The 554,397-nt window shown below is 41.9% G+C and overlaps 8 protein-coding genes and 2 non-coding genes across 45 annotated transcripts in view; 5 read left to right on the top strand and 5 right to left on the bottom strand.

Annotated features, from left to right (window-relative positions):
- CFAP418 (cilia and flagella associated protein 418) overlaps positions 1-25,397 on the top strand; it is a 26,525-nt gene extending 1,128 nt beyond the window's left edge. The window contains exons 2-7 of one of the 3 annotated variants that reach the window (XR_010159284.1): positions 4,796-4,883; positions 8,043-8,107; positions 8,668-8,733; positions 16,288-16,383; positions 20,800-22,306; positions 23,064-25,397. Coding sequence is in view for 2 of the 3 variants with exons in the window: in XM_001144875.7 (XP_001144875.2) it covers positions 4,796-4,883; positions 8,043-8,107; positions 8,668-8,733; positions 16,288-16,383; positions 20,800-20,953 (469 nt within the window). In the remaining variant the exon portion in view is untranslated. Of the gene's footprint in view, positions 1-4,795; positions 4,884-8,042; positions 8,108-8,667; positions 8,734-16,287; positions 16,384-20,799 lie in introns of all 3 variants that reach the window. The other 2 variants (XM_001144875.7, XM_063816443.1) reach the window with 2 other exon arrangements.
- Positions 25,398-111,569: 86,172 nt separating this feature from the next.
- On the bottom strand, positions 111,570-134,362 carry PLEKHF2 (pleckstrin homology and FYVE domain containing 2). Of its 2 annotated transcripts, none has more exons than XM_016959701.3 (2): positions 134,224-134,362; positions 111,570-114,228 (listed from the first exon to the last, which is right to left on the bottom strand). In XM_016959701.3, exon 2 carries the CDS (start codon positions 114,212-114,214, stop codon positions 113,465-113,467), a length of 750 nt encoding a protein of 249 aa, XP_016815190.1. In that variant the 5' UTR covers positions 114,215-114,228; positions 134,224-134,362; the 3' UTR covers positions 111,570-113,464. The 2 variants fall into 2 exon arrangements, with proteins under 2 accessions (XP_016815190.1, XP_063672510.1); XM_063816440.1 differs by lacking the exon at positions 134,224-134,362 and adding an exon at positions 133,923-134,010.
- A 24,328-nt stretch (positions 134,363-158,690) lies between these two features.
- Positions 158,691-370,312, bottom strand: NDUFAF6 (NADH:ubiquinone oxidoreductase complex assembly factor 6). 19 transcript variants are annotated; one of them, XM_063816425.1, is made up of 13 exons: positions 369,709-370,312; positions 308,327-308,511; positions 291,099-291,196; positions 287,760-287,878; positions 245,202-245,351; positions 236,392-236,495; positions 232,915-233,037; positions 226,859-226,915; positions 222,841-222,943; positions 221,355-221,488; positions 219,925-220,026; positions 216,242-216,298; positions 209,774-210,675 (listed from the first exon to the last, which is right to left on the bottom strand). In XM_063816425.1, the coding sequence occupies exons 6-13, from the start codon at positions 236,410-236,412 to the stop codon at positions 210,547-210,549; spliced, it is 726 nt and encodes a 241-aa protein (XP_063672495.1). In that variant the 5' UTR covers positions 236,413-236,495; positions 245,202-245,351; positions 287,760-287,878; positions 291,099-291,196; positions 308,327-308,511; positions 369,709-370,312; the 3' UTR covers positions 209,774-210,546. The 19 variants fall into 19 exon arrangements, with proteins under 19 accessions (XP_063672493.1, XP_063672495.1, XP_063672496.1 ...); XM_063816426.1 differs by lacking the exon at positions 245,202-245,351 and having other exon boundaries at positions 369,709-369,837; XM_063816435.1 differs by lacking the exons at positions 245,202-245,351; positions 291,099-291,196 and adding an exon at positions 231,997-232,120 and having other exon boundaries at positions 236,396-236,495; positions 369,709-369,837.
- LOC100614282 (uncharacterized) lies at positions 194,872-201,687 on the top strand. Its single transcript, XM_063816888.1, has 3 exons — positions 194,872-195,480; positions 195,604-195,770; positions 199,257-201,687. Exons 1-3 carry the CDS (start codon positions 194,872-194,874, stop codon positions 199,327-199,329), a joined length of 849 nt encoding a protein of 282 aa, XP_063672958.1. The 3' UTR covers positions 199,330-201,687.
- LOC112204222 (U6 spliceosomal RNA) lies at positions 213,165-213,267 on the bottom strand. Its single transcript, XR_002937801.1, has one exon. It is a non-coding gene; the product is annotated as a U6 spliceosomal RNA (small nuclear RNA).
- On the top strand, positions 315,209-340,575 carry TP53INP1 (tumor protein p53 inducible nuclear protein 1). Of its 4 annotated transcripts, XM_063816438.1 has the most exons (6): positions 315,209-315,648; positions 320,946-321,041; positions 325,471-325,732; positions 326,335-326,695; positions 334,447-334,484; positions 335,823-340,575. In XM_063816438.1, the coding sequence occupies exons 3-5, from the start codon at positions 325,621-325,623 to the stop codon at positions 334,466-334,468; spliced, it is 495 nt and encodes a 164-aa protein (XP_063672508.1). In that variant the 5' UTR covers positions 315,209-315,648; positions 320,946-321,041; positions 325,471-325,620; the 3' UTR covers positions 334,469-334,484; positions 335,823-340,575. The 4 variants fall into 4 exon arrangements, with proteins under 4 accessions (XP_063672508.1, XP_009453957.2, XP_003311901.1 ...); XM_009455682.5 differs by lacking the exon at positions 334,447-334,484; XM_003311853.6 differs by lacking the exons at positions 315,209-315,648; positions 320,946-321,041 and adding an exon at positions 317,060-317,353.
- LOC112204308 (small nucleolar RNA U13) lies at positions 359,558-359,660 on the top strand. The gene has a single exon (XR_002937878.1). It is a non-coding gene; the product is annotated as a small nucleolar RNA U13 (small nucleolar RNA).
- Positions 368,939-385,393, top strand: CCNE2 (cyclin E2). Of its 3 annotated transcripts, none has more exons than XM_016959698.4 (12): positions 368,939-369,187; positions 371,389-371,428; positions 371,517-371,613; positions 371,692-371,745; positions 372,668-372,819; positions 375,073-375,208; positions 377,562-377,708; positions 380,071-380,166; positions 380,428-380,562; positions 382,731-382,842; positions 383,325-383,482; positions 383,869-385,393. In XM_016959698.4, exons 2-12 carry the CDS (start codon positions 371,415-371,417, stop codon positions 383,980-383,982), a joined length of 1,215 nt encoding a protein of 404 aa, XP_016815187.1. In that variant the 5' UTR covers positions 368,939-369,187; positions 371,389-371,414; the 3' UTR covers positions 383,983-385,393. The 3 variants fall into 3 exon arrangements, with proteins under 3 accessions (XP_016815187.1, XP_054512876.1, XP_016815186.1); XM_054656901.2 differs by lacking the exon at positions 368,939-369,187 and adding an exon at positions 369,369-369,526; XM_016959697.3 differs by lacking the exon at positions 368,939-369,187 and adding an exon at positions 370,323-370,459.
- Positions 385,303-442,463, bottom strand: INTS8 (integrator complex subunit 8). 6 transcript variants are annotated; one of them, XM_009455680.5, is made up of 27 exons: positions 442,124-442,460; positions 440,599-440,773; positions 438,261-438,401; positions 437,871-437,942; positions 436,623-436,674; positions 433,471-433,653; positions 429,008-429,115; positions 427,032-427,187; positions 424,058-424,158; positions 423,159-423,300; positions 416,121-416,191; positions 415,556-415,731; positions 413,957-414,090; positions 411,729-411,839; positions 408,645-408,846; positions 405,988-406,109; positions 399,934-400,118; positions 399,433-399,466; positions 398,428-398,484; positions 398,287-398,348; positions 393,626-393,744; positions 392,144-392,247; positions 391,022-391,072; positions 389,474-389,547; positions 389,336-389,400; positions 389,132-389,175; positions 385,303-385,499 (listed from the first exon to the last, which is right to left on the bottom strand). In XM_009455680.5, exons 1-27 carry the CDS (start codon positions 442,251-442,253, stop codon positions 385,383-385,385), a joined length of 2,988 nt encoding a protein of 995 aa, XP_009453955.3. In that variant the 5' UTR covers positions 442,254-442,460; the 3' UTR covers positions 385,303-385,382. The 6 variants fall into 6 exon arrangements, with proteins under 6 accessions (XP_009453955.3, XP_016815184.2, XP_016815185.1 ...); XM_016959695.4 differs by lacking the exon at positions 391,022-391,072 and having other exon boundaries at positions 442,124-442,457; XM_016959696.4 differs by lacking the exons at positions 399,433-399,466; positions 399,934-400,118 and having other exon boundaries at positions 442,124-442,463.
- A 31,135-nt stretch (positions 442,464-473,598) lies between these two features.
- On the bottom strand, positions 473,599-544,669 carry DPY19L4 (dpy-19 like 4). 5 transcript variants are annotated; one of them, XM_016959688.4, is made up of 19 exons: positions 544,513-544,669; positions 538,075-538,185; positions 530,785-530,909; positions 527,072-527,162; positions 525,995-526,116; positions 525,739-525,884; positions 509,326-509,449; positions 503,583-503,717; positions 500,138-500,269; positions 499,641-499,739; positions 498,764-498,837; positions 496,901-497,059; positions 494,880-494,999; positions 487,645-487,765; positions 485,021-485,077; positions 484,264-484,346; positions 481,636-481,768; positions 477,394-477,552; positions 473,599-475,697 (listed from the first exon to the last, which is right to left on the bottom strand). In XM_016959688.4, exons 1-19 carry the CDS (start codon positions 544,526-544,528, stop codon positions 475,533-475,535), a joined length of 2,172 nt encoding a protein of 723 aa, XP_016815177.2. In that variant the 5' UTR covers positions 544,529-544,669; the 3' UTR covers positions 473,599-475,532. The 5 variants fall into 5 exon arrangements, with proteins under 5 accessions (XP_016815177.2, XP_063672485.1, XP_016815178.2 ...); XM_063816415.1 differs by lacking the exon at positions 530,785-530,909 and having other exon boundaries at positions 544,513-544,654; XM_016959689.4 differs by lacking the exon at positions 509,326-509,449 and having other exon boundaries at positions 503,583-503,715; positions 544,513-544,636.
- Positions 544,670-554,397: the final 9,728 nt, after the last annotated feature.

The following is a 554,397-nucleotide window of genomic DNA, read 5'->3' as shown; positions in this document are numbered from 1 at the left end:
CCTGTTAGACAACCTCATCCCATTGCCTCAGACCCCACTCCCCAGGTCAATCCTATTTCTGTCTTTAGCTCAGTTTTGTTGTTTTGTTTGTTTTTTGAGATGGAGTCTCGCTCTGTCGCCCAGGCTGGAGTGCAGTGGCGCGATCGTAGCTCACTGCAGCCTCCAACTCCCCGGTTCAAAGATCCTCCCACCTCGGCCTACCCTAGCTGGGATTACAGGGACGAGCCTGTAATCTGGGATTACGTAAGCTGGGATTACAGGCACGAGCCCGGTTAATTTGTATTTTTTGTAGAGACAGTCTCGCTGTGTTGGCCAGGCTGGTCTTGAACTCCTGAGTTCAAGCTGTCCTCCCGCCTCTGCCTCCCCTAACTGCTAGGATTACAGTTGCGAGCCATCGCACCTGACTCAGTTTGTTTTATTTTTTTAACTCAGGGAGTTAAGATGAGATTAAATTCATTACAAAAGGGTTAATTATTGTGAACATTAAACCGTCTACCTTCCTTCTCTCCATGGCCCCCTAGTTAAGGGTGCCAGACATACATATGGAAATTTAAGGACATTTCTTAAGGTATTTTGGTTTTTGATCTAAAAACTACCTTTCAAATTTACCAGTCGTTTTTCCTCCATGTAATTATTAAATAATAGGATTTCCTTCACTTCCTCATTTCCCCCACAACCCCTCAAAAAAAAAAAACAAAATGTTTGCATAAGAATATTGACCTTCAGTAACTCTTGCTAGAATCTTTTGGAAATTGCCTCTTGCCTAGAATATTTTGGAAACGCTTGTGAAATTACACGGAGGCAACTTTGGATCAATCTAAGAACGTCATCTCCGTTAATTTTTTTGCTGCATCTTTGGTTTGGTTTTGGTTTTTTGGTGTGTGTATGTGTGATTTCCCAAAGTATTATCCAACTCTGTTACTATCCAGTTCACCTGGCTTACCTCCAGTGACATTTATTTATTTTATTTATTTATTTATTTATTTTTGAGTTTTGCTCTGTCGCGCAGGCTGGAGTGCAGTGGCCCACCTCAGCTCACTGCAAGCTCCGCCTCCCATTCTCCTGCCTCAGCCTCCCGAGTAGCTGAGACTACAGGCGCCCGCCACCACGCCTGGCTAATTTTTTGTATTTCTGGTAGAAACGGGGTTTCGCCGTGTTAGCCAGGATGGTCTCGATCTCCTGACCTCGTGATCCACCCACCTTGGCCTCCCAAAGTGCTGGGATTACAGGCATGAGCCACCGTGCCCAGTCAGTGACATTTATTTATAAAAATTCACTCTGCGAAGATAAAAGCATCGAAAAAATTCTAAAGGAGTACATAAACAAAATTTCTAAAAATTAGTTGAGTTCTGAGCAGCATTTTAAAACAAAAATTAGAAACAACTATAATTACTATGAATGGGCTAACACTCATTTGGCTGGATGTTGTAAATATCACTCTCATTAACTTTTATTATCTTGTGTACTGGAATTCCTTATGTATCTATTAGCGCATCTACCATCCCTATCCCACAACAGTGTTGCTTTGCAATTTCTTTAGTACTTTTCGTTTGTCCTTCTAGGGGATAGAACTAGTCTATCAAGGAGCTTTTCAGAGCTGTTCATCTTAGGAGAACTAGCATGCGGAGGGGCAGGATGTATTGAAGCAAGCTGCTCAAAATGGAAAGGACTATTTATGTGGATCTTCTCCAACCATGGGTTGTGTCATGCCTGTTCTTGCTCTACTAAAATTCATCCGTAATATTTCTAGTACCTCAGCCCACCTTAATACATTAGATTTTTTTAGTACTAAGTAACATAAAAGCCTTAGTGAAACAGTACTGTTGTCATTTATATTAAAACTTTTCATCTGGCAATGTAGTTGTAAATTGTACAAAAAACAGCAACAAAGGGCCTAAACCTTATACCAAATATAGTCCCAACCTGGTTTATAATGTTATATATTAAAATTTTTCCTTGAGCCAAAATTTATACTTAAAAGCTAGGGAGCAATTTATGTTTGAATTTATTGACAGGAGATTACCTACTAATTGTATAGCAGTGTAACCTGTATCTCTTGTAAGAGTTAAAATACTAATATTACCTCTTAAAATGATACTATAAATGCAAATAATACTATAAATGACCATGCTACATCTGGATACCAGGAACAACTGCTAATGTAAGAGGTCAAAACATGCAATTTGTTGAAGTGTTCAAAATGATAAAAAGAAATATGTGATTAGTAAAAAAATAAAAAAAGACTGATGTGGGTTGAGAAGAACTGCAATAGGAATAAAGTGGTTCAGGATAATACAGATGGGAATATTTAAAGATAATATAGCTTTCTAGATGATAACTATAATAACAGCCAACATTTATTGAGCTCTTTCTGTATGCTAAGTGCTTTGTATATGTTATTTCATTTAATCTTCACAATCCCATGCGTGAATACTGTTATCCCCATTTCATTGACCAAATCAATGCTTAGTTACTTGCCTAAAGTCATATTGCTAAATCACAAGGACATAGTAGATCTAGATTTAAGCTTTCTATATAATACCTCTCACATTTAATTATAGGTTTAAGTGTTTATATTTTATCTTAAATATATGTTTTATTTTCAGCAGAAACTATATCTTTAAAAGATTAGAATGTCAGAAACAGAGTCAGAAAAGGAACCAGTAAAAGCTTATTAACATTTGATTGAGATTATTGTCACATCAAAAGACCAAAAAGAGTCTTATACAGTCCTTTAAAATTATGAGTTCTCAATGAAATGTTGACTTTATTGTTATTACTGTAGCAAAGCATAGGCAAGTGTAGGCATTTTGAAATTGTGTGATCTAAGAACAGACCAGAATCTTATGTAAGCTGGTAATTTGGATCTGTAACAGTACTGATTAGGTTGGTGGAGTTTGGATGTATCTGATTCTTGAAATTGTGAAATTGCATGAGGGAGGAGAACCCGGAAAGTATGTCCTGAAAGCCAAAGGAGAGAATTTTAAGAGGACATCTTAGCAACCTCTTATCGAAAAAGAAATATAAGGAATTGGTACCCAACAGTGTCAGATGCTTCTGAAAGATTAAAGAGGATTGGAACTGAGAACCACCATTAGATTGTAGTGATTTGGGCAGTGGAAACCTTCCAGAGAAAAGTTTCACTGTAGTTGAGGGATTAGAGGCCAGAAGTAGAATATTATACCTGAAAGAAATTTTAAATAGTCATCTAGATATCATTTTTATAGATAAAATATTTGAGTTTCAGAGAGATTAAATAATTTAAACTAAGTCGGTATCTCTAGACTGGTGATGATTTTGCCACCCAAGGGGCATTTGGCAATGTCTGGAGACGTTTTTTATTGTCGCACCTGGGGAAGGGTGTGCTATTATTTAATAGCATCTAGTGGGTAGATGCTGTAAAATGTCCTGCAATCTACAACAGTCTCCTGCCCCCACATACACTCCCCAGAGAATTATCTGACCCAAAATGTCCATAATTCCAAGGCTGAGAAACCCCCGCCTAGGATTAGCACCCAACTAATTCTAAATCTAGTCTACTTGTAAGGAAGTAGAAATCGTGGATATAGACTATTCTTCAGTAGTGAGTAAGAAAGGGTGGCAGCTTCAAGACAGGGGTTTTTTGAAGTGTCTCTTTGAAGAAGCAAGCCTTGAGCATACCTCTAAGTCAAAGGAAGAAACCAGTATACAGTGAAAGACATTAAGGGTAAAAGTTACAGTACAACTGAAGAGGCTAAGCCTGGAGACAGAATCAACCATTAGGTAGTAGGCAGCCGTCTCTTGCTTTTCTTATATCAGGTTAAATTATTTTACTCCAAGATGTAATGAAGAAGGCCTATGTTAAAAATTGTCAGAGTAAATACATTTCTGAAATTAGAGAGTTTGACTAAAAAACTTGTCTTCTAAAACAAATAATTTAATGAAGTTATAAAGTTGATGTACAGCATCTACTTCATACAAACGCTAAAGAAAGTTAATCTTGTATAGTATTAAGTGCACGGACTGCCCTAGATTCAATTCCAAGCCTTTTCTCCCACTATTTATATGACCTTGAACAGATTTCTGAATCTCTCAGTGCCTTTTCTTCATCTATAAAACTGGGGTTAAATAAAGATATACTCATATAAAGACTAAGGACAATGCCTGGGTTATAGTAAGTATTCAGTAAATACTTACTATTTAGTTATTAGCTATTTAGCATCAGCTATTAAATAGAAGTTCTGTGCAGTAGTGGTTTATATTAATAATCCAGTGATGGCTTTGCCTGCAGAAGGTAGAGGTAGTTGAGTAGTTGAGATATTCTGTCTAACAAATAGCACCTTTTTTTGGGGTGGAGGTGGTCATTTGATTACATGACCTTCGGCCCCTCTAGTAAAGAGGTATGGTTGACTTACAATGCAACCTTTAGGGGAAAAGTCAGGAAGACTTGTTAAAATTATCTCTGTTTATAATATCAGGTTCTGCTTATTGCACATATTTTGTATTAAATACATGCTTTATGTAATTTAGATAAGTACATACCCAGCTTCCTCTTGAATATAATGTATATAGCTGTAAATGTCTGAAGTATGTAATATCAAGTATGTAATAGTATAGAACATATGTGAATTTGTACCTGATAAAGTATATCTTTGTCTCAACAAACTTAGACTATATCCACAGTGAAAAAAATTAAAATCACTTTTATCTTTCTATTATCAGCTCTAATAATGGACTTAAGCAAAACTCTTCTGATACTAGCTTTCTCTGCTCATAAACCTCAGGTAAGTTTTCTTTGTATATGTTTTCTTTTCAGATCAACAGAAACATTTAAAAAAGAAGATGATCTTGACAGTCTTATTAATGAAATATTTGAAGAGCCCAACTTGGACAAAAAACCCTCTGTAAGTCAAGTGTTATAAATATGTAGTAATTCTGTCATTATTTCAAGACATGTTTAGAATAGTCTTAAAGATGACACAAGTAGCTACCCATTATCTTTTGAATTCTGAGAAATACAATTACTTAAAGAAATTATTACACTTAAAGAGCAGTAGAAGCAGTAAAATATTAGAAACTCTCAGTATGTGTTTCCCTGTGCATTTCTCAGTAAGAATAACAAATTAGAAAAGCTGTTAGCATAGAAGTCAACTCACACATCAAGCTGGTCACTTGTATTTATTTGTAGTATCTAAGGACACTTTTCTAAAAGGCCAAAAACAAACAGCTTTCATTGTAGGAATGTGCTTAGCACCTCACATGCAATGCCATTGCTCTTATCCCATGAAGCAATGACTAAATTGTTAATATTTCAGTTTTTTAAATGTTTGTATGTCTATTTTAGCTGCATAAAAAGTTCAGAAAGTAATATAACAGCAACCTATATACTGAACATACCATGACAGCCACCCATATTAAACATATATTAATGTTTTGCCATATTTGCTTTAGTGGACCTTTTTTTTAAAAAAGAAGTACAAATTAAAGATATAGTTTAAGACCTCTCTAAATCCTACTCTATTGCCTTCCTTCCCAAAGATAACCATTTATCCTTTCCATCCATACATTTATACTTTCATTACATATGTACGTAACCATAAACAATTCTAACTGTGTACAGTAGTCCATTGTATAACTCTGCCACAGTTTATCCACTTCCCTGATGATGGACGTTTAGATTGTGCTCAGTTGTTTGCTATTACAAATAGTGCTTCATCAGATACCTTTTTTTTAATCGGAGAAAAGGCATACAAATTTTGACATGTACACAGGGAAAACCAGTGATTACGCCTTCATTAGATGTCTTTACATGGCTTCTTTTACCCATATACGGAAGTTTCTCTAGGGTGTATAAAGCTAGAAGAGGAATTCCTAGGTCATAAGGTGTGCTCATCTTCAACTTTTCTACCCATTGCCAAATTGTTTTCCAAAGTGACTTTATCACTTAACATTTTTCATACTGGGCAGTATATGAGAATTTATGTATTTTAATTTTTATCAGTATGGTGTGTGTCAAGCATTATCTGTTAGATTTAAAAGAAAGATACAAAAATAGACGTCTAATTTACAAAGATCACAAAAAAATTTAAGAAATAACTATAGTACCAGGGTTTTGTTTTTTAAAGGATAGGGAAGATAAAAGCAAAACAATGGACTGAAAATACCTAGGTAATGGTTGTGGTAAGAATATGGATAGGGACCACTTACATTTTTGTCACCCAGACTAAAAATCAAGTGACTAGTATAGATTTTAGAAAATTAAACTTTTTCAATTCACCTGAAGTAAATTAATAAGCACATGCCAAGTTGAATAATATGTAAACACAATAGCAATATTAAATACAGTCATTCCTTGGTATACTCAAGGGATTGGTTCCAGGACCCCCACATATACCAAAATCCATACATACTCAAGTTCCACAGTCAGCCTTACAGAACCCACCTTATGAAAAGTTGGCCCTCTGTACGTGGGGTTTCGCATGCCACAAATACTGTATTTTTGATCCTTGTTTGGTTGGAAAAATTCCACATATAAGTGGACTTGTGCAGTTGAAACGCATGTTGTTCAAGGGTCACCTGTACCCTGCAAATAGAATACTTCCTAAATACTGAGTAAGTGCGTAAGCACTGAATAGTAATGCCAATTAGTAGTACTAATTAATGGTAGAAAAAAATTACATCATTTTGTTGCTCTTCATTAATCATCTGAGCAATTCATTGTTTATTAAGTACTAATAGGGTGCATATCTGTATATGAGGCGCTATCTTTTCAGTTAAGGTGTTTCAGAAGAAGATAAGTACTTCTCTGGTTTGGCTTTAAGATATACTAATTTGAAATAAAAGTAGCTCTTATAATCATGAAGAAATAAATTTTTAATCATGATCTTTTCCTTTTTTAGTTATGTATTATGTCCAGTTTTCCAGCCTTCAAAGGAGACAGCAGGTCTAAGTAAAACATTTATTGGGAAAAAAAAACATGTATTAACAAAAGAAACATAGATAAACAGATAGTCTATGCCAACGTTGTCATTAGAGGCTATATTATGCCCTGACAATACTACTCCCTTACCGCACCTCCTGCTCTCCCATTCTGTCACATTTCTGAACTGTTCCCAGACCCACACAAGAAAGCCCAGGAACCAACAACAAACCTCAGAGTGTGCCAGCTTAGAGTCATAAGCCTGAGTCTGGATGGCACATGAAACATGCTCCCCAAACAGAAAGATTCGTGCGTATTATTATTTTTCAAACATGTACCAAAATTTTTTCCATTTCTGCTTAACATCAAATAAGAGTTGAGAGACATAGTAAAACAATATTTTCGCCTCTATTAAATTTCCTCACCCACTATGTAAAATGAAGGCACGTCTCTGCATAGTTTAAATTGCCTTTTCTCCATCTCACTTCCTCTCCTTGGCGGTGGTCCTAGTGTGTGGTTGGTTTATGTTGTTTGGTACCATATACCAGTTAACACTTAATAAATGCTTGCTAATGATGATGATACTATGTAACCATATAGGAACTACTGTATGGTTGTGACTAGGTAGTTCTACATTTTCCTTGAACATTTATTGGTTGATGCCATTCCATTTGATCAAAATTAATATTCCTGAAGTTACACAGGAGCTTGGTTAGTTTAATTTTAATTCATATGACGCACATTCACAGCCTTTAAAAATGAGTCTGAGGTTTTTTTCCTCCTCAATTGAATTTTTCTAGAATGAAGTTTTAAATAGCAGGTCCTTCATATTAAATCATTGAACTGTAATATTAACTGAAGAGTTATAAAGTGACTCTAAATCTTAGCATGCTAATAATGGCAATATATCAGTTTCCTAGCCTAAAAGTTAGTAGAGTAATTTGCACATTCCTTAGGGAGTTCTACTTCCCTTTTGCCTTTAAAAGGTTTTGATCATTGTTTTTATTTCAGAAACTTAAAAATGATGCCATGAAAATTTGTATTTAAGTCATTTAGAAAATATTCTTGTTATAAGGAATATTAGTTTTCATGTTACAGTTTTCTAAGTTACTCATGGCCTTTTATTGTTTTGCTTTTTTAACAGAAATTAAAATCTAAATCTTCAGGTAACACATCTGTCAGAGCTTCCATTGAAGGCCTTGGTAAAAGGTAAGTTGAGATTGCTTTGGTGAATTATACACACTATTGAGCAAACACTATGAGCATAGTCTAGTAGATTTTGTTACCATTTAAACAGCAGTGACATTGAACAACAAAGCGTTGGTTGGCCTTCAGGAGAAAGACCAATAGCAATATCTTCAGTGTTCTTATGGTCTGTGACCCCCTTTGTGTAAAGGAAATTAAATGGGGGATTATTGCTATTGTAAATAATTTTCTGCCATTTAAAAAGTGTGAACAGTTTCTCAAAATTAATGTTCTGTTATATTCTTCAGTATTTACTTTGTCCCTTACATTATTTGGCAAACACATTTTTCTTTTACTCATTTTAATTCCTTGAGTGTTCCTGAATGTACAGGTTATATCCAATAAAGCAGTGATCCTACAATAAATATCTCTTCTTTGAAATGGTTGGCTTGCTAGGGAAAATAGACAATTTGATTACAAGAACATAAAGTCAATAAAACCAAAAATTTTTTTAACATGGCCAAATTAACTTCTCCTATTTTTTGTTATAACTTCATATTTTTGCATCTGTTGAACACATCTAGTTGCAGTCCGGTGTACCTTGGTGGAAGCTCTATTCCATGTGGGATTGGAACAAATATTTCATGGAGGTAGGTTGTCAGAAATGTATTATACTTTCTTACTAGGTTTTTTCCAAATGGATGCCCCATTGTTAAAATGTAGTTATCATCTTCGCATCAATCTGTTTTATAAGGAGAGGTATTTTTATTAGCTAATCTAAGAATTCTTTGTTTTTTATTCTTGGGAGATAGCTATTGAAAGCTGTGATGTTAGGTACATATTATTCATTTTATGCCCTTTTCTAAGCCCCACTTGAAATGCCTGGATCACTCCAGTCCCAGCTTTGTTTCCACAGGACACAGGAGAGTGAACTTCCTTCCAGGCAGTGGAAGCAAAGTGGCCATGCAGATACATGATGCCTTACGCACACTGCCTTGGCCAATTAGCATGCAAAGCTACAGGTCTGCATTGCCCAAAACATTCTCAAGCGTAGTTGCTTGATTTTACATGTTTACATATTTCAAAAACAAAAACCTTATGTTCTTTGTCTCTTCCCTGCCCTTCCTACCTCCACTTTCTCATTCAGTACCTCTTTCTGGGCAGTCTTATAGTCATGATGCCACCTACCCCAAACCCATATTAGCCCCATAGTCCTAGCACATTCCATTGGCATTTTCATAATATGGGCAAACAGTTTGGCTTTAAGCAAACCCTACTCCCCTGCTGCTTTTGGTTCTATTTTTGGCAGAGGTCTACTTACCTAACTTACTTTATTAAAATACTTTTATCTAATTATTTCTAAAACACTTATTTTCTGTTAATTTTTTAAGAAAGAATGGCCTAAGTTATATGATTGCATGTTGACCACATTTCTGGAGGGCTAACTGTTGTATAGTCAAGTGTCACCAAGAAGGATACATTCTGAGAAATATGTCATTAGTCATAAGTCATTATGACTTCCTCATGTACAAACATCATAGAGTGTACTTACACAAACCTAGATGATATAGCCTACTCCACACCTAGGCTAGGTGGTATGCTAGCCTACTACATACTACTAGGCTATAAACCTGTGTAGCATGTAACTGCACTGAATACAGTAGGCAGTGGTAACACAATGGTAAATATTTGTGTATCTAAATATTAAAAAGGTACAGCAAAAATACATTGTAAAAGATTTTTCAAATGGTACAGCTGTATAGGGCACTTAGCATGGACAGAGCTTGCAGGACTGGAAGTTGCTCTGAGTGAGTGAATGAGTGGTGAGTGACTGTGAAAGCGTAGGACATTACACTAGTATAGACTTTATAAACACTGTAGCTTAGGCTACACTAAGTTTACTTTTAAATGTCTTTAATAATATTAACCTTAGCTTACTGAAACTTCATTTATAAATTTTTTTATTTTTTTAACTTTTGATTCTTTTTAATAACAATTTAAAATACATCATACAGCTATACTAAAATATTTTCTTTCTTTGTATCCTTATTCTATAAGCTTTTTTCTATTGTTTCATTGTTTTTTACTTTTTTTTTTTTTTTTTTTTTTGAGACAGAGTCTCGCTCTGTCATCCAGGCTGGAGTGCAGTGGCGCAGTCTCGGCTCTCTGCAAGCTCCGCCTCCCAGGTTCACGCCATTCTCCTGCCTCAGCCTCCCGAGTAGCTGGGACTACAGGTGCCCGCCACCACGCCCGGCTAATTTTTTGTATTTTTAGTAGAGACGGGGTTTCACTATGTTATCCAGGATGGTCTCCATCTCCTGACCTCGTGATCCGTTCTCCTCGGCCTCCCACGGTGCTGGGATTACAGGCGTGAGCCACTGCGCCCAGCTCTGTTTTTCACTTTTTAAACTTTTTTGTTAAAAATGAAGACACAACACTCACATTAGCCTGGGCCTATACAGGGTCTCGGTCATCCATATCACTGTCCTGCACCTCCACATCTTGTGCCACAGGAAGGTCTTTGTTGCGGGGGTACAACACGCATGGGGCTGTCATCTCATAGTAACAGTGTGCCTTCTTCTGAAATACCTCCCGAAGGACCTGCCTGAGGCTGTTTTACAGTTAACTTTTTTTAATAAGTAGAAGGAGTACATTCTCAAATAATGATTCAAAGTATAGCATAGTAAAAGTTATGAACCAGTAACATAGTTTATTATCATTATCAAGTATTATGTACTATACATAACTGTATGCACTACTTTTATACAACTGGCAGCTCAGTAGGTTTGTTTACATCAGCGTCACCACAAACACATGAGTAAGCATTGTGCTATATAGGACAGCTATGATGTAACTAGGAATAGGAATTATTTAGCTCCGTTACAATTCTATAGGACCACTTGTATATGTGGTCCGTCATTGACCAAAACATCACTGTGGCAAATTAATTATACTGAATAATAGAAGTGGGAGTTAAAAAAAACATTGTTGGAGGGTTGTGCTGGTGCCAGCCTACATCGAAGGACAATGCCCAGAAGGTAGGGCTATAGGACAAAAGTGAAATTAGGAGTCTGGAGAAGCCTTATATGGGAATACCAGGCAGCCAACAGGCTAATATAAATCCACTGGAATGTTACCTACTGTTAGAGCTATAAAGAAGAATTAATAGTAATTGAATCATCATGTGTTGAGGACTCTCTGTACAAAAAAATTAGAGATACAAACTGCCTGTAGAGGTAGTGTTGTTGCTGTCAGTCCTAAATTGCCTGTCTCAACTCAGTTGGGACTTGTCTCCGTCATTTTCAGAGCCATGCCTCCTCTATTCCAGGCATCTCTCAAGTCACCCATGAGCCACAGCAGCAGTTTCCCAGTTATCATCCACTTACATCTTTTCTAGTATCACCCACATATAGCATTCAAGATAATATCCCTAAAATACTATTTTGAGTGCCTCTCCTCTATTCAGAAGGGAAGTGAGAGTTGCCATTTGTCTCACATTAACTCTAAACTCACTATTTGCTTTACCAAATTGTTATCCTTGTTGTTCCTCTCCTCTCTTTAGTTCCTTCAGCTCCAATTAAAGCCTGGGTCAGATATTCCACTGCCACTGGGATGCTTGTCATTCTGTACTTTCCACTTATGTTTTTCTGTGTCTGAGTATATTTACATTTATTCCCTATCTGGAACAACACTCCCTTCTAATGCATGTCTCCTGCTGCCTTATCTGTTTAATTCACATACTGCAGATTGATTTTTCTATTTAAATTTTTTCGATTTTTTAAATCCATTGAATGCCCATGTCCTAAACCCTGTGCTAGCTTATCAATAAAAGGCAAAACACTGGCCAGTGAGGAACAAAGAAGCGAATGATTACTCCTGTGGCCTGAAATGGAAGGGCTCTGATGACAGAATGCCTGAGTTCAAAGCCTCACTCTGCCACTTAACAAGCTCTGAAGCCTTAAGAAGGGATGTTATCTTCTAAAACCTGTTTCCTCACTCTTAAAAACTAAACATATTTCATGGAGATACTCTGAGGATTAAATGAAATAATACATGAAAACTATGCCTATGGTGCAAAAGACAGCTAGGTACTGCAGGCACACTGGGTTCTAATTAAGGTGTCTTTCTCATCCATTAGTCCTGCTTTCTTGTTATGTTATATCTCAGGGACAAGAATCTTTATTCTACTACTAGTTTTCCATTTTATCTCAGGAAATACATATAATTACAGGTGCCTTCTGTTTTTACAAATGATCTTTTAAAAAATACATTCTGGTTTACTTCTAAAAAGTAAACATTTCATTAAGATTTTCTTATGTATGAAATATTTTGTACGTACTTTGATTTAGTTGTAGCACAGACAAAATCTATGTTAGATGGAATTTCAGTAAACCAAAGAACAGCCTGTTTTCATAGCTCGAGGCTCCTATCACATACTGTTAGTCCAAGTGGGATGCCAAAATCAATTATACCCGATTTCTACCTCCTGCACAGCTGTGAGAAGAGATACCAGTTGCATATATATGCGCAGGTAAATGTTTGTATTCACAGATTTTTTATTAGTTGCCCCTTTCATGACACAGAATTTGCACCCATAGAAAGACAAACACATGTGTTCATCTGCATATGCAAATTTTATGTGTGAAGTACTTTATACTGTCCAGAGCACTTTTTATATATGCATATTGACCTACCTGCTCCACAAGAGAAAAACCCAAGATGCTGATCAAGAATTTTTACCTCCATTTTATAAATGAAGAGATTGAGGTACTTGTGTTAAATTCATCAAACACATATTAACCACCTGATAGGTCCTAAGGATTAAATGAACAAATTTTGATGAACAAATAAATGGACACTTCCTGTCTTCAATGAGCTTTCAGTCTAGATGAGGAGATGGGCTTTAAATAGATTATTCCACAAATAAGTATTTATTTTCTATTTGATATGTGACACAAAGGGAACGTATGGGATACTATAAGCATAGATAATGGACACTCTAACTAATATGAAGGGTCAGGGAATACTTCTCTGAGCAGATAATCAAACCACAATATGAAAAATGAGTAGGAGTTGGACAAAGAGAGGTGACCATTGGAACCAGAGCACACGCATGTTTAGAAGCTCCCTGAGAAGGGGAGGAGCTGGGGGTGTTCTCTGGTGGAAGGAACAGAGCGTATCTGGCCATGCTGGAGCATAATGAGTAGGGAAAGAATGGCCACTGACTGGGCTGGAGAGAGAGTGGAGGGACATTTGGCTTAGGGTCCTGTAATCCTTTTGAGGATTTTGGAAAAAGTTTGTCCTGTGTTCAATGGGCCAGATTGTGTTTCTTAAAAAAGTCATGTTGGCTGCTGTGCAGAAAATGGCTTGGGAGTTGGAGGGGCAAGACAGGAAAGGACACAGGAAGACTAGTCAATGGGCAGTAGTTAGAGTGGTCCAGGAAAGAGAAGATGGGAGCTGTGACCTGCGTGGTAGCAATGGCTATAGGGAAAAGGTCAAATTTGAAATATTTAGAATATAGAATTGACAGAATTCAGTGATTGACTAAGGAGGGTAAGAAAGAAAGTTGTTAAGAATGACTCCCAAATAAGGTGCCTTGCTCAAGGTCATATCAGTTATTGCAAAGCAAGGATCCAGATTGGTTACTTGATTCCTAATCCATTATGCTTTCTATTATACCACTTAGCAGAAAGCCATGTAATATGGGAAGAATCTTAGCTGATGTTGCTGTTGGAACTGCTGTTATCTTCAAACTGTCCAGACATCAAGTTTCTCTAGTCCCATTGTGCAGATCTGATAGGATTTAACAGAGAACCACAGTGTCTGGGCAGAAGATTGTATTGGGTTGGATTTGGGGCATTCCTGTCCTAAACATCTTTAAAATAGTGAATTCTACTTTTTAGCTGGACAAAAGAACAAAGCTCTTGGTGACATCTTATGTGTGATTCCCTCTACATTTTAGAGGGAAAGACCTGACAGTTTGTCTTTCACTGGAGTCATGACTTTATATTAGATATGCTTTTATGTACATAGTTATGAAAGAGAAATATATTTCAGCCCTGAAAAGAGTACTGATTTGCATGGCCAGGGCATAAAGGAAATTGAATCTATCCTGCCTATTTGCGTTGTTTGATTTCTAGATACAGCTCTGGCTTGAGGTAATGCTGAATGACTTTAGATTTTAGAAAAAGATTTGTCTTTCACTTGTTGGTGGAAAAGGGGAGAGAATAGTAGTAGGAAGCATGGTGGCAGTAATAAGTACTACAGATAAAACGAAGGCATTTTCAAGCCAATTGAATTTTACTCTCAATTATTTTTTAAACAACTTGCAAGACTGGATTATTCCATAGACTGGTACTAATTATGATCTGATAGAGTAAATCGTAGCAGTGGAATGATTTCTTAGCTGCAAGTTAGTTTTATGTTTCTCAAAGGACAGTGTTTGTAGGAAAATGTGGTGGTGTGAATAGATTTGAATAAACTACTAAATTTTAAATTAAATTAAAAAGCTGTATTTAGCATTATGGTTGAGATTTTACACATACAAAATGTCAGGAAATTCTAAATTATAGTTCCCACAACAGCAATAATTCAGCCAAATTGCACATATGTATTAAGGCATTAAAGTTAACACTCTGTGCAATCATGTAATAAACTATATATGCATAAGAAAGCAGGTCATAGTAGCTTTGGGAACTATCAATTTGCATTTCCTGACTTGTACATTCGAAGTCTGAGTTCAAATGTGTACAAATGTAGTTGTTGAATTTCCAAATGTAGAAATGCAACTTCATAAATTGCTAACAGTTTGAAAGAAAATATGGACTTGCCTATGAAACTTGTATAGGTTTTAAATGTTTCATTATTATTATGGTTAATAGTATTTTTAGAAATACAAAGCATTTATTCTCAAAGAAACTTTCAGGCCAAAAGTATTTGCATTTTGAAATTAGCGTATCTGAATTTTGAAGGGAAATAAATGAAAAAAATCTAATGATGAGTGTATTTTTTCATTACAGAAGTATTATGTGCTTAATGAAAGAATAAAAACAAAATTGAAACATGTATAAAGAAAAAGATAATAATCTCCCTTCCTTCCCTTCAACCACTCCTGATGCAACCAGGGTTACTGTGTAGTATATAACTTTCTACATTTTGCTCCATGTTCTTTTTTTTTTGAGACAGAGTCTCACTTTGTCGCCCAGGCTGGAGTGCAGTGACGCGATCTCCCCTCACTGCAACCTCCGCCTCCCGGGTTCACGCCATTCTCCTGCCTCAGCCTCCTGAGTAGCTGGGACTACAGGTGCCCGCCACCATGCCCAGCTAATTTTTTTGTATTTTTAGTAGAGACGGGGTTTCACTGTGTTAGCCAGGATGGTCTCGATCTCCTGACCTCGTGATCCGCCCGCCTCAGCCTCCCAAAGTGCTGGGATTACAGGCGTGAGCCACCGCGCCCGGCCATTTTGCTCCATGTTCTTATAAACTTCTAGCCACCTATATAGGAATTTTTTGTGGGGGTCGTTTTTACAAAAATAGGATCATGCTATATATGTTAGTGTGCACCTTGCTTCAGATATCCCTCCAGGTTAGTATATAGTCTAGTTATCATGAGCATTGTTTGTTTCTTCTCTCACTGCAATCAAAGCTCTATGAAGACAGAATCTCATTAGCACATACCAGACTCTCAATAAATATTTTTTGAGTGAATGAATGCATTATGCCAAGTTGTGAGGAAGCAAACAAATACAATCTTTTCCCAGCGCTTAAGCAGCTTATCTGAAAAACAGATTCATTTCAATGTCATGTGACATATTCTTCGGTAGAGATATTCCTGAAAATTTCAGTAGGAAGGGGAGCATTTAAAGAAGTTAGCTTATATGACGATCTCCCTCAGACGTAATTTGAAAACCATGGAATTAAAAGATCTACAAATCTATTTTCTTTCATATCTATATAATATATGTGTAAGTTCAGTGTACAAGATCATAGTAAAATAGGTAGGTTTGTGCAAAAATTTAACCTTAAGGTTTAGACCGTAAATAATGCTTTAGGATAAAGATTTATAATCAGATTAATCTGTACTTTTCTGTTGTTTATTCAGTAATCTGTAATATGTGGTGTATCCTATAAATAAATCACCATGTTTTCATTGGTATTTAAAGATACCAATAATCTTTAATATACAATTTTTTTTCTCTGAACAGAGCATGTGACCATCTGCGTTGTATAGCCTGTGATTTCTTGGTAGTCAGCTATGATGACTATATGTGGGACAAATCGTGTGATTATCTGTTTTTCAGGTATGTTGCTAAAGAACTTCACTCTGAAAAAAGTACCAAGTAGTTTATATTTCCTATTTTGATATATTCTCTCTGGGTGGATTCGGCCAGATCTTGTGGGCTTCACCTCTTCAATATAGTCATGTGCTGCATTATGATGCTTCAGTCAACAATGGACTGCATATATATGTATACATGGTGGTTCCATAAGATTATGACGGAGTTGAAAAATTCCTATCACCTAGTGACATCATAGCCTTTGTAATATTATACTGCAATGCATTGCACATGTTTGTGGTGATGCTGGTATAAACAGTAACATGCTGTAGAGGTTTGTAGCCTTGGAACAGTAGCCTATACCATATAGCCTAGGTGTGTGGTAGGCTATACCATCTAGGTTTGTATAAATTCACTCTTTGATATTCCCACAATGATGGAATTGCCTAACAAAGCATAAGCAATGCATGACTGTGTTTCTGTCATCCATCTCCTTCTCTCCATCTGCCTGCTGTCAGCCTAGATAAGGACATGTTACTTCTGGACAAGAATACAGAAGTAACCTCCTCACTGGTTTTTCTGGCTACAATCTCTTCTTTCAGACCATCCTTCCCTTGTTCAGAATTAAAGCATAGCTCAGAGTATACCGTCTTCCTGCTCAACACCCTTCCACTTACAGAATAATGTCCAAATTCCTTAGCATGGCATTCATGACCCTCCATAATCCAGCTCCCATCCATCCATCATCCAGCTTTGTCTTCCCACAATGTATATTTCACCTTTGCAAGATTTTAGCTACATCAGAGTACTCAAGGCTCCCATTCCCTCTGACTTTGTACAACCTCTTTACCTCTTAGGATGCCTTCCCACCATTTTATCTACCTAAACCCTACCTGTCCTTCAGAGTATAATTCATCACATGTCTTCCTTGATTCTTTCACCACTCTCTCAACTGGAAGAAAACTCTTCCCTTCCTGTGTATTCACAGTGCTTTGGACCTATTATATACAGTAATATAAAACTGAAGCTCTTAGGTTGGTGTTTGACTACCTCCCTCCTTGTGGCTGAGATAATGTCTTGCTCATATTTATATAATTTGTACATTCTTAGACACTTACAGAATACCTACTATCTTTAAGGTGTTACAAGTTATAAAAATATATTTGAACTTTACATTGACATTTTCAAATAAAAATTTAAAGCTAAAAATTAATACAGTAATATTGCAGCACTTTTCAATAGCATAAAGAAAAGGGTAAGAGACTTTCCCCTACGCCTTTTTTGGCAGCCATTCTTGGGTAAATCTATGAGTATACCCTAATTTAATAGTTTTTAAACTTTTTCACATCAAGAACCACTTTGCAAATCTTATGAAAGCTTTGAATGCCCCTCATACACATACAATTCAAATATAAAAATACATGGAAAAATTATAACTTGAAAAATTTTACAGTTTCCAACCCAAATAAAGCCTAATGTACTCCCAAAATCTGAGGTTAGGAACCCATACTTTTAGGCTTAGCCCACTTTTTACCCATAAGTGGAAAAGTTGGCTTTTAATTACAGGCTGACTTTCCCTTTTCTGACTTTTCTAAACCCTCTGCTATTTACTGTCTACTAGTTAATCTAATAAGTGGTTAATAATCCCCATATGTCACCAAGATGAAGCATGAATTTTTATAAAACTATCATAGGATAATAAAATGCATGTAACATCAAGGCAGTGGTGAACACAGGCATAAAGTAAACTATGGATAACCTAGTCGGTACTTGAGGAACTTGCAGCATCTCAGAGTTATCAAGAACACCAGTTGGTTTACCCTAGATCTGTGGCAGCCTGGTTTAAAAAATATATGTACTTTTAGATAAAACAGTGACAACTAGAGGATTTATTATACTATTAAAAATAAACAAGTAGTCATTATTTAAATCAGTAGAAAATACTGTCTCAGTTCTCAAGACACTTAGGAATATGTTTGGGAGATAAGAGAATGGAACAGCTAAAGAATAAGGCGGTCTCCACCATTAGGATATAAATCATCGATAGATTTATTTTGTACAATATATTGGTGTTTACCAGTAGACATTATTCAGCACCTAGTCTATGACACTCTTAGATACTGGGCTTATAAGATGAGAGGAACCCAGGGGAAGGGAGACATGGGTGGGGACAAGCATGTGAGCAGCAAGGTCATAGAGACAATGGGGTCAAGAGCACTGATGGGAGGTGAGCCTTGGATAGGAAAAGGAAGACCTCTGTGACTGAGAGGAAGCCAGCAAGGTACTGATGTGTTCAGGGTGAGCTTGCCAGCAAATTGAAGGCTTTCATACCTGGCGACCTGGTTTTGAGAATGAAGATGTGATCTGCTGAAAATAAGGGAGTGGAGGAGGATGTGGAATAATCACTGAGGAAACCAGAAGTGGACAGTGACCAAAGACAAGTTAAATGTTACACAGTGGAATGCTGTGCAGTTGTTTTATTGTCCTATTTTACAGATGAGAGAAATAAATGTATCCTATCTTTGAGAAGTTTTAGAACTTTTTTTTTTTTTCTGAGCCAATCTTGCAAACCCTGTTACCCAGGCTAGAGTGCAGTACTGCAGTTTCAGCTCACTGCAACCTCCACTTCCCAGATTGAAAGGATCCTTCAGCCTCAGCCTCTCGAGTAGCTAGGAATACAGGTGCGCGCTACCACATCCAGCTAATTTTGTAGAGATGGGGTCTCACCATGTTGCCCATGCTGGTCTCGAACTCCTGAGCTCAAGTGGTCCACCCACCTTGGCTCCCCAAAGTGCAGGGATTACAGGCATGACCCACCACACCCAGACAAGTTTTAGAACATTCTAAAAGAAGTGTCAGCTATACTTATTGACCACCTTGCCACAACAGCTGAAGAAAATGCTTTTATTTTTCTATTAAATCGTGTTTTCTTTAAGAATGGAATGATTTTTCCCTAAGCTTTTAAGATACGTGCATTTTAAAAACCATTTCAAATGTCATAATTAGATCCCTGCCTATTCGTGATTCCTAATCCTAAAATCGCTAAGGATTCAGTCAAGTATCAAATGTTAAGTTTTCAAAATATTTTGCAGATCAAATAAAGGACATTTTTCCTCAACAACTTAGTTTTGGCGGGGTTTTTTTCTTTCTGTTAAAATTTAGATTATTCATTTCTTCCCTTAGCTAAGTCGTTTAGCTAGTCAGTCTGTTTCCTGAAGTCAGACAGTTGGCTTGGAAAATCTGTCAGGTTTTGTGAGGTTCTAACCTTCTAAATTGTGCCTGAATTTCGTACAGTTTAATACTGAATGTGGTGCCCATTGACCACCAGAGGGCACTTTGTAGCCTGCCTTCTGTTGCAGTGATATCCACAAGCAATGGTTAGGTACCGTATCTCTTTTTCTGGTATTCATACTGTATTTCGTCCTTTCACTTTGTATTTTTTCATCTTTTTTTAAAAATTTTTTCTACTTTTTTTTGCCATGGAATGTTTATATGAACTCATTACATGGATTATCATGAAATCATAATTGATTTTTTTATTAATTAAACTTCTGTAGTCTTTTTTATAATAGTATGAAATCCAGTGGTTATCATTTTTACGATGGCCCTACTTGTTGATTTAATTATTTCAACATTATTAATATTTATTTCAGGATAGACATTTTTGTTGCTGATAGTATGAATAAACAGATCATTGAAGCTAATGAAAATTTTCTATAGTTAATTCATCAGAAACCTATGATCTTTATGCCTCTAATGTTCTCTCAACTTGCCATATTACAGGCTTTTAAAATATGGCATAGGTGAGTATCTGAGGTAGGAGATGAACCACCATCCTTTCCACCCTATTTTCATATTATTTCATCTCTGATAGGGCGTTTGTAATTCTTCAGCCCTTTAGGTTATTGTGTTCTTCAACATTCAATAAACTGGCCTAGAGGATTGCCATAAAAAGTACAGATTATCAAAGAAATACCATCAGAAAGAGAACACTGAAGCATATCTTCTAATGTTAGTGTGAGGGGATCTAGGTTGTTTAGTGTTCAGATACGGGGAAGATAAGAAAATAGGCTGAGCACCATGGTTCATGCCTGCAATCTCAGCACTTTGGGAGGCTGAGGTGGGTGGATCACTTGAGCCCAGGAGTTTGAGATCAACCTGGACAACATACTGAGACCTCATCTCTACAAAAAAAAATTTTTTAAGCCGGGCATAGTGGCACATGCCTGTGGTCTCAGCTACTTGGAAGGCTGAGGGGAAGCCTGGGAGGTCAAGGCTGCAGTGAGCCATGATCATGCCACCGCAGTCCAGCCTGAGTAACAATGAGACTCCTAAAAACAAAAAAAGAAAAGAAAAGAAAGCAATGACCTTTTTTTTTTTTTTTAATCATTAAGCACTGAACAAAGCCACTATGCTAAAACTTTCCTGTTTTACTAATAGGAACAACATGCCAGAATTTCACAAATTAAAAGCAAAGTTGATAAAGAAGAAAGGAACACGGGCATATGCCTGCCAGTGTAGCTGGAGAACTATTGAAGAAGTGACTGACCTTCAGACAGATCATCAGCTTCGCTGGGTTTGTGGTAAACATTAAGAATGCAGACTGCACATTCGGACAGATGCATCCATGAGAGTGGTCTCCATGAATCATCATCATGTTTAGACAATAGTCCCTAGCAATACCATTCCCTGTGGGAAAAGGCAGTGAATTTTATTGATAAAACTACATACATTTTTGAAGACCAAATGGACTAAGGAAGATCATGTATTATAACACTTTGGAATTATTCCTGATATATGGATGTTTCACTTAGTAACAGGCATCTACATTCTTTACTAATCTGTCTTCTGTTTAATAGAGGTTTGATTATGGAGTTCCATACAAATATCTAGTTTTTCATTAGCAACTGCAATATTGATTGCTAATACGTTTAGCAAATCATTCCCCCAACTTGTAGCAGTTAAAGTGGATAAAGCCGGCCAGGGCAAAGAGGTCATTTAGGGGTGTCTACAACACTTCTTCCAGTCAGATCTTTTGTTGCCAAAGATCATAATTTGGACATGGCAGAAACCAGGTGATCAGTGGCTGACTGAAGGGTGTTCAGAAGTAGTTACAGGTATTTTGCAAAAACACTGCCTCATAGCTGATCTTACCTCATCAACTCAAAGCAATGTTATGCACAATATTAAATACATGTTACCAGTTTTAGCTTATTTTTCCCTCTTTTGTTCATTTAACTATCAAAAGTTATTTTCTATTTTGATTACCCAATAATATATAAAAAGAGTTTGATGCACCCAAAATCACAAAAATCCTAATACATACAGGTTATTGTTGGATTTTCCAAGTACTTTCTATCCTTTAATGCCTAAAACTCCATCAAGTGAAGTAAACAGCAAGTAATATAATTTTTCAGGCAGCCTGTGGACTTCTCTGGTAGGATCAGGTTGACATATCGTTTATTAGGTGAGTAAGTGAAAAGACAAGTAAAGCATAACTGAACCAACAGGTAACCTGTTGGGCTCCTTCCTGACATCACTGAGATCTGAGGAGCCCTACAATAGCAGCACATTCAGGAAATCAGGTCCCTCAAAATTTCTAGCTCCTAACCCCATTGAGAGATTTTGGGAGCTTTCCAATCTGCCACAAACTCCCTGCTACATATGTACTATATAGTTCAAATGTGTGATACAGAGCACCCTGAAAGGGAATAATTGAAACAAAGTTATAATCTTCTTAGTCTTATGCTAAATTTATTCCAGCCACCCTACTGAAGGGAGGAAGATCTGATCATTAGAATCCTTTTCCTAGCCATGACACATTTACATACTTGTAAAATTTATTGTAGTAAGTCTAGCATTGCAACAGAATAGATCTTATAATGGCCAATCCTCACACTTTTGTATTAAGGATATTATGACAGACTAAGCATGGTAGCTCACGCCTGTAATCCCAGCACTTTGGGAGGCTGAGGCAGGCAGATCAGCTGAGGTCAGGAGTTCAAGACCAGCCTGGCCAACATGATAAAACACCATCTCTACTAAAAATACAAAAATTAGCTGGGCGCGGTGGTGCATGCCTGTAATCCCAACTACTCGGGAGGCCGAGGCAGGAAAATTTATTGAACCTGGGAGGCAGAGGTTGTAGTGAGCCAAGGTCGCGCCACTGCGCTCCAGCCTGGACAACACAGTGAGACTCTGTCTCAAAAAAAAAAAAAAAGACATTATGACAGATTTTATCTTTTAATAAAAATGTATTATATCCCTAAAGTTATATCTATATGTAATTGAGTCAGAAACCTAGGGGGATGTCGATTGAAGTCGACTGCTGGAAAAAAATAGCAGAGCAACAAGATCCACACATTTAGAACCTCATAGAATTTGACACATTATTCATAATGGTGCAATTCTTTTTTATTCCAGTAAGCAAATTTACTAAATCACTAATTTGAAAAAAAAAATTTTTTTTTTGAGATAGAGTGTCACTCTGTTGCCGGGCTGGAGTGCAGTGGCACGATCTCTGCTCATTGCAACCTCCGCCTCGCAGCTTCAAGTGATTGTCCTGCCTCAGCCTCCCCAGTAGCTGGGATTACAGGCACACACCACCACGCCCAGCTAATTTTTGTATTTTTAATAGAGACAGGGTTTCACCATGTTGGCCAGAATGATGTCGATCTCCTGAACTCGTGATCCGCCCGCCTCAGCCTCCCAAAGTAGCCTACATTGCCTCTACTTTGAAGGGACAAAGTTGTCCTGGTTTTTTTTTCCCTTTTATTATTTCATTATAACTATCCTAAAACTTACATACATTGCCTATGTTTGGCATTCCATAACATAATAATTATAATAATCCCCCAATGTCAGAAATGTATGTGTGAGTTCCCATGTTTATTGGCAATTTATAAGCTTTTTAATATTGTACTATTTTAAACTAAAATGTAGAAAGAATATTATGTTTATATACAGTCAGATAAATTATTAACTGTTGTAATTTAAGCTGAAAATGAAACTATTTTAGTATCAGTATAGAAGAAAAGTATAGTTTCTACTCATCTATAATTTTAAAATGCAAAGCCTATAAAACTTTCAAGATGTTTTGCCTATTTGTTTTTAAGATTTATAATAATTTTCTATCTTTAGCAAGTAGCTATTTTTAAGCCAGGTAACTTCTTTATTTGAACTGTATTATACTCTCAGACCCTCATCCTGCCTAGAAATGAATAAGTAATAAATAATTACTCTGTATTATTTACTTCTTTTATTTTATAGTAAAATATTCATTTGGATGGACATTAATTTGAAATCATTTTGATGTTTTTTTTCTTTTGAGACAGAGTCTCTCTCTGTTGCCCAGACTAGAGTGCAGTGGTGCAATCATAGCTCACTGCTTCCTTGAACTCCTGAGCTAAAGCGATCCTCCCACCTCAGCCTCCCAAAGTGCTGGGATTACAGGTGTGAAGCACCATGCCCAGTCAAAAAAAATTTTTTTAATGTCAACAGAAAAGTTTCCAAGCATCCAGTTAAACAGATAATTTGTCTACACTGGGGAGGAGAAGTATGCCATAACTCTGATGTGTGTGTGTGTGTGTGTGTGTGTGTGTGTGTGTGTATGTATACATGCATGTGTAAAGAGAGTATGTGTGTGCATGCATGTGTAAAGTACCATGGGTATTCAAAGGAACAGGTCCAGGTTTAGGAAGAACAGGCCATGCTGACTTTGCGGTGTATACCTAGAACCTGTTCGTTGATGTCAGTAAACTTAGTAACTTTTTTTCTTAGGCCAGAGAATATGTCATCAGACTATGAATCTGAATTGCTTTCTCTCTTTTTCTTACTGATATTTAAGAATATGAAAGAAAAAGGTCTTTGTATCCAAAAGCATTGTGATGAAGCTTAGCCATGAATTTCAAATGCTGATATTTCTAATGTTTTAACAAAATCTCCATCAGCCAACCTAATGCTCCCAGTAATCAGCAATATCTCTTGTATAAAATAGTTCCTGAAAGAAAAAATTTAAAATACGCAATCTCTTTAGAGATTTCATATCTTATTGTATTTTATTGGGTTTGTGACATCATTTTGTGCCCTATTTTAAGAATGCACTAGAAAAACCAAAAAAGAAAAAAGATTGCATTAGATATGTATATATACAAGTACATGATAATTAAATTTGACTTTCCCCAAATGCCTTGAGATAAGGGATGACCAAATGAAGTTTAACAAAGTCAGAGTTCAGAGTCGTGTCCCTTAGAAAGTCACATGACATTTTGGGCTTCGTTCGCCTTAACTATATGAATTATAATACCACTTTTGTAAGTTTGTTGTAAGGATTAAATCATATAACACATGAAAAGTGACTAGCATAGTGTTTGGTTCAGAATAGGTGCTTAATAAATGTTCTCATTCTTTTGTTATTATTATACTTTAAGTACTGGGATACATGTGCAGAATGTGCAGGTTACGTGCAGGTTTGTTAAATAATTATACACATGCCAGGGTGGTTTGCTGCACCCATCAACCTGTCATCTGTGTTAGGTATTTCTCCTAATGCTATCCCTCCCCTAGCCCCCTAGCCCCCAACCAGCCTCTGGTGTGTAATGTTCCCCTCCCTGTGTCCATGTGTTCTCATTGTTCAACTCCCACTTATGAGTGAGAACATGCAGTGTTTGGTTTTCTGTTCCTGTGTTAGTTTGCTGAGATGGTTTCCAGCTTCATCCATGTCCCTGCAAAGGACATGAACTCATCCTTTTTTATGGCTGCATAGTATTCCATGGTGTATATGTGCCACATTTTCTTTATCCAGTCTATCATTAATGGGCATTTGGGTTGGTTCCCAGTCTTTGTTATTGTGAATAGTACTGCAGTAAACATACGTGTGCATGTGTCTTTATAGTAGAATGATTTATAATCCTTTGGGTATATACCCAGTAATGGGATTGAACTTCTGGTTCTAGATCCTTGAGGAATCACCACACTGTCTTCCACAATGGTTTGTTCTCATTCTTTTTCCTTTTAAAATAAATACTGTCTAAATTGAAGTAATAGTGCAGCATGATTCTTACAACAAGTAATTTGTAAAGATGTTTGTTTTATTTATTCCCTATGAGGAAAGCAGCAATGCGATCATTTATTTATAACTAGTGACTGTACACATGGCGACCTTTATTTTATATAAGTTGAAGCCACAACTTTCCTATTTAAAAAAAAAAAAAAGATGCTCCCCCTAGCCTGCCTCTTTCTGTGTGGCTTAAACCTAAGTGGGTCATCATGAAGGCATTCAGGCCTTTCACGATATTTTTTCAGTTTCATCTGCCTCTGCTTTCCTCCTCCTCCAACCAAACTGCGTACCTGCTGTTCTTCAGATATACTCCCTCATCTTATCCTTTCAAAATCCAACTCATTTTTCAAAGCCAGTATCTTGTACAACAGCAGTTCTCAAAGTGAGTTCCACTCTCAGGGGTCTTTCAGGTAGTCCACAAGATCAAATCTATTTTGAGTCAGAAGATATCAGTTTCCTTCTTCACTGTGTTGACGTTTGCGCAGATGGCGGAAATGGTAGCTAGCACTGCTGGCACCTGACTTAGCACCATTCAAAGCAATGATGCTATGCACCTCCCATAAAAAAAAAGCCAGTTTCAGTTAAGAATGTCCTTGATAAAGGCAGTAAAAATTATTATCTTAGCCTTCAACAACTTGTCTTTTAAATATTCTGAGTGACTAAATGGGAAGTACAACTAAAGCACTTGAGCACTTGTCTGAGTTGTGAGCTGAATGAACTGCTTTTTTCGTTGAACCCATTTTTGCCTAAAACAACAGCTGACAGACAAAAACTATGAGTACTCAGAAAAGTAATAATATGAGTCTCCTTCAAGAAAATAACTGACAGAATGTTAAGTGAAAATTAGAATTTCAAAATATTTGTATCCACTGCGAGCATGTCCCCATTATTTAAATTCTTTCCAGATAAGACTAGTGGTGATATTAACAAGCAATTTTTTATACTATATAATGAAATGTGACAATATTTGGAAGATCTGTATAATTCAGCAAACCAGTATTGCCAAAAGAACCAATACATGATATAACAAAACTATACATTTAAAATGCAAGATAGACCAATAGATTTTAACATAACTGTGTGCTGAAAGTTCATTTGATATGATTTCAGTTTCTACATTGCAGCTAACTTTTAAGAACTACTCCTTGTGAAGTTTTGATATAGTATTGATAAATAGGTACAGTTATCTGAAAAGACTATTAAAATATTATCCTCTTTTCCAACTATAAGTCTGCATGAGGCTGAGTTTTCTTCTAAGGCCTCAGCCAAAACAACCTATGTCAAGAGAGCGAATGAGCAGTAAATATGAGAATCCAGCTGTCTTCTGTTAAGCCAGAGATTAAACAGAGCAGCAGAAATAGAAAACAAATGTCACGCTTGTCACTGCATTTGTTTTGGAAAATGTAGTTATTTTCATAAAAATGTGATAACATATAATGGGTTTATTATTTTTAAGTATAGTCAATGTATATTTTTAATGTTCTTAGTTTTAATTACTAATACAGTAAAAATCAATAGATATAACCCCAAAAAACCAAGCTCTTGGGGTTAAGAATGTAAAAGGGCCAAAAGCATACACTAAGGAAAAGACAATAAATGATGCTGGGAAACCTGGATATCCCTCTGCAGAAGAATGAAACTAGACCTCTATCTCTTGCCCTATACAAAAATCAAACCAAAATGGATTAAAGATTTAAATGTAAGACCTCAAACTATGAAACTACTAAAAGAAAACATTGGGATACACTCCAGGACATTGGTCTGGGCAAATATTTCTTGAGCAATACCCCACAACCATAGGCAATCAAAGCAAACATAGACAAATGGGATCATATCAAATTAAAAAGTTTCTGCACAGCAAAGGAGACAACCAACAAAGCGAAGAGACAACCCACAGGATGGGAGAAAATATTTGCAAACTTTCCATCTTACAAAGGATTAATAACCAGAATATATAAGAAGCCCAAACAGTTCCATAGGAAAAAACTAATAATCCAATCAAAAATGGGCAAAAGATTTGAATGGACATTTCTTAAAAGAAGACATACAAATGACCAGTAGGCATATGAAAAAGTGCTTAACATCATTGATCGTCAGAGAAATGCAAATCAAAACTACAGCAAAATATCATCTCGTACCAGTTAAAATGGTTTGTATCCAAAAGATGGGTAATAACAAATGCTGGTGAGGATGTGAAGAAAAGGGAACCCTTGTACACTGTTGGTAGGAATGTAAATTAGTACAACCACTATGGAGAACAGCCTAGAAGTTCCTCAAAAAACTAAAAATTGAGCTACCATATGATCCAGCAATCCCACTGCTGGGTATGTACACAAAAGAAAGGAAATCAATATATTGAAGAGGTATCTGCACTACTATGTTTGTTGCAGCTCTGTTTACAATAGAAGCAACCTAAGTGTTCGTCAACAGATGAATGGATAAAGAAAATGTGGTACATATACACACCGGAGTACTATTCAGCCATAAAAATGAATGAGACCCAGTCACTTGCAACAACATGGATGAAACTGGAGATGATTATGTTAAGTGAAATAAGCCAGACACAAACATCACATGTTCTCACTTATTTGTAGGATCTAAAAATCAAAACAAGGAACTCATGGACATAGAGAGTAGAAGGATAGTTACCAGAGGGTGGGAAGGGTAGTGGGGACCTGGCAGGGTAGGTAAGATGGTTAATGGGTACAAAAAAAAAATAGGAAGAATGAATAAGACCTACTATTTGATAGCACCACAGACTGACTACAGTAAATACATAATTAATAATTAATTGTACATTTTTAAATAACTTACAGAGTATAATTGAGTTGCTTGTAACCCAAAGAATAAATGTTCGAGGGGATGGATACCCCATTCTCTATGATGTGCTTATTTCACATTGCATCCCTGTATCAAAACATCTCATATACTCCCATAAATATATACACCTACTGTGTACCCACAAATATTTTTTTAAAAAATTTTAAGTGTAAAAAAGTTATGAGACGAAAAAGGTTGAGAACCATTGTACACAATCCTGATTACCCTTCCTAGGCCACCCTACCGCAGCCTAAAGATGTAATTTCTCCCTCTCCCATCCGCTTTCAGACTTTGTTTCTCATATAATACCTTGAATTGTAATTATTTGTGTGCTTATTGTATTGATCTTGGAGATTAGATTTCAAGCTCTTTAAAGTCTCTGAGTGGTACAGGGGAAACTGGGAGAGTTTTGTCACTAACTTCCTGGGATCACTGTAAGTAAGCCAGAGTGTCTTTGGGCTCATCTGTGAAATGAGGGTTGGATTATTAAGTTTTCTTTGTTTGTTTGTTTCTTTGTTTGTTTTGAGATGTAGTTTCACTCTTGTTGCCCAAGCCGGAGTACAATGGCATGATCTAGGCTCACTGCAACCTCCACCTGCCAGGTTCAAGCAATTCTCCTGCCTCAGCCTCCCGAGTAGCTGGGATTACAGGTACCCACCACCATGCCCAGCTTATTTTTGTATTTTTAGTAGAGACGGGGTTTCACCATGTTAGCCAGGCTGGTCTTGAACTCCTGACCTCAGATGATCTGCCTGCCTCGGCCCCCCAAAGTGCTGGGATTACAGGCATGAGCCACCATACCCGACCTATTAAGTTTTCTTATAACTTGCAGATGGTATGAGTACTGTTCCTCTAAAAGTAGCTTGGTGCACCTGGTGTTGTCCTGTCCACACATTGGGAGATGTGATGTGTGTGGTGGGGAAGATCCCAGATTCTGGGGTCAGAGAGACATGGGTTCCAAAAGGCATCATCTATCTTCTCTGAGGCTGCACTAGAGACATAGGTAGGATTGACTTAAGAATTCAGTCTGTCCCATACAGTCCCATGAGATACAAATTGAACTAATTGTAAAAAGCAGTTGAGAGAGAAAAATGACAAGCACTTTTTCCAAGTGTGGTACTGAGAGTTATTCTCTCTCCTCTCCCAGAAGGATTGTATACCCTCACCTGTTGAACTCAGGAGGAGAAGAATGACATCCCACTCTTTGAGAATGAAAGGACCTCAGGAAGACAGTCCCAAGAAAGCCATGTTCAGTTAAGGCAGGGTGAGGGCACGAGGAGCTCACTTACCATGAAGCGGGCATTCCAGAAGGCATTTATGGCGAATAATTTGGCCAGGAGGCAACAGTGGGGGGTGGTAGGGGAGGCAGGGGATGGCAAGAGATGGGGAAGAACGAGCAGTATTAGGGTGAGAGCCTGGAAGGAACTCATTTCAACCAAAAAACAATAGGGATCAGAGCCCTGGGGGGATTCAGCAGCCTTGATCTAACAGCAACTGGTCTCTGCTAGAACAAGGCGGTTTCCTTGTGTGATGTAAGCTCAGGCTCTGGCCCTGGGTGGTAACCCAGGCTGCAGGGCAGGGAGGGAGGTGGGGGAGAGGGATTGTCACATTGTTTGCATCCAGTCCAGCAGCCTACATCCTTTGCTCTCACTTTTGAGTAGAATCAATTTAAACAGAATCCAATTTGTTAGGAGACTGCGAAGTTCATCTCTGGCTAGAGAAGTACACAATACCCAAGAAAAAAATGTGTCGAAGTATTGTGTCTTTGGAAGGCCGTTTCCAGGCGCTCTGAGTACTTGGGAATGAGGCCTAAGCACTAACTCTTATCAAGTCTTTGTTCATAAGAACAAGTTAGTATCGGGGATTAAGGGGATTGTGTGGTTCAGATAGATTTAAAAAGCAGGAAAGACTGAGGGTCCAGGCTTCAGTTTTGCTGGAGATTAATGCCAGAGAAGAGACATGGAAGAAACTGAGGCACAAAAACTTGCCCAAAATCACACAGGTTGTAAATAGCAGAGTAGTGTTCAGACCTAGCTCAGTTGAGTCACACAGGGCTTTCACCCTGGTATTCCCCCATTGAGCCTTGACAGACCAATAGATGAATACACTGGACTGTGAGAATATACAATCACAGTGTTACCAGAATAATACTTTCAGATATTTTGTGTGATTTTATTTAGAGGAACCAAGATACAGTGCCTGACTGTAGCTGTGTCTCAAGTTGTCTTCCCAATGCTCATGGACAGGCAGCAGATGAACAGTATGAGAAGGCCAGGTTAGGCACAGCAGGAAACAGTTCAGTGACCCATGAGTCAAGTCTGCCATGGGCTCAGGGGTGCGGAATGAGAGACTGCCATGGGTTTGCTAACACTGGCAGTCTCGGGATTGGGGGCTGAGTTCTTGTCTAGCTCAGTGCTTCTCCACTCTGGCCTCAGATAGAGTCAGCTGGAGAGCTTTAAAAAGTGCCAGTAACCCAGGCTTTAGGCCCAGAAAATCTGATTCATTAGTCTGCAGTGAGACCCAAGCATCGGTACTTTTCAACAACTCTCCCAATTATTCTAGCGTAGTACAGCCAGGGTTACAATCCACTAACAGCAATAAGACCTTGGGCATATCACTTTCCTCTTTGGGCTTTAGTATCCTCACCTATTAAAAAACAATTCTCTAAGAGTCCTTACTGCCAGTATAAAAATATGAGGTTATACTAAGTGATTTTTAATGTCCCTCCCAGAATAAAAGTTCCATGAATCTCTTTTCATAATGTAATCATTCAGAAAAGATTATTTCATTTAGGTTGAGTGTGTATTATGATCAATGTTTCTCTTAGTCCCCTAGAAACAGTCAATGCCAACTTCAAGGTTTGAGTTCCCTAATGACCAATTCACTTTACACAGAAAAGAGTAACAGCCTCCAAAGGTTGACAATACCAGTTCCTCCCACTAGGAGAAGTATCTTAGAGTGCGTGGCCCTCTAGAAAGTGAGTCACTGGCACCATCTTCCATTGCAAAGAGCAGCACTTATTAGCAATGTTAGGTGGAAAGCAGGACTCTAGAAAGTGGATGGAAAAAATAAAGAAAGTACATAACATAGAAACCATTTTAAGTTCTTAGAGTCAAGTAAAATTGACATTCACAGGTATGTAGGAAAAATTGTAAAAGATCTCTCAAAGAATATGTTTTATCCTTACATAATTTTTTGAGGGATGGGGGATTAGACAAGAGTTTTCCCCATGGAGTAAGGTATATTCTATCATACATAGCTATAGCCTCAGCCTCTGGTGGTGGAAGGACCCCACAAACGCTTTTCAAGTCCCTTCCATCTGGCCTTGGTTTTCCTCCACAGCTGACTATGCACTAAAGGACTTCTTTCCACTCTTTCCACTCAGATTTTAAGGAACAGTTTTAGGTATTGTATTCGGTTACTAGCACAAATTTATTCTGAAATAGCCTAGGTCCAGTGATAAATCAAGGGAGTGAGAAGGAAAGGATTTGCATGGCCCATGACCCCGCCCCCCACCTTGAAGGCACAGATAATGTGTGCACTCATGATGCTCAGCACCACGTCCTCGGCAAAGGAGCTCCAGGCCACTTCTTGCCTTTGCCCCTGTTAATAAGCAGAGTCTCACATTAACAGGCTGCTGCATTGTGTGAGGTTATGAGCACAGGCCTGGGGTTAGACTGCCTTGATTTGAATACTGGCCCTATACCTTATGTGGCATGTGATGTTCTACAGGCCACACATCCTCCCTAAGCCTCTTCTCCCCAGCCTGTGCAACAGGGTTAAGAATGCTCACCTCACAAAGAGTGATGCTGGGAGGAAGTGGATGGGATAATCTATGTAGAGCATTTAGCGAGGCTCCTGGCACATAGTAATTACTTAATACGTGTGAATTATTTGCTGAGATCTCTGTACAATGTAAAAATGCATACCTTAAAGATGGCTTTCTGCCATCATTCTACATAGGTTTTTTCCTTCAACATTCTTCTTTTTTTGCCTTAAAATGTTTAATTCCCACCAACTTTCATCTTACAACAGGAGGCTCAAAGTGACAGATTTAAAGAGAGCCTTCAAAGCGAGGACCATTTCACTTAAATGCCCACCTGCACTGTGCCAGGCATGGCAGTGGACCCAGAGGTGCCAGACACCAGACAGGAGCAAGGGTTGGCAAAACATGGGTCATTTCCTACGGCATTGTAATCATTGGTCTTTTACGTAAGGTGTCTTTGACTCTGCTCAGTACCAGACATCAAGTACTACAGGCATAGTCCGTGTGTTTAGGCTGTTTCACAACTGAGTGAAATTCAACACTGGCCATCCCCTTGTTGCTCATCATTGATTGTAATGTGACCAAAATGGAAACTGCTAACCTATGTGTCAATGCTTGTGCTGGAAACATACTGCTTCCAGATAGGGGGAAAAAAGCAATTCAGTTAAACGTCCCTTTTATGGTCTATAATTCTTACTGCAACTTCAGGTCGGCTGTTGCGTCATCAAGTCACATTCTGAACCCAACTCTGGCTGTTTCTGAGGCCTGAGGGACCCAGCAAAGGAGGGAGGTCCTGAAGCAGCCTTTCCAGGGGTAGAGTTAGTGACTTACAGCGAAGAAGAAAGAGACAAATTTGTCTCCAAGGACTCAGGGTTGTAAAAGACCCACCATCCTGAGCCCTCCAAACAGTGAAACAAGTTGAGAATCTAACCCATAGCGGGCAGACCTACACTGAGGACCAGATCTCATTTCTTTGTTGGGCTTTGGTCTCTCAGGAAAAGCACCCAGAACACTTCATCCAAATCTGCCTGCTGTTAACAATATCCCATAGTGGTGGAGGTAAATGTTTTTCTCTGGCTGAAAATAGAAATCCTCCCTAGCGTAAACCCCCTGTCTTTGCTTTTAGGAGAAAAGGATAGGCACCAAATATTAGGATCTTTCCAGGGAAGTTTACCAGCCCTTTCTACACAGAAGCACTTGTCATCTTGAGCTTGTGAGCTTGAGCTTGAGCGTAAGCTTGTGGGCTTGAGCTTTCTTTCTGGGAAAGAAAAATTGGAACCTTTTAACTGATTCACTTAAATAATCAATTCCGTAGCACTTAAAGGAATCTAAGTGGATCTAAAGTTAAAGAGAAACAATGAAATGATTCCTCACTCACAATGAAAGGTTGAAAATCGAGGTGACGACCTTGGTGAGCAGAGAGAGGAAATCGCAAGGGCAAGTGGGTTAATGCTGATGGGCTTTTTGAGACCAGGAAACCATATCTTCATGACCTTTGAGCATGATTGTTCAGCACAAATATTTCCAGAGTACAGTGATTTGGTTTTGTTTTTAATAGTTGTTGCTTTTTTTGATGGACTGAAAAACAAAATGAAAAATTATTTCATGTTCTCACTTTTTTGTGCATTGAAATATAGTACATAAAAAGCAGAAATCCCTCCATTATCCCAAGAGAAAAACACTGCTCATTTAGTGTCTGTCCTTCCAGATTTGGGGATGAATGGATGGATAGATGATAGAGATATTTACTGAAATATTGTTCTTAACGAAAATGGGTCCTGTCCTGTATATTATCCTGCCATTTGCTTTTGTTTTACTAAACAGCATATCATGGCCGTCTTTCCTGGCCAATATACACATATTTCTTAGAATGGCTTCGTGGTATTCATGATGTAGGTGTTCCATGAGTTCTCTAACCCTTCTTCTGTTTATGGAGATCTTGGTTTCAGTATTCTCCTGTTATAAAAAATGCTTCAGGGAATATCTTTGTACATATATTGGTACACATGCTTGCTAGTATTTCCTTAGAAACAGATTATTAAAAGTAGTACTGCTAGGCAGAGATTATGCATTTCTAGCAAGCTTCAAGGTGATGCCTGTTTGCTGTTCTGTGGACCATATTTTGAGCAGCAAGGCCATGGATGTAGTCTGCCCTGCAACAAATTCAACTAATCAGATCAGCATGCCGTAGAGGCCACATGTGGGCATTCTGGTGGATAGTGCCAGTGGAACCCACTCTTGCCAACTTCAGTGAAGCCATCTTGGGCCCTCCAGACCTGCCAATCTGCCATGTAAACACCAGCAAGTGACTTCAGCTGATGTGGAGCAGAAGCATTGCTGCACCAGGCCTGTCTGGTTTCATGGTTCATAGAATTGTGAGATGTATAATAAAATGGTAGTTCTGTTAAAACCCCACCCCAAAAACACAGGGATTGCTTGGTCATAGAATTTGCATGTTTTTAATTCAGATGATATTGCCAAATTACCTTTTCACAAGATTGTGTCAATTGCTATTAGTACAACTATGGATAAGAGCGACTAATATTTTTCCTAAAGGCATGGAAAGAGTCTGTGTTTGTTGAGCATTATTGACTGTTTAAAATATATTTTATCATGAAATATTTGAAATATACAGGAAACCACAGGGAATAGGATAAAATAATGGTTCAAACATTTTTGTTGGTTCTTGAGTCAAATTTAATGGTAATTCTGGCTGGACACAGTGGCTTATGCCCATAATCCCAGCGCTTTGAGAGGCCGAGACAGGAGGATGGCTTGAGGCCCGGAGTTGAAGACCCTAGGTAACATACTGAGACCCATTTCTACAAAAAATGTTTTAAAATTAGTCTGGCATAGTCCTAGCTATGCAGGAGGCCAAGGCAGGTGGATTGCTTGAGCCCAGGAGTTCAAGATTACAGTCAGCTATGATCAGGCTACTGTGTCTAACCTGGGTGGCAGAGCAAGACCCTGTCTCAACAACAACAACAACAAAAAGTAATTATTCTTGTTCAGAGAATTGTCCACATCATACTTCAGCTAAATAGTTAAACTGAGATTTCAGTCAAAATGTGTTTGACTGCAAAGCCCAAACTCATTTTGTTTGCCAACTTCCCTTCTTATATAATATGACTCATAGTGTAGATATACAGTATTTAGCAGATGTCTAAGACTTTGGGTCATGTTGCCTAAGTAGCTTCTGAAGATCACAGAACTAAAAAGAAAAAGAACAACATCTGGCCTATCCTCTGGCTGTCTCTTCATCTCTCCCTCCCATAGCTGAAGTATCTCAGCCCACTCCCTTTACCTTGCCACCCCCAAGGGCTGTAGACAAGTTTGTGAACCATCACCTTGCAATCAGGGAAGCCTTCTGCCAACGGCTTCTTGGAAGAAGGGGGTGGGACATGGGCAGGGAGGGAGAAAGTGGATTTGTCAATGAGATTCCTGTTGGCAGGGATTGAGAATGGGAGAAGGTCAGGGAAAATTAGGGAAATGAAAAATATTTAAGAAATACAAAGTAAGAGGAGTCAATCGAGGTCATATTTCTAAAAGAAATAGGTGTGTGAATTATGACACTCTGGGCAAAGAGAGTTCAGGCCATCTAATGCCAGCCACCAGGTGATAGGTACACAGAGCTCCCAGCACACAGGTCCCTGGCATGGGAAGGCACCTGACATCCAAAGGCACTTTCTTCACCCAGGGCAGCTGAAGGGCAGGGGAAGTTGGTAGAGGTAGAAAGACGCATGCCAAAGCCCTGTGCTCAAGGTTCCAGAACACAGCCAAGTGCCCTCCAGCGCCATTCCAGCTCCCCATTGGCTACCTGGACAGCCATGAGCCACACTCAAAGGAGGGCTCTGGGGCCAGCCATATCCCAACACAGCCTCCCAGGGAAGAAGAAAAGCCTGGGTTACCTTCACTTATTCTGGTTCCAAGTCAGTTATAAAGAGCTCAAAACAAGGCCACAAAATTCTGATACTGTTTAAATTGCTACATTGAGTAAATATATTAACATAAAAATACAAGACATAATAACTACAGAATTACATATACCATATATATACTAGATAACAGTTAAACTATATAGAGCTGTATAGAGTTTAATTTTGTTTTTTACAGTGCATTATAGGCGGTGGGTTCTGCAGGGCTTGGAAGGCATCTTTCTCCCCACTCTGTTCTCTCATCTGTGAACAGCTGCTGCTGTTCTTGCCCTACCATAAGGGCTGAATGCCAGGAGCTGACAGCTTTAAGTGATATGAGCATATTTCAGTGCTGTCACCGTATTTCTGTGCCTGTATTTATTGTCCCATTTGCAATAATATCACAACCTAGGCTGGGCGTGGGGGCTCACACCTGTAATCCCGGCACTTTGAGAGGCCGAGGCGGGCAGATCACTTGAGGTCAGGAGTCCGAGACCAGCCTGGCCAACATGGTGAAACCCCGTCTCTACCAAAAATACAAAAATTAGCCGGACGTGGTGGCGCACGTCTGTAATCCCAGCTACTCGGTAGGCTGAGGCACAAGAATCGCTTGAACCCAGGAGGCAGAGATTGCAGTGAGCCAAGATTGCGCCACTGCACTCCAGCCTGGGTGACAGAATGAGACTCCATCTCGGAAAAAAAAAAAAAAATCTAAACCTGAAGACTTGGTGAACTCCTGCCTTTCCACCACTTAGCAGCCTCTGTGCCTATGGCCCATGCCTACCCTCCAGCCCCACAGACCAGCCTGGCTGCTCCACCATCACCCGCACCAGGTCTATGTCCTTCCAGCCATCCTCAAATGCTGCCGTGCCCCCTTTGCTGCCTCCTGGCCACTGCCTGACAACCACAGAAGCTGTCACTACTTTGTTCCTAAGGTAAGGGAGGGCCCTTCCTTCCCTGTGAGAATCTGAGGAGAGTGAGTACAGCAGCCTTTCTAGGGTTATGGCCACCAGCACAGATTTTTCAGCTCTGCTGAAGTCCCTTGGCCAGTGAGGGAGTGCGCTGTGTCACAAGGGTGTCAGAAGGCCTGTAAGGGAGCCCCAGAGGGTGCAGGTGAGCAGGTCAGGAAGTACATTGGGCAGCTACATGCTCAGCTAATTCATCACCTGCTCCTCTGCTTAACCTCCGTGAGCCATATTTAAACACAAGAAGGAACTGTGAATGCCCCCAGTAAATGCTTTGACACTGAAGCTCTCTTCAGTGTTTAAGCTTACTGTGTTATGAAGGTACAGGTTGTGTTCCCTGGTAATAACTCTTATCTTTTCTGAACAAGAGTGGGGCTTTAGGACATGGAGAGTCGGGGAGAAGACAGCGACGTCGAATGAGAGCGGCACAGGTCGAAGGGACAGTAGACTAAGTAACTCATCCAGCCCAATCATTTTACAGATGAGTCCACAGGCTCAGAGCCCTCAATGGACATGCCTGCAGACACACAGCATTGGTATAAGGAACTTTTTAAAGGAATAAAAGAGTCTTGGAAGTTATCAAGTCCAGCCAGGGGTTGCTAGGCCCCTGGGAAAGTATCTTTGATGTCCTACCCCTCTGTTTAGCCTGCCTAATTCTTCTCTCTCAGTGACCTGCCCAGTCCAGGCCTCTCCAGATGGTCCCCTGGCTTCTGCATCCCTCTTTCACCTCCTTTTTCCTCAACCAAGACAAACCACTCCTGTCCAGTCTATGAGGGCCTCCCCACTGAAACCAGGTACCCCAGTTGAAAAACAAACTAATAAATAAATGTCCTCCCCCACAGCTGGGAAGAGCTGCTAATGGCTTCTAGTGGTTCTGTACTCTCAAGGATGTTCTTTTTTTAATTTAATTTTTGAAAAGCCAATACATGCATATGGCTCAAAATTCAAACACTATAAAAATTCCCATTCCTGTGCCTGCCTCATTGCATCGGGGCAGTTCCCATCCCAACTCTCAGTAACTGTCTTTTATTAGTTTCTTGTGTATCGTTTCAGTGTTTCTTTATACTCATATAACCAAATACAGACATATTTACAGAGAATTCTTAAGTGTTCTCAGAACCATAAGCCAAAGGAATCTTGCTAACAATAGAACTTCAGGCGCTTTGTAAATTTTATTGAGCAACAAGTCTTTCCCAGGGCCCCTTTTGTCACACCGTATAAGTGGCTACTTTCTTGTAGTTGGAGTTCCTTGCTCTGACGAAAATTGGTTCCAACAGGACTTTGTAACAATGTCATCACCCAGAGAGAACCACAATCTGCATCTCATTTCCAGGTATGAAAGGGTGAAGGGGTGGTGTTGGAGAAGTCCTGAGACCCCTCTCTTTATTATTCATTCCTTTGTTGAATACTCCTAGGCACCAGGCATTGAGCCAGGTCCTGGAGACACAAATACAGCCCCTGTGCTCATGGCAGAAGGAAGACAACATAGGCCGAGAAGACTGTTCAGTTGTGACTCACCAGATCCAACTCAGGCAGGTCTATATTTAAAAAGAGAATTGATTGACTCCTGTAGCTGAAATGTACAAGGATAGATTTGACTTTAGGGACAGCTTGATTTAGAGCTTAAATGATGTCACTAGGAGCCATCTCTTGGCTGTGCACCCTCTGGGCTGGTTCAATTCTCAGGCTACTCATGGTGGCCCAGGCAGCTTCAGCCTCACATCACCACTGTAGACCATGGAAATAAGTCAGGATCTCAAGAATTCAAACCAAAATTCAGGGACCAAGTGTCCTTAGCCCTGATTGGCTTATTTAGATCACCTGCCTATTTCTGAACCAATCACTGAAGCCAAGGGGCATGGATTCTCCTGATTGGTCTAGGCTTGGTCACATGGCCCACTCTTGGCTCCTAGGAGTCGGGTCAACTTTACCCAACGCACACAGGTTGACAGTGGAGGAGGTGTGGTACCTCAAAATAAAACCAGGGTACTATAGCCACACACCAAATAAAGAGAGAGGCTGCCAGGCCACAAAAATAGGTGCTGTCCCCCGCACCCATGTAATTACAAGTGAAGTGAATGTTTCAGAAGGGGAACTGCAAGGTGCCCTGGGAGGCCTGACCTGGGATGAGGCATTGGGAGTTTTCCCTGAGGAAGGAGCGGGCATCACCAAGTGAAGGTTGTTGGTTTATTCTTGGGCAAGGTGACTCCAGCTGTCATGGGAAGGCCCAGAGGCAGGAGGAAACAGAGTCCTTCCAAGGAACTTAGAGCTTCACTGTGACTGGAGCTCGGAGAGCAGGGAATGGGGAGTGATGGAGTAATAGAGAGCAGAGGAAGTGACACAGGCGAGGTGGGAAGCCCGGATGCCCTGCGCCTTTCATCCCCGCCACCTTTAACCCCAGCCAGGTTCCACTGCCGAGCTCCACACATAACGGGTTCCCCTGTGGGCTGCGTGTTCAGGCCTGTCTTCAGGCACTGTAGCTGGGAGCCAAGTGAAGATCAAATCTGACCAGGCCGTGTCTCTGCTTAAAATATGAACGAAGTTCCAGGTTCTCAGCATGGCCATCAATGCCCTGCCCACACTCCAGCCTCCTATCTCCCTGCCTTATCTTCTCCCTGCTCTGCAGGCCCCACGCCCCAAGGCCTCCTAGTGTTGCTCATCACTAAAGCCACAATTACTAAGGACATCCTCAGGGGAAGAAAGAGGGCTGAGGGGAGCTGGACTCTAGCCACAGGGTGCATGTTTCTTCTTAACAGAGCAGGTGGAAGAAGGCTGGCCAGGGGACGTGGGCCAGGTGTGGACATCAGCTGTGGGCCTGTTCTTAGGACTCGGTCTCAGGCACAGCATCAGGCCTCCTGGCTCATCTCAATGTACTCACAGAGGCCCCCTTGCCACTGGATGCCCATCATGGGAGCTGAGATCAGGGCAAGGGCTTTCACAGGGCAGAGATCACGGGCCAGAGAAGCCTGTGCTCTGTCTCTAGGCTCAGAAATCTGCCAAATGCTGATCCAGACTCAAACTTGGGACTCCTGGGGAAATTTTTCTTGACTTATTTGGAAGGATCCATGAGAAATGCAACTCCAGCAGAGTCACATATATAAGAAGGTGAAAAAAGCAAGACGAGAGGCTCAGAATTACATTTACTACCTACTACCTCACCTTAGGTTCTGGGCAGAACTTTCTCCCACTTCCTCTCTATGGTTTCTGATCTCTTTCTGACTTATTTTTAAGCTGCCCAGTTTACATATGTGGTTTTTTTGTCTTGTTTCATTTTTTGAGATGGGGTCTCGCTCTGCCGCCCAGGCTGGAGTGCAGTGGTGCGATCTTGGCTTACTGCAACCTCTGCCTCCGGGGTTCAAGTAATTCTCCTGCCTCAGCCTCCCAAGTAGCTGGGATTACAGGCACCCACCACCACGCCCAGCTAGTTTTTGTATTTTTTTAGTAGAGACGGGATTTCACCATGTTGGCCAGGCTGGTCATGAACCCCTGACCTCAAGTGATCCTCCCGCCTCGGCCTCCCAAAGTGCTGGGATTATAGGCGTGAGCCAGCACACTCGGCCTACATATGGGTTTTTAATTAAAGTTGCTTCCATTACTTTCTTGAAGCAGATAAATAAATAAATAAGATGATGAAAGTGGTGTTTTTTAATTCCACAGAGGCACCATAGGTGTAAAATAATGTGTTATGGATCAACTCCAGGTCCTCAAATGTTTTAAAGCATTTCCTTTATATCTAGTCCATCAGAGGGGATCACAGCCATCACCAGTGGACCTTTAGCTTCCTCTGTTTAATCAGTTTCTCATGAATGCACAATATACAATTTCCTCCTGACAGCCCAACAAGTGTAACTACAGCTGCAAGTGCACATCTGTGTTTAGCTAACAAACCAGCCGGGCTCATGCCAATCATCTCTTTTATACAAGAAGACCAAAAAAGTAGATAAAGCTTCACAGGGGTCCCAGTGTCCTCTTGAATGTGGTTTATGTGCAGTAATTATCATCTGCATTCTTTCATTCGTCAGCTAGAAAATTATGTTCCTCCAGATCTTCTCTTAGAATCTGACCTTAGAGATCAACCACTGCAACCCCTGGTAGCCAAATCTCTGACTGCAACTCAGGACTGTTTCTTGTTACACAGCTCCTCCTTCGTTTCTGCACAATTCAGTAAATCTCAATTTTGTATTTCTTGACATTAGAATTATGTGAAGCCAGCACAGTGCTTCTTACCTGCAAACGCCAATGGCTAACAGAAAACTGTGGGAAGGCATCCCAGTTGAAGGCAAGGCCTGTGTGGGATCTAGACCCCAGCAGTGCAGGCAGCCACTTGACTGGGACATCAGCCTTACTCCTCAGCATCCATCTGCATGTTTTCCTCTTTTCTGCAGAGTATCTCTGAGCACATAATGGAGATGGTTACAAGCTCTATAAAGCAAGACTTAATCTGTCTAAACGTCTGTGTGACCGTTGTTTCTTAAAGGCTGAACTGAACCCTTTCTTCCCCACCTCCCACCTTCCACTGGAGCCAAGCAGGAATGGAGTGATACGGTGGGAGAAGGTGGGTCTGGGCCCTGCATCCAGCTGCCTGCCCAGAGCAAGTTCCCCTCACTGACAATCCCAGGTACCTGCTAAGCCCTTTTTCAAACTCTTGACTTCAAGTGATCCTCCCACCTCGGCCTCCCAAATTGCTAGGATTACAGGCATGAGCCACCACGCCCAGCCCCCACTAAGCCTTATTTCAACAGGCCTGGCCCCCGCTAAGCCCTTTTTCAACAGAGAAACTGAGTCACAGCAAATAGCCTAACAGCCACCATCCACACATGGAGATCATGTCTGAAATAGCTATCCTGCTAAGCCTGGGATCACTTAAGGTCTCCTTAAAAGCAAGCCCTGGGTGCCTCATCTCCCTCACACCAAGCAGTCTCCAAGGTGTTTTGCTAGATAAAAGGCCATCTCCTCCTGAGAGAATCATGTCGTCCCCTGCCCTCACCCCCAGCAGAAGCAGCAGTTCCTCTGATCATATGTGGCTGTGTATCAGCAGTTTCTCCTACACTTCAAGAAGAATCATGATGCAACGGTGAGCTGCAGGCATGGAGGTGAGGAAGGCTGGACAAAGCCAAACCCATGAGAAGAGCATTACCTGGGCCCTGACGGAGGGGAGAGGAGCCCTGGGGTGGAGTGGGGCTGGGGGAGGAAAGTGTCTGGAGCCCTGTGCTCACCATGTGGTCCTGCAGAGCAGCCAGGGCATCACCTGGAAGCTCATCAATCACGCAGACCCTCAGGTCCCACCCAGGCCTCCTGGATCAGGTTGTGCATCCTCCAGATCCCTAGGTGATTTGGTTATAAAGTTTGAGAAACACTGAGTCTGCAGGACTCCATGATCATTAGATCAGGGGAGAGAGTCTCTAGGTCCTTTCTTTGAACCTTCCCACACAGCAACTGTGAATAATAAATGCCAGGCGCAAAGCTCTTCACTGTGTTAAGTAAGAAAATGCATGTTTTCTTATTTAATTCTGGTAACATGCCTGGGAAGTGGGCCTTATTACTCCCATTTGACAGATGAAGGAAAGAGGCTTGAAGAGGTTAAATAACTTACGCCAGGTCAAAAACTGAAGGAGCTGGGATTTCATCCTAGGGGCTGCTTGACCTCTACACCTACCACTATGATGCAAGAATTACGGCTTTTTTGTTCTGGGTGCTGCAAGGCTTAAAATAAAGCTCCAAGCAAAACATACCCCTCTCTAAACCAGAGCTGGAACTCACTTTAGGAATCTGGGCTGAGGCTCCTTGGGGCCTCCCTGCAGGGGTGGGAGGGACAGAAGGGGCCAGGCAGGGCTCCAAGCTGCTCCCATGAAACAGAGCTGGGCACAAAGTCCCAGCAACAGAGGCCCTGTCCAGGCTTGTCCTTCAGCCGAAAGCTCACTTGGAACAAAACAGAGTCCTCTGGGCCTCGGTGTGACTCAGCGGCTTCTAGGGCAGGGGACCTTGCCACAGATCCCATTGCTGTGGCCTCTCCTCTGGAAGCTGCCTGGCCTGCAGCTTCACCTAGCTACAGCCCCCAGGCCAAGCCCCAGGAAGTTTATCTCCAAGACCTCTCTCCAGAAATGTCATTTCCAGCTGCTTTCTCTGAATCCAGTGCTAATGTCTCCTCCGTGAAGTCTGCTCAACTGCCCCAGGCAAATCCAAAGGCTCTAGGCTCTATGCTCCCATCAAATGAGGCACATTCATTTCTGCACACATTACTTAGGCGTATATTATTGCCCAGTAACCATACAGGTTGTGATTACATACTTTATCTCATTTAATCCTTGAGCTATGAGATAGGTACTACTATTCCTATTTCACAGCTATGAAAATTTAGGCTAGTGGGTTTTGAAGCTAGAATTTAAACCTGGAGTCCTAATTCCAAATCCAATACTTCTTAACCACACAAGTGCAACATTTTTCATAGATTTAGTATAGGACTTATATTATGCAAGTGTGTCTTTACCACTAAGCTGCACCACCTTCCGGGGTCCCCATCATATCTTATTCATTTGTGTTTCCCAATGCAAAGTACAGTACCTACGATAGAATCTATGCTGAATAGACTAGGTTGAACTGAATTATTCAGCAAACAGTTACCAAAAGAGTGTGTGCTGGACCATTTGCAAGGCACAAGGACCATAAGGATGAAAAGATTACCCCCCACCACCACACCCCCTACCCCGCCAGCAAAAAACACCCCTGCATAAGACATAAGGACATTGCTATTTATTTAGGTTCTTCTAGCAATGGAAGATGAACAGAGTGTGCTGGAAGCCTCAGGAAGGAGCACTGGAGTCTGCATGCAGGAAAGGGCAGGTGGGGGAAGCGGCCATCACAGCAGATGCAGATCCTGAGCAAGACAACACAAGAGAGAAATCTGCCATGTGGGCAAGCAGGACAGGACATTTCCAGGGAAGAGCAGAGGCTACAACACAGAGGTGTGAGAGAGCCTGGTTTTCCTAGGACTTTAAGGTAATAATAAATAGCACTGTGGAGGGAGTGGGTTTCCTAATGAGTGACCCATATATTGAACTCCTTCTACCCAAAACTAGGGCCATTCCTACCCGAAGCAGAGCCCACCCCAACCCATGAACGTTGTAAAACAGACCTGAATGCATTTTGCTTTAAGACAAGAAAGGGTCGATGCCCAGCTGAGTGTGTTCTGTTTCTTTTCCCAGGTCACAAAGAGCCCACCCCAGCCCCAGGAGAACTGAGAGGGGGTCTGTGAGAAGCTCTAAGTATCTCTTCTTTACAGTTCCCTCTGGTAATCTGAAATTCCCTCCAGTCTATAGAAAGACAGATGCTGGGAATCAGTGTCCCCCATCCCAACCCAAACCCAGCAGGGTTCAGGAACTATTAGCTGTCCAGAATCACTGCTCATGAAGTGCTGCAGGGAGTGGCCAGGGGCTGGCGGGTAGCCTGGACCATACCAACATGGCCTTATCTGCTGCATGTCATCTCCCAAAGGTGATGGGAGCTACTGAAGAACGTTGAGCAGGAGGTGACACCGGGAAGGTCACTCTGAACCATGGAGGGTTAGGAGCAGAGAGGAGGGCACAATGAGGCAAAAGTGCCTGTAAGGAGTTTCCCCTGTAAGGATTCACCCCAAAACTCTGGCTAGGGCAGCAAGGATGGAAAAAAAGAGAGGGACTCAAGAGATGTTTAGGAGGTGACACATAGGGCCTTATGATTAACCACATATGACAGACAAAAGGAAAGACGGATTCAAGCTTGACCCAGGGTTCCAGCCTGGGCAGCTGGCTGGCTGGTGGTGTCATTCTGGAGGCTGAGAACAAGAGAGAGAGAAGTTTGCAGAAGAGAGGAGCTCACTTTGGGTTTGAGGTCTGGGATATCTAAGGCAAGACGCCCAAGAGGTATGGATATCAGGAAAGAAAGCCAGTCTGGAGAGAGAGATTGGGAGTCAGCCGACTATAAGAAGGCACATTTCCCAGGCAACAGGAGCCTGGAGTCAAAAATAGCATGACAGTGAGTCACCGAGGACAGCCTTTCTCTGCCTCTGCCTCCTCCCACTATTAGGGAACTCCAGCCCCTCTCAACATATTCCAGGGAATCCTGGCAAACCCTGGTATATGTGGGGGCGGGTGGGGAGGAACAGGAGGTTACATAAACTTACTTCTTGTACTAGACTTCTGTGCCACCTGGTATCCATGGTTCCCCCTTCCCTGCTCCTGCTCACTATGGTGGCGTCCTGGACCACCCAAGACTCAGAGCCATGCCTAGGTCCAGATGCTCATTCCAGGAGCCACCACAGTTTCCCTGTCTCACTGGAACCAAAGTAACCACTGTCAAGGGCATTGCTGTCTGCATTGAAAGGGAACAAATGCACAAAAAGCATGTGAGGTATGACCACAATTAGAAGTAGCTTCACTGAAAACCAACAGGACCCAGCCCAACCCTAGTCCCTCACCAGCCAAGCCTTTTCTGGGTCCTGGTCTGCCTCTAGATCAGGGCTAATTCATTCAGCCTCCACCCCCACCATCACCAACAACACCAATGCTACCATCACCAGGAAGGTCCCCAGCATCTCTGCCCCAGTCCCCACTGACACCCTGGCCCCTATCCAAGCATGCCTCTCCTACCTCAGGGTTAGCATCTTTCCACAATGATAGACATTGGGAACATCCATTTGCTACAAGGAAAAAAGACCCTAATCCCACACTGTGCAATCTGAAGGCATAGCCCAAGTAGACAATAACACCCAGCATCTGGATTACTCTGTCTTAAATAGCATCATCTGTGGGTCCACCATGAGCAAATTTTGTTTGTACTACTCTTGAAAAGGTAGCAGATTCTAGTCTCTTCTTACTACTTCCATTGCTCCCAGCCCAGACCCAGCCACCATTTTCTTTTGCCTGGATTATTGTCATAGGTCTTCCTGTTTCTGCCCTTTGGTATATTCTTAACACAGTGAGTCTTTTAAAACATCACTCAGAACACATCACTCCTCTGCTCAGAACCCTCCCTAGTCTTCCTGCCTCAGAGTAAAACCCAAGTTTGTACAAAGCCCTAAGTTATCAGCCCTAATACCCCCACCCTACACACACACACACACACACACACACACACACCCCTCCACCACTATTGGCCTGACCTTATCTTGGGGCCCTCCTGATTCACTCTGCTTCCTTCAGTTCTCAAGCAAAGAATTTTTGCTGTTCTCTCAGGACTGTTATAAAAAATCTTTTTAAACAAATTTAGTTGAAAGATCTACTTGGCTTTTATTAGCAATTCATGAATTGGGCAGCATACCGTCTACAGATTTAGAACAGGTACTCTGATGCACTGAGGTGGGGGGGCAGGGCTTACAGGCAGAAGAGGGCTGAAGAAGTAGAAATGGAGGACAAAGCGGGATGCTCGTTTCGAAGTGACTTTCCTGACAGTGTTAAAACACAGGGGTTTTCCTTATCATGCCGGCTCAGGTAAGCTGGTGCCCTTCTGATTATTTTCCTTTTTTTTGGAAAATGGGCCCATTTTAAAGTTAAGTTTAATTATATGGCAAGCACAAGTGGCTCCATTCTGGCTTGGTCTGGTCTGTCGGACCTAGCACAAAAGCTCAGTCCAAAGCAATGGCCTCCTATAAGCTTCATTAAACCTGCTGTCCCTCAACCTGGAATACTCTCCATGCGCATGGTCACACACCAACCCTTCAGTCTCTGCTCAAATGTCACCATCTCAGTGACTGCCCTATTGCAAATGTCAACACGCACACACACACACTGCACACACACACAGACACACACACTCTCTTCCTATCCCTTCACCCTGCTTTTTGTCCTCAGCATTTCTTGCAATGTGGTCTTACTTATCTTGTGTCTGTCTGCCTCCATGAAGACCAGAATTGTGTCTGTTTTGTTCCCTGCCATACCCCCAGTTTCTAGAAGAGTGCTTATTAATGTGTGTAGAGATAAGTATGTTGATTGGTTGTCATTGAGGAGGCAAAACAACAGCTGGTTCTTTCCCGGGACACTGCTAGTTCCCATACAGATAGACCTGGGGTAGTCCGTTCACCAGGTCCCCAGACATGCCCAGAACTGCCTGAGGCCTGGCAAGCTCAGCTCTGCTCAAACCAGAAAGCTCTGCTGCGGGTAGGCAGCAGCTGACATCCTGGGTTTGAAAGATCACTGTGGGGAGGAAGATGGGCCCTGCGAAGAGAAGAGCCACGGGCTGCGGGAACGCTGGGAAAACAGCATTCCCAAGACACCCAGATGAAAGGGGCTGGCCTGGGAGACAGCAGAGTGGAGAAACAGTCCTGCCAGGAAAACTAGGGGAGCAAAGGATTTCCAAGGGGTGGGGTGTGGCTGACGGTGTCTCCTGCCCCAGGGGAGTCTGTAAGTAGAGCCCCGGAAAGCCCACCTAAGTAGGAGCCTTTGCCCAGTTTCCAGGAAATCGTGAGAGCAGAAGCCAGAGAGGAAAGGGTGGGAGCCCAGATGGGGTGGAGAAGTGGATGAAGGGAGTGTAGACAACTTTCTCAACAAACTTTGCTGCAAAACAATCTATATAGGCCAAGAGATCGCAATACGTGGAGGACTTTTGTAATTTGGAAGAGATCTTCATATTCGTTTCCAGGGAGGAAGAAGCCGATGAAGAAGAGATTGAAGGCACAGGCGATAGAAGGATACTCCAAGGAGTAATCCAGAGAAGGCAGGAGGATGAGAGGCTCACTGCCTGTGGGCAGTTCAGTTTTAGCTCGGCAAGGGGACCACCCTTCCTCAGAGAAGGGGGCAGAGAGGAGAACGCAAGCAGAGAAGCTCGCTGGTGACAGGGCAGGAAGTGGAGGCGGCCACACCTGAGGACATCTCTTCCAAAAAACAGGAAGCAGTCATGGCTGGGAGGCAGGGAGGCTTGCGGAAAGTGCTAGGGTCTGAAAGGGCTGAGAAGGGAAATGGGACAAGGAGCTAACAAAGTCCATGTGAGAGGCTTTGGGAGCAGCATCTCCCAAAATGAAGCAACAACAACAAAACATGTAACTTCTCTTTGGGATGCAGCTGCTGTCTGAGGCTGCATGGTCTGCGCAGCAGAGGAGCGGGACTCAGCCGGTGGAGGCAAGGGCTGGCTCAGCCAGGAGCAGGAGGAGCAGGGAGTATGTGCACAAGGACGGGAGACCATGAGGCTGGCAGGCAGTGGGGCAGAAACACAAGTGCATTGAGGATGGGCTCTTTTACTTGGTAAGTGGGGAGGAGGCCAGGAACTCAAGATCCCCGGGAGATCCTAGAAGAGATTTCGTGGGAGAGAAGGGCAAGCAGGAAGGATAAGAGTTCGGTGAGCTGGATACTTCCAAGTTGGGATGACAAGTTCCCTGCTGTGGCCTTGAGGATGGAGGCTGGATGGAGGAAGAGCTTGGATGGAGGCATCAAGAGATGGTTGATGCAGTGCTGAGGACTCCCAAGATGATGGCACAGTTTGAGGGAAATGGGCAATGAAGTCCTCGGAGCTTGTGAGGGGATACCTAAGATGTGTGGAGGCCAGTAATGAGGGTGATGTGGGAGAGACTGAGACCTCCCTCCCATATCCATCAGCCCCTTCTTCCTTAGCAAGAAGAGGTTTTTTAGCCAGAGCCATTGCATCCAGACTTTTTAAGATCACATTGCTCATCCTAGCCGGTCACTGGGAGTGGCTGTGTCCCTGCTCTAGGGTGCTCTGGAAGCCCTTCCTGTTCCCTTCCCTCCGTGGCCGACCTGGAGCTCTGACATGGTGGCTGAGGTGTGGGCTGCATCCTGGGCCATAAGACGAGGCTCCCACCTTAAGAATGGGAGAACCATAAGTGGGAAGAAGCGTGGGTCCCCGAAGACTTCATGAAGCTAAATTACCTGCTCGGGACAGTCTGCTTCAGAGACTTCTTTAACTTAAAAAATAAAATCTCGAGTGTTTGAGATACTGTTATTTTGGGTTTTCTGTCAGCAAATGAACTAATTCTAAACATGACAGATGGTCGAGGAGGAAGGCACAGATCTCAGTGGAGAAGCATTTTCTAGAGGAGAGTGAACACATATTTGCCTGTAAACAGCAGTAAGAAGCTTCAAGAACGCCAACAGTGGGTTCCAGGCCTTAGGTAAATGGGGGGCAGGAAAATGAGCAGCCTCCACTCGCAAGGGCTGTCACCCATTGTGTCCTCAGCTCCAGTGAGAAGGAGAGGGCCCCAGCCGTGGGGAACTCCTGTCAATGGAACAAGCTTCCTAGAAGGCAAAGCCGAAAGCCTTAAGAGCCAGGCAGTGCTGTAGTAGGAAGAGTTGGGAGCTGTGGAGTCAGAGTACTGTGTGGCTGAGTATAAGAAGGGTCCATATTGGATACAAAGGTCAAAAATGAGGCCCAGGGTCTCACCAGACCCAAAATTTCCCAAGAGAGTTTAGCCATTTCCTGCTGTGATTGTCAGGCTGAAGCCGACTCCGGTTCCTTCCTGCAGCTGACTCCTGAGGGCAGGAGGGGGAGCTGGCCAGGGCTAGAAGGGCAGGGAGAGAAGACGTCCTCTCTGCAGTGGGGGCCAGCATGCCGGGGATTAGGCAGGGGAGCGGCCCAGAGCTAAGAGCTCTTGAGCCTGGGACCGCCATATCCTTTCCAGGGGTCATGATCTTAGTCTCAGGTTTCCCATTTTCTTTCCTCAAGTATAGTAGTCTTGTTTTTCTAATCTAATTTCCATAGTAACTTCAGAGGACCCTACTGTATGTTTCTATTTTGAAGCGCAGATCCTATTTAAGCATTGGAAATGTAGATTCTGGACAAGCGTGTGGGCCTTGAAGAGGGACTTTTTTTTGTTTTTGTTTTTGTTTTTGTTTGAGACAGAGTCTCGCTCTGTCACCCAGACTGGAGTGCAGTGGCACAATCTCAGCTCACTGCAACCTCCACCTTCCTGGTTCAAGCGACTCTCCCACCTCAGCCTCTAGAGTAGCTGGGATTACAGGCACATGCCACCATGTCCAGGTAATTTTGTACTTTTAGTAGAGTCAGGGTTTCAACATGTTGGCCAGGCTGGTCTCGAACTCCTGACCTCAGGTGATCCACCCTCCTCGGCTTCCCAAAGTCCTGGGATTACAGGCATGAGCCACCACACCCCACCAAAGAGGGACATTTTATAGGAGGCAACCTGCCAGGAGGACTGCAGTGCAAAACTGGTCTGAGGAAGACCTGCCTACTCAGGCACGGTGGTAGGAAAGGAATTTAAGACTAAAATAGAAAGGGGCAGCTCCAGAGATCAAAGGCTAACAAGAAGACAAGATTCTCTTTCACTAAGTGAAACACAGGGGCCACATGTGAAAAGGGAGCCAGGTTCCTGAAGAGGTCCTAAGCCTGGAGGAGCTGGGCAGGGCTGCAGTTACCCTAACCAGTTTCACAGTGCAGACCACAACCTGCTTATAGGAACCCAATGTCAGTGTGGGTGGATTAATAATCAGGAATTCTTGCTGTTGGCACACACTCTTGAGCTACGGCTGCCTTGATTCCCCCCACCCAGGGTGAGAATTGGGCTGTGGGCTTGGGGCAGAATGGGCGAGGTGGGGTGGAACTGGAATGGGGCTGAGATTAGGTTTCCAGCTGTGGGGAAGAAAAGGCCGGCAGAGGCCAAGGATCAGACAGGGCCAGATAGATTGTGCAGGAGCCTGCAGCCACAGCCATTGTCCTGAAACTCATTCCCCTTCTCTCTGTGAACCCCAGATGGAGGAATTTAGCCATGCTGCCAGGGACAGCTACCCATGTCACAGGCGTGGTACCAGGCAAGAAGTAAATAGCCTCTTTAATGTAAACATGGACTCTAGAGCCAGGGTTCTTATTAGAATGCCTGGTGTGCTATGAAAAAAAACAAAACCAAAGCTTGTGCTCTGGCTGCACCCCAAAGCAATAAAATCAGACTCTCCAGGGATGGGAACAAGGCAGCAGTGGCTTTAAAAGCTCTCCAGGTGGGCCGGGCACAGTGGCTCATGAGCTGGTCGCCCAGGCTGGAGTGCAATGGCATGATCTCGGCTCACCACAACCTCCGCCTCCTGGGTTCAAGTGATTCTCCTGCCTCAGCCTCCTGAGTAGCTGGGATTACAGGCGCGCACCACCACACCAGGCTAATTTTTGTTATTATGAGCTAATTTTGGCTCATGTCTGTAATCCCAGGCGAGTGGATCACAAGGTCAGGAGTTCGAGACCAGCCTGACCAACATTGTGACACCCCATCTCTACTAAAAATACAAAAATTACAAAAATTAGCCTGGTGTGGTGGTGTGCGCCTGTAATCCCAGCTACTCAGGAGGCTGAGGCAGGAGAATCACTTGAACCCAGGAGGCGGAGGTTGCAGTGAGCCGAGATCGTGCCATTGCACTCCAGCCTGGGCGACAGGCTCATGTGAGCATTGAATGTGCTTAGGCAGGCCCTGGCTCAGAAGAGCTCTTCAGCAAGTGCAAGCTGCTGTTATTTGTGGTAGTTAAGGATTCAGTTTGCAAATGCAAACCTGAATAGCGATGGCTCGCCTGTTCGGCTGTTTTGGGATTTGTCAAATGTCACCCTTTTGCAAAGTTGAGTGATTTGTGGGGTGGGGAGGAGTCAGGTTCTATGGTGCTGATGGGAAATGCATGTTGGTATTTCTAAACAGGACAGGGTCAGAGAGAAAAGTAGGTCCCACTCAGGCTGATAATTATATCTTAAAATGAGAAACTACCTTTCCAGGAAATCATCTACTTTTCAGCATTTAATTTTTTCTTGTAAAAGTTTTATTGAGATATAATTCACTCATTTAAAGAGTATAATTCAATGGTTTTTAGTATATTCACAGAATTACACATTTTGTTTTGTTTTCATAAATCATATTCTGAGGGCTTGTTACATTTCTACTATATTTGGTGTTCCTGGTCTAGTCCTAGAAAAATGCTGTTTATCCAGTACTGATCTGCTCCAAAATATGCCCAAAATAGATGGTTCCTCAGGATGTGAACTGTGACCATTTGAACAGGGCACTGCTCCGAGTGTTATTTTCAAGTCCCTGTTACAGAGATCATGTCAGAAGACGAAGGCACCACCAGCAGCACCGGACTGGGTAAGCAAAGCTTCCCCTTGGCAGCCAGCTCCACGGAGGAGACAGAGAGAAGGTTCTAGAATCATCCTTAGAAAGACATGGGAGGGCAGGGGCAAGAACGGCAGCCTCTCCCTAGCTCACATCTCACCAGGGTTGGCTAAGCAGTCCTCCCCTTGCCCCACGAGTGGCAGGACAGCTCCCAACACTTCTCTAGGCTTAAAGTACATGTGGAAGGGCGAGCCTCCCAGGATTCTCAAACAGAAGCAGCCTGCCAGGCTGAGCCATCCAGAAGGTGAGAGCTCCACGTGGGGACTGCTGGCTTTCAGTCAGGGGCCTCCACTCTCAACTGAGTCTCCCGTTCCCCCCGTCTGTCCATGGGACCCCTCCTCATCCTTTGTTTTTATTTAGCGTTAAAGTTCCTCTGAGCACTGTGTTGGCTCTCAACTTCTACAATTTTAGCCAGTTCTTTTTTCCTGCCATCATCGAGGTAGTTTTCAGAAGTGTGAGGGTGTGTGCACACTTACATGAACACATACACAGACCGACAAAGACTGTGCTTTGCAATCTCCAAACACAACTAGCAGGCTCCACACCATAAGTGACACTTCCCTCCTAGATAGAGGTGGTGTCGCCACAAGGAATTGTGGGTAACAGGGGAGACAGCCTTGGCTGGTCAGGGTGGCGCCAAAACCTCTCTCAACCACAGAAGGTTAAACCCACTTTAAACCAGTGCTTCCTTAACTGCTGAAAAGTTAAGAAGTACCTGATTAAAAATGTAAATTCCAAGAACCCATCTCCAACACCAAAAGCAGAATTTCCCAGAGAGGCCAGGCCGTGTCTTCAAGTGCCCCCAGGTGATTCTTACCAGAGGAAAGCTTTCTCTTTTTCAAAAAACTCAGACACCCCCCACTAGAGATTCCTCTGTTTTCACAGATGGGAGGGAAGGATGGGGAAGGCATAAGACTGGGGAGGGGCCACTAGACTGATGTTTTCCAAACACTCCCCAGGAGGGGTCTGATGTGCAGGAGACCTTCAGGTGGGCTTTGTAATAATGATTTCTGTGAAGTTTTCTTTCTTCTGAATAAGGTTTTCATCATCATACCTTTTTGAAAAAGCTCTGAGTTATCAAATGCTGTACTATGCACCGATGAGGCATTTCATGCACATGCTGGCATTCAGTCCTCTCAACACTTTTTGTTGGTTCTATTGGTGTCCCCATTTTCCAGATGAGGAAATCAAGACAGGTTAAATCGTTTGCTTCAGGCCACTTGGCTGAGAAGCAGCAAACCTATTTCCAACAAATCCCAGGCCAGCCTCTGAGTGCCACATTGCTGTGCTCAGCCTGCCCGCGAGGGCCCATGGGGACAGGGTTGTTCTGAGAGCTATGGGGCGCTATTGGTCATATCCCAAGGCCAGTTCCCCAGGAGAAAATGGGGATCCTTCCAAAAGTGTGCACAGCTGCTTTGTACTGGCATGGTGGGCTGTGTTGGAAACACCTTTAGGCCAGTAATTCTTAGCTGACGATACATCAGCATCATCTGGGATCTTATTAAAAATGCAGATATCTAGGTCCTAGCCACAGAGATTCAAACTCAGTCTGTCTGGGAGGCAGTTCGGGAATCCGCTTTTGTATAATTATAGCCAGTGATTCTGAGGCAAGCAATTGGAGGGGACTGTGCCGAAGAAAAGAAAGAGGAAGTCCTGAGTGAGGAAACCACCCCCCCGCCATCAGGATAAGCACCCCTCTTTGAGGGCAGGGGAGGCTGCATCCTGTATGATATTTTGTCCTTTTCCCCATATCCGGATAGTTTTGCTTCTCCTTTAAGACCCACCTCCCATGTCACACTTGCTCTGTGCCATCCTTCTCCGTGGCTTCAGGAAGCATTCACCTCAGGAATTCCATAGACCTTTAAATCCAGGCTGTCCCTGGATTTAAAGGCAAAATCCAGGCACTGGTGCGTTTTCTTTAACCTGTTGGCTCAAACGGTATTTTTATCTGCCTAAATCTCTGTGGGTAACTTATTCACCTCGAGGTGAATAAGTTACAAGTCCTATGCTGCTGTCTGCTGAGCTGCAGCTGGACAGCCCAAAAGCTGGAGAAAGCCCAGCTGCTGAGCTGAGGCTGGGTGGACTGAGCAGATGTCCAGAGACTGGCAGGTACTGTTCATGCTCCAGAGGTGATATGGCCATGCCCCACACCCACACAGGCCAAGGCTCCAGGCCCCTTGAGAACAGTGGCCCTGCCAGACCCTTTTCTGAGCTGCCTGAGCCAAGTCCAGTGTTAGGGACGTGGTGAGCACTAAATCACAGCATGGAGTGTGACAGCTCCAGTCATGTGGCAGCAGCTGCCAGAGGGCTCTGTGGGCAGGATCTAGGGTGGTGCCGGGTTCCCCAGAAGGGATACTGAGGGTGATTATTGGCATCCTCCTTAGGTGTAGGAGGCACTTGCCTGCCACATGTTTGCCAGCTGTGTTCATTCCCTGGGGCTGCGGCAACAAATTACCACAAACTTGGTGGTTTCCAACCACAGAAATTTATTCTGTCATGGTTCTGGAAGCCAGAAGTCCAAAATTAGCATCACTGAGCCGAAATCAAGGTGTTAGCAGGGCCACACTCCCTCCAAAGCCTCTAGGGGAGAAGATTCCTTGCCTTTTCCAGCTCCTGGGAACCCTAGGCATTCCTGGATTCGTGGCTGTATCACCCCAATCTCTGTCCCCATTTTCCCATGGCCATCTTCCCCATGTGTCACAGTTCCCTCTTCTTTCTCTTATAAAGACAATAGATTCAGGCTGGGTGCGGTGGCTCACATCTGTAATCCCAGCACTTTGGGAGGCTGAGGTGGGCAGATCCCTTGAGCCCAGGAGTTTGAGACCAGCCTGGGCAACATGGTGAAACCCCAACTCTACACAAAATACAAAAATTAGCCAGGCCTGGTGGTGCACACCTGTAGTCCCAGCTGCTCAGGAGGCTAAGGCGGGAGGATCTCTTGAGCTCAGGAGGTGGAGGCTGTGGTGAGCTGAGATGGTGCCACTGCACTCCAGCCTGGGCAACAGAGAGACCCTGGATTTAGAACCACCCTAAATCCTAGATGATTTCATCTCGAGATTCTTAACTACATCTGCAGAAGTAGCTCATATTCACAGGTACTGGGACATATTTGGTGGGGGCGGGGGGGGACACAATTCAACCCACTGTGCCAGCCTTGCACTAAATCAACATCAGTGGTTAAGTACTTCCTCTCCCCAACCCCTTCCGCATGCAAATCTTTCAACACCTAATGCCAGTACACCTCTGCTTTCACCATGGATGGGCCTGCCTTGGTGTCAGTTTTGCCTCATTGCAGGCCTCCTCTCCAGCCATGAGGACAGCAGGGGATGTGGAGGGCCAAGAGGGACAGAAATCCTCCTGCACCAAAAGGATGATAAAATGAGCACCAAACCAGCTCACTGAGCTGAGTATGCCCAGGGTTGTGCCAGAGTCAGAACCCAGTGCATGCACGGGAGCCAAGGCCATGGTCAGGTGCCCTTGCCCCACCGACTCATGTAGTCCCCTGTGAGCAGCATGTGCTACCAGCAGCTATGCCTCTCCTGCTCAAAGGGCACCCACATCACAAAAGGCAGTTGTGGTATAGACCAGGCTGCAAAGGCCTGCCCTTCAATCCCCCTCCACCATCTTCTGTGCAATCTGGCCTGCTACCACTCATTTCACTTCTCTGAACCTCACTGTAAAATCAGCCTAGTGATAATACCTGCAGGCTTAAATCCTTTCTCCAGCCAAGCATCAATAAGTAAATGCATTCTTCCTCACAGCTTTATGGAGCAGGCTAAATAAGTGAGTGTGAAAGCTCCAGGCCCACAGTAGCCATTGCATCAACTTCTTATGTGGAATAAAAAGCATCTGACAACACCGCAGGTGTGTCATTCAGTATTCACTGGCTTTGGACACACTCCTTATCTTTAACCTGCACCTGCACACTGGAAACTCCAAAATCTTTATCTTCCTCCTGCATATCTGACTGCCTGGCCCACCTCCACAGTCAAACACCTCATCCCCCACCCCTCACCTGCTCCTTCCCCTGTCAGCTGGTTCTAAAGGAGTAACACTGCCAGTCCAAACACCTCACTGTCCCATCACCTTCTCCTTCTCCTTTACCCCCAAATCAGTCACCAAGTGCTATTGATTCTTCTTCCTTAATATTCCTCCAACCTCTTTCCACCTCCTTATGTCCACCTTGTCTTCACATGTTTAAGGCCACATCACTTCTCACCTGACATATTGCAACAGCTTCCCTTCTTAGTCCAGTCCCTAACTTATGTTGACAAGACTGACATTTCTAAGATATGGATCTGATCATCTGCCAGGATGGTATAGAGCCTGTGGGCAAAAGCCCAAATTCCTCAGCAGGGCTGCAAGGCCCCTGTGACTAGCCCAGCCTATCCCTCCAGCTGAATCCCCCCTCCTCCCCCTAAACCACAGCCACACTGAGCCCCACCCTCTCTCATTTCTGCATGACTTTGCTAAGCTGTTGCCTTTGCCTAGAACATTGTTTTATCCATTCCTCATGATTAATGTTATTGACCCTTATTCAACCTCCAAGACTTAGCTCCTTCAGAAGGCCTTCCTCACCTTCTCTCTCCAGGCTATTATAGCATCTTTTTCTGTGCTTCACACAACATTTACCAAATTATGTCATAAATGCCTATTACTTATCTGTCTGCCTCACAAGCCACATATTCCCATCCCCTGCCCCAGACTGTGAGCTCTTGGAAGTTAGGGACTGTGTCTCTTCTCTCTATATTCCCACCAAGCACCTGGCCCAGTATCTGTCAATAGCCAGTGCCTTGATAAATGTTTGTTTAGTCTTGAATGCCAAGGACAAAGCAACAGGATGTTGCAAGATATAGAGCCTGTGGTTGATTTTTATTTAAAAATACCATGTTATACCATGAACAAAATGTGAGCAACATCCTCAATAATGTTTTGTTGGAACATACCAAAGTGTTCTTCGTGTGGCCACCTCTTCCAAGAGCTTAACATGAAACTCGACATGGTGAAGGGCTTCTGCTAGGAGACTGGGCTAATGTAGTCCTTCATAGAACTTTCTGGGATCAGCATCAATACATACAAGAATCATTGCTTTAAAAAAGTAGTCAAATAGCATACCCTTAGGAAGCCAAGATTTTGATAGGATCTAGATCACTATCAGCTCAAGGTTAAATTTCCTGAGTAGGGCTCAGAGAACATACATCCTGTGTGGTTGGTTAGAGAAGAATCAAGTGTTTGGGATAGCAGGTGTACAGGTGGCATGGTTACATTCTATTTGGAAGGCTGAGCAGCCTGTTAAAGAGATGAGGCCTGCCCTATCTCCACCTGTATGTAGGTCACAACCTCCTTTACAGAAACCCTACACTTCAGTTATGCTGGATATTCACTTTCTCTAAATACATCTTGCACTTTTCCTTACCTCTGACATTTTCTGGAAGGCACGTGAATGCCCTCTCATTCTAATTTTTACTTAGCAAGGCTCTGTTTATATGCCAAGGTCCAACTCATTGTGATAGAGTCATGGAGATAATAATCCCTGTTATCTGTTTCGTCCACATTAAATTTTTGGCTGGGCACTTGGCCACCTGGCTATCGACTACATTTCCCCATCTCCTTTGTAATTAGATGTGGCTAAATGACCAAGTTCTGGCCAATAGGATATGTGAGCCACTCTGGGTCTGGGCCCTAAAGCACCTGTTGTATATTCCTCCATCCTCTCCGCCCAGCCCATAAGCTGGAACGCTAATGTGGCAATGACCAAGTTTTAGCCGTAGAGATGAGGCCAACACCCTGTGGAACACTGGAGCAAAGTAACAAGATAGAGCAGAACTGAGTCCCCGAATGACCTTGTGGAGCTGAGCTATCCCAGCAGCCTCAACTGCCACCTACATCCGCACCGTCACAGGAGAGAGAAATACAATTATATTTTAAGATTGATCTTATATAAATCACTGTGTTTTTGGGGTCTCTGCACTTTAACTTAGTTATTTAGACATCATTTCCTCTGGGAAGCTTCCCTAAGAGCTCTGTCTGAAGTCCCGACGTGCGTGTTTGGTGCTAATGCTTTCATCACACTCCACATGGTATCACAGTGACCTCCGTGCATGTTAGTGTGTCCCTAGTGAACTATAAGATTCCTGAGGGCAAAGGCCACACCAGTTTCATTTTTCATATCCCCCAGAGTAATCAGCACAGTGTCCTGTGCATGGAAGTCATATTTGTTGAAGAAATAAGAGAATAAACAGTACTTGCCACTCAAATACTCTTTTTAGAGGTGAAACAAAGATAGCAGCAGCAAAGTCAATACACACCATAGTTAAACAGAAACAAGAGAGAAAGCAGCTGGCAAATAAGAGGTCCAGTGTGCTGAACTGGGGGTGCTAATTCTCCAAAAATAAATGTATTGTGGCAACAAAGCCTGAGGAGACTTAGGGGAAAACACAGATGGTTACTGCAGCCCTGGATCAGAGCCTTCCCTCTACTCAGTGACCCTGTGTCCCTTAGAAGACCCAGGTGGAGGTGGCCACGTGCTCTCAGCACCTGGACTATCACTTCTGCAGACTGGACAACCATGCTATGGGCACTTGTCCATAGAGCCAGACCTGGAAATACAGTTTCTCAGAGGTACCCGGAGAGGGGCACCAACTGTGTTCTCCCAGGCCATCCCAGAAAAGTGGAAGAAGAGAGCATTTCACAGACCATCAGGAAAACAATCAACCATAAGGGTGTAGGGCCTGGGGCCAGACTGTCGGGTTTGAAACCCAGCTCTGCCGCTTATCAGCTGAGCAACCTTGGATGAGTGATTTCACCTCTCTAAACCTCCATTTCCTCACAGAGATGATAATATTGCCTAGTAGTGAGGTTGTTGCAGGATTGAATTTATACATTAAGGCATGCTTTGTTCCCAAAATGGGTATTTTGAGTACAAAATGGGTATTTTTTACTCAAAATACCCATTTTGGGTAACGCTTTGTGCAATAGAGCAAACAAAATACCAATTTTCCAGGTTTTAAAGAAAGAATCCGAGGCTCAAAAAGATTACATGATTCGCCAGAGGTCCCAGTCAGAGATCAGGCCCCAGGCTCTCCCTCTAAACCGTATGCTATTGGGGAGCTCTGCAGCCTTTACCTGGGTGCTCTCATCCTGGGTCCTGGCCTCAGGAGGGAGCAGCCCCAGGAGGCTGAGAGCTGAGGGTGCTGTAATGCCCCTCTCCTGTTTCAGTGGTTTCTCAGGAATTGAGGGTGAGGAGCCCGATCTCTGCGGGCACCACCTACCTATCGCCCATCCCCAGCAGGCCCCAAGGAGCTGAAACTTCTGTCAGCCTGGGTCTGGGCCAACAGGATGGGACACGGGGCACCAGGAAGATGCCTGTATATTTGCTGATAAAAACAGATGAAAATATGTGAGGGGACCTGAAAGGCACGGATGACGTTGTGAGCACGTGTTAAAAGAAGGGATGCATGAGGAAGTGTAAAGGGGAACATGGAAAAAGTGCTTGGGCAGGGCCGGAGCACAGGTGCTTCCTGAGGTGTCCTGGCCCTTCAGCTGAGGTAATAGGAATAAAGCCAGGCTCTGTGTGAGAGACAGCAAGAGAGAGAGAGAAAAGCAGAGACACAGATGTGAGTGGTAGACAGAAATAGAGACCCGATGTCAAGGAGACATACAGTGAGAAAAGGAAGGATGGAGGGAGAAGAGAGAAAGAAGGGAAGGGGAAGAGAGGGGCAAGAAGAAAGAGAGAAACAGAGGAGAGAAGAGAGACAGAGAGCCACCTAGCACCCCCAAAGCTGTGGCTGCCTTCACCACGTCTGACTTTCAAAGTGCCATCCCCTTTGCCCCCACAAACAAACAAAAAGAGAACAGCGGCTTCTCTTCCTGAGGAATGTGCTGGAATGTTCTGATCGCTGGGTGCTGACTGGTATCCTCAACCTTGGGTCCTGGCTAAGGACTCCACTCCCCACTTTCCTTTCTCTTCCTGACAAGACCCCCTCCCTCTTCCCTGAGCTCTGTTTCTTCCATGAGGTTGAAGAAAAATGCCGTCGTGGTCCCCTGCCTGCTTACTCAGTGTGTCAAGCAGGAGTTCTCAGCTCCAGTGTGCCATGGAGGGCCTTGGGAAGAGGTCACATACCATTCCCATCCCCAGGTGAGAGTCACATAAAAACCAAGGTCCAAGGTCCAGGCCACACCGCATGCCCACCAAGGGTGGAGAGGCCTGGAAGCTCCTCTGACCCTCAGGGACTCCACCATCTTCCAGGGCCCAGCAGACACAGCAGTGACTGCAATCATGGCTCCTCTCTAGCCTGAAAGAGTGCTGTCCCTGGAAAGGGCTGGCAGCTCTCTGGCCTGCTATTTCCAGTCCCCCCCCCACCCCCCGCCCCACACACACACCCTCGGCTGCAGGTCTCTGAGGCCCCTGGAGCTTGGCAGCTTCACACTTCAGCCCATGAACTTCCTTCCGGGTCAGGCTAGACTCCAGGCCAGGTTCCTCCACTGCCCTTGTGTTGACTACAGGAGAAACTTGAGCCAACACCTGACCTTGGGCTAGCTCCCTCCTCACATCTGCTTTGGAGATTCCAGTCTCCTCCTGCCCAGGCCTGTCTCTTAGCAGGGCCAGCAGGATGGGCTGGGGAATTCCTGCACCCCAACAGCTGCGTCCCCAGCTCAGTACCTGGACAACATGAATCCACCCCCATGGTCAATAAGCGTCTTTCAGAGCTGCCAGCTCCCTCTGGGGAAAGCCCTTTCCACTCGTACTTTGAGGCCCAAAGCTGATTCTGAGTCTAATTATAACTGTATTCCCAGCAGGTGTGACACAAAGCAGGTGCATAATAAAGATTCCTGGATGGATGACTCAATTTCTGACTCCTGGAATTCTATAGGCCATTTTTTAAAGTCCTCTTTTGTCCAACTCCCGTGCAGCTCAGCCTCTTCCTACCATTTCCGCCACAGGCACGGGAGCACTGAGGACCCTTCTTGACCTCCTGGATCAGAAAGGCAGAGGAAATGCTGGGCAGAAGTCAAGGTGTCAGTGGGCTGCCCTCCCTCCGGAGGCTCCAGGGGAGAATCCATTCCTCGCCTCTTCCAATTGCTGGTGGCTGATGGCACACCTTGGCTTGTGGCCACAATACTCCAATTTCTGCCTCCATGGTCACACTGACTTCATTTCTTCTGTGTGCATCAAATTTCTCTCTGCTCTGTGATTGCATTTAGGGCCCCTGGATGAGCAATGCCATAAAAGACCCCAGTTCTTCCCCTATCTCCTCTCTGCCATCTTTGGGGTGTTGATTTGACCCTTAAACTAATTTTCCTTATGGCCACAAGATAGCTGCCACTGTGTCAAATATTACATGCAGTCTCAATGAAGGCCAGAGATAAAATAGAATCATCTCATCCTCGCTTCTGTCTTAACAATAAGGAAACCTTTCGCAGAAGCCCTCTAGAAGAATGCCCCCTTTCGTGCTTCCTTGGTCCTAATGGGTCACATGTCTATTCCTAAGCCAGTCCCTGGCAAGAAGAATGGAACGACCACCTTTGGCTTCCATTATGAGGATTCGCTCTCTGGGGTGGGAACATCCATACACTTATGTCAAGGAGAACAGATACCTGTTGGGAAGGAGGAAAGAGGGACAAGCGTTGGGCAGGCAACCCAGGGACCCTGCAGCAGTCTCCGTGACAACTTCTCTTCCTGGTGCCTCTGCGACTCTGATCATTTTTTCTTGGTGTCCTCTTTCTCTGAAGGTACCCTGAATTTTTATTTCCTTGAGTGTTTTATGCCCAGACTTTTTCTGGTCTTACTCCATACCCTCTCCCTGGCAGTGTCATTCACCCCTGTCACTTTAATTTCCATGTATAATCCTGAATGACAGCAATGGGGATACATTCTGAGAGATGAGTTGTTAGGTGATTTCATTGCTGTTTGAACATCATAGAGTGAATTTACACAGACCTAGATGTTCTAGCCAACTACACACTAGGCTGTGTGATGTAGCCTATTGTTCCTAGGCTACAAACCTGTACAACACGTTACTGCACTGAATACCGTAGGCAACTTTAATACAGTGGTAAGTTTTTGTGTATCTAAATGGAGATAAACATAGAAATGCTACAGTAAAAATTTGGTAGAATCATCCTATGGGACCATATGCAATCTGTCGTTCAGTAAAATGTTGTTATGTGGCACATGACTGTATATGTCCAGAAGTCCAAATCTGTATCTCCTGCTCTTACCTCTCTCTTGAGCTTTGGTGCCAAATGTAAAACTATCTGCTTCTGACATGAAGCCCCAAGAGATCCTCAAACTCAATGTGTCTAAAACTGAACCGCCTTTCCCTTCCCAACTTTCTCAAAGTTGTTCTTCCTCTCTCTTGTGTCTGTGGTTTGTGTTAGTGGAATCACCTTCCACTCTTGACTACTCCTTCTACCACATCAAATTAGTCATCAAGCCCTGGGACTCAAGGCTGAAATCTCGAACTCATCCATCCTCCCTATCCTTATACAGTGCGTGGGTTGGAGCCTCATCATGTCTCTCCTGGTGCATCACAACAGCCTCTCACCGGACACTTTACACAGCCACCAGAACAATATTTCCAAACCACAGGTCACATTATGCCCCTCCTTACCCACATCCCCCAGCTTCTGAAGACATCCACTGGACCTTCCATGAGCAGGTCATGCCTTGGCCACACCTTCGCCTCACCCCTTGTCCCCCTTACTCTGCATTCCAACAACAGTGAGCTTCCATAAGACGCCACCTCTCTCAGTCTTTGTGCATGCTGTTTCCACTGCCTGGTATGCCCTGCAAACTTCTATTCTTCCTTTAAAACCTGGCTTAGTCATCACCTCCTCCAGAAAACCCTCCCAGATTCCCCCCTTCTAGAGTGAACCAGTGACTCCTCTGTGCAACAGCTTTCTTCATTCATTCAATAAACATTTCCTGAGTACTTACCATGTGCCCGGCACTGGGTTACAACAAGGAACAAGACTGACACAGTTCCTGCCCTGCAGGAGGGAGAGGAAAAGGAAACACAGGTTTCTAAGATTGTCGAACAACAGCAATTGGCATAATGAAGGGAAGGGTCTCGGGGAAGACTTTCAGGAGCACCTGAAGTATAACTAGGAGCTTATCAGAGGAAGGGGAGAAAGGGGTTCAGGCAGAGGGAAGAGCATGTGGCAAGGCCTTGAAGTGGGAAGGAACGTGGTACATCTGGGAAATGTCAAGATGACAAGTCTGAACCTTGTACACACCTAACTTGTTGGACTCCTCGTACCGGGTTCACCTGCCCATCTGCCCTACCAGGAGGAACCCCTAGAGAGTGGGCTTCACATCTGACTCACCTCTGCCTCTTACCAGCCACGGGACAGTGCCCAGGGAGAGCTCAGGACATTTCTGATGAAGTGAAAATGGACCTAACAAAAGTATCACTTGCTGTTATGCTCAGGGTTGGGGTCCAGTCCCAGCTGAGGTCCGAAAAGAGGGGGTGGATGAGCAGATAGCTGAAAGAACACTCGGGGTGCTGTAGGCAGGTGAAATGTAATTTTATTCAGCAGCTCTCTCATCAGCAGCTTACACTAGCTCGTTTACACTGTTCACCTTTATTTTGGCTGCCTGCTCCAGCTCGGCGGCTCCTCTCAGCAGCCAGCTCCCACACACACCTGCGTGGCCAGCTCTCCCTTGCCTTCAGGGTCAGCAGCTGAACTCTTTCTCTCTCTGGGCATGAGTAGGCTGAGCTGTGTCCTGGCTCCCCCTGTCCATCTGCAAAGACCGACAGCTCTGGCGCTCTCTTTCTCTGGGTGCAAGTGCACCTGTACAGAGTCAGCAGGGCAATTATAGCTTTTACAGACAATAGTGGCATCGGGCCACATGGCTACATGGCTGTGATAACAAGTGGAGTTATATGCCTGCACTCTAAACTCACTGAGTCATGCAGGCCTGGATATCCACCTCGGCCTGTTCCTGACCAAAACACATCCATGTACCTTATACTTGTAAACTGGGAGGCTCTCTGTCCAGGCAAGCTTATCCTCAGGGAAGGGGTTGGGATGGAACTCCCTTTCCCCACCTAGTGTTCATGCCCAGACTCCCCAGCAGGCATCTGGCCTCATGGGCAGCAGAAGTGACACTGCCACCACTGACCCCTCAAGGACAGTGCTATGTTGGTGGCCCTCCCCACTGCCCCAAATTCATATGTTGAATCCCTAATCCCCACTGCAAAGGTATTAGGAGGTGTGGCCTTTGGGAGGTGATTAGGTCATGAGGGTGGAGCCTTCACAAATGGGATTAGTGCCCTTATAAGAAAAGACATAAGAGAGGTGACCTCTCTGTCCCCATGTGAATAGACAGTGAGCAGTCGGCTGTCTGCAAGCTGAGAAGACAGCCTTCCCCAGAACTCAACCCTGCTGGCACCCTGATCTTGGAATCCCATTCTCCAGAATTGTGAGAAGTGAACATCTATTGTTTAAGCCACCCAGTCTATGGTATGGTGTTATAGCGTGAATTAGACAGACAGCCACCTGCTGATACATCCCTTCAGCCTCCTCTGCCCAGCGAAAGGACATGCAGATCCACCCCATGAGAGAGCTGCAGATGGGAGGATGCTGGATCTTTCTGGACCCCCCTACCCCACTCCACCCCTGCACCCCTTCCTCAGCCCCACCACCTGGCCCCTGCCCACTCGAGTGTGCCAAAGACGGCCTGTCCTCTCCTCTCTGAAAATGCGAGGTCCAGGCTGCTCTTTCACATATTTGACACAGAGCCACGTGCCACCAAACCAGCTCATCCCGGCACTTTAAAGGAGGGCCACAGATACAGGCAGAATAAAGCCTGGGCTTCAGGACCCAGGCTGGGTTTTTGGTTGAGCCAATCCCAGCACCACAGAGGCCCGGAGTGCCACCCCTGGAAAGAGGCTTGTTGATCACCCCGTTTTCCCCCACTTCAGACCAGCAGATGGAGGAGGCCCAGAGATGCCTTCTGATCTGTGAAAACTCAGCGATCCAGAGCAGAAGTTCACCCAAGGCCACCTGAATCGCCACGCAGGACTCTGCCCAGTATTCCACAATAGCTCTTGGTGCCCACAGGTGATGAATCAGATAAAAGGGAGGCAAAATAGACAAAGATTTTGCCCAGGGCCCCTAGGAGGCAGAGGTGAGACTCCCAGGGAGGGCAGCCCATCCAGGCTGGGGACAGTTAAGCCCTGCAGGAAGGAAAATGCGGACTCTGTACCTACCCAACCCCCACACCAGCTGGGTATTAACAGGACTTGAGCCGAGAGGTCCTGGAATTATACTCTGCTGTACTCCCGCCTGTACCTGGGGACTCTTTACCTGGGTGGTCCAGGATACCCAATCAAAGCAATGATGACATCAGGGCAACTTACGAGAATATCTGAAGGATATCCCCTCTTATCCACTTTTTGAGGTTCCAGTTACCTGTGGTCAGCTGTAGTTTGAAAATATTAAATGGAACATTCCAGAAAGAAATAACTTATAAATTTTAAATTTTGCACCATTCTGAGTACTGTGATGAAATCTCATGCTGTCCCACTGCGTCTTGCCCAGGATGTGAATGGTCCCTTTGCCCAGCATCTCCACACCGTAGATTCTACCTGCCTGTGAGGCACTTAGTAGCCAGCATCACTGTCAAATCAAAAAAACATAGTAGGCCGGGCGCAGTGGCTCACGCCCGTAATCCCAACACTTTGGAAGGCCAAGGTGGGAGGATCTCGAGACCAGCCTGGGCAACACAGTGAGGCCTTATCTCTATTAAAAAAAAAAAAAAAGAAAAGAAAAGAAAAAACATGGTACAGTATATATAGGGTTCAGTACTCTTGGAAGCTTCAGGCATCCGCTAGGGGTCTTGGAACCTATCCTGCATGGGTAAGAGGGGCCAACAGTATACAGGTCCCTAGAACAGTAAGCCAAAAAGGTATTTGGAACCACTGAGGGCAGGGGAGTTCCATTAAGAGGGTGATGTGGAGTGGGCGTGTGTATAGACAAGCCTACTATATGCAGACACCCAGCCCCTTTCCATTTTCTTTGATCTTTCTTTTTCACGATCTGCTTGGAGACAGAAGACAGGTGCAGCAGCTTCAGGTCCCGGGGAGTTTAAAAAGCAAAATTTCCCACGTTTTGTAGGCTGCCAGCCTGAGGCTCCTTCTTACCTGACCTTTCCTTATGTGGCATCTGACCTTTTAAAATGATCTTCCCTTATCTCCCAGCAAGATTTTCTGCTTCTTCCACTAACCCCTGCCCTCCCCATGGGAGAGTGACTAATCAGCACTGTTCAGGAGGAGATGGGGCGCCCATCAGAATGCCCAGGGGGCCCTCGAACCCGGGCCCTAGTGAGGATGGGCTCCCTGCTCCTCCATGTGCCACTACAACATGAGAGTCAAGTCTGGGATCTGCTTTGGCGACGCGAGTGGAGGTCTGCTGAGGAATGGGCTCTAAGGGCAAAAGGAGCAGGTTCTTAGACTTTCCATAGTAATGGAGGCTCCCACCCATGGGCATGACAGCTTTCCCTATGAACTGGAGTCCTCGTCGACACCTCTCCCTGAATTAGAAGAGTTTAGGACCACGTGTCTTCTCTCCAATCAGGCTCCTCAGTGAGGGAGTGACCAGCTCCCTTCAGGTTTCCATCCCCTTCGTGAGTGTGGCAGATAGCCACCTCCTGATCCCCACTACCTGTGGCTGCCACCGATACAGAAAAGAGGGAGGGGCACTTTGCTACCGGATCCAGGACTCTGAAATGAGGAAATGATCCTGGATTATCCAAGTGGCCCTAATAAGGCGGAGGCACACACAGGAGGGGAGAAGGTGATGTGACCACGGGGGCAGAGACTGCGACCACAGCCAAGAAACGCTGCAGCCGTCAGAGGCTGGAAGACATGGATTCTCCCCTAGAGCCTCCAGAGGGAGCGCAGCCTGCCAGCACCTTGATTTCAGCCAGTGACACTGATTGTGGACTTCCAGCCTTCGGAACTGTAAGAGAAGAAATGCCTGCTGTTATAAGCCACCAGGTTTACAGTAATATGTTACAGGAGCCACAGGAAACTAAGTCAGTGAGTAGCCTCATAAGATTCTTTTCTATTTATTCATTCAACAAACATTTAGCAAGTGCCATACATGCCAGGCACTGTCATAGGCAGCAAGATGCAGCTGTGAACAGGACAGGGCAGGCCCTGCTCCATGGAGCTGCAGCCCAGTCAGATAACTGCCTGAAAGAGTGGTGCTTCCAATAATTATGGACGAGCATCACAGGTAAGCAGGAAGCAAAAATGGCAGCTAAAAAAACCACACAGACCTCCATAAAATAGTGCCAATTCCTGTACAAATTATATACAAATGCACTTGTGAAGACAGATGTCACCTTCAGAGAAAACACAAGGCTATCTAGATCCCAGCTGCACCCCAGAAAGCCTGAGGGAACAGTACAGGTCAGAGGGAGTGGGCAGAGTCCCAGACACACTGCCTTTCTTCCCCTTCAGGGGGTTCAGCCTCCTGCAGAGGAACCAGGTACAGCCATCGCCATTGCAGCTGCAGCCCCACAGAAATGGCCTAACCCCCCAGGGAAGGCCCCTAAAGGAAAGCGCCCTGAAAGAGTGGCTTTCCAATGTTTACACAGAGATTGCATGGAATTTACACCAAACTTCAGGGTGAGGTCATGACCCTGGGCGAAGGCTTGCTTCAGATGAATCAAAACATGTTGGACCTCAGAGACTCCAGCAAACAGCCTGCTTTCCCACAAGTAAGTTGGTCACATCAGGTGGGCAGTGACCTCATGTAATCGCCCAGTGTGGTATACTCCACAACAGGTCATCTCCAAAGCTGCTTAAGCTCCCTGCACAACCCTGGCATTACCAGATACCTGATTCTGCAAAATATCTGCTGATCTTCTTGGCCACAGGACTCGCTCTGTCTGAACAACCTGGGAGGAGGAGTCAGGGTGTGGCAGGGTGAGGGAAGTGGCCGGGACCCTCCACATGCTGCCCCTGCTCCCTCATCCCATGACCCTGGTGAGCCCCAACCTCCAGGCCAGGCTTAACAACACCCCTTCTTTCCACCTCTTTTGAGGATTAAATGAGACAACAGATGGAAATACACTGAAAAGTGTTAGGTGCTAAACCCAGGCCAAGTGATATTTTTAACCTGGAACTACTCAGTTGCCTCTGAAAGCAATGAACTCTATGCTGTCTTTGCAGGTACAAAAAGAAATCTTCCACTAAATTGTGTTTCAGTGGCTACAACTATGTGTTAGCTAATTCTTCCACCCTCTCACTACCTCCAGCTGCTCCAAGTATGCAGCTCTGTGGCAGTTTCAAGAGTAGGGTACTGTGTAGTAAAGAATTGACCTTATCCAGAGATGTCCAGAGGTTCCTGGGAGGTACCTCTAAGCCCTGGGGATGTCCTGCCTGATAAGAGTGTCTTTGTTTGCCTGGGGAGTCTTGAACCACATTGAATAGCCTAACAGCGTGATTTATGTTGGGGGCTTTGAGCCGCATAGTATCAGCTCGACCTCCAGAAGGGCTGGAGATTAAAGGTCAGTCACACAAGTAGTCCACCATGTCTACCTGTCTGAGACCCAGTAAAAACTCTGTACACAAAGGCTCGGGTGAGGCTCCTTGGGTGGCAGTACTCCACGTGCATTGTCACATATCCTGGCCAGGAAAAGTTGGCGCTGCCCATGAGTCTACTGGGAGAGGACAACTAGAAGCTTCCCTTTCGGGACTTTCTGCTCCATGCACTTCTTCCTTTGGCCCATTCCTTCCACTGAAACTATAAGTGTAACGGCTTTCAGTTGGTAAGTCCTCCTGCTGATTTATCAGATCTGAGGGTGGCCAGACCTGATCCCCTCCCACTCCCACCACCCCTCAACAGATAATTGGCGTCAGAAGTGAGGTGATCCTGGGGACAGCCTTGCACTCTGTAACTTCTTAACTCTTTTTGTGCCACGGATGCCTTTGGCAGTCTGGTGAAGCTGTGGACTTTTCTGAAGATGATTATTAAATGCACAAAATAAAATATATAGTATTCAAAAAAACCAGTTATGTTGAAATGTAAGTATCAAAATATGTGCTTCTTTATTAAGATATTAAATAACGAGTTATAGTAGAGATTTACTATCTACCATAATTTTGAAGTAGCAACAAACACCCCATATTTCAAGATATCTGCAACAACTATAAAGAGATGCAGATTTAAACCAGGCATGGTGGCTCACACCTGTAATACCGGCACTTTGGGAGGCCAAGGCAGGGAAATCACTTGAGGTCAGGAGTTCGAGACCAGCCTGGCCAACATGGTAGAACCCAGTCTCTACTAAAAACACAAAAATTAGTCGGGCATGGTCATGGGCACCTGTAAATCCAAATACTCAGAAGGCTGAGGCAGGAGAATCGCTTGAACCCAGGAGGCAGAAGTTACAGTAAGCCAAGATGGCGCCACTGCACCACTCCAGCCTGGGTGACAGAGTGAAACTCTGTCTCAAAAAAAAAAAAGAAAAAAAGATGTAGATGTATATTAGTGTCAATGTCACAGATGATGTATTTTGTTTCCTACATTCATAATTGAAATTAATTCTAAATTTCAGTTAGAGGTTATTGGAAATAAAGGTCTAATTTTTTTTCTCATCCAAGGTCACAAACCCCATAAATTCTATCCCCAGACCACCAACAGGTCCATGGACACCAGATTAAGAAGCCTAGTCTAGGACTTGGGTGATTATCTCACCCTTCCTAGCAGCTTAAGTTGAGCTGTCACTGTCAATGTTGTTTTTAATGATAATAATCGTAGCTAATCCTCATTGAGCATTTGCTCTATGCCCAGCACAATGAATGTGAAAGTGCCATACACATATGAACCATTATTTTTATGTCATATCACTTAACGAGCTTTCTGATTGAGTTAGGAAAACAAGAGCTGTCGCTTTTGGCATGCTTAATATGGGCGAGGCACATACCAAGCACTTACAATGCATTCTTTCATTAGGCCTCACGGCAACCTGATGAGGTGGAACTGTTATTCCTCCCATTTTATAGACAAGGAAAGTGAGGCTTTGAGAGTTTAAACAACTTACCCAAATGATAAGGATAGTAATTGGTAAAGCAAGATATTCAAATCAGGTGTCTGACTCAAGACAGAGCACAGCTCACAAAAGTTAGCAGAATGGCACTCGGCAAATCAGGATGGCCATGGCGGTGCCACTGGATGACCTGACCACAGTGGTCCTGTGTCCAGACAGAAAAGACTGACCACTGAATGGAAATAGAGATAACTCAGCACAAGGTCCTGAACTGCATGGATTAATAAGTCAATGATTACTGAGGCTGTGGGGAAGTTTCTGTGCTAATCATTAGTGTTCCGATTCAAGAACCATGGGCGTCATGAAGATTAACCTGCTTAGCGAAGAGTTTCCTGATTTCTCTAAGGGTGCCCTTGATTGGCACACAAAGGATCCTGTGGGTGCTTCACGGCCTAGCAGCATCCTCAGTATCAGGCCATGTGGTCTTTGCTCTCTCCAGAATCATCATCATCATCATCATCATCATCATCATCATCATCATCATCTGAGAAGGTTCTTACAGAGCAGCTCTTGGCATCCAAGCCCATCCATGGACCAGGATGCCCTACAGAGGCAAAGGCAGATGGGGAGGGGAGGGCTGAGACAGACACAGGGAAAAACAAACCTTACAACAAGACAAGTTATAATACAGGAATGGAAATGATGTGGCACCAATGCCACCACTCCCCACTACCACATCCAGTAGCAGAGATGCTACTCATAGTACTACTCATAGGACACTATATAATTTCCCCTTAAATGAGGTTGATGCAGCCTCAGAATCCTTCTCAACACAGCTCTCCAGGTAGCTACAACCAATTGGTTGAACTTGACATACAGGTTGCAACCTATTTTTCCTCAGATCCGTGATACCAGAAGGAAAGGAGGAAAGTTATACTCTTGAAACAATGACATAAAACAAGAGTAGCTAAAACTTATTGAGCATTTATTCATGCCAATTCCTGTTCTAAGCACTTTACATGTATTACTCACATTTTCTTCTCACTACAACAATCTTACGATGTGAATACTATTATTAGCCCCATTTTCCATAAGAGAAACCTGAGGCACGAATTGGTTGTTCCATATGACTTGTTCCATGTCACCCAGTGAGAAGGGAGTAAAGTTAGGTTTCGAATCCAGGTGGTCTGGGTCTAAAACTTGCATATTTAATTAGCCACTATGTTGTACTCATCCTGTCCAGTGCTGGGGGTATTTTTAGCTATTGATCATAGCAAAAGACAAAGATGAAATGGCTTTATAGTTTTGCATGTTGATATAAGCAAAAGTGACATAACATTCTCAAAGACTGTTCTCTAAAGTTTTCAGAGAGATGCCTTTGTCAATCAATGCACTTTGCTCTGGTCCTGCTTCTCAATGCGGCCAGTCTCTTCACTTTTTACTTCCCCAATGCAGCTCATCTGTAGGCCCAGTGCTGGCCATACCAGAGCCCAGCAAGCAGCGTCTACATTGAAGACTCCTGGCTGAGACAGGGCCTCCCTGCTCTCCCTCCTCACCTTGTCAGGTCCTCCAGTGCCTGTGTATTTTCCTGACCCAACTGCTTGCCTAATTACAGATCCCTGGCACAGTCTAAACTGGCCCAGCTAGACCTGGAAGTCCCCGGAATCCAGGCATTCTGTTAACATCAGGTGTAGAGGAGAACAGATGCAGAGAAAGCCAGCTCCACCCCACCCATGGTGCTGATGGCAACGAGTCAAATCTCCAAGAAAACAAGTTCAGTGCCAGAATCCAAGCGCTTAACTCGGCCACCATATTACCTCTTTTATAGACGGAACCGAGGGGAGCTTTAGGAGAGGGATACAACCCGTCTCAGCAACAGAAAAAAACCCATACCTGCCCTTGTAGGTAGCTGCTCTTGGCAGCAGAAACAGGTATATCCTTTGAGATGGCCCCAAGGTCACCTCCAATCCCCCCTCAAGGCTCCAAGCTCAGTGACTGCTGGCCAAGGCAGCCAGCAGGTGGCCATGGCAGAGCGGGTAAGGTGCTGTCCACTTTGCCTCCGTTTCCACCCAGACCAAAAGCACTGCCTCTTCTATGGGTGCAGGGGTAGAAATAAGAACTAGACCAGCAGCTCTGCATGATTAGTACTGGCAGTTCTAGTTATGACCCAGATTGGCATGGGGCCCACTAGGCTCCCACACCCAAATCCTGACAGGGAGTGAAGTAGAAGCGGAGTCCGGGCGGGTTGGAGGATCTGGCTGGTTCAGTCCATCAAAACCAAGTCAGCATCAGCCACCATTTGGAATTAACTCGACTTCCTCTCTTCCTACCACCCATGCAAAAGGTAAATTTTCAGAAACCCTATTTAAAGCTCTCCAAGCACTTTCAATATATTTTTTAGAGTGTTTGGCAGTATATAATATTATTCCTTTTGTATGTAGTATTTTATTTATTCTTATATGAAGTCTGAGAGCATGAGGCCAGATCTCTATGAGGAAGATAGAGTGGAAAAGCCACCAGCACAGAGCAAGAAAGATGGCAGAAAAAAAAAATCCTAACCCAGATCTGACTGAGTGAGAAGGCCTGGCTCTTCCCACTACACCAAGCCAACTCCCCGCTGTGCTAATACCTCACAGGTGGTTCATTAATCCCGTAGAAGTTCCTGGGTGTACCAAGAAGCAGACGCAGAATTAGACATGGATCTCTGGGATCCCCTCACCCTCCCCTAATTGGCTGCCTGGCCCTTTGCCTCCCTCTTCCCTTACTCCCTCCATCCCCTCCCTTCCTGGTAATTACCACTGGAGCAAATAAGTTAGGCCATTAGACGCTCACCAACATTTGGTCAGCTTGCATCTAGCACTGGCAAGGCAGGGAGAAGCTGAAATGAGAGGGTTAGGCAACCCCGTCTCTACTGGGATTATAAATGTATAATTCTCTGCATTATCTCCAGCTTTTTTGTAGAGAAAGCATTTCACAAATAGGTCAGGCTGAGGGTGAGTCAGACAGATAGAAGCCATTCACATTTGCTGAGGTCAAGAAAACCAGGTGGAGAGGACATTCTCAGCAGTTCCCTGTGGCCAGTGTGATCATGGTCATGTGCAATTCTGGTGAAAGCTTTGCTTTGGGAGGTTTTCCCGGAAGCTGTCCAGAGGGCTCCAGGCACATAACTTTGAGAGCACCCCATATTTTTCTTTTTGATGGTAGAATTTGGGATTGGTTCACCAAGCTGCTCAGGTCCAGTCTCAAGAGATGCCCAGGCCCCCAGAGGTCATCAAGTTCATACGTGGTCCTTATTCTTGAGGTGCCCTCCACCCTCACTGTGGTGCCCAGCCATCCTCCCTGGCACAGAAAAAAAGTAATACAGTAAAATGATGGCATGGTAAGATGTGCGTGTCACTCTTCCCAGAAATGATGCATCCACTTCAACAGAGGACACAGCACGGATCCGTAAGAACTGGTAACTGGCTTATTGACCATTCTGGACTCCTGGTTGTATAACTGGGTATTGCCTTTACCTTTCCTCTCACCCTGCCTTTCAGACCTTCCCTCTCGGTTTTCTCTTCCCCAGCTGGGTTGATATCTTGATAAGATCCCAAAACATTTTGGTCATTTTCAGATATTAACCGATGATGTTTATTTTTAGATATTAAAATTTGCAGGCCAATCTAAATGAAAACTTGAATCACTTGGCCCATGCAAGTTTTATTCCCTCTCCTTCATCTTCCCCTATTTTCTACCTCCACGCCTGACCCGGAGTGCAAAAACCTGCCGTGAGGAGGGTCACGGTCTCTTCTTTGTCTCTCCCCACATTTCTACTCCTCCTCACATGTTTACCACCTGCTTCAGGCTCTCCAGGTTCAGGGCAGGGAGGAGAGATGTAAAACAAAGGATAAAAGCGTTCTTTAAATAAGTTGGTTGGTTTTCTTCTCTCTTCTGGCTTCGAGTTACCAGATTTTGCCAAAAAAAAAAAAAAATTAAAAGATGTCAAGTTACATTGGAATGTCAGATAAACAACAAATACTCTTTTAGTATAAGAATGTCCCATGCACTACTTGGGCATCTTGTGTTTTCTCTAGCAGCACTCCTCAGCTGCTGGCTGCCTCCAGAGCAGGGCAGGTGGATTCATTTCCCATGGCTGCTGGAATGAATTGTTTCAAACTCAGATGCATGAAATAACACACATTTGTTTTCTTGTAGTTCTGGAGGTCAGAAGTCTGAAATAGGTAAGCAGGGCTACACATTCCTTCCAGAGGCTCCGGGGAAGAATCCCTTGCCTTGCTTTTTTCAGCTTCTAGAAGGCACCTGCGTTCCTTGGCTTGTAATCCCTTCTCTATCTTCTAGGCCAGCAGCTTAGCATCTTCTCTCCTCTCTGACTTCTGCCTCCATCCTCATATCTTACAGCAACCTGTGACTCTTATCACAACCCTTCTTTCTTATAGCAACCCTGTGACTGCACTGGGACCACCCAGATCATTCAGGATTTTCTCACCTCCAGATCTTTAACTTAAACACATCAGCAAAGTCCCTCTGGCCAGGTAAAACAGTATATTCGGAGGTTCTGGGATTAAAATTTGAATATCTTTGGGGGGCTGTTGTTCAGTAACTGTCCGGGCAGGCTCTTTCCCTATCCCTCAAGGAGGGGATTTTTGTGGATTTCTGGAGACCTGCTTGCTGAGGATCCCCAGCGTGCCCCATTCTCTGATGTAAGCAGCATGGGCGATACCCTCTCCAGCTGACTTCCTACAATTCCTCAGCTCCTGCTTGTAGGTACCCCTCACCGGGGCTCTTTCTGCTGGGGTCTCCTCTCCTCGGCAGACAGAAATCTTGAGTGGAGTGCTTTCAAGTCCCTGGGGCCTGGATACCACCCAAGAGATCATGTCACCTCGGACCCCAAAGAAACATTCCAGCCCTGGCCCCAGCAAATTGTGAAAGTGCATGCCACTCCCAAGTGTTTAATGCTCAGATTCGGGAGCCACAGCGGGGAGCCACAGCAGGGAGTCGGCACACTCTTTCTCATTAAAGAAATCTGCTTTGAGCAATCTTTAGCCTTTGATTAGATCTAGGCTGGAGGTAGATGAAGTGCCAAGACCAGGACTTGCAGGACCAGTTGGAATACTTCTTAGCAAGTTCTGCCTGGAGGGTCTAGCACCTGTCTTTAAAATGTGTGTGTTGCGGGAAGAGAGGGGCACGGCAAGGGAGATTGCCTGTTGTTCTAAGCTTTGGGTTTCAGCCGGTACCCCCAGACAACCGGAAAAGTCTAGCGTATCCTTCTCAACAACAACAACAACAAAAATCCAGAAGGTAAATTTGCAGTAAAGTACAGGTGTTACCTATCCTGGAGGTACTTATGTCTTAAAAAAGGAGAGGGCAATGATTGACTCAAATATATGGATCGCTAATGAAAAAACTCCCACATCAACAATAAATCCTCACAGGAAACCCTGACTCTTCCCTGCATGCCTATACCTGGCCCTGCCTACCTGAACCAGGCATCAGCATTCTGCAGAGGAGCTGGGCCCTAAAACCCACCTGAGCTGACACAAAGAGCCCAACAATGCCAGGTGGAAGGCAGCATGAATGGTGCTGGGATGGCCCACGGGCTTGGTTTGCATGCCCACTCTTAGTACATGCAGGCTGCTGCAACCAAATGCCGTAACACGGTGACTTAAAGACAGCAGAAAAAATACTTCTCGCAGTTCTGGAGGCTGGGAGATCCAAGATCAAAGCACTGGTAGATTTGGTGTCTGGTGAGAGCCCACTTTCTGGTTCATAGATGGTGCTTCTTGCTGTGTCCCAACATGGTAGAAGGGACTAGGGGTCTCTCTGGGGCTCCTATGATAAGGGCACTAATCCCATTCAGGAGGGCTCCACTCCCATGACCTAATCACCTCCTAAAGCCCCCACCTCCTAATATCACCCTGGGAGTTAGGATTTCAGCATATGAATTTTGGGGGGAAACAAGCGTTCAGATCATAGCCCCCACCCTGCAGGTTGGTGGTGGCTGGCTGTATTTGGAAGAGTACTAAGGCTGCCTCCTGATGCAGCAAGAAAGAGTGCCACAGTAATTGCACAGCATCTGCCATGGCATGGGGGACAGAGCAGTCGCTTGAGGCCCTCTGTTGCCACAGAGTCAGTCTTGGGTGTGAATCCTGGCTCCCTCACTTACAATTGCATGACACTGGGGGAGTTGCTTAACCTCTGGGCACCCATTTCTATAAACTGACAAAACCTACCTATGATATAGGGTTCTAAGGAAGTTTGAACAAAGTGATGTTTACAGAGCACCTGGGGCCTAGTTGCACCCAAGAAATGTCATTTCCCTTCTTTCCACATCTAAGATGCCTGCATGGCAGCGTTTTGGGGTACCTTTTCTTGGTGGCTATATATTGGTGGGCATAGAAACAAGGAGGAGTACTTACCATTTAAACTCTACATCACACAGATGCAAACCCATCTGTCACCGAGGACAGAGGCATCATTAAATTAATCACTAGCCCTTCCCGGGTGTGACAAAATTCCTCTGGCATTGTTTTTTGGGTGTGCCAGCTAGTGGGAATTCTGCAGAGACAGGTTTTCAGCTTCTAAAAGTCAGGTGGTGGTTTTGCTGTGAGATAATATCACCCTCTCCATACTACACACACACACACACACACACTCACTCACTCACTCATACACACTTCCTGGAGGCCAGGGGGAGGGAAGCAGGAACTGGAGCCCACCCCTCATCCCCCAGGACATCTGCACAAAGCATGGCTTCATGGAAATCTTTTTGGCTTGCTCAAGAGAAGCCATTTCAACCTGACTTCAGATCAGTCTTTGCCTTCTCTTATTAATATTTGGTTCTAGACCAGGCGCTTCTGTTGCATCTTTTCATTATATCTTCCAGCAATCCCATGAATTTGGCATTTTATTATACAGATTTGCAGACAGAAAACTGGGGCATAAAGAAGTGCTAATCTGAGGTCCCAGTGCCTGCACCGGAGCTGGATCCAGGTCTATACCGCGGGGCCTCTGTTCTCCCCTTGGGAGAGCCGCTCAACCATCCACCTGCATGTCACCCTGATACAAGTTTGTAAATAGCTTGAAGTACATTGGGAACTTCTCCCCTCCTAAAGGTGACTGAGAGCTTTGTAAGGTGTCTTTCCCTCCACCTCAAGCACTTCAAAAACGCAGAAAGAGCGTTCACTTGCACCCATCTGCTGACATCCCAGTCCTCCACTCGGGCAGGTGGGCCATCACTTTACCCAGCCGGCGGGGACCACAGCCACAGAGTGAGACCGGCAGGATCCGGGAGGTAGCGAGTGGACAGTGCAGGTTTCTGCAGTCCCTCTCCCTGCTCAGGAGACACAGGAGACACAGCAGATGCCGCACCCAGGGCACATCTGAAGGTGTGGGCCAGGGCTGCCAGCTGCCCTCTCCCTTTATAGTTCTGAAGGCCCCAGAAAGCCATCTCCACAAGAGGCAGACAGGAAGGGCTCACGCCTTCAGGGGAGCCAGAATAAAGTGCTGACTCATAGTCAGGTGTGAGGAGAGCTCAAGAGGGGTGTGGGTTGGGGATGCAGCTTTGCAAGCATGGAGGTGCTAATCCCCTGTGCACCACTTGGCCCTCCCAGAGACCCAGGGGAAGGTGACGGATTAAGCTCTACATTAAGCTCCTGAAAGAGATCAAATGCTGTCCTGGAGTTTCCAGGCTAAAAGGAGGCCCTGAACCTGAATGGCCACCATAACACCAACAGCTCACAACTGAACAGCCCTTGACCCTTGCCAGGGTGTTTCATAACACAAGCTCAAGCCAGAAACCATGGTGAATCTATGTCCTCTGCCTTTGTTCATCTTCTGTACCAGCCCAACAAGCAGGTGTTGGTTGAATGAGTTCATGGGAATTAATGAGACCTTCACAATGAACCAGAAGCTGGTCAGAGTTACAAATTCATGCGTACACATGATAAGGGGGGAAGAAGTGACATTTGTTGGAGGCAAGAGTACCAAATTTAGCAAAGAAAACTATAAGATTTCCAGTAAATTTGAATTTCAGAAAAACAGCAAATAATTTTTTTGTCTTTTTTATGTTAGATTTACTGTGCTCTTCTACCGAAACAAATAATTTTTTTAGTATAAGAATGTTCTGTGAATATTTGGGGTATATTTATACTAAAAATGCCTGTCGTTTATCTGAAATTCAGATGTAACTGGGCGTCCTGCATTTATCTGGTGACCCCAGTTGGGGGTCTACTGTGCATCAGATGCTGTCTGCACATCTCTCCTCCTGTCCTCATACAGCCCTGGGAGGGAGCGAATATTAGTTATGTTGACCCGACTGTATGGATGAGCAAAAGGAAACATTGAGAGGTAACCTGATTTGCTTAAGGCACCACAGTTCAGAAAGGCTGGGTGGGCACTGGAAACTTGAGCCTGTGATCTCCCTGTCGAGGGCTGCTTCCCCAACCCTTCTTTTTGGTGGGAAGGGGATTTGTAAACCAAGAAGAGGCTGTGGTTGGCGCTGAGCTGTGGGGGATCCCACATCATTATGGCCAGGAGCACAGGCACATGAGCCAAGTCCGCCAGCATTCCTGCGGGCAACACCACACAGGCAGGTGGGGCACAGGCCTGAGGCCCCTGCCACCACAGTTCACAATGAGTGCCTTTGTACCCAAGTGGTTTAGGGTCCTGTGTGGAATGCCTGGATGCTACACCAATAATAACAACCTCAATAATAGTAATAATAATAATATAGTGACAACAATAACAATAGGTCATATGTGCCAGGCATATAACTCTTTGTATCCATTACCTGTTCAATCCCCACCACCACCAAAAAACATTAATCTTATTAGTATTGCTAATAGCTACCATTTGTTAAGTATGACCATGTGCCAGACCTACACCGATATTTTGTGTTATTATCTCATTTAACACAAACGACAATCTTTTTTTTTAGGGTGTTTTTTTTTAATTTTATTATTATTATACTTCAAGTTTTAGGGTACATGTGCACAACGTGCAGGTTTGTAACATATGTATACATGTGCCATGCTGGTGTGCTGCACCCATTAACTCGTCATTTAACATTAGGTATATCTCCTAATGCTATCCCTCCCCACTCCCCCCACCCCACAACAGTCCCCAGTGTGTGATGTTCCCCTTCCTGTGTCCATGTGTTCTCATTGTTCAATTCCCACCTATGAGTGAGAACATGCAGTGTTTGGTTTTTTTGTCCTTGCGACAGTTTGCTGAGAATGATGGTTTCCAGTTTCATCCATGTCCCTACAAAGGACATGAACTCATCATTTTTTATGGCTGCATAGTATTCCATGGTGTATATGTGCCACATTTTCTTAATCCAGTCTATCGTTGTTGGACATTTAGGTTAGTTCCAAGTCTTTGCTATTGTGAATAGTGCCGCTGTAAACATACGTGTGCATGTGTCTTTATAGCAGCATGATTTATAATCCTTTGGGTATATACCCAGTAATGGGATGGCTGGGTCAAATGGTATTTCTAGTTCTAGATCCCTGAGGAATCGCCACACTGACTTCCACAATGGTTGAACTAGTTTACAGTCCCACCAACAGTGTAAAAGTGTTCCTATTTCTCCACATCCTCTCCAGCACCTGTTGTTTCCTGACTTTTTAATGATTGCCATTCTAACTGGTGTGAGATGGTATCTCATTGTGGTTTTGATTTGCATTTCTCTGATGGCCAGTGATGATGAGCATTTTTTCTGTGTTTTTTGTCTGCATAAATGTCTTCTTTTGAGAAGTGTCTGTTCATATCCTTCACCCACTTTTTGATGGGGTTACAAACAACAATCTTATCAGGGAAGTACCATTATCCATGTCTCAGATGAAGGTCAGAGAAGTTAAGAAATGTGCCCAAGATCACACAGCCATCACAAATCAAACCTAGGTCTGCCTTATTCAGAGGCCTGCTGCCTTCTGCTTCTCCACCAAACCCTGGTGGGATCTCAAAGAGGCCCCTGGAGCTCTTACCAAGGCAGTTTGTCCCTATTGAGGGCAGGGAGTTGGAATAGGGCAATGACAGTTCCAGCCTGCTCTTCCACACCCCTTCACCCAGGCCAAGGGATCTGTGTCAAAACACACCTCGCTTCCCCTTGGGCAAATCCATCCTGGAGTAAAACTTAATAAGTCTGTGGCCCATAATGCCACTAGTTTGTAAATTCTCACAGGGAGTGCCCCTGCCTTTCCCATGATTGCTGGCCCCTTCCTTACATAAGCCAGGCTAGTGAGGGCCTGTCATGGGTCTCGTGGCCACCTTCCCATTGAGGTCAATTTCCAGCTCCATGCCCTATGGCCTGGTTGGATTAATGAGCAAAATGATATGACCAAGAACCCATAGGTTTCCTGCAAATTAGAAACCAATGTGTCAATCTTCCCAAATTAATTTATGGCTTCATTAATTTCATTTAAAATTTGAATGGGATATTTTTAGTAAAATCTCACAAATTTGGAAGAATAAACAAGAAATGTAGGGGGAAAATAGTATTGATTAGTGACTGGTGCTTCTTCCTTTTAATATTTATTAAATTAAAACAGCTAGTATAAGCAAGTCATAGGCATACACATTAACAGAGCAGAATTAAGAATCTAGAAATGTATCTTATACAAAGAACTTGACATACGATAAAGGGTACACTTCAGATCAACAGTGAAGTGATGAATTCTTTAACAAAAGGTTGCGAGGAAATGAAAACTTGGAAAAATACTAATTTAAAATACCATGTCACTTTACAATCAAAACCCTTCCAGGTAATTGTCAAAATGTAAAAAAATAAAAATAAAAAAGGGAAGAACTACATAAGCATAAAAGAAACCACAAAGAAAATGATCAATTAATTTAACCACCACCAACTTAAAATTCGTATATGGCAAAATCTTAACAGTAACTCAGAATTTGCACGCTTGGCCAATTATCTCCTTAGGATGCAGTCAGATGACAGGACTCTCTAGGTCAATGAATACACCTATTTCCATGGTAACACATGCTGGCAAGCTGCCCTCCAGAAAGTCTGAACCAATTACACCCCCAGCAACAGTTTCTTTGAGCCCACTGCTCTCCACACTGACCATACCTGATAACTGAACCTACCATCACCACCAACCTGGCAGCAAATCGTGGACTACATGGTTTTAATCTGTATTCCTTTCATTATGAGTGAGAATGACTATATTTTCATATACTTATTTCTCATTTGTTTTTTCTTCTATGAACTGCCTCTTTATATCTTTTGATCACTTTTTAATTAAATAACTTGTCTTTGTCAAATTAATTTGTAAATTTCTTTTGTATTATAGAGATATTAACCCAATGTCACATGTATGGTTAACATTTTTTTAGTTCATCATTTGTACTTCAACTTTGTTCATTCCCCTTTTTTTGTGTTTCTTTTTTCTTTTTTTGAGACGGAGTCTTGCTCTGTCACCCAGGCTGGAGTGCAGTGGCACCATCTCGGCTCACTGCAAGCTCCGCCTCCCAGGTTCACACCATTCTCCTGCCTCAGCCTCCCCAGTAGCTGCGACTACAGGCGCCTGCCACCACGCCCAGCTAATTTTTTGTATTTTTAGTAGAGACGGGGTTTCACCGTGTTAGCCAGGATGGCCTCGATCTCCTGACCTAGTGATCCGCCCACCTTGGCCTCCCAAAGTGCTGGGATTACAGGCATGAGCCACCGCACCCGGCCTGTTCATTACTCTTAATATGCAAAAGGACTTTTAGAAAATGTTACTTATGTGAATCTATAAAATATTTTATAGTTGCTTTTTGGTATCATGACTTACGCACTTTAAGGCTAAAAATAATCACCTATATTTTAGCATTTTATGGTTTCATTTTTCATATTTGAATTTTTTATTATCTTCCATTTATTTTGGTATAAAAATATGAGATAAGGATCCAGCTTTATGGTTTTCCTATTAATAAACAGTTGCTCTGGTTGGGCGCGTGGCTCACACCTGTAATCCCAGCACTTTGGGAGGCCGAGGCAGGCAGATGGCTTGAGCTCAGGAGTTTGAGATCAGCCTGGGCAACATGGCAAAACCCTGCATCTACAAAAAAGGCAAAAATTAACCAGGCATGGTGGTGTGCGCCTGTAGTCCCAGCTACTTGGGAGGCAGAGGTGGGAGGATCACTTGAGCACAGCAGGTCGAGGCTACAGTGAGCCAAGCTTATACCACTGCACTCCAGCACAGAGAGAGACCTTGTTTCAAAAACAAACAAACAAAAAAAGACAATTACTCCAAATATTTGAAATGCCCCCTCTATCAGATACTAAATTCTGATATATATATTTATATGCAAATGTACCCACACATATACATGCATACTCACACACTCACTCACTTGGATCTTTCTGAACTAACTTGCTCGATTGACCTGTCTTTTCCTGTATTAGTATCATACACACTTAGTATAGCTTTGTGTTAATATGTGGTAGTCATTCACTACAATGGCAGGCTTAGAACAAAAAATAATAATAATAATAATATTTACTGGGAGGAGTACCTCCATTTTACTTGCCTTTTCCATAATGGTCCTGGCTATTCTCATGCTGAGTTTTAGAATTCACTTGGAATCCCTTAGGGATTCCTTTTGAGATTACATAGGATTTAGAGATCTGTTGGAGAATGTGCCTCTTTCTGACATTGGGTCTTCCCATCCAGTAACAAGATTTGTCTCTCAGTTCATTCTTCTCTTACTTCTCTCAGAACTGCTTCATAAAGATTTGATTTGACTTTGTTTTGCTTTTGACTTTGGTTACATGTATTCCTAGGTGTTTTATTTTATTGCTGCTGATGTGAATGGAATATATTTTTCATTTTACTTTTAAGTGGTTTTGCTGATATATAAGAAACTCTAAGTTTTTATGTATTATTTTAAATATATATTAAATATATGATTTTTAAATATTTGTTCTACATATTTTCATATACTTATATATTTATTTTGTACAGTCTATTGAACTATATTACGTCTAAAATTTTTTAGGATTCTCTTTGTAAGCAATCATATTATCTTCAAGTGAAGATAATTTGGCCTCTTTCTTGTCAGTGTTTAGACATCTTGTTTAATTATCTTGCTCGTTGTGTTGACTAGGATTTTTAGAACAAGAAAATAATGATGACACTCATCTTTTTAGACTTTAATGTGACTATGTTTAATTAAACATAATGCTGACTATTAGTTTGAGATTTTTTTAAATCACAGAAATTTTCATATGACTTTTCAGTATCAAGATAATCATACAGGGTTTTTATATAAGGTTGATTATATTAATAGATTTCCAAACATGTTCTAATCTCTACATTCCTGAAATGAATTTTACCTGGTCATGATACATTTCTTAAACCATATTGCTGGATTCTATTGTCAATATTTTGTTTGATATTTTTCATCAAGGTCTATAAGCGAGATTGAGATATAGGGCTTATGTGTGTGCTCTGTGTGCTATTGTTTCTGTCTTGTGCAATTAAAGTGTGCGCCATGTTTTTTTTGTTCAGGAAAATGCTTACACTGTAATGTAGATTTAGTATTTGACTTTATATGCATAGCAAGAAAACAAAGGGCATCATAATAGCAACACTGGTTATCTGAGTGGTGGCATTAAAAGTGTTTTTCCTTCAATTCTATAATAACCGAGTGTTATGTTTATAACAAAATGTTTGAAATACATACCATTAAAAGAGGCTCCATAGAAATATATTAGCAGTTATCACTAGGAAGGGGAAATGAGGCACGATATTGACCTTCTTCATCCTCTTGTAAATCTCTTTAGCTATCAGCACTTCCCCCTTCCTGCCCATCTCCCTGCTCTGCTGAACCCAAAATAAAAGCACATATTACATAAAATATAATTCCTTTTTTTAAATGCTACAAACTCAAGTCTTCTTAAATCATAATAAGCCAGTACAAACAGATCCAAATGATTCCCAGATACAATGAACAGGAAATTCTGTGGCTACGGAGTACTAGCAAGATAGAGAAGGCTGTTAGCTCTAAACATTGCATTTTCAAAACTAGAGTCAGGTATAAGCCATGCCTTTGCTCCTATGAAAGCAGACTATTTGTCTAGGGATCTAAACAAAACTAGGAGGTATTGCTTCTATAGAAAGTGAGCATTTTAGGTTGTGCGGAACAAGAAGGATTTTAAACAGCCTACAGCCACACTGATGCACCTGCAGCTTCATGCCACACACCTGCAGCCTCGCACGATGTAGCTGTGTCCTCACACAATGCACCTGAGACCTTACACAATGCACCTGGGACTTCACGCAATGCACTAGGACATAGATACTGGCATCTTTTTTCCAAAGTTCCCTAAGCACTTTGACTAACTTCCTTAAGATATTTTTTAAAATGTTGACATGAGTCATAAAAAGCAAAACTTTTTCTTTCTTGGGCATATTCCACTTTAACCAAATGATAAAGTTATTCCTCAACCGAAGACAAGGGTAAGGCTTGGACTGGGAGTGCCCTCTGGCTCCTGAAGACATTTCATCAGCCCACCAGAGGGCTGCACTGATGATTAAAGGAGAAAAATTAATCGCTCAGTCCGCAAAAGACTCTATGTTTTTTCCCATCTCTACAGGACATCAGAGCTTGTCCATTCATTGCTGTTGGGCCAACTACAAAAGGTATAACACAACAATCTTTCTTCCCAAGGACTTCACAGTCTGGGCAAGAGACAGATTTTTAAAAGCAATTCCACTGAGATGAGGACTCACAGAAAGACTCGTACAGGGCATGATGAGAGCGCAGAGGATGGGCCCCTACCCAGCTTCTCCAGGAGCCCCTCCCCAGAGAAGCTGGTGCTCAGACTGAAAAAACACATGGAGATGGTGAGGCCAGGAAGGCCCAATACAGAGCTCAGAACCCCAGCCCTTGGGGGAACTGCGCCCACTGTATTTCCTCAATTCTAAGATGCTGTGGATTATAAAGTCCACATGGTGGACTTCTCAACCATTTAGCCTTGTACCGGCACAACCCCAAGAATGGGCATCTCCTTCCTTTTGCACCTCAGGTATCTCATTCACCTCTCCTGAGTCCTGTCCTTGTTTAAATTATGCATTTTTAAAGGCTTTATGTTTTAAAGCATTTTAGATTCACAGCAAAATTAAGAGGAAGATACAGAGATTTCCCATCTATTCCCTGCCCCAAACACACACAGCCTTCCCATTATTAACACTCCCCGCTCTGCCCCAGAGTGTTACAGTTGTTACAATTGATGAACCTACATTGACACATCATAATTACCTAGTTTACGTTAGGGTTCATTCTTGTTGGTGTACCTTCTACGGGTTTGGGCAAATTTATAACGACATGTATCATCCACCGTTATTGTATCATACAGAGTAGTTTTATGGCTCTAAAAATCCTCTGTACTCAACTGTCAATAGCATACATTTATCAAAACACTAATACATCACTTTCTTCTTTAGTATCATAATCAACATTTAAGTCTTAGCCTGCTTTGTATTCTGCATCTGGAGATCCTTGGGAATAATACTGGATCATCAGTAGCTTTGCAAAACATCCTCGGTGGCATACTGCTTTCCATAACCAGGACTTGTGCCCTTGACCTCTAAAATACTTCAAAATATGAGTTCAAGGCCTGCACAAGAATCCTAAGTTTGCCTGCATTTTCTAGTTCCCCTTGAAGTTTCTTCTTTCTTTAGTGGGATTTCACATTACGGAAATTACATGACTTCTCCTGAAAGTCAACCGGAAGTTTTTGACAAACTGTCCATTACTCTAACTTTCTGAATTTTGGAAGTTCTGGGATCTGTTCTGAGAGATTTGGCCATCTCTACTGCCATCAGTTCCACTGCCTGGTGTGTGCAAGCCATCTTCTGAAATTTCAATGCTACATCATTGTGTGACCTTTTTGAAGATATTAGGTAATAATTAAGATTCTAAATTTAAGTTAAAATGTAGTCATTCAGGCCAGGCAAGGTGGCTCACGCCTGTAATCTCAGCAATTTGGGAGGCTGAGGCAGGTGGATTGCTTGAGTTCAGGAGTTTGAGACCAGCCTGGGCAACATGGCAAAACCACATCTCTGAAAAAAGACAAAAATTCACCAGGCACGGTGGTGTGTGCCTGTAGTCCCAGCTACTTGGGAGGCAGAGGCAGGAGGATCACTTGAGTCTGGTAGGTCACGGCTGCAGTGAGGTGAGGTGAGATCATGCCACTGCACTCCAGCCTGGATGACAAAGTAAGACCCTGTCAAAAAAAAAAAAAAAAAAAAAAACAGTCATTCAAGATGCTGTCTAAACAAATAACTCAGTGAGGTGCACATGGGATAAGCAGATAACCCAAGCCAGGCCAAGGTCACAGGTATACAGAGGCCAAGCTTTATTAAAACACACTTATTCCCTGTTCCCTGCCTGGACAGAAAACAGGACACATCAAAATATTGCCAGTGTAGATCCCCAAGCCACAAACAAGCCATCAAGCTGCATCTCTGGCTCCCATTGCAATGCCTTGCTGGGGTTAGATGTTCCTTGTCAGTGGCCCGAGCCAACTTCCCTTTGCAAAGCAGTCACACCATGAAGCTGGCGGTGCGAGACACCATGTGACCGGGGGCTTGTTTTATTTCCAAGCTGCCACTATCACGAGATCTGCCACTGTTGAATTGCTTCATCTCCTTCATCCCAACTTCGTGCTTTCATGTGAGTGCCACTGTCCTATCCTCCCCATTGTCTGCCAGAGTGCTGAGGAAGAAATGCTCCCTCCAGCTTTGAAGAGTCATTTCAGAAGGCATAGTCCACGGTTCCCCGAAAGCTGAAGGTGGAGGCATTTATAGACACATCCACTTGGCAGAGGGCCTTTGTTGTGGGCGAGGAGGAAGTGGTAACTCCCGGACAGCTGGGCCCCCTCCATGTGACTCGGCTATCACCTGCCATCAGCCAGTTGGCGGGAATGGGATGCAAACCACCATCCTTTGGGGGAGAAGCCAGGATACAACTTCCCGGCTGCAGCCTTATTTTGGTGTCACACTCCAGAGGCCTCCTGGCCACAACAATAACCCATGTTATCCCAGCGGCTACACTTGGGTACCTCCCAGCGTCGCTGGTGTTTCCCTTTTGCTTGTTTGACCTCTTGGAAATGTTCTTAAATACACTCTTGAACCCCAAGCAAGTCACCGAGTCTTGCTCTCTTTGTTTTTCTTTTATTACATGGCAGGGATATCATTAGTGTTAAAATTCTGAGTTTCTATTTCCTTAGAATCTTTCCTGAGATTCTACATTTCCTTAGAATCACCCAGTTTCAGTGGTGGAAGGATGTTCGATATCATCTGATTTCCTAAGGGAAAATTTTCACAGGAAAAAGGCTGAAAACTCTATATAAAATTCTTAGAATTGGCAGCATAAATTTTAATGAGGAAGCAGCGCCTTGTGTAGACAGAACTTTCACCAGGAATAGCAAGGCCCCTGACTCTCAGGCTAAGTGTGGAGCCGCGGGCTCTCTGCTCCTGTGTTAACTCACCCAAAAACTAGGAGGTGAGGCAGCCTAGCAGTCAGGAATGTGGGCTTCGGGGTCAGACCAATATGGGTTTAAGACATGGTTCAACCAGTTATAAACCATGTAAACTTGCATGAGTGACTTGACCTTGTTAAGGCCTTGGTTCCTTCATCTGTAAAGTGAGGACATAAGAATTTGCACAAGTTAGTTAACCCCCTTAAGTCTTCGGTTCCCGCAGATGTAAACTGATTGTACCTAACCTCTCTTTCTCTAGCTCTGTCTCTCTTGACTCTCACATAAACACACTTATGCATCTCCTATCTTAAAAATATAGGAAAGGCATCAGCAAATAAACTCCTCTTTGACCTTTGTCCCTCTCTAGCTACTGTCCCATCTCTCTGCATCCCTTCTGTCTAAACATCTGAGGAGAGGGTAGATACTTCCCATTCCTTTATCAGTTTCATCCAAAGACATTATAGCTTTTCACATTGGACTATTTCTAAAATTGGACTGTGTATCTTTTGCACTGGTAACAACTCCAAATTTCAGTGGCTTAAAACACAATGGCGGATTTCCTGCTCATGCAACGTGCCTATCACAGTCCACCAGGATTCTGCTCTGTGTCATTCCCAGAAGATTACCAGTGACTGTGGCAGGGGAACAGAGCACCCTGGAGGGTCTCACAACACCCACTAAATGCTCTGGCCCTGGCCCAGAGTGGCACATGCCACTGTTCACAGCTCTTTGGCCAGAACCAACCAGAATTCCCCTGACCCCACCCAACTGTTAAGTGCAACCCCACAGTGCAGTATTTGGCAAACCACACAAATGGTCTTCAGCTACATTATTATAACAGCAAATAGACTGTAGACAATCAGCTGTGTTATAGCTTCAGTATGCTTTTGTGGGCTAGCTTGGAAACCTGACCACTATTCAAAACAGTGTTCCTATGAGAAAACACGCGCCAAAATCCAAGCTGCTGACTTACAAAACAAGCTGGAACACAATCTGTTAGTAAGTTGAGGCTTCTTATACTTAAGAAATTATTTTTGAAACATGGCCCCAGAATTTGACAGGCTGGATTGAATTATTCAGCCATAGATATGAGATCCAGAACAAGCTACATAATTTGTGGGGCCCAATGGTGGGGAACCTTGTTCAAAAAGCAGGGGAAAATGCAGTTAAAGGTACTAAAATATAAAGCTTTTTTCTTTCTCCAACAGTCTCTCTCTTGATTTATCATAGTGTTTTTTATTTGCTATTTAGGCTGGGCCTGGTGGCTAATGCCTGTAATCCCAACACTTTGGGAGGCCAAGGCAGGAGGATCGCTTCAGCCCAGGAGTTCAAGACCAGCCTGGGCAACGTGGCAGGATCCTGTCTCAAATATTTTTTAAAAAATAATATGATCAAAAAATTGCTATTTATTGTTGTTCTCAGTAAAGGTAAATTTTTAAATGATTAGAATGAACTGTTCTGTTCATTTTTATATTGTGCAATGCCAGGTTTAAATGCAAAGATAAGAGCATCTTACACACTTCCTATTTCAGAGTTGGTACATGCACATGTAGTTAATTCTCTTTTTTAAGAGACAAGGTCTCACTCTGTTGCTCAGACTGGAGTGCAGTGGCACAATTTTATCTCACTGCAGTCTCAGACTCCTGGGCTCAAATGATCCTCCTGCCTCAGCCTACTAAGCAGCTGGAACTACAGGCACCCACCACTGCACTGAGCCAGTTTTGTTTTGTTTTGTTTTGTTTTGTTTTGTTTTGTTTTGTTTTGTTTTGTACAATCAGGGTCTTGCTTCGTTCCCCAGGCTGGTCTCGAACTCCTGGCTTCAAGCGATCCTCCCACTTCAGCCTCCCAAAGTGCTGATATTGTAGGTGTGAACCACTGAACCCAGCCTGTAGTTCATTGTTGTTGTTGTTGTTGTTGTTGTTTTAGACGAAGTCCTGCTCTGTCACCTAGGCTGGAGTGCAGTGGCGCAATCTCGGCTCACTGCAAGCTCCACCTCCCAGGTTCACGCCATTCTCCTGCCTCAGCCTCCTGAGTAGCTGGGACTACAAGCGCCCACCATCACGCCCAGCTAGGTTTTTTTTGTATTTTTAGTAGAGACGGGGTTTCACCATGTTAGCCAGGATGGTCTCTATCTCCTGACCTCGTGATCCGCCCGCCTCGGCCTCCCAAAGTGCTGGGATTACAGGCGTGAGCCACCGTGCCTGGCCAGTTCATTCTTAACAGAATAGTGGAACTGCTGCACCAAACTAACTCAACTAATTTCAGCTCACTTCCTAATACAAATCAGAGAACTAACATTCTACCTTCAGCTTACTGACAAGGAAGGAAGCGGTAAAGGAAAAGGTACTATTGGTTGCAGTATCTTTCCCTCTCCTATGTCATTTTCAGTGTTAGTGGTTGGCTAATACAGAAAAGGAACAGGAGTAAGAGCAGATGATAGGGTTCCTTGATCATTTGTGTTTCTTGCTTTATTTCTATGTTCAAAGCAAATTCTGATTCAGACAAAAAGCACGGGCTCTTAGCCTGTGACAGCCCCTGCTGACTCAGGCATAGGCATAACACCCTTACTTTTGTTAAAACAAAAAAAAAGGAGACAAATTAAATTTGGCAGCGTTTATTTAAGCAAAGAACAATTCATGAATTGAGCAGCAGTCTGAACCAGGAGGGGTTCAGAGAGCTCCACCCAGCAGTGCAGGCAGGCAGTATCTACAGACAGAGAAAGAAAGTGATGTACAGAAACAGTAGATCGATTGCTTACAGCTCTGCATTGCGTTATATGGACATGGTCTGATCAGCCGGCAGCCTGTGATTGGCTGAAGTTCAGCTGCTGTGATTGGCTAAGACTTAGTTATTTGTTATAAGAATACACTCCTTAAGTTAGGTTACAATTTGTTTACTTACTAAGTTACACTGGAGTTTGCTATGTACAGATACAGCTTTAGGTCAAATTTAATTTAACACCTTGTACCTGCTTTGAGTCTCACTAAACTCCCACAGATTGTGGGTCCACTAGATTTTTGTGTTCCTGGGGTGTCATGAATGTTATATGCAAATGGAGTGGCAAAGAATAGAATTGGACAGTCACATTACACGTGTCTCTCACCTGTGTGTTTGGTTATCCCATTAGATTTCACTTATAAAGCAGAAGTTCAAAGAAAAAAATATTAAGAATTTTTGGCAGTGACAGCAGAGCATTAAGCCAAGTACAGGACCCTTTTGAGTCCCTCTGCAATTGCACAGCATACTCCCATGATGACAACCATATCTCCTAACCCTTAACCCTGCCACAAAATCAACTAGACCCATATTTAGCAACCAGACCTCTGAGTAACATTGGACTAAGAGGTATGAAGTGGGCTTGAGCTATAGGGCCTGCCATCATTCATTCATTCCACAAGCATTTATTGAGCATCTATGAGGTGCCAGGCAGTGATTTAGGTGTTGAGATTACAACACAGGCTGGGTGCAGTAGCTCACACCTGTAATGCCAGTACTTTGGGAGGCCGAGGCGGGCTGATCACTTGAGATCAGGAGTTCAAGAGCAGCCTAGCCAACATGGTGAAACCCCGTCTCTACTAAAAATACAAAAATTAGCCAGGCATGATGGCACATGCCTGTAGTCCCAGCTACTTGGGACACTGAGACAGGAGAATTGCCTGAACCCGGAAGGCAGAAGTTGCAGTGAGCCAAGATTGCGTCACTGCACTCCAGCCTGGGTGACAGAGTGAAACACCATCTCAAAAATAATAATAATAATAAAAAACACAAACAAAAAGCCCTCAGCCTAATGAAGCTTACTCTCTAGCAGGAGAGAGAGATGATAATAAAGAAAATGTTTAAATAAAATAAATAGTGTGTTAGATGGTGATAAATGGTAAGGAAGAAAAAAATAAACAAGGGGTAGAAAGGATTGAATTGGGGGTACAGCTTTAGATGTTAATGTCTTAATGTTTTTACAGCCATTTACCAAAACAGATGGTCAATGAAAAGGGTCAAAATCTGTAACACATTTTAAGAAATTTATTCTGAGGCAAATATGAGTGACCAATGGCCTGTAACACCACTCTCAGGAGGTCCTGAGAACATGTGCCCAAGGTAGTAGGGCCACAACTTGGTTTTATACATTTTAGGAAGACATAGGCATCAATACATGTAAGATATACATTGGTTTGGTCCAGAAAGGTGGGACAACCGGAAGGGGTTGCGGTGGGGAGGGGGGGCTTTGAAGTCATAGGCAGATTCAAAGATTTTCTGATTGGCAATTGGTTGAAAGAGTTATCAATAGAAAGGAAAGTCTGAGTTACAATAAGGGGTTGCAGAGACCAGTGTTTTGTCATGCAGATGAAGATGAAGCCTCCAGGTAGCAGACTTCAGGGAGAATAGATCGTAAATGTTTCTTTTCTTTTTTTTTTTTGAAATGGAGCCTCACTCTGTAACTCAGGCTGGAGTGCAGTGGCATGATCTCGGCTCACTGCAATATTTGCCTCCCAGGATCAAGCGATTCTCCTGTCTCAGCTTCCTGAGTAGCTGGGATTACAGGTGTGTGCCACCACGCCTGGCTAACTTTTGTATTTTTCAGTAGAGACGGAGTCTCAGCATGTTGGCCAGGCTGCTCTTGAACTCCTGACCTCAGGTGATCCGCCCACCTCAGCCTCCCGAAGTGCTGGGATTATAGGCGTGAGCCACCATGGCTGCCCAGTTTCTTATGAGACTTAAATAGTCTGTTCTATCAGTAATTCCAAAAGGGAATAGGGCATAACGAGGCATGTCCAGCTCCTCTTTCCCATCATGGCCTGAGCTAGTTTTTCAGGTTAGCTTTGGAATGCCCTTGCCAAGAGGAGGGGTCCATTCAGATGGTCAGGGGGCTGTGAACCTTATTTTTGGTTTACAAGGTAAAAGTAGAAAAATTATCACAGGAGAAAGCTGATAGGAAAAATGGAAGATGCTGGTAGTTAGAGAATTGGAAGCTTTCCAGCAGAGGGGCACCCTGTCTGCAATCACGCTGGCCCCCTTCCACTGTGGGCCTGCACAGGGAGCCTCCTGCCCTTTCCAGCCAGTCTGGTCCAGTTTGTATAATGTGAAACAAGGTTCATTTAAAAAGAGGGTTTCACTGAGTGTAATGGCTGAACAAATTATCAGTTCTTGTAGCCCCAGGAAAGTTCAGTAGCCCACATTTAAATAAGCTTTTCGACCTTTCACATTCATGGTTAAGTGAGCCAGTTGATGATGAAACAACGTACGGTAAGCCAAAAGAGGTATAGGTTTTGTGTGTGTGTTTTATTTCCCAGTCCTGTAAATCAGATGCCCACTTTGCCAAAGTGAAAGACAGAGGGTGAGGTGTCTTCTGTCTGTCAGGGCTGTTTCATTCTGCTCAGCTGAACACAGACCATCACCAGACCTACAAAAACACCAGGCAGGTGAGTCTGTCTTTTGAAACATCGCTAGAAACTATTCCAGTTATTCTCCAAGAGAATTGCTTCATAAGTTCTGTTTATTTTTTTAAATGAGGTTATAATGCATTTCTTGACAAAATACTTGACAACAGACATGAAGATGGAAAAGTCTAAAAAAAGCGAAGATTTCCTCTTCATCTTTTGTTTTTATGGTGTTTTTCTTCCTCTTTTAGTAAATCAATAGACAGAAGTTACCAGGAGGCTTTCTGAGACCTTGTTCTTGGCTCATTTTTACATCTCAGGTTCAAATTCCACTTCTATTAACTTTTAAAACATCTGGTTGTTTGGAGAGAAGAAATAATATTATCACTTCTGTAACTAATAGCATGGTGATCTTGCAAAAAAGAAATCAACATGGAATATGCTGACCATCCAGACACAGTTCTGAGAACTCTATATACCCCGTCCCTCTCTTTAATTTGGGCAGAGCTCAATTTGAAAGTTAATGCTTAGCCGCGTCTTCCTGCCCGATTCTCCAAGCTTGTGCCTGCATGCTGGCCAGAGGAGTGGGCACTGGGGCAGCCGGGTTGAGGAAACAGTAACTGGAGGTTGGGATCCTCGCCGCCCCAGCATGGTTTATTCTGTGCTATCATGCAGAATGAAGAGGGCTGCTGGGGACACTAGTTACTCATTCACCACTCCCACTGGGACCTCGCTCGGGCTCAATGGACTGTGGTGTGATTATTTGTTGGCGGATTCTGCCCACGTCCCTTCAGCGTAAACACTGGCATCTCTGAAGCTGGCTTTGTCTCCCACCCCATTGTCGGGTTCCTGCTGCAGTTCTGCATTTTGAGGTCCTTAAAGAACTTCATAAAGGAGAAGAGACAAGAAAAGGGACAGTCAGACAGGACACACTGATTGTACTATTCTAACCAGTCCATCCAATTCCAAGTAGGTCCTGCATCTTGAAGAGATAATGAAAGGTTAAGATGCAGCTGTGCCCCTTTGACCTGCTACCTTATCCTGAGAGTATTATGATTAAAAAAAAAAAAAAGCCATTTGTAGGTTCATCGATTGTAAAAATGGACCACTCTGGTGCAGGATGTTGATAGTGGGGGAAGATGGGGGGTGGCAGGGACAGGGAGTGTATAAGAAATCTTTGTATTTTCTGCTCAATTTTGCTGGGAACCTAACACTGCTCTAAAAAACAAAGTCCATTAAAGACTAAAAGAAATAAAAAGATATGAGGAAATCTCCCTACTCAAAACAGTTTCATAGCCCAACCCCAAATGTTCTGTGGGGATGAAATAAAATGAGATGATAACTAACAATAAAAATATTCTTTATCCTCAGGCAGCAGCAATTTGCATGTAATTTAGAATGCAAGTATTATGTTAAAAACTGAACATCTTAGTAGTTCCCATTAATTAAACATTTGCTGTACTAGATCAGTCTGCTCTGATTGCTTTATTTTATTTTCATAAAAACAACTATGAGGAAAGTGCTGTTATCATCCCTGCTTTACAGAAGAGAAGCAGGCTTCAATAAGTTAAGAAAATTGCATCAGCTAGGAGCGGTGGCTCACACCTGTAATTCCAACACTTTGGGAGGCCAAGGCAGGGGGCATAGCTTGAGCCCAGGAATTCAAGACAAGCCTGGGCAACACAGTGAGACCCCATCTCTCCAAAAGATACAAAAATCAACCAGCTACTTGGGAGGCTTCAGTGGGAGGATCACCTGAGCCTAGGAGGTCGAGGCTGCAGTGAGCCTTGATTGCACCACTGCACTCCAGCCTGGGCAACAGAGACCTTGTCTCAAAAAAAAAAAAAAAAAAAGCGTCAAAACAAAAAATAAAAAAAAATTAAACAAAGTGCCAAATCACACTGCCAATAAATGACTGAGCTGGGAAATTAGAATAATGCAATAGAGGAAAAATTGAAGGAGGGGGAAGTCATTAAATATGATTTTACCTAAACACACCTCCAAGATGATAAACATATAAATTTTTTTTTAATTTTAAAAAAAATCCCTTACCCTTACCTCTAAAGAGTAAACAAGCTGTAGCTGACAAGCTTAGAGAAGGGAATAGACAAAAAAGTAAATAGAAGGACATAGAAAGTGAGTATCATTTTCTAAACAATATATAATTAGTAGGAGTTAGCAGGTGTTTAAAATAATTCTACTAAAAAATAGAAGATATGTTTGGCAAAAGTAAGTAAGTGGTGGGAAGAAAGTACATAAAAGAAGAGAGAAGTCTGTTGACGGACTGAGACAATCTCATTTAGATGACTTTTGTATTGGAATTAATTGATTTCAACAAAATAATAATCTATGGTGGCATTGACCATGCAAATATGCTTTTAAATTATTTAAATACAGTTATCCGATTACAATTTAAAACCTCTAGAGAGCTTTTTGTTTTCATGTAGCATAGATGCCACTGTCTGCCCTGCTCCCTCTGAGCTTAGTCCAGAGTAAGCTGGGATGAAGACTGACCCTACTGTCGCCTCAGTTAACCGTGGACCATGGGCCTCTGGAAGGGTGAGCGTCTCATTGCTCAGTGGCAAAAGAGATGTGTGTTTGGGGTACACCATGGCCCCTAAATGCAAACCAGTGACTTCCCCTAGTGCTTCCATGAAGAAACAGTCACCTGTCCAATGCGGGAGGAAATGCTAGTTGTTTTGTCTTCCTGAGACACTATGCCAGTCTCTTCCTAAAATATTTTCAGTGGGAGGCCTTCACTTTGCTACATTTCTGCCCTGTGTGCTATTCTAGAATGTAGCCCTCATGTATGGATGTCATGATGAGGGAGGGTGCCTTTCCCCTCCAGGCCCGACGGCACCCAAACACCAGAAACATCCACGCCTGTGAGATGAGCCCTTAGGAGAAGCTCCACCCAATGCCGAGTTCTCCTGCTTTCTATTCTCATCCTTAAAATATTTATTTTAAAGGACGAATCTTCATTTCTGCATTCTCCATCAAAATTACAACAGTGTTTCAATTATCCTGATTCACAGATGCAAACCGAGTAACTGGGAGGTCAAGAAATGTGGGTTCTGGTCCTGCTCTGTCTCACTGCCTCTGCATGACTTCGGGCCAGGAGAATAGGATGGATCAGATAACCTAAGGCCCCTCCAGCTACAAACTTTATTATCATGTCTGCACAACACCTCACAGCAGGTGGAAGCTGGAATTACAGAGAACTCTTAAGTTTCAAATTCTGACTTTGAATCTGACCCAGGACCAGTTCACTCTCATGTACAAGAACGCACACACTTGCATGCAAGCACACAGACACACACATATATCGATGGCCTGTACTCCATTTGTCATCATGCAGGTTAAGGAACTCAGACCACAGAGATATACAGTAAGAAAAACAGTCTCTATTACTGTATTGGGCTCCAGAATGTAAACAAGTGGCTTCTAGTAAGATGGAATAAGACTTTTAAAATGAGAAGAATGAACAAGCAAATGTTCATTCAACTGGAGAGTGACCACTGGTGAAAAATCTTGTAAAATAAAGACGTTTGGCTCCAACTTGGAGACGATGGTCATGAAAACATCGTAAGACAAACTAACGATCAGGAGGTCAGCAAAAATAATCTACCTATTACCTATCATGGGACTGAACTTCCCAGTCTATATAGACTCCTGTTTTTTTTTGTTTGTTTGTTTGTTTATTCGTTTTTTGAGATGGAGTTTCACTCTTGTTGCCCAGGCTGGAATGCAATGGCATGATCTCAGCTCACTGCAACCTCCATCTCCCAGGTGCAAGCGATTCTCCTGCCTCAGCCTCCTGAGTAGTTGGGATTACAGGCATGTGCCACCACGCCCGGCTAATTTTGTATTTTTAGTAGAGACGGGGTTTCTCTATGTTGGTCAGGCTGGTCTCGAACTCCCGACCTCAGGTGATCCACCTGCCTCGGCCTCCCAAAGTGTTGGGATTACAGGCATGAGCCAGCATGCCCGGCCAGACTCCTGTTATTGTCACAGGAGAACAAAAGGAATAAAATAGTGATGAGTTAATATTAAATAGTTTTGTCAACTTCCATCATGGAGAAATCCAGATAAATTCAGAATGTTTAAACAACCCAAGGGTCAACAACTGAGAATTTCACATCTAATATTCACCGTGTGAATTCATTAATCTCCGTAGCTCTTCAGAGCACTAAATTTTACCTTAGGTCCCTAAGTAGACCTTTATTTTAGTTACCTTTTAATTCTCTAGTCTGTCCTCCTCTTTCTGAATTACTTTTCCCTGGAATCTTTAATTAAAGAAGACAGAGCATGAATAAATTTACAAATCAAGAATAATGATGTCTCATTTAAGGATTTTCAGGTGATGTGGTCACTGCAGCATCAATGATGCACATATATTTGGTTTCTAAGTGATGCAGGATCTGAATCTAAATTGCAGGAGGTTTATGACAGTTGATAATCATCATTTATTAAAAGGAAGCATAACAAACAGCTACTATACTTATCTGTTCACATCAGATGCAAAAAAGCCAAATGTACAAAAAGATCCGTTCCTTAGTACCTGTGTTACTGTTCAGATGTTCCTGTGGTATAAGCCTGGGCAGACCTTAGTGTTCTGAAGTTTTCTCCCTCTTCTCAGCACCTTCTCTCTCTGTCTCTCTCTCTCTTATGTCTCTGTCTCTCTTCTCTCTCTCTCTCCTCTCTCTCTCTCACCTATCTCTCTACTCCCATCCCCTTATTTCTCTCTGTCTCTAGCTCTCATTCTCTCCTATCTTTCTTTCTTTCTTTCTTTCTTTTTTGAGACAGAGTCTCACTCTGTCGCCCAGGCTGGAGTGCTGTGGTGCGATCTCAGCTCACTGCAGCCTCCACCTCCTGGGTTCAAGCAATTTTCTGCCTCAGCCTCCCGAGTAGCTGGGACTACAGGCACACATCACCACACCAGGCTAATTTTTGTATTTTTAGTAGAGACGGGGTTTCACCATGTTGGCAAGGCTGGTCTCGAATTCCTGACCTCAAGTGATCCGCCCACCTTGGCCTCCCAAAATGCTGGGACTATAGGCATGAGCCTCCGCATCTGGCCTCTCTCCTAGTTATCTCTCCTCTCTTCCCCTGCCACTTTGTCTCTCTTTCTCTCTCATTGGGTATCACTTCTGACTCCTCTGTAGCTCTCATCACTTTATGTTCTCCGTGCCAGGAATGTCCATGCTCCTGGTCTCCTGCCTGGTCTGCCCTCAGCCCGCCCTTCTCGCTGGCATCAGGGAACTCTCATTGCGTCACATCTCTGCATAAAGTCTAAAGTCTTGAGTAAGTGCTGCAAGGCCTCTCATAATCTGGCCCCACCTGACAGGCAGGCACTCTTCCACAAACACTGCATCCCAGCAGCACTGACCTACTTAGTTTCTGGACCCTGGTATCGTGAAACTCCCTCTGTGCCTCTGATCATGCTCTTTGTTCTGTGGGAAAATCATTCCTCCTCAGTCCAAGGAAGGCTGCCTCCTTCTAGAAGGCCTGGAGTCCTCCTCTACCTCCTCCCATGCACTAGACGACTTCTGGAACTCATTCTTTTAGAAAACTTGTAGCCAGCTAGTGTCTCCAAACACCAAATTCCCATTTTCTTTAGTCAAGGGCCAAAATGCAGGCTTCTCAGGTCATCTCTTTGGCTACACTCTAACATCCAAAGAGATCTGATCTTCCTCGCCATTCACCAACCTCTCATTGCTCCCTCTCTGCATAACCTTTATCTGAGCCCTCTAGAACTTCATTCCATGGTAAAAATCTCTCATCTGAAGCCATATCACCAATGGGTCCTTCTCTCCACCTGGCTCATCCTTGCAAGGACACTGCGTCTCCCCTGTTCTCCTCTCAAGGGGATGCCACTTATTCTCCCTCACCCCACAGACTGTACCTAGGAGTTGAGAGAAGAACCACAATGTCAGTTCCAGGTGACATTTCCTCTATTCATTCAGGCTGATGCTAAACCAGCCTTTACAGTCCACATTGCCAATGTCAGATGCCAACCTCCAGTCATTCCTCCTCCTCATTCCGGAAGCCTTTGGCAACTTGCCCAGTCTTCCTTTTCACACCAGGTCCTTTATAGCTTCAAGATTTCAGTTCTTTGATCTCAGGGGAGTGTCCTCTCAATGACACCTAAACCACCCTTTCTTTCACCACTCCCTGGACCTTTTCACCATCCACAATTGCTCTATCTCTGAAGCCTTTAATTCAGTCTACTCAGATCTCAAGCTACCACCTTTCATTCCAGTGACTGCTACCGCACCTGTATTTTATTTCAGCAAGAGGTTCAATATCTTGACTCCTCTACTTTCTCCTTTTCTATCAACCCCTCCCTGTTTTTACTTCCTTCCCTATCAAACCCAGACTCCACGGTGCATCTGTCTTATAAATCTCTTTAACTCCCCTGCCATGTACATTATCTTTACATTGCACTCCCCTGGCAAATCCCCAAACCTGGATAACTCTAGCTCCCCCACCCCCAACTCCCACTTCTAAACTTTGGCTTCAAAGGGAATTTGCATAAATGCCCCTGGATCTCATGGTTGGGCAAGTACAAGTTCATGGTCTCCGACTGCAAGGGCCCCCAGGGCAGACCAACAATCCCTCTGGGTATCCCGATCAGCTCTCCCTGCCGGTCTCCATGGCAGCCAATTCAAATTCTTCCCATTCCTCAAATCTCTTGTCCCACCACTTCTTTCCAGAGTATGGAGGGAACCATACTCTGTTCCTTCCAAAGAATATCACACTCCCAACTTCATAAGGAATGAGAAGTCGTGGGAAGGAAGCTGTCCCTGTCTACATCTATACCCTGGTGGTTTTCCTCCCTCCAGGCACAATGGAAGTGCTGTTTCTCCTCTAGTATTCCCACCTTTCCTGCCTCCTTGGGCTCAAAGATCCATCAGTTACCCCCCACCTCAACCCCTCTCTCTCCACTGGCAGAGGGGCTCACTTCCAGAGATTTGCCCTCTGACTTTGAGGATGGCATTCCTTAAAGAGATTATTCCACTTCTGTGCTGTATTTTTTGAAATTACCAGTTGGTCACAGTCTTGGCCCCCGCTGACCCAAAAGCAAGCCATAAGCTTTTGGCTTCTCACTTCATAGGAAACATAGTAGATATAAGTAAACAGATTCAAATTGCCCCCAAAGAAAAGTTAGTAGAAACATCTTCCCTCCTGAGAGGCAGTGGAAATCAATTTGAAGTTGGCCTAATGTTTAGTATTCTCAGACTTGCCTAGGAAAAAATTGCAAGTAACCAAAGTAAGAGAGCAGGAAAGAGGTGATAAGGAGTGGAAGAAACATTCTTCACCTTTGCTAACACGGTCCATCTGTCACTTCCAAAGCTCACTTTAACAGGAAAAAACCTGCTGACTCTTCTTTTTGAGGATATATGAAAATCAAGAAATGGCTCTTGCAAGCGAGTGGCTTGAGCAGTTCAGCAAAGGCAGAGCACAGAACAGTGAAGTGGCACAGATGTCTTTTCAAAGGGAAATCCCTACCACTGTGGGCTTGTCCTTCTGGCACTTGGAACACGAGGCCGGTCGGGCCACCCCTCCTGTCACACCCGCAGGGCCCACCCGTTAAGCGGGAGCAGGTGGCCAGGCGTGCCTTGGCACTTGCACTCGGAGAATTGAGTATCAACAAGCAGCAGGGCTTCATTTCTGCTTCCATTGCCTGCTTTAAGAAGATAATGTAGGCCACAGACTCGAAGGCACTTCTCTTTCTCCTAAGAGAGTATGCTCAAGTGGACCCTTTGATCAAACTCAATTCCACCAGAAATTATTAAGAACCTACCATATGTCAGGCGCTGTGAGCTGCTGGGGATAACAGGATGGACAAGGCAGCTCCCAGTCCTGAATGGGTCCCAAAGTAGCCTAAGGAGGAGGCACAGATAAAGCAGCACTAATACAACAGGAACCGAGCTAGCCCAGGGTTTGAATGCGGCTCTGCGGGGAGGGGGTGTGGAGGAGGCAAGGGGTGAAGAGGCGAGCGCTGGGAAGGCTCTCAGAAGTGGTCACATCGGAGCTGGGTGTCCTCCAAACTTCCAGTGCCAGGATCCAAACCCCAAGCTTTCTAAGTTCATTGTTCTAAGAAGAACTGGCAAAGGCTTGGAAACAGCTACATCTTTAGATACATAACGTCCTAATTAGTGGTTGTCCTCCAATGCCAAACAAAGCAGCCGAGAAGCCGGCTTCAAAGCAGCTCTTCTGATGACAGACTAGGACACAGAATGACTTTAAATGAGAATGAGCCCTGGCTGAGCTACATTTTGGCTAGCTTCCCAATTATCACCATTGCTGGCATGTCTAATTTATTCACTCAGAAAAGTCCTTTTCTCTGTCATCTTAGAGCCAGCTAAATCCTTCTTCAGGTCCCCGATGGAAAATATTAACAAATTCATTAATTAAAAGATGCCTGTAAACTTGACCCTGAAAACTATCATTCTGTTTTAATTCAGTAAGTGAGCAAGTTCTTGAATTCAAGTCAAATATTTCCTAGCAGGGCTGAGCTTCATCTAGGACTGGAGCCTGACTTTATTTTTAAGCATGGGTTACTTTAAAAAATATTTATCCTTCAGAATAGAATTATAACATTATAGTTCATTCTAGTTTGGGACAGTAAACTTGATGTCTATCTTGAGCTTTAACTTTCATTCCAGCTTTTATTTATTTATTTATTTATTTATTTATTTATTTATTTATTTATTTTGAGACAGGGTCTCACTCAGTCACCCAGGCTGGAGTGCAGTGGCGTGATCTTGGCTCATTGCAACCTCCACCTCCCTGGCTCAAGCCATCCTCCTGCCTCAGCCCCCAAAGTAGCTGGGACTATAGGCGCACACAGCACCACGCCCAGTTAATTTTTGTATTTTTTGTGCAGACAGGGTTTTGCCATGTTGCCCAGGCTGGTCTCGAACTCCTGGGCTCAGCATTTTTGAGGCACCCAGTATGTACACAGTAGGCTGTCAAAACTGAGCTCTCTCTACCACTTTCAATCCCCAGAACCCTTCTTCATTTTCTATCACAGCACTTAGACTACCTGACATTGTATTATAAATTAGAACATAAGCTTCCCAAGGGCAGAAACTTCAAACTGTTTTGATCCCTGCTATAATCCCACCACCTAAAACAGTGCCTGGCAAGGAAGGAAGTACTTGTTCGAGGAAAGCACTTGCTCCTTCACGCAGGTGAGTGAATGAGCCAGGGATTGTGCTGGGATGTAACTGACAAAAGGCTGCAGAATCTAGTAGCATCTACTCATTCCATATAAAAGGAGTTGAGAGGTCCCATTCTAGAATGGGAAGGAAGACATTTGCCTAAAAGCTGGTTTGCAAGGCCAGCACATTGTTTCTAATTAGATAATGATTTAGGCTGATTTGTTGAGAAAAATGGATCCTCAATTCCTGCCCTCCCATGGTCTCACATTTACTAGTCAAGTCCCATTTACTAGGGTAGACAGACATGTAAATGGACACATTAGGATCAACATGGTGGATGCAAAACATACATAAATTAAGTGCTAGGCAAGCCCCAGGAGATAAACAACCAAATGGGGAACACAGATGAGGCCCTTTGAGCTGGGGCTTACTATAAAAGTAGGAATCTGCCAGTGTTACTCATTTGCTCAAAAATCTTTGGTAGTTCCTTCAAACACACACAGGGACTTTCTTGACTTTGAATAGCCTCTTTAACTTAGACACTGGTGCATGAACTCTGGAGCCAGACTTCCTGGGTTCACATCCTGGGCCTGCCCCTTATTAAATATGAGACATACCTCTCTATGCCTGTGAGTGAAGGATAATAATATTATACCTACCATACAGGGTTCACATAAGAATCCAATTGACTTAATAAATGTACTTAGAACAGAGCCTGACATACAGAGTGAAATTGAGTGTTAGCCCAGGCACAGTGGCTCATGCCTGTAATCCCAGTACTTTGGGAGGCCGAGGTGGGTGGATCACTTGAGCTCAGGAAATCAAGACCAGCCTGGGCAACAATGCGAAACCCTACCTCTACAAAAAAATATAAAAATTGCCAGGCATGGTGGCACACGTCTGTGGTCCCATCTACTCAGGAGACTGAGGTGGAAGAATCGCTTAAACCCAGGAGGCAGAGGTTGCAGTGAGCTGAGACTGTGCTACTGCACTGCAGCCTGGGCGACAGAGCGAGACCCTGTCTTAAAAAAAGCAAAGACAAAAAAAAAAAAAGATAAAAAACTACCAACTATGATCTAAAGGCAGTTCTACTTTCCACCAAAGACAGTGAGGGCAACTGGGACTCCAAATAAAGGCCTATACCAGAGAGAAGGCCAATTTTAATAGTGCAAGTAAATCTTGCCCCTAAAACACCAGCATAGCTTTTAATGTAAAGGTAAATCAAATTGAATGATTCTTAAATCCACAGCATGGCTACATAGAAGCAATGAAGGAGCAATGAATGGACTCTTGGCCCTGTGCAAGAAACTCCATAAGGCTCAATAAGTAATAATAATAAATGTTTTTGTTTTTGAGACAGAGTCTTGCTCTGTCGTTCAGGCTGGAGCACAGTGGCACAAACTCGGCTCACTGCAACCTCCGCCTCCCAGATTCAAGTGACTCTCCTGCTTCAGCCTCCCAAGTAGCTGGGATTACAAGTATGTGCCACCACACCTGGCTAATTTTTGTATTTTTAGTAGAGACGGGGGTTTCATGATGTTGCCCAGGCTGGTCTCGAACTCCTGACCTCAAGTGATCTGCCCGCCTCAGCCTCCCAAAGTGCTGGATTACAGGCACAAGCCACCGCACCTGACCCATTATTTGTTTATAAAGTGTTTTAGGCAGATCTGACATGGCCTACCACCAACCCATAAATTGGAATGGTCCCGTTTTTCTTTCAAGATTCTTACTGCCATATTCATTTAATTAAGAATATCCTAAATGTTTGTTATATATCAAAGCACATGAATAAGTCTAGAGAGAAAAAAAACATATTATTTTTGGTCCTAAGAAAACAAATGTTTATTCATTTATCCAAATGTTATCAAGCCATTTTTATGTGCAAGCTGCTGGCTTATAATGTATTTTAATGCACCATACTTTTGTTAAAGGGCTGGCAGCAAGAAAAAATAGCTACAACTGGCCAGGTGCAGTGGCTCACGCCTGTAGTCCCAGGACTTTGGGAGGCCAAGGAGGGCAGATTACCTGAGCTCCAGAGTTCGAGACCAGCCTGGCCAACATGGTGAAACCCTGTCTCTACGAAAAATACAAAAAATAAAAATATAAAAAGAAATAGCTACAACTAAGCATAATTACAAGGTAAGACAGAATACATTGTCAGAGGGAGTATTTCAGCTCTGAAGGAGGGAGGACAGCTTCAAGTAGGTAGTGTCTGAGGAAGGAGAAAACGGGGTAAATACACAAGGGTTGCATAAGCAGTGGCACTGCCATGAGAAGAACAGTGTGAGCAGGAAAGAGAGGTGACAACACTTCAGAGCATATTCAGGGAGCAGCAATGGTTCCAATTTGCCTGAAACCTAGGTGTACAGTGAAGGAAAATACTGTACAAAATCTGATTCAGGTATAACATCACAAAAACCAAAGTATGAGTTTAAGGATGCAATTCAGCCTTGGCAACATGGCGAAACCCTGTCTCTACAAATACGAAATAAAAAATTAGCGGGGTGTGGTGGTGCATGCCTGTGGTCCCAGCTACTGGGGAGGCAGAGGCGGAGGATCACTTGAGCCCGGGAGGTAGAGGCTACAGTGAGCCAAGATCATGCCACTGCATCCAGCCTGGGCAACAGAGTGAGACCCTGTCTCAAAAAAGAAAAAAAAAAAAAAGCAACTTCAGACATTTTTCCTCATTCACTTTTGCAAACACGTATTACCTCTAAACATTTCAAGAAAGTTTTCTATCTTAGGTATAAACAGTTAATTAAATTTTAAAATAACATCTTTACAATGATTACTATAACCAAAATAAGTGTCTATAGCCAGAAAACAGAGACAACATATTCATGACAATAATCACAACTAATTTTATGGAGCTTTTCATTGATAAAATATAAATTTTCCCTTATCCACCATAGGAAAAATCCACATTAAAGAATGCTTTTAACTTCCTTTTTCTACTTTACAAGTAACCCAAATATCACATTCCTAGCACCTCATGCTCTCTAAACTGAGGTAACTCAATGAAACCTCAGTTACTGTGTACAAAATTAAAACTTCACAAATAGAAGTGAATTTAATTCCCTTATAACACATACATATATATCATGAGCATAGATAATAGTTGTACACATTACATAGAAGGGAAGCTCCTGGTGAAAATAAGGAATTATATTAATCTACCATTTAGCCTAGACTCTACAACTTGCTTTGGTTAAAGTTAAGATAATTTGGCATCTTAGCCAAGTGAAAGCTGCTTTTAACGTTTTGCCATTGATTCTTTCTGCTTCGAAGACCTTAAAAGCTACCATTAGGTTGACGCAAAAGTAAATGCAATTTTTGCCATTAAAAGCAATGGAAATTACTTTTGCACAAACCTAATACTAAAATATTCCAAATCACAGAAGCTATTTCTAAATCACTGCATGTAAAATATTAAGTTATCACTGTAAACTTTATGATGTTACCATTGACACTTCCCTATTATGAAATATACATTTCAGAAAATCAGTAAAAACTTTCTAAGTCATTTGTTTACGTTCACACGAGGCATGCTTTTCACACTTCTATTCATACAAAGGAACAGGAAACACCTTGACCTTTATTAGCATAGGCCTCAGCGTCTATGCTCAGAGATTTAGATGTTAAGACATCCACCAGATTCTTGCAGATGTTTTTCTTGTAATAAAATATTTTTAAAATTTAAGTTATCTCCCAGAAATGCTTTTAAAAGATAGAAGCCTTTGAAATTGGGAGTCATTACACCTCAAAACCAACTATATGTTTTATTATACCAAGTTAAAAGTAAACTGGTTTTCAAAAAAAACAAATTTTTCAAATGTAATCTCTTTTAAACTAATTCTCCCTGTTTGCTGTTTTTTTCTATTCTTCAATGACACAGTATTTTGTATAATTATTATTATCACTATGTTTTTGAGACAGGGTCTGAATCTGCTGCCCAGGCTGGAATGCAGTGGCACAATCTTGGCTCACTGCATCCTCAACCTCCTGGGCTCAAGTGATCCTCCTACCTCAGCCTCCCAAGCAGCTGGGACTACAGGCATGCCACCATATCTGGCTAATTTTTGTATTTTTTGTAGAGATGGGGTTTCGCCATGTTGCCCGAGCTGGTCTTGACCTCCTGGGCTCAAGCAGTCTGTCTGCCTCATCCTCCCAAAGTGCTAGGATTACAGGCATGAGCCACCACATCCAGCCTGTATCATTATTTTAACTATCAATATTCCCTTTGTACTTTAACATGTGGATAACGAAGTTTTTCTTTACAGATTTTTTTTTTTTAAATACGCCATGATTTGCCATACTGGCGCAAAACACAAATACAGAATTGTATACAATAGTGGCTACTTATTTTTCACATCACAAAAATTAATTTTCAAATAATTTCTGGAGAATTGTGTACTTGACTTTTGATTCATTTCACTAAAACTCTCTTAAAAATCCAAAAAATTCAATTCATGAATTCCTCATCTAAATCAAGATCCTAAGTCTCCTCCTTCCAGCATGTTTTATGTCTAAAAACATATAAAAATTAGCCGGGTGTGGTGGCAGGTGCCTGTCATCCCAGCTATTCGGCGGAGGCTGAGACATGAGAATCGCTTGAACCTGGGAGGCGGAGGTTGCAGCGAGCTGAGATCGCACCACTGCACTCCAGTCTGGGAGACAGAGTGAGACTCTGCCTCCAAAAAAAAAAAAAAAAAAAAAAAAACTCGCCCTTCCTTTCCTTCTCTTCCCTTCCTCCCTTCTTCATTCCCTCCCTCCTCCCAGGTGAATTTGTTTTAAAAATATATTCTCCTGGCCAGGTGGCTCACGCCTGTAATCCCAGCACTTTGCGAGGCTGAGGCAGGCAGATCACTTGAGTTCAAGACCAGCCTGGCCAAGATAGTGAAACCCCATCTCTACTAAAAATACAAAAATTAGCCAGGCGTGGTGGTGGGCACCTGTAATCCCAGCTACTTGGAGGCTGAGGCAGGAGAGTCGCTTGAACCCAGGAGGCAGAGGTTGCAGTGAGCCGAGATTGCACCACTGCACTCTAGCCTGGGCAACAGAGCAAGACTCCATCTCAAAAAAAAAAAATATATATATATATATAATTATTATATATTATATATAATTATATTATACAATTATAATATATAATAATAATTATATACTATATATATTTTTTTCTCCTTTCTTCTTCTCTTGGTTCTCCAATCCTTTCTTCAGGCAGAACAGCTTGAGAGCTCTGGTTTTATCTGTCTTATTTGTTTATGCTGCCAGGTGAGTTTGTTTTAAAAAGATCGTCTCTCCCTCCCCCACCCCCAGGTGAGTTTGTTTTAAAACCATATTCTCCTGGCCGGGTGCAGTGGCTCACACCCATAATCCTAGCACTTTGGGAGGCCAAGGTGGGTGGATCACCTGAGGTCAGGTGTTTGAGACCAGCCTGACCAACATGGAGAAACCCCATCTCTACTAAAAATACAAAATTAGCCTGGCATGGTGGTGCATGCCTGTAATCCCAGCTACTCGGGAGGCTGAGGCAGGAGAATCACTTGCACCTGGGAGGTGGAGGCTGTGGTAAGCTGAGATTGTGCCACTGCACTCCAGCCTGGGCAACAAGAGTGAAACTCCGTCTCAAAAAAAAAAAAAATATATATATATATATATACACACACACACACACACACACACACACACACACACATATATTCTTTCTTCCTTCCAGGTGAGTTTGTTTTAAAAAGACATTTTTTCTCCTTCCTTCTTTTTTCTCTTTCTTTCTGTTATGTATATAATATGGCCATAACCCTTCCCTCCTCCTTCTGAACAACTCAGCCCTAAAGCCATTAGGTGGGCCAGAGAAAGGCAGGCACCTATGCGGAGAAGCAGCCTGGTGTGAGGGGTCAAAGCCACAGCTGGCTGAGGAGAGCAGCAATGGTGACAGTAGAGGGTGGTGGGGGCACTGCGATGGTACAGCCAGTGTAGAGTCAGAGCCCAAAGAGAGTCAGGTGTCCACATGGGGGAGCAGCCTGACATGCTGGTTCGAGCCTCAGCAGAGGGAATGGGGAGGGCACCCTCCTACGTGGGGAGCTTGGTGCCTAGTTCTGGATCCCACACAGAGGACTGTGAGGACAACCACACAGAGGAAAGGCTCAGGGCCTGGTGTCAAGGCTCATGCAGGGTGAGGAGGGCACTCAGAGGTGCGGGTGACCCAGTGAGGGGAATCAGAGATCAAGCAAGTAAAATGTACTCACATGTGGGTAGCCCAGAGTGGTGGGTCAGAGCTAGGTAGGGTAGAGCATTCCCACGCCACAGAGGAGGTCCAGTGTTGAGTGCTGGAGCCCAAGTGAGGTGTGGAGAGCATCCATCTGTGAGGGCAGCCTAGAATGCAGTACGAGAGAGAAGGATGTCCATGGCAGTGCGGGCAAGCCAGCAGAGGGTGTTGGAGCTCAAACAGGGTAAAGGGGGCATCTATGATAGGAGCAGCCAGGTGTGAAGTGTCAGAGCCTTAGGAGTGCAAAGAGGATGTCCATGTGGGAGAGGGGCAGCAGTGGTGATGAGAGATTGGTTACATACAGGGAGACTGATCAAATAATTTAAATATCTTAGAGCTAGTGAGACCCAGTTCCTCAATGTCAAGAGAAGGATGGAGCCCTACAGTATTGTTAGAATTGGAGGCATCTGTATGATGTCATGGATTTCAATAGATACAGAAGTTTAAATAGGAACATGTAGGTATGTATATACTAATGTTCTCTAAATGTGTCCCCTGAAAAGGCCTGGGAGTGGCACTTTCCCCAAGGCAATGAGCACATCTGGTGCTCAGATCTTGGCTTCTAAGTACCACTTAGCACTAAACGAAACCAGGGATCCTTGAAGAAATGGCCAATTCCAGGGTTGGGGCAGGGAAAGTACAAGATGAGCCTGGAACATCTTACTGTGGCAAAAAAGTAAAGAAGGGTTCAACTAATGAAGATTTGTCAATAGGCCACAGAAGCCAGTTGGCCACTGACCAAATTAGAGACAGTTTGAGCATCAAAATAATGACAATAACAAGTAATAAAATGTGGTCCCTGGGCCAGCAGCACTAATAGTACCACCTGGAAACTTGTTAGAAATGCACATTCTCAGGTCTCACTCCATACCTACAGAATCAGGAACTCTAGAGATGGGACCTGGCAGTCTTTGTTTTAACAAGCCCTCCAAAAGATTCTGACGCACACTCAAGTTTGAGAACCACTGAATCAGGAAACTATGAGTTCGTATTAAAAAGTAAATGAACTGAAAGTTTGATGAGGAGCATAGTATTTACATAATCTCAAAAGTACCACCTCAAAAATACTATAAAGAGAGTAACTCCACAATGAATTCTGGGATACACCACCTTAATCAAGTGATCAAAGTGAACATAAGCCACGAAACAAACTGAAATTGGGCACCATCTGATGTGATAATACAACTTCTGTGATATTTCGGCTACACAGATGCATAACCTGAATTTAATAATGAGAAGACATCAAACCCTAATGAAGGGTTATTCTACAAAATCGCTGGTGCATGATCTTTAAAAAATATCAAGGTCATGACAATAAGGGAAAGAATGAATTGCTATTCTAACTCATTCTGATAGTAGACATATTAGAAGTGTTCAATAATGCCAGGTACTGTGTGGTTCGTGCCTGTAGTCCAACCTACTCAGCAGACTGAAGCAGGAGGATTGCTTGATGCCAGGATTTTGAAGCTGCAGTATGCTATGATCACACCTATGAACAGCCATTGCACACCAGCCTGGGTGTCAGAACAAGACTTCATCTCAGAAAAAAAAAAAAGTACTCAATACATATTTATTGAGTGAAATGGTTTAAGTAGCTCTGGAATTTTGGTTTCAAATCATTAGAATATTTCTGTAAGAAGGCAGGATCTATATCAAAAATCTAAACTTATTATTTTACCCTATCACTTTTGTAATGTTTAAGTCAAAATAGTTTATCTTGAGTCATTCTTTTGATATGTACTTACTTTGTGAGACAGGGTCTTGCTGTTGCCCAGGCTGGAGTGCAGTGACATGAACACAGCTCACAGCAGCCTCAACAACCTCCTGGACTCAAGCTATCATCCCACCTCAGTCTTCATGTAGCTATGTAGCTGGGACCACAGGTGCATGCCACCATGACCAGCTAATTTTTTATTTTTTGTAGTGTCGGGGGTCTTGCCATGTTAGGCTGGTCTTGAACTCCTGAACTCAAGTGATCCTTCCACCTTGGCCTCCCAAGTGCTGGGATTACAGGTGTGAGCCACTGCACCTGGCCTATTTTTTAAAAAACTGACAAAAATTTATATATATCTAATATGGTACTGTGTAATATATAATTATACATTATATATCATTATATATATAATATATATATATATGGTACTGTGTATTTGTTTTGAAAGATGGATACATTGCAGAATGGCCAAATTGAGCGAATTAACATCACATACTCATCAGTTTCTGTGGTGAGAACACAAAATCTACGCTGATTTCCAAGGATACATTGTTATTAACTATAGTCATCATATTGTACAATAGATTTGTTGAATTTATTTCTCCTGAAATTTTGTATCCTTTGGCCAACATCTCCCACCCCCAACCCCTCAACCAGCCCCTGGTAATCATCATTCTACTCCTGGTTCTATAAGCTCAACTTTTTTAGATTCCACACCATATAAGCAAGATCATGAAGTATTTGTCTTTCTGTGCCTGGCATATTTCACTTAATGTCCATCAGTTCCATCCATGTTGTCACAAGTAACAGGATTTAATTTTTTATGGCTAATATTCCACTGTGTATACAGACCACCTTTTCTTTATCCATTCATTTGTTGATAGACACTTAGGTTGATTCCATATCTTGGCTACTGTGAATGCTGCTGCAATGAACATGGGAGTACAGATTATCTCTTCAACATACTCATTTTCTTCAGATATTAATATATACTTAGTAGTGGGATTGCTAGATGCTATAGGTAGTTCTATTTTCACTTTTTGAGGAACCTCTACTGTTTTCCATAATGGCTGTGCTACTTTACATTCCCAACAGTGTGCAAGGGTCTCCTTTTCTGCATATCCTTGCCAACACTTCTTTCATCTTTTTGATTAGTCATTCAACAGGTATCAGGTATTACCATTATCTCATTGTGGTTTTAATTTGCATTTCCCTGATGATTAGTGATCTTGGACATTTCTTCATATACCTGTCAGCCATGTGTATGTTTCCTTCTGAGACATGTCAATTCAGGTCAAGTCATTCCTTCTAAAAGTAATTGGACAGCAAAGCCAAATTATATTAAGGCACTTCCCAGTAACATTAAGCCGTATCTTCAACATTTGGAAGAATGTTTTCTGAGCCTTCGTGCGGTAAATCCAAAAGGGAGTTTTGTTCACTGCTCTAACCTACTGCCTAGAACAATGCCTGGCACATAGCAGGCACTCACGGTTGTTGAATTATTAGGCAAAATATGCATAATATCTTTATTATCTTAGCAGAGGGGGTAAATCCTCAAGTCACAATATACAGAGAACAGAAAGTAAGTTGTAAAATATTTTTTATTGTAAAAACAAAGTCAATAAAGATTGACAATGTAAATGTTATCTCAGAACATTTCCCCTTGGTTCCTGAATTTGCTAGATTCCTATGTACCAGCAAATCTCCATTAGCATTTCTCAGGTTTCATGATCCTTTTCAGATATGTTGGTTGATTATATGTATATATTGCTTAGAAACAAAAATCCACCTGATATTAAAACAAACCAAAAAAAATCATAAAAGCAAGCAAATGAACAAAAAACCCTAGTTTTGTTGTGCTTTTCTTTCACATTTCCTACAGGGAGATTTGTATATCTCAGATACTTTCAAAATCTAATAGGTAAGTAAAATTAGTGCCTTAACCAAACAGTAAGATACCAAAGAATCCTCCATCACAAGTTACTGAATCAAACTTCTCATGACATTTGCGGTATATTCAGATTTGAAGATTTTTTAAATTTAGAATTTAAAACAAACTTTAGACTGCTGATTTTCCATATTTCAAAGACTGTAGTTGTTTGCAGCATATAAATGGAAAGAGTAGTGCAAAACGCATCAAGTTTTATATGATAAATATATACTTTCAACCTAATGGCTGCCTCAAAAGTAAAGAGTGAACAATTACTTCTCAAAATAAATCTAGATTGACTTAAAGTTCACAATTTAGAAATAGCAATTGCTACTCTATTTCCATAGATTGCAAAATGATTTCAAATACAGATTACACATACAATTGTTTTACAAAAATAGAAATATTGTTTGGGATTTTACAAAACTTTATAAAATATAACACTATATTTGCAAATTCAAGATAGTTTCACACTGAAATAGACAATACTTCCACGATATGAAGTCTAGCCAAACTTAAAGTGGTCTGCCTTGAGGCCATTCTTACATATTATTTCTTCCAAATCTTCAAGCCTAGGTAAATCTGTGCTCTAACACAGGCTTTGTAAAAAAGAGACTGTTTATTTTCAAGGGTTTTATAAGATTTTCAATCCAGAAATAATGTTAAAGCAGAAGAATTTATACCTAAAAAATATGTCTTACTAAAGGTAGAAGCTAATGCAGTATGACAATTCTGTATAACTGATAAATTTCAAACCAAATTCCTAAGAATGACAACTTTTATTAATTTAAAATATGTATTTGACAATTATAATTTGGGACCTATATAAAACAAAAATATAATCACAACTATTTTATGGAAAAATATTTATTCATATAGAGTGAAAATACCTCCAAACTTAGTTATTTGTAGCTGTCAGATGAGAAGTATTTCCTAATTACACCCATTCATAAACACTCATTTTATCACTTCAAAGAGCACCAGTGTATTTTTTCAACAAACCAGAAAGTAAGAAGGTAGGGGCTTATTTCATGTAACAGTGCTATTATGATAAGGCACCACTAGGTATATGAAAAAGCCAAAGTATTTCCAAATCATGTGTTTTTGTTACTGGTGTCTTAACCATTAGACAGGATGGTTAGAAAAAAGCTGCTAACATTATTAATGAACCACATTATAGCCCCTTTCCCACCATTCTGTGCTTTTAGTTTTACTTATAACAGAAATGAAAACAACAACGTAGTACATGATCTGTTAAAACAAACATCTTTTCCCAAACTTCCAAGAAAATAACCTAAAAATAAACAAGAAACAAAAAATTTATCTGATATATTTGCAAAAGCCTAACCCTGTAGAAGAGTGTGAGGAGTGGGAGAAGGCAGGGGGACCTACTTTCTATGGAATATATTGAGGCACATAGGTTACAAGTTTCTCAGGCAAATTCATGGCTAGAACAAAACAGACAGAGAGCTCAGAATCTTACATTTCCCCCAAAGTTGATTTCTCAGATAGCCACACCTGATTAAATACTCCCAAATGTGTCTGTCCTTAGTCACTGCTATCATCATCGTCATCATCATCAGACATATCATTTAAAGGAGACTTCAATGACTGGCTGTAAGAGTCTGATCTAGCAGGCTGGCATGTGGCCATGTCCCCAGCAGAAAGCAGGTCATAGCAGAAGTCACAAATCCGCACAGGCTTAGAGGACTGGCTGGGAAGAAGAAATCTCTTTTCAGAGCAGGGCCCACAGACAACAAAACCACATTTGCGGCAATGGTGGCGACGATTAACAGGTGTGAATTTTGCTTTCTGACAACGCATACATACAGTTGCCTCAGAGTCAGGAACCCAGACAGCAGCATGTTCATTACTGGGTGTCTTCCCACTTTTGGAGAGTAAATCAGTAACACATTTATTTATATGATTCATCCATTCTGATTTCTCCGTAGCAGTGGCAGCATAAACTGCAAAAGATTTAGTTGGTGTCTTGATTAGCCATCCATTCCTTAAGTCTCCCTCATCTTTGATGGAATCAATAGTGACATTTTCCAGGGGAATAATATGTTGTTTGTTATATTTTTTCTTCTGGATGACAATATTGCCATATACAAGAATATCATTAAACAAGAAAAACTGCCTTGCTTTGGGCTTTTTCCTGCACAACTTAGTCAATACTCCTTCTCCAATAAGAACTCGTCCAGGTATAGTTAAAGGTTGACCAGCTGCTCCAAAACAGTTTTCCACTATACTTATACGTCTAGTATTTGCTTCACTGTTTGCCAAGCGATCCACCATCTTTCACTAATAGCCTTTTAAAAAAAAGAAAAAGAAATTAGCACATATAAATTATAAATTCCTATAAGTTAATTATATATAAATTAAGCTAACAAATCATTGCTTTTACACAAAGGCAAAATGTTCTAAAATTCTTTCCCTCTAAGATAATCACTAAGCACATCAAAAGGGCTAACATTTCTCAATTTTTAAAATGATGAAAAACACTTATTTATCATCTCCACGTAGCACCATACTAGTTAAGCAGGTATTTGTAAAAGTATAAACTTCCTACAGACATAATTGAATGAAAGACGATTGGATAATTAACATAACTTATCTCTGCAAAATAATAAACCCCATTCAATGAAATGTAATCTCAATGGGATTCTGAACAATAGGGAACAAAATGTTACATAAACTAAGAAAAATGACTACAATTTTCCAAGTAAGCTATTACCACTGAGCTACAGCCTTAATTCTCTCACCTGGATTACTAGAACTGTTTCCCAACATGTGTCCTGGCCTTCAGTCTTGCCCCCAAATCAATCTTAGGGCAGTGATCTCTAAAACCCTAATTTGACCCCATCATTGCTCAAAATGATCCCTTAACCTATTAAATACAGGGTGTTCACGGCCTTTCATTACTTGGTTCTTGTCACTCCAACCTCACCATAAGTCAGTCTTCACCTCAAATGTCATATTCTAAGAACACTCTACTACTTGTAGTCCATTTCACTGTTGTTCCTTTTACTACTTACTACTGCAGCTAACTCATATTCATCCTTCGAGACTTAGTTTAGGTTATCGTGTCTCCTCCAGGAAGCCTCCTTTAAACTCCCATGCTAGACTAAAACCCTTCCTGTGAGCTATCCATATTCCATGTATATTCTAGCTTCACTTTTACCAAAGGACTGAAATCTGTTCCTCCAGAGACCATGAGGAACCTAAAAAGCAGAGATCATCTGATAGTTTTGTTTGAAACTGATACGGTTTGACACAGAAAAGGTACTAAAAAATGTTAATAACATTTTAACAATGTGCAAAACACCCTATTAATCTAAACATTTAATCTCTAAGTCCAATATTGACTTCACTCAAGTCCCAGAGTTGTATCCTATTTCAAACCTACTAAACTAATACTACTATACTATAACCAAGTCATATTAAAGAACAACAAGCCTTGAGAAGAAGACCATTTAAAGTTTAAAGACTAACAGCATAGTATGTAAGTTCCAGTATTCAGCTCAAAAACTGACACTATAGCCCTTCTTGGCCTTCATTATAAAGGACACTAGAATTCTGGTTATTTCTGAATTCTGTCTCCCTGCAAATCTTGGGTCCTTATAAGGCCCTCTTGTCCTCCACAAAGGTAGGATGTAGCAGGCCTAAAAGTTGTTCCCAAGAATTAATAGGATAATGCATGGTTCCAAACTGGAAAGGTTTCTAATTAGGACTAATATGCCAGCCAATTAAAAGCCTACTATCCTATGCACAAGTACATCACAGAAAAGGAAATAAAAACGGCTAATAAACAGGAAAAGAGGCTCAATCTCTATCATAATTAAAGAAATTATATTAAACATTAGTATATTTTTCACTTAGATTAATAAAAATTTTTAAATTTACTAAGATTCAGTACTCATAAAAGTATAGGGAAATAGGTACCCTTGTACACTACAGAGAATATGTGTATTCACCAATCTAATTAAATAAATTTCACTCACGTGCATAGAGATATGTACAAGGATAATCAGCACAGCATTGTTTATAACAGGAAAACAATTGGAAAAGCTCCAAATAGCCATCAAGAGGAACTGGTTGAAAAAGTTATGACACACCCTTAATCATATATCTTGAGAATAAGACAGATCTAAAACCAGTGACAAGGGAAATGCTCAAGATCTTTAGGTGGGGAAAAGAGATGAACTTCCTGATCTCATTTTTATTTAAAATAAATACCACATTTCATCACATCTAAGATGCTATAGATTTTAAGACATATTTATGTGCAACTCATAAAGAGAAAAATGTTGCCAATTAAACCACAGCATACCGTTGATTATAAGACCAATTTCAAATACATATAGTAAAAAATGTTTATCTTTAGACTCAATGGAATACATATTTCAAAAGCATAATCATAGACATCTGTATCTGTAAGCACACATACAACATAAAGTTAAAAAATATATACTATACTATCAACAATGGTAATTTATCTCTGGAAAGTATAATTATGGATCATTTTTTCATACTTTACATTATATTCAAGCATTCCACAAGTATTTGTCAGGCACTTAGGATCTAGGTGCAGGAAAAGTAAAAATAAACACCACAGGCGATCATACTTGAGTATGTGACAACAGATAAAAATTTTAAAAAATAATAAATTAAACAATACAGGCAAGGTCCCTGCTCTTCAGGGTTTACATTCTAGTTGGAGAGAAGGAAAGAGAAAACAAAATTGAAATCTAGTACTAATCAATGCTATGATTTTTTGTTAAAAGTGATTTTTAAAAGAAACTGAGAGCTATTCAGACTAGATGGTCAGGAAAGGCCTTTCTACAATGTTGTCATTTCAGCTGTACTAGATGGACAGACATAAGAAGGGGTAAGGATAGGGGAGAAGATTCCAGACAAAAGGAGTAACTGCAAAGGCCCTAAAACAGGAAAAGACATTGGCACTTTAAAAAAAAAACTGAAAGGATCTATTTCTCTCCACCTGAATCAACTACTGAGTCCACCCATTTGAACATATCGTTATTAACTCATATACAACACAAACAGATTTCCTATTATTGCTACTATGAGAATTAATACTATCATAAACTTGCACTGTGCTTTTCATATTATTTTCTGATTTGAACTGTTTGAAATGCCTATGAAGTTACTAGAGAAGTTTTTATTGTCCCCCAAAGAAGCATCTAATAATATTAGCTGAACTGTGAGCTGATGAAGAAATTAAGGCACAAAGATATTTAATAATGTAAAAGCAAAACTTAACCTGGAATGAACTCTACTCATAGGGACTCCAACCAATGTGCTGAGCACTTTGCACTTATTACTGTATTTCCTTCTCACAGCAACCTTATGATACATGCACTATTAGCTCCATTTTATGGATGAGTAAACAGCCAAAGAGGGGTTAAATAACTTGCCCAAGGCTGTCACAGCAGAACAAGCCTCAAATCTGATTTCTCTGTGATGTTACGGTATGTTATGGTACACTAATTGTTCCTAAGAACTCCACTGAATCTACAAGAACTCTAAGGAAGCTATTAACTAACCTCTGGACCTTCATTGCAAACCCTAAAAATACTGAAGATAAGGGAATACTACCTTGAACAAATCACCTGAAAGGATGGATATGTCATGATTTACCCAGCTGGTGTCTTGATAATCTTTCATTGTCCAAATGTTTCAATATATTAAGTCTAAATCTTTGTTCATAAATCTTTCTCCCTGTTTAATAATGATGCAACTTAAGCAAGGTTTGGGGCATTATTAATTAGTATTTGGCTGCAGCAAAGCAAATAGCTTTCAAAGTTTGACAATGACCAACATAAACACATTTTATATTGCAAGGTTACAAACACTCGTATAATTATTTCAACAATGAATGATGCATTCTTTTATCTTCATTTATTTTAATGATTCTGGCAGCCCACTTGATTGATTGGTGGGTTGTGACATATATCTGAAAAACTATGGGCATGCACAAAACCTAAGGCCTTTGGCCTTAAGCAGCCTCTTCCATTATCCTTTTTGGTCCTGAATATTTTCTGTATGTGTCAGACATAAAAAAGATGGTAAGCAATGAACTAAAAAACCCAGGAATACATAAATGCTGCCCTGCACACACACACAAACACATATAAGAGAAAGAGAGAATGGTGGTAGGGAAATAGGAGGCAGCAAGGAAAGAAAGGAGTGGAGAGAGGTTATCAAAAGGGAAATCAAAGTACCACTTTTATCTGGGTTACAGCTAGATACCCCAAATAATGTTCTTTGGTAAACTGGATTAGGGCACTACCATTTGGTTCAGGGCCTAAGCAAGGCCTCTCCCTTCCCCTTAAGCCCAAATCTAAATTTACCTCCAGCACACTGAGGTGCCCCAAGCAGTAAGAATGCTACACTTTTGCGAGAGGGTTAGAACACAAGATTACAGGGCCTAGCCAAGGACTGAGTCCTTCCCATATCCTACTCATTGAGGGGAGGAAGCAGAAGAGACCTATAAACATGGCCCAATTTGATTAATGTCTACTTTTCTTGGGAAAGAATACCAGTGTATATAGGAAGAACTAAGAGAAAGCTTTCCCGTCCCCTTGCAGAAATGGCTTCATAGAACAAATTTCAAGAAGTAAATAAAATTACTGGCTCAAAAGGCATGAATAAAGAATCTTGCTACCTTTTACAAAATTTCCATTCTGGAAATAACACCAATTTACCAAGCAGCACAATGACAGTATCCATTTCATCTTGTCCTACATATGGTATTTTTCTTTAAAAATTTCAGCAAGCATGACTGATTTTTAAAAGCATCTTGCTTTATTCATTTTACTCACTTTTATTTAGTGTTTATTCATTCAACAATTACTCACTGAGCACTCTCTAGATGCTGGGTATTACGCTTTTCTTCTCAGAGCTTAGAGGCCAGTGGAAGAGAAAGCCCATAAATAAATAAATAGGTAATTCCAAAAGATGAAGTATAATGAAGGAAATAAGCCGGTTGTCAAGATACAGGGGAAAACTCATTTAGACTGAGTAGTACAAAAAGGCCTCACTGAGGTAGTATTATAAACTGAGTCTTAAGGGATGAGGAGTCAGCCATGCAAAGGAAATACTATAAGCAAAGGTCCTAAGATAGGAAGGAAAAGTACTTTTAATTTAATTGAATGTTTTCTTCCGTAGCTACCTAATGAGGTCAATGATTTTCTAATGTGTTTATTAATCACTTGTATTTTAAAGACTATATATTTAGAGGTTATTAATCTATGATTGTGTTACACATAAAGACTATTAATCCCTTTTTTTTTGTTTTCCTAGTATATTAATCTATAGTTTTATGGTGTTTGACATGAAGTCAGTTGTATTTCTTAAACAGTTAAACTTACAGATCTTTTCTTTGCGCTGTTTTTCTTCCATCACTCCTAAGCTTCCCTATCCAGATATCAGATGCACCTATTTATTATCTATGCTTTATGATACAAACTCTACATTTAATTATTTTATCCACTTAAAATGTATTCTGGCATATGTGAAAATACTTTTTTGCTTTTCAAATATTTGCATTCTAAAAGAGCTAATTAATTGTTCCAGAAACACCAAGAACTGTGTGACCTCAGATATCCTTACTTGTACATGGGAATAATAGCAGATACATCAAGGAAAAGATGAATGAGATAATGCATATAAAACGTTCAGCAAGCAGTCAACGAGTGGTAGCTTGCATTAATTGATGTCACTCTCGTATTAAATTTTTACCTATTCTAAGATCTGCTTCTGGGCTATCTGCTTTAATCCATTAATCTGTTTCATAATTCTTATGTCAGTACCATATATCTGGTAGCTCTATTCTAGACCATTACTCAACTTTCTTAAAAACATTTTAACTAATCTTGTTTATTTGTCTAGATAAAATCTACTTAGAATAGTGCTTCTCAACCTTAGCTTCACATTGGAATCACAAGGCAGATTTAGTCTCTGGCATATCAGAAAAAAATGTTCACCTCAATTGACTATCTGGGTCCAAAATACTTTTTGTCTTTAATATTTTAAGTAATTTTATGACGAATTTACAAAAGTGAGAATAAAGGGGTAGTTTTAAAAAAAACTTTAAGAGAAAGCTTTATAAAAACTTATAACAAATTTTTAAATTCCATCTTTCTCTGATATTAAAGGTATATATATCTGAAATAGGAAACATCCTTTGAATGAAACTTTGAATGCATGAACGTGTATTATTTCCATTTTTTGTCCTTAGAAATATTGTTCATTAATTCTTGAGTTTGAAAAAAACTCATCTAGGAAATCATCATTTGAAGACTCACAGTCTAAGGTTTCACTTATACAATTAAATTCACTATCATTATTAAGTGTTGTTTCTTTGCATTTATCTTCTGACTTGTCTAATAGTTCTGAAATGTCTTCCTTTGCCTTTTTTCTTCACTATTAAAGACAGAAAATAAAAAATGAAAAAATATGAATTCCCAAATATGTTAAATGAAAGCTTAGAAGAAAAATGCTAAAAAGGATGATCTCAAAACTGTTTTCATATTTTTGAGAAATGATACAGTAGTGATGCTATATTTCACCATTGCATCATCCTTCTTGGCAATTCTATCACTCTTCCATTTTCTTCTTTTTGGCATAATTGGGGGAAATTAATGAATAATGATTAAATAATTCGCAGGAAAATGAAATAGCAAAATGCTTCAAGATATAGGAAAAGCAAAATCACTAAGAACCCATAATATATCTTAGATTTATAAATGCCCAATGAAACCATATGGTAACTGCACACTAGAATGAGTTTTATTTTGCTTTTTAAAATAAGTAAATTTTGTTTTTGTTCTTTGGAAGACTCTATGAAATGAGTTATAAAATATGAAATCAACATAATAATAACTACTCAGAAAAGAAACCCAAAACCCAAAATTAAGAACAATGAACTCTGCTGATAAATATCAAGGGTTAAGAAACACCAATACCTAGATTCTTCCCCCAGACAGTCTAATTTTATTGGTCTGGGGTATTGCAGGGTAAGACCTGTGCACCGGAGTTATTTTTAAAGCTCCTCAGATAATTGTAACATGTAGCTAAGGTTTAGAACCATTTTTTAATTACAATAAATAAATAAAAGAATAAAATCCCACTGAAATGTTGATGAAACTTACATTATATCCATAAATTACTTTAGAATTAACATCTTCACAGTTTTGAGCATTTAAGGGTGATAGTTATCTCCTCCCAAGGCTTCAAATCTTTTATGGCATAGTAATTTTGTATGTTTCTTCTGTAAGATAGTTACACTTTTTAAATAGGCTCCCAGATTTTGTATACTTTTTGTTGCCACTTTGAATCTAAGCTCTTTTTTACAGTAAGTTTTCTAATTAGTTGAAACTGTTAATAGGAAAACTATTGATACTTGTTTCTTTTCACATTCAGGTACTTCATAGAATTCCATTAATTTCAACAGTTTTCCATTTGACTTTTTTTTTTTTTACGTTGTCTTCTTTTCCAGCAGTGCCTGGCTGTGTTAATTCACAGTTAAAACGTAAAAATTAGAGCAGAAGCATATCTTTTATAAAGCCAGCTTTTATATACCAATTTTTAAAAATAATGAAAGGTTTCAAGTCATCTTCTTCACACTACAGACAAGAACTGCATTTACATTGTCTAAGCTCCATCCTAGTCTAGGTAACATCTTGCTTTTAAAGTAACATGTTCTTCAGTGGGGTGTCTACCACCTGTTAAAAATGTAATACTAGAAGATAAAAAATTCTTTAAAAAAAAAAAAAAAGACACAGAATCCTACTTACAATTGAGAAGAGAGACCAAATGTCATAGACTACTATGTCCTAGTTCTCCTTGCTGGAAATCAATACTTCTTATCTCATCCTTACAGGTGAGTTTAAAATGAAAACAAATCTAATTTTATTTCTTACATATACCCATGATATCTGTTACCAGTGAGCTTCAGTATTCAACTGTGCATTATAGTGAAAAACCAATGAACTATGAACTAAAGGACCTGGATTCTAATCTTGGTTCAGACACTAAATAAGTGATTTCATACAAATTACTTACCTTTTTTTTTTTTAAAGAAGAAAACATAAATAATTTTTAAAGCCCTTTCAGTCCTTAAAATAGTGAGTCTTTGATAGTAAATGGGCCATATTTTCTGGTTTACTGTAGACTTACTTGTCTACAAGTTAATTTTTAATCAAATTTATGACTCTTAATCTCAATCAAGATTTTAAAATCCGTGTTACTGCCGGATTGAAACTTTACAGAAAATGTAAAAGGAAAGGGAGAAACTAACAAGCAACTGGAGAATGGGGGTAAAAACAAACAGCAATAAACTACCAGAGGTACATCCTCCTGAGCAAATGTATAACAGTAAAGCAAACTATTCCTCTCTTAACACATCTAAGTCAAATGAACAAATATTCTGAGTACCTACCATCTGCAAGGGACAAGACAGTTCTTACTTTCAAAAGTTCTACAGTCTAGTAACCAGAATAATAATCAGGGAATTCTTGGTAAGAGTCTCAATAAATCATTAGGATGATAAAGCAAAAAAGAAATACTTGGCCGGGCGCAGTGGCTCACGCCTGTAATCCCAGCACTTTGGGAGGCCAAGGCGGGCAGATCACAAGGTCAGGAGATCGAGACCATCCTGGCTAACACGGTGAAACCCCTGTCTCTACTAAAAACACAAAAAATTAGCCAGGCGTGGTGGCGGGTGCCTGTAGTCCCAGCTACTCGGGAGGCTGAGGCAGGAGAATGGCTTGAACCCGAGAAGTGGAGCTGGCAGTGAGCTGAGTGAGCCTCGGTGACAGAGCAACACTCCATCTCAAAGAAAAAAAAAAAAAGAAATATTTCAAAATTTAGTAAATTGCGTTTGGAATTTTATTAAACTCTACTTATTCCATCTAAAAGAGAGGTCAAGATTTTTTCTGTCCCTTCCCACCAGCATTTCTGCCACTGTGGCCAACCGATTACACAGTATGTGTTGTAGAAATTATTAGTGATAAAAGGAAGAGGTTCATTTCTTTGGTAAGACAAAACTTTCATATGTTAATTTTAAATGTATTAAAACTGGATTGAGAAACATGGAAACTTCAAAATTCTGATTCACATTTAGAGAGAGGTCAGTTTTTTTTTCCTTTAAATCTCTTATAGGCACCAAATATGCCTATTACTGAAAAGTAGACTTATTCTACAGTCTCAGCCAAGAAAGAAAAAAAGGAAGTTAACATTTACCCAGCACCCACACATGTGCATAATAGCACATTCACATTATACTCTTTCATTTAATAATCTCGATTTTGTTAAGTGATCATTACTTTAATTTTACAAAAAAACTGAGTCATGAACTAACTAAGCAATTATCAAATGGCCTCACAGTTTTTTGGTTTTTTTCTGGGTTTTTTTTTTTTTTTTTTTTTCTTGAGACAGAGTTTTGCTCTTGTCACCTAGGCTGAAGTGCAATGGCAAAATCTCGGCTCACTGCAACCTCTGCCTCCCGAGCTCAAGCAATTCCGACTCAGCCTCCTGAGTAGCTGGGATTACAGGTGGCCACCAGCACATCCTGCTAATTTTTGTATTTTTAGTAGAGACAAGGTTTCATCATGTTGGCCAGGCTGGTCTCGAACTCCTGACCTCAGGTGATCCACCCGCCTCGGCTTCCCAAATTGCTGGGATTACAGGTGTGAGCCACCATGCCCACCCATTTTTTTAAAAATGCATATTCTTTCCATTATACCTTCACCTTCAGAAATAAATATGACAAGTATTTTTTGCATATGGACCTATATTATGTATTTGGAATGGCCACTGACAAAATAAGAGGAAAAAAATTACATATCTATGGTAATAATCATAAGATATACTCAAAATGATTCTTCAAATACTAAAAGGAAGTAAAAGGCAAAGCTATGACTAATTTAGGGTACTAGTAAAGGCAGTTTCAAATAGGTTAGATTTGATAGAGAAATAGTACATAACAACAACTAAGTCATAGTTGAATATTTTAGAAAATGAGTTTGGAAAATCACAACAGTCACACTGGAGGTTTAAAAACATCTTTAGAGAGGTAGGAGAGAGGGAACAAATATAGACTTCAAGTTCTAAACAAGCCCTCTAAATTTGTATTATTTAAATCAGGGGTGTCCCATCTTTTGGCTTCCCTGGGTCACACTGGAAGAATTGTCTCAGGCCACACATAAAATACACTAACATTAATGATAGCTAATGAGCTAAAGAAAAAAAGAAAAAGAAAAAAAAATCACACACACAAAAAATCTCATAATGTTTTAAAAAAAGTTTACAAATTTGTATTGGGCCACATTCCAAGCTGTCCTGGGCTACATGCACCCCATGGGCTGCAGACTGGACAAGTTTGATTCAAATCATCCTACACAAGGCAAGATTAATATTCTTTAACTATAGCTATAATCAGGTAAGTCTATTCAGAAACCAGATTCCTTGGCCAACAGAATCAAATCTAAAATCCTTAACTTGGTATTCAAAGCCCTTCACAGTCAAGTCCTAACCTGCTGCAATCTATCTTTCCAGTTTTACCTCTTTCTCTACATTCTCTGTTATAGTCAAACCAGACTACCAGCTATTACCAGAATATGCTCTGGGCTTCTTTCCCTACCTCTAAGCTCGGCATGTCCTCCCTCCTTTGTTCTTCTCTATTTACTGAAATCTCACCAATTCTTCAAGACACACTCAGTTCGATAGCCTCACAGCCAAATATTGTGGCTGGGTATATCCTGTGGCCAGGTGAATCCTCACACCATTTTATTTGTACCACTTTATAGCACTTATAGTCTATTTGTTTCATAAAAATGTGTGTACTTGCTCATTCCCAACAGATGTGGAGATTCCTTAAAAAAAGATTATTTCCAGGCCGGGCGCGGTGTCTCACGCCTGTAATCCCAGCACTTTGGGAGGCCGAGGCGGGCGGATCACGAGGTCAGGAGATCGAAACCATCCTGGCTAACACGGTGAAAGCCCGTCTCTACTGAAAATACAAAAAGTTAGCCAGGCATGGTGGCGGGCGCCTGTAGTCCCAGCTACTTGGGAGGCTGAGGCAGGAGAATGGCGCGAACCCAGGAGGCGGAGCTTGCAGTGAGCCGAGATAGTGCCACTGCACTCCAGCCTGGGCGACAGAGCGAGACTCCATCTCAAAAAAAAGAAAAAAAAAAAAAAGATTATTTCCTCCAACTTTGTATTTGCAATAGCACCTAAAAAAAATGCTTGCATAAATGGCATCAATGTGCCAATGTGCACTGAACTGAATATAATCAGCAGTTAGAAGTGGCAGCAGCTCCCAATCTTGAGTTTGATGAAAATCAAAGACTTCATTTTTAACATCTATATTAATTTTCACAGAAAACAGGAACCACACCCTACCCATCAACTGCTTCACTGGACCCACAGATTTTAAATTTACAAGCAAATGTTGTGGCCCATTTAAGTACAGTATGTAATTAAAAATTCTAAGTATTGAGCAAGGCAGATCCTGTTTTTTAAAAAATTTCAATCTCATGGTAATATATATAAATGATTTCTTTCTCCAAAAAGCACAGCTGTTTAGTTAGTAAATAAAAAATGATGATTACGTGCATATTTTCATCATCACAAAACTCAGATTCAAAAACTCACATCATTTCTAAAAGTATTTGTACAGGGGCAGCTGTACAGTGCTGACAGCTGTAAAGAAAGCATTGGATAATATCTAAAAAATAGCTTGGGCATAATGGCACAAGCCTGTAATCCAGCACTTTGGGAGGCCGTGGCAGGCAGATCCCTTGAGACCAGGAGTTCAAGACCAGCCTGGACAACATGGTGAAACCCCATTTCTACCAAAATTACATAAATTAGCCAGGTGTGGCGGTGTGCACTTGTGGTCCCAGCTACTCGGGAGGCTGAGGCGGGAGGATAGCTTGAGCCTGGGGGGCCAACGCTGCAGTGAATCATGACTGCACCACTGCACTGCAGCCTGGACCACAGAGCCAGAACCTGTCTCAAGAAAAAAATTAATTAATTAAATAATATCTGAAAAATAAACCTGGTAAAGCTCAACTAAAACACTACTGAGGAATTAGTTATCCTGTGACATCCCTGACCAATTTTCTTTAGTATCATTCAAAACAATTACAACCTGCTCACTACATTCAAGGTTTATGTTTGGTGGAAAAAAAGAACAAAGCAGACACTAGGAAATAAGATATATGCCACAAGGTTAATACAAAACACAAGGAGATAAGTACTATAATAAAAACATTAGCAAAGTAGTAAGGAAGCAAAAAAAGCAAAGAGTGAGGGCATGGCACAGAGAATACAGCATTTGAACACTGAAAACAGGTTGTGAAGAATGAGCGGAATTTAAGAAGGCAAAAAAATGGCTAAATAAAGGCACAAAGCTTTGCAAGTAAAAACGCACATAAAAAGTCACACTGGGCAAGGTGCAGTGGCTCAAGGCTGTAACCCCAACATTTTAGAAGGCCGAGGCAACCAGATCACTTGAGGTCAGGAGTTCGATACCAGCCTGGCCAACAGTGAAACCCCGTCTCTACCAAAAAAAAAAAAAAACACACAAAAATTAGTCAAGTGTGGTGGCATGCACCTGTAGTCCCAGCTACTTGGGAGTCTGAGGCAAGAGAATTGCTTGAAACCAGAAGGCAGAGGTTGCAGTGAGCCAAGATCGTGCCACTGCACTCCAGCCTGAACCACAGAGCAAGACTCCCTCTCAAAAGAAAAAAAAAAAAAAAAAAAAGTTACACTGTACAGCTGCAGCAGAGGCTGTAGGGGAGTTATTTAGTGGGAAAAGGGGGGAAAAATAACACAAAATCTTGTTACTATCTAAGACTTCCTTCTGAAACTTTTGGAAGGAGTGGCCTGATCTGATCTGGATTTTTCTAAGATAACTGTAGAAACAACGAAAGATAAATTGAGAAGGAAGAGACTGAAAACAGGATCCAGTTGAAAAGTAACTGCAAAAATAGAGGGGAAAGTTGATGAAGAGTCTGAAGCTTACAATAGGAAAATAAAGGATAGGTCAGATTCAGAATCGCAGACTGGATATAGAAGAGTAAAGCTAAAATTAATCTCCAGGGTTTTAGTCTAAGTGATTAATTCAAAAGCAAATAAAACCATTAATTTTTAATGAATTTCAAGTAGTCAAACATTTATTATCACTTGCTCTGTGCAAAGCAGTATTAAAGGACAGAAGATACTCAAAACTGAAAACCTCTGAGGAAGAGAAAGACAGCTATATTCTCATATTTATATAGACAAGTATATATAATTCAGTTGTGTTTCTATAGGAAAGATTATCATGGGAGTAACTGACAAAGAAGGAAAAAAACAAAACAAGGAAGGGGTTTGGTATCCCTATAATGTGCTATAAACTGAGGTATACAATTAGCTTAAATCTGTGCAAAGTCTAAAACAGCAGAGGAAAAACAAGCCAAAAACTTTTTAACTTAAAACAAAACAAAACAAAACAAAACAAAAACAGTGGTAAAGGTCCCAGGGCCAAGGAGTTGAGGTGGGATGTAATTTTGACCAGGTAGAACATCTAGGAACATGTCTTGTAAGGACCAGAAATTCAAGCTGGGCCTTAAAGCAAAAGTAGTAGCTCAAACTGTCTGGGGTTTGGGGATGGATGATGGTACACAAGACTATTCCCCCAGAGAGGAAATAATGGAGCCTAGGCCAGAGGAGGCAAGGTCAGGAGAAGGCATAGTGATAAGAAGTCTGGTAAGATAGGGATGAGACAAACTGCAAAAGAAAGCAACCATCAGATAGAAGAGTTTACACTTTATTATACAGGCCATGGGAAGACAAAGGTTTTTAAATAGGAAAATATTAATCAGACACAGAAGCAGTACACGGGATGGACTGAAGAGAATATGAAGAAGCAAGACTGAAGACAAAGAAACCAGTCATATGAGGATTACAACAATCTCTAAATGAAAGGTAAGAAAAGCCTGAACCACAATAATTGGCAGATAACTGAGGCATAGCAGATAGGATTTAGGAAATAACTGAACACATGGATGAAAAAGGACTGTAAGATGACTTCAAAGGCTTAAGGGTAAGCCACTGGGCAGATGCTAGCTTTGTTTTAGGAGAGAGAAGAAATCAGTTTGGGACATGTTTATCTTGAAGTCCTCCAGGGCATCCACAAGACAAACACATCTGCGGGACAGAGATGCCAGGATGGGCAGGGAGCTCCAGGACAGAGAGATTTGGTAGTCACCCACCTAGAGATGCTGGCTGATGCTGGAAGAAAAACGAGAGCAGAGGACTAAACTTTGGGGAACCCCTAGTTTAGAAAGCAGGAGGAAAATTTAAGGGAAAAAAGAACGGGACACAAAGGAGCACAAAGCACCTTTTCAACCTGCTCTCATATGTTTCACAACTCTCAGAGACTAAATAACCTGCCAAAAGGTCACAATCAGCAGTGGGACACATGGGAAAAAAAAAAAAAAAATCAAGGACTAATGGCAATGTGTAACAATAAAATATCTGAAATTTTTACCCACAAAAATTTAACCTGGAGAAATAAACTGGAGAAAGGGGGTGGAGGGGGTGTGGCACATAAAAAGTTTTCCCTCTGGCATTAACTCTAATAGTGAAAAATAAAACCTAAATTTCTAGCTGAGGAACAGTTAAATGTATCACAAAAAGCCATCATAAAAGAAAAAATTTACTACTAAACTTTTAAAACTTCATAATTGGGGGAAGAACATTAAAGTAATATGGCAAAGGGTCAACATTTATTGATTGATTGACAGGACAGGGTCTTGCTTTGTCACCCAGGCTGGAGTGCAGTGGCACAGTCTCAACTCACTGCAACCTCTACCTCCCAGTCTCAAGCGATCCTCCCACCTCAGCCTCCTGAGTAGTTGGGACTATAGGCATGCCACCCTGCCCAACTAATTTTTGTATATTTTGTAGAGACGGGGTTTTGCCATGTTGCCCAGGCTGGTCTCAAACTCTTGGACTCGAGCAATCTGATCTGCCCATCTTGGCCTCGCAAAGGGCTGGGATTACAGGTGTGAGCCACCGCACCCGGCCAACATTTGTAATATACAAAGGGCTCCTGTAAATCCACAAGAAAAGAGGAAAATATCCCAACAGAAAAATAAGAAACAAATGTCAATTTAAAAAAAATGAAAATGACCAGTAAATTTAAAAAATGACACTCAGTCCCAATCAAATAAAAATTAAAATGATATTCATATATTACTCACCTAAGATGTGGTAAAAATGGACCCTCATATTCTTGACAATACTGTATACACACTGGAACAACTTTTCTAAATGCCATTTTGGCAATAGAAATGCTTTAGAAAGTTTATACAATTCTATTTCCAATAATATATACAAAAATTAAAAGTGTACAAAGTTGTTCACATGAAGTTCACTGTAGCTTTGTCTAGAATATAGAAAAGCTGGAAACAACCTAAATATTTAACAATAGGAGACTAAATAAATTATGGCACATCCATTAATTTTTATGCAGTTTTTTAGAAAACACAATATTTAATGTGAAATATTGTTAAAGCATTTTATTAAATAAAAGTTTCTAAATAGCACATATAGTATAAGCCTACTTGTTATTTAAAAGTGGCTGATATGCACCAAAAAGTTAGTAGTGGTTATCTCTAAGCACTAGACTAATAATAGTTTGATACGCCTAATTATCTTATAATGAACACATTCTCTCATAGACAAAAAAAAGCCTTTTAGTTTGGGAAGAAAATACAAAGAAGAATGTGTAGAAAAATATAAGTATAAAAAGTAAAATAGTTATATGTACAAGTAATAAAAATGTGATCAAAGAACACAAAAATCTTTCTTTTTCCCCAACTGTTGTTTAAATGAAACAAGTACAAAGAATTAAAAATAGTTCCACTTCTGAAAAAGGGGTGGGGGGGGGGGAAGATGAAGAAGTTGGTGCAAAGAAGAAAATAGAAAATTCACATCATAAAATCTTAATCATTTTAGAAGGAAGTAAGGTCATCTGCTCAAAGTGTTTCGAGACTGGGGTTAGCAACCTGACTGGAGTGAAAAAGCAACAGAGAAAATAAGTCAACTTGGGGATAAGAAAAGGATTAGAAAGTGACTAGTATAAAGCAGGTAGAAAACAAGTATGTAACGATCACCAAAAGCGTGACTTTGGGGGAGAGTGTAGGGCAGGGACAAAGGTAGAAAACTGACCAGTTACACCCAGCAAAGGTCAAGGAGAGGAGGGACTATGTGGTCTAGTGAGTTCATGGTTAGAACATGAACTACAGAGTTCAAGGTTGAAAAGAGGGAAGACAACTAATGGCCTAGGAGGGACTGGAGGTGACAATAAGGACAAAAAGCTGCTTTACCAGTTATGACAGAAAAGAGAAAGAGAAAACAGACCCTTGCATCGCCATCTGGCCACAGGGTTTAAGACCTGAGGTAGAGTGGTTCTGAATGATGACAAGTAACATGGTCACAACATGCAGGCTGCTGTTGTAGAGTAGCAGTGGGGGTCACCGGAGTTAGTGAAGTGTAGTTCCAAAATGTGGCCATTCTGGCCAGAAATGAATGTAACCCTTACTTAACCTCTATGCACTTCACTTTCCTCAGCTGCAAATACTTAATACATCCTTTCTAGCCTGACTGATAGGAATCTGGCTGGCAGCTAACCCCTCTGCATTTTACTCAACTACAAAATGAAAAGCATTAGAAAGGAGATGGGAAATTGAGTTAAATCAAAGGTTCTCCACCTGACTGAACACTAAAATCGGGGATGTTTTAACAAAGAGGAAAAATTACCTTTGTTCTGTCCCCAAACCCAGTAATTCTGATTTATTTGTCCTGGGGTGGGATCCAGGCAATATTATTTTTAAGTAGCTCTTCAGGAGATTTTAATGTGCAGCCAAGGCTGAAAACTGAACTAGGTATTCCTACAGGCTGCTTCCATTTAAAAATTTTTAAATTCTATGATTCTATATAATTCACTGCCACTCTGTTCATTTGTTAAAATAATAGCTACTATCGTATTCCAGGCCCTTCCACAAACATCGAATCTTGGGTGACCCTCACGCTAACACTGAGGCAAATATTTCTGTGCCCATTTCACAAATGAGTCCAGTGAAGCTTACAGAAGTGAAGCGGCTTGTTCAAGAGTCACAAGCCAGCAAGGAGCTGAGTCAGGACAAGGTTTATTTGTTCCAGTCCATCCTATATGCAACTTGCTTTCTTTCCAGTGCATTCACAGCAACTATTTGAATGCCTTTTATTCTCTTCTCAGGACCTCCCTAAATTGAGCACATTAGTTTGTGGTTTACAGTTTGACAGGGGAGAAAGTTATCTTGGGTGGGGGCAGGAAATAAACCCCGAATTCTATAGCCATTACAGAATTACAAAACACCTTAACCTAGAGAGGTTTTCCAACTTAAAACAGCACTGTGAAAGTGTATCCATGAAGTATTTTTTATTCAGTTAAGTCAACACATACATTGCTTTTAAATATTGAGCAGGCAGCTCATGTACAAAGCTGGTTCATCAAAGATAAACAAAAAAAATTTTTTTTCATATACTTTCTATTAAGCAGGGCATTCTAAAAATTCTAAGACAATTCCGGCAAAACAATAATTGATAGAGCTATAATGAGATTTGTTCCAAGAGCTTAAATGTATAAATATGATCTTTAAATTTTTCAAGCATTAACAATATTTCCATCAAGTTCAAATACATTCAATCACACTTAAAATTATGATTAGAATCCTTTTGATGATCCATGGCTTCTCTCTCATACATCAGTAATTATACTTTAATCCATTATCTACTTAGAAATTTCATAAATATTCAAGTTCTGTACCCCCAGGCGAAAATTCACTCAGGTACTAAGTTAAATTCTCAACAAAACAACAACAAAACATATGTGTATGTGTATGTGTGTGTGTGTGTGTGTGTGTGTGTGTGTGTGTATATATATATATATAATAGAAACCAATTTGTAATTTAATGGAGTTGATGGCATGTACTAGGAAAAAGACTACAAAGAAGATTTAACTATGATGCTCATGGAATTTACAATTTCAAAAGAAATTCATGAAGCATATTTACAAGGAACAAACATACGTGTACTCATCCATTCAAACCTTTCCTGAGCATCTGCTATGTTCTTGGCATGCAGGGAATGAAGAGGCAAATCAGACCCGATGTGTTGCCTGCTGTCAAGGAGATGTCATGACAGAATCTATGCGATATTTACAGTAATACCATGGGAGAAATTAATTGATTTCTGGAGAGGGCAAGGGAGTGGAATGAGAGAACAGAGCAGAAAAGGCTTCAAAGAGTATAGGCTTAAGTATTTTTAAGGAAAAAATTTCATCACAAGGATCACCTGTAAATCAGCTCGCTGGGAAATAAGTATTTATACTGAAGAACTAAATTCAAGTCAGAGCAGTGATAAGAGCAAACGAGATGGACAGATTGCTCCAGAAGACTGAGTTATGTATCCTACAAAGTTATGCTACAGGAAAAATGAAAAGGCTTCAGAGTCATAAGATCTCAGTTAAATACCAGCTTGGCTGCTACACTTGTGAAATTAGTTAATTTCATTTCTAAATAAAAAATATTATAATGCCATTTACTTGACAATGAAGCAAAACTAAAAGAATTTTTAAGAACAACAGAAATTGGCAATACAGCCTGAGCAACATGGCAAAACCTTCTCTCCACAAAATTCAAACAAAAATTAGCCAGGTGTGGTGATGCGCTCCTGTAGTCCTAACTACTCAGGAGGCCGAGGTGGATCACCTGGGCCCCGGGAGTTTGAGGCTGCAGTGAGCGGAGATGACACCACTGCACTCCAGCCTGGGCGACAGAGAGAGACCCTGTCTAGGAAAAGGAAAAGGAAGGAAGGAAAAAGAGAAAAAAGGAAAAAGAAATTGACAATCAAATATGAGCAGAAGCTGTATTTTTAGATCTAAAAAGTAAAATTCTCCAAGAATTTGGGGTTTTAGGGCTTACTGTATTTGTGTTTAAGAGCCTTTTCAGTTCATTTAACAGAATTTTAAAGCAAGATGTCTTTATTTAAAAATCATTTAGATTCATTTACTGAGGCTGAATATTTTCTTCTGAAGCTTAGTCACTATACTAGTTTTATTTAGAGGCCGATTACGTGTGCTTTCCAAATAAATAGCTTAATACCATTCATCCCCCGTGTGGTCGGGACCCAAAGGGATTATAATGAAGCCTTCGTTAATACTGAATTAACGTGAAGACCCCACGAGCTGCCAGAGTATTAAAAAAAAGTAAATGCTCAAAACGCGGTAGGCATTCACCCTTAAGAAACTAAAGGGAGGGGAAAAAAACTTCAAACTGTCAAGATCACTTCTTATTCTTAAGAGAACACATGCCTTTAAGACTCTCAAAGTTTGTGTCTAAATCTTTCTTTAATGAGTCTCTTCAGCAACGTACTACACAACACGACAAAGAAGGCATTTATCAACAACGCGTTTTGTGAGTCTATGAATTACCGAGGAGGGCTTAGGTGTCTGTAACCTTCATACCCACTTCCACCGCACACTCAAGTTATTGCTGGAATGTACGGAGAGCACACAAGGCTATTCAAGCAACACCGGCAGCGCGCTCTCGGCCTTCAATCACGTTTTTAAAAAGAAAAATAAATTCGGCAAAGGATCATAAAACTTGAAAAGGCTCCAAATAAATAAACCATCGCTTCTATCAGAGCAAGTTCTGCGGGGCCATTTTTGTCTCCCAAGTGACATACAAATATGTAGTTCAGGTCATAAGGTCCCCGACACGCAGACCCTGCAAACTTTTCGGCCAGAAATTTGTCGCGACCCTGAGACGCCCCCGGCCGTGTCCAGGACCCCCGTCCTCAGGCCCCACAACTTCTCACCCGGCCTCGGGGCTCCTTCCCGCGTCCGCCGGCCCCCGCCCCGCAGACCCGTGGACCGGACCCTACCCGGCGGCCCCCGTTCCCCCGCGGCGGCGGCGGCGTCCTACGGGCGGGCGCGGCTCGCTCCCGGGCTGGCGGGACGGCGGCGGCAACTGGCCCGCGGGCCGGCCCCGGCGCGAGGGGAGCGGCCGGGAGCGCCCCGTTTCTCACAGACCCCAACATGGCGTCGGCCGCCACCGCCCGCGACGACGACACCTCCCGGCGCTGCGACGGCTCCGGGACCGCGGGAGGAAGCGCCCGGAAAGTTTCGCGTCTCCCCTCCCGGCCCGTCAGGAGCCGGCGGACCACCCACCCGGGCTTCACCTACCCCGACGGCCGCGGGCGGCGGCGGCGGCGGCGGCAGCGAAGGCGAAGGTCCGATCCTCCTGGTCGCGGACGCAGGGCGCGGACTCTGCCCGTTCCCCGCCGGGGCCTTCCAGGGTGTGTGCTGTCCGCAGCCCCGCGCAGCCGGCGCGATCCAGACGCGGTGGGCGGGCTGGCCGCCAGCACAGCCGCTCGCAGGTGACTCCCCCGCCCCTCCAGTCGAACCCGACAACGGCTGCCTGGGCTGGCCTCTCCCCTGCGCGCGCACGGGCGCGCCCCCGTCCACACTCCGGGCGCGAGCGCGCGGGCACGAGCACACCCACACCCCTCGCTCCCCGCCCTTTCTTGCCAGTTCCCTCGCCCCGCCCCTCGCACCCCTGGCGACGCGCTCTAGGGGCGGGGCCTTTGGCGGAGGCCACACCCACCCAGGCCGGCCGCGGGCGGAGCTTGTCCATGTGTGAGGTCGGGACGCGCTCCCGCGACGCGTTGAGGTGCACGTGAGGCGCCTTACCTGACTTTCCTGACTCCGACCAGCCCTTAGAAAGTATTGCTCAACTGTCTACGAAGTTCTTAGGGAGACTGGAATAATAGAAGGAAGACACCTCCCCACCCACAACAGGCCTCCCCAGGGAACTGAAGAACGAGAAAGGCAGGCTTTGGATCTAAATGCCCAAAGGCATCGGTACTGGCATTTGCTGCTCCCATTTAGCACAGCAATCCTTTCCGTCACACTTTCCCTTTGCTTTACCTAAAATCCCTCCGCTTGAAACCAAGGGAACTGCGGCGACACACACATACCCTACGTGCTCCACCCAGCCCTTTCTTTTAAATGCATACTTTAGAATTCTGGTCTTTCCAAAACTTTGACGACACAAAACCCCATCAGCCTACTTCACATACCTAGAAACTGTAATTATTGCATAGTATATAAGGTTAAATGTGCCCTAATTGATCTGATAGCTAAGCGCTCTGATGGGTTCGTAGAGAGGTAACGAAGTTGCTTAGGGTAGACTAGGGATGGGGGCGAAGTAGGGAGAACAGCATACTTATTTTAAACAAAGTGTGTGTGGTGTGTAGGAGGAAATTGGGTTTTGGTAAATTTTATATTTCTTATTCATCTATTACTTCAGTAAGTTGTTTTAACCTGTGTTTGATTGCTGTTGAATTAGAGTCACTACCAGCCAAGCTGCACGTGGATGAGCACCTAGGGATGAGAGCAGACTTGGGTTCCGCCCTGCTCTTCCACCTGGGATCTTCCTCCTCCAGGCTTGTTGCCTCCTATCCTCCCCTATTTCAATAGAGTTTGTCTCTGAAACAAACAAGTCTTTTTTTAAATTAATAATTAGAACAAAATTGGCAAAGATGAACTTTTTTTAAATGGGGAAAGTTGTATGATCACACACACACAATCTTTCGTGTGTTAGAGTTGTCTCTAGATGAGTACAGATGTCACCAGGACGCTTGTCCGTACCATCACTCTACCTCATTCACCTCTACGTGCACAGCAATATCTATCAGTGGGGAAAAGGCAGGACTAAATAATGCCTAAAATCCTTTTAAATTTTTAAAGTAGGAATTGCTATGTCTAACTGGTTGTCTAAGGTCAAGCCTAGAGCATTAGTTATCAAATATTTTTGGTCACTCACATTAGTAAAAATGTTTGCCCTCCTCACTTCCCATGTACTTATTTAGCTTAAGTAAAGTGCATAGATAGAAGCCAGAATGACTGTAATCAAATATTGGCTTTGTCTCTAACAACCTTGGCACATCCAAAGATAACTTTGGTTTTTTCACTTGTAAAATGGAGATAATAAAAGTATATCACAGAGTCATTATGCAGATGAAATGAATTAATATATGTAAAGCATATACCTGGCACACAGTGCTTTACAAGTGTGAAATAAAATTATTACATACATAATATACACACTTATATAGTGCTACGTAAGTGTGAAATAAAAGTTACATATGTAATATACCCAGCTACTCAGGAGGCTGAGGCTGGAGGATCACTTGAGGCCAGGAGTTTGAATCCAGCCTGGGCAGCATAGCAAGACCCAGTCACACATACACACAGAATTATATGTATGATATATATAGTGTGTATTTATATACACACATACACCTATTATAATATACCTAGTATGTTAGGTACATTAAAAAACAACATACACACACAAAAAATCAGAAATAATGATTTTAAATATATATATGTATGTTTTCTTTCTGTACTCTTCATAGTCTATGCCCTCCCTGGGCTGCGTGCACCCCAGTTTGGAGACCGTTGATTTAGATCTGTGCTAACAAATACAGTAGCCACTAACCACATGTCTTAATTAAATGTAAATTTATTTAAATTAAAAATTTAGTTTCTCAGTCACACTGACCACATTTCAAGTGCTTAATAGCCACATGACTATTGGACAGTGCACATATAAAACATTTCCATCATTGCAGAAGTTCTATTGGATAGCACTGACCAAGCTGGAACAAAGCAGGGAACTCAAAAGTCACTGAAAGGAAGTAAGATTCACTCCTACCCAAACCTGTAATTGTGGTACCCTGTTCAAGTCAAGTGATAAGACAGCTCTTTGAGCCTCACATCTCAACCGTAAAATGAAGATAAAAATAGGAATTACTGGCCAGGCACGTGGCTCACGCCCAGCCCCATCCTCCCACTCGCCCAATTTTTTTTTTTTTTTTTTTTTTTGAGACAGAGTCTCACTCTGTGGCCCAGACTGGAATATAGTGGCGTGATCTTGGCTCACTGCAACCTCCACCTCCCAGGTTCAAGTGATTCTTCTGCCTCAGCCTCCCAAGTAGCTGGGATTACAGGCATGTGCCATCATGCCTGGATATGTTTTGTATTTTCTTTTTAGTAGAGACGAGTTTTCACCATGTTAGCCAGGCTGGTCTCAAACTCCTGACCTCAAGTGATCCACCTGCTTCAGCCTCCCAAGGTGTTGGGATTACAGGTGTAAACCACCACACCCGGCCTATAATCCCAGCACTTTGGGAGGTCGAGACGGGAGGATTGCTTGAAGCCAGGAGTTCAAGACCAGCCTGGGGAACATAGTGAGACTGTGTCTCTACAAAACAATTTTTAAATTAGCTGGGCACTTGGAGTCCCATCTCCTCAGGAGGCTGATGTGGAAGGATTCCTTGAGCCCAGGAGGTCAAGGCTGCAGTGCAGTGCAGTGAACAATGATCCAGCCACTGCACTCCAGCCTGAATGATGGAAGGAGACCCTTTCTCTTAAAAAAAAGAAAAAGAAAAAAAAAGGAACTTCCTCATAAACTGCTGAATGGAGGAAATAAGACAATGTGTAAAGTGTATGACACATTGTTAAAACATAGAGGAACTTGAAAAGATTAGTAAAACTTGAGTTTATATTTCCCCAATTTGTTTTTTTAATTTTTTACATTTGAAAATAAGAGATTGGGTCTTGCTTTGCTGCCCATGCTAGATTCAAACTCCTGGGCTCAAGGGATCCTCCCTCTCAGCCTCTTCAGTAACTGGGATTACAGGCATGCACCACCAAGACTGACTAACCCGATTCTTTAATCCCGAAAGGCAAAAAAGATCACGTTATTGTTCTTGAATCTAACGTGTATTTTGTAAAAGTGAATAGTTTGGTTAAGTTTTAATTGAAAATAGAACATTCAAGAAGAGATAGGATGGCAAATACCTGGATTTTAATTACTCCTTGATTTCTTTGTCCCCTCCACTTTTAAAGGCTGGTCTTCTCCCAGTTTTGCCCATCTCAGTAAAACGGCACTGCCATCCACAAACCTGATGAGCCATCATCCTGTCATCCTTTTTCCCATGTCCTCCATCCAATCTCTTTATCTCCAAAACATTGTAGGATCTACCTTCAAAACACTTTATCTCATCTGTTCTCCTCTCCTTCTGGCCCCTCCACACAGGAGCCACGCAGGATTGTGTCACTCCCTGAAGAAACATTTCCATGGCTCCCCACAGAGGCTGCCATATAGAATTGTACAGTTGTGGTAGAACAACCCTATGGGAGAGTGCATTCACATTGGAGGCACTGGAAATTTAATATTTATTATGAATATTTTATGGCAGATTTTAGTGAAGTGACTCATTCTAACAAAATTATCTTACAACAATTTTCCAACAAGATGGAAATCTAATTTGCCCAAACATGCCACATAGAATAAGGGCGTTTCTCTTTCACTTAGTACGAAATACCAGCTCATCACCTGGTTCTACAAGACCCAGCACAATCCAGCCCCTGCCATCCCCTCCAACTTAAAATGATGCTACACTCCACCAACTGCCATTCACATTGACCTTCCATCATTTCCTAAAATAAATCAAGCTCAAAAGAGCTGCTGTGGCGCTCACTGCCCTGGACACCTCTCTACCTGGATAGTCACAACTCCACAGTCTCTGCCGTTCACATAGCTGTGGCTCCTTGTCATGTTTCAGTCCTCTGAGAGGCCTTTCCTGGACACTATGTCCTCAGTTACTCTCAGTCACAGCCCTTTGCTTGTTTCCCTCACAGAACTTACAGGTCTCCCTGGAGTCTGAAACCTGCATGAGGCCAGGGACCTCATTGTCCTCTCCTTTCTACCCATAAGTCCCAACAGGAGCATGTGCCAGCTTGTCAGTTGTCAACTCGGCATGATTGCCACCCCCTTCTACATTCTCTTCTGCACCTATAGGGAGACAGCCTAGCACTCTATTTTCCAGAGAACTTACTCTAAATGTTTCCAGGTTAAATTCTGCCAGTGGAGACACATGTATAAGGATTGAAAGGCAGAAGAAAAGCAGAACCCGTCATTCTCCAGTTGCTATGTTCTGAATGTTTGTGTCCCTCTAAAATTCATGTGCTGAAAGATAATCACCAATGGGTTGGTTTTAAGAGGTGGGCCTTTGGGATGTGATTAGTTCATAAAGATAGAGCTCTTGTGAATGGGATTAGTGCCCTTAGAGAAGAGACCTGAGAGAGCCTGTGTGCCCTTCCACCACATGAGAACACAGTGAGAAATGTGCCATCTGTAAGGAACAGGCCCTCAGCAGACACCATTTGTTCTGGTTCATTGATCTTGGATTTCCTAGCCTCCAGAACTGTGAGCAATACATTTCTATTGTTTATAAATTACCCAGTCTAAGACATTTTGTTATAGCAGCCCAAATGGACTAAGATACCAGTATAAATTTGAACATGCAGCTCAAATCCTAAGGGGCTATTTTCCTGAACTTCTGGGAAAATATTAGATACAAAAAACACAAAAAGGCAGGCATGCTGGCTCACACCTATAATCCTACCACTTTGGGAGGCCAAGGCAGGGAGACTGTTTGAGCTCAGGAGTTCAAGACCAGCCTAGGCAACATGGCAAAACCCGGTGTCTACAACAAATACAAAAATCAGCTGGGTGTGGTGGCACACACCTGTGGTTCCAGCTACTCCGGAGGCTGAGGTGGGAGAATTGCTTGAGCCCAAGAGGTCAAGGCTGCAGTGAGCCATCATCATGCCACTGCACTCCAGCCTGGGTGACACTGTGAGACCCTGTCTCAAAAAAAAAAAAAAAAAAAAAAAAAAGCAAAAATCTGAATATACTACTTTTTAAAGAGGAGGGATACGTATTATTACTTTTTTTTTTTTTTTCTTGAGACGGAGTCTCGCTCTGTCGTCCAGGCTGGAGTGCAGTGGCGCGATCTTGGCTCACTGCAAGCTCCACTTCCCAGGTTCACGCCATTCTCCTGCCTCAGCCTCCCAAGTAGCTGGGACTACAGGCGCCCACCGCCACGCCTGGCTAATTCTTTTGAATTTTTAGTAGTGACGGGGTTTCACCGTGTTAGTCAGGATAGTCTCGATCTCCTGATCTTGTGATCCGCCCGCCTCGGCCTCCCAAAGTGCTGGGATTACAGACGTGAGCCATCGCACCCGGCCCAAGGGGAGGGGGCTGTATTCTCGGAAAAAAAAAAAAAAAGCAATACCTGACCCTAGACTGGACCCTGTACTATAAGGGGAGGGTGCTATAAAGGACGATATCAGGTCAACTGACAAAATTAAACATGAATGGAAAATTAGATAAAAGTGTTATGTCAAAGTTAAATTTACTGTTCTGGTTATATAAGAGAATGTACCTATTCTTAGGATGTATGCACTAGTGTATTTAAGGGTAAATGATGTGTGTATAAATGTTATATATAACATAATTTAAATATTACATATAAAGGAGAAAACTCACATACATAAAGGATAAAGCAAATGGAGTAAAATGTTAGTGGGTAAATCTGGGTAAAGGGTATATGAATGTTCCTTATATTATTTCTACTTTTGCAACCTGTCTGTAAGTTTGAAACTATTTCCCAAAAAACAGTTAAAATATATAAAGCACTAAATAAACTGCTCTGAATAATGCAAGACAAACTAGGATAGTTGTTGTAAATATTCAGTCTCAAAATGGACCTAAACTGACTGATATATGATTAAACAGCAATACATTTTACACTTTTTTTCTAATTCCCCAGAGAACAGAAAGTGAATTTACTGTTTTTACAGAAGACAAGATGTTCCCTGGCTATGGGAAAATAACCCATCGTACACACAACATCTTTCTAAGCATTTCAATATGCAACATTTGTGGCTTTGCTGCCCACTGTGACCTGCAACCCACTTTGGCACAACCATATTTGCTGCAAATCCTGGACTGCATGAAGTGGGATCAGATATTATATTCCTTACAAAATTCATTATGTAAACAGAATAATCCAACATATAGCCTCATCCCCAAATTGCAGCATCACATACTTTTTGCTTTGAAGCAAGAAGGCCCTGGGCATGGAAATACAGTTCTGTGCCTTTTTGTTTGTTTGTTTGTTTGTTTGAGACAGAGTCTCGCTCTGTTGCCTAGGCTGGAATGCAGTGGCTCTCTGCCACTTCCACCTTCCAGGTTCAAGCCTCCCAAGTAACTGGGATTATAGGTGCCCTCCACAATGCCCGGCTAATTTATTTTTTGTATTTTTAGTAAAGACGGGGTTTCACCATGTTGGCCAGGCTGGTCTCAAACTCCTGACCTCAAGTGATCTGCCTGCCTCAGCCTCCCAAAGTGCTGGGATTATAGGCATGAGTCACCACGCCCGGCCAGTTCTGTGCCATCTTATCAAAGACCCTTATAGTCAGCTCTTAGAAAACCGTTTAGAAAAGTTTCCCAGTTAAATGACATAGAAGGTTCCTTTAAATATATTGCAAAACCAGGCATGGTGGCTTGTACCTGTGATCCCAGCTACTCAGAAGGCTGGGGTGAAGGATCTCTTGAGCCCAGGAGTTCAAGTGCAGCCTGAGCAACATAGCAAGACTGTCTCTAAAATATACACATATTGCAAGACCCTGTCTCTAATATATATATATACACAAACACATATATCTAATATATGTATATATATATATCTAATATATGTATATATATGTATAATAGCAAAAAAAAATCCTCTGTGCTCTGCCTATTCACCTCTCCCTTCCCCCAACACCTGGCAACCACTGATCTTTTCACTGTCTTTCTATATATATGTATATGTAGTATATATATATACACACACACACACACACACATATATAGCATACATATGTACTCCTATATATATATAGCATATATATATCATCATATATATGTATATATAGTGCATATATATATAGAGAGAGAGAGAGAGAGAGCAAGACAGTGAAAAGATCAGTGGTTGCCAGGTGTTGGGGGAAGGGAGAGGTGAATAGTCAGAGCACAGAGGATTTTTTTTTTTTTTTTTTTTTTTTTGAGACAGAGTTTTGCTCTTGTTGCCCAGGCTGGAGTGCAATGGCGTGATCTTGGCTCACTGCAACCTCCACCTCCCGGGTTCAAGCAATTCCCCGGCCTCAGCCTCCCGAGCAGCTGGGATGCACCACCACGCCCAGCTAATTTTGTGTTTTTAGTAGAGATGGGGTTTCTCCATGTTGGTCAGGCTGGTCTCAAACTCTTGACCTCACGAGATCAGCCTGCCTTGGCCTCCCAAAGTGTTGGGATTACAGGTGTGAGCCACCATGCCCAGCCGCACAGAGGATTTTTAATAAAACAACTCCATATGATACTGTAATGGTAAACACATACCATCAGACATTTGCCCAAACCCATAGAATGTACACCACTAAGAGTGAACCCTAACATAAACTGTGGTCTTTAGGTAATATTGACTTGTCAGTGTAGATTCATAGATTGTATGAATAACAACTGTATCACTCTGGTGCAGGATGTTGATAGTAGAGGAGGCTGTGTGTTTCGGGGGTCAGGGAACTCTGAACTTTCTACTCAATATTACTGTGAACATAAAACTGCTCCAAAAATAAAATCCATTCAAAAAAAAATGACGCACATGTCTCTTGGAGAGGTTGAAATTTAAGCTTGGAGAGTCATTTGAGAAATTTTTTGGCAGGCAATTAAATTCATCGCTTGAAAGATTTATTGTAATCATTTTCCTTCGGCAACTGCTCTTTTAACCATCTGTCAAGCTATTTCACCTTAGAATCAAAAAGTGATGTTTAAATTTGAACTGAGATACTTATCAATATTTTTAAAAATTAAATTTTCTTGGCAGAAATTTGATCTTGATCTTGGGAATTTTAACATAAAAATCTAGTATACGTTGCATCCTGTGAATTTTTCCAACAATCAATATAAATTGAGTATTTGCCTTACTGCAAACTAAGTTTATATATTTCTAACAGGGACATCATTTACTTGTCATATCGGAAACTAAGGAACTAGGTTTATAATCACCTCTGTCCTATCAAAAACATAAGACTTAACACCCTACAATAAAATACATTCTAAGTAGATTAGTAAATTATGTGTAAAATATGTAAACTTGAGTATAAAAATCCATATAAAATACACCACTCTATTAATGTTTTTTCTCTGACTAGCATGCTTCTTTTCCTTTTTTCTTCTTTGTATCTAGCCAATCTTCTATAATAAGTGTGTATTGTTTTATTTTTTAGAAAAACACAAGACACAATCATGGGTACATTTTGGATCCAATTCAAATACTCATACACAAAAATACACAATAGCTGCTTTATTAGTCCATTTTCACGTTGCTGATAAAGACATACCCGAGACTGGGAAGAAAAAGAGGTTTAATTGAACTTACAGTTCCACGTGGCTGGGGAAGCCTCAGAATCATGGCGGGAGACAAAAGGCACTTCTTAGATGGTGACAGCAAGAGAAAATGAGGAAGATGCAAAAGCGGAAACCCCTAATAAAACCATCAGATCTCATGAGACTTATTCACTACCACAAAAACAGTATGGGGGAACTGCCCCCATGATTCAAATTATCTCCCACCGGGTTTCTCCCACAATACATGGGAATTCTGGGAGTACAATTCAAGATGAGATTTGGGTGGGGACAAAGCCAAACCATATCATTCTGCCCCTGGACCCTCCAAATCTCATGTCCTCACATTTCAAAACCAATCATGCCTTCCCAACAGTCCCTCAAAGTCTTAACTCATTTCAGCATTAACTCAAAAGTCCTCACTCCAAAGTCTCATCTGAGACAAGGCAAGTCCCTTCCGCCTATGAGCCTGTAAAATCAAAAGCAAGCTAGTTACTTCCTAGATACAATGGGGGTACAGGTATTGGGTAAATCTGTTCCAAATGGGAGAAATTGACCAAAACAAAGGGGTTACAAGGCCCATGCAAGTCTGAAACCCAGCAGGACAGTCAAATTTTAAAGCTTCAGAATGATCTCTTTTGACTCCAGGTCTCACATTCAGGTCATGCTGACACAAAAGGTGGGTTCCCATGGTCTTGGGTAGCTCCACCCCCGTGGCTTTGCAGAGTAAGCCTCCCTCCTGGCTGCTTTCACGGGCTGGCATTGAGTGTCTGTGCCTTTTCCAGGTGCATGATGCAAGCTGCCGGTGGATCTACCATCCTGGGATCTGGAGAATGGTGGCCGTCTTCTCAGAGCTCCACTAGGCAGAGCCCCAGTGGGGGATCTGCGTAAGGGCTCTAATCCCACATTTCCCTTCTGCACTGCCCTAGCAGAGGTTATCCTTGAGGGCCTCTGCCCTGCAGCAAACTTCTGCCTGGGCATCCAAGCATTTCCATACTCCTCTGAAATCTAGGTGGAGGTTCCCAAACCTCAATTCTTGACTTCTGTGCACCCGCAGGCTGAACACCACATGGAAGCTGCCACAGCTTGGGGCTTCCACCCTCTGAAGCCACAGCCCGAGCTCTACATTGGCCCCTTTCAGCCATGGCTGGAGTGGCTGGAATACAAGGCACCAAGTCCCTAGGCTACACACAGCACAGGGACCCTGGGCCTGGCCCATGAAACCACTTTTTCTTCCTGGGCCTCTGGGCCTGTGATGGGAGGGGCTGCTGTGAAGGTCTCTGACATGGCCTGCAGATATTTTCCCTATGGTCTTGGGGATTAACATTAGGCTTCTTGCTACTTCTGCAAATTTCTGCAGCTGGCTTGAATTTTTCCTCAAAAAATGGGTTTTTCTTTTCTACTGCATCATTGGGCTGCAAATTTCCTGAACTTTTATGCTGTTTCCCTTATAAAACTGAATGCCTTTTATAGTACCCAAGTCACCTCTTGCGTGCTTTGCTGCTTAGAAATTTCTTCCACCAGATACCCTAAATCATGACTGTCAAGTTCAAAGTTCCACAAATCTCTAGGGCGGGGGCAAAATGTCACCAGTCTCTTTGCTAAAGCATAACAAGAGTCACCTTTGCTCCAGTTCCCAGCAAGTTCCTCATCTCCATCTGAGACCACCTCAGCCTGGACCTTACTGTTCATATTGTTATCAGCATTTTGGCAAAGCCATTCAATAAGGTTCTAGGAAGTTCCAAACTTTCCCACATTTTCCTGTCTTCTTCTGAGCCCTCCAAACTGTTCCAACCCTCTGCCTGTTACCCACTTCCAAAGTCGCTTCCACATTTTCGGGTGTCTTTTCAGCAGTGCTCCACTCTACTGGTACCAATTTAGTATATTAGTCCGTTTTCACGCTGCTGATAAAGACATACCCGAGACTGGAAAGAAAAAGAGGTTTAATTGGACTTACAGTTCCACATGGCTGGGGAGGCCTCAGAATCACGGTGGGAGGCAAAAGGCACTTCTTACATGGTAGCGGCAAGAGAAAATGAGAAGGAAGCAAAAGTGAAAACCCCTGATAAACTCATCAGATCTTGTGAGACTTATTCACTATCAAGAGAACAGCAAGGAAAAGACCGCCCCCGTGATTCAATTACCTCCCCCTGGGTCCCTCCTACAACACATGGGAATCCTGGGAGATACAATTCAAGTTGAGATTTGGGTGGGAACACAGCCACACCATACCAGCTGCTTTCTTCCATAGAAAATTTCTAAATTATTGGAACATTACCTCCCCTGCCATTAGAGGAAAAATACACAGCAAATGCTGTATTCCTCAACATTAAAGCCTATAAATGGCAAAACATTAACCTCAACAAGCAGTTATTTAACAAGCTTATGTCCTATGAAACTAGCTCAAAATAAGTATAAAATATGCAAAGTTAGAACACTGTATTAGGTTTTTAAAAATTGGTGCCAGATTAAATAAAATTCAACAGAAACCTTAAATCCAAATGTTGCCAAGTGAATCTATTTAAAAAGCAAGCCGGGCTGTGTGTGGTGGCTCACGCCTGTAATCCCAGCACTTTGGGAGGCCAAGGTGAGCAAATCATGAGGTCAGGAGATCAAGACTGTCCTGGCCAACACGGTGAAACCCCGTCTCTACTAAAAATACAAAAATTAGCTGGGTGTGGCGGCACACGCCTGTCATCCCAGCTACTCCGGAGGCTGAGGCAAGAGAATCACTTGAACCCAGGAGGCAGAGGTTGCAGTAAGCCGAGATCGCGCCACTGCACTCCAGCCTGGTGACAGAGCTAGACTCCATCTCAAAAATAATAAAATAAAATGAAATAAAATAATAAAAAGCAAGCTGGGTGTGGTGGCTCACGCCTGTAATCCCAGCACTTTGGGAGGCCAAGGCGAGCAGATTGCCTGAAGTCAGGAGTTCAAGACCAGCCTGGCCAACAAGATAAAACCCTGTCTTTACTAAAAATACAAAAATTAGTTGGGCATGGTGGCATACACCTATAGTCCCAGCTACTCAGGGGGCTGAAACAGGAGAACTGCTTGAACCTGGGAGGCGGAGGTTGCAGTGAGCTGAGATCACACCAGTGCACTCCCGCCTGGGCAACAGAGTGACACTCTATCTCAAAATAAATAAATAAATAGCAATATATTTTTCTAGAGTACTGGCATAAATATGTCATTTATATTCCCATGCAAATACATGAAATTTAAGCATGATTTTATTTTTAAAATGTATTTTTAAATAAAAACTTTTATAGTTTAAAGCCAGAGAGACCTAGATTCAAAATCTGATTCTATAAGTTTTTAGTTGGCTAACTCTGTGTAAGTGGCTTAATTGCTCTGCACCTCAATTTCTTTCTTTCTTTTTTTTTCTCAGCCTCCCAAAGTGCTGGGATTACAGGCGTGAGCCACCACGCCTGGCCTGCACCTCAGTTTCTTTATTTGTAAAATTTATAAAATGAGGAAAACAGTCCCTATCCCCTATGATTATAAAGATTAGTGATAATATTAAGCAAAGCACACAGCACGGCACCTAGCAAATAGTAGATGCTCAATAAACAGAGGATGTGTTGGCAATAGTTGCAGTAGCAAATGTTGCTGCTGTTGAAATTACTAAGAAAATATAAATTTTTACCACTCATGTGAAAAGGCAGGAAGTGGTATATTAATCCTTGATGTGTCTGATTCACAGGTCCCTGGCCAATTCTTGCAAAGGTCTTTCCACCATCTTTGTGCCTCTTCAATGACTTTATATTCCTAAAGTTGAGAACTCACAAGGGCTGTTCACAAACAGGACAAATGCCATGTAAACACACTGTCATTCAGTTGTAGCCACCCAATCCCACTCCTCACCTGGTCTCCCTTTGACTCTGTGTGAAGCTATCCCCTACACTCATCTCCAGCCCTGACTTCTACCCAAATTCACCCACATGTTTCTCCACTTCTTAGCTCAAATTCAGCCACCAGGCCTGGTGGGCACCAGGACAGGCAGGCATGGCTGGATAGAGGAGAAGGTGGCTGGACCAGTAGTGCCTCAGAGAAGGGTCTGTGTTCCTTGCAGAGCAGTTTGCCCATTCTACCTCAATTGGGCCTCAGCACATACAATCGCCATTGCATTATGACTCACACATAAGGCAAGTCATCTTTTAGGAAAGGAAACCAAAATTTGGAAATGAAACTAAGGGCAAGGCAGCCAAGAAACAGGGAACAGAGGCAAAAGGCAGAGAGGCTTATAGCCAGAGACCACAGGACTTGGTGCAAAGGTCTGTTTCTAAAACGAGGGCCAAAATTCCTAAGTGTTAGAAAGGAAATTTTGATCTGGAAAACACTAAATTAAATAGCTTTCTGATGGCGATGCAAAGTTACGAATGACCTCTTCCCACTATGCAACACCTTCTTCCCACTTTCTCCGTTTACTGAACTTTTCTCCTGTTGTTTCTCTCCCATTTCATCTCCAGCATATCTTCACCTTGTCTCTGCTTTCCTACAAGAAGAGTCCTGATACACATTCAACTTTCCCAGAAATGGAGCACTGTGGTTGTAAAGAGAAATAAAAATATGTTCATCATGAATTTGAAGACCAAAATTATCATGGAAATCTTCCACTTGGGGATAAAGTTGGAGTGGAAAGAAAATACAGAGTAAATTCATCTTATTTATTTATATATCAATTCATTCATTTATTTACAAATATCTATTGCCTGCTATGAACTAAGTGTTGTTCCTAGAGTTGGGGATGGCCTGGGGTAGGGCAGGTAGGAGAAACACACAGAGTCCCTGTCCTCATGGAGCTCACATTCTAGCAAGGAGAGAAAAGACAGACAGTGGTGAGTACAATAAAGGAAATAAAGATGATAGGCAGCATGATGTCACCTAGGAATCAAGAATCATTTGACATACTTAGTTTGAAACATCTATTAGTGATCTCACATAGCAATATCAAGTCTAGAGTGAGGGGAGAGATCAGGACTGAAAATACAAATTTGAGCATTGTCTACAAAGAGATGGGGAAGGAGAATAGAGTTAAGGGTGCTTGCAAGAAAATTTTAAGAATAAAATCTTTCAAAATCAAAGATACAAAGATGAACAAATATAATCTGTCTGTTATGAACTGAATATTTGTGTCACCCCCAAATTCATGTTAGAATCTTAACCCCCAATGTGATAGAATTAGGAGTTTGAGCCTTTGAGAGTTAATGAGGTCATTAATGGAACTAGTCATAAATGGGACTAGTGCCCTTATATAAAGGACCCCAGAGAGCTCTCTGAGCCTCTTTCCACAATGGGAGGATCCAAGAAGCAGGCAGTATACAACTCTTGCCAGAACCCAACTATGCTGGAACCCTTATTTGAGACTTCCAACTTCCAGAAGTGTAAAAAATATGTTTCTGTTGTTGATAAGCCACCCAGTTTATGGTATTTTGTTATAGCAGCCCAAACTAAGAAACTATTATAAGAAATGATGCTTTATGGAGATACCATCTCACACCAGTTAGAATGGCAATCATTAAAAAGTCAGGAAACAACAGGTGCTGGAGAGGATGTCGAGAAATAGGAACACTTTTACACTGTTGGTGGGACTGTAAACTAGTTCAACCATTGTGGAAGTCAGTGTGGCGATTCCTCAGGGATCTAGAACTAGAAATACCATTTGACCCAGCCATCCCAAAGGATTATAAATCATGCTGCTATAAAGACACATGCACACATATGTTTATTGCGGCACTATTCACAATAGCAAAGACTTGGAACCAACCCAAATGTCCAACAATGATAGACTGGATTAAGAAAATGTGGCACATACACACCTTGGAATACTATGCAGCCATAAAAAATGATGAGTTCATGTCCTTTGTAGGGACATGGATGAAGCTGGAAACCATCATTCTCAGCAAACTATCGCAAAGACAAAAAACCAAACAGCCCCATGTTCTCACTCATAGGTGGGAATTGAACAATGAGAACACATGGACACAGGAAGGGGAACATCACACACCGGGGCCTGTAGTGGGGTGGGGGTAGTGGGGAGGGATAGCATTAGGAGATATACCTAATGTTAAATGACGAGTTAATGGGTGCAGCACACCAACATGGCACATGTATACATATGTAACAAACCTGCACGTTGTGCACATGTACCCTAAAACTTAAAGTATAATTTAAAAAAAAAAGATGCTTTATGCTCAAAGGTGTTTTTTGCAGTATTCTAATACCATTAATAAGTGGGAAACACTAAACGTCTATTTGAGAGCAGTTGAATACTTTGTCACAATGAAATATTATGCAGTAATTCGAAGTCTTTACTAAGACTTCTGACAGAAAAGGGATACATTTATATTATAATACTAAGTGATAAAAACTACAAACCTATCTATATAGCATGATAACAATATATAAAAAATATCTATAAAAAAAGAACAGGACAGCTACTCGAGAGGCTGAGGCAGAAGAATCACTTGAACCTGGGAGGCAGAGGTTGCAGTGAGCCAAGATTGTGCCACTGCACTCTGGCCTGATGACAGAGAGAGACTCCATCTCAAAAAAAAAAAAAAAAAAAAAAAAAAGAGCAGGAGAAATTACATAAAAGGGTAACCATAGTAATTTTTTTTAAGTCTTTTCTATATTGTCTACAATTCCCATTTTATTAATCAGCTTAGGCTAGGCTGATGGTGAGGCAACAAAAAACACTGGACATCTCAATGGCTTAACACATAAAATTTATTTCTCACCCAAAGTCAGCTGTAAGTTAGGTGCAGTAGATAATAAAAGATAACCATTATTAATACTTTCCCACTCTGTGACATATGCTACTCATTGCACCAACGTTAGGAGTCTAATTCCCCTCCCTTTGAACCTGAACTGGCCTTAGTGACTTGCCTTGACCAACAGAATATGGCAGCAAGGATGTTCCAGGACATCCAGGGGTAGCTTGTAAGAAGCTTTTTGAATCCCATCTTGGTCTCTTGGAATACTCACTCTTGGGATGCATCTGGTGGGAACCCAGAACCCATGCAGTGAGACTCTAAAGCCACATAGGTGCTCCAGTTGACAGCTTCCTTACACTCAGTCAATAGCCAGCATTAATTACAGCCAGACAAGTGAGCCACTTTGGAGATCCAGATCAGATGAGTTGTTAGGGTGACTGCAGCTCCAGTCAACACCTGACGGCAATCAGATGAAAGACCCAAGCAAGAACTGCCAAGCTTAGCCCAGTCAGCCGACACAGAATCATAAGAGATAATAGTAAATTGTTGCTTGAAACTACTAAGTTTTTTGGGGAGTTTGAACACATGGAAATCAATAATCAGAACATCTACTGGCTCTCCAAAGCAGCTGACATCCATGCAGTGACTCAGTGATCCAGGCTGCTTTGTTGTTACAACTCCACCATCTTAATATCTGGCCTCCACTATCACTCTGAAGGAGAAGAGAGAACTGAAAGTTTGCATAGGAATTTTTGCTGCCTTGGCCCGGAAGAGACATATGTCATTTTTGTCCACAGCCTAGTCATACGGCCTGTCTAACTAAAAGGCAAGCTAAGAAGTGCAGTCTTCCTGCACCCAGGAAGGAGAAAAAATGATACACTGGTGAACACTGGTAATATCTGTCAAGCCTGTGCATTGCGTTCACTTTTTAATTGTGAAATATTCCAAACATAACAAAAGTGCAATGCCCAAAATAACAGGCATTCATCTACTCACTATCCAGACATTTAACTTGTACAACCACACATACAAAAAGCTTTATTTGTAAAAAGATTATTGGATATTAAATATCCCTGGAGAGCTTTCTGTGGATGTTGGGTGATAATCGCTGACTAAAGTCTTTCAAAGATTTCAAGTTCAGACTCTTTAAAATCCACCCTCACTCCTCAGCCCACCTTTCCAGGGACCTCACAGTTTTTCTACCAGTACACTCAATAGAGAGTGTTGGTATTTTTTGCCTCCTTGCATCCATTTACTCTTTCTAAAACAACACCCTAATTTTCCTTTGCATAACCATTCAAACCCACTCTCAGCAAGGCAAGCATAATCTGGATGGGATTAATTCCCCCGCAACTCCAGTGATGAGCTGATCTATGCTCAGCAGGGTATCCCATGCTCCTGGATACAGCCACCAATCCCATTAGTATGAAGCCCAGGAATTTATCTGACATCTGAGGGCAGAGAGGTTCTCTCTCTCGCTGTCATGAACAAGGAAACATATGATCCCAGGACTGTTGGCATCTGCTTTGGGACTTTGAAGGAAGACTGCCCTAGGATGCAGTTCATACAGTGGAAGCCAGAACAAAGAGAGGAAAAGAAACAAGATCCTTAATCAAGCCTTATCTAGAGCCTGAACTGCCTCCTGACTTTTTAGGTGAGACCATGAATTCTTTTTATTGTTTAAGTCAGCGTAAGTTGGGTTTTCTGTTGATTTCAACCAAGGCTTCTAACTAATAGTGTCAACACAATAATCCAGTCACACAGAGTCACTTTCAGTTCTCTTAAATACATGTACTTTTTACTTCAAAATATGGTTAAACTCAGCCTTCAATGTGGTTAGGCTGGGCACAGTGGCTCACACCTGTAATTCCAGCACTTTGGAAGGCCGAGGCAGGAGGATCACTTGAGTGCAGAAATTCAAGACTAGCCTGAGCAACACAGAAAGACCCCGTCTCTAAAAAAAAGAAAAATTAGCTGGTTGTGTTGGCATTCACCTGTAGTCCCAGCTACTTGGGGGGCTGAGGTGGGAGGATCGCTTGAGCCCAGGGGGTTGAGGCTGCAGTGAGCCATGATCGCACCACTGCACTCCAGCCTGGATGACAGAGCAAGATCCTATCTCAAACAAAACACAAAAGTAGCGAGTGCAGTCACTTGTAAAAAGCATGATCCAGGCCCCAGTGATCATGGCTGAAGAACAAATCACCATCTGCGGCATCTAGAAAAAAAAAAAAAAAAAACTTTAAAAACTGAGAATATTCCAGCTGTTGAGCATTCCTTAAGTGTTGGCTTGTAGACATCTGTCACTTTTGTTTGTTCTTTTTTTGGTTTTGTTTTGTTTTGTTTTGTTTTGAGATGGAGTTTCGCTCTTTCGCCCAGGCTGGAGTGCAGTGGCGCGATCTTGGCTCACTGCAACCTCCGCCTCCCCGGTTCAAGCGATTCTTCCGCCTCAGCCTCCCGAATAGCTGGGATTACAGACACGTGCCACCACCCCCGGCTAATTTGTGTGTTTTTAGTAGAGACGGGTTTTCACCATGTTGGTCAGGCTGGTCTCTAACTCCTGACCTCAGGGGATCCACCCGCCTCAGCCTCCCAAAGTGCTGAGATTACAGGCGTGAGCCACCGCGCCCGGCGGACATGTGTCATTTTAGGGCACCTGCCTGAACAAGTGAGCAGCTCTCACACTCTGAGGTCACACCTTCTCTCAAAACTATCTGCCAAGCAGTCATGTTTGGAGCAACTGAAAAGATACCTTGAAGCTGCGTAAAGACCCTCATCCGAGGTCTGACAGCTCGTGTATGTGAAATACGTGGCTAGAAAAGCCTCGACTGAGCCAAAGTTATGCTTCTAACTTCCTGATGCAGTCGTTTGAATGGAGAAGTGTGCGTTCCTCTGAGTATGTGCAACAGAGCTCCAACCAGTGTGGCTGAGTCAACTGGAGAAAGTTTCAAGGACTGAAAAAAAAAAAAAAGAAGGGAAATGGAGAAACAGTTTTCAATCAGAGAAGCAAGACTCTTCCTTCTCCTGTTATAACTCTGTCATCTTCTCACCACATTTAAACAGCTAGAGAAGTCTCCAAGAAATGATAATATAACATTTAAAAGTTGCCAAGGGATGCCTTCCAGAAATAGCATAGTAAGTGGAACATGTGGCTTGCAGTCATCTCAGTCATACAGATCCATCTTTTCTTGGGTCACTATAATTTTTCCCTCTCTCCTTCCTAAATAAGACCCTTCAGCCTTCTTGGTGCTGACAAATATTGAGGTGTTCAAGACAAACTTTTTAGACTCCAGTAGAAATGATGAATAAATTTGATTAAACATAAAAAGAATTTTTGAAGAGTTGGCAATTTGGCAAGTTGAGTACATGATTTGCTTGGCCCTTCAAATGCAAGCCTATCTCAATAGACACTTTTTTTTTTTAAACGGTCTTGCTCTATCCCCCAGGCTGGAGTGCAGTGGTGTGATCTCAGCTCACTGCAACCTCCGCCTCCCAGGTTCCAGCGATTCACCTGCCTCAGCCTCCCGACTAGCTGGGATTACAAACACCTGCCACCACGCCTGGCTAATTTCGAGACGCTTTCACGTATTATTTTCTGCAAATCTCAGGAGAACATTTATATTAGCTTATTTTTCATTTCAGATCTAATTTGAAGCACTGGTATCAAAGTCCATTTCATAAATCTCAACAATATGTTAAAGAAAACCATACCTGACTTTTTTGTTAATGTTGCTATTTTAATCTCACAGAAAGAAAAATATGGGAAAAGGAAAGAACATAATTATCACCTGTATATACCGGGTGAATGAAAGAGATTATAGAACAGTGGTAGAAAATATATACAGAAAGTCAGCAAGATGACTCATAAGTACAGTCACTGAAATAGCTCAGCTTTTGTATACGGTGTGACAGATCTGCCAACAACTAACTAATGGAATAGAATAATGAATCACTTGGGACTAAAGTTATTTAAAAGTTCCTGTGAAGTACACCTCCATAGGCAGTTCCAGAAAATGCTATTGACTTTCAGCAAACATGGCTTTTGGTATAAGCGGGGAAATCACAGGAAAGTCACTTACTGGTGAACTCACAGCACCAGCTGCTTTTGCGGTCCTGTGGGCCTCCCTCACATTCACCTCCACCTGCCTGTCAGGGAACCACTGGGGTTCAGTGGTTAAACTTCTGGGACCATGCCTCTGGCTAAGGGTGAGGCACCCACTCCCCACCTTTCTCCTTTCTTCTCTTGTGCAAGCCTCAGGCCACTGAGGGCCCTTCTCCCTTTAAAGACAACACCATTCATTTTTTGTTTGTTTGTTTGTTTTATTATTATTATACTTTAAGTTTTAGGGTACATGTGCATATTGTGCAGGTTAGTTACATACGTATACATGTGCCATGCTGGTGTGCTGCACCCACTAACTCGTCATCTAGCATTAGGTATATCTCCCAATGCTATCCCTCCCCCCTCCCCCCATCCCACAACAGTCCTCAGAGTGTGATGTTCCCCTTCCTGTGTCCATGTGATCTCATTGTTCAATTCCCACCTATGAGTGAGAATATGCGGTGTTTGGTTTTTTGTTCTTGCGATAGTTTACTGAGAATGATGGTTTCCAATTTCATCCATGTCCCTACAAATTTTGAGATGGAGTCTCTCTCTGTCCCCTAGGCTGGAGTGCAGTCGCGCCACCTCAGCTCACCGCAACCTCTCTGCCTCCCGGGTTCATGTGATTCTTGCCAATGCCACTCATTTTATCTCTGACTTCTCTTCTCTAGTCCAAGGATGGAGGTGCAGATTGCTTGTCCAATGCAGTCTTTGCTCTTTCCTAACAAAAGCACTTATTTCCTTTCCTGGCTAAGCCTTCACTGCAGATGACCTCAGGAAGGCAAGCAGGGCTTGAAGGCAAGAAGAGTCAATGCAGGAAAGCCTCAGGGCTTAAGAAATCCCGCCAAGTTCTCACCTCCCGGGACCTGGATACAATTCCTGACCCCTGGAAGGTCCCTCAGACTCTGCGTACTCTGCACCTCACTGTATCATAAGCTCTGAGCTCTCCTCTCCCTGGGATGGGGATGGCGCAGAGTTGATCATTCCTCCATGAGACCTCCCTCCCAGCGCTTATACCTGCAGCTCCAGTGGGGACTGAATGATGAGTCAGCTACTATCCCCTCTGGCACCATTTGTCTGAAGTAAATAATTTAATTTTCGAAGGCCCCTAGACTGATGACACATCTTTTTTAAGTATTCCCTACTCCATAGAGAAATGATTCTCTCCAGGATTTTCCTCACACTCCCCACAAAAAATCAGACTAAAGTCAGGCCACCAGGTTTCCAGCCCTTCCTCTGCCACTTGCTGACAACCTGTGTGACCTCCGGCACATCACTGAACTTCAGTCAGTCTCAGTTTCCTCACCCGTAGGACTGTGGTGGTCTCAAAGAGATCGTCTACTCAGCACAGGCCCTGGTATACAGTGAGAATTAACACCAGGAGTCTTGCCAATATCTGCTGGCCAGGATCCAGCACCTAAAGGGGCAATGCCTGGCCTGGCAGTGGGCCATCTGGACTTTGCTCCATCGTGGCAACTGGCGTCCATTCAGATTTGTCAGCCCATGGGGCATCCTGGTTGCTAAACATTTTTAATCTTAGTGCTGTTTGTTTTTAATCTTAATGTTTGTACTGTGTGTGCTAAAAGCAAAGTCACACAGAGAAATATATACTAATGGGTCATCAAAGCACTGGGGAGGAGAGAGAGGAATCAGCAGGAGCATGGAGGGACAGGAGGGAGCAGGATGGCAAGGTGTCTTTTGTCTGCAATGTGGTAGGCAAACAGGATCTTAATGGCTTATGGTGTAACAGAGGAGTGTAGGGAAGATTGTTGTGTTGGTTTCCTGTGGCTGCCAGAACAGATTGTCACAAACTGAATGGCTTAAAGACAGCAGAAATCTACTCTCTCATAGTTTTAGAGGCCAGAATGTTCAAGCTCTCTCTGAAGTCTCCAGGAGAGAATCCTTCCTTGCCTTTCTAGCTTCTGGTGACTGTAGGAGTTCACTGGCTTGTGTCAGTGGAGCTCCAGTCTCCCCCCTGTGTCTCTGCATCTTAAATCTCCTCTGCCTTTCTCTTATAAGGACACCTGTCACTAGATTAGGGCCCACCCTAAACCCATGATGATCTCATCTTGAGACCTTTCATGTCATTGTATCTGCAAAGAACGGTTTTTTAAATAAGGTCAAATCCACAGGTTCTGGGGGTTCAGATTTGAACATATCTTTCTGAGGGCCACTATTCAACCCATTACAATTACATACAAAAGCAGAGGCCTTTGCACACTTAGTCTTTAACTTAAGCACATATGCAAAGCCCCTTCGGCCATGTAAAATAGCATAATTAGGTTCCAAGGATTAGGAGGTGGACACCTTTGAGGGGCCATTATTCTGTCCGCCATAGTTGGAAGCATGGGTTTCTTTCTAAGAACAGTAGGAATCAATGGGAGGTTTTAAGCAGAGGAGTGAAACCAGCAGAATCAGGATGCAAAAGCAGAAGAACCATACTGGAAGCGGGGACAAAAGGCTTATCCATAGCTGGAGGATATAAAGTGAACATAGGAGCCCACTAAACAGTATTTTAAAACTCATATAATATATGGTCATTTGTATGATAATGGTAAATAATATGTTTTTATTCTTTTATAATCTGGGCTTGGTCTTTCTCAGTTAATCCTCTGAGGTTTTTATAAGGTCCTGAGTTCCAGGACCCCTTTGGTTATTGTTAGAGGTGGACAGCTGGCCATGGTGGATCCCAGATGACTATTTTGGTTAAGATACTGGTGCCCACGATGAGCAGGCAGGTGTGTGTGTGCCTGGAGGAATGCTGCTTTGGCAGGCACATTTCCACAACACCTTACCAAGGCACTACCTACACGAGCAAGATGCTGGAACCATCTCAAGAACAAGCAAATGGCTAAACAGCAAGAGGAAAGAATGTCATCAAACTATAATCCAGGAATGTGCAGTATGTGGCTTCTTGGAACCACTTTATAAACACCAAGTAAAAAGAGTGCACAGAATCGATCATACTGAGATTACACGTGTATTTAAAGGATACATATGTCAGTAAGGATTTGAATAGAGTTTTATATTTTCTGTGATGTTTGTGAAGTGTATTCCAACTTGTCTGTGCATCTGGCAACAGCTTCCTGTCTCTGATCTTGCATAGAGTTGCTCAGAATTGCCTGGAATGCCTTCCAATGACTCCTTTTGGCTTGCCTCTTCTTGCTCCTGTCTTCACTGGCCTTCTAATCTCATTCCTCTCTGCTTCATCTCTCCCTACCTATCTCAATGCTACTTGTTAGAATAAAAGTCTTGAGTTCGCTGGCTACCCCCTGGCTGCTCTGGGTGTCTTGTCTCCCCTGTCATTAAGTGTGGGTAAGAACCTCTGGCTTCCTGCCCAGGCCTTTAGGGTCAATCAGGCCAGGCCAGCCCACAAGGCTTCACCTCCAAGGAGGGGGATCAGTGAGTTGGGATGATAATTCCTTTCTAGCAATGCATTGCTTGGAGAAGTTACAAGTGATTTACCAATCAGCATAGGAAAGACTGCATTCAGCCAGAAATTTTCCATAGCAACAGAAATCTTGGAGCTGACTCTGAATTGTGGGATCCAGAAAGGACATTATCCAATAACACCTTGATGGAGCAAAATAAAGAGGGGAGGCAAATTTTCCTTCAGAAGATTGGATAACAACATGGTTCTAATGTAGAATTATCCATTATATCAATTTAACAGTTACAGAGGAGGCAGAAGAACATAAAAATTTAAAAGCACAAACTCTGGGCCCAGATTTTCTGGATTCAAATCCCAGCTTTGCTACTTACTGGCTGTTGTTTTTGAATCAGTGGCTTAACTTCTCTTTATCTTTGTTGCTACACCTCCACAATCAGGATAAGAATAGTATCTGCCTTACTGGGTTTTTTGAAGACTATAGAAAGCACTTAGAATAGTGCCTGGAACATAGAAGCACTCAATGTATGTTAGTTAACTTATTTTTACTGGAATATGTCCAACACTGTACATCACTGATATTTGAAATGCCTTTGCTAGCCCATCTGGCTTCTTAAGTAAGTGGCACCCATGAACCATACCCTACAGAGCAATGAAATTGTGCCTGTAGATAAAGAGCTCCACAAAGGCATCTTGACAGTTGCTGGGTAAAAAGCTGAAGCATGTTCTGCCTGGTGCAGTTTGTTGGTTAGGCGAGATACTAATGAGATCACAGCTGTAGAATTAAATACATTCATTCTGTTCTGTGACTCCAAACTAAAGTATTTGCTCCTCCAACCATCTCTCAGGCATATGCCACTGCTCCTAAGGACAGCCAGTCACCATCATTGGCTATTATAGGACTAAGAGCACCATTATTGGAGAAACTGCCACAGGTCCACAGATAACACATAATGGATCATTAGAATATTCCTCCTAAATTAATAAGAATGCTTTTTACCACAATCCAGGGGATCAAATTAAGGTAATTCAAAGATGATAAAGAGGAGAAGAATACTTATAAGAACATACTGGTACACAACTTCACAATTTTTTTGTAAGTGTAGCAAAGTATTCCATACAAAGAGGCAGAAACAGACTCACCTGCATGATCTTGGATAAGTCATTTTCACTTTACCAATCTGAATTTCAGTTTCCTTATCAGCAAAGCAGGCAGGGGCTAGTCTAGGTGACCCAATGTAATCACAAAGGTCCTTATAAGAGAGAAGTAGGAAGTCCAGAGTCAGAAAAGGAAGATGTGATGATATAAGACGAGGTCAAAGTGATATGGGGTCATGAGAAGACAAATGGATAGACATATGGGTTCATCATGAAGGTATCTCTCTCTCTCTCTCTCTCTCTCTCTATCTATCTATCTAATGCTACATCTCTATCTATGATTACATTTTCTGCAAATCCACCCATTTATACATCTTATCATGGAATTGTAAGGCATTCTCTGAAGAGTACAAAGATTTCCAGATACTCTTGCAATGGATAAACAGCCTGCATGGGAAGAAGTTAGATGAAGCTAAGAAAGAAGTTTGACTCAGGCCGTAAAGACCATACAGACCTTACAGACATCTCTGGATATTATTCTGTTGGCAGCACAAATCCATCAAATGTTTTACATTTGTTAATCGTTTATTTTGTTTTGTGAATTCTAAAAAGGTTATAAAAGGACATGCCTGTAAAATTATGTTGGACAAATAGACTTTGATTTATATTGCCCAGCTAATTAATATTAAAGTTTTTGGAAGGACATTTTTAACAAGTGAGCTGAGAAGCTTTGGGGGGATTTAGTCTGAGGCGTTTGTTATCCTGAAAGAGCTTGGAGCTGGGAAAAATCCTGCAAATGGGATAAACTGTAAATTGTTTCTATATCTAACTCCACCCAAACATCACAAAATTTTTCACATATTGAGAAAAATGAAAAGAATAGTACAATGAATACCTGTATTCCACTTAGGTTCAATGATTAAAATGTTGCTACATCCACTCTATTTATCTATCTATTTTTATTGTGGTAAAATATACTTAACATAAAATTTACCATTTTAACCATTTAACTAATCAATATTGGAATCCCTGCTTTCAATTCTTTTGTGTACATACTCAGAAGTGGAATTACTAGATAAAATTGTAATTCTACATTTAATTTTTTGAGGAACTGACATACTGTTTTCCATAGCAGCTGTACCAATTTACATCCCACCAGCAAAGCACAAAGGTTCCAATTTCCCCATATCCGCGCCAACACTGGTTGTTAAATGGACAGTTCAGTGGTCTTAAGTACATTCACACTGTGTGCAACCATCGCCACTATTCATCTCCAGAACTTTTTCATCATCCCAAGCAGAAACTTTCTACCCATTAAACAATAACTCCCAATTTGTCCCTTCCCCCAGGCCCTGGTAAGCACTGTTCTACTTTTTGTCTCTAGGTATTTGACTATTCTTCATACCTCGTATAGGTGGAATCATGCCATATTTGTCCTTTTGTATCTGGCTTATTTTACTTAGTACAATGTCTTTGAGGCTCATGCATAATATGGCATGTATCAGAATTCCATCCCTTTTTAAGGCTAGGAAATATCCCATAGTATGTATGTACCACATTTTATTTAGCCAATTATTAATCAATAGATATTTGGGTTGTTTCCAAAACATTCCAAATAGTGCTGCTATGAACATGGGTGTAAAATATTTGAGTCCCTGCCTTCAATTCTTTAGTGTACATACCCAGAAGTGGAATTACTAGATAAAATTGTAATTCTATATTTAATTTTTTGAGTAACTGCCATACTGCTTTCCATAGCAGCTGTCCATTTTACATCCCACCAGCAAAGTACAAGGATTCCAATTGCCCCATATCCCACACCAACACTGGTTATGTACTGGTTTTTTGTCGTTGTTGTTTTTCTATGGTAGCCATCCTAATGGGTGTGAAGTGCCAGCCGATGTTTCCAAGATCATTTGGGTGGGAGGACTTGCCAACACAGCCTAACCAAATTCATGTGGCCCAGACAGTTGAATACTAGGAGGGCATCTTTCTCCATCTACTTCTGGTACTATCGAAGCTCGTAGGTCACAAATCCAAATGACTCCAGGTCATTCAGTTATACCCTCCCAAGCTCCTCTAGCTCCTGAAAGGCAGACTCATTCTGTGCCTTACATATGTCCTTGATGACTTCCTTGGTACCTTTAAAAACTCAATAATCTGTACTTACATTAACATTTTAAAAAAACACTTTTTAATAATAGCTTTATTCAGATACAATTATCATAAGATAAAATTCACCTTTTCAGAGTAACACTTTTTTTTTTATTATACTTTAAGTTCTAGGATACAAGTGCAGAACGTGCAGGTTTGTTACATAGGTATACACGTGCCATAGTGGTTTGCTGCACCCATCAACCCGTCATCTACATTAGGTATTTCTCCTAAAGCTATCCCTTCCCTGTCCTCCTACCCCTCGACAGGCCCCAGTGTGTGATGTTCCCCTCCCTGTGTCCATGTGTTCTCATTGTTCAACTCCCACTTATTAGTGAGAACATGCGTTGTTTGGTTTTCTGTTCTTGTGTTAGCTTGCTGAGAATGATGGTTTCCAGCTTCATCCATGTCCTTGCAAAGGACATGAACTCATCCTTTTTTATGGCTGTATAGTATTCCATGGTGCAGCCACATTTGCTTTATCCAGTCTATCATTGGTGGGCATTTGGGTTGGTTCCGAGTCTTTGCTATTGTGAACAGTGCCGCAAAAAACATATGCATGCATGTGTCTTTATAGTAGAATGATTTATTATCCTTTGGGTATATACCCAGTAATGGGTTGCTGGGTCAAATGGTATTTCTGGTTCTAGATCCTTGGGGAATCACCACACTGTCTTCCACAATGGTTGAACTAATTTATACTCCCACCAACAGTGTAAAAGTGTTCCTACTTCTCCACATCCTCTCCAGCATCTGTTGTTTCCTGACTTTTTAATGATTGCCATTTTAACTGGTGTAAGATGGTATCTCATTGTGGTTTTGATTTGCATTTCTCTAATGACCAGTGTTGATGAACTTTTTTTCATATGTTTGTCGGCCACATAAATGTCTTTTTTTGAGAAGTGTCTGTTCATATCCTTTGTCCACTTTTTGATGGGGTTGTTTGTTTTTTTTCTTGTAAATTTGTTTAAGCTCCTTGTAGATTCTGGATATTAGCCCTTTGTCAGATGGATAGATTGCAAAAATTTTCTCCCATTCTGTAGGTTGCCTGTTCACTCTGATGATAGTTTCTTTTGCTGTGCAGAAGCTCTTTAGTTTAATTAGATCCCATTTGTCAATTTGGGCTTTTGTTGCCATTGCTTTTGGTGTTTTAGTTATGAAGTCTTTGCCCATGCCTCTGTCCTGAATGATATTGCCTAGGTTTTCTTCCAGGGTTTTTATGGTTTTAGGTCTTACGTTTCAATCTTTAATCCATCTTGAGTTAATTTTTGTATAAGGTTTAAGGAAGGGGTCCAGTTTCAGTTTTCTGCATATGGCTAGCCAGTTTTCCCAACACCATTTATTAAATAGGAATCCTTTCCCCATTTCTTGTTTTTGTCAGGTTTGTCAAGGATCAGATGGTTGTAGATGTGCGGTATTATTTCTGAGGCCCGTATTCTGTTCCATACACTTTTTTTTTTTTTTTTTGAGATGGAGTCTTGCTCTGTTGCCCAGGCTGGAATGCAGTGGCATGATCTCAGCTGACTGCAAGCTCCGCCTCCCATGTTCACGCCATTCTCCTGCCTCAGCCTCCCGGGTAGCTGGGACCACAGGTGCCTGCCACCATGCCTGGCTAATTTTTTGTATTTTTAGTAGAGATGGGGTTTCACCATGTTAGCCAGGATGGTCTTGATCTCCTGACCTCATGATCCACCCACCTCGGCCTCCCAAAGTGCTGGGATTACAGGCATGAGCCACCGCGCCTGGTCCATACACATATTTTTAAAGACAACTTTCTGGTTCCTATGATTAAGATGGTTGCCCCTAGGCCAGGCAAGGTGACTCATGCCTGTAATCCCCGCACTTCAGGAGATCAAGGCAGGAGGATCACTTGAGCACAGCAGTTCAAGACCAGCCTGGGCAACATAGCAAAACTCCATCTCTACAAAAAATACAAAAATTGGCCAGGTGTGGTGGCTCACGCCTGTAATCCCAGCAATTTGGGAGGCCAAGGCAGGCAGATCACGTGATCAGGAGTTCAAGACCAGCCTGGCCAACATGGTGAAACTCCGTCTCTAGTAAAAATACAAAAAATTAGCTGAACGTGGTGGCACATGTCTGTAATCCCAGGTACTCAGAAGGCCGAGGCAGGAGAATTGCTTGAACCCAGGAGGCACTCCAGCCTGGGCAATAGAGCCAGACTCCGTCTCAAAAACAAAACAAAACAAAACAAAAATTAGCTGGATGTGTTGGCACGCACCTGTAATCCCAGCTACTTGGGATACTGAGATGGGAGGATCACTGGAGTCCAGAGGGTTGAGGCTGCAGTGAGCCGTGATTGCACCACTGCACTCCAGCCTGGGCAACAGAGTGAGACCCTGTCCCAAAAAAAAAAAAAATGCCCCTAAATTCAGGGTCACTTTTTAGAAGAGGAGTATTTTGTGACAGAGCAACAGTGTGCTATACCTCAGCTAGACATCTGCTTACAGGCATGGCCAGCTGTCTTGGTCAGGCTCTCTTTGTTGATGGAAACAAAGACTTATTTATTCCTTAGAAAAAGGCCATTTATGATAAAGATCTTTGTGAACAGAAGCTAGGAAGCCATCTGGAACTGAGGCTACTTTTTCTTTCTCTTGGGCTACGTGATCTCTCTCTTTCTCTCTCTCTCTCTCTCTCTGTGTGTGTGTGTGTCTGTGTGTGTGTGTGTTTCTCATAGCATCATTGCTTCTCTGTGCACTTCTGTTACACTCAAAAATTTGACTTGCTCTTACCCTCCATGGCCCCAATTCTAATCTTCTCTCTTTCTGGGCATCCTTTTGTTTCCTGATCCTGTCACTAACAACTTTATTCTCTCAGAGAGAAACTCTGGCTGCCGCAGCTCATCTTTCCCAGCCAGGCCACATGATCAGTGCTGACCAGCCAATGTAGTGCTGCTCGAGGGTCAGGTGCCCAGCCTGGAACAATCTACTTTGCTGTGAGGGGGCTGCAGTCACATAACAAAAGAAACACAGAGGAAAGGGTGAAGAGAGCCCAATGGCAACTGCACACACAATGGAGTGTGTTACAATGGGATGAGGAAGCCAAAGATTAGGAAGCATGACTCTTTTAGAATGGGCAGTTATAATGGCCTTTGCTCCAGAGGGGACGCTATATCTTCCAAGGCTGTTCACTACATAAACATCCTTAGATGAGGCTGAGAAAGACAGTCCAGGACAAAAGGAAAGTCAGTACCTTTGTGTTTAAAGGTACTGACTTTGTGTTTAAGTGCAACTGTAAGATGCCTACTTTCATTTTATTCTTTTAAGTCATAGAAATAGGCCAGCCTTTGCCTGGGCCCTTGTAGGCTCTACTTGGTAAGCGTCGACCAGCCCTACCTAAAAGAGTACAGAAGGATGTCCACCTGGTTGAACCAAGCCATCCAGAATGGTAGGGAAGGCACCAACCATAGGGACCTAGCACAGGGAGTTACAAATGTAAATGCGTACAGGGGCCAGGCAAGTAGGTGTGTGAGCGAGGTGACTAGATATAAGAACTGGGAGTAGTGGGGATTGCAGAAGATAGGAGAGGCCATGCTCTATTTGAAACTGGCAGCCAATACTCAGTTCCAACTGATTATTTCCACGGAAGAATGAGGATCCCAAGTTGTTTCACCTCTTTTTTCCCAAAAGAACTAGGAAATGTGAATTTTTATGTGCTATATCACCCAACCTTTAAATGCTGGTAATGAATTAGAATTTAAAATACAGCTGCGGTGGCTCACAGCTTAATCCCAGTACTTTGGGAGGTGGAGGCAGGAGGATTGCTTGAGGTCAGGAGTTTGAGACCAGCCTGGGCAACATAGTGAGACCTTGTCTCTATCACATTAAAAAATAAAAATAAAATAATGTTAAGTGGCCAAGAGAAAACCCGAAGAAGCAGTGGTTGGAACTGATGGAGCAGCCTTATAAAGGAAGAAGCAGGCTCTGATAGATACCTGATCTCCCCCAAGTGGGTAGTTAAAGCCCTGGTTGATCACAGCCTTAATGGTAAGCCCAATCAATTAAGAGAACAAAAAGCTAGGGATTGTGGAGAGAACTCTGCTAGAATCACAATCCTGTCCTCTTGCCCTACTCCAACTTCTTCTCCAAGAAAGAAAGAATAGCTTATTTTATTGGGAGTTCAGACAAAAGAACCATGCATGCCCGGACTGGCTCACTCCTATCCTTCTCTTTGAGATTTGCCTATCTCCAAAGAAAGTCACTGGATGTCTATGCCATATGTTTTACAGCAGCCAATCTACATGGCAAGAGGGGCAGGAGGTCAGGGAACAGGGTCCTGTGGGCTGTTTAACACTACCAGAGACCATGACACAGGGTCAGCCCCTGAATGTTACTCAATATGAACTTTTCTCAGTAATAAAGCTGACATTTTATTTGCCATCCTACTGATTTTTGAGTCAATTTCTCAATTGTTTCTAAATTTGGTTAAGAAAAAGGTGTGGCATTTATTTATCCATTCCAACTCAAACAGGCATTATTATTATTTCCACTTTACAGGTGAGAAAACAGTCATTGATTGATTGAGCTGTATCTGGCCCCATACTCTGTTCCTAACAACCACCAGTACAGTAGATTTTTGCCTGCCTGTCAGCCATTTCTCCCTCTTCTGGTATCAACAGTTTGATTTTCCTTGGAATTTCCTCCATACATTTGACAGGGGTAAGGTTGACTCACTCACACCTAAGGGCTGACCAATCAGAGCCACAAAACCACCTGAACACTATGATTGGCTCAGGAACAAACATGTGACACAAGCTTGGCAAAACAGAGTCAAACTTAATCTGGCATAATGCTGGGGGACAAAAGTGCTCTCTTTGCATCGGGGTCACCAAAATGAAGGGCTAAAAGCCTGGAGTTGCCACCCACCATCTTGTCGTCATAAGGTACATGAGACTGTAGAGCCTGTAGAGAAAAAAAGGAAAGCAAAGTTGGTGTGCGGCTGTCAGTTTATTGCCTCTCAGCTCCATATTTACCCTTCATCGTTTGTTGAGCAAAAATCTAGCTGGGCCCCAAAGTATTTTTTTACTATTTGTCATGTTATTAAACTTTTTCAGTAGAGGGCGCTGAAGAGACACTGCAGAAGACATACAGTTTGCTTCCTGGTTCCAGTGTGTTCACTGGGAGCATGGCTGCTTCTCCAGTGTCCAGCTCTTGCAACACTGACAGCTCCTCTAGCACCTGGCTCCTTTAGTACCAGCAGCTTACCAGGGCACCTCCCTCAGGTACCCATGGGAAATAGTTTCCCATGAATTGCTTTCCTGAGCATCCTAGAGATGAATTTCCAGCAAGTTCCAGGGAATAGATTTCTAGCAAGTTCCACTGACACTGCATAACAGCAACTCCTCTGTCAATCAATGAGACACAGCCATGTGCTCTTTGACAAGTTCTGGGTCTCAACCCAGGGGGTCAGGAGTGGGGGGCCAGCAGTAGCAGATTCTTCCTTAGGTGCTCTATCTCAGCCCTAGGAGAAGTAGTACTCCTTAAATCTGCTATTCCTGCATTCTTTCAAATTCTCTTTATTTCTTACTAGCCAATCCACTGTTATCCCAGCCCCCTGTTAATAGTTAATAATTCTTTAGATTGGCTGGGTGTGGTGGCTCCTGCCTGTAATTTCAGCACTTTGGGGGACCAAGGCATGTGGATCACCTGAGGTCAGGAGTTCAAGACCAGCCTGGCCAACATGGTGAAACCCCCAACTCTAGTACAAATACAAAAGTAGCTGGTTTGGTGGCGGGCACTGTAATCCCAACTACCTGGGAAGCTGAAGCAGGAGAATCACTTGAACCCGGGAGGTGGAGGTTGCAGTGAGCCGAGATCATGCCATTGCAGTCCAGCCTGGGCAACAAGAGTGAGACTCCATCTCAAAAATAAAAAAATAAAATACTTTTTTAGATTACACTTTTCCTAATGTTCAAATGATCACGTGGCTGCTCTCTCTTGATGGAACTGTGAATGACACAGATGGCAGGTGACACCAGGCCCTGATGGCACTGGCTGAGCCTGGATCCAGCTGGGTCAGAAGCTGCCTCTTCCTCTGCACTTTTCTGTTACAGAAGCCAATTTTTTTTTCTTTACTCGAGTCATTTTGAGTTGGGTTTTCTGCCTCTGTTAAACTGAAGAATCCTGATTACAGAAGCCACAAAAGGGGAATGAACAATTAAGATAACAAGAAATGTTTACCTAGGAAGAGTCATCTTCTGAGGGGATGATATGAAAACTATGCATGTGTCCATCACGTGAAAGCAGAATTTCAACGTTAGGGTGCACTTGAATTATATGACTGTAATATAATTTGTCATATGATGACCAAATTAGGGCCAAGGGGTGGAAGTTACAGAGACAGTTCATCATGACAGCATGAGGAAGAGCCTTCCAGCAATTCAGTGTTCAATAATGGAATGAACTGTCCTGCCCAGCTGTGAGCGCCCTGTTTCTGGAAGTTGGGAGACAAGGAGTGCCCGCCACTGTCAGGTATGTTGTGGAAGAGGTGATTGCATTGGGTGGGAATTGCAACCAAGTAACCAATAAAGTCCCTTCCAAATCTAAGATTCTACTATTATGCTTGCAGAAATTCCTTAGCCTAAATCCCATTAGATGGTCCCAGCTAAGAGAAAATCAGACAAGGGCAACATTGTGCATTATGTGACTCACTTGGGAACTGAGGGTGCTGCCAGATGTTATCATCAGATGCAAAGAAAATGGACTAAGTCACCAGATAGGGGTGTTTAAATAAAGCCTTCTTTGCCCTGTTAAGAACACAATGTATTGCAGGCAACTACTATAAGTAAAATCATTCTGAAAATAAGCACATTAAACACTTGGTTTTAATTTGACTCAAGCATATTTACCTTGAGATTGCTTAAACAAATAGGTAAATTAAAAGTGCTCTGAGATTGGCTTAACCCAAGAAATGGAACATTAAGCTGGGAGGCAGCCAACACTGATTCTATTCCCGCTTTTTACGGTGACCTTGGGGTGAGGGGGGTCGGGAGGGAAGAGAGCAAAATAACTTGGTTTTGCTGAGCTTTGGTTTGTCCAACTGAAAGAACAAACAAAGTAATAGGCACACCTACTTTACAGAGTATGTGAAAGTTAAACAGGAAATGTCTACAAAAATAGAAAACAATGTATTAGTTTATGGACACAATGGATATTTTGAGTCAGAATCTTCATGCAAAGGTTTCTGGGTATAAATCATACTGGAAGCTGCGTCATTTAGCCAATACTTCCCAACCCCTTCTGAACTAATATAACTTCTAAAGATGTCCAATCCAAAACTAAGCTAGCTCTGGCATACAGGATAAATTGGTTTAACATAAACAAACATAGAAAGTGAAACTAAGACCTACAGTAAATCAGTAACACAGTATATTCAAAGGCATAATATATTCAGGAAGCAGAGGTAACTTTGCCTCTGACATGGAGTAGCCCTCTAGACCAAACATTTCAGATCATTTCCTTTTCATTATCAATAACTTTTTCCTCTTAAGAAGAAAAAAATCCAGCCATACCTCCACCACAGTTTTTGTGGAGCGGAACCTGCTTTGAAGTTAAATTATTCACTTTGTCTTCTATGTACTGTTGTTCTATTTATTTAATTTTTTTTTTTTTTTTTTTTTTTTTTTTTTTTGCATGCAGACCGCATCCTGAGGAGGAAATCATTTTTAAAACCTAATTCTTACGGGTATCCTCATTTCAGGAACGTTTGTGATTGCTCGTTTATTCCTTACACAGCATGAACTAAGGCAGGAAATGATTAAGAGGGGAGAAAGGTAGGGAGAGCCCTGGATTGAGTCCCTACTTGGTTTAAATCAATTTCTAGATGAGATAGGCTAATCCATGTTCAACTCACTCCAAGCCTCACGTATGATTTAAGCATCATTATCTGTAGCCCAGACCAGCACTAAAGAGCCTAGACACACCTGCGCATGTTCTCCCAAAGCCTGGGCCAATGAAAAGGCATCAGAGAAAACATTTAGAAGCTAAACTTCCATTAATGAAGGATTATTTTATAGGCACTTGCAGATGCCGTATTATAGGAAACGATTTAGTGATGAGACAACAGTAGTGGGGTAGTTAGGAATGAGAAGAGCTGAACTTCAACATGGCTTTGTGTCCCCACCAAGCCCCGGTAAGATGAAGGCTGAAGCTCCATAACTGGGAGTGAGTAGAAAGAAAAAGTAGAACATCCAAGAAGAATCTAGTCTCCAGAAGCTACTGCTAGGGGAGCTCTCCTCTCTGCTAGGGGCAGGGGAAACACTGGGAATCCTTTGTTTATTCTTTTTCTTTCTTTTTTTTTTTTTAATTTTGAGATAGGCTCTTGCTATGTTGCCCAGGCTGATCTTAAACTCCTGGGCTCAAGGGACTCCCCTGCCTCAGCCTCTTTAGCAGCTGGGATTATACCATGCCTGGTATAAGAACTCTACGCTCAACCCCTTACATGAACTATCAGCAGTTTTGGCCAGATGACAGAAGTGGGTGCAGGCAGAGAATATGGAGGAAGGCACAGATGAGAGTAGCCATTTTTTTTTTTTTTTCTTTTTTTTTTTTCCAGCTGGAAGCCTGAGAGAATTGGTGGTCTCTGGTGGTTGCCCAGAAGAAAGAATATACTCTGAAAGAGAAGCCAGCTTTTGTTTTGTTTTGTTTTGTTTTTTGAGACGGGGTCTTGCTCTGTCACCCAGGCTGGAGCACAGTGGGGCAATCACAGCTCACTGCAGCCTCAACATCCTGGGATCAAGCAATTTTCCCACCTCAGCCTCCAGATTAGCTGGGACTACAGGCACCTGCCACCACGCCCAGCTAATTTATTTGTAGTAGAGATGGGGTTTCACTATGTAGGCCAGTCTGGTCTCAAACTCCTGACCTCAGGTGATCTGCCTGCCTCGACCTCCCACAGTGCTGGGATTACAGGTGTGAGCCACCACACCCAGCCTAGAAGCCAGTTTTTTGTTTTTTGTTTTTTGTTTTTTATGTTTTTGAGACAGAGTCTCACTCTGTCGCCCAGGCTGGAGTGTAGTGGGGCGATCTTGGCGCACTGCAACCTCCACCTCCTGGGTTCAAGCAATTCTCCTGCCTCAGCCTGCCGGGTAGCTGGGATTATAGATGCATGCCACCACGCCCAGCTAATTTTGTATTTTAACATGGCAATATGATCTACTTTGAATTAGATCCAGTACTTTTGCAAAATGTTCATAGAGTTTTTAATAAGACTTAGTTTTTTTGTTTGTTTGAGACGAAGTTTCGCTCTTGTCGCCCAGGCTGGAGTGCAGTGGTGCGATCTCGGCTCACTGCAACCTCCGCCTCCCAGGTTAAAGCAATTCTCCTGCCTCAGCCTCCTGACTAGCTGGGAGAGATTACAGGTGTGTGCCACCATGCCCGGCTAATTTTTGTATTTTCAGTAGAGACGGGGTTTCACCATGTTGGTCAGGCTGGTCTTGAACTCCTGACCTTGTGATCTGCCCGCCTCGGCCTCCCAAAGTGCTGGGATTACAGGCGTGAGCCACTGCACCTGGCCAAGACATACATTTTTAGTAGAGACGAGGTTTCACTATGTTGGCCAGTCTGGTCTTGAACTCCTGACCTCAGGTGATCCACCCACCTCGGCCTCCCAAAGTGCGGGGATTACAGGTCTGAGCCACCAGCCCGGCCAGAAGCTAGTTTTTAAAGAAAATGGATCACTCCAGATTGGGGTATCCATTGCTTTAAACATCTTTCCCCCAGTTAGGAACGCTCCAGATGTAGCAGTAGAGATTCATTTTGCTTACTCTGTTAAGAAAAGTCACTTTTGGAAAGCAAAAGGGACTCCAGATCAAAACATCACCACCAAGACATGAGCTGCTCTCAACAGAAACCTGTTACAAATGAGGAGCTGTAGAAAATAAGGAAACTCCTCTCACCTTTCTTACTGTTGCGTAGCAACCCCAGACAAAGGGGTCCAGAACCAACCACAAATCTCCCTCAAACTGCTGCATGATACCTTCTGCTCCAGTAGGCCTAGAGATCCCTCACTAGCCACAGATGAGGAATTTGCAAGGTATCTGACAGTCATCAGATCCTAAGCTTGCCAGTGCCTTTGCATTTTAGAAGTTAGGTCGTTTGGGAGCATACCAACTTCTAAATGCTTAATTTTCAACTGAAGAGCCAACAATACAGGCAGAAGATGTATTCTGTAACTATATTTTATTTTATTTTATTTATTTTGAGATGGAGTTTCGCTCTTGTTGCCCAGGCTAGAGTGCAACGGCGTGATCTCAGTTCACTGCATTCTCCACCTCCCCAGTTGAAGCGATTCTCCTGACTCAGCCTCCTGAGTAGCTGAGATTACAGGCACATGCCACCATGGCCGGCTAAGTTTCTGTATTTTTAGTAGAGACAGGGTTTCACCATGCTGGCCAGGCTGGTCTCAAACTCCTGACCTGAGATGATCCACCCGCCTCAGTCTCCCAAAGTCCTGGGATTACAGGCATGAGCCACTGCGCCCGGCCAACAGTATTTTAATGTATACTATTCTACATCTATTGTCGAACATTTAGGTTGTTTCCAATTATCTGCTTTTACCAATTAGGCTGTTACCAATAAGGGGTGTACTTTTGCTACATGAAATTGAGATGTCTTAATTTATTCTTTTGTTATTCATTCTTAGTCTCATTTCATTTGTTGTCAAGGAATGAAGCCTATACCATTCTCCATTTGGAAATTTGAGGCCAGGGACATCATGTATTTTGGTAATTTCCCATGGACACTTGAAAAGTTGGGACGTTCTCTCTAAGTTCATAATGTACATTTCCAGCCAGAGATAAAAACGTACAAATGAGTCTGCTCATTGGCCCAGGGGCCCAGAGAGTGTGCTTCTCTCCTTAACCCCCTGTTAGGCCTCATTAGGTAGGATCCCACCAGCATCGCTGCTGATGAGCTGCTAGAGGTCCCTGCCTAGCCCCTGGAGGTCTCCTCTCTGAAATTGTACAACATCTCTGCCTCCACTTTGGCAATTACAAGGAAAATGGCAAACACAGAACCAACCCCTTCCTGCTGTGTTTCTTGTGAGAAATTCACAAAAATCAGAATTGCATGTTCTTGCCCCATAGAAACTCAGGTAATGAACCTGGTATGGCAGTTTTGAAAAAAGTCAGTGTGGACTAAGGGCTGAGAGAATGATACAGGTGAAAACATGGTGATACGATCTGCTTTGAATCAGATCCAATACTTTTGCAAGATGTTCATAGTTTTTAATAAGACATACGTACTGCAAATATTGTCAGAATGAATTCAGACTCCTCTACTTACTACTTGTACAGCTTTGAGGTGCAATTTTTACATCCATAAAATGAGAAGAATGATACTAACCTCATCAGGTCACAGGGAGTGCTCAATAATATTAATTCTCTCTTTCATCAGCTATTATTTCTTGCTGTATTAACTAAGGACTCCTTTTCATCCCCCCATTCATTTTTGTCACTTAGATTGTTTATAAAACCCGAAGGTGCTTTCAGATCTGGACTTGTGGAGTCCTGGCCAGTGACTTGCCCCAGGCATTGAGGTGATGTTGCAGGGAGGCTGAGAAACAGAACTTCTCTGCCTGACCTCCCCAAAAGGCCAATAATTTTGTTGAAGTCCTGTCTGCAGTGCCTCTTGCCCAGCAGTCTCCACCCTCCTGGCTGCTCAGCCAGTGCTCTCTCACTCCAACTTTCCATACCCACTGCCCCTAAACTTTCACACACTTCTAAATAAAGGGAACCCTTGCATCCTGATTCGACTCCTTGTCAGCAATTAAACTATTTGTAAATTGGGCCAGGTATCAAAGACCCCTTAACAGTGATTGCTGAAACCTGCTACACTTAAAACAAATGATGTATAAACTTAAAAACTGAAGGAGCTAGGCTTTAGAAGTTGTTACGATAATAAATGAAATATTCATTTTAAACTTCAAAAACAGCTAAATCAGCCAGGCACGGTGGCTCACGCCTGTAATCTCAGTACTTTAGGAAGCCGAGACAGGCGGATCGCTTGAGGCCAGGAGTTCGAGACTAGCCTGGCCAACATTGCAAAACCCCATCTCTACTAAAAATACAAAGATTAGCCAAGCATGGTGGCAGGCGCCTGTAATCTCAGCTACTTGGGAGGCTGAGGCACAAGAATCACTTGAACCCAGGGGGCAGAGGTTGCAATGAGCTGAGATCATGCTACTGCACTCCAGACTGGGAGACAGAGTGAGAATTGGTCTCAAAAAAAAAAAAAAAAAGCTAAATGATCTTTTTTAGACACAAGAAAACTCTCGTATTGGCTAATGGGGATGAGGTGAGCATGGAATGCACAAAATTTAGGAGAGACTGAGGAGCAATCAGCCCCAGGGAATTTAACAGCCTCAGGCCAGAACAAGAAAGTCTTGGGGGACAGACCTTCCCACGTGTGCTGGCTTCCCCTGCACTCCACCCTGGGGTTCAGGGTGAATTGCCTTTAGGTTGCACCTTGGTTGAGAGGAGGCCACTGGACACAGAGAGCGGCCAAGGATTAATGACCTGGATCCCATTCGGATGACTGTGTCCACCAAACCCTCACATCCTTCCTTCTCCAGCAGTACTAAGGTGACTATCTTCTCAGCTAGCTTCACCCTCATCTCTGGGTTGGTCAAACCACCAGATTTTCTCCTGATTCATGCCCTGAGGCACACTGTGCAAATTAATCATAGATGCCTGCCTGTGAGAGGGAAAGAATCCTCTACAACCATGGGTCAAACCCAAACCTATGGAGTCCACGGCTTTTTCTTTTTTTAATCTTTCTCCTATCTAACTGTGTGATGGTTAGTATCTGTTGAGTGCCAACAGACCTAGGTGAGGATCAATAGAAAAATGTGGGCCAGGCATGGTGGCCACCTCACTTTGGGAGGCTGAGGTGGGAGGATAGTTTGAGGCCAGTAGTTCAAGACCAACCTGGGCAACACAGTGAGACACCCCCCCGCCACCCCCAAACTCTGCAAAAAATTAAGAAATTAGCTGGGCGTGGTGGTGTGCACCTGTAGTCTTAGCTACTCGAAAAGCTGATGCAGGAGGGTGTCTTGAGCCAAGGAGTTCAAAGTTGCCATGAGCTGTGATCATGACACTGCACTCTAGCCTGGATAACAGACAAAGACCCTATTTCTTAAAAAAAAAAAAAAAAAAGAAGAAGAAGAAGAAGGAAAGAAAAAAGAAAGAAAGAGGCCAGACGCAGAGGCCCACGCCTGTAATCTCAACACTTTGGGAGGCCGAGGTGGGCAGATCACCTGCGGTCAGGAGTTCAAGACCAGCCTGCCCAACATGGTGAAACCCCATATCTACTAAAAAAATATAAAAATTAGCCAGGCATGGTGGCAGGCGCCTGTAATCTCAGCTACTTGGGAGGCTAAGGTAGGATAATTACTTGAATCCTGGAGGCAGTGGTTGCAGTGAGCCAAGATCGTGCCACTGCACTCCAGCCTGGGAACAGAGTGAGACTCTGTCTCAAAAAAAAAAAAAAATCCAAAAAAAAAAGAAAGAAAAGAAAAGAAAGAAGGAAAGAAAAGAAAAGAAAGAAGGAAAGAAAAAGGAAAGACGTAGAATAGTTGGGCACAGTGGCCAAAGGAAGTGGAAGAGGAAGGGGTGAAAAAGGAAGTATTTCTTGGTCGGGTGTGTTGGCTCACGCCTATAATCCCAGCAATTTGGAAGGCCGAGTTGGGCGGATCACCTGAGGTCAGGAGTTCAAGCCCAGTCTGGCCAACATGGCGAAAACCTGTCTCTACTAAAAATACAAAAAATTAGCCAAGCGTGGTGGTACATGCCTGTAATCCCAGCTACTAGGGAGGCTGAGGCAGGAGAATCGCTTGAACCCAGGAAGCAGAGGTTGCAGTGAGCCGAGATCACGCCACTGCACTCCAGCCTGGGCAACAGAGTGAGACGCTGTCTCAAAAAAAAAACAACAAAAAAAGGAAGTATTTATTTCAGGTCTAAAGAAGGCCTTGAGGAGAGAAAACAAAAGAAAAGAAGGTAGCTAATTAAGTGAGGGAAGAACAACTGTGGGCCCTTTGCAGGGAAGATGTGTGGCAATCATACCACTAGCTACCTAACATTAACTGAATACTAAATATGTGTTAAGAATTTGTTATAAGGACATTGCCTATATTATCTCATCTAAGCCTCCCAACTGTTGACCTAAGGAAAGAAACTGAGGCAAAATTAATATAGTTTATTTGGGCCAGGGTTGAGGACATTTCCAATTTGCCTTGGGGAATGCTGCCTTTGGCCTTCGTTACTTTGTTACAAGCAGGTTTTAAAGACAAAAAGGGGACAGGGAGTGGTCTGATAAAAAAATCTTTTGGAATCCTCATTAGTTTACAGAAGTAACATTAACGAGTGATTGGGTATACATTGTTGAACTATAGGGTATGAGTTATGGTGTCCAGTGTATGCAATTTTATGGCGTCTTGGCATCAGATACTCTAGAGCTCACATAAGCAAGTGGCTTCAAGAAGTAATTATTTAGCTCAAGGGGCAATGAGACATGACTTCTGTCACACATTGTCATGTTTCAGTGCTTCTTTGGGCCTGATAATGAAAGGAGGCCTGCGTTCCTCAGATAAGAAGTTTCTTTCTCACAACTCCAAAGATAGATATTATCATTCTGATTTTGCTGATGAGGAACCCAAGACATAGATAAAGTAGATTGTTCAAGGTCCTGAAACGAGTGGTGGGTCAGAATGCAAATCCACCAAGGCGGACTCTAGAACCCAAGTTACATCTCCACCCCTCCCCCCGACCCCTTACACTCCCAAGGGATTAGAACAGCTACCCAGTGAGAAGCATAGGGTGAGCACTATGGTTATGAACTCAGCTGAAACTGACTCAGGGAACTCGGCATGTTTTCTATAATTCAGATTCTTAGGGACAAATGTTCTCATGAAATTGCCGATCAGTAGAGAAACCGGTTTTATTTTGGATACTATTTCTGCAAAGTAAAATGGATATAGGATTTTGTATTGCCCTTAAAAGGCTTCAGCAGGCCGGGAGCGGTGGCTAACGCCTGTGATCCCAGCACTTTGGGAGGCCAAAGCAGGCAGATCATGAGGTCAGGAGATCAAGATCATCCTGGCTAACACAGTGAAACCTCGTCTCTACTAAAAATACAAAAAATTAGCCGGGCGTGGTGGCACACACCTGTAGTCCCAGCTACTCAGGAGGCTGAGGCAGGAGAATCACTTGAACCTGGGAGGCAGAGGTTGCAGTGAGCTGAGATCGTGCCACTGCACTCCAGCCTGGGCGACAGAGCGAGACTCTATCTCAAAAAAAAAAAAAAAAAAAAAAAAAGGCTTCATGAGATATTAAATAGCTTTAGTGAAAAATGCTGACCAGTTTGGGGTTTGGCCTGGAGACAATTAGTGTGGAATCAAATTATGTCATAGGGGGCCAGGTGCGGTGGCTCACACCTGTAATTCCAGCACTTTGGGAGGCTGAGGCGGGTGGCTCACCTGAGATCAGGAGTTCAAGGCCAGCCTGGCCAACATGGTGAAACCTCGTCTCTACTAAAAATACAAAAATTAGCCAGGCATGACAGCAGGTGTCTGTAATCCCAGCTACTTGGGAGGCTGAGGTGGGAGAATCACTTGAACCTGGGATGCGGAGATTGCAGTGAGCCAAGATTATGCCTTTGCACTCCAGCCTGGGTGACAGAGTGAGAGTCCCATTTCAAAAAAAAAAAAAAAAAAAATTGTGTCAAAGGGGAATTTTAAGTTAACCACATGGTAGATAGTTTCATTTAGAGACAGCAGAAGACACACAGGTGTGACTCAAAACTCAGAGTGCAGTGTGAAGTTGGGAACACTAGTCCTGATATAAATAAATGAGAAAGGAGTAAATATGACAGGTAAATGACATCTGCCCTTTACAGTTAACATGCACTTAGGCAGTTTATCCAAGAGCATAATATTATATAATGGAGGTAAACAGAGTTGGGCTTGCCTTAAAGGAATTAAGAAACAGGAAAAGTCCTGGTGCAGTCATGGTGGAAGTATCACTTGAGACCAAGAGTTTGAGACCAGCCTGGGCAACATACGAGATCCCTGTCTCTACAAAAAAAAAAAAAAATTAGCCAGGGGCAGTAGCACACACCTGTAGTCCCAGCTACTCAGGAGGCTGAGCTGGGGGGGATCGCTTGAGCCCAAGAGGTCAAGGCTGCAGTGAGCCAGGATGGCGCCACTGCACTCCAGCATGGGTGCAGGACTCTGTCTCAAAAGAGAGAGCAAGAGAGAGAGATGAACAATTGAGTTATTTTCTTCTGCTTGAATAAATGCAGGGAAGAGCTTTTTGCAGAAAAGACTGGCAAGGTTTTTTTGGAAGAGCTTCAGCATGAACATCAAATAGAGTTCAGCCATGGCGGGTGATATGGTTAGACTCTGTGTCTTCACCCAAATCTCATCTTGAATTGTAACCCCCATAATCCCCATGTGTCTAAGGAGATACCTTGTGGGAGGTGACTGTATCATGGGGACAGTTTCCCCCAGGCTGTTCTCATGATAGTGAGCGAGTTCTCATGAGATCTGATGGTTTTATAAGAGGCTCTTCCCCTTTCCCTCCTCACTCTTCTTTTTCCTGCCGCCATGTGAGAAGGTCCCCTTTGCCTTCCACCATGATTGTAAGTTTCCTGAGGTCTTCCCAGCTATGTGGAACTGTGAGTCAATTAAACCTCTTTCCTTTATAAATTACCCAGTCTCGGGTATTTCTTTATAGCAGTGTGAAAACGGACTAATACAGCGGGTGTTTGGCGAATGGAAAGGTCACCCTCTGTATTAGTCAAGGTTCTCTAGAGGGACAGAATAGGATATATGGGATATATATATATGAGTTTATTAATATATATATGAGTTTATTAATATATATATGAGTTTATTAAGTATTAACTTACACTATCACAAGGTCCCACAATAGGCTGTCTGCAAGCTTGAGGAGCAAGGAGAGGCAGTCCGAGTCTCAAAACTGAAGAACTTGGAGTCCAATATAGAGGTCAGGAAGCATTCAGCACGGGAGAAAAATGTGGGCTGGGATGCTAGGCCAGTCTCTCCTTTTTGTGTTTTTCTGCCTGCTTTATATTCGTTGGAAGCTGATTAGATTGTGCCCACCAGATTAAGGGTGGATCTGCTTTCCCCAGCCCACCAACTCAAATGTTAATCTCTTTTGGCAACACCCTCACAGACCCAGGATCAATACTTTGTATCCTTCAATTCAATCAAGTTGACTGACACTCAGTATTAACCATCACACCCTCCTAGTATTAAACAATCAACAAGATGGGACAGTAAGAAACGGCAGGGAGAAGACAGGAAATGGGCGAACCATGACTCAACTTTATCTGAAGCCTGCAGAGAAGAAAAGCAGGGAGGGGAGAGCAGAAAGTTCACTGTAAAGAATCTCAAGTCTCCAAGAAAGGAGAAATGTCAGAACATAGAGCTGGAGACAAGGAAAGACATGAGATAAAGGCAGAACCCAAGAAGTCAAAAACAAGAGAAGGGGAGCTCAGGCCATGAACTAAAGAATGAAGTAAACACAATCATACAACAACTCACGTTATCATACTTAAGTCACAGGTGCAGGCGTGCTAGGTAAATGGCCTAGGAATGTGAAATTCTAGAGTCAGAGGGAGGAAAACCCTGATTTGATACAGAGAACCCACTTCCTGTGCACAGAGGCAGCTGTGGGGTTCTCCCCACAACCGGTGATTTGGGAAAGGGGCCACACCGAATAGAACCAGACATAATCTGAAATATTTAATAAGGAGCACCCACCTTAAGGTGTCTCTTAAGAAAAGACACCTGCTGAGGTGCAGGGTCTTGTAAACTGTCCCTCCCACCTCTTGCCGGGATGCCAGAAATGTGGGAAGTCATTTGGAGGAGGGGCTTGGAAGGACCTGGGGTAGAGGACCTGCAGGGCAGCAGATATTTATCCAAACAGTAGGAAAGTACAGTAAAACCCATAATAGTGAGGTAAGTGGAGTCTACTATGAAAACACAACACATGGGCCCCACTGTTGTGACGTTAACTAAAAATAATATTTTTCAACCTCTCTGGGATTTCCCAAAAAGCACATAAGATAAAGTTAGTCTGTGCCCACTGACTCCACAATGAGCTGAGCAAGTGCAAATGACCACTGGGCAGTGAACTAGTGACCTCACCTCATGCCTGAGATAGGAATTTGGGTCCATTTGGAAGAGGGGTACCCATTGCCAATTGTGGCATATCCTAGTCTGTGTTACGGAGGGTTTCACTGGGTTTGAGGCAGTGAGTGGCTGATACCACCATACTAGAAACTTCCTGGAGAATTACTGCTTCCATCCACTCTGTAAAACTCTGAGGTTGTGGAAAGGAAATTCTATTTATGAGATGTGAAAAGTAAGAATATTGACAATCTTGTCCTCTCCCTTTTATATATATATACAGTTTACACTATGTATATATATTTCTTCTATATACAGTGATACTGGATGGGAATTTCAAAGAAATTTTCAGAAATGTGACTTGGAGGCTGGGTACGGTGGCTCACACCTGTAATCCCAGCACTATGGGAGGCGGAGGCAGAAGTTCATGAGTTCATGCAGGCATGAGTTCATGAGTTCAAGACCAGCCTGGGCAACATGGCGAAACCCCTTCTCCACAAAAATACAAACATTAGCTGGACGAGGTGGTGTGTGCCTGTAGTCCCAGTTACTCAAGAGGCTGAGGTAGGAGGATGGCTTGAGCCTGGGAGGCAGAGGTTGCAGTGGGCGGAGATCGCACCACTGCACTACAGCCTAGGCGACAGAGCCAGACCTTGTCTCAAAAAAAAGAAAAACAAGGCTGGGCGCGGTGGCTCATGCCTGTAATTCCACCACTTTGGGAAGCTGAGACCAGTGAATCATTTGAGGTCAGAAGTTCAAGACCAGCCTGGCCAACATGGTGAAACCCTGTCTCTACTAAAAAAATACAAAAATTAGCCAGGCAGTAGTGGTGCACCTGTAATCCCAGCTACTCAGGAGGCTGAGGTAGGAGAATCACTTGAGCCCGGGAGGCGGAGGTTGCAGTGAGCCGAGATGGCGCCACTGCACTCCAGTCTGGGTGACAAAGTGAGACGCTGTCTCAAAAAAAATAATAAAATAAAATAAAAAAAAAACAAGAAAACACACACACACACACACACACACACACACACACACACACACAAAACCCCAAAAAAGTGACTTGGCTGAAATTAACCTAAAATTGACTTCTGAAGCCAAAGCCTGAGATCACTATGCGAGAATACAGGGTCTAATCTCCAGTGTACATGTCAAAAAGGGGAATGGGCTGCAGCATCTAGAGAGGAGACCATCCTGTAGACCCATCCTGTTGTTTTACAAAGTGTGGGAAACCACTGATGAGGTAGGTGTGTTTTGGGTGGAGAAGAAAAGGCAGGGTAGAAGAGAGCAGAATCCAGCCAGGCAACCCCCAATGGAAGAATATTCAACCCTAGCTCAACGTGGGGAAGGTAATGACTTTGATCCTTCCAGTTCCCTTTTCTAGAGGGAATATGGAAAGAATCCAGAGTGGACAAGGGCAGCCTCACATTAGGACCCCATCCAATGGGCATATCTGTCACTTTCCAGCACACCAGGACTCTAGGGGCCCAGGATGGGCATAGCTGTGGCAGAGGTGAGAGGCAGCCTGTGGGAGGCTGTGAGCCCAGGTGGCCACCTGGGACACTATGGTCCTTATAGCCATGAGGTTTGCAGGCAGTGCCTCAAGCATCACAGCAGCTGCAGTGCAGGCACCTGACTGTGGACAACCTCATGGGGGTGGCGAGCAGGTGGCCCAAGGTGCCAGGGCCAGCATGGCATCTGCAGGGTCAGCTAGTCTTCAGTGCTGCCAAGAAGAGTTTATGAGCTGCCTCTCCTCTGCTACCAGGAAACAGCCTGATGGGGTGGGTAGGGACTGAAGTTTCCACAATTAGCTGGAGGAAGAGGAGATCTTGAGAAACAGTGGTAATTTTGCTGTAATTGTATGTGTGCCACTCCCCGGCCCTGAAGGGCATGAGCAAGAAAGACTGAAAGTTGTGAAATGTACCAGGGAAGACACTGCGGTTCTGTGGTGACAGTGGAAATGAACGTCTCAAAAGCTGGGTGATGGCTCAGCTGGACCCAGCATGTTAGCAACCCGTGTTTGAACAGAAGGAAATGAAAAATAAAGTAGAAGGACAAGGGAAGGAAATTGGGATCTCTTTTCATGGAGGCACAGAATGGTGAGAAATATCATTAAATGTTTTAAAGTAAAAGTGCTTTTGGAAAGGAGGAAGCCAAAGAAAGGTTTTATACTGCAAATAGAGTTGGCTGTATGGAAGTTTAAATGAAAGGCATGAAAGGCATGGATGCAGGAAACAGGTAGAGAAATGAACCAGCAGCCAGAAAAATGCAGAAGAACAATTGCTACAGCCAAATGATGGGATGAAAAAAAGTCCCAGGAAACTTTGGGGGAAATAATCGGGGGAACTTCAGTCATGACGAAACAGAGCCTCTTACTCCCCGAAAGGAAAAAGTACAAAGAATCACAGATATGGGTATAAAAAAAAATCTTTGGGGATGCCTGTTAATGTATAAGAAGCAGTCAGTGGGTGGGGAGGGAAAACCACTGCAGGAAAGAGAAAACGGAAGATGCAAGTATGAAAAGTTGTATTTGCAGATCTTTCTGGACCTTTCCTATGTTGGCTACTCTTTAAGAATGAGAGCGCCTGTGTGTGTGTATCCATCACATTAAGCTTTCTATATTTTTGAAAGTTTTACCAAAAATATGCACCATGCAGAATTTAAAAAAAAAAAGGAAAAAGAAAAGTTGTATTTGGTCCCAGGTAACTCCCACAAACTGCTAATGGTGCACCCAGTGGACAGCTTGCCCCTCCCTCAGATGACAGTGCCCATCACCCCTGCAGGGACTCTAGGATGTGTTGACCTGATCACACAGGGAGAAGGTATTCAAGAGACAAGAGGGGCCGGGGCGCGGTGGCTCACGCCTGTAATCCCAGCACTTTGGGAGGCGGAGGCGGGCGGATCACGAAGTCAGGAGATCGAGACTATCCTGGCTAACACGGTGAAACCCCGTCTCTACTAAAAATACAAAAAAAAAAATTAGCCGGGCGTGGTGGCGGGCGCCTGTGGTCCCAGCTACTCGGGAGACTGAGGCAGGAGAATGGCATGAACCCAGGAGGCGGAGCTTGCAGTGAGCGGAGATCGCGCCACTGCACTCCAGCCTGGGCAACAGAGGAAACTCCGTCTCGAAAAAAAAAAGAAAAGAAAAGAAAAAAGAGAGAGACAAGAGGAAGGAGGGAGGTGCCTTTTGTCAGGTTTGCCTTCCCACTGAGGGATTCTGAGGAGGGTTTAAGGGAAGGAGGCCATTTCGGACAGTTTGCTATTTCTGAGAACAGGATCAGGAGAAGCAGGGATTAACTAGGGACTGGGTGCTGCCATGGGGCTAAGCAATATATCCACAGTAACAAATGAAAATAGCAAAGTGCATCTGGGGTGCCATTGGTACAAATCAGTAATCACTCAAAGATAGGATTGTGGCATGTTACAGTGTCGAGGGGAACACTGTTTTCTGTTTATTTTGCAGTTGGCATTACCTGTCGCTATCCTCACAGCCCGATTAAAGGTAGGGCTGCTTTTTTTCTTTCTCAGTTTGAGGTGATTTTTATTCTTTCAGTCCTGGTCAGGTTTTTCTCTTTCAGTCCCCTGTTTTGGCCATGGGTAGACAGGACGTTATTCTGGATTCTCACCATAACCCAGGCTGGTCTAGAGGCAGTTATGAGAACATAGCCTATAGATGCAAGGAAGTTTGTCGCTCTTCCTGTTGCTGGGTAAGCTGTGGATCATGTGACAGGATAATGGCTTTGCAAAAGTTAGCGTTTGGGACTCTGGAGGTCACATATTTAAACACTGCAACACAAATACTAGGAGAATAGATCATGATCAGAGTTTGTAGTTCATTTCTAAACCAAGACTCAAGTTTACTCAAATTAATAAAGCCCCATCCCTAATCCGCAGAACCTGCAGAACCAGATATGTGGGTATTATGTAAATTATCTCATCTGATTTTCATGTTTATGTCTTGAATCTTTTTAGAAATGTTAAAGAGTCTAGAGAGGTCTGTGGAAATGCAAGCAAAGCGTTCTTTTAAGGTGGCATAGTTTTTTAAATATCTCTTAAAAATTTTTTTTTTCTTTAGAAATGAGGTCTCACCGTATTGCCCAGGCTGGAGTGCAGTAGCTATTCACAGGCACGAGCACAGCACGCTACAGTCTCAAGCCTCCCGAGTAGCTAGGACTACAGGCAAGTGCCAGCGTGCCTGGCAAAGTGGCATATGTTTCACCTTAAGAGGCCTTTTCAGGTATCTGGAAGAGTTCTGTTCCTAACCACCGCCTGTCCAATTTTATGAGTCTCCTGGCTGAGGTTTTCTATGACCATGGTGATATTGACAAGCTCTCCTGCTATTATTGAACCATAGTACGTAGGATTTTCTCATTCTTTAAGCCTTTGGTAAAGTGTAGAATGAAGAGGCATGGGAGGAGGAGAAGACAGCCCACAATTCCTCTTCAGTAGTTAAAGTTTTTGAACTTAGATAAAGGTCTAACTTTTCTCATCTTGAATCACATTATCTAAAGACTTCTTTTTCCAAAAAGGGAACTTTATGGGACAAACCGACCCTGGATCCTGTTAGGGCCTATCCTTGAAGCAGGCATTGATTACCAAGATAACAAATCCCTGTCCAATATGCAGGTAATAGCCAATGGGCTTTCATGCTCCAAAGCCAGTAGCCATTAATAACGGCCATCAGTCTTTGGCCAAAACACTAAGGAGTTGACAAGTGGTATTATAATGTCTTATGCCTTTATTGAGTGTGATTCAGGCCAATGATGTTTTTAGTATAGAGATTTTCAGGTAGATCTAAACCAAAATTACTTGGATCTGACTCTGTCCATATGCTATGCCTTTTTAAAATAAGGGCTATAAAAGTAAGGCAGCCTCTAACCATTCCCCAGTTCTTTCTCAAGTTCTATTTGTGGGAAAGTTTGGTTACAAAAGCTAAATCCTATGACAGGTACCCAAGTGTTGTTTTGGTACAGACAGGAACCTCCCTGTCTAGGTAGGACACACAAGAAATTTTAGATTTCTAGCCATCTTATTTAGCATTTGCCATCTAAAGTCTCTCCATGTTTGAGTCCAATTACCTAGGAAGCCAATTGAATTGACACCAAGCCATGGAATTGGTACCCAAGGATACTGAATAGCACGTATTGGAAAGTGATGCCAATGTGTTTTAGCCAAATCACAAGTTAACTCTAGCCAGGTGTTGGACTCAAACGAAGGAGAGACTAAGGATGCAAAAAACAATATGAAGAGTAAGGTATGGACTTTCTTTGAATCCTAACTTAAACAAAGCACTAATTTTTAAAAAATATGATGAGGCAGTTGGGAAGATTTAAACACAGATGATATTTTCTAGTATTAAAAAATTATTTATTTTTTAAAAGATGTGGTAGTAGTTTTTTAAAGTCTTTATCTTTTAGAGATATGTACTGAAATATATATAAAGAAATAATAGGGTGTCCAAATTTTGATTCAAAATAACTAGGGGACTTTAAAAATTCATTAAATGGAAAATTTTTGCATTCACAATAGAAAAAAATCCTAGGAATACCACCAAAAGAAATGAGAAACTTCTATGTGAAAAGCAACAAAACTTGGGTTTACTAATGTTCTTAGATAAATAAATAATGAAATAATAAATATAGGAAGAATGAATTTTTCATACCAGATTGATTTATCAAACTGACACAATTCCCATTAAATATCCCAGTGAGTTTTTCTAAAATGTGACACATTTTTTTTCAGATTTTATCTACAACAGGAGTTCTTAAACTAAGATGCATGGATAAAAGTCAGGGGTTCTGTGATTTTGGATGGGAAAACATTATGCTTGTCTTTTTACTAGACTCTAACTGAAATGTAGCATTTTCTTTACTTATGAATGTAGGTAACAAAACATGGTCATATAAGCAGTCCCTGGGACTTTGTCTCCATTAGAAATCACAGATATTTTCGTATTACATTATGGTTGTTACAGTTATTTAGAAATACCACCTATGATTATTGCTACTTTGAGACTGTGGTAGTAGGGATGAGACCTGCTGCTAGATCTTGTAATTAATGCATTAATAAAGAAGTACATATTTACTGCATCATAAGGTTTTAAATATTTTGATGGCTATTTTTAAATTAAATTGACTTTCTTTTTAATCCTGCTTATTTTATCCGTTTAAAGTCATTATCTGAGAAAGGGTTCAAAGGTTTTAATAAAGGGAACCATAGCACAGTAAAGCTTAAGAACTGCTGTTCTAGATGAGTAGGCATGTGAAAAGTGCTAAAATTAACATTCAAGAATAATGTGGAAAAGTCTTAGGAAGTATTAAACACATTTAAAGAGCTCAAGAATTAAACAGATGCGGTCCTGATACAAAAATAACTAGATGGATAACTTGTAATGATAGCTAGACTGATAAATGCTACAGAATATCATTCAAAGCTGATCAGGTACAAATAAGAATGTAATGGATGATAAAGACAGAGCCCCAGTTTAGTGGAGAAGGGAAGAATTATCTACTACATGAAGCTGGGAAAATAGGCTGGCTGTTAGGGATCAAAAAAAATTTAGCATCACCTTACACAATTTACCAAAATTAATTCCATTTAGATTGAAAAGTTAAATGTAAAAACAAAGACAGATAAAACCCTGAAAGAATTCTAAGGAATATGGGTCAAGTGCAGTGGCTCACACCTGTAATCCCAGCACTTTGGGAGGCTGAGACGGGAGGACTGCTAGAGGCCAGGAGCTCGAGACCAGCCTGGGCAATACACACAGACTCTGTCTCTACAAACAAACAAACAAACAAAAAGAATGCTAAGGAACACATGAACATATGAAAGCTCCTCCCACCCCTGCCCCCACCACAGGAGAGAGATTATTTCATAAAACAGGAAATCCAAACTATTTTCATAAATTCTAGGTATCTGTTTGGAAATCATACAGTGTATTAAGTACCTTCGAGTGATTCTGAACAGAAGGAGATGATTCTGACAGTATGAGAATACAGCTGGGCACCAGTGCCTCTCTATTTACTCCTCACACCCTCCCATCCCAACAGCAGCAGCACAGCACCCACCCCATTTCCTACCACCGCTGCACTATTAGTTTTTCTTTTTTATTTTTTTAATGAGACAGGGTCTCGTCATGTTGCCCAGGCTGGACTCAAACTCCTGGGCTCAAGTGATCCTCCTGCCTCGGCCTCCCAAAGTGCTGGGATTACAGGCATAAGCCACCGCACCCAGCCTAATTATTTTCTGGTTTCCACCATATGCCTCTTATTCCTCTTACTTCAGTTATTTCTACTAGCTTCAGCTTTGTTTCTCTCTTTTTCAGATTTTAACAACAGGAGGTTTTTTTTTTTTTTTTTTTTTTTTTTTTTGGTTTTTTTTTTTTTTTGAGACGGAGTCTTACTCTGTCACCCAGGCTGGAGTGCAGTGGCGCGATCTCGGCTCACTGCAAGCTCCGCCTCCCGAGTTCACGCCATTCTCCCGCCTCAGCCTCCCATAGCTGGGATTACAGGTGCCCGCCACCACGCCCGGCTAATTTTATTTTTGGATTTTTTTAGTACAGATGGGGTTTCACCGTGTTAGCCAGGATGGTCTTGATCTCCTGACCTCATGATCCACCCGCCTCGGCCTCCCAAAGTGCTGGGATTACAGGTGTGAGCCACCACGCCCGGCCCAACAGGAGTTCTTAAACTAAGATGCATGGATAAAATTCAGGGGTTCTGTGATCTTGGATGGGAAAAACATTATGCTTTTCTTTTTACTAGACTCTCACTGAAATGTAGTATTTTCATTTCTCTCTTCCCTTGATTAATTTCTTTGTATTTGTGCTCTTGAGTATTATCGGAGTCCGTGGGTCATTAAATGTTTTCCTCTACCATCATCCTTCATCATTAAGGCCACCAATCAGCGTATCAGGATAGCTGAGTAAGCTGACAAAGAAGGTGGGCTGGGACCTAGATCTTTAGAATGAGGAATGCAAGACTAGCCAGGCGCGGTGGCTCAGGCCTGTAATCCCAGTACTTCGGGAGGCAGAGGTGGGCAGATCACCTGAGGTCAGGAGTTAGGGACCAGCCTGGCCAACATAGCGAAACCCCGTCTCTGCTAAGACTACAAAAATTAGTTGGGCATGGTAGTGCACTGTAGTCCCAACGGCTCCAGAGGCTGAGAGGCTGAGGAAGGAGAATTGCTTGAACTTGGGAGGCAGAGGTTATAGTGAGCTGAGATCGCACCACTGCACTCCAGCCTGGGCAACAGAGAAAGACTCCACCTCAAAAAAAAAAAAAAAAAAAAAAAAAAAAAAAAGATGCAGGACTCAGGACTCCATGTAAACTCCCAAAGGGCGGAACCTGTGCTGACTTTTGTTCACTCTTTTGTTCCCAGAGCCTAAGACAGTGCAGCCATCAACATGCAGGCTCAGTATTTGTAGAAAGGATACATGAAGAAGCTGGAAGATCAGCACTCTGTCCTTGAGTACGAGGCTAGGTGGGCTAACATGGGGTGAGAGCACAGTGGTGAACTGAGACATATTGGCCCAAGGGTCCAGCATCAAATCCTGGGATAACACAGCTTGGCCCAAAGCTAAGGCTCCGATTGCTGTGCTCAAACAGCTTGCTCCAAGAAAAGAAAATAAGTCATTTGGCCGGGCACAGTGGCTCATGCCTGTAATCTTAGCACTTTGGGAGGCCAAAGTGGGAGGATTGCTTAAGCCCAGGAGTTTGAGACCAGCGGGCAACATGATGAAACCCCATCACTACAAAAAATACACTACAAAAATACACTACCAAAAATCACTACAAAAATACACTACAAAAATACACTACCAAAATACACTACAAAAATACACTACCAAAATACACTACCAAAAATCACTACCAAAATACACTACAAAAAATCACTACCAAAATACACTACCAAAAATCACTACAAAAATACACTACCAAAATACACTAGAAAAAATCACTACAAAAATACACTACCAAAATACACTACCAAAAATCACTACCAAAAATCACTACAAAAATACACTACAAAAATACACTACAAAAATCACTACAAAAATCCACTACAAAAATCCACTACAAAAATCACTACAAAAATACACTACAAAAATACACTACAAAAATACACTACCAAAAATCACTACAAAAAATACACTACAAAAATACACTACAAAAATACACTACCAAAAATCACTACCAAAAATACACTACAAAAATACACTACCAAAAATCACTACCAAAAATACACTACAAAAATACACTACCAAAAATCACTACAAAAAATACACTACAAAAATACACTACCAAAAATCACTACAAAAAATACACTACAAAAATACACTACAAAAAACACACTACAAAAAATACACTACAAAAAATCACTACAAAAAATACACTATAAAAATACACTACAAAAAATACACTACAAAAAATCACTACAAAAAATACACTATAAAAATACACTACAAAAAATCACTACAAAAAATACACTACAAAAAATCACTACAAAAAATATGCTACAAAAATACACTACAAAAAATCACTACAAAAATACACTACAAAAAATCACTACAAAAAATACACTACAAAAATACACTACCAAAAATCACTACAAAAAATACACTACAAAAAATCACTACAAAAAATACAAAATTTAGCCAGGCGTGGTGGTGGGTACCTACTTGGAAAGCTGAGGTGGGAGGATCAAGTGAGCCTGGGAGACGGAGGTTGCAATGGGCCGAGATCGCAGCACTGTACTCCAGCCTAGGCGACAAAGCAAGACCCTGTCTCAAAAAAAAAAAAAAAGTCTAAAAAAATTAAAATGAAGTTATTTCTTCTTCCTTCAAGAATCAGTTTTTATTTTCCTCTATTAAGAGTTTGGTCCTATAGTTTAATTGTTGTCAATAAATTTCCCCCTTCTCTCATCCAGTTTTCTCACTGAATCTTCTTTAGTTCAATGGTTTTCAAACTTTCATCTTTAGAGACTTAGTGATTCCACAAACCTTTGAATGGAATGTCATGGGTACTGAAACTAAAAGAAAACCAAAATCATGGAGCTCTCTGATCAAAGCAACCTCGCTTATCTCAGTGATATACTTAAAAATAAAGACCTGCTATTCTTGGGCATTTACAAAGTAGATATAGTCTAATAAGATATCCTTAATTTTTTTTATGTATTGCAAATTTTACAAAATATTTTATTTTAAAAAGAATTTATTGCCCCAAACTGGAAGCAATCAAGATGTCCTTCAATAGGGCCAGGTACAGTGGTTCACGGTGGCTCCCAGCACTTTGGGAGGCTGAGGTGGGCGGATCACTTGAGGTTGGGAGTTTGAGACCAGCCTGACCAACATGGAGAAACCCCGTCTCTACTAAAAATACAAAAATTAGCCGGCCATGGTGGCACGTGCCTGTAATTCCAGATGCTCGGGAGACTGAGACAGAATTTCTTAAACAGAGGAGATGGAGGTTGCAGTGAGCCAAGATCACACCACTGCAGTCCAGCCTGGTGGATACAGCAAGACTCCCTCTCAAAAACAAAAACAAAAAAAAAAGATGTCCTTCAATAGGTGAGTAGACAAACTGTGGTGCATCCATACAATGGATGCCTGTGTGCATTATTCATCAATAAAAAAGAATGGGCTATCAAGCCACACAAAAACATGGACAAATCTGAACTGCACACTGCAAAGTGAAAGAAATCAGGTTGAGAAGCCTGCAAACTGTATGATTCCATTTATATGACATTCGAAATGATGCAAAACTAAAGAAACAGTAAGCAGATCAGTGATTGCCAGAGGTTCTGGGGAAGAGGGGAAGGCTTGAATAGGTGGAGTACAGGGGATATATATATATATATATATATTTTTTTTTTTTTTTAACAGAGAAGGGGGCTCACTGTGTCACCCAGGCTGGAATGCAGTGGCACAATCACAGCTCCCTGCAGCCTCAAACTCCTGGGATCAAGCAATCCTCCCCACTGAGCCTCCGGAGTAGCTGGGACTACAGGTGAGTGTGATCATGCCGGGCTAATTTTCTTTTTCTTTTTGTAGAGACAGGGTCTCATTGTGTTGCCCAGGCTGATCTTGAACTTCTGGGCTCAAGCGATCCTCCTGCCCTGGCCTCACAAAGTGCTGGAATCACAAGCATGAGCCACTGCGCCCAGCCTGGGATTTTTTTAAAGGCAGTGAAACTATTCTGCATGATTCTGTGGTGGTGGATACATGACATTATGCATTTGCCAAAACCACAGAAGTTCTCCACACTCAATGCATGCAAGCATATCAGCTGCAGAGCCATGCCTCAGGGGACCGACCCCAGCCAGAACCCTCTGAAGCTCTCTCCACTCCAGTGGCCCCATGATGCCTGTGGCCTCCATCTCCACCTTTGATTCTCTCCATGGGCTCCTTTGTCCCAGGCTCACTGTTTAGCCTCTTCTCTGCCTCCTGGGTCTGCTTTATGAGTGGCCTCATATCTGTGGTCCCGTGGCTGCTGTTCACTACCTTCCTTCCGCGGCTCTCAGCTTCTTTTCCTGCTGCTGGCTCCATCTACCAAGGCAGATGTGATTGACTTGGCTGGTCCCTCACCATGAGCTCCATCTCGGGGGGCTGGCCATGCACCTAGACTGGCTTGCCTTTGGCTCATGTAGAAGCAGGATGATGAGATCCACAGCAAGCCCACCCAAGCCTAAGAGCTTGCTTCTGGTCACCCTTGCACCCTTGGAGGGACAGGCACTTCTCATGACCTTTACAACCCAGAATAACATCCCCCTGGGAAATGTCCTAACACTACTCCTCGTCTCCCACAACTGAGAGTTCTATGCTTCTCCTGTCATGGTAGAGTAGTGCCCTCTTGTCCAAGGTTTTGCTTTCTGCAGCGTCAGTTACCCATGGTCACCTGCATCTGAAAGTACTAAATGGAAAATCACAGACATAAAGACTTTGTAAGTTTTAAATTGCATGCTGTTCTGAGTTCTGAAATCTGCCATTCGCTCTGTCCTACCTGGGACATGAATCATCCTTTTGTCCAGCATCTCCACGTTGTAGACGTTCCTATCCCTTAGTCACTTAGTTAGTGACTTAGTCATCTCAGTTACCGGATAGAAAAAATATAGTATATATAGGGTTTGGAACTATCCAAGGTTTCAGGCATCCATTGGAAGTCTCGGAACATATTCCCCATGGAGAAGGGGGAATGACTGTGCTTAAAAGGCTGTGTTGTTCTTGCTTCTTTTCTTATTTGTCTCCCTTTCCAGACTGTAAGCCCGTTGTATTCATTTACTAAGGCTGCCATAAAAAAATGCCACAGGCTGGGTAGTCTAAACAGAAATTTATTCCTCACAGTTGTGGAAGGTAGAAGTCCAAGATCAAGGTATCCCCAGGGTTGATTTTTTCGAAGGCCTCCCTCCTTGGCTTGTAGATGGCCATCTTCGCCAGGTGTCTTCACATGTGTGCACGTCTCTGGCTTCATCTCCTCTTCTTATGACATCAGTTATAGTGGATTAGGGCCCACTCATATGATTTCACCTTAATCACTTCTTTAAAGGCCCTGTCTCCACATACGGTCACACTGTGAGGTACTGAGGGTTACGACCTCAACAAAGGCAAAAACCAGGTGCTATGAATTTTTTTTTTTTTTTTTTTTTTTGAGACGGAGTTTCGCTCTTGTTGCCCAGGCTGCAGTGCAATGGCACGATCTCGGCTCACCACAAACTCTGCCTCCTGGGTTCAAGCAATTCTCCTGCCTCAGCCTCCCAAGTAGCTGGGATTAGAGGCATGGGCCATCACACATGGCTAATTTTGTATTTTTAGTAGAGACGGGGTTTCTCCATGTTGGTCAGTCTGGTCTCGAACTCCCGACCTCAGGTGATCCGCCTGCCTCAGCCTCCCAAAGTGCTGGGACTACAGGCATGAGCCACCGTGCCTGGCCTATGAGTCATTTTATACTCAGCACTCAGGGCCATAACTGGCACACAGTGAGCACTCAATTTTTTAAAAGGAAGAAAAAGAAAGACGAAGAGAAAGAACACAGGCAGGAGGGACAGTTCAGGGCAGCTTACACCAAGGTGTGGAAAAGGAGTGAGCAGGACTCATGTAAAGGAAATACAGAGACTGGCACGACCAGGGCAAAGTGTTCATTCTGGAGTGGGAAACGATGTTGATGGCTAAGATCAGGCCCAATTCTTGAAGCCCTGAGTGCCTGGGTAAGGTGTTTGGAATTTACCCTGTGAGTACCACAGCTGCCCTGAGAGGTCAGGAGCAGAGGAGGAACTTGAGGTAAATTGTATGTGAATATTAGTGAAAAATCTAGCATTGGAGAGCTTCTGCCTAGAGATACGCAATTTTTATTAATAATTCCAGAAAATTGTGAATTGTGTGAGGAAGGAGGGAACTGCCTCTTTCTGGTCAAAGGTTGATTTTTCTAATGATGTCACATTAAGTAAAAAGACCACTGAGACCTCATGTAAAAATTGAGCCCTTTTATGATATAACCAGGGCAATTTCTAGGAGAGGTGAGTCACCACTCTTTAGAGATTTCAAAGCCCTGGAGTCCACCCCACCAGCCTTCTGGGAAACTCCAGCAAAGTGGCTCTCCTTTCCTGATTTTGATTTTGTGTAGTTGCCCCGTCTGGCTCACACTAACATCGACCTGTGTTTGTCAAAGATTCTCCTCTGGTAATTCAAAATAGCGCAAGGAGAAGTGTGTGCGTGTTGGAGTGAAGCAAGATTGGCCTAGAGCTAGTTAAGCAAAAAGGTTTCCAAGCTCAAGTACCTGGAGAAGTGGGCATGCCTAGAACCAGAGTCCTTCAAATCTCTCTCCCAGTTGGCTTCATTTTCCCAGGCTGGCTGGCTGTGCAAGACACACGCCCTGAGTGTCTGCATCCTTAATTTCCTGCAGACAGGAAAGAGGACACTTATTCACCAAGCCAACTAGAAAATTCTAGGGAAACATTCCCATGCCCCGAGAGATGCTTATGGTTGGCCTGGGGAGGATAAAATCCCAGCTCCAAAAAGGGAGTGCTAATCTAGGCTGACAAAATAATAAATGTCTGTTTGGGGGCATCAGAGAAATATTGTTTTCATTCCAAGCATTTTGAGACTGTGTATTTGGCCCTGGTGACCTGACAGACTGAATTTTCCTGTATGGTCCTAATTTTATTTAATGTATTTTTTTCTTAATAAAGATGATTTTAAGTGTATAACTAAAAATGACATTATTGTATGCTTTTATAAATTTCATCTGAATGAATGAATTCACATATCTGAAAGTCATTTGTCACGTCTTGTGTCCATGGTTTAGAAACCTGGTGTATTGCTCCATTTTAGAGCACGCTAGAAAAATCAGCAGGAATCTCTGGACTGTTCTGTCATTTGAGCTCTTTCATGTGTCTGTTGACCCACATGAATGGGATCCTTGTGACCCTGGGTTCTGCTTGTCAACTGTCCAAGTCTGCGCCGTTGTTGACCTACCAACAATCAGTGAGGGATATGTTTGCTTACCAATTGAGAAATAATGTTTTTCACGTTAGACTCTATTTGAGGGGTGGGGTTGCTGGTTGCCTGATAATCATTCCTGCTTTCTTTGAATGAAATTTTTGAGGTTGTAAAAGAAGGAATTTGGAGTTTGCAAAGCCTAATCATAACATGAGGCCCTTGATCTAAGGGCTCTCCAATGGGCAGTGGCAGGTGGGATCGCTGGAAGGAGGAATCTAAGGACAGGAAACCAGCAAGGAAGTAAATGTAACAGAGAAAATCCACATCTGGGATTAGACAACAGCAATGAGAGTGGAGAGGAAGAGATGAGTCTGAGAAACAGTGAACAAGGAATCCACAGAACTTGGTGACTAAGTGGAGGGACAGAGAAAAGAGGAGGGGGAAGTCAAAATGGCTAGATGGCTTCTAGTCTGTGACAGAGGCAGAGGAAATGCTCTGCTATTCATAGAAATGGGGAAGTTAGGAGGTAGTGCATAAGGCTGTACAGTTTTAGACATAGGACATTGGAGGAGATGGAAAGTCATCTTCAGGTGGTTAGAAACCCAGGGCCACTTTTGGTTGGTGTTCAGGAAGGGAAGTGCAGAGAGGTGGAAATCTCAGCCGCAGGTCAAACACTTCCCTGGCCCCAGATTAAAGACCAATCCAATTAAGCATGAGAGCACACGAGCCACACAAGTCGCACAAGTCAGTAACGAAAAGGACTCCCAGGTGATCTTAAGTCACATAATTAACATATTTTCAGGCCCCTACTTGTATGTGGCCCTGAAAACGTTGAGACTAATCAGCTGGAATATATCGGGTTTTTTTCCTTCTTTTTAAAACCTTATTATAGAGAATTTTAAAAATATACAAGAGTAGAAATAATTCTAGAACGAACTCCCATGTTTTCATTACCCAGCCTCAACAACGATCAAATCATAGCCAACCTTGTTCCATCCCAACCCTTACCCACTTCTCCCTGCGTTATTTTGAAGCTAATTCCAGACATAAATATTTCAGTCTGAATTTCTAAAAATAAGGACTCTGTCCTTTAAAAATAAGCACAATGCCATTATCATGCCTTAAAAAATTAACTATGATTTCTTATATCAAATATCAAATCAGGTTCAAATTTCCACTAAAGTTTTAAGTTTCCATTAAAAGCAGTTGATTTGAATCAGGATTCAAATTAGGACAACAGGTTGGGATTGGTTGGCAGGTTTTAAAGTCTCTTTTACTCTTTGGGTTTCTCCCCTACCCTCTGGAGAGAGCTCCCCACACCCTGGCTTTGCTGACTGCATTCCTTGGGTGGACTTTCACTTGTGCCTCTGTCCTCGACGTGTCCTGTAAGCTGGAAGCCGGGATCAGATTCAGATCCATTTTTATTTTAAGTGTTATGCAAAAAGACACCCAGTGAAGGTGTTAGAATGAGCCATGGCAGTGGATGGGGTTCGCAGGACCCCTGCGGAAGGGGGACGTTTAAGGGGCAAGCGGAAAAGGAGACACCTGGAAATGGGGGAGGAGGAGCAGCGGGGCGAGGCGGGGGCGGTGCCGCGTGGTCTGCGAGCCCGGATATTCCCTGGGGAGCGCACCTGCGACTTCACCTCCAGTCCCTCCCCGGCTGGGGCAGCGGGGCGCGGGCGCTCGGGAGAGGTGGCGCTGCCTACTCGGCCTCATCTTGCTGAGAATGCGACGGGGCGACAGCTTCCTGTCTTTTCCAGTGGCTTTTGGCATCCCCAGAGGAAAAAACGGGGAGACCCGCTTTGGCCTCAGGAAGCGCAGAAACACTGTCCTGGCTGCGCGCGCAAGGGCGAGAACCTAGGGGACCCGCCTAAAGCGCCGTTGGGGCTGAGCACCGAACTCGCACAGCTCCGGGCAGCGACCCGCGATGCGGCATCCTTCCGCCCGGTGGGAGCCCTCCTAGCCCTCAGCGCGTCTATTCCTAGCTTCGGTCCCCGCAGCCATATAAGCAATGACACCCTCGCCGACTCGCCTGCCAGCTTGGCCGCCTCCCTGCAGAGGGCTGACGCTTCTCCAGAAGTTGTAAGAAAAGGAGGGAAAGCAGGCCAACCTCGAGGATCTCCTCAGCCTTGGCGTTCAGGTGCTGAGGAGATCGTCGAGGTTGGCCTGCTTCCCCTCACTCCTCGGGCCTTGCTCTTCCCCCAGGTGCCCACTGCCCTCCCTGCTGTGTACCACTTTCTTGCTGCCTGTGAAGGTATTTGTCCTCACTCTTGTGCTGCTCCTTCAATGATAGAACTTTGGGACTTTCTCATCCAGCAGCACCAGCCTGAAAAAGCAGTGGCTTGCACCATCACACACATACCTGGTCTCAGGTGGGTGGATCAGGGCAACTTGGCCACTAGTGCCCCAGTAATGCCCATCTGCCCAACCTCAATGCAGGAGCAACAAGTATTTCTCTGTCTTGGAGAGATCTAGAAAAAGGCTGAACATACCACGAGGGTGTTGCTTCAGAAGAAAATGCTGGTCAGGGTTCCAAGCCATCATAGGAACTTGTGAGCTGAGAAATATGGTCAGCTCTGCTCTCTTTCTCTTCTCTACCTACCCAGGCAGCCACAAATCTCAGTGTCAGTCACTGCTTTGGTTTGACATCTAAGGGCTCTGTTACAAGGGTAACTAAGATGAGTACCAGTAGATGCCCAATGACACTTGTAAACATGAAAGTGTATACCAGTATAAAGGATGCTGCAGCCTCAGCCTTGAAAAGTAAGGCTTTTAGGGAATGAAACAAAGGATAGTCAGGTTCTTATGGGGACAGGGAGGGTTCTGGCATGGGGAGCAGCCCTGGGCAGGTCTGGGGGTGCTGCGAAGTAGGGCACCGCAACATGACGGCCCTGTGTCTTAGGTGGCCAGGAAGGGGAAGGCAGGAGATACAGAAGGAAAGGAAACTAACATTTTATTGAGACAGGCATTGCGCTGGTCCTGAGGTTTATGCGAAGATTAATTTCTGGGGGTGAGAAGGTAAAAAATGATGAGGTGGAAACCAGCATCTTCTGTTACTCCAATCTGTGCAGAGTTAAAGAAGACTTGAAAGAAGGGGATGTGAGTGGCAGGAAAATCCCCAGTGACCGGCCCTGAACCTTCTGCCAGCGCAGCTCACCTCCTCCCCAAATGCCTCCCAATAGGATCTCAGCCCTAAACAAGCACAGGGCGTGGGGTGGTACAGATGATGATGTAGCTGCTTCTGAGATGCCCCTGGGCGCTGCTGGAGCTGAGCCCTGGGACTGGAATGACTTTTGCCCGCTGCCCTCAAAATTCCCACAGGCCACACCGCTACCACCTCTTGGGTAAAGTAGGAGGGACACATCTCCACCACCATCCAAATTGTTACCTAATGAGGAATTTTGCCAGGAACTACTTACGGCCCAATGGAGCCAGGCTGGGTATTTCCAGGACATGAGCCATTTTCTCTGTGCCCACTAAACAGGGTGCAGTTCCCTGAAGCCCTCAGGGAAGCTGCAAAGGTTACTGGGGTCGGCTCTGGGGAAACAGCTGACCTCTTAGCTCCCACTGCAGGCATAGGAACCTCCAGGACAGCCTGTGGGGGTGGTGAGTCTGCAAAGCTGGCTGGCTAATGAGGGTGCAGTGCTGGTAGTGTCTGCCTTATGCTTTTTTTTTTTTTTTTTCTTTTTGAGACGGAGTCTCGCTCTATCGCCCAGGCTGGAGTGCAGTGGTGAGATCTCGGCTCACTGCAAACTCCACCTCCCAGGTTCACATCATTCTCCTGCCTCAGCCTCCCGAGTAGATGGGACTACAGGCGCCCGCCACAATGCCCGGCTAATTTTTTTTTTTTTTTTTTGTATTTTTAGTAGAGACGGGTTTTCACCGTGTTAGCCAGGATGGTCTTGATCTCCTGACCTCGTGATCCACCCACCTCGGCCTCCCAAAGTGCTGGGATTACAGGCGTGAGCCACCGCGCCTGGCCGGTTGCCTTATGCTTTAATATTAACCATATGGTATGAACACATGCAAAGCTAGCTGGTTTTACTGTTTAGGAGAGTAGATTTAATTTCTATGTGATCTGGGTTATCACCATTATTATTTCCTTGGTATAGAAATTGCTTTTTACTGCTTGTGTTTTTCTAAAATTATATTCTCCCTCTGACCAAGGCAAGTAATAAAGGGCAGATGACTCGGGGAGGGGAGGGGAATAGGAAAAAAATCATGGGAGATATGCTTCAAAACCAATAGAGTTTTTCTGTGTTTAATTTCAGTTGAATTGCAAAGCAAAGACCCATAGAAGTAAACTGTGATACCAGAAATTCTCTGCCCAGCTTGAAGTTGTTGATATATTATAATCCTTATGTGTGATGTTAATGGTTTTAGTATATATTATCTGCCATCTAGCCTGTTTATTTCAAATATAGCTTCTGAATTCATGGATTTTTATGTGATTTTTGTTGTTTTATGTATATCTTTTTAATTTCATAATCCAAAGTGGAAAGAAACTCAACACTCATTTTTAGAAGCTCATTCTCTGAAGTTAGAAGAAGTAAAAATGTGTTTACTTTCTTAAATTTATTTGTTTGATAACCTGAAATCTTAAAGCATCCAAGATGGGAAATATCAAATTTCAAAGCTTAATGTTAGCAAGATTCCAAAAGATAAAACCTAGTGACCTGGTTTTCTCTGAAAGTGACACAGTATGTATATAAATAGATTAAAATGGCAAACACATATGTACACTTAGTAAGTGCCAGCCACTATTTTCAGCACTTTACAATTATTAACTAACTTAACCTTCATGATAATTCTAGGAAGTAGGCACTATCACTAGGCCATTTTATGGATGAGAAAATGAAGGCACGGAGAGGTTAAATGTAATAACTTGCCAGTGGTCAATCAGTAGGCAGCAGAGGAGCCAGCATATAAACCCAAGCTGCCCAGCTGCAGAACCACATTCTTGTCCCATATGCTATGCCTCTCAAAAAAGGAGGCCCTCTCCTTGGGACACAAAGGTAATAAAAATGCCTGCCCTGAGCTGTGTCTCTGTCTAAGTACACAGTTCATGAGTGAAGGAGCTCCTGGAGTCATGAATAATGGAAGTCCAGATTGGTCAAGTAACTTGTCCCAGCCCCAGCCTATGCATCTGGTATGTGGCTGGACAGGTTTCTAACTCATTATGTAACATCAAGAACATTTTAAACTGCTTTGAGACATTTGTGAATTAAGATCTTTGGAAAAAAAATAATATTATACATATATATTATATATATATATATATATATATTTTTTTTTTTTTTTTTTTTTTTTTTTTTTTAACGCGGAGTCTCACTCTTGTCACCCAGGCTGGAGTGCAATGGCATGGTCTCAGCTCACTGCAACCTCCGCCTCCCGGGTTCCAGCGATTCTCATGACTCAGCCTCCCGAGTAGCTGGGATTACAGGCGCCCATCACCATGCCCAACTAATTTTTGTATTTTTAGTAGAGATGGGGTTTCACCACATTGACCAGGCTGGTCTTGAACTCCTGACCTCAGGTAATCCTCCCACCTTGGCCTCCCAAAGTGCTGTGATTACAGGCGTGAGCCACCATGCCGAGCCAATATTTTATAATTTTAATTCAATAGAATTTTTAAAGACCAACTATGTGAAAGCAGAGCTTTAAAGCAAACCGTCATACGAGTGCATATAAGGTGGTAGCAGTAGTCTTCTGTAGATAATGCAACTCTTACCCCCCGTAGTTTTTAAATCTAACAGACAATTGGGATTATGCATACAAAAGTTTACAAGTGTGATTAATATTGCTGATACGCTATGTGCTCCATAACTGTTGTTGTTTACCTCTGTGTCTCCCATTAGATATAAGCTCCATGAGAACAGCCACCTTGTTTACCTTGTTCATGGATACAGAACAGTGCCTGGTGCTCAATAAATGAACAGTGAGTGAATAAGTGAGTGTTGAGTCATCTAAGTGAGCTTAGATGAACTGACAATGAGACTGTGCACAATGAAGAGAAAGGAGGACTCTTGAGGAATTCCACCAGCTTGAAGATGGCTGAAGAAAGATGACAGAAAGCAATCAGAGGGATGGAGGGCAAACCAAGAAAGCAGAGTCAAGAGTAGGAAGATTGGGAAGTGGTAGACAACATTAGGAAATACTGCAGAAAAACCTAAAAGGATGAGAATTAGGAAAGACACTATTGAATTTGGTCTTTGGGGCTGAAAACAAAAAGGCAGCTGCAGAAAAGAAATTGGAGTGGAACCCCATTTGCACAGAAATTATGGAGTAATTAGGACACCAGGCAGAAAGTTTGGCAATGAATGGAAGGAGAGATGACAGCCTTGGGCATTCGCTCACAGAACGCAAGGACATTCATTCTTAATTCAGTAGAAAAGTGTCGCGTTGTTACTGTCTCAAGTGGAAGCGCCCTCTCACTCCTTCATTGTCCTAAGAGAACAAAAGGGGCCTTGAATTTCATGACTGCCCCAGTGATGCTTCTGAGAGCTTGAGCTTTGGAATCAGACTGCCCACATTCAAACCCCAGTTCTTCCTATTGCTGGCTGTGTGATTTGGGGAAAATTACTTGATTCCCTAAGTTTTCTCATCTGTGAAATGGGGATTCACTCAGTTAGTGAATATTATTCAGCTCCTACCATGTGCAGACACTGTTCTAGTGGGGGATTCAGCATACCAGCAGTAAATGGATCTCTGTACAATGCCAAAAACATGAAGCCAACTATTCATAGTATTTTTAAGTGATATCCTGGTGCTGCTTCCAGGAAGATGGAGTAGATATACTTTTCCCTATTGCTCCCACTAAGTACAACTAAAACCCTGGACATTATGTATAAACATGCATAAGAAGATGCTGAAAGGTGGTAAGAAAGCAGACTGGCCAGGGACTTTGCGATCCAAGGAACAACCTGGTGATGAGTTTCCTGTACCCCAGACTTGGACTAAAGGAGCTGGCAACCCAGAAATGCCAACAGGAGCAAATAAAAAATCCCCAACAAAAGCCTGTTTCTCTAGACAAAGGACTAGGACAGGGGCAGCCTAACAAAACAGAAAACTCTTAGTAACAACTTACTCCAGCTAAATAGCACAGAAAAACCTATGGTCCACTCCCACCCACACTACCCAAGGGTGTGGGAGTCCAGGCTATCACAAGGGGCCTCGCCTCCACTGGTGTGGTATCAGCAAAAGCCACAGGGAGCTGGTTCTTTCATCCCCATCTGACAAAAGGCTCCCGCCCCCATGGTGTCAGCGGAGACCACACTGGGAGCCTGAACTTCCACCCACTCACAGCTGTAACAAGGCAGTCCCTCCACCTCCCTGCTGGGGTGGTGTCAGAGGAGGCCAAGTGGAGAGTCAGGACTTTCACCATAGCCCAGTGACAATGAAGCCACCTCCCTATGGTGTCAGTGGAGGCCATAAGGAACAGTAACGAGGCCTAGTGGGAATCCAGAACTGCCACCCTGCCCAGCAGTAACCAGGAGCCCCTCCCCTCCGTGTGGACAGAGGCCAAGTGCTGAAGCTGGACTTTGCTCCCCCTAGCCCTGCTAGGTGGCTATTAGAACAGCCAGCTAAAACTGGTTTCACCAAGACAGATTTAGGAAGACAGTGCCCCGGGCAGGAAAATGAAGGCACGGAGAGGTTAAATGTAATAACTTGCCAGTGGTCAATCAGTAGGCAGCAGAGGAGCCAGCATATAAACCCAAGCTGCCCAGCTGCAGAACCACATTCTTGTCCCATATGCTATGCCTCTCAAAAAAGGAGGCCCTCTCCTTGGGACACAAAGGTAATAAAAATGCCTGCCCTGAGCTGTGTCTCTGTCTAGGTACACAGTTCATGAGTGAAGGAGCTCCTGGAGTCATGAATAATGGAAGTCTAGATTGGTCAAGTAACTTGTCCCAGCCCCAGCCCATGCATCTGGTATGTGGTTGGACAGGTTTCTAACTCATTATGTAACATCAAGAACATTTTAAACTGCTTTGAGACATTTGTGAATTAAGATCTCAATAAATAGTCCTCCCTGGCACCAGCTCCATCCACATTAAATGAGACTTGAAAATTTCTTTGAATGGATATTAGTTTAGAAGGAGCTAAGTTATTAGTTGGCCTCACATTCCTCAGTTGGGCCCTGGGCCCAGCATGCCACTTCTTCTGGTTATTATGGTTCACATCTGAGGTAACCCATCGGGAAACTGGATGGGACAACAAACTAAAAATGTTTTAGTTTGGACCTGTCCAAAACCAAGAGAATAAAAACAAAATGGATAGTCAAGATGATTCAGAGCTATGGAATGTGTCATTTTTGCTCAGAAGCGTGCTAACTTGCAGTGTGGTTTATCAAAGCCTTGAATTTATCGTCTTCCTTGTTTCTGCTGCCTTTTCACTGTTAGAAGAGGGAGAAGGAGGAAAACAAAAAAGGAAACCAAAAAGAGAAAATGCCTTATTTTTCTCATTCTCATTAAACACAGTGAAAGAGAGAACTGAAGGGATTGACTGAAATTTGATTTTCCTAGACTCTACCCCACTTTAGACAATGATTTAAAAAACCTAAATTTATGAAAATGATCAAGTGAAGAGTGACTACCCACTTCAGAGTTTTTATTTTTAATAAAAGGGTTTTAGGAGAACATTTTTTTTTTAAAGTGATTTCCTTTATTTAAAATACCCTTCATGCTGGGCACAGTGGCTCATACCCATAATCCCAGCACTTTGAGAGGCCAAGGCAGGGAGATTACCTGAGCCCAGCCCAGGCAACATAGTGAGACCCTGTCTCTCAAAAAAAAAAAAAAAAAGCAAGCAAGCAAGCCAGGCATGATGGCACATGCCTATAGACCCAGCTACTTGGGAGGCTGAGGTGGGAGGATCATTTGAGCTCAGGAGTTCAAGGTTATAGTGAACCATGATCACTCCACTGCACTACAGCCTGGGTAACAGAGTGAGACCCCATTTCTCAAAATAAAATAAATACCCTTCAGGCTCAGATATATATAGAAATTGAGTACAGATATATGCTCAGAATGGCTTTTCAAATCTGATGGTATTGGCTTAAGTGGACAACCATCTGTGGATGCATACTTCACACCTTGCTTCAAATTCATTCCATGTGGATCTAAATGCAAGAAATGAAAACATGAAAGTACTAAAAGAAATCGTGGGAGAAAAGGTTTTATAAACTTCAAGGGGACAAATATAAAGAACTAAATGAAAGGATAAACAAATGGCTTTTAAATATATAAAAGGTGCTCAAATTCACCCATAATAAAGGCAAATGAAACTATACCTAGAAGTGACATAAGTATATAAATCCCATGTTCTATCCCACCCTAAAAATCCTTATCAATACTAGCAAAGGTTATGCTGGCTTTTCAGAGAATATTCCATGGGATGGTGGCTTAAGCAACTTTATTTGGTTATTAAAGGAAAGGTAGACCTCATAAGGCTGGGAGGCCTTAAGTACATTTGGATTATAACTGCAAAATAAGAGAAAAGAACATACTCCCGCTAAATAAAACATCTTCTGCAGAAAAATTAAGAATATTTTTCTAATCTCTTCTTTTCTACATTATATTACTCAATTAAAATGTAGACTAAAAAACAATATGTAGAATGTACTTATATGTATGCCAAGGGGGAAAAAAATAGAGGAGGACATAGACCAAAACGTTAATAGTGGTTGTCAGTAGAAATATGTGGAAATTTTTCCCCACCAGCAAGCCAGCAGTTCTGCAGCGGACACCAGCCAGGGGACCTCCCATTTAATTCTGGCACTATTTACCTAGAGATAGCGTCAGATCCAAGTTGAAGGCTCAGGCCCCAAGACTGCCCCCTATTTCCCATACCAATTGCATGCCCAAGGTTGTTTTACCTGTGCTTCTGACCAAACATCTATAAATTGGGGTGTCCATGACTCCTTCCTTGGGTTCAATCAATTTGCTAGTACCTAGGCTCACAGAACTCAGGGAAACACTTATGTTTACCGGCTAATTATAAAGGATACAGATGAAGAGCTGCATGGTGACATATGGGGGAAGGGGCATGAAGCTTTCATGCCCTCCCTGGGAGCTCCACCCTCCAGGAACCTCCACATGTTCAGCTATCTGGACGTTCCAAACCCTGTTCTCTTGGCCTTTTATGGAGACTTCATTGGATAGGCATAATTGACAACTGTGCAGAAATATGAATGAACAAAAAGGGTATGATCTAAGCTCGTAGACTGAGGAAACCCAGCAAGGCCTGTCCGTTTAGATTCTTCTTGGCTTCTCTGAGGAGCATTCCTTCCCCCAGCGTATGAGGCAGCACCCCTTCTGAAATGGGAGTCTTATCACCCACAATCAGAAAGGTGAGGGAAGATTAGAGTCTTGCCTTGAGAAAAAAAAAAGAGCAGGTGAAGGGAGAGCAGAAGGTCAGAGAGATTGTTTTCCGAGGCCTGCTTCTGAGGCCTAAAGCACTCCAACATTATAACAAAAGACTGTAACAAGGGCTATGGGAGTTATGAGCCAGAAATCATGCACACGCGCGCGCACGCGCACACACACACACACACACACGAATAAATGATAATATCACAGTGGCTATCTCTTACCTGGTGAAATTATGGGTGACTTTAAAAATATTTTCCCTTTACACTTTTGTGTTTATTTTTTTCCCCATGATTTTTGCAATGAACACATGGGAGTTAGTTGTGTAAGAAGAAAATAAACATATTCATTTTTCAAATGACCTCTTAAGAAAGAGTGTATTACAAATTCCCTCAAAGCAAGATTCAAACAGATCTATTTCTAACATCTTAAATGGAACAACTTACAAGAAAGGGGTGCAGGCAGCGTCTTTATGTTGATTAACTTGAGAAATTTCTTAATCAACTTAGAAAACTGACATCATATAAAACTGCAACAAGAGGCCGGGTGCAGGGACTCACGCCTGTAATCCCAGCACTTTGGGAGGCTGAGGCGGGCAGATCACGAGGTCAGGAGATCGAGACCATCCTGGCTAACACGGTGAAACCGTGTCTCCAGTAAAGATACAAAAAAAAAAAATTAGCCAGGCGTGGTGGCAGGCACGTGTGGTCCCAGCTACTCGGGAGGCTGAGGCAGGAGAACGGCGTGAACCCTGGAGGCGGAGCTTGCAGTGAGCGGAGATCACGCCACTGCACTCCAGCCTGGGTGACAGAGCAGGACTCCGTCTCAAAAAAAAAAAAAAAAAGACTGCCGCAAGAAACAAATATAGGACATAGCGAAATAGCTTCTCAAATCAATGTTGTATTCCTAAAGAATCCTTGTGACACCCATAAAAGATCCTGTGGTTTTAAAAAAAAAACTCTTGAACTTGCTCTCTGAGAAATTCATTATGTAGGCCTGTGTTTAAACACACAGGATATTATTATATAACTAAGCAGCTGGGAAGATTAATCGTGATTAAAAATAAAAGGGAAAACAGAGTACACCGAGGCAGGACTGTTTTTTTGTTTTGTTTTGTTTTGAGACAGAGTCTCGCTGTGTCACCCAGGCTGGAGGGCAGTGGAGCAATCTCGGCTCATTGCAACCTCTGCCTCCTGGGTTCAAGCGATTCTCCTGCCTCAGCCGCCTAAGTAGCTGGGACTACAGGCACCTGCCACCACGCCCGGTTAATTTTTGTATTTTTAGTAGACAGGGTTTCATCCTGTTGGCCAGGCTGGTCTTGAACTCCTGACCTTGTGATCCACCCACCTCGGGCTCCCAAAGTGTTGGGATTACAGGCGTGAGCCACTACAGGAAAACAGTATTTGTGGAGGGGAATAAAATGTCAACCCACAGACTTATCAAATAACAATAAAAACATTCTATCTCATATCTGATTCAAAAGGCACTGCTTATCTAAAAATATGATTAAATTAGAAACATTGTAGATAATCTCCATTAGGATATACACAAAATACATGTGTTATGGACCACCTGTGGAGAAGTGCTTGTTTTCAAATCTCATGTCACTCTTAAAATCCAAACACCTTAATGTGGCCTATGACTTCCTTATCCTTCCAGCCTCACTTCTTCCTCACTCTGCTTTCCAGCTGTACTTAACAACCTGGTTTCTTGAACGTCCCATGTGTTGCCCAGACACCACAGCTTTGACACAGACTCTTCCAGTTCCATCTTTCTCATATCCAGTTTGTACTTCACACATCAGACAGAATCCCCATTTACATTTCCTTAGAGCCCCCAGCCCACATTATACTACAGCATGTTCATTCGAACCACAAAGATTTTTGGAGCAGCAACAGGATCTACTTTAGGTTCTGGGTATACAAAGACAAAACATTGTCTTACGCTCAAGTAATATGGCTAAGTGAGGGAGAAATGTCTAACTAGTTAAAAGACAACAGGCGTTTTGGGAGAAAGCATGGCTGTGCTTTGTGAAGTCAGCCTCAAATTGCAGATCCCTTGTTATTTATCTACCATTCACCGATTCTCCTGAACCAATTGGTCACAAGCACAAGTATTTAGAGTAAGCAAGTAACATGAATGTTTGAGTCAGGCTGAGTTTGAGATAATAGCTCATGCCTGGACCTGTGGCCAATTGGAGAGGACACATCCTGTCTAAAACATTCAATTTCTCATTCTTTTTCAAATGCCACTCTTGCAAAACAAAATATGCCTGCAGGCCTAATTTGGTTCAGGCTTCCAGTCTGTGTCTTTTGTACAATATTAACGTGTGTTTTTTACTAGATGTAGGTCACTATTCTAAGCACTTTACATGGAGAAATTCACTTATTCCTCACAACCACCACTGAGGTTGATATGATTTTGCCTATTTTACAAATGGAGCAACAGAGGCTTGGGGTAACTTGCTGAGGTTACACAACTCTTAGGGTGGCAGAGCTGGGACTGAACCCACACAGGCTCCTCTGGAGTCCAAACACAATTTTTTTTTTTTTTTTGAGTCAGGGTCTCTGTCGCCCAGGCTGCAGTGCAGTGGCGCGATCTTGCTTGGCTCACTGCAACCTCCACCTCCTGTGCTCAAACAATCCTCCCACCTCAGGCACCGGAGTAGCTGGGACTACAGACATTGCCACTATGCCCAGCTAATTTTTATATTTTTTGTAGAGATGGGGTCTTGCCATGTCGCCCAGGCTGGTCTTGAACTCCTGGGCTTAAGGGATCCACCTGCCTCGGCCTCCTAAAGTGCTAGGATTACAGGCATGAACCACCACGCCCAGCCCACACTCTTAAAAGTACTTCACATCACTGTACAATACTCTACTGTCCTGTAGCTAATAACTCTTTGTATCTTTCAGCGTATACTACAGAATGAGTTACATATTAAATAATTTATTGTGCCAAATATTCCTTTTTGCTGAACAAACTCTTAACTACTATATACTGATAGGATAGAAAATGAATGTCTACCTATCTATTTATTGTTCCATAAATTTAATCACCTTCGCATTCTACAAGCATCTTTCTCATTTGGAGAGTCCTAACTTTTAAGAAATAACTTTGTAGTTATCCAAAAAATATATATTCATTATAGAAAAAAGTATGTAAAATGAAGTGTCAAAATTATTTTAATGCATTTCCTCAACTCTTCTCCCCTCCTTCTGACCCATTTCCAACACCCTTCCCAATTCTGGACCTGTGTTCCTTGCAGGAACAAACAGTAGGATGTTCTGTTTTATTTTCAGTAAAGAACCACATAATGTTTACAACTGTAAGGATCTTTCTAGACAAGGCAATCGATTAAGCCAATATCTTCAGAAAAGTCCAATTTATATGAGCTAAAACAAATCCAAGGGCACCTAGGGATTTGCTGAAATGGAAAAAATACAAACTCGCAAGTCTCTGATCTTAATTCAGTGTATCAGTAGATAAGGGGATGTGGTCACTTTATTCACAAACTTTCCTAAGAACTCTGAACATTCTGTTCTTTTTACATAAGTTAAAGGCAAAAAAATCAAGAGTCTTGACATAGACCATCCATTCCGTTTCCTGGCCTTTGTACACACTGCTTCTTCAGCCAGGACCTCCCCACAAAAACGTCAACACCCCCTCCCCAAGCCCTGGGTCCTACCCAATCTTCCTGACACTATTCACATGCCATCTCCTCTGGGAAACCTTCTTTGACTGCCAAGCCGGTGAAGCATCCCCCCACACTCCCCCACCATATACACCCAGTGACCAGCACCTAACACCTATTTTGATTGTCTATTTCTCTCTCACCTAATTTGTAGTTGGAACTTATGTAGTAATTACCTTTTTTAACCTAATTTGTATCTGAAATTTAAGCAGTAATACTTATTTCTAAAAAATGTGCCTTTGAGCTTTTAAACTTGGCAGTTTACTTGACAATCTCAAGAATGGTAAAAAAATAATAATGGGCTTTGGGCTTTGGCATTGAACTAATGTGGATCTGGCATCCAGCTCTAGTACTAATGCCTCCAAGACCTTGAACTTAACATCTCTGAGACTGTTTTATCATTTGGAAAATAAAGGCCTACTTCACTATGAGAGTTAAAGCATAAAAGTGCGAAGTACACCACCTGTTCGAGTTTGTGTTCAATAAGTGTTAGCTACAGTTACATTTCTCAAGAATTCAGTTTCATCAAAAGGAGAGCTTCAACCACAAGGAGAGAAAGAATATTGCCAATTGAGAACTACCCAAAACTTATTTCATAATGATATGCAACTTTACCTACATTGAGAATGATCTGTAATTTATACTTAATATGTTATCTGCTATCCACTTATTCAACAACAAAGCACATCTAAAATGGTTTGAAAATGTATCTGACTCCTTTAAAATATTCTAATAAAAACCCAGAGATTTGAAAAAATCAAAAAGAATGCCAGCATCATCTAAGGGAGTATCTTTTACACCAGGAAATTAATAGTACAGTAAATTTCACTGATAAAGACTCCACTTGAATCTCTAGATTGGTAACTTTAGTTCATCCAAATCTGTACGCATCAAATTTAAAATGGTTTAGAAAGTATTTTGAAATTATTTACTTAATAAACTGGCTTCTGAGCCAGCAAAGAATCCACTAATCCAGTCGCGTAATTAAACCCTCCTTTTAAGACCCTTAGAAAGGAACCAAGACGCCTAGATGATTGCTGCCAAATTTAACCTGGGAAGACCTGCAGACAAAGCTCCCTAACAAAGACTCTCTGATGAACTTTTCAACCCTGGATCACTCAGAATCCCAAGAGGAAACATGTCCCATTTCCTTGTATTTTTTCTTTTTTCTTTTTTTTTGAGATGGAATCTCGCTCTGTTGCCCAGGCTTGAGTGCAGTGGCATGATCTCAGCTCACTGCAACCTCTACCTCCCAGGTTCATGTGATTCTCCTGCCTCGGCCTCCCGAGTAGCTGGGACTACAGGCTCCCACCACAACACCTGGCTGATTTTTGTATTTTAAGTAGAGATGGGGTTTCACCATGTTGGCCAGGCTGGTCTTGAACTCGTGACCTCAGGTGATCCACCCGCCTCAGCCTCCCAAAGTGTTGGGATGACAGGCATGAGCCACCATGCCCAGCCCCATTTCCTTGTATTTTCATTTGAAGATAAGCTGAATGGCTCTCGAAAGCCACAGAATTAAAGAAGGGGATCTACTTTCAACATCAGTACCAACTAAGAGTCTACCAGCATATACAACCACATTGCACATTCATTCAACTATATATTTATTAATCTCTACTTGCTCTCAATCAGAAGCCATTCTAGGTGTGTGGTGGGGGTGATGTCAAGATGAATGAACAATGCATTCTTGTGCTCCAAAAGCTCTCAGTTTGAATTTGCAAAAATGTAACATTTTAAGCCACTCACAATTTAAGTAGGCACTAATTCATAGCTGATACCAAAGACTTAAATGAGAGAGCCGAATGGGGCAGGAGACAAGACTACTGAAAATACAGGAAAAAGGAAACTGGCATAATCCTGGTCCTGAGAGTGAGATTCATTTAGAGTCAGATCGACCAATTACCAGCAATGTAAAAAATTTGGGTTTTTCCAATTGGGATGCATTTTCTAAAAGTTTTATATTATTATTAATTATTATTCGTTTGTCTTTGAGACAGGGTCTTGCTCTGTTACCCAGGATGGAGTACACTCATGCCTCACTGCAGCCTCACCCTCCTGGGCTCAAGTAATCCTCCCACCTCAGCCTTCCTAGTAGCTGGGCGTGCACCACACCTGGCTAGTTTATGTATTTTTGGTCGAGATGGGGTTTTGGATGTTGCCCAGGCTGGTCTCAAACAATTTAAAAGTTTAATGAACAAAAATGTGCCTCATTTCACAGGTTTTTAGGAAAACCAAATGAGAACACTGATGCAAGTATACAGCACAGTGCTCATCACTGGGAAGCACAATGTATAGCGCAGAATGTACAGTATAAAGTGTAGCAACCCTTTAATGGATGTTCAATACAATACCGTTCATATCACTTATACAAACTTTGTCAGTACAATTTTGTTCACGATCATGATAATGCTGAATGACAGAGTGAGGAAGTGGGATTAACAAAAAAGTAAAAGCTTCCAGACCAGCCAGAGCTAAAGTCAAATTAAGGCTCTGCTCTTGCCAGCCACTCCAACCTTAAAGAAGTTACGTTATTATCATGGATAAATTTTTACACAAGATTGCAAAAATTAAACGTTAAGGATAAAAGCCCACAACACGTGACTGATATTCCTCAAATATTAATTTCACTATTTGTGACCCCTAAATAAATGCATCTTCCGGGTGTTCTGAACACCTAGGTTATAGCTGCTCAGCATGTAAGCCCCTATGATAACTTGAGCCCTTTCCCCTCTCCTTCCCCAGTGGTGAAGGGAGAATGACATTCCTTCTCCCTGCCCACTGGCTCAAGTGTGGCTTATGGCCTATGCACAGCTACACCAATATTCCCTGTTGGAGCTCCAGCTTCCAGGGACAGCACAGCAGACACTGTCTGGGCCGGGGGTGCCAATGGCAGTGCCTCTGCCAGAATCTCAGCAGTCTTGGCACCCTAGTCCCACGGCAACTTCTCAATTTTGTGAGCTACTTGACATCCCATTCAATAAATTCATTTTCTCCTTAACAGTCATTTCCTGTTGTTCCTAAATAAGAATCCTAACTTTTATAAAACTAATAGACTAGAATTAACATCAGTGCCATGAAATTATTTTAATATGTTTTTCTCCATGACTGAATATACAAATATAATGGAAGTAATGTATTCTTCTGCTGTAAAGATGGGTGGAATATATCAAAATCCACTCGCTGAATTTTCTTTAGAAAGTCCTCTAGAGAAACCTGGAAAAAAGAGAATAGTGATCACCAGATCATAAAATGATCAAGACTTAAAAAAAAAAAAAAAACTAACTAAAGAATAATTACAAGTATTTAGGCTATTTTAGTTTCCCTGAGATGGTTTTCTATTTAAGTGAGAATTTTAAAAGAGAGAAAGAAAAAGACATCCAAGAAGTTTCTATTAGACCAGTAAAAGGGTATCACAGAGCTAGTACCAGAAAAGCCAAGCCTCTTCTGCTCATAATATAAAAAGCTTTGGTTAAGACAAAAGGATTATCAAAATCATGTTTGCCTGGCCTTATTACTAGATTTGGTGGAATGCAAACAGGCTGTTTCAATCAGGGAAAATGAAACATCCCCACCCCGACCCCCCAAATGTAGTGTACCATGAGGGGGAGCTCAAGTTGTCTTTTAATAAATTATTTTGTGAAGAAGTTGAACAGGTCTCCACGTTGTTGCTAGAGCACATGATTTTCAACCAGGCAAAATTATCACCCCATCCTTTCCCCACCACAAAAAACCTGACAAAGTTTTTACAAGGATAGCAGCAGGATAGAAAACACCAACGATGTGCAGTATCTTTCTTTTTTGGTTTTCAATTGTCTTGATTAATTTATAAATTTTTATTTTATTTTAATAACATTTTTGTTAAACAGGCAGGTCACTTAGTTTTGTGCTCCACCTTTCTAAGCGGCACGAGACCTCCTCGTCCACATAAGCAGCGCCCCCTAGAGTTCTGCGGCACAGAACCTGGGGGATCAATGCAGGGATTATGACTATAGATTCTTTGGAATATGCAGATGAGAACAAAAACAAAAAATATTTTCTTCCAGACTTTTTTTTCCTATACTTTTATAAATATATGAGTGAAATACAAACAAATTCATTATCTACTTTTTTTTTTTTTTTTTTTGAGACAGAGTCTCGCTGTGTTACCCAGGCTGGAGTGCAGTGGCATGATCTCGGCTCACTGCAACCTCCGCCTCCTGGGTTCAAACGATTCTTCTGCCTCAGCCTCCAGAGTAGCTGGGACTACAGGTGCATGACACCATGCCCAGCTAATTTTTTGTGTTTTTAGTAGAGACAGGGTTTCACCACATTGGCCAGGCTAGTCTTGAACTCCTGACCTCGTGATCCATCCTCCTCGGCCTCCCAAAGTGCTGGGATTACAGGCATGAGCCACCGCGCCCGGCCATTATCTACTTTTTAAAACCCTAAACTTACATATACAGACAACAGGAGACACATGCATCAATGTCCCAGCTGCCTTGTTTTGTATTAGGAAGAAACTTAGAAACAATCCAGAGACCACGTGTGGTGGCTCACGCCTGTAATCCCAGCACTTTGGGAGACCGAGGCAGGTGGATTGTTTGAGCTCAAGAGTTCAAGACTAGCCTGGGCATCACGGCAAAACCCCATCTCTCAAAAAATACAAAAACAATGAGCTGACTGTGGTGGTGTACACCTGCAGTCCCAGCTACTTGGGAGGCTGAGGTGGGAGGATGTCTTGAGCCTGGGAGGTCAAGGCTGCAGTGAGCCTGCACTCTAGCCTGGGTGACAGAGACCCCCCCAAAAAAAAAAAATCCAGAAATTCTTTGATCGAAAAAAAGAGGAATCGTTTGTACAATGAAATATTAATATTATACTACAGTGAAGTGAATGTACTATAGGTAGATGCAGTAATATGTACAAATCTCAGAAACATTAAGAGTGTGTACATGTCCTAGAAGACATCAATAGAAAATGATCCGTTTTTATAAAGCTCAAAAACAAAACTAAGCAATATGTTGTTCAGGAATATATAAAATGATGAAAGACTTCTTGGAATAAAAGCAAGGAAATAATATGCACAAAATTGAGGAGAGCTACCTAAAAATGAAGGCAGTGGCAGGGAAATGAGATGGGAAAAACTTGAGTCCAATTTAATGGTGACAGACTAGTTCCTGGCTCGAGTGGTAAGTTCATCGGTGTTTATTATGCTATACACTGCAATATATATACCTAGACAGATATATTCATTTAATATATAGCAAATATTAACAAGTTTAAAAGAGAATAAAAAACTTTGAAAATACTTCAGTGTACTTTCTTTCACATGTTCTCTTGGTTTTGAAAATATTTTAGTGTACTTCCTTTCAGATGCTCCCTTTCTTTGCAAAGAAAGCTCATGCTATTTCATGTTCTGTAACTTGCTTTTTTATCCCTTAATATACTGTGATCAACTTGCTATCTGTAAGAATTATGCTAATTTTAATAGCTTTATGACATTTAATTATAAGGAATAGTTAACAAAATTAAGGTATAGACACATAATAGATATTATATAGCTATTAAGTGTTATATTTATACTTTTTTTAATGATTCAAAAAAATGCTCAATAAACAGTACACTAACATGAAGTGTAATTTCAACTAAACATAAAAATTCATTTCCAAAAACCCCAGAATGACTAGCAGTTATCTTTTGGTGTTAGAATTATAGGTGATTTTGTTTTTTTAATGGAATGCTTCATGAATTTGTGTGTCATCCTTGCACAGGGGCCATGCTAATCTTCTCTGTATCATTCCAAATTTAGTATATGTGCTGCCAAAGCAAGCATGGGTGATTGCTATTTTCTCCTAATACTGTTCATATTGTCCAAATCCTTACTATGAAAATGTATTGCTTTTAGGATTAGGAGAAAATTCCATTAAAATACCAAGGAAATGTGACCTCAAAATTAGAGCTCAAGTGGGTATTTTTACATCAGGCTTTGGTTCAAAGGAAAGTCTGGCTGATGGTAAATAAACTGAGTAACAAATTGATTGTGAAACTCTCAAAGACATTATAAATTTCTGAATATGAATTCTTGAAACCTCATCTATGAAGAATATACCATACCTAGATTAGTCATATTCAAAGAGTTTTTAAACTGCAAATCCTTTCCTTGAACAAAATAATTAACAGATGCCCCATATATAAAACAAGTAAGAGGCCCTGTCCAAGCTGGAATGAGGGTGTACGACAGAAGCAGCACCTCAGGAATTGCCATGTTGCCACTCTAGTCTCTCTTGGCACAGGACAGAAACTGAGAGCTAGGGCTGGGCACAGTGGCTCATGCCTGTAATCCCAGCACTGTGGGAGGCCAAGGCGGGTGGATCACCTGAAGTCACGCATTCGAGACCAGCCTGGCCAACATGGGGAAACCCCTCCTCTACTAAAAATATAAAAATTAGCGGGGCATGGTGGCGCATGCCTGTAATCCCAGCTACTCGGGAAGCTGAAGCAGGAGAATCGCTTGAACCCTGGAGGCAGAGGCTGCAGTGAGCCGAGATCATGCCATTGCACTCCAGCCTGAGCAACAGAGCAAGACTCCGTCTCAAAAAAAAAAAAAAAAAGCAGAAGCTGAGAACTGGGCCCCACCCCCCCGAGTTTCTGATTCGGCAGGTCTGTGAGGGAGCCCAAGATCTGCATTTCTAACAAGTTCCCCAGTGAGGTAGATATTGCTGGTCCAGGAACATTTTGGGAACCATTGGTCTATGACAGTAGTTTTTAGGCCTAGCCACACCTCACAATTAAAACTAAAGGGGGCTGGGCACGGTGTTTTATGCCTGTAATCTCAATACTTTGAGAGGCCAAGGCTGGAGGATTGCTTGGGTTCAGAAGTTCAAGACCAGCCTGGACAACATACTGAGATTCCATCTCTTCCAAAAATAATTTTTAAAATTAGCTGGGTGTGGTGGTACATGCCTGTGCTCCTATTTGGGAGGCTGAGGTGGGAGGATCACCTGAGCCTGGGAGGTTGAGACTGCTGTGAGCCATGACTCCACCACTGCACTCCAACCTGGGAACCTGGGCAACAGAGTGAGATTTTGTCTCAAAAAAAAAAAAAAAGCCGGGCACGGTGGCTCACACCTGTAATCCCAGCACTTTGGGAGGCCAAGGCAGGGAAATCACTTGAGGCCAGGAGTTCAAGACCAGCCTGGCCAACATGGCAAAATCTGTCTCTACTAAAAATACAAAAAAATTAGCCAGGCATGGTGGTGCACGTCTGTAATCCCAGCTACTCAGGAGACTGAGGCCTGAGAATCACTTGAACCTGGGAGGCGGAGGCTGCAGTGAGCCAAGATCACACCACTGCACTCTAGGTTGGGCAATGGAGTGAGAATCTGCCTCCAAAAAAAAAAAAAAAAAAGAAAGAAAGAAAAGTAAAACGGGAAGCTTTTAAAAAGTATCAATGCCTGGGTCCACCAATATAATTGGTCTGGAACGGGGAGGCCAAGCATTGTTTAGGTCTTTTTAAAGCTCTCCAAGTGATTCTAATGGGCAGCCAGGGTTGAGAACCACCTTTTTCCACAGAAGTTAATAAAACAAAGTCCTTAACCTTTACGAAGCTTACTTAGTATGTTAAACAGCTGATGGTATATCCATCAGATAACCACTAAACAGGGTGATACAGAATAACATGTTGACATACACAAAATACATGTATGATTATATGTATATGAAAGGTTCAGAAAGATGAACAGACATTATCTCTAGATACGGTAGAATTGTGAGAACTCTGATTTCTTCTTTTGTATTCTCTTACACTACGAAAATTTAAAATATTAATGTACTACTTTTATAATTAGCAAAAGCTCAATTAAGAAGCAAAATGACTTCACACACACAGACCTGAACACTAAGACAGAGGGTGTGAAGGGATTGAAATGAATTTCTAAGTATATTTCAGGGGAAAAGGTAGAAGATATGTTTGGTATTACAGAAAATGTGTAAGTTTACAATTTTCAAAGATTACAAATCTTTGAACCTTCGTTTCTATCTATAAAATGAAGTAACCATATTTTTGCTAGGAAGACTAGGAATAATGATGGAATGACCTAACCCAAGGCCTGTCTCATAAAAGGTTCTAAGTAACTGGTAGCAATTATCACTTCTCTATGTAGTTTTAGAACAACAGTTCCCAAACCTGTCTACGCATCAGAATCACCTGGGGAACTTCTTAAAATCACAGATTCTCCTAGGAACTGGCCTCCTCCTCAATCCCAAAAGTCTTACTAAAAAAGAAGACTCCAGGAATCTATATTTTTAAAAAGTTTTCCAGGTTACCCCACTGCAACCAGCTCAGCAGTGGGCTATGAACCACTGTTCTGGAACTGGTGCTACAATATGGTCAGGTCACAATGGAGAAAAAAATGAACAGAACAGTAATACTTATATAGCTATAAGCAGCCTAACAATCCCACAAAGTAGTTTCTCCTATTATTCCCATTTCACCTAAGAGTAAACTGAGGAATGTGGTTATTAAGGAATTTAAGGTCCCATTGCTAGTAAGGGGCAAAACAGATTCAAGCCAATGCAATCTGGCTGCAAAGTCCGTGCTAAAAACTCAGCTCACCTGCCTCTGAGAAATACAGAAATGACCCTCAGCAAAAGCATCAGTAACTAATGAAAGCCGCCATGAGGGAGGGAAACAAAAACAAAGGCTCCGAACTAAAGAAGTTCACTGGGAACTTTATAAAATATAAAAACAGATCATACACATCTGCTTCACTAATTATACAGCCTTCTCTGTTAATCTACTTACCGTCTGAAGAAAAGCAGGAAATGCTTTCACAGGAACAGTTTTGTGAAAGGACCTAGCCTAAAAAGGAAGAGGAAAGGAAGCTCGTTCAAAATTAAGCAAATAAACACTCCCCCTCTGAAAGCAACACCAGCAGTTTAACAATACTGATAGGGCCTCTCTCAAATGCAAGAAAACAGCTCATCTCCTGCAGATTAAGATTAGTTTCCTAGGCCTAAAGGACTCAGGAAAAAGTAACTACTGTAGTAAAAATTCCATCCTTTCTTACAGATTGGCTTTAGCATTTTCCAGCTACCTTACAATATCTCATAATAATTTTGACTCCCCAGCTCTGTGGTAAGGGGAAAATGAAGAAATACTTGCATTACCAAGTCCTGTGCACCCCTAGCTTAGACTGACTTTCTCTCCTGTTTAAATGAGTAAGATCCTCCTAGGTGATCTTGCCTGTGTTCCCTGACCTTTAATTCGTTCCACGCAGCCGGACAAATTAATGTCCTCACATCATCATTTCATTTTTACCTTCTTTAATTCCCTGATAGGTCAAGTTTCAACAATTCATCCTGGAATTCAAAGGCCTCCACATCTTGACTCTAACCTCGTCCATCCAACCTAACTCCCTACCACTCTGAGCTACGAACACCTGGTCACTCAGGCTGATGCCCATCATCCTGTGTTCGCCAAGCCCACTCCTGTCTCCATGTCTTCATTTATATTGTCCCTAACACCAGGAAGAGCCCTCTACTTCCTGACTTACTTCTTAACCCATTATACTCCAGTTTGACCCCCAACCATCTACTGAAATTACTCTATGATCATCCATGATTTACTAATCACCACATCTATCTTTTCTCTTCAATCTCTCTGTAGCATGTAAAACTCTGATACTCCTCTTTCTTAAATCTTCTCCTGCCTTGATTTTCAAGACACTGGCTCTCAGTTCTATTCCTCTGAACATTCTTTCCTTCTCTTTCCTCCTAATAAATGGCGCTTTCTCCTTTTACCTTGTAAACAGAAGTGGGCCTCGGGGTTCTGCCCCTGGTCCTCTGTACATTCTCCTTCAGCAACACCATCCAAACTTGGAGCCTTAATTATAAGCCTTTTATGTGGATGACTCCCAAATATATCATCTTTAGTCCTGACTTCAAGTCACAATCCTGCATTTTTTTAATAGTCCATCTCCTTCTAATCCCCTCAAATTCAATTATGTCGAGCAGCTAGTCCAAAGTCTAATGATCCACACCAAACATACCTTTAGTTTCCGTTGTCACTGTAGCTTTTGAATGGCACCATCAAAGTGCCATACTTGAATTCTTCATGCAACCTTCAACTTTCCCTCTATCTGATCTTGCCACAATCCAATTAGTTATCAAGCCTTGTTATGTGTGGGATTCTACTTGTTATGTGTGGGCACGTATGTATACATATATATATATAAATGTATATACACATAAACATCTACTGTCTCTAAATCAGACACTCTTTCTTCCTCTCCTAAGTCTCCTAACTGATCACCCAACCTCTAAACTCTCTTGTGTCAAACACTGTTAGCAGGGTTTCCTATTCTGCAACACTCATATCACTGCTTTATTTGATGATGATGATGATGATGAAAACTAACATATTTCATGTACAATATGCTGCACTTCGTTATAAACTCTTCATATATGTTAACTCATTTATCCAAATAACCCTTTAAGCTGGGTGCTAAAATGATCCACTACTACAGATGAGGAAACTGAAGCACAGAGAGGTTAAGATTACATGATTAGTAAATGGCAGAATTAGGATTTAAAGTCAGGCTTCTGGTTCCAGAGTTTGCACTCTCATCCACAATACTCTAATGCCTCTCAAAAGCCTCTACAACTCCATAATCTCTTCAATCCACCATTCCAAACCTATCTCCCAGGACCATGTTTCGCATAACCCATACACCACCAGTGGTGTTCAAATCTGGCTGTTTAAAATCATTTGGAAATTTTAATTCCTGGCCCCATCCCAGATTTACTACCCCAGTCTCCAGGGAGTGAGGCCTGGGAATCGGTATTTCTTAGGTGCCTTACATGTCCATTGACTGGGACTGCTCAGGTTCCACACAAAGCTTTCCTGCCTCTCATGATTCTGTAGTGTGCTCAGATCTTACCCAAAACTCTGCTAGTTAGTCCTAAGTAATTTCTCATCTAAAGTTCCATGTATTTTATCTATACCTCTGTCAGGGCCGAGAACTGTTAGATATTCATGAAATTAAAAAGAAGCTGAAGATAGTCTTTGCCCTCAAAGAGCTTACAATCTGATTACTTATGTATTTAATATTTCACAAGTATTTACTGAGTGCCCATAATGTACCAGGTACTTTAGATGCTGAAGAATATACAACAGAATCAAACAAAGTAACTTACATTCCAATGAAGTGGGGAGGCAATAAGCAAACTTTTAATGTCAGGTAGTGAAAAGCACTAAGCCAGGTAAGGAGACTGAGGGTGATGGAAAAGGAAGATGTTATTTTAGGTAAGGTGGCCAGGGAAGACTTTTGTGATAAGGTGACATTTGAGCACTAACTGGAGTGGAGGTGGGGTACAGGAGAAGAAGCAGGAAAAACAGCAAGTGCAAAAGCCCTGTGGTATGCAGGTAAGTGTCCAACTCTTTAGAATCTACTGAAGGCTAAAAAAAAGAAAAGGTTCACAAGAAGTACCAGGAAAAATTAGCATTATGGGAGCTAAGGAAATAGAAAGTTTCCACCAAGTCTTCAAGAGCCACTGAAATCAAGACACACTTCAAGGAGAACCAGAAAGGAATAACACCATGGAGATGAATGACAGACAATTTCAAGAAAGAGGTATATAGTCAACAGTGTCAAATTCCAAACAAAAGTCCTGGAAAAGTTAAGAGGTGAAGAACCAACTCTTAGGGAACAACTAAAGTGACAGGCAGGAGAAATCAGGAACCAGTTCAGGAGCCAAGTCAGAGAATCAATGGAAGAAAAATCAGAAAGTGACACAGAGAGAAAGACGTCTATGGTGTCAAAAAAAAGAAGAAGAGTTCAGGAAAACGAGTTGTAAATGACCATTAAATTTGGCAATAAGGAGAACTGCCAAACTCGTGATTGTTTATTAGAGTGGGCAGGATAGGAGCCAAATCATAGCATAATGAGCAGTGCCAAGGTGGAAAGGGCCCGAGGTAACAGTGAATGCCGACCACTTCCTTCCAAGAGTTCACCTAGGAGAGAAAAATACCAACAGAAGGATCCACAGGCTGCCTGTAAATTCAGAAGGCAGCAGCAACAAACCAGAAGATAAAAGAGGCCACCTATCAGAGAAGCAAACTGAAAACACCAGCTGGGGGTGGCTGAGGGTGCAGCCCCTGGGAGAGGGAGGAGAGGCATCGGCCTTGGAAGGCAGAAAGACACCCTGTCTTCCGAGAGAGAAGTGGATGGAGCACAGAGGAGCCCACATGAGAAAGCTCAGGCTTGATTTACTCAGTAGAGAACGCATTCATATGCTGTGAGGTGCGGGGAGGGACTTTTTTAAGTGAAAAAAGTTTACAACAGACTCCGAGATAAATCTACTGGGAAATCAATGAAAAATGGAAAAAAGACTGCCAAGTTGGGAATATCATAACCATGTTCTAAGAAGAGCCACATCTAGAAATGATTATTCCCTAAATGATTTGGCAAAAAAAAGCCGACTTACATGCTTTAGGTGCAAGTGTGCCTGACTGGCAATGTCATATATTACATCTCTCACATTTTTATCTTGGTTCCTCCGTAGAAAGTCCTCTTGTGAAACACCATGCTGTGTGGGGAAATATACATTATATTAGGAACCTAAAAGCACTTCCTTCCAACAGTTCACCTAGGAAAGAAAATTAAACTAACAATTAAAACTAACTTAGCACAAGAGAACACGTGACAGAACAGTATGTACAGTTTAATGCCTATTTTGTCTTTAGAAATGTATGTGAGCACGTGCGTGTGTGTGCATGTGTGGAGAGAGAGAGAAAAAAACAAAAATGAGAGAGTGACACCTGGAACATGCAACAAGATTTTTTGTTTTTTGAGACAGGGTCTTACTCTGTCACCCAGGCTGGAGTGCAGTGGTGCAATCATGGCTCATTATAGCCTCAACCTCCCAGGCTCAAGGGATCCTCCCACCTTAGCCTCCTGAGTAGCTGGGACTATAGGTGTGCACCAACACACCCAGCTAATTTTTGTATTTTTTGTAGAGATGGGGTTTCCCAATATTGCCCAGGCTGGTCTCAACCTCCTGGACTCAAGCGACCCTCCCAAAGTGCTGGGATTACAGGCATGAGTCACCGCACCTGGCCACAACAAGATGTTAATTAACAAGTTGTAGGTAGAATGAAAATATACAAGCAAGAAAAGAAACATACAAAAAGTTTGAAAGAACAAATAATGAATCTCATATAGAAAACAAAGTTCTCGCCAGGCGCAGTGGCTCATGCCTGTAATCCCAGCACTTTGGGAGGCCGAGGCAAGCGAATCACAAGTTCAGGAGATCTAGACCATCCTGGCTAACATGGTGAAACCCCATCTCTACTAAAAATACAAAAAATTAGCTGGGCGTGGTGGCGGGCGCCTGTAGTCCCAGCTACTTGGGAGGCTGAGGCAGAAGAATCACTTTAACCCAGGAGGCGGAGGTTGCAGTGAGCCGAGATCACGCCACTGCACTCCAGCCTGGGTGACAGAGCAAGACTTTGTCTCAAAAAAAAAAAAAAAAAGAAAAAGAAAAGAAAACAAAGTCCTCATAAATAGATATTTAAAATGACTTACTCCAATAAAATAAAATAAAGAACAGGCTAAGGTGAACGCTAGGAATAATTACTGCAGTTGTTTGGAAGGGAGCAAGGCATCAACATGAAGCTATACCAAATGAGGTTCTCTAGACCTTCCTACTCATTGCTCCTCCAGAGACCCAAAATGCCTGATGGACACAATTCTGACTTGATAACTCTGGGATAAAAAGAGGAAGGCCATTTTTAGTAAGCAATAAGCATTCCTTTCAAAGCAATTACTTGAATAGACTAAGCAAAAAAGCAAAAGATAACTTCCTTCCCCATATTCCTGAGGTAAATTATTCAAAGGTACAAATTACAGCCTTACCAGCATACAAATATCCATGGGAAGGAACACCTTTCTTCTGCTCCCATGATATGGTGTTGCTCTCAAGCAAGTGACAATGCCTTGTGCTTTTCCAATATGACTTGCAGCATGATCTGCATGAAGATCCTTTATACCTATGATTTCAGAAATTACACAGGGCTGCTCTATTCTAAGTGCATAATAAATCAATAGAAATAGCATAGAGAAATAACCTAAACATGTAAAAGGAGACATTTATCCTGTTTTACATCTGAAAAACAGGATTTATGAGTGAAAAACTGGCCACAATAACAAGTTGACCATTTACCACTAGCAGATATCTAAATCTCGATCTCAACTTTTAAATAAGAGTTTTCCTCAGACTACAGCACACTAAGAACACATTTAGAATTTTAATCGGCTATCATGGAAAAACTTTACAAGTCTTCCATTTCTTCTCCTCTGTGCAATTTCCATATGATCTCATTTTAAGAATATGCTTAACAAACATTCTACTCTTTGCTCCCTCCTTTCATTGTGATGGCAAACATGTCACCAGAGCTGTGGGCCAGAACAGGCCTGGGAGATGCAATGGGGACTTGTATTATTCTTTTAGGGAGGTATAGAGGTATATATTACCTTCTTCAAATGAGATGGTATTGTCCTTGGCCCAAATAATTTCCTTATCTCAATAAGACCTCACTAACTGGCAACAAAGTCAGAGAAGAAATCCTACCATCAAAATTTTGTTTTTAAAAAAGCAGAGAAAGAAAAATCTCAAAAACTTTTATAAATGCAGTTTTAGGCCAGGCACTGTGGCTCACGCCTGTAATCCCAGCACTTTGTGGGGCCGAGGCGGGCAGATCACGAGGTCAAGAGATCGAGACCGTTCTGGCCTCGTCTCTACTAAAAGTACAAAATTTAGCTGGGCGTGGTGGCACGTCCCTGTAGTCCCAGCTACTCAGGAGGCTGAGGCAGGAGAATCACTTGAATCCGGGAGGCAGAGGTTGCAGTGAGCCGAGATTGAGCCACTGCACTCCAGCCTGGGGACAAAGCGAGACTCCATCATAAAATAAAATAAAATAAATAAAATAAAATAAAATAAAAAATAAAATAAAATAAATGTGTTTTACTTCTTCTACTTTTCTTTTTCCATGGATAAGTATTATTAACAGGAAAGGAAGTCAGGCTATAGGCCTTCCAAATTGTAGGAGATGCTATAGTAAAAAAGTAAAGCCACTTGCAATTACCAGATTATTAATTTCAACATTCCCATGAGGTAAAGTAGCTGTATGAGAGCCTGAGTCTTGGATTACTCTGCATTACAAAGAAAGAGATATAAATTCTTCTTCTTGCTAATAATAATAACAAAAAAAAACTGTTCCTTTACAGATAGTACAAAGGAAGGCTTTAGTGCTAAACTGGTTAGATTGCCAAATTATGAAAAAGTGAAATCTCATAGGTATTTTATTGGAAAAAAGAAGTATGAAACAGAAAAACAACTTACCCAATATTTCTAGTGTTAAGTAAAGAAGAGAGCTCTGTGTGTTTTCAGCATAATTTTCCAGTTCCTTGATATTACGATATGCTTTGTCATCCAGATTTTTTTCCTACATCAAATAAAATGCAAATAAAGTCTGTTGAACTGTCAATATTTTAGAAAGAAAAGGTGCTGTTTTTTGCCCCAAAGAACTGAATAACGAATAAAAATATTCAGTATATGTTATTTAGTACACAATAAGATAAAACATTACAATATTAAAGTTCTATACATTCAATACTTTGAAATCACCACCTCAAAATAAGACATCAGGAATAACCTCAATATACAAATCACCATGGACATGGCATTTTTTTTAAATTTCATCTGAAGCCCAAGTTATCAAAATAAACTGACTTTACTGAGCTCTTACATAGGCACTTTAGACATTACGTAGGCACTTTAGACATTATCTTCTTAACCCAAACAACCCCCCCTCCAAGAGATAAGGAATTAATACTTTTCCCATTTTACAAATGAATAAACTGAGGCATGGACACATTAACATGTCCAAAGACACACAGTTAATAAATAAATGGTGGGGACAGGAACCCACATATTTGACTCTTGAATCTACATGCTCAATGAGGAAAAGGTACCTAGAAAAAGAAAACAGAAACCAGTGCCCACCTCATCCCCTAAAAAGAAACCATGCTCAATAAAATAACAGGGTTGATTCCCTAAATACACTATATGCAAGAAACAGAAAAATGAGAATCTAATAGCAAGAACACTTAGCCACTTTTACAAAGACTATTATTAGGGCAAAATATTATCCCCTATTTCACCCTCTTTAAAATCAGAAAAAACTAACACCAGCATCAAATGCCACATGCAGGGTTTAAAAAAAAAAAAGAGGCTGGGTGCGGTGGCTCATGCCTGTAATCCAAGCACTTTGGGAGGCCGAGATGGGCAGATCACCTGAGGTCAGGAGTTCAAGACCAGCCTAGCCAACATGGTAAAACCCTGTCTGTACCAAAAATACAAAAGAAGTCAGCTGGGCATTGTGGTAGGCACCTGTAATCCCAGCTACTCGGGAAGCTGAGGCAGGAGAATCACTTGAACCTGGGAGGTGGAGTTTGCAGTGAGCCAAGGTCGTGCCATTGTACTCCAGCCTGGGCGACAAGAGTGAGACTCTGTCTCAAAAAAAAAAAAAAAAAAAAAAAAAAGAAAATGACATCAGCAATGATTCCAGAAAAAAAAATGCATCCTTTATGGTTTTTTTTGAGACATAATTAACATACCATAAAATTTATCCCTTCAAATAATACAATTCAGTGGTTTTTAGTATATACACAAAGTTGTGCAGCTATCACTACTATCTAATTCCAGAATATTTTAATGACCCCCAAAAGAAAAGTTGCATCCATTAAGCAGACACTCCCCATTTCCCCCTGCTCCTCAGCCCTGGCAAACCACTAATCTACTTTTCATCTTCATGGATTTGTCTATTCTGGGCATTTCATACAAATGGAATCGTATAATATGTAGCTTTTTGTATCTGGCTTCTTTCAATTAGCATATTGTTTGCTTCATCTATTGGTACTTTATTCTTTTTAGTTGAATAAATTATGAATAATATTCCATTGTATGGATATACAACATTTTGTTTAACAACTAATTAACAGACTATGAGTTCTTTCTACTTTCGGGCTTTCATGAATAATGTTGCTACAAACATTCATATACAAGTTCTGGGTGGACATATGTTTTCATTTATCTTGGGTATAAACCTAGGGGTAGAATTTCTGGGTCTATGATAACTCCTATGTTTAACTCTTCGAAGAAAAAGTTGCCAAACTATTTTTCCAAAGCAGCTGCACCATTTCACATTCCCACCAGCAATGTATGAAAGGTTTTAACATCTCCCTGTTCTCACCAATACTTGTTATCGTGCATCTTTTTTCTTTTTTATCACAGCCATCCCAACAGCTGTGAAGTGATGTTTCTTTGTTTCAATTTGCATTTCTCTAATGAAAAGATGCTGAACATCTTTTCAGATGGTCATTTGTACACCTTATCTGGAGAAATGTCTACTCAAATCTTTTCCCCATTTTTAAATTAGGGTTTTTTTTTTATTGTTGAGTTGTAAGAGTTTCTTGCATATTTTAGATAATTGTCCCTTATCAGATATATAACTGGCAAATAATTTTTTTCTTTTAGTCCAATCTATCTATTTTTTCTTTTCTTGCTTGTGCCTTTGGTATCACATCTAAAAAACCACTGCCTAGGGCGCGGTGGCTCAAGCCTGTAATCCCAGCACTTCGGGAGGCTGAGGCGGGTGGATCACGAGGTCAGGAGATCAAGACCATCCTGGCCAACATGGTGAAACCCCATCTCTACTAAAATACAAAAAAAAAAATTAGCCGAGTGTGGTGGCGCACACCTGTAGTCTCAGCTACTCAGGAGGCTGAGGCAGGGGAACTGCTTGAACCCAGGAGGCGGAGATTGCAGTGAGCCGAGATCGTGTCACTGCACTCCAGCCTGGCAACAGAGCGAGACTCCATCTCAAAAAAAAAAAAGAAAGAAACCACTGCCTAACCTAAAAGTCATTAAGATTTACACCTATGCTTTCCCCTAAGAGTTTCACAGTTTTAGCTCTTACATCTAGGTCTTTAATTTAGTTTGAGTTCATTTTTGTATATGGTGTGAGGGAGGGGTCAAAACTTATTCTTTTGCAAGAGGTATCCAATTGTCCCAGCACCATTTGTTGCAAAGACTGTTCTTTCCCCAGTGAAGTGTCTTGACACCCTTGTCACTCAATTGACTATAAATATATGGGTTTATATCTGGACTCTCATTTCTATTCCATTGATCTATATGTCTACCCTTTATCAGTAACACACAATTTGATTACTGTAGCTTTGTAGTTAAGTTCTGAAATCAGGAAATGTGAGCCCTCTAACTTTGTTCTTCTTTGTTAAGATTATTCTGGCTATTCTGGGTCCCTTGCATTTCCATATGAATTTTAGGACCAGTTTGTCAATTTCTGCAAAAAAGAAAGCTGGAATTTTGAAAAGGATTGCACTGAATCTATAGATCAATGTTTGTTCACAGTTCTTTACTTTTAAATATCCCCCCCTTCAAAAGCCAAGTGTTATTTTTCATTAAACTAAAATGGTATCTCTGTCTTGAGTTCCCTAATTTTCTTTACCTTGTAAAACAGAAAAGATGACACCTGAAAATAGGTCTTCTTAGCTAATATACCTTTTTGGCTTCTTCTTGTTATTGCTACAGCCTATAGTTAGCAAACTATCTAAATAAACTAAGTAAACTTACATATTTCCATGACAACAGCATTAATTAATATCAGGCCAAGGGGAACACAGACCTAACAATGCATCAGAAAGGTCACACATGTTAGGCCAGGTCACACAGCAATTCACTGACTTGGCTGGACCTAGAACTCAGTTCTAAGAATTTAGTACAGGATTCCATTCACTGGAACTGTCAGACTTTCTTTATGCCCTCTACTATTTAGACACTGATCCAAGTACTGGGGTATATTTAAAGGTATGTGTATGACTAGTCAAGTATTTGATGATATTAAGGAATAATTAGTAATTTTTAAGGTATGATAATCATATCATGGCTATGTTTTTTGTCTTTATCTTTTTAAGATATATATGTATTTACAAATCAAATGATAAGATGTCTGGGATTTTCTTTAACATGTCACCAGATACTCTACACATGTAGAGTATTCTCTCTACTTTTATGTAAGTATGAAAATTTCCTTTTGAAAAAACCAAAATAGTGGAGTGTGGTTGTGCATACACATGCCTCTGCCTGGATGCTTGTCTGTCTCAATGTGAGGGTATGGGGGGTAGCATGCAAGGGTAAAGTATGAATAAAATGGCATAATTCTCTAAAAGTTTCCTTCCTCCAAAATATTAATATACAGTCAAAAAATTTCCTTCTTGAAGAATTAGCTTAAGAATTAAACAGGAAGAAAAAACTTAAGACTTGAACAATTTCGACTCACTCTTTCATCAACGATTTTCATAAGCCATCTTTTAGTCAGATTATGTCTTTTAACAGCCTAAAAAACAAAGAGCATTATAAGTTTTTAGAAAGTACTAGAAATGACTTCTGTAGATCTGAATAAAATGAACAAACCAAATACAAAACTAAGTAAGGGAACATTTGTAATAACATCACCATATAGACAGCTATGTTAAAGAAGTATCAGGGAAAAAGAAAATGTCCCTAGAAAATATTTCAAAACATTTATAAGACTATACTTCTAATACTTTTTTACTAACTTGTCTTTTTTTCCTATACTGCTAATAATTTAACAATTCCACTTTCAAACAAAAGCAAAACCAGAATTAAGCATTAAGTACTGAACTTCTCTATTAAGTGATATACCCTGACTTTTTTATTTTTTTAAATTGTAGAGACAGGGTCTCCCTATGTTGCTGGTCTTGAACTTCTGTGTTCAAATTATCTTCCTGCCTCAACCTCCCAAAGTGCTGGTATTATAGGCATGAGCCACTGTGCCTAGCCACCCTGACTTCTATACTTACTCATTACACGCAAATTGTTTTCCACAGGATAAAGATTCTATTTAGCAAAAATAACCACTCCTCGAAAAATAGAGTAACTAAAACTCCAACAAAAATAATCCACATGGTAAATTGTTACCTTAGCAAGTAAAGACACTCTAGTAGGAAAGAGCTCACCTAGTGCCCAGACACTTGTCTCTACTACCATTCTCCTTAAAGGAATCAGGGCTCTCGAGAAATGGGTGATTCCAAAGGTGAGGCAGGGGAGAGATTCAAAAGGATCCTAGAATATCTTATTGTGTCAGAAAATAAGAAAGTGCTCCAAAAAATGACGGAAGCGTGTCACAAGGACATAGCAGCCGCTGTGAAGGAGTTTCCGCTGTCCAAAGCTGGGACAACCTGAACACCAAAATCAGTACATGAGTGAATTATAAACTGTAAAAAACAAGAAATCATGAGTCTACACCAATAATTAATAAACAAATAAATATAGGAAAATAAGAGCTCATTCTTATAGCAGAATACTAAGTGCCAACTGGTAAATGTGGACCAAGTACTGAAGTTGAGAAGTTATCATTTTGCAACTATAAGAGTAAAGACTGAATCAGACAAGAACCATTAATGGCTACTAAGTTTAGGGAGAAATTTTGATGAGGAGCAGGATATTTGCAGTCTTAAAATGTCTCCTCAAAAACTGTTGATTACTGCAAGCAGAATTATACAGTGGGAAAACCAGGCAAAATTGTGACTAAGTAATAAAAATTAACAGTGCCATAAAGGACAGGTAGACGAATTGTGCCTCTACATGTGATACTCTGAGAAGGACATACCACCTATGAAGTATGGCTGCCAGCTAAGAATCCATAACTTCAATCTAATCATGACAAAACATCAGACAAATCCAAAATTAGTGTTTTAAAAAGACGAGGTGGGGGGGATACTCTTCAAAAATATAAATGTCATAAAGGGCTAAAAAAAGCTACGGAAATGTTCCAGATTAAAACAAACTACAGAGACATGACAATTAAGTACATGACCCAAGATCAGATCCTATACTGGAAGGGAAAAATGATACTGTAGACATTATTAGGTCATCTGACAAAATTGGAATATGAATGGAAAATTAGATGAAATTGTTCTATCAAAGATAAATTTACTAAAGCCAGTAACTGTTCTGGCCGGGCACAGTGACTCACGCCTATAATCCCAGCACTTTGGGAGGCCAAGGTAGGAGGATCACTTGAGTTCAGGAGTTCAGGAGTTCAAGACCAGCCTGGGCAACATAGCAACCTCATCTCTACAAAACATTTAAAAATTAGCTGAGCTTGCTGGTACGTGCTTGTAGTTCCAGCTACTCAGAAGGCTGAAGCAGGAGGATAAAGCCCAGGAATTCAAGGTGGCAGTGAGCTATGATCACCACACTGCACTCCAGCCTGGGCAACACAGCGAGATCCTATCTCTAGGAAAAAAATAGAAATAAAAAAAAAAACTGTCCTGATTATATGTATCACTATTCTTAGAAAATATTAGGCCGGGGCGGTGGCTAATACCTGTAATACCAGCACTTTGGGAGGATAAGGTGGGAGAATAGCTTGAGCTCAGGAGTTTGAGACCAGCCTGGGCAACACAGTGAAACCCCCCCTTTTTTTTTTTTTTTTGAGACAGAGTCTCGCTTTGTCGCCAGGCTGGAGTGCAATGGCGCAATCTTGGCTCACTGCAACCTCCACCTCCCCGGTTCAAGCGATTCTCCTGCCTCAGCCTCCCGAGTAGCTGGGACTACAGGCGCACACCACTACGCCCGGCTAATTTTTGTATTTTTAGTAGAGATGGGGTTTCACCATGTTGGCTTGGATGGTCTCAATCTCTTGACCTCGTGATCCACCCGCCTCGGCCTCCCAAAGTGCTGGCATTACAGGTGTGAGCCAACGTGCCTGGCCACGAAACCCCATTTCTACAAAAAAAAAAAATTAGCCAGGCATGGTGGCGGGTGACTGTAGTCCCGGCTACTTGGGAGGCTGAGGTAGGAGAATGGCTTGAGCCCAGCAGGTGAAAGTTGCAGTGAGCTGAGATAATGACACTCCACTCCAGTCTGAGCAACAGAGCAACACCCTGTCTCAAAAAAAAAAAAACACAAAAAATAAGCCAGGTGCGGTAGCTGACACCTGTAATCCCAGCACTTTGGGAGGCCGAGGCAGGCAGATCACGAGGTCAAGAGATGGAGACCATCCTGGCCAACAACCCCGTCTCTACTAAAAATACAAAAATTAGTTGGGCATTGTGGCACACACCTGTAGTGCCAGCTACTCCGGAGGCTGAGGCAGGAGAATTGCTTGAACCCAGGAAGCAGACGTTGCAGTGAGCTGAAATCACACCACTGCACTCCAGTCTGGTGACACAGCAAAGCTCCGTCTCAAAAAAGAAAAAAAAGAAAATATTTACTGAGGCCAGGCATGGTAAAAACTGAATCAAACAATTCGCTCACGCCTGTAATCTCAGCACTTTGGGAGGCCAAGGTGAGTGGATCACTTGAGCTCAGGAGTTCAAAACCAGCCTGGGCAACAAAGTGAGACCTCACCTGTACTAAAAATTCAAAAAACATCAGCCAGGTGTGGTAGCATGTGCCTGTAGCCCCAGCTACCCGGGCCTGGGAGATCAAAGCTGCAGTGAGCCAAGACTGTGCCACTGTACTTCAGTCTCAGCGCCAGAGTGAGACTCTGTCTCAAAAAAAAAAACAAAAAGAAAATATTCACTAAATTTTTTTGGTTAGGATTATGATGTATATAACTTACAATCAAATGAAATTTGTCACAAAAAAATTATGAATGTGAATACACATATGGGGGAATAGGAGAAGGAGGAGAGGAGAAGAGCGAGAAACTGAATATGTGAGTGAGGAAAAATGATTAAACAAATGGGATAAAATATTAACAATAAGTGGGCCACGCACAGTGGCTCACACCTGTAATCTCAACACTTTGGGAAGCAAAGGTGGGAGGATGGCCAGGAGGCAAGGAGAGGCAACACAGTGAGACCTCATCTCTAGAAAAAAAATTTTTTAATTAGCCAGGTGTGGTGGCGCATGCCTGTGGTCCCAGCTACTCAGGAGGCTGAGGCAAGAGGATCGCCTGAGCCCAGGAGGTTGAGGCTGCAGTGAGCCATGTTTGCACCACTGCACTCCAGCCTGATGAATCTGGATAAAGGGTATAGAGGTGTTTGTCCTGCTTTGAATTTCGTAACCTTTCTGAAAGTTTGGAATTATTTCCAAGTAAGTTTTTAAAATGTTTTTTTTTCTGCCATGTCAGCATTAAGCATAATATATTTTCACAAAAAATAAATATAGTAGTGAAACATAAAATCTAGGGATATGCTATACTTCAACTAAGACTCTCAGATGTCACTGATACTAAATGTAAAGGCCAGCGTGCTCATCAAAATGCATTACATGACAAAGGTGTATGTATGGAGAACAGAGCCCACTTTGCCTGGCAGGAATCTAATAGAAGTTAAAAAGGCGTTACTTCCTAAGTGTTTTCGGCACTACTACTACTACTACATGGCAGGACTCTCCCCATAGGCCTCTCTTCCAAATTCCAGGAATCAGCCAATCGGTCATTACAGACTCATGCTCTTGTTTTATTTTACACGTCTGGGCCGATGGGCATGTTTGATTTTGTAGACCTTCAAGCACCATTCCTAGCACATAAAAAAGTACTAAATAAATATTTAATAAATGAAAAGCCAAACTCCTATTTACTCAAGGCTGAAGCTGTAATGGCTGTAGATCCTTGATTATAAAATATAGCTCTGATTCAGAAGGAAATCGGAGACCAAGGTAAAAAAGTAAATATTTTAAAGAAGTTGGAAATCTGCTGAATGAAGTGTGAACTCTGGAAACTGAAGCCAAATAGAAGAAAGACCTTGGTTATAAACATAAATTCAAACTGCAGCTAAAATTCATACAGAGAAATGGGGAACCCATCTAGAATGGATAAGAAATTATAAATATTCAAGTATCTTGTACCCTAAAAATACCAATGAAACAGTGCAGCAGAAAAGTGCTCTCTGGATAACACATTGCCATTGTTCCCTCTATTTAATCTCCTCAAGAACCCAACACTTCAAATACCCAATATGCCCCATATGCTCCAGCAGGATGGGGAAGGATAGAGAACATGCAGCAAGGACAACTGCACTGAACATGACCTGCATCTTTCAAATATTCACGTTCAACTTCAACACCGGTCACGTCAGAAAGCCAGCCAACATTAACCATCAAAATTTAAGCAGCTATTAAAATCGGACAATTTAGCAATCCTAAATTGGCAGATATGTAAACATTCTGTAATTCAGATGTGTCTTCTGGTTTTTTAAGGGAAGCCAAGGAAAGATAAATTTGCATCAAAGGACTCTCTAATCTTCCACATATTTCCCAACAAAGGCCAGAACCTTTTATGCAAGTCTTAACATAAACCTCCACCTCCACTATACTCCGGTTTAGGTGTAAAGTAATAAATAGAAAGGGTTTCTGGATTTTAGGAAAACTTTTTAGTGAGTCACCTAGGTTGAGCTTCTTGAAGTGGGATGAACAGAGGTAAAGAACTAATCTAATACTCACAGCTTCCCATCCACTTTTTCTTCTCAATCCCCGGTTGGGGGGTTCTGGCTTTCCATCTTTACTGGGGCTCTGTGAAGTCAATCTGGGGCCCAGAAACTGGGTCTGCCTCTGCTGGTGTGCAGACCTGAGAAGAGGTGTACCACTGTCAGGTCTGTGGGTGGCTCCTGTTACAGAAACCCTCTTTTGGCAATCACTGCATTACAACAGGGACACAGATCAGTGATGAAAGGTATCTAATTCCCTTCCTCCTCTCATAGTTTAGAATATTTCTAAGCCATGTGTGGCTGCTTATGAGTGAGGGATCCATACAGCTGCTTTACTATAAAACCATTTATGATATATATCTAGCTATACAAATAATACTCTAGCCCATAGGTTTCCATTCTCTAACACCTAAAACTCAACAATGGATAGATAATTCTATCAAACTAGACAAGGCAGTTTTAGATTTGTATCTGGACAACACTGAGAGCAAGTCTCCCATCACAAAAGATTAATACATGTTCTACAGCCCAGAACCTGGATTAAAACACTGGTATGCCCAAAACCTGGATTAAAACACTGGTATAAGGAGCTGCTGCTAGGCAGAGAGAACAGAACATTTTACTTGCTATTATATCAAAATGTGTAGGATTTAAATTCTGCAGGCAAATATGGAAATGTGGAAAATACAAGTTATTATGTAGAGACTAATTCTTCCTTTTTCCTTTAATAAACAAATATACAAAAGATGTGTGTAAATTATCAGTGGGTGATTTTAATTTCTGTGCCAAAACTATAACAGCTCTGAATACATAAGCCTAAGAATATTTTCAGAATAGATTCCACTATAATCACCAGTACCCAAATTATATCCATCAAAAAGTAGACTCGAATAATATTCATACAAATTAAAAGTGGTATTTTTTTTTTTTTTACCTTCCATAGTTGAATGGCCACAGGCTGATGTGGTGGATTGTCACAGTATATATCTTCCACAGTTTTTTTCCAAAACTGCATTCGCATCAGTCCAATTGTTTTCTCAGAGACTGAGTCTTTAACCTATAAATAGGGTTTAAAAACTTTAGCAAATGCATTGTCTACTGTCTAAAAAATCAGTATTTTTGAGGGAATTTTTTGAGTTAATGTAACTGTTCTGTATTATGACTATGGTGATAAATACATGACTACATTTTTTGGAACCTATAGAACACAACAAAGAGAGAATTTTACTGCATGTACTTTTAAATAAATTCATTCATTCATTCTTTAAGTAATTTTTAAAAAGGAGATTATTAGATTGTCTCCCTCACTCACTACTAAGAATGGCCTTCTGGTCACGCACGGTGACTCACATCTGTAAACCTTACACTTTGGGAGGCCAAGGAGGGTGGATCACCTGAGGTCAGGAGTTCAAGACCAGCCTGGCTAACATGATGAAACCCCGTCTCTACTAAAAATACAAAAAATTAGCCGGGTGTGGTGGTGGGTGCCTGTAATCCCAGCTACTCAGGAGGCTGAGGCAGGAGAATTGCTTAAACCTGAGAGGCAGAGGTTGCAGTGAGCCAAGATCACACCACCACACTCTAGCCTGGGCGACAAGAGCGAAACTCCATCTAAAAAAAAAAAAAATGGCCTTCTTAGGTTCAGGCAAGAATCACCAACACAAGCTAAATCTAGGAGGTAAATTTTGATGAGGAACATGGTCTTAAAAGGTCTCCTCACAGGCTGCTTATTAGTAGCAAGGGAAAAAGTATTAACATCTTGACTCAGTGACTAAAATTAACATTACTGCTGGGAGTCAGATGGATATTTCATGCCTCCTTCTGACTCTGAAGAGGACACAGACCACTTAGGTAATATTACGCTAGGAATCCATAAGTTTAATATAAACCTGATGAAAAATAAAATAAACCCCAAATGAGAACCATTTTAATTCTTAAAAGGAATAGTATTGCTTAAAATATGTCAATGTCACAAAACGCCAAGAAAGGCTATGGAAATGTTCCAGAATAAAAGAGGCTAAAGAGACAGAAAACTAAATGTAATACATGATCCTAGATTAGATCCCATACAGAAGGGGGAAAAAATGCCATAAAAGACCTTACTGGGTCATTTGAGAAAACTGGAAACCAGATGGTAGATCAAATAAAAGTAGTGCATCAATGTTAAGTTTATTTTTTTGTAAGTGTACTGTGGTTATGTAAGAGATTATCCTTATTCTTATGAGATACACAATCAAGTTTATAGGGATAAGGGTCATGATATAGTCAAGTTACTCTAAAATGATTCATAAAAAGAGAAATGTGTATATATACATATGTAGACAGAATAACGCAAATGGAACAAAATATTAACAACAGGGTCATGAGTATTGTTTGTACTACTCTTACTTTTCCATATGTGAAGTTACTTCCAAATATCCTGGTGGTGGGTGGGTTTCTTAGCAATGTTTAGTGTTCAGATCCCAGTGGCATACAGTACAGCAAGACAGCAGCAAGAGTAATCCTTTCAAAATATAACCAAGAGGTGATGTCTCTCTGCTCAGAACCCTCCAGTGGCTGCCTATCTCACTCAGCCAAAGTGATTTCAATGGTGTCTCCAAGACCTTACCTTTCTGACCCAGGTGCCCCTAACTGAATCTCCTCCCATGCGCCCCTCCCTGCTCTGCTGGACCACCTGCCTTCTTCTGTTCTTTAAGCAGGCACAATTGCACCTTAGAGACTGCACTCGCTGTTCCTTCTGCCTAGAATACTCTTTGCCCACATATCTGTACAGCTCACTCCCTCACCTCCTTCAGATCTCTGCTCCAATGCCACCTTCTCCGTGAGGTTTCTCCTAACCATCCTACATAAAATAGGAACCCCTGGTGTACCCAGCCTTCGAAGCCTCCTTATTCTGCTTTATTTCTCTCCATAGCACTAGTCTCCATCTGATACATTACACAATGATTTATCTGTTCATTGAGTGCAGACCCTGTTTTATGTCACGTGGGTATAGCATTGAATACAGACTATGTAAAGTCTCTGCATTCAATCAACACTTGTTGAATGAGTGAATAAACAAGGCTCCATGTGCAAAGCAGCAGCAAGATGTACAAAGTGTACAAAGAAGTACAAAGTGACAGAATTCAGAAGGAACTCTGGGGGTTTATTAAAAATAAAATTGTATTGACTGGGTGCAGTGGCTTATGCCTGTAATCCCAGCACTTTAGGGGCTGAGGCAGGAGAACCATTTGAGGCCAGGAATTTGAGACCAGCCTGGGCAACATAGCAAGACTCTGTCTCTAAAAAAAAAATTGTTTTTAATTAGCCAGGCATAGTGGCACATGTACAGTTCCAGCTACTTGGGAGGCTGAGGTGGGAGGATTGCTTTAAAGCCCAGGAGTTCAAGGTTACAATAAGCTGTGATCATGCCACTGCACTCCAGCCTGGGTGACCTGTCTGTAAAATTAAAAATTAAAAAATTAAATTTTAATCATTTAAAAATGATAATAAAGACCAAGGTGGGAACTATTTATGGCTAAACTGTGACTGATTTAACATGCTTATGTACAGTTTACACTTGAAAAGGATGAGGTGAAAAATCATAACCCATGACTTCCAGGAAGATACCAGAGGAAAAAACAGCCAGTCTATTAGACTCTCTACAGACTCACAGTTGTGAATCTCAGTTGTGCCTCGGTGCCATATTCATATCCTTTTATTTGTTCCTTGTTCACTTCCTACCATATTCCCTGAGAATCTGTGTCAAAATTTGCTACTCTCTTCAAGACTCTGAATCCTCTCCTGCTCCCTCACTCCCAATATCTGACCTCTCAATTTATTACTAAGAAGACTAAGGCTGTTCCAGTTTTCACTCTCTCATCTCCATCCACCATTCCAATTTATTTTGTATTTGTACATATTCTTTCCATTCTAAAGAAGAAAAAAGAGGATCTCTCCTTCCTTTGGAATTCTTAGACAAAAGTGAATTAGTATGATCTAAGGTCCTGGTTTGCTACAATTGCTTTCATTCCCTACTGATATTAAAGCTAAAACCTCAATTTAAAAAATGCTTTGAAAAACTGCTATATACATGTAAATTATGCAATTGTTGGAAAGAATAAGCAGTAATTCTCTGACTAACCTATTTAATTAGCAGACAAATGTGCAATGTTAATGGCACAGTTTTATAATATCCTCGGGAAGAGAAATAAAAAATTCCAGAATGGCATTTCTAGAACCATTAAGTTCATTAGATAGTTTTATTTTTGGTATTGAATTACTAAGCCTAAACAGTTAGCAGGGAAAAGAAATCACTAGCAGAGACCTTAAACACATCTAACATATAAATTACAACTATATTTCTTTATTGTTCAGCATTAAACACCTTATATCACCATTTCGCAAATAATATTTTAAGGTATCTTAATACCAGCCTGAGCCAGTTCCACATTAAAGGCCCTCACTGCAAAAACAGAGCTTCGGGATTCTGCAGGGAGCAGCAGGGAGCATAAATAACCTTCATAATCCCGTTTCCTGTAACAGACAGAAAAAAAAGACAGTTACTCTTCACTTTCCAAGCTGCACAAAAAAATACTGACTAAAATTAACTGAAAACAAAAAGGCTTCAAGTTGGGCGCGGTGGCTCATGCCTGTAATCCCAGCACTTTGGGAGGCCAAGGCGGGCAGATCACTTGAAGCCAGGAGTTCGAGACCAGCCTGGCCAACATGGTGAAACCTCGTCTCTACTAAAAATACAAAAATTAGTCGGGCATGGTGGCATGTGCCTCTAATCCCAGCTACTTGAGTGGCTGAGGCCCGAGAACTGCTTTAAGCCCAGGAGGTGGAGGTCACACTGAGCCCAGATTGCGCCACTGCACTCCAGCCTGGGTGACAGAGCAAGACTCTATCTCAAAAAAACAATAACAACGTGAGGCTTCAGTTCAGAAAAGGCCTGACATGTCTTATTTTTTATAACCGTTCCTTAAAAATTATGAAAAATGTACCCCAATGCCACCTAATCTCTATCAATTTACTATGACTTATGTAGTACTTATAATTTTAACTGTTTCAGAATCACTTTTGTTTTAGTAAGAATTCAAATGAGCTTCAAAAGTATAAATCAAGTTAAAATAGTTCAAGCAAATATTGGGGTGAATGTATGGTTTTTAAGACATATAGACAGATATACAGAAAGGCAGAGATAAGACATAGAAATTCATGTAGGACTGTGTGCACACATACGTTTCCTTGCAGCACCTGCTGAAAGAGCCTAGAAGTAATAATGCCCCCAGCCCCCACCCCACATTCCCAGTATTGGTGAACACACCTAGCACCCAGATCTTGGTTTCTGAAACCACTCTCCACTGAAAGAAACTAGGGCTCTGATATTTGGATATTTGTCTCCTCCAAATCTCATGTTGAAATGTGACCCCCACAATGTTGGAGGTGGGGCCTAGTGGGAGGTATTTGGGTCACAGGGGTGGATCCCTCATGAATGGTTTGGTGCCATCCCCTTGGGGATAAGTGAGTGTATTAGTTCACGCTACAGCTGGTTGCTTAAAAGAGCCTGGCACCTCCTCCCTTCTCTCTTTTGCTTCCTCTCTTGCCATGTGATACACCTGCTCCCCTTCGTCTTCTGCCACAAGTAAAAGCTTCCTGAGGCCTTGCCAGAAGCTGAGCAGATACTGGTGCCATGCTTCTTGCACAGCCTGCAGAACCATGAGTCAAAGAAACCTCTTTTCTTTACAAATTACCAAGTCTCAGATATTCCTTTATAACAATGCAAAACAGACTAACACAGGCTCCTGGAAGGAATAACTGACTCCATTCCTAGGGCAGGGAAAATACAAGATAAGTCTGAAACATCTTCTTGAGCAAAAAGTAAAGAAATGTTTAAAGAATGGAGGAAACTTCTCAAAAGAACACAGAAATTGGCTTGACAGAGTTCTCACTGGCCAAGTCCACAGCAATTTCAGGATCAAAAAATAATGACAGGGCCCAGCATGGTGGCTCATGCCTATAATCTAGCACTGTGGGAGGCAGAGCAGGGAGGATGGCTTGAGGTCAGGAGTTCAAGACCAGCCTGGACAACACAGTGAGACACTGTCTTTACAAAAAACTTAAAAAATAAAAAAATTAGCTGGGCATGGTGGCATGGGCCTGTGGTCCTAGCTACTTAGGAAGCTGAGGTGGGAGGATTACTTGAGCCCAGGAGTTCAAGGTTACAGTGAGCTATGATCATGCCACTGCACTCTAGTCTGGGTAACAGGAGATCCTGTCTCTAAAATAAATAAATAAATAAATAAATAAATAAATAATAGTAACAATTTGAAACAGGACTCTAAGAGCTTGTACCAATAAAAATTAATAAATAGGAAGAGAAGGAAAAGCTTGACAACCAATACAATGCCTACTACTAAATTTAGAAGACATGATGGAATTTTAAAAAATCACCATTTGATAACTATCATAGTATTAACTGATTCAGATAAAAATCATCAATAAATGCCTGAAAATGTTAAAGGGGTAAAAGTTTGATGGAAAAAGAATACTTACATAGTACTGAAGTATCTCCCCACGAAGTAAGTATGCACTTCTTGCTTATAATTAACATTCTTAATTAAATTTACAAAAAAAAAATCTGGAAGTCACCTTTTCAACCACGTAATAAGAGGTTAACATCATAATAATAGGACAAATCAATGTCATGTGCTTCCTGATATGATATGGAGAGAAAAGCTGAGTGTCCCTTCTGTGATATTCCTGCCAAAAACGCATGTCAAGAGAAAATATTAAAAACCCAAATCAAAGGAGATTTCTACAAAGTAACTGGCCTATTCTCTTCAAAAAATATCAAGCTCATGAAAGATAAGATTTGAGGAATTCTTCCAGATTGGAGAAGACTAGAGAGATATAACTACATGTAGCACATGATTTTGGATGTATGAAAGACATAATAAGATAATCAGCAAAATTTGAATGGGGCCTGTGGATTAAATGGTAATACTGGATCAATTTTAATTTCCTGATTTTGATGGCTGTACTGTGATTCTACAGGAAAGCATCCTTGTACTTACAATATATAGACCAAAGTATTAAGGGCAGTTAATGGAGTATCACGTCTGCATCTTATCCTTAAATGTTTCAGAGTGTTAAAAATGAGGGAATCTGCTAAAGAGTATATTGGCTCTCTGTGTACTATTTCTGTAATTTTTATGTAAATTTACAATTACTTGAAAATAAAATGTTATGAACATATAGACCTTACCATATTCACTGCAGGAAAGATGACTGAAGTATAAGGTACTTACCTACTTTAATACATTGGAACCTTCTTATAAAACAATATTTAATATGAGTCTAACCTGGGCCTCATCCCGTAGAGTTTAGGTACTAAAATTCAGATTTCTCCCACTTCTCAACTGGTTCACACTTTGTCATGTTCCTAACAGAGAACTTAAACTGCTTCTAGCCATTCCCTTGACAATCTCCCCCAATTGCCACATAAACCAAAAGAAGAGGTCACAAACAGTAACCTTGCTATCTCAAGAGTACTGCTAAAAAGATCTCACCCTAAGCAGTTTCACCTTTGGGGAACAAAATGGTTCCCCAAAAGTTTCTAAGGACAGCGAAGGCAAAGCAGCTCTATAGTTGACATTTTTAAATTGTATTTTGCCATACAAAGTCTCCAAACTTCAGAAGTGTTTAAAACACTTGAAGTTAACATGAAACAGTGAGAAAAACACTGAATGGGAATCAAACTACAATCTTAACTTCCATCACCCAACTGGTTATTAATAGAAATGACACCAATCACTCCTGTCTATTTCCCAATTTGCAAATGAAGCTTAATAACCTACCAAGGTTATCTCCTAAAAAAAAGCAGTATGTGAAGTACTTCAAGCTTCTTAGAGGGAAATGAAAAATGAAATGAAGACATAATAGAACTGTAGTAACATTTGGAAAATAAAGTCTTCCACACAGCCAAGGATCTGCCGTATTAAATATATTTTTAAATTTTGGATGGAAATTTTTCTAAACAATATTACCCCCTTCACCACATTAAACATGATATACTGATTATTTAGCCATTTCTTCATCACTTAGGATCATCGTTATAAATATGAATTATTGAACTATGGATATACAAGAATGTCCTAAGCATCTAACCAAGATCCAGTTACCTGAGATTATCCAGTCCCAGATAATGAGAAATGCCATATTACGGATGTATATATAACAGCTTTATATGGCAATAGGGCAAATAACCTCTCATTCATTCTAACATCTATGCAGTGCCTACTATGTGCCAGGCACTGTTCCAGACACTGAAGATGGGTACTGACTTCGACTGAGTTGAGAGAGACAGACATATAAGAAACAAGCACACGGGGTATTAGGATTGTTGTGTGTTAGTACCATGGACCTGTGCCACTGAGGCAGAAAGGAAGTGATTCCCTGGTGAGATTGCAGCAAAGTAAAGAACATTAGTGCACTCCAACACCACCAGTAGTACCTCCTCACCTTCTCACTACAGCCTGAGGCTCTGTGTTTATCCTCCTCAAAGCCAAAGTCGGAGAAGCCTATGTAAATTAGGTTTGAGATTTTCCCAAAAACCTAAATTGCTAGGAGAGCTGAGGATGGCGAACCCGAAGTTATGGCCTGCTATTTTTCCTGCTATTTAGAGGCCTTGCATAAAATGCACGTCCAAAACAACCCTGCACAATTTCAGAGGCCAAATCTTGCAGAGATTATTGATGGACAATTAGAAGCCGGAAATTCTATTTCAAGTTTATTTTTATTTTTTAAACTTATATTTGTCATGTGTCTGAACTCTGCTAAGCATTTTTTACTATATCATCACATTTAATCCTCACAACACCAGGCTATAAGGTAAGAGTAAACATTTACAAATAAGGAAAAAAACCGATTTTTTTTTTTTTTTTTTTTTTTTTGAGACAGGGTCTCATTTTGTCACCCAGGCTGGAGTGCAGTGGCAAGATCTTGGCTCACTGCAGCCTCAACCTCCCATGTTCAAGTGATCCTCCTCTCTCAGCCTCCAGAGTAGCTGGGACTACAGGTGCTTACCACCATGCCCAGCTAATTTTATTTATTTTTTGTAGAGAAGGGGTCCCACTATGTTGCCCAGGCTGGTCTGGAACTCTTAGGCTCAAGCAATCCTCCCTCCTCAGCCTCCCAAAGTGCTAAGGTTACAGGTGTGAGCCATGGTGCCCAGCCGACATGGAATCTTAAAGAAACCTTCCCAAGTGATAGAGCTGGGATTAATACTCTCAAATCAGGTCTGCCTGCAAAATTCAGCATTTGAAATAAGTCACTAGAGTCAAGAGCCCCCATTCCACACAAATAACATGGACAGTTTAAGTACCTGACCATTTGTAAATACAGTATATATACTTGAGAAAAACTAGCATGTGACTGAAGTAAAAAATAACTAATAATGTACTTAAATATTTTTGTTTGTTTGTTTTGAAACAGGGTCTTGCTCTGTTGCCCCGGCTGGAGTGCAATGGAGCAAACTCGGCTCATAGCAGCCTCAACCTCCTGGAGTGAAGTGATCCTCCCGCCTCAGCCTCGCAGTAGCTGGGACCACAGGCTGTGCCACCAAGCCCAGCTAATTTTTTTATTTTTTGTAGCAACAGCGTCCCGCTATGTTGCCCAGGCTGGTCTCAAACTCCTGGCATCAAGCAACCCTTCTGCCTAGGCTTCCCAAAATGCTGAGATTACAGGTGTAAGCCATTCCTCCAGCCTTAAATATTTGTAAATCCACAGACTATCCCTGGAAGAATAGATAAGAAATTTTTAAAAGTGATTATCTCTGCAAAGTTATGACACTAGCGGCTATTGGGTGGTATACTCTGGCAACTTAAACTTTTTATCATCAAAATATAACAACTTAAATATATAAAAATAATGCAATCTTTTCACAATTTTGGCTTTTACAATTTTTTTTCTGGCTTTTACAATTCTTAATGCCTGATTTCCATTACTGCTATCTTGTTTCTCTTACAAGTAATCAACAAATAAGGTAGGAAATAAATAATTTTTGTTTTTGTTGTTTTTGAGACTGTCGCCCAGGCTAGAGTGCAGTGGAGCGATCTTGGTTCACTGCAACCTCCACCTCCCAGGCTGAAGCGATCCTCCCACGTCAGCCTCTGGAGCAGCCGGGACCACAAGCGCGGGACACAACGCCCAGCTAATTTTTTATTTTTTTGTAGGGATGGGGTTTCGCCATGTTGGCCAGACTGGTCTCAGACACCTGGGCTCAAACAATCCACCGGTCTCAGCCTCCTAAAGTGCGGAGATTACAGGCGTGTAGCCACCGCGGCCGGCCCACAATTTTTAAAAGGGATTATAAACAAAACACTGAAATGAATGCATTTTGTTGTGTTATGCTGCTTTTCTCTAAAATGGAATTTTAAAAAAAAAACGGTTTTACTTGCATGATCAACTTCAAGGTAGTTTAGTTATTCAAGTACTTTTGGTAAGTCCTTGAGACCAAGTACTTCAAGACCTTACCCCAGTCTTTCAAATGAGACATAGCAGAAGGGCAGAGGGGCTAAGCCACTGGTCTCAGCAGTCAGGCCTGGATTCCCAGGGGTCCCTGCCGCATGAACCAGGTGACCTGATTGATCCAACCCACCTCCACAAATGATTAAGGAGCGACACCCAAGTGCCAGGCCTTCCCAGCACTATGCCCGACAAACAAAACACTTCAGGGCTCTGACTTTATGAGGCTATTCTTGTGAACCTGTGGCAAATTCTCTAATCACTATAAAACCCAGTTTCCTTGTCTGTTAAATGAGATAATAATGACTTCCACTCACTGTGCCCTTACTATATGCCAGGAATTGTTCTACATGCTTTATAACTCACAACCTTAAATGATAGGTCTACATTTGTCCGTCGCAACTTGTAATGAAGACTAATTACTCGTAATCTGCTTTGCATAATGCCAGGCACACAGAAAGAACTCAAAGTTGGCTACCGTTGTGGTTAAAACTAATAGACGTTCTGTGAATAACAAAGGTTATTCATGCAAAAACGCTGAATTCGGCTAAAATTAAGGTTCAGATAAGGCGACAAGCGTGGGCAGTCGAAGGAATTTTGCCATAATTTTGTCACCCATGTGAATGTTCCTGTGGGCCCGCTGCCTCCGCACACCCGCACCCGACGCCCACTAGAACGCACACCCAGAGGGGCACGAGGAAGGCGCCGGTCCGCTCGCTCAAACGTCAGGCCAGACGCGAGGCGCAGCCGCTCCCACCCCGGGACCCCGCTTCCCGCCGCGCCAGGGAAGGTCGTGCTCGCTCACCGCAGCAGCTCCAGGCAGTAGTGGTCAGTGCCCCAGGCGCCCGGTCCGCTGGCCGCAGCCACGCTCCGCCCAGACACCTCCGGCCCGGGCAGCCGCCGCATGCGCGCGTACAGACCCAGAGGCGGCCGGCGGCAGCACAGGCCGGGTATGCCAAGCCGCAACGGCCCCCAGACAGAGCCGTGCGCGGAGGCCGCCATGACGCCGGCACTGCGTGCCCTTCGACCCCCCGCCGTCGGCGCGCAGCTACGCCCCAGCCACGCCCCTGCAGGTTCCCCTACTCTCCTTTGAGTCGCGGGAAGGCAGCCTCTGGACGCCGCTCAAAGAAGAGCCAGGTGTCGCTGTGGTCCTCTGCATCTGGGCCGCCGCCGCGACTCTTTGGCCTTCGTTACAGGAAAGACCCGCCCAAGTCCGTCCGACCCCTCCTGGGCTCTTCCCCTTCCCCCACGTGCATCCACAGGCGACCTCAGAGCACCTACAAGAAGTCATGGGTGCTGCTGGTGAAGGAAGTAGCTGCCAAAATCACGCCCCGCCGCCCCTATACCCCAAATCCACCATGAGAACAGAACACCTTGCACTGTTTCTCAACAGGGGCTGCCTTGGCACTTTGGGCGCAATAGCGCTGTCCCGCACGTTGCTGGAAGTTTGCAATAGGTGAATGCCCAGGCTTGGTGACCACCAAACGCCCGCACACCCCCAAAGGCCTCTGGAAATGTCGCCCTGTTTGGGAACCACTGGCCACCTAACACCTCCAGCAGAAAAGCACACACATCTCTCAGAGAAGCCACACAGTAGGCCATTATCAACCACTACCTATAGCTAACCTGCTTGCTGACTTTTTTCTCCCAGTATCCTCTGGGTTCCATACGGGCAGTGCCATTATTTTGTTTCCTGCTTTACCCCAATGGCTGTCACTTGAAAATTGTAGAAGCTGAAGTGCCTCAGTTCACATAACTAGTAAGTAGTCGGGTAAGATCCAAACATTCAAAATATCTGTGTTATTCCACAATCTTATTTGGACAGGGAAAGGAAGTGAAGACGGCCATAGGCCAGAGCCTGCTTGTCTGGGCCTCCAAGGTCCAGCATGGAACTCCAAGGAGTCAAAATTTTCAATGTAAACCTGACCTTTCAGGTCCTTAGGAAGATGTATTTATCAAGGCAGGAAGACAGAGCTTTTAACAGTTTACTAACTTGATTTATAACTTTTTTTTTTTTTTTTTTTTTTTTTTTTTAAACAGGGTCTCACTCTGTTGCCAGGCTGGAGTGCTGTGGCTTGATCTTGGCTCACTGCAACCTCCGCCTCCCGGGTTCAAGCGATTCTCCCGCCTTAGCCTCCCGAGTAGCTGGGACTACAGGTGCACGCCACCACGTCCAGCTAATTTTTGTCTTTTTAGTAGAGATGAGGTTTCACCATGTTGGCCAGGATGGTCTCGATCTGACCTCATGATCTGCCCACCTCAGTCTCCCATAGTGCTGGGATTAACTTTGAATATTTGTTCACATGGTATGTTGGCTTCCTTTGGTACTCTTACCTTCAGGCCCCTCAAATATTAGAGTTGGGTCTAGCTGCTACCAACTAGCTGATCCCAGCCAGCAGCGGCCTACACTTGAATCCCAGTGACACCTCTTGCCTCCAGATTTGCCTAGACCTTTCTTGCTATGGCCAGACTGGTTCTTTCTAAAATGTCCATCTGATCATGGCGTTTCCCTACTTGACAGCATTTACTGTGTGTTATATGCAGTCCGTCCATGATGTGGCCTCAATTTACCTCTCTGCCTCAACTCTGGCCACTTGCCTTTGTGACTCCAAGTTACTGTTTTTGTTTAAACCCAAGGGAAAGCACCTTGTCCTCTGGCCCTAAGAACTCTAACCAATTCATGCAACTTTGGTTTTTACTCTCTGAAATTACCTTTCTTCATCCTGTGTAGTAGCAGAACTCCAGTGGCGGGTGTTACCCTTTCATCACCAGTGATTGGTCCAGGACAGTGCATATTTCCCTGATCTGGCCAATTAGACTTGAGAACAAGTCCACTGTGGTGCTTCTGGGAAAGTTGCTTCACTAATAAAAGGAAACATAAAATTCAATATACTACATATGAAATATTCTTGGCAAAAAGGCTTAACATAAAGTTAATTAAGCTTCTAAATCTAATTTTAAAGTTTATAAGAAAAAGACAAGAAACAAGATAAATCGACACCACAGGGAAACAAATCAGAAAAATTCGAAAGAAAAACCCAATGTCACTCCTGCGATTAGGTTATAAAAGGTCTGCACCTTCCATATTTCATCTTGGGTGCTCTCTCTCTCTCTCTCATCACTTACTCTGTGGGAAGCTAGCTGCCATGACACGTGAGGGGGATTAGTCCTTTGTCTGTAATATAGATCATTATTATTTTCCTCAGTTAGGTTTTAGTTTTGTCTTTGCTTGTGGAATCTTTGCCATGCAGAAATTTTGCAATATATTTTTATCTAGTCAAATTTACAATATTTACTTTTATGGCTTCTGGATTTTGCAGTCTTTAAAAAGGCCTTCCCCATTTTAAATGTGTTAAAAGAATCCCTTGCTTTCTTCTAGTCCTTCTGGTTTCTCTCGTACTACTTGTAGATTTCACTTTTTTACATTTCTTTTTTTTTTTTTTGGAGGGGTAAAGATTAGGAAGGTATGAATCTAACTTTTTTCTTTATATCTAGTAGTTGTCTTACTATCATTTATTCAGTAGTCCACCTTTTCCTCCTTTGATTTGAGATGCTTCCTTTTTCACAGAATAAACTCATGCATATACTTTGTGTCTATAGTGTTCCATTTGTCTATTAATGTTCTAGTAGTAAACTCTTTTAACTATTGCGTCTTTAAAATATGTTTTCATAGATATCTAGTAGGGCTAGTCCTTCTTCATTACTCTTTTTCTCTTCCCCGGTCTTCCTGGCCATTCTTGTTTATTTTCCCATTTGGCTTTTAGGATCAGCCATTCGATTAAAATAATTCTGAAGGTATTTTTATTACAGCTATGTTAAATTTATACCTAATGTATGGAAAACTGGTATTTTTATTATATTGAACCTTCATAAACATTTTTAATTACAGCATTATAGTTCATCTTATTGACAGATATAACACATTAACTATGCCCTTATTCAATCCTTATATTTTCCACAATTAAATACTTTTTAGATGAACCACTATTAAAAAGGAAAAACAATTTTTCTATACTTATGCAACCCTTCTGACACTACATGTATAGATCTTCCACACCAAGCATTTTCAGGACTACACAGTAAGGACAGAATCCACAGGTTCAGAGCTCAGTCTCACAAGGCTGCCCCCTACTTTGGACACCAGTAGCAATTAGTGAGTCCTTAGGTTACCCATGCTTTTGTTTGACTTGGCTACAAATCAAGGATTTTCAGGACCTTCCTCCTCAGGTTTGATAATTTCCTATGATGGCTCCCAGATATCAGGGAAACACTTATATATAAAGGATATAGATGAAGGTCAAAGAACAAATATAACACATTTATAACAAAAGATGCTGTCCCTTAATGGTCCAGAGAACATGTTTCTGACTTCCTGCCAAAAGGACACATACTGAGTTTTTTTTAGAATGACAGTGACTTGTGAGGAGCTGTTCTATGCACATACTGCCTCCTGATTCGTCTAGCAACCAGTAGCACGTGCCAAGAAGGGAAAAGGCTCACAGAATTGGAAATATAGTCTGTTGCCTTGGGATAGTGTTTCTGGACAAAACATTCTTCTAGGGAAATAAGAAATTTCATCCTAGCTGAACCACAGTTCTATTGCATAACTGAAGGTCACACCTGGTGCTAAGTTAAATGTTTGTCACTAAAGAGATTTCCATTTGGCAAACAAAATATTGTGGGATTATGCTGTTCCCTCTTTCTGGATTGTCCTTGTGTGCTGTATCTTCAAGGAGGCCATTTGGTGATAATCCCAAATCCCCAGCCTTTAACCAGCCACCTACGGCCTCTACAGACTCCCAAGAGAGCTACACAGAGGACAGTCCTGGCAAATGGGCAATGTTTATTACACTGTTTTTACAAACCCCACTGCTAAGCTTGTCTGGATCACTTCAAAGGCAAAAAGACATGTAGAAAGACAAACCCAACAAAAATGGTGTGATTCAAGACCTAAATCAAAGTAAGCCGCAACCCAAGGCTTTCCTGAGGTTTGGGGTTATAGGAGGAGAGCTCTAAGTTTGTCCTTGTCACCACAAAAGTTCTAATGCCCTTTTTCCCTTTCATGAACCTCTACTCATCCCCCAAACACCTAATTAAACACCTCTTCCTTCCTGAATTTTCCTTGACCATAACCCCATCCAAGAAAAAAAGAGTTGTTCCCCCAGTTTTGATCCTATAACAATTTGTGTTCATGTTTGATCACTTTGCCAGGTCTTACTGTGGTGATCTGCTTATATGGCCCTCTTCCCAGACTGCCAAAGGTAGATGTTTTCTTACTCCTCTTTTTATCTCCAGTGCCTGGCCAAGTGCCTGGCATTGGGAGGTGTTTAGTGTATTGTTCTGAAGGCCAAGTTTTTTGGCACCGGAAATAAGACACCAGGTTATGCAGTGTGTGCACTGCACAAACATGCCTGGCTAAGGGAGCAAGAGGGGCTGGTGTGGGCTGGTGTGGGATTGTCTCTGCTCAGAGGAAGGGTAGCCTTTCTCTTCACACAGAGAGGCATGTGCCTGCAGGGCTGCCTCAGCCCAGATGGGGACCTTCTCATTTATAACAAGGCACCATACAGGCTTGCAGTCTTAGTGACTGAAAGAGCAAATCAGACTCAGCAAGTTTAAGAAGGGCAGAATATGAAGAAAATACAAAGTTGAAAGGAATATTTCCCCTTGTGAAGGGTTTCCACTATTCGTTTAATAGTCAAGCCTTACAGTTATCTGATTTTAAGGAACCTATTATCAGCTATGAAAAAGAGGAACTTGAATGCATCATGCTTTTTGGGTAGTTTACTTATCCTCAATTACCTTTGTTTTTTTGAGACAAAGTTTCACTCTTGTCGCCCAGGCTGGAGTGCAATGTTGCGATCTCCGCTCACTGCAACTTCCGCCTCCCGGGTTCAAGCAATTATCCTGCCTCAGCCTCCCAAGTAGCTGGGATTACAGGCACCCACCACCACACCCAGCTAATTTTTGTATTTTTAGTAGAGACAGGGTTTCACCATGTTGGCCAGACTGGTCTCAAACTCCTGACCTCAGGCGATCTGCCTGCCTCGGCCTCCCAAAGTGCTGGGATTACAGTCGTGAGCCTTCATGCCTGGCCCTCAATTACCATTTTTTTAAAAAATATAGAATTGTACAATTTTAGATTTGAAAGAAAGTCATCTATCAATTCAATAGTTTTTGAGCATTTAGTACTGGTTATACACGTAGTATGGAAGGGGCACTAGAAACTAACAAAATTAGCCAATGTCAAATACCTATTAGGTGGCATATTTTTCATTTGCTAAAAGGACACCTACACACTGTTCTCTCAGAAACAAGAAGAGGCAAAGTGGTCACTATGTTATGCAATTGCAGTTTTATTCATTTCACTCTTTGGTTTCCACTATGATCTTATATTGCCAATTTTTCAATACCAAAACTGTCATTTCTTTAGGTTTTTTTTCTCTTATCTTTTCACACCTACCAAAAATGGACCATCAGCCATTCTGGGGCATACCTGCTAAATGTTCCATAGATTTAATGCATACAAAATCACATGTAGGAAGAGGAAGATTGATGATGACGCCTACATAAGACACAGACAAGACTTGTCATAGTTGTCACATGGGTATGGTGGGTTGTCTCTGCACAAGTTGTTTCTAATTAGAATAAAGAACTAAAGTTTGAAAATACTATTGTTTGCTTTGTGTATATATTAGAGATGAGGCGGGGTGCAGTGGCTCACGCCTGTAATCCCAGCACTTTGGGAGGCCAAGGCAGGCAGATCACTTGAGGCCAGGAGTTTGAGACAGCCTGGACAACATGGCAAAACCCCGTCTCTACTAAAAATACAAAAATTAACTGGGCATGGTGGCGCAAACCTGTAGTCCCAGCTACTTGGGAGGCTGAGGCAGGAGAACCGCTTGAAGCTGAGAGGTGGAGGTTGCAGTGAGCCAAGATCATGCCATCGCACTCCAGCCAGGGTCTAGAGCAAGACTCTGTCTCAAAATAAATAAGTAAATATATATATGAGATGACTCCAAGTTATCCTGATGATAATGTCATTTTCAACATGGGAGAGAAACGGGTGGAGTTACAGCTATGTACCAGAAACCACAAATACCTTGCCTATGCCATAGCCCCTAAGTCAAGTACCCAGGGAATATAGCATATCTGTGAACATCACCCCATCACCCATTGTGTGTATTGTAGGGGGAAGTGGTTAGGAGCCTAAAGGCTTATGATGTCATTTCTTCTTCTTTCTTCATCTTGTCCTGTTCCTTCTCTTTCTCATTTCTCTTTTGGCACCTGAATTGGGTTGCTGTCCACTAATGTACCAAGATCAGTTCAATCAGTTCAATACAATTTGTGTTTAATGGGCATCTTTATGCCTGTGTTTTTATCCCAATGTCTGGGTTGCACACCCCCTCTTCCCACCCCCACCTGTCTTCTCAGATGTTTTCTTGTCTGTCCCCACAAAACAGATTGGGAGCACCTTGAGGAAAGGGAACAAGACAAGCTTATTTGTATTTATCCCCTGGCTTTATAGTCTAGTGAGTAGTTGCGCAAACATTTTTCTGACATGAAAGTTAATGGATGAATGAATGAATGAATGAATAGGAGGTAATGGGAGGTAAAAAGAAACCCTCACTGTATTGGTGATATTTTATTTATTTAACAATTCTAAAGCAGGCCAGGTTTGGTAGCTCACACCTGTAATCACCGCACTTGGGGAGGCCAAGGCGGGAGGATTGCTTGAACCCAGGAGTTCAAGACCAGCCTGGGCAACATAGGGAGACCTCATCTCTACAAAAAAAAAAAAATAGCCAAGCATGGTGGTGCACACCTGTGGTCCCAGCTACTCAAAGGCTGAGTTGGAAGGATTTTTCAAGCCCTGGAGGTTGACACAGCAATGAGCCATGATCACTGCACCCAGCCTGGGTGAAAGAACGACACCCTGTCTCAGAAAAAAAAATATTCTGAAGCAAACATGTCAAATTATTAAAATTTTCTGAATCAGGATGGCAGACATATGAATATACATTATCTTATTCTCCATATTCTTCATGTTTGGAAACTTCTGTAATACTGAAAAACCAAGATGAGCAGTGGAGGTGATAGCAGTATGACAAAATGTCTTTCTTCAAAGGATGTCATCATTTAATTAGGGACTTGTTCCAAATGCACATGATTGCAGAAGTCTGTTGGATTGTTCATTTTTAGGAGTTGACTGGCTAGATGTTAAAACAAAAAAAACCCACAGTAAATAACTCTGAAACTAGAAAAGCAGGAGTTGACACTACCTATCCAATTTGTAGGGTATCCTAGGAATCAGCAGATAAACACTTTTGTTATTTTCTAATACATACCCAGCCTCTATGAACTATGAAATATTATCAGAAAAAACTGGATAGAACTAGACAACCAGACTGGCTAGCTGAACACCTAAGGGTTGGTAGAAAGTCTGTGGAAATTTATGGCAAAATACATTTGCCTCTTTAGGTCAGATCTACTCTTCCTCTTCATCCTACTTTCTACCTGGAGGGCTGACCTGTATGGACCACATGGATAGATGCTCATGACTTCTGGCTTCTAGTTGGGTTCATATAGAATCAAAGAGAGGGAGGGAGAGATGAAGGAAAGGAAAGTCAGTTTGCTTAATCCCCTTGTTCCCTTCCTGTAAGGTTGTCTCCATGACTCTACATGACTCCACATGCCTCTGTATGACCCCTCACTTCAGTCTCCTCATCCCTTTGTGCCTACAGCTCATTAAGAAGCACCAGATGGGCGGGGCGTGGTGGCTCATGCCTGTAGTCCCAGCACTTTGGGAGGTCAAGGCAGGCAGATCAGCTGAGCTGAGGAGTTTGAGGCCAGCCTGGAAACATGGTGAAACCCCATGTCCACAAAAAAAAAAAAAAAAAAAAAAAAAAAAAAAAAAATTAGCTGGGCATGGCGGTGTACACCTGTGGTCCTACCTACTTGGGAGGCTGAGGCAACAGAATCACTTGAGCCCAGAAGTTGAGGCCGCAGTGAGCCATGATTGTGCTGCTGCACTCCAGCCTGGGCAACAGAGCAAGACCCTGTCTCAAAAAAAAAAAAAAAAAAAAAAAGAGGAGGAGGAAGAAGAGAAGGAAGAGAAGGAGGAGGCACCAGATGCCTGCACACACAGACCTATGAAAATAGTCCCTTTGTATATAAAGCACCCCAAATTATTTTCTTCTGTCTCCTGTTGGGACTCTGATTGATTAAGGACTTGGACCATGACGTTCAAGTTTTGTTTTTTGCTTTTTGTTTTTTTGAGATGGAGTCTCTCTCTGTCGCCAGGCTGGAGTGCAATGGCGCAATCTCAGCTCACTGCAACCTCCACCTCCCGGGTTCAAGCGATTTTCCTGCCTCAGCCTCCCAAGTAGCTGGGATTACAGGCACACGCCACCAGGCCCAGCTAATTTTTGTATTTTTAGTAGAGACAGGGTTTCACCATGTGGCCAGGATGGTCTCGATCTCTTGACCTCGTGATCCGCCCACCTCAGCCTCCCAAAGTGCTGGGATTACAGGCGTGAGCCACCGCGCTTGGCCAGATGTTCACGTTTTAACTGCTCACCAGTAGTTAGAACCCAGGTCTCCATCCTTCACTTAGCAGATGCCAGAAGAGAACTTCCAAGAATTAACTTTAAATGTGAAATTCCTATCTACACTTGGTGTCTCCAGCTCTTTCTAACTCATTTCATCCTCTTTTTCATACCATGCAGTTATAAAAACAGAAATGTTAAAAGATTGCAAAACAATTGAAGACATATTGTCAACATGAAATAATTATATAATCATCCTTTAATAAATTCTACCTTTTGAACACTTTTATCACTTTGTGATCTTCATATATTAATACATTAATATATGTAAGGCACAATCGGAGGGGAGAAGCTAAACATTCAGTCTACCAGGTAATGATGAAAAGAGGATGTGTATGATTTAGTTCATTTGAAATATTATGAACATCAATAAACAATGGAAATGGTAAGCATCCGGGATAACAGTGGGCCTGGCCAGGAATGTCTGGTGATATCTTAAGCATTTTAAAGCCTTTGCATATGTCATTTCCTCTGCCTGGGATATTCTTCCTCTCTTTCTCACTCTTGATCTGGCTAATTTCTATTTATCCCTTAGCACTCTTCTTAAATGTCACAACCTCAGGTAAGTCCCTGGTCCCAGTCTAAATCAGCTCCCCACTTCTTGCTAATTTCTCTGATAGAACACAGTTCTTTTCCTTCTTGCTACTTATCACTATATAAAAGTATGTATTGTATGTTCATTGCTAAGTGTCCATCTCACTCTTGAGGAAGGGAACCAAGTTTGTTTGGTTCTTCTACTATATTTGCAATTTCCAACACAGTGCCTATCAATATTAATAGTTATCAAATAAGTGAATGCTCAAAGTTCTTAGAAGGAAGAACCACTGCATTTATGAATTATAACTCCATTTATACTATTGCTGTCAAAGGTGAATTATCTGCTTGTCCTAAGTTTAAAAGTGTACCGCAGTTAGGACTATTAGGTATTGTTCCCTGGGTAAATTAAAACAAATGTATTTATGTATCTACTGTAGATTAGAATTTTATGTCATATTTTGTTCCATGAAGCCAGAAGCCCAGCCAAGACCTTGTCATAAATAGTCTTTTCTTAAAAAAGTCCTTTCTTAAAGTTACAAATGACTAACTTTGTAATTAGATACAGTAGGGGATGCCTGCTGTTTGGGCTGCCCAGCTTCCTTTCCTCCTTATTTAGGTTATAGAACCAAGAACCACTCTGTATGGCCTCTCAGGTTGTACACTGCACAACTCCAGGAGGTCCCAAACAGATGGACTACAAGATGGATTCGAGTCTGGAGCTGTGCAACACCACCCTGACAGAACTCTTTCTTTTGGTAAATGCTCATCCACCCAGACAGTCCAACCTGTGGGTCTGCTCTCTTTCCACTGTAGTAGACATGATCCAGGCCAGCCAATTAGAGTACTATCTCTAGAAATTATCATTGATTACTGCAGGTGTTGACACATGACCTGAGGAAGCCAAACAGCACTTTCAGGGGGGATTATATAGATAGTAGAGAAGAGAGAACATTGCCTGATATTTCCAACACTGACAAGCATGCAACTCTAGAGCTGGTAGGGGTTCTTTTGCTGCAATACTGTAAGAGCCTGCCTGCAAATGAAGTCAACAGAGAAAAAGTAGAGCTGAAAGAGGAATAAAAGGAGACAGATTTTTGACAATATGGGTTGATCCCCAAATTCTAGCTGTGCCTAAAGTATTCATAGACTGGTTGTTGGTTATGTGAGCTAGTAAATTATTTCCCTTGCTTAGGAGAGTTTGAGTTGGATCTTTTCACTTGCAACCCAAGAGTCCTGGCTAAGACAGATGCATAAACAAAACCATAAACCAGGAACTTGGAACTTAGTTTCTGCTTAACCAAAAACTGAATTCTCTACTTGTGGCAATGGGGATGTCACTTCTCTGCTCACAACCTTCCAATACCTTCTCATCTTACCCAGAGAAAAGGCCAGCTGTCCACACATGGCCACAGGTCACAACATGGTCTAGCCTGTCTCCTCCCTTTCCCCCCAACTTTGTTCATTATACATCAGGTACCCTGACTTGGTGTTCCTTACACATGCCAAGCATTCTCCCACCAGAGGACCTTCACATGTGCTGTTCCCTCTACTATTATATGTGACTCACAGTGAACTGTTTGACACAATTCAGTTATCTGTTCACATGTCAACATTCCTCACACTCCCCGCCCCATCTAAAATCTTCCTTTCCCTCTCTGTATTAGTTGCCTAGGGCTACCATAATAAAGCACCACAAATTGGGGTGTCTTGAACACCAGAAAATTGTTGTCTCACAGTTCTGGTAGCGAGAAGTCTGAGATCAGGGTGTCAGCTGAGTTGTTTTGTTCAGCAGGCTACAAGGAAGAATCTGTGCTGTGCCTCTCTGCTAGCTTCTGGTGGTTTGCTGACAGTCTTCAGTGTTCCTTGGCTCATAGAAGCATTGCCCTGATCTCTGCCTTTTTCTTTACATGGCATTCTCCCTGTGTGCATGTCTGTGCCCAGATTTCCCCATTGTATAAGGACACTAGTCATCTGAGATTAGGGTCTACCCTAGTGATCTCATTTTGACCTGATCAAAGAACCTCTTTCCAAATAATATCACATTTCCAGTACTGGGGGTTAGGATTTGGGGGAGGGGGAACACAATTCACCTTGTAACCCTCCACTTATGCTGCCCTATTTTTTTCTTTGCAGTATATATCACCATCTGACATATTATATACTTATGTTTTTACTGGCTTAATGTCACTCTCCCCCCCGACTAGGATGTAAGTTCCACGAACATATGGATGTCATGTTATACCCACGGCACTCAAAACAGTGCCTAGTATATGGAGGTATGCAATCAATATCTGTTAAGTGAGTGAATACTAAACAGGGAAATAGGCTGTCTGATTTTAAGATACTAAAATTTGAAACTTCTTTTTGCATAATCAACTATTTGAAGAAAGCAAGACTTCTCAGATGTCATTTATGTATATATTTAGAGTTTAAAGGCTCAGTGGAGATCAATGCAAAATCTCTATCAGTCTGGGAGCAGTAGCTCACACCTGCAATCCCAGAACTTTGGGAGGCCATGGTGGGAGGATCCTTTGAGGCTAGGAGTTTAAGACTAGTCTGGACAGCATAGCAAGACCCCTGTCTCTACAAAAAATAATTTAAAAACATTAGCCAGGTGTGGTGGTGTACACCTGTACTTCCTAGCTACTCAAGAGGCTGAAATGGGGGGGATTGAGCCCAGGAGTTTGAGGCTGCAGTGAGCTATGATTGTGCCACTGCACTATAGTTTGGGTTGGAGAGCAAGACCATGTCTCTAGAAAAAAAAAAAGGAGAAGAAGAAAAAGAAACCATATCTCTATCACAAACTTACAAGTACCATTCCTTTGAAAATAGAAGAGTAGAAAGAAACATTCTGAGGAAGAATGGAATTTGGGAGTAGTAGGTTGATAAGGGACGGGATAGAAGTTGAATGAGGTTGAAAGAGGTCAAACTCTGGCAAAACTAAAAGTACTGATCTTTTCCCTGACTTAATAATGAAAGTATGCCAGTAACCATCTATGGAGTTACATTGTTTTTATTACCCATTAAAAGGGTTTTTTGCTGTTTTTTTGAGACAGAGTCTTACTCTGTCACCCAGGCTGGAATGCAGTGGCGCGATCATAACTTATTGCAGCCTCTACCTCTCATGCTCAAGCGATCTTCCCACCTCCCAAGTAGCTGGGACCACAGGCATGTGCCACCATACCTGGCTAATTTTTATTTGTTTGTTTATTTATTTATTTATTTATTTATTTATTTTAGAGACAGAGTCTTGCTGTTGCCCAGGCTGGTCTCAAACTTCTGTCCTCAAGAGAGCCACCTGCCTAGGCCTCCCAAAGTGCTGGGATTACAGGCATGAGCCACTGTAACCAGCCTAAAGGTACTTTTAATGAGAAAACAAATTTAGCCTTCAAATATTAGAAATGCCCCATCTGACATTTATTGAGATGTATTAGCTGTGTGTAGCTTTATCAGGTTATCTGTCTTTCCTCTGATGCTTTCACTGGAATATGAGCTGAGGGGCAGGGGACTGTGTCTTTACTAGCCTATAGATAGTCAAAAGACAAATGGTAAATTAAATGAGCATAAACACGCAGAAAAGAGTTAAGAGCCCTTACTTACATAAGGGTTTTACAAAGCAGTAAAAAGACAAAAGATCCAGTGTATCAAAGGAAGTACAGATGCTATATAAGCAAATAAAACAGTGCTCAATCTTGCCAGTAGACAGGGAAATGCGAATTAAAATAAAAACAAAATTGAATTTTTACCCATCTGCAGTTGAAAAGATTGATGATTTTCAGGCCAGTGATGTGCAGTTAATCAGAAACTCATACTTTTGAGGATGAGTCAGTATGTGGAACTCTATGTTGAAATTCAAAATACACTTACCCTTTGACCTGAAAATTCCACATGTAGGAACCTATCCTATGGAAAAGACAGTCTTCATAATGATGCATATCCATAAGGCTCCAGAATTTCAGTACAGGAAAGAGATAGGCATGCCCATTTGGTTTTAAACAAATACTCAGAAGTATAAGATACTTACTATACTTTTGAGTTTGTAGAGTAAAATTTCTTCTTTGTACATAATTAATTATTAATTAAACATCCCAATCAACACTTATCAAATGTCAACTAGAGGCAAGGGGTGGTGTCTGAATCCCTAAAATTCTGTTTTAGGAGTTAAGGCATGAATATTGAATAAAGTAACTCTTTAGCTTCTATACCATTCCCACCCTAAACCCAAATCTGATCTATGTAAAACTTTAAGCCCCAAAAGTGAGCTTAGAAGGTGAAAGGTCAAAAGAGTGTACACCAGGAGGGCACCACCTGCATCTAGGGCAGTAACATTCTCATCTTCAGCTCCCAAATGTCACTCTCCGTTCTTACCATGCCCAGTTATTTCCCTCTGGAATAAGAAGTGGAAAGTGCCACTTAAAGCAAGAATTTCCCACAACCATTTTATCAGATTAAGGGAGTGACATGTTCATATCCAGGGAAAATACTCTTTGAAGATGACTCTGTCCACTAGGAAAGAAGAATTATTTTGATTGTGCTGAACTGCTCTGCGTAACAAAGTGAGAGGAACCTAGACTTGTCTCTTTGGGAAAGGGACAAGATGAGGGGCAGGGAAATGGATAAGATTTGAAGTTTTTTGAGAATGAAAGGTGGCGTCTCCTCCAGAAATGTAGTAAAAGTGTGGCTAGCACGTGTCACTGAAGGCCCTGGTGCTTCTTTGATGCTCCCACGACACATGGAGCCCAGCTGGAAGCAGCGTGGCTGGTGACTGCCTCCCGTTTACAGCTCCCTAAGGACTAGCATCAGCTTTGCAGCCAAGATCCCACTCTTTCCAGGGCGGCCCGCAGCAGTGATGGAGGCAGGCGGTAGACAAGGGCATAGACATTTCCGCCGCACAGAAGACTCCTTTAATGTACTATCTGTGCTCACGGCTCCCCTGGCTTTGCCAGAGTCTTCATCAAGTCTGATTGGGTCTGCTGGCTCCTTCTGCCCAAGCCTGCTTCCTTCCCCTTTGTCTTGACGGCCTTTACTCCCCACAAAACCTTTCCCACACCTACCGTTTCTCAGCATCTGCTTCCCAGAGAGCCCAACCAGCACCACTAGAGACCTCTCATTTGAAACTGCTGAACTTTAACACTAGTGGGATTTTTTTTTAAAGAGTCTGAAAGGAACTATTTCTCATATTCAAGTGTGGGAATTAAAACTGAATAGCTGCCAGTTGTTCTCTGAGGCATAGTCACTACTTGACTTAGTTGATGACTGACTTTGTCTTAGTGAACAATCACAGATTCTCTCAGGAACACAATCCTTTTCTTTTTTGCTCTTAAAGAGAAAGAAAGGGGGGAACCCTATAAATATTGCTACAGTACTTTCTAACTTTTATGAACAATAGATTCCAATTTTAAAATTAGAAAGGATCTTGACATTTATTCTGATTAAAGCCCTTCACTTTGCATAACAGCACATGTCCATAGAGCCCTTGAAAATTGTGGTCTAGGCCAGGTGCAGTGGCTCACACCTGTAATCCCAGCACTTTGGGAGGCCGAGGCCTCCTCCACTTGAGGTCAGGAGTTCGAGACCAGGCTGGCCAACATAGCAAAACCCCATCTCTAGTAAAAATACAAAAATTAGCTGGGCATGGCAGCACACGCCTGTACTCCCAGCTACTGGTGAGGCTGAGGCAGGAGAATTGCTTGAACTCGGGAGGTGGAGGTTACAGTGAGCCGAGATGGAGCCACTGCACTCCAGCCCCAGTGACAGAGTGAAACTCCATCTCAAAAAAAAAAGTACAACTAAGCTTTTTGTGTTTGTTTTCAGAAAAGCAGCATCCCTCACATAGGGGCCACTTGGCACTTGACCTTCCCAAACTCTGTGCTGGGGAATTTTGCAATCACATTAATTTGATACAGTGTACTTGGGGGAGGGCATTCTGTATTTTGCTAAGAAGAAAAAATACTTCAAAAATGTGTAACTGTTAAAAGAAACAACAATCATTACTTTAATAAACTTTTAAATATAATATTTAGGAGGAAACTGACATTCAAACGAGTATTCTGTGTGTTCAATAGAGGGATATATCTGTAAATTCCCTTTATTCTCTAAATACTCCTTTCTCTGCCCTCTTTTGAGATCTCTGCTGAAATTACATCTCTGCTTGGCTTTTCCTCCTTTACAAAAAGGAGAAGCTCAACTTTCTATCCAGACTACTTAACCTTCATTAATCTACTTTCTGTCCAGGCTGGCCCGAAGCAGATGGGGTTATGTGAGCTTTCTCAGCCTCTTAGGAAGACCATGGCCCCTAAACCTTTCTCCGTTGCTGTTATGGGAATCTCTTCAGTGACATCCACCCTCTCTCCCATAACCCACTGACCCAGATGGCTGAGGATCTAAATCCAACTATATCTGGTTTCTATCAACACCATGGAACAGCCAATTTGTCTACACAAAAGGGTAGTTTCAGCTACAAATTACATGCAGATGGTTGAGCATCTCTTCTGTGACTACAGTTGAAACAGGGTATTTTCAAATCAAAGGCAATTATGTGAGTGAGTGATATTTGCTTACGTATGGAGGTATATATGTATTATGTGCTGGCTGACAGTGGCAGTGTCTGTGTTCACAAGTGTGGAGTTCAGGATATTTCCACATCTATACATAATTTTATTTTTCGTTTTTTATTTTTTTAGAGATGGGGTCTTGCTCTGTGGCCCAGGCTGGAGTGCAGTGGTATGATCATGGCTCACTGCAGCCTCAACCCCCTGAGCACAAGCAATCCTCCCACCTTAGCTTCCCAAGTAGCTGGAACTACAGGCATGTGCCACCAAGCCAGGCTAATTTTTTTTTCTTTTTTTGTAGAGATGAGATCTCTCTGTATTGCTCAGGCTGGTCTCAAACTCCAGGCCTCAACTGATCCTCCCACTTCAGCCTCCCAAAGTGCTATGATTATAGGCGTGAGCCACCATGCCCAGCCCATATCTACAAATTTGTAAATGTATTACAAAATTGTAATGAAATGTACATGAAATGAAACGTCAGTGAAAATTGTTTTTCAGTTTAAATATTAAAACAAACAGTTTAGCCAGGCACAGTGGTTCATGCCTGTAATCCCAGCACTTTGGGAGGCTGAGGGGGGCAGATCACCTGAGGTCACGAGTTCAAGACCAGCCTGGCCAACATGGTGAAACCCTGTCTCTACTAAAAATACAAAGAAATTACCCGGGCGTAGTGGCACGTGCCTGTAATCCTGGCTACTTGAGAGGCTGAGTCAGAAGAATCGTTTGAACCCAGGAGGCGGAGGTTGCAGTGAGCCAAGATTGTGCCACTGCATTCCAGCCTGGGCAACAAGAGTGAAAACTCCATCTCAAAAAAACAGTTTAAATGGGCATTAACTAATAATATTAATTACTGTTTTTAGTACTAGCTCTGGATAGAATTCCTTTGTAAGGAGCTTGTGATCTAAACAAGACATATCAAACTGACATGAATAAAAATTAGCTAAGGAAAAGCTAGGCTTTACCATTTGGGAGAGAGACTGATCTTAGAATCTGCCCTTTGCTGCACTTACCCAAGCTGGGATTATTCAGAGTTTTTCTTTACACAGTTGAAATGGGTAAGAGTTGATGATGATCATCTTTAATTCATTACATATTATTAAATAATAATGTGCTTTCCCCAAATCAACTAAATATTCTTGGCTTGTGGTAAGAGAGAGGAGGAGGATAAATGAGCACAGAGCTGAAAGCCATCTGGCCTGGGCTTTTAGGATTTAGGCTTTTAACACTGCCTCCAGAGGAAGTTACACAAAGATACTTTGGTGGAATTGAAAGAAGACACTCTCCTTCCAAGTTTAAAATTGAGACTCAAGGCTGGGTGCAGTGGCTCATGCCTGTAATCCCAGCATTTTGAGAGGCCAAGGTGGGAGGATTGCTTGAGCTCAGGAGCTCAAAGCTAGCCTGGGCAACATAGTGAGACCCCGTCTCTACAAAAATTCAAAAATTAGCTGTGCGTGGTGGCGTGTGCCTGTAGTGCCAGCTACTCGGGAGGCTGAGTTGGGAGAATCGCTTGAGCCTAGGAGGCAGAGTTTGCAGTGAACCTAGAGAAAACTACTCCAGCCTGGGCAACAGAGGAGACCCTGACTTAAATAAATAAATACATAAAATTGAGATCCATGACTAAACTACATGATCTTTAGTATACCACAGATTAAAAAAAAAAAAAAAAACAGAGCCTCACACTGTTGCCCAGGCTGGAGTGCAGTGGCATGGTCATGGCTCACTATAGCCTCAACTTCCCAGGCTCAAGCGATCCTCCTACTTCAGCCTCCCAACTAGTTGGGACTACAGGCATGCACCACTATGCCTGGCTAACTTTTGTATTTTTTGTAGAAATGGGGTCTAACTATGTTTCCCAGGCTAGTCTTGAACTCCTGAGCTCAAGTGATCTTCCTGCCTTGGCCTCCCAAAGTATTGGGATTATGGGCATGAGTCATGTGCCTGGCGCATGGATTTTTAAAATTAAATATTTTAGCTATATCCTTATTGGCACAACTATATTGTGCTGTAAATTTTTTTTTTTTTTGGTATTACAGGCATTAGTTTGTTAAAATGTAAACACTTGAAACATCACAATTTTTAAAACCTTATTTTATCATTTTAAAAAATGTTAATATACAAGCAGCCTCAAAAAAAAGAAGGCAGCTTGGGTCTCTCTCAGCCTTTGAGAAGCTCTGAAATCAATTGGTTAGAGTGCAAATACTTCCATGAGGTAGCAGGAGCGTTTTTGTATAAGCCAAAGGAACTATAGTATAAGAAACCTGGAAATAAGGAAATGATAGTTAAGAATAAGTTGTATGTTTGAAATGAAAATTCAATGTATGCTTTTTTTTTTTTTTGCCCTTAAATTGGATTATATGGACTCCAAGGAGTCTTTCAGTCTTACTCTCCCAACATGTTAATGCATACTTAAAATATACAATATTGCACCTTTAAAGCATGCTTTTCTTTTGAGACAAGTCTGGTTCTGTTACCCAGGATGGAGTGCAGTGGCATGATCTCGGCTCATTGCAACCTCCTCCGCCTCCTGGGCTCAAGTCAACCTCCCACCTCAGCCTCCTGAGTAGCTGGGAATGCAGGCGTGCACCACTACACCCAGCTAGTTTTTGTGTTTTTTGTAGAGATGGAGTTTCACCATGTTGCCAGGCTGGTCTCGAACTCTTAAGCTCAAGCGATCCGCCCGCCTTAGCCTCCCAAAATGCTGGGGTTACACGTGTGAACCACTGTGCCTGGCCTAAAGCATGCTTTCTTAATCTGAAGTTAGTAGCTTGCCTTGGTAAACTTATAACAATAGCATGTCTGTAAAGCTGTAAATGTTCAACCAGAGTAAACTACATGATGATGAACAAGTGTTCTTGGACACCAAGTCCTGGAGTCTGAAAATAAAACCTGATACATAGAGATTCTTTGAAAGATAGGTCTTACAGAGATGTCTTTTTTTCTTTTTCTTTTCTTTCTTTTCTTTTCTTTTTTTTTTTGAGACGGAGTCTTGCTCTTGTCGCCTTGGCTAGAGTGCAGTGGCATGATCTTGGCTCACTGCAACCTCCACCTCCCAGGTTCAAGCAATTCTCCTGCCTCAGCCTCCTGAGTAGCTGGGATTACAGGCGTCCACCATCACGCCCAGCTAATTTTTATGTTTTTAGTAGAGACAGTGTTTCACCATGTTGGCCAGGCTGGTCTCAAACTCCTGACCTCAAGTGATCTGCCCACCTCGGCCTCCCAAAGTGCTGGGATTACAGGCGTGAGCCACCGCGCCTGGCCTTACAGAGATGTCTTAAAGGAGAAAGGAGTGACAACAGAAACAACAGGAAAGTCAACTCTCACGAGTTAGAAGGGAAAATTAATTCTGGGTGTAGGTCAATAGAGGTCATCATTTGAATTAAAAATATCTTGAAAGGGAAGTTCTTCCTCTCGTCTGCCCCGTTCCTGGAACTGCATTGTCTCCTGGGGAAGCATGCATAGTTACTCAGCAAAACCATTCTGGTTCCTCTTAACAGACTAAAATATGAAGCCAGCTGTCCAATTGGGGTGGAGACATTCTATCTTTGAGACCAATAGGAATTGGTCTAATTAAAGGCATTTAGAGAAGGATAGAAGAGAAAAGACACAAAGGGCAGAAAAGGTGGAAGAGGGCTTGAGTCTGAATTCCATCTCTGCTACAGGGTTAATGTATTCCTAACAGTCTTATTCAAGTGCTTAAAACAAAGGCACAATAAAAGGATGAGGGCTTATAATAATAAAAATAATAAATAAATATATTATTTATGTTAATATATTATATATATATATATTTAAAAGGACCAGTCCTCCCCTGAGGAGCTCAGAGTTCTAAAGTAAAATCCAATCTGTTGAATAATGATGGCACAAGTTGTAACTTTCTAGGATTCCATAAAATGGAAGGTTGAAGGAAGATTAAAAAATCTGCTGTGGTATTCCAGGAAGGGGTGTAAGAGACACAGGTAACCAATGGCTTGTGTCCTGGTAACAAGAAATGTACTTCAAAGAAACCCTTGTGAATGGTTCCTGATGCCTTTCGGTCTCTTTGTCACATCTCAAGATATCTAGCTTGGTGGGGGTCTCTCTCAGAGTGACTGTACGTTCGGCCTATATCATCTCAGTTACTCCCAACAGCAACACTATGAGTTGGAGACTTTTTTCTCCCATTTTACCAAGAAGGAAACAGACCTCAAAGAAAAGTGTCAAGTCATTTACTCAAGATTGGATGGGAAAGTTGGGATTTTAGATCAATCTGACCCTAAAAATCCTGCTATTTCTATACTGTCATTCTGTGTTATTATTACCGACTTTAATTACTAATTGCACATTAACCTGACTCCCCCCTTACTTGGGCCTACAGATTTGAACCTCAGAATTATCTTTGACCCTTCCAATAAATCATTTCACCAATATTTATTGAGTACCAAGAACTAGCTATTGAGGATAAAGAATGAATGAAATAGAATTCCTGCCCTCACAGAACAGACGGATCATGTGGGGAATCAGTTGCTAAATCTTGTAGGGTTCACTTATTATACATCTATCCTCACTTCTCTTTTCTGTTTTTCCCTGGTGCAAGCCCTCACTACCTTTGTTTGTCTCTGTTATTAGTCAGGATCACAGAAGAACTAATTACAGAGTTGTGGGTAGAGTTAAGAATTCAAAAAAGTGGGCTGGGTGTGGTGGCTCACGCCTGTAATCCCAGCACTTTTGGAGGCCAAGGCAGGAGGATTGCTTCAGCCCAGGAGTGAAAGACCAGCCTGGGCAACACAGAAAGACCCCATTTCTACAAAATATAAAAAATTAGTTGGGCATGGTATCATGCACCTGTAGTCCTAGTTACTTGGGAGGCTGACGTGGGAGGCTTGAGCCCAGGAGGTTGAGGCTACAGTGAGTTGTGATTGTGCCACTGCAGTCCAGCTTGGGTGACACAGCAAGACCCGGTCTCAAAAAAAAAAAAAGTAATGGTGAGACACTCAGAAAATACCAGCAGTGGGAAACCATGGCCATGCCAAGGGCCAGTGTTCCTGGAGCCCATAGCGAGCTGGAGACGTGCAAAAGCTGGTGCCCTTAGGAGCTATAGTCATGAAGGGAGGCAGCTCAGAAACTCAGCTTCTCTCTCCTCTTGCCGTCTGATCAGCTGGCATCCTCCTCTGCTCAAACTCAATCAGAAGTCCCCCAGCCAGGAAGCCAGGTCTGCAGAGGTCAGCCTCCCCAGGTGGAGAAGTCAGGGAATGGATCAGGCGAGGTAGATGGAAAATAACCAGCACTCTCTCTACTCATTCCTCAACAAATACACACTGAACGTGTAGTCTGTGACAGGCACAGTGGCTACAGTGGCAAGCAGAACAGAGCTCCTCCTTTCCTTTCTGGAGGTTACAGCTTGGAGGAGGCTGCTGGGAGAAACCCAATAAAGCACTAATTATCCCAATTTAGACAGCATGAATGTAATTAATGCCAGTGAGTTGCACACTTAAAATGGTTAAAATCACAAATTTTATGTTCTATGTATTTTACCACAATAAAAAACTTAGTAGCTAGAGAGTTTGGAAGGAAGCAAGAGAGTGTGGCATTGAGGAAGCCCAGGGAAAAGAATGTTTGCAGAAGGAGAAAGGAGATAAGAATGTTAAGAAAGGTGAACAAGAACTCCTTAGCAAGAACTCGCCAATGGAAAGATGGTAGTGAAGCCAGACACAAAGTGTTGAAGGGTAAGAGAAAGAAGAGAAAATGTGGCTGAGTCTCTGTTATGACCAGCCCTACCCAGTAGGGCCCTGAAATAGCATTTTAGACCTGTCTCTAATAGCATTTTAGACCTGTCTCTAAATTCTCCTCTGTCTCCTTCTGCTCCTCTTAGTATACCTACCCAGTACTGAGCCAGATTGGACCACAAACAGCTCCATTGCTTTCCTACCTCTGTGTCCTTACTTATATATTTTGCTATCCCAGGAATGCCCTCTCCGTGACGTAAGTCACTCCATTATCAGTGTTCTAATGGCACTTAATACATATCTCTATTAGAGCCTTTGTCATATTTTATTGTAATTTTTTGTTTTCCTTCAGAGAGTCTCTTCTGCTCATCTGCCCAACATCTCTTCCTCCATGGCCCCTCCTTCCTTTGGTACCAGTTGCAACCTGTAGTTAGAGAATTGCCCCTCCTTCATTCATTGTGGATCTGCTATGGCTTCTGAATATGACTCCAGGGCCCTCTGGCTATAATTGTAGGTACATGACCCAAGCTGAGCCTACAAGCATCTCTTCTCAGGGTCATATACATGAAAGGTGAAAAGATCTCTCTTTCTTTGGGTCTAACAGCTGAGATGATGTAAGCCAGAAGTTGCCTGTGGCCAATTTCCACGCAATGCCTTCTAACCACTACCACATAGAGGAAGTCCAATTGTAAAGGGAGAAAAAAGAGGAGACCTAAGCAACAATCACATTATTTGAGTTCCCGGATCCACTTACGCCTGACACCACCTCCCCTCCTGGACTTGTCAATTGTATGAGCCAACCAGGTGCCTCTTATGCTTAAGCCAGCAGGGTCTCGACAAATACATGTGTTGTATTCCCTACTAGTCTCTAAGTACTCTACAGTTGCAGAGACTTTGCATCCCAGCACCTAGCATAACAGGTACTGAATAATGTTAAGTAATGGTTGAAATCTTAACAGTCATCTAGATCCAATTCAAATTTCATTTACTAAAAACAATTTTACTGAACCCTCAAACAGGATCATTCAAATGCCTGTGATTCCTGGTAGCACTTTATAGATTCTGCTTCTTATTTTAATTGTTTGTGTTCTTGGGCCTCTCTATCAGATGATACATAAGTTGGATGCAAGGCTTAAGTCTGCATAGTAGGTGTTCACTAAAAGTTAACTGTTCTAAATTGGACTTGTATGTGTTAGTTTTTGCACAGAGGGGAAAAAAGAGAGAGGTGAGACTCGTTTCTGCTCTTGAGGGCTCACAGCGCTTGTTCAACAAATAATGTTGTGACTTGCCTTGGCCTGAATAGAAAATGAATAATAGAGAAGAAAGAAAGTAACATATATTCTTTATGGAGAAACAAAGCTCTAGACTGACAGCAAAATATATTTTTATCAGGAAGTGTCAAAAGAATGGGGAACAAGATCAGAAAAATTTTATAAGTAGATCAGGAACCAAATATTCTGGAAATATAAAACCACTCATAAATAAAGTCAGATGCAGCATTCCACTGAACATAATTTAACAACTACCATAAGAGTCACTAAATCCTCTTTTCATTGTCTTCAAACTTCTCTCCAACTAAATAAGTGCAGGTTAATCTGATCCTCTGAGTGTCTAATCCTGGGTGAACACAATGGCTGTAAAATGCTCTGCTTCTCCAAAGAATGTTCCATGAAGCTTACAATGTTCTAGCTCTCTGTTAAATATGGTGGAGAACTTTGTTCAACTTTGAGGCCCTCAAGGCTCCTCACACAGAAATCTGCAATCTGCAGATGCTCTGGGAATATCTGTGAATGACTCAAACCAAATCTTTTCCTCCAATGCATGATTGTATCCAACTTCCCCACACTATTTCCTCTTCAGCCTGCTTCAGAGGTTTAAGAGTCCAGCCCTGGACAGCCAAATTGAAGCAGAAGTTTATGCAAGAATCCAGAAATCTTAGTCTAGTTTTTGGATAATCTTGGGGGGATTCAGGCAAAAAAATACCTGGGCAAAAAATACCAAAAGTGATGATATAATCTTAGCAGTAATGGCATTGTTCAATGTCCTCAGTCACCTGGAAGCTTTCCTGCTGCAATTAACATATGGACAGGCCAGTTCGTTGGCCTCTAAGCAGAATGTCATTGAAATATGGCAATGTCAAGTTGAGGCACCAAAGGTTGAGGGCCTGGTGCTCAACTCTCCTGGATTAAACTAGCTCTCTCGAGGTGGGGATGATGAAGCTCTGGCAAGCAGAGTCACACTCCCCCAAAAGATTTCCCAGGGGGTCAGAAATTCAAGCAGAAATTCAGTCCTTCTATTCGAATAAAATAAATACAGAAACTTTATCCAAAAAAAGATAAGGAGGGCCAGGCACAGTGGTTCACTCCTGTAATCCCAGCACTTTGGGGCCAAGTAGGGAGGATCACTTGAGTTCAGGAGTTCAAGACCAACCTGGGCAACATAGCGAGACCTCAACCCTATTAAAATTTTTAAAAAATTAGCCACACATGGTGGTGCTCCTGGAGTCCCAGTTACTCTGGAGGCTGAGATGGGAAGATCACTTGGGCCTGGGACATCAAGGCTGCAGTGAGCCATGATTGTGTCACTGTACTCCACCTTGGGAGACAGAGCAAGACCCTGTCTCAAAAAAAAAAAAAAAAAGTAAGGGGAAGCAATTTGGAAACAGAGCCTCACTCTGTTGCCCAAGCTGGAGTGCAATGGTGCAATCTTGGCTTATTGCAACCTCTGCCTCATGGGTTCAAGCCATTCTTGTGCCTCAGCCTCCCTAAGTAGCTGGGGGTACAGATGTGTGTCTCCACCCCTGGCCAATTTTTGTAATTTTAGTAGTGACAGGGTTTCACAATGTTGGCCAGGCTAGTCTCCAGCTCCTGACCTCCAGCAGTCTGACCGCCTCAGCCTCTCAAAGTGCTGGGATTACAAGTGTAAGCCACCACGCCCAGCCAGAATTTTTTTTTTTTTTTTTGCTTACTATGTTATACTTTTTTATATAGTTTGAATTTTTTTACAATAAGCATATTTTACTTTTAGATTAAAATATGCATTTTTGCATATCTTATCTAATTCTAATAAAAAGATTAGAATATGCATTTTTAATTATTGCAAATCATTCAGGACACCGATTTTTGGTTCTATGAGGGTAGAGGCCAAGTTTCGTTTTCCTTCCCACCGTATCTCTAGCATGTATCATAGTGTCTAAGAAATTGTAGCTGCTGAATAAATATTTCTGAGTGAATGTCCAAATAAGCTTTCATTTTTTTCAGACAGGGTTTCATTCCTGTTACCCAGGCTGGAGTGCAATGGTGCAGTCTTGGGTTATCGCAACCTCCACCTCCCAGACTCAAGTGATTCTCCTGCCTTAGCCTCCAGAGTAGCTGGGACTATAGGCATGCACCACCACACCCAGCTAACTATTGTATTTTTTGTAGAGATGGGGTTTCGGCATGTTGCCCAGGCTGGTCTCGAATTCCTGAGCTCAATTGATCCACCTGCCTCAGCCTCCCAAAGTTCTGGGATTACCGCACCCAGCTAAGCTTCTTTAAAAAAAAAAAAAAAATACAGCCTGTCTCACTATGTTGTCCAGGCTGATCTCCAATGCCTGGCCTCAAGGGATCCTCCCCCATCAGCCTGTCAAAGTGCTGGGATTATAGGTATGAGCCACCACATCTGGCCCCCAAATAAGCTTTTTGATTCCTGTCAATATCTTCTAATTCAAAAAGTGGTCATGGTCATATAAATCAGGGAGAGGCTGACTAGGTTATAGAATATTAGTGTCTGTAGACACAATGTAGTCCAGAATTTTTCAACTCACAGATAGTGCCTATTAGTAGTTTGCAAAATCAATGTAGAAAGTTATGACTAGCATTTTAAAAAATAAATAGAATGGGCCCAGTGTGGTGGCTCACGCCTGTAATCCCAGCACTTTGGGAGACCGAGGTGGGTGGATCACCTAAGGTCAGGAGTTCGAGACCAGCCTGGCCAACATAGCAAAACCCTGTCTCTACTGAAAATATAAAAATTAGCCAGGTATGATGGCATGCACCTGTAATCCCAGCTACTGGGGAGGCTGAGGCCGGAGAATTGCTTGAACCCAGGAGGTGGAGGTTGCAGTGAGCCAAGATTGCACCACTGCACCCAGCCTGGGTAACAGAGCAAGACTCCATCTCAAAAGAAAAAAAGAGGCTGGGCGCGGCGGCTCACGCCTGTAATCCCAGCACTTTAGGAGGCCGAGGTGGGCATATCATGACGTCAAGAGATCGAGACCATCCTGGCCAACATGGTGAAACCCCGTCTCTACTAAAAATACAAAAATTAGCTGGGCGTGGTGGCGTGCACCTGTAGTCCTAGCTACTTGGGAAGCTCAGGCAGGAGAATCGCTTTAACCAGGGAGGCGGAGGTTGCAGTGAGCTGAGATCATGCCACTACACTCTAGTCTGGTGACAGAGTGAGACTCTGTCTTCAAAAAAAAAAAAAAAGTAGAATGGAATTTAGTAGAAAAATACCGGAGTACATTTAATAAATATTAAATGTTTTATGACATTTTATGTCTGTTTTACACACACACGAACACACATATACACTGTGTGGTGGTGTAAAATACATTTCTTAACTGGATTGTGGTCAAGAAGTTTGAAAACCACTGATCTAATTTCACACACACACACACACACACCCTGCTCTCCAACCATAACAAACCCAAACAAACCTTCAATTCCCCAAAACACCAGGCTGTTTTATAATCTATAGGACTTGGCATTTATTGCTTCCTTTACCAGGAATAAACTTGCCTTCCTTTTCTACCTGCAAGTCCTTGGTTTACCCTTCAAGATGCTGCTCAAGCAGCATCTGAACAAAGCCAGACTCCCTCCTGCGTGCATCCACCTCCCCTTCCACCTGACCTACTCATAGCACTGTGCACTGGGCAGCAGCTGCTTCCAAAGGTGTCTGCCTCTTCTACTCATGTGGGCTTCTGAGAACAGGGACTTTGTGGTCCTCACCTTGATGTCACTAGGGCCCCACACCATGTCTATAGCACTCAATACATGACTGCTAAATAATTACAGGGAAAAGCTCTTATAAAGAACAAGGCAGCTCTTTATGTAATGAAATAGAATGGCACCCAACTTTCAGTAGTAAGTGGGAAAAAAAGTTACAATACAGTATCCTTAATAAGCTGTCATTGCGTGTGTGTGTGTGTGTGTGTGTGTGTGTGTATTTGATTGCAGAGAATAACTTTAGAAGAATACAAAGGAAATGGGTAACAATAGTTGTCATCTGGGGACAAGGATAGAAGGGAGACTAATATTTCACTGAATGCCTCTTGATTTTTGTGCTTTGTGCACGGGGCATCTGTCATTAAAATTAATTAATAAATATTCCTCCAAAATATTTTATAGGCAAAGAATATAAGAAAGACAAGATTTATGGCTTCCAAAAATTCCTTAATATAGAAAGGCAAAATTGTTTTTCTTGAGTAATTTTTTTAAAAGAGTCTTTATTTTCTGTGAAGCTTAAGGTAAATCTAGTCTTTCTCCGATTGAGAGCAAGAAGGAGAAGATGCATTCCCTCTAACTCCAGAGCAGCCCAGGTGTAAGAGGCAGATGGGATTGGACAGCATTTCATTTTCTAAGAAATAAGAAAACCTCAATCTTTACGGAAAACCACAGATCTTCAGGGAGGTCTGACTAAAGAACACTCAGTAGTTGTCAAAGAAGGCAATTGTAACAAAGGACAATCTAAGCTAATTTTGTAACTGTTTAGAGAACAACGTTCTTCTTCCACCAGACCTCTGGCTGGGCTCTCTAAATTCTTCACCTCATTAAAATATTCTTTTCTATAAGCCTAATTGTCAGAATTGAAAGAGCTGCTTATTACAGACCTGGGTTCCTATGGCAATAGTAAATAAATGCCAAATTATCTAAAGCATTGAGAAAAATAATATACACTAATAATAGGTAGCCCTGTGAATCCTTTTAATAAGACAGCTAATTGAGAGCCAGCTATTCCTACATGTTGGAACAAGAATGGCTGTGGAGATCTTCAGACTTTTTAAAACCCAGTAAAATGTCCTCTATTAAAGTCACTGAAATGATACTGAGTCAAAAATACATTCACGGCTACTTTAGGGATATCATCATGATGTTCTAAGCATATCTGCTAGTGGAAGAAAAAATCATTTTTCCTTTTTACATTAAATACTCAAAATCTGTCTCTTACATTCTGTCTCTCTCTGTCTCTCTCTCTCTCTCTCTCTCTCTCTCTCTCTCTCTCTCTCTGTGTGTGTGTGTGTGTGTGTGTGTGTGTCTTTCTTCTTGCTTAAGTGCCTACTGAAATCCTGGCAGGGTGAGGTTGGCCCCAGGCCATTGCCTGCACCGTGGCTGCACAAGCCAGCCGGAAAACACAGGGAGCTCAGCCGGGCGCGGTGGCTCACGCCTGTAATCCCAGCACTTTGGGAGGCCGAGGCGGGCGGATCACGAGGTCAGGAGATCGAGACCATCCTGGCTAACACGGTGAAACCCCGTCTCTACTAAAAATACAAAAAATTAGCCGGGCGTGGTAGCGGGCGCCTGTAGTCCCAGCTACTCGGGAGGCTGAGGCAGGAGAATGGCGTGAACCCGGGAGGCGGAGCTTGCAGTGAGCCGAGATCGCGCCACTGCACTCCAGCCTGGGCGACAGAGCGAGACTCCGTCTCAAAAAAAAAAAAAAAAACAAAACACAGGGAGCTCTCCCCATTCTACCACATCTGTCATGTTCCTCTCCACAAAATGAAGGCTAAACTCCAAACAGGAGGGCCCTGAGATGGGACCTTTCCACTTCGTATTTCCTGAACATAAGTTCTTTTCCAAAAGACTTATGGTGGCAAGTGACATAACCCTTTGTAGTAGTCAGCTCAGGCTGCCATAACAAACCACCAGGTACTGGGGCTTAAACAACAGAAATTCATTTTCTCACAGTTCTGGAGGCTGGAGGTCCAAGATCAAGGTGCTGGTTTCTTCTGAGGCCTCTCTCCTTGGCTTTCAGGGAACCATCTTCTCCCTGCGTCTTCATGTGTTCTTCCTTCTGTACCTGTTGGTGTCCTACTCTCTTCTTAGAATGACAGCAGCCATGTTGGATGAGGGCCCACCCTAATGATGTCATTTTAGCTTACCTCTATGAAGACCCTATTTCCAAATCCAGCCACATCATAAACTACTGATGGTTAAGACTTCGACTTATGAATTGGGGGAAGGCGGTGGGGGCACAATTCAACCCAAACAGCCTTTCTACTTTCTCTGCATGGTGAGCAGACATTGTATTTACCAGCACAGGTCACCGGAACCCAGGCTCCATCACCACAAGATCAACTATCCAATTATCTAATTCTATTTAGATAAGAGGCAATAATGATTATCTCCTAGGTAACAAAGAGAAATGAAGAATTCTCATTCAGATGCCCCATTTTCATACTTATATGTCAGTTAAATACATGAAAATAGTTATAGACAACCCAACAGCAATAAGAGACTCAGGTATAAGTTATGGAGGGCGTGATTAATTTTGAGGGTATAAGGAAAGTATCTTAGAGAAGATGTGTGATTCTTGACCTGGTTCCTGGGCACAGAAGGGATGGGAGAAGAGAGGGCATTTCCAGAAAAAGAGAGTGGCATTTGTTTCATTGTACTAAGCTGGTTGTTGTGTGTGTCAGGAGACCCTGGAGGCTTGGGATTGTTATATTGAATCCACAGTGCCTGACCCAGGGTCAGTTTAACTTAACGTGATACATTAATGTGATGCACTATTTTGACTATTTAGGAAGAAACAGCTTGAAGGGAGTAAGCAGCCGGGTGCAGTGGCTCACGCCTGTGAGCACTTTGGGAGGCAGAGGTGGATGGATCACCTGAGGTCAGGAGTTTGAGACCAACCTGACCAATATGATGAAACCCTGTCTCTACTAAAAGTACAAAAATTGGCTGGGCGTGGTGGCATGCACCTGTAGTCCCAGCTACTTGGGAGGCTGAGACGGGAGATTTGCTTGAACCCAGGAGGTGGAGGGTGCAGTAAAGCTGAGATCGCACCACTGCACTCCAGCCTGGGCGACAGAGTGAGACACCGTCTCAAAAAAAGGGAGTAAGCAATGTAGCCTGGAACACTGAGGGAAGTCAGGGCCAGACATCCAAATCTGAGAGTAGACTTGGTAGCTGAAACTGGAATGAGTTCTTGAAGGCAAGGATATACTGAGCAAGTCACTGCCCTGTTTAAAACCGTGAAGCGATTTCTCAGTGCTTTTAGAATAAAGTCGGCCATTCTTTTTTTTTTTTCAAGTTTTATTTTATTTTTAAAGATGGGGGCTCAAACTCCTGGCCTCAAGCAATCCTCCCGCCTCAGCCTCTCAAGTAGCTGGGATTACAGGTGCAAGCCACCATGCCCGGCTCGAATTTTATTTTTAATTGTGGTTACAAACACTCAACACTAACCATTTTGAAGTGTATAATTCAGGAATGTTAAGTATATGAATGTTATTGTGCAAGAGATTTTTAGAATGTTTTCATTTTGCAAAACTGAAACTGTATGCCCATTAAACACTAATTGCCCCTCCTTCCTCCCAGCCTTTAGCAACTACCTCTCTACTTTCTGTTTCTATCATTTTAACTCCTTTAGATACCTCATATGAGTGGAGCCACAGTATTTGTCCTTTTATGAATTTTTATCACTTAGCACAATGTTCTTGAGGTTCATCCATGTTGTAGCATGTGACAGGTTCTCCTTTTTAAGGCTGCATAATATTCCACTGTATGTACAGACATTTTGTTTATCCATTCACCTGTCAACGGACAACTGGATTGTTTCCACCTCTTGGCTATTATGAATAATGCTGCAATGAAAATGGATCTCTTTGAGATCCTGCTTTGAATCCCTTTGGATATATACCCAGAAGTGGAATTGTTAGATCATATGATAGTACTACTTTTTAATTTTTTTGAGGAAGCTTCATGTTGGTTTCCATAGCAGCTGCATCGTTTTACACAGAATAAGGGTCCATCATGTGTTTTTGTCTTGTCTTGTTTGGTTTGGTTTTTTGAGACAGGGTCTCCACCCAGGCTAGAGTGCAATGGCATATGATAGTTCACTGTAACTTCAATTTCCTGAGCTCAAGTGATCCTCCTGCCTTGGCCTCCCCAGTAGCTAGGACTACAGGTACATGCCATCATGCCTGGCTAATTTGTTAATTTTTGTAGAGACAGGGTCTCACTGTGTTGTCCAGGCTGCTCTTGAACTCCTGACCTCAAGCAATCATCCCACCCTGGCTTCCCAAAGTGCTGGAATTACAGGCATGAGTCACCAAAGTCCATCTTCTTTTTTTTTTTTTTTTTCCTTTGAGTTGGAGTTTCGCTCTTGGCACAATCTCGGCTCACTGCAACTTCTGCCTCCCAGGTTGAAGCGATTCTCCTGCCTCAGCCTCCCTAGTAGCTGGGAATACAAGTGCCAGCCACCATGCCCAGCTAATTTTTGTATTTTTAGTAGAGATGGGGTTTCACCATGTTGGCCAGGCTGGTCTCAAACTCCTGACCTCAGGTGATCCACTCGCCTCGGCCTCCCAAAGTGCTGGGATTACAGGTGTGAGCCACCACGCCCAGACCATCATTTTTAACATGGCTTTCAAGGCCCTGAATGACTGGCAGCTCCCAGAGGCCAGTAGAACCACACATTGGTCATTTCTAACCATGAACCATTGGCTCAAGAAAACCTCATGGCCAAGCCCAACATAAATGGGGCAGGGAAATATATTCTTCCCATGGAGCACAGGGCAGGGGAGAGAGCGAGTATTTGAATAGAATCTGACCTATACCTTCTCCTCCTACCCTTTACTCTCCCAAATTTGCCTCACTACTCCTACTCATCATAAACATCTCAACTTAAACATCCCTTTCCCAGAAGACCTTTTCCCCTTCCCACATGAATTTGGCTCCCACTATTTGCCTCAACATGTATTTTTCCTTTTATGAAACTTAATGTGTTGATAGTTTTTATATAATTTCTCTATCTCCCCCAGTATCAATGACTGTTGTGTGTAAAAATAGTGATTTATAACAATAATCATGTTTTAGTGGCTTAAAACAACTACCGTGTATTCTTTCTTATTATTTTTGTGGGCTGGATGGGCACTTCTTCAGCTTGTCTTACCTGGGCTTACTCATGCAATTGCAGTCAGATGATGGCAAGAACAGCTGGATGGTCCAAGCTGACCTCACTCAAATGACTGGCAGTCAGTGCTGATTGATGGCTGTGATGCATTAGCTCTCCTCCTCCATGCCCACTTATCCTCCAGGAGGTTATAGCAACATCCATCCCTATATGGTGGTCTCAGGGCAGTGTTCCAAGAAAGTATAAGTAGAAACTGCAAGTCTAGACTTGGAGGTTGGTCAACATCACTTCTGCCACATTCTGTTGGTCAAATCAAGTCACAAGGCCAGCCTAGCTTAGGAAGTGAAGAGATTAAACCCCTTACTGGGGAGGACAGCAAAATCATACTGTAAAGGGCATGCTTAAGGAATGGGTTGAATTGTTCCTCCCAACACATATGTTGAAGTCCTAACTTTTGGTGCCTCTGGATGTGACTGTATTTGGAGACAAGGTCTTTGAAGAGGTAATTAGGTTAAAACTGAGCTTGTTAGAGTGGGCCCTAATCCAATATGATTGGTATCCTTATAAGAAGAGGAGATAAGGTTGCTGACAGGTACAGAGGGAAGACAATGTGAAGACAAAGGAGAGGATGGCCATCTCTAACCCTCAGAAAAGAGGCTTCAGAAGTAATCAGCCCTTCAAACACCTTGATCTTGGACTTCTAACTGCCAGGATTGTGAGTAAATAGGTTTCTGTTGTTTAAGTAATGCAGTTTGTGGTATTTTGTCACAGCCACCTTAGCAAACTAATACACTTACAGAGGCAGGAGGAATTGTCTCAACCACCTTTGCAAACAATCTGCCACACCCCTAAGACCTTAAACTCCTTGTGGTTTGGGGTTCTGTTATTCTTGTGCATCATCGGCATTCAACAAATATTGCCTATTATTAGGCCTGTTTTTTAAGGCAAGAGAAGAAAGAGAAGCCAGAGAAGATGGTAAAGGATCAGAGAATTATGAGCGAACCAAAAGAATGTTTGCGTCATGAACACCAAAGGAAGAGAGAATCTTGGGAATAGATCTTTAGATATCTCAAGGAGGACAGAAACTGAGAAATGGCCACTGGATTTAACAATTATTAATTGACACACCAAATAATTCACAACATGGGAAAGACTGGGACTGGTTGAAGGGAAGAAGAGTATCAACCAAGGGACACTTTAAATTCTTACCATATTTTACAATAAGAATATAGACCTATATGTAAACTTTTTTAACATGTCATTTTTTTTTTTTTTTGAGATGGGAGTCTTGCTCTGTCATCCAGGCTGGAGTGCAGTGGTGCAATCTCAGCTTACTAAAACCTCCACCTCCCAGGTTCAAGCAATTCTCTTGCCTCAGCTTCTCGAATAGCTGGGACTGCAGGTGCACACCACCATGCCCAGCTGATTTCTGTATTTTTAGTAGACATGGGGTTTCACCATGTTGGCCAGGCTGGTCTCAAACTCTGACCTCAGGTGATCTGCCCCCTTTGGCCTCCCAAAGTGCTGGGATTACAGGTGTGAGCCACCGTGCCCAGCCACATGTCATATTTTTAAGGACAGTTGAAATTCTCTCTGGGCCCACCTATCCTACCTTCTGTAAGTGCCCACTTCTAACAGTTTACTGTACACCCTCATACATTGCTGGGTAGTACAAAATGGCACAACCCCTTTGGAGGGCAATTTGGCAAAAGCCATCAAATTACAACTGTAATAAATTTTATGTTAATAAAGTTGTTTTTAAAAACTTCAAATGTATAAACCCTTTAGATATACTCACATACATGCAAAATGACACTATGTACAAGAATATTCACTGCAGCTTTATTTGTTGTAGGAAATATTTGGAAATAATCCAAATGTCTTCCGATAAAGAATGGTTAAATAAACTGTGCTACAGCCACACAATGGAATCTCGTGCTGCTTCAAAAAAAAAAAAAGGGGGGGGGGGGGGCGAAGAATGAGGAAGCTCTCCCTGTACTGATATGGAAAGATTTCCAAGATAGATGAAGAGAAAAAAACAAGGCACAGAGCAGTTATATGCTACTTTTATGTAAGCTAGAAGGCAAAAGAAAAAAATATATTTAATTTGCTTATATTTCTGTAAAGAATCTCTGGAATGATAAGAAACAAATAAAATTATCTAGAGAAAAGAAAGTAGATAGGGACAGGTATGGGATTATTCTAGATTATGTTCTCATTTACATACATAAGCTGATTAGATTCATATAGCAAATCTGAGGCTATTATTATTATCCCCATTTTACAGATGAAAATTAGAAACGCTAAGTCACTTCCCCAGTTTACCAATTTAGACAGCTGGTGCACATGGAGTCCGATTCTAGCCTACCTCTGCCTGACTCCAGAGTTCATGCTGCAGCATCACTCAAACTGTTGCCTGAGCAAACACAAGCCCCTGATCTTCAGATCTAAAATAAATAACATCAGAGGCAGGATAATCAAAAGTCATAGCCAAACATATTTTAAGATGTTTATCAAATCAGGGAGCTGGAGATTGGAAGATATTTTTTATTAAGGGAGCTGGTTTTACTAGTGGTTTGTGTTTGTTTCTTTCTTGGTTTCCTGGCTTTTCAGATGTCTGTTTTGGAAGAAATCAGTGGAGGAGGGGATGGAAAGATGATCTACTTTGTGTGGTATATACAGTTCCCTTAGACAAGTCATTTTTCACAGATGTTTTTGAAGTTTAGGGTATACTGCTGTTTAGCTCCAGGACATGATGTCCAAGTAAGTGACTAGAGGTACAGGGAGGAAAATAAAAGGTTAAGAAAAGTCCCTTCACGAATAAGGCTTCTGCTGTTACTGCTGTCAGGTCTCCTGCATAGGAAGGGCTTATTGTCTGAGCATAAATGGGGAAACCTGGAGTTCATCTATCTGCAAGGAAGCTTTGGCACCCAGTTAAATTTCACTGTCTCAAGCTTCCCTTGTGTGTCCTAGAGCTTTTCTTTAACAGTTGTCATGAGGAAGTCTCATTTGTCAAGTTGACCAATTGTCCATTTTTTCCCTGTCATGAGGAAATCCTTTCTTAAGCCAGCTTTATTTTCTAAATGGAAATTTCCAGCCTTGAATGCAGTAGCTGTTGCTCTGGGTAGTCCAGGTCCTAAAGTTCAGTTCTTCAACCACGTTTCCATGGCTGTTACTCACACACAAGACATGAGTGGTCCTTCAGAGGGGTTCCAGTTAGAGTTTTTGGGTGACAAGGATTTTTTTTTTGGAAAGGTTTAGTGAAAAGAGAGCAGGGAACTCAAGAACCCATCAGAGGAAGTGGAGTGTTCTCCCCTAGAATTATTCTCCTTTTGATTTCAGCTTTTCGGATGTAAATGGCACTTGTTTGCCATGATGTCAATTTGGTCCCAAACTCACAAGTCTTTTCCCAAATGGCAAAAATAGAGAAATAGAGAATGGAGAATGGTTGCTTCTCCCCAAGGCTGGTGATTCCTGTCCCATCACAGTGACCTACAATGGCAGGACCACACAAAATTGTTGCCCTAATTCCAAACCACCTTATATATGTGTTGTCCTTGTCTTTCAGCAAAGCAGACCTCTCAGCTTGCTCCACAGTCACTCAGGACTCCTGGCATGACTAGACCAAGCCTTAAGATCCTTTTGTTCTGGAGGACAACCCTTTCCTTGACTCATAACAACTAGTAGAAGATAGAGCGAATTATAGCCACAATACTGAGGAAGTTTTTTACATTAAAACTTTTGGCCAGGCGTGGTGGCTCACACCTGTAATCCCAGCATTTTGAGAAGCCAAGGCAGGCGGATTACATGAGCCCAGCAGTTCAAGACCAGCCTGGGCAACACAGTGAGAGCCTATCTCTACAAAATAATAAAATAAAAAACTATTTGGGAGGTGGTGCGCACCTGTAGTCCCAGCTACTCAGGAGGCTGATGTAGGAGGATCGCTTGAGTACAGGAGGTTGAGGCCATGATCACGCCACTGCACTCCAGTTTGGATAACAGAGAGAGACCATTGTGATGTGCAACACGTGAAAGAGAATTATCACTCTCTTAGCAATGGAACAGGTATAATCCCCAAAAGTCCAAGTCACTGTCAACATTAAAATACGAACCTGAATTTGTTGGCTGGTAAAAGTTTATTGGCTGAGTGAAAGTGCCTCATCATTTTCATTCAGACCCCCAGTTCATTAGTTTGACCATTGATTCATTATTCACTCATTCACATTGGTTGAGTCAGGCATTGTACTAGGCACTGGGATTACAAAAGAGAACAAGATAAAAATAATCCCTGACCTCAAGGATCTTACAAACCAGCCATTTTTTCCCTCCCCTCAACACTCTCACCAACTTGAAACTGTTCCTCCTCCCTGATCTTCATCCACAGAGCTGTAAGCAGAGGTACAATTCTGGTTTATAGAAATGCCAACTGTCACTGGAAAAATTCCTTTAGTATATCAGCCTCGAATTTAAGAAATAATTAAGTTTAAAAATAATTTTCATTGTATAGTTTTAAGTGGTTTTCTTATTTGTAAAAACAATTCATTTGAGCCTCACAACATATCTGGGCTGGGTAGAAATCACTGTTTCATTTTTTTCTCTTTTTTTTGAACAACTTTATTGAGATATAATTCACATAGCATACAATTCACTCATTTAAAATGTACAATTAAATGGTTTTCGGTATATGCAGAGTTTTAAATACAACCATCAGCACAATCAATTTTGGAACATTTCATCAACCCAGAAAGAAACCTGTACCCATTAGCTAACCTACTTTATGTCCTTAGATTTAGCTATTCTGTACATTTCACGTAAGTGGAATCGTGAAATGTATGGTCTTTGTGTCTGGCTTCTTTCACTTAGCATAATGTCTTTAAGGCACATCCACATTATAGCACATGTCCATACTTCATTCCTTCTCACGGCTGAACAAGATTCCCTTCTGTGGATATCATATTTTGTTTATCCATTCATCAGTAGATGGTGTGTTTAATTTTATAAGTGAAGAAACTAAGGTAAATAAGTGCCTGGGTTGGGACCATTCAAAGCCAGGTCCCCTGGCTCCCAATCCAGGGCTCATTCCATTAAATCTACTAGGTCCCATAATTTTAAAGTGCATGTTCATTCCCACACATTTGCCTAAGACATTTTTGAATAGGGAATGAAACTAAGAAATGCAAATGCAGTGCAGACTAAGCTGCTTTCTTGGTTTGCTGTTGTTATTTGAGAATTTTTTCCCACTTTTGAGGGAAAAAAAAAGAATTTCAAGAGAGAAAATGAATTCAATTAAAAATGGTTCTTTGTAAGACATAGCCCTCACTGTTGCCCCTGCTTGTTTATCTAATTCTATTTTTCTTTTCTCTGTTGTTCTGTGTATACAAGTCATGAGTCACCAGAATGGGCCTGTGGGAGCTGAGAGAGAAAGAGGGAAAATAAGTTCTTGATTAAAAAGTAGCACATCAGAGGTCAACAACCATCACAGTTCAGCTTCAGTTGCCAAAGTTGTCTCCAGGGATATTCCAAATTTAGAAAACCAATAAAGAAAGACATGGGGATGATAAGCACTGAATGCTGGATAGCTGTTACCTCTGGGTGACAAAGCAATGCATTCAGGGAAGGACACACATGGGATTCAAAGATATCAGTAAAGTTTTATTTCTGAGGCTGAGTGGTGGATACACCAATGTTAGCAACAACCACACAGTTCAGCTTCAGTTGCTGAAGCATAGGCTCCAGAACCCACAGGCCTTAAGAAAATGCTGTGCAGTTCATCCTGATTCCTCTCCTCTATCTAACAGCTTTATACACACTTAGATGAGACCTTTGAGAGGTAGGGGAGAACCCTAGTGGAGGCTACTATAGTAAGGATAATAAAGTTGAATAAATTAACCCAGAAGCATTGGAATTAAACACCAGCCTAGTAAGCCAGGCTAAGAGGAGGAGGCTGATATAAACAAGAAAACATTGTTAGAACTTATTATGCAAAATGTTACCTTGAGGTTGCAATCTGATTAGTTTTTTGCAATTCATCTCTTGCTTCCTCTTTTTGTCTCCAGCTTTCCTCTCTTCATAGGAGGGGGTGGGGCTTCTTATTCCAGGACCCCTGTTCCCCTAAGCAGCCTAAAACTAGGCAGATCTATTAGCCAGGACCGTCTCTGTCAATAATGGCTGCTCTTCCAGTGCATTTTTCAGTGTGTAAGATGTAATTCTAAACATATGCTGATTCCCACACGTTAGCTCCTATTCTAATGTAATGCTCCGTTGTGGCTGGGAACATATTGAGTCCCACAAATGAGTACTTGTGGACAATGGACCTCTTTGGGGGAAGGAGCCCCAAGGGAGAGGAGGGAAGAGTGTTTATTCCATTAATGTGTATGTGTGTATCTCCACCATAATTTCTGAAGGGACTGAAAACAAGACATCAAGGCAGCTAATAAAGTACTAGGGAGAACTGCCCCTCTGCTTTGGAGGGGGTTGGGTGACCAATGGCACCTGGAGGGGTGGATGAACCAAGTCAATAAAAGTTCCAAAATAATACACATACTGTGTTATGGCTGCATTGGCTTAAAAATTTTAAACTGTCTCTGGGGATATTCTAAATTTAGAAAACCCATAAAGAAAGACATGGGAATGATAAACACTGAATCCTGGATAGTCTGTACTTCTGGGGGACAAAGGAATGCATTCAGGGAAGGACACATATGGGGATTCAAGGATATCAGTAAAGTTTGATTTCTGAAGCTAAGTGGTGGATACACCAATGTTAGCATCATCTATTCATAATGGTGTTCCTTTGAAAAAAAAATCCCAGTTTTACTGACTACTAAAGTAAACATTGATAGGTATAGCCCACATAAACAAGAGCTCCTGTAGAGCCTCAATTTTTAAATATATACAGTGGCCAAATATGCATAACATAAAATTTACCATTTAACCACCCTGGTGTTTTCTTAGTCCTAACTGGCTCTCATGTGACAGGTAATAGGGGAATAGAATCATCATGTCACAGAAACCAAATTAGCTCATATGCTATTTTTCCAGTATGTTTTGAAGTGACTAGAATGAGCTTTCTCACAAAGACAAAGCCTTCCTCATCTTTGAGGACCCTAAGGAAAAAGCAGAAAACTGAAAACCCCATGGAATTGCATTTTTTTATTAGACTTAGTGGCTTCAAGAACCTCTCAATTTTTCACCATATTAAGCTATTTATGGAAATTGACAGTTCAGATGAAAAATTTTTAACTCATATCTCTTTATGTTTAAAATGATTTCAGAAAGCTACCTCTAGATTGTATTTTTAATTTTGGTGACAATTGTCTCTCCAGGAAGCAAATGTCCTCAAGGACCTTCATGTCTCAGGAGGAAACAGGTGTACCCAGATACAAAGCTGCAAAGGAAGGCCTGGCTGTATGGTTAGCTGCAAACAGCAATAGAGAACAAACTGTGCCAAGATATTTATTAGGAGAGTTGTTTTTATCAGGGCTCTACTTAAAAACTTCTTAATGTTTTGAGTGGTCTGCCCTTGACCCTATTTTTTCCATAAAACTTGTGATGCATGATTTTGCTGAACATGAGATTTTTTAAAAATAGAAAATTGTGCCAGGCGAGGTGGTTCACATCTATAATCCTAGCACTTTGGGAGGCTGAGGCAGGCAGATCACGAGGTCAGGAAATCGAGACCATCCTGGTTAACACGGTGAAACCCCATCTCTACTAAAAACATGAAAAATTAGCTGGGCATGGTGGCATACGCCTGTAGTCCCAGCTACTTGGGAGGCTGAGGCAGGAGAATCGCTCGAACCTGGGAGGCAGAGCTTGCAGTGAGCCGAGATCACGCCACTGCACTCCAGCCTGGGCGATAGAGTGAGACTGCGTCTCAAAAAGAAAGAAAGAAAGAAAGAAAAAAATTGTACAAAATTGTATAAAAATGTATTGTTGCAGGGCATGGTGGCTCACACCTGTAATCCCAGCACTTTGGGATGCCAAGGCGGGCAAATCACAAGGTCAGGCATTTGAGACCAGACTGGCCAACATAGTGAAACCCTGTCTCTACTAAAAATACAAAAATTAGCTAGGCATGGTGGTACATGCCTGTAATCCCACCTACTCGGAAGGCTGAGGCAGGAGAATTGCTTGAACCTGGGAGGCGGAGGTTGCAGTGAGCTGAGATTGCGCCATTGCACTCCAGCCTGGGCGACAGAGTGAGATTCTGTCTCAGGGAAAAAAAAAAAAAAAAAAAAAAAAAAAATATATATATATATATATATATAAAATTATTGTTTTTCTTTTCTACTTTCTGGGCTGATACTAACCCAGGGGTTGTGCAAATCAAAATGGCCTAAGTAATCAGGAAAATGTATCATTTTATACAATCTGATATTCCAAACAAAGAGTGGCATATGTAGAGTGGCATAATGATGTCATCAAGCACTAAATACTTTATATTATCTCCTCTGCTAGCCTCAGCACCTTGGCTTTCATCAGCAGCTTTTCCTCATGGTTACAGGATGGCTGCCATAGCTCCAGTGCTCACAGTGTCACACAGCTATGTTCAGAGGCAAAAAGAAGTTTTTGCTATAGAGTCTTTATTGATTAGGGAGAAAATTATTTCTAGAACCCCCCCCCTTAGATTTCCCTTCAGGTCCCTTTGGCCAGACTTGGATTACATGGCCATCCCCTAGCTGCAAAGGAGGCTGGTAAATGAGTATCTAGCATTTCTAGCCTTCAGAGAGGAAGGCAGCCCTACCACCAAGGAAAATACATTGAGAATGGCTCTTAGGTTGGCAATCAGCACTGCCACCTGAGGCAGGAGGTAACCAGACAGGTCTGTCTGCCAACAGAACCTATGCCTTTAACCTCTGCTCCATGATGTCACCTTTAAGATTCATCCAGCTCTTAAATTACCTTTCCATCACAAACACTGTAATGTAACCACACCCCCAAACTCACTCTACACCTTCTTCTCTCCCATCCGTGTACATGAAGTTCCCTCAACCTGAAATTCTGCCCCTCCCACATCTGCTTTTAGACATAAAGTCTACTCTTAATAGATGCCACTCAAACACCACTTTCCCAATAAAGTCTTCCAAACAACTGTGGCTAGGCTTTGCAACTCCTCTCTGGTCTCCTGTAGCATAAGGGAACGCCCTGTGGACTCCACAAGTTTGGTGATTGAATTGGACTGTTTTGCCCTCTGAGTTTCAGAAGGAAATGTAATAAAAAACAGATTTCTCTTCACATAATAGGGTATTGGGGAGGATTTGAGTAAAGTGATATTACACAAAAGAGCTACCAAAATACTTAACATTATCAGTTTTTTGTTTTATGCTATTTGTAATATATATATATATGGCTCTTGCCCAAATCATTTAGGTAATTTACTTAAAAATAATTAATTTCATCTCCCAAATTATTTGAATGACGATTTTAACTCCCTGTTTTTTTAACTGTTAAGCACTGGTCTCTATGAGTTTTTAAACTGCTTCCCCAAATTAGCAAAATTATAATAATTATTGAACCTAGGTGATGGATACATAGGGATTCAGCACATTGCTCTACTTTTGTGTATGTTTAATACAATTTAAAACTATTTTGATAGGACCTCTGGTTTCTGCTTCTGCACGTAAGGAGCTTGGAAGTCCATTCTATCTTAACAGCAACTACAAAGCTAGACAGGCTGAAAAATCAACAACTCTTCTTGCACCTGTAAGAAAGGTGAGGCCATAGGAAAAACTGCTGTCCCCAAGATTGGAGACAGACAGGCAAATACAGCTCATTGGAGCAGAGGCTCATGAGTGGAAACCACCACAGAAACTAGGTCCCTCTCCTAGAGACCCTGATTTGCTATCTCTGAGGTAGACCCTGGAATCTGTACTTTAATAAGTGCCCCTTGGTGACTCTTCAGTACAGACACATTTAGGAAACCAGGTGAGTGATTAAGATGTGGACCCTGGACACTCTCTGGATGCACACCACCTCGGTTTGAATCCTGGCTCTACCACTCATAGTATGATCTTAGAAAAGTTACTTAATATCCATAAGCCTCAGTTTTCTCATTTGTAAAATGGTAACAACCATAGCTATCCCATAGTATTGTTGTGAGGTTTAAATGAGATCATGATAATGAAATAATACCAGTACAAGATTTGGGGGACTTGATTTAACAAAAATCGGCTGGATGTGGTGGCTTATGCCTGTAAATCCTAGCACTTTGGGAGGCCGAGGCGGGTGGATCACTTGAGGTCAGGCGTTCGAGACCAGCCTGGCCAACATGCTGAAAACTTGTCTCTACTAAAAATACAAAAATTAGCCAGGCAGTGGTGGCGCACACCTGTAATCCCAGCTACTCAGGAGGCTGAGGCAGGAGAATTGCTTGAGCCTGGAAGGCAGAGATTGCGGTGAGCCAAGATAGCGCCATTGCACTCCAGTCTGGGCAACAAAGTGAGACACTGTCTCAAAAAAAAAAAAAAAAAAAAGAATAGCAAAAATATCTTGAATTTACAATTTTTATGAAACCAAAGGACTATGTGAACACATTGTTAGGGCCCAGGAAACTTTATTAACTTCATGGAAAATCTGCCTCTGTGTAGTTATTATTCTATTTTGCCTAGAATTCATGTATATCATTTCTTTTAGTTTTTGCAATGACCACATGCAAAAAGTGTTATTTTTACCACTTTATAGTAGAAGAACCAAAATAGAGGCTTAGGGAGATGGTGGTCTGCCCAAGACTACACCAAAAACAGTAGCTGTACAAACCCAGGACTACCATGTTCCAGGGCTGACCAGTATTGTGAGGACCACATAACGAACATGCACATTCTGTCTTTATTAGTCCTCCTTTTAGGTGAACAACCCTGTGGAAGTTAAAGAGAGATACAGAGTCTCAACTTAGTTGGCTCTTCCTTCCATATTACAGTGGGTCACCATGGAGCTGGGACTGTTCTCAGCTTTGAAGCCAGAATCTCAAGGTTTCTATTACATGCATGCTCTAGCCACTAATTGGTTAAACAAACATGCAAAAGGCTGACTGAACAAATGTAATGCCAGTGTGTTCACGCATAATGGGAGGGTGCCTGCCTCATAATCAGTGCAGTCAAAGGGCTAAACCACAGATCAGAAGACAGCTTGGTAAACCTGGAATCAGAAATAGGAGTTGGGTTTCATGATGAGATAGTTTCATCAAACTAGGCTAACCAAATGAATTGCTATTTCTTCAGGGGAGATACACAGTCATGCATCATTTAAAGATGAGGACATGTTTTGAGAAATGCATCATTAAGTGATTTTGTCATTGTTCAAATATCATAGAGTATACCTACACAAACCTAGATGGCTTAGCCTACTACACACCTAACCTATATGGGATAGCCTATTGCTCCTAGGCTACAAACCTGCACAGCATGTTACTGTACTGAATATTGTAGGCAATTGTGACACAATAGTATTTGTGTATCTAAACACATCTAAGCATAGAAAAGATGTATAATTTTTGTTTTTGAGATGGAGTCTCGCTCTGTTGCCCAGGCTGGAGTGCAGTGGCATGATCTCAGCTCACTGCAAGCTCTGCCTCCTGGGTTCACGCCATTCTCCCACCTCAGCCTCCCTAGTAGCTGGGACTACAGGCACCCACCACCACATCTGGCTAATTTTGTTTTTGTATTTTAGTAGAGATGGGGTTTCACCGTGTTAGCCAGGATGGTCTCAATCTCCTGACCTCGTGATCCACCCTCCTCAGCCTCCCAAAGTGCTGGGATTACAGGCGTAAGCCACCGCGCCTGGCCAATTTTTTTTTTTTTTTTTGAGACAGGGTCTCACTCTGTCATTTAGATTGGAGTGCAGTGGCACAATGACAGCTCACTGCAGCCTTGACCTCCTGGGCTCAAGCGCCCATCATTGACCAAAATGTCATTATGCAGTGTATAAGTGTACATCTGCCAATCAAATAGTGGTTGAGGTCAGGAATCAGAATATCAGCTCTCTCATGGAAGCACTGGTCAAAAGGCAACAAATTCTCTCTGTCTAGTTCTCTTTTAAAGCAAATTGCCATAAGCATAGTTTGACCTGTTTTGGTTATCAGTGTCTAAAAACATAATTTTACCTGTTTTAGGAAATGTACTGGCTCACATAACTAAAAAAATCTAAGGGCAACTCATGGCCAAATTGGGGCTCAAAAGATGTGTTCCCTTCCATGTGTTGCTTAATTCTCAGGCTTCACATAGAAGTAAGATGGCTATAGCTGCTGCAGCCATCAAACTTCAAGTTCAAGTACATTAAGGTTCAAGTACAACATATGTCTTAATCCGTTTTCTGTTGCTATAACAATATACCTGAGACTGGGTAATTTATAAAGCAAAGAGGTTTATTAGGCTCACAGTTCTAGAGACTAGGACGTTCAAGATGAGGCAGCTGCATCTGGTGAGGGCCTCCTGCCACATTATACTGTGGCAGAAAAGTGGACGGGCAAGCAAAAGAGACCAAACGCAAAAGGCAGCCTTGCTTTATAACAACCCACTCTCATGGGAACTAATCCAGAACTGAGAGAACAAGAACTCACTGCAAGAGTAAGGCATTCATCCCTCTTAACCATCTAATCATCTCTTAAAGGCACCACCTCCCAATACTGTCACACTGGAGTCCAAGCCTCAACGTGAGTTTTGTGGGGATAAACCATATTAAAACCATGGTAATACTGGGGTGGGGGAAAGAGCCTCTTTGTGCTGGCACTAATTTAACTGATTTCAATTACTTGCTCACCTTTGAACCAATCATGAGGAATGTGAAATGCTGATTGGCATAGGCCTGGGTCATGTGCCGTTCCTCTTGAGCAGAGGGTGGAGCTCCAGACACTTCATGGGTTGTTGAGAGGTGGCTGCCTAAACAAATACAAGGTAGTCTTGATGGAGAAAAGGGGGAATGGAGGTAAACAACTATGCACTAAACTAAGGTTTTATACCTTATTCATTAAAGTACAGTTGACAGACCAAGCACGGTGGCTTACACCTTTAAACCCAGAACTTCGGGAGGCCAAGGCATGCTGATCACCTGAGGTCAGGAGTTCAAGACCAGTCGGGCCAACATGGTGAGACCCCCCCTCACCCCCCTACTAAAAAAAAAACAAAAATTAGCCGGTTGTGGTGACAGGCACCTATAATCCCAGCTATTCAGGAGGCTAAGGCTGGAGAATTGCTTGGAGCCAGGAAGTGGAGGTTACAGTGAGCCGAGATCACACCACTGCACTCCAGTTTGGTGACAGAGCCAGACTCTGTCTCAAAAAAAAAAAAAAACGAAACAAAAAAACCACAGTTGACAGTGTTATTTGTGTCCTAACAATAACCACATTCCCGTCACACCTTTCTTGGGATACACCCCAGTAGCTCCTTTGAGCCTGGGTGTCTCCCACAAACTGTTTCTTATGATGTGTAACTTCTGCAGTTGACTAAACTCATTTAACATGAGTGGTTCAATTTCCCACCTATTATAGAAGGAGAATATACTCTTTTAAAATATATATATATAATAAAAATGCATAAAGAACAAAAGACTTTCCCACATATAAGTAAGCATTTATCTCACCATGTAAGCATAACCACTATTTCTTTTTCTGTTTTTTTTTTTTGGTTTTTTTTTTTTCGCTTTGAGACAGAGTCTCACTCTGTAAACCAGGCTGCAGTGCAGTGGCATGATCTCGGCTCACTGTAACCTCCGCCTGCCTAGTTCAAGTGATTCTCCTACTTCACCCTCCCGAGTAGCTGGGATTACAGGTGCGTGCCACCACACCAAGCTGATTTTTTTTATTTTCAGTAGAGATGAGGTTTTTGCCATGTTGGCCAAGCTGGTCTTGAACTACTGGCCTCAAGTGATCCACCTGCCTCGGCCTCCCAAAGTGCTGGGATTACAGGCGTAAGCCATGGTGCCCAGCCCATTCCGGCCTGTCTTCTATGGATAAAGTTCGTTTTTTGTCATGGTCTTTTTTTACATTGTTGTGATCCTCCTGCACATATGTCTGCCTTTTCCCTTAGCATTATGTCATAAACATTTTCAAGGTTATTACATAGGCTTTATTAATATAAATTCTTTTTATAAAAACACTTGAAAAAATAATACAAAAACAATGTATTTGTGGCAAAATAATTCAAATAACACAGAAATATATAAAGTTAAAAAGTAAAATCCCCAGATTTCAGGAATGTGGACTAAACTCATGCTGAAATCTCCTTCATAAGACCCCAGGAAGAGATTTATTAAAAGATACAAAAAGAAAGAGAGAAGGAAGGATGGAAAAGAGAGAGGGGTGTGAAAGACAATATAGCCACTTTTGAAAACAAGGAAGGACCCTCTCTCTAAAGGCTGGGCAGCATTCCTCAAGGAAGTGAGGAGATAGGAAAGCACAAGTCAAGAAGCCCCAGGTCCTCACCTCCAGGTGGGACTTGAAGCCCAGGGTGTAGGCAGAGGTGTAGCCCAGGTGGCAGAAGGTAAGCTTGGTCAGCCTCTGAAAATGGCCCATGCCATCAAAAAGAAAATCTCAACAAAAGCGGGGATTTGCATCTGAGAAAAAATAATTACCAGAATGATGAGGATCTGAAAAGTAGTGACTTCAGATCCTCAGGACGGCTCTCAGTTTTAGCTGCATGCTAAAATCACCTGGGAGCTTAAACAGGAAACAAACACTGTTTTGCTCTACTACATTCAACCCTTCTGACACAAAATGTCTCAGGGCTTATTCTACCCCAAACACCCCAAACAATCCTCCAACTCTTTGGACACCAACTAGGTGTACCACAATTTAATTATGACACTAACTACCTGGAGTTACTGTAGATGCCACAGGTTAAGGGCTCAGTCCCACAAAACTGCCCCCAAACTTCAGATGCCAACTGCAGGTAGTGAGTCCCTAGGTTACCCACACTTCTTTCTAACTTGGCTACAAATTGGAGGTTCCCATTTGCTATGATGGCTCACAGAACTCAGGGAAACACTTATGTTTACCTATGTTTGCCAGCTTTTTTTTCTTTTTTTGAGACAGCGTCTTGCTTTGTCTCCCAGGTTACAGCAAAGTGGAATGGCTATGGTTCACTGCAGCCTCGACCTCCCAGGCTCAAGCGATCCTCCCACCTCAGCCTCCCAAGTACCTGGACTATAGGCATGCACCTCCAAGCCTGGCTAAGTTTTGATTTTTCATGGAGATGGGGTCTCACTGTGTTGCCAGAGCTAGTCTCAAACTCCTGGGCTCAAGTGATCCTCCCACCTTGGCCTCCCAAAGTGTTGGGATTACAGGCATGAGCCACCATGCTTGGCCTGTTTACCAGCTTATTATAAAGGATATGATAGAGAATACAGATGAACAGCCAGATGAAGAGGTACATAGAGTGAGTCCAAAAGTGTCCTGAGGGCAAGAATTGGAGTGCGCCATCCTTCTAACACACAGATGTGTTCACCAACACATGAAGGGTTGTTGAATTTTGTCAAAGGCTTTTTCTGCATCTATTGAGATAATCATGTGGTTTTTGTCTTTGGCTCTGTTTATATGCTGGATTACATTTATTGATTTGCGTATATTGAACCAGCCTTGCATCCCAGGGATGAAGCCCACTTGATCATGGTGGATAAGATATTCCAATGTGCAGCCAAAGTTGATTTCTTGTGCTCAGAAAACTAAAGCAGGGAATTATATCCACAAAATGAGAATGGGTGGCTGTAAAATAACAGCACATTATAATTAGAAAGAATTAGCAAAAGATGCTGAAAATAAAATACATGTAATTTTTGGAAGAAAAAAAATCAATAATGCTGTGAATATCAGGCTAGACACGACCATGAAGGCAGTCCCTTCGGATGCCTAACTTCCTAGCACTCATTCAGCCTCTTTCCTCCCACCTGTCCTCTCACCCTTTCTCTAACCCAATCCTAGACCCTGTGAATGTAGTTAAAAGAGCATCATAACAACAGTCTTCCAACCAAGAGCAACAAAGGAAGCTTCCAGGAGGCCAGCAGCTGCAGGTCACAGGGTTTCTGCGAATGTGCTCTTTCTAACTGCTCTAGCTCCCCGCTGCCTGAGGCTCTGCTGGATTCCGACTCCCAGCATGGGAGACTCACCTGCAACTTTTGTTGAGAGTACATGGGGAGGGGCCTTGGCAGGAGCAGTTCAGTAGACATCTCACCATACCATCATCTCTTTTCTCCCCAACCTCCACCTTAGATTTATAGGAATATAAAATCTGATTAAAATAGCAATTAGGACAGCTTTAAAGGGAAAAATAAGCTCAAGAAAGCCACCTGCTGAATCTGAATGAAAGGGGATCCTCCAACCCACCCACACCTGCCCTCTGTCTCTACCTGGCCCTAACAGTTACAGGGGGTGGAGGAAGACTTGCTCTATCCCAGGGGCAACTCAGCATTGGAATGAGACAGTGGGAACTGGCAAACACATGACTTGGTTCAGGCTCTCCAAGTGGTTATGTTGGTGGGCTGAGAAAGGAAGAAGCGAGGAGCTGGTGTTTTGGAACCTCGCAGATCTCGGTTTGACTTCCTGGGCTGCTACTTGCTTACTTGTTGGGCCAGAAGGCCCTAGGTTTGAATCTCAGGTTGACCCTTGGACAAACATCTACAGGTGTGGAAGTGAGCACCACGCCTCTAGCTGGACAGGCTTCTGAAGCTGGCAGGCTATGTACTTCCTGCATACGGGGAAAGGGACGTCCTTTGAGACCCCCTTAACAAGGAAAGGCTTGGCTACTGATACACTGGGAGCGGATGGACTACAGGCTCCAGGTACCTCTGCCCACAAGTTCCTTAGCATCTCTCCTATGGCACTCTACCTCCTGACAGCTTCCATGCCAGGTGTGATGCTGCTTCCTTCTTCATCAACACAGCCTCACCGCTCAGCGTATTGCTGCCTAAGCTGCCCCAATTCCATGGGCTTCCTATCTGCAGCATCAACAAATCCTGAGGGCTTGAGCTGGGGAAGGCATTGAAACAAACGGCTATAACATCCTTCCCTTCTTCTCCATACTGTCTGCAATATCTTGAAAGCTGGAGAACAATATACCCCTTCCTAAATGCCCAGGAAGAGAAGAGATTGGAAAATGGAGCTCCTGGGCCCAGTCTTGCTGGGGGCAAGTTTCTTTGAATCAGGAAAGTAGGTGAGGTAAAGGCCAACTCACTGTCCTCCCTCGCAGGAAGCCATGTCTGGTCATTATATTTTTCCATGTCTTCCACCCCTACCACCTACCAGGTCTGTTTTACTGTGTTTTTTTTTTCCCTTATAATAAAGATAATTTAAAAAAAAAACAGATTTGGCTCTAAGTAGACACCTGCTGCAAAGGGATGAGGAGATGGTATGGCCACAAGAGCTGGTCAGTGCCCTGAATGACCTTCCAGTTCCTGACTAATGGCCACCGTGCAGGGTGGTATGATGTTCCTGCTCTAACCTTGAGGACTGGCTGAATGGCTTTCTGGAGTTCCCATAAAGACATTATTTGTTTTCCTCACTTTCATGAACACCCTTATCTTAGTTGGTTCAGGCTGCTATAATGAAAATACCATAGACTGAGTGGTTTATAAATAGCAGAAACTTATTTCTCACAGTTCTGGAGGGTGGGAAGTCCAAGATCAAAGATTCCATGTCTGGGGAGGGCCTTTTTTTTTTTTTTTTTTTAGAGACAGGGGTCTTGCTGTGTTGCCCAGGCTGGTCCTGAACTCCGGGCCTCAAGTAATCCTTCCACCTCGGCCTCCCAAAGCACTGGGTTTGCAGGTGTGAGCCACCACGTCTGGCCAAAGGTCACTTTCTTTTTTTTTTTTTTGAGACGGAGTCTCACTCTTGTCGCCCAGGCTGGAGTGCAGTGGTGCGATCTTAGCTCACTGCAACCTCCGCCTCCCAGGTTCAAGCAATTCTCCTGCCTCAGCCTCCCGAGTAGCTGGGACTAAAGGTGCCCGCCACCACACCCGGCTAATTTTTTGTATTTTTAGTAGAGACAGGGTTTCACTGTGTTAGCTAGGATGGTCTCGATCTCCTGACCTCGTGATCTGCCTGCCTTAGCCTCCCAAAGTGCTGGGATTACAGGCGTGAGCCACCGCGCCCAGCCCAAAGGTCACTTTCTGATTCATAGTTGGGCATCTTCTCACTATGTCCTCATGGGGGAGAAGGCATGAGGGAGCTCTCTGGTGTCTCTTTCATTTTATTTTATTTTATTTTATTTTTTGAGACAGAATCTCACTCTGTCACCCAGGCTGGAGGTCCTATCATCTCCATTTTACAGATAAGGAAAAAATACTGAGACACAGTGAAATTAAGTAGCTTGCTTAAGGTCACACAGCTAGGGAGTGGCAGAGCCAGGATTTGAACCCAGATAGTTTGCCTTCAGACATTTCAGTCCTAATCACATGGTAATTATTGACGGTTTCTCTTAAGAAATGAGTATTTATTAATTTAGCTAGTTAGAGACAGAGTCTTGTTCTGTCACCCAGGCTGTAGTGAAGTGAAGCTATCATAGCTTACTGGAGCCTCGAACTCCTGGGCTCAAGCAATCCTCCCAGCTTGGCCTCCCAAAGTGCTGAGATTACAGATGTGAGGCACCATACCTGGCTAAGAATTGAATATTTATTTATTATTTATTTTTGAGGCAGTGTCTTGCTCTGTCGTCCAGGCTGCATGCAGTGGCACAATCATGGCTCACTGCAGCCTCGACTGCTGGGCTTAAGCAAGCCTCCCACCTCAGTCTCCCGAGTAGCTGGGACTACAGGCATGCACCACCATGCCTGGATGATCTTTTTTTTTTTTTTTTTTAAGTTTCAGTAGAGACAGGGTCTTGCTACGTTGCCCAGGCTGGTCCTAAACTCCTGAGCTCACACAATCCTCCCACGTTGTCCTCCCAAAGTGTTGAGATTATAGGAGAACTGAATTTTTAAACTGTACTTAATTTTATGATCAAAAACTCATTTTCCTTTAGGTTGGTCTTTGATCTATTTTAAAGATCACATTGTGGCCGGGTGTGGTGGCTCATGCCTGTAATCCCAGCACTTTGGGAGGTTGAGGTGGGCAGATCACTTGAGTTCAGGAGTTAGAGACCAGCCTGACCAACATGGCGAAACCCTATATCTACTAAAAATACAAAAATTAGCCTGGTGTGGCGCACGCCTGTAATCCCAGCTACTTGGCAGGCTGAAGCAGGAGAACTGCTTGAAACCGGGAGGCAGAGGTTGCAGTGAGCCAAGATCGAGCCACTGCAATCCAGCCTTTGCAATGGAGCGAGACTCAGTCTCAAGAAAGAAAAAAAAAATCATGTTGTATCTATTCTTTGCTCTCTAAATCTGCCTTGCTACTCCATGGACCAAAACACTTAAAGAATAACCTGGTTGGACTTTTCAGAAAGTAGCTTTCTAGGAGAGCTTTCTCTCTGACACTATCAGAATCTTTGTTTTTCTGATTTAGCATTTATTAAATAACTACAGTTTGATAGGTAAAGGAAGCAAGATGGAGGTAACACTGCCAGAAAAATTTAAAATGCAGCTAGTTGATTTCCAGCTACCAACTACATCATTCTCCAATTTGCAGATGAGTCAGAATTTTTTTTGAGACGGAGTTTTTTTTTTTTCCGCTCTTGTTGCCCAGGCTGGAGTGCAATGGCACAATCTTGGCTCACTGCAACCTCCGCCTCCAGAGTTCAAGTGATTCTCCTGCCTCAGCCTCCCGAGTAGCTGGGATTACAGGTGCAAGCCACCACACCCTGCCAATTTTTCCATTTTTAGTAGAGACGGGGGTTTCATCATGTTGGCCAGGCTGGTCTCGAACTCCTGACCTCAGGTGATCCACCCGCCTCGGCCTCCCAAAGTGCTGGGATTGTAGGCATAAGCCACCGCGCCAGGCCCAGAATTTTTAAAATATATGTGAAATATACATAAAAGAGTCTAGAAATACGAGGTGTCATTCTGTCATCTCCACCTGTGAGAAACCTGAAAATAGAGGCATTCCCACTAGCCCAATCCTGACACTGCAGCAGGAGCCTCCAAGCTAGTCATTGCCAAAGAGTGGGGCTCAAGAAGTAACCCAAGATGGAAGAAGCCCAATGATCCATCTGGAGTCACTCTGGTGGTTCTGAGCAGAGGCTGGGCAGAGGCACTGTTACACCAAACCACTTATAGCAGGAAGTTAGGCAACAATATTGTGTGGGAGTATCAGCTTCATTCTATGAATTCTATTAGCTACACCCTGACTTTCATTCCTTTGGAGTCAAGGCCATCTTTACTCTAGCACTGGGGTTTCCAAGAACTCAACTGACAGCTAAGTACGCTCCAAAATTTCCTATTGCCTCTGGGCAGCATCACTGAAGGCCCAGCTGTGTGGTCAACATTTACCTTGCAGGTGTGTTCATTTCTGCTGTGATATTTTTGGATTCCAATTATGCTTATAGCTTTTGAGGCTTGATTGTTTACTCACACAGAATAGTTTTTCGGATCATAGATGCAAACTCTTCAAGGGAAGGACTTTCTGAATTATCTTTATACTCCCAGGACTTGGCAGAGAAGCCAGCACAGAATTTAACAAAGTTGTGCTGGCTCATGCCTGTAACCCTAGCACTTTGAGAGGCCATGGTGGGAGGATGGCTTGAGGCCAGGAGTTCGAGACAAAGGTGTGCTGCATGAAAGAATGGTAGTCAGTCTTCCTGTGTGATGCTGAGGGAATATTTTGGTGAGTTTCTCTTTTTCTAGAAATATGTTCCCATAGGTGAGAAGAAAAGGTATATACAATTTACAATCCTGCTTTTTAAAAAAGTTAACATGATATAGACATTTTCCTGTGTTACCATAAATTCTTCCCAAGCATTTTTGGTATGTGCTTGATTAATATTCTATTGTATGAATGTGCCATACTTTTCTAAGCCAGTCTCCTGGTGTTCAGCATTTTGATTATTTTCTGTTATTTTTAATTTTTTTTTAGAGATGGGAACATGTCACCCAGGCGGGAGTGCAATGGCAAGATCATGGCTCACTATAACCTCAAACTCCTAGATTCAAAAGATTCTCCTGCCTCAGCCTCCTGAGCCACTGGGATTACAGCTGTGAGCCACCATGCCTGGCTATTTTCTGTTGTTAACTATTATAAACAGAATTGTGACTAGCTTTTTCATTTGCATTTTGGCTTAGTTTCTTAGGATTCCCTGACCTGGAATTTCTGGGTTAAATGATATTAGTAACTTTTTGCTAATTCGATAGTTGAAAACACGTCATTTTATGTTTTTTTTTCCTTCTTCTTCTTTTTTTTTTTTTTTTTTTTTTGAGACGGAGTCTTGCTCTGTCACCAGGCTGGAGTGCAGTGGTGTGATCTCGGCTCACTGCAACCTCTACCTCCCACGTTCAAGCGATTCCCCTGCCTCAGCCTCCCAAGTAGCTGGGACTACAGGTGCGTGCCACCACACCTGGCTAATTTTTTGTATTTTAGTAGAGACGGGGTTTCACCATGTTAGCCAGGATGGTCCTGATCTCCTCACCTCGTGATCTGCCTGCCTCGGCCTCCCAAAGTGCTGGGATTACAGGCATCAGCCACTGTGCCCAGCCCATCTTAAGGTTTTAATCTGTATTTCTTTTCTTGCTAATGGTGCCAGTTTTCTTTATCTTTGTTTACTAGTTGTAGTTCCTCCTTTTCAAACTGTCTGTTCATGTCCTTTGTCGATTTCTTGGTAAGGTCTTAGCATTTTTCTTATCAATTTGCATGAGTTTTTTTCCATTGTAAAGATCCTAAGCCTCATTATATTTACTGAAAACAATTTACCTCTTTCTGTGTTCTGGGTTTTATTATAATGTTTGGTTATTGATATCAATATATTCTAATTTTGCATAACTTAGTGTTTTCCCTTGTGCTTTGTTTCCAACTTTAAAATTATCTTCTTTAGAGACAGGGTTTTGCTCTGTGAACCAGGCTGGAGTGCAGTGGTATGATCACAGTTCACTGCAGCCTTGAACTCCCAGGCTCACCTGATCCTCCTGCCTCAGCCTCTTGAGTAACTGGGATTACAGACACGCACCACCAGGCCCAGCTAATTTCCCTTCCAAATCCAATATTGTCCAGCTGCTGACCTTATGACTTTGCAAGGTGCTCTCTCTAAAGTAATCAATGACCTTCTGCTACTTTTCAAATCCAGTGGCACCACTTGACCCTTGGAGGCATGTGAAAGGGCAACAGCACCTCTCTTCTTGCTCTCCTAGGTGGACCCTATTGGTTTTCTCCCTAGAATCATCTACCCTTTGTCATTGGTTTCTCTTTCTCAGCTTCCTTTGCCAGATCCTCCTCATCCTCTTATTTCCAAAGGTTCCAGGTGCTCCAGAGCTCATTCTCCATTAATACTTATTCCCTAGGTGATTCATCTCATCTAGTCCTCTGTTTTTAAATGGCAATTTGATCCTGATGCCTCTCCAATTTCTATTGCCAGCCTCCACCTCTCATCGGAACTCCAGACTCCAACTTCTTCTGCAACATCTTCACTTGGCTATCTACCAGGTGTTCCAAACTTAACATGATCAAAATCTTGATTTGCTCTCTCAGGTTCATCCTCCCCACCTGAGCAAATGGCATCCTGACCTTAGAGATTCTTATGCTGAAAGGCTTGCAGTCATCTTTGACTCCTCCTTCTGTCCCACCCTAAGTCAATCTTTCGGCAAATCTTATCAAATATATCCAGAACCCAGTCACTCCTCCCCACCTGCATCAACATGACTCCATGATTTTGCTCTCTCTCCCCTGGGCCACTGCAGTAGAATCCCAACTGGTTTACCTGCTTTTACTCTCACCCTTGGTACCATCTGCTGCCCACATCGTAGATTTTTAAAAGTAAAGCAGATCATGACATCACACCCCTGTGCAGAACCTTCCAGGAAAGTCTCTACCATCTTCTCTAAGTCTCTTCATGATCCCACCCCACCTCTCTGACTTGGTCTCCTCCCTTGCTCACTCAGCTCCAGGCACCTTGGTTGTGTGATTTGTGAAAGACACCAAGCATGCTCCTGCCTCAGGGAGCTTGCACCTGTTCTTCCCTCTGGCTGGAATGCTCTTCCGCAGATGCCCACATGGCTTGCTGCCCCGTGTGCCAAGTTTTACCTAAATGACATTTCATAATAAAGGCCTTCCCTTACTCTGCGTTGATTTTCTTCCTAGCACTTATCACCCCTGACATATGATATATGTTTGTTTATTACCTGTCTCCACTGACAAGAATATTGTGGTAAGCAGTCTCAAAGTGGTTCCCCATGATCTGAACTTCCTGGTATTCATGCCCTTATGTAATCCCCTCCCCTTCAGCGTGGCCTGGACTTATTGGCAGTAATTCAAAATAAATAAAATATGGTAAAAGTAATGGGATGTCACTTCTGAGAATGTTTTACAAGAAGACTGACTTCTCTCTGTTCCTTTCCACCCCCAACTCCCAGCCCAGTAGAGATGTCCACGTTGCAATGAGCTGACATCTCTGGCCAGTAGCCAGCAGGGACCTGGGGCCTGCCAACTACCATGTGAGTGAGCTGGGGTTGAAGGCTGAATCCTCCCCTGGTTGGCCTTAAGATGACTGTAGCCCCAGCTGACATTTTTTTTTTTTTTTGAGACAGAGTCTCGCTCTGTCGCAAAGGCTAGTGTACAATGGCGCAGTCTTGGCTCACTGCAACCTCTGTCTCGCAGGTTCGAGCGATTCTCCTGCCTCAGCCTTCCAAGTAGCTGGGATTACAGGCACATGCCACCACGCCTGGCTAATTTTTTATATTTTTAGTAGAGACGGGGTTTTGCATGTTGGACAGGCTGGTCTCGAGCTTCTGACCTCAAGTGATCCACCCACCTTGGCCTCCCAAAGTGCTGGGATTACAGATGTGAGCCACCGCGCCTGTGGTGCGGTGGCTGACATTTTGATAGCAGCCTTATGAGAGAACCGAAGCCAGAGGCACCCAACTAAGCCCTGCCCAGTTTCCTGACTCACAGAAACTGTAAAATAATAAATACTTGCTGTTTTAAGCCTCTGAGTTTCAGGATAGTGCAACAGATGACTAAAGGATCTCTGTCATTATCTCTGGCACCTAGAAAAAAACCTGGCACACAGTAGGTACTCAGAAATATTTTGGAATGAATAAATGAATTTCAGGACTTTTTCTAGGAAGATGGTCAGTCTTGCTGTGGATGATGTGTGCAAATGTGAGTCCTGGAACTGCTTCAGCCACTCCATGGCCATTTGTGAGGTCAGCCTGAATGCAAGGCCAACACAGAGGGGCATATCCAAGAAAACAGTGAAGTTGCAAAGCCAGAGCCCCAACAAACACATCTGTCCTACCTGTAAATTGTTTTGGCTACTTTATCAAAGTTTAAGCTAGTTTGGTCTCAGCTTTCAAGAACTTGTAACTAAAAGCATCCTAATGATTACACTTTTCATGGCATCATTCCCTTTTTCTCTCTCTCCGCATGTTCCTTTTTTTCTTTCTTCAGCCTACCCCCTTATGGTAGAGATTACAATGGTCTATCCAGTTTCCATTCCTTTCATTCCTTACCAAGGGAACCTGATTTAGTTGGTGCAGTGAGGGGCCTAGCTAAGAACTGCATTTCCAGCCTCCCTTGAAAATAGTTCTAAGTTTTGGCCAATGTAAGCAGAAGTTATGTAGTGAGTCTCCTGGAAAGACTTCCTTAAAAGCAGCCCCACTTGGCTGGCAGACACCTTTTTCCTTTGGCCTCTTCCGCTTTCCCGCTGCCTGAAATAGGATGATGGGACCTAAAATGACCATTTTGTGAAACTAAAGCAAATTTGAGGATAGGCCACACACACTAAGTATGGTGGAAGAAAAAGAGAGCCTGAGAGTCTAATGAAGCCAAGAGTCTAACCCTGAAAGCCTCACTGCTAAACTCTGTGATGAGAAGAAACCAATCCTAATCTTATTCATTGCCTTTGTGTTATTTATTTATTTATTTAGAGACAAGGTCTCACTCTGTCACCCAGGCTGGAGTGCAGTGGCGCAGTCACAGCTCACTGTAGCCTCAAACTTCCGGGCTCAAGCAATTCTCCCACCTCAGCCTCCCAAGTAGCTGGGACCACAGGCGCGTGCTACCACACCTGGCTAATTTTTTGACTTTGTGTAGAGATGAAGTTTCACCATGTAGCTCAGGCTGGTCTTGAACTCTTGAGCTCAAGTGATCCTCCTGCCTCAGCCTCCCAAAGTGCTGGGGTTACAGGCACAAGCCATCATGCCTGGCCGTCCTTCCTGTTACATGTATAATAGTTTAACATCAACCTGACTGATATAAGCCTTACATGTGAAGTCCCCAGGGTCCGTCCCTGTCTTCTCTTTCCCCCGCATGCTCTCCCCAGGTGATCTCATCTGCTTCTGTAATTTAAGAATGATCTCCTTTATAAGGACTTCCAAACCGATGCCTGTACCTCATGAGTATCTCCCAAGCTCCAGACTCAGAGTCTTGAGTGACTCCTATATGTCCCAAACTAGATGACACTTAGAAGCATACTAGGGAGCAAAGCATGGGTTACAGATTATGGAGCCAGCTGGCTATAGTTTCCGATCCTGACTCACTTTCTGAGTAACCATGGGTGAGCAAACATTATTTCTCAGCCTTTGTTTTCTTATCTCTGAAATGACCATAAAAATATTACTTCATAGGGTTTTTATGACAAAAATATCTCTAAAACAGTGCTGGCATATAACCAGTGCTAAATACATTGAGTTCTCTCCTACCCCATCACCTGTCCCCATCCCTGTCCATATTCCCAGTCTTCTGACTTCTCACCTTCAGGTAAATGACTTTACGAACTACCTAGTCTTCCACGCTAGACATCTTGGAATCTTCTTCAACTTCTGTCATTTGCCATCATTCCATCATGGCCAATTGACTAAATTCTGTTGAGTTTTTATCCCAGAACCGTGACCTCACTTTCCTACCTCCATTGCAACTCCTGGCTTAAACTCTTATTAGCCCTTGTCTGGCTTATTCCTATGGCCAACCACAGCCTCTTCACAACTTAATCTCCCACCCTTCTACCAAGGTTGTTTCCTTAAACATAAAAACAGGATCATGTCTCAGCATAGCTTACTGACCTTTCCTGACTTGTGTGGCCTTCCGAATAAAATCCAAATTCCAGAAGCAGTCATCCAAGGCTGTCCGTCAAGGCCCTGACACCCTCCACCCTGTCCCAGCCTCTTCTTCCTCATTCCCTGGGGACTCACCATTCTCCAGACAGATCAGGCCCTTTCCTGACTGTCTTTGCACCTGTTGGAATGTGTGTATACTGCCCCTGGTCCTTTAATTATATCATCACCTTCGATATGAATATGGCCCAGTAATTGTTTCAAAGTTTAATTTGTTTTTCTCCCTGCAGTTCCGCTTTTTCCTGTCCCCATTCTAAAAGGATCTGTTCTCAGCCTCAGGGCCAACTGGGCAGGATGACCACAGAGTTGACTGCAGACTCTTCCCTTTCCTGGCTCACATTTCCCAAGCCCTAAGCTCACTGAGGTGAACAGAGCTTAAGGTGAGGGTCTCTGATGGAAACAGTGCTAGAGGGAGGGATTTCCCTCATACCAAGAAGAGACGCTGGACCTGAGAAGAGGAAAGAGACATCTCTGGCGCCCATCAGTGGCAGGGATCTATACCATGCTTTCTGGATGTATCAGGCACTGGGTGGAAATTCCCATGGTCCATCAGGGAGATGGAGTGTGATATAGTTTGGATATTTGTCCCCTCCAAATCTCATGTTAAAATGTGACCCCCACCAATGTTGGAAGTGGGGCTTAGTGGGAGATATTTGGTCACAGGGACAGATGATTCATGAATGGCTCAGTGCCATCCCCTTGGTGATGAGTGAGTTCTCATTCTATTAGTGCACATGAAATTTGGTTGTTTAAAGGAAGCTGGCACCTCCTTCTCGCTCTCTTGCTCCCTCTCTTGCCATGTAACATGCCTGTTCTCCCTTTGCCTTCTGCCATGAGCAAAAGCATCCTGAGCCCCTACCAGAAGCAGATGTTGGTGCCGTGCTTCTTATACAGCCGGCAGAACTGCGAGCCATATAAACCTCTTTTATTTATAAATTACCCAGTCTCGGGTATTCCTCCTTTTTTTTTTTTTTTTGAGACAGGGTCTCTCTCTGTTGCCCAGGCTGGAGTGCAGTGGAATCATCATAGCTCACAGCAGCCTCAACCTCTTGGTCTCAAAATATCCTCCTGCCTCAACCTCCCAAGTAGCTGGGACTACAGGCATGTGCCATCATGCCCAGCTAATTTTTAAATTTTTTTGTAGAGATGGGGTCTCCCTATGCTGCCCAGGTCGGTCTCAAACTCCTAGGCTCAAGGGGTCCTCCCACCTCAGCCTCCCAAAGTGCTGCGATTACAGGCATGAGCCACTGTGCCCTGCCCAGGTATTTCTTCATAGCAATTTAAAAAGACTAATACAGGGTCCTACCGCCAGGGTTCCTATGTCACAGAAACAGCAGCACCAGGGACTGAAGGGCCCTTCAGGCTAACTAAGGCCACAGAATTTTAGCACAGCCTTGGGTGCAGGGGGAATCCCCAGGAAGGACTAAGATGACTTTCCCACAGCCCTAACAGGATGAGGGCTGAATGTGAAAATGAAGTTGAATGATAAGATAATGAAATGGGGTATTTATTGACCTGCTGAGCTTGTGCACTGAGCTTCTTAACTGCTTGAGAAGCAGGCCTCCACCTGTCTTCCCCAGCTACTGCCCTGTTCTCCCTAAATGCCCTCTGCTCTCTGGCTCTTGCCTTTCAGCCCCAGATGTCTGGCTCCCTAGACCTGCTGTCATGGGTATTTGCCAACCTTCACAATTTCCCACCTGGTTCTTTGGACTTTTGAGTTTCCTGAAGTTGGCTCTGCAGGCAGCTTGGGTTTTGGAATCCTCTATTACCTAGTTAGATGTCTGGCTACGGCCCTTGTTCCAACCCGTCTCCAGCTGAGCCAGCCTCTGGCCCTCAAGGGTAGAAGAAAGAAGGGACTCAAGCACAGGAAGCTTTTTTCTCTTTGCTTCCTGACATAACTGTATTCATCCTTCAAGTCCTTTTTCATATGTTATCTCCTGGGATCATTCCCTGACCTCCTTAGGTAGGGTTCCTTTTCTGGGTTTCCATAGCATTTTGTTTATACATCTGTCCCCTCACAGTGCATTCTTTATATGTTTATATGGTGGTCTTTCCACCCTGACTATGAGCACCTTGGGGGCAGGACCCCTGCTTCATTCACTTAGCACAATGTCAGCTACAGAGTAAGCCTCAAAAATGCTTGTTAAATGCCATTATTCATGCAGTCTCCACACTGCCATGTACTCTTCTTTTTCTAGCCTTCTTTTTCTCAGTATCAATAAGACATGCCCTTGGCTGCAGGTAATAGAGAGCCTGACTGCAGTGATTTAATAGTTAGTGATTTTTTTTTCTCACACGAAAAGGAGTTTGGGCCAGGTGTGGTGGCTCACGCCTGTCTGTAATCCCAGCACTTTGGGAGGCCGAGGCAGGTGGATCAGTTGAGGTCAGGAGTTCCAGACCAGCCTGGCCAACTTGGTGAAACCCCGTCTCTACTAAAAATACAAAAATCAGATGGGCGTGATGGCGGGTGCCTGTAATCCCAGCTACTCAGGAGGCTGAGGCAGGAGAATCACTTGAACCCAGGAAGCGAAGGTTGCAGTGAGCTGAGATCATGTCACTGCATTCCAGCCTGGGCAACACAGCAAGACTCCATCTCCAAACAAAAAAAAAAAAGAAAAAAAGGAGTTTGGAGGCCAGGTGCAGTGGCTAATGCCATAAAAGCAATTTGGGAGGCCAAGGTGGGAGGATCACTTGAGTCCAGGAGTTGGAGGCTGCAGTGAGCTATGGTCGCACCACTGTACTCAAGCCTGGGAAACAGAGTGAGACATTGTCTCAAAAAAAAAAAACAGAAGTCTGGGCTAGGTGTGGTGGCTCATGCCTGTAATCCCAGCACTTTGGGAGGTCAAGGCAGCTGAATTACTTGAGGCCAGGAGTTTGAGACTAGCCTGGCCAACATGGCAAAACCCCATGTCTACTAAAAATACAAAAGTTAGTCAGGCATGGTGGCACATGCCTGTAATCCTAGCTACTTGGGAGGCTGAGGCACGAGAATTGCTTGAATCCAGAAGGCAGAGGTTACAGTGCGCCAAGATCTTGCCACTGCATTCCAGCCTTGGCTATAGAGCAAGACTCTGTCTCAAAAAATAAAAAGCAGTCTGGAGGTAAGAAACCTAGGACCGTCAGAGACCCAGCCTCCTCCTGTCTTTCTATCCTGTCCATTTTAATGTGCGGAACATAAGGTGGCTGCTGTGCCTCTGAGCATCGTGTACCTGTTCTGGGCAGGAAGAAGTAGAAAGGGTGAAGAGCCAACTCTGTCCCTTTTCATCAGGAAAGCACAGTTGTCCTAGAAGACTTCTGCTGACATCTCATTGGCCGGAACTATGTCACATGGCCACCCCTAGCTAGAAGGGAAGCTAAGAAGGGGAAGGCAAAGGACAAAGTGGAGAAGTGTGGGTGTGAATGAGAAAATTCTTGGGCCTCACTCCAGACCTACTGAATCAGAAATGCTGGAGACGGGCCCTGGCAATCTGTGATACAATAAGCCCTCCAGGGGATTTTGATGCAGCTGACACTGGAGAATCACAGCAAAATATGAAGGCCAGTATTATGGTAGGAAAAAATCCTGGACTAGAATTCAAATCAATTTCTTGGTACAAGTTTTGTTATGGCTAGCCAAGAGACCTTAGTTTTCTGTCTATAAAATGGCAGTAATAATGGTTGCTCTAGGCTGGGTACAGTGGCTCATGCCTGTAATATCAGCACTTTGGGAGGCTGAGGCGGGTGGATCACGAGGTCAGAAGTTGGAGACCAGCCTGGCCAATATGGTGAAACCCCGTCTCTACTAAAAACTACAAAAAAATTAGCCAGGTGTAGTGGTACGCGCCTGTAGTCCTAGCTACCTGGGAGGCTGAGGCAGGAAAATCGCTGGAGCCCGGGAGGCGGAGGTTGCAGTGAGCTGAGATGGTGGCACTGCACTCCAGCCCGGGCGACAGAGCGAGACTCCGTCTCAAAAGAAAAAAAAACAACAATAATGGTTGCTCTGACTTCATTCTCTGAATTGTTGTGAGGACCAATTTAAACAATGCAGATGAAAACATGTTGAAACTGTAAGTCATTAGACAACTGTACTGATTTAAAATGGTAAAAGTTCTTATTGAATGAATGAAAGGTTGGATGGTACTAAGGAAGGAGGAGAAGTTTTGTATGAGGTAGGCCTGGAGTTCAAGGACAAAAATGAAATGTGAGAGAGTGTAGTGGTGAATTTTACGTGTCAGTGGAGAACACTGATGAATAAGAGAAAAAATTTTCTAATTGGGACCGAGTGGTTTATTTTGCTTCTCTGTATTGTTGGTCAAAATTCCAAAAGAATGATAGTCTCTTGACACTGTTTCTGTGTTCAGAGATTATTGCATATAATTAATAAAAGGTGAAAAATGTCTATGTGCTGGCCTTTTAGAGTTTGGTCTCTCACAAGATGTTTTCTTGGGTAATAATTATAGAGCAATCTTGCAATAGCCTTGTCACAGTTTATGTAGCTGATGTGTTGGGCAGAGTGCAAATGCCTGGGAAAAGCAAAGCTACCCGTAAAAGGTATGAAGGGTTTGTTCGAAAAGTTACAACAGTCAGGGACAAAAATAGAAATTGAAACCACAGACGTTCAGAATACACTGTTATCAAAAACAAATGTTTGCAGCAGCTCCAGTGGTTGCTGCTACAGGTGGTTTCCATGAGAGGAAAGAGGACATAAACATACATGGTCTCAAAACAAACACTTTGGAGGATACTGAAATGGAGCATTTAGCAGAAAGGTTGGTAAGAAGATGTGAAACAAATGAAAGGGATTCAGCGTTCTGCCATTTGGAATAAAATTACTGAGATGTCATTGTCTGTGCACCAAGCAAGGCGTCCATCCTTTATTGTATTAAAACTGCTCACTCGATTCCTTGTTCATTAGTTCCACAACAGCCACCCATATAACAGACATGGAGCAGTTTCCACCGGATGAACTTAGACAAGTCATCAGCTGCTAACGAGGCACCAGGGAAGTCCCAGTCATATCTACATTTGCCTTCAGATAACCTTTACGGGTTTGGAAATTGCCATGATGAAAATAGCAGAGTCGTACTGAGGTTGGGAGTTTGACCTGTCTATTCAGGTGAAAACCACAATGTCAAGAAGGAAATGTTGGCAGCTGTGTGAAAGCACCAAAAACCAATGAGTTGCGCGTCTTCAATGGATGAAGTATACAGTATGTCAATTTTATCTCTATAAAGCTGCTACCAAAAAAAAGAAGGAAGTGTTTTTAAGGCAAAGATCTGGTGACACAGAGGCTATGCAGTAGCTAAGAGACTTTGTTTGTATATGTCTTGGTTAAGTTTGTCTGCACAAAATGTGAAGCCAAGGTTTACTCATTGATCGATCTGTTTAACATCTGGACTCGGACATGCAAGTGCTGTGATAAGAGAGTTTGTAGAAGTAAAATCACAAAACCACATGATCCTTGGTGCTGGGGACAGAGAATATAATCTGCACATGAAAAGCTGATGAAATGTAAACATCCGAAACTGGGGGGGACCCAAAGCCAAGGTCAGTTCATACAAATAGGCCAGGCCAGGCATGGTGGCTCATGCCTACAATCCCAGCACTTTGGGAGGGCAAGGCGAGAGGATCACTTGAGCCCAGGAATTAGAGACCAGCCTGACCAACATAGTGGGATCTCATCCCTACAAAAAGTAAAAAAAATAAAAATAACAGCCTGGCATGGTGGTATGCACCTGTAGTCCCAACTACTCAGGAGGCTGAGGTGGGAGGATCACTTGAGCCCAGGAGGTAGAGGCTGCAGTGAGCCATGAATGTGCCACTGCACTCCAGCCTAGGAAACAAAGCAAGACTCTGTCTCTAAAAAAAAAAAACAAAAAAAACAAAAAGCAACAACAAAAAAATTGGCCAATGCTAAGTCAGGGATTCAAAATATTCAACGACCTTTGGAACTGGACTTTCTGAGGGTGTTTTAGTTGTCAATTAGGCAAATGGAGTCTTATCTGTTTGTCCTCTTCCCCTTCCAAGAACCCATTGACCTCCTTCCTCCTCTTCAAGCCTTGAGTACCTAGTATGTAGGTAGCCAGGACAGCTGTAATTTGATATATGAATGTGTTTCCTCCTTTACATCCTGGGAGATTGTTATGGTTACTGCTGCTCTCAAAGACAGGAATTGAAATGCAGCTTGGTTGGACTGGAGAGTCTCAGAGTGAGGATTCCTGAGGTCAAGTGCCAGCCCCATCACTCACAGGTTATGTGACCTGAGTAAGTCATTGGATACTTCTTGATCCCATCCCTTCTCAGGTACTCAGGCTTTGCTACCGCAATCACCCCCTCTCTCCCGCAGCCAGTTTCAGCTTCTCTGCCATATCATTCTTACCAGCAATACCAGTAGTTGTAATTCCTCCCATAGTAAAAGCCCAAAGTAAAGACAAAACCTCCCTGTCTTCCCATTCACATCTAGTTCCACTTTGATCCTTTGCTTTCCTTTACAACAAAATTTCCAAGAAAATAATTGCTTAGTGTTATGGGCTGAATTGTGTGCCTCGCAAATTCATATGTTGAAGCCCTAATCCCTAGCACTTCAGAATGTGACTATACATGACTGGGCGCAGTGGCTCACGCCTGTAATCCCAGTACTTCGGGAGGCTGAGGCTGTCAGATCACCTGAGGTCAGGAGTTTGAGGCCAGCCTGGTCAATATGGTAAAACCCTGTCTCTACATGGTGGCATGTGCCTGTAATCCCAGGTACTCAGGAGACTGAGGCAGGAGAATTGCTTGAACCCAGGAGGCGGAGGGTGCAGTGAGCTGAGATCATGCCACTGCACTCTAGCCTGAGCGACAGAGCAAGACTCCATCTCAAAAAAAAAAAAAAAAAAAAAAAAAAGAATGTGACTATGTGTGGAGATAGGGCTTTGAGACAGGTGATCAACAGGTCATTAGGGTGGCCCCTAATCCCGTATGACTAGTGTCCTTACGAGAAGAGGAGATTAGGATGCAGACAAACACAGGCAGAGCATGTGGGCACACAGGGAGAAGACAGCCATCCACAAGCCAAGGAGAGAGGCCTCAGCAGAAACCAGCCCTGACAACACATTGATTTTGGATTTCCAGCCTCCAGAACTATCAAGAAAATACCTTTCTGTTCTGTAAGATGCCCAATCTGCAGTTCTTAGTTATGGCAGCTCCAGAAGTGAATACATTTAGACCTTCTATGTCTGCTTCCTCACCTCCAGTCTCTCTTTCTTGTGATTTTCCTCCTTCTTTTTAACCTACTCCAGTCAGGACTCCATGGCCACCAACCACTCCCCACGAACTGCCTGTGCCGAAGTCACCACTGACCACCATCTGTTGTGCTGGATTCCTGCTGACTCCAGCAGGGCTGGCACCATGTCAGAGAGGCCGAAGAAGAGACCTGGAGACAACAAACGAGACATAGGGTTTGTTGGATGGATTTACAAACAGGGATGGTCCAATGGCAGTGAGCTGGACAGGAGCACCACCACCATTTGTAAAAAGCATGCAGTTTGTATGGCATTTTCACTTAGCAACCTCCACCTAGCAGCAACCTTCATTTAACCCCAAACAAAGAGCCTCTTTCCCCTGTACAACCCTCATTCCAAGAGGTGGCCCGGGGGTTCAGATGTCCTTCATGAATAATGAGTGAATTTCTGGGTTGGCCGCTTCCACATTCCTCAGCTCGTAACTCCAAACACACATCTTCTTAGACTACAAGGTCATTCTCAGGGTATGTGTAAGTGAAGTTATTGCTATCAATACATCTGCTGTAGACCATCTTGCTGGATCTAGAAGCCACCTCGCTGTTCTCATTGTATCTGGCTTCTCTGCAGGTGGTCACACTTTCCTTCCAAAGACAGTTTCAGTACTTGGATCAGGCTACCACGCTGTCTTATTTTTCAGTCACCCCATTGGCTGTCCCTTCTCACTCTTCTTGGCTGGATATCCCTTATCTTCTTTCTTCTAAATGTCAGAGCCCTGGGCCCAGCTTTCAGCCCTTTCCTCTGTCCATAATCTCTCCCTAGCTCCTTGATCCAGTCCTATGGCTATAAATATTAAAGCTGATAAGTTGCACATTTACATCACCACTCCCACCTCCTCTTTGAGCTCCAGACCCAAATATTCAATTGCCCTGGAACTTCCACCTGGATATAAAAAACATTTCAAGCTCAGTGTGTCTCCCTCATCCTTTCTTTGTTTCTCCTCATTTTTTATTTTTTGAGATGGAATCTCACATTGTCGTCCAGACTGGAGTGTAGTGGCATGATCTTAGCTCACTGCAACCCCCGCCTCCCAGGTTCAAGTGATTCTCCTGCCTCAGCCTCCCGTGCAGCTGGGATTACAGGTTCATGCCACCCTGCCCGGGTAATTTTTGTATTTTTTAGTAGAGATGGGGTTTCACCACATTGGCCAGGCTGGTCTCGAACTCCTGACCTCAAGTGATCCGCCCACCTCAGCCTAACAAAGTGCTGTGATTACAGGCATGAGCCACTGCGCCTGGCCCCCATTCCCTTTAATAGTATCATTATTCACAGTGGGAGATCAGAGCCCCAAGCACCATCCTTGATTCTCTTTCACATTTCACATCAGTCCACTAAGCAGCCTTATTGTCTCTACCTTCAAAATAAATCTTCATCTCATTCATTTACCTCCCCCTCCACTGCTGCCATCCTGGTCCTAACCCCACCCTCCATCCTCTGAATCACTGCATCTTATTTCCTTGCCTTCCATCTACCCACTATGAGTGTTTCCTACACAGTAGCCAGGGGGATTCTTTTGAAATTATTGAATCCTTTCATTTCCCATCACATTTTGAATGAAATCTAGACTTTTCATTCTGGTTTGCATGTTCCCTCCTGACCCAGACCCTGCCCACCTCTCTGATCTGGTCTCCTTCTCCAGTCTCTTTCCCTCACTGCACTCTGGCCACACTGCTGGTCCTCTAAGCACCCCTGTGGCATGGTGGGGCCTTCACACTCACTGTTCCTTCTGCTACTAGTCACTGATTAGAGCTTCACAGAGCTTGCTTGCCCCTTTCATCATGCAGGGCTTGGCTCAGAACTCACCTTCTGGAGAGGCCTTCCTTGACCCCCCAGCTTATATAGCACTTGCCCAAACGCTAGAAAACCCAGCACACTCAGGTTACTCTTATGACCTTTTAATAAGCTCTTACTATAGTGCCAAGCATTGTATTAAATGCTTACATGCATTATCTCATTAACCTCGGAACCACTGAAGGAGGCATTCTAATCATCCCCATTTTATGCAACAGGAAATGGAGGCTAAGAGAGGTCAAGCCTAAAGTCATTCAGCTTGCACTAAGGTCTGATTCTAGAATTAGGGCTCTGAACCATTAGATTCAGCTGATTCAGCTGCTTCTCACTTTAAATTCTGTTCTGAGTTATGGATTATATGGCTTCCAGGAGTTTAATTTACAGGACTGATTGGTTTCTATTGCACTTGTGTTTGAGCAGGTAAAGTAACTCAGGTGTATCAGTGTGTGCTAGGGAGGGACTTCTTTTCCAAACTATGGTTTTAAACATTCACATAATACAAAATGCAGGTTAGGTAGGCACAAATTCAAGCATAGGTCAAGACCACCTCTGTGGTTTCTACTTATAGACTTATTAAAGAAGATGAAGATATTTTGCTGTTGATTTTATGGTTTGAGGGGGCTCAAGTTCTCAGAAGTTATTAAAGCTTTTAAGCATTTTTCCTTTTATTTTCTTTTAAAATCCTATTTCCTTTTAATCTATTTGGGGTTCAAAAGAGGGAAATAGATAAATAAATAACATCCTATTTCCACATGGTGATTAGAGACAAAATACTTCAAATGAGAAGCACTATAGTTTGAACGTGTTCCCCAAAGTTCATGTGTTAAAAACTAAATCCCCAATGCAACAGTGTTGACAGGTGGACCTTTAAGAGGTGATTAGGTCATGAGGGCTCTGCCTCATAAATGGATTAATGCTGTTATCCCAGGAGTGGGTTAGTTATCACAGGAGTGGATGCCTGATAAAAAGGATGAGTTTGACCCCCTTCCTCTCATGTGTGTGCACGTTTTCTTGCCTTTCTGTGGGTCTGTCGACCTTGGATTTGGCAGACTCCACAACTGTAAGAAATAAATCTCTGTTCTTTATGAGTTACCCATTCTCAGGTATTCTGTTATAGCAACACAAAATGAACTAGGACAAGAAGGGTCTATGTGCTGGTAAGAACACACACTTACCAAAGACCTACGTGTGCCAGGCACCTTTCTGCCTTTATTGTCTCTCCGAGCTGGTATTATTGTCCCTCTTTTACAGGTGAGGAAACTGAGGCACTTAGAAGATAAGCAACTGTCCCCATTCCAGAGCAGGAACTCCATAATTATCTGTTCTTTCCTTCCTTACCAGACAGCACAGAGTGTATTTATCTCCAGCATGCAACAGAATTGATTACCTGAGGCCCATTCTGTGAGACCTGTTCTCAGGGCTCTACAATTTAGTTCCAGGTTATAATAATAAACACAAAAAGTGACTGCTCAGAGATCTGTGGGCCTTTCTGGAAGTGTTGGAAAAACCAAAAAGACAGCAAAGGAATTCAAAGTTCTACGGCTCTTGAGCTTGTAAACCTATGGGTCTGGTCAGGTCACCATCAGATACCAGATCATGCCAAATCCTCAGTTACACTGTGTAGCCTAAGAACAGCACTGCTCTTAAGCACAGCAAGGACTCTTCTACCTCAGGCCTTTGCACTTGCTCTTCCTGCTCCTGGACCACTCTTCTATGCCCTTTGGTTCTCAATGCTCAAATGCCACCTCCTCAGAGAGGCCCTCCTGACCACACTACCTCCCCACCAACTTCTCTCTAACCCTTTACCCAGCTTATCTTTCTTCACAGCACCCACTAAATTATATATTTACTTGTTTATTGTATCTCCTCTACTAGATGGAAGGTTCTTGAGGGCCAAGACTTTTCTGTTTTGTTCACTGCTGTATCCCTGGTGCCTGGCATAGAGTAAGTGCTCATTAAATAACTGTTGAATAGGTCAGGTGTGGTGGTTCATGCCTGTAATCCCAGCACTTTGGGAGGCTGAGGCGGGCGGATCATGAGGTCAAGAGATCAAGACCATCCTGGCCAACATGGTGAAACCCTGTCTCTACTAAAAACACGAAAATTAGCTGGGCGTGGTGGCACACGCCTGTAGTCCCAGCTACTTGGGAGGCTGAGGCAGGAGAATCTCTTGAACCCAGGGGGCGGAGGTTGTAGTGAGTGGAGATCACGCCACTGCACTCCAGCCTGGCGACGAAGCGAGACTCCATCTCAAACAAAAAACAAAAAACAAAAAAACAAACTCATCTTGCAAAATGTAATGGATATTTAAGAGAAATAAATGCCTACTCCTATCAAAGAGGAATAAAGCAGGAAAAGAGGCCCCGAAAGGATACTATAGAAATAAAAAACCTTGCCTTGGATGATCAAAACATTTAGGCCTGGCTTTGCCAAAGCCATGAGAAACGTGGACATTTAAAAGCATAAATTCATCTTGCAAAATGAAATGGATATTTAAGGTAGTTCATTCATGCAAAAAGAAAAAAAAAGAATCCAATAAACGAGTTTTCCTTAAATAGGTAGATTACTTAGGCAGTGTGTGGCTTATGTAAGTAGTAACCATATCATCTGCATCCTTTTGAGAAGAGCAGAAAGGCACTTGCACTCACGCTGTCACCCTAACAAAGCAATTCATGGTTACAGACCCACCTCAGGTTGCCTCTGGCATATGCGGACTGTTGGGCAGTGCCCAGAAGTAGCAGTGTGAGTGAAGAAGTCGCTTTGGCAGCGGGAGTTACAAAAGCCCTTTGCTCACATACTTCAACTAATCTGACAACCGCCCCAAGAACGAGTCACATCTGCCCCACACAGTGCGCCTCTTCAAGCTTCATGGCTCCTTGGAGCTAGGGTGGTGTATGAAGGGCCATTCTGTATCATGTCTCTAGACCATATCCAGTAAGGGATGACCTTGCTTTCTGCTCAAAGGTTTTTTTTGTTGTTGTTTTTTTTTTTTTGAGATGGAGTTTCCGTCTTGTTGCCCAGGCTGGAGTGCAATGGTGCGATCTCGGCTCCTGCAACCTCCGCCTCCCCGGTTCAAGCGATTCTCCTGCCTCAGCATCCCGAGTAGCTGGGATTACAGGAATGCACCACCATGACCAGCTAATTTTGTATTTTTAGTAGAGATGGCGTTTCTCCATGTTGGTCAGGCTGGTCTTGAACTCCCGACCTCAGGTGATCCACCTGCCTCGGCCTCCCAAAGTGCTGGGATTACAGGCGTAAGCCACCGTGCCCAGCCTCTGCTCTAAGTTTTAATATAAATAATTGGGTTACCTGTACATTCAGCCAGAAACTAAGAAGCCTTGAAAGGACTTTCCAGAAACTAGAGAAAATACTCTAGGCCTGAGGCGATCATTAGTTACAATCCAGCGCAGGCTGTCCCACCTCTTGGGGACTCCCCACTAGCACTGGTTACTGAATGAAGGGGGCCCGCCTCCTTTTTCCTTTCTGGTGCCTCAGCCAGCAAACAGACCCTTTTTATTTTAAGGATTTTATTTCTAATCACCACGTGGAAATAGGGTTAAACAAACAGACAAACATACAAAAGTCACAAAGGTTGCAGGGTCTTGAAAAGCTATTACACTTATGGCCCTGGAATAATTCTTGACTCCTTTCTGAGATGGTAACTGGCAGCCCAGTTAAACGCCTGTTTTCTGTTTTTATTTCAGAAAGCAGAAATCACAGAATCTCTTGCTTCTTTGTTCCAGGCTTTCTGGAGACCCAGACAGACCCTTTCTTCCCTTAAGACAATAGATGTCACTGGAATGCTAAGTGATTGTTTATCTAAAATGCAATTTTAAAAAATTCTTGTCTTTCCCAGACACTTGGCAACATGCTGTGTCCATGGTAGAAGCCCAGCAGATCCTAACTGTTGATGGGTAGATAGAAAACGACCTAAGTGGACTTCACTTTGCCATTCTCCTCAGTACAGACCGAACAACTTGTTGCTTTGTGTTCTGAGGCTGCCCCAAGTAGCCATCCTATGGGTTGGTAGGAAACAATATTCTTTAGCAGCCTTGATGCAACTGGCAGGGTTATGGCCACAGCCTGCTTTCATAAGCAGGAGGCAGAGGCATTAGTTGCATTGTATCTGTTTGTTGGTGTGAATGTGGTCCTGCACTGTGAGTCTTCCAAACAAAACTTGAGGTTGAATCCCTTTTGTTAGGGTAGATAAGGGAGCGTATTGAGCTCCACGGAAAACAGACAGGAGGACTCTGACAGATGGGGAAAGGGTCACCCCCACAGCAGGGGGTCAGCCTGGAAGTGGGTACTATAGCAACACGCTAAGAATTATTCTGTGAATTAAAGGATGGTTGGATTCACTGGATCTGCCCAGGCAGGGAACCTGGCTGGGTCTTTGTCAGTGAACAGATGAAAAGCTTGCTTGCATTTGTGTAATTTGACAGTTTGGTTGTGTTCAGACAGCTCTACGCTACGGAGATGACATTACTCCTGAGTTTCACTGCATGCATTTATGTAAACCAGTGGCATACCAGGAAGGGAGGCAGTGGGAGTGATCCACCCCAGGTACAGGCAGTACACAGTAAATTTGTGTGTCTGCAAATAATTTTAAAATAAAATTGACTAAAAGTCAGTTTGCTTTTTATTATTATGCTCCAACAGTTCCAAACAATGTCGTGGTAAAGTACTCCTCCCTCCTAGGGACAGACTTCACCTATGCTGCCCTGAGGCACTCCCTCCTTGGTGCACCACTGGGAATAAACAAGCACCAGGTGGGAAGATTATAAATCAGCAAGAGAGTAAACAGAAAGCAAGTGACTCCTGAGATAAGATGTTTTCATCACAAACACTATTTGGTAGAGTTTAGAGTCACTGATCTGTGATGGGCATTTCTGTTAGCTTTGTGTTTTGGTTATTGCTGCTTCAAAAACTACCCCAACATTTAGTGCCTTAAAACAATGATCATTTATTTGTTCACAATGCCGTCATTTTGGCAGTGCTCCGTGGGGATGGCTTATCTCTCCTCTGTTCAGTATGGTGTCTGCTGGAGCTGGAACTTCCTAAGGGCTTTCCCACTCATGTGTCTGGTAGCTCAGCTGGGATGAGCTGAAGAGCTAGAGCTGGCCAGGCATCTCTTTCTTTTCACATAGCCTCTCCCTGTGGCTAGCAGGGTGGTCTCTCCTCATGGGTGGCTGGCATTTTCCAGAGTACAAAGCAGAAGCTGTGGGGTTTGCTTAATGCTTTTGCTTAATGACGAGGCTTGGAAGTCCTAGAACATTCTTTCTGCCACATTCTATGGTCAGAGCAATCACAGGGTCAGCCCAGATTCAAAGGGAAGAAAAATACACCCACTTCATGATGGAGATACTGTTGTGGTCATCTTTGGAAAAATGATCTACTTCATATTGAATTTTTCTATCATAACAAGATGATGATTTCACATGTTGCTTTAACCATGATAAACCTTATCAAACTGGAAAAAGGTAGGCCTTTTTCTTTTTAAAAATTAGCCCCTTGTAATTGTCATCATACCTTGGTTCTGAATGTGGAGATGGCCCCTTCAATGGATTCCTAGGGAGAAACAAGAGATCATCGGGCTCCTACCATAGCATGTGGGAGAAAATATTAGAACAAGCCTGATTTGCAAAAACCTAGAATCCAAAGCATGTTCAAGTCTGTGAGACTATCTAGAACACAGTTTTAGCTCTTTCTCCCAAGATAAGGTCCAATGATCATCATATTTTGATCATTACTCCTTGGTGTCTGACAACTCCCTGCACTGCAATTTACATCCTTTAAAACCAGCATTGTTGGAAATGGACTGACTACATTGTGAGGGTCAGAATGTGAGTGTCTTTCAGATACTGTAATGTGTGATAGGCATCCCTCCAGGGTTGCTATACAGTTCACCCCAGGTCAAATAACTACATCCCAGTCCAAACAGTATCCACATGAGAGCTGATAGGCATCAACGTTACTCACCTGCCTTTGCCAGTTAATCCACCTATATGTGGCACAGAGCCTTGGTCTGGAAAACACTTTCAAGCCCACTGTCTCACTCTCTTGTCACTATAAATAACCTGGTGAGTTGGCAGTCCCGGCGTGAATGCCCACAATTTGCAGGTATGCAAACAGAACAGAGGGGCTAAGTTCCGTGGGTCACATGAGAGCTAGGCTGCAGCGCCTGGGGAGACGGCCGTTCCCGCCCGGTGCGCTTGTTGTCCGCTGGAGCAGAGGCCCCCGAGCCTGCTGACCTCTCTGCCTTCAGGCCTGGTCTCGCAGTCCCTTGTGCCTCGCCTATAGGCAGGCGGAATCCAGAGCGTGCAGCAAGCCCGGCCGGCTCTCGGTGGCGGTTTCTACAGCAGGTGGGGCCTGGCTCCGTGATTGAGCGGCCTCTACCCCTCTATCTGGGGCCCAGCAGCGGCCCCCTCCCAGCACCCTGGCTACACGTCTAACCCTAGGCTGACCAGGTGGGGCTCTCGGAGGCGTTAGCCCCAGCCCTCCCAGGAGTCTTAATGTTCCTCTCACAGGAAAAAACGTTCTGCGCCCTTTGTGCCCCAAACCCTCGACCCTTCACTCGGCGAGAGGGGTCGCTGAGGGAGAGATCGATCCACCTCTGCCCTTCCCGTTGCCCGCCGGTTCTTCCTCGCCCGCCTCTTACGCACCCCGCTCCCGCCGGCTCCTGGAAAGCCGGCCCCGGCCCCAGCGCTTCACTCCCCGGCCTAGCCCCTCTCTCCCACCCTTCCGCTCGCCCAGGCCTTCACGCTCAGCTCCCGGTTTTTGTTGCCCGGGCTTGTTTCGGAGCTGAGCGCGCCGCCGGCCGGGCGCCAGGTCACGTGCGTTGGTGACAACCTCTCGCAGGGCGGCCCCGGGGCCCCCGCACCGCCGATTGGTGGGGCCCGGCCTGGCGCGGCCCGGGGCGGGGCAGCGGGGCCCGACGGCGGGCGGAGCGGCCGATCAGCTGTTGCGAGCGCTGCACAACAACAAAAGGACTTGGACTGGCCGGCCTGGGCGCAGCGACCCGAGGGCTGGAGCCGGCCCCGCGCCTGCCGTCTGGGTACCTGAACGAGGTGCAGCGCAGCCCGGCCCCACCGCAGCTACCTCAGCAGTCCCGCCCCGCCCGCGTCCTTTCCCGCCGAGCCGGCGGCCGCTCCCTTCCCCGCGCAGCCCCGCACGGCCCGGGCCCACGTAAGTGCCGGGGGGGCGGGCGGGCGTCCGTCCAGGGCCGCCTTGCTGCCGGTTGGGGCCGCAGCGCTGCCCGCTCCTGAGCCCGGCGGGGCCGGCCGCGCGCCCTGCCTTCGGGGCGCCGGTTGCGCGTTCACCGAGCCCCCTCGCTGCCTCCCCTCGCCGCCGCCGGGCCCGGCCGCCCACCCAGTGGGTCGGTCCTCGGCGGCCCCCGGGGCCCAGGGCGCGGACAGAGGCTGACAGAGGCGGCGGCGGCGGCGGCGGCGCGGACAAGGGCCCGGCCTGGCCCCGGCGCTGGGCGGCGGTTGGGAGTTTGGTCTCTGCCTCCTCCCCCGAGCGTGGCCTGTTTTCTTGGCCGCGGCGGGACCTCCTCCTCTCACTCCTCCTCACTCCCCTCCACTCCTCCTCCTCCGCCTGCTCTCGGCCGTTGGATGGGGCCGCCCCCTCGGGACTCGGCGTCGGGGCTCCCGCGGCCACCCCCGGGACGCATCTCCGAAGACAGCGGCGCTTGGGCTTGTGGCCCGGCGCTCTGTCCCGGCCCTGCGATCCCGTCCCCTGCGCCTGCCCTCCGAGTTCCGGAGGCCCTGCGGCTATGGGGAACCTGCTCCGTGACCCGGCCACCGGCCCCCGCCTGTCCGCGGCCTGTCCCTTGACCTGGCTTGAACTCACTCTTCGCTACCTGACTTTGCACCTGTGGAAAGAGCGCTCTCCTTGGCCCTTAACATTTAGATCCTTTGGATCGCTCACGCTTACTAAGCGCTGAGTATGTGCCATATACTATGCTGGGGGCTTTGCTTTATCGCCCCAGTTGATTCTCATAATAACCTTATATGAAATAGGCCCGGCTATCTTACACATAGGAAACCCGAGGCACAGAGAGATTAAGTTGCTCAAGGCCACACAGCCAATTAATAAAAGGAAATGGTGTTTGTATTTCAAAGTGGCAGCTGAATTTTACCTGGAGAGTCTGCTTTGCTTGTATTTCTTGATTATATCTGCTCAGTAGGTTAATTCCAATACAGAGTGGATTAAGGAAGAGCCTCTTTACAACTGTGACTCCCAAGGACTTGGGCATCTATTGCTAAAAAAGCCTTTTCTCAATGCACAATAGTTTTGGGGAAAGGGGGAACAATGTGACCCTTGGGGTCACTGAACAGAAGTCATAATGAGTACCCCCACGATACTGAAAACACCAGCCTGGTAATTGAAATACATTTTCATTTGCAGATGTGAAAAGCACTGGGAAGCTTTTAAGTCGCAATCAGTGTAATTCTGAACTGGCAGCATAATTTTAAAAGGCCCCTGCCTGGAACCAGGACCTTACTAATTTCTGTGACCAAGGTCTTGTTTTCTCATCCTATCTTTTGTTCTTTCCTGCCATTGCTTCCTCTGATGTCTGCTTTCAAAATTCAAGATTATCAGGCTGTGAATTACCACTTACTCTTGTCTTTGTCCACTGTCTTTCAGCCTTAGGGGCAGACAGGGGTGGATCCCTGGGGGAATAACCTCCCTTGCACACTAGTTGAACAGTCTTCACATAAGTGGAACAAGCAAAGACAACTTTTTTGGCTTGGTTTTTTCTGCAGTTCAAAATCCATTTTAAATTACTTGAATCTAGTCTTCATATAAGTGGAACAAGCAGAGATAACTTTCTTGCTTGGTTCTTCTCCAGTTCAAAACCCATTTTAAATTACTAGAATCTGCACGTTTTTAAAGTAGTGGAAGAGGGTGGGATAAAAAGAAGGATAATTCTGAAGCTGCTTTTCAATGACGGTACGTTTAGCCACCTGATTTCCTGAAACTGTGAAGGAGCCACAACTGTACACAGATTTAGAAGTTAGATCATCAAACTTGCGGGTTTTTTTTTTTTTTTAATATTTTTTGGAGCCGCCTACTGGCAGCTGAAACTAACTGAAAAGGGCTGTTTTCTGAAGTTCATAGACCCATAGTTGAGACTGGGAGCCTAAAAGAGCATGTATAGGGAAAACAAGGAATTGGAATCAGATGGATTTTTGCCCTAATGCTGACTCCACCCCAACCAACTCTGTCACTTTTGAACAAGTTAGTTAATTCCTCAGCCTCAGTTTCCTCATCAGTAAAATGGGACAAATAAGTACTTCAAGGCCCCGTTACATACAATAAGCATTCTGTAAATTGTAGCTCTAATTATTAAGTAGACATTTTATGGATAAAGAAACTCAAATGCAGCGATGCTAAATGACTTGTTGACAGTCTCACAACTGGCTTTGAATGAACTTGTAGTTAATATTTACCGAGGTCTGCTATTCTAAGTAGTATACACTTAATCCTTACACTGGCACTGTGAAGTAGATATTATAACTATCATTCCCATGTTAAGGATGAGAAAACAGAGACACCAAGATGTTAGTAAATATCCTGAATTCACATAGGTTGCAAGTAGCAGAGCCAAGATTTCAAACTCCAGGGCCTGTCTTTTTTTTTTTTTTTTTTTTTTTTTTTTTTTTTTTTTTGGAGACAGGGTCTTACTCTGTTGACCAGGCTGGAGTGTAGTGGTGGGATCACAACTCACTGCAGCTTCAAACTCATGGGCTTAAGCGATCCTCCTACCTCAGCCTCCCTGGTAGCTGGGACTACATGCACATACCACCACACCCAGCTAATTTATTTTTTGTAGAGATGGGGTCTTGCTTTGTTGCCCAGGCTGGTCTTGAACTCCTGGCTTAAAGTGATCCTCCTGCCTTGGCATCCCAAAGCACTGGGATTATAGACATGAGCCACTGCGCCAGCCTCAGAGCCAGTCTTTAAGTACCACATTATACTGCCTCTTGGTGGGCTGTCTTAAAAGTGACAAAATAAATTATGCTAACAAGATCTTCCAAATTAGCAGTTCCTTTTCTAAGTGGTCAAACTAGAATGCTCTTCCCCGTGAGTATTAGACTCAGTCAGCCACCTTTCTCTGCCTACAAAGCATCTCTACTCATGTAATAATATGAAAACCATTGATGATAAAATGTTAAGTAACAGTGAGATACAAAACAGTGCATTCACAAGACTATAACTATGATAAAAAGAAGCCTTATGTGTAGAAGAAAAAAAAAAAACAGAAGAAAAGGCACCAATGTGTTAAGTGGTGGGAACAAGGCAATGGAATAATACTTATTTTTCTTATTTTCTAGACTTTTTATAATGTGGTTTTGTTCAGTTTATAATTGAAAAGACATAATTTATTTTTTAAAGGGAGGGATGGAGGTCTTTTGAGCCAAGCAGAACAAGGACAAAGCTGCCTTCTTGAAATGCTAGGGCCCAGACACTTTGTTTCTTTTCTGTATTGAGGGGTTCTTTTCTCTTGTCGGGGAAACTGCTGGACTGACGCTGGTTAAAGCTGAAAGCTTGCAGGTGCCTCAAAGAACAACAGCGCTACTTCACCTAACCTTCTTTGCTTCACCTCTTTGCTGAATTCCAGAACTGTATTTGTAAGTTTGTCCTCTTAGGACACATGCTTTCTCTGGAATTTTTATTTTTGTTCTATGATTGCCCTAGCATTGTGAATATTAGTGATGATCTGGGGAGGAGAGGAGTCTAAAGCTCTACTTTTCCATTTACCTCCATGTAGAACCAGCCCAACTGAGAGCCTCCATCCCTGGGCAGGAGCCAAGGTCAACAGTAGCAGTGACTGGGCAGGGACAGTCTCTGGGTCATCAGTAGGAGGGTAGGCCTTTAAGACTTTTTCTAGAACAGTCCTGTTCAACAGAAATAGATAATGTGAGCCACATGTATGTTTGAATTTTCTAGTAGCCATATTTAAAAAGGAAAAAGAAACTGGTGAAGTTAATTTTATTAATGTATTTAATATACTAAAATTATTTTTTCTACATGTAATCAATATAAAAACTGTTTTGCATTTTGGGGGGTACTAAGTCTTTGAAATACACTCTAGTGTATACTTTACATATACAGCACATCTCAATTCAGATACAAAGTTTTCATTTGAAGTACTTGATCTATATTTAGACTTCGTAAAATTTATAGGTGAAAAAGTAGATTCATACCCTAACTGTTCCAAACATACTTGAAAGTTTTCAAAAAACTAAATTATCAGCTTTTAAGTTTAACTGGATTAAACTTAGTAAATGGATTAAATAGTAAAATGAAAAATGCAGTTTCTCGATGATACTAGTCACATTTCAAGTGTTCATGTGCACAGTGTGCCTGGTGGCTACCTCAGTGGACAGTTTTAGCAATGGGGGGAGGGTCTCTCCAATAGCTCCTTGCCTTTTGTGACACCTGCAGAAAGCAGGGCCAAAGGAATTTGGCTTTGCTAGTTAAACCAGCCTCACTTTTTTCTGCTAGAAGTTTGTGGGGAAAGAGAGTGACGAGGTGATTCAGCGCAGTCTCCCCATTTTCCCAACAGTGAGACTGAAGCTCAGAAGGGCCAATTTAGCTCCAGCCACCTGTAGTAGAGCCACAGCCAGAACTGCTGCTGTGGATGGCCAGGCCCCTTTAACCCTCCCCAGGAACTCCATTCTGTGTTCTTCCCACGGGTGTCAGCAGATGTGCCATGTAAACACCAGCAGTGGCTTGAGTGAGATGAAGGATGAGCTCCTCCCTCACTTGGCTGGGCTTCTGAGCACTCTGTCGCCCAAGGTTGGTTGTCCTTGCAGAGATATGGGACATCTGGAGGCAGCCTCTGACTTTGGGAAACCAAAAGAGCACTGACTTGTACTGCTCCCTAGAAAGCTCCTCCAGAGAAGCCTTTCCTGTATCTTACTTGCTACTTGCATATATTCCAGGCAGAAGCTGTCTTCCTGGGTTTGGACCTGTGGCCAGAGGGGGCAATTTGCATGTGGGAACCCAGCAGCTGTCACAACTGCAGTGGCCCCAGCAATGTTTTTTGGCCTTACAGCTGCCAGTTATCTGACCTGGGCCCCAGTGCCTTACTCTCATGCAGCATCACAGGTTGGGGACAAGGCATTCGTTCAGGACAAGCAAAGGTTCCCCTGTGTGGTTCTCCCCTCCCAGTGGCTTTAGCTGATTCAGGGCTAGAGTCCAGCACCATGCTCTGCAGAATTGGGCTTATTCTCTCAACTGGTTCAGCAGACACAGAATTGTACGTGGGGCCAATATCTGCCTCCACAATTTAAAATAAATGGAGGAAGGATTTTGAAAATATGTTTTTCCCTCTAAGCACGTATCCTCAAAAATCTTTATTTACATCAGACCTTATGATAACTTATTTTGGAATATAACTATCACACCACAGCAGGTCAAACAAACAAACTACACTTTTCTTCTGATTGTTCTTACATAGAGCATAAAGCTGACTTTGAATTCTGCTACAGCTCCAGCCTTCACGATTTGGCCGTGCTGCTTTCCAGAAGGTTTCAGGAAGACTGGTTATGCAAGTGACACTTCCTGTTTACCTATTTTTAATAATTAGTGGCTGAAGAAGATGAATTGTGACCACAAAGTGTTCTAATGTTATTTATTTGAAATGTTTAACTTGTGTAGTAGTGTGCCAAACAACTGTAGCAGTTCAGTTTACACACAAGGAACTGAACCAGGAATCTCATTAGCTACAGATCCCAACTACTTTTACAGCTAAAGATTATTTTGAAAGTGAACTGTCAGGAGCCTGAAGTTGTAGATTCAAGGCTGATGCTTGTGATAAAAAGAGGTGGTGATTAGTGAGGTGCATTTCTTCAGCCCTGGGTGATCTCATACATATATATAACTTTTTTTTGAGACAAGGTCTCGCTGTGTCACTCACACTGGAGTACAGTGGCACAATCATAGCTTACTGCATCCTTGAACCTGGACTCAAGGGATCCTCCCACCTCAGCCTCCCAAGTAGCTAGGACTACAGGTGCATACCACTGTACCTGGCTAATTTTTTAAAATTTTTTTGTAGAAACAGGTTATTTTGTTGCCTAGGCTGGTCTCCAACTCCTAGGCTCAAGCATTCCTGTGGCCTCAGCCTCCCAAAATGCTAGGATTGCAGACATGAGCCTCCACACCTAGCCTCATCCATTCCTATGCTTTTTATCACTGTCTTTGTGTCATCAGCTCCCAAATCTATGCCCCTAGCTGAGACCACACTCCTGAGCTCCAAAGCTCTATATCCTGCTGCCTGCTGGACATCTCCAACTGCATTATTTTGCATATTCCCCCAATTTACCATATTCGAAATGCCTAACCTGTACTTTCTGCAGGATTCATTCCTATTTCCCTAAATGGTTCCACCATCCTCTCAGTTGGCCAAGCCAGAAACCTGGGTCTTTGACTTTTCCCTTCCCCTTTTCCGGGCTTACAAGGCCCTGCAGGACCTGGTTCCTGCTCAGCTCCCCTAGCCTGCTATTGTGACCCTCCCTCTGGACCTTGAGCGGTACTGAAGGTGCCACATTCTCACTCATCCACAGGCTTCCATAGTGTTCCTTTGCCCCCTTCCTCCATTACTGACCTCAGCCACTCAAGAGTAAAGTCATTGCAGGAGTCCACCCAGGTAGCCTGGAGAACACCAAATACTTCTTCCATGGCATTCATCACACTGGATTGTTAAACTTGTGGGAGGGCCCTGTTCACAGCCATCTCCCCTGTGCCCAGCACTGTACCTGATGCATAACAGGTGCTCAGTAAATACATGTAGAATAATAGTTGACCTGGACTGAGGACTTTATTCGAAGTATTTTGCTAAGTCCATTGCCTTTAACAAGAGTAGGATCAGGGAGACTGTCTAGTAGACAGTTTTGGCAAAGTCTCAGAGACAACAGTTTGGCTTAAACTAGGATGAGAGTGGTGGACGGAAGCAGGCAGATTCGAGCTGCCTGTGCTCCTGGGGTTGACGGGACTTGCTGATGGTTGGGATGAGGGGTGAGTAGGAGGGAGCAAAAGGCTTGCGGGTGTAGCAGCTCACGCCTGTAATCCTAGCACTTTGGGAGGCTGAGGCGGGCGGATCATGAGGTCAGGAGATCGAGACCATCCTGGGTAACACGGTGAAACCCTGTCTCTACTAAAAAATACAAAAAAAGAAATTAGCCGGATGTGGTGGCAGGCGCCTGTAGTCCCAGCTACTTGGGAGGCTGAGGCAGGAGAATGGCGTGAACCCGGGAGGCAGAGCTTGGAGTGAGCCAAGATCGCCTCACTGCATGCACTCCAGCCTGGGCAACAGACCAAGACTCCGTCTCCAAAAAAAATGCGTGAAGGGTGACTGCTAGGGTGTTGGCCTGAATAACTGCCAGCTGCTGCTGCTTCCTGAGAAAGGGATGAAGGGCAGTGTATATGAATAAGTTTGTGGGGGAAAAAAACCTATCTTTGGTATGTGTTTGGTTTGATATGCCCATCAGGTAGCCAGGTAGAAATGGATAAATATTCCAAGATCAAGCAAGCCTGGAGTTCTTCATTTAGAACTCACCAGAACTCCCTAAGGTAGGAGCTGTTGCCAGCTGAAGTCACATAACTTCCTAACTCACACAGTAAGTGAGCAGCCAGCCAGGGTTTGAATGCAGGTGGCTGACCCAGCACCCACCTGCTGAGCTGCTACACAGGAAGGGTGTTTCCAGTTCTAGGTTTGGCCAAGCTCAGTTTCCTACAGTGTAAATTTCTTCATGCCAGCTGTAGGAATTGTTTAGAAGGTCAAAGTATGCTTGCTGGGCTTACAGATTTTAAGTGTAATCAGGTGTGCTTACAGTTATAGACAAGAAGTACAGAGTAGAAGGGAAAATGAGCCAGAGGAGGATGAGGGCCTGGCATAATGGTGGTCACCAGGCACTGTTGCTGGGACTTCTGGGCAGTTGAATAACATATAGCAAGACTGTTAATATCTAGAATTTGCTCATCTGCTTGCAGAAAAGTTTGAAGGATATTATTCAAATTCACCTTATTATAAAAGCATAGATATGAAAAAGAAGCAACTCTTTCCCTTTTATTTCATATTTTAAGATATTTATAGGTTGAATTTGAGTAAGAGTATTTACAAAACATTATGTTGCATTTCTTGTGTTTGACTCCTGCAGAAAGGGAATAGCTGTAGAATGTAGGCCAAGGCATATGCTTTCTTCTAAGGGTATGTGTGTATGTGTATGTACTTATGTATATATGTGTATGCTGATTTGAAATAACTTTCTTTTTCTGTTTTATTTTAGGTACAATGACTCTTCTTGCTTTTCACCTAAGTTGAATAAGCACCCTGTGCACTTTAATCTCCTGTCGGTACCATTGGGCCAACTAAAGACAAGGTTTTGAAATCTCAGCTATAAAAGACATCCAGCCAAACTCTCAGTCTTGCCTTAACAATGTTCCAGAGGCTGAATAAAATGTTTGTGGGTGAAGTCAGTTCTTCCTCCAACCAAGAACCAGAATTCAATGAGAAAGAAGATGATGAATGGATTCTTGTTGACTTCATAGGTAAGGTACACTTGGTTACTTGGTGGTTCATCTTCACAGTAAAAATGGAAACTTGCATCTCAGTTTTTGCATAAGGAAACCAATAACTGAGGGGTTTTCAGCCTTAAAAGTAAGCAGGAGTTTGTCTTTAAAAAATTGCAGGAAACCATCTGTGCTAGATAATGTCAGTGAAATTGCCTGACATCAGACTTTTTAGTTTTGCGACTCTCACAGATTGATTAAATCAAGGGCACTTCAATAGAAGACCCTTTTATTAGACAAGTAGTAACCAATATGTCTCATTACATAGTTATTCAGCAGAATAGAAACAGTCTTAAAATCACTCCTGCAAAGCCAACATAATCTATCCCATATAGTGACACACACACACACACACACAATTTCTGTGCTCAGAAATAATTTTATAGTCATATAGATGAATATAAATGGGTTTCTGAACTAAATAAAAGAAGATACGTGAGCATCAGCTAATAGTATCATCTCTTCTTTTTCTGTGCTGTGAATTTGATGGGTGACTTTATAATGACTACCCAATGTGATAATCATCCTCCTGTGGGACTCTTCAACAACACACGTGGACTGCAATGTGGACTATGATCTAGATACTTGCACTGGTTTCTCAGCAGAAGAAGAAGAAGAAGAGGAGGACATCAGTGAAGAGTCACCTACTGAGCACCCTTCAGTCTTTTCCTGTTTACCGGCATCTCTTGAGTGCTTGGCTGATACAAGTGATTCCTGCTTCCTCCAGTTTGAGTCATGTCCAATGGAGGAGAGCTGGTTTATCACCCCACCCCCATGTTTTACTGCAGGTGGATTAACCACTATCAAGGTGGAAACAAGTCCTATGGAAAACCTTCTCATTGAACATCCCAGCATGTCTGTCTATGCTGTGCATAATTCCTGCCCTGGTCTCAGTGAGGCCACCCGTGGGACTGATGAATTACATAGCCCAAGTAGTCCCAGGTACGTTACAAGTATTTAACTCTCTGTAGGCAGTCCACTGAGCATGCATTTTGTCTCTACTGTAATTCAAAGCTAAGTTATTAGAAGATGCAAAACTAATTTTGTTAGAGATTTATGAAAGCATGTGCATAGTACACAAGATGGTCCGTAAGATAACTTGTTGACCAGTCACGGTGTCTCACACCTGTAATCCCAGCACTTTGGGAGGCCAAGGCAGGCAGATCACTTAAGCTCAGGAGTTCAAGACCACCCTGGGCAACATGGTGAAACCCCGTCTGTACAAAAAATAACAAAAAATTAGCCAGGTGTGGTGGTGCACACCTGTAGTCCCAGCTACTCAGGAGGCTGAGGTGGGAGGATGGCTTGAACCAGGAGACAGAGGTTGCATTGAGTCAAGATTGTGCCACTGCACATCAGCCTGGGTGACAGAGCAAGACTGTCTCAAAAACAAAAACTTGTTCATTTTAGATTTTTTAAAGAAAGTTAGATGTAGCATGGCCCCAGTTATATAATAGCATTCTCATTTACAAAATTCTGCTACTGATTAGAAATAAGACTGGCATTTCTGTTAAGTATCTTAGAACATAACTCTGACTTTATAGACTGGATTATTTAGGGTATCAAATTCAACTAGAATATCATGTCTTAAAATTTATTTTCTTCCAAGTATTTCTAGCTACATCTCATCAAATGATGTAACCTTGAAAACCTTGTCTGAGAATTTAACAAAGTCAGTTTCTTCCTGCAATACTCACACTGCACAGTCATCCAGTGCTTCTGACACCAGATGTGTGGGTTTTTTCCACACACCAAGTAAACAGTCCTCCAGCAGTGGACACCCTCTAGTGTCCTCTGATTCAATTCAATTCTGACACTGTCTACCTGGAGATGGCATCAGATCCCATAGGTTAAAGGCTTAGTCCCAAAAGACTGCCTCCCATTTCTGATGCCAATCTCAAGCCCCAGGTTTTACTTATGCTTCTGACCAACCAGCTGTAAACTTGTGTTCCCACGACCCCTTCCTTGGGTTTGATTAATTTGCTAGAGCATCTTATAGAACTTGGGGGAACATGTTTACCAGTTTATTAAAAAGGATACAGATGAAGGGATGCATAAGGCAAGGCCCATGCCCTCTGTGCACCCCACCCTCCGGGAACCTCCACATGTTCAGCTCTCCAGAGGCTCCCTGAACTCAGTACTATTGGGGTCTTATTGGAGGCATCAGTACATAGGCATAATTGATTAAATCACTGGCCATTGGTGATTGGCTTAACCTTCAGACCCTCTCCCCTCTCTGGAGTTTGAGGGGTGGGGCTAGAAGTCCCAACTCTAACTTGGTCTTTATAGTGACCAAATCCCTTCCTGAAGCTGCCTAGTTGCTGCCAACCACCAGTCAACTAATTAGCATACACTTTCCACATTGGAGGTTGCAAGGATTTTAGGAGTTGTATGCCAGGAGACTGACAAGACCGAATATATATTTTACAGTATCACAGTCCAGCCTCAGTCTTCAAACTTGGATTCCTTACAACAAAAGGATATGGAACTCAAAAAATACTGGCACAACACCAGAATCCCATTCAGTCAGTAATTCATTCCATCCATCATTGCACTGTAGGAGCATATCTCCCAGGGCGAGGCCACTCAGGTTTGCAGGTTAATTGATCTTGTTGGTTTCCAAAAGCAGAAATGGTTTTAGCAAACATGTAGCTTCACCCTTTCAGGCATCTGGTATACCTGAGCTTAGAAACAATGTCATCTTTTTCTCTGAGCCTGTTTCAAGGTATTAATATAATGAATTGATCCCAATTCATAACCTATTTATTCATTCTTTTATCTTCTTTCTCTTCATTTATACCCAAACTTTTCCATCTCTGGAAGGGACGTTAGCTTTAGCCACTGTGCTGGTCTAGATTGCAGGTAGCAATACTAGTTTAGCAAGTACCTCTCCCTCAGTCCACTCCCATTCAGATAGGGTAAGGTGACATAGGTACAAAATTAGTGGGCTGTTTTTACCACCAGACAATATAGCTGCGTTCGTTGTTGACTCCAGTTTTGCAAGATGGGGTGTAGGTAACCCCCATAAGACCCTTAGGAATTTTGACATAAGGTTTAAAAACATAGTTACAGCTTCTTGCTCAGGAACCATCCCTGCTTCCAGTACTTGTAGTTACAGCCCTGGTCCTAGGACCATTGCATCCAGTAGAGGAAAAAAAAAATGAGGTGATGTGGGAAAGGAAAAGTTAAAGTCACTATACTAGCATACTTAACCCTTGGCTAGAATTGCATAAGTCATGCCAGCATCCTCCTCCCCATCCCTTCTTCCTCAGATTACCAGAAAAACAGGAAAATCTTGTGGGGACAGCCAGCCCTTCATGCTTTTATCCCCCCATTTTGTTTTTGGGTTTTTTTTTTTTTTGAGATGGAGTCTCACTGTGTCACCCAGGCTGGAGTGCAGTGGCAGGATCTTGGCTCAGCGCAACCTCTGCCTCCCGGGTTCAAGTGATTCTCCTTTCTCAGCCTCCCAAGTAGCCGGGATTACAGGCGCCCGCCACCATACCTGGGTAATATTTGTACTTTTAGTAGAAAGGGGGTTTCACCATATTGGCCAGGCTAGTCTCGAACTCCTGACCTTTGGTGATCCACCACCTCTGCCTCCCAAAGTGTTTTTGGGCATTATGGGCTGTATAGTGTGTCCTTTGGTCTGAAGAAATGACAGTTAACTATCCACATCCAGGCAGTATCTTCTGTTCTAGGTTTTTTTGGCACTCTGAGCATTTGCATCTTCCATTGGTTAAGTAAAGCCCACTCCAGAGACTGTCTTTTCTTCTCAAGACCCATTTTGTAGCTCCCCAGGGCTACCAGCACTAGTCTCACTTGCAGCTATGCTCAGGGCCTTCCCACCAGGGAATCTGCCCCTCATCAGTAGTCTGTCTCTTTTGCTGACTGGCAGAACGGTTCTCATTGGTATTTGTGCCTGAGAGAGTAGAAGAGGAATGTCTAGATGCAGCCTGTCTCTGCATTGCCTGTACCACTCATTTAATGAACCCAGGATGGCACCTCCAGGGAGCACACGGGGATATATCTGCTTCCAGTCCCAGTCACCTTCCAAACCTGGAAGGGAGTTCTTCTGATGGCCATTGGCATGTCCTAATGTACCCCTCAAATTTCCATAGGGTTGTGCTCCCTATGGAAGCCATTCCTTTAAAAGTCCAGGTTTTCATTGTGATTCTGCCTGACCATGTCCACTAGCCACTGCCCACGAGTCAGTAAAAACCCAAACCTAGGGGCTTCCATCATCGCTAGGAAAACAGCGTGCAGTTCAGCCCACAGAGCCGATTTGTTTTTACCTTCTTTGATCAAAGTAGCATCCTTCCAAACAAGATGCTGTCTGTTCACGTTGGAACTGCCATCCACAACCAAGCAGCTCTTTGTCAGTCAGTTCAGAGCTATTGGCAGTGTGGAATCCAGCTCCTCACACAGTTCCAGAGTCAGTCCAAGGTGGGGAGAGGCTCCCTGCTTGTGTGTGTGTCCTTCTTACATTCCCTACATAACATGATCCTGTATAAACCATTTCCATTTATTATGGAACTCTTCTGGGCACTGCCCTCCCAATTAGTGTTTCTCTGACATCACCAGACACAGCATGGGTATTTCAGGTTTCAAGATCATTTTATGTCCTTCAATCCTAGGGGTAGCTTCAATTAATGTCCTGTGGCAAGGGAGTAAATGCCTCTCGTGGAAATTCTCTAGTCCAAAGTGCCAGTAGTTGTTACTGAGAGGTGTTCACAGTCTTTTGCCATAAGTGCCAGTTTCCCTTCCACATAAGACTATCAGACAGATAATTTGTCCCTACCACCACTCCAGCTTCTACTATACACCATTGGGCCTCGGCAGTGCTGTTGGTCCCCATTTAGCATGTCCAGTTAATATTGTCATGAAGGGCAGATTTACATGCCTTTTGTTTCACAGTACTAGGTAGGGGAAGTGTGTCTCCAGCCAGACATATCCATTCTCATAAAACATTTAGGTAAAGGGGATATAACTTCTTTACGTAAAGCTCACTTAAACATCCTAACTTTCATAATTCTATCAACCCTTGCATTTTTATGTTCTCCAATCTAATTGTAGCCTGAATCAGGGCTTTACCAATAGATCTTGATACCACAGCACATGGAGCTCCCATACCAAGGAGTCCCAGGAATTTATCTTCACCACCCCGACCATTTTACCCACTTGTGTAGGAGAGGCCTTTGGTTTCCAGCAAAGACTGAGAAATAGATCCTTGCCCATTTGTCAGTCATTATCTTGATTAATCAATCTGTCTATTGCCCCAAGCAATTGTTGGTCACTTTTCTTGTAATCTCTGCCTTCTGGCTTTTTAAGTTTCCCCGAATTTACAGACATCATATGACCTTTGTCCAGAGAATATAGCCAGGAAATATCTGAGATTGCTCCCACCCACTAAAGTAAACCCCATTACCCAGTTAATTAGCTGAAAGTCACACTGTTCTATCGTGTACCTTAGTGGAATGTTTCCTGTTAAAGTATTTTGGGAATGTTGGCATTCCCTCTCTTAGGTTGAAGGTCCAGGTGGATTTGGATCCTTGGAGCAGTTCAGAATATCCCTATTGTTAGTGTTGTCATGTCCAGGCTCTGACTCTACTAAGAAAAGTATTGTATCTATTATATCTGTCTATCTATCTATCTACCTACCTACCTACCTACCTACCGTTTCCTGTTTTCCAGATATAAACAAACCCTAGGCAGCACATTAATTTGTTAACTTTACCAGAGTTTGCCATACTCTCAAGTCTCAATATTGTAGATGATTTTTTATGAGGCTAAACATATTTCATTTTGCTTGTACCAAAATGAAAACAACTTTCTTATGTTACATGATGCCAGGCTATATCCTAGGTAAGGTCATGGGTGGGGAATGTTACTTTAACTGGCACTTTATTCAGTGCTACAAGTTTATTAAGAGGTGTTTCAGGCATTCCAACAAAAATTTAAAACATAACTTTGTGGAGTTGCTATTGATTTAATTGCTTTAGAGTTGCTTCAGATTCATTTCTTGAAAATTCTTCCCTTCTGATTCTGATTTTACCTCTGAGGAATGCCACTCAAGAATTTATAATTAGGCCAGGCGCAGTGGCTTACACCTGTAATCCAAGTACTTTGGGAGGCTGGGGTGGGCGGATCACGAGGTCAGGAGTTCAAGACCAGCCTGGACAACATGGCAAAACCTCATCTTAAAAATACAAAAATTAGCCAGGCTTGCTGGTGGGCGCCTGTACTCCCAGCTATTAGGGAGGCTGAGGCAGGAGAATTGCTTGAACCTAGGAGGGAGGCAGAGGTTGCAGTGAGCTGAGATCACACCATTGCACTCCAGCCTGGGCGACAAAGCAAGGCTCTGTCTCAAAAAAAAAAAAAAAAATAGAATTTATACTTAATAGTCACTTTAAACTTACTGGCATTTGTATGTTTACTTTTCAGTGTTGTGTGTGTGTGTAGTCAGCAGCTTTGCAAAAGAATTTACTACAGAAACAGTACAAATGCAATGTAAAAAAATTAGAAAATACAAATATGCAAAAATTGGAAATGACATTTTCATGACCCAGAGATGAATACTTTTAACATCCTAGAGTATATCCTTCCAGATTGTGGTTTTTTTTTCTGTGCCTGTACGTACACATAAACTTTTAACCTAAATGGCAACATGCCATATATACTTTTTTTTTTTTTTTTTTTTGAGACAGAGTTTCACTCTTGTTGCCCAGGCTGGAGTACAATGGTGCAATCTTGGCTCACTGCAACCTCCGCCTCCCGGGTTCAAGCAGTTCTCCTGCCTCAGCCTCCCAAGTAGCTGGGATTACAGGCATGTGCCACCGCCACCACGCCCAGCTAATTTTTGTATTTTTAGTAGAGACGGGGCTTCACCATGTTGGCCAGGCTGGTCTTGAACTCCTGACCCCGTGATCCACCCCCACCCCCCACCCCACCCAAAGTGCTGGGATTACAGGCATGAGCCACCATGCCCAGCCGTATAGTTGTTTTTTTTTTTTTTTTTTTTTTTTTTTTTTTTTTTTTGAGAGAGTCTTGCTCTGTCACCCAGGCTGGAGTGCAGTGGCGCGATCTCAGCTCACTGCAACCTCTGCCTCCCAGATTCAAGCAATTCTCATGCCTCACCCTCCCGATTAGCTGGGACTACAGGCGTGCACTACCACACCTGGCTAATTGTTGTGTTTTTAGTAGAGACAGGGTTTCACCATGTTGATTAGGCTGGTCTCAAACTCCTGACTTCAGGTGAGCCACCTGCCTTGGCCTTCCAAAGTGCTGAGATTACAGGTATGAGCCACTGTGCCCGGCCCAGATATACTATTTTATAAACTACTTATTTAGGCAATGATCTCCACCATTTTGTTTCAGTAGATTTCTTCTTCTTTCTTCCTTCTTCTTCCTTCCTTCTTTTTCAAGGTTGTTATGGTTTTCTAGTTTTGGTACAGTGAGAATGTTGTTTTTATATCTTGTTTGTTTTTGCATTCATATATGATAGTTATATAGGGATAGTAAAACAAATACATACTTTTCCATATATAAAGGATCAAAAGAAGGCACTGAATTTTATTTATGTATTTTAACACGGAGTCTCACTGTTGCCCAGGCTGGATTGCAGCGGTGCAATCTCGGCTCACTGCAACCTCCGCACTGGGTTCAAGTGATTCTCCTGCCTCATCCTGCCGATTAACTGGGATTACTGGCACATGCCACCATCTCCAGCTAATTTTTTGTATTTTAAGTAAAGATGGGGTTTCACCATATTGGCCAGGCTGGTCTCAAACTCCTGACCTCAAGTGATCCGCCCACCTTGGCCTCCCAAAGTTCTGGGATTACAGGCATGAGCCATTGTGCTCGGCCAGAATGCACTGAATTTTATGTGAATCCTTTTTGTACACAGGAAACTCCTGTAAATTATTACAGTTTTAAAATAGTAACTATAATTTTTTTTAACATCCTTATTTTGGGATTTGAAATTCTTTTTTTTTTATTTTTGAGACGGAGTCTCGCTCCTTCGCCCAGGCTGGAGTGCAGTGGGGCTATCTCGGCTCACTGCAAGCTCCGCCTCCTGGGTTCACGCCATTCTCCTGCCTCAGCCTCCCGAGTAGCTGGGACTACAGGCGCCCGCCACCACGCCCGGCTAATTTTTTGTATTTTTAGTAGAGACGGGGTTTCACTGTTTTAGCCAGGATAGTCTCGATCTCCTGACCTCACGATCCGCCCGCCTCAGCCTCCCAAAGTGCTGGGATTACAGGCGTGAGCCACCGTGCCCGGCAGGGATTTGAAATTCTTATAAGGAAGTCTTGCTAAATCAAGGTGGAAATCAGGTGTTACCAAAATTAGGCTAGCTTTGTGGTAAATATCTGTTTTCTTAGCAGGAAATGAATCATATGTCTTTCAGAAGTCAGATTGCTTCCATTGTGTCTATCATTGGGGATATTACCATAAAGCACAGAAAATTGAGGTGCTTTGTAATTACAGTGGGCTTCAGGGTATACATTTCATTGCATTTTAGCCTTTATAAGTATTGTTTTTGAAGGTTTTACATGTTATCTTAAGCACATGTACGTGCCTTTAATGGCACATAGTAAACCAGTTTTAATAAAAGTTGACCACGTCCTAATAATAAAGTTACAATAGCATTTTAAATCTTACTAGTGATTTAATAGTTCACCATTTAACATTTGTAGGGCCAGGAAAAGCTGCTTATAAGACTCACGGGCACAGAGTAAGTATATTCACTTTGAGACTGTGTGATATATGTATGCATAGGGAGGCAAAGGACCCAAATGCTGACCTTTTAAAAATGACTTTCTTTCTTTTTTTGAGATAGAGTCTCACTCTGTCACTCAGGCTGGAGTGCAATGATGCGATATTGGCTCACAGCAGCCTCCACCCCCCAGATTCAAGTGATTCTCTTGTCTCAGCCTCCCAAGTAGCTGGGATTACAGGCTTGCATAACCACACCTGGCTAATTTTTGTATTTTTAGTAGAGATGGGGTTTCACCATGTTGGCCAGGCTGATCTTGAACTCTATTAAGGTGATCCACCTGCCTCAGCCTCCCAAAGTGCTGGGATTACAAGAGTGAGCCACAGCGCCTGGCCTAAAAATAATTTTCTTTATATTAACTTTTTTCTATTAGTTTCTTATTGTGGCCTCTTAAAATTCTACTTTAAAAAAATTTTATATATATGTGTGTGTGTGTGTAATAAATATGTGTTTCCTCAAGTGATTTTAGGCAGAATGTGTCACTGCCCTTCCTGTGTAAAATAACTCTTAAAAATCGTACAGCTCTTCATGTTACGTGTTGACATAGTTTACAGCAATCCTACTTGATTAGCTTTTTTATATGGAAAACATAATCATACTGTGTGTAGCCAGTTTTAAGATTGTGTTATTCAAGAGTCTTATAATATTGCCATGTAAATACCATCTCAAAATGTGCCCTGTTGTGAGATAAAGAAAAACTTAAGAGATTTATTCTATTAAGCTACAGCTTTTTATCTAGAAAAATGGCAAATGAGTAGAATTTCCATATGCAAATTTCTATTAAATAAAGATTTAAAGCATGTTTCCTGGCACATTTTACTTATAGACAGGAAATGTCTTGTGAAGGTATTGTGAGCACACTGCTTTCTGATCAATAAAATTTGGGAATTAAAATATTTTCCTTTTAAGATTATGGTGAGAATTAAAATATATATTTGCAAAAGAATTGGCAAATGCAGATATTCAATAAATGTTAGCTCCCCTCCCAGACAAGCTTATATAAATGTGTGTGCTCCGTAAATGAAATTCAAAGTTTAAAGTGTATTTTTAGAAAACAGTCTACTTAGTGAGCCATCTGGGGCTTATATGGCATCTTTCTAGTAACAGTTGGCTCTCCTTTCCACCACTATCAGTCAGTGGGGTCACAGAATAATAAACTTGTCTGTCAGCCATGAAACACAAGCTCTCATTCAGCCATAAACAAATTAGCGTGGCAAATTGAATTGCTAAGTAACTTTTCCAGTTTCGTTAATAACATACTGTTATTTAATACATCCCCACTTTTTTCTGTTTCAGAGTGGAAGCTCAAAATGAAATGGGGCAGCATATTCATTGTTATGTTGCAGCTCTTGCTGCTCATACAACTTTTCTGGAACAACCCAAGAGCTTTCGCCCTTCCCAGTGGATAAAAGAACACAGTGAAAGGCAGTCTCTTAACAGAAATAGCCTCCGTCGCCAAAATCTTACCAGGGATTGCCACCCTCGGCAAGTCAAGCACAATGGCTGGGTTGTTCATCAGCCCTGCCCGCGTCAGTATAATTACTAATAGTTTCAAGTTTTGTTGGTTGGTTTCTCTTGGTTTGTGCTTACATGTATGGATGTGTGTATATGTACAATGAAAATGTTGTCTCTTTACAACCAATCAATCATATAGTTTTATCAGTGTATTTAGACACTATCTTGAAAATCAGATTTATATGCTGTGTATCACATAATGCCTTGCCTTTAACATTTACTTTTTTTGTACACTTTTTCAGATTATTTCTGGAAACATATCAATATAATTACAGTGTTTGGGGGTGTCTTTAAATATATTAGGTTATACATTAGTCAGCATTTTAAAGACATTTCTTCCCAAGTACGAGAATAGGCATCTTTCATTTTCATTTTATTTTGTATTACTTAATCTTTTAAGCAAGCAAAAATTTATTCTCAGGGTCAGCTGTATACTTTATTGACCAGTACTTGATAATCTCTCTGTATATGATGAATACATTTTTACACACTAACATTAGCATTAACAGGTGATAGTTGCCATGGATATAATGGAATTATGGCTGGACTTTCTTTTGAAAGAAAACTTGATGTATTCTGTGTGTATGGTTTTTCCCCAGATTAGTCATGCAGTTCATTTGGAATTCAGGTACATTAAGCTTTAGTGAAGAGTGCATGCAGTAATTCCAATGTGACTGCATGACGTGGTACAGACATTACAGGTGTTGTAGACAGAGGCACTTGTCTCGTGCAGAGGGATTAAATTAGACCTGTGAAATTATATTTGGAAAAATTCATGTCTGTAACTAACCCATTAGTGCAGTATTTAATTTGTTACAATTCCTTCCTGCCAATTCTGTCCACTCCTCACCTCGCATCAGCTATAAATTTGGAAGTACTTGTCCAGGCACTCAAGTGACTTCATATTTCTCTCTGCCCATGGGAAAAGAGATAGGCTTTATATTTCCACAGAGTGAAAAATCCTCTGTCATGGAGCCTGTCCTGCCAAGTGGCAAGAGTGTGGGGACTGTCTGGTGATGATGTCTTTCATGGCATCTGAGTGAAGAGTGACAGGTTGGCTCAACTTTTTTCTTTTTTTTTTTTTTTAATTGCCTTGTATTGTAAGTATTCTTCCCTGCAGTCCAAGTGACTTTTCATTTTTTGTTTTAACTTCAGGCAAAATCTTTAACCACTCTGGCCTCTGTTTCCCCCACCAACGGGGAGCAGTGACATTTACCTCCCTCACAGAGTCACTGTGAGGATTCTATACTGATTTGAAGTGGAGCTGTTCAGAACTGAACCTTGTAGGAAATTCCAAGGGCCTTTCTACTGAATCTGGTGATGGGGTGGGGCCGTGGCACTTTCTCTGCCACAGCTGTTCTTCACAGTGTTGGTGCTAATGAGGCCAGGGTGCAGGGTTCGATTCACACGTAGGCCAGTTAACTTAGAGAAAATCTATTTCCTTACCTCTAGCCAGTCACTTCCTTTTTCCGCAGTTGTGATGGGTTTTGCTGAGCCATCCACTCTGACTGATTTCCTCTGAAGTAAACATATTTACAATCCAAAGCAATTCTACTGACAGAAGTGTTGCCTTCATAATCAAACAGCTTGTTTTTCCATCTCCTCTGCAACCCTAATTAAATGAGTACAGGTCTACAAAATGTTTTCAAGGAGAAAAGCAGCATATCCTTAAGTGAAGTATTATATTTTTCAATAACCCTGTAGTGGCTTGATGCAGGGAACCCTGGGAGACTTTCAGCGAAGAGCTGTGCTCTTTTCTGACTAGACTAGAGCGTTTGGAGTGGAAGAGGTCAAATGTGTAGTGAGATGGAGGTTTTACATTGTTCTTCTACTGGCTGTGATGAAGTGCCAGAATGTCTCTTTAGAACAAGAGTCTAGATTCCCCCTTTCTCCTTATTGCCCCTTCCGTTTTGACTTCCCCTTTATTTATTTGTTGTCTAATTAGGGGCCAAGTTTGTAAAGTTTTGTCAAAGTGAGTTAGAAGTTGTTTTCTCTTACTATTTGTGTTTACCAGAGTTGGGAGATAAGATAGTTTCCATGAAGGTGTGTATGTTTTATACGATGTTTGTTATAGGGCCATGCATTGGTAACTTGAAAATAGACCAGCTTAATGTCTTCAGGATGTAAACCTCTGAATACACGGCGTCTCTTTTTCATACATTGCATGTAAGTTGTTAGTACCTCACAAGCTACAGAAGTTCAGCCATGAGATTTTGTTTGGCAACATGAACAGATTTGTGTATAACTGCAATGGCCTTTTTTCCAGATTTCCTTATTGACTTTTTGTTTGCCTTATCTGGGGCTAGTTTTTTATGCTTTGTACCTAGAAAACAAAAAATTACATTCATTGGGCTTTTTTTCAAGGTTGGGATTACCACACCACCTGGAATATCACACTGTGGTTTCTGCCTAAAATTGGCACATGTAAGTATTGAAGAAAATGGTTATATAATTCAGTTGAAACTCTTGGTTATTAGATGTTAGGCATCTCCTGTATGTAAGACACAAGGCCAACCACAACACAGAACGATGTTGACCTGTTAAGTATTCTCTGAAACATGGCCAAAATGCATTTTATGAGCTTTTTTTTTTTTTGCTATTGTAAATATTAGTGGTTTACAATGCGCTTTAGACATATTTCTTTAAAATGCAAGCAGTGAGAAATAAGACCTCTCTGAATTAGTAGCTCTAAACTGTTAACATAGAATGTTACTTGGAAAAAGTCTGGAATATGTGGTGTACACAAGCAGTGCTTCGTGAATGAGTTTCTTAGCTTTTATAGTGCACCATGTTTCTCAAAGTTTGTTTTTGTTGACAAAACATTTTATAATATATATCTTATGTTTATTTTTTTTCTCAACTAATTGTGTACTGCACTGTAAGTTGAAAATTAGCCATCCATTATTTATCTTCTGTGGCAATGCATTTATATGGTTGATTGGGTGGGGAATTTTTTGCAGAAAGATGCAAAGTGATTGGGTTTTCGACTTCCTATCGCAGGGAGCTTTTAAGAAATATTAATTTCCTATACATTTTTCCAATCCCCATGCAAACTGTTCCTGTTTACATACCTTCTCTGTTGTATCAGTACTTTGAGTGAGAAGACAGTTCATTTAAAACTTGAGCAGGCTGTTCAGCATTGTTTCTGCTTCTGAAATCTGTATAGTACACTGGTTTGTAATCATTATGTCTTCATTGAAATCCTTGCTACTTCTCTTCCTCCTCAATGAAATACATTATATATTATCTTTATGTACTCTTAAGAAAAACGAGCAAGGAAGAGTATCTTCATTATTCTCATTTTCTCTGAGTTGGAAACAAACACATGAAGGACTCCAACTAGAAGATAGATATTTACATTTAAATAGATTAGTGGGAAAAGTTTAAGAGTTTCCACATATTAGTTTTCGTTTTTTGAGTCAAGAGACTGCTCCTTGTACTGGGAGACACTAGTAGTATATGTTTGTAATGTTACTTTAAAATTATCTTTTTATTTTATAAGGCCCATAAATACTGGTTAAACTCTGTTAAAAGTGGGGCTTCTATCTTGGATGGTTTCACTGCCATCAGCCATGCTGATATATTAGAAATGGCATCCCTATTTACTTACTTTAACGCTTAAAATTATACATAAAATGCTTTATTTAGAAAACCTACATGATACAGTGGTGTCAGCCTTGCCATGTATCAGTTTCACTTGAAATTTGAGACCAATTAAATTTCAATTGTTTAGGGTGGAGAAAGAGGTACTGGAAAACATGCAGATGAGGATATCTTTTATGTGCAACAGTATCCTTTGCATGGGAGGAGAGTTACTCTTGAAAGGCAGGCAGCTTAAGTGGACAATGTTTTGTATATCGTTGAGAATTTTACGACACTTTTAAAAATTGTGTAATTGTTAAATGTCCAGTTTTGCTCTGTTTTGCCTGAAGTTTTAGTATTTGTTTTCTAGGTGGACCTCTGAAAACCAAACCAGTACCTGGGGAGGTTAGATGTGTGTTTCAGGCTTGGAGTGTATGAGTGGTTTTGCTTGTGTTTTCCTCCAGAGATTTTGAACTTTAATAATTGCGTGTGTGGTTTTTTTTTTAAAGTGGCTTTTTTTTTTTTCTCAAGTAAAATTGTGAACATATTTCCTTTATAGGGGCAGGGCATGAGTTAGGGAGACTGAAGAGTATTGTAGACTGTACATGTGCCTTCTTAATGTGTTTCTCGACACATTTTTTTCATTAACTTGAAAATTCAAAAGGGACATTTGGTTAGGTTACTGTACATCAATCTATGCATAAATGGCAGCTTGTTTTCTTGAGCCACTGTCTAAATTTTGTTTTTATAGAAATTTTTTATACTGATTGGTTCATAGATGGTCAGTTTTGTACACAGACTGAACAATACAGCACTTTGCCAAAAATGAGTGTAGCATTGTTTAAACATTGTGTGTTAACACCTGTTCTTTGTAATTGGGTTGTGGTGCATTTTGCACTACCTGGAGTTACAGTTTTCAATCTGTCAGTAAATAAAATGTCCTTTAACTTCACACTTGTCAGATTCTTTTATCTTTATACTCATTAATATTAAAAGGAGGTACAACTTACTGTTTAGTTTTGTTTGTCCAAAAGATGTATTTAATACACATTTTAAATATGTTTTTAAAAGTTTGTATATATTAAGGCTGGGCGTGGTGGCTCATGCCTGTAATTCCAGCAATTTGGAAGGCCAAGGCAGGCACATCGCTTGAGGCCAGAAGTTCGAGACTAGCCTGACCAACATGGCAAAACCCTGTCTCTACTAAAAATATGAAAATTAGCTGAGCATGGTGGTGTGCACTTGTAGTCTCAGCTACTTGGGATGCTGAGGCAGGAGAATCCCTTGAACCTGGGAGGCGGAGGTTGCAGTGAGCTGAGACTGCGCAGCCTGGGCAACAGAGCAAGACTCTGTCTCAAAAAAAAAAAAAAGGATTTTTTTTTTAACCTAAAATGAGGAATCACTTAAGTGAACAGGAATTGGAGGGTGATCCCCAACCAGTACCTTTCCCTCCAATCAATGTTTAAAAATATAGAATGTAATACACTGGCTTTAGCCTTTTTAAAGCCAGGTGGATGAATTCCCAATGGATCTTCTCCCAAATGAATGGAGATGGAATCTTGTAGAAGTGTTTTAGGACAATATGGCCTTCCCTGATGCCATTGATACCCCTATTGTGGAGCTCTAGTTTCAATAGGCCAGTAAACATTCAGAATAATGGAACAGGAAGCCCAAAGAATAACTCCCATGTGAATGAATGTTTGGGGCAGATCAGCATTCTACAACTGTAGCTTATTTAAAGTCAGATTTTTATTATCTGAGTCTTTGCTGAGATGAAAAGATTGGGTGCCAGGGGTAAGAAGGAGTCACCCAAAGATGAAAATAAGGTCATGAATGTTGACTTGAGAAGCAGCAGGTTGAAATGAAAGCCCCACTTTGGGCTGGGCATGATGGCTCGTGCCTGTAATGCCAGCACTTTGGGAAGTTGAGGCAAGTGGGTCACCTGAGGTCAGGAGTTCAAGACCAACCTGGCCAACATGGCAAAACCCCGTCTCTACTAAAAATACAAAAATGAGCCAGGCATGGTGGCACACGCCTGTAATCCCAGCTCCTCGGGAGGCTGAGGCAGGAGAATTGCTTGAACCCAGGATGTGGAGGTTGCAGTGAGCCAAGATCATGCCACTGCACTCCAGCCTGGGCAACACAGTGAGACTCTGTCTCAAAAAACAAAACAAAACAGAACAAAAACCCTACTCTGGAATGGCAGGGGAATGGCTGCTGCTGAGAAGACTGTTGCTAGGCCCACTTACAGAGTGTCCAGGGAATCTAGCAGCTTGATCAGGTCTCAAGGCAGTGACTGTATGGAGTCTAGAATTGGGTAGTCAAACATGAAGGTGGCTTGTGGGGATGGGCACATCAAGGCTTCACGGTTTGATATGTGGCCTAAGATTATCTTGCTCCTTTGCTGTAAATTTGTACAGACCGCAAGGTTATTCATTGAAACACTGTCTGCTGTAAATACAAAATTGAAAAACCTAAATGCTATGCATAGATTAGTTGAATATATTATAACACATCCCCACAATAGAGGTCAATGCAGCTTTTTTAAAAACTGAGGAAGGGGCCGGGTGCGGTGGCTCATGCCTGTAATCCCAGCATTTTGGGAGGCCAAGGCAGGCGGATCACAAGGTCAGGAGATAGAGACCATCCTGGCTAACACAGTGAAACCCCATCTCTACTAAAAATACAAAAATTAGACGGGCGTGGTGGCGTGCCCCTGTTAATCCCAGCTACTCAGGAGGCTGAGGCAGGAGAATCACTTGAACCCGGGAGGCGGAGGTTGTAGTGAGCCAAGATCGTACCACTGCACTCCAGCCTGGGCAACAGAGCGAGACTACGTCTCAAAAAAAAAAAAAAAAAGAAAAAAACTGAGGAAGAGCTTTATGAACTGCTTGATTTGATTTCTAAACATACTCAAGTGAAAAAAAGCAAAATTCAGGCTGGACGCAGTGGCTCACGCCTGTAATCCCAGCACTTTAGGAGGCCAAGGCGGGTGGATCACAAGGTCAGGAGTTTGAGACCAGCCTGGCCAGCATGGTGAAACCCGGTCTATACTAAAAATACAGAAAAAAAAAAATTAGTCGGGCGTGGTGGCGGGCACCTGTAGTCCCAGCCACTCGGGAGGCTGAGGCAGGAGAATTGCTTGAACCCAGGAGGTGGAGGTTGCAGTGAGCCAAGATTACACCACTGCACTCCAGCCTGGGTGACGGAGTGAGACTCTGCCTCCAAAAAAAAAAAAAAATTGCAGATTCTAATCCAGTAGGTCTGTTGTGTATGGGGCCAGAGATTCTGCATTTCTAGCATGATACGCATGCCGCTAGCTCAAGAGCCATGAGCAGCAAGGCCCTAACCCAGTGGTTCTCCAACTTCAGTGTGCACAATTTCCTGCAGGGCTTATTGAAACACGGATTTGGCCAGACTCGGTGGTTCATGCCTGTAATTCCAGCACTTTGGGAGGCCAAGGTGGGCAGATCACAAGGTCAGGAGATCAAGACCATCCTGGCTAACACGGTGAAACCCCGTCTCTACTTTAAAAAATACAAAAAATTAGCCGGGCGTGGTGGCACATGCTTGTAGTCCCAGCTACTTGGGAGGCTGAGGCAGGAGAATCGCTTGAACCCGGGAGGCGGAGATGGAGGTTGCAGTGAGCCGAGATCATGTTACTGCACTCCAACCTGGGCGACAGAGTGAGACTCCATCTCAAAAAAAAGAAAAAAACAAAAAAACACAGATTGCTGGACCCCATTTCTGAAGTTTCTAACTCAGTAAATCCAGGATAGAGCCTGAGAATGTGTGTTTCTAATAAATTCCCAGGTCATGCTGCCACTACTATTCCAGGGAACACACTTTGAGACCATTGCCCTAAACCACTGCTGGCCTTCTGCCTCCTATTTCACAGAGGCAATTGAGGCTAATGAGTGAGAAGCCCTATTTGAGCTCCTGTGACACCTGCTCTTCCCATATTTCAGCCATCATCACACTACTGAAGGATGTTAATCTGCATTTTTAGTAGGATTCCCCAGATGGTTTCTTTGCATTTTAAAGTTTGACAAGCACTGTGTTATGGATCTTGAAGATAGTAGAGAAGGAATTGTATAGAGCATTGGCCAGAAGAATTTATTTGTAATTAAGAAAAACATTGAGTAAAGAAGGGATGTATTTGTGAACATTCTGCATCCATTTCCCTTCTGGTAACAGTATCCCAATTTTCTTCTAGGGATCTATTTCTCCCTCCAGAATCGAGGTTAGTTTCAGATGGCATTCACTATTCCCAGCTCCAGGAGTAAGCATATGAATCAGGCCTGGACAATCAGATATGCATTCCCCCTGGCTAAGGATAGCTCAAGGATAGGACTATGCCCCAGTCAAAGCTAGTAAGATACATTGAGGCTTTCTGGGACTGCCGAGAGAAGCTGAGACTCATCTCCACTTAACTTCAGTCAAGAAACACTTGAAGATTCGAGAACTATGGCAACTATCTTGCTCCACAAGTGGGGGAAGTTGACAGAGATACAGCCAATGTGCAAGAAGGACAGAAGGAGAGATGACTTGCCATAGTGACATAATTTAGTATCTTGATCAAGCTCTACCCTTGGACTATTATGTGAGATAAAATTCCTTTTTGCTTAAACTAGTTTGGGTTGGGTTTATCTCACTTGTGAGTAGGCTGTTTGTATGTCTCATTGGCATCCAGTAAAGGACTTTAAGAGCTTTTTCTTAAATTTTCTTAAGGCTAGTTCTAGCCTTATTGAAGAGGATTAAGCAAGGTGATCCCAGAGCTGGAGAGGATGAAGGTGAATGCTTTAAGTGTGGAGATTGGTCCTAATAGGCAGCTAAAAACTATGAGCAGGGATGGGAATTCAAGGCTTTCATTTCTTCGGAGGCTCAGCTGCAGCTGAATGCAGAACCCTAAATGAGAGGCAGCTGCGGGATGCTCACAGAGAATGGCTGGCAACACAGCCTGCGAGCAGTGTGCAGCTTTCCAGGAGCAAGCTGGGGGTGGAGGGTCAAGTATAATAGGGCTCTGGAGTGGCATCCTGAAGCACCCATGCCTGGGCAGACATTCTGCAACAACACTGGGCTACAGCAGCCATGATGGAAAGCAGTGGGACTCAAACCCCAGCCCTCCCCTTGTTCCCTTCTACTGCATACTGGGGTTCATGTACCACCCTGGGTGGGGGACATGCAGGGACTGCAATCACTGCTCCAGTGATTAGGCCCTAAGTGCTCTGCCCTTACGAATGAGATTAATGTCCTTATAAAAGAGGCTTCAGAGAACTGCTTGGCCCTCCCCTCCTTCTGCCATGTGAGGATACTGCAAGAGGAGCCATCTTGAAGGTAGAGTGAGACTTTGCCAGACACCAAATCTGGCCTGCACCTTGAAATCGAACTTCACAGCCTCCAGAACTGTGAGAAATATATTTCTATTTATAAATTACCAGTCTATTGTGTTATAGGGCAGGAATGAACTAAGACACCTAGTTAGGATCTTTCAATCTGTGATCCAAGACACCGAGTTATATCCAGATGGTTCTTATATAGTGTTATCACTATATGTATAGATATACACACACACTTACTATTATCATCTTATCCATGTAGTGTTATCATTATATATCAAACTGTTACAGCAGCCATCTCTACCCCCTTTTAACATTTTCTTTTGGAGGTCACATCCTCCAAGAAGAGTATTTTAACATGAAGTGTGACCTGCCAAAGTGAACAGACTATAGGAAATTCTATGTTAAAAAAAAATCCCACAGAGCCTTCCTGAATCTGCTCCACTTTAATTTTGAAATTTTGTGACCTAACATTTAGGTCCAAGTGTGGATTTCTTAATTTGTCATGCTTTAGACCTTGTTGCTAACTTGCTTGGTTTACAATGTTGATTTGGATGACAAATTCAGATAATACAGAGCACCTGGAATTCCTGACTTTCAGGTCAGCATTGAGAACATCAGGGCTCTCCTGCTGCATGTTACAGATGCAGGATATTGACCTGTTTCCAGGAGACAGGATAGTAATGTTCAGTGCCACCAAGGGGTTCCAGTGTGGCCTGGGAGGAGTGGCTATCACTCTAGAGGGCTTGGAGCATCCTCTCTGTCCCTGGGATGGAACAACAGTAGCCAAAAGCAAGTGGGCAGACTCAATGCTATGTATTCCTGGTAGCTCTGAAAATGACAGAGCATTTGCTCTGGGAACTGCACAAAATGAATGACATTCTAAACTGTTTGACTTCTTACTTGAGAATAAACAAGTGAACTAGGAGTCTCTCTGAGCCTACTCTGGCTCAGGTAGCTGCCTGATAAAAAGAAAAATAAAGAAAAAATAAACAACCAGTAATTATGGGGTACATTCAATAAAAAAGTAAAGTAATCACAGGCGCAGGAGCTCACACCTGTACTCCCAGCTACTCGGGAGGCTGAGGTGGGAGGACTGGTTGAGCCTGCAAGATCAAGGCTGAAGTGAGCTGTGATTGTGCCTCTGCACTCCAACCTGGGTGACAGAGCAAGACCCTATCTAAAAAAGGAAAAAAAAAAGTCAAGTAATAACCACTTAAAAGTACTTTCAAATAATTACACTGGCACATCTAGTCATCTATTGGGGTAAGATTTTATTTCTAAGTTCTTTAAGCTGGAAATAACATGTATTTCAAAAGATAGTCCTAAAAGAAGTGAGGAATTTGCTTCCTCTATAACAAGAATAAAACAAGTTTTTCAAGTTTTTTTGCCATTGAATTATCTGGCTAAAGAGAATGTGTCCCAAAGTTGCTTCAATACACCGTGGCCTAAAGGTTTTAAATAAAACTTAACACTTAACTAAATTAAAACTAGTGTCATATCCAAATGCAAGGAATAAAAAGGGAAATGAATTGTATCAGTTGGTCAGCATTTACTAAACACCTCCCAAAGGTAAAACACAGGGAATGGGTTGGAAAGAGAAGGATGTTGGAGATACTGTGAACACAGAATTGAAGAGTGTGATTGGGGTGCAGGAGAAGAGGGCAAAAGGAGGAGGAAGCAAAGGATGGGAGATTTCCAGTTTGGGTGAACCTGGGGATACAAACAGAACACTCTGACTTATGTATCCCCATGCGGGGTGCTCTCTAATGCCAAATTACAGGAATAAAATTATTCCTGTCAAAGAAATGTTTGACAACTGTATTCAAGAGTATGTCATAACATAGAAATCAATGAAATGATATAGCTATCTCACAGGGTAACAATAGCCTCTAGAGAAGTCTGCAAAGGTGAAAAATGGATTAGTAATTAAAGAGCTGACCAGGATTGTCTGTGATCATCCCAGCCTCTGAAATAACATTAACAGAGTCTGAAGTGGTGGCTTCCCTGGCAGCTTATTTCTCCACCAGTCTCCCAGGGCCTACTCTGCACTATCACCTCTGGAAACCCTGGGAAGTGCAGGCCAGGGTTCTCTGCTTCAAACCAAGTCTGGGCCCTAGGGGACACGAGCCCCTCTGTGTTTAGATTACAGTGATTCTTTGAGGCTGGTTTTGTGTCTCTGGTGTGCCTGGACTGCTTCCATGGCACTGATCAGGAAGGGAGTCAGATTGGTCAGGTCGGTGCACTTAGAAGTTTGAGTTTTAAAAGTCAGGCAGAATTTCATTCTGGAAAAAAAAAATTACAAATATTTACCCAGAAATCCAGAGCAAGTTAGAAAGTCTTGGAACTAAGAAACAACTTACAAAGTTTTGCTGATCAAAAAAGAAACTTGAGAAAACAGGCACTTGGCAAATGTGCTGCAGAATATCAATTCACAGCCCCCAGAGGGACCATGAGCATAAAGAGGCTTCCACTAATATTCTTGCACGTAAGAAGCAAACATGATGAAGAGATTGATGTACTTTATATTCTTAAAGCAAACTGAATAAACTTAAGAATTATCACTTGTACATCTTGTTATAAAATGGGCTTGGAAAAACACTAATGCATGTGTTCCTAACATTTAGGGGAGGATTTGACAAAGAGCAGGATAACATTAGTTTTATGTTCCAACTAAAATGTTTGCCCTATTTTTTTAATAGAATTTGTACATTTATTTGACATTTTCTGTAAGCTCTATAGTGTTGATGCACTAAATTTTTTCTAAGACTGAGAGATTCTTTGTGGTTGAATTTTCTATTTTAAAACCAATTTTGGGGGATGCCATTGCCAATACACATTGGTAATTCAACCACCTGATCATTACACAAAAAGAATTCATTTTGGACCCAAAGTTTTGTATATCTTACTATCAACTTTGGCAGAACTTACATTAATTTCTATTTCGCAATTGTTATATTAGGAGGTAAATATACTAGTCTGAGAAATGTGGATTCTAGTTGTATTCCACAGCAGTACGTGTGTTATAGTATGAATTCCAGTAAGTATGTTAGACTACCTTGCTGATTTCAGGTTAATGCAAAGATATTTGTAAATGCCTCTGTAGCTCTCACAAGACAGGCTGGAATAGGTAAAAACAAGAGGACTAAAATCCTTAGGTTATTGAAGTAGGGTTACTTTTTATTATAGAATCTTCTACGTTAACATACACTGTTTAACCATTGGTCTTCCAAGTTTATTATTTGTGGCTTTTTTCTTTTTCTTTTTTTTTTTTTTTTTGAGATGGAGTCTCCCTCTGTCACCCAGGCTGGAGTGCAGAGGCGTGGTCTCGGATCACTGCCAGCTCTGCCTCCTGGGTAGAGGATTCTCTGCTTTAGCCTCCTGAGTAGCTGGGACTACAGGTGCCCGCCACCATGCCCGGCTAATTTTTTGTATTTTTAGTAGAGACGGGGTTTCACCATATTAGCCAGGATGGTCTTGATCTCCTGACCTCGTGATTCGCCCGCCTTGGCCTCCCAAAGTGCTGGGATTACAGGCGTGAGCCACCGTGCCCAGGCTTTTTTTTTTTTTTTTTTTTTTTTTTGAGATGGAGTCTCACTCTGTCTGTCACCCAGGCTGGAGTGCAGTGGCGTGATCTCGGCTCACTGCAACCTCTGCCTCCCGGGTTCAAGCAATTCTCCTGCTTCAGCCTCCCAAATAGCTGGAATTTAGGCACGTGCCACCACACCCAGGTGATTTTTGTATTTTTAGTAGAGAAGGGGTTTTGCCATATTGGCCAGGCTGGTCTCAAACTCCTAACGTCAGGTGATCCACCCGTCTCGGCCTCCCAAAGTGTTGGGATTATAGGCATGAGCCACTGCACCCGGCCCATTTTTGTTTTTTAATAGGTGGAATAAGCTAAAATTTGGCTTTATAGTAATTCCTTTAAATGTAAATACTAAGTACACTTTAGTGGCTAACACTTAGGATGACAGCCGGGATGGGTCATTTATGAGGTGTTAAAGCCACAGCACTGACCTTTACCCCTTCAGACTGATAGACTAGTGGACAATAGTCCTATTGCAGGAAATTTCTTGTTGCTGGCTGGCACTAATCCCATGGGACAAGGGCATGGCTTCCCTCTGTTGTTTTGTCAGGACCACCTCCGATTCCATGTTGAATGTGCTACTGAGAAACAACAGATGGAAAGGTATTGCATCAGGCTGTAAGAAATTGCATGAACTTCGTTTTTTTCTTTTCTACACTATCTTGCTACTTCCCCCAGCTACCCAACAACCTTAAAACTCCTCACACTTTATGCCTCACTGCCTAAAGTACACACCATTTGGCTTAAATTGCACTGACCATAACTCATTCAATGGCCTCTCGTAGCTTCAAGGGAGAATGGGAAATTTAATTTTTATTTCAGCTAAATTAGCGGTTCTATTGCTAACAAAGAAGGAGAACACAGATATCAAAGGAGGGATATCCTCACAATCTCTCCCACCACCCAATACAATTCCACCTATCCTACAAGGTCTGGTACAAGTATCATTTATTCTGTAGTCCTCCTATTTGTTCCCCAATTCCTAGACAGAAACTTAACCACTCATTTCTCTGAAGCCCCTTGTAAGTATATGATCTGTGTACCTGTTCTGGTCTCATTCTGAATTGTAAGCCCTGAAAATAACAGATGCTGACAAGGCTGCAGAGAAGAGGAAACACTGACACAGTTGGTGGGATTGTAAATTAGTTCAGCCCCTGTGAAAAGCAGTTTGGAGATATTTCAAAGAAGTAAAAACAGAATTACCATTCGACCCAACAATCCCAATACTGGGTATACACCCAAAGGAAAATAAATTGTTCTACCAAAACAACACCTGCACTCGCATGTTCATCACAGCACTATACACAACAGCAAAAGTATAGAATCAGTCTAGATGCCCGTCAAAAGTGGACTGGATTTAAAAAACGTGGTACACATATACCACAGAACACTACACAGCCATAACAAAGAACAAAAATACGTTCTTTGCAGCAACATGGATGCAGCTGGAGGCCGTCATTCTAAGTAAATTAATGCAGAAACAGAAAACCAAGTATCAGGTGTTCTCACTCATAAGTGAGAGCTAAATACTGGGTAAAGATGGACAGAAAGATGAGAACAATTGGCTGGGGGCGGTCACTTACACCTGTAATCCCAGCACTTTGGGAGGCTGAGGTGGGAGGATCACTTGAGCTCAGCAGTTCAATACTAGCCTGGGCAACACAGGGAGACCCCATCTCTTAAAAAAAAAAAAAATTTAAGATGCAAACAACAGACACTGGGGACTCCAAAAGCGGGAGGGGGGAATAGGGGAAAAGTGTTGCAAAATGACCTATTGGGTACTGTGTTCACTATTTGGGTGATGAGTTCAATCAAAGCCCAAACCTCAGCATCACACAATATATCCATGTAACAAACCTGCACATGTACCCGATGAAGCTAAAATAAATAAATAGCAATAATAAAACATAAATGGTAAGCTCTGAGTTGTGGACCTCTATGTATATGTGGTTCCACATGTTACTCACTTTTGTATTTTTTTTTTTTTTTGAGACGCCTCCGCCTCCCAGGTAGCTGGGATTACAGGTGCACATCACCATGCCCGGCTAATTTTTGTATTTCTAGTAGAGACGGGGTTTCACCATGTTGGCCAGGCTGGTCTTGAACTCCCGTGATCCACCTGCCTTGGCCTCCCAAAGTGCTGGGATTATAGGCGTGAGCCACCGTGCCCAGCCAAGAACCTTAGTCTTGAGCAAATCAACAGTGCTGAAGAAACAGCTCTTTCCTGGTGGCATATTCTGGAAAAACGTTTCACAATGCTAGTGAGTGAGCAACCATAGGCTTTGAGGAACTGGCTGACTATTCTGGGGTGTGCCACTATTGTTGGCCACATGAGATAAAACTGGTGGTGGCTGGAAAGAGCAACATCTAAAATGTTTGAGAGGTACATGTAACTCACCTAGGCCCTACTATGCAAACAAAACATGAGTAACCAGGTAAGTACTTTCTGGCTGGTCAATAACTACTCCACAGCAGCTGCATGAGTTCCCTGCAATGGCATGGATGCTGGCTTACAGCGATGTTTGAAACCAAATCTACAGATGAAGACTTCAAAGGATTTTATTTCACTAAGAAGAAGACTACCTTATTCCCAAAGTTTATCCACTAAAACTATAAAACCGACATCAAATAAATATTCCACATTGACAGTGAAGACCCTAATGTGCCTGTCTTAAGCAGAGAAACCACTGAAAAAAAAAAAAAAAAAAAAAAGAGATAAGGTCTTAGGCCGGGCGCGGTGGCTCACGCCTGTAATCCCAACTCTAGGAGGCCAAAGCGGGCAGATCGCTTGAGGTTAGGAGTTCAAGACCAGCCTGGCCAATACTGCAAAACCCCATCTCTATTAAAAATACAGGCCGGGCGCGGTGGCTCACGCCTGTAATCCCAGCACTTTGGGAGGCCGAGGCGGGCGGATCACGAAGTCAGGAGATCGAGACCATCCTGGCTAACATGGTGAAACCCCGTCCCTACTAAAAATACAAAAAATTAGCCGGGCGTAGTGGCGGGCGCCTGTAGTCCCAGCTACTCGGGAGGCTGAGGCAGGAGAATGGCGTGAACCCGGGAGGCGGAGCTTGCAGTGAGCCGAGATTGCGCCACTGCACTCCAACCTGGGCGACAGAGCCAGACTCCGTCTCAAAAAAAAAAAAAAAAAAAAAATACAAAAATTAGCTGGGCGTGGTGGTGCATGCCTGTAGTCTCAACTACTCAGGAGGCTGAGGCAGGAGAATTGCTTAAGCTCAGGAGGCAGAGGCTGCAGTGAGCTGAGATCGCGCCACAGCACTCCAGCCTGGATGACAGATTAAGACTTGGTCTCGAGAAAAAAAAGAGACAAGGTCTCGCTCTGTCACCAAGACTGGAGTGCAAGGATGTGATGGGAGCTCACTGAAGCCTCAAATTCTTGGGCTCAAACAATCTTCCCACCTTAGCCTCCCGAGTAGCTGGTACTACAGGTGCATGCCAGAATGCTAAGCTGATTTTTAAAACTGTTTCGTAGAGATGAGGTATTACAATGTTGTCCAGGCTAGTCTTGAACTCCTGGCCTCAAGCGATCCTACTGCTTTGGCCTCCCAAAGTGTTGGGATTACCAGCGTGAGCCACTGCGCCTGGCCCAGAAATGGTTTTAAATACAGATAATCATGAGGGTTATAGTGACGATGAAGAGGAAATTATAAACATGGGTGGAACAATAATCACTAGATGATATGGTGAAAATGTGTGATCAGTCAATGGTGGGCTTTGAGCCATGTACATTTATCAGTGAACATGAGTTTATGGCAGTTTTCGTAATTAAAAAGGAACAGATGGAAACCCAAATTAATGAACCATTATGACATGGGGGGCAAGGAGTCCTTAAAAAGGGCGCCTGCTAGAGTGCTGCATTTAATCCTACTCCTGCTGGCATCAGATGTCCCCTGCCAGCCTACTGCTGGGACAGGCACTGATGTTACTCTCCTCTAGGATGTACAAACACCAGAGGTTACACATGTTCATCCTTTGTGTATGCACAGGCATAGTTAGCCAAATTTGAACCTGTATATATTGAAAGAGTTATAAAATGTTTTCCTTAGAAAAATGACTACTAGAGTACTTACAATCTATATTTGTTCCACTCTTTCACTGACTGGTTTATTATCTATTGATTGATTGAGATGGAGTCTCGCTCTGTCGCCAGGCTGGAATGCAGTGGCGTGATCTGGGCTCACTGCAACCTCCCCCTCCCAGGTTCAAGTGATTCTCCTGCCTCAGCCTCCAGAGTAGCTGGGACTACAGGCATGCGCCACCACGCCCAGCTAATTTTTTTTTTTTTTTGAGACGGAGTCTCGCTCTGTCGCCCAGGCTGAAGTGCAGTGGCATGATCTCGGCTCACTGTAAGCTCCGCCTCCCGGGTTCACGCCATTCTCCTGCCTCAGCCTCCCGAGTAGCTGGGACTACAGGTGTCCGCCACCACACCCAGCTAATTTTTTGTATTTTTTTTTTCTTTTTTTTTTAGTAGAGACAGGGTTTCACTGTATCAGCCAAAATGGTCTCAATCACTTGACCTCGTGATCTGCCAACCTTGGCCTCCCAAAGTGCTGGGATTACAGGAATGAGCCACCGCACCCAGCCTACTGGTTTATTATTTAAATAAACTACACAGTTTGTCCTAATTAGTTCTTCGTACATTTCACTGCAGAAATATTAATGCTTTATTATAGTGTGTTACCTTAGACCCTGCCAGGGCTTTTATGTGATGTGTGGTTATTGTATACATACATATTTCCTTTCAAAAAATCTGAAAAGCTCTGAATTCTAAAACTCATTAGGCCGCAAAGATGGATGATAGTGGACCTTAGTTTACTCAAAAGGCAAATAATGCACTTGTAGGAAATCATTCCACTGTTCCAGGTTAAGATCCTTTTTGAACAATTCCTAATGCCTGTCACTCTTGGTTATGTATATTTCTAACTAAAGGCAGCTACTCTATCTTTCCCTCATAGGATAGAGACCACTGTTAAATTCTGGCACTGATATGAAAACAAAACTTAGCAGAAAAACTGAGGGAGTTTAATCATATCTGGTGGTAATACCTCCTAAATGATATCACACTCAGCCTTTGCAAGATTATATGAAGAATGAATTAATTTCTCTCTAATAATGCAGCACTGTCATTACGAACAGCAGTTACTCACTGTGAAAACCGAGTGTGGGCCCAGACCATCCGGCTTCTTGAGCTATTGTGTTTGAGTATCAGTATTCCACAGACCCCTCAGCTCAAACCAGGCTATCACTTCTGGCTGCTCTCAGGGAACCTGCCATAGCAGCCCCACTAACGTGCCAAAGCTGGAAAAACCTCATTTTGTTGTCTAAATTAAGAATAAATGATCCAGGAGAGCTTGAACTTTAGACATCTGTTTTGGCTGTTCAGAGGCCCATCTCCTTCCTTCCTGCTTCTCAGCTGGGTTAGTAATAACTGAGGTACCAGGTAAATAACCCCTGGAGGGCCAAGGTACCATTGTATATTATTCTTACTTTGTCTCTAAAAGGATTAAAGGGAGAAACAGTGATTATCTGCTGGATCTTTGTGGAGACACTAATCCACCTCTTTGGAAGTCCAAGGCCAAGTTGAGAACATGAAGAGAACACACACCAGAAGCAGAGCCAACGCATTCTGCATTTATTTTAATATTCTACTCCAAATCACTTATGTGGGAGGAAAAAGAAAGTAACATTTATAAAAGGATAATGTTACAAGGTTTGTATACTTCCTTTAATTATATACTGTGAGGTAGGTGTTATTCCCTTTTTATAGATGAAGACTGAGGTTAGGTAATTTATTAATTCCAAACCTCTCATGAATATTAAGTGATGAAAACTAGCTTATAATCCATCTGTTTATCTCAAACCCATGCTCCTCAAAATTTTCCCTTTATTAAAGAATCACAATATCAATACATGCTTGCTGTAAAAGTCAAATACAGACGTGTTAATATCTCCTCCCCCAGCCCAAATCTGCTCTCATGGTAACAAATTTTAATAGCTGAGGTGGCATCTTGCCACTTCTTTCTCCAGGCTCATATAATCATGTATACACACGTATGAAGATTTCCTTATTTTTCTCCAAAGTAAGATCTTACTTTAACATTTTCCATTAACATCACTCTGCAATGTTTATCACTTACGAATGTATCACAGCTTTTCAAGTCCACATAGGTAATCTCAACTCATTTAAAAAAAAATTGCATGATATATTCTATATTACAGATGAACCATACTTTTTAAAACACTTCCTGATAAAATTTAAATTATCTCTAGGTTTTTGCTATTACAAATAAAGCTATAGTAAACTTTCTTGAACATATATTCTTACAAATTGGAACCTTGATTTTCATAAACTAAATGAAAAGTGATATTACTGAATGTAATCTCTGAACTTTTTAAGACTGAGCTGTTCCTATTGTCAGGTTTTGACTCATAGAGATATGCAAGGCCAAACAATGGAATCCATCTTCCTGACAGTCCTAGTAAAGTCATTCCCACTGGACAGAAGGCAAGATTCTTTTAGATTCTGTGCAATGTGAACTCTCAGTAGGGCTAGGGTCTACACGAGAAGGTATCAGAGAAAGAAATGGGTTATTATTTTATTAACTTTCAAGCTCAGAGGCCTCTATCAAGACCAGTTCAGGCCAGGCACGGTGGCTCATGCCTGTAATCCCAGCACTTTGGGAGGCCAATGCAGGTGGTTCACCCGAGGTCAGGAGTTTGAAACCAGCCTGGCCAACATGGTGAAACCCTGTCTCTACTAAAAATACAAAAATTAGCTGGGCATGGTGGCACATGCCTGTAATCCCAGCTACTTGGGAGGCTGACGTACGAGAATTGTTTGAACCCGGGAGACAGAGGTTGCATTGAGCCAAGCTTGTGCCACTGTACTACAGCGTAGGCGACACAGCGACTCCATCTCCAAAAAAAAAAAAACCAAAAAAACAAACAAAAAAAAGTTCCTAAATGGGCAGGAGTAGGGAACCCTGGCTGGTTACCTGTTCCACAACTCCCGCCCACCTTACCCCTATGCAAGGTATACGAGAGAAGGAAAAAAAAATGAAGGAGAGAACATGAGTTTCCTACAAGAAGGGCCATGTCAGAAAGGGGCCTAGTTTTCAGGGGCCTCTGATGCAGACAAAGCAGAGGGCAACTTGGTCTCTCACAAGCTCAATGCACTCTCTCAGGCTGAGTGAAATCAGGTGACACACAAAGGCATTGGCTGGAGAAGCCAGCTTTTTGTAATTCTTTTATATATATGTGTGTGTGTGTGTGTGTGTGTGTGTATATATATGTGTGTATATATATATATATATATATATATATATATACACATATATAATTTTTATTTATTTATTTTAGAGATGAGGTCTCACTGTGTTGCCTAGGCTGGTCTCAAACTCCTAGGCGAAGTGACCCACCCACCTTGGCCTCCCAAAATGCTAGGAGCCACCACGCCCGGCCGGCTTTTTGAAAAAAATTTTTTTCTGTTTTTGAGATGGAGTCTCACTCTGTCGCCAGGCTGGAGTGCAGTGGCGCGATCTCAGCTCACTGCAACCTCAGCCTCCTAGGTTCAAGCGATTCTCCAGCCTCAGCCTCCCAAGTAGCTAGGATTACAGGTGCCCACTACCACACCCGGCTAATTTTTTGTATTTTTAGTACAGACGGGGTTTCACTATGTTGACCAGGCTGGTCTTGAACTCCTGACCTTGTGATCCGCCCGCCTTGGCCTCCCAAAGTGCTTTTTTTTTTTTTTTTTTTTTTTGAGACGGAGTCTCCCTCTGTCGTCCAGGCTGGAGTGCAGTGGTGCAATCTCGGCTCACTGCAATCTCCGCCTCCCAGGTTCAAGCTATTCTCCTGCCTCCACCTCCCAAGTAGCCGGGATTACAGGTGTGCACCACCACACCTGGCTAGTTTTGTATTTTTAGTAGAGATGGGGTTTCACCATGTTGGTCAGGCTAGTCTCGAACTCCTGACCTCAGGTGATCCACCCACCTCAGGCTCCCAAACTGCTGGAATTACAGGTATGTGCCACTGTGCCTGGCCAGCTTTTTGAAATTCCTAAACTGGATGTGTACCTTTGGATACATATATAAACTTTCCAATTCTTATTTTCCTCTTTTGAAAAATGAGTGAGGGGTTCAGGATTTGTGATGTGTGAGGCCACTTCTAATTCTATAATTCTAGTTATAAAATGTGGATAATTTCCTATGACATTTGTATGAATTCATACAAATATAAAATTAGGAGTCAAGGCTTGGGTTCAAGTTCCAATCTGCAAGCTAAATAATCTTAGAGAAGCCCTCTGACTCCTCTGAGTCTTATTCCTCAGCTATAAATCTGGCAAAATAAACCTCATAGAGTTGTTGCAAGACTCAGGTAAGGGGATACCTGTGAAATTACTTGTGAACGATAAAGATGTTAAAATAAATGTAGCATAGGCCAGGAGCAGTGGCTCACATCTGTACTCCCAGCACTTTGGGAGGCTGAGATGGGAGGATTACTTCAGGCCAGCAGTTTGAGGTCAGCCTGGGCAACATAGCAAGACCCCATCTCTACAGGAAATTTAAAGATTAGCCAGGGAAGAGGGTGCATTCCTGTAGTCCCAGCTACTTGGGAGGCTGAGGTGGGAGGATTGCTTGAGCCCAGGAGGTTGAGTCCATAGTGAGCTATGATCATACAACTGTACTCCAGCATGGGCAACAGAGTAAGACTGTCTCTAAAAATAAACAAATAAATGTGGCATAGTATTCTTAGTAAATCTAAGCTACTAGTTCTCCTTTCTTTGCTCAACTTAAACTTCATTAATCAAATATTTAAGTCATTCATTCCACAAATATTTATGGAATGTCTTCTGTTTTAGGCACTATACCTCAGTGAATAAGACACTGAATTTTTATTTACTGTCCAACACTGGCCAGGCACAATGTGAGGTACTGGGCACACAATGGTGTAATTGAGAGCTTTTAGAGGGAGATACAGGCAAACTCAAGTCATGGGACTTAGACTTGAAAATGTCCTTTCACAATGTGTATCAAATACAGAAATTTAAACATAAATATTTTAGCAAGGCACACACAAGGGAAATAAACTGTATTAAACATAGTAGAGAGGTGAATGTAGTACCTGCTATGACCCAATACATAGGGGCCAGCCACTATTTTAGGTACTGGAGATTCAGCAATGAACAAAGCAGACCAAGTCCCTGGCCTTCTGGAGCTTACATTCTACTAGAAAGCCTGAATCACAGGCATATGTTCTCAGGACCTCCTGAGGGATGTGTCACAGGACTAAAAAAAGAAAGGTTGAATCAGCCAGACTATTACTAATTACATATGGAAGATACAGGCAAAGAAAAGTATGAGGCTGATGTGAAAATTATGAGACAAAGTTCTGGATCCAGAGCTTCTGGCCTCTTCTCTTGGTAGTACTCAGTTCCCCTTATCAGAACTGAAGGCATGATGAACTCTGACTTGCTCACCTCATTTCTCATTCCAATTATTCAGCTTGGACAAGCAGCAGCTTTTACCAAGGAGTGAGATGTTTGGGTATATGGGATAATCACAGCTATGTTTCAGCTATGGTAAACTGTTATGGCTTTAGATTTTCAAACACCATTCATATATTCTGCAAATGTATGATTGAGCTCTACCCTTTTCTAGGGTCCTTTGAATCTATCTGTGTCTCACACAGCACAAGGACTCCTGCAGCCAATAATGGATCACTAGCCTCCATCTAACCTCTAACTATTGCTCACATATGCATTCAGCAGTGTATCCAACAACTGCAGATTCTTTAGTATGATGCACTGTGCAAGGTCCTTGCTACCTGGCATTTATATTCACATTGAAAACTTAAGAGAAATGCAAACTCTAGTATTAGACAGTATGAGTTGATGCCATTTGATTAAATGACATATAGGAGTTACAAGGAGAAAGATCACTTCTGGCTAGAGTAACTGCAGGAGAGAAAGATGCAGCTCTTGTGAGACTGTTTTGTGCTGGCCACACTGCGAGACATTTTACATACATTCTCTCACTTGCCAGGAAGGCTTCATGAAGGACTTGGTAGTCTAAGACCCTGAGGAAGAATTTGGTAAGGCAGACATGTAGTTTCAACTGAATTTTCATTTACTGTCCAACACTGGCCAGGCACAATGCTAGGTGCTGGATACATGATGGTGACGGTGCAATTAAGAACTTCTAGTGGGAGACACAGACAAATAAACAGGCAATTACAACTACCCTATAGTGTAATGTATACAAATAGATAAAGCACAGGGGCAATGGCAGAACAAGGTCAAGTGTATTTGTCATGATCCTCTCAGTTGCACATGATAAACCTGACTCAAAATAATCTTAAGCTAAAATGTGATGGGCTGGCTTTCATTACTAGGAACCACCAAGGTGGATCCACGACTTAAACCAGGATACTCCCTCTGCTCTGTGTCAGCATGTCCTTTAGTGCTGCAGATGGGAGGTGCCCCAGGTGAACATTCTTTGACACAGTGACCCTAGAGGCAAGAGGCAGGCTTCTTGGCTAGCTCACGTGGAGGGAAGGACTTTGGCCCTGCTTGGAACATTTGTCCTATAATGAAACAATCCCCGTTGCCAAGGGAAAGGGCACCACAATCAACAAACTGGGTTTACACACCTAGCCCTGCTGGTGAGTGGTGGGTTAGGTTCTTATATCAGCAGAAAGGGAGAGGGGAGAAATACATATGGGGTCACCACAAACAACAGCTACCACATGGAAGCCCTGAAGTGACAGTGCAGTTATGGGAACAGCAGGGACACAGGGAAAGGGACGTGTGGGATGAGTTCCTGGGATGGTGAATAGATTAGTTCAGCTGGAGCAGTGGTCATACCTAAGAGCACAGAGAAGAACCAAAGAGGGCAGGGCAGACTGTGGAGGGCCTTGAATACCTGCTAAGGACTCTATAGCAGCCTGATGGGAGCACGGTGACAGCTTTGCTCAGAATCTGTAGGGCGATCCTTTGGAGTTCATAAACATGATGACTAGGTGTTCACACGCACGTGTGAGATGTGCCACCCTTGAACCTTGTTATGATGCTGGTACATTACCTATCTGACATGAAAAAAATATAAATAATTTTTTAAAAAATCTACAGGGCAACAAGAATGAAAGTGTGAAACATCTACAAACTGTATCTTCGGTGAAATGAGGAAGTGACAAAGTTGACAAATTTCACATTGTGTGTGGCGTCACCCCCAAACCAGCACAGTAATCTACAATGTGTGGGCAGGTGCCATAGGAAACACCAGAAACTGCACAGCAGTCCAGCTGGTGGTGGATCCCAGCCATCCCCAGGGAAATTCAACCCCAAGAGGAGAAGACTCACCCTGGATGAGAACCACTGTGAGCAGGACCAAGAAGGAAGAGGGCAAGAACACTAGGAGAGGAAGAAGGAAATCACCAGGGTGCCTAGAGGACACCCAGGTAGCTTTGGGAAGTGCAGCTTCCAAGAGACAGAGGAGTACCTTGGCAGGAAGGGGCAGGATGCCTCCGAATCAGTGGCTGGGGAAGGACCAGGGAAGCTCTGGGCTTGGTGAAACCCACCCAAGTGAGGTTAGGATCCTAAAGTCAGAGGAGGTCTGGCTACACAGAGATGCCATTCAGTAAACAGTAGTCCTCTCACTACAACAGAGGAGGGAGCCCTCGAGCTGAGAATCAAGGAAAGCTGCCTCCCCTCTCACATCACAGGACTCACTTGCTAACTGTTGCCTCAGAAAAATCCGACCCGTCAAAAAATAGATGATTTTTAAAATCCACAAAATGTTCTCCCAGAAAAAAAAAAAAAATCTGAAAAGGAGTGGCAAAACTTCCTCCCTGCAGAAATAAAACTCATCCAAAAAATCCTGCCACAAAGAAGAAGAAAAAAATTTTTTTTTCTTGAGACATAGTCTCCCTTAGTTGGGCTAGAGTGCAATGCCACGATCTCAGCTCACTGCAACCTCTGCCTCCTAGATTCAAGCGATTCTCCTGCCTCAACCTCCCAAGTAGCAGGGATTACAGGTATGCACCACCAGGCCCAGATAATTTTTATGTTTTTAGTAGAGACAGGGTTTCACCATGTTGGCCAGGCTGGTCTCGAACTCCTAACCTCAGGTAATCCGCCCACCTTGGCCTCCCAAAGTGCTGGGATTACAGGCGTGAGCCACCGCGCCTGGCCAGAAGAAGAAAATTTTAACCCAATATTCTATTATGATTTTTTTTAATGTAATAAGGCAATGACAGTTATGCAGGAAGATGACAAAGCAGAAATAAAGAACTCAAGGAAGGGGTGGTCAGGCAGCAGAAGGTGACAAACCATGGGAGGACATGAAAAAGGAGCCTGCACATTAAAAACTGCTTTAGGAAAGAAACGGGAAAGAAATACAGAAACACTGCAAAAAAAAAAAAAAAAAAAAATGACAAGGAACACAAGGGAGAAGAGACACTACTGTGAAAGATACCGTGGAAGACATAAAGAACAGAATCAAGAAAAGTAAAAAATAGAAACTTAAAATCATTAGAGAAGTGACAGGCAAATGAAACTGCATAAAGTTAGAGTCTCTGAAGAAAAACAATGGAACAGAACAAATTATTTTAAAACATGGTTCAGGCCAGGTGCAGTGGCTCACGCCTGTAATCCCAGCACTTTGGGAGGCCAAGGCGGGCAGATCACGAGGTCAGGAGATCGAGACCATCCTGGCTAACACGGTGAAACCCTGTCTCTACTAAAAAAAAAAAAAAAAAAAAAAAGCAAAAAAAAATAGCCAGGTGTGGTGGTGGGCGCCTGTAGTCCCAGCTACTCGGGAGGCTGAGGCAGGAGGATGGCGTGAACCCGCGAGGCGGAGGTTGCAGTGAGCCGAGATCGCGCCACTGCACTCCAGCCTGGGCGACAAAGTGAGACTCCATCTCAAAAAAAAAAAAAAAAAACAAAACACAAAAACAAAAACAAAAAAAAACATGGTTCAATTTTAAGTAGGGTTTGGAACTGGGATTAGAAGGACAGCTCGGCCCAGTTCACAGACCTAGATTTAGGAACCAAAAGGGGAAAGAAGGCCTGGAAGTTATCTCAAGACTAGGGAGCCAGGGGCAGGTCAGAGGTGCTCTTTGTCCACAGGACCCCTTTGCCCTGGGTCTCTAAGAAGAGGGAGGCACAGGAGTGGGAAAGGACAGTGCTGCCTGCCCCAGCATCAATTACCTACAGAAGCAGGGGTTGACAGGGTGGGGAGGAGTGAGTAAATAGTTCAGAAACAGCGCCTTAAAAACTAACAAGTTACCAACTAGAGAATCAAAAAGTAGAGATTAATCTCTGTGCATCCATCACTCAGTTTATTAACTATTAACATTTTACCCTACTTGTTTCAGATGCTTTTAAGGAAATACAAATGTTACAGATATAGCTGAAGCCTATTATAAACTCCCCCGGAACCCAGGATGCCACTGTCCTGAAATTGATGACTACTTTGGTGAAGAATGCTTTTATGCTATTACTGCGTAAGTATGTATCTACAACTACTTTGTATCACATGCTTTCAAATTTTATATAAATGGTATCATATTGAATGTGACCTATAATTTGCTTTTGTTTTTGAAAAACATTGTTTCTGAGATTTATCCCGGTTGATACACATGGCTGTACTTCATTTTAACTATGACAGTTTTGTTGTTGTTGTTTTCTTTGTTTTTTTCGAGACAGGGTCTCTCTCTGTTGCCCAGGCTAGAGTGCAGTGGTACAATCTCAGCTCACTGCAGCCTCGACCTCCTGGGCTCAAGTGATCCTCCCACCTGAGCCTCCTGAGTAGCTAGGGCCACAGGGGCACAACACCACACCCAGCTAACTTCTTTATTTTTTGTGGAGCCAGGGTTGCCCAGGGTGGTCTCGAACTCCTAGGCTCAAGTGATCCTCCTGTCTCCACCTCCCAAAGTGCTGGGATTATAAGTGTAAGCCACTGCACCCAGCCCCTATTAGTTCTCAAAATAAAATATATACCTACCCTGTGACCTCACAATTCCACTCTTAGGTATATGTTCAAAAGAAATGAATACAGGCTGGGCACAGTGGCTCACGCCTGTAATCCCAGCACTTTAAGGCCGAGGCAGGTGGATCACCTGATGTCAGGAGTTTGAGACCAGCCTGGCCAACATGGTGAAACGTCATTTAGTAGTCTCTACTAAAAATATAAAAATTAGCTGGGCGAGGTGGTGGGCACCTGTAATCCCAACTACTCGGGAGGCTGAGGCAGGAGAATTGCTTGAACCCAGGAGCCAGAGGTTGCAGTGAGCTGACACAGTGCCCCTGCACTCCAGCCTGGGTGACAGAGTCAGACTCCATCTCAAAAAAAAAAAAAAAAAGTATGTCCACAAAAAGACTTCCTTGTGGACATACAAGAATGTTCAGGGTGCCTTTATTCACAATAACTAATAATTTAAAAATAACAAAGTGTAGCATATCCATACAATGGAATACTAAGCAACAAAAAGGAGCAAAGTACTGATACATTCAACAACATGAATGAAATTTAAAAACACTGTGATGGTAATGTTCCACAACTTGACAAGAGTTTGGGTTACACAAGTCTATTTATTAAGATTATATACCTGAGATTTATATCTTTTTTTTTTTTTTTTTTTTTGAGACAGGGCCTCACTCTGTCACCCAGGCTGGAGTGCAATGGCATGATCTGGGCTCACTGCAATGTCCACCTCCTGGGTTCAAGCAATTCTTGTGCCTTAGCTTCCGGAGTGACTGGAATTACAGGCATGGGTCACCACACCAGGCTAATTTTTGTTTTTGTTTTTTTGTTTTTTAGATAGAATTTCATCATGTTGGCCAGGCTGGTTTTGAACTCCTGGTCTCAAGTGATCCACCTGCCTTGGCCTCTCAAAGTGCTGGTATTACAGGTGGGAGCCACCACGCCCGGGCTATACCTTTCATATTGAACTGTTAATGCTATGCATGCTGAAGTACTTAGGGAGACATGTACTGATATCTCCTTTTTTTTTTTCTTTTTGAAATGCACCAGAAAATAAGATGGAATGATGGATGGATAGATGGAGAGATCTGTGATGAAGTAAGCATAGCAAAATGTTGATAGTGGAATACAGGTGGTAGGGCATATGGGTGTTCATTATAAAATCCTTTCAACTTTGCTGAATGTTTAAAATTTTTCATAAAAGGCTGGGCACAGTGGCTTATGCCTGCAATCCCAGCACTTTGGGAGGCTGAGGCCAGCGGATCACTTGAGGCCAGGAGTTGGAGACCAGCCTGGCCAACATGGCGAAACCCTGACTCTACAAAAAATACAAAAAAACTTAGCCAGGAATGGTGACGCATGCCTGTAATACCAGCTACTTGGGAGGCTGAGGCATGAGAATCACTTGAACCTGGGAGGTGGAGGTTGCAGTGAGCTGAGATCGCGCCACTGCACTCCAGCCTAGGTGACAGGGCAAGATTCTGTCTCAAAATAATAATAATAAAATGTAGAGGAAATTTAAAAACATTTAACCTGTCCAAAACCAACTCCTGATTCTGTCCTACGCCATAGCTGTTCCTCTGAGTGACAGCCATTCATTCATCTAGTTGCTTGCCTTTTACTTGTCTCTCAGTCGCCTCAGTCTATTCATCAGCACAGCTCTACTTTCAGCGTATATCCTGAGTGTGCTTCTCCCAATCTCCACCACCCAGCATGCTCCCACAAACCAACCCCTTCCCTGTATTGCACCCATCTCCTACCCAGTCTCCCTGCTTGTACTCTTTTCCCCTGCTGGAGTCTACGCTTCACATAGCAGCCAGCTGGATGCTTTTAAAACATTCTCACTGCATCTCCTTCCCATCACTCCCTTGCTCACTACGTTCCAGCCATACGAACCTCCTTGTGCACTAAATATGCCAAGGTCCTCTGGGCTTTGTTCCTCTGCTTAGGATGTTCTTCCTTCCTATTTGTATGGCTTATTCTCTCTTCATAGTTCTCTGCTCAAATGTCTCATCAGGAGGCCTTCCCTGAACAGCTAACATAGCACCTCCTGTTCTCTTACCCTGCTCTTATTTTTCATCTTAGTTATTACTATCTGACACATTTATTAGTTTCTATGACATTCCCCCTCCCTTACACTAGATTTAAGATCTAAGGGGCAGGAATTGTTTGCTTTACTGTGCCCTACTGTTGTTGAATTAATGAATGAACTAAATAAAATGTCACCTCCTCTGTGAGTCCTCCCCAGATCACTCCCCGCCCCTGCAGTCCCCTCTGCCATATCATCTTATCTTTTGCATCATGCTTAACAATAGTTATCCGTGCCACATTTATCCTCTGTTCCCCAGTCCAACAGAACTCAAGCTCTGGGGACAGAGAACAGTGTTTCTTGGTGACTTCCATATCCTCCTCAGTGGAGAGCAGGGCCCCGCCCAGAGCACTCTGTGCCCTCCCGCCTATTCCAACCTCCCAGAGCTTCTGGATTTCCATCACTGCCGGACTTTTCTGTTCTCTCTCCTCACTGTGGAGTTTCAGGAATCATGAAGGAGCTGAACTGACCATCTCTGAGGTGTGCTGTCTACGTCTCACAATCTACAATGCCTTCCTTCTTAAGGGCCCTCCCTCTGAGGTGGCAGCCAAGCGCAGCACTGGCAGAGCCAGAGGCTCATCTACCTAGACTCCCTGGTGCCTCTGGTGTCCTCAGAGCTCAGGAGCAGAGGGCAGTGCTCTGCTGCCACCCTGCTGAGCCCTCCAAGGTGCCAGCTGCGAAACTCTTTCAAGGGACTGTTCCCTGGAGTTAGGTTCCAAGGGCCCCCCACCGAGAGCACACCTCTGCCCCCTCCCCTCCATTTATCCCACAAAGAGGGTTGGGGTCCACCAGGCCCCCAAGCCAGCCCTGAAAGAGACAGCCCCTGTCCCCAGGGGCTCCCTACAGCCTGGCAGAGACAAGCAGGGGTAGAGGCAAGCATAAGTTGGAGAAGAGGTGCTATAAAGTCCTACTTCAGAACAGGGCAAGACAGCTTTCTAGAAAAGGCAGTGTTTGAGTATTAATGAATAAATGGGATCTAGCTGGGGGAAGGCAATGGAGGTGGGGAGAATGAGGTGCAGGTGCCAAGGTCCCAAGGTGAGAAGGACAGGGGATGTGGACAGCTCCATGTGGGGGGATCTCCTGGGCGCAAGAGGTCTTGTGTGTTTAAGTTTTGGGGTTTGACTGTTAATCCAAGTGGAGGTACAGAAAGGTTTTAAGGAGTGGCATCTGTGCTTTGGAAGGGCAGTTTGGCAACAGGTTGGAAGGCAGACTGCAAGGGGAAATGCATGTCAGGAAAACCAGTTAGAAGAGTATTGCACTGAAGAGAGAATGGTGTCCTGAACTAAGGCAGAGGGAAATAAAGCATGAATGTGGAAATGACTTGGGAACAGAAGACAAAGGAATTTGGTGATAAATGGAGGCAGCACAGCACAGGTGAGCTGGAGTCAGACTCTACTGTGGATCTTAGGCAAACTACACTTGTGCCTCAGCTTCCTCATTTATAAACCAGGAATGACAGTCATTAGCACCTGTCTCATAGTGTTGGTGGAAGATTGAAGGAGTTAATAGTATGGGAAGGCTTGGGGTACAGCCTAGCACATTATCTTACCCAGGAAATATTAACTATGATTATGAAGCTCAGAAAAAAAGAAAAAAGGAATGACTAAGTTCACTCCCAGGATTCTGGTTTGGGCAACTATGTATGCAGTTCTCAAAGTGTGTTCTGTGGACATCTAGAGGTCTCAATGACGCTTCAAAGTAGAATGTGAAGTCAAAACTATCTTATAGTAAAATGTATTTGTTTAACAATAAAATTGTTTTTAAAACTGCATCTCATCTGATTCTAATTTAAAAAATTGGCCAGGTGCAGTGGCTCATACCTGTAATCCCAGCACTTTGGGAGGCCGAGGCAGGCAGATGATTTGAGGTCAGGAGTTCAAGACCAGCCTGACCAACATGGTGAAACCTTGTCTCTACTAAAATACAAAGATTTTTTTTCCTTTAGATATGTTTTAGATAAGCATGAAGGATAAGCAAGTTTCATTAAATGGGAAGAAAATGTTTTATTCCTTTCTTGTTACATGAGAAATACTGACTATTATTAAGCACCATTCATTTTTGCTTAGCTTCAAATGAGTCTCATGACAATAAAAACGTATGAAAAATACCTTGGTGAAAGTTTTGAACAATCTGACCAACAAGATAAAGTATTATTGAATTATAATTCAAATTATAAAACGAATATCCATGAGTGCATACTGATAGGAATAAATGACTAAGTTAATGAATGGGGAAAAAGAGACAAATCTCTAATGCAGAATAAATTAAAATAATACAGATACTTCACCCTAAAAGAGATCACTCCTCACTCCTTAGGTGTGGGCTGCACACAGTGACTTCCTTCCAAAGAGCACAGTATGAAAAGGGAGGAAAAAGAGTAATTTTACAATGGAGAAACCTGACAAACATTACCTCAGCCAAGCGGTCAAGATCAACATCAACAGTAATAAATCATGATGTCGGTATGAACTCTTAGTATGATGTGATGAAAATGGTACTTTATCTCTATGATCTTCCTCCCCAAACCCATAACCCCAGTCAACTCGTCTACCGGAATTCATCTGATGTTTTTGTCGCATGGTTAGCCTGCAAAATACTTGACCAGCACTCCTCAAAACTGTTAAGGTCATCAAAACAAAAGTCTGAGAAACTGCCATGGCCAAGAGGAACCTAAGACATGACATCTAAATGTGATGGGTATCCTGGACGAGATCCTAGAGCAATAAAAAGATATTAGGTAAAAACTAAAGACATAGGAATAAAGTATGGACTTTAGTTAATAATAACACATCGACATTGATTCACTAAATAGCAAACACATCATAGGGTAATAAATATGCCATACTATAAGATGTCAATAACAGGGGAAACTGTGCATGTGTGGTGGGTGGGAGAGGGGAGTGAGTATATGGAAGTCCTGTTCCACCTGCTCAATTTTTCTTTAAAACTGTTCTAAAAAATAAACTCTATTAATGTTTTTAAAAGCCTGGTATTTATTGGGAATAATTCCACCATCCGTCTATCATCCATCATGGTAACCTAGAGACCTAAAATTCTATAATGGGATATCCTACATACAATTCAAATCAGCATTTACCCAAGTCCTACTATATATGCCTTTGAACTGCTGAATACTGGCTATAAAAAGATGAACAAAACAATTTCCGAGGTCGAGTTGGAAATAAAAGACATTTAAATAAGTAATTTTTGTCCTGTAAGATGAGCATAACTGTAGCACAGGGAAAAGGATCTGTGAAGCTTCGACAGAGGAGATATACAAAAAAAAAAAAAGGCACAGAATAAAGAAATGGGTGGGCTAAGCCTGAATTTTTTTTTTTTAAGCCTGTGCTTCCAAGAATCTTCTGGGGTTTTTTCCTCCTGAAAATGAATGTCGGAGCAATCAAAATAGTTACCCCAGAGAAGCATGGTAGAGGCCAACAGTTTATTTACCATGGTGTTTTAACTTTACATGTACAATAGAGGAAATATACTTTAGGTGAATTTTAAAACGGATAAGTAGGAAAAGAGCAAGCTAAAAACAAACATATCCGCCCCCTACCCTTTATTTTCTCTTTTTTTAACAGACCCACTTGTCTACTGACCAGGTATCTGTAATACGGGAGAATTCACTCTATTCCTTTCCACACAAAGACGTCTTGGAATTTTCTAATTTCTCCTTTACTATGATTGCATTCTGTTCACATAATAGTCAAGGGTATGGAAAGGACATTTATAAGAGCAGTGTCTTTTAAAATCAATTTACTAGTTAACTCAGTACTGAGCATACATTCATCATTCAAAGATGATTCCCACAAACGTTACTCGACATACTGGTTTTCAGTATATTTTATCAAATTCAACCACGAGGGCCACCAGTTCTGCTTATGATCAGGTGACCCTTGTTGGGAGACCCCTGACCCCTTTTCTTGACATCATGCTGTTAGACCTTTAAGCTAGCTATACCGCTAACTGCGTTTTGAGTGACTGCAAAAGGGAGGCAACTTCTGCCCCGCCGAGAGCCATCCTAAGCGTTAGAAATGGCAGAAAGTTTCTTGGGACTGACAAGGCATGGGCTTCTCCTGATGCTGTCACCTTGGGCAAAGCTTCTACAGGTAAATTAGGGAGAGAATTATTTTGCCGGCGTCACGAGACGAAGAATCGAAAAAGTGTGAAAAAGGACTTCGCCCGCCCCAAAGCGCCCGTCCGGCGGCGGCTATTTCCCGGGCCTCAAACGCGCTCGAGCGGCGCAGCACAAAAGGCCGGGCGGGAGCCGGGGTCGCCGGGCGCCGCCTCCCGGTGCATCTCGGGAAGGGCTCCCGCCCGCGCGGCTCCGTCTCCCCGGCGCGGCCCGCTCGCCGTCCTGCTCGCTCAGGGCCTGGGCAGACGCGGCCCGCCCGAGCTACCGCGGGTTCCGAGACGCCTTCGCACTGCTCCTCCACCCAGGGGATCTTTGTTCCCGGAGCTGTTCCCCGCCTCGCTGCTCCCGCCGCAAAACCTGTTTGCGGAATACCCGCCGCAAGTCTGATTTGACGATGTGCAGTTTTGGGGTGCGCCAGTTGTGGGGGCATTCATAGAGGCAGCGAAGGGACCCCTAAGTTTAAACACCCGGGGAAGGGTAAAGGAAGAGCGTCGGGCCCCCCTCCTCCCAATAGCGCTCGGGCGCGAACGGCGCCCTCCCGCGCTGCCGGCTCGCGCGGGCTCCGCAGGGCGCGCTGGCGGCGGCGGGGCGGGGCGCGGCAGGCGGGCCCGGGGCCTGCACGTGGTGGCGATCGTTCTTCCCACCCGGCCAGGTCCCCGGGGACCACCGCGCTCAGGGGGAGGAGGAATGCCGTTCCCGGGCCCCGCTCCGGAGAGGGGTTTTACCCTCTGGGATCCCGGAATTGGAGGTGGGGAAGAGAGGAAGCAAGGGAGGACGCGGCGTGGCGCGAGCGTTTCCTGCGCGGGGACTGCGGGGTGGCAGCTGGAGGCCACTGCAGGGACAGGGCGGCGGGCTGGGGGAGCGACCGACTCATGGGGAGGGAAACCCGGTAGGGGGAGCAGGGAGCCGGAAAACAGGGTTGATACATACCTGGATGGGCGGGCTGGAAATGCCTTCCCTGGGCGCGCAGCGCAAGGCCGGCGGAGCGGGCTCCGGGTGGTCGCGGACCGAGACTGGGGAGAGCAGAGCCGCACTTGGCCAGGCGCGTGGCTGAGTGGTGTTTACATTCTGCAGCCACTCCACGTTGTGCTGCCGCCCGTGCCTCCCATTGGCCAGCTCTTCAGCCAACGCTTTGCTCCTCCCCGAAGGGCGGGCCCTCGGGTCCCCGCGTCGCTCAGGAAAGACCTGGGTTCCCTGAGGCCTTGGCGGGACAGCTAGGACGCGCCCCTGGACGGTCACTTCCCAGCCACCCTATGGTCACCCGAGTCGTGTCCCCCTGTTATGCGCCCGGGCTGAGCCGCAGGCTGACACCCCCGAAATCCAGGAGTTGCAGTGGGAGGGAGCAAAAGCAAACTGGCGGGAGATGCGCGAGCCAGGCGGCGGGGAGACCAGCCGCGGAGAAGGAGCCCCTGAGAGTTTCCCTACCGCCGCCGGCCGCGCCGTGGAGCGCGGTGGACGCGGGCAGAAGGCCCGGTAGAGTGGACCCCACGGCCGCTCCGGGTGGCGGGCGCGCACTGAGAGCAGGGCGCGGCGCGCGGGCGCGCGGGAGGACGGGCGGGAGAGGGGAGCGCGCTGTCCGGAGGTGTCAGTCTGAGGCGCATGCGTGCGGGGCGGGACCGGCCCGGCCTATATATTGGGTTGGCGCCGGCGCCAGCTGAGCCGAGCGGTAGCTGGTCTGGCGGTGAGGAGTTGCTGCGCGTAGGGGGGATGCGGGAGGAAAGAAAGCCCAGTTGGGCCGATCACTTACCACAGGCGGGAGCCTCAGGGAGGAAAATCGGGAGGGCTGAGAACTAGACGACTGGGGGTCATGGGTTCCCGCGTTCCGTCCCTGTCAGGAACCTTGGCAGGGGACCGGGAAGCGGCTGGGCATGGAGAGCCGCCCCTCATTCTAGGGGCTTCTCTATCCCACCCTCATTTGGGGAGCTATCCCGTGGGAGAGAGGATGGGAGGCCGGGTCCCCTCCATGGGGAGAAAAGTTCCCAGCCAGCCCAGTCTCCCCTTTCTTTAGCTCCTTTTCCTGCCCTCCCCCACGCCCTCCGCTTCCCATCTGGAGTTGGGGTCCCGGCGCCCCTCCGAGCGGCGGTAGGGCGGCGGGGCCGGGAAGGAGGGAAAGGAGACTGGAGGCCGTGACACCAGTCTTGGTTCCTCCGCCCCCTGCTTCCCCGCCACCGCCGCTCTCCAAATTGGCGCGGAACCGGCTTCTCCACAGCATTTCGCCTCCACAACCCCCTCTCCCCGCTGGTCCAGGAGGGAGGCGGGACGTGGGGGCGCTGCCCAAGCCCCACTCCCGGTGTACGGGGGAGAGGGTGGAGGACCCAGAAAAACCCGTTTGAGGAAGATGTGCCTCCCTGCGCGTTCAAGGTGTCAGGAGTGCTTGGTAAATTTTTGGACACTCGCGTTCCAGCTGTACATTCAGTTGAGGAAATGCAGGCTTGTATCCAAAATGAATTACCATGAGCTAGCTAACATAGCACAGAAGATGGCAGGGTCACAGGGCCCAGGCCCCCTTCGGAGGGACTGAGCTTTCACCTCCGAATCAGCGTCTTACTGGCACTTGGAGAATGTGAATGACAATGTACTTGACTGCGGCTTTTCCTCTCCCTCCTTCAGAGGTTTTATACACCTGAAAGAAGAGAATGTCAAGACGAAGGTAACATTATCTGTCTTAGAGACATGTTTCAAATTAGTTGCTGCCTTTAACTTACTAATTACACTTCCTTTTTAAAAATTCACTACAGTAGCCGTTTACAAGCTAAGCAGCAGCCCCAGCCCAGCCAGACGGAATCCCCCCAAGAAGCCCAGATAATCCAGGCCAAGAAGAGGAAAACTACCCAGGTGATTTAAGGAGAAAGAGGGAGGAACGAAATTCCATGCTGGGACTTTAGTTTACCAATGGTCTTTTCTATTTTCCAGGATGTCAAAAAAAGAAGAGAGGAGGTCACCAAGAAACATCAGTATGAAATTAGGGTAATGCAGAACTGGGCTGGGTGGGTTTGGGGGAAAAATGGAGGATAGATGAATAAGAATAGAATTATGTGTTTATTGCTTTGCAATAGATTCCTCTGACACTTTTACTTTTAATGCCCCTAGAGGTCAGCAGGAAGGCGCCTATCTTTGGGTGGTTTCTATGTGCCCGAATCCTACTACAGCTGCAGAATAAGTGCCTTCAAGCAGCTGGTTCCTTTTTGTAAATCCCTCCCTCTTGGAACTGCCTGGTGCACCAGGGCCCGCCTAATCTGTCCAATATACTGCTCTTTGTTCCCTCGCAGACTCTAGTAGACGGTCCTAATAGCTGCTTCTTGGGCATAAATAGGATGTGAGATCACTGACAGCCTGGCACGCAGCCCTTTGGTACCTCTTCTTCCTATGTGTTTTACAGAAAGCAGCACTTTGGAGATAGTGATTGCGTTTGAAACCAGCATTATTGGGAAAAGGATCGTTTAAGTAATCGATTCCATTTTTAAGGTTTTGCTTTCAAATATTCAAAAGTATCAGAGCACACTTTTTTTAAAAAGAGCTTATTTGAAAAAAAAAAAAAAAAAGTCCCTGCTACTATTGCTAGATACAGAGAACGATTCTGTGATCTTGAAAGTGATTAGTATTTTAGACTGCAGATGCATTTTGTTATTACTGTCCTTCTTCGACACCTGGTGTCTTCTATTACCAGAATTGCATTTTGTTGTCTAAAACATCCTATTACTCTTTGTAAAAATCAATATGAGCTATATGGCTTGTTTATAAAATCTGAATGTCAAATTAGCTATATTGCCATCTATGTTAGCTAAAATTATGATTCTTTAGACATATTAGCTTTCATTTATGAAAGATCCATTACAAAAACTAAGGTTTTCCTTGCACAAATTGATATTTTTCTTTTTTTTTATGACAGAATTGTTGGCCACCTGTATTATCTGGGGGGATCAGTCCTTGCATTATCATTGAAACACCTCACAAAGAAATAGGAACAAGTGATTTCTCCAGATTTACAAATTACAGATTTAAAAATCTTTTTATTAATCCTTCACCTTTGCCTGATTTAAGGTAAGAAAAATTTCAGTAATTTTATTTGAAAGATATAAAGTTGTGCTGATTTAATACATGGCACTATTTTGTCTTTTGCTTTCATAAAGTAGAAAAACTTGTAAAAATTGTTTACTAATATTTAATCATATGTCATTTTATCTGAGAGTAGTGCTGGTTGCAAATGATATGGGTATTTAAAACACTGATTCTATAAAATTATTTTCATTTGCTTGCTGAGTACTATAAAGACTTAACAGGACTGAATTAGTTTTTTGTTAAGATAGAAACATTTTTACATGTATAGCTTTTTCCTTTAAAATTTTTATTCGTGTTTCTTGCAGCTTCAACTCAAAGGAAGCTTTTCCAATTGATGTATCAACCCTATTTATTTCTTACCAAACTTAATAAGGTCTATACTTAATTCTTTTTTCTAGTCCATGAGTGTAACTAAGAGGTACAGCTTATACAAAACATGTACTGTATTAATTTATGATTGGCCTTAATAAGCAATTTAATGGAATCAGACACTTAAACTCACCAATCCCCCTTTCCCTGCATTCTGTCCCACCTTACCCACCCCATAGGTGATCCTGCTATAGATGATCTATTTAGAGGTGATTGAGACTTCTCTTGCCTGTGATCACATGCCTTATGTGTTTAACTTTTTTGTATTGCTCTTGAGAAAACATTTTTTTTCACTTTTAATTGCATTTATTTTAGTGCTGAATTTACTCCTGTGCCATAAGTTTTTGTTTCTTCAGTTTCTTCTGGGATATCTCTTTCTTCTGGGCAACTGCCTCTTCTGGTTTAGGAACAATTTGTTCCTTTTCACTAAATACCATTTCGATGTGGCAGGGAGAGATCATGTATGAGTTAATCCGACCATGAGCTCTGTAGGTCCGTTGGCACATCGTAGGTGCTTTGTTCACTTGGAGATGCTCAATGACCAGAGAATCTACATCTAAACTCTTAAGTTCAGCATTACTCTCTGCATTTTTAAGCATGTGCAGCAAAAATTCAGCACTCTTTTTGGGCCACCAACCTTGTGTCCAGTCCCACTGCTTGGCCTGGGTACACCTACCAACTCCACCATTGTAATGTCAGAATGGCACATGCTGTTTCTGTAAAGTGACATTTTAAAAATACTTCATGGTGTTTCTTTTTTTTTTTTTTTGGAGACGGAGGTTTGCTGTTGTTGCCCAGGCTGGAGTGCAGTGGCACGATCTCGGCTCACTGCAACCTCCACCTCCTGGGTGCAAGTGATTCTCCTGCCTCAGCCTCCTGAGTAGCTGGGATTACAGGCATGCCACCACGCCCAGCTAATTTTTTGTATTTTTAGTGGAGACGGGGTTTCACCATGTTGGCCAGGCTGGTCTCGAACTCCTGACCTTAAGTGATCCACCCACCTCGGCCTCCCAAAGTGCAGGGATTACAGGTGTGAGCCACTGTGCTGGCCACTTTGTGGTTTTTCATATATGCATACCCTTGATAGCCTGGGCAGTTTCACGAGTGTTCTTACAGTGAACACAAAGATTTGAACCTCTTGATTTGCATGATTTTGTGGGGTTTTCCAGGTCAAGTGAATAGCCAACTATTTTCACAGATTACTTCAGACCACTTATGGGAAAAGCAACGTGGTTATCTTTTAACAGCAACCTTTGTAAAGTATAAATAAGTGGAACTAGAAAGCACTCCCTTGAAATCTGCAGGTTTGGATGATCATAGTCCAGGTTCCCACTGTGTTACTTCAGGCTTCTATTTATTCATGCAAAGGAAATTGTTTCCAAAAATTAAGGCAGAAGTTTTTTTTCTTATTCACTTTAAGAGCTTCTTCCAAGTTCTAATTAAAAGTTGCATTTCAATGTCTGAAAGTTGAATTTTATCTATGTGAAACAGAGTTTGTATATTACATGGATTGCACAATTTAAATTATGTTTTTTAGCCGGGCATGGTGGGTCACGCCTGTAATCCCAGCACTTTGAGAGGCTGAGGCAGGTCGATCACTTGAGGTCAGGAGTTCGAGACTAGCCCAGCCAACATGGTGAAACCCCATCTCTACTAAAAATACAAAAACTAGCCAGGCTTGGTGGCAGGCACCTGTAACTCCCAGCTACTTGGGAGGCCGAGGCACAAGAATCGCTTGAACCCAGGAGGTGGCGATTACAGTGAGCCAAGATTGTGCCGCTGCACTCTAGCCTGGGCCACAGAGCGAGACTCTGTCTCAAAAAAAAAAAAAAAAAAAATTACGGTTTTTTTCCTCTCTTTCCATAGCTGGGGATGTTCAAAAGAAGTCTGGCTAAACATGTTAAAAAAAGAGAGCAGATATGTTCATGACAAACATTTTGAAGTTCTGCATTCTGACTTGGAACCACAGATGAGGTCCATACTTCTAGACTGGCTTTTAGAGGTATGTTACAGCAATACAAATTTCCTTTGTCTCTGTATGATGGAAAAATATTTAGCTGTAAATGTGCTTTCCATGTACTCTCAAGAGTTTATTGTTCATCCCCAGGAAGCTGTCTTTTTTGAGGTACTTACTGTAATTGATTGCACCCAAAGTGGAAAGTGACTCTATAAGAGTAAAACCATGACAAAGCTACTACATATAACTAAACCCAATTCAGAATTCCTGTTATCTGTGGATACTGCTGTGTACCAGCCACTTTCTGGGTGCCACAGATACTCAAGGTGAATGGAATGTATAGTTGATTAGGTTTTGAATTGTGCTATACAAAGTGAAGAACTAGAACTAGGCTTCAGGGCCCTCTGAAGTCTTTTTCTGTATTAACAAAATCATGATGATGAGGAATCCTGATTTCTATATCCTAAACCATAATGAGACTATGGATATCTGGAAGCTCTACGCCCTCTATTGTCCAGATACCTTCTCTTTATTATATTCTTCTATTCTTTTCCGAAATATACCATTAATTTAAAGGAATAGTGATCCTGAAGCCCCTATAGATTTGTGCCAGATTTTTCTCTCTTGTTTAGGTCCATTCCCTTTCCTCTGGATAATAGCTCTAAAAAAGTTTCTAAAATTATTATTAAGGAAATGATTACTTATGTTGATGACAAACTGATTTTTCCTCCAACTCTTGGATATTTGCTCTGTAGTCTGTCTTTAAGACAAGAGATGAAGCATTCTAAGGGAAAAAGACCATAGACTTTTTGGAGGAGGAACACATGGCAGAATAGATCTCAGAAGCTATCAGAACAGTTTTTAAGACTAAAATGTTATCCTTTTGCATCAGGTCATCTTTTTCCTTATTCTGACTAGAAGGAAAGATTGTATTTTAATTGTGGGCACAAGAAGGCATTGGGTTTTGACTTTTTCTGACTGTCTAGTGATCATGGAATCAACTTAAGCACAATTATGTTAATTTTTAATTTGTTTCCTTTTTGTTATACTGATATTCATCCAGTGGTTATCCAATTCAATTTGTTCCTGTTTTTACCTAAATATGATTATGTATGCAACAGCATACAGAATATATCAAATCCGGCAGTGTTAAACTCTATCTTAGTATATTCTTCAGTCTAGGAATGCAAACTTGATTCAACATTTGAAAATCTATTAATTTATTACCTTAACAGTAAATAAGAAAAATGCTAAGATCTCAATAGATGCAAAAGACATTTTTTGAAATTCGACATTCTTTTTTTTTTTTTTGAGACGGAGCCTCGCTGTTGTCACCCAGGCCAGAATGGAATGGCACGATCTCAGCTCACTGCAACCTCTGCATCTCGCGTTCAAGCGACTCTCTTGTCTCAGCCACCCACATAGCTGGGATTACAGGCGCAGGCCACCACACCTGGCTAAATTTTGTATTTTTAATAGAGACGCGGTTTCACCCTATTGGCCAAGCTGGTCTTGAACTCCTGACCTCAAGTGATCCGCCCGCCTTGGCCTCCCAAAGTGCTGGGATTACAGATGTGAGCCACCGCACTCGGCCAGCAAAAGAGGTTTTCTTAACTCATTATTAGAAACTCATGTGGCCAGGTGTGATGGCTCATACCTGTAATGCCAGCACTTTGGGAGACTGAGGCAGGCAGATCAGTTGAAGCCAGGAGTTTGAGACCAGCCTGGCCAACATGGCAAAATCCCATCTCTACTAAAAATGCAAAAAATTAGCTGGGCATGGTGGCACACACCTGTAATCTCAGCTACTCAGGAGGCTGAGGTAGGAGAATCGCCTGAATCTGGGAGGCAGGGTTGCAGTGAGCCACTGCACTCCAGCCTGGGTGACAAAGTGAGACCCTGTCAAAAAAAAAAAAAAAAAAAAAAAAAACTCTGGTATATATCTCTATTTCCTCACCTCCGAAATGGGGATAATGGTACCTACTTATGGAGTTACTGTGAGAATTAAAGTCTTTCCCTAAAAGTGTAGAAATGACAGATACTATTTATTATTGATAACAATAGTGAAACATCAGGGCAATTCCTATAAAAGTCAGAAACAAGGGATAAGATTTTGTTTATCACCAATGTTAACCATTCAGTATCCTTTGATAATTTTTAACAGTGCAGTAAAATATGAAAAATAAATGAGGTAAGAAAAACTATAAAACTAGTAAATGTGCATAGTAATAGATTTGTTTATCCTAATAGTACATCTTAGTTTCTTTTTTTCCTTTCCTATCTTAGCTTTGCTATCAGTTTGGCTTAAACATATTTTAAAGTCTGATATGCTAAGAGATGACTTTCTAATTTGGAGAAATTCAGAGGATAATATTTAAATGTTTGGATTCTTCTCTAGGTATGTGAAGTATACACACTTCATAGGGAAACATTTTATCTTGCACAAGACTTTTTTGATAGATTTATGTTGACACAAAAGGATATAAATAAAAATATGCTTCAACTCATTGGAATTACCTCATTATTCATTGCTTCCAAACTTGAGGTAAGTTCTTAAAGTTTATCCTTAGATATATTTATCCCAAACTTTTTTTAAAATCAACATATTAATCCCAAAGAATACTATGTTTTATATTAACTCCTTAGAAAGGTGAATGTTTTTGTTTCTCAGTACATTTTCTGAACATTACCACAGGGATGAATGATAAATTATCATAGTTCCCTCTGTAATGTCTGAGCCTTATTATAAATCTCTAGTTTAGATTCTGGGATTAGTATCTAAGTGAAATGTCCCATGGCTCATTCTGCCAAACGAAACATATTGATGCTCTATTTATATACATAATTATAGCATTTGTATTCAACAGAATGACCTTTGAAAACTAAACAGCTAATAAAATGAAATGAAATGCATACTGTGTTGGGTTAGAATAATGGTTTATCCAGCCTTTTTTTTTTCTTTTTTCGAGACGAAGTCTCACTCTTTTGCCCAGGCTGGAGTGCAATGGCGCGATCTCGGCTCTCTGCAACCTCCGCCTCCCAGGTTCAAGCGATTCTTCTGCCTAAGCCTCCCGAGTAGCTGGGATTACAGGTGCTTGCCACCACGCCCAGCTGATTTTTGTATTTTTAGTAGAGACGGGGTTTCACCATGTTGGCCAGGCTGGTCTTGAACTCCTGATTCAGGCAATCCACCCACCTCGGCCTCCCAGCGTGCTGGGACTACAGGCATGAGCCACCGCACCCGGCCAGCCTAATATTTTTGTATCTGATGGTGCTGCCCTGATAGAAGGCACATCCTTTCTTAAGATTTTCCTTCACATAAGCTCAATTTACTTTTCTTAATACATGATGGATATCATCAATACTTTCATCTAAGACTTTTATAGCTGGTATCATTTTGAGAGAAGAGGGATTGTGATCATATATTAATTTTTTAAGTGTTTTCCTTTTTCTTTTAAATGTCTTTTGAGCTTTAAGAGCCATCCCCAAATTCTGCTGAATTTGGCACATAAACTTGTGTTCAGTCTATCCTTACTTGAAATTATACTGTTTTAGACAACTTTCTGGACTGAAATCCTGATCTTTTAGCCTGTTCTCCTATGTGGGAGACACCTAATCCTTTGATGATTCTAATTCTTCTCAGGAGTGCTAAAACAGACCTGTTAGCCAAACTGCACGAAGTATTTTTTGATTAACCGTATTTTTGTACTAGGGTAAAGGAAATGTTTTTAGTTTCTAGACCTTATTTGTTGGGTGCTTTGCTTTTTTGAGACAGGGTCTTGCTGTCACACAGGCTGGATGCAGTGGCACTATTGCAGCTTAGTACAGCCTCGACCTCCGAGGCTACAGCGATCCTCCCACCTCAGCCTCTGGAATAGCTGAGACTACAGGGATCCACCACCATGCCTGGCTATTTTTTCTTGTGGGGACAGCGTTTCTCTTTGTTGCTCATGCTGGTCTTAAACTCCTGGGCTCAGGTGATCCTCCTACCTCGACCTCCCAAAGTGCTGGGCTTATAGGTGTGAGCTGCTGCACTGCACCCGGCAGGGTGTCTCCTTTTGATCTGACTAACCATATCAGGCAATCTTAAAGCAAGTTTGGCTGTTCTTTAACTGAAATGACATATTCTAGTTGTATTAATGAAAATTCAAAGTCAATTCTATGAAAAGAAGTCTTGATAATCAATGTAGTTACTAGATACCTAGATATGAAAATATCTTACTTTGTTTTGACTTTAGAATTATTTTACTGAGATTTATAGTTAGTGAAGCTGTCCTTAAATCTGAAGCCTGTGTGTGATTTGTATATAGATGGTCCCCTACTTACCATGGTTTGACCTACGATGTTTTGACTTTATGATGGTTGAAAACAACCTGCATTCATTATGCCCCTTGACGTACAACAGGGCTATGTCTGCTTAGGTTGAAAATACTGTTAAGTTGAAAGTGCACTTTCTGGCCAGGTGCAGTGGTTAATCCCAGCACTTTGGGAGGCCAAGGCAGGCAAATCATTTGCAGTCAGGAGTTTGAGACCAGCCTGGCCTACATGGTGAAACCCTCTCTCTCCTGAAAATGCAAAAAATAGCCGGGCACAGTGGCACACACCTGTAACCCCAGCTACTGGGGAGGCTGAGACCCAAGAATCACTTGAGTCTGGAAGGTGGAAGTTGCAGTGAGCCAAGATTGCACCACTGCACTCCAGCCTGAGACTCTGCCTCAAAAAAAAAAAAAAAAAGAAAGAAAGAAAATGTACTTTTTGTCTTTGCTTATTTCTCCAAGAAAATGAAAATGCACTTTCTACTTAAATGATATTTTGGTTTATTGGGATGTAACCCCATTGTAGACTGAGGAACATTTGTAATTAATTTCTATCTCAATTGTACTCAATAAAAATATTACAATTTAAAGGAAATCTATGCTCCTAAACTCCAAGAGTTTGCTTACGTCACTGATGGTGCTTGCAGTGAAGAGGATATCTTAAGGATGGAACTCATTATATTAAAGGTAATAATAATTATGTTTTCCTAGTTGCAAAAAAGAAACCATGTTACTAAGTAACATAAGTAGTTATAATTGAATCTCAAATACTACAATGTAAAAAGTCAAAACTGAGGTATTAGGATCCAGTTCTAAGAGGTTAATGCATCAAAATATTGACAATGGTTATGGTTGGATGGGGAATGTACTTAACCTCTAAGCTCTGCTGTATAATGTGGTGTATGTGTCTACATTCATTAACAGGCATTTTTAAATTTTGTTTAACAGGCTTTAAAATGGGAACTTTGTCCTGTAACAATCATCTCCTGGCTAAATCTCTTTCTCCAAGTTGATGCTCTTAAAGATGCTCCTAAAGTTCTTCTACCTCAGTATTCTCAGGAAACATTCATTCAAATAGCTCAGGTACTGACATTTTTATTGATTCAATGGTAATGTTATTAATTACAGGTTTTAGTGTATATATAGTCTTAAATAGGCTATACCACAAAATGACATATTGACTTCACTCCTTAATTCTAGAACAAAACTTTTGACGCATAAAGTTCTGTCCCCAGTGTTTATGTTGCTTAATATTTCTAGAAAAACAAAGTCCTTACACTTTTCTGAGTACTTTCATTCTTTGAGTCCAAACTAAAGTATCTCTTTTTGATATAAAATGGGGAAAAGCATTTTTTTCGCCAGTTGTGTTTAAGCTTTATAATGGCATAGAATTATTCTGTATGATGTCTTTACATTTGGATACACAGAGTGCCTATCAAGTTAAATATCAGAATTAAAATTACTTTGTTAAAAAAAAGTTTTAGAACATAAATTCAAAGTAAACTTTTCCAGGCTAGCATATTTAACAAAGTAAGTAAGTAGAGGAGGAGGAGGATCTGGCCGGGCACTGTGGCTCAGGTCTCTAATCTCAGCACTTTGGGTGGCTGAGGCAGGCAGGCAGATCACTTGAGGTCAGGAGTTTGGGCGGCTGAGGCAGCCTAGCCAACATGTTACTTGGGAGGCTGAGGCAGGAGAATCGCTTGAACCTGGGAGGTGGAGGTTGCAGTGAGCCGAGATCGCACTACTGCACTCCAGCCTGAGCAACAGAGCAAGACTCCATCTCAAAAAATTAAAAAAAAAAAAAGAGGAGATCCCATTCTTTCTTGCTTACTTCTCGTAAGTAATCTTAAGGCTGCTGTATCTGCCATATAACAAAAGTGAAGAAAATCTACCTTCTTATTCTATGTGGGATGTGAAAATCTAACATATGGAAGACATTTGGGGATAATTATTAAGTCACCTAGGTTAAAATTTGTGTGCAGTGGTGCTTAAATCTAGCACATTATGAATACTCAAATTGGATAACCACTAAGTATACTGAAATTGATTTTATAAAACTTTTTATTAAAAGCTTAATTTTTTCATCCAGAATTCCTAGCATCCCAAATTGTCCTAGGCAGCTATACCCTTCTGATAGTGATGGTAAATCTTTGATAAGCCGATAAACAATGTGGACTTTCTAGAGGTATATAACAGTAATATTTCACTTCCAATTCCCAGCTCTTCTCCCATTTCTCCTACCTTCTGGACCAATGAGGACAAACAGAATTGAAGTTTAATTCCACTGCACAAGTATCTTCTCAAATCTGTGAAATCTACCCCTTTTACACTATACCATTCCACTGCTACTAGTTCAGCTCTTATTGCCTAGATTATACAGCCTTTTAACTAATCTCACTGCTTAATAAACATGTTTTCTTCTAGTCTGTCTGCTTCACTGCATTCTAAGGTATCTTTCTTAAAATGGAACTTTGATTTAAAAATCTTCCAGTAGCTTCAAGAATCAGCCTATAAAATTCTGACTTCTTAAAGACCCTTTGTGATCCAATCTAGACCATGCCTCTTTCTAGCCACCACCCCTCATCTTTCTTGATAAGAAATGAAGGAAAGGTACTCCTTATTTATTTTTCACCTTAGGAGTTCTGAACTGTGAACTGAGTTCCAAGTAATGTTCCTATACCTAGAACATTCTCTGCCTCCTACTCTTCCTGGCTCCCTTATCTTTTAAGACCAATTTATGGCAATTTGAGGCCATCACTATCTTTTCCAATCTGGATTAGGTGCCCTTCCTGCTAGTACATGTCACACTGTATTGCAACAGTCCTTCCTTGTCTACTTCCTTCAGGTTGGTGGCTTTTTTTTTTTTTTGAGACGGAGTCTCGCTCTGTCGCCCAGGCTGGAGTGCAGTGGCGCGATCTCTGCTCACTGCAAGCTCCGCCTCCCGGGTTCACGCCATTCTCCTGCCTCAGCCTCCCGAGTAGCTGGGACTACAGGCGCGTGCCACCAAGCCCAGCTAATTTTTTGTATTTTTTAGTAGAGGCGGGGTTTCACTGTGTTAGCCAGGATGGTCTCGATCTCGTGACCTTGTGATCCACCTGCCTCGGCCTCCCAAAGTGCTGGGATTACAGGCGTGAGCCACCGCGCCTGGCCGGGTGGTGGCTTATTTATCTCTAGATCCCTAAGGTTTTAGCAAGAGACATTTAGTACTCATCTTTCTCCTAAATTGCTTGTACTTTTGTTTTTCCTGTTAGCTTTTAGATCTGTGTATTCTAGCCATTGATTCATTAGAGTTCCAGTACAGAATACTGACTGCTGCTGCCTTGTGCCATTTTACCTCCATTGAAGTGGTTAAGAAAGCCTCAGGTAAGACTATTTGTTGTCTTCTTACCTTTTCACAACTTCTAATGGGACTACAGTCTCTGAACTTTAACATTCTGCTAAACATGCATTTAAAACTTTGGCAAAAAAAAATTAGCTGTTCAGTGATTATCTTTCTGTTAGAAGTACTTTCCAATCCTGAATGTTTATCTACAAAAAGACCAAATGGAATTTAAATACAGTTGAAACGAATCAACATTATAGTTCTGCTTTAAGAGTTCTTTGCGATTTGACCATTTCAATTTCATATGTAGAAGGTACTGGTTAAGAAGTTCTGAAGTCCTTTTTCCCTTCAACATAGTCATATAAATAGTTTGAGAGTGATAATCTGTTTTGACATGCTAAACTTGTTGGTTATGATTTGGTTTCTTTTAAGATATCTCAAAAATAGCAGCAAGTACATCAGACATATGTAAGATAGTTTCTGATGTACAACCTTCATGCTTTTCTAACTTTTTTCTATCTAGGTTTGGAGTGGGACAGTATTTCAGAATGTGTAGATTGGATGGTACCTTTTGTCAATGTAGTAAAAAGTACTAGTCCAGTGAAACTGAAGACTTTTAAGAAGATTCCTATGGAAGACAGACATAATATCCAGACACATACAAAGTATTTGGCTATGCTGGTATGTTTTTTTGTGAGTTTTTTGGCTTTGCTATCTGAATCTAGTAAGTCACCAAAACTGATGGTAGGAATAGAGTACTCCTTCAGGCAGTTTCAGGGGAAAGAAAGTTCTAATGGGCACACTGATTTCAAAATGTAGAAAAGTTAATAAAATTACTTTGAAATCAAAGCAAGATTTGTGAAGTGTCTCAAGATCAATGCCAACAGTCTAGATAAAGAGTTTAAAAAATATATAACGTTATAGAAACTTTCAGAATATGACCCTTCACACTTGCAAAGACATAAAAAGACTATTAAAATTAGGCCTAAATAATCTCAAATAAGTACCCAGAAGTCTGGTTTGACTTTGATTTATGAAATCAGTGCATGATTTCTTCCCATGTATAGGAGGAAGTAAATTACATAAACACCTTCAGAAAAGGGGGACAGTTGTCACCAGTGTGCAATGGAGGCATTATGACACCACCGAAGAGCACCGAAAAACCACCAGGAAAACACTAAAGAAGATAACTAAGCAAACAAGTTGGAATTCACCAAGATTGGGTAGAACTGGTATCACTGAACTACTAAAGTTTTACAGGAAAGTAGTGCTGTGATTGATTGCCCTAGTCAATTCACAAGTTACACTGCCATTCTGATTTTAAAACTTACTTACAATTGGCACTAAAGAATACATTTAATTATTTCCTATGTTAGCTGTTAAAGAAACAGCAGGACTTGTTTACAAAGATGTCTTCATTCCCAAGGTTACTGGATAGAAGCCAACCACAGTCTATACCATAGCAATGTTTTTCCTTTAATCCAGTGTTACTGTGTTTATCTTGATAAACTAGGAATTTTGTCACTGGAGTTTTGGACTGGATAAGTGCTACCTTAAAGGGTATACTAAGTGATACAGTACTTTGAATCTAGTTGTTAGATTCTCAAAATTCCTACACTCTTGACTAGTGCAATTTGGTTCTTGAAAATTAAATTTAAACTTGTTTACAAAGGTTTAGTTTTGTAATAAGGTGACTAATTTATCTATAGCTGCTATAGCAAGCTATTATAAAACTTGAATTTCTACAAATGGTGAAATTTAATGTTTTTTAAACTAGTTTATTTGCCTTGCCATAACACATTTTTTAACTAATAAGGCTTAGATGAACATGGTGTTCAACCTGTGCTCTAAACAGTGGGAGTACCAAAGAAATTATAAACAAGATAAATGCTGTGGCTCCTTCCTAACTGGGGCTTTCTTGACATGTAGGTTGCTTGGTAATAACCTTTTTGTATATCACAATTTGGGTGAAAAACTTAAGTACCCTTTCAAACTATTTATATGAGGAAGTCACTTTACTACTCTAAGATATCCCTAAGGAATTTTTTTTTTAATTTAGTGTGACTAAGGCTTTATTTATGTTTGTGAAACTGTTAAGGTCCTTTCTAAATTCCTCCATTGTGAGATAAGGACAGTGTCAAAGTGATAAAGCTTAACACTTGACCTAAACTTCTATTTTCTTAAGGAAGAAGAGTATTAAATATATACTGACTCCTAGAAATCTATTTATTAAAAAAAGACATGAAAACTTGCTGTACATAGGCTAGCTATTTCTAAATATTTTAAATTAGCTTTTCTAAAAAAAAAATCCAGCCTCATAAAGTAGATTAGAAAACTAGATTGCTAGTTTATTTTGTTATCAGATATGTGAATCTCTTCTCCCTTTGAAGAAACTATAAATTTATTGTTACGGTATGAAGTCTTCTGTATAGTTTGTTTTTAAACTAATAATATTTGTTTCAGTATTTTGTCTGAAAAGAAAACACCACTAATTGTGTACATACTATATAAACTTAACCTTTTAATACTGTTTATTTTTAGCCCATTGTTTAAAAAATAAAAGTTAAAAAAATTTAACTGCTTAAAAGTAAAGTTTTGCCATTGCTTGGAGAAACTTTTTTTTCCTTCTCTGCGCTGCCAGCTGTAACACTTCTTCTGGATTGCTTGCATTCAACTCTGTCTGGCCGATGGCTTTGATCTTCCAAAACAGAAAAGTGATGTTATTAGAGGTGTGTCAAAAATTAAGTTTTGTTGGTACAAGTAATATAAAGCTACCTACGTGCTAACAACGATAAAGTTTAATGATTAACTGAACCTCTAACTGTAAAACCCAGGAGAGTCTTGGAAAAAAATTAACATAAAGATTAACCAGGGCCACTCTCAAGGAAAGATGGACTGCTGAGCCATAGTTTATGGAATTACTTAAGTGGCATTTTAATATATTAAGTAAATTCATGTAAATTTATTTGAAAGTATAAGTAAGCTCTACATGGCGATTTTTAGAGTTAAACTAGGGCTCCACTTGTTAATGTGCAAAAATAACTGGTGGCTCAGCACTACAGTAGCATATAGTTGCTCAACTTTTCATGATTAGAAAGAAGTACCTCAACCAACTAAATATACACACTAGTTTTTTGCTATGGAGTGTTTAGGGCCTTAAAATCTATAGATTAAAAAAAAAAAAGGTTTTTTTTTTTGTTTGTTTTTTGTTTTTTTTGAGACGGAGCTTCATTCTTGTCCCCCAGGTTGGAGTGCAATGGCGTGATCTCAGCTCACTGCAGCCTTTGCCTCCCAGGTTCAAGTGATTCTCCTGCCTCAGCCTCCCAAGTAGCTGGGATTACAGACGCCCATCTCGTCCGTCTAATTTTTGTATTTTTTAGTAGAGACGGGGTTTCACCACGTTGGCCAGGCTGCTCTCAAACTCCTGACCTCAGGTGATCCGCCACCTCAGCCTCCCAAAGTGGTGGGATTACAGGCGTGAGCCACTGCACCCGGCCTAGAATTTCTTTAAACAATAAGACTTCTGATATGTAGCTTGAAGAGAGAAATGACTATTCAGATATGATCGTCAGGTATGGGAAGTTAGGGAATAGGAGAAATTGCTGGATGATGCCATTTCAACATGAAGGAATGCATGTGGCAAAAGTTGGTAGTAGAGTATAACCAGAGTTGTTTCAAACAAGTATCCCAAAGATAACTGGCTATAAAAACCCGAAGTGTGAGACAGAAGTTGGAATAGGAGCCAGATATTTGAGAGCAGTAATACACCCCATGTGGACAGTAATCAAAACCGAGAGTGGATTAAATTACCTAGGGAGAATGCAGGGTTACAGAAAAGTAACCCAAGGACTAACTTCTTGAGAAAACCAAGTTTAAGGAGTAGGCAGAAGGAGACACCCAAAACAAAAAGGAAGAAATAGAGAAAGTAATCCAATAAAAATGATGTCAGGGAAGCCAAAGGAATAAAGACTTTCAAGAAGGAAGGAGATGTAATCAGGAAAAGGACTGAAAAGTATCCACTGGATCTGGCATTTGGTGGCTCTTGAGAGAAAAGTAGGAGCAGTGATGGCAGAAGTCAAACTGCTGGCTTGAAGAGCTTCAAAAGCTAGGCAGAGAGGGCTGAGGGGGCTGGAGGTGGAGGCACAGACAACAAAAACTTGTATTAGGATGAAATATTTTATAGACTATGGGAGAGGTTGACTATATAGGAAATCAATTCATTAGAAGGTTATTGAGGGGGAGAGAATTCAAAGCATAAAAATTTGCCTTCATCAAAGGGTAGTATAACCTCTTATGGGCTGCATAGTGGGCTTAACAATGAGTACAGCTGTAGATTATTTTAAAGGCAGGAAGCAGCGAATGAAACAGGAATTTTAAGCTAGCACTCACAAGGTCACCATTCCCAAGACTCTTAACATCCATGAGGACAGAGCCTGGCCAGTCTTCACTGGTATATCTCAAGCATAGAAGAGGTAAAGAAGTTACTGAGTATGGAAAAGGTAGAGAGAGGACAGGGGCTTAAACAGGAAAGTCTAAAAATTAGAGTCCACGAAGAGAATGTGGACCACTGAACTAGTGGCAGGTAAAACAAAAAAGCTGACGGGCCAACTAAGGTTGGAGACTTGTTTGGCAGTGGCACCAGTCGTAGGACTTTTTCCAATAGTCTCAGTGGCCCAAGAAAATAAAACACGTAAGTTTCTGGACTTATGCAGGGCTAGGGCTTTCCCAGGTGAGGTAAAGGATAAAGGGAAGACGCTAAAAATATTGATCAAGAGTAGTTCTATCATAGCAGGGGTTCCCAAACCTGGTTCATCACCAGACTACCCGGGAAACTTAAAAATTGGATTCCAGGGTCCCACTTCAGACCAACTGAATCGGTACCTCTCAGTGTGCAGAATAGTATTTGTTGTACTTGAGATGAGCAGAGAAGGGAAGATGGAAGGGAATGACTGGGAAAAAAATGTCACAAAACTCAATATCCCACTGATCGTGAGGGGCTCAGGAGCAAGGAAGTAAGAGAAGGATAGGTTATGGGCGGAGAGTGGGTTGCAGTATAAGATCTAACATAGAACAATCGTGCCTGACAGTAAGACATGGCTTTGGGTGTGAGTGGCTGGTACAGAGTAAAAATAACACCTCATAGATGTGAGGCTGGCAAGGACTTGTAAAGCTCAGGGTGACAGGTAAATTCCTCACGTCTTTTGACACATGTAGAGGAACAACCAGATGCTTACAGGAGCTAGTAAGGAAGTAAGGTATGAAGCATAAGGGTCTCAAAAAATGATACAAGTAGAAGTGGTTTGGAAATAGCAAAAAGGAGCTAGGAAAATTTTTCAATATTGCCTTCCAGCCCCAGGTAAATTAGAAGGGAGAATGAATTGCCTCCAATCAAGTGGAACTGGCCTTCACATTCTTTTTCCTTTTTGTTTTTAAGTGCTGTTATTATTGTTTCTTCTAAACAATGGGCATATATTTTAGTCCAAGTACAAAGTTTAAAAGACCCTTAATAAATAGCATTTTTTTAAATTAATGTAAGTGAAAGAGCAAAGAAAAGATCTGTGGTGATACTGCCGCAGTAAATGTTAGACAAGTAAATATGGCCATACAATTTAAAATGTTTTGGCCCATACATCAAATTTAGACAAAGAGTTCATCTAATCAGTGATTCTGGGGCACCTAATATGTGCCAGGCACCATTCTAGGGACCAACTATGACAAAACAAGTCCTTACCCTCCTGGGGAAATAGATATTAGGAAAATATACAGTATGTTAGATGTTGATAAGTGTTCCAGAGAAAAATGTAAAAAGAAATGAGAGTAAGAGTACTGGGGGGAAAAGGGAAGCAGAAATTGTTACTTTATAAGATGATCAGGAAAGGATGACTGACGAGAGATCTGAGGGAAGTTGGATGTTCTTGGAAGAGAAAATTTCAAAGCCCCTTCTTAGGTGGTGAATGTTCTTGGCTTGTTGAAAGAACAGGAGGGGTACTGGTGTAGCAGAAATTAGCAAGGAGGAAAAGTCAGACGGATAGGCTAGAGGTCAAGTTGTATATAGCCTTATAAAGCCATTGCAAGTTAACTTTGTATGAGATGAGAAGCCATTGGAAAGTTTGGGACTGAGAAATGACATGATCTAACATTTTAAAATAATATATAATGACATGGAACAGTTAAAATTATCAAAAAAGGATCTTTTATAAAGTAAACACTGATAATAAAATTCTGGCAGTAACTAGGTACACAAAAATCTATTTTTTGTTGGTTCACATCTTAACAATTGTTTAATATTCTGGAAACTATACCACTGAAGAAAGGCATAAGGTAACTTACTGCAATTTGTCTTTTATCTGTTTCTCCTCTTTTATGATGAAGATCTAATGAATCAGTTAAGGAAAATAAATCTGATAGTATTAAATATAATGAGAGAATCTCAACTCATTTTCAGTTTTGATTTGGAAAATATACAATATTAAATATTCCTTTAATTTATAAAAATGGATCATTCTAACATCACACACATGGATGAAAGGATACAAGTCAAGTATTCCAAAATGGTAACATCCCATATGTAGTCGTAGTAGGAGTCCATAGCATCATGACTGAAAGACAGAATTCAGTTACTTCTTAAGCAGAAAAATGTTGACCTCATTATTTTTAAAAAATTATTCATACCTGTTTTGTTCTTGCAGAGATTTAAACGCTGTTTTGTAGTCAATTTCTCTGAGGAACTGACATAAAATGGCCACCTACATTAACAAAGATTTGAAAATGGTTTCATGTAATGAAAGCTTGGTTTTACAGGGTAATCTTGAATTACTCTTATATTAAGCCTTATAGATCACATTGAATCCGCTCATATTTATGGATTCCATCCAATTTTAATTTCAAAAACCTTTATACACGTGTCTGTCTGACCAATATTCTCTTCATCAGTGACCTCAACCACAAATTTTAGAGGTTTGTTTGAATGAGAAGCTGGCAAAAAGCCAGTTCAGAAAACTGAAGGGGATGGAAAACTGCCAAGCAAAAGTGTCATGACATTCAAGGACATACAGAGTGTGCAATTAAACCTTTCATAGCTGGCAAGTATAGACGCTCATTTTGGAAAAATTTAGGCTGCCAATCTGCTTAACATAGAAAACATTTCACTCAGGTCATAATGTCCATCTCTTTAAAAAATAGTTTTTATTGATTTAATTCAGAAACCATAAAAGTTACCCTCTTAAAGTACCCAATCTGGTGGTTTTTAGTATATTCACCAAGTTGTACAACCATCACCACTATGTAATTTAAAAACATTTTCATTACTTCCCCCAAAAAAGTCCGTTAGCAGTCACTCTCCATTCCCTCTCACCTCAGGCCTCTGATAACCACTAATTTACTTTGTCTCCATACATTTGCCTACTCTGAACATTTCATATGAATGGAATCATAGACTATGTAGCCTTTTGTGTCTAGCTTCTTTCACTTAGCATAATCTTTCAAGGTTCAGCCATGCTGTACCACGTAACAGTAACTCATTCCTTTCTATGGCTGAATAATATTTCATTGCATAGATATGCTGCATTAAGTTCAGTCATTCATCATTTGATGGGCATTAGGGTTGTTTCTACTTTTTGGCTATTATGAATGATGCTGCTGTGAACACTTGTGCACAATTTTTTCTGTGGACATATGTTTTCAGTTGTCTTGGGTATACACCTAGGAGTGAAACTGCTGGGTCATATAGTAATTCTTATGTTTACCTTTTTGAGGAACTGGGAAACTGTTTTCCTGAGTCTACACCGTTTTGATGCTACACCATTTTATATTCCCACCAGCAACATATGAGGGTGCCAATTTCCCCACATCCTCACCATGTGTTTTTAAATGTGTTTAGATTACAGCCATCCCAGTGGGTAGGAAGTGGTATCTCATGGTTTTGATTTGCATTTCCCTAATGACTAATGCACATTTCTAATCTAAAGTATCTTTAAAAACTTGAAAAATGCTTTTTTCCCACTTAGGAGGTTTAAAGGTCAATGTTTTTAATTCATACTTTCATTTTAGTTGACATTCTGTAAACTATTAAAAAAAATTTAAAGAATATGCCAAACTCTTACATACCCTAAGTGATTTTGATATGGAAAATAAAAGCTAATTTCCAGTTCAATGCTTTATATTTATTATAAACTCTAACATATGTAAAAATAAAACAACTTCATAATATTATAAACTAACCTGTGTGTGGCAATTCAGCAAAGAACAACATTTTATCATTCGTTTTATTACCTACAAAAGCAAAATTCTCATTATTTTCAAAAACCAGCTAACATGGATTCTAACAAATGTGTCACTCTGGTATGGGATGTCAAAAGAGGAAGCTGTGTGTGGAGGAACGGGGGATATATGGGAACTCTACCTTTTATTCAATTTTGCTGTGAACTTAAAAGTGCTGTAAAAAATAAACCAAAAATCTAATAAATGTTCAATCTTATTTTGAAAGCCATTATAAGTATTTTTTAAATATCATTTAAGTTATGGTACTGTTAGCCTACATCAGAGAAAATGGCAATGCATATCAAAAAAAAAACGGACAAAATTTGACACCAGGTGCAGGAATGGGGAGGAAATGGGAAGAAGTAGGTCAAATGGCACAAATTTGCAATTAGATAGAAAAAGTCTAGCAAGCTGATATACAGTATGAGGACTAGAATTCATTATACCGTAATGTATACTAAAAAATTGCTGAGAGTAGATTTTAGGTGCTCTTATCACAAAAAATGGGTAACTAAGGAAGGCAATGGATATGTTTTTTTGTTTGACTGTAGTAATCATCTCACTGTGTATATTAAAACATTATTCTGTATATCTTAAATATATACCAAAGAAATTAGGGAAAAAAAATAGGGATTTAGGAGATAGAATCCATAAGATGTGAGAGCTAACTGGATGGTGGCAGGAGGGTCAGTAAAGAAAAAAGCCAAAAATGATAGTCAGGGTTTGGGCTTGAACAACTCAAATGGTTAAACAAAAATGTTTGGTATTTTGCAGGTTTTTTGTTTTTGTTTTTGAAAGGACAGGTGAATTTATTAGGAGTGTATTAGGAGTTTATTACTTTATGGTAAAGACAGACACAAATCAGTTTGGACAAGTTGAATTTGAGGTGTTTTGGGGGAATCAAGACAGCAATAGGTGCTAGAAATAAGGACAATGAAAATACACAGAGCGATGTGTTCTAGAGCCATGAACCTGGGACTTACGATCACATTACAAGGAAATGGGTAAGTTCAGCCAAAAGGGGGCCCAGGAAGAACATATACACGTAGGCAAGAAGCCAGCCAGCCCACGAAAACAATTCACCTGGTCTGTATAAACATCAGGGGGCACAGCCTTGTTAAAGAAGTCAGAACACACAGCTCCTGCCTGGAGGTAATAGTGAAGAGCTGCTGAATACTGATTCGTTGCTGAAACAGAAAAACAGACATAAAGCATTAGAGGTAACAGTTGAAAAACAGGGATTCCTTTGTAAAGAGTCAGGTGTAACTTCATAAGTTAACAAAAGCAGATTCAAACCACAGAACTAGAAATAAAATGTTAGTTAGTATTTCTTGCCAAATGTCCTAGTACAGAATTTAGTATCTGGAGATTTTATTTCCCAAATATCCAAACGAGAAACAAATTATAATTTTGTGAAGTAGTTCAGAATCGGTATATCAAGAAATTGACAGCTATCAAGCTGATATCTTGAACTTGATAGATATCAAGAACCTGATAGCTTCTTTTGGGGGCTGGGGTGGAAATGAGCATTAAAATCAGCATTTGCATCAAAATAATCCAGAGGAGAGAGGAATGATGTGGGAAAGGGAACACGTGAAACAAGACTGGCCATGAGCTAATTACTGTTAATTAGTAGCTGGGTGGTAGACCCACGGTGTTCAGCACACTATCCCTTTTATCTTCATATCTTGAACTTTCCCTTTAAAAAATTCAACTCATTAGGAAACAAGCATGATAGGAAAAAATCTTAAAAATTAAAAACCAACTCCTAAAACACAGATTCTGAAATGATTCTAGTCAGAAATTTTATTTGATCTGTACAGTAATAAAGCATTGAAAGTTTCGTATCAAGTGGGAAAACCTTATCACATATAACCCAGCAGACGAGTAATGGGGAGAGTTAGGATCTATCTCCAAGAATAAAAATAATGATCAACTGTACCTGCAGAGATTTTAGAATCTCTAAACAGCATTTTAAAAAGAAAACCTCATTCTCCTTAAAGATGTTTTACCAATTAATTAGATTTAAAAAATTCATGCTGGGCGCAGGGGCTCACGCCTGTAATCCTAACAATTTGGGAGGCCAAGGCGGGCAGATCACCTGAGGTCAGGAGTTCAAGATCAGCCTGGCCAACATGGCGAAAACCCGTATCTACTAAAAATACAAAAATTAGCCAGGCGTGGTGGTGGGTGCCTATAATCCCAGCTACTTGGGAGGCTGAGGCAGGAGAATCGCTTGAACCCGGGAGGCGGAGTTTGCAGTGAGCCAAGATCGTGCCACTTCACTCCAGCCTGGGCAACAGAACAAGACTCCATCACACACACACAAAAAAATTCAGTTTTTTTGAAAAAGAGAATAAAGGTAGTCAACGTAAAGTTAAAAGCATCTGAACCAAAGGTTCTACACTAAAAAAAAAGTACAAATACTTTTACTGCTTTAATTTTACTAAAGACAAGTAAATCTCAACAAAACTTAAGTATTGAAATAAAATAGGTTATATATTTACTTTCACTTCAAAAAGTGCTATAAAAACAAAACACAAAGCAACTAAACATCTCACTTACCAAAGTAAATATCTGCCTGGATAATTAACCAAGAATGGTTATTTGGATTTATACTGAGTGTATATCGAACTAGCTCTTTCACTGTTATTGCCACAGCTTCAAAGTCCACAGACTGGAGGCTAAAAGGAAAGATACACAACATTAATCTCTATTTTAAAAGTCAACTTTAAATTCCATGCATGTATTTATTAAAAACAAAAACTCAGCCAAGATTTAGGTGAACATAAATATAATGCTAAATACTAGGAGTAAATGTATTATAAGAACTATCAACACAACTAAGTCTAAGAAAGTGTGATGGGCTAACTTTTTATGAGGGGTTGAAAACAATCTGATTTTTGTTCTCTTTTCTTCAAAATGTCAAAGGTAGACAAGGCTGCACCAAGAAAGTGTATTTGCCTCTTTTACAAATGTTTAAAGCATACAGAAGTAGTAAGATAAAACCCTTACCTCTGCTTAGCACAATTTATGGGCAACAAAAGAGACTCATAAAATTTCCCCAAATTATTATTATCATTTTTTTTTTTTGAGACAGAGTCTCACTCTGTCGCCCAGGTTGGAGTGCGGTGGCACGATCTCCGCTCACTGCAACCTCCGCCTCCCGGGTTCAAGCGATTCCTCTGCCTCGGCCTCCTGAGTAGCTGGGATTACAGGCGCTCACCACCACACCCAGCTAATTTTTTTTTTTTTTTTGTATTTTTAGTAGAGACGGGGTTTCACCATGTTGGCCAGGCTGGTCTCAAACTCCTGGCCTCAGCCAATCTGCCCATCTCAGCCTCCCGGTGCTGGGGATTACAGTCCTGAGCCACCACACCTGGCCCCCAAATGATTTTTAAGTTCTGTTATCTATGAGAAGTTACATAAAAATCAAGGACTCAGACACTGACAGTGTTGCCTTGTGGCCTTACATCCACCTTAAGCCTTCTTGCAAGAGTTACTGACTCCCCTCGAGATGCTTCAGGGGCCTAATGGGGTCAGGGGCTGGATGTCCAAGTATATCACATCAGTGCATCTGGCAGCCCTCAAAATCAAGAAAAGAGTACTGTGAGCCTGGCTAAATGTGGACACCTTCAGGTACAGAGTCAGAAGATTGAACTGTGAAGAGAAAAGCGAGGCCGGCACCCAAAAAACTGCTAACTGCTCCCACCTCCTAAGAGCAGTAAAGCACAAGGGTAGAGAATACAGGCTGTGGATTCAGACGCATGGCTCTATCATTTACAAGGTGAATTTAGACAAGGTACTTCTGTTGCCCTGAGGGGTTACAGTTTACCCTAACTCACCAGAGCCCAGTACAGTGGAAAACGAATTGTGGGATTATTAGCATGTAGTCCATTATTTATTTAAATTTAAATAGTTATATAAGTTAGATTGGCTTACAATTTTACAGACATTTACAAAATGTTACAAGTGTAAGAATTCTATATATCAAGTAGTTGGTTTTAAAAACGTAATCTTCAATCCAGTGCCATTCCCACTATTCTTGGAATCAATAAAGAGTCCCACTCAGGAGAAATACTTTTCTCTAGTCAAACATTTAGTCACATTTTGTTTTCTCTGGGTCAATTTAAAGTATTTTCATCATGAAGATAATAGTTAAGCCTACTATGTACCAGTCTTTATTCTAAATATCTAGCTTAGAAAATGTATTATTTCAGGCCAGGTGCGGTGGCTCACGCCTGTAATACCAGTACTTTGGGAGGCCAAGGCAGGTGGATCACGAGGTCAGGAGATCAAGATCATCCTGGCTAACATGGTGAAACCCTGTCTCTACTAAAAATACAAAAAATTAGCCAGGCATGGTGGTGGGCGCCTGTAGCCCCAGCTACTTGGGAGGCTGAGGCAGGAGAATGGCGTGAACCCGGGAGGCAGAGCTTGCAGTGAGCCAAGATTGCGCTACTGCACTCCAGCCTGGGTGACATAGCAAGACTCCATCTCAAAAAAAAAAAGAAATAAATAAAAATATATTATTTCATCCTCATAATTTTTAGGCAGGTACTATTTTAGAGATGGGGAACATGGCACAGAAACCAACTTTTTGAAGGTCATATACCTCTAAGTGAAAAGGCTGGGGCTCAAACCCCGTGAGTCTGACCCAGAGCCCCTAGGGTAAACAATTCTTTTGCCTCATTTACAAACACGCTGGAAACCAATCATTACAGTCTAAACTTAGGCCACAGAGGTAATACTACAGAGGCTAAAAAACACAACCATTAGGTGGGGCGCAGTGGCTCATGCCTGTAATCCCAGCACTTTGGGAGGCCGAGGTAGGCAGATCGCAAGGTCAGGAGTTTGAGACCAGCCTGACCAACATGGTGAAACCTCATCTTTACTAAAAATACAAAAATTAGCTGTGTGTGGTGGCACGTGCCTGTAACACCAGCTACTCAGGAGGCTGAGGCAGGAGAATTGCTTGAACCCGGGAGGCGGAGGTTGCAGTGAGCTGAGATCATGCCACTGCACTCCAGCCTGGGCAACAGAGCGAGACTCCGTCTCAAAAAATAAAAATAAAAATAAGTAAATAAATAAATAAAAATAAAAATTAGCCAGGTGTGGTGGCACATGCCTGTAGTAATTGCTCAAACCTGGAAGGTGGAGGTTGCAGTAAGCCGAGATCGTACCATTGCACTCCAGCTTGGGTGACAGAGTGAGACTTTGTCTCAAAAAAACCCCCAACAAACAAAAACACAACCACTGAAACCACCAATTAAAAAATGCAAAACTGGGCTGGCCGTGGTGGCTCACGCCTGTAATCCTAGCACTTTGGGAGGCTGAGGTGTGCAGATCACCTGAGGCCAGGAGTTTGGGACCAGCCTGACCAACATGAAGAAACCCGTCTCTACTAAAAATACAAAATTCACCGAGTGTGGTGGCACATGCTTGTAATCCCACGTACTCGGGAGCCTGAGGCAGGAGAATCGCTTGAACCGGGGAGGCAGAGGTTGTGGAGAGCCGAGATTGCGCCACTGCACTCCAGCCTGGGCAACAAAAGCAAAACTCTGCCTCAAAAAAAAAAAAAAAAAAATCCAAAACTGGGTGGGCATGGTGGCTCACGCCTATAATTCCAGAGCTCTAGGAGCCCAAGGTGGGCGGATCTCTAGAGGCTAGGGGTTCAAGACCAGCCTGGGAAACAGGGTGAAACCCTGTCTCTACTAAAAATACAAATAAATAGCTGGGGGTGGTGGCATGCACCTGTAATCCCAGATACTTGGCAGGCTGAGGCATGAGAATCGCTTGAACCTTGCAGGCGTAGGTTGCAGTGAGCTGAGACCTCACCTCTGCACTCCAGCCTGGGCGACAAAGCAACACGATGTCTAAAAAAAAAAGAAAAGAAAAGAGAAAAGAAAAGAAAAGAAAAACTGTCTCTACCTGATTCTTGAATTGGTATCTAACAACAGATTTTATATAAAAATCAGGAACACAGGATGACGGACTCTGCAGTTCAAATGCTGTGGAGCATGCACATGTGCTTCATGCAGCATGGTGCTCCCTTGGGAAACAAGCCTCAGTAAGTGGAGGGCGGGGGCACTCACCTGCTCTGACCCTCCAAATCCCTGGATGAGACAGAGAGCTTTTCCAATCTCTAAGATTGAGACGGAAACAAATTCTTTACTATTATTCTATTATCAGCTTGTCTATGTACCGAAATCTTTTCTTCTTCAAAGATGCCACTAAGAGTAATAACATAAGGCTTGGACAAGCACAAACTAAGAAGACTGAGAGGGAGGGCAGGGAGGAAAAACATCTGTGAGGAAACAAGTTGATTCCCCTACATGAGAAGTGCTATGTGTGGGAAAAGAAAAATGTACATGATTTCCTCAAGTAAATGAACCCTTTTTCCTCCCCTAAAAAAAGTCCCCATCATCTTACTGTGATTCTCAGGTAGTGCATGCAAAAGGGAATATTTCGCAAAGTAATTAAAGAAGTTTAGTTTAGTTCCTACAGCAACTAAAAGAGATTGGGAGCCTTTTGATAACTGCAGCATTAGATGAGACATACAAAAAATTATGAAAAAAGAAATCACTTTCAAATAGATACTTGTAAAAGAAATAAGATGCTGGAAACCTGATAGAAAGTCATTCTTTCATTGGCCCCAATTTTCCAATTCTACTGAAAATCAGGACCACTTATATCTTCTGTTCCAAGGCTGATAAATCTTAACTCCTACTTAAGAGTTATGCTGGGCCAGGTGTGGTAGCTCCTGCCTGTAATCCCAGCACTTTGGGAGGCTGAGGTGGGCAGATCACTTGAGGTCAGGAGTTCGAGACCAGCCTGGCCAACACGGCAAAACCATGTGTCTACTAAAAATACAAAAATTAGCCAGGCGTGGTGGCGGGTGCCTGTAATCCCAGCTATTTGGGAGGCTGAGGCATGAGAATCGCTTGAACCCAAGAGGCAGAGATTGCAGTGAGCAGAGATTGTACCACTGCATTCCAGCCTGGGCAACAGAGTGAGACTCTGCCTCAAAAAAAAAAAAAAAGGGTTATGCCTTATCCACAATTTACAGGAAGATAATTATCATTATCATAATAGAGAAACACAAAGACTGTAGAATCTTAGATTTCTGGCCCTTTAATAAAATTATCTAAGGGTATCTATACTAGTCAGAATGGTTTCCAAATACATAACTCAATTAATAAAATAAAAGCTATACCACTACTTACTTGGGAATGGAAGATGGCCAAATAGAAATGTGTTCAGCTGTAATATCATTCACAATGTCCTCCTTTAAAAAGAAAAAAAAAGGTGTGATTTACAAAGAAATTTCTTTTAAATTTTTCTAAATGAAATTATGAAATACTTACCCGAACATTGTGAAGTTTCACAAAGAGTGATAAAATAATAGTCAAAACGAGTGGTTCCTATGAGAAAGAAAACACAGAATCCTTAAACAGTGTATGTATATTTATTTAATATTTCTCCTGTCAACCTCACAGACATCAAGCATTTTAAAAGACCCTTGCCTTTTTAAAATTTAGCATCTGTTTTAGCATGTGCTTTAGCACACTAAAAATCAACTTTTTAATCGCATGTGGGGGCGGGGCGTGGATCATAGCACATAATTTACATAAAATTAGCATAAATGTTTGGCTTATGGTGCTATCTCCACGCTCAACTCCTCACATGACTCTCAAGTAACTTTTTATCCCTTAAAATAATGTTCAAAGAGTGAAACCTAGGTTATGTCCAATAAATAAATATGACATTGATCCTACTAAGCAAAAATTAAAGCCAGGCTTCACACATCTAGCCCCTATTATGAAGACTTCTTTACAATTTAAAGAAATACCTGCTCCGTTCACTAAAACATGGTAAAGTAAATGCAAAACAAACTTTTCCAATCAGAATATCCCACCCACCAATAATGATCACTGAAGAAAAGCACATTAACAGGTCACTTTAGTAATTTAACCAGAGGCCAGGCAAGGTGGCTAACACCTGTAATCCCAGCACTGTGAGGGGCCAAGAAGGGATGATAATTTGAGATCAGGAGTTAGAAACTAGCCTGGGCAACAAGGGGAGACCTCATCTCTACAAAAAATTAGCTGGGCATGGTTACATGTGCCTGTAGTCCCAGTTCCTCAGAAAGCTGAGGCAGGAGGACTGCTTAACCTCAAGAATTAGAAGACGCAGTGAGTTACAATCACACCTCAGCACTCCAGCTTGGGTGACAGATCAAGACCCTGTCCCTTAAAAAAAAATTAAAAAACAAATAATAATTTAGTCAGTATTTGAAGTACCCAATAATTTTTAGTCATATTCTACAAAAACCAGCAATAGTAATTAGAGCAATTTTTAATAAAACTTACTCGTAATTTTTTGGTAAAAGAAAGCAGTTCACTCCTACAAAACAAAAATTTTTGAATACACATTTAATATTAGAAATAAAAAATAAAATCAAGAAAGTAAATTATAGGTGAAGGTTTATTCTTAATGCTCCAATTCTGCAAGTGTGAAAAGGAATGTAATATTCTATTGTTATACTAACCTAATAACATTTCTTCCCTGTTTTAATCACATGTGAAGTCTTCAATACTATCCAACCTTAAATACTACTGATTTTGAATTCCAGTTGATTAAATGATTAATAGTTTCTTAAAATGACATATAAACAAAAGATCTTTCCAAAGGTGGCCAAGGCAGACAGGTTCATCACAGGTGAGTACTACAGAACTCGTAAGATTGTCCAACTTTATGATATACAGAATAAAAGCTGATGTTCTTGAAATCAACCTTTAATAGGTTAATAGTATAAATAGGATAAATATTAAGAACTCAAACACAACTGATAGAAACGTACCAATACATACCGATACATGATACCTAACGTAGATTCCCTCTGTTTTATTAAACTAACTCTGCCATCATTTCCTCGTTTGTGCTGACTGGACACACTACAGATTTGAACAACAACTTCCCAAAGGTCTTTGGCAGTCCGTCTACTTTCTTTAGGGCCTGGAAGTTCTTTGCATGTAGCTGCTAAAAGCTGTCCAAGCTATAACATGAAAAACAAAATACACAAAAGATAATCTGTAATGTCGTGCACATTAGTTCTATTATCAAGGCACACTGGAGGAAAGATGGAATGACTGCCCAAATATACTAAGCACAGTTATTTTATGCTGTGCATTCTGTACAACCTTTGAGGAATTTAGGGCTCATTGGGTACTGACAGATCTGAATCTGAGAAAGATCCTCTGGTTCGAGCATACGAACTTTGTCTCTGAACAATTATAGTCTAATGAAAACGAAAATGAGACAACGCAAAGAGATAGGTGATTTATTAAGTGGAAAAAAAAACGAGTTGCTAAATACACATAGTATGATCCCACGTTACATAGGGAAAAAAAAAAGTGTAATGGAAGGCATACACCAAGATGTTAACTGTAGTAAAAGCCCAGGGGGTGAGATTAAAATAGTGCTCAGATTTCTCTCTCTCCCTCGTGCACATACACACACATACAACTTTTAATCACTAAAAAAAAAATTGTTTCAACGAAAAAAATAAGGAAAGGAATAAGGAAACTGAAGTTGGCAGAATTAAGGGATATAGATTTAAAGCAATTTTTCTCTAAGAAAATTGGTAGCAACTGGGAATGGAGCTACTGCTCATCTGAGGAGGTAGAATTAAGGCAGGACAGGTTACACAAAGTGACTGGTATGAATAAAAGCAGCCTCAACGACCTAAGATGTAGGGAGAACCCAGAAATAAAGAGTGGAAAAGCTAAAAGCAAAAGACAGGGAAAGATTGACTTACAATAAATTCAGAATTTATTTTCTTTTCTTTTCTTTTTGGAGGCAGGGTCTTGCTCTGCACCCAGGCTGGAATGCAGTGGTATAATCTTGGCTCACTGCAACCTCCGCCTCCCAGGCTCAAACGATTTTTGTGCCTCAGCCTCCTAAGTAGCTGGAATTACAGGCATGTGTCACCATGCCCGGCTAATTTCTGTATTTTTAGTAGAGACGGGGTTTCACCATGTTGGCCAGGCTGGTCTCGAACTCCTGGCCTCAAGTGATCTATCCGCCTCGGCCTCCCAAAGTGCTGAGATTACAGGCGTGAGACACAGCATCTGGCCAAATTCAGAACTGGGCCCCTTTACCCTTGTTCATATTAACTTTTATACTCCATGGCTCTTGTAGAGGGTGCAGTAGCAAGGATAATTTCAAATCCATCAGGAACCCCTGGTTTCTACTTAAAATGGACCTAGGGGTCCCTACTGCTTAAGGCGGCTTTTTTAAGGAGGTGGCAAGATTGTGACAAGGACAAAAATTGGTGGTTTTTCTCTACATTTTTTTGTTATGAAAAATTTCAAACAGAAAAATAAAAAAAAAATTCAATAAATACCTGACACATTGTGACTATTCTGCCATGTTTGCTTTATATATCTACATAAATTTTTTTGTTAAACCATATTAAACTAAGTTAGACACAATATTTCATCCCTAAAAACTTCCACATACATCTTCTAAGGACGAGGACATTCTTCTCCATAACCACAACTCTGTGATCATGCCTAAGAAAATTAACAAGAGTACTGTGGCTTTCCGAAGCTCGTGAGAATAACATAAAAACCCTACCTATACTAGGTGAATAGACACGGACCAATGGCCTAGCAGGATATTTCATCCTGCAAGCTTACCTAAAATACTCTTCTCTGAGAAATGGAATCACAATACATGCAGTTATTCACTGCAGTGTAATGCCAGGGCTACTGTAGCTCTTAGCTCAAATTCATCTTCTGTTGTCAGGGATCATATGCTTTAAGGTCACTGAATTTATTACATAAATTTAATTTTAAAAATTTTCAAAGTCTAAGGCCTCAAATCAATTGAATTCCACAAACATTCTTGAGCACCTACTATGTGTGGTGGGCATCATGGAAAGCACAACATAAAAATTAACTGCCCTGAAGCAGTTCATTGTCTTATAGAGAAGACAAGTGGATAAATAACTTACTATTCAGCATAAACACAACAAAAGAAATAAGTCAACAGTACAACAGTAGCAGGATCAGTACAACAGTACAAAGGAAGCAGGAAGAGGAAGTGATTTACTCATTTACAGAGAAAAGAATATGGGAAAGCATCAGAGAAATCACACAAACACGCAAAGCTGGAAAGGACATCCTGGCTAATGTGACAAACAGCGTGTGCACAGGTGCAGAATGGAAACATGGCGTGGGCATGCTGGTGCTGCCAGCACAGGGCTGGAACGCCAAGGGGCAGGGGAACTGCACCTGGAGGAGGAGAAGCACGCACACCTTAAGAAGCCTGGTAGGCCACATGAACAACCTAAGGTTTTAGCCTATACTAGCACCACTGTGGCTGCCAACCCCCCCACTGCTACCTAGGTTCTTATCATCCAAGTGCCTATAACCTGTGCCCTTTCCATTATGTGACACTGCCACCCACTCTGATCCAAGGGGCAGACTAGACAGTTTTATATTATTTCAAAAGGGTATATTTTAGTGACATGCTTAAGAATTTTCTGTTCCTATTTGTGATTATGTAATATATGAGTAGGAAAATATGTTCCTATGTAACTATAGAAAACATTAAAATCACCAAATTTCCCATTATCTAGAGATAATGGCTGTTAATATCCTTTCAGACTTTTTCCTACACGTGTGTGCGTGTGTGTGTGTGGTGCATTCCACACCAGATTGGAAGTGTGGAAACTGATTCAGATTGTATTTTTTTCAAAACACAATCCCTCATTCTAAACTTCTTTCTCTAATTCCTTTTTCCTTGACATTAACAAGGCAGTGAGAGGCCAATTATGTATGGAAGGTGGCACACAAAACCCTAACCACCAGATGACATATGAAGAGACATCTAAGTGACAATTCTTTCGCAAAGTCACCACACATCCTTCCTCCTTTTGGACCAGATCAGGGGAACTGCAGGAAGCAGTGAGACAGCCTCTCCCAGAGTTAGGCAACCAACAAAACAATTTCCTGTGTCCTTACACATTGCAGACCCTCAAGCATTCATTACACAAACACATGCCTATCTCTCCTGGTGCACAGCTCCACAGAATTCACTGCCAGAGGTAAAGAGAAGAGTTACTATGCTGTCTTTGCACTCAGTGACAAGCTATGATTCTAAGTGTAAATGACAGTAACCTTGGAACACAACGGTTCCCTCATCTGATTTTCTTAAAGGCTAAGAAAATACTGGTGTCCATAATGAGACAAGTGCCCAGTATATTAAGAACTCACATGCCAGAAAGTTCACTAAAGAGATAGAAATGATTCAGGTCGGGCGCGGTGGCTTATGCCTGTAATCCCAGCACTTTGAGAGGCCCAGGCGGGGGGATCACCTGAGGTCAGGAGTTCTAGACCTGCCATGGCAAAACCCCGTCTCTATTAAAAATACAAAACAAAAAAAAACTACCCCGGTGTGGTGGTGCATGCCTGTAATCCCAGCTACTTGGGAGGCTGAGGCACAAGAATGGGGTGAAACTGGGAGGTAGAGGTTGCAATGAGCCGAGATTGTGCCAGTGCACTCCAGCCTGGGCGACAGAGGGGGACTCAGTCTCCAAAAAAAAAGAAGAGATAGATATGATTCAATGTCTGAAATTTCAAAGAAAAGGGTAATTCAAGTATGGCAGTTTTCACGAGCAAGTGTAAAGATAACAAAAAGGGCCGGGCCGGGCGCGGTGGCTCACGCCTGTAATCCCAGCACTTTGGTAGGCCGAGGTGGGCAGATCACCTGAGGTCGGGAGTTGAGACCCGCCTGACTAACATGGAGAAACCCCATCTCTACTAAAAATACAAAATTAGCCAGGCGTGGTGGTGCATGCCTGTAATCCCAGCTACTCGGGGGGCTGAGGCAGGAGAATTGCTTGAATCCGGGAGGCGGAGGTTGCGGTGAGCCGAGATCGTGCCATTGCACGCCAGCCTGGGCAACAGGAGCGAAACTCCGTCTCAAAAAAAAGGGCCGGGCTCGATGGCTCACACCTGTAATCCCAGCACTTTGGGAGGCCAAGGCGGGCAGATCACGAGGTCAGGAGACTGAGACCATCCTGGCTAACACGGTGAAACCCCATCACCACTAAAAATACAAAAAATTAGCCGGGCATGGCGGTGGGCGCCTGTAGTCCCAGCTACTCGGGAGGCTGAGGCAGGAGAATGGCGTGAACCCGGGAGGCGGAGCTGGCAGTGAGCCGAGATCGCGCCACTGCACTCCAGCCTGGGCGACAGAGCGAGACTCCGTCTCAAGGAAAAAAAAAAAAAAATTACAAAAAGGGGGGAAAAACTGAAGAAATCAATAAACTCTCAATAAATCCTGAAAGGGTTAAAATGAAATGAGCTCAGTTTTTAAAAGGACATACATGAAGGAAGAAACAAGTAACCAAACACAAATGTTACTAAGTGGCACAGTTTTACAAGAGTTCCCAGATAAACACAGATTTAAAGGATTTTTTTTTTTTTTTGAGACAGAGTCTCGCTCTGTCGCCCAGGCTGGAGTGCAGTGGCGCCATCTGGGCTCACTGCAAGCTCCGCCTCCCGGGTTCACGCCATTCTCCTGCCTCAGCCTCCGGAGTAGCTGGGACTACAGGCACCCGCCACTACGCCCGGCTAATTTTTTTGTATTTTTAGTAAGGACGGGGTTTCACCTTGTTAGCCAGGATGGTCTCCATCTCCTGACCTCGTGATCTGCCCGTCTCGGCCTCCCAAAGTGCTGGGATTGCAGGCGTGAGCCACTGCACCCAGCCGATTTAAAGGATTTTGTATTACCAAAGACAAGTTGGGACAAAGAAAGAATAACAAAAGGTAATAGGAACAATTAAAAATAATGGGAAAATCTGAAGCACCAAATATACCCAAAAAGGAGACAGGGACGTATAATGTTAAATCACTACATGTTTTACTTTGTTTTTTGGGTTTGTTTTTTTTTTTGTTTTTTTTTTTTTTGAGGTAGAGTTTCGCTCTTGTTGCCCAGGCTGGAGTGCAATGGCGCCATCTCAGCTCACGCAAACTCTGCCTCCCGGGTTCAAGCGATTCTCCTGCCTCAGCCTCCTGAGTAGCTAGGACTACAGGCACCTGCCACCACACCTGGCTAATTTTTGTATTTTTAGTAGAGACAGGGTTTCACCATATTGGCCAGGCTGGTCTCGAACTCCTGACCTTGTGATCCGCACGTCTTGGCCTCCCAAAGTGCTGGGATTACAGGCGTGAGCCACTGCGCCCAGCCTACTTTGTTTTTTTTTTAACTGTAAAACCAGAAAGTGAGAAAAACCCACTACTTACTCAGAGTGTGTATAATATTAACACATGAAAGATATAATCTTAGAAAAAACCTCCAGTTTCTTATTAGTTTTGATATTTTCTGTACTCAGAAGCATTTTAGGTTGCAAAGGATATAATTAAGACAACAAAATAACTTAGTGCCAATTTACTGAATAAATTCTTTCACTAGGGGAATAATTACTAATAGCAAACCTATTGGAGATTCAGACATAGCAAACTTAGAAGGATAAAATTCTAAAGAAGAATAAAGTGTTCAAATGGAAACAAGGAGAAGTGCATCCCTGACGGACTCCATCAGTTCTAGAGTGTGATTAGAGCAACCAAAGCAAAGAAAGCGAATCCCTCATTACTTAGGATTACACCAATGTGTTATCTGTTAACTAAATAATCTGTGACTACATGCTCATGAATTACAGGGCATTAGAAAGAAATATTAGAACAAGGTCAAGTGCATGAATTATCAAAAACTATCCTTTAACTACAAATCAACAAGCATTTGTCCAATCATTTGTATCACAGAAATTAGACAAGTTCCCAAAGTAGTATAAAGTTAAAGAAACAAGTATAATAATACCATCCTAACAATCCTTTTATTTAAACATTAACTACCTTTACATATGGATTACTCTGAAGCAAAAATGCAGGAACTTGGAGTGTAAGGTATTCATTTTCTCTCCAGTTTAACATAAAGGCAACACATTCCTCAGCTATAACTTGACGAAGAGGAATATCTAAAAAGCAAAGAAGAAAACAGTTGGAATTACCATCACAACATTAAAATAGGAACAAAGCAAATACTTGCTCAGATTTCAATTGAATAAAAAAACAGGACAGGTATGGTGGCTCACACCTGTAATCCCAACACTTTGGGAGGCCAAGGTAGGAGGATCACTTGAGGCCAGGAGTTTGAGACCAGCCTGGGCAACAGAGTGAGACCTTGTCTCAAAAATAAAATTTTGTAGAGACAGGGTCTCACTCTGTCGCCCAGGATACAGTGCAGTGGTGTGATTACGGTTCACTGCAGCCTTGAGCTCCCAGGCTCAAGCGATCCTTCCACCTCAACCTCCCCAAGTAGCTGGGACCACAGGTCCCACCACACCTGGCTAATGCTACCACACCTGGCTAATTTTTACATTTTTGTAGAGATGGGGTCTCACTATGTTGTCCAGGCTGGTCTCGAACTCCTGGACTCCAGTGATCTGCCCGCCTCGGACTCCCAAAGTGCTGGGATTATAGGCGTGAGCCAGCATGCCCAGCCTCCTTCTTATTTTAAACACTGTTTATAAGCATAAACTATAGGACAAGTTGCTGAACATTTAATAAGTTAGGAGTTTACAAAAATTATATGCAGAGCTATCAGTCCTTTACCCTCCCTATCCCCAAAAAAGTGATGTGAACTACAAACTGTTCAGCCAAAAAGGTAGCACAAAGAGACTAATGATTTAAAGGAACTTTCACCCATTTCAAAGAGTAAGAGCACAGGCTTTGAAGCTGGGCTGGAGTACAGTCATAGTTCTGTCTCTTCCTGTGTGACTGTGGGCAAATTCCTCAACCTCTCTGCACCTCGGTTTCTTAGTTACAAAATGGGGATAAGGAAACAGTAGCTACTTCACAGAGCTGCTATGAGGACTAAATGAGTTATGCACCTGAAGCTTAGAACAATGCCTGACACGTAGTTAGCACTCAACAAACATTAGGGTTTAAACATTCTTTCTCATTTTAGAAAACCATGTATGGAAAACCTACCTCCCACTTTTAAAAAGTAAACATGTATACAGCAGCATGCATCCTTTAGTGCCAGCATATTATTAGATCAATCCTCATGAAGACATTACAATATTTAAGAGCACTGATGTGTTAAAGCTCAAAGGCATTCTCTCTATAGGGTACTAAAAAGTTATGATCTATAACTGCATGCCCCTGCTGGAAATTAGACTTTAATTAGAAATTAAACTAACCCATAGGACTCAAGACGGTAGCACTTGCTTCTGTTCTGACACATTACTATCACCTTCCTTTTATAATGCAATTCCACTGTTTATACTATTAAATGTGTACAGTATGATTTAATTGCTCTAAATACTTCTAAAGCAGAAAAATAAGAAACTGCTTTAACTAAGAAAGATTTATGTGTCGTAGATGATCATTTATATGGTAAGCCCCTTTTCACAGTAAGACATTTACAATTAGAATTAAACACTCAAGATCTGTTCCTAAAGTAGCCACAAGTGAATTTCTAGCCCACTGGCAATCAGTGTGAAGGCATTTTATGGCTGTAACAAGGAAATAAAACTTCAATCTGTACACTCAAGGACATTTTGATTCTTTCAAACACCTGAAAATTGCAATATAGTTTCTCTAGTGTGTAGAAGTATCCCCCAAAATTCATGTGTATCTGGAACCTGAGAACGTGACCTTATTTGGAAATAGTCTTTGCAGATGTAATTAGCTATGATGAAGTCAGCTGGATTAGGGCAGAACTTAGATCCAATGACTGGTGTCCTTGTAAGAAGAGAACACAGACATACACAGGGGGAAGGCCATGTGAAGACAGCAGCAGAGACTGGAGCAATGCAGCCCAAGCCAAAGATTGCTGGGTCACCAGAAGCTAGGAAGACGCAAGGAAAGAGTCTTTCTTGGAGCCTTTGGGGGCAGCACAGCCCTGCAGACATCCTGACTTCACACATCCGGCCTCCAGAACTGGGAGATAATATATTTATGTTGTTTTAAGTCACCCAGTTTGTGGTACCTTGTTACAGAAATCCCAGAAATGAACAGTTTCCTTCATTTTTCCCAATGTTCTCCAGTGAACACCAAACCCAAATTCTGTTTTAGGAGTAAAATAACTTTTTTCAAAGATGATAAAAACTCGGCTGGGCATGGTGGCTCATGCCTCTAATCCCAGCACTTTGGGAGGGCGAGGAGGGTGGATCACCTGAGGTCAGGAGTTCAAAACCAGCCTGGCCAACATAGTGAAACCCCATCTCTAAAAAAATACAAAAATTAGCCAGGCATGACAGTGGGTTCCTGTAATCCCAGCAACTGAGGAGGCTGAGGCAGGAGAGTCACTTTAACCCGGGAGGCAGAGACTGCAGTGGGCCGAGATCGCGCCATTACACTCCAGCCTGGGTGACAGAGCTACACTCCATCTCAAAAAAAAAAAAAAAAAAAAAGATTACAAACTCAAATAAATCTGCTTTTAAATTTTCCCCCACAATTATCTGTGTACTGAGTTTCTGAAATTTGTCTTTGTGAACCAGTCTTACCAGGAAGCCTCATTTCCAGATAGCCTCGTACTCTACTTATAAGGTCGGATGGCGGTCTCTCTCCTGCCTGCCCTGTCCCAGCTTCGTGTGTATGAATATCCAAAAGCAACATCTCATTCAGCATGACCTGACGAAGCTTCGGTGAGAACTCTGTTACCAACTCCAAACAAGCAGCAAAGAGCTGTTTAGCATGGGAAAAGTCCTATGAAAAGAAAAAGAATAGCCTGGGTCACCTTTCCTTTGGCGCCAAAAAATGTGTGCCTTTATGTTGACAGAGCAAAGAGGAGAAGGATTAGTTCAAATGGTTAACGTTGCTTTTCTCAGGCAGTAAGGCTAGATAGTATTTTCCTCTCTGTATTGTTGATTTATTCCAAAAAATATTTAATACCTTTGTAATTTTAAAAAATCCAATAAACAATATAAAATACTTATATTATTATGCAACTTTTATAAAAGTTATAAGATAACCAAAGACTTCTGTACTACACAGGTGTAAATTCTATAACAAGCACCCTCCTCCATCCAACATATTCAGAATTAGACCTTACACCATTCAAGGGTTACACATTCCAAAATCTTTGCACACCACCGTACTAGACGATAAAATTGGCTAACAAATAAAATGAAATAAATCAGCTATGATCCAAGTCCTTTCCTATGCATCTCTTATGTTTCCAAAGACTATATTCTATTGCTCCACATATTTCATTCACTCCCATAATCTGGCTTCTACCCCCATCATTACAAAGAAGTAACTCTCACAAGCCAAAGATCTTTTAATTGTCCAATCTACTGAACACTGTTATCTTACAGGAATTAGGGGCTTCAACTCAGTGCTATGTATTGCCCTTTTCTTGACATTTTCTTTTCCCCTAGCTATTCTACATTTGTGTGGTCCTCACACCCATCACACCACTATTTCTTGGACCTAGTATTGCATTCCCTAGGGTCTCACGCTCTTTATATTCTCTCTGGGTGATCTTTGGTAATTCCCAAATCTGTAACTCCAGTCCAGACCATTCTCCAAGCTTTAGGCTGTTTCCAACTGTAGCTTCAAATTAAAATTGTAAAAATAAACTCATAATCTGCCCTGCAAAAATGTGTTTCTGCACATTCACTTGCTGGTATTGCCACTTGTTCTCTGACTCTCGAACCGGAAGTCTGAGCATCATGCTCAATTCTTTCTCCCTCTCTTGCCTTCCACATTAAGTCAGTTGCCAATTGCTTCCAGATTTTACCTCCTAAATATTTCTCTAATATGTTCTCTTCTCTCCATCCCTTGTAATACTTGTGACACTTACTAGCTGTGTGCCCTTGGACAATTTAACACCTTTAAAACTGAGATAATACCTTCCACAAACTTTTTGTGAATAAATGAAACAATAAATGCATATGAAATTTCAGAACAGTCTCTGTGCCCAGTAAATGTTATGTTAGGTGTAGAAGGAGATAAAGCTGCTAACTACATTCCTCCTATTAAAACTTTTCAATGGCTTACAATTGTCTCATGATGCATTGTCTAATATGGCAGCCACTAGATAAGATGTGGCTACTGAGCATGTGAAATGTGACTAGTCCAAGTTGAGAGATTCTATAAGTATAAAATACTTACTGGATTTTGAAGACTTAGCACATACATTTTCAAAAGAATGCAAAACATCCCAACTTTTTGTATCGATTACACATTGAAATTAGACATACTGAGTTAAATAAATCATTTCAATCAACTAAACTTTTTTATGAAATTACAGATTACATATGTGGCCTACACTATGTACCCACTGGACAATGATGGTCTAGAGCAGCAGTTCTCCAACTTTAGCATGCAACAGAATTACTTTGAGGGCTTATTTAAAAAGATGTTGGGCCCCATCCCAGAATTTCTGATCCATTAGGTCTAGGACAGGGCCCCAAAATTTTTATGTCCAGCAAGTTCCAGCCACGTGCAGTGGCTCATGCCTGTAATGCCAGCACTTTGGGAGGCTGATGTGGAAGGATTGTTTGAGCCCAGGAGTTTAAGATCAGCCTGGGCAATATAAGGAGATGCTGTCTCTGCAAAAAAAAAAAAAAAAAAAAAAAATCTTTCAAATAAGCTGGGCATGGTGGCACATGCCTGTGGTTCCAGCTACTTAGGGGGCTGAGGTGGGAGAATTGCTTGAGCCCAGGAAGTCGAGGCTGCAGTGAGCCATGATCATGCCACTGCACCCCGGTCTGGGCAACACAGCAACACCCTGTCTCAAACAAAAAGTTCCCAAATGTCACAGATGCTGCTGGTGTGGGGATGTAGTTAACTTATTTAAGCCTCAATTTTAGTTCATTTCTGCCTTCCAAATGCTGTCTTTAACCTTCCTAAAGAACTCAGTGTATGATCAGTCACGCAACTGCACTATCTTATGTGATTTAACATTCCACTTATGTCTCAACATCCCAGACTGCAAACTCATGTAAAATACACTACAAAAGTATATTTTTAGAAAGTTTGTTTTTTAATCTTGGTACACAATCTTTACTAGCTGAATCCTAAAGAATACAAATAATATCTTTGCATGTTCTCTCAACTTTTAAAAAGGCACAGAACAGTATTCATTTGATCAAGACCATTTTAGTATAATTATAACGGTAAAGCAAAAAGAACAAACCAAAATGCCTTTTTAAATATCCTTTTAGGCCTATGACTGTGACTTTAAAGATTAGGAAAAGATTAGGAAAAGGTAAGTTCTGGTTCCTGACTTCCTGCTAAAATTAGTAAAGCATATTCTTTTCTTTTTTTTTTTTTTTTTTTTCGAGATGGACTATCACTCTGTCACCCAGGCCGGAGTGCAATGATGCAATTTCAGCTCACTCCAACCTCCACCTCCCATGAGATTCTCCTGCCTCAGACTCCAAGTAGCTGAGATTATAGTCACCCGGCTAATTTTTGTATTTTTAGTAGAGAGAAGGTTTCACCATGTTGGCCAGGCTGGTCTTGACCTCAGTTGATCTGCCCACCTCAGACTCCCAAAGTGCTGGGATTACAGGTATGAGCCACGGCACCTGACCATAAAGCATATTCTTAACAAGTGTTTGATACACACTTTTACTCACCTTAACAGTACTGCAGTGCAAACCTTTGGCCATAAGAATATAAACCAAATCTCTTGTTAAATTGTCTTTAATTCCCAGGATAACACCACTATAGACAGAAGGTACTTCCCACTAAAAGAAACAAAAAATACATATATATATGCACACATAGAGGAAGCCAAATCTAGATAAGAATCTTTCAACAATCTTCAATCGCATTTAAAAAAAATAACTCACGGGTCGTCTCTTAAAGAGAAAGGAAAATGACAGCCATAATATAACACTAACGAAAATGAACACATTCACTACAATCAACAAGTAATAAATAATGGACTGGGATTACTATTAGGAAAAAAAGGCACACAAAGACTAGGAGTTTTATATATATTAATTCAGGTAATCCTCACAACAATATCAAGGTAAGTACTATTATGCTACTATTGTCATTTTGCAAATGAGAAAACTGCAACACAAAGAAGTTAAATAACTTGTTCAAGATTATACGGCTATTTAAGTATGAAGCTGGCATTCAAGCTTAAGCACGCGGTTAGTCCCAGAATCCCCTATCATAACTATCATGCTATACTTGTTCATCTTAAAAATTTTTGGTTTGTTCTTGATTTTTGAGATAGAGTCTCGCTCCGTCACCCAGGCTGGAGTGCAGTGGCGTGATCTCTGCTCACTGCAATCTCTGCCTCCCAGGTTCAAGTGATTCTCCTGCCTCAGCCTCTCAAGTAGCTGGAAATACAGGTACGCGCCACCATGCCCAGCTAATTTTTATATTTTTAGTAGAGACGGGGTTTCGCTATGTTGCCTAGGTTGGTCTTGAACTCCTGGCCTCAAGTGATCCACCCATCTCAGCTCCCCAAAGTGCTGGGATTACAGGCATGAGCCACTGCACCTGGCCTTCATCTTAAAAATGCACACTAATAAATAGCATCAATGCTAAAAAAAAGCCCAACTAATTTTTAGAGCAATTTTTTCTTTTCTCTCTACTAGTATGTTTAAACCCAATTTTTAAAAATATAGGTCGGGCGCAGTGGCTCATGCCTATAATCCCAGCACTTTGGGAGGCTGAGGCAGGCAGATCACCTGAGGTCAGGAGGTCAGGAGTCCGAGACCAGCCTGACCAACATGGAGAACAACATGGAGAAACCCGTCTCTACTAAAAATACAAAATTCATCAGGCATGGTGGGGGCATGCCTGTAATCCCAGCTACTCGGGAGGCTGAGGAAGGAGAATCGCTTGAACCCGGGAGGCGGAGGTTGCAGTGAGCCAAGATCGCACCATTGCACTCCAGCCTGGGCAACAATAGTGAAACTCAGTCTCAAAAAAAACAAACAAACCATACATTTCTGGCTGCCTTTTTACTACATCTTCGGCAGGGGAGGAGTAAGTATGTAGTTAGTTACGAGCATTACCATATTGCTTTAATTTCTCCTGTATCTGTCGATTACTTCCCTTGTATCTCTAAGCTACATTCCACTGAAATGGTGTTTTAAAAGCTATTTTTATTTGCACTTTCTATGCTGGAAAACTTTCTAATAGATAAACTCAGAAACAGGTAAATGTATTAGCTGGGAGTTTTTAAAGGAACATTTAAAGCCAAAAATGTTCCATAATGAAGTATTATGCTACAGAATGCATAAATAATATACTATTTACATATATTTACAACTATATTTAAAGTGCAGCCAGACGTGGTAGCTCACACCTGTAATCCCAACACTTGGGGAGGCAGAGGCGGGTAGATCACTGGCGGTCAGGAGTTCGAGATCATCCTGGCCAACATGGTGAAACCCCATCTCTACTAAAAATACATAAATTAGCCGGGCATGGTGACAGGTACCTGTAATCCCAGCTACCAGGGAGGCTGAGGCAGGAGAATCACTTGAATCTGGGAGACAGAGGTTGCAGTGAACCAAGATTGCACCACTGCACTCCAGCCTGAGCGACAGAGTGAGATTCTGTCTCAAAAAACAAATGAATGAAATAAAATGCGTATATTTTGTCAACAAATGGAAAAACTCATTTTTAGATGCTACTCATTTAATGGTATCTTTTTGTTTCTGACATTTCCTATTTTCTCTGTCAATGGATGTTAAAAATGCAATTATGTTCATATGAAGGTCTTAAAACTGTTAAGTAAGAGGTCCTTATTATCAAAAAGGTCAGGGAACAGCTTTTCTATTAAATTACCTCAGAAAACAAGGGCAATTTTCTTATCTGTTCTTGACATAGGGTTTACCTTATTAGACACTGTCCAGAACTGGCGCTCTGAAGTCATACCATGTAATTCAATTAAAATTTGTCTAATCCTCCAAGGATCCACTGACAATATAAGTTGATGCTCTAACTGACCAATGTTGACACTTGCTGAAGCTAAAAAAAGATTTATATTTCAATGATTTAATTCAAAGATATACACGAGAATGACAATTTACTTAAAATTATGTATTTTGTATTATATCTATAAATTAAAAGCTGCTATCATCTTGAGAACTGATGCATTCAACATTGTATAAATTACACATTAACTTTATCCTCACACAGAAAACATAACAAAATTTTACTGTATCTACATTTAATAAATGAATGCATTTTAAAAGTAAAGATAATGAAAATATAAACAAGATAAAAATCAATATTTATTTCATGCAAAGAACTATGTGGAATATATGAAAATAATTAACTTACAGACTTATACACAACTTATACACTACTTTTGAATATAATGTGTTAACAGAAGCATATATAAAATGTTAATTTTGAGTAATAAACATTAAAGCATGTGTTTTATGAGAGAAGGGGGCATGCTCTTCCCAGAGAACCAAAAATGATTACCAAAATCCCTAATTACAGCTCAGATATCAGATACGGTCTTCAATAATGCATTTCCAACATTTCTGTGTTAACCTTACCCTTTTCCTTTACAACTGGACATTCAACCAGTTTAAATCTAGTGAAGGTCAAAGAAGCTAAAAGTTTGCTTTTGTTAAACCAATCGAATTCTCTCTCATCTATATTAAATGTTGAAGTTTATGTTTCTTATTTAAAAACAGCATTGTATTTTCTACTTATATTTGTAAGGGCAAAAATGGAAAAAAAAGTCAAACAAGGCAAAAATGGCAATACTGCCAAAGCTGTTCAGTCAGCAGATACTAGCACAGTGATATAGACTGACATGCACGAAAATCTGTCCTCTTTTTGGTCCCAGCATTTCTCACCACTCCTCTCCCCCTTTCTGTTTTTACCTCCATGAACATATTGGCAGCAGTGTTACCTTGGTCTATTTCTCCGGCGAAAATCTTTTTTTTTTTTTTTTTTGAGTCAGAGTCTCGCTCTGTCACCCAGGCTGGAGTGCAGTGGCGCAATCTTGGCTCACTGCAAGCTCCGCCTCCCGGGTTCACGCCATTCTCCTACCTCAGCCTCCAGAGTAGCTGGGACTACAGGCGCCCGCCACCATGCCTGGCTAATTTTTTATATTTTTAGTAGAGGCGGGGTTTCACCGTGTTAGCCAGGATGGTCTCTATCTGCTGACCTCGTGATCCGCCCGTCTCGGCCTCCCAAAGTGCTGGGATTACAGGCGTGAGCCACCGCGCCCGGCCTTCCCCAGCTAAAATCTTTTACGTATCTAGGACTGAATCTGCACTAATCATTGGCTTGGCAGAGCTCCAGAGCATAACTGCTTATACAGAAATCTGATACGGAAGACAGGTGAATTTCTATTAATTACCAACACAAGTGTTAATTAAAACAAGAGAGAATCCTCAAATATATTTCAAGGTTAATTTGAATAGAGGGGCAAAACATGCCAACATTTTGGCTGGCCGACTAGAGAGCTAACCTGGGATATCATAAAATGAAGTTACAGGTTTAATGCACAGATTTACTCTAGGGGATCTCTTCCTCATCTGATCAACAAGTAGCTTTCGTTCTTCATCTTTCAACAATGTAATGAAAAGCTCATGTGAAGAAATCATGAAAACATACTGCAGATCTTCCAACCCCAGACACACATTCCTAGATCAGTAAGAAATATTGTAAAACAAAAAAGTGTATAATTTAGTTTGAGAAAAACAATCATATCAACCAATTTTAATAAGCCATTTAAAAAGCCACCATTACATAAACTGTATAATGATATTTTAAAATAGATTTTAAAATTTCCCTTTGGTCCTTATTTAAAATTGTGATGTCAATGCCACAATATTAAAAAAAGGTAACTATATAATCCTAATGTCTCACGTGGCTATACAAATTTGAACTTAATGGGTTCTCAAACACCAGTTACTGCCTGGTTAAAAGATACCCAAGACAAAAACAAAAGATAATACAGATATTTTGTTCACAGGACTAAGTTCAAAGTTAAAAAAAAAAAAAGAAAGAAAAAAGAAAAGAAGGGTACTTACTTTAGAAAAGCAGCCATGTTTCCTTTCAAAGACTCTGAAGCTTTTTCTAAATTTACTGATCTTGAACATACCTAGGAATTTGAGTAATTTTCATTTGAATATGGGTACTTATAAAAATGTAAATTATAATTTGAAAAGGCTGGATTTAAAAACAACTGAATTTTCCTTTTTCAACCATGTACCAATCACAGATTTAGTTAAGTAACTTAACAGAAGAGACCAGACCAAGGAATAACAATCTATCACAAAGAGGGAATGGAATGTGACCATTTTAATAAGTGCAGGTGTATACATGTAGCAAAGAATAACCTAGTTACCATGCTATACAGTTCTCACAGAATTTATCAACTATGTTGCCAAATTATATTAAGTGATAAGCCACAGAAATCAGTAGCTCCTGTCAGAAAAGAGTTAAAAAAATAAAAAAATTTTAAAACCAAAAAGAAAATAATTGAAAAGAGTAAGTGATTTATCATGAATATAGAACTAATGGTTCTATATTCATGAGCTATTCATGAATAGTTAAAAAGGTAACCAAGGTTTAAAAAGTAAACAATGCAAACAAAGAATAGAAACTAGTTATGGTCATATTAGTTATCTACAAATAATATTTTCACATTATGTTGAATTTATTCATTAGATTAGGATTCCTCCTAATATATTATTTATAAGAAGCCAAAATAAAATATAACTAGTGTAAAAGTCCGTAATCTCAAGAAATTGCTAAATATTTTTTACGTTGACACACACACAAAATAGAATGTTCATAGTAGTATTAATCATAGTAGCCAAAAAGTATAAGTAACCTGCAGTCTACCAACTGATGAATAAACACACAAAATACAGTATATATCCATTCAATTAAGTATTATTCAGCCATAAAAAGTGAAGTACTGATACATGCTACAATATTGAAAACGTGCTAAGAAGCCAGTTACAAAAGATCATCTATTTCTTAGTTCCATTTACATAAAATATCCAGAACAGATAAATCTATAGAGAAATTAGATTAGTAGTTGCCTCAGGTGGTGCGAGATTGAGGGAAAATGAAGAGTGACAGGTAATGAATAAGAGATTATCTTTTTGGAGTGAAAAAAGGAAGTGAAGTGATAGTTGCACAACTCTAGGAATACACTAAAACGCACTGACTTACACACTTTAAATGCGTGAACTGTATGGTATGTGAATTATATCTTGATGAAACTGTTATTAAAAAAACAGGCTTGGTGCAGTGGCTCCTGCCTCTAATCCCAGCACTTTGGGAGGCTGAGACAGGTGGATCACCTGAGGTCAAGAGTTCCAGATCAGCCTGGCCAACATGGTGAAACCTCGTCTCTACTAAAAATACAAAAAAAATTACGTGGGCATGGTGGCGCGGGCCTGTAGTCCCAGCTACTTGGGGAGGCTGAGGCAGGAGAATCACTTCAACCCAGGAGGCAGAGGTTAGAGTGAGTGGAGATCAGGCCACTGCACTCTAGCCTGGGCAACAGAGAGAGACTCCATCTCAAAAAAAAAAAAAAGCAGTGTTTTAAAAGTACTATGTTCAAATACCATTTTCTGATTAACAAATCAACCTATCAGTAAATAACATCTGAGCATCTTGGAGTATGTATTATACACTTACATTCTAATAACTTTGTTTCTTTGCTGCCATATGTAAATATCTTATGGTGAGTAATAAATATCTGAGTCTCCTTTTACAACAGATTATTTATTCACATAGTGAGAAGCTTTGTACATGTGTCATGGAACAATGTAGGGAACATGTAACTTCTGATAAGCAAATCTAACAGATCATGTTATGTGAATTTCATGCACTTCAATTTAAAAAAAGAAAAACTCAAACTAGTGGGCATCTCTATAGATGCTTTAATATTAAAATAATAAATTTTAATACTAATAAACTTAAGATGAAATGGACAAATCCTTAGAAAATAACTTCTTAAAACTAACTCTAGAAAAATGAGAATATAGTTCTGTGATCACTGATCAAAAACCTTCCCTCAAAAAAAATACCCAGGCCCAGACTTTACTGGTAAATTCTACCCAACACTGAAAGAAGCAATGACTTCATTTTTACACAAACTTTTCCAGACAATAAAAAAGACAGATGCCTCAACTTATTTATAAGGCAAGCATGACCTTGACACCAAAATCAAAGGAAGGACAAGAAAGAAAAAAATGTGTGCGTCGGCCGGGTGTCATGGCTCACACCTGTAATCCAGGCACTTTGGGAGGCAGAGGTGGGAGGATCACTTGAGGTCAGGAGTTTGAAACCAGCCCAGCCAACATGGTAAAACCCTGTCTCTAATAAAACTACAAAAAAATTAGCTGGGCATGGTGGCGGGTGCCTGTAATCTCAGCTACTGTGGAGGCTGAGGCAGGAGAATCACTTGAAGCTGGAGAGGGAAGTTGTAGTGAGTCAAGATTGTGCCACTGCACTCCAGTTTGGCCGACACAGTAAGACTTCGTCTCAAAAAATAAAAAAATAAAAATATGTGCATCAATCTCATACATGAATGTAGAAAAAAAATCTTCATATATTGGCAAACCAAGTTCAGCAATTTCTATTAAAAAACGATCATGACCTAGTTGGGTCTATTCCAGACATGCAATGGTGGTTTAACACTTGAAAATCAATTATACTTTATCACATGAACAGGTAAGGAGAGAAATTATGTGACCATTTCAACAGACACAGAAAAAGCATTTAATACAATCTAGAAATAATTCGTTATTTTAAAAACAGGACCTTCAGTGAACTAAGGAGAGAAGGGAACTTCCTTAATCAGATAAGGAATAGCAACAAGAAAAACCTACAATAAACATCATTCTAAATGGTGAAATAGTGCAAGCTTGCTTTCTGAGACTGGGAGTAAGACGAGGCAGTTCTCTATTCCTACTTCTACTGAACACTGTACTGGAGGTAATAGCCAGCACATTAAGAATAAGTAAAAAGAGGCCGGGTGTGGTGGCTCACACCTGTAATCCCAGTAATCTGGGAGGCTGAGGCGGGTGGATCGCCTGGGGTCAGGAGTTTGAGACCTGCCTGACCAACATGGAGAAACCCCATCTCTACTAAAAATACAAAATTAGCCAGGCGTGGTGGCACATGCCTGTAGTCCCAGCTACTCAGGAGGCTGAGGCAGGAGAATTACTTGAACCTGGGATGCAGAGGTTGCGCCAAGCAGAGATCACGCCATTGCACTGCAGCCTGGGCAACAAGAAAGAAACTCCATCTCAAAAAAAAAGTAAAAATAAATCAAAAATAAAAGGTTAGAAAAGGAATAAACAAAATGCATTCTTCACAGATGACTGCATACATAGAAAAATGGAAAAAAATATGAATAGAATTTTTAAAAGCTAAGCAAAGTTGTTGGATACAAAATTATTAGAAAGTTAAATTATACCTCTGTATCAATGCATAAACTATTTTCAAGTCTACATTTTAAGAACTATATAAAAATTTAAGACTTCTATGGAAAAATTAGGAAGTTCTAAAGGACACTAAAGACTGCCTAAAGAAATCAAGAGCCATCATACCCGTTCACGGATTAGGACACCCAATAATGTAAACATGTAAATTCTTAGGGGTCTCCCTAAGCACACTTTGGCTTAGGAGGCCGCCCATAAAATTTTTTCTAATAAAGAAAAGAGACATAATTTCTTTCTAAACTGGCTTCTAAATTTAATGTAATTGCAAACAAAAATCCAACAGATTTGTGGAACTTGACAATCTGAGTCTAATGTTGACACATAAAAATGCAAAGGACTGCCGGGCGTGGTAGCTCACACCTGTAATCCCAGCACTTTGGGAGGCCGAGGTGGGCAGATCATGAGGTCAGGAGTTTGAGACCAGCCTGGCCAATATGGTGAAACCCCGTCTCTACTAAAAATACAAAAATAAGCCAGGCATGGTGGCGCGTGCCTGTAGTCCCAGCTACTCAGGAGGCTGACACAGAAGAGTCACTTGAACGCGGGAGGCGGAGGTTGCAGTGAGCCAAGATTGTGCCACTGCACTCCAGCCTGGGCAACAGAATGAGGGACAAGAATAACCAATACAACCTTGAAAACAAGGTAGAACTTGCTCTCGATGGTATCAGGACATGGACATAATGAGGTATGGACAGACAAATAGAAAAGTGGTATAAAATGGCTCAGAAACAGGCCCATACATGTATAAACACCCGGCATACAATAGAGGTGGCCCTAGAGATTGGTGGGAAAAAAATTAACCTTTCAGTAAATGGTGTTGGCACACTTCCTACTTCACACAAAAATCAACTGTAGGTTGATCAAAGACCTAAACGTGAAAGGAAGGCTATGCTATAAAGCTTTTAGAAGATATAATAGAAGATATCTTCATGACACAATAGGAAAAAGCTTTCTTAACACACAGAAATCACTACAACGGAAAAAAATTGGTAAATTTGATATTAAATTTAGGAGCTTTGGAACAATATAAAGAAAACTAAGCTGGGCGTGGTGGCTCATGCCTGTAATCACAGCACTTTGGGAAGCCAAGGTGAGTGGATCACCTGAGCTCAACAGTTCGAGCCCAGCCTGGACAACGTGACAAAACCCCATCTTTACCAAAAATAAAAAAAATTAGCCAGGCGTGGTGGCACATGCCTGTAGTCCCAGCTACTCAGGAGGCTGAGGTGGGAGGATGGCTTGAACCCAGGAGGTGGAGGTTACAGTGAACTGAGATCACAGCACTGCACTCCAACTGGGTGACAGAGTGAGATCCGTCTCAAACAAAAAAAAAAAAAAAGAAAAACTAAAAGTCAAACTCAGTGAAGATATCTGCAATATTTAAAATTGGTAAAAAAGAGAATATATACAGATCTCCTACAAAAAAGAAAGCTCCTTCCAAAGAACAGACAGTATAATAGAAAAATGAGACATAACATGGCCGGGCACGGCTCATGCCTGTAATCCCAGGACTTTGGGAGGCTAAAGTGGGTGGATCACTTGAGGTCAGGAGTTCAAGACCAGCCTGGCCAAAATGGCAAAACCCCGTCGCTACTAAAAATACAAAAATTAGCAGGGCGTGGTGGTGGGCACCTGTAATCCCAGCTACTCCGGAGGCTGAGGCCGGAGAATCACTTGAAACTGGGAGGTGGAGGTTGCAGTGAGCTGAAATTGTACCACTGCACTCCAGCCTGGGCAACAAGAGCAGAACTCTGGCCAGGCACGGTGGCTCACACCTGTAATCCTATCACTTCGGAAGGCCAAGGCAGGCAGATAACCTGAGGTCAGGAGTTTGAGCCCAGCCAGGCCAACATGGCAAAACCCTGTCTCTACTAAAAATACAAAAATTAGCCAGGTGTGGTAGCGCATGCCCGTAGTCCTAGCTACTCAGGAGGCTGAGGCAGGAGAATCGCTTGAACCTGGGAGGCGGAGGTTGCAGTGAGCCGAGATCACGCCACTGCACTAAAGCCTGGCCAGGCAACAGAGGGGGCCCCATCTCAAAAAATAAAAAAATAAAAATAAAAAAGCAGAACTCTATCTCAAAAAAAAAAAAAAGAGGCATAACACTTGGAAAAGGTACCTCAAAAAACAAAATCCATGAGTAAAAATTAAATGAAGAGTTGTAGAAATGAAAACCTCAATGAGGTACTGTTATGCAACCGCCTCACAGGCGATCTGACAATATCAAATGTTAACAAGGATATTGACTGATGAGAACACTCAGGCATGCTGGTGGTTATAAGCCACTTGGTTTTTAAAAATTAATGTTGCAGATATATTATTCCCTAGGTATGTAACATAAACTGGTACGTATGCACACCTAGATATATGTACAAGTATGTTCCAAGTGGCAAAAACTATAAACAACACAAATGTCCCTCCATCATATGTGTATACAGCCAAAAACTATAAAAAACACAAATGTCCCCCATCATAAGACTGAAGAAATTGTGGCGTGGTCCATATAATATTCTAACTTTTTTTTTTTTGAGATGGAGTCTCTCACTGTTGCCCAGGCTGGAGTGCAGTGGCGTAATCTCCACTCATTGAAACCTCTGCCTCCTAGTTTCAAGCGATTCTCCTGCCTCAGCCTCCCAAGTAGCTGGGATTACAGGCGCTTGCCAGCACGCTCGGCTAATTTTTTGTATTTTTAGTAGAGACGGAGTTTCACTGTTTACCAGGCTGGTCTTGAACTCCTGACCTTGTGATCCACTCGCCTTGGCCTCCCAAAGTGCTGACATTACAGGTGTGAGCCACTGCACCCAGGCTCTAACACCTTAAAGCAATGAAAAAAATTGTTATTTATATACAACTTGAATAAATCTCACAAATAAATCTCTTTAGTGAAAGAAGATGATGAATACACATTGTATGATTCCATTTATATGAAGTTCAAAATAGGCAAATTAAAGAATGTTCTTTAAGGATACATACAGAGGTGATACGAATATAAAAGAAAGCAAGAAAATTATGATCACAAAAGCCGGGGCAGTAGCTACCTCAAGGGAAGGTAGACGAGGTTGTAAAGACCACAACAAAGGCTTCTAGAGTGCTGGCAACGTTGTATTTTTGGAAGTAAGTGGTATTATCTGTGCTTTATGTACTTCTCTCAATGTCTCTAACATTAAGACTGTTAAGAAAGAAGTAGAGTGATCCAGTAGAAACACAGATTCCACAGCACACATGACAGACAAGAGGCTTGATTTGGGAGTTCTTAGTAAACAGGTGATGAAACAGATGAGTGAAGCTTTGGAAGTAAATAAAAAATGATGAGTGAGCCAAGGACAAAAGTTCTATGAACAGAAATACTAAAGGAAGAGCAATAGAGAAGTCAATGAAGGACTAAGGAGAATCCAATAAAGATGCTGAAGAAACATGGGGGAGAGAACTAGAAAAAGAGCTACAGCAGAAGACCAGGCGGAAGGGCATAGTCTGTCAAAAGTGCCAATTGTCAGGCACAGAAAGGCAAGGCAGACAGAAAGGAACTGGATTTGGCAATTAAGAGGTCACTGGTAAGCTTAAAGCAAATTACAAATCAAAACAGGAAAGAAAAACATGTCATACCTCAAGAAGAAAGTCTATTTTCTCTTTATTTGGTCTAAGAAATAGCTGGTTAAATTGAACACTAATTGTTCTGCCTTCCAGTATATCACGGACTGTATTACAGGCACAAACTTTAAAACAGATTTCATCTAGAGCTTCATTTCTGTAGAATACAAAAGTAGATCAACTAATGTTATTTTTACTACAAAAGAAAGGTGTATATTATACAACTATATTCACAAGAATGAGCCATTTATTCTTAAGAGGTAAGATTTTAGAATATTCAAGCATACCAATAAATATATACCAAATCATGGGGAGAAAGAAAGCAGAATAGGTTTTGAATTTATCAAGGGACAATGTAGTTACATATTAGACAACAGAATGGAATTTTGCTATGTATAATTTTTCTCCCAAGCAGTTTTTTTTTTTTTTTTTCTTTTGAGACGGAGTCTTGCTTTGTCACCCAGGCTGGAGTACAGTGGTGCAATCTCGGCTCACTGCAACCTCCACCTCCTGGGTTCAAGCGATTCTCGTGCCTCAGCCTCCTGAGTGGCTGGGACTACAGGTGTGCACCACCATGCCCAGCTAATTTTTCTATTTTTTGGTAGAGACGGGGTTTCACCATGTTGGCCAGACTAGTCTCAAACTCCTGACCTCAAGTGATCCACCCACCTCGGCCTCTCAAAGTGCTGGGATTATAGGCATGAGACACCTCGCCCAGCCCTGCAAGCACTTTTAAAACAGACTAGACGGAGGAACACCAGAGTGTTCCTCCACCCTATGTTAATTTCCCTTATATTAACAACATGAAAATAATGTCACAGAGCCATAGGAAATTTGAAAATGTGGTTTTGATAAACCAGAATGTACTTGCTGTTTTATTCAAAAATCAAAAAGTAATTTTTCAACTTACTTACCCCTGTTGAGCTTTCTTAAAGAGTTCTCTTAGGACTGACTGTCGGAACTGCACAGGTAAACTCAAGGTTAAGTTGTCTTCAATGAAAATCTGTATTACCTCCTAGAACACACACATAAAGTTGCACCCATTTCAAAAATCATGGTAAAGTTTTTTTACTTTAAACAAGTCTTTCTATAATGGAAAATACAAGTTGAAAAACAATCACAAAAATATCTTACTATGAAAACCTTTTCTTCCTAAAATTCTAAAATTTGATTAAGGGCAAAAACAGCCCTGCTACCCCTTTTTTAAAATTGAAGATCACAGACCAAAAATGAGAGGTAAGAAAGGAATCAGTCAATGAGAGGCAATCCAGCTATGTTATTAGAAAAAAATTTTAGGCCAGGCATGGTGGCTCACGCTTGTAATCTCAGCACTTTGGGAGGCCAAGGCAGGTGGATCATGAGGTAAGGAATTTAAGACCAGCCTGGCCAACATGGTGAAATCCCGTCTCTACTAAAAATACAAAAATTAGCCGGGTATCATGGCACTTGCATGTAATCCCAGCTACTGGAGAGGCTGAGGAAGGAGAACTGCTTGAACTCAGGAGGCGGAGGTTGCTTTGAGCTGAGATGGTGCCACTGCACTCCAGCCTGGGCGACAGAGCAATACTCCATCTCAAAAAAAAAAAAAAAATTATTATTCTCTCTAAACACAAGCTCATAAAACAAACTAAAAAAATACTAATTAAATGGCCAGACACGGTGGCTCATGCCTATAATCCCAGCACTTTGGAAGGCCAAGGTAGGTGGATCACGAGGTCAGGAATTCAAGACCAGTCTGGCCAAGACAGTGAAATCCCGTCTCTACTAAAAACTACAAAAATTAGCCAGGCACATTGGCAGGCGCCTGTAATCCCAGCTACTCGGGAGGCTGAGGCAGAAGAATCGCTTGGACCCGGGCAGCAGAGGTTGCAGTGAACCAAGATCGTGCCACTGCACTCCAGCCTGGGCAACAGAGTGAGACTCCGTCTCAAAAAAAAAAAAAAAAAACTAATTAAAAAATTCAGCTGAAAAAACATGTTAACAAGTGATTATAATAAATTTAAATGATTTAAAATATATTATCTGTGAACTACAAAAAATACCCAGATTATTACATACAGACTTTTTCTTAGCTACTTCTCAAGAATGGAAGAGCAGGAAAGAAAGAAAGGGTGTTAGTGAGAGGAGGGGGAAAGGAGATATCTGAAAATTAAACTAATCAGCCACTACCAGAAAAGTACTGACATAAGTGGTTTCAAAAATATGGAGCAACCACTAGCTTCACCTCCATAACAAAACATGAGCAAGGCAGGGCTCCACAGGAGCAACACAGCAGCTTCTCAAGTGTGAGAAGACACACCTGTTACAGCTGCTCAACTCCTACTTCATCAGCACTAAACAAAACCCACATAGTTCATAAAAACACAATGCCATTCGAAGAAATACAATTTCTAAGATAGTCCTGCATGTATAAGTAATGAATCTCAAAGATGCAACAAAATTCCTATTTTCCCCGTCTTAGCTACCCATTACACTATTTTCTGATTTTCGTGGAACTTTATTACAGTCACAGTAACATGTACTTGTCTCTGGGTGATATTCCTAAGGTCTTGTTGGCACAGGTCTTACCACTCCAGAGAGGTTTTTTTGTTTTTTGGGTTTTTTTGTTTTTGAGGCAGGGTCTTGCTCTGTCACCCAAGCTGGAGTGCAGCAGTGCTATCATAGCTCACTGCAACCTTGAACTCCTGGGCTCAAGCGATCCTCCCACCTTGGCCTCCCAAGTGCTGGGATTACAGGTGTGAGCCACGGTGCCCAGCCAACTTGTTAAAGAATCTGTATTTTATGATAATTGATCTCACCCTTCATAAACCTTTACTAGGGAGCTATAACTGAGAGAGCTCTAGTCTTTATTAAATTCACCTGTGTCGGTAATTAAACTTCAAGAAAGTTTAATTTTCTTTCCTAGGACAAAGCAATACTTTTAAAAAGGGCCAAAGATAGGGGAAAGAAGTGCCATCTTGTTTCCTCTCTTCACCTATTTTCTGTGAAAAACAAAAAAACCCCTAGGTAAGAGAACTATAAAGCTGGAATAATACCCAATTGGAGACACAAAACTAAGTTATGGCTTTATCATTTCATGATTCCTATTTTGAGTTAAACATGAATGAATGCACTGTTCATTCTCTAGAATGGAGGCTTTCCAATAAAGACTTTAAAAGCACAATTCTAATTTCCAGTTATTTTCATAACAAAACTGAAGATAAACACCCAGAGGTGTGTGTGTGTTGGTGGGGAGGGTGGGGCACGCACAATAAAAGTCTCAAGAGACTCATTAAGGCGTTTTCATGAACCAAATCAAGATGGTGAGTAGGCTCAAGAGCAGGTGGGCTCTGTTTCTAACAGACCATCCAAACCCACCAGAACAACTGCCGTGTTCACTGTGCTCCCTTTCTCCTTCAGTCTTACTATTTGGAAGGGCTAATAAAGCTGGGCTACAAGCCACACATCCAAAAGACACAAGACTTAATGTTTTGTAAAACTAAAAGCTATTAATATCTTAGCAGCCAACAATCCCAGCTGCTAAACAAATGCACACACACACAACTAAAAGCTGTCTACCTGCAATTTTTAAATGTTAAAAGTTCTGCTTACAAGCATTTCTTACAAAATTTATTTAAGATAGACCAACTCTATACCTTTAAGATAACAGCAATGATGAAGTAACATCTGTATAATGCTTTGCCTTAGAATTTGTGCACTATAACTTCTCACTAGATTCTCATAAGAATCTTAGGAAATGGGATAATTATTACCATTATGTTACAGGCCAGTATGACAGTGTAAATGACTTGCCCCAAAACGCGTAACGGGTAAATGGATGGTGCGAGGATTTGAACTTAGTTTTGTCTGGCTTCCAAAACTTCACTGCATCCCCCTCATACACCTTACCTGATAGTTGCCAGATCTCAAACAAATATGGACTTGACTATATGGAGTCAACTGTTGAGATGTACTATCAGAAGAAGGTACAAGAACATCACATGCTTGACAATAGCCAGCTAACCGCTTCTCATCTATGGTACAATGAAGAGATAATGAACCTATCTGTAAAGTAAGAGGTATACACCATTATCCATTCATGTAATATAAACAATAGTCTAGCACCCCCTTAGCATGTTTTAACAGTACAAGGAAATGCTAACGAAAAATTCAAGCCGGGCTGGGCACAGTGGTTCACGCCTGTAATCCCAGCACTTTGGGAGGCCGAGACTGGCGGATCACAAGGTCGGGAGTTCGAGACTAGCCTGGCCAAGATGATGAAACCCTGTCTCTACTAAAAATACAAAAAGTAGCCAGGCGTGGTGGCGGGCACCTGTAGTCCCAGCTACTCGGGAGGCTGAGGTAGGAGAATGGCTTGAGCCCGGGAGGAGAGGTGGAGGCTGCAGTGAGCTGAGAAGGCACCACTGCACTCCAGCCTGGGTGACAAAGCGAGACTCCGTCTCAGGAAAAAAAAAAAAGAAAAGAAAAATTTAAAACTGGAAGAATCAAAAAACAAAAAGGTTAAAGGTTTAGAACAGGGGTCAAAAAACTATTGCTCATAGGCCAGATCCAGCCTATGGTCTGTTTTTGTTCGTCCCTTGAGCTAAGAACAATTTTTGTGGGCCGTAAACTATCCAAGGGGGACCAAAAAAATGGTAAGAATATGCAATAGAGACTGAATGTGGCCCAGAAAGCCTAAGATATTTGCTAACTGGCCCTTTACAAAGAAAGTTTGCTGAAGCTTAGAGTTTTCAGGCCAACATACAAAAGGTGGACATCATTATCATACCAAGTATGTATGACAAGACATTAACAAAGAGCAAACAGTGTTAAAATTAAAAACAAGCTTAAAGGTTTTAAAAGACACATACCAGCAGAGATTTAAAGGAGAGAGCAAAGAGCATAATCATCACTCAATTGGAAAGAACAGAAATGCTTCTACCCAAACAGGATTAAAAAAAAAAAGTTTGAAAAAATATTTGTTTTAAATTACTATACCTGAAATACCATAAAATTAGAAAGCAGATTAATTTCCTAGCAAAGTAAAATGAGTATTTCTAATGGGTCTATCTAGAATAGTCAGAGCATTTAAACCTCTAGGGCATTTAATCAATATCTCTACTAAGGACAGCAGATTGAAGTGGGAATTTTTCCAGGCACCAGCCATATAAAAACCTAGTTATAGATATACTTTACAATTCAGTCATCTGAATCATAAAAAGAAAAATGCAAATGATAAACACAGTAAAAATGTTTACCCATATTAGGAATTAATGAAAGCCAAGTTTATAAAAGATACTATATTTCACCCATCAAGTTAGCAAAAAATAAAAATAAAAATTTGTTAAACACTCACTGCTAACTGAAGTGCTCTGTGAGAAATGTACCTGGAAAGTAATGTGGTTTGATAAATTATAGCCTTAGAAAAATACATAACCATTGACATGGCAATAATTGTAGGAACTTAAACATATCTGAAATCTGAAGAAAAATTTAGGCTTGCAGATACAAATATTGCAGCTGTATAATAAACCTAAATGCCCAAACATAAGGGAAATGAAGTAAATCAGAGTACTTCCACATAATATGATACATTTATAATGCCTAGTCAAAGATTTAAGCAAGATACAGAGTATTTACAATATGAGCTTAACTGTACAAAAACATAGAGAAAAAAACTGGAAGAAAATTTACTAGATTTATAAAAGGGGTTATATTTCCAGGTTATAATACTACAGATTTTTAAAAACCAGTTTTAGTACTTTCTTGAACATCACACATTTATAATAATGAACACGTTTTTATCATCAGAAAAATCAAAGCCAAAAAAATGTATAGATGTTTTAAAGAACTGAACATTAAGTTCCTATTATGACTGGATTTACCTCTGCAATTAGTTCTTTGGTTCTAAAAAATTTTTCCCTGGCATTTTCATAGACAGCTGAATTTGTGGAGCCTTGCTGGAAGTATGCTGCGCCCAAATCATAGCACACCTGAAATAATAATGAACACCAATTTGCTTAACAATTTCTCAGGTACTTAAGAGGTGACAGAACCAAAACTGTCTTTATCTCACGAAAACACAGAAAAAAAGACATAAAAAAACACATATTCCAAGGAGAGGTGCTACCACCAGTGTTCTTAGTCACAAGCAACATAAACCAACTCTGGTCAACTTAAGCAGAATATTGATTTACTGAGTAGATTTTAGGTCGCCTACAGAATTATTAAAAAGGCTAAAGAATCTGACTAGAAAAAAGGGCAAAGGAGGCATGCAGTCAGGATGAGAGCCAACACTAGTCTGGTGAAGAATCTCAACAGTAGATTCCACAGCTCCTGTCACCCGTAGCCACCCAGACCAGACCCTGAAAGCAGCAGCTACACTCCTGCAAGTGCTGTCCCCGGAAACTAGATTTTACTGTCGCTGTTGCTGCTACCCACCACCACAGTGGATTCTCCATCACCCTCAATGCTATGACTTACTAGGACTAGCTCATGATTCAGTCTAAAAGAAGCATACCCATCTGTAAAACTTATGTGATATGCCTGCCCTCAAGCCAGATAAGGCTAGAGAAAGCTAGTATTGGGAGTTTTTAGTTGATTCTATAAGAAGAAGGCTGGCTGGGCGCGGTGGCTCACGCCTGTAAACCCAGCACTTTGGGAGGCCGAGGCGGGTGGATCACGAGGTCAAGAGTTCGAGACCAGCCCGACCAACATAGTGAAACCCTATCTCTACTCAAAATACAAAAATTAGCTAGGCGTAGTGGCGCACACCTGTAATCCCAGCTATTTGGGAGGCTGGGGCAGGAGAATTGCTTGAACCCGGGAAGCAGAGGTTGCAGTGAGCCAAGATTGCACCACTGCATTCCAGCCTGGGCAACAGGGCGAGACTCTGTCTCAAAAAAAAAAAAAGAAGCAGGCTCTGCCTCCTACAAGTCTGAAAAGATCGGGAATTTTCTAACACAGGAGAGGGAAAAAACGCTGGGGAGCCCCTCAAAAGTGAAGATGGTGCACGTCTACCGTAACATACTGGTTAAAGTGAGAAATGTATGCTAACTATAAAACTTTTCCAGTCGTATGTTTCTATGACAGAATTTGTATGTAAGATGTGGACACTAGGCAAAAAAGAAAATAATTTGTATGTTTTTCAAAAAGCTTATATTGACACCTGGAATTACTAAATGCAAAACTCAAAAAAGACTCAGATTATTTAGTTCAACTTGGCCATTTTATGGATAAGAATACAAACGCACAGAAAGTGACATGAAAAGCATATAACCAAGTAATAGCAGAGCCAAAGTTTGAATTCAGATTCCTAAGCTCGTAATATTCTGACTCAAATTTATTCTACACATGGCTGACAGATCAAGTCTTCTTGATCTGACTGACTTAAGAAGACTTCAATTACTCCCCAAAACAGAAGAAAGTTCAAACTCCTTGGCCTGATCTGTAAGGATCTCAGAATGTGGCCTAATCTCTCTTTCCAAACCTCTCCACTGTGCTCTATTTTAATCACACCAGTCTTCTCAAGTCCCCATTCACATGAGATCCTAGAAATATGCTTCATTCCACACCCCTTACTCCTTTTATACCACGAAACCAACCTTTGGCAACAGATACTTACTCCTCTTCCAAACTCCTAAGCTATAATCATGCCTGGTATTCATCATGAAACCACTCTTCACTGATATGCTTTATAAATATGGTTCTGTCCAATTCAAAGAATCCAGGTTAATTCTCCTTAGCCTCTACAACATCGCTTTGCACTATTTAGTCCACACTACATGTTTGGCTGACTTTTTTTTTTTTTTTTTTTTTTTTGAGATGGAGTTTCACTCCTGTCGCCCAGGCTGGAATGCAATGGGGTGATCTCGGCTCACTGCAATCTCCTCTTTCGGGTTCAAGCGATTCTCCTGCCTCAGCCTCCCGAGTAGCTGGGATCACAGGCACCTGCCACAACGCCTAGATAATTTTTGTGTTTTTCGTAGAAACAGGATTTTGCCACGTTAGCCAGGCTGGTCTAGAACTTCTGACCTCAGGTGATCCGCTCATCTTGGCCTCCCTTGGCTGATTTTCATTCTAGAGAGTTCCTCCTATCTGGAGTAAAGGGATACTAAAAGAGCAAAAAATACACACACACACACACACACACACACACACACACCCATGCACATATATGCATACTTACTACAGTTATATATAATTCCCCTTTCTAGGCAAAGATAGATTGCAAAATACCAAAAAGATATTTTCAAGTATTACTCTAGCAACTGACTAGCCATTACAATGAGTTTAGAGGTTAAGAGGTGCTCAATAGATTTACTGTAAAAACAAAAAAGCCTGATAATGAAGCTGCCCTGAAGGGCATTAAGGCCTGGTTTTATTGGGGGAAAAAAATAACAATTTTTCTTTTTAAGTCTAAGGTAAATTTTAGTAATGTAAAGAACCTACTTTAGATATGATCTGGTGGCTCACACCTGTAATCCCAGCACTTTGGGAGGCCGAGGCGGGCAGATCACTGGAAGTCAGGAGTTTGAGACCAGCCTGATCAACATGGAGAAACCCCATCTCTACTAAAAATACAAAAATTAGCCAGGCGAGGTGGTGCATGCCTGTAATCCCAGCTACTTGGGAGGCTGAGGCAGGAGAATTGCTTGAACCTGGGAGGCGGAGGTTGTGGTGAGCTGAGATCACGACATTGCACTCTAGTCTGGGCAACAAGAGCGAAACTCCGTCTCAAAAAAGAAAAACATTGTCATGCCAGGAAATGAGTGTTACCATTAATTTGCCTTTCAAAAAACAGGAATTGTCACTCAGCTATGTAAGTAAAAGAACATTTGATAGTTTGCCTAGCACATACAGATGTTTTACAGGAGTTTTGTTTTCAGGTTGTATCATCCACCATGTTGCGAAAATCAGAAGTCATCAACAACTTTTAAACGGGTTCTGAAAGATTATGAGATACTACATACCAGTAACACTCCTATATGCAAGTTTCATCAGTGATTTTAAAATGTTACCAAGTATCCTGTAATCCCAGCACTTTGGGAGGCCAAGGTGGGAGGATCCCTTGAGCCCAGGAGTTCCGAGACCAGCCTGGGCAACATAGGGAGACCCTGTCTCTATAAAAAAAAAAATTAATTTTTTTTTTTTTTTTTACAAAAAGGGTTACCAAGTATCAATACTTCATTAACTCCTACTCCTGCTGCAAACTCCAGCTCATCAGGCCTTGAATAAATGATTACCTTCAGCTCTGGAAATAGCTTATCTGAAAAGGCACCTTCCCAAAACTGTCATAACTATTTTTACCCCTTTCCAGAAAAGGAATTAGTGATAAAAGAAGCCATGCCAACTCATACGAATAAGGAAAGACAATACAGTTTAGAAGGTACGATCTTAGTAGCCCTCTCTAGACAATCGCTGAATACTTTAAAATTTCTATTTTACTCAAGGTCCTATTCTGGAAAGTAAGACGCAGAACATATTAAAAAAAAAAAAAAAGAGAGAGAGACGTCAAAGAGTTATAATCCAGTAGGGAAAAAGAAGACATAAACACACAAAGTAATATCTGACAATGGCCGGGCGCGGTGGCTCACGCCTGTAATCCCAGCACTTTGGGAGGCCGAGGCGGGCGGATCACGAGGTCAGGAGATCTAGACCACCCTGGCCAACACGGTGAAACCCCGTCTCTACTAAAAACACAAAAAATTAGCCGGGCGTGGTGGCGGGCGCCTGTAGTCCCAGCTACTCGGGAGGCTCAGGCAGGAGAACGGCATGAACCCGGGAGGCGGAGTTTGCAGTGAGCCGAGATCGTGCCACCGCACTCCAGCCTGGGCGACAGAGCGAGACTCCGTCTCAAAAAAAAACAAAAACAAATAATACCTGACAATAAGCATCAACTGAAAACTGTGAAAGGAACGAGGGGCCCAGAGTTATAGAAAGAGGGCAAACTTAAGATCCCTGAAAAGCTAGACACTCTCTCTTGAGGTCTAGATTTTTCAAAGTCTAGCACAATATTAGTTTTTATTTTCTTTTGGTCTGATCAGATTTCTGATAATATGAAAGAACTGTAAATCAATTACATATAATTGTATTCTCAGTACTTAAACTCTGTCTCCTAAATACAATCCGGAAACTATTTCAGAGACAACAGATGACATAAAATTTCTCTTCCATTTCTTTTAGAAAAATGTCAAATCTTATAAACGTATAAATTAAATACAATGCAGTTTTAATAGCATCTTAAGAGACAAAGGCAGAAATAAATTCTAATTAAAAATAGGAGGATGATCCCATATTAAGATTTTCCAAAAAATTGCCCTACGTAAATTAAGTATCAAATGAATACCTGGCACTGCATTTCTTCGGTTTTGACTTTCAATCCAGCAGCAGAACTCTCAGTTTCTCCATTTACCATGCCTGGTTCCATGGCCAATAAATCTAGGGTTCTCATCGTATGGACATAAAGATCCTTGTTTAATTTTAGGGCTGCTTCTAGTACCAAAATAGAATCAGCAGCTTGTTCTTTGAGCTACAGAAATCAATAAACAAAAAAAAAAAATACAAGAATAGCAACTGATTATAATAACCAAAAATATTTACAGTCTATTTAGTAACTCAGTACACTAAGCTATTAAAAAAAATTTTAACACAGCAAGAGTACAATTACATTTGTTGAAATAAAGTTACCTTAAATGAAAGGAAATAAGTTCCTATTGTGAGGTTAGAAAATATGAAAAACAGGAGGGCCAGGCATGGTGGCTCACGCCTATAATCCCAGCACTTTGGGAGGCCGAGGCGGGCAGATCACGAGATCAGGAGTTCGAGACCAGCCTGACCAACAGGGTGAAACCTCATCTCTACTAAAAATACAAAAATTAGCCGGGCATGGGGGCAGACGCCTGTAATCCCAGCTACTCAGGAAGCTGAGGCAGGAGAATTGCTTGAACCTGGGAGGTGGAGGTTGCAGTGAGCCAAGATCGCGCCACTGCACTCCGGCCTGGGTGACAGAGCGAAACTCCATCTCAAAAAAAAAAAAAAAAAGAAAAAGACAATACAAAAAACAGGAAAGACTGGTATCTTTTTTCTGTAGAAAAGTTGATACTTTAGGCCAGGGGCAGTGGCTCACACCCGTAATCCCAACACTTTGGGAGGCCAAGCGAGGCAGGAGGATCATCTGTGGCCAGGGGTTCGAGACCTGCCTGGCCAGCATGGAGAAATCCTGTTTCTACTAAAACTACAAAAATTAGCTGGCCATGGTAGCATACACTTGTAATCCCAGCTACTAGGGAGGCTGAGGCACAAGAATTGCTTGAACCTAGGAGACAGAGGTTGCAGTGAGCTGAGATCATGCCACTGCACTCCAGCCTGGGTGACAGAGTAATATTCTGTCTAAAAAAGAAAAGTTAATGCTTTAAAGATTTAGCTGGTGGCCGGGCACGGTGGCTCACACCTGTAATCCCAGCACTTTAGGAGCCCAAGATGGGCAGAGCACGAGGTCAGGAGTTCAAGACCAGCCTGACCAACATGGTGAAACCCTATCTCTACTAAAAATACAAAAATTAGCCAGGCATGGTGGAGCACGCCTATAATCCCAGCTACCTGGGAGACTGAGGCAGAAGAATCGCTTGAACCCGGGAGGCGGAGGTTGCAGTGAGCTGAGATCGCACCATTGCACTCCAGCCTGGGCAACAGAGCAAGACTCCATCTCAAAAAACAAAAAAGATTTTGCTGGACACAGTGACTCATGTATGTAATACCAGCACTTTGGGGGTCCGAAGTGGGTGGATCGCTTGAGTCCAGAAGTTTGAGACCAGACTGAACAACATGGCAAAATCCCATCTCTACAAAAAATACAAAAATTAGTCTAGTGTGGTGGCACATGTCTGTAGTCCCAGCTACTGGCAACACTGAGGTGGGAGGATCGCTTGAGACTGGGAGGTGGAGGCTGCAATGAGCCAAGATCAGGCCACTGCACTGTAGCCTGGGCAACAGAGTCAGACCCTGTCTAAAAAAGAAAAAATTTGCACTGTTCCACTTGATTTATTCAAGAAATATCTGTATACTTCAATGTGCCAGTCATTTTATTAGGAACTAGATAACAACAATGAAATGATGTAGGCTTTGGCTTCCACATTCAAAATATTACAGCATATTTGCTATAGTGAGATACAGATCATGTCTTACCTTTTTCTCTCCTCACCCAGCCCCTACACCTCACATGGTAATATGGAACATTGTAGGTGTTAATTACAGAAATCATTTCTAAATTATAGAAACTGTCAGGTTTCTAATTTTCCATTATGTAGATCAATTAAAAAATAACTGCTAGGCTAGGCACAGTGGCTCACACCTGTAATCCCAGCACTTTGGAAGGCCAAGGTGGGTGGATCACTTGAGGTCAGGAGTTCGAGACCAGCCTGGCCAACACGGTGAAACCTGTCTCTACTAAAAATACAAAAAATTAGCTGGGCGTGGTGGCAAGTGCCTGTAATCCCAGCTATTCAGGAGGCTGAGGCAGGAAAATTGCTTGAAGCAGGGAGGCGAAGTTGCAGTGAGCTGACTCCGCCACTGCACTCCGGCCTGGTAACAGAGCAAGACTCTGTCTCAAAAAAATAAAAAATAAACTGCTGTAATTTATTATAAAAGTAATTTTAAAATATAAACTATACATGTTTGTCATAAGAGTTTTTAGAAAATACAAAATATAAAGACGTCACCTGTAAAATCAGTTTCTCGTATCTACTAATGTATCACAAAATAGAATCAATCAGTAGTACTCTACTATTAAAACTGAAAGACTATGTGTGATTTAGAATATTACCTATATCCTAATAGTAAAAACCTTAATGTCACGGCACTTAGACCTTCACAACTCTCATGTCCCCAAGATTAGAAGACACATCTATAAATGGTATAAAGGCAGGGGTCCCCAACCCCCAGGCCATGGACTGGTACCAGGAACCAGGCTGCACAGCAGGAAGTGAGCAGCGGGTGAGCAAAAGAAGCTTCAGCTGTATTTACAGCTGCTCCCCATCGCTCGCATTATGGCCTGAGCTCCACCTCCTGTCAGATCAATGGGGGCATTAGATTCACACAGGAGAGCAAACCCTATCGTGAACTACACGCGCGAGGGATCCATGTTGTGTCCTCCTTGTGAGAATTAATGCCTGATGATCTGTCACTGTCTCTCATCACCCCCAAATGGGACCATCTAGTTGCAGGAAAACAAGCTCAGGGTTCCCGTTGATTCTAAATTATGGTGAGTTGGATAATTATTTCCATATATATTACAACGTAATAATAATGGAAATAAAGTACACAATAAATGTAACGTGCTTGAATCATCCTGAAATCATCCTCACCCCCCGCCCCCCACACCACATCCAGTTTCCTGGAAATTGCCTTCCACAAAACCAGTCCCTGGTGCCAAAAAGGTTGGGAACTGCTGCTCTAAAGTTGTTCCTGAAGTGTTACTGTGTAACTGATGCCAATACTTACCACTTTCAAAATGTTTTCTGTTAGCTCTTTTTCCTGTTGCATTTGATTCATACTAAAAGAGAAACAATTGAAAACAAAAGTATCAAAAGTTACTCTCGAGACTAAAAAATTCAAAACTTAAGAGCATCACTCTTGAAAGTCAGGTTCAATTTAAGAGTGTTTTTAATGTTATTCATTTTCATGTTTGAAAAAACAAAACCCTCAACTATTATGATGCTTATTAACGTACCAGTATTTTCTCATTTACTTTGTTTGGGTTTTTTGTTTGTTTTTGAGACACCCTGTCACCCAGATTGGAGTGCAGTGGCAGCCTCAACCTCCTGGGTTCAAGTAATCCTCCCACCTCAACCTACCAAAGTGTTAGGATTACAGGTGTGAGCCACAGCACCCAGCCTCATTTACTCAACTGAAGAGCAAAACTTACAACAAAAGCTCATTTGTATCAAGTTAGAAACTATGCTTTCTAGCTCCAAATTTGGCTAGGCTGCCATGTGGAAATTAAGAATCAGGTTTAAAACTCCATCCTCCACTCCTGCTGCTTCACTTGACAAGCCTTAAAAATAAAAAATTTAAAAAAAGAAAACCTCCAGATACGATCAACTTTTGTATTGTACCCTAATATTGACATATATTAATTTCCCCACATACAAATCTTTTTCAAGACAATTTAATTAAATGAAAAAAATATCAGGCTGGGTGCCGTGGCTCACACCTGTAATCCCAGCACTTTGGAAGACCAAGGTGGGTGGATCACCTGAGGTCAGGAGTTCGACACCAGCCTGGCCTACATGGTGAAACCCACTCTCTACTAAAAAATGCAAAAATTAGCCAGGCGTGGTGGCCCACACCTGCAATCCCAGCTACTTGGGAGGCTGAGGTGGGAGAATCACTTGAACCCAGGAGGTGGAGGCTGCAGTGAGCCGAAATCACACCACTGCATTCCAGCCTGGGCGACAGAGTGAGTCTCCATCTCAAAAAAAAAAACAACAAAAAAACAACAAAAAAAAACTTCACTGCTTTCAGATAAATGGCACAATTCCCAAAGCACTTCCCTTCTTAGAACTCTGTATCTAGCACATTACCTGACTCTCCAGCCCCTCTAACTCCTTCAAACAAACCTTCACACAGGCCTTCTGCCCTCCTATTCCTGCTCTACTTCTTCTATAACAGAGGTTATTAAAAACTTGCAAACATTTTTAAAACTCTAATGAAAAAAGTGCCAAGTAAAGGTCATAGCCACCAACTTACACACTTAACTGAGGGGGTCCGGGTTTTGCCTGTTTGACTGGAAAACTACTTTGAACAATTGTCCTAATTGCCCTGAAGAAAAGACAGGAAAAAGAAAATTTCATACATTATAAATGTCATCTCAATTATTTTTTCAAGTACTCCTTAGGTTTGTATAAATTATATGAAGCATTAATTGACACATGGTAAATCCTGCATAAGTCATCCACATATTTATCAGATTGCTTTTCATCTATGCAGTCACAAATTTTCTCCACCATTAGACTCACAGTTCCCAAGATTTGAAAAATCCCTGCAGCAGAATGGGTCCATTAAAAGAATATCCTTGAAAGCCACAGTGCAATAAAACAGAGGTTGCCCAACGCCTTCTGAGTTTATGAAAACATTTACCATCTATTATAGAGAAGTACAGCCATGGCAGTGGTCGGAGGTAAAGTGGCCAGATCCATGTCTACATGCTTTGTCCCAGGAGGAACTTTACTGATGCAGAGTAGTTCATTTAGTAGCATATTCAATACTGGAACAGACAAACTTGAAGAAGCAAAACATACAAGTTTGCACATTAATTGTGAAAGAAACACAAAATACATACAAAATTCCATATCCTCGCTGAAAATACCTACATTGTTAAGGAACCACATCTCTGGGTTTAGCTATCAAATGTGAAAAAGTTTTTTGTTTTTTTTTTTTTTTGAGACAGAGTCTCGCTCTGTCGCCCAGGCTGGAGTGCAGTGGCACAATCTTGGCTCACTGCAAGCTCCGCCTCCCGGGTTCATGCCATTCTCCTGCCTGAGCCTCCTGAGTAGCTAGGATTACAGGCGCCCGCCACCACGCCCGGCTAATTTTTTGTGTTTTTAGTAGAGACGGGGTTTCACCATGTTAGCCAGGATGGTCTCCATCTCCTGGCCTTGGGATCTGCCTGCCTCAGCCTCCCACAGTGCTGGGATTACAGGCGTGAGCCACCGTGCCCGGCTTAAATGCGAAAAGATTTTTAAAACTTTTTATTATGAAAAAACGTAAAACATAAAAGTAGACAGGATATAATGAACCCCTATGTACCATCATCTAGCAATTATCACCTGATGGCCAATCTTACTTCATCTCTATTCTTCCCCACTTCCCAAATCATTTCGTCCATAAATATTTCAGAATATATCTCAAAAAATTAACTCTTAACATAATCACAATATTAATTTCACATCTAAAAAACTTAGACTTGCTTACTGTCAAACATCCTATCAGTGTTCAATTTTCCAGCTGCCTCATATATGTCATATTTCTTTGTACCCATTGCTATCTGTTGATGTCTCTTCAGTCTATAACGTATAGCTTCCCCTGCTCAGATTAAAAATACACTTTATAGTGGTGGGCGCCTGTAGTCTCAGCTACTCGGGAGGCTGAGGCAGGAGAATGGCGTCAACCCAGGAGGCGGAGCTTGCAGTGAGCGGATATCGCGCCACTGCACTCCAGCCTGGGTGACAGAGCGAGACTCCGTCTCAAAAAAAAAAAAAAATACACTTTAAAAATTCTAATATTTAATGCTGAAGAATGTGGTTAAAAAGAGGGTTTTTGAATACTACTGGTGAGAGTATAAACTCTTTTGGAATGCAATCCGGCAATATTCATGTGTCTTAACAATGTTTATACTGCACGATCCAGCAATTTAAGGAGCTATCCTAAGAATACAACTCGAAATACAGATAAACTTATTTTATGGGCAAAGATATTTAAGGCCCTGTGATTTATATCAGTGAAAAACTAGAAATAAACTAAACGACTGTCAATTAAGGAACAGTTAATAAATTATCCATACAACGGAATTCTCTCCAAAAAATAAAAAAGGGGAAATGCTCATGATACTGCTAGGTGAAAAAACCAGGAATCAAAACAGTATATAGGGTATGATCACAACTTTAAGCCTATGGAGAACAAAGAACAAAAATTACATGAAAATGTCAAAAAAAACCTCTCTCCTCCCCAATTATTTCCTATTTTTTAAATTTTTCCCAACTTCCTATAAGGGATATTTTAAATTGTGATGAGAAGGGGATGATAATAAATCATTTTCTAATAACAGGCTTGAAAGTATTTATATTTAAGCAAATAAGCACTGGCTCTAATCAGCTGTTTTAATAGGAGATAGTGATTTATGACCAGTAAAATCAACTCAATTATTCAACAGCAAATCATTCATATTACACAACATCTATCATTAATTTTTATTCATTTTCTTCAGATATGTAAAAGTCACTTGAGAAATTTACAACAGTTTAGGTGTGGATTTTCTCTAGTTAACACATCAAAAGTAATGTTATACTTGCATATTTTATCAAGAATATATAATATTTATTTATTATTTTTTTTTTTTTCCGAGTCTTACTCTATCGCCCAGGCTGGAGTGCAGTAGCGCCATCTCGGCTCACTGCAACCTCAGCCTCCCGGGTTCAAGCGATTCTCGTGCCTCAGCCTCCCAAGTAGCTGAAATTACAGGCCCGCCACCATGCCCGGCTAGAGACGAGGTTTCACCATGATGGCCAGGCTGGTCTCAAACTCCTGACCTCAAGTAATCTGCCAGCCTTGGCCTCCCAAAGTGCCGGGATTATTATAGGCGTGAGCCACGGCGCCCAGCACGTAATTTTTAAGAGCCGATATCATAAAAGCATATATAGAAATAAAACAAGATATCTAAATAGCACTTCAAATGAAATTTCACTGAAATCTTGGATACCTTTTCTCTAATATGTCTAAGTCCCACTTCAAATGTGCAGCAACTTTAAGAGCAAGTAGTTTTAAAATACGATTTCTCTTGTTATCAGGCGGAGGTTGAACTTGGTTTTGTTCATTAACTGAAGGTTTGGAAGCCTGTTCCAAAAACTGAACTATAAGTTGAACTGGTGCAGGATCTAGGGTTTAAAAGAAAATAAATTCTTAAATTTAAGTTTTAATTATGTAGATACAAAAGGATTCACTATTGGTTTGGTTTTTTTGGGGGTGGGGGTGGGGGGGGGAGTTTGGGTTTTTTTGCCACAAAAGGAATCCAAACAGCTGCGCTGTTAAAATGACTAAGGAATACGTATGTAAGAAGTGTGCCTGGGGGTTAAAGGAGATGCGGAAGAGTGGTAAGGAGGAAGGGTAACAGATTAGAGTGGAAAAAAGCAAAAAAAAAGCACCTTACGGGGAAGAACGTAACAGTCATAGATTTCTGGTTCTGCAAATAACCACTGCCAATTAGAAGAATGAGATATAAATATTAGAACTATTATTTTGACACTTAATTAGGGGGACCTCCATCAAGTGACCTCTCTGTACCTGCTTCTTCCAATGCAAAATAGAGGATAATATCACCTACCTCACAGGATCATTATGAAGATTAAATTAAAGGAGGTAACGGATGTGAACAATTAAGCACAGTGCATGGCACCCGGAAAGCACTCAACAAATTATCTTTCAAAAGGAATGAATTAAGGGCATTATACAGGTGCCAAAACTGCCTAAGTACACTAACTTCTTACACAGTGGTCTCTATCAGTTAAGGCCAGTCTGAGACTGAACAAGCCATATATAGATTTGAATTTAGAGAAATGCTATCCGAGGAACTTACCTTTTTGTGCCAATACCTTTTTTGAGAATGCCTGGAGTTTTCCTCCTCCCCCATCAATCACACCCATTTAACTGGGCTATTAATCATTATCATCACTATACAAAGCCATCTTGCAAATGTGCAGCAGTTCCTGCTTTCAAAGATTTTCTTTTAACTTACAGCCCAACTTTGGAATAAGAGTCAATAAAATTCCCTCACTGAAGAAAAAAATGTTTAAATAAAACCTAAGATAATAACTAGCGTCACGATCAACACCCAACAGCTGCTTTCTCCCCAGCTCCCTGAATTTATTCACAGCTTGGGGTTGAAGGAGGGGTCTGGTCAGCCTCCCCGACCCAAGCAACCACAAGACCTGCCTCGCAGCCTCTAAAACCCCAACAGTAAAAAGGTAAATCGTAAAAAGGACCAAAGGGTTTAGGATGACAGCACCAGGCCCTCCCCTCCGGGGGTAGGAGAGCCTTTGTTTCGAGCTTTTCTTTGACCCTCCACCCGGGCATGTTTAAGGGAAGCGAGGAGCCCGGCCGGAGCTGGGCTCCTGTGCGCGCCTCCCAGGCCGCAGCTTCGGTGACCGAGAAGGCGGGGAGCGGAGGGAAGCTGGGCGGACAGCGCCGGTGGCCGGGTCCCGCTCCCCAGGTGCAGGCGCCGCGCTCACCCGGGCAGGGCTTGCGCAGATGTTTCTCCAACAGTGACTCCTCCAGCAGAAACTCAAACCAGCAGGTCTGCGGCGGGGTGCAGGGCCGGCTGGAGGTGGCCGCCTCCCGGTCCGCCGCCTCCGCGCTCATCCTGCCCCCGCCGCCACTACCACCAGGGCCGCTTCCCGGCTCCAACCTGACACTTGGATGCGGGCCGGGGCCTGGGGTATGCGGAACCCGGTGGGAGAGAGGCCACCCTCCGAACGTCCCGGAAACTCACACAATCCAAAATGGCGGCGCGGGCCAGCCGGAGCTGCGGTCCTGGATCCGCCTCCCCGCGCCACCGCCGCGCCTTCGGACCAATCGTTGTTCGGGTTGGAAGGAAAGGGGCGTGACTAACCTTCGAACCACGCCTCCTCCCGGTTGCCATAGGAGACGGCGCCGCATGAAGCCGGGTTGCGGGTGGGTTTTCCGTGTTCCCTGACAGTTCTCCAGCGAGAAAATGAGACAACCTCATCTAGGGTTGCAACGGGCCTCAATATTTTCGTAAAGGCGAAGCGAAGGGTTCTAGTTGTGACCCAAGCAAAGTTTATCTCCTGTGCTTTCAATTTCCCCGTTCCCATTTCTGAGATTTCCTCGCACCTGGGTCCTCTCCTCAGATGCTCCCGCCGTCCTGCCGAGAACACCAGCTTCCCACTCGCTTCCTGGACGGATGGCAGCATACGGTGAGCAGCCCTTGCTGCTAGCTCCCGATACTTAGAGCCTAGTTGATCCTTTCGATATCCCCGCTAGAGGCGCTGTTAACCCTATACATTTACCTCCGTTCTGTGATGTTCTTGTATTTTATATTAACGATTAAAACTGAAAAAAGATGCATTCATAGATCGTGAATACAAGGCCAGCCTGACCAATATGATGAAACCCCGTCTCTACTAAAAATACAAAAATTAGCCGGGCTTGGTGGCGGACGCCTGTAATCCCAGCTGCTCAGGAGGCTGTGGCAGGAGAATCGCTTGAACCCGCGAGGCGGAGGTTGCAGTGAACCGAGATCGCTCCATTGCACTCCAGCCTGGGCAACAGAGCGAAACTCTGTCTCAAAAAAAATTTTTTTTTAAGTAGCCGGGTATGGTGACACACACCTGTGGTCCCAGCTACTCAGGAAGCTGAGGCGGGAGGATCACCTAAGCCTAAGAGATTGAGGTTGCAGTGAGCTGTGATTGTGCCGCTACACTCCATCCTGGGCAACAGAGTGAGACCCTGTCTCACAACGAGAAAAAAAAAAAAGAAAGAAAAAAAAGGAAATCAGTACAGATTAACTTGACATTTTGACATTTGTATTACATATGTAAAAATAAGTTTTAATTAAGGAAGAGTTCATTATTCCACTACCATCTAATACAATAACAACATTATATATTTCAAGTCCCAAGGTGTTTTATTTAGACTCAAAAATGTCTTGCCATAAAAGTGTTACAGCACTGAACTCCCCTTTTCAGAGTGGGTAATTGAATACTTGAAGGTTGACAGAGATCTTGAAGTTTATTAAACTTAGAGACCATCTCTTAGAGGGAGTCATAACTTAAGACTTCATCAACATTGGAGGAGTCTAATGAACTCAAGCTTCCAGCCAGGGACTCTTGTCCCTCTAATGCAGGGCAGGTGACCCCAAATTGGAACTTCACCCCAGAGAGTTCTTTGCTTTGTCCAGGAAAGAATTTAAGTGTGAACCAGTGGTAGAAGAGAACAGCTTTACTGAAGTGGCAGTGTTACAGCTCTGTGACTGCCCCTGCAGAGCAGGGCTACCCCACAGGCAGTGCGCTGAGAATACCAGCTCAGGGAGGTTCTGCAGGCATATTTATACCCACTTTTAATTGCATGCAGATTAAGGGGAAGTTTATGCAGAAATTTCTAGGAAAAAGGTAGTAACTTCTGGGTCATCGGGTCATTACCATAGAATGGGGTGGCAATGCCCAGGTGTTGCCATGGCAATGGTAAACCGACATGGCACACTGTTGAGCATGTCTTATGGAAAGCTGCTTCCGCCCCATCCCTGAATTTGGTCCGGTGTCCAAACCCTGACTCCAGAGTCGCATCTCACCTCCTACCTCACTTCTGAGCAGTATGTTTGGAGGGTGTCTGTCAGAAGACCCTCAAAACTACCAGTTGCTTCTGCTTTGATGCAAGACACATATACCAGCTGTGGCCAAGTTTGCTTGCCTGGGTCTGGAGTGACACATCTTTCCCTGTCAGTGTGTGACAATCCTGGTGTGGGTTCAGTGTTCTTGAAAGGTGTCCCAGAATGTCAAAAAGCCAAGGCTTCTTCAACTTGCTATGTCTTCGGCTCTCAGAAACAACAGAGGCAAAAGAAATATTTAAAATTTTGATTTAAAAAACAATACACTTGGAAAGATACCATCAGGAAAGTGGAATGACAACCCAAAGACTAGAAGAAAATATTTGCAAATCATGTGTCTGATAAGGGACTTACATCTAGAATATGTAAAGAACTCTTACAACCCAGCAACAACACAGTGAGTAAAGGATTTGAATTGGCCAGGCACGGTGGCTCACGCCTGTAATCCCAGCACTTTGGGAGGCCGAGGTGGGTGGATCACCTGAGGTCAGGAGTTCAAGACCAGCCTGGCCAACATGGTGAAACCTCATCTCTACTAAAAATACAAAAATTAGCCTGGCATGGTGGCGGGCACCTGTAATCCCAGCTACTTGAGAGGCTGAGGCAGGAGAATTGCTTGAACCCACGAGGCAGAGGTTGCAGTGAGCTGAGATTGTGCCACTGCACTCCAGCCTAGGCAACAGAGCGAGACTCCGACAGAGCGAGACTCCATCTCAAAAAAAAAAAAAAAAAGGATTTGAATTGATCATTCTCCAAAGAAGATATTACAAATGGGCAATATGCACATGAAAATGCTCAATATCATTAGTCGTTAAAGAAACACAAATCATCAGCCAGGTGCGGTGGCTCACGCCTGTGATTTCATCACTTTAGGGGGCCAAGGCGGGTGGATCACAAGGTCAGGAGTTCAAGACCAGCCTGGCCAAGATGGTGAAACCCTGTCTTTACTAAAAATACAAAAATTAGCCAGGCATGGTGGTGATGCGTCTGTAATCCCAGCTACTCGGGAGGCTGAGACAGAGAATCACTTGAACCCAGGAGGTGGAGGTTGCAATGAGCTGAGATCATGCCACTGCACTCCAGCCTGGGTGACAGAGTGAGACTGTCTCAAAAAAAAAAAAAAAAAAGGAAAGGAAAAGAAACGCAAATCACTAGCCTGGGCAACAACATGAGACCCCATCTCTACAAAAAACACAAAAATTAGCCAGGCATGGCGATACATGCCTGTGGTCCCAGCTACCCTGGGGGACTGAGGTGGGAGGATGGCTTGAGCCTGGGAAGCAGGCTGCAGTGAGCTATGATTATGCCACTGCACTCTGGGCTGGGTGACAGAGCGAGACTTTGTCTCAAATAAATACATAAATAAATAAAGCAAAACAAAACTGTGTGAAATACCACTTCACACCCACTAAAATGGCTATGATCAAAAAGACAAAAATAAGTATTGGTGATGATATGAAATTAGAACCTCCATACATGTCAAATGTAAAATGCTACAGCCACTTTTGAAACCAGTTTGGCAGTTTCTCAAAATGTTAAAAATAGGCCGGGCACGGTGGGTCACGCCTGTAATCCCAGCACTTTGGGAGGCCGAGGCGGGCGGATCACCTGAGGTCAGGAGTTCGAGACCAGCCTGACCAACATGGAGAAACCCCATCTCTACTAAAAAATACAAAATTAGCTGGGCTTGGTTGCACATGCCTGTAATCCCAGCTACTCAGGAGGCTGAGGCAGGAGAATCGCTTGAACCCGGGAGGCGGAGGTTGCGGTGAGCCGAGATCGCGCCATTGCACTCCAGCTTAGGCGACAAGAATGAAACTCTGTCTCAAAAAAAAAAAAAAGTTAAAAATAGGCTTACCAGATGACTCAGCAATTCCCCTTCTAGGTATGTATCCAAGAGAAAGGAGAAAATGTACCCACACAAAGACTTGAATGTTTAGAACAGCAGTATCTACAGTAGCCTAAAAGTAGAAACCAAGGTCTATAACCTGGTGAATAGACAAACAAAATGTGACATACTCATTGTATCTGTTTCAAGTGGCTGCTGTAACAAATTACCACAAACTTTGTGGTTTAAAACAACAGAAACTGGCGGAGTGCGGTGGCTCACGCCTGTAATCCCAGCACTTTGGGAGGCTGAGGTGGAGAGTCCAGGAATTCAAGACGTATCTGGGCAGCATAGTGAGACTTCTGTCTCTACAAAAAAATCAAAATAAAAAATAAGCCTGGGATGGTGGTGTGCTTCTGTAGTCCTGGCTATGTGGGAAACTGAGGTGGGAGGATTGCTTGAGCCCAAGAGGATGAGGCTACAGTGAGCCGAGATTGCACCACTGCACTCAGGTGGGTGACAGAGTGAGACCCTGTCTCAAAAAAAAAAAAAAAGAAAGAAAGAATGAGAACAGACTGTGGTCATTCAGACTTGGGTATTTAGCAGACATTTTCTTGAACAAAGTGAGCCTGTCATGTCACTTTATGGAAAACAACTAACACCATTTGTGGCGAATAATAACATTCAATTTTTTTTTTTTTTTTTTGAGATGGAGTTTCGCTCTTGCTGCCCAGGCTGGAGTGCAATGGTGCTATCACCGCTCACTGCAACCTCCACCTCTCAGGTTCAAGCGATTCTCCTGCCTCAGCCTCCCGAATAGCTGGGATTACAGGCACTGCCACCACCACACCCGGCTAATTTTTCTATTTTTAGTAGAGATGGGGTTTCACCGTGTTGGCCAGACTGGTCTCGAACTCCTGACCTCAAGTGATCCTCCCACCTTGGCCTCCCAAAGTGCTGGGATTACAGACATGAGCCACCGCTCCTGGCCAACATTCAACTTTTTAAGTAAAATTAGAATTTTAGAAAACTGTAAACTTGGCAGCTTCCCAATACTTGACAAGACTTTTCTGATGACACCAATGGCGATATTAACAAATGTATATTTAAATGTGTCAACTTTCAGATGATCATCACAACTTGACAAATCAATCAATGTTTTCCTAATATATGGCTAAAAGATTTATTTAAATTCCAAGACAAGCCGAGCACAGTGGCTCATGCCTGTAATCCCAACACTTTGGGAGGCAGGGGCAGGATGATCACTTGAAGCCAGGAGTTGGAGACTGCAGCGAGCTATGATCATGCCACTCTACTCCAGTCTGGGTGACAGAGCGAGACCCTGCCTCTTAAAAGTAAATAAATAAAAAATTTCGGCTGGGCACGGTGGCTCATGCCTGTAATCCCAGCACTTTGGGAGGCCGAGGTGGGAGGATCACGAGGTCAGGAGTTTGGACCAGCCTGGCCAACGTGATCAAACCCTGTCTCTATTAAAAATACAAAAATTAGCTGGCATGGTGGCAGGTGCCTGTAATCCTAGCTACTCAGGAGTCTGAAGCAGGAGAATAGCTTGAACCCGGGAGGCAGAGGTTGCAGTGAGCAGAAATCGCATCACTGTACTCCAGCCTGGGCGACAGAGCAAGACTCCATCTCAAAACAAAACAAAACAAAAAATTTCAAGACAGACTGATGAATTGTAATGGAACGGAATTTGAAAAGTTAATTGGTATGATTTCAGATTTAAAATTGCAGCTAATCTTTAAGAAACAACCGCTTTCTCAGGTTTTGGTGAAGAAAGTCCATAATTATCCGAAAAGATATAAAATACTTCTTTTTTTAACTACTCATCTATGTGAGCAATGCCACTCTTCTAGTTTTTAAAATGAAAATAGTTATTTTATATAAAATTGTATTTGTCAGCATGTAATAGGATTATTTTTATTTTTATATGATTATTTTATTTTAATTTAAATAAATTAAATATTTTTAAAACTTCTCAGTGTTAATTTTTAATATGGTAAATATAAACAAAGACTCTTTTAAGTGCTTAATAATTTTTTGGTCTAACAGGGCCCTGAGACTAAAAAGTCTGAGAAACTATTTTATTGAGGCATGCACATGAAAATCCTTCTGTGTTTGGCTCTGAAGAGAAGAGGGAAGGAGGATAGAACAGGGGTGGGTTAGAGAAGGGGAGAGGAGAGGTGAATGGGGGGAAGGAGTGGGGGAGGGGGGTCACAGGTACTTCAACTTTATCTGTATTTTTTTTTTTTGAGACAGAGTCTTGCTCTGTTGCCTAGGCTGGAGTGCAATGGTGCGCTCTTGGCTCGCTGCAACCTCCACCTCCCAGGTTCAAGTGATTCTCCTACCTCAGCCTCCAGAGTAGCTGGGATTACAGGCACGCCACCATGCCTGGCTAATTTTTGTATTTTTAGTAGAGACAGGTTACACTATGTCGACCGGGCTGGTCTCGAACTCCTGACCTCAGGTGATCTACCCGCCTCAGCCTCCGAAAGTGCTGGGATTACAGACGTGAGCCACCGCACCCTGTTCTGGTTTTTGTTTGTTTGTTTGTTTGTTTTGTGATGGTCTCTCTCTGTTGCCCAGGCTGGAGTGCAGTGGCATTTAGCTCACTGCCTCCTTGACATCCTGGGTTCAAGTGATCCTTCTGCCTCAGCCTCCTGAGTAGCTGGGACCACAGATGAATACCACCATGCCCAGCTAATTTATTTATTTTTTTGCAGAGATAGGGTCTTGCTATGTTGCCCACCCAGGCTGATCTGGAGCTCTTGGGCTCCAGTGATCCTCCCATGTTGGCCTCCCAAAGTGCTGGAATTACAGGTGTAAGTCACTGTGCCCAGCCATATATAGATGCTTTTAAAGTCCCTGATATTTCCTCAAAACCCATGAAAAATTCTATGGGCTCATAGAAACAAACTATTATGGAGCATTTGTTACATACCATGACCCAAATTAGGGCCTTTATATCCTCGTTTTCTCATTTGATCTTTCAACATCCTAGAAAGTAGGAATTATGAGCTCACCTTACAGCTGAAGAAGCTGAGGATCAGAGAAGTTATTGTTCTTAATTTTTTTTCTGTGGATTTACAACTATTTAAAAAACAAAAAATCAATAGCACACAAATTTGGTGGAACTTTTATTATAATTGCACCAAATCTATAGATAAATTTGATAATACAGTAATGAGACTCCTTATCTAGGAGCAGAATAAGTAGATCAGTAGCTTCGTCAAAGTCTCCCAGAGAATAAATGTTAGAACCAGGGTTTGGTCCCTGATATGACCTTCGTTAAATTGAACCACTGCTATGGTCTGAATGCTTGTGTTCCCCCCACATTCATGTGTTGAAAACTAGACCATGCGTGGTGGCTCACGCCTGTAATCCCAGCACTTTGGGAGGCCGAGGCGGGCGGATCACCTGAGGTAAGGAGTTCAAGACCAGCCTGGCCAACATGGTGAAACCCTGTCTACTAAAAATACAACTATCAGCCAGGCGTGGGCATGGGCGCCTGTAATCCCAGCTACTTGGGAGGCTGAGTAATGAGAATCGCTTGAACCCAGGAGGCGGACGTTGCAGTAAGCCGAAATCGCACCACTGCACTTTTGCCTGGGCGAGAAGAGCGAGATTCCATCTCAAAAAAAAAAAAAAAAAAAAGAAAAGAAAAAAGAAAAGAAAAGAAAAAGGAAAGAAAACTAACCCCCAAGGTTAGAAGGGAGGGGCCTCCTTTGGGAAGTGATTAGATCATGAGGGCAAGATCGCATGTGGAAGACCTATATGAAGAAAATAATAAAAATGTTATTCAAAAACATGAAGGATCTAAATAAATGGAGAGAAGAATTCTGCTCCTAGAGAGGGAGGCTGATTACTGTATTCTCAAATTTATCTACAGATTCAGTGAAATGATAATAAAAGTTCCATCAAATTTGTATGCTATTTGTTTATTTACTTATTTATTATTTTTTTAAGACAGAGTCTTGCTCTGTCACCCAGGCTGGAGTGCAGTGGCACAATCTCGGCTCACTGCAACCTCTGCCTCCCAGGTTCAAGCAATTCTCCTGCCTCAGCCTCCCAAGTAGCTGGGACTAACCACCACGCCCAGCTAATTTTTGTATTTGAGTAGAGATGGGGTTTCACCATGTTGGACAGGCTAGTCTCAAGCTCCTAACCTCAGGTCATCCGCCCTCCTCGGCCTCCCAAAGTGCTGGGATTACAGGCGAGAGCCACTGTGTCCAGCCGGTTTTTTTGTTTGTTTTTAAAAATAGTTGTAAATACATGAAAAAAATTTAAGAACAGTATAAAGAAGTCTCCTATCCCCTTCACGCAAATGTGTCAATTGTTAATATTTTACCATACTTCCTCTCACCCTCTCTCCACAACAGCTCCCTACTTCCTTGTATACTGGGTAGAGTGACCAACTGTCTTAGTCCATTTTGTGCTGCTATAATGGAATACCTGAGACTGGGTAATTTCTAAGGAACAGAAATTGATTTCTCACATTTCTAGAGGCTGGGAAGTCCAAGATCAAGGTTTAGCCTCTGGTTCTGAGATGTCACCTTGTTGCTGCATCCTACAGAGAGGACTGCTGTGTCCTCACACAGCAGAAAGGCAGAAGAACAAGGGAGAACAAACCACTCCTGCAAGCCCTTTTTTATAGCAGCATTCATACTTTATGAGGGCAGAGTCCTCACGACCTAAACACCTCCCAAAAGGCCTCACCTCCCAATACTGTTGCATAAGAATAATTATGTTTCCAACACATGAATTTTGGAGGAGGCAAAAACATTAAAACCATAGCACCAACTCATCCCCACTTGGCCAGGACTATGTCAATTTTAAAACTGAAAGTCCTGCATTCTGGTAACCCCCTCAGTGTGGGCACACTCTAACCCCAGGCACACTACCTGTGCAACCACACCCCTCACCTTGTCCCCATCTGCTTGGATACTGCGTGCTGACATCTCCACATGGAGAAGATGAGAAAGGAAGCTTGTAGTTAATTATCAATTAGTCAAACAGCCTGAAAAATGTCACAAGGCCTGAAATGTTCTAGAGTGTTTAGCTTCAGATCAAGGAAAAATTCACAAATGAGGTGGTAGCAGATTTAGTAACATCATAAGAATAAGTGAAATTCTGGCAAACCCCTTTTATAGTGATAATTATGTATTTGCAGGGCCCCTGGCAAGGTTCATATGCTGTATATGTTTACCAGTTACCATCAGGTAGAAGTTTCTGTTTTATGTTGATCATAAACCACAGTATCTAGTCCTGCTCTCCTCCTTCATGATAGTTTAAAATGTTTTCTTTTACATCCTCCCTGCTTCCTTGTTATTCTGGTAGCTCAGAGACTCGTTGCCTCTGAAATCTGGGTCTCTACAAAGTACAGCAAACTAGATGAGCTACAGTGAAAAACTAAAAATAAAAAAGCAGAGATATTATACAGTCTAAGGATGAAAATTATTTTCACCAAGGACCTCTGAAAATCACATAAATAAAAAAATAAACTAGGACGGGCACGGTGGCTCACGCCTATAATCCCAGCACTTTGGGAGGCTGAGGCGGGTGGATCACCTAAGGTCGGGAGTTCGAGACCAGCCTGGCCAACATGGTGAAACCTCATTTCTACTAAAAAATAAAAAAATTAGCTGGGGGAGGTGGCGCACGCCTGTAATCCCAGCAAATCGGGAGGCTGAGGCAGGAGAATCGCCTGAACCCAGGAGACAGAGGTTGCAGTGAGCCGAGATCGCGCCGCTGCACTCCAGCCTGGGCGACAGAGACAGACTCTCTCTCGAAACAAACAAAAAACTTGAAATCGGTTAATTTCTTTGGTATTTCTTTAAAAAATATGCAATACAATTCAGACATAAACATACGATTTAAAACTTTATTCAATAAATATTTTTGAGGTGGGGGAAACTAGCTGATGGATTCTACTGCCATCTTGTGGCCATTAGGGATAGTGTCCATATCTACCGGTAATACCGGCTGGCTGGTATCACCTCTTCCTTATACTTTCCAGTATGGAAGAAGGAATATGACTTGAGGATTGTGATTGGAAGTAACTAATTCTTTGCACAAGCTATCCTGCAACACCTAACTGAATTACATCTTGTTAGGGACTTCCAAAAACAGATCTGTCAAGAGGTAATAAGCGAGTCCTATCAAACATGACTTTTCTCTGCGGTCTTCACTACCTCCTTGGACAGGTAGGCACCCTGTTGTATGTGGCCATAGAGCTGTGCATCCCGGTCATGGCATTCATATCACCTCCTTGCAGTTACCTATTTAACAGTCTCACTTCCCCGGTAGACTCCAAGATCTTGGAGGTGGGGGTGGGGGAGAGCAGGATGGTGGTTATACCGTTTACCTAGTACAGCCTCTAGTACACAGCAGGCACCCAGTAAATATTTGCTAAATAAATAAATCTTTTATTAAACACAAAGCACCTGCATTTCACATGCATGCAAATGCTTCCCTATAAACCAGATCTACAAACCTTTATTTAATCTTTGCTTTATCTAACCTAAAGCATTATTAACCTGTTCTTAAGATATTTATGACTCACTCTATCGTCTAGGTTTTATAATCAGCAATAAACTTAAAGCTTGTTGGGGCTCAGAAAATGATACCCCAAAATGAAGGCCCCAGAGACATAAGTTTCTCTCTGACCCTCTCCTGACCTCCTGTCTCTGGACCATCATTCTCCCCTAAGGCTTGCCATAGAAACCAGAACCCCTTTTCCCTGGAGCCAGCCATCAAACCTAATAATATTACTCTAACTTCACCCTCCCACCCATTTTTCTGTGTAAAAACTGACATTAAAAAATTATGTGAGCTACCTTGGTTTTGGGGGTTTTGTTTGTTTGTTTGTTGCTTTTTGAGACGGGGTCTCACTCTTTCATCCAGGCTGGAGTGCAGTGGTGCAATCTTGGCTTAATGCAACCTCTGCCTCCCAGGTTCAAATGATGCTCCTGCCTCAGCCTCCCTAGTAGCTGGGACTACAGGCGCACACCACCATGCACATCTAATTTTTGTATTTTTAGTAGAGATGGGGTTTCACCATGTTAGCCAGGCTGGTCTCGAACTCCTGACCTCAGGTGATCCACCTGCCTCGGCCGCCCAAAGTGCCCAGCTATGTTGTTTGGTTATAGGTCATGAGACCCCCATTCCAGAGAGGGTGCTGCCCTGTCCCCAGTAGGAAGGAATGCTGCACTGAGAAGCCAAGAAGAATCTAGACAGGCCTTGCAGGGTGTCCCCACTCAGTCTATTATGGTTAAGTCATACTCTTTTTGTCCAATTACATCTGTACATGGCTGTTCATACTTTGTTGAAACTAAGCATACAATGGACAGGTTCCCCGGTATCTTTGAGTCTTCATTCTGAAGGCTCTCATGTCACAAAAAGCTATGATCAAATAAACTTATATGCCTTTTCTTCTATTTACCTGCCTTCTGTTAGCTGATTTTCAGTGAACCTTCAGAGGATGAAGCAGAAGTTTTCCTTTACCTCTACAGCTCTTCCAAGCAGCGTCCATGTCTATACATCTGTCTTTGTGTTATCCATACAGCACCTAGCTGAATGGATAACCGAATGTAGGCCTTATTTACCTAATGGAAGGAACAGGTGGGTCCTTATTGCCATGACATAGCCAGAGCAGAGGTCATTCCACTTTCATCTGGCAACCGCCTGCTACCTTCCTTTATAACCTTCTGTACAGTGATTGCTATAGTTTGGATGTTGTCCCTTCTAAATCTCATGTTGAATTGTAATCCCCAGTGTTGGAGAAGGGGCCTAGTGGGAGGTAACTGGATCATGGGGGTGGATTTCTCATGAATGGTTTAGCACCATCATCTTGGTGTTGTCTTTGTAATACTGAGTGAGTTTGAGATCTGATTGTTTAAAAGTGTGTGGTACTTGGCCGGGCACAGTGGCTCATGCCTATAATCCCAGCACTTTAGGAGGCCAAGGTGGGCAAATCACTTGAGGTCAGGAGTTCTAGTCCAGCCTTAACAACGTGATGAAACCTCCATTAAAAATACAAAATTAGCCAGCCATGGTGGCACATACCTGTAATCCCAGCTACTCGGGAGGCTGTGGTAGGAGAACCACTTGAACCCAGGGGGTAGAGGTCGCAGTGAGCTGAGATTGCGCCACTGCACTCCAGCCTGGGTGACAGAAGGAGACTCTGTCTCAAAAAGAAGAAAAAAAAATGTGTGGTACCTCCCCTGCACTCTCTTGCTCTTGCTCTCACCCTGTGAGATGCCTGCTCCCCTTTGCCTTTTGCCAGGATTGGAAGCTTCCTGAGGCCTCCCCAGAGGCAGATGGCAGTACCATGCTTCCTGTACAGCCTACAGAACAGTGAACCAATTAAATCTCTTTTCTTTATGAATTATCCAGTCTCAATTATTCCTTTATAGCAATGCAAGAATGGCCTAACAAAAAGATAAACAGGCTTGATTGGGGACTGGGCCAGACAGACTCCTCCATCTCCATTTCTGCATTGCCAGGCTCACTGTGGGGAAGGGCTCAGTTCTTCAGACTGGCTAGTGGTCTGGCATGTACATTCGACCAGCTGGCATCTAGAGGAGAAGTCACAGGAGCTTTCATGTTAGTCTCCCTTTTTGTTTTTACTTCCAAGTACTATATATTTACACTAAAGGCTTTAAAGCATAAAAATCTCTCTGCATACAGATAAACAGGACAAAATTTTAAGGTGTGCTTTTAGAGTCAGAACTTTCCTGACATTCTCAGTAGGTAGAAAAAGATTGTCATCTTAAAATATTATCAGGATACCACAGGCTGTGTTTACTCCTGTATTTCCCCATGCTGTTGAAAGATCATAATTGTCTGTGGTAGGCACACAGCTCTTAGCAAGCAGTTGACTTCATTCATTATAATGGAATAAGCCAAGTTTCCAAAGTCTTATCCAGACAATTTCAGAATTAGAGCAGATGAGCATGTGCGGGCAAATAATGTGATTTCTTCAAATATCCAGTTCTTAGACCACATACACACAAAGCAGAGAACAGAGATATTCAAAGTATGGTTTGAAGACTGGTGTCAGCTCCTAAACTGTTACTGGTCGGTATCAAGATAAGCACTGGAATTGACAGTATGAATTTACAAATTTTTACTGCAATTTGACATTGTCTTGATAGCCAAGTTAATGATCAGTGGTCTTGTCTGGGGGAGCAGGGACAGAAGAGTTTGGGTGTTGGGGGACTTGGGTGGCAAATTCAACATGCAGAGCTGGGAACTAGTCCTAAACGGTAGGACCACATATCAGTGTGCAACAGATTGCAACATGGAACACAAAATAAAACTGCTTCTCCACCATAGATATTTCGAGAAGCACTATTCTTTTTTTTTTTGAGACAGAGTTTTGCACTTGTTTCCCAGGCTGGAGTGCAATGCCACAATCTCTATCTCGGCTCACCGCAACCTCCGCCTCCTGGGTTCAAGCGATTCTCCTGCCTCAGCCTCCCGAGTAGCTGGGATTACAGGTATGTGCCACCACGCTTGGCTAATTTTGTATTTTGAGTAGAGATGGGGTTTCTCCATGTTGGTCAGGCTGGTCTTGAACTCCCGACCTCAGGTGATCCTCCCGCCTTAGCCTCCCAAAGTGCTGGGATTACAAGCGTGAGCCACCACACCCGGCCGAGAAGCACTATTCTCTAGAATTCGTATGGAAGAAATTCTCAGCCACACTTATTTACGCATTCCTTCATATTTTTTATAGAGATGGAAATCTTGCTCTGTTGCCCAGGCTGGTCTTGAACTCCCGCCCTCAAATGATCCTCCTGTCTTAGCTGGGATTACAGGCATATGAGCCATCTCCTTGGGCCTCTCAGCCACATTTAACAAAATTGAAGTTCACTGTACTGTAGAGATGGGGTTTCACCATGTTGGCCAGGCTGGTCTCGAACTCCTGACCTCAAATGATCCTCCCGCCTCAGCCTCCCAAAGTGCTGGGATTACAGGCATGAGCCGCAGTGCCTGGCCTAAGAGTTGATTTTTTTTTCTTTTTTTGTTTTTTGAGACAGCCTCGCTCTGTCACCCAGGCTGGAGTGCAGTGGTGCGATCTCAGCTCACTGCAAGCTCCGCCTCCCGGGTTCACGCCATTCTCCAGCCTCAGCCTCCCAAGTAGCTGGGACTACAGGCGCCCACCACCACACCTGGCTAATTTTTGTACTTTTAGTAGAGACGGGGTTTTACCGTGTTAGCCAGGATGGTCTCGATCTCCTGACCTCGTGATCCACCTGCCCCAGCCTCCCAAAGTGCTGGGATTACAGGTGTGAGCCACCATGCCTGGCCTCTAAGATGATTTTTAAAGAATAATAATATTAGACCTAGATATAAGTATGCTATTACAGTGCTATTTATAAAAGCAAACCAAATAGTAAGAAATTTAAAAAATAACCACAATGTTCTATAGCAGGGGAATAATTAAAGCAGTGTATTTCACCACAAAATGAGACATTGTATAATAACACAATTTTTGCTTTTGGAGAATAATATATACATAATTATATAAATTTTATAAATATTATATATTTTATATAAATGTCATAAATATGATACATACATGTTCATGATAAAATATAAAGCATAAAAGCAGGACCAAAAAAGGGTACAGAAAATTTTCCTAATTTTGTTAAAATTAGAAACACACACACACAAACACAATACAGTCTGTAAAGAAATATACCAAACAAACCAAAATAGGGGCCATCTCTGCACAGTGGAACTCAACAGTACAGCAGTTGTCTCAGGTGATTTTGTGGCTCTCCAGGACTCCAGGAAGCTGGAAACTAATGCTTTTCAGGAACATATGCAACGACTCTCCTTTTTCCCTAGAGGAGGCTGTGGCTCTGAGTCTGGTTCACAAACCAGGCAAGCCCAGGGTTTGTAAACATTCCCACTGGTGGCCACACATTCATGGTTGGATAGGTTCTCCCACGGAGGGCAGAGAAAGCCCCACAGATGCCTGTGATACAGAAGGAAATTTAGCTTCTCTGGTTTGGCCACATAGTGCCAGTAAGATTTTGCATTCATGACTAATTAAATCAAGATCTCAACCTGAAGGTAAGAGTCATGTATAAATAAATGTGTGTGCACTCAAATGGTTTCTCCCCCACAATCCTCAGTCCACTTGAATTTCACACTTTTTTCTTTATAGGTTTCTCTCTTTTCCTGATTTCCTACACTGATCATGGATTGCTTTTGATCCATACTATTTAAGGATAGAAAAAACTAGCAGACAGAGGCAGCTTGGCCATTAGGTGAGGAGCAATCACCCAGGGCTCCCCAAAGTCCAGGGTGTTACTAGGCCATAGACTTCAACTGTCAGCACTGTGGCCTTCGAGCCTAACAAGAAAATATGAAAGATCAACCATTGTTTGTAAACACATTCCTGCTCCTCTAAAAAAGAATGAGATCCTGTCATTTGCAATAACATGGATGGAACTGGAGATCATCAAGTAAAATAAACCAGACACAGAAAGACAAAGTTCACATGTTCTCACTTATTTGTGGGAGCTAAAAATTAAAACAATTGAACTTATGGAGATAGAGAGTGGAAGGATGGTTAGCAGAAGCTGGGATGGGTAGTGAGGGGTGGGGGGAGATGGGGATGGTTAATGGCTACAAAAAAATAGAAAAAATGAATAAGACCTAGTATTTGATAGCACAACAGGGTTACTATAGTAAACAATAATTTAATTGTATTAAAAATCAGTAAAAGAGTATAATTGGACTGTTCGCAATACAAAGGATAAATGCTTGAGGGGCAGACACCCCACTTACCATGATGTGATTATTATGCATTACATGTCTGTATCAAAGTATCTCATGTGCCCCATAAATATATATACCTACTATATACCCATGTAAATTAAAAATAAAAAATGGAAAAAAGAATTGATTTTTTAAAAATTGAGCCAACTAATAAAACACACCATGACTCCATGACTTCATCCTCTAGCAAAAAGAGCCTCTCTATTTATAAAAGGAATTTTCTCTGAAGCACCACTGAAATGTTTCAGAGAACACGGAAACGGGGCACCATGGAATCACAGCTGGTCACACACATGCTTGGGAGGAGCAGTGGAGAATCCCCACTCTTATTATCATGGAATGTTGAAAATAGAGAATGTGTTATGTGTTCTTTGAAGAAAGCAATGTATGAAGAAACCTTTAGTAAATCCCTGGGTGGTGGTGTTGGCTTCCAGACTGACCAATTCAAAGGGAGAGAGATACCTTCTCAGCCTCACCCTGCCACCTGTCCCAGCATTACTCATCACTTTCACTCAAGTTATAAGATATAAACAGGAAAAAAATTCCCAATGACATTTTCTAATTTTTCTTCCTACTTGGAAACATCCCTCTTCATGACACAGCTTTTCTTTTATTTTTTTGAGACAGAGTTTCACTCTTGTCGCACAGGCTGGAGTGCAATGGCGAGATCTCAGCTCACTGCAACCTCTGCCTCCTGGGTTCAAGCGATTCTCCTGCCTCAGCCTCTAGAGTAGCTGGGATTATAGGTGCGCACCACCACGCCCACCTAATTTTTGTATTTTTAGTAGAGACGGGGTTTCACCAAGTTGGCCAAGCTGTTCTCGAACTCCTGACCTCAGGTGATCCACCCGCCTCGGCCTCCCAAAGTGCTGGGATTAGAAGCGTGAGCCACCACACCCAGCCGAAACAGCTTTCTCAAACAATGTACTCTGCCTTGGTAGATATTATACAACTAAATTAAAGGAGAATCACCTGCTGCAGGACAGTTCTCTGGGTGACCCCGTTCTTTCTTCTTTCTTGCTTGTACTTCTCAATAATAACTAGGCTGGGCTCAGTGGCTCAAACACCTGTAATCCCAGCATTTTGGGAGGCCGAGGCAAGAGGATCGCTTGAGCTCCAGAGTTTGAGACCAGCCTGGGCAACATTGTCAGACCACTGTCTCTAGAAAAAAAAAAATTAGCCGGGCATAGTGGTGTGCACCTGTAGTCCCAGCTACTTGGGAGGCTGAGGCAGATAAGTTGCTTGAGCCCAGGAGTTTGAGGCTGCAGTGAGCCACGAGGCATCGCTGCATTCTGGCCTGGACAACAGAGCAGGATCTTGTCCCTTTAAAAAAAAAAATCTGCGGAGTGGTGGTCACCTATGGAGACTACTGGTATTGGCTCTCGGTACCAATGAGCCACTGGGTTTCTGTGTGTAACTGCACTTTATTGTAGGTTTGTACAGCTGAGAGTTTTCTTTTTTCTTTCTTTTTTTTTTTTTTGAGACAGAGTCTCGCTCCATCGCCTAGGCTGGAGTGCAGTGGCGCCATCTTGGCTCACTGCAACCTCTGCCTCCCAGGTTCAAGCAATTCTCCTGTCTCAGTCTCCTGAGTACTTTATTGTATTTCTTGCACATGTTTCCAATGGATGAACTTTATTGTATTTCTTGCAAGTGTTTCTAATGGATGAACTTTAATAAGGTTGGTAAGAGTGGCCAAGAGGGCATCTAAATCTACATCCAAATGAGAGAAGACGCTACAAATGTGTGTTAGTAAGACAAAAACAGGGCTCACCTAAGGTTTGACATAAAAGAAATTTAGAACAGTCCTATTCATACCAGTAGCAATTAAAAGCTCTAATGTTTATGCATATTCTTTGTTTGCTTTAACTGGGAGGTGGGGAGGTGCAGGAAAATTTAGGAATTGTTCTATAAGTTCACTTTTAAAATTAATAACATATTTGCCCTTGTAAAATAGCAAATGTTTGAGAAATTTTTACAATGTTCACTTCTTCCCCCACCCAGCTTATAAAAATGCTTTTATTAAAACAAACCAAAGTGAAAACAAAACAAAAAAATAGTGTTCTTGATATGCAACAACTTAAGGAGGAATTGGATGGAACAGCCCAGACTCTGCTCCTCTTCTTCTAGAGCAGAATGTCCTACAATACTTTAGTCCAATGATCACATGCCCCTGGGGCATAAAACCCAGGGCAGACTGCTTTCCAGGGTCCCCCAGCTGTCGTGAAAGTGAGGCATGTGCAGACAAGACTTCACCCACCCTGGACAGCCTTCCTGAGCTTCTGTTGCCTATCAGTCAGTAATAGACCTGTTGATAGTCAGCTGCCTATCAGTCAGTAATAGACCTGCTGCGTGGGACCTGTGTGCGAGTGTTCTGTCTTCTCAGACTCTCGGGAGTCATAGAAACTGGTATAGCCCAAGGTGCAGTGGGTGAGATGTTTAGAGTCTTCCTCTGGGAATGACACTGGCCCACAGTGAACCTGCTTCACACCTATTACTTGACAGGTTGATTTGGAAGATAGGAGCTAGTGGGTAGAAAGAATAGTTAACTGGCCTCACTGCAGTCCACTGGTGCTCAAAGTATTGTTCCTGAACCAGCAGTATCAGCATTATCTGAGAACCTGCTAGAAATGCACATTTTCAGATACTACCCCAGACCTACTGAATCAGAAATTCTGGGGTTGAAGCCCAACCAGCTGAGGTGTATCAAGCCCTCCAGGTGGTTCATAACGCATGCTCATGTTTAATGCACATTAGAATCACCTGGGGAGCTTTTACAACTCAGCTGGCTCAGCCACACCCAAAACCAATTAAGTCAGAATCTCAGCAAGTGGGACACAGCTATCAGTATTTTTGCTTTAATTTCCCAGGATTCCATTGTGCAGCCAAGGTAGAGAACCAGTGTTGGGTCTAATCTTTTATTTTTATTTTATTTTTTATTTTTTGAGATGGAGTCTTACTCTGTCACCCAGACTGGAGTGCAGTGGCGCAATCTTGGCTCACTGCAACCTCCACCTCCTGGGTTCAAGCGATTCTCCTGCTTCAGCCTCCTGAGTAGCTGGGATTACAGGTGCCTGCCACCACAATAGCTAATTTTTGTATTTTTAGTAGAGACAGGGTTTCATCATGTTGGCCAGGCTGGTCTTGAACTCCTGAACTGAAGTGATCCGCCCACCTCGGCCTCCCAAAGTGCTAGGATTACAGGCATGAGTCATTGCGCCCGGCCCATTTTATTTTTTGACTGAGCTTTCTTTTCTGCTGTCTTTCCTCATCACTAACAGTGGCTATAAATGAAAACGGAAGTATACTTTTATTATTTGTATACTTTTATTATTTGCTTAAATCTGACGTTCAAATTTTTATGGTTATAAAATAAAGGCTTTTGCTACTTTAAAAATTGTATTTCCTTTAGTTGGGTGTGGTGGTGTGTGCCTGTAATCCTAGTTACTCAGGAGGCTGAGGCGGGAGGATTGCTGGAGTCTAGGAGTTAGGGGTTGCAATGAGCTATCATCTTGCCACTGCATTCAAGCCTGGGCCTGGGTGACAGATCAAGACCCCATCTCAAAAAAAAATTATTTCTTGCACAGCCATGTGAATGTACTTTATATATATATACATGTAATATATATATACATACTTTATATAAGGTGTGTTCACATTGCTCTGTATATATTATATATAAAACAAATGCAAGTATTTCTTTTAAAAGATAATCTCTCTCTTCATAAGTGCCTAAGTCCTTTTCTCCTAAAATGTTTAATTCACAGATCAACATAGAACATATTTCAATACCCCAAGGAACCATTTATGACATTATAGCAACATATATAGTAATTTTCCTAATTTTTACATATTTATTGAAGTGTAACTGATATACAATAAACTGCATGTACTTATGTAAGTGTATGTATTATATAGTATATACTATATAATGGTATAGTATATAGTATATTATAGTATTATAGTTTATAGTATTATATAGTATATAGTTATATGGTATATAGTATAGTATTATATAGTATGTGTTATAGAGTATATATAGTTATATTGGGTAAGATTTCACATTCATATACACTTGTGAAACCTTCACCACAATCGAGATAGTGAATGTGTCCATCATCTCTAAAGGTTTCCTTGCATCTTTTATAATTCTTCCATCCTGTCCCTCCCCAACCTCTACACCCCATCTGCAGGCAACCATTGACCTGCTGTATATCACAATAGGTGAGTTTACATTTTCTAGAACTTTATATAAGTAAAATTATACTGTATGTACATTTTGACTTCTTTCACTTAGCACAATTATTTTGAGATTCATTCATGTAGTTATGTTTATAATAGCTTATTCTTTTTTATTGTTGAGTGGTATTTCACTGTATAGATGAAATACAATTTGTTTATTCTGAACTTATATATTTTTCTGTTTTTGGAGTTAAAATGTCTTTTTCTTAGAAAATGGTGTTTTTAATAAATGATGGTTACCTTTCTAGTGTCCTCATGTACCAAAAGAAAAAGTTAGGCTGGGAACAGTGGCTGAAGCCTGTAATCCCAGCTATCTGGGAGGTTGAGATGGGAGATCACTTGAGGCTAGGTTCGAGACCAACCTGGGCAACATAGTGAGACACCCCCTCCCCCTGCCATCTCTAAAAAAGTGGTGCATGCCTGCAGTCTCAGCTACTCTGGAGGTTGAGACAGGAGGATTATTTAAGCCCAGGAGTTCGAGGCTGATTGCACCACTGCAGCTTGGGCAATAGAACAAGATCTTACCTCTTAAAAAAATAAACAAAAAGTTGGCAACTTAATGTCAATCCCCCAAGTACATATATTTTAGAAATATAAGGATCTGCAAAATCCAGAAGCCTGGAAAGAACTGCCCAGTGACTTCCCGTTGATAGACTCAGTCTCCTTTTCTCAGACAAGTGGTGTAGGGGAAGGCAAATAACCTGGGCCTACCAAAGCACTGTACTTTTGCGGGGGCCATCATGAAAGATGTTCCCTCCTTTTCTGGAATTTGAAGCTGCTAGCAGACACTGCTGTGGTGTGCAGAATGCCTGCTGACCATGAAGCCAGGTGAAGGTAACGAACTGAGAGGTGGAGGGAGGCAGAAGGAGTCATGGTAACACTGGGTGAACCTCTGGATTTATCCCTTCCTGTACTCATCAACGATTGAAAATTCCCTAGTACAAAAGCGAATAAATTCCTTTTCTGCTCAAGCTAATTTGAACTGACTTTTTGTCACTTGCAGCCAAAGGTCCTGACTAATAAATCTGTTCATATACATCATGTAGCTCTGGTCAGGTAGAAATATATGCAGGAGAAAACATGGCTCTTAGAGGCTGGGCGCAGTGACTCACGCCTGTAGTCCCAGCACTTTGGGAGGCCGAAGAGGGTGAATCACGAGGTCAGCAGATCGAGACCATCCTCGCTAACACGGTGAAACCCTGTCTCTACCAAAAATACAAAAAATTACCTGGGCGTGGTGGCGGGCGCCTGTAATCCCAGCTACTCGGGAGGCTGACGCAGGAGAATGGCGTGAACCCGGGAGGCGGAGCTTGCAGTGAGCTGAGATCATGCCACTGCACTCCAGCCTGGGCCACAGAGCGAGACTTCATCTCAAAAGAAAGGAAAAGAAAAGAAAAGAAAAGAAAACATGGCTGTTAGAATAGGTTCTCTCATGTGGTGAGGAGAAAAAGCTCTGTACTTTTCTCCCATCACTTTTTGGAGGCTGTAGTGACTCCCATTCCTATGCTAATTTACCTCTTGCCCTTCACAGAACTATTAAAATTCAGCCTCCAAGTCCTTATCTGAAAACTGTGATACAGGTTACCCCTGATAAGCACATGACCCTGTAGTCTAATTCCAACATTAAGGGGACAGCTTAGTGCACTGATCCATCACTTCCAGTAACAGAGAAGAGGAAGAAACCAAACTTCTGCTTTTTATTTATTTATTTATTTATTTATTTATTTATTTATTTATTTATTTATTGGCGGAGTCTTGCTCTGTTGCCAGGCTGGAGTGCAGTGGCACGATCTCGGCTTACTGCAACCTCCGCCTCCTGGGTTCAAGCGATTCTTCTGCCTCAGCCTCCCGAGTAGCTGGGACTACAGGCGCCTGCCACCGCGTCTGGCTACTTTTTTTGTAATTTGAGTAGAGATGGGGTTTCACCATATTGTCCAGGCTGGTCTTGAACTCCTGACCTCATGATCTGCCCGCCTTGGCCTCCCAAAGTGCTGGGATTACAGGTGTGAGCCACCATGCCTGGCCTCTGCTTTTTATTTATATTTTAACTCTATCAAGGGCTTATTTTTTTTTATTTTTTATTTTTCGAGATGGAGTTTTGCTCTTGTTGCCCAGGCTGGAGCGCAATGGTGCGATCTCAGCTCACTGCAACCTCCACCTCCCAGGTTCAAGTGATTCTCCTGCCTCAGCCTCCCAAGTAGCTGGGACTACAGGTGCCTGCCACCATGCCCAGCTAATTTTCTATTTTTAGTAGAGACGGGGTTTCACCATGTTGGTCAGGCTGGTCTCGAACTCCTGACCTCAAGTGATCCACCCACCTCGGCCTCCCAAAGTGCTGGGATTACAGGCGTGAGCCACTGCGCCCAGCCTATCAAGGGCTTATTTTAACTCGCAGTGGCATGATGACAGCTCACTGCAGCCTCAACCTCCTGAGAAGAAACACCTTTCTTTTCAGTAAACCCATCCCAAACTAAAACATCCCAATTCTCAGCCCACAATTGTGTCAGGGCTCAACTCCTCCTGCAGAGCAGTCACGGAGAGTGCAGTGGTACTACAGCCCCTCTTTCCCACACCAGATATGTCATGATCCTTTACAAACACCAGCATCAGCCAAAAGTCAACATGCTGTTTGGCTGCAGATGACTACTGCATTTTAAAGGCCAGAGCAGCAAACAATGCACCAGAAATAGAGGAAGCTCCTTTCTCAGAAACTCCTACTCATCCTTCAGATCTCAGCACCAAAGCTCCTTTCTCAGGGACCTTTTCTTATCCCAAAATCCAAAGTCATGTCCCTCCACCACCTGTTTTTTTTGTTTTGTTTTGTTTTTTGAGACGGAGTCTCACTCTGTCACCTAAGCTGGAGTGCAGTGGCATGATCTCGGCTCACTGCAACCTGTGCCTCCCGGGTTTAAGTGATTCTTCTGCCTCAGCCTCCTGAGTAGCTGGAATTACAGGCGCCTACCACCACGCCTGGCTAACTTTTGTATTTTTAATAGAGACGGGGTTTCACTACGTTAGCCAGGCTGGTCTTGAACCCCAGACCTCAGGTGATCTACCGCCTTGGCCAACCAAAGTGCTGGGATTACAGGCGTGAGCCACCACACCCGGCCAGTCATGTCCCCTTGTTACACTTACATAGAATCCTGCATTTACTCCATTACATTAACCCATTTCTGCCTAGTGTTCCATTATTGAAATGCTAAGCTTGTGAGAGTTATTTATATCCTACTGCTCAAGGTCATTGCCAAGGTCTGATTGCAAAAATTCAAAAAATTGCAACCTCCAGCATAAATGGGTTAATGATGGTTTTTACTCACACTTTTATTTGTATCATTCATTTTCTATTCCTCTTCCCTGTCACCTTCCCTTAGATCGTGAGCTCTGAAAGCCCAGTCACTTGCAGCCTTTCACTCCCCAGTGTCCCGGCATCTAGGGACACAGCAGGTGCACAATCAATAAGGAACAGGAAAAACACCCTTTCCTTTCAAACTTTGCTGTTGTCCTGAAAAAGATCTTCCAGTCTTTGATGCATGTGCCTGACCATGGGTGCAGCCTTGGCATTCATACATTTCTCTCTTCCAGTCTTCAGAGTCATTATTTTTCATGGGAGAGCAGAACTTTTTGTTTCACTCTAGCGGCAATAGTCCTTTTAAGAATCAGTTCTCAGCTCCCAAAACATCTTTCTTCATGTTCCATGCTTTCCAACTGTGAAACCCACAGGCAGGGCCAAGTGTTAGGAAGACAGGACATTTATCACTTCTTGGCACCTTTGCTCCAGAAGAATTTAAGTGCCCAAACCTACCCTAGACCCACTTCAGATGGCCAGCAGGCAGCCCCTAGATGCCCCGCAGCCCAGTGTTGCCATAGCCCACGCTCTGCACCCACTCTAAGCGCCAAAGAAGCTGCCAAAGGAGCTCCCAGGACCCATGCCTTGGGCTCCCTCCCTCCACCTTGGTGCCTTAGTCTCCTCCCCACATCGTCTTTGAGAAGCATTACCTTGAGGGGAGCCTTAGGTTTTGCCATTTTACCAGACAGAATGAGAGCCTCAGGTGAAATGTTTTTGTTCGAGAGCTGTGTTTTGTAGGAAGACACTTCTTCTTTTATTTATTTGTTTGTTTGTTTGTTTCTTGAGATGAAGTCTCACTCTGTTGCCCAGGCTGGAGTGCAGTGGCATGATCTCCTCTCACTGCAACCTCTGCCTTCCGGGTTCAAGCGATTCTCCTGCCTCAGCCTCCCGTGTAGCTGAGATTACAGACATGCGCCACCATGCCTGGATAACTTTTGTATTTTTAGTAGAGATGGGGTTTTGCCATGTTGCCAAGGCTGGTCTCGAACTCCTGACCTCAAGTGATCCGCCTGTCTTGGCTTCCCAAAGTGCTGGGATTATAGGCGCGAGCCACCGCACCCGGCCTCAAGACACTCTTTTTGTGACAGGTCTGAAGTCTGTGGCTACAGGGCTGTGGGGAGACCCCTGCACCACCTGAAGGCCAACTCAGCTCACAGGCTGGTCAGGAGAGAGATGGACAAGGCATCAATTAACAACAAATGTAGGAGAGAGGAAGTAATGCATTTTCCTTACTCATGGTAAAGGTCATGGCTGAGGTTCATAAAACTTTAAGAATACTAATTTAAGGGAATCATATACTTGCTTCCCCCAAACCCCATCACCCTTGCAGTTCTAGATACAATAGAGTTGGTCTTGGAGAAGACCACTTAACCATGAGAGGCTGGGAGAGGGTTGCAATGATGGGCCACCCAAGAGATGAGAGTTCTCAACCCCTCAGGCAGAGGCAGAGCCCAGCAGAACTTCCAGGTCGGGTGGGACAGGGATGCCTCGCTCCGTTTGTATTTATTTGTAGCTGTGCCCCAAACTTCCTGTTGCAAACTTCATTTGCATCCGCCCCCATAAAATCAGAAACAAGTGTGCGAATATCAGTGCCTTTGAGTGAGACCCAAAGAAAGGGAGACCCTGGCTCTTTAAACCAAAAAACAAAACAAAACAAAAAAAAAAACAAGCAACGAACTGGGAAAGAATACTTAGGAAACACATATCTGATAAAGGACTTGCATCCAAAATATACAAAGAACTTTAAAAATTCAACAATAAGAAAAAGAATAGGCAAAAGATGAATAGCTACCTCACCAAGGAAGATATACAGATAGCAAATAAGCATACGAAAATATGCTCAACATCATATGTCATTAGGCAATTGTTACTTAAAGTAACAATGAGAGGCAGAGGCAGAGCCCAGCAGAACTTCCAGGTTACTACACACATTAGAATGGCTAAAATCCAAAACTGACACCACTAAATGCTGACAGGGATATGAAGCAACAGAACTTTCAGTCATTGCTGGTGGGAATGCAAGACGGTACAGCCATTTTGGAAGAGAGTTCGGCAGTTTCTTATTAATCCAAAGGTTAGTAGTACCACACCATCAAGCAATTGCACTTCTTGTTAGTTACCCAAATGGGTGGAAAACTTATGTCCACAAAAACCCTGCACATATTTATGGCAGCTTTATTCACAATTGCTAAACTTGGAAGCAACCATGATGTCCCTGAATAAATAAACGCCCACATACTCATACAATGGAATGTTATTCAGCAATAACAAGAAATGAGCTATGAAGCCATAAAAAGACGTGGGGGAGCCTGAAATGCATGTTGCTAGTCAAAGAAGCCAATCTGAAAAGGCTGCATACTGCATGATTCCAAACAGCTGACATTCTGAAAAGGCAAAACTACAGAGACAGTAAAAAGTCAGTGGTTGCCAGGGACTCGGGAAGGGAGGGAGAGATGAATACGGAGAGCACACAGGAATTTTAGGGCAGTAAAACTGCTTACTCCAGATGCTGTGATAGTGGACATGTGAGACCCACAGAAACATTTGTCAAAACCCACAGAACAGTACACCACAAAGAGTGAACCCTATGTAAACTATGGTCTTTAGTTAATAATAATTTATCAATTTGCCTCAATTGTAAGCAATGTGCCATTCAAATACAAGGTGTTGAGTTAGAGGAAACTGTGTGTGTATGGGCGGAGGGGAGCCCGAGTGTATGGAAATTCTCTGTATGTTTTGTCCAATTTTTCTGTAAGCCTAAAACTGATCTTTTTAAAAAAGCAAAATAAAGACATTCCCAGATAAACAAACACAGAGGAAGTTCATTGCTAACAGATTCATCTTTTAAAAATTACTAAAGGAAGTTCTTGAGGCTGAAAGCAAGTGATCCCAGACAATAATTAGAATTCGCTGAAAAAAACAAAGAGTATTGGTAAAAGTAACTATTTAATTATAAAAGATAAATACATATTTCTTCTCTAAACTGATTTTTAAAATAATTGTATAAAATAATCTGTATATAATTATATTGTTGAACTTACATTATAGATACATATATATTTGACATAACAGCACAAAGGAGGTAAGTTGAAAGCAAAGCTGTACTGGAGTAAGACAATGACAACCAGATTGTATCTTGAATCCATGGCAACAAATAAAAAGAACCAAACATGGCAAATAAGGTTAATATAGCAAATACTACATATACTTTTCTTTTGTTCTCTCAGTTTCTTTAAAAGACAAAATTATCTAAAGTAATAAGTATATTTATTATAGTGTTTATAACATATATAGATGTAATATGTATAAAAATAATAGTATCAAAGAGGGAAGAGGGAATAGAGCTTTTTAGGACTAACGCTTCTATATCTCACTGGAATTAAGTTAGTATAAATCTGCTTAGTATGATAGCTGGGTGCAGTAGCTCACACTTGTAATCCCAGCACTTTGGGAGGCCAAGGCAGGGAGATCACTGGAGCCCAAGAGTTTGAGACCAGACTGGGCAGCATGGAGAAACCCTGTCTCTATAAAAAATACAAAAATGAGGTGGGTGCGGTGGTGCCTTCCTATAATCCCAGCTACTTGGGAGGCTGAGGGAGGAGGATGGATTAAGCCTGGGAGGTCAGAGCTGCAAGTGAGCCGTGATCACACCATTGCACTCCAGCCCGGGCAACAGAGCAATATCCTGTCTCAAAAAAAAAAAAAAAATGTATATGATAAATCCTTAGAGTAACCACTTAAAAAAAAATCTAATGAAACATTTAGAAAAATAGTAAAATAGCAAGTGCAAAGCCAACTACATCAAAAATATTAAATGTGAGTGAAGAGCCTGAGAGTTCGAGGCTGCAGTGAGCTGTGACTGTGCCACTGCACTCCAGCCTGGGTGACGGAGCAAGACCCTGTCTCAAAAAAAAAAAAAAAAGAATGAATTAAATAATGCAAACAAAACTAAAAGCATTTGTGCTTCAAGGACACTCAAAAAAGTTAAGAGAACCAACTGAATGGAAGGAAATATTTCCACATCATATATTTGACCTTATATCTAGAATACATAAAGAATACTTAACATCTCAATAATAAAAACACAACCCAACTTAAAAATGGGCAAAGAGGGCTGGGCGCAGTGGCTCACGCCTCTAATTCCAGGACTTTGGGAGGCCGAGGCAGGTGGATCACCTGAGGTCAGGAGTTCAAGACCAGCCTGGCCAACATGGAGAAACCCCGTCTCTACTAAAAATACAAAATTAGCTGGGTGTGGTGGTGTGCACCTGTAATCCCAGCTACTCAGGAGGCTGAGGCAGTAGAATTGCTTGAACCTGGGAGGTGTAGATTGCGGTGAGCCAAGATTGTGCCATTGCACTGCAGCCTGGGCAACAAGAGCAAAACTGTCTCAAAAAAAAAAAAAAAAAAAAAGGCAAAGAATTTGAATAGACATTGCTCCAAATAAGATATACAGACAGCCAATAAGCACATGAAAAGGTGCTCAACATAATTAGCTATGATGGAAATGTGAATTAAAACTATAGTGAGAAATAGCCGCATTCACTGGGGTGGGTATAATCAAGAAAATAGTAAGTGTTGGCAAGGATGTGGAGAAATTAGAATCCTCATCCCTTGTTGCGGGGATCGTAAAATGGTACAGCCACTTTGGAAACCAGTCTGGTTGTTGAAGTTAACCACAGTTACCATATGACCCAGCAATTTAACTCCTAGATATATACCTAAGAGAAACGAACATATGCCCACACAAAAACCTGTATACAGATAATCCTATCAGCATTATTCATAATAACTAAAAAGTAGAAACAACACAAATGTCTATCAACTAATGAATGGATAAAATGTGGTAAATACATACAGTGGAATATTATCTGGCACTAAAAAGGAATGAATGATACATGGAACAACATGGATGAACCTTAAAAAGATTCCAAGTGAAAGAAGCATGTTGTATGATTTAATTTATATGAAATGTCCAGAATAGGCAAACATAGAGATGGAAAATAGATTAGTAGTGGTTGCCTAGGGCTAGGGAGGATAGAATGATTGGTTGACAGCCAGAAGGGTATGAGGTTTCTTTTGGGAGTAATAAAAATGTGTTAAAATTGATTGTAGTGATAATTGCATAGCTCTATGAACGTACTAAAAACCACTGAATTGTATATTTTATTTTTATTTATTTATTTATTGAGACAGGGTCTCCCTCTGTCATCCAAGCTGGAGTGCAGTGGTGTGATCACAGTTCACTGCAACCTCCACCTCCCTGACCTAAGTGATCCTCCTGCCTCAGCCTCCCAGGTAGCTGGGACTATGGGTGTGTGCCACCACGTCCGGCTACATTTTTGTATTTTTTTGTAGAGATGGGGTTTCTCCATGTTGCCCAGGCTGGTCTCAAACTCTTGGGTTCAAGCAATCTGCCCACCTTAGCCTCCCAAAGTGTTGGGATTACGGGCATGAGCCACTGCACCCGGCTGAATTATACATTTTAAACGGGTGAATTGTACGGTATATGAATTATATCTCAGCAAAGCTGTCACCAAAAAAGCTCATGTATAAATAAAAGAACTTAAAATTCTGAAAATAGTTTTATTATGGAAACAAAATAAGGAGGGTAATTAAGCATGAAATAATTTCCTTCTTGATAAAAGTATATTGATTATTATAAAATTTGAAGTGTTAGTTTATAGCCCTAATCTTTTAAAGAATTTGTGTCTGCTGAAATGAACTTTGATCCTTTGCAAAGATGCAACTTTAGTTAAAGGAGGAACATATTTAATCTAAATACACATTGTCATAGATAAGACTCAGAGGATAATATATATAAAGCTAACTATACTCATCTGTGTTAAATAGCTATACAAAGCTACTAACTTAAAATACGAAAGGGTTGTTTATGAGACATTTCAAACTATAAGTTTGGAATTCTTGTTCCTTTGTGATACCATTATTCTACTAAATACATATAGTGGTTAGAAGTCCAGTGTACCTCTTACAGAACAGCACATAGGATTAGATATGCCAAGATTAAAATGTTGCACATTTTAGGAAACTCAGAAATAATTCAAAGATGCTTTTATGCTAAACTCAACAAATTTGGTTCCAAAATTTCTTTTTTTATTATGAAAAAGTAAGTATAATGTTTAGACATTAATGTACAGAAAATAATTGTCATATATATTCCTTTATAATTTTACACCTGTTTATTTAAAGTGTTAATTCTACACATTAAAAAACATACTAATGAGATCCTGTTTGAATAGGAAATTGCTAAATTTTACTTGCAACTTTTTGTAGCTATAATTCTAATACACATTGGGATCTAAAACTATTAGTAAACAGCAACAATAGAGACTACGTATTTTTTAAATTGGGCAAATGAAAGAATATATTGAGATGTAAATCAGGAAGTAGTTATTTGCGTTACAAATATGCAGATTAATTAATAACATACACCCTTTAAATACTAGAGCATTTAAAATAAGTTTAACAAAAAAGGCAACTTACATACTTTTTTAAACCCCATCAGTTGTATAAAGAGAGGCACTACTTTTATCCACGAAAAGCATCAAAATTTTTTAACAGTTCAAAAATAGGGGCCCAAAACAACTGATTTATCAGAAACAAAACAATACAATGGCTATTCACAGTGTAAGAAATTAAATCTATTTTTTAAAGCATGTTTTTCAGTCTCAATTTATAACACACTTTGACTTCCATTTCTGCTTTTCCTTAAATCAATCTGGACTGTGTGGAAGAATGCCATAACATGAAGCTATTAGCAATCTGGGTTAATGTTCTACAAAAAAAATATGCTGCCTATATACACAGAAAGTAATGAAGAAAAAAGTTAGCACTGAAGTACAATGCATACTCCTTAGGTTCTTAAACTCTACCAGTCTAACAGAAAGCACCAAGATACAGATGCCAAAGTCAGAAAAAATACAAAGCAGCTCAGAATCAATATCATATATCTTATTCAAGGTAAATTTTATGTTAGATTGTTTGTCTGGCATTTGGGAGGCTAAATTAACTTAGGAGGCTAGAAATCCCATCTCTACTTTTTTTTTCTTTTTGAGATGGAGTCTTGCTCTGTTGCCCAGGCTGGAGTGCAGCGGCATGATCTCGGCTCACTGCAAGCTTCGGCTCACTGCAAGCTCCGGCTCACTGCAAGCTCCGGCTCACTGCAAGCTCCGCCTCACCGCTTCACGCCATTCTCCTGCTTCAGCCTCGGAGTAGCTGGGACTACAGGCGCCCGCCACGATGCCCGGCTAATTTTTTGTATTTTCAGTAGAGACGGGGTTTCACCGTGTTGGCCAAGATGGTCTCAATCTCCTGACCTCGTGATCTGCCTGCCTCAGCCTCCCAAAGTGCTGGGATTACAGGAGTGAGCCACCGCGCCTGGCCTCCATCTCTACTTTTAACAAAGACTTGCGCCGGGCGCAGTGGCTCACGTCTGTAATCCCAGCACTTTGGGAGGCTGGGGTGAGTGGATCATCTGAGGTCAGGAGTTCGAGACCAGCCTGGCCAACATAGCGAAACCCCGTTTCTACTAAAAATACAAAAATTAGCTGTGCTTGGTGGCAGGTGCCTGTAATCCCAGCTACTCTGGAGGCTGAGGCAGGAGAATCACTTGAACCTGGGAGGCGGAGGTTGCAGTGAGCGGAGGTTGCAGTGAGCCAAGATCGCGCCATTGCACTCCAGCCTGGGAGACAAGAGTGAAACTCCATCTCAAAAAAATAAAAAATAATAATAATAATAAATTCAAGGCACTTGTATCAGTGGGTTTGCAATATCAAGGGCAAAGAACATTTTTTATTTCTTCGAGAAATTCCTTCCACCCAAAACCCATAAATTCTTCTCCTCTCATAGTAGATCTTTATTGTCAAACCTAACAACTGTAAGTTACCTAAGTGGAATTACCTGTAGAATTGTGAATCATTTGTTCACTCTACAAATAAGTGAAGAAATAAACTAAATGCTTTCCACTTAAAGTTGTCTAGTACTATTATTTTAACTGCAGTTAAAACAGAAGCAAATAAACTTATCTGTCATATTCAATATTGTCATTTCCATAATGAAGCTTTCTTTTCCTTTTCAACTGATGCTGGATTAAAAATTCATTATTTAAAACATCCCATTAACAATTTTTCCAGATCAATTTTATTTAAAAAATAAGTTGACAGAAAGAAGCAAAAGCAACTTACTAATATGTCAAACGAAACACAAGTACCAAACCTAATTCAGCGCAGGTAACATAATATAAATCAACAAAAATTAGATTAAATATTTCACACTAGATAAAAAGTAGGGTGTTCTATTTCCCCTACAAAATATGGAAGCTGACTTTTCAATTACATTGTTTTACATGCTCTAATCACAAGGACTACCATGTGACTATTCACTGTGTGCTTAGGTAACTATGGTTATATTTTCAGAAGGCTTGAAGCAAAATACTAGTAACTCACTATTCAGATGTACAGAGTCAACCTGAGGTACACTGCCTGCAACTATCTTAATATAGTTAAGAAATTATGTATAAAAGTGAAATGAGAACCACTGAAACTAATCTATCAGATATATGACATCACCATCAAACAATTCTTCAGCTCCAAAAGAGCAAAGCATCTGAGAGTTAGTCTAAGAATGCAAGTACTTTAACAACACATGTATAACAGAAAATAAAGACAATGGAAAAGCTCCCTTCTAATGTAGTGTACTTTTACGACACATATATAACAGAAAATAAAGACAACGGAGAAATGCTCTCTTCTAATGTAATAATTTAAAGTACTGAAAATGCAATTTTTGCAGCACTTTAACAAGTGAGAATTATGAAAATCTGTTCACTGAACAGGAATATAAGGAAAAACTAAACATGTATCCCAACTTATTAAAATGACACATCTATAGGCTACATCTATCCTGAATCTCTCTATAAGGCCAAATTAACTTTTTACAATTTTCTCTTAATAAATGATTAAAAATATGAAAATACTTAAAGGAACATAGCATTTAGACTGTGAAACTGTGTTGTAAATTTTATTATAGTTGTCATTTTTTCTTGATGGTGAAGACTGCATCACAGTTTCATAAATAACATTGCTTGTGTTTTATAATATATCTGCATGCAGAGGTATGTTTAACAACATCTGCATGTATCCCCAGAAATTGTTGCTCATTTTAGAACACATATTTTTATTCTGATAATGATTTAACTTTTTTACTTAGTACTTCAGTAGAAAACATGTGAATAGATTGTATGCCCCATATCAGTATTTTAAAAAAAAAACCTGAACATTCTTTTAAATGTCCATTTAACAAAATATATGTTAACGGTTATTGTTTTATCATGATTAAATTGGTATCAAATTAATAGGCATAAGTGAAAAAACTAATCACTTACTAGTCATTTAGAAAATGCAGTAACATCATGCATTATGTATTACTAAGAAAGTTCTCACTTAACATAAGCAGTAGATGAGGAGAACAGTATCATGAAAATTCTAAATATATCTTTATGTATATCCTTAAAAATCACTTTCCTTTATATAATTTCCATTTTAATTTAAATGCCACATATCTTCAGCTAACATTTAAATTAGTTTTTATTGTAAAACTTCAGTTGTTATACATCATAAAATACCTTCAGAAACTTGCTTGAAGGTTGGAATTATTCTTTCTATTAAATAATTATATCACATTATTTATTAAATGTTATGTTTGAGAAATGTATCTGACCTTGCACATATTCAAATTCAAGATCAATATTATAATAGAATGAAGATTTTATGGGGAAAATGTTGCAATCAGTAAAAGTGTTAAAGACCATGTAACGGTAAGGAAGACACCTGTCTGGAATATTGCAGAGTGGTAGATATCACATTTAATCAAAGGACAGTAATGCTTGATCTTCTATTTCCCACAGAACTCTGGATCCAGTTAACAGCAGAAGGGGGAAAGAAGCAGCAATATTTCAAATGTCCATACTCTGATCTGCAAAAGACACCGAGTAGGTAGAAGAAAACTGCATTTTACTTCAGGTAGTCTTTGAAATGAAGGCTCTGTTATTTTTCAAGACTGGAAGGATATCACAGTGTTGATTTTATATACAAAGTAGGATCTGTTCCAGTATACTCTAGTGAAATAATTCACATATGGAGAATAGTTAATTTTGACCTCATGACAAAATCGCCCATATTTTGAGTAGGTTAGCTTGTCACCTTCTTCACAAACCATCTATTAAAAGATATAAAACATAATATTAAAAAGCTTATTAAGCTTATAGCAGAAATGCAATCAATATACAAATGAGTATATTTATATGAAAAAACACATTACTGCTAAACATTGTCTATAAAACATCTCACTGTTAGCAAATAGAAGCCTCTTCATAAGTGAGTCACCATGCCCACTATACTCCTGAACTTCTCATTGACACTGAGAAACCAGCACAAAGGTTTCCAATTTTTAAAAGATTTAATCCTAAAATTTAGAAGGCAGTGTTTCCATAATCCATTATCATTGCTCCGAAGACCCTATCATGCACCCTACCAAGGCTGAGAAATGAACATATTATATTCCTAAATATATTCACTCTTCTTGTGTAGAATTATTTAGTAAGCAAGGAAACTTTCGTGACTTAGTGCAGACCTTTACAATTTCACCGAATGATGTTCACTAAGATAGCTTAGTTAGCTTGAAGAAGTTTTTATAAAAAAAATTAAGTAATATTTTAATGGCTATGAAAGATGTCAGATAGCCAACTTTAAAAGGATGGATTAGCTTAAGTCCATGCCAGGCATGACATGAAAGGAGAAGTAAGCTGATCTTCAAAACAGCAGAAAAGTGGGTATCAGAGCAGAATAGAAAGGCTTCAGAGAGCAGATAGCAAGACAGCACCAATTACTGAAACTGTACCCGAGGCTTCATAAAATTCCATTTGTGTCACCAGTAAACCAAAGATCACAGCCACTAAGTACCAACAGAGAAATTCAAAATACATGTACCATAAAACAGAGTAAGTTTATATTACAAGATTAAGGGGTCATGAGGAAAAGATAAGTAGAAATCACAAAAACTAATTTCTTACCTCCAAACTGATCTCGGATAAGAAAGACAAAGAGCTATGATTATTTAGGAAAAGACAGAAAAAATCTTGGCTGCAACCTGAATCGTATATCTACTACCACTTACAATGACTTACTAAACTTTTCTTATGATCCCTCACTCCCAGCTTTCTCAGGAGTCAAGAATCCATTCCAGCTAGCATTAAGTCTCAGATATACACACTGCCTTCATTGGAAGCCCATGGGGGCTGGGGGGGAAGACACATGCGCGCGCGTGCGCGCGCGTCAGTCTTAAGTCTTCTTCTTGTGGAAAACACAGCTTGGTAAAACAGCCGAAATCAATATAGAAATTAAGATACAGCCAAGTCCTAACAACTAACATGGCTTTTAATACATTCGTTTTTGTGGATAATAGGGACTCAATGTACAGGCACTGTGTTAATTTAGCATGCAATTTTTCTAGATATGAATCAAATTACAAGAAATTTCTCAACATAAGAATATAACAAGGTAACCAGTTGCTCTTTAGATTATTATAATAAAATAAAATCATCATTCAAATCAAATTATGCCATCTTTTGTTTATGAATGTTGAAACCTGAATAAGTACAGGCAATGAATAAGGAATTCCAGTATTGGTAATACCATTATTATTTTTTATTATTTTTGCAAAAATGCCCAGATTTTCTTTTGTATGTTGAAAAAATACTCCAAACTACTTTTAAGAAGCTTTCCCCATTATTACATAACTCAATTATATTCTTAGTTAAGTTCCAAAAATAAAGTTTAAAGATTATAAGTTTAAAGTCATTTTTCTAAAAAAAAAAAATATATATATATATATAACTTTCCAAATGGTTACTTACGTGGCCATTTGCAATGTCTAATAAATCTTTAACCCTACAGCCTCTCATGGGTCCCACCTCATTGCAGATAGCATCCTCTACAATTAGGTAATTAGCTTTGTAAGATGTCAGTATTTTATAAATATCCTCAGCAGATCGCTTTGAATAGATTTGGTAGATCTGAAAGAATATAATTAAAATAAAACTGAAAGAATATAATTAAAATAAAATTTAAAGGACATTTAAAACTTCAGTAAATTGAAACTATACATCAAGCATCTACTGTGTTCTAAGTACTATTATATATGAAAAATATATTTATTTTTATAAATAAATGTAAATATTCATCTATATATCAAAACTCATGTTTGGATTATGTGGTGCTTTTTACTATAATTTTTCTGAACTTATTAGATAATAAACTCTGGATCTTATTAGATAATAAAGCTTTTCAGTCTTTCTGAAATGTTAATATTGGATCAACTCTTGATATCCTTCAAAAAGTAGTAAAACCACAAATATTAGGCCCATAGTATCATATACTATTTGTCCTGAAAATACTGAGATTTGAAATCTAGAATGAATAAGATTCCAATCTATTTGCAGAATATCCAGTAGCTGCCTCCTACCTGTCACCACAGCTGCCTATCTAGTACCTTCAGTTCCCACGTCCACTGACATGCTAGGAATACCCACCTTCAACATTCTGTGGCACACAGAATGCCAATACATCAAGAGGAAGTGTCTCCCTCATTTCACTACACTAAATACGTTTCAGTGGGAATGGTTCTATCCTATCTAGCCTATACCTATTCATAGTTATTTACAATTTTATTTATTTTTAAGTGTTAAGAAACTGAAACATACTATTGGGGCATTAAAAAAAAACCACTTCTATGCGATTGTAACAACATTACTGATAGCCTACAGCACAGTTTCTCAACCTTGGCACTATTCACATTTTAGGCCAGATCATTCTTTGTTGGGACACAAGGGATGATGTTCTCTGCAATGTAGATCAGCATTCCTGGTCTCTACCCACAAGATGCTCGTAGAACCCCTCTTCCAGTTATGACATTGAGACAACCAAAAATGTCTCCAGACACTGCCAAATGTCCCCTCAGGGAACAATTCTCCCAGGTTAAGAATCACTGGCCCAGGGGATTATATAAGGATTAGCCACATATTATGAATTAGAGACTCTGTGTAATTTAAATGATATGGTCGGCCAGGCGCAGTGTCTCACGCCTGTAATCCCAGCACTTTGGGAGACCCAGGCAGGCGGATCACTTGAGATCAGGAGTTTGAGGCCAGCCTGGCCAACATGGCAAAACCCCATCTCTACTAAAAATACAAAAATTAGCTGGGCGCGGTGGCATGCACCAGTAGTCCCAGCTACTCGGGAGTCTGAGGCAGGAGAATTGCTTAAACCTGGGAGATGGAGGTTGCAGTGAGCCGAGATCATGCCACTGCACTCCAGCTTTTACGAAATTCTCTAAAATTGAAAAACAGAATATTGGGAACTTAGGTTCAGTTCATCATTGCTTTCAGATATGAAGTTACCATTTAAATCCATACCGTACCAGAGTGAGACTCTATCTCAAAAAAATAAATTAATTAAAAATAAATAAATTAATTAAATAAATGGCCGGGCATGGTAGCTCACTCCTGTAATCCTAGCACTTTGGGAGGCAGGGGTAGGCGGATTGCCTGAGCTCAGGAGTTCAAGACCAGCCTGGGCAACATGATGAAACCCTGTCTCTACTAACATAAAAAATTAGCCAGGCGTGGTGGTGTGCACCTGTAGTCCCCGCTACTCAGGAGGTTGAGGCAGGAGAACTGTTTGAACCTGGGAGGCGGAGGCTGCAGTGAGCTGAGATTGTGCCACTGCACTCCAGCCTGAGCGAGACTCGTCAACAACAACAACAAAAAAAATTAAAATTAAAAAATAAATAAATGATATGGTCTCATTTATGGAGTTCAGTTTGGATTTTAGCTTAACAACAAATTTACTCAATACCTGCTATGTACTACATACCATAGAGAAAGACAAAGGTTTCAAAAACCATGGTTACTATTCTCATAGACAAGTTACATAAAACTTAAAACTCTAAAATGTTTAAATTAGAACCTAAATAGAACTCTGACCTAATTACAAGTAATTCTGAAATTCCATATTAGAAAAAGACCAATCAAAGAAAACAAAGTCACAGAGTTTGTTGTTTTAAATCCACAAAAAATAAAATTCAGGAATATGCTGTCTATATTCTGCCTAAGCAACTCTATCTTTTGGAGGTGGAGCAAATACTCATCAGAGATGGCTGCTGTCTCTCAAGGAAATCATTCTCAGGTAGATCTCCCCATCTCTGATCTCTCCCCTGCCTGCTTCAATCTGTTCTTTCTGCCATGACCATAATTAACTCTTCAAAGCAGATCTAATCATTCCACTGCCAGGTTTACTAAAAGTCATGTCTCTTAACTGCCTCAAGGATAAGTATAAATTTTTCAGCATGACATTCCAGGTCTGTCAGAATTTGGCCTCATTTTCTTTCCTAGTTTCAAGACTATACAAATTCCTTGGCTCATGTTACTTTTTCAGCCTGGAATCATATATATTTCTTTTCCAAACAAGTTTCTAATCATCCTTCAAAGCCCAGATCAAGGGACTGCCTTTTATGACAACTTCTTAGACTTTTGCAGGCAGAATTGTTTGATTGTTCCTGCTTTTTTACTCCTCTTTGTACCTTGTGTGTGTCTATGTATATATGTGTATGCATGCAACAACCACTTAATAGTACAGAATAATAACATAATAGCAAACTTTAAAATTTTACTGTGTTTCAGGCATTGTACATTATCTCATTTAATTCTCACAAGTAGGAGGTGAGAACTATTATTCTCAATCTCCAGATTTAGTAACTCGCTTAAGGTCACGAAGCTAATACACAGCAGAGCTAGCATTTGGGTTCAGGTACTCAAATTTCTGAGTCTGCATTCTTAATCTCTATATTACTGTATTTCTTCCTTAACTTAGAATATGCTTAAAAACTCTATGAAATTATCTAAAATTGAAAAACAGAATATTGGGAACTCAGGTTCAGTTGATCATTGCTTTCAGATATGAAGTTACCATTTAAATCCATACCAAACATTCAAAATAAGACATCATCTAAACTATAATTAATTAGATACCATTCTAATGTTATACTGAGTCAATAACTGCCCATTTATTAAAAAATAAATTAGTGTTTTATAAGCAATAATAGAACTTTAGCTGAGAAAGACAAAATGTAGTACCAAGATATTACTTGACAGCTTTCTTTTAAAAATTTGATTGAGGGCTGGGCACGGTGGCTCACGCCTGTATTCCCAGCACTTTGGGAAGCCGAGGCAGGTGGATCACCTGAGGTCAGGAGTTTGCCACCAGCCTGATCAACATGGTGAAACCCTGTCTCTACTAAAAAATACAAAAATTAACTGGTCATGGTGGCCGGTGCCTGTAATCCCAGCTACTCAGGAGACTGAGGCAGAAGAATCACTTGAACCCAGGAGGTGGAGGTTGCAGTGAGCCAAGATCGCACCATTGCACTCCAGCCTGGGTGACAGAGCAAGACTCTGTCTCAAAAAATAAATAAATAAAATAAAAAATAAAATAAAAATTTGATTGAGAACAATATTTTAAAAAGAACGTTAGCCGGCTGTGGTGGCAGGTGCCTGTAATTCCAGCTACTCAGGAGGCAGAGGCAGGAGAATCGCCTGAACCCAGGAAGCGGAGGTTGCAATGAGCCGAGATTGCGCCACTGTACTCCAGCCTGGGTGAATTAAAAAAATGTTAGCCGGCTGTGGTGGTGAGTGCCTATAATCCTAGCTACTCAGAAGGCTGAGGAAGGAGAATCGCTTGGAGGCAGGAGAATCACTTGAACCCAGGAAGCGGAGGTTGCAGTGAGCTGAGATTGCACAACTGTATTCCAGCCTGGGTAAAATATTACACATTAGGTCCCTTGATACTTTGTGGAAAATTAAGTATTTTTCCTAGAAACATATCAGTATTATTCATAAAACAAAGAACTTAGTATTTTAATTTTGGGTCTCCTCTTGGTTAACTGTATTATTAATTATAAAGGTTTTTTAAAATGGAAGTTAATTAACTCTTCTAAAATTGTTTGGACTTTCCTAGCTCCTAGAAGCATAGTATACTGCAGACTATGCTAAAATACAAAGTGCTGGAAAAGAGATCCAAATGTAGAATTTAAAATGTCTTACATTTTCATTTCTCTTGAGAAGATCATCATCATTGTAAAGAGGCAAACTTGTCACCACCCATCCAGTGCATAATTTAATCACACCCATTAACTGTGGACTCCCTGCAAACACAGCTGCAACTGGAGCTTGCCTTCTGCAAAGAACCATAAAGATTTGCACACTGAAAAGGCAAGTATACTATTTAGATCACTGATCTATATCAACTCTGAAATACCAGACAACTTACAATGTTTACACATTTAAGTTTCAATGCCAGTTTTCATTTCATTTCATTTATGGATTCATTCAAAAAAATTGGGCACCTAACTATGCAGCAGACACTTGTGCTGAAGATACAGAAACTTTTCTAAAAAGAGGGAGCAGGGGGAAGACAATAAGAAGTAAACATATATATTGGGTGGTAATAATATGATTAAAAATAATGCAGAGTAAGGGGATAGTAACAAGAATATATTATTTTAGATAAGGTGGCTAGTTCAGTGATGATACTGTGAATTCTCAACTCCATCTTTTGCAAATTAACCACCTACAACCCAACTTCTTCCAAATCCACCTCTCCTCCTGCTCCTTCACTGTCTTTACCCATGTGTCTGTCTCCAGGCAGAACATATAGGACTTCTCCACTCTGAATCATTATCCCAAGTCCCAGACAGATGCTACTTGCAAAGTGGAAAACCTACAAGTAGGTCCCAAAGGGCTGTTGTAATACATTCACTTATTTATTCACTGTCTAAATTTAACATTAAGCACACACCTCTATGCGCTAGGGATAGTGCCCGGCTATTGAAATAAAGAGATGGCATATATGGCCACTGTCCTCAATAGTGAGGAAACAGATATAAAACACAGTAATTGTACCCAGTAACATCAATATTCAATAGGTAATTGTTTGGGCCTTTGCTGTCTTTGAAAATACTGTGGTAAATCATACAGAGATGTAACTTCCTCTTTTGTTAATGATAACACAAGGCAGTGTTCAACAATAGAAAACAGAATTTACAAAAAGTATTAATGGGTAATAGTTAAGGGTGATCTAAAGAAAACTATTTGTATAAAATAGAAGATATGTTATAGTAACAAGACATTATAATAAAATCTATTCTTGTTCCTATATACCTATTCTATAAACCAATTTTAAATTTCTAGAAACACTTTTTGTCTTTTTTCCCATATTTTTCTGGTCTTTTTTGATAGTATTTCATCACTTTTTCATGTTTTCTTATCTTCTTTTATGTCTTTAATAAATTTCAATGTAGTTATTTCATAGTCTCCATCCATGGAATAGACTGGTTACAAAAATGGCCACAGTAATTCCTCTCCCTATGGTCATGGTCTTGGAGGGAATGCTAGTATTAATCATGTGACTTGCTTTGGCCAATAGGACAATAGTAAGCACCGTGTAAGCAGTGACTTAAAACATGCTTGACATTGAGAATTGCCCTCTCTTGCTGCTCTTGGGAATTCTACAACTACCACCTTGTAAACAAGCCCAAGTTAACCTGCTAGATGATGAGACACAGAGGGCCAAGTAAATTTGATCCCCTCAGCTGACACATAGCCAACCCTAGACTATCCAGTCCCAGTGGAGCTGGCCCAGACCAAAACAATCCTCCCCAGCACCCTAACCCTGCTAATTCTCAAGATGGTGTGGAATAACAAATGTTTATTGTTTGTAAGCCACTAAGTTTTGTGGCATTCTGTTATGTAGCAAACCCCAAATGACATAAATTTTATTATCAGAAATAGCTAGAGGTCTAATTCACACACTGCGTTGAGCTGTTTATGTGTTTTATAATTTCAGAGCTTACCTTTATGAAACTTTACTTATGGAATCCTGTATAACATGGGTTGAGGATTTGTCACCCATTCCAGACCAACCCCAAACCACTTTTAATGTTAATTTCTTAATTTGGGATTTCTTAGATTAGACAAGCATAATTTCAAATTACATTAGCCAAGTATAATTTCGAACTATAAAACCACATGAATTCAGATCCATTGCTATAAATTGAGAGGGGAGAATTTTTTTGACCAAGAGATGAATGCAAGAGAGATCTGCTTTCTCATCTTCTTTCTCTACCCCTTGGTACCTTGCTACTCCATCCTTTCACTGACTAGGTATTTTGCTCTTCTATCCTTTCACTGCCAGTGTAGCCTTCTGAGGTTCCCTGAGTTACACATGTGTGTGTTGGGGGGTTCTCAATTCCAATTCCCTGCTTCCATAGGCCTAAGACCACATCTCCTGTCCTGTGTGGGCATTAAAATCTAAAACCCCTGGTTATCAAAACTAATAATCCACTGACAATTCACCTCCAACACAGGGCAAAATAAGCATCCTCTTGAGTATCTAAATAAAAGGATATCTCTTCTTTTTTATCCCATATTTCTAAGTGTTTGACAATGGCAGTTTCAAATCTTATACCGACCAATGCTATATTTTCAAGCCCATGGAGATGAGCGGAAAATTAGAATCACTAAGTCCAACCAAAATCTAAATATCCCTTAAACGCCTGAGTTTTATGAAAAAATTTGGAGAAGTATTAATTTATTATTTCCTGTGAATTCATTAGATAGCATGCAGTGATTAATTAATAGCTTAATAATAGTCTTGGGCACTTCAATCCTTACTTTATCCAGGTCATAAGTTCCACTGTATCTGGGTCATAGAATTCCTGTAGTTCCATTAATTCTGTCATTAATCTGGGAAAAAACTAAAATGCAAAAAAAAAAAAAAAAAAAAAAAATCCCCAAAAGATGTATGTCAGTAATTAGAAAGTTTAAAACTGTTCCACAGTATTTCAAAAGACTAACAGACTAACTTAAGGTAAATGATATTACAACACCGTTCGCATGGAAAAAATGTCATGATGGATCTCTTTGCTTTCCTTCAATGGCCTGCTTATTTTTCTCAATCCAAATCATCTATTTTATGGTTAATTCACTGCTTTGACTCAATAAATAATTTTATCATTACCAAACAATAATAAATTGATCATCTTTCAGGCACATACATACTAAATATATAAATAAATTTTCAGGTCCAATAATTTGCAGAATTTATATCATTTCATAGATGATAAAGTTTTGGAGTTACCAAAACGTGTTTTAATATTAATTCCTATTTACTCAGCAATTTCCTTTGCCAATTATAAACTGAATTAACACTAGCATTAGACTGCAGAAAATGGCATCAGGTGGCATTCTAGAAATGTTTTAGCTCTTCTGCAATGTTCCTAATAACAAAAAAAATTAAGCATTACTAAGAATGTTACATTTTATTTTGTTAGGATAGTGTCTCGACATGTTTCCTACCCACACATATAAATTTATCACTACCTTTGTAGATAAAGTACATTTTATTAATATAAAAATCTAATTTTTTTACCTCTTTCCATAAGCTGAGACCTATTATAGTAGGCACGGCCATGCTCAGAATAAGAGCCTAAAATATTAAAGCAAAAAGGATTACAAATAAATACATTTCAGAACACACGTTAGAGGTAATAGACACTGATTCTATGACCAATCATATATCTCTATAGTTATACAAATTTCAAAAAAAATGAAGTCAACATAGAACCTAGTTCACAGAATGAGATGGGTGAAAACTAATGACTTTCAAAGATATTAAGCTGGAAGTAAAGTGAGACATAAACATTTACTATAAAAATTTAAGGCAGAACATTAAAAAGGTAATGCTCATAATAATATTTCAAATGGCAAGTGGATATTTGAAAAATTTGCCAGAAATTTATGTTATACAGATCTTACAAAGGATAGTACACTACTACATGAAAAGCTAACAACAAAAAAATCAATTAACACAAGAAAAATAGCTAATATACATCAGTATACTAGTCTGTTAAAATAAGAATATATAAACTCTCCTTGAAATAAGACTGGCAAAATACAACATAAGCATTATTAAAGATAATGTATCATCGTCCTGCTATAATAAAACCTGCTCTGCCTACTGTCCCATGTCTTTTAGTGACCCTGTGATCTAGTCATACCAACCAGAAACCCAGGAAACATCTAAGTTATCTCCCTCTTCCTCATTTCCCCATACTTAATAAGCAGTGAGGCTTACTGATCTTCTAACTACTTTTTTCATTCCAATCTGGCATACTATTAATCAAATGGGCTTTTGAGTCAGAAAAACCTGGGCGTGGCTGGGTGCGGTAGCTCACACCTATAATTCCAGAACTTGGGGGCCAAGGTGGGAGGATTGCTTGAGTCCAGGAGTTTGAGACCAGCCTGGGCAACATAGTGAGACCCTGTCTCTACCAAAAAAAAAGTTTTAATTAGCTGGGCATGGTGGCGTGTGCCTGAAGTCCCAGCTACTCAGGAGGACGAGGCAGGAGGATTGCTTAAGCCCAGGAGTTTAAGGCTAAAGTGAACTATGACTGTGCCACTGCACTCCAGCCTGGGAGACACCGTAAGACTCTGTCTCAAAAAGAAAAAAAAAAAAAAGAGAAAAGAAAATCCTGGGTGTGAATCATGATTTCCATACTTACAAACTTGGTAATCTCAAGTAAGTTATTTAAACAATTAAAGCCTTGGTTTTTTTTTTTTTAAATCTATAAAACAGAGAAAATCTAGGATTAAATAGCATGTGAAATGCTTCAAACAGTACCTGACATAGTGAACATTCAATAAATTGAAGCTTCAATTACTTCTAGCCACTCTGGCCTCCTCTGTGACTGAAGTCTGTTGCCTGTAGGACTATCCTTCACAGAAATGTAAGAGTGAGCAAATAGAAAATGTAAGTCTGACTCTCTCACTTTGCATGAGGCATACACATCCCAATTCCTTCCCACTGCTGACAGCATGAGAGCCAGCTCCGCAGCATGACACCCAGGGACCCCATGGCCTCACCTTCCTCCACTTCTCCAGTCTCATTTCTTGACCACCCCTACCTACCTCACACTTTATGTGCCAAGAAAACTAAATATATTGTGCTTTTTTCCCAGTCCCTTTGATTACATCATGTTGTTTGCCTACTTCTGTGTCTATTCCTTCTACCATGAATACCCTTTCTTTCCCCTTCATTTGCCTAATAACTAAATATATTTCCAATCTCAGATTGGAAAGCCTTATTTGAGTCCCTAAAAGAAAAAAAAAAGAAAGAAAAAGAAAAACAGAATTGAGTAGCCCTTCCCTATGTTCTAACAGCACCCTATGAAAATTTCTTTTTGTTTTTTAGGAGGCAGGACAGGGAAAGAAGGAAGAGCTGGCAGGTTGAAGAAAGTGGAAGCGGAGGGAGCAGGGGACAGAGGGCCGAATTCTTATTATCTGTTTTTACACCCAGAGATTATAATCCACTTGATGAAATTAAGTGTGCTATAATTATCTTTGTATCCCAAGCACATAGCAGGCAGAATGTAATGTTCCATTCACATAGAAAATATACCATAGTTCTTAATCAAACCAAGAAAGATATCATAAAAATTAATTCTTGATGACCTCTCACATTACTGATTCACGTACATTTTTATCTTTTATTTTTTAAGTTGTATGCATTAAAATGCATTACTTTGATAATCAGAATTTTTTTTTTCGAGACAAAGTCTTGCTCTGTTGCCCAGGCTGGAGTGCAGTGGTGAGATTTTGGCTCACTGCAACCTCTGCCTCCTGGGTTCAACCAATTCTCAATTCTCAGCCTCTTGAGTAGCAGGGACTACAGGCATGCACCACCATGCCCAGCTAATTTTTTTTTGTATTTTAAGTAGAGACAGGGTTTTACCATGTTGGCCAGGCTGGTCTCGAACTCCTGGCCTCAAGTGATCCACCCACTTCAGCCTCCCAAAGTGCTTGGATTACAAGCGTGAGCCACCGCGTCCAGCCCAGAAATTATTTTTAAAAATGTTTTGCACAGGATCTGTTTTTCTACCTGTAAGTCATCATGTAATTTACTCATGCTATTTCAATTGTATTCAATGTAGTTTCCATTTATTAGCATTTGATTTTACATAATTAGAAGAGAAACAATGCAAAATAATGACTCACCAACAATATTGGGTGTACAGTTCTTAATCGAAGCCACTTGAAAAGTGTCATCCAAAGTTCGGGAGAACATACACCAAATGCTGCTAACATGCACACATAAGGAATCCAGATGTACTTCAAGCTAGAAAACACAAATGGAGTCATACATGAGACATCCTGTGAACATCATTATTATCTAATTTTTGTTCTCTGAGCTCTTTCCTACTACTCACGAAAATACCAAAATGTTAAGGGACAGTGAAAAAGCTTAGACTCTAATTTTCAGCAACAGATTGTTATCCAGTTTTTTAAAAATCAAGCAGACATGTGGGCTAGCAAATTAGTATAAAATAAAAGCATTAATACTGATGAGGATGCAGGAAAATTGTATTCTTGGAGAGAATACAAGCTATGAGAGCTTTTTCAGAAGGCAATTTGGTGGACTGGGAGTGGTGGCTTATGCCTGTAATCCCAGCACTTTGGGAGGCTGAGGTGGGTGGATCACTTGAGGCCAGGAGTTTGGGACCAGCCTGGGCAACACAGTGAAACCCTGTCTCTACCAAAACTACAAAAATTAGCCAGGCATGGTGACACATGCCTGTGGTCCCAGCTACTTGGGAGGCTGAGGCAGGAGGATCACCTAAGCCTGGGAGGCAGAGGTTGCAGTGAGCTGAGATCGCACCCCTGTACTCCAGCCTGGGTGAAAAGCGAGACTCTGTCTTAAAAAAACAAAACAAAACGAAAAAACTCTAAGATAGGCAATGCCATTTCTAGTAATGTAGCCTAAAAATATATTAGCATAAGAGTATAAAGATAGACATACAAGGGTTTTTTTTTTTTTTTTTGAAGCGGAGTCTCACTGTCGCCCAGGCTAGAGTACAGTGGTTGTGATCTTGGCTCACTGCAACCCCTGCCTTCTGGGTTCAAGTGATTCTCCTGCCTCAGCCTCCCAAGTAGCTGGAATTACAGGCACATGCCACCACGCCCAGCTAATTTCTGCATTTTTAGTAGAGACCAGGTTTCACCGTGTTGGCCAGGCTGGTCTCAAATTCCTGACCTCAAGTGATCCACCCGCCTTGGCCTCCCAAAGTGCTGGGATTACAGGCATGAGCCACCGCACCTGGCCACACACAAGAATTTTAACTATAGCATTTTGTTTTACTAGCAAGAAAATTGGAAAAACAACAACAACAACAACAAAAACTTCTGTTCTTCAATAGGTATTGATTAAATAAATTATTATAAAAAACAAAAAAGCAAAATGCAAAACTTCATGTGCAATGTTAACCTAATTTTTGCTTTTTTTTTTTTTAATGTAGATATATGGCACAAGCAAAAATAACACCTGGGGCTGGGTGCAGTGGCTCACACCTGTAATCCCAGGACTTTGGGAGGCTGAGATGGGCAGATCACTTGAGGTCAGCAGTTTGAGACCATCCTGGCCAACATGGTGAAACCTTGTCTCTACTAAAAATACAAAAATCTGGCCATGTGCGGTGGCTCTCGCCTGTAATCCCAGCAAATTAAGAGGCCGAGGCGGTGGATCACCTGAGGTCAGGAGTTTCAGACCAGCCTGGGCAACACGGTAAAACCCCGTCTCTACTAAAAATGCAAAAAATTAGCTGGGCATGGTGGTGGGCGCCTGTAGTCCCAGCTACTCGGGAGGCTGAGGCAGGAGAATGGCGTGAACCCGGGAGGCGGAGCTTGCAGTGAGCCAAGATTGTGCCACTGCACTCCAGCTTGGGCAACACAGGGAGACTCCATCTCAAAAAAAAAAAAAAAAAAAAAAAGAAAGATTTAAAAATTGAACTCTTAAATTAAAAATATTAAAAATCCAGGTGTACAGAAAAAATTAACTTGTATCATTAGAAGAAAATACATTATGTTGTAGATTTTAAAGAAAACAAAAGGAGCCCATCTCCGTAGGAGATGCTAACTGCTAAAAATGGAAGAGGAAAAGTTTAGAAAAATTAATAGATATCAGTGCTTAGTATAGATTATCAAGAAAAAAAATAACATTTCAAGGGATAACTTTTGTAATAAATACTAAGGAGAACAACCAGACCCTTCTATGATATATTCCCTGGTGTCAAACTCGGAAGAGACTGGAAGAATCTGGGCCTAGAGTATAAATGTTAACCTCTGTGGTTTTATAAAACAGCAAAGCCATGGAATGGAGAAAATAAAGAAATATCCCTGGGTACAGTGGCACATGCCTGTCATCCCAACACTTTGGGAGGCCAAGACAGTAGGATCATTTGAAGCCAGATGTTCACGACTAGCCTGGGCAACACAATTAGACCCTGTCTCTACAAAAGAATTTCTTTTTTTAATTTTTAAAAATTAAGAGGCTGGGTGCAGTGGCTCACACCTGTAATCCCAGCACTTTGGGAGGCTGAGGCGGGTGGAACAACTGAGGTCAGGAGTTTAAGACCAGCCTGGCCAACAAGGTGAAACCCCATCTCTAATAAAAATACAAAATTTAGCCAGGCGTGGTGGCACATGCCTGTAATCCCAGCTACTCTGGAGGCTGAGGCAGGAGAATAGCTTGAACCTGGGAGGTGGAGGTTACAGTGAGTCGAGATGGCACCTCCAGCCTCGGCAAGAGAACAGGACCCTGTCTCAAAAAAAAAAAAAAAAAAAAAAAAAAAAAAAAAGGAAAGCTCTGCTCTTGTTTGCAGCTGATCTAGGGGCACAATGGTTTTGGCACACACAAAAAAATTGGAATACATGCATAGTTTTTTCACAATATGCATTTTTCACGAACTTTTTGAAGACCCCTTGTATCCACAGTGAAATATTTTTTAGCCTTGAAAAAGAAGAAAATCCTGTCATCTTACAACATAGATGAAATTTGATGACGTGACATTAAGTGAAATAAGCCAGTCACAAAAAGATAAACACTACAGGATTCCACTTACATGAGGTATCTAAAGTAAACAAATTCATAGAAATGGAAAATAAAGGCTGGGCGCGGTGGCTCATGGCTGTAATCCCAGCACTTTGGGGGGCCGAGGCGGGCAGATCACCTGAGGTTGGGAGTTTGAGTCCAGCCTGACCAACATGGAGAAACCCCATCTTTACTAAAAATACAAAATTAGCTGGGCATGGTGGTGCATGCCTGTAATCCCAGCTACTCAGGAGGCTGAGGCAGGAGAATCGCTTGAATCCAGGAGGTGGAGGTTGCGGTGAGCCAAGATCACAGCATTGCACTCTAGCCTGGGCAACAAGGTGAAACTCCGTCTCAAAAAAAAAAAAAAAGAAAGAAGTGGAAAGTCAAATGGTGATTATTAGAGGTTGAGGGTAGGGAAAAAAACGAGAGTTGTTCATTGATACACAGTTTTAGATTTACAAGATGAAAATGTTCTGCAGATCTGTTGTACAACAATGTGTGAATATACTAAACACTGCTGAATTGTATACTTAAAAAACATTAAGATGGTAGATTTTATGTTATGTACTTTTTTATCATAATTTTAAAAAAACTTAAATGTAGCTGGGCACAGGGGCTCATGCCTATAATCCCAACACTTTGGGAGGTTGAGGTGGGAGGATGGTTTGAGCCCAGGAGTTCAAGACCAGCCTGGGCAACATGGTGAGACCTCATCTCTACAAAAACTTTAAAAAATATTAGCCAGGCATGGTGACACCAGTCTGTGGTCCCAACTAGTTGGAAGGATATCGTGGGAGCATTGCTTGAGCCTGGGAGTTCGAGAGCACAGTGAGCTGTGATGGCACCACCGCACTCCAGTCTGGGCGACAGAACGAGACCCTGTCTTTTTTTTTTTTTTTTTTTTAACTAAAGACACAGCCTCACTCTGTCACACAGACTGGAGTGCAGTGGTGTGATCATGGCTCACTGTGGCCTAGAACTCCCAGGCTGAAGCAATCCATCCACCTCAGCCTCCATAGTGGCTGGGACCACAGACCCATGCCACCATGCCTGGCTTTTTTTTTTTTTTTGTAGAGATGGGGTCTCGCCATGTTGCCCAAGTTGGTTTCAAACTCTTGGGCTCAAGTGATCATCTGCCTCCGTCTCCCAAATTGCTGGGATTATAGGCATAAGCCGCCACACCCAGCCTGTCTCTCAAAAACACAAAAACAAGGCCAGGCGCAGTGGCTCATGCCTGTAATCCTAGCACTTTGGGAGGCTGAGTCAGGCGGATCACCTGAGGTCAAGAGTTCAAGACCAGCCTGACCAACATGAAGAAACCCCATCTCTACTCAAAATACAAAATCAGCCGGGTGTGGTGGCGCATGCCTGTAATCCCAGCTACTTGGGAGGCTGAGGCAGGAGAATCGCTTGAACTGGGAGGCAGAGGTTGCAGTGAGCCAAGATCACGCCACTACACTCCAGCCTGGGCGACAAAGACTCTGTTTCAAAAAACAAAAACAAAAAACAAAAACTTAAATATAATAATCTTCAATTCTATTAAACATTTAGTTTGTACACAAGTAACCTAATTGAAGAATTTAAAGCTCCAAACTTCTAAAGATGGTAACATTTTCTTCTTTCCTCTATTAAAGAAAGATAAGATGCTCCTATATGAATTACAACTTAAGAATAATTAACTTTAATATGCAAAAGATTTCATATATTGCCTTTTTTTTTTTTTGATACGGAGTCTCACCCTGTTGCCCAGGTTGGAGTGCAGTGGCACGATCTCGGCTCACTGCAATCTCCGCCTCCCAGGTTCAAGCGATTCTCCTGCCTTAGCCTCCCAAGTAGCTGGGATTACAGGTGCCTGCCACCACACCCAGCTAATTTTTTTGTATTTTTAATAAAGACGGGGTTTCACCATGTTGGCCAGGCTGGTTTCAAACTCCTGACCTCAAGTGATCCGCTCGCCTCAGGCCCCCAAAATCCTAGGATTACAGGCATGAGCCACCATGCCTGGCCTCATATATTGCCTTTTATGAAATTTATTCCCATGCATCTTACTTATTGTGCAGTAAAGGATTAACCTTGCCTAAAAAGAGATTTGGCCTTTGCCCTCAACTCCTAGGAGGTAACTCTTGCCTGATAAGAGCATCTTCATTTGCCTGGGTCCTTTGGGTCATGCATAAGAGTCTATGCTAACAGTGTGATTTATGGTGGGAGCCTTGGAGCATGTGGTGTCAGTTCAACCTGTGAAGGGCTGAAGGCTAAGGTCAGCCACACAGGTGGTCAACCACATATATATGACTGAGCCCCAATACAAACCCTAAACACAAAGCATGGGTGAGCTTCCCTGATTGACAGTACTCTGTGTGTACTGTCACACATCGTTTCTGAGAGGAAAACAGGTGCTGTCTGCAGGATTCCACTGGGAGGGAACAAATGGTAGTTCTGTGCTTTGGTGTCTCCTGGACCTTGTCCTATGGGTCTCTTTCCTCTGCTGATTTTAATCTGTGTCTTTTCACTGTAACCAACTGTAACTTGAGTATGACTTTCCTAAGTTCTGTGAGTCCTTGTTAGTTATCAAGCCTGAGGGTAGTTTGGGGGACTCCCAAACTTGCAGTTGGTGACAGAAGTAAGGATGGTCTTAGGAATTTCTGACCATTGCATTCTGACCAAGCACACATTCCTAGACTGTGTGCTTCTGAGGAAGGGGGATCCTATCATGTATATAGCTGTATCTCCCACTATTGCTAAAAGAGTATGAAAAAACTAAAAACTTGTGCTGAATGAATACATTTTAATAAAGTTTATTAACAAGATGGCATGATTTTCTATAGAAGCAGGAACAAGGGAAGTTTAAAAACTAAAGACTTAAAAATAAATAGTGCAAGATATGTTTCAAGGATTCAAACTCCCTAAAAAATTATTACATAACTTATCTAAATATTAACATGTGAATACCTATTTTGCCTTAACAAATTTAAGGTATACAGAACACTAAAATGATCAAGCAAGTGAAATATAAAAATTCTACCTTATTGAACATTAAATGGGGCCCTATATATATATTTTGTAAATGTCATTTGCCATTGAAAGACAATAAAAGAAATAAGGTAAGGAAAGGATAAAAGGGAAAACTCCAAAGTCCTCAACAAAGCCTGCCACATGCTCCCTGTGCTTCAGCCAGACTGAGCTCCTTTTCCTCCCGCCAACAATGTGCCATGATCCTTCCTGCCCAGGCCTGGGCATATGCCATTCCCTCTACCTGCAGTACTCTTGCCTCTTTGGTTCACCTAGTCCACTCCTACTCACCCTTCAGGTCTCAGGCACTTTTTCCTTAGAGAACTTTTCTGATCTCTTTAAGTCAAATTCTGTTTTATATGTTCTTATAGCACCACGTACATCTCCTTCACTTACCAAAGTTGTAATTTTATTTTTGTATGATTGACATCTGTCACCTCCGTTAGGCTATAAGTTAAATAAGGTTAGAGACTGTCTGTTCCACTATTGCTTATTGAGGTACCTTTAGCACCTAGCACAATGCCTAGAACTTGGAATATGTTCAATAGTTTTTTAACAAATGAATGAATAAGTAAATGTCAGTTCATTATAATATAAACACCCTTGTAAACTCCAGATAAATTAAGAAAGTTTATAGGTTTTGAGTTTTTATGAAGTTTTATGAATGTATTCTTGGATGTATCTACTTATTACCATTAAAAAAGACAATCTTTGCTGGGTGCGGTGGCTCACGCCTGTAATCCCAACACTTTGGGAGGCCAAGGCGGGCAGATCACGAGGTGAGGAGTTCAAGACCAGCCTGACCAATGTAGTGAAACCCTGTCTCTACTAAAAATACAAAAAAATTAGCCAGGAGCGGTGGCGCACGCCTGTAATCCCGGCTACTTAGGAGGCTGAGACAGGAGAATTGCTTGAACCTGGGAGGCGGAGGTTGAAGTGAGCTGAGATTGCACCACTGCACTCCAGCCTGGGTGACAGAGCGAGATTCTAAAAAAAAAAAAAAAAGACAATCTTTGTGGGTTCTCTGACTTTTTTTTTGACAGGGTCTTGTTCTGTCACTCAGGCTAGAGTGCAGTGGCGCAATCTCGGCTCATTGCAACTTCTACCTCCCAGGTTCGAGAGATCCTGCCACCTCAGCCTCCCCAGTAGCTACCACACCCAGCTAACTTTTGTATTTGTAGTAGAGACGGAGTCTCACCATGTTGAGTGTTGACAGAGTCACACTGTCTCAAACTCCTGAACTCAGGTGAGCCACCCGCCTTGGCCTCCCAAAGTGCTGGGATTACAGGCGTGAGTCACCGCACTCAGCCAACAATCTTTGTTAAAACAAAGGGATCAAATAAAGTACACTTACCCTTCTATAACCATTGCAAGAGAACCCAATAAAATAGTGTGAATTACATGATAAATTATTTCTGGTCTTTCTCCAATTAGTCCATCTTCAAGAGTAACAGTTTCCTTCAGGGACTTACCACTACAAAAAGAAAATGTATTTTTTAATACTTTGAAAATATATTTGTAAAAAACCAAAGATACATTGTTTATCATCTTTGAAGGACATACCTAAAATTTTATATTTCGTCATAACAAAAAATATAGGTGATCTTTTAAAATTTGAAAGTATATTCTGCTAGTTAAATACCTAACATATGTCTCTAAGTTTCTGCAAATGGCTTTTAGAACCTGAAGACAACAAACTCTATGAAGACTAAACATGAATTTTCAGCAAAATAAAAAAGGGTTAGGGGCAGTGACTTACACCTGTAATCCCAGAACTCTGGGAGGCCAAGGTGGGCGGATCACTTGAGGTCAAGAGTTCGAGACCAGCCTGGCCAACATGATGAAACCCCATCTCTACTAAAATATAAAAATTAGCCGGGCATGGTGGCACATGCCTGTAATCTCAGCTACTATGGAGGTTGAGGCAAGAGAATCGCTTGAACCTGGGAGGTAAAGGTTGCAGTGAGCCAAGATTATGCCACTGCACTCCAGCCTGAGTGACAGAGTAAGACTCTGTCTCAAAAAAAAAAAAAAAAAAAAAGAAAATAATAATAAAGATTTGTAGGTTCTTCTTCCAAGATCAATTATGAATCAATTAGCAATTGCTAAATTAATATAGTTAAATGATAATTTGAATAACTAAATTCTTAAAATGAAGAAATTATATACAACCACGTTTCAAACATGATAAAAACATCAAAGGTTAGTCAAACTTTATAGCTTTTTTGTTTTCTTTTTCTTTAAGAGACGGGGGTCTCACTATGTTGCTCAGGCTGGTCTTCAGCTCCTGGCCTCAAGCAATCCTGCGTCAGCCTCTCAAATTGTTGGAATTACAGGCATAAGCCACTGCACCTGGCCTCAAACTTTATAATTTAAAATTACTTATACTGCTAACTTCATTTAAGTTAAATAGAAGAAATTATTCTTACGTTAAGTAAAAATTTGTATAAATTAGTGAATCAGTCTGTAAAAGTTTAACTGATTATTTAAATATCAGTTATATATTAAGTCTCTAACTATATTAAATCTGGACATTACCTATTTAGATATATAAAACTAAGTTTAGGGCTGAGCATGGTGGCTCACACCTGTAATCCCAGCACTTTGGGAGGCCAAGACGGGTGGATCACCTTGAGGTCGGGAGTTTGAGACCAACCTGACCAACATGGAGAAACCCCATCTCTACTAAAAATACAAAATTAGCTGGGTGTGGCAGCGCATGCCTGTAATCCCAGCTACTTGGGAGGCTGAGGTAGGAGAATCGCTTGAACCCAGGAGGTGGAGGTTGTGGTGAGCCGAGATCGTGCCACTGCACTCCAGCCTGGGGAACAAGAGCAAGACTCCGTCTCAAAAAAAACAAAAAAACAAAAAAACTAAGTTTAAATTTTTCTGGTCAATACAACTTTTTTTTTTTTTTTAGAGAGGGAGTCTCACTCTGTCGCCCAGGCTGGAGTGCAGTGGTGCAATCTCGGCTCACAACCTCTGCCTCCCGGGTTCAAGCGATTCTCCTGCCTCAGCCTCCCGAGTAGCTGGGATTACAGGCGCACCCAGCTATTATTAGATGGGCACCCATCACGCCCAGCTAATTTATGTACTTTTAGTAGAGATGGGGTTTCACCATATTGGACTGGCTGGTCTCAAACTCCCAACCTTGCAATCTGCCCTCTTGGGCCTCCCAAAGTGCTGGGATTATAGGCATGAGCCACCGCACCTGGCCAACACATCTTATAATGATATTTTCCATGTCAATGAAAAGAGAATGGAAATAGAAGCTCTAAAACAAATATAGAAATATTGGAAGAATATTAAAAATAAGTATTTTATATATTTCCATAATTTATGTTAGTAATATGATTGATTCTCATAGGTACTTACTTAATCCTCCTAAAAATAACTTGCAACATAGAAAGAAAACAAATAATTAACACTAGAATGTAGAAAGGTAATAAAGAAGACTGTGTCAATCGCAGAAAAAAATCTTGAGATGGTGCCTGCAGGGATTCTTGACAGAGGAGCCAATTCATTGTAAAATTCCTATAGAAGACAAAAAGCATGATATTAAATTCATAGACGTTTTAAACTGAACACAGAAGTATTTTTTTTAATATCAGCAAAAACTAAGAAAAAACACATTTCCTAAACCCGTTTACTTATATTAGCAAGGTACTATCCTTTATAAATGAAGATAATAGTATCATATTAGTAAACAAAGCATGTGCTCTCACCAAAACTGCTCTAATAAATGTAAAACTGCTGCTTTTTATTACCAAGTAACGTGACCATCTCTAAAGCCCAATATAGCTTTTAGGGAATTTTGGTTTCTATCTTTATCTAGAAGACAACAAACAATTCGGCCGGCTAACCTCTACAAATGCATTGTTGAATATGGTAGCTACTAGAGACATGCAGTTTTTAAACAGCTGAAATGTGGCCAATTCAAATTGAGACATACTTTAAGTACAAAATACACCCAGGATTTCAAAGAAAAAAAGAGCGAAATAATGATTTGAAAAACAAAATATCTCCTTAATAATTTTTACATTGTTTACAAATTATTTTTATATATTAGAGAAAATATATTAAAATTAATTTCACTTGTTTCTTTGTATTTTTTAAAATACAGCTACTAGAAAATTACAATTACATAAGTGGTTCACATACTATTATTGGATAGACCTACTGTATATTGACAAATGTAATTCAACTAGGACCCATTTTAAAAAGAGATACCTACTTATTAAGATAAATCATAAAATCTGAAATGTAAACCTTTTGAGCAGTATGAATCAGGATAAACATTTTTCAACTCTAAGTATGATCAACAAGACTCCTCGTTGAGCCGGGCAAGGTGGCTCACGCCTGTAATCCCAGCACTTTGGGAGGCCGAGGCGGGCAGATCACGAGTCAGGAGATCGAGGCCATCCTGACTAACACAGTGAAACCCCGTCTCTACTAAAAATACAAAAAATTAGCCGGGCATGGTAGCGGGTGCCTGTAGTCCCAGCTACTCGGGAGGCTGAGGCAGGAGAATAGCATGAACCCAGGAGGCGGAGCTTGCAGTGAGCCAAGATCGTGCCACTGCACTCCAGCCTGGGCAACAGAGTAAGACTCCGTCTCAAAAAAAAAAAAAAAGACTCCTGGTTGTATATATGTTTATCTGCATCCTCATTTCTCACCCATCTCTAAACTCCAATCCTCAATCCCTAGCCGTGGGAAAAGATGTTAGAGATGGAGTGATGTTCAGGAATGCTCACGGATGGACTGAGAATGTCTACTTCAAATCACTGGGTTTAGAACAAAATGTTAAAATTTAACAATATGGCAAATACATTCTAAGTGGTATTTTTTTTTTTTTTAAGACAGGGTCTCACTGTTGCCCAGGCTGGGGTGCACTGGCGTGATCTTGGCTCACTATGACCTCCACCTCCCAGGCTCAGGTGGTCCTCCCACCTCAGCTTCCTGAATAGCTGGAACCACAGGCATGCACCACCACACCCAGCTAATTTTTTTTGTTTTTTGTTTGTTTGTTTGGTTGTCTTTTTTTTAGAGATGGGGTTTTGCCATGTTGCCCAGGCTGGTCTCAAACTCCTGGACTCAAGTGGTCACAATCCACCCACCTCGGCCTCCTAAAGTGCTGGGATTACAGATGTGAGCCACTATGCCCGGCCACCGAGTATTTTTTATCTTTATTTTCTAAGTGGTATCGATTTAGGTAAACTTACATAATCTAAAACTTACTTGGTCATATTTAGTCCAAATTTTACTTCAAGGAATTTCAGCATATGCCCATTTTCTTTGTGTGGGACAAACATCTAGAAGAGAAAAACACCAGTTAAACAAAGAAATATTAGCTATGCTTACAAACACATGCTTTTCCCAATACTAGAGACAGAAAACACAACAAGACTACAAAACAAAAATATGAATAAATAATATACGGTATGACTATGAAGCAAGGAGATTTACTGACATAAATCAATCCCATGACCTTATGCTAAAGCATAAACTACAATGGGGTAGTAAGAACATTTCTTTTTTCTTTTTTTTTTGAGACAGAGTTTCACTCTTGTTGCCCAGGCTGGAGTGCAATGGCACGATCTTGGCTCACTGCAACCTCTGCCTCCCGGGTTCAAGCAATTCTCCTGCCTCAGCCTCCCAAGTAGCTGGGATTACAGGCGCAAGCCACCACGCCCAGCTAATTTTTTGTATTTTTAGTAGAGACGAGGTTTCACTATGTTGGCCAAGCTGGCCTCAAACTCCTGACCTCAGGTGATCAACAACATTTCAACCTTATCCCACCAGCCTCAAGTAACTCACCCACTCTTCTAAACACTTTTCATTTGTCTCACTTTATTCCATATATTGCTTAATGTTAACTGGATAATGATGACATTTTTAACTTAATGAAAAATATGCATTCCCTTTTTCAACTACATACAGAAAAGAATCAGAATCCTACTTTCTTACCCAGTATGCTAGTTATGATTGTTGTTTAACTCAAAATTATACTGTTCAAACTCTATTACGTGCTATCTCATTATTCTCATTAAAATGTAGTCCAATATATTTCATTATTCATTTTGTTTTACTATATGAATCCCAGAGAGTTACTTACCTTCATTATAATATTCAATGTTATTGTCAGAGTACACACCAAGTAAAAATTAATCACTTTTATTATTTTAGCTACAAAACTTCCTTTCTTCACATTCAGCTGTGGAGGAAAAATCATATGAACAAAGAAGTGAGGTGTTAAAAAATTAACAATTTAAAAAGTAATCATAAGAATGGCCGAGCACAGTGGCTCAAGCCTGTAATCCCAGCACTTTGGGAGACCAAGGATAGGGGATCACTTGAGGTCGGGAGTTTGACACCAGCCTGGCCAAAATGGTGAAACCCAGTCTCTACTAAAAATACAAAAATTAGCTGGGTGTGGTGGCGCATGCTTGTAATCCCAGCTACTTGGGAGGCTGAGGCAGGAGAATCACTTGAACCCGGGAGGCAGAGGTTGCAGTGAGCTGAGATGTACTCCAGCCTGGGCAACAGAGTGAGACTCCATTTCAAAAAAAAAAAAAATCAAAATAAGAACAATAAAAAGACAATTCTAATTACCTGAAGGCACTTAGCAAGCATTAAGGCTGCTACTAAACTTAATAAAGGAGATACCAACAAAGCTGGATTCTCAAACTGTAGTAAATATCCCAGAAAGAGGGAAAATATGTAGATTTTATAAACTTCATAAACCTGTTGTGACAAAAATAACATAAGTGAGAATAAGTTATATTTTATCATACATATTTTCATTTGTTTTATATAGATTTAACTATAATTATACAGTTAATGCTCTACTATAATTTAGGAAAGTATTATGCAAATGTTCAATCAATATTTTTAATGTTGGCCGGGCATGGTGGCTCACATCTGAAATCCCAGCACTTTCAGTGGCCAAAGTGGGTGGATCATTGAGGTCAGGAGTTCGAGACAAGCCTGGCCAACATGGTGAAACCCATCTCTATTAAAAACAAAAAAAATTAGCTGGGCATGGTAGCAGGAACCTGTAATCCCAGCCACTCGGGAGGCTAAGGCATGAGAATCGCTTAACTCAGTAGGTGGAGGTTGCAGTGAGCCAAAATCGCACCACTGCACTCCAGCCTGGGCAACAGCACAAGACTCTGTCTCAGGACAAAAAATATATATATACACACACACACACACACACACACACACGCATACATACATACATACATATATATAATATATATGTATAAAATAGTGTGTAATGAACTTATCACTGTTTTCTTTTTTTTTTTTTTTGAGACGGAGTCTCGCTCTGTCGCCCAGGCTAGAGTGCAGTGGCGCGATCTCGGCTGACTGCAAGCTCTGCCTCCCGGGTTCACGCCATTCTCCTGCCTCAGCCTCCCGAGTAGCTGGGACTACAGGTGTCACCACCACGCCCGGCTAATTTTTTTGTATTTTTAGTAGAGACGGGATTTCACCGTGTTAGCCAGGATGGTCTCGATCTCCTCACCTTGTGATCTGCCCGCCTCAGCCTCCCAAAGTGCTGGGATTACAGGCGTGAGCCACCACACCCGGCCCTTATCACTGTTTTCTTATAACTCTCTGGAAACAAAATAAAGAGATTTAAAAGCATCAGTGTCTAAATCAGACTGGAAGAACCTTCTTAATTTCACTTAGTTTGCCCTGTTAATAAAATTCATCTATGCAACCTCAAATTACATAAATCAAAAATCGTAATTTTTAGCAGCAGCCCCCGAAACCTACCCAGTGAAAATATACTGCCATGAAATGCACCATCAGAGTAAAGTATTGTTTTTGGTCCAACTAGTGAGCATAACAAAGTTAAATGCAATGTTTTATTAGAAGATCTCCCAGAAAATAGTTATATGCTAAAAAACAGGCCAGACTCGGTGGCTCACATCTATAATCCCAGCACGTTGGGAGGCAGAGGCGGGAGGATGACTTGAGCCCAGGAGTTTTAGAACAGCCTGGCCTGGGCAACATGGCAAAACCCCATCTCTGCGAAAAATAGAAAAATCACCTGGGGCTGGGCGCAGTGGCTCACGCCTGTAATCCCTGCACTGTGGGAGGCCAAAGAGAGCAGATCACTTGAGGCCAGGAGTTCAAGACCAACCTGGCCAACATGGTGAAACTCATTCTCTACTAAAAATCAAAAAAAAAATGAGCCCGGTGTGGTGGGGCATGCCTGTAATCCCAGCTACTCAGGAGGCTGAGGCAAGAGAATCACTTGAACCTGGGAGGCGGAGGATACAGTGAGCTGAGATCGCACCACTGCACTCCAGCCTGGGTGACAGAGCAAGACTCTGTCTCAAAAAAAGAAAAAAAAAAAAGAAAAGAAAAATCAGACGGGCATGGTGGCACGCACTTGTAGTCTCAGCTACTCAGGAGGCTGAGGTGGGAGGATTGCTTGAGCCTGGGAGGCGGAGGTTGCAGTGAGCTGTGATTGAGCCACTGCACTCCAGCCTGGGTGACGGAGTGAGACCCTGTCTCCAAAAAAGTAAAAATAAATAAAAATAAAATAAAAAACAAACAAAAAGACAGAAAAAAAAAATCAGTCAATAGCCAGAGCCATTAAAAAAAAAAAAAAAAAAAAGATACCTTGGCCAGGTGCGGTGGCTCACACCTGTAATTCCAAAGCTTTGGGAGGCTGAGGTGGGCAGATCACAAGGTCAGGAGTTCGAGATCAGCCTGGCTAACATGGTGAAACTCTGTCTCTACTAACAATACAAAAACTAGCTGGGCATGGTGGCAGGCGCCTGTAATCCCAGCTACTCGGGAGGCTAAGGCAGGAGAATCGCTTGAAGCCGGGAGGCAGAGGTTGCAGTGAGCTGAGATTGAGCCACCGCACTCCAGCCTGGGCAACAGAGTGAGACTCCATCTCAAAAAAAAAAAAAAAAAAAGAGACCTCACTGTTACAAGTCAGAACAGTAGCTACCCTGTTGGGGGTTGAAGTAATGACTGGGAGAGAGAGCAAGATGGAGTCTTCTGGGTGCTGGTAATGATCTATTCCCTTTTTTAATTTTTTAGAGGTGGGATCTTACCATGTTGCTCAGGCTGGTCAAGTGATCCTCCCGCCTCAGCCCCTACCCCACCCAGTTAATTTTTAAAAATTTTTTGTAGGGATAGGGTCTCACTATGTTGCCCAGGCTGGACTTGAATTCCTGGGCTCAAGCAATCCTCCTGCCTTGGCCTCCTGAGTAGCTGGGACTACAGGCATGTGCCACCACACCTGGCTTACGTTCTATTTTTGATTTGGGCTCTGGTTCTACAGATGCGTGCCAGTTACCAAATAACTCTCTTAGCTCCAAACTCCCCTTTCTATCCTTTGCCTGGCAATGCTGGGCCTGGGACTCTGCAATCTACATTTCTACTTTTCCTGTTGGTTCCCTATGAAGCTCTGCCAGTAGGAAATGGTAGAGGGAAAGTGCAAGCCTGGCTCCTTCCTCTTGCTTCCTGATGGCTTGAGGGTCCTGTGATCTCACCTCAAGGATGCTTCTTCACCCCAACAGAGCAATTACTTCCTATGGAAGCACCGGATGCAGCTGCAGTTTTTCCAACACTTCAAGAACCAGCTTCATCACATCTTCCAGCTCAAGAAACCCAAGACCAGCCAGCCATAGCCACATCCTCAGACGCCTGGGTCCCATTTCTGAAGGGCCCTACTTTTGAGCAAAGCTGATATTTCTGAGCTCAAAAGTCTGAGTATCAGCTCCGTGAGGTCCCTGTTCTACATTTCTGCATTTTAATAATTTCATCTTTTTCCCTAGCAGTTAACTGCTTTCTGCAGTTGCGATCTCTATGAAACTTTCAGGCTCATATCACCCTTTCGTTTAGCAAGTTAATGACTTTATACTTGGTTAACAATTTATATTAACTTCTCTCTGTCCAAATAACTTAAATATTGTATGCATCGGGGTTCCCATATGAGTGTATGGATGAAGAAAAGAGAGGTTTTAAGATACAATGCTATAAATACATTTATTCTCTTAAAAATCACCATTTCAAAATGCCATAATACCTTGTCACTTTGCTCCACTGAAAAGATATCTAGCAGGAATAGAGATATTGCTTGAAGAAACAGGAGATAGTGGCTATACTCCCACATCATCATAAATGTGTAAGTTGAAGCACTCATCAACAAGTAGCAAAACCTCTAGGGAAAACAAATGAAAGAAACTAAATATCAATAACTTTATTACAATAAAAGCCTATGAGACTGTTACCTCAAAGTTGTAGCTCTGTTACTCGTTCAACTTTAAGCTATATAATTATTGAAACTTTGTTTTTAAATCACATAATTATTATTAAATCCTTACAAAAACGACAAGAGCTCAAATAAGGCACTTGAGAGAAATCAACTACTTGTCCTTCAATGTTCAACATCACATTGAGAATTTCAGGAAGACAAAGGGGAAGAAAAAGAAAATTCAATATAATTTTCTTTCATCCCAAAAGAAGTAAAGCAATAAATATAAGAAAGGGTGGCATTTACTAGACCTGGCTGGTGAGCTTTTGTTATTGTGGAGGCAACTCCTTTTGCTGTGAAAATAACATTTCACTTCCATGGTGCTTCAAGTTTTAATAATTTCCTATTTTTCCCTTTGTTCCCTCAGTCCTGGTGGTGGTAGCTGCTTTCTGCAGTTGCGATCTCTATGAAACTTTCAGGCTCTATTACCCTTTCATTTAGCAAGTTAATGACTTTATACTTGGTTAACAATTTATGTTAACTTCTCTCTGTCCAAATAACTTAAATGCTGGTATTCATCAGGGTTCAGAACTTATTTTCCTAAGAACTTCATTTAAATAGTCTGCTTACATCTCAGCCTATTCCACAGCCCATGTCTTTGCTTTTTTCATTTCCTGTCAACAGAAGTATTATCTTTCCCCAATGCCTGTACTGTCAGCCATATTAAACTTTCAGCTGTTTTCCTCTGCTAAATACTAAACACAAGGGATGTCCTTGCCCTTGCCGAAAATCTGCCTGGCTAAGTCAATTCTGTCCTTCAAAATGTCATCTCCCATGTGATCCCTTGGCAAGTTACCAAGTCTGTGACAAATCCCATAACATATTCAACAACAGCCTCTCCTTCTTCTATGGACCTACTTTTAAATTCTGGATCCCTTCACTGGCTGTAGTGTCAAATGACCTTGCTCAGATAAGAACAGTGAAGGAGAAGGACAATAAAGGTCAGTCAAGAAACCTAAGATAAGAACTGTGCTCTCTGAAACTAAGTCTTTCATACTCAGCTGACTATACTCAAGGATAAATTCCAGAGTCAGAAATATCTCAGCCATCAGCAGATAAAATAATTTTCCAGCATCCTGAATAAGATTAAGACCAGAGAACCGAATGTAAGAAATGGCAAACTTCCACCTGTTGGGCAAATAACACCAACTGCAAAGCACAGAAGGGCTCTGACATAAGCTTCTGCTCTTCCTGTCACCATAGCTATGCACAGGGCAAGGGTTCTGGAAGCCTTCTAACGTGGAACAAACAGAACTGTAATAACCAGACACCATCATCCCCAGAGAAATCAGTTCCAGAAAGCAATGAAGGCTCAAATCTAGACCCAGCCTAATTAATGTACTGGGCATTTGGAGATTGCTTCTGAGATTCTGGGGGAAACCTACAACATACTAAAACAAATTGTTAATTCCAAGGGTTGACTCTCAAACTACTCTAAGAGCATACAGTAAAAATGTCTTAAAGATAGAACTATGTATCAAACACAACCTGGAGAGTTAGCAAAGTTATTCCTTTCCCTGAGCATTTTCAAGGTTCTGTGCAGTCTTGCCTACCCTGACCTTGCTTGCTGTGTCTCACAGGGCTTCACTTTCACTGTGCCTGTAGTGTGAACTTTTTACACATAGGATTTATGTGATACATCAAACAGGTTTCAATAATCAACCACAAATGTTTCTGAATGACTCCAGATAATTGCACAACAGATTGAACTGAAGTTGGATATCCTGAGGCAACTGGGACCACGAAACTTAGCCTCAAGAATGGGAAGCAAAATACAAAATATGTGATTTTAATAAAGTACATGGGCCGGGCACAGTGGCTCACACCTGTAATCCCAGTACTTTGGGAGGCTGAAGCGGGCGGATCACCTGAGGTCAGGAGTTCGAGACCAGCCTGACCATGGAGAAACCCTGTCTCTACTAAAAATACAAAATTAGCTGGGCTTGGTGGCACAGGCCAGTAATCCCAGCTACTTGGGAGGCTGAGGCAGGAGAATCGCTTGAACCTGGGAGGCAGAGGTTGCAGTGAGCTGAGATCGTGCCATTGCACTCTAGCCTGGGCAACAAGAGCAAAACTCTGTCTCAAAAAAAAAAAAGAACATGTAGACCAGGCACAGTGGCTCACACCAGTAATCTCAGCGCTTTTCAGAGGTGAAGCCAGCTGAACTTCCTGGGTTGAGTGGGAACTTGGAGAACTTTTCTGTCTTACAAGAGGATTGTAAAATGCACCAATCAGCACTCTGTAGCTAGGATTGTAAAACGCACCAATCAGAGCTCTGTAGCTAGCAAGAGGATTGTAAAATGCACCAATCAGTGCTCTGTAATACGCACCAATCAGCGCTCTGTAAAATGCACCAATCAGCAGGATCCTAAAAGTAGCCAATCACAGGGGGGATTGAAAAAAGGGCGCTCTGATAGGACAAAAATGGAACATGGGAGAGGACACATAAGGGAATAAAAGCTAGCCACGCCAGCCAGCAGTGGCAAACCACTTGGGTCCCCTTCCATGCTGTGGAAGCTTTGTTCTTTCGCTCTTCACAATAAACCTTGCTACCACTCACGCTTTGGGTCCATGCCATCTTTAAGAGCTGTTAACAGTCACCACAAGGGTCCGCAGCTTCATTCTTGAAGTCAGCGAGACCATGAACCCACTGGAAAGAACCAACTCCGGACACACTTTGGGAGGCCAAGGCAGGCGAATCACTTGAGGCCAGGAGTTCAAGACCAGCCTGGCCAACATGGTGAAACTCCGTCTCTACTAAAAATACAAAAATTAGCTGGGTGTGGTGACGTGCATCTGCAGTCCTGGCTGCTAGGGAGGCCGATACATGGTAATCGCTTGAACTTGGGAGGTGGAGGTTGCAGTGAGCTGAGATTGTCCCACTGTACTCCAGCCTGGGCAACAGAGCAAGAGACTCCGTCTCCAAAAAAAAAAAAAAAATTGCTAAACTACTACTCAGCGATGACAAGGAGCAAAGTATTCACATACAATAACTTACATGGATGTCAAGGGCATTATTAGGCTGAGTGAAAAAAGCTAATCTTAAAAGGTTACATGCTACATGATTTGATTCCATTTATATAACCTTTCAAGGTGACAAAATTATAGTGATAGAGAATAGATCAGTGGTTGCCAGAGGTTTGGGTTACAGGAAGGATGTGATTATTAAGGTACACAGGATTTTCTTAGTGGTGACGGAAGAGTTCTATGTCTTGATTATGATGACAGTTACTCAAATTTATACGTGTGATAACAACTAATATGACTATACACCCACTTTCCACAAAAGCAGTATATGTAAAACCTGGTGAAATCTGAAGAAAGTCAGTGCCTGAATTAACAGTATTATATCAATGTCAATTTATTGACTTTGACAAGGTATTATGGTCATGCAAGATATCACTGGGGGAAGCTGGGTGAGGGGTCAAAAATGTAGTAAGCCTAGATCACGCCACCGCACTCCAGTCTGGGTGACAGAGCGAGTCCACGTCTCAAAGAAACAAAGAGATAAATATAAAGAAACTTAGGCAGTTCATTTTGCTATACCAAACTCTATTTTTTTTTTGGAGATGGAGTCTTACTCTGTTGCTTAGGCTGGAGTGCAGTGGTGTGATCTCAGCTCACTGCAACCCCCACCTCCGGGTTCAAGCGATTCTCCCACCTCAGCCTCCCAAGTAGCTGGGAGTACAGCTGTGCACCACCACACCCAGCTGATTTTTGTTATTTTTAATAGAGAGAGGGTTCGCCATGTTGGCCAGGCTGGTCTCGAACTCCTGACCTCACTTGATTTGCCTGCCTCAGCCTCCCAAAGTGCTGGGTAATATTATAGGTGTGAGCCACCACACCCGGCCTATACGAAACTCTTTTACTTAACAATTGAAAAACTATTCTTCCCTGACAGCTGTACAATCAAACAGGAAAATATTCAATCATAGACTCCCTGACTATTAAAGAAAATATACTCTTGGCCAGGCGCAGTGGCTCACGGCTGTAGTCCCAGCCCTTTGGGAGGCTGAGGCGGGTGGATCATTTGAGTTCAGGAGTTCGAGGCCAGCCTGGCCAACATAGTGATACCCCGTCTCTACTAAAAATACAAAAATTAGCTGGGTGTGGTGCTGGGTGCCTGTAATCTCAGCTACACAGGAGGCTGAGGCAGGAGAATCGCTTGAGCCCGGGAGGCAGAGGTTGCAGTGAGCAGAGATCACGCCATCACACTCCAGCCTGGGCAACAGATAGCAAGACTCTGTCTAAAAAAAAAAGAAAATATACTCTTGTGCAGAAAGATCTTTATACAAATACAACATAAAGGAAGATCACAAAGCTGAAATGTGTTCATGTTATTTTACATGCAAAAAAGGAAATGCTAGTTATAAAAATGAAATAATAAAGTTTGCTATGCTCAGGACATTTGTCACCACTGAAAGGAGAAAAGAATAGCACATTTTTTCAGAGATTTTTATAAAGGACCCATAAGTGCATCCTGTTTCCTGGACAACCAGGTTTAATAATCTCTGCTCTCTTTTTCTAGCCAGTAATTCTTAACCCCAGATAAGAAGACTATCAAAGGACTGTTACAATTCAGTCAATTTCAATATAACTGGTTGCCCCTATAATCATTTTATGCATTTTAAATCATTATTCTTTTTCTTTTTGGAGACAGGGTCTCTCTGTCGCCCAGGCTAGAAGGCAGTGGCGTGATCTCAGCTCACTACAACCTCCGCCTCCCAGGTTCAAGGGATCGTCCCACCTCAGCCTCCTAAGTAGCTGGGATTACAGGCGTGTGCCACCACACCTGGCTAATTTTTGAATTTTTATTAGAGATGAGGTTTCACCATGTTGGCCAGGCTGGTCTCAAACTCCTGACCTCAGGTGGTCCGCCCCTCTCAGCCTCCCACAGTGCTGGGATTATAGGCATGAGCCACCATGTCTGGCCTAAAATCATTAGCCTGAGACAGACTCCACAGGCTTCTTCCAACTGCCAAAAGGGCTGTGGCAACAACAATAACAATAACAATGTAAGAATCTAAACTACCGGGGACAGTCTCCTGAAATTTTTATCAACCTACCTATACCTCAATCACAGAAAACATGAGAAGAAACAGAATATGCAGTGTTGCCATTCAAGTTAACACTCCTGTCATTTGTGGTCACTCTTTACATCTTGTTTAATATATCTTTAAATCATGGTGATTGAAGGCCATCAATGTTCCAGAAGTCCGAGAAGTGATAAAATAACAGGGGAACAGATTTTCAAAATAAGATATTTTTCATATATTTGTCAAGTTAACTATATTAAAATGATAAAACATCTCCTTTCTCCTAATTTACTGTTAATCAGATTACAGAGTAACAGTGTTGTAAGAAAACTACCTAACTATATCTTTTATTATGTAGTAACCAGGCTTCATTAAATATGATTTAATTCTTATTAGGACTAAAATTTATTTGCTATTATGTACCACATTTGCAATACATCAGAATTAGCTGCAACAGATAAAATAGATTTGTATCTTACCTCTCCATAAGTATTTAAGTTGCTTTTTAAATAGCCTGTAAGTGCAGCAATTTGGCATGCAAAATATGGTAGTGCCCAGTTTTCTCTTAAAGGAATGGAGTATTCAATTCTTGTTGTATCTACCCTAAAATAAACCACAGATGAACAGTAAAAATAAGACATTATATTTGTGTTACACTATACTTTTCAAAGTACTTTAACACAAATCTCATTGTTCTCCATAACAATCCTGTGAAGTAGGCATAGCCAGATCCACCATTGTCCTTTTTTTTTTTTTTTTTTTTTTTTTGAGATGGAGTCTCGCTCTGTCGTCTAGGCTGGAGTGCAGTGGCACGATCTCAGGTCACTGCAACCTCTGCCTCCAGGATTCAAGTGATTCTCCTGCCTCAGCCTCCTGCGTAGCTGGGATTACAGGCGCACGTCACCACACCCGGCTAATTTTTATATTTTTAGTAGAGACAGGGTTTCACCATGTTGTCTCAAACTCCTGACCTCAGGTGATCCACCCGCCTCGACCTCCCAAAGTGCTGGGATTACAGGCATGAGCCACCGCACCCAGCCCAGATCCACCATTGTCTGTACAGCATCTTTGAGCAAATTAATAGGGTCTCAACCCCGGCCCCCGCTGCCCCCAAGAAGCTGCAGAGCTACTGTGCACTACTTGGTGAAACAGATGGGCCTCTGTGAGAGATTGAAGAAGGCATGCCTTCTCTGGACAGACCCCATGCTAAGGTACACAGCTTGTTGCACAGAGTACCCCAGATTTCAGCCCCACCCTCCCTTCCCTTAACCAGATGGCTACCCTTCACTAGAGTGTACAATCTGCACCACATAATTAGCAGCATGGTAGATCCAAAGTTCTTATTCCCCTTTACAAAAGGAGTATGAAGTTCAGAAATGTAAGGTAACTTAATCAAAGCCATCCAGCTAGTAGGTGGCATAATTGGGATTAAAATGCTTTTCTTTTGATATCTAATTCAATAATCTTTTCAGTCAGCAGGTTCCCCAGAATTAATATCACAGTCTTATATGTGATATACTTAGAGACTTTTGAAAATTCCCAGAATCAGAAATATAGGAATGTCAGGCCGGGCACGGTGGATCATGCCTGTAATCCTAGCAATTTGGGAGGCTGAGGCAGGTGGATCACTTAAGCTCAGGAGTTCCAGACCAGCCTGGCCAACATGGTGAAACCCGTCTTTACTAATAACACAAAAATTAGCCTGCCGTGGTGGCGCGTGCCTGTAGTACCAGCTACTTGTTAGGCTGAGGCAGGAGAATCACTTGAACCTGGGAGGCGGAGGTTGCAGAGAGCAGAGATCGCACCACTGCACTCCAGGCTGGGTGACACAGCAAGACTCTATTTCAAAAAAATGAAAAAGAAATATAGGAATGTCTTTGTAGCTTCCTCCTAAATTTCTCCTCAATCAATTTTCATTGAGAGCTTGCTGTGTTGTGTGCATATCCACATACCACAAGGGGACTACCTATCCAGCAATCATAGAATTTGGCTCTCTTACACTCAATAGCTATTTTCTACACAAAAATAAAGGTGCTATTGTTTTTTTGAAAATTTATGAAAATTGCTGCCTAACTTTCCTAAGTAATAATGATGAACATACTTGAATGTTAACTTGGTTCCCTCAAAGGCCAAGTAACACACTCCTGAATACTGGTATCAGAGTTGGTAATTATATTTCCAATTACACCAATCAGGAATTGTTTGCAAATAATCAAAATTACAAATGTTACATCCTCACAGACCAAGAAGATAAAGTTGCAACAGCAATAAATCCAACCAGGCTCGGCACGTTATCACAGCCAAAAGAAACAAACACATACTTCAAAATGCCATGAAAACAAAGGAACAAAACATTTCTGAGAAAGCAGTTTTCTCCTTATATAATAGCAGCATACATAATAAATCTTAAAAATCATTTTTACTCATCTCTTTTCCTAGTCTCAGACCTCTAAGCACTAATAACTTTTTTCCTATTCCCTCCCCAATTGCTGGAGTACAGTGACACGATCACGGCTCACTGCAGCCTCGACCTCCCAGGCTCAGATGATCCTCCCACCTCAGTATCCCCAAGTAGCTGGGATTACAGGCACATGCCACCATGCTCATCTAATTTTTTGTATTTTTAGTAGAGCCAGTGTTTTGCCACGTTGCCCAGGCTGGTCTCAAACTCCTGGGTTCAAACAATCTGCCTGCCTTGGCTTCCCAAAGTGCTGGGATAACAGGTGTGAGCTACCACGCCCAGTAGCACAATGTACTTTCTTTTCTTTTTTTTTTTTTGAAACAGAGTCTTGCTCTGTCGCCCAGGCTGGAGTGCAGTGGTGCAATCTCAGCTCACTACAATCTCCACCTCCCAAGGTTCAAGCGATTCTCCTGCCTCAGCCTCCTGAGTACCTGGGACTACAGGTGCCTGCCACCACGCCTGGCTAATTTTTTGTATTTTTAGTAGAGATGAGGTTTCACTATGTTGGCCAGGCTGGTCTTGAACTCCTGACCTCGTGATCCACCTGCCTCGACCTCCCAAAGTGTTGGGATTACAGGCTTGAGCCACCGCACTTTCTTATGTCAAGTCATCTGCAGCCCTCTCTGTGAGTCTTCAAAATTATATTTTGACCATTTTCTGTTTAGCACAACAGTTCAGTAGCTAAGCAAAAACAAAAGAATTTCCTAGGAAGAAAGAGATAAAAACAGGGTAAAAAATAATTACACTTAAATATTTTTGTTCTTGTCAATATATGTAACAATACTAATCACTATTATAAAAAATCAAGGATCTCCATTGCCCTATAATCCATTCAAGTATTTATCCCTTATATAAATATTTTACAGAATCAAAACTCTTCAATTAATTTACATTCTGCTTTTTAAACTTAAATGTATTTTGCATGTTTTCCCTTCTTCATACTTATTCTTTTTTGAAAAATATTTTATTATAAAAGCAGTATATGTTTGTTAAAGAAATATTAGAAAATGTATACAAACAAAAAGAAGAAAAATCTTAAAACACCTATAATCTCATCCATTCAGAGGCCAACATTGTTAAATTTTCTGCCATAGCTTAGCCAGTACAGTACGATAAGGAAAAGAAACACAAGGAATCAAGTTGCAAAGGAAAGTAAAACTGTCAGGTTTTTTTTTTTTTTTGCAGAAGATACTGTGTACATAGAAAACCCTCAAGAATCTTCAAAAGCCGGGCACTGTGGCTCACGCCTGTAATCCCAGCACTTTGGGAGGCCGAGGTGGGCGGATCACGAGGTCAGGAAATCGAGACCATCCTGGCTAACATGGTGAAACCCTGTCTCTATTAAAAATACAAAAAAATTAGCCGGGCATGGTGGCGACCACCTGTAGTCCCAGCTACTCCGGAGGCTGAGGCAGGAGAATGGCATGAACCGGGGTGGTGGAGCTTGCAGTGAGCCAAGATCACGTCGCTGCACTCCAGCCTGGGTGACAGAGTGAGACTCCGTCACACACACAAAAAAAAATCGTAAAAAAACACTAAAACTAATAAATGAATTTAGCGAGGCTGTGGGCTACAAGGTTTCTTTTTTTTTTTTTTTTTTTTTTTGAGATGGAGTCTCACTCTGTCACCCAGGCTGGAGTGCAGTGACACAATCTCGGCTCACTGCAACTTCCCCCTCCTGGGTTCACACCATTCTCCTGCCTCAGCCTCCTGAGTAGCTGGGACTACAGGCGCGTGCCACCATGTCCGGATAATTTTTGTATTTTTAGTAGAGAGGGGGTTTCACCATGTTGGCCAGGATGATCTCCTCGATCTCTTAACCTCATGATCCGCCTGCCTAAGCCTCCCAAAGTGCTGGGATTACAGGCGTGAGACCCTGCCCCCAGCAATCTAAGCTTTTAAAATGGGCAAAATACTTAGACATTTCACAAAATGCTTGAATGACCAATAAACACATGAAAAGGTACCCAATATCATTAATCATCAGGAAAATACAAGAATATAGACGACATGGAACTCTCACACAATTTTGATAGAAAAATAGAATGGTACGATCACTTTAGAAAACAGTTTGGCAGTATCTTAAAAGTTAAATATACACCTGCCATATGACCTAGCCATTCTACCCAAAAGAAATGAAAGCATATGTCCCCACAAAACTGGAAACTACCCAAATGTCCATCAGTATCTGAATAAATGCACTATGATATATCCACACTATGTAATAGAACTTAGTGATAAAAAAGAATGAACTATTAATATAACCAACGTACATGAACACCAAAATTATGCTGAGTAAAAAAAGCCGGAGCCCCACCACCAAAAAGTATATGCTGTATGACTCCATTAATATATAATTCTAGAAAACACAAACTAATCTATAGAGATGAAAGCAAATTATGCTGGGCATGCTTGCTCACACCTGTAATCCCAGCCCTTTGGGAGGCTGAGGCGTGTGAATCGTTTGAGCCCAGGAGTTCGAGATCAGCCTGGGCAACATGGTGAAACCCCATCTCTACTAAAAATACAAAAATCAGCTGGCCGTGGTGGTGCGCACCTGTAATCGCAGCTACTTGGGAGGCTGAGGCAGGAAGTGCTTGAACCCAGGAGGCAGAGGCTGCAGTGAGCCGAGATCATGCCACTGCACTCCAGCTTGGGCGACAGAGTGAGACTCAGTCTCAAAAAATAAATAAATAAATAAATAAATAAGAAACCAGACACAGGTTTCCTGGGAACAACAGCATAGTAGTGGTGGTTGGGTAAGAAAAGAGGGAGGTCCCGGGCATGGTGGCTCACGCCTGTAATGCCAGCACTTTGGGAGGCTGAGGCGGGTGGATCATGAGGTCAAGAGATCGAGACCATCCTAGCCAACATAGTGTAACCCCGTCTCTACTAAAAATACAAAAAAATAGCCAGGCGTGGTGGCGGGCGCCTGTAGTCCCAGCTACTTAGGAGGCTAAGGCAGGAGAATGGTGTGAACCCAGGAGGCGGAGCTTGCAGTGAGCCGAGATCACGCCACTGCACTCCAGCCTGGGCAACAGAGTGAGACTCTGTCTCAAAAAAAAAAAAAAAAAGAAAGAAAGAAAGAAAAGAGGGAGGTATTAGAAAGGAAATTTTGGAGACTGGGCCTAGTGGCTCATGCCTGTAATCCCGGCACTTTGGGAGGCTGAGGCAGGCAGATCACTTGAGGTCAGGAGTTTGAGACCAGCCTGGCCAACATGGTGAAACCCAGTCTCTACTAAAAATATAAAAATTAGCCAGGCATGGTGGCACGTCTATAACCCCAGCTACTCAGGAGGCTGAGGCAGGAGAATTGCTTGAACCTGGGAGGTGGAGGTTGCAGTGAGCTGAGATTGTGCCACTGCACTCCAGCCTGGGTGACAGAGTGAGATCCTGTCTCAAAAAAAAAAAAAAAAAAAGGAAATTTTGGGTAGTGATGGATATGTTTATTATATTGATTGTGTTGATGATTTTGTGGGTATATTCAAATGCCTAAATTGATCAAATTGGACACTCTAAGTATGTCCAGTTCATTCTATGTCAATTATACCTCAATAAAGCTGTTAAAAAAGCATTAAAATAGTTATTCACATATACATTCATAGAAGATAGGTTTGCATATATATATATACACACACACACACACACAGATACACATATATATGCAAAAACAGGATCACATGTGAGAGTCAAATGAAACAAAAGCTGCAAGGAAGTTAGCAGTGCCTAGAACCTAGTAAACATTCAGTATTATAGCAAATCTTAGCTCTTTTCTAATTCTCTAACAAACTATTTTTTACTTAACAATATATTATGAACATCTTTCCAAGATACACATGTCAATAAACATACTTCAAGAACAGTTAATGACCATGACACACCATCGTGTAGATCTACTATAATCTAACCAATTTCCTATTGTTATACACTTTGTTTCCAACTTTGTCTATGACAAATAATTTTTTAAAACATGAACCACGCGAGGCACAGTGACTTTGGGAGGCCAAGGCAGGTGGATCACTTGAGGCCAGGAGTCCAAGACCAGCCTGGCCAACATGATGAAACCCCATCTCTACTAAAAATACAAGAATTAGCTGGCTGTGGTGGTGCACGGCTGTAGTCCCAGCTACTCAAGAGGCTGAGGCATGAGAATCACTTGAACCCACTAGGCAGAGGTTGCAGTGAACTGAGATTGCACCACTGCACTACAGCCTGGGTGATAGAGCAAGACTTGGTCAAAAACAAACAAACAAAAAACATGAACCAATATTTTTATATAGTAATTATTGATTTCATTGTTTAAGCTCATTAATCCATCTGAAATTTATCTTAATGTATGTGCAATAAGGATTTATTTTCCAGATTTGGTTGTCCCAATACCATTTAATGAACATGATGTCTTCTGTAGGGAATAGAGAAGTTCTTCTTCAAAGTTTCTTAATCCATAAAGGGTTTATCATTCCCTGGTTAAATGTTTGTATGTGTATATTCCAAGGCTGCTCCAACTTGTTCTGGTAGGTTGAGATAAGGCTAAATGAGTCCCAAATTAGGATGCATGCCATTCCTTATTTGGAAACCCCTCTGACCTCTTATCACTAACTTCCTCTTTTCTTTGTCCTCTTTCCCTTCTCCCTATTTAGGAAAGTTTTAAATTATTCGCCAATCGAGTTAAGTTTAGAGTGTGAGGTCCCATCCCAGTCAATGGGAACGGGACACAGCTCTAGGGGGTTGCATCAGGATGTAAAGGTTATAAATGTCCTCCACTCCTTTGTTCAGTGTGCTCTCGTGGCTGGACTGCTGACGAGTGCACCCTTTCTGCAGAAAGTAAACTAGCCTTGCTGAGGGACCTTTGTCTCAATGTTGATTTCTTTGCAACATTGAACTCCTGTGCCCAACATCTTCTAAAGCAGCAGCCCCCAACCTTTTTGGCACCAGGGACTGGTTTTCTGGAAGACAATCCATGGATGTGGGGTGATATGGTTTGGCTGTGTTCCCACCCAAATCTAATCTTGAATGTAGCTCCCACAATTCCCAAGTGTTGTGGGAGGGAGCCAGTGGGAGGTAATTGAATCATGGGGGCAAGTCTTTCCCGTGCTATTCTCGTGATAGTGAATAAGTCTCACAAGATCTGATAGCTTTATAAAGAGGAGTTTCTCTGCATAAGCTCTCTTCTCTTGTCTGCTACCATGTGAGACGTGCCTTTCACCTTCTGCCATGATTGTGAGGCCTCTCCAGCCACAAGGAACTGAGTCCATTAAACCTTTTTCTTTTGTAAATTTCCCAGTCTTGGGTATTTCTTTATCAGCAGTGTGAAAACAGACTAATACAGGGGAGTTGGGGAGATGGTTTGGGGATGAAATTGTTCCACCTCAGATCATCAGGCATTAGTTAGATTCTCATAAGGAGCACACAACCTAGATCCCTCAAATGCGCAGTTCACAATAGGGTTCGTGCTCCTATGAGAATATAATGCCTCTGCTGATCTGACAGGAGGCGGAGCTCAGGCAGTAATGCAAGCAATGGGGAGTGGCAGTAAATACAGATAAATCTGCAGTTGTCATCATCATCATCATCGTCATCATCATCATCATTGTCACTGCTGCTGCTGCTGCCACTCACCTCCTGCTGTGAGGCCAGGTTCCTAACAGGCCTCTGATGGGTACTGGTCTGTGGCCTGGGAGTTGGGAATCCCTGTTCTAAAGATTACCTATTTTCATATAATATTATCCCAAAAAATTTTTTTGAAAGGTAACTTTCTAAAAGACAAACAAGAAATTCACATATCATAAGGTAAGAGGTGGGGCAGAAGGACCCCAGCAACCACTCCATCAGCCCAGGACCAGGAAGCTGAACTCAGTAGTTCCCTTCCCAAAGGTTTACCTACCACCCCTACCCAACTCACATATTAGTGCAGTCAAATCTTTAAAACTCTGCACCAGAAACACAAGGTAGGTGTCTGGAATACAGATGGGAAGAATCCTTCTCCAGTGTCTGCTGCACAAACTGAGTAGGATCTCTGCCAGCCATTCCCTGCACCCACAAGTGACATCCTGGACAAGCCTCCCCTTTACCACCTCCCTCGACACCTATGCTACTCACTCTCTTCCCCTGACAATGCGTGGTGGGAGTAAGAACCAGAAGGCTAACAGTGGGAGGTGACAAAATCAAATGAGACCCACTTTTTTCCTGCAGTAGCAGAGTCTGACAGATTGTAGCACAAACTAACAGTTCAAAACAGTAATTAGATCAATTTTGGAGTCCACAGACCTGCTGATACATTCACAGGGTTCTGCAACTTCTCTTTGAGTTTAATTTCGTGTCTTCATTTTAATGTTTAGAAACATCATAGTACAGGCCCAGCGCGCTGGCTCACGCCTGTTATCCCAGCACTTTGGAAGGCCGAGGCGGGTGGATCATGAGGTCAGGAGATCGAGACCATCCTGGCTAACATGGTGAAACCCCATCTCTACTAAAAATACAAAAAAAATTAGCCGGGCATAGTGGCAGGCACCTATAGTCCTAGCTACTTGGGAAGCTGAGGCAGAAGAATGGCGTGAACCCGGGAGGCAGATCTTGCAGTGAGCCGAGATCACGCCACTGCACTCCAGCCTGGGCAACAGAGCGAGACTCTGTCTCAAAAAAAAAAAAAAAAAAGAACCATCATAGTATAAACACTATACATCACATGGATGACCCCCATGGAACTCACTATTGCCAAAGACTTCAGTGCTCACTTTCGTGTGGTGTTAACATCTAGTTGGCAATGCGGTACCACTTTAATTGGTTTGGGCTAATCAGAAAAAAATGACATAGTCTTAATAATAAATGATACATTGCCAAATAAAAACAAAACAATCACCCAGGTACAGTGGCTCATGTCTGTAATCCCAACACTTTGGGAGGCTTAGGTAGGCAGATCGCTTGAGCCCAGGAGTTCGAGACCAGCCTGGGCAGCATGGCGAGACCCCACCTTTACTAAAAAAAGCAGGGCGTGGTGGTGTACACCTGTTATCCAGCTACTAGAGAAGCTAAGATGGGAAGATCACCTGAGTCTAGGGAGGTTGATGATGCAGTGAGCTATGATCACACCACTGCACTTGAGCCTGGGTGATGGGAGTGAGACTCTGTCTCAAAAAACCCGAAACAACAGCAACAAAAAAAAACCAATGTTCTGATCACTATGGTAAAAAAAAAATTGTTTGTAGTAGACTAACAGAGCCAAAATGATGAGAACTGAGTCATTCACAGCACCCAGTTGTACAGGTGTATTACAGTTGCAAGGACCTGCTAACCTTGTCTCCAAGAAAGAAAGAAAAAGAAAGAAAGAAAGAAAGCAAGAAAAGAAACGAATGAACCTGTTGCTACACTGGTATCACATTTACACTGAGGGTTTGCAATTTGGTTTCGGTAAAATATCACTTTTACATAAATTAGTATTTTCAAGTAATATTTTACTGGTTTATTATTTTATTGGTAAATTAGTTTCAATTTTATAGCACATTTAAGTATAAGGAGCTTTACCTAGTTTTATGTTTTATATTTAAGTAGCATTATAATTCAAATTATTTAAGTCAACACATGAATCCATGAGAATAACTTAAGTTTTAAATATCTATAACTGAAGTTTGAGAAACAAGGAGTTAGATGACATATGTCTAAGTTTGTCATGTCAATGTGTAATATGTGAAAGCTGAAAACCACCTGTACAATGTCAATACAATGGCTGCACATTCCCTTGTACTAATGTATTACAACTTACCTAACCATTCTCCTCTGATTTTTTATATTATTACAAATGACTATATTACTATTATAAATTATAAATGTATTGTTTTTTAAATCATTACAAACAAGCTGGGCATGGTGGCTCACGCCTGTAATCCCAGCACTTTGGGAGGCCAAGGCAGGTGAATCGCCTAAGTTCAGGAGTTCAAGACCAGCCTGGCCAATATGGTGAAACCCTGTCTCTACTAAAATACAAAAATTAGCTGGGCATGGTGGTGGGTGCCTGTAATCCCAGCTACTCAGGAGGCTGAAGCAGGAGAATCACTTAAACCCAGGAGGTGGACATTGTAGTGAGCCAAGATCGCACCCCTGCACTTTAGCCTGGGCAACAGAGCCAGACTCCACCTGAAAAAAAAAAAAAAATGGCCAGGCATGGTGGCTCACGCCTGTAATCCCAGCATGTTGGGAGGCTGAGGTGGGCAGATCACCTGAGGTCGGTAGTTTGAGACCAGCCTGACCAACATGGAGGAACCCTGTCTCTACTAAAAACACAAAATTAGGTGGGCGTGGTGGCTCATGCCTGTAGTCCCAGCTACTCGGGAGGCTGAGGCAGGAGAATCACTTGAACCTGGGAGGCAGAGGTTGCGGTAAGCCGAGATCGCACCATTGCACTCTAGCCTGTGAAACATGAGTGAAACTCCGTCTCAAAAAAAAAAATTTTTATTACAAACAATGCTACAATACATAAATCCAAGTAACAAACTCTTTCCTTCTTTTTGAATTACTTCCTTGGAATAAAACGGAATTCCTGGGAGAAACTGCTCCCTAAAATTGAAAAAACTTATATCTCCACCAGCAGCCTGAGTATACCAACATCATCACCACAGAATCAGTATCATGTGTTCCATTATTGTCTGCCAATTGTATCTCTGGGACATGTACATTTCCTTGCATCTTATTCCTTAATTGTTACCATTGTACAACTGTACAATGTTACAATGTACAGTTGCTTTTTTGCCAAAGATTAAATTTAATACAGACTTTTAATCAAACATATTTTCAGCACTCCTCAAATATAAAGCTGTTTCCCCTGAAAGTGAAACCTAGGTATGTATTTGTAGATGAGAAGATCACTGGGGAACAAGACAATTTCCACATTGCTTCTACGTGGAGCCTGGACTTTGTCAGTCCATTTTGGTGGCAAGTCTTCAAAGGGAGTCACTCACCTCTGATTTTTTCCCCCTATCTGTACAATGCCGTTTCCTGAAATCTCTTTGAATTTTCTAGTATACCTACACCTTTTAGTCTGAACAAACAGGAACGATTTTATAACCCTGCTTTCCCCTTCCAGTGTTAAGGAACAAGTAACATAAAATACCATTAAGAACACGAATAATCATAATATAATGGAATGACTTTAATATCTTTTTATACTTTTCTAAGAAGTCATATATAAATAAAAGCTATAAAGCTGATGAATAAAGAGACAGCATATTCTTTCATGGCATTAAAATGTATTTTGCAGTACAAGATACATACCAATAAAATATAAACAAAAAGCAAACAAACGCATTTTTTAAAACTTAGCTATTAAGAACATTTCAATTGTCAAAAGATACATTTGAGTAGAATATACCAGGTCAATTTTTCTATTTAACTTCTACTCCAGCAATACAGCATACATCAGTGACATCAAATAAGGCAGTCAGACTTCTGTTTATTTTATTTCTTACAATTCTCACTAAGATCTCTAAAGAGAGTCTTATTCTTTTTTTTAAGTAGCATAAGAGAGTCTTATTCTTTAAAACCATTATGTTTACATGAGAAAGTATCTTTTCCTCTTCAAATATGAAGACAGATATAGGGATTACATGAAATTAATAGCAAAGTTAATTGAATGTGGTAGCCAGCCTCCAAGACGGTCCCAATGATTCCTGCCTCCTGGTATTAATATCCTGTGTTGTCACCTCCCACACAGTACCAGGGGTCTGTGCAACTGACAAAATATGGCAGAGTGATGTTATATCATTTCTAAGATGAGGTTATAACAGATACCTGGCTTCCATTGTGGCACACTCTCTCATACTCTCTTGGATCATTCACTGTAAGGGAGACCAGCTGCCAAGTTGCATGCTGCCCTATGGAGAGGCCCATATGTAAGAAATTAAGGCCTCCCTGGCCAAAAGCCAGTAAGGTACTGGGCCTCTGGGAAATGGCCACATGAGTGAGCTTGGAAGCAGATGCTTCAGCCCAGCCAGGCCTTCAGACGACACAGTACAAGCCAACATCATAACTGAAACCTCATGAGAGACCCTGAGCTAGAACCACCAATCTAAACCTCTTGGGATTCCTGACCCACAGAAATATGTGAGATGTTTGTTGTTTTAAGCTGTTAAATTTCGGGTGATCTGTTATGCAGCAATAACTAATACATCACAGAATCAAAAAAGCAATCCTTTTATTTTTATTTATTTTGAAACAGACTCTCACTCTGTCACCCTGGCTGGAGTGCAGTGGCATGATCTCAGCTCAATGCAGCCTCCGCCTCTCAAGTTCAAGCAATTCTCCTGCCTTAGCCTCCTGAGTAGCTGGGACTACAAGCACCTGCCACCACATCTGGCTAATTTTTGTATTTTTAGAGGAGATGGGGTTTCACCATGTTGGCAAGGCTGGTCTTGATCTCCTGACCTCAAGTGATCCACCCGCCTCAGCCCCCCTAAGTGTTGGGATTACAGGCGTGAGCCACTGCACGCAGCCAAGAAAGCAATCCTTTTAGAAAGTCTATATTTTAAATAATACAATAATCATTTGTATTAAATACAACTTCATTCATTCATTTATTTTTGAGACAGGGTCTCTCTCTGTCACCCAGGCTGGAGTGTAGTGGCACAGTCAATAGCTCACTGCAGCCTCAGGCTTAAGTGATCCTCCTGCCTCAGCTTCCTGAGTAGCTGGGATTGCAGGCACACACCACCAAGCCTGGCTATTTTTTTTTTTTTTTTTTAAGTAGAGATGATGAGGTCTCACTATGTTGCCCAGACCGGTCTCAAACTCCAGGTCTCAAGTGATCCTCCTACCTGGGCCTCCCAAAGTGCTAGAATTATAGGTGTGAGCCACTACACCTGACCCCACTCCACTTTAAAATACAAGAATTGGCCAGACACAGTGGCTCACGCCTGTAATCCCAGCACTTTGGGAGGCCGAGGCGGGTGGATCACTTGAGGTCAGGAGTTCAAGAACAGCCTGGGCCAACATGGCAAAACTCCCACCTCTATTAAAAATACAAAAATTAGCTGGGTGTGGTGGTGGGCACCTGTAATCCCAGCTACTCGGGAGGCTGAGGCAGGAGAATCACTTGAATGCGGGAGGCAGAGGTTGCAGTGAGCCGAGATTGTGCCATTACACTCCAGCCTGGGCGACAAGAGCAAGACTACATCTCAAAAAATAAATAAATAAATAAAATAAAATAAAAGACTTTTGGTGGGGCATGGTGGCTCATGCCTGTAAGCTCAGCACTTTGGGAAGCCAAGGCAGGCGGGTCACCTGAGGTCAGGAGTTTGAGACCACCCTAGGCAACATGGTGAAACCACAACTCTACCAAAAAATATAAAAATCGGCCAGGCATTGGCCGGGCGCGGTGGCTCACACCTGTAATCCCAGCACTTTGGGAGGCTGAGGTGGGTGGATCACTTGAGGTCAATTCAAGACCAGCCTGGCCAATATGGTGAAACCCCATCTCTACTAAAAATACAAAAAAATTAGCTGGGCATTGTGGCATGTGCCTGTAATCCCAGCTACTCGGGAGGCTGAGGCAAGGAAATTGCTTGAACCTGGGAGGCGGAGGTTGCAGTGAGCCAAGATCACGCCATTGCACTCCAGCCTGGGCAACAGAGAAAGACTCCATCTCAAAAAAAAAAAAAAAAAAAAAAAAAATTAGCCAGGCATGGTGGCATGTGCCTGTGGTCCCAGCTACTGGGGAGGCCGAGGTGGGAGAATCACTTGCATCCATGAGCCAGAGGTTACAGTGAGCCAAGATCGTGCCATTGCACTCCAGCCTAAGCAACAGAGTAAGACTCTATCTCAAAAAGAAAGTAAAAAAAATAAATAAGTAAAATATAAGACTTTCTTATTTTTTGAGATGGAGTCTCGCTCTGTCGCCCAGGCTGGAGTGCAGTGGCGAGATCTCAGCTCGCTGCAAGCTCCGCCTCCTGGGTTCACGCCATTCTCCTGCCTCAGCCTCCTGAGTAGCTGGGACTACAGGCACCCGCCACCACACTTGGCTAATTTTTTGTATTTTTAGTAGAGATGGGGTTTCACCGTGTTAGCCAGGATGGTCTCTATCTCCTGACTTCGTGATCCACCTGCCTCAGCCTCCCAAAGTGCTGGGATTACAGGCGTGAGCCACCGCACCCGGCCATAAAATATAAGACTTTCTAAACCTAGTCTATGAGTATTATTATAACTTTCTGTCTTTCTAAAAATAAATCCTAATAGCATTTTAGAAAAGTACACAGCAACTCAAAATGTCCTCTAACAGGCACTTTCTGACATAACAAAAAATCATCTTGTCCTCCTAGTTGCCAGACTGGATTTTCTAATTCCATTCTATACTAAAAGGAACCAAAGCTCCAATGAGAAGTGGCTATTTACAAATCTTCTGCAGCAAAAGTGCAAACCTACTCACCTTGTTGAGCCAGAAAACAAGAAAGCTTTCAAAGATTAACAAAGTTGTGTCAAAAGAACTCAGGAGCCGGCCTGAAAGGTACTCCTATTAACCAAGGGTGTGACAATTTGAGCAACAGAAGAACATTGATCAAAATGTTCTGAATCAATGAAATCAATTAAAATGAATCACTGAATCAATAAAAATCCATAAGTACAGAAAGATGCTTAGAAAAGAGAACACCAGAATCAAAGGTTTTTGTCACTATCTGAGAAAGCTATTAAATTAATCTCTTATTTAGAAATTGGTAAATTGAAATTAAGCATTTGTCTTCACTTTCTAATAGTGACTTGAAGGTAACTAAAAAGCCCTGGTTAATGAGGAAAAATTCTACTTTTGAAGAATGAAGAATGTAGCTAATGAAAATAGAAAAATATAATTTTATAAACCCTAATAAAATTACTACTTTAAGGCAAAGGTTACAAACTGGTGTTACAACTGTTAGGTAAATGCTTAATGGTAAAAAGGACATTCATTTGGTGCTAAAAAACGCCACACAGATTATTCTCCAGTTATTAGAGAAAAACATAACTATTCAATGGAGAGATCAGACTGCCATTCCCCCAAACCAGTAGTCAATCTCAGCTTCACTAGGGGTTGATCAATTAACTATAATTTCTACTGTCATGGAACATGAAAAATATATAATCTACCATATATTTCAACCAGAACTGTTTACTTTGAACCCATCAAGCCTTTACACATAACTTTCAGATTACAGAAACACAGGAGATAAAGGTAAAAGCTAAATGACACCACAGGATGCAACAAGACTTAGTCTCTTCAACATAAAAAGGGGGACTATGTTAGATTTACAGAGTATTAAGGAACATAACAACCAGATGCACTATGGAGTCCTGGATTAAATCCTGATTTGGATAAATCAGCTATATAGAGTATTTTAGGGTCAACCAGGGAAACTGTAATAAGGTCTGGGTATTAGATAAGATAAAAAGTTATTGAAATGGAAAGGCAGTGACAGTTGAATAGAGAAAGCAGCATAAAAAAAACAGTATTGCAGCCGGGTGCAGTGGCTCACACCTGTAATCCCAACACTTTGGGAGGCCAAGGCGGGTGGATCACGAGGTCAGGAGATTGAGACCATCCTGACCAAGATGGTGAAACCCTGTCTCTACTAAAAATACAAAAAAATTAGCCGGGTGTGGTGGCGGGCGCCTGTAGTCCCAGCTACTCCCGAGGCTGAGGCAGGAGAATGGTGTGAACCTGGGAGGTGGAGCTTGCAGTGAGCCGAGATCGCACCACTGCACTCCAGCCTAGGCGACAGGGCAAGACTCCGTCTCAAAAAAACAAAAAACAAAAACAAAAACAAAACAAAACAAAAACAGTATTGCAAATAGACCTGATTTTGGTAAAAAATACATATACAAATACATAGATGCATACACACACACATTCACCTAGAAGACCCAAAATTCAGATTCTAAGGATTAGGATGAATAAAAAAAGAAAAAGATCCAAAAGAATATGCTGGTATATTATGTCTCAATTTTTGCATATAGTGGCATAAAACAACACAAATTTATTATCTCACAAAGGCCAGCAGAGTATGGCTGGATGCTCTGCTCAGTATCCCTAAGCTAAAATCAAGGCATCGGCCAGAGCTACAGTTTTCATCAGGGGCTTGTAGTCCTCTTACAATCTCATTGGCTACTAGCAGAATTCATTTCCTCCTTGCTTCATGCCTGCAGTGGTGCAGAAAATCCTCTGATCTCTCTTTCTACACAGGCTAGAGAAAGCACTTTGGTTTTAAGGGCTCACGTGATTAGACCAGGCCCACAGGGTAATCTTTCCAATCTGTCTAATGTGCTATACAAAGTATCATAATCATGGGAATGGCATCTCATCATATTCATAGGTTCTGAGGATTAGAGTAAGGACTGTTGGTGAGGGGAGGCATTTTCAGAACTCTGACTACTACAGCCACAAAAAGTTTTTAAAAATCAATTAAAACAGCTTTCTTACCTGTTAATAATGAACCACGCAACAGTAAGCATTCCTGCTAGCCATGTTCCACTCATAAGCCAACTTGTAACAAATAAAGCAGTAACATATATTCCTTGCAATCCAAAAACAATGCCAATATAGAAATACACTGGCTCAATAATCTCCTATGTGGAAAAAACAGAAAGCGAACAAGACAATAGGATGGCATTAAATAATTTGAGCATTCATGAATACATGAGAAAATAAATATTAGGGTCCAACAAAAAATACATACATTGCTACCAGTGGCTTGATATAAAATGCTAGCAATAAGTTCCGGATATAGAGACATTTGCTGCACTGCATTTATAGTCTTCAGAGATACAGTTTTGTTATTGTGTGTCAGTTCATAAACACCTAAAGACAGAAAGATTTTTCTCCAGATTATTTATTCTGCTTCACAGTAATTAAATAAACATGTCATTAGTCCTTAAATATTTAATATTGTTATCAAGAAAGATCCCAAATAGAATACTCCATGCTGCATTTTCCATTTTTAAAAAATTTAGCACAATAAAGAGAAATATCTATATCCTGAGACAAATCCCCACATTGAAAGGTCCCAATATAGCAGAACAGAAGTTGTCAGAGGCTGGGAAGAGTAGAGGGGAGGGGAGGATAGGGAGAGACTGGTTAATGGATACAAAATTACAGCTAAATAGGAAAAATAACTTCTAGTATTCTGTAGTACTATAGAATGAATATGGTTAACAACAATTCAGTGTATATTTTCAAAAAGCTGAGAGTTGATTTTGGATATTCATAACACAAGGAAGTGATGTATGTCCAATGTGATGGATATACTAACTACCCTGATTTGATCATTATACATTGTGTATAATATCAAAATATCACTCCCCATAAATATGCACAATTACTACATGTAAAGTAAAAATAAAAGGAGGAGGAAAGGTTCTAAAATAGAAGAACAAAGTTTTATTTAAGAAAAATATTGATATTACAGCCGGGCGCAGTGGTTCACACCTGTAATCCCAGCACTTTGGGAGGCTGAGGCGGGCAGATCATGAGGTCAAGAGTTCGAGACCAGCCTGGCCAACATGGTGAAACCCCGTCTCTACTAAGTATACAAAAATTAGCCGGGCATGGTGGTGCATGCCTTTAATCCCAGCTACTAGGGAGGCTGAGGCAGGAGAATTGCCTGAACCGGGAGGCAGAGGTTACAGTGAGCCAAGATCGCACCACTGCACTCCAGCCTGGGTGACAGAGCAAGACTCCGTCTCAGAAAAAAAAAAAAAGAAAAGAAAAGAAAAGGAAAATATTGTTATTAAAAATATAACTGTGATTATCATACCTCTTTCAAATGAAGGTGCCTTTAACATATCTTTATAATAGGAGTAATAAATGGCACTGTCACCCTGAAACGTGATTTCCCGTTCAAGCTCCTAAAAGAAAATGAAATTATTATTTAAAATTTAATTTTTTTTTTTTTTGAGTCAGAGTCTCGCTCTGTCGCCCAGGCTGGAGTGCAGTGGCGCGATCTCGGCTCACTGCAAGCTCCGCCTCGTGGGTTCATGCCATTTCTCCTGCCTCAGCCTCCCGAGTAGCTGGGACTACAGGCGCCTGCCACCACGCCGGGCTATTTTTTTGTATTTTTAGTAGAGATGGGGTTTCGCCGTGTTAGTCAGGATGGTTTCGATCTCCTGACCTCATGATCCACCCACCTCAGCCTCCCAAAGTGCTGGGATTACAGGCATAAGCCACCACGCCCAGACTTAAATTTAATTTTTTTGTTTTTAAGAGACAGAGTCTCTCTCTGTTACCCAGGCTGGTGTGCAGAGGCACAATCATGGCTCACTGAAACCTCAAATGTTCCTCCCACCTCAGCTACCCAGTAGCTAGGACTACAGGCACATGGCCAGCGTTTTTGTTTTGTTTTGTTTTATTTTTTTGTAAAGAAGGGGGTCTCACAATGTTGCCCAGGCTGGATTATTTGAAGTTTTTTGTTTTGTTTTGTTTTGTTTTGTTTTGTTTTGAAACAGAGTCTTGCTCTGTTGCCCAGGCTAGAGTGCAGTGGCGCGATCTCTGCTCACTGCAACCTCCGCCTCTTGGGTTCACGCCATTCACCTGCCTCAGCCTCCCAAGTAGCTGGGACTACAGGCGCCCGCCACCACGCCCGGCTAATTTTTTGTGTTTTTAGTAGAGACGGGGTTTCACCGTGTTAGCCAGGATGGTCTCAATCTCCTGACCTCGTGATCCGCCCGCCTCGGCCTCCTAAAGTGTTGGGATTACAGGCGTTGAGTCACCGCCCGGCCCTTACTTGGTTTTAAATTTCAGCCTCTGGCCCAGCGTGTTGGCTCACCCCTGTAATCCCAGCACTTTCGGAGGCCGAAGAGGGTAGATCACTTGAGGTCAGGAGTTTGAGACCAGCCTGGCCAACATGGTGAAACCCTGTCTCTACTAAAAATAGAAAAATTAGGCCTGGTGGTGTGTGTCTGTAATCCCAGCTACTCGGGAGGTGGGAGAATCGCTTGAACCCAGGCGGCAGAGGTTGCAGTGAGGCGAGATCACACCACTGCACCGCAGCCTTGGGACATGGAGTGAGATTCTGTCTCAAAAAATAATAACAATAAAATAAAATAAATTTCAGCCTCAATCTTCTGTCTCCCTCCTCACCTTCCAAATTAACATATTAATAATATTTATCCTTTTATTCAAAGACATGTTTGAATTTTCTTTAATTACTAGTGGCCCCATTAATGAGGAACTTAACTTTTTAGTAATCTGGCAATAATTTTAATGAAACATTAAGGTTTAAAATGAATTGTAAATCACAAGTCATCACTTGTTATATATAACATATATCCGGAAAATCTAGAAGGAAAACCACAAGACATGCCCTAAGAATAGCAAGAATAGTGAGAGAGGCAATAACAAATGATATTTGAAGTGTTAGAAGTCCATAATAAAAAGACAAGTTTAAGGAGAAAGCCATATTTTCTATTACTGTTCCACATCTCTATGTAAGCAGAACAGCAAGTCTTTAATTAGTGCTTTGCAAGAGCAGCAGATACTTAATCAGTGCTCTTCACATGAACTTCCAGAGGTACAGCAAATCTTAAAATTCCTACAATCAGGCTAATAGAACTAAGAATATAATAGTAAAAATCACCTTAGGAGGCTTTGTGCTTTTTAGACTGAATCAAAATTTTATGAATCTATAATCTTTTAAAATCAAATGAATTATTTTTATGCATAATATGTATCAATTAATACAAAAATAAAAATATTAGAGCACTTTTCACAAAGTTTGATCAACAGAACTTCCTAAAATGTTAACAGATGTTACCAAAAAAGAATTCTGTAGTTAAATAAGTTTTGAGAAAGACTAGATTAAACAAAATCAAACAGCTTTATTGTAAGATTTTTCAGAGTTTCAGTATATCTTATATATTGTGACTCTCCAAGAGGAAGTCTTTTCAGATCTATTTTTCCCCATCTTGAGTTTGCTGTGGTCTGAATACATGTGTCCTCCTAAAATACATACGGTGAAACCTAATACCCAATGAGAAGATATTTGGAAGTGAGATGTTTGGGAGGTGATTAGGTCATGAGGGCAGTTCCCTCATGAATGGGATTAATGTCCTTATAAAAGAGGCCCCACAGCGATCCCTTGCTGCTTCCACCATGTGAGGATGCAGCAAGATGATCCCTGCTATAAACCAGGAAGCAAGCCCTCACCAGACACCAAATCTGCCCATGCCTTGATCTAGGACTTTTCAGCCTCCAGAACTGTGAGAAATAAATTTCTGTTGTTTACAAGCCATTCTGTTGTTTATAAGCTTATGGTACTTTGTTATAGCAGCCTGAATGAACTAAGAGCTTACTGACCTAAATAAATTACTTTAAATTTTTTTTTATGAATGCAAATACTTGTTTCTAAGATTTCAAAGATGTAAACTCTCAATCAGTGCTTCTCAAAGCTACTGGGTATATGAAACACCTGGAGACCTTATTAAACTGTAGATTCGGATTTTAAAGTGGGGTCTGAGAGTCTATGATTCTGAAAAAGCTCCCAGATTCTGCCAATGCTCCTGACCCATACGCAAAGCTTTGTAAAACAAAGTTCTTAATGAAGGCCTTCTAATTTTCAAAGCTTTGGTTATTCTCAGTTCTGCCTATACAACATAATCACCTGAAAATATTTATCAACATACTGATCGCAGCCTGTCCCACTGCCCCTACCTAAGAATCTGAGAGGTAGGTTATCTCTGAAAGCTCCCTAGATGATTCTATCATATATCCATTGTTGAGAACTGCAGTCAATCTGCATAACATTTTCAGGGAAATAATATATGCTACAGTAATAGCTAAATCAAGACAGATATAGTCAGTAATTACTCAGTTAAATGTCTTGATGGTGTTAATTAAACCAATTGCTTTAAAATACTCGGTCAGCTTGACTAAAAAATAAGAAAAACAAAAAACCCAGTTTGGGCTCAAAAATTTAAAAACTCTACAAAGCCAAGAGGACTTTGCAAACAAACTTATTCAAAAGTCAAACTATGAAATTATGAATACAACTATAGTGACTGAAGAATCTGTGGAAATATACATGATTGAAAACCAAACACTAAACACAGTAATATGAGGCAAAATCTTAATACTATGTGATGCCTGTTAATGCCTTTCAACACCCTCAAAAACATTCTAATCATGTGATCTAAAAATTAAAATATTTTAATACTAAAACTTCCACAGATTGTTTCTGAAATGTGAACTATCTATCAAAACTATGAAAAGGCTGACTAAACTCCATAACATTTCACTGTCATCAAAAGTCCCTGATAAGTTAATTGCAGAAAGGGGAGCACCCTCATAGTTTTATTCTATGAAATACACTATTAGTATTTTAAGGTTGATACTGTAACTATATTCTCAAAACAGCTTCTGGAGCATTTTGTTCCTAATAGCCATAAATAAGACAGCACTTGTCATACTTATCATACATATATTCTGGTTCCCTGGGAAAATAACTTTCATATGCTCAAAATTCTTTCTTCTTACCTGCCTGTTGGAAAACCAGAATTTCCGTTCATGGTATGCTGATAAGTAGAGAGCATACATCATACCACTAGTAACCGCTGCAAGACAGCCAATGAAAATCTTTGCAAAGCGTTGAAATAATACATCTGAAAAAGTATATTAAAAGTAATCAAAAGGTAATATGTACCCTTGATATGATGTGATTAAAAATGGCATTCTACCTCTATGGTCTTTGTCCCCAAAACCCACAACTCGAGTCTAATTGTGAGAAAAGCATCAGATAAATTCCAACAGAGGGGCATCCTATAAATATATCTCTCAAACTGTCAAGGTCATCAAAAACAAGAGCTTGAGAAAGTATCAAAGCCAAGAGGAGCTTAACAGACATAATAACCAAGTGTCATGTGGTATTGTGGATGGGATACTGGGACAGAAAAAAGACATTAGGGGCTGGGCATGGTGGCATTTTGGGAGGCCAAGGCAGGCAGATCACTTGAGGTCAGGAGTTTGAGACCAGCCTGGCCAACATGGTGAAACTAAAATACAAAAATTAGCTGGGTGTGGTGGCGCACACTTGTAATCCCAGCTACTCGGGAGGCTGAGGCACAAGAATCATTGAATCAGGGAGGTGGAGGTTGCAGTAAGCCGAAATCATGCCACTGCACTCCAGCCTGGGGGACAGAGCAAGATTCCGTCTCAAAAAAAAAAAAAAAAAGACATTAGGTAAAAACTAAGGAAATCTGAATATCTGAATAACATATGATCTTAAGTTAATAATAATGTATCAATATTGCTTCATTAATTGTAACAAATGTACCATACTAATGTAAAATGTTAATAATAAGGGAAACTCCATATGTGGGAGAGTGTAATACAGGAACTCTATCTGCTCAATTCTTCTGCAAATCTAAAATTGTTTTAAAAATTAAAGTATAGGTCGGGCGCAGTAGCTCACGTCTGTAATCCCGCCACTTTGGGAGGCCGAGGCGGGTGGATCACCTGAAGTCAGGAGTTCGAGACCAGCCTGGCCAACCTGGTGAAACCCTGTCTGTACTAAAAATACAAAAATTAGCTGGGTGTGGTGGCGGGTGCCTGTAATCCCAGCTACTCGGGAGGCTGAGGCAGGAGAATCACTTGAACCTGGGAGGCGGAGGTTGCAGTGAGCAGAGAGCATGCCACTGCACTCCAGCCTGGGCAACAGAGCAAGACTCTGTCTCAAAAAAATAATAAAATACAAAAATAAGATAAGATAAAATTTAAAGTCTATATTCTGCAAGAGGAAGAAGTTCTAAGATCTGTGTCACAACATAAATATACTTAACACAATAGAACGCTACACTTAAAAATGGTTAAGATGGGCCTGGCACAGTGGCTCACATCTGTAATCCCAGAACTTTGGCAGGCCAAGGCGGGAGGATCACAAGGTCAGGAGATCGAGACCATCCTGGCTAACACGGTGAAACCCCGTCTCTATTAAAAAATACAAAAAGTTAGCCGGGCGTGGTGGCAGGTGCCTGTAGTCCCAGCTACTTGGGAGGCTGAGGCAGGAGAATGGTGTGAACCCAGAGGCAGAGCTTGCAGTGAGCAGAGATCATGCCACTGCGCTCCAGCCTGGGTGACAGAGCGAGACTCTGTCTCAAAAAAAAAAAAAAAAAAAAAAAGGTTAAGATGAAGCTAAGTGTGGTGGCTCAGGTCTGTAACCCCAACACTTCCAGAGGCAGGCAGATTGCTTGAGCTCATGAGTTCGAAACCAGACTGGGTAACATGGTGAAACCATGTCTCTACAAAATATTAGCCCAAGTGGTGGTGGCGGGTGCCTGTAATCCCAGCTACTTGGGAGGCTGAAGCAGGAGAATCGCTTTAGCCCAGGAGGCAGAGGTTGTAGTGAACCGAGATGGCAACACTGCATTCCAGCCTAGGTGACACAGCCAGATCTTGTCTCAAAAAAAAAAAAAAAAGAAAGAAAGAAAAAGAAAAAAGAAAAGGGTAAGATGGTACAAAAATTAGTCTATGAATATTAAAAAGTAATCCAAAGGAATGTATGACCCAATATCAAAAAAAGTACAGGTTCATTCAGAAATTTTTTTTTTCTTTCAGGATTTTTTATTCATTGAAGAATAACTCACTATAAACCTAAAGCCATGTAAAATGTACAACTCAATAAGTTTTGATTATCATGTTTTAAAAGATCACATACAACTGTTATATATGGACACAAACTATTTCTTTTTTAAATTTTATTTTATTTTTGTAGAGACAGGATTCTTGCTATGTTGCCCAGGCTGGTCTTGAATCCCTGGTCTCAACAGATCCTTCCACTTTGGCTTCCTAAAGTGCTGAATTACAGACATGAGCCACTGCCTCCAGCCTGTAGCTGCTTCTTAATGAAATAACATAAGACACATTTGGATTTTGTATACAAAAGATGATTCAGTCTTGCTACAGCCATTGAGTATAATAAGCATAATAAAAAAAATAAGGGACTAAAGGCCTAAAACCCAGTGTTCTGTTACCGAATGACTGACAGTAAAAATCAACTTGTTGATTTTTTTTTAGCTAAACTAAAATTTTAGTTATTTTTATAACATTATTTAATACATAATAGTTTGCATAGCATGTTGCAGTTGTGCTGTTATGCAAACTAGTATAGAGTAACTAATTAAATATCAATAAATAATCATATTCTAAATGTTTGAAAAACACTCTGCAGGCCGGGCACGGTGGCTCACGCCTGTAATCCCAGCACTTTGGGAGGCCGAGGCTGGTGGATCACCTGAGGTCGGGAGTTTGAGACCAGCCTGGCCAACATGGAGAAACCCCGTCTCTACTAAAAATACAAAATTAGCAGGGTGTGGTGGTGCATGCCTGTAATCCCAGCTACTCGGGAGGCTGAGGCAGGAGAATCCCTTGAACTTGGGGGGCGGAGGTTGTGGTGAGCTGAGATCACACCACTGCACTCCAGCCTGGGCAACAAGAGCGAAACTCCGTCTCAAAAAAAAAAAAAAAAAGAGACAGAGTTTCGCTCTTGTTGCCCAGGCTGGAGTGCAATGGCGTGATCTCGACTCACTGCAACCTCTGCCTCCTGGGTTCAAGCGATTCTCCTGCCTCAGCCTCCCGAGTAGCTGGGATTACAGGCATGCGCCACCACGCCTGGCTAATTTTGTATTTTGAGTACAGATGGCGTTTATCCATGTTGGTCAGGCTGGTCTCGAACTCCCGACCTCAGGTGATCCCCCCGACCTCAGCCTCCCAAAGTGCTGGGATTACAGGCACGAGCCACCACGCCCAGCATTACTAAATATTTTACTTTTGTAAGGAGTCAAAGATGGAGTAGACATCAAGCTTTCAGTGTTTGGAATAAGTACATGTATTTTAGAGAAAATAAGGAGCTCTGGTTCCTGGTCTCAAACTCTTAAAATACAACCATTTTAGTTTGAAAATCGAAAAGTAAAGGATCTGACTTTAAGTTGTTAGTCACAAACCAGCCTAATCAGATAACTTCTATGTGCACCAGTCCCTTCATTTGTAAAATGGTGATCAGGCACACAAAATTAAAAACAGATTATGAAATGTCACTATCAGAATATAGAACACAGTTAAGTAATATTTAATGCACATAAAAAAGCCAATGATATGTTGAGAAAAAAATGCAGGATTCAATTTCACAAAAAGTGAAAAAAAAAACTATAAGTACATAGAAAAAAGCCACACTTATGCCAAAATTTTAAGAGTATTTATATCTACTGAAATTATGGATGCAGTTTTGTTTTTTTTTTCTCTACTTTCCACATTTTCTACCCTGAAAATATATTTTTGTAGTTGGGGAGGAAATACTATTTTGTAGTCGATATTTCTACACTATTTAATTTTCTTTCTTACGTTGTATTTTTCAAATTTTTTAACTTTTTTTTTTGTTTGTTTTTTGAGACAGAGTCTTGCTGCATCGTCCAGGCTGGAGTGCAGTGGCACGATCCTGGCTCACTGCAAACACCACTTCTCAGGCTTAAGCAATCCTCCTACCTCAGCCTCCCAAGTAGCTGGGACTACAGGCATGAACCACCACATTCTCAGCTAATTTTTTTTTTTTTTAATTTTTTTGTGGAGATGAGGTCTCACTGTATTGCCTAGGCTTAAATTTTTTTTTTTTTTTTTTTTTTTTTTGAGATGGAGTCTCCTCTGTTGCCCAGGCTGGAGTGCAGTGGCACATTCTCGGCTCACTGCAATCTCCACCTCCTGAATTCAAGCAATTCTTGTGTCTCAGCCTCCCAAGTAGCTGGGACTACAGGGGCACACCACCACACTTGGCTGATTTTTTTTTTTTTTCTAATTTTTTGTAGAGATGAGGTCTCACTATATTGCCTAAGTTTAAATTTGTGTGTGTGTGTGTTTTAAGACGGAGTCTCGCTCTGTCACCCAGGCTGGAGTGCAGTGGCACAATCTCGGCTCATTGCGACCTCCGCTTCCCAGGTTCAAGCGATTCTCCTGTCTCAGCCTCCCAAGTAGCTGGGACTACAGGTGCATGCCACCATGCCCAGCTAATTTTTTGTATTTTTTTAGTAGAGACGGGACTTCACCATGTTAGCCAGGATGGTCTCGATCTCCTGACCTCATGATCCACCTGCCTCGGCCTCCCAAAGTGCTGGGATTACAGGCTTGAGCCACCGTGCCTGGCCTCCCATTTCTTGATTTTAACTTTTATTGGTTGAAAAAGACAAACAGCTTTTTCTTTTTTTTTTTTTCTTTAAATAAAGACAGGGTCTCACTATGTTGTCCAGGACGGTCCTGAACTCCTAACCTCAAGCAATCCTCTGCCTCAGCTTCCCAAAGTGCTGGGATTACTGGCGCGAGCCACCATGCCTGGTTAATAAACTGTTCTCACTTCAACATTACAAGTCCCAGAATTTTGGGATTCTCTATTTTCTTCTTTATTCCCACCTACAAATAGTCCAATTCTATTCTAAACCCAGATCTCTTTCCTGTAGTCAAATGCAGATGTTAATAACAAAGGCACTCTAGTAACATTCTGTTTTGCAACCTCATTACCTAAAATGATAGAAAAAAAATAGTATTGTCAACTGTTCACAGGAAACAGTATTATCAAATGTTTTGTCATGACATAATATAGATCTTCATTTTTCCAGCTCCCAAATATAGTTTTCTTGCGGCCAGCCCCTCACCTAGATTTGTAGATTACCCACAGCTTTTATCTTGAGCAAATTTATATATAGGCCTCAACTTTTAGTGCAGAGCAAGCAATCTGAGAAAGCTGTTTAGCCCTTAAGGATGACACATTCTCCAAACCCATCTTTAGGTATGGTTATAGAGGAAAATGGAAGAGAAAAGATCTCCAGAGTGTAAAATCAAGGACCATGGAGAACAATGAACTGGAAAACAATTCCCCAGGAACACAATTGTGGCATAAACACAACAGATTCCTTATCCCAGAGTAAGGGGATATCCTGTCCCTGTCCAACAGTGTATACTGAGAGTGGGGGGATGTGCAGAAAAGAGTTAACACAGCAGGTCTGAGACCGCTTTCCTGAGAAAGGCCTGGTTGCAGGCGGATCACCTGAGGTCAGGAGTTGACCAGCCTGGCCAACATGGTGAAACCCCGTTTCTACTAAAAATACAAAAATTAACCAAGTGTGGTGGCACATGCCTATAATCCCAGCTACTCGGGAGGCTGAGGCACAAGAATTGCTTGAACCCAGAAGATGGAGGTTGCAGTAAGCAGAGACCGCACCATGGCACTCCTGCCTGGGTGACAGGGTGAGACTCCGTCTCAAGAGAAAAAAAGAAAAAGGAAAAAAAGAAAGCCCTGCTTGCAAGGTAGGCTCTCTTGGCTGGGATCTAGGAACTTCAATTTCAGGAGAGTTCCCACCATTCTCTAACTGATAACAGTGCCTATCCTCTTTGTACAAACAATGTAGTTTATGCTTTCTTTCTGGGAGTCAAGAATTTTGGGACATGGTAGGCAGAGGATACCCACATGACCAGCCCCCAGTAAAAACCCTGAGCACTGAGTCACTAATGAGCTTCCCTGGTAGATAAAACTTTACAAATGTCACAATTTGATGCTGAAGGAATCAGGCCCATCCTGTGTGACTCTGTTGGAGTGGAAATTTGGAAGCCTATGCCTGGTTTCTTGCAGATTTCACCAAAATAGGCCTTTTCCCTTTGCTGATTTTGTTTTATATTATTTGCTATAATAAATCATAGCTGTAGGCTGGGCACGGTGGCTTATGCCTATAATCTCAGCACTTTGAGAGGCTGTGGCAGGTGGAACACTTGAGGTCAGGAGTTCAAGACTAGACTGGCCAACATGGTGAAACCCCGTCTCTACCAAAAATACAAAAATTAGCCAGGCGTGGTGGCATGTGCCTGTAGTTCCAGCTACTGAGGAGGCTGAGGCAGGACAATCGCTTGAACCCAGAAGGTGGAGGTTGCAGTGAGCTGAGATCGTGCCACTGCACTCCAGCCTGGGTGACAGAGCGAGACTCTGTCTCAAAAATCAATCAATCAATCAATCAATCAATCATAGCTGTAAATACAACTTCATTCTGAAACTTGTGAGTCCTTCCAGCTAATAACCAAACATGGGGGTGGTCTGGGGAACCCCTGACATAAAACAGATAACCTGTCTTTTTAGTTCATAGATCTCTGGATTAGAATGAGTCATAGCTGGCCCTGATGTAGATAAGCCTTTGGGTTCAAGATTAAGGCTGTGACTAGATAAGAGAGAGTTTTAGGGTGTGGGAAAAAGTAAGTGTATTTTGTCTGAGGGAGGGAAATAAATCACAAGGACAGGGTGTGGTAAACTATATTATTATTCACAACTATTTTCTCCTTCCCTTTAAAAATCTTATATATCCCTGCCCACTACCATGTGACCTGGAACACTTCCCTGTAATCAAAGTATACTTCACATCCCATCGTCTGAATTGATTATATGACTTGCTTTGGCCAATAAAAGGTGCGTACAAGTGATAGTGTGCCAGGTCAGCAGAAACTTTAAGAGGCATTGCATGATTCTGCCTCCTCTTTTCCTACGTCACAAGAAAAATCTTTCCCAAATACGGACTATTCCTTCGCAACACATAAAACTACGACAGCCAAACTGCAGCCACAACATGTAATATTAATTAGAAATAAATGTTTGTCATAAGCCAGTGAGATTTGGGGGTTGTCCAAAACCTAGTGAAAGCTGAGCATATACTTAATCTCAAAATATGTATATTTAAAATATTGATATAAAATATACTTTCTAGTGTAAACTATTTTTGTAGTAGCACAAATTCCAAGTCAACTTACGTTTTGGAGCTCTTTCAGGAATTGGAATGTCACTGATTTTCTCTTCTTTGGCAGATTCCTTATTTTCTGAAGACTTTGGCTTTTTTCTTTGGCGCAGCTCTACAGGTGGTCCTTAAAATATTTAAGACATTATTGCAATGTGTGTATAAAATTGTTTTAATCTGTATCCTGAGCCAATTAACCTTTATTATTCTAAAGCAAAAGTACCACTAAGACCTATTAGTATCAAAGATAACCTTTTCATAATTATTTTGGCACCCCTGCAAAATTATCTTTTGTCTAAAAAAAGACAATTTAAGTTCCACTCCCCAATCTGTGTTTTGACAATCCTAATAGTAAACCAATGTGCTCTTCTCCCAAGATGATGGAATTTTCAAAATATCCCAAAATAAGTAAGCTCTTTTCCAAACTGGGGGTCAAGGTGTTATTCACCTCATAATTCTAGTTACCTTAAAGTATCAAATGCATAATTTATGGCTTAACTGTTCTTTAAAAATCAAAACATAGCCGGGCGCTGTGGCTCACGCCTGTAATCCCAGCACTTTGGGAGGCCGAGGTGGGCGGATCACGAGGTCAGGAGATCGAGACCATCCTAACATGGTGAAACCCTGTCTCTACTAAAAAAAAAAATACAAAAAAATTAGCCTGGCATGGTGGCGGGCGCCTGTAGTCCCAGCTACTTGGGAGGCTGAGGCAGGAGAATGGCGTGAACCCAGAAGGTGGAGCTTGCAGTGAGCCGAGATCGTGCCACTGCACTCCAGCCTGGGCGACAGAGCGAGACTCTATCTCAAAAAAAAAATCAAAACATAATACATTCATCATAAACTACACTTCTGTTTTTAAATAACCCTAAAAGTTCTGCAGAATTTCAGTGCTGTGTTATCATTAGCATTGTACAATCTTATAGATTTAGGTATTAGAAAATAGGCTGAACCTACAAAGATACCTATATTTGAGAAGGTCTCAAAATAATTTCCCAGGATTAGACTATCTTCCTCTTCTAGCTCCAGTTTCAGAAAATGTGATGCAGAAGTTACCTCCAAACTAGTAAACTAAACTCCAAGATGAACAGGAATGTACTATATACAATTTATACTTTTCCTCCCTAGAATTAATCATCTTGTGGGATAGATTATGATACTATAAGTACAGAGTGTTCCTGCCAAGTTATAAAGTGATACAATAATTTATCTTTCTCATGGAAGTGGAAGACAGTTTTCTTCCTTTCTCTTAGTAATAACTTCAGGCTATGAAATGTGAAAATAAACATAAAAGTCAAAGAAGGAGAAATGAATCAGTTGCTGCTGATCAGATGGATGTTCTCTAGCTTTACTGTGGAAAATGAATAAAATAAATGTATCTTAAAATAGCTTCATAGCAAACTTGTATGTTCACTAAAATATCTTTAAACACTGGCATAGTGATAAAAAAAAAAAAGCTGTACATTTAGTGGATTCAGACTGATGAATCTAATGTTTACCCATTTCTATACTACCATTTATTCTGTAGTCATGTTAAGTAGTGAAATCAATGAAAATATTTTAAAATGACATTATTAGGCCAGGTATGGTGGCTCACACCTGTAATCCCAGCACTTTGGGAGTCCAAGGTGGGTGGATCACCTGAAGTCAGGAGATCGAGAACAGCCTGGACAATATGGTGAAACCCTGTCTCTACTAAAAATAGAAAAATCAGCCGGGTGTGGTGGTGCACTCCTGTAATCCCAGCTACTCAGGAGGCTGAGGCAGGAGAATCACTTGAACCTAGTAGGTGAAGCTGCAGTGACCCGAGATCGCGCTACTGCACTCTAGCCTGGTGACAGAGGGAGACTCCGTCTCAAAAACAAAACGAAACAAAACAAAAAAAAAACAAAAAATGACATTATTAGAAAAACATACCCCAGACTTTGAGTATTTCTGTATATAAATCTAGGTCAATTAGTAAATATTACTATATTCCTTCCTCATTATGCCTCTTTAATATTCCCCTGCTCTAGGTTAAAGTAAAAGTTAGAAGCAGTCAACAAGAACACATATTTATGCAAAATCAAATATAAGTCTTCAAAAGCAAATTATTGTTTTTAATTTTATTTTAAAAGAATACAAGGGGAAGATATAACTACAAGAACTTTCCTTTGCAGATACACCTGCATGATTAATCACGTAATAGCATTGGACTTTAAAACATTTAATTGGATAATTTCAGAAGTCAAATTAACAAATCTATTGAGATAGTCAACAAATATACTATATGTGACCAATGGGCTAGGTAGGTGGGTCTTTTCCATTAGAGTCTAAAAATACACACTTAGTGATAATTTGGGAGGGGAATAGTCACATAAAATGAGTTCTTACAAAAAATTATCATTTTCCTTTTTAAAAATGTTCTTTATCAAATAAATCGCTTTACAGGACTTTAATTAAACATGTTCTCTTTGTGTCCATAAATGATTTTTGTTTATAAAAGTACAACTTACACAAAAATTTTACATAGATTTTCAAGTAATTTATGAAGTATACAAATCTCAACAATCATCTCTCAAGAACTTATATTAGCAATGATCAAGGACCATACAAATATGTAATCTATAAAAGATCTATAATATTATATTTTCCTGATTCTAAGATGCCATACGTTTGAAGATACTACTTAATAGGTTTTTCAAGGGGAAAAAAAACCACAGTGTCATACTGAATGCGTGCACTGATTTTAAGACATATCAATTTTAGTGGCATTAAACTGTAAGAGCCAAAAGTACGACTCGATAAATACAGTATTCATTTTAGCTCATCTCTTCAACCTTATCCCTAAAGCTAACTTTTCATATAATTTCATAATGGAAAAACAAAGTCACACATCTCTAGGTGGAAAAAAAGCAAAGGCCAAAGCAATGGACAAATGAGATTATCAGTTCTGACAGGAAAGCTCTGCGATGTAATTCAGGTTTCCTTTTCACTATCTTTTTTTTTTTTTTTTGAGACGGAGTTTCACTCTTTTTGCCCAGGCTGCAGTGCAGTGGTGCCATCCCGGCTCACTACAACCTCCGCCTCCCGGGTTCAAGCAATTCTCCTACCTCAGCCTTCCGAGTAGCTGGGATTACAGGCATCCGCCACTACGCCCAGCTAATTTTTTGTATTTTTAGTAGAGACAGGGGTTTCATCATGTTGGCCAGGCTGGCCTCAAACTCCTGACCTCGTGATTCGCCCGCCTCGGCCTCCCAAAGTGCTGGGATTACAGGCGTGAGCCACCACGCCCGGCCACTCCTTTTCACTATCTGATATTTTTAGCATTGTAAAGAAAAAGTCAAACTAAATGAAGATGATTACACATCCACAAAAGTAACCTGCTATTTCAGACTTCAGTCCAGTCATCTTCATATGAAACAGTAGGGCTACAAACAGACTTTCAAATGTCCATCCAGGCTAGACATAGCAGTTTCCAAGTGAAATGTTAATACTGCTCTACTCAAGGTTGTCACTTCTTTCTTTGTTCTAACATTGCTTTCAGAAAGCATAAATATAAACACCCTGGCCCTCTATTGCATCAAGGAAGACATTTTTTTAAAGACCAGATTCCCAGAATATTTACTTGGACAATGAAGAGGATCCAAGTGAATGTGAATGGTAAGCAAGATGGGACGCGGAGAACACCTGGATACAAGTAAAATACACAGACTATTTAGTCTAATTTTAACACAGCGAACAAAAGATAATACGGATTCTGGGGGAAAAAAAGTATAGAGTGACAAATAAACATAAAACACTCAGAATGCCTGGCACATAGACAGACAGGTTTGCTATATGTATTATTATTACTAGCATTATAATAAATGAAAATTTACTCATTCATTGTTGACTATTATATCCTTGCAACTAATAGGGTATGAATACAAATATTTACGGAATTAAAAATGTGTTGAATAAAGCAATATTTTAATAAATTACAACCCATTAATTGTCCCATATAAGATGTATTTAACTGCTTTTGAATTATATGTAATTCTACAACCAAAAATCATTTATCATTTTATTTATTTTATTTTTGAGAGGGAGTCTCACTCTGTCACCCAGGCTGGAGTGCAGTGGGGCGATCTCGTCTCACTGCAACCTCGGCCTCCCGGGTTCCATCGATTCTCTTGCCTCAGCCTCCCGGGTAGCTGGGACTATTGGCATGCGCCACCACGCCCGGCTAACTTTTGTATTTTTTAGTAGAGACAGGGTTTCACCATATTGGCCAGGCTGGTCTCGAACTCCTGACCTCGTGATCCGCCCACCTTGGCCTCCCAAAGTGTTAGGATTACAGGCGTGAGCCACCGTGCCCGGCCTTAATTTTATTTTTTTTAAGATGGAGTCTCGCTCTGTCACCCAGGCTGGATGCAATGGTGCAATCTTGGCTCACTGCAACCTCCGCCTCCCGGGTTCAAGTGATTCTCCTACCTCAGCCTCCTGAGTAGCTGGGACTACAGACACTTGCCACTCCACCCGGCTAATTTTTGTATTTTTAGTAGAGATGGGGTTTCACTGTGTGAGCCAGGCTGGTCTCGAACTTCTGACTTCAAGTGATCCACTCGCCTTGGCCTCCCAAAGTGCTGGGACTACAGGCATGAGCCATCATGCCCCGCCCATTTATCATTTTATATCACGTAAGTAAAATTTACAAAACGGTACAATCTTTTAATATTGGCTCCACAGATCTATTTAAGTACAACCATAGTCTAAAATAATTTTTCATTTTGCATGATGTATTAAAGACTTTCAGTATTGTAGTATTGATTTTTTAATGCAGTCTTAACTTTTTTAATGCTTTAAGTTAAGCATGAATGTACTCATAGGAACCTACAAGTTAGTATATCAACCTACCCCCATAAATATGCAATTAGAAAAGAAAAATACATCAAGAAATATTTCAAATGATGATATACTGTAACCACAGACAGAACCAAGTAAACAAATGGAATTACATTCTTTCTCACCAACGACAAATAGCTTTGTTTTTGAAGCTGTTTTTAGTTAGAATGTCTTAAATTCAGACCAGCTTTAACACTCTGAAAACTCAATGGAAACAAATATGAACCAAGCCTGCACAGGGACAGGTCAGCAAGTCACACATCAGTAAACACTTCTTACGCTTAATTTTTAAAAACTGCTTTCCGCTGAATCCTTTAAACTCCTTCCTTGCACTCTTGATTCAGAAAGGCTTGAGTCGGCTGGACCCGTGGCTCACGCCTGTAATCCCAGCACTCTGGGAGGCCGAGGTGGGCGGATCACCTGAGGTCAGAAGTTCAAGACCAGCCAGACCAACATGGAGAAACCCCGTCTCTACTCAAAATATAAAATTAACCGGGTGTGATGGCGCATGCCTGTAATCCCAGCTACTAGGGAGGCTGAGGCAGGAGAATCGCTTGAATCCAGGAAGCGGAGGTTGCGGTGAACCGAGATCGCGCCTTTGCACTCCAGACTGGGCAACAAGAACGAAACTCCGTTTCAAAAAAAAAAAAAAGGCGGGGGGGGCTTGAGTCTAAATTAGATCAATTTACTATCACATCCACAGCTCCACTCATAAGGTAAAAAGTTGTGTTTTCCACCAGAAGGCAAAAATCTAATTGCTTCTCACTTCCTGAAACTAGTAGGGGTTATCATGAAGTTACTATGCCATGAGTATTCCTTGTATTGTTTATCACTAACCGATAAGTTTCATCTAACTTCCCATTTTTGTCTCATACTTATCATTTTCTATAAATAAAATACTGCTGAATGAATTACTTATCTTAGCATTGATCCTGAAGGCGGCATGGAAACCTTTCTCCAGCTCACCCACTTTGACCCTCAAAGGCCTCCTGGCCTCATCATCTCCCAAAACTATAATACTTAGATGGCTCTGCTCTTTACCATTTTCCCCTGAACCTAAGTGAACTTGGCTTTCTTCAGTTTCTGCGTGTTCGCCCATTCCTAATTAATCTTGCCATGTTTATCCCAAATCCCTGCCTCTTTATTCCCGTGGTGAATGTTCCCTCGCCCCCTGTGCCTCTGGGTTTGTCAATATCCACAGCCCTTTAAAAATCGCATTCCAAATATGCACTCAGTACCTAAACCTGCATTTTCGAAACCCAACTGCGCCTCCCACTTCACCAAGAATCTGCTCAGGACCCTCCCTCCCTCCCAACCACTCCCGGCACAGCTTTCTCTCTTGCTACGGATTCCCAACTTTCAGCTCCACCTTTGCTTCCCAATTCGGCCGACAAAACTTCGGGCCATTTGCTCCGCTCTCCTGAATTTCTCCGCAGCCCTCTCCTGGGCGCCGCGCTCCTTCCCGCCCTCCCCGCGCGGCCGCCACCGCGACCGCGGCCACCAGCAGCTCCAACCCAGACCTCCAGCGCCCCCGCCCCTCCTTCCCGAGACCACTGGCAGCCGTTGGCGCGCTGGACCCCGCTGCAGTCACCTTCTTCCTCCGCCATCGTTTCTGCGGAGGCTAGGGCGCCCTGCGGCTCCCGCGCGGCCCGGACTCTCCCTCCCTCCGCGTCGCCGAACCCCTCGGCCACCGGGGGCCCGCTCCTGGCCGCCGCGCCCCCACTTCCTGACCCACCCCCCTCCGGTGTCGCTGCCAACCGCGTCCCCGCAGGCGGCCCGGGAACCAGAGTGTTGGGAGAGGGGAGCGGCCGGAGCGTTTCGCTGGGGCGCCGGGGCCTGCGCGGGCAGGAAGGAGACTCCACGCCGGGGGTGCCGCCCACAGCAGTAGCTCCTGGCCGCCGCCTCCCCTGGAAAGCGAGACTGGTGGGTCTCGCTGCAGCCCCGCCCCTCGTCCTACTCGTCCCAAAAAGTGAGGGCATGCTTTCCGCCACTTTTGTGACTCCGCGACTTAGCGAGTCAGAGACGATCATCAGCGATACCTCCCAGGTCCAGCCTCCATTCCCGACCCATTTTACAGGGAGGAAACTCAGATCTAATGTGGTGGAAGTCACAAAGCCGGTCAGAGGCAGAAGTGGAACCCGGTGCTCCAGAACTGCCATCGCTGCCTGCGTTCTCGCTGGGATTTCAGAGTGCAGCAGCAAAACGTTCTCAGTTGGCGCTTTGGTTTCGTAGGCCACTTGACCATTACAAGAAAGAAGCTTGTGCTTGGAACTTGTTTTAAATCACCAAAACTGGTTTAGCAAATATGTTGTATTTCATGATATTCTGGGGGGGGGGGGGCGGGGGGAGATAATACAATGGTCTGGGGTAGAGCAGTGTGCAATTAGATATTACACAGCAATAGGGAATAATTTTAATTTGTTAAACTGTGTTTAACTTTCATCATATCTAGCATTCTTCAACAAACACCGGGATCTTTTCCCCAACAGTACTCAGAAGTAAATTTAGTGAATGAAATATACCCATTTTAGATCGGGAGAAACAGGCACGAGAATTCACTGAAGTCATGGGGTAATTATGGACACCCCATTATTAGCAGGCAGCAAGATTCTCCTAATAGCACCTTTAAGTTAGGATATTTGGGGAGAAGCTATCATTTTTCAGTGATGTGCAGAAACGGTTCCAGGAACTTTTTTTTTTTTTTTTTGAGACAGAGTCTCGCTCTGTCGCCCAGGCTGGAATGCAATGACTCGATCTAGGTTCACTGCAACCTCCGCCTCCTGGGTTAAAGCGATTTTCGTGCCTCGGCCTTCCCAGTAGCTGGGACTACAGGCGCAAGCCACCACTTAATTTTCATATTTTTAGTAGAGATGGGATTTCACCATGTTGGTTGGCCAGGCTAGTCTCCAACTCCTGGCCTCAAGTGATCCGCCCACCTTGGCCCCCCAAAGTGCTGGGTTTACAGGTGCCCACCACCACGCCCGGATAATTTTTTGTACTTTTAGTAGAGAAGTGGAGGGGTGTGGTTTCACCATGTTGCCCAGGCTGGTCTTGAAATCCTGACCTCAAGTGATCCACCGGCCTCAGCCCCACAAAGTGCTGGGATTACAGGCATGAGCTACCACGCGGGGCCTCCAGGAACTCTTTTTATGTCTGGTTCCCTGTAAAGATGTTTTTTGCCTTAAAACAACACTTTACCAGGAGTTAGAAACAGTGGACCAGAAAAGGCCTGGTGCCAGAGCCAAGAGAGCACAGAATATAAGGACCCTGAAAACCACAGGATATGGTAGGGTCCCTGGACATGAGCAACAGTACCTGAGTATGCTGCTTATCAGATCAGCTGACTGAAAGAGCTGCACCTCTTGGAAAACATATAGTAGCTATTGAGGTCTGCTGTTTTCTAAGTCTAGAGTCTTAATATCCTACAGTTTCTTCACGGTCACCTCAAGTTGACTAATGGACTAAATTTTAAGTTTGCCTGACCTCTACAATAACAGGGGAAAGAAAAATGATAGAAAAAAAAATAGCTTCTTAAAATAACAAATGGAAATATAAGATAGAGATAATTATGCCCTAGTAGAAACATTCTTCTCTTGAACCCTAAAAACCCACATTAGGGCCGGGCACCATGGCTCATGCCTGTAATCCCAACACTTTGGGAGGTTGAGGCAGGTGGATCACCTGAGGTCAGGAGTTCGAGACCAGCCTGACCAACATGGAGAAACCCCATCTCTGCTAAAAATACAAAATTAGCTGGGCGTGGTGGCGCATGCCTGTAATCCCAGCTACTCGGGAGGCTGAGGCAGGAGAATCGCTTGAACCTGGGAGGTGGAGGTTGCGGTGAGCCGAGATCATGCCATTGCATTCCAGCCTGGGCAACAAGAGCGAAACTCCATCACACAAAACAAACAAACAAAAAACACATAAGGATAATGAGAGTGAAGCATCTTATTCTCAAACCAGTGTAATCTTACTGTGAGAAAAATAGGCTGTTTTTATTAAAAATCTATATTTCATTCAAGAAGAATGGAACCTGAACTACTCAAGATGTTGCCTTGCAGCAGGCATTACAGCTGAGTTTTCAGTAGGCCATTTCCTAATTCCTAAGGCCAGCTGTTTCCAGATGGCTAGTGGACATATGGTCTTAAGATGATTTCAGACGATACTCTGATTGTTTTATCACTGCAAAACCATGGGCTGCTAGTTTCTTATGCAAGATGTGAAGGAGCATTTCATTACATTTTGCCTCACCCTGACCAGTCCTAAAGAACCCAAATTTTCCCAAATTGTCTTTTACTTATGAGCTATTCAAAGAGCCGTGTGATTTTCTGCCTTCTCTAGAAGTTTGAGGACCTCTTCTCTATGCAATGGATATTTTAAGGACATAATGTGAAATGTTCTTTGTTTTAAAAAGTTAAGTCTTTAGCAAATGTAGTTTAGGAGGCTTTTATAGTAAACTGAGTAAGAAAATAAAGGCCTGGTATGAGGCAATGAAAATAAAAATGTTCAAAGAGAATGAATTCAAAAGATGCTGGAAATGAAATCTACAGGGCCTGATGACAAATTGGATGTGATAAATGATGAGTCGAACATGATTTCTGATATTTCCATCTTGAAATTAATCATGTGCTTTCTATGTTCCCAGGAAAAAGTGCTGCCAAGATATAAGAACAATATAAAACAAAAGGCCTTAAAACTTCTCTACTTGAAACCAAAAAAATACATGCAGTCTATTTTTAAAACATTCTTCTGAGGCTGATCGAGGTGGCTCATGCCTGTAATCCCCAGCTTTTTGGGAGGCCAAGGCCGGCAGATTGCTTGAGCCCAGGAGTTCAAGACCAGCCTTGGCAACATGGTGAAGCCCCGCCACTACTAAAAAATACAAAAAATAGCTGGGCATGGTGGCGTGCACCTGTAGTTCCAGCTACCTGGGAGGCTGAGGTGGGAGGATCACCTGAGCCAAAGAGGTTGAGGCTGCAGTGAGCTGTGATCAAGCCACTGCACTCAAGCCTGGCTGAGAATGAGACCCTCTCAAAAAAACAACAGCAGCAAAAAAACAAAAAACAAGAAACATTATTCTGGCACATGCTTCACCTCATTAGTAGTAAAAGAACATAATTAGTTAGAAATCCTTGTGTCGGTTCAGCTTCTATGAAAGATATGGAATTGTGTTTCATTTTTATTATGTAATAAAATATTAATTATCTGTTGATTAAAATCTTTTTTTTTTTTTTGAGACGGAGTCTCACTCTCTCATCTAGGTTGGAGTGCAGTGGTTCGATCTCGGCTCACTGCAACCTCTGCCTCCCGGGTTCAAGCAATTCTCCTGTCCCAGCCTTCCGAGTAGCTGGGACTACAGGCGCCTGTCACCACGCCCAGCTAAGTTTTTTCTATTTTTAGTAGAGATGGGGTTCACCTGTCCCAGCCTCCTGAGTAGCTGGGACTACAGGTGCCTGTCACCACTCCCAGCTAAGTTTTTTCTATTTTTAGTAGAGATGGGGTTCACCACGTTGGTCAGGCTTGTCTCGAACTCCTGACCTCAGGTGATCCGCCCACCTTGGGCTCCCAAGTGGCTCCTGCCTGTAATCCCGGTGGCTCATGCCTGTAATACCAGCATTTTGGGAGGCGGAGGCGGGCGGATCACCTGAGGTCAGGAGTTCAAGACCAGCCTAGCCAACATGGCGAAACCCCGTCCCTACTAAAAATAAAAAAATTAGCTGGGCGTCATGGCAGACGCTTGTAGTCCCAGCTACTCGGGATGCTGAGGCAGGAGAATCGCTTGAACCCGGGAGGCGGAGGCTTCAGTGAGCCAAGATCGTACCACTGCACTCCAGCCTGGGTGACAGAGCAAGACTCTGTCTCAAAAAAAAAAAAAAAAAAAAAAAAGGCCAAGCACGGTGGCTCACACCTGTAATCCCAGAAATTTGGGAGGCCGAGGTGGGCGGATCACCTGAGGTCAGGAGTTCAAGACCAGCCTGGCCAACATGGTGTAACCCTGTCTCTACAAAAAAACACAAGAATTACCTGGGCGTGGTGTGAGTGCCTGTAGTCCCCGCTGCTCAGGAAACTGAGGCAGGAGAATCTCTTGAACCTGGGAGGCGGAGGTTACAGTGAGCCAAAATATGCCACTGCACTCCAGCCTGGGTAACAGAGCAAGACTCCATCTCAAAAAAAAAAAAAAAAAAGCATTCTATTTAAATATTCTTGAATTGGATATATTAGATGTTTTAGGACATTTTCTTTATTTCTTTTTTTTTGAAATAGGGTCTCATTTTGTTGTCAAGGCTGGAGTGCACATGTGCAATCATGGCTCACTGTAGCCTTGACCTCCCAGGCTCAGGTGATCCTCCCACCTCAGCCTCCCAAGTAGCTGGGACTACAGACACACGCCACCACGCCCAGCTAATTCTTCTGCGTATGTGTGTGTGTGTGTGTGTATTTTTCTGAATATAGATATATTCTGTGTGTGTATATATAAAATATACATATATACGTATATAAAATATACGTATATACATTATATATATATATATATTTGTAGAGACATGGTTTCACCATGTTGCCCAGGCTGGTCTTGAACTCTTGGGCTCAAGCAATCCACCCTCCTTGGCCTCCCAAAGTGCTGGAATTAGAGGCATGAGCCACTGCACCTGGTCAGGACTTTTTTTGAAAAACAAATTTTCTTATAGTTAAAAACTACTCTAGGTAGAGATTTTTGATCAACTTGGTCATATGAAGCAATACTCATAAAGCAAAACATCATTGGAACTAAGTGGCCTGTTATCAACTAAGTTTGTCCCAGGCAAAGAAAACATAGGTTGCTGACTTTGTACCAAGACTCTTGCCTCTCTTCTTTCAGATAGTAAGCCCTTTAAATATTTGTGAATTATATTAGGGTTTCCAGATAAAAAATTCAGGACACTTTAGTATGAGCATGTCCCATGCAATATTTGGGACATGCTTATACCAAAAATGATTTGTTATTTATCTGAAAGTTCTGTGTAATTGAATATCCTGGGTTTTGTTTTGGTTTGGTATTTTGTTTTTGCTAACTCAAACAACCCTATTTATAGAGATTGAGACTGCCACATTAGAAGACACCTGCTATTAATTGCACTTAGGCCTTCTTGGTATGTGTAAATGGTGGATTAAATACTTTCTTATTTTGAAAAAGGGATGCAATTGGATAGCAGGTGGACTCTGAGTACCTCAATTCAGTTAATTCAGAAAAAAATCTGCTATTCCTAAAGCGCTGACAGATGAAGTTGTTTCTGCTGTTTTTCCACCCTACAAAGAGCTTAGGCCAGACCTGGATGCTCAGGCCAGATCCAGTGCAGTCCTGGAGCTGTCCCTGAAGTACTCTTCAGCCAGACAGCCACTGCAGATCATTTACTAGGCATGTCCAGACTGATGCATCGAGGATGCATCACATTCCAAATTGTAGGTATCTTAAAAGCAAAGGAGCACGATGATTTTTGGGAAAAAAAGTTTTCTACCAAATTTGTGACATCACTATAAAAATGTATGTGTATAGAGGGGAACAACACACACTGGGACCTTTCAGAGGGCGGAGGGTGGGAGGAGGGAGAGGATCAGGAAAAATAACTAATGGGTACTAAGATAAATACCTGGGTGATGAAATAATCTGTACAACAAACCCCCATGACACAAGTTTACCTGTGTTACAAACCTGCACTTGTACCCCTGAACTTAAAAGTTAAAAAAAAAGTATGTGTAACATGGAAACTACTATGACATTTCTTTTTCTTTTTTTAAATACAGTAAAGGCTGGCTCAAGTGCCGTGGTGTTCACAACTAATCACAACCAGTTACAGATTTGTTTCTTCTCCATTCACACTGCTTCACTTGACCAGTCTAAAATAAATACAGTTAAAAAACATCAATTTCCCATCAATTATAATATGATTTAAAAACAGAACAAATTTTAAATCCTGTTAGAATCCTGGATGGCACCTTGGCTGAGAATAGAAACCTGAAAAGCCAACAGCATGATGTGCCCAGTAGATGGCAGACGCAGCCAAAATCATAATGTAGAGGTACATTTCATACCAAACTGTCTTCTTTGTGCACTTCAGTGAAAAAGTGACTCTTTGAATTTATATTCCCATGTAAACGCATACCACTAATAATTAGATTACCACTAACATTTAAACAATTAACAAAATGGTGCTAAAGAAACATAATATTGGCCGGGTGCGGTGGCTCATGCCTGTAATCCCATCACTTTGGGAGGCTGAGGCAGGTGGATCACCTGAGGTCAGGAGTTCGGGACCAGCCTGGCCAAAATGGTAAAACCCCCTCCCCACTAAGAGTACAAAAAATTAGCCAGGCGTGGTGGTGGGCGCCTGTAATCCCAGCTACTCCAGAGGCTGAGGCAGAATTGCTTGAAGCCGGGAGGCAGAGGTTGCAGTGAGCTGAGATCGTGCCATTGCACTCCAGCCTGGGCAACAAGAATGAAACTCCCTCTCAAAAAAAAAAAAGAAAAAAAAGACTGAAACATACTATTTGCTATTTAGCAACATTTACATTTATAAAAATTCTTTAAAAAAAAAAACATATAGAATCGGCCAGGCGCGGTAAAACAACAACAACAACAACAACAACATATAGAATCGGCAGGGTGTGGTGGCTCACGCCTGTAATCCCAGCACTTTGGGAGGCTGGGGCAAATGGATCAGGAGGTCAGGAGTTCGAGACCAGCCTGGCCAACATAGTGAAACCCTGTCTCTACTAAAAATACAAAAATTAGCTGGGCTTGGTGGCACATGCCTGTAGTCCCAGCTACCCAGGAGGCTAAGGCAGGATAAATGGCTTGAACCTGGGAGGCAGAGGTTGCAGTGAGCCGAGATTGGGCCACTGCACTCCAGCCTGGGCAACAGAGTGAGACTCTGTCTAAAGAAAAAAAAAAAAAAAAATATATATATATATATATAAAATCGCATTAGTTTCCACATGAAGGTATAAATATAAATTTATTAATTCAGCAAATATTGTATATATCTTAAGCACTGACTAGTCACTAGTGAGGAACAAGAAACACACTGCCATTAACAATATGGGAAGCTGGTTACAGGGAGACCTTACTGTGAGCCTATTTCATCAGGAAACGTCTTCCTTAGGAAGATTTCTGTTTGTTTGTTTGTTTGTTTGTTTGTTTTGAGACGGAGTCTTGCTCTGTTGCCCAGGCTGGAGTGCAGTGTCACGATCTTGGTTTACTGCAACCTCCGGCTCCCAGGTTCAAGAAATTCTCCTGCCTCAGCCTCCAGGGTAGCTGGGATTTCAGGCGCTCACCACCACGCACAGATAATTTTTCTATTTTTAGTAGAGACAGGGTTTCACTATTTGGCCAAGATGGTCTCGAACTCCTGACATCAAATGATCCTCCTGCCTCGGCCTCCCAAAGTGCTGGGATTACAGGGATGAGCCACCGCATCTGCCCAGGAAGATAAGATTTCTAAGTGGGCAACAGTTAAGAGAGAGATAGCAGAAAAAAATGTTTCAGATAGAGGAAACAGACAAAGGTGTATCACTCCCACACAAACAATTGGAAAATGCATCACAGAATATAGAGCATGAGGGGAAAAAGTGCCTTGCAAGAAAGCAACAGAGGAAGGCTGGAATCAGCTTATGCAATGTCATGCGGGATGTACATGTATGGCTTTTTCCCACAGCAAATGGGAAGCTATTAAAAGGTTCCAAGAGCACATGATCAGATCTGTGTTTTTAATTTTAAAAACTATTTAAAACATACTGCCAATAGACAGGAACAAAATTTGATGCATGGAGTTCAATATTAAGGCAAAACATGGGTGAGATACTATTGTCTAGGATGTTGAAGGAGAGGAGGTTAAGAATGACCTCCTGGGCTGGGCGCCGTGGCTCACGCCTATAATCCTAGCACTTTGGGAGGCAGAGAGGGGTGGATCACCTGAGGTAAGGAGTTCGAGACCAGCCTGGCCAACATGATGAAACCCCGTCTCTACTAAAAATACAAAAACCAGCCAAGTGTGGTGGCAGGTGCCTGTAATCCCAGCTACTCAGGAGGCTGAGGCAGGAGAATCGCTTGAACCCGGGAGGCAGAGGTTGCAGTGAGCTGAGGTAGCACCACTGCACTCCAGCCTGGGTGACAGAGTGAGACTCTGTCTCAAATAATAATAATAATAATAATAATAATAATAATAATAAAGAATGACCTCCTGGGCCAGGTGCAGTGGTTCATGCCTGTAATCCCAGCACTTTGGGAGGCTGAGGCGGGTGAATCACCTATGGTCAGGAGTTTGAGACCAGCCTGGCCAACATGGTGAAACCCCATCTCTACTAAAAATACAAAAATTAGCTAGACGTGGTGGCATGCACCTGTAATCCCAGCTACTCCGGAGGCTGAGGCAGGAGAATCACTTGAACCTGGTAGGCAGAGGGTGCAGTGAGCCGAGATCGCGGCACCGTACTACAGCCTGGGCTACAGATGGAGACTCCGTCTCCAAAAAAAAAAAAAAAAGAATGATCTCCTTAAGACCTGGCAGTATATGGTGCTGGTTAGTGAAGTAAAAAGAACCCAGAAAGCAGCAGGATTTTGGATGTGGCAAGATAAGTTCCATTTTAAGCATGTTGGGTTTGAAATGCGTGGGACACATCCAGATGGAAATGTCCATTACAGTGCTGGGTAGAGGAGTCTATAGATCCACAGAGGAGTGTGGTAATAAATGAATGAATTTGCCCAGAGAGAATGAATAGATGAAGATGACTGAGGATAGAACCATGATTAACACCAATCATGTAGGAAAGAATGAATCACAAAGGATGCTGAGAACCAGAACAAGCTGAGTATTTTACATTGATCTTTAAAAATGTGTTTGTAGTGTTGACTCTGCTAAGTTTCAAAAGGGTTTCAGTTATAAGACACTAGCTCAAATTCAAGTGTAAAACAAGCAGATTTATTATCCATGCATCAGCATTCACTTTTAGAATAGCAACAATATAAAGCAACTGCCAAATTAATGGCAAGCTGGATATAAAGTAAAAAGGCAGACCAAAGGAGCACTAGAAGCCCTACTCTGATGCTGTAAACAAATGAGCTGTATTTATGCGATGTTAGGAAAAGAGCCAGAGTAGATGAAGGAGCACCTAGGAGAGTACTAACTACATTGACCAGTCTTCAAGTCTACTTCTCTTACAGATCCCTTCATTTTGTTGTTGTTGTTGTTGTTGTTTTTGAGATGGAGTCTCACTCTCGTTGCCCAGGCTGGAGTGCAGTGGCATAATCTCGGCTCACTGCAACCTCTGCCTCCCGGGTTCAAGCGATTCTCCTGCCTCAGCCTCCCAAGTAGCTGGGATTACAGGCGTGTGCCGCCACGCCTGGCTAATTTTTATATTTTTGGTAGAGACAGGGTTTCACCATGTTGGTCAGGCTGATCTCAAACTGCTGACCTCAGGTGATCCACCTGCCTCAGCCTCC

The sequence above is a fragment of the Pan troglodytes genome, chromosome 7, assembly GCF_028858775.2.
Source record: "Pan troglodytes isolate AG18354 chromosome 7, NHGRI_mPanTro3-v2.0_pri, whole genome shotgun sequence".
Lineage (NCBI taxonomy): Eukaryota > Metazoa > Chordata > Mammalia > Primates > Hominidae > Pan > Pan troglodytes.
Note: the sequence above shows the minus strand (reverse complement) of the source record. Positions and strands in the feature narration are given on the sequence as shown.

What these genes read in the sequence shown, in the direction of transcription:
- PLEKHF2 (XM_016959701.3), bottom strand. Translation starts at nt 114,214, where the DNA reads ATGGTGGATCGCTTGGCAAACAGTGAAGCAAATACTAGACGTATAAGT.
- LOC100614282 (XM_063816888.1), top strand. Translation starts at nt 194,872, where the DNA reads ATGGCAGTGGATGGGGTTCGCAGGACCCCTGCGGAAGGGGGACGTTTA. An exon ending in CTGACGCTTCTCCAGAAGTT is followed by an intron (nt 195,481 to 195,603) that starts GTAAGAAAAGGA and finishes CTCTTCCCCCAG; the next exon opens with GTGCCCACTGCCCTCCCTGC. An exon ending in ACACACATACCTGGTCTCAG is followed by an intron (nt 195,771 to 199,256) that starts GTGGGTGGATCA and finishes GTCTCCCATTAG; the next exon opens with ATATAAGCTCCATGAGAACA.
- NDUFAF6 (XM_054656903.2), bottom strand. Translation starts at nt 243,491, where the DNA reads ATGGCGGCCTCCGCGCACGGCTCTGTCTGGGGGCCGTTGCGGCTTGGC. An exon ending in TGAAAATCGTTGATGAAAGA is followed by an intron (nt 222,944 to 226,858) that starts GTGAGTCGAAAT and finishes TATTTGATGTAG; the next exon opens with GAAAAAAATCTGGATGACAA. An exon ending in CACACTTGCACCTAAAGCAT is followed by an intron (nt 216,299 to 219,924) that starts GTAAGTCGGCTT and finishes CTTCCTTTTTAG; the next exon opens with GCTAGGTCCTTTCACAAAAC.
- TP53INP1 (XM_009455682.5), top strand. Translation starts at nt 325,621, where the DNA reads ATGTTCCAGAGGCTGAATAAAATGTTTGTGGGTGAAGTCAGTTCTTCC. An exon ending in GATTCTTGTTGACTTCATAG is followed by an intron (nt 325,733 to 326,334) that starts GTAAGGTACACT and finishes ACTATGATCTAG; the next exon opens with ATACTTGCACTGGTTTCTCA. An exon ending in CATAGCCCAAGTAGTCCCAG is followed by an intron (nt 326,696 to 335,822) that starts GTACGTTACAAG and finishes TTTCTGTTTCAG; the next exon opens with AGTGGAAGCTCAAAATGAAA.
- CCNE2 (XM_016959698.4), top strand. An exon ending in TTCTAGACTGGCTTTTAGAG is followed by an intron (nt 375,209 to 377,561) that starts GTATGTTACAGC and finishes ATTCTTCTCTAG; the next exon opens with GTATGTGAAGTATACACACT. An exon ending in TGGAACTCATTATATTAAAG is followed by an intron (nt 380,167 to 380,427) that starts GTAATAATAATT and finishes TTTGTTTAACAG; the next exon opens with GCTTTAAAATGGGAACTTTG.
- INTS8 (XM_009455680.5), bottom strand. Translation starts at nt 442,253, where the DNA reads ATGAGCGCGGAGGCGGCGGACCGGGAGGCGGCCACCTCCAGCCGGCCC. An exon ending in CTTTTACCAAAAAATTACGA is followed by an intron (nt 398,485 to 399,432) that starts GTAAGTTTTATT and finishes TCTTTCTCATAG; the next exon opens with GAACCACTCGTTTTGACTAT. An exon ending in CCAGGCAGATATTTACTTTG is followed by an intron (nt 392,248 to 393,625) that starts GTAAGTGAGATG and finishes TTTCTGTTTCAG; the next exon opens with CAACGAATCAGTATTCAGCA.
- DPY19L4 (XM_016959688.4), bottom strand. An exon ending in TCCTGAAAGAGCTCCAAAAC is followed by an intron (nt 530,910 to 538,074) that starts GTAAGTTGACTT and finishes ATACTTTTTCAG; the next exon opens with ATGTATTATTTCAACGCTTT. An exon ending in TAGACATTGCAAATGGCCAC is followed by an intron (nt 475,698 to 477,393) that starts GTAAGTAACCAT and finishes ATCTTTTAATAG; the next exon opens with ATGGTTTGTGAAGAAGGTGA.